This window comes from Hyaena hyaena, unplaced genomic scaffold (genome assembly GCF_003009895.1).
Source record: "Hyaena hyaena isolate Hyena2069 unplaced genomic scaffold, ASM300989v1 scaffold_530, whole genome shotgun sequence".
Lineage (NCBI taxonomy): Eukaryota > Metazoa > Chordata > Mammalia > Carnivora > Hyaenidae > Hyaena > Hyaena hyaena.
In genome coordinates, this window is record NW_024081163.1 from 902168 (window position 1) to 1393461 (window position 491294).

The 491294-nt window shown below is 37.5% G+C and overlaps 4 protein-coding genes and 1 pseudogene across 5 annotated transcripts in view; 2 read left to right on the plus strand and 3 right to left on the minus strand.

The window, feature by feature from the left end:
* The window catches only part of ADAMTS6 (ADAM metallopeptidase with thrombospondin type 1 motif 6), a 131067-nt gene extending 18800 nt beyond the window's left edge, over positions 1 to 112267 (plus strand). Inside the window, exons 3-17 of the mRNA XM_039255521.1 lie at positions 5107 to 5214; positions 14724 to 14793; positions 17178 to 17323; positions 19409 to 19472; positions 37958 to 38060; positions 44781 to 44914; positions 46307 to 46430; positions 46954 to 47034; positions 54347 to 54510; positions 54937 to 55075; positions 71601 to 71730; positions 82319 to 82523; positions 94097 to 94273; positions 96791 to 96947; positions 109186 to 112267. Coding sequence (XP_039111452.1) covers positions 5107 to 5214; positions 14724 to 14793; positions 17178 to 17323; positions 19409 to 19472; positions 37958 to 38060; positions 44781 to 44914; positions 46307 to 46430; positions 46954 to 47034; positions 54347 to 54510; positions 54937 to 55075; positions 71601 to 71730; positions 82319 to 82523; positions 94097 to 94273; positions 96791 to 96947; positions 109186 to 109295 — 1912 coding nt within the window. The 3' untranslated portion in view covers positions 109296 to 112267. The remainder of the gene's footprint in view (positions 1 to 5106; positions 5215 to 14723; positions 14794 to 17177; positions 17324 to 19408; positions 19473 to 37957; positions 38061 to 44780; positions 44915 to 46306; positions 46431 to 46953; positions 47035 to 54346; positions 54511 to 54936; positions 55076 to 71600; positions 71731 to 82318; positions 82524 to 94096; positions 94274 to 96790; positions 96948 to 109185) is intronic.
* An 86015-nt stretch (positions 112268 to 198282) lies between these two features.
* LOC120247564 lies at positions 198283 to 198754 on the minus strand (annotated as a pseudogene).
* Positions 198755 to 224949: 26195 nt separating this feature from the next.
* On the minus strand, positions 224950 to 407716 carry CWC27 (CWC27 spliceosome associated cyclophilin). 2 transcript variants are annotated; one of them, XM_039255498.1, is made up of 15 exons: positions 407489 to 407716; positions 400297 to 400393; positions 392946 to 393058; positions 389906 to 390049; positions 388113 to 388211; positions 387461 to 387564; positions 385418 to 385487; positions 378643 to 378789; positions 376528 to 376607; positions 375520 to 375553; positions 374119 to 374273; positions 318983 to 319086; positions 258494 to 258603; positions 254477 to 254580; positions 224950 to 225554 (listed from the first exon to the last, which is right to left on the minus strand). In XM_039255498.1, the coding sequence occupies exons 1-15, from the start codon at positions 407528 to 407530 to the stop codon at positions 225392 to 225394; spliced, it is 1566 nt and encodes a 521-aa protein (XP_039111429.1). In that variant the 5' UTR covers positions 407531 to 407716; the 3' UTR covers positions 224950 to 225391. The 2 variants fall into 2 exon arrangements, with proteins under 2 accessions (XP_039111429.1, XP_039111430.1); XM_039255499.1 differs by lacking the exon at positions 378643 to 378789.
* A 281-nt stretch (positions 407717 to 407997) lies between these two features.
* On the plus strand, positions 407998 to 451319 carry SREK1IP1 (SREK1 interacting protein 1). Its single transcript, XM_039255533.1, has 5 exons — positions 407998 to 408158; positions 419399 to 419446; positions 429191 to 429334; positions 446471 to 446543; positions 449347 to 451319. The coding sequence occupies exons 1-5, from the start codon at positions 408146 to 408148 to the stop codon at positions 449534 to 449536; spliced, it is 468 nt and encodes a 155-aa protein (XP_039111464.1). The 5' UTR covers positions 407998 to 408145; the 3' UTR covers positions 449537 to 451319.
* Positions 451320 to 455242: 3923 nt separating this feature from the next.
* Positions 455243 to 473072, minus strand: SHISAL2B (shisa like 2B). Its single transcript, XM_039255497.1, has 3 exons — positions 472882 to 473072; positions 468525 to 468682; positions 455243 to 455395 (listed from the first exon to the last, which is right to left on the minus strand). Exons 1-3 carry the CDS (start codon positions 473070 to 473072, stop codon positions 455259 to 455261), a joined length of 486 nt encoding a protein of 161 aa, XP_039111428.1. The 3' UTR covers positions 455243 to 455258.
* Positions 473073 to 491294: the final 18222 nt, after the last annotated feature.

A 491294-nucleotide genomic window follows, 5' to 3' on the forward strand; every position in this document is an offset into this window, starting at 1 on the left:
GTGTAAGTTGAATAGAAGTTCCAGAAGAAGGAATGGGGAAGTATATATTAAAAAAGATAATAACTAATAACTTTTTTAGAATCAAAGAAACATATGAATTTAAAGCATGAACCCGAAGCTGATAAATAAAAGACACAATGGTGAAACTGCACTATAGCAAAGACAAACTCTTGAAAGCAACTAGAGAATATCACAAACAGTTACTAAGACTGAGAAACAATTTTTCATCAGCTTCCATAGTGTCTCAATGACAATGAACTTAACACCTTTGAATGCTGAGATAAGATAAATGTTAGCTTAGAATTCTATATTCAATTAAAATATCATTTTATTTATCTTTTTTCTTAAATATTTTTTAATATTTATTTCTGAGAGAGAGAAAGAGAGAGAGAGACAGAGAGAGAGAGAGAGTCCGAAGACAGGCTCCAGGCTCTGAGCTAGCTGTCAGCACAGAGCCCGACACGGGGCTTGAACCCATGAACTGGGGGATCGTGACCTGAGCTGAAGTCGGCCGCCCAACCGATTGAGCCACACAGGCACCCCAAAATATCATTTTTAAAATGAAGGTTAAATAAATATATTTTGAGAACATTGAGAACAAGTCTCCCTTGCTAAATTAACACTTAAAGGATTCATGTCAAGAAGAAAGAAATTGAATTCAGAAGATAGCAGTAGGACATAAGAGACAATTAATTGATAAATATATTGATTTGTTGAAGAAATATTGATTATCAAGTTTTGGGCAATGAATGTTTCAAAAGCTTTTAGACTTTTGTACACAAAGAAATTTTCTCCTTGAAAATTAGCAAATGTACACAGGGATACCAACTTTTAATTTTGCCAACATTTTGTAAAGACTGCCATTAAAACCCATACCTTGCCCTCAGGAAACTCACAGTCTTTTGTAGCACCTAAAAAGTAAAAGGAATAAAACTAATAAATAAGAAGAGTTCATTAAGATAAAAAGATTAGTTTCATGAAAAATCTTACCACAATGACATCATTCTTTTAATTTCATCACAGAGTATAAAAAACTCCATAGAATAGTATCAGTCTATAGCATTTGAGCTACTGCCTGCCTTAAACTCAAAGGCAAGCGCAGAGACCCACATTTCTCCTAGAGAGTCTTCCCAAAATAAATTGTAGGATTAGAGAAGGGAATAATTCTAACAGGTAATGGTTCATTAGTTTATAGAAATCATGAGAGTAATCATAATAAATCTTAACTTCTTCCATAAAAGATTATGAGTATGTGAAAGAGAACTATGTTCTAGAGCTAAGTTGGTGGGTAGCCAAAAAAAAATCATCAATCTCTCTTAAAACTATGCTCTATCATATATTTTATGTAGGGATATTAATCCATTTACTATGATGGCTTTTTTTGTTTTTTAAAAAGTTTTTTATTTGAGCAGTTGCTACACCCAACGTGGGGCTTGAACTCCTGACCCTGAGATCCAGAGTCACATGCTCCACTGACTGAGCCAGCCAGGCAATCCCTACTATGATGGCTGTTATACAAATTCCCCAAGAGCCAAGAAATTTTAGAAAACATTTAACTTAATAGTGAACAAGCTTGGAACCTACCTAAGGGCGCTTATTTAGTAACTGATATGCCTATTCATATACCTATGCAAATAAATATATGCATTCATGTTCTGGGATCCAGCAGTTTAGGGAAGGCTATTTCTGAACATATGAAATGTTCTCCTATTCTTTCATGAAGTATGCCTCTTGCTATCTTGACATGAAATAAAATTTTCTTAGTTTTTATATTTCGAGTGAGTAATTTTTTTTATCTTAGGAAATATTAATGGAGATATCACAATCCTTATTACCCAAGTTGACATTCTAGATAAGAGATCTGTCTGAAAACTCTTCAGAGCCTTTTCAGAGACTAATTTAACACCTTGTAAGTATTTCCTATGCATAGATTTACAGTTGCACACTTTAAACAGTAATTTGTGGAAAGTTAATGCCGTAGCAAAATTCAAATACCCATGAACCCACCAGGTAATAAAATCCTGTTAGCAGTGGGAATCTACCTTTCAAAATGTGTCATTCTGTATAGAATAAGGCTCTGTCAAAGGGCTGTACTGTGAATCCTTGAGATTAAAGTTTTGGAAATAGTCAGCACTTGCCATTTTAGGTAGAGATTTTCAAGGCACTTTTGGAAAATAGGGTTTCTGTAAGTCGACTGTCTAGTATGTTTTCCTAATAGATGCTATGAACATTGTCCTTTTCAATGATAGGTTTCTCATTCACAGTTCTGTCTAAACTTAGGCTTCTTTTACTTCCGTCCAAAGTAAGATTTAGACTTAATAAAAATCATAAAAGATCAGAAGTATGTATAGTCCAGGGTTATGGATTTTTTTTGTTATTTTTTTAGTGTTTTAATTTATTTTGAGAAAGATTGTGGCAAGCATGGTGGGGGCAGAGAGAGGGAGGGACAGAGGATCAGAAATGGGCACTATGCTGACAGCAGAGGCTTGAAATCACTAAGAATTGTGAGATCGTGACCTGAGCAGAAGTTGGACGCATCACTGACTGAGACACCCAGATGCCCTTCTTTGTAATCTTAATACATTTTTCTTTCAATGCTTCTGTGTTTTTGTGAACACATTTTTCTTTGAATATGGGTATTTTTATGCATAGGACAGTATTTTAAAGCCCTAAAATGTGAGTTCTACTGCTTTTCTAATATTAAACTAAAATAGTATAATTAACAACATATGTTAAGAAACTGTCTTCTATAGAAAAGGAATACTAAAATAGTATAAATAACCTTCTCATTAAACAGGAACTTAAGGTGAGAAAGAAAGTAGAGTTTGTAATACACTCAATTGTAAGAACAGAAAAATTATCTTTATATAGTGATCCACAGTACATGTTGTTTTTATTTTTTTAATGTTTTAACTCTCTTCTAGTTTAGTAGTTCTCCAAATAGAATTTAAAGTAGATAAATAAAGAAAAATGACATTTAAGTAGATATATAAAGTAAGTAAAGTAGATATAGATAAGATTTATTCGAAAGGAATTCTAATAGAAATCATATGTCTCCTTTTGTGCCCAAAGGAGGAGGAACCCAAAGAGATCCCTTCAATATGCTATACCTGTGGGGCATTTCTTCTTGTAGGAATGGTGAATCAGCAAATTAAATACATTACTGTTTTATTTCTGAGTTGTGTTTATGTGACATAGTTTTTTATAATTATGTTTTGAGAGTGAAAAGAGCAGTTGGAGAGTAATAGCATTCAAATGAATGTTATACGTAAATTTATCTTTGCACTCCAGATTAATATATTTTATTATATATATATTATACTAAATGGTTCTAGTTTAACTTAAACACTTTTTAAAAAATTATTTATTTATTTATTTATTTATTTATTTATTTATTTATTTACTGGAGAAAGCTAGAGAGAGCATGAATGTGAGCATGGGAGGAACAGAATGAGAGAGAATCTCAAGCAGGTTCCCAGCTGTCACCGCAGAGCCCAATGTGGAGCTCCATCTCACGAATCTTGACATTATAACTGAGCCAAAATTAAGTCAGTCACTTAACCAGTTGAGCCACCCAGGTGCCCATAAACACTCGTAATATCAGTAATGGTGCTAGTTTTAATAACAAATAAAAAGAAACTGAGGGTTTTTTGAGTATTTTTCTTCAAAGTAGGTTTTTTTTTTTTTTCCTGTTAGTTATAACAGTTCACCCAGAGATATGTTGGGCACCTTACTTTAAGATTTGACATATTGGGTTACCTAGATAGTTCAGTCTTTGTTAAGCATCCAACTTCAGCTCAGGTCATGATCTCGTGGGTCATGAGTTTGAGCCCCACATCAGGCTCTATGCTGTCAGCACAGAGCCTCCTTTGAATCCTCTGTCTCTCTCTCTCTGCCCCTCCCTGGCTCACACTCTCTCTCTCCTTCTCTCAAAAATAATTAAATATTAATAAAATAAGTAAATAAAACTAAAATTGACAGATCAATATAGTATGAACAAAACAAAGTATTTTATATATTTTGCCAATATTAGAATAAGTTTTGTAATTCTCTCATGCTAAGGTAGAATAATAAGAGATCATAATAAAGAAAATAAGATAGCTCCAAACAGCATCTGAAATATGTCACTTATGAAGATGACACATAAACAGCAGCATTTGTTTGAAACCACATTTCCCTTTCATGCAGGTGGGCTACACTGAGGAACTGCAAATAACATTTTTAGATTAGAAATTACACCCTGCCCATGCCCAGGGTCTCTTTTTTTCTATTTAAAACGGTCTTTATTTGGGGTGCCTTGGTTCCTTAGTCCATTAAATATCCAACTCTTGATTTCTGCTCAAGTCATGATCTTGCAATTGTTGGGGTTGATCCCCACCTTGGGCTCTGTGCTGACATGGCAGAACCTACTTGGGATTCTCTCCTGCCCTCTCTCTCTGCCCCTCCCCTGCTCTCTCTCTCCTCTCTCTCTCAAAATAAATAAACATTTTTAAAAAAATAAAATAAAATGGCCTTTATTTGAATACTATAGTAGGTCAAGGAAGTCATCTACCTGGCAACACTTTATTAATAATTGGTAAGTTGTGGTATTGTATATTTCTGAGAGTAATAAACATATTTCCTTTCTACATAGTCATCCCTTCTCCCTACTCTTCTATAGTAGTGAAATTTCTTTTTTTTTTTATAAGAATTTTTTAAAAAGATTTTCTCATTCACTGGGTGTTATATGGAAACCAACTTGACAATAAATTATTTTAAAAAAAGATTTTCTTATTAAGGAATATCTACACCAAACGTGGGGCTCAAACCTGCAACCCCGAGATCAAGAATCACATGTTCTACCAACTGAGCCAGCCAGACACCCCAGTATATTAGTGACAATTCTGCACATCTACTAAAATAAGAATTATAAAGAAAAATGTTTAAATGATTCCAAAATGGATAACATCTTCCATAAGAACATCCTCCAACATCTTGTACTTCAACAGCAGAAAAACACATGAGATGTCTTTTTAAAGTAATGCTGAGCATACATAGGTATATGGAAGAAGTGGACATAATTTTAGTCTCTACTTCTGATCAACTTGCTTTTGCCTTCTTTCCTAGGAAGTGTGTAGAGAGCTCTGGTGTCTCAGCAAAAGCAACCGCTGTGTCACCAACAGTATTCCTGCAGCTGAAGGAACACTCTGTCAAACTGGGAATATTGAAAAGGGGGTAAGCTTAAATGATTTATTAGCTATTTGACAAATAGGCTAAATTGATCAGTTTCTGGTGTTCATATTCAACCACTAGGAAATCATGCATACTAATATAATGTGTACTTGAGAAGATAGTAAATACCTAGCCTAAGGAGTTAATTGATGCATACTGGTATCTGCACATCTACAGTGTTCAGGAAATTACAGTGCTTGTTTATTTTCTGGCTCAGTTACACCTTTCTGTGTATATACATATATATTTGTACAGAAAATCCAACAACAATCTTATAGTCATATAATATAGTCTCTTTAGTCATATAACTCTGAGTTTCTTTCTGATAAATAATTCTCAGGAAAATTATGTGACCCAGAAATAGATTTTATAACTAAAGTGAAACTAAAGTTGATTTTAAATTACGATATGAGGGAAAGGGCTGGTAGTATAGGAATAATTAAATATTTTGCTGAGCATAGAAATTTTAGCTAAATAATTTTAATTTCATCATCTAATTTTCAAAAAATATCATTATTAAGAATTGTTCAAACAGAAAAGAATAGCTTATGCTATTTCTGAAATTCTTTAGGAATTGCTATATATGTGAATCCTAGAATTCGTTGCTATATACTGAATTTACAATAATAACTACGACTGTCTTCTATTCTCAGTTCTGACTTCTTCCATGTTGGGGTACTCTCAACAAAGATTACACTGAATTTCAGTTTGCCATCTGATGTTTAAATAAAAAGAATGAAAGCTTTTGGGCAGCTGTCACAGTTTTATTAATCCTTACTGACGGCTTCATTCAGGACCCATGACCTAGTGCCATGTTGATGGCTTTTCCATGCTGAGTTTGGAAATGTTCGTAAATTGTGCTAAATGTATGAATTGATAGGGTCATTTTTAAAGGATTAAGGATCTTTTTTTGAGACTTTGTAAGTAGCCAATAAAAATACAGGGTACTTTACACACTACCAAAAATTCTTTCTTTTTTTTTTTTTTCACTAAAGTAATAGAAACTAGTAAGAGCTGCATTCTTGAAACAACAGTCTAGGTTTATTTTGGAGTCAGCAGCTCTTGTCAATGACAAGCAGCAATTTACATCAATCTGTACTTAGAAGAAATGCATAATAGTAAGGGGGGAAAGTTACAGTGAGAATCTCTTTCTTTATTGCCATTGATTAATTATTATTTTTGTGATCTAGTCCATGGTCCGTGGTTTAATACTATCACTAAGCCTGATGGCTCTTTTTATCTTAATTTATTTTTTTAATCCCAAGCATAAAGAATTCATTCTTTTAAACATCTCAGAGTCCTCATACAAATATTCTATGAATTATATAATCACTTCAAGTATGAAAACCATGAATACTGGCTATCTGAGAGCACACAGCTAAACCCCACTAATATTTTATTTGGTAGACACATATATTTAAAATCTTCTCATTTATGCTTAATAAGAGAACCATCAAATGTTGCATCTTATAGCTATGTGCATATATGTGATAGAGATGGTATTTTGGGGGAAATTATAGATAATTTTGAGGGATACCAAGAAAACACTCTCAGTAATAACAAAGCTAACAGTACTGAATTTAAATTTACATAAACAAATGAGAGATATAATACTTTTAAGCATTCAGTATAAGCACAGACAAGAGAAAGTGAATGAAATGGTCAAAAATGTATTTGATTTTTAAAGATTCACATTCTTTTATTTTATTTTTTTTTCATGTTTTATTTATTTTTCAGAGAGAGAGAGAGAGAGAGAGACTGAACATAAGTGGGGGAGGGGTATAGAGAGAGAAAGAGAGGGAGACACAGTATCTGAAGCAGGCTCCAGGCTCTGAGCTGTCAACACAGAGCCCAACGCCAGACTCAAACTCATGAGCTATGAGATCATGACCTGAGCTGAAGTTGTATGCTCAACTGACTGAACCACCCAGGTGCCCCTCACATTCTTTTTTTAAAGTTCGGTTATTTGAGTAATCTCAGACACACAATGTGAGGCTCGAACTCACAACTCCAGATCATCAGTGGTGTGCTATTCCAGCTGAGCCAACCAAGCACCCCTAAAAATTCACATTCTTAATCTTGGTTAATGGTTGCCAACTTTTTGATCCCTAAATCCTTTCTTCAAAAGAAATCTACAGAATTCTGATGATACATTTGGGGAAAAAATGGAAATATTCTTGTTTAAAGAACCGTTTTCATACCTCCCCACCCTGGCCATGGACCCTTGTCAGCTTCTGACATGCCTCAACAGAACGGCTTGGGCTCCATGAGAAACTATTTAAGAACTTTGTAAGTGTAGCAAAGTCTGTGTACCAAGAGATCATTCATATTCATAACATCATGTTTTTATATAGTCAGTTTGTTGGATAACACCATCTAAAATTAATCTACAAAACAAATGTTAGCCATCCTTTCAGAGATATGGAAGATCAATAGCTTTAGGAAAAGCCCTAACAAATCATAAATGAATGAATAAAAGAACAAATACATAAGTGGACTCATAGAAAGGAAAAAAGAGCACTATGAGAAGACTCTCAAATTATCTCTATCATTAACAGTGAATTTATGAAGAGGCTTTCAAAGAATTAGATCAACCTACATGTTTAATTAATTGAAAAAAATACAAAGAACTAGAAAAGGGAACTGAGTCATTGTTTATGTTTTATTTATTTTTTACTCACTGCACTTGCCATGTTATTTATGAATTTTTATTGTTGATTTCAGTTACTATTTTTTCCATAAAAGGGAAGCAATGTTTACTGTAGCCAAATGCAGTTTTTTCTCTGAAAGCTATATCTATTTGGAAATTAAATCAGAAATTAGAAATTTGACTTAAAACAACCATGCAAAGAGCTAGAGAACAGTTAAAGTGGAAATTTTAGTCAGTCTGGTCAAATTTGTGTAGCATTAACATATAGTTGGCATTACCAGTAATGATGGTAATGAATATTTATAAAGTATTTACACTGTGCCAGGTACGTATTTGTTCTGTTTAATATTGGCAAAAATCCCATGAGGTAGGTACTGTTTTAACTCCATTTTATAGTTGAGGAAAGTTCAGACTTGAGAACCTAAGATTATACAGCAATTTAATAGCAGAGCTGAGCCTCTATACTAGATCTTTTTACTTTTTTGCTTTCTTTCTTTTTTTAAGTTTTATTTATTTAGATAATCTCTACACCCAATATGGGCTTCAAGCTCATGATCAAGAGTCACATGCTCTTCCCACTAAGCCAGTCAGGCACCCTTGCCTAGGGCTTTCTGATTCTAAAATTGAAAATTTGCCCTCTAGACTACCTCTGGTTTTACTTTACCTTCAGATGGGAAATTTTGCAGAGACAAAAGCCAATTTTTATTGTCACAGGAATAAACCGAGTCATTGAACCTGAGATCAGTGGTAAGAATGTATTCTACCCTTTAATACAAAGTGGATTTTTCACTTATCTACCTGTAACAATATGTTATCTCAAGAATTGCAATAAGAAAGGACTATGGACAGAACATTGAGATAAGAATATACAATTGTGTTATAACTGGTAAAATAATGAAATTCTACTTTATTTACTTATTTATTTTGAGAAAGACAGAGAGTATGAGAAGGGGAGGGGCAGGGAGAGAGGGAGCGAGAGAATCCCAAGCAGGGTCCATGTGGTCATGCACAGAGCCTGACACAGGTTCAGACTCATGAATCATGAGATCATGAGCTGAGCTGAATGAAGTCAGACGCTTAGCTGACTGAACCACCCAGGCACCCCCATCACCACTTTAAAATGAGAGAAATCTATTTCCACGTTTTGTAGCGATCTTGTGAGGATGGAATAAGATAATATATCAGTAAGCTTTTAGTGGGCCTCTTCAGAGGAAAGGTGCTAGTGTATATTACTAGAACATCATTATTCATTTCATTATTTTCCAGCCTTAGATAATGGTGGGCAGAAAATTCTTCACCTGACTGTCTTAACTGGCACTAATGAGGATCAGAGAGTATAAACATGAGTTTGAATGTCTGAGAAAAATGAATGGAATACCCATGACTGACCTCTGATCTCAACTCTGAATTTTAAAACCACTATCTTCAGAAGGAATGAGAAAAAAACCTACATCCAGTCTAGCCAGCAGGATAAAACCAAAGCTGCTCATGGTTTTTTGAATAAATCCTTTTTTTTTCTTTAAAAAAAAATGTTGGGGGAGGGAAAAACGCTGCTCAAGTGATAGCATAGACATATCCAGAGTACTGGATCCACAATGATCTCGTCAAACTCTGGCTGCAAAAGATATGGGATCCCTGCCCGGGGGCGCAGTTCCACAAATGTTCCATGTAAGTATGGGAACTGTTCCATGCACATTTAGCAGATGGAGTAAGAAATATGGCCAAAAAATTAAAAACTGATCTTTGCGTGAGTCCTGGGGGGTCTGACATCGCTATTACAGCCATTGGATGTTTGCCTGAATAAGCCATTCAAGTATTGAATAAGAACCATATGGTCTGAATGGATGTGCTCAGGGACAGTAGCATTAACCAAAGGAGGAAATTTGATGAGCCCAGACGGTGTGCTGGTACTCTGTGTCCACGGGTCACGCTCCTACAAATCAATCAATATAACTTTCAGGCAAAAGAACTTTCCTTAGACATGGCATCAACGATAGCCCTTTGGATAGGAATCGGAGGAATGCCATCCATGATAAAATAATAAACAAAGATTTAGACTGTAAAAACTCTGATAGTAGTGTTGACGTTGTTACTGAACAGGATATTAGGAAAATCAAAACTCAATCATTGCAAACCCTGATGGTGACCAAAAAGTTTCAAAAACTTGGTTTATAGCCAAAGGATTGATTTATTGATTCTAAAAGACCAATTAGAGGTAAATCCCAGCATTCTGGTTTATGAATATATGGCATTGATTCCTGTTATCTTTCATGGGAAACAGAGGGCTGGATTAAAATAGGATGGTTATATACCCTTTTAAAGCACTAGATATGTAATAGGACATTTGTAGTCCTAGATCTTAATTCACTTAGAGTAAAATATAATGTTTTGACTGGGTCCCAAACTATAAACGCAGGAAGTGAAAAAAGAATAGTCGTTTCAATTGCTCTAGAAATTTAAATAGTATGGGATGACAAGTTCTGATTTAGAATTTGGGCTGAAATAAGCTTTTATATTCCCGCACCTGCACAGTGGAAAGATAAGGCTTTTAATAGTGCTGTGTGCTCCAGCTCTCAGCCTTTCTGACTTGGGAAGAAAGTTCCATATTGAATCACCAGTATCACTTCCTTCAGAATCTTAGGATTTCCTAAGGGGTCTGTCATTCCAGATGCTGGCTGGACCCAAAGTGTTGGCTATGGTACAAGATCTACCATAATCACATTTTAAAATGGTTCTTATTTAAAAAAATATACGTGTATATATTTTTAAATACTGTATATACTCATCTTGAAATTTTCCTTTGTGGAATTCTGACAAATTCTCATGTAGATTGTTTTATTTGTAATATATCTTATTTGAACATAATTCCCTGATGTAGATCATGAAATTTAGTGGTCTAATATCAAAAAATGTTGTTTAGGATGAGTGTTTCCTAAGAAAACCTTTAAAGCCTCACTGGAATGTATTGTCGTTCTAGATAGTTTTAATAACATATTTTATTTAGAAGGAATGTAAAAAGCAAAAATGAGCAATATGATATTTTATTCTTGAAATGTGATAGTTTCAGTTCCATCACCTTTCCGAATCTGGTTTAACATGACTGAATGAGCAAAAAGAAGGCCAAATTTACCCAATTTATCCAGAAAATTTAGGCTGAAGTAACACAACAGACCTGGTGAATCTGGTTTAACACACCTGAATTAGCAAAAAGAAAGCCAAATTTACCAACTTATCTAGAAAATTTAGGCTGAAGTAACACAATGGATAATTTAGAATAGTCCAAAATCACTAGATTGGATATAACCTTTGAGAATAAAGATCTGGTCTCCATCTGAATATTTAACTTCTGTAGTTTTCAGAAATGAAGTAAAATCCTGTGCCTGTAGAAACAGAACTTTCACAGGTTCAGCAACTTGATGAAACAAAAAGAAGAAGAAAAGTAGAAAATACAATACTCAAAATTCTCAGCTTTGTGTGCTTATAAGATTTATATAGTTCAAATTGCTTTATTTTGTGTAATATTATATTACTTATGACTTACATTAAAATTTTAGTACATATTAATTAATGTAATAATCTAGAAAATTAGCTCAACTAACTTGATCTACATGAAATTCCCTAGAGTTTTCACTTTTCATAAAGCATTTATTATTAATTTAATTAAATTTCTCCTCTAAAGTCATATACTACATCAAGATACTTAACCACTGCTAGAGCAGAGAAATAGCAAGAATTCCAAAGAGATCTTTTACTGTAAGTAAATATAACTCAAAGTCCTTTACTGAACTAAACATAACGCAGAAGACCATTTTGCCAGAGATCAAAATCAACCAAGTCCTTTGGTAGATTTTTAATTTCTTTGAAAGCATATCTGCACAGAACTAATTTCTAAAGCTGTCCTAATCCAAACCACATTGGATTTTAAAATTAGAATAATTAGTCCCTCTTTTATAGTTAGGGAATGTGAATAAACAAATGACTTGCTTTGGACCAAAGATATTAATAGAATAAGAACTCAGGTTTGTAACACAGACTATACACAGACTATAACTGTTAACTTGTTAACTAATTAACTAAGTTGTTGACTAGTTATTAAGCTAGACACTAGTCTTTTGTCAATGTCTAGATGACTGATACTTATATTACTATTTTGAATTCTTCATTTTTTAGCCATTAATATTTGTTATTTAACTTTCTGATACAATTGTCTATTTTAACTCCATGGAATGGATACAATTCAATAACATGAATTTATACAATAAAAGGTTCTAGCAAGCCACATATGAAATACTACAGCTGTGTAGGTGTTAATTAATGATGAGAACTGAGAAGCATCCTACAAACTGAATATTGCATTTGTCTTTTACCTTAAGAATAAATTTTAAAAGGAAAACAACAATTTATGTGACTGCTTTCCATGTCCTATATTTTGTGAGCATCCAGCAAACACGTATAACAGTTATTATTAAATACTTTGGAACCTACGTCTTTCGGTATTCTTATAGCCTTCACAATTTCTCTGTCCTCTTAAAAATACAAAAATAAAGTTTTTTTTAAATCTGTAATTTATAAGAATACTCAAAGAGTTCTGAAATAACATAGGGTTGTATACTTGCAGCTAAGAATTTTTCTCCTAGTTTTTTTTTGTATTTTATGAAGTAAAGGTAGTCCAGTATTCTATAATACTATAATATACTTCAAATATATAATCCTATACCAGTAGTTGGGTTTTTTTCCCCACTGATTTTTGTGTATTTTTGGACAGATAATTTTTATCTGCCCCTAAGTGACTATGGGCAAGTTAGCCTCCTTAAGTTACATGTTTCTTCATATGAAAAAATGAAGTGCTTATACCACATCATTTCAGAGTCTCTCTGAGCTTTAGATTGAGCTCTGTGATTATACAAAATAAATGTAAAGTAAAATTTTAATATTATTCAATATCAATAATGCTAAACTTCCAACTTGAAAAATAGGTAAATTTTAAGAGTATTTAAAAAATAATACATTGCTAGTTATTCTCATAAGAAAATAAATGCAGGCATAAATATTATTATATGGGTTACCTAGGTGACTCAGTCAGTTGAGTGTCCATCTGACTCTTGATTTTGGATTAGGTCATGATTTCAGGGTCATGGGATCGAGCCCCACATTGGGCTCTGCACCGAGTATGGAGCCTGCTTAAGATTCATTCTCTCTCTCCCTCTGCCCCTCTCCCCTCCTCTCTCTTGCTCACTCTCAAAATACATACATACATACTTATTATTATTATTATTACTATTATTATTATACATAGCTACTTGTAATAACAAAAATGCAAAATTAGAGATTATTTGGCTCAAATTGTGACTTTTGTATAGGTGAAGGCCTAACGCAGCTGGTATATCATTATACAAATGGTTGGTCTTCAAAATCAATTATGCCGTACACTGGCTGCTAAAATATTTCCTGTCTCTCACATATACGTTATTATTAGCTGCCTTTCTCCCAGTTTTGGCACTGTATTATCAGCCGCTACCTCTGGTTCACCATTTTAGACCTATGAGTTTTTTCTTCATGGCAATTTCCATTGCCCAAAACTAATCATTTTTCTTAATGTCCTACTTTAATATTGATTAGACTTAGGGTCAGAATGTTCTGCCTTATAGCCAATCGGATTTTTACTTACTCTTGCCTAATTTTTTGTGGACAAATGAAAATTAATTACCTAGCACTTCTCTCAAAGATTCCTTTATGTTGTTACAACTACTAAAAAGTGACTTAGTGCAACTATCATGGAAACAAAGATGACTTTGACATTTTTTTACCCTCCAGTATCTCTAATTCCTTACTTACATGTAGTAAGGATCTGGACATGTGGTCCAGAATAGGACACAGAATTCTGTACTTTAACTAATGTATTCATCAATTCAGTAAATTTTATTGTATATCTACTACATGCTAGACATTGTTCTAGACATTCAGCATTTATAATAGAACATTCTGTGATGACAAATTCTTTGTATTTGCTCTGTCCAACCTACTAGCTACTGGCCATGTGTGGCTATGAAGCCCTAGGAATGTGGCTAGTGCATCTGTGGAACTGAAATTTAAATTTTAATTAAATTTAAATAGCATATTTATTGCTATATAACATTATGTATTTAATATGTAGGTATATTTCTTTAAAAACAGACTCATAGATACAGAGAATAGTTTGGTGTTTGCCAGAGATGGGGGTCAGGGGTGGGAGAAATGGGTCAACTGCTTTTGTTTATGTCTTTTTAGTTCAAGTAATGTTTTTAAATAAGGGATATTAAAATACAACAAATTTTTATAAAGCAAATTTATTTTAAATTTTTAATGTTTATTTTTGAGATAGAGGGAGAGAGCATGAATGGGAGTGGGGGGGCGGCGGGGCACAGAATAGAAGCAGCTTCCAGGCTCCATGCTGTCAGTACAGAGCCCAGTGTGGGTTCAGACCCACAAACTCTGAGATCATGACCTGAGCCGAAACCAGACTCTCAACCTACTGAGCCACTCAGGCGCCCCTCAACAAATTTTTGAAAAAATGCTCAGAGCCATCACCTATAGGAAGAGATAAATGTGAGTCATTCATTGTGGAGAGAAACAAATCTTCCTAAGGGTACCTATTGATTCTTTTCTGTATCCTGGAAGATTTGTGTAGCCTTCCAAGAATTTAGTATCATCATCAGGGCAGGAACTTAGCTTTCTCTGCAAGTTGCAAAACCCTCATTCCTACATGTGAGCATTCCATTTTAACAGTGATATTAGCTAATTTAGTTGAAGTTTTTTGATATGAGTCAACTATTACTCTACTCACTTTATGTGCCCTACTAGATGGATTGTGTTATTGTTCCAGTTTACAGATAAGAAAATGGAGATCCAGAGAAATTAAACAATTTGACCCATCATCACTAACATTATATCAGGTACTTTCTACACCCCTATACCAGGTTCTTCACATTATCTTTATTTAATCTTCCATGCTATAGGCTCTATTATTATTTACCTTTTTACTTATGAAAAAGCTCAGGTGCAGACAGATGAAGTTACTTACTCAATATCTCAGTTCTTATTCAGGTCTCAGTTCTCAACCTTCATGTTATCCTGCTTCTCAGGATATATTTTGGTCAAATAACTTGATTATTTGTGGACTTAGATATGTTGCTGAACTTTTCCCTTCAAAACATAGTTTTAGAAAAAGCATAGATGAACTGCCTAAAATGAGTATTATGCTACGCTTATAATTTTTAAATAAATAAATAGCCATATGTGCATCCCCTGGTTTTACATACTAATGAGAAGAGACAAATAATAAAGAAGTAATTTGAAAAATAAATAGAGTAATTTAAAATAGTTTTAAGTGGGGGTACCTGGGTGGCTCAGTCTGTGACGCATCCGACTTTGGCTCAGGTCATGATATCATGGTTTGGAGGTTTGAGCCTCATGTCGGGCTCTGTGCTGACAGCTATCTCAGACCTGGAACCTACTTCAGATTCTGTGTCTCCCTCTCTCTCTGCCCCTCCCCTTCTCATGCTCTGTCTTTCTCTGTCCCTCAGTAATAAATAAATGTTAAAAAATTTTTTAAACAAAATAATAAAAAAATAAAATAGTATTAAGTGGTAAGAGGGAACTAAAGTAGGAGGTGTATTCTCTATTACAGTCTAGAGTTGGAGAAGGGGAGGTGAGGGGGAGGTACCCCATGTTCAGAATGAGGGTTGTCAAGGAAAGACCTCTCTGATGAAAGGACCTTGAGACTGAATGATGAGAAGACAACAACATAAATAATTAAGAGAAGAATATTCCCAGAAGGACCAGCAAATGCAAATGCCCAAAAGAGGGAACAAATTTAGTGTACTGAGGAAAATAAAGAATTCCCGTGGTCTGGACCAAACTGTGCGAGAGAGAATAAGACTGGAGAAGGAGATAGTGATCACAAAGGATACTGATGACCAGAGTTAAGGGAGGCAGGAAACTAGTGCAATTGTTTAAGCAAAAAGTGACATGATATGATAATGTTTTAAAAAGATCTCTCCTGAAGTGCTTACTAGAGAATAGATTGATTATAGGTAGAAAAAAAGTAGAGCCAGAGAGACCAGGTAAGAAGCTATTTCATTTGCCTATTTCATCTAAGGTGGTAGCCATGAAATGGTGAAAAGTGAAAAAATTCCAGATACATGAAAGTAGTGTAATAAACTGATTACTTTCTAAGCATTGCATATTATAATACCTTCACATTTTAATATGAAGTTGATTTTTTTATATATCTGATATTACTGATAGTATTCTAATAATGTTTTATTGTTATTAATATTAAAAATGATTTTCACAGTAGAAACTAATTTGACAATAAACTATTTGTAAAAAAAAAATAAATAAATAAAATAAGGGAATAATGTCCAAAAAAAAAAAAAAATGATTTTCACAGCATCAGGATGGTTTGTCAAAATTCGATAATTCAGAAAAAAGCACCAATAAAAGCCTAGAAATTCTTGGTTTAGAAAAAAAGATTTCATTTTTACCATATTCTCCAAATAAGATTTATCATGTTAGAGTTATGAGCTGATTATGTGATGTCTGCATCTCGATAAATTATTCCTGGCTTTCTACTTACATGCAGTATGTGTGGTTTACTGTAGAGTAAAGCTGAAAGAATTCCAGTACACATGTTCATGCAGGGGTTATATACACATGGCTAGGCAGTGTATGTAAGAGTTTTTTGTACCCCGTCCCTAGTATCTTGGCATTACTTTTATTATGTCTGCAGGACTCGTGTAGATGAAATGCCACAACACATTCTTTTACTATTGTAGCCTCAACGAGTTTTTTTTTTTTTTTTTTTTTTTTTAAGTAAAAGCAATTACCATCATAAAAATTCCTTACTGGGGAACTTTCCATATTGCGTTATCATTTCATGAGTCTAATATAGAGAAATATATTAATATAGAGAAAAATATATAGAGAAATATAGAGAAAAAATATTTTAATGCTAAAATATCTAAAAAAGACTTTTGAGGTCTCTTTAATAAGAAACACTAGGATTCTGGAAGCAAGGAAATAAAAAAGGAAGTAAAGTCAAGTTTTCTAGACTCTTGGTATGTGTTAGAGATGTATAAATCATTGCCCACCTAAAGATAATTTTCAAATCACATGCACCTTTGCCATTGTCTAAACAGTTAAAGAACTCTCAGTCTGTTATCTATTGGAGAATGCTAATGCTGGTAATTGGTCATTGCCGGACCCTTATGTATTTCAAACCTGATAGCTGTATCTGCCTAAAAGCTAATTCTGTGTTTTCTGTGAAATCTTGCAGTGGTGTTATCAGGGAGATTGTGTTCCTTTTGGCACTTGGCCCCAGAGCATAGATGGGGGCTGGGGTCCCTGGTCACTATGGGGAGAGTGCAGCAGAACCTGCGGGGGCGGCGTCTCCTCATCCCTAAGACACTGTGACAGTCCAGCGTAAGTAGCTAAAGTAAGCCGGAGCCAACAAAAAGACACAGTTGGAAATGATTCAAAGCTGTGGTTTCACATGTTATCTGTAAAAACGTTTCAGTAGTGAGCCAAGTGTTTGTCTTCTGAACAAGCAATAGGCACAGGGAGGTAGAAGAGCCTTGTTAGACAGACTCTTTTTCTCCCCACCCACTCTTACTGTGTAACTAAAAATAAAAGAAAAAAGAATAGCATTGTGTATCTATTCCAGGTATAGCCAGACTTTTAATCTAGTAATAATCAGATAGATTTCCTCCTCCGAAAACTACTGAATTATGGATGAATCCAGGTCTGGTCTTAGCTGCATTACCATTATTCCCAGGAAACCTAAGTTCTTTTCACATGTCACATAAAATTATTACTGCTACATTAGTATTAAAAGGACCAATGAGAGCACTTCAAGGGTTGAAATGCCTTGATTCGCATCACAAATCACAATGAAAAGAATACTGCCCATGTGTTAAAATAGTTTCCATTCACATGCCCCTATTAATCATTTTCCAGAGCTGCCACCACTTTTCTCCTCATGACTGTTTCATGCAGGTTGGACTGCTCCTCTCCCACCACTCTTTTTCTCTGGTCAGAGTCCCCCTGGCTTAAGGCCAGCCCCATCAGTATTCTCTGGTAGCTGAATTGCCTCTCCCTCTCACCAGTGCCCATTACAGGTGGACCAGAGTCTCCCAGCTGGACTTTCTTGTCCACCCAGACACCAAACTGCTCCTTAGCTGCTGCATGTCAAGTACTCCCATTTTTGTCTAGAGCTCAGGTTGCAGGCCTCCTGTCCCAACTAATGTTTGGTACAGCGTGGCGTTATATCCCTTCTGCTTTTTTCCCCTTCCTGGGGTAAAAGTTGCTTTAATTTTTAATTTTTCTCTTCTTGACTCAGGATCCTTCTCTTTGGTTCCTCTCTCTGAACATCTCTTTTGTTCTTTTTTACTCTTTTCAGCTTGAAATTATTTCCCTTTACACAGTTCTGTGTTTCCATTCCCCAACTTTCTTTCCATTATTATCTTCCTGCTAAACAGAGCTCACTGTCACCCACTCATCAACCAGTCATGCCACCGCCATCCCCTGGCCCTTGTTTTTGTCTGACTAACCTATTGCTCCCAAGCTGGTTTAAACTGGGCCATTTCTTTTCCTTCTTAGAGTCAGTATTCTCTGGCATTCAAAATGTAACTTTAATTATTCCACTGATTACCAGTGAGCCAAAAATATAATTATACTTGATCTTGTTTTTCAAACAAGTACAGAATGATTACCTAAGTTCACTGCAGGCTACTGTAAATCAATAACCAAAATTATAAAATTCTATGATAAAAAGTAATATACCCAGATAGTTATAAAAGAAGTTAGTTTTTTCCATTCAAAATAGCATGCCCAAATAATAACATATGGCTTTTTCTGGTGTTAAATACTTTAAAAATTAATTTACATGCAAATCAAATATTGGGCATCTTACTTTTTCATTAATATGAGTGTAATATGCAGTATTTATATAATGCAAAGCCATCTTATTTACAGATGTAATTTTTCAAACTTCATATAATGAGATAGAAATTCGTTTCTGCATTATTTACTTTGAACCAAAGCTATTTCCAGAGAGTAATTTAGTAGGCTTTTGTTGCAGTTTGGAAAAAATCGTAAACTTACCTGTTTCCTAGGTGGTGAACAGATAACATCAGATTATGGCTTTTGTTGAATAAGATTCAAATGGCTTTTCATTATAAGTGATTTTTAAACTCATTGTGTTGAACTGAGCACCTGCTTACTATGATAACTAGAAAAGAAATTTATTTAGTTGCATTTTCTTAAGAATGTAAGTCTTGACAATTCAGAGCCTTAAAAAGTTATTCATAGCAAACTGGCTTAATTTTTATGTTCAACAACCATAATCATCATTGTTAACAATCACCAGCATGACTATTACTTTAATAATGAATAAAATGTCAAATTTTGTATTTTCTTAAAATTAATGCTAATGTGTTTTTGTCAAGCAATATATGTACACTTTATGTAGACAGATATATTCACATGTTAAACAAAATGTGTTTTCAGACCTTCAGGAGGTGGAAAATATTGCCTTGGGGAAAGGAAACGGTATCGCTCCTGTAACACAGATGTAAGTAAAACCAAACTTTGCTATGAAAAATTAGCTTACATTTCCCCTAGAGCAGGGAAATTTTTAAAACTGGAAGCTATTTGATCATAAATCCTTGTGTATGAAGGTCACATGAATTTTTTAAGTTGTTAATAATGAGTGGAACCGGCCTCAGATCCAGCAATTCCATCAACAAGGAACTAGGGAAGGCTCCATCACTGGGGGCAAATACAGTCTCCTCCAAGAGGTATCAAGAGAAAGTCATAGGTCCCCCAAAATGACTTGTTCCCCCAACACTCACACTTTTGCCACCACTATCTTTTCTGAGTCCACCAGGATTAATCTTATTATGCCCTTTATCCTATTTTATGTTTGCCACTGTAAGAAACCCCAGATTCCCACATCATTCCTCATGTCTTGCCACCCAATTCCATAAAGTTCTGCATGTCACATCTTCCATTTCCTATCTCTGCCCAACTTTTGAAACTTTTCTTCCGTGCCCTTAGGAATTCAAGATCCCTTGGCAGCAAAAGCCCTTTATATTCCGATGTCTCTGAATTTTCCTTCTCTTCACTTTCTTTGTTCTAATGGAAACCCCCTGTCCTCTAAAGATACTTATATTAACTTTAGCCCTCTAAAGTTGTCTTCATCCTTAACTGTTGAATGAATGGAAGTGTATTGACTATCCTTTTTATATCTCATTTCTCCTTTCATATGATTCTTCCTCCCTCCAATCTAAAAGCCACACCTTTTAATTTCACGTCATCAGACTCTTACACACTATTCCTCATTGTCATGCTCTCCAACTCTATTCCTATTTTAATTCTTAGTTATTTCATAAATTGGTTATTTTTCCAATATCATCTCTTGTGAATTTTTCCATAAACATACATACACACTGTTATTTCTTCTATCTTTAAGGAACAAAAACAAAAAACCTGCCGGTTATTTTCCTATGTTTTTCTTCCTTTTGAAACAAAATTCCTTAAAAGAATTACATATGTCCATATCCAATTCTTCTTCTAATTTTTTCCTAAAATTATTCCTGTCAGATTTTTGCCTCCATCATTCTACTAAAATTGCTCTTGTGTGGGGTGCCTGGGTGGTTCTGTTGGTTAAGCGTCTGACTTCAGCTCAGGTCATGATCTCATGGCTCATGAGTTCGAGCCCCATGTCAGGCTCTCTGCTGACAGCTCAGAGCCTGGAGTCTGCTTCAGATTCTGTGTCTACCTTCTCTCTGCAACACCCCCACCCCCTCAACTGGTGCTCTGTCTTTTTATCTCTCTCTCAAAAATAGACAAAACATTTTTAAAAATGTTTTTGTCAAGTTATAGATGACTTCCATGTTGCTAAATTCAATAGTCAGTTCTGAGTGTTCATCTTACCTGATAGTCACTAGGCTTCCATAATGCTACAACTCTTTGGTTGTCCTTTTCTTTTCTTACTTGTTTTTCTCATTCTCCTTTCCTGGTTCCTACTCTTTTCTCTGACCTCTTAGAGTACCTAGGACCTAGTCACTGACCTTTTTTGGTATACTACTAATATTTACATTGGTGATCTCATCCAGTTTCATTAATTTTGATAGCATTCATATGCCATTTGACCCCCAAATTTATATTTTCAGCCCAGATTTATTTCATGGATTCCAGACTCATATCTTATCCATTGATTAGACTTTTAATAGACATCTAATATTTAACATGTCCAAATGCTATCTCTAAAACATTTCTACATACCTATACCTCCCTCAGTTTTCCCATCTCAGATAACAGCTCCATCTGCCTTTTTTCTTTTTCTTTTTCTTTTTTTTTTAATTATTCTTGATCTCATTCTCTCACAGCTCATAAGCAATCCCTTAGGATAGGCTTTCCCTCAAAGCCATTGGCCTTCCCTCCACGATATACCCTAGATCTGACTAGTTCTCACTGCCTCCACTGCTGCTACTCCATTTTTTACTGAATTACTCTTAAGAGCTTTTTCTGTGGATTTCTCATTACTACTTTTGTTACCTGTAGTTCTCAATGTATAAGAAACAGTAAATTAGATTATATCCTTTACTGAAAACCTTTTAGTGGCTCCCCATTTTACTTAAATCCAAGGTCTTTACAAAGACCTGCAAAGACTGTACAATATAACCTTCCATTACTTTTCTGAACTAATCTCTTACTCTTTCCTGCTCAATAACTTTACTCCAGCCACACAGGCCTCCTTCCTTTTACACACCAGGCGTGCTCCCACCTTTAGTACTTTTGCATTGCCTGTTTCCTTTACCTTATGTACTCTTCTCCCAAAATATCTACATGACTAACTCTCTTAAGATGTTAAATTTGCATCTTAAAGTAATTACTTGTAGCTTCAATTACAATGACTGTTTCAAGTTACTAGCATTATTTATTCATTCACTCGACAAATCATTGAGTGCCCGCTGTATCTCAGGTTGTTCTAGAGAGAGAATGATAATCTGTGCTCTCAAGGATCTTATAATTTCCAGGAAAATCACTCAAATGCAGAAAATTACCACATATCTATGATATGATAGAATAATTATGGGATGCTTTAAAGGCACACGAAATTCGCACTAGCCTAATTAATGATTTAGGGGGTACTTCCCAGAGGCAGATAAAGATCTGAAGGGCAAAAAGGAGCTGACCAGGAAAGAAAGAAGTGACCATGAGAACATTCTAGGCAGAAAGAAAATTAAGTACAAGGCACTCAATTTAACTTAAGGTTAAAGAGCATGATCTTTATCTTGAGGCAGTAAGAGCCGTTCAAAGACTTAGCCTCCAATTTATACTTTAGATGAGAATGGATTGGAAAAGGTGAGACTACAACAGAGCAATAAACAAGTCAGAAAGAATTTGAGGGCACTCGTGGGAGAGGCAGTGGAGTCTAAAGATGGCTAAAAGGAGAAAATTAAGGACCTAACATCAAAAACCCATAAAAATTAAAAAAAAACAAAAACAGAAAAACAGTATAGTAGGAAGAACCAGGGGAGGGAGATAGAAGGTGTGGGGATCAGAGACTGTATTTGCATTTCAGATATGACAAGTGAGACTATTCTCAATGATGACAATTCTACCAAGGGAATGCATGCCTAACCTTGGGCAGAGATGAAGGAGTTCAAGGATCTTCGAAGAGAGGGAACTTGAGTTTTCTATGTGGATGTTGAGGTCATTGAGGATGATTTTAGAACTTGGAGTGTAGCATGAGGCTGTGAAGCAGGTACCAGACCCTTTCATAACTGAGGGAAATTGACCATGATGGATGTAAAAATGATGAAGCCAGACAGTGATTTGGATGAATAGCATGAATTTCAGAAGAACAGAGATTTTACACAAGGATAGAAGAAAAGAATATCTACTGTATACCATACTGTGTTAGACAGGAGTGAGAAAGCCAAACCCATGTCTCAATTCACATCTGTTTCTGTTGTTATGTAATTGTAAGGGCAGGCACATGTTTTGGCTCTAATAAGATAGTTACTGACTATAATATGAATAATGTATGATAAGTAAGAGAAAAAGGAAAAAAATGTGCCAGACATATCAGGCTTGTTGCTTTTTACCCATAAACTTCCTTTTAGATGCTCAAATTGTAGAGGCACCTGGGTGGCTCAGTGGGTTAAGCATCTGACTTCAGCTCAGGTCATGATCTCACAGATCATGGGTTCAAGCCCCTCATCAGGCTCTGTGCTGAGAATTCAGAGCATGGAGCCTGCCTCAGACTCTTTGCCTTTCTCTCTGCCCCTCCTCCACTCATGCTCTTTCTCGCCCTCAAAAATAAGTAAACATTAGATGCTCAAATTGTAGAACCTGCTGTTGGTAGGTTGACACTTCTATTATTAGCTTTGTCTTCTGTTTCAGCTTTCAGCAAATGATATAGTTAGCATAACTATATCATGGAAATACAATTTTTTGTTCTTAAATCTAAGACTCTACTAGTTCAGAGTATGAGATAAATCAGTTACCACACTGAAATTTATTTTCATGCTATCTAAGTTAAAACAACCTGAGTATAAGTTTTTAAGCCGGGGATTTTTAAAGTATAATCTAATATATGAAAATTTAAACTTTCAGAACACATAATTTAGCCAGCACTGTCCAAGAGAATTTTCCTCAGTGATGGAAATATTCTATATGTGCATTGTCTAGCCTGATAGCCACTAGCCAAATTAGCTATTGGGCACTTGAAATATGGCTAGTGTAATTGCAAAACAGAACTTTTAAGTGGAATTAATTTAAATTTGAAAAGCCACACATTGCTCATGGCAACCATACTAGACCACACTGAGCTACACAGTCTAGCTATGCAGTAGAAAAATGTCATAAAGAAGATTGTAAACATTATATATAAAATTCTCAAAACAAATCAACCTTAGATCATTTTGGAAACAAATGTAGACTATTTCCATTTTTGGTAATGATAGAATAAGTTATTCTGACAGAACTCTTTTAAAAAATTATTGAATAAGAATTGTTTAAAACATCGCTTTAAAATCCCCAAAGAGCTGACAAGATAATGAGGGAAATTCCTGAAGGTCTTCTTTGAGAAGGGGAAATTCAAATGTAAGTGGAGCATCAGAGCACCTAAAGTACTTTTGCCCTGACAATATCCAGAGGAAGAGAAGAGATAAGCTGCTCCTGTGTCTCTTTCTTACTTAAAAGGAACGTTTTTCCCAAAGCCCCTCTCCTCCTCCCTCTGACAGATTCCCTTTATGTTTTATTTGGCCTGGAGGCCACATGCCCATTTTTAAACCAATCATGGCCAAAAACAATGGGATTACTATAATTAGTTTAGACTAATCCAGATTTGCCCCTGAAATGAGGTTAAGGTCACATTTCCTGAGAGGTAGATTCCTGACCAAAAATTAGAATTCTGTTAGCAATAAAGTAGAGAGTGTAGATACTGGGTACACCACACATGTCTGCCTCAGTGCTCCTTTAGTTTCCAGCTTTACTAGTGAAGTAGCAGCAACAGAAGTGGTAGTGGTAGTGGTAGTGGCTACTGCTAACATTTATTGAGCGCTTACTATGTACCAGACCCATTAATTTAATTCTTCTCCTTCTCCTATACAGTGAGTTGGCTTGCTGAAACATTTTAAATTTTCATTCTTTCAACGTAAATCTAGAAAAAAATATGCTAATTTGAAGTTTTGAGGGGACTGTGGCTGCCCTAGTCAGTAGGGCATGCGACTCAGTCTCAGAGTTATATGTTTGAGTCCCACATTGGGAATAGAAGTTTCTTAAAAGTAAAGTCTTTGAAGGATGCTTAGGCGGCTCAGTCAGTTGAGCATCCAACTTCAGCACAGGTCATATTTCACGGTTTGTAAATTCAAGTCCTGTATCAGGCTTGCTGCTGTCAGCATAGACCCCACTTCAGATTCTCTGTCCCCCTCTCTCACTGCCCTTCCCCTACTTGCACTCTCTCAAAGGGAACATTTAAAAATAAATTACTAAATAAAATCTTTGAAAAAATAAAAATAAAAAATAAAGTTTTGGTATACTCTGCTCTGTTACAACTTTGCCTCTGCAATAAAAATTAGCTTATAAGTGATTGAGTTATTTTGTGGCATAGTTTTTGCCACTAAGTGATACAACAGCTAGTCAAACTACATTGATACAGCTGAATGGTACAGGCAATTTGTACTATATATGATGACCATTCATCCCACATTCTTCTTTTTGCTCAGTTTGGCCACATGGTCTGTCACGGAACTCCTTATTTTGTGTTTCTGCCTGTTCTTTGTACATTGGCCTCTTCTCTCTATATCTCAGCATCCTCAATCCTTTCACATTAACTTATTTCACTTTTTTTTTTCTAGAAGATAAAGCCCTATATTTACTCCAGTATTCCTTTGTTAGGAATTTGCCATGTTTTTTTAAACTGTGCTAGTATATTATTAGAATTGTATTGTGTTCGTTAGTCTTCTATCTTTGACTTATTTGCCTCTAACACTATTTTTCTCATATACCTATTATTTTTAATGTGCAAATTTGCAGAAAGAGGATTTTCAGGAATATATGTGTTATATTAGAGCAGAAACTCCTATATTTTAAAAATATATTCTAAAAGTTTCTATTATATAGACTATAAGAGCGTTTCATGGTAAATCATGAAGAGTAAATTGATTGTAGTTAAGATTGAGTCATGTAGCGAAATAAGGCAGGCAGAGAAGGACAGATACCATATGTTTGCACATATAGATGGATTAGGAGGAAGCTAATGGAGGACCATGAGGGAGAATAGGGGAAAAATAGTTGGGGAGAGGGAGGGAGGCAAACCATGAGCGACTCTTGAATGCTGAAAACAAACTGAGGGCTGATGAGGATGGGGGAGAGGGGAAGGGGGGTGATGGGCATTGGGGAGGGCACTGGGTGTTATATAGAAACCAACTTGACAATTTTAAGAAAAAAAAAAGATTGAATCAGGCAAGCAAGACTTCAGTATGTTCCAGTAAGCAGAGTGGGTTTACTTTGGGAGTATTATAGAGCTATTGTGTTTGTATTCTTTATGTTAACCTTGGTACTTTTTTCTAAACATACAATGGTTTTAATGTTCTTTTTTCCCCCTGTAATGCCTGGGTGTCCGTTATGTGTGAGCTACCCTAATTCAAGGGATTGCAGAGTATACTTGTCTTTATCAGGTCATCCTCCTACCTAAGTGCATGTTTAACATCATCTAATATTGAGTACATCAATTTAGTGACATTGTAAACAATATGAGAGAAATGTTTACAATTAGTTAAAATCAATGACAGTCAAGAACTAGGAAACCATTCACAAGCATTTTGCCTTGTGGTTTGTGATCCAAGAGCTTTTCTTGAGATTTAAATAAGGGGCAAAGGATACATTGAAATGATTCTGGAAGAATTTTCAAGTCATTTGCCAGAATGAGATCATATCAGGCAGTCAAATGATAGGAACACCTATGAGTTTATGAATCTTTGAGGCTTGCTCTCTGCTGTTTAATTTATGCCCTTTTAAGATCTTACAACCTGTTGTTCATAGTCTATCAGTCTCTCATGTCTTATAACAGTGCTGATTTTCTCATTTCTGTGATTGGCCAGCTAGTACTATAGATTACCACTTAGTTCTCATGTTTTTACATTTCATAATTATTTTTCATTATTAATCGTAACTCTGATCAGAGTTGAGTTAGCTTCATTAAAACATAAGTGAAAAATAAAATAAATTAGAAAATACAAGGAAAAGGCAAATAATATTAAGCTGTGATCAATACCTTAAATATGTACCATAAATTCTTTCTATTAACTAATGTGGGCCACACACTTGGCTCTGAGTTTCGTAGTGACCTGAGTAAAGATGCAAACACTATCAGTTCTAAGATTCATAATGTCTCCTAGCTGTGACAGAAAGAGATATATCACAAAGGAACACTTTACTGTTTTGAAGGTTTGATACTCCTAAAGGGATCTCTACACTAGTGAATCAGATTGAAACATTCAAGACTGACAGTTCTCTTTTTGCTTAGGTTAGAGTAAAAATTAGAACCAAGAACCTCTGTAGGCCAAGCAGTCTTAAAAAACGGATAGCATGAAAACAAGATAGCTACAACTTCTCCTCATTGCTGATTTAATTCTCACCATAGGCATTTGAAGGATAGAGGAAGTGGTAGAAAGACAAGAGCTCTCCAGTGGGAAGGGAATAATGTTTCCATTATCTCCTGTCCTATTTAATTCAGTTGCAGAGAAAAAGATCCCCAGATATAGAAAAGGCAATTTATAAAAAAAAGTATCCGGTCACTTGGGTGGCTCAGTCCGTTAAGCGTCCAATTTCGGCTCAGGTCACGATCTCACAGTTTGTGGGTTCGAGCCCCACGTCAGGCTCTGTGCTGACAGCTAGCTTAGAGCCTGGAGCCTGCTTCAGATTCTGTATATCCCTTTCTCTGACCCTCCCCTGCTCACACCATCTCTCTCTCAGAAATAAATAAAAAACATTTAAAAATTTTTTTAAAAAGATTTTAAAAATCTCAATCTTTACAAATTTAAAAATAGATCAGAAAATTGTATCCAGCTATAAAATTGACCTGACCAGTCTCAACAGAAACCTAATCAGCTTAGAGACCAAAGGTACTGACACGTTAGACTCTAAGACTGATTATCTGCATCAAGATGTATTAGACGGGTATCTACTTATCTTTGGTCACCCTTATAAGCCTTCAGAATCAGCTAGACAAAGATGCTTTCTTTGACATCCATATAAGCCCTCCAGGATAGAATAGCACATAAAGATAATCACTATAGCAGGAACAAATTAAAATGGTTTTCCTCTTGAAACTACTGAGAAACCAGCTTTTATTAAAGACATAGAGTAGAAGCGGATGAGATTGGATCTCATAATTAAACTAGGAACTGCAGTAGAATATTTGAGACCATAAACTAATCTTAACAGAAAATAGACATGGCCCCCGTGAGACTTGGGTTTGAAGAGCAGAATTTTATGGGGGTCATAATGCCATAAAAAAGGACTTTTCTACATTTCAAAAAAAAATTTCCTGGTTTTGGCTAGCTGTTCAAAAAAAAAAGTCCTTGTTTTTCCTGTTATATTTTGTTTGTGATTTGTGCGTCTGCTTGATAATGTAACTAGCGTGGGTCAGCCTGATGAAGTAGAGCCTCGCAGTGCAGGCAGTGAAAGAACTCATCCAGGCAGAACAAAGGAAATAGTTTACTGAGTACTCTGCAAGGGAGCCGAGGTCACGACAGTAAAGCAAATACTGTCTGCCACTAGGCAGTGGTGGGGGCTGTAGTTAAAGGGGGAAAGTGAGGAAGTATGGGACGGTGTGGAATTTTCTTTCTTTCTTTTTTCTTGGTACCTTTGTCCGGGTGTAAGTAATTCCTAGGTCAGCTAGGGCTTATGGATATTTTGAGGTAGGTCACCCAATGGGCTGTTTGTATTCAGCCAAGGGCATGGGGGTCGCTGTGGGCCCATCTACCTTACACAAGTTTCTGCTGTTCAAGATGATTGCCTTAAAGTGGCCTCTACAACTGGGGTAAAACTTCCGGTAAAAAACATAAGCTTCACACAGGCTGGAATGGAAAGTCATATTTGTCTTTCATCTTAAACACTGCATTTCCTCCTTTATCTTATACGTCAAAACTATAAAAAATTATGGACTCAAAAGGGTGTCTAGGTCATCTGTGGTCTGTTAAAAAATGTAAGCATAGTTGGTGTAGTACCTGGGTATTTTTTCTGTCAGCTTTTCTAGAGGGGCATGGTACCATGCAATTTTTTTCTTCTCTGACACATTGCTTGTAGTCATTAAACGTGATATTGCTTTGGTTGTGGAAAATATAGCATATATTTAAAGGTAGAATTGTAGTGGGAAAAGTATGGATTCCGGATGCAAAATAACTTAGCTTGATTGCTGACTATAACACTTGTTGCTATTTGGTCAAACTACCTAACCCCACTAAGCTTCAGGGAATTCCTATAGAAATAGAGCATAATCATACCAAACTTGCAGGGCTGTTTGAGAATTAAAAGAAGTAACACATGTAAAGCACCCAGTGCTACTTCCTAATACTTAATCTGTACTCAAAACAGTATAGCTATTAATTATAGACATTTTTGTTAGAAGTAGATTACAAAGATTATAAAGTACTTGTATACATAACCTCCTTAAATCTTCAAATCACTTTTATAAAGAGGAAGAACAAGTGTTGTGTGTTTGTTTTTTTAAGTATTTTGAAATGAGGGGAACCTAGGTAGCTCAGTCAGGTATCCACATTTTGGTTTGGGCTCGGGTCATGATCCCAGGGTTCTGGGATAGAGTCGGACTCCACCCTGAGTTTAGAGCCTGCATAAGATTCCCTCTCTCTGTCTCTCTCCCTCCGCCCCTCTCCACCACCCTCTTAAAAAGTGTTTTAGGGGTGCCTGGGTGGCTCAGTCAGTTGGGTATTCAACTTCGACTCAGGTCATGATCTCGCAGTTCGTGGGTTCAGGCCTCGCGTCGGGCTCTGTGCTGACAGCTAGCTCAGAGTCTAGAGCCTGTTTTGGATTCTGTGTCTCCCTCTCTCTCTGACCCTCCCCTACCCTCACCGTCTCTCTCTCTCTCAGAAATAAATAAAACATTAAAAAATATAAAAATAAAAAATATTTTAAAATGAGGGACTAAAGCTGAGCAGTAGGCTAGTACCTTTGAAGGGATTCAGTGAGGCATAGAATTTCTGAGTAGTGGTGTAGTGCTCTCATAACAAACAGATGGAGCCCTTGGGGGTTGGGTGGGCAAGGTAAGCTTCACTGAAAGAGTTTGGTCACCTTTGACATTGTCTTACTTCCAGTCTAACCTTACCCTGCAACAGAACCAGATAGCTGAGAACATTCTGAAACTACAGACCTTGCCCCCAGGGAGAGGTGTGGGGTAAGTGATAACAAGGTACACAGTGGATCCATTAACAGTGTTATAACCATGTCCCAAGTTATAATTAGAAAACAGATTATGTTTCAAACACTGTATTTTTTATAAATGCTTTATATAATATTTATTACATTATTATATACATGGCAAGAAAAAAAATAACAGAAGCTGTGTCATTACTCTTGAGGTCAGTATGAACTTGTGCGTGATGTTTTGAAAAGTAAGGACTAGCTTTTAAACAGAGAATAGAGCTTGCTTGTTTATTGTGTTTTTAAAAGGGATGTTTTAAAAATTACAGAGTAAACGTTTGTTTCCTAATAATGCGATTGGATGCAAGGATTCAAATGTAGACAGTTAAGAAAGAATTCTTGAGATATTTTTGGTGCAAAAAAGGTGGTTTTTATTAAAGTACGGAGATAGGACCAATAGGCAGAAAGAGCTGCTCTGGGAATGCGAGGAGGTATTGATTATAGACTTTTAAGTTGGGAGGGATAGAGACAAAGGTTTCCAAAAGGGTTTTCATAAGTTAAAAGAAGGCTTATGGGATCCTGGAGACCTAGCTATTGTTAAACTAAGGTTGTGTTTTCCTCTAGCCAGGCATTAACATTAAGACAGTTGGGAGCTCCTAGAGGAATGTCAGACTCTGCCTGTGTCAGGTATTTGTCAATGGGCTGCAAGTTATAAGAAAATTTACTTTTATCTACACTTCTTTTGCCTTTGCTCTCTGCATCACTAACATTTAAAAAAAAAAAAATTTTTTTAATGTTTTATTTATTTCTAGGAGAGAGACAGACAGCATGAACAGGGGAGGGACAGAGAGAGAGGGAGTCACAGACTGAAACAGGCTCCAGGCTCTGAGCTGGCAGTCAGCACAGAGCCCGACGCGGGGCTCGAACCCACGAACCGCGAGATCATGACCTAAGCGAAAGTCGGACGCTTAACCGACTAAGCCACCCAGGCGCCCCATGCATCACTAACATTTTTAATAGGCTTAGGGGAAAAGGTTATGCTCTGTTCAAATAGCATTTTAATTAAATTCAGGCTATACACAAATAGCTTTAAGTTTGAAAATTTGTGTAGATTATGGTATCAAATATGACAGCTAGATTCTAGTTTGTCTGGACAATATAGGTTTATCAGGCTTTTCTTTTTCTTTAAAGTAAATATACAGTGAAACTATTAAAAAAATCAGAAACCATTTGGGGGAGAAAAGATAGGGTTAAGTCAAAACTGATTGAGATGATTCACTGTGTGCATTGAACACTACATTTAAGTTTAGTGAGGTAATCATACAGTACTTGATAACTGGGAAATCAGGAATCTTGTTTGCAACCTATAAGAGAGCGTGTAGAAGCAAGGACTTTGTTAGCCCATGTGTCACTGTGTGCTTTAGAAAGTGATGCCTATTTAGGTGAACAAATAGAAATGTGTTCTTTCTTCACAGTCCCATTGTCAAATATGTGACTTGCTAAGTAGGGTAAGGGGCTGAAATCTAAATTCCACGTATGCTCCTATAACTAATATGGAGTGTATAAGAGTGTATTGGTATAGAATGTATTGGTATTGGTATGGAGTATATTGCTATTGAGAGTATAGAGTACATGAGAGTATATTGCCATCCTGGAGAGGGAGTAGAGAATTTCGGGAGTGTTGAAGTATGGTCTGGTGTAATAATGAAGAAGCCAAAGTGCATTTAGTGTGGTAGCAAGAAAGGAGGAAGCAGAAGAAGGTGAGAAGGGCAATAGAGAAAAGAAGTAGAAGAATAAAATGCCAATTTTGCTCATGTTGCAATTTTACCTGGAGCTATAGGAATCCTTGTATCCTGCCAACCTACTATCTCCTTTAGGAAGAGGAAAGGAATGGGAAAGAATTTTCATGCTGGGCTTTCTTCTCACACTGTACTACCCATAAGATATAACAGAGTATTTGAGGAATTTTCCTCATTTGCAAGACATTTTGGGATGTAGTTCTCTTGAAGTTAAAAGGCATTTTGAGTGTATTTTGCAATTGAAAGAGGGAAAGCACAAAGGGCTTCTAGGACTTGCCAAGGTCACGCTATTCTTTGGGACAAAACCAGGATTAGAACCTCAGTAATAGAACTGCCACTATGAAGTTCGTCTGAGGAAGTTGAGATTTCTTTCTATAGCAACTTTTATGGCCCAGTGAATTCTTCTTCTTCTTTTTTTTAGATTTATGTACCAATAAAAAGTATTAAGTTTAGTCAAAAGGAGATGCTTTTAAACAATCAGTATAATTAGAAGCATAAGATAGTCTGTAGAATGTGCTAACACATTCTAACATTACATATCTCTGTAAAAAATGCTGATAAAGATGCTACTATTAATTTTTTTTTTATTAACTTGAAAACACTAGTATCACTAATGCTGAGACCTGCAGCTTTGCTCTCTGGATTTATGTGGAGTCCTGCTGGTTGCTTTTTAGAAGGAAAGGATGCTTGATTAGTGTTAACACTAGGAGACTGAAAACCTGTCAGGCTTTACACAAAAAGCTGGTTGCTTATGCCCACCGTTTTCTGTTAGAGTTTTTGCACGGTGTCAGCATTTATTACCTTTAAGTAATTTAAAAGGCATTACTTCTTAAACCCTCTACTACTAAAAAAAAAAAAACCAAAACAATCTATTTTATGTAATTTTTCCTTAAGAAATTACTCTTTTCCTTGATCACTCTTAGTCTGTGGAACAAGAATATACAACTCCTACTGAGCTAATTTCTAATCAACACAAATTCAGATCATTCACTAAAGGGATCATTGAAATCAGGAAAACAGAGCACTAGCTGATGTAGTCTAGAAGCAGAAAGGCATGGGATCAAGTCTAATACAGTTTCCTTAAGCCCCTCCATCCTTCCTGCTATTCTATGAACATCCTTAGCACAGTCTTGTTTTAGGGCCTTTTCATTTACTGTTTATTTTCACTCGTGTGTGTGTATGTGTGTGTGTGTGTGTGTGTGTGTGTGTAATTGACTCCCTCAGTTTTTTTAACTCTCTGCTCAAGGGCCACCTTGTTAGAGAGAATTTCTCTGACCATACTATTTTAAAACAACTTCCCTCCCACCTCACTATCAGTCCCTTCACGCTGCTTTATTTTTATTCTTTCTCATCTCCAACTAGAGTGAGCTCCTTGAAAGCGTGGACCTAATCCATCTTGTCTGTTGCTTTATCTCTAGAGCCTACATCATATGTGACACATAATAAACAAATAAATATATTTGCTGAATAGAAGAAAGACATTTAAGGCCAGTTCTTCGTGCTGGTTTTATGAGGATTAATGAGAAGGTTATGATGTGCCCATAGGAAAGCCATCAAGATCTAGATTCCTTTCAGTTAAGGGTAAGATTGTTCAGTGCAGATCCAGAAGAAAGGAGCAAGACCCCTAGGTTATAGGAAGACAGATTTGGGCTAAAAGTAAGAAAGAACCTGATAGTAATTGCACCTCCTGAAAAGTTTTTGATTTTTCTGTTAGATGCTTATAAAGATTACATGACTACTTTGGGGATAATCGTAGAAGAGATTTAAGCATGTTAACCAAAATAGTTTATATTCTAACATTTCTCAGAAGTATGTGATTCTGTATCGACTCAAAAATAATCACTGCGTTTAATTATTCTTCAAACTGCTACTATTGGACATATGTATCTATTATGGTAACACCTAAATCAAGAAGTTGACAAATCACACCTTCTGGGCCAAAGTTGATCTGTCACTACTTTTTGTAAATAAAATTTTATTGGAACACAGTCCTGACTGTTCATTTACATATTGTCTATGGCTTTTTTCACACTGTAATGGCACAGTTGAGTAGTTGCCACAGAGACCAAATGGCACAAAGTCTAAAATATTTACTATGTGGCCCTTTACAAAAAAGTAGGCTAACCTCTGCCCTTAACCAACATATTGCAAAAAATAATACAGAGAAACCATCTCTATTCAGTCTCCCAAACACCTCGTCAACATCACCATCATTGTTACCATATTTGATTGTTATATCAATAAAGGTCCCACCATAATAACATAAGCCACTCTGAATATTTAAATAGAGGGAATTTAATGAAAAGAATTGGTTACACAGATGATGGAAGAGGCAGGAAGATGTCACTAGTCCTCCCAGAGACACCAAGGAAGGAAGTAGTTTTACCAGAGTCTAGAAGCTGGAATTACACAACAGAACCTGGAACCAATGAATGGGGCCAGGGAGGGATGGGGAAAGTGTGGTGCTGTTACCTGAAGTTGGAGTCACAAAAAGATTCTGCTTCTGCCTACAATGCTGCCTGATGTGGAGAGAGAGAAAGACATACTCTGGCTTCTCCCAGTACTGCCTTCCATTGTCTGAACCATTGTCAGAAATCAGCAGACACAGAAGCCTGAGAAATGGAGTTTCCAGAGTTTCTTCCCCTGAAATATAGAACAGTGTAGAAGAAGGTGAGGAATGAATCTAAGAACACCCAGAGCCAAAATTGGAACAGCTGCTCATAGTTATTCAGTGCTACCATATGCCGGGTACAGAGCTAAACAGTTTGCATGAATCCTTATCTAGGAGGTAAATACTAGTATTATCCCCAGTTTATAGATGAGGCTTGCAAAATTAAGTACATTGCAGGTACATTGCTAAATAGAGCAAGTTAGAATTCAGTCCAGGTTAATCATACTCCAAAAGTTTGCTTTTAGCTCTCTTATTTTATAAATGAAGAAGAAGTTTGGGGAAGAAAAGAAACTTGCAGCTGAAATAATGGGAACCCAAGTTACTCCCATTAAGTTTTTGTACATCTACACAGAGCTAAAACCTTATGCTGTTACTGTAGCATTGAGACTTCAGAGAAGGCTCCCAGTCAGTTGAAAGAGTATCCTTACACCTTGAAACTATTACTAAGCAGCCTTTTTATACCCAGTGTACTCAGTAAAAGGGATTATTTATTATAACTACTTAAGAGTGTTGAGATAGCTTGAATAGATAATACATCTAGAGACTTCTGAATAATGTGCCACAGAATGGACACCTGCTACATGCTTAGTAAATGCTAAAGAGCTGTTGTCACTGTTAATAGTTTTACTATCCTGATCCTAGGAGTGGTTATCACAGGAAAAGAGTATAAATGAGAAAGTTTATAAAATATTTTCCAAGTGCTTTCTAAACAGTAATACCCTTCTGTTGGGCTTTTTACTCTGCCTGTATTTAGGAGATTCCTTACAAGATAGTCAAGAATGGGATTTTTTGTTTTGTTTGTTTATATGTGAATGGCCCTCATGATGCCTTAGTTTGTTAATTGAGAACTTTTTCATGTACCAGTGATTTTCTATGAAATGTCATCACCTCTTATGATTCCATAAGTTTCTTTCACCTAGGATGGCCTTTCTCAAGCTATTCCTAACATATGACCTTCTCCTTCCTGTACCCATGTCTCTACTTGGTTTCATTCTAGTTTTCCACATCTGGAATTTTTTTCTTTCTCAGCCAGCTCAATTCCTATAATACTTTATAATATTATGAAGGATAATTATTGGGGTGCCTGGGTGGCTCAGTCAACTGAGTCTCTGACTCTTGATGTTGGCTCAGGTCATGATCCCAGGGTCATTGGATTGAGCCCTGCATTAGGCTTCACACTGAGCCTCTCCGTCTGCCCTTCTCACTCACTCGTGTGCACTCTCTCTCTCTCTAAATTAATAAAAAATAAAGTATATAACATTTTTAACAAAAGATAATTATTTGTAATACTTTTATTATAATATACTTGAGATTTTCCTCCTCCACAAATATTTCCATAATTAAGCACATGACACATGGATCTTTTACTTTTATACAGCACCTATAGGCCACCTGTACCATGCTGTTGTATACTCACTGCCTGGGACAGTACTATGTATTTCGTAGAATTTTTTTTTAATTTTTTAAAATGTTTTATTTATTTCTGAGAGAGAGACAGACAGACAGACAGACAGCATGGGCACGGGAGGGTCAGAGAAAGAGGGAGACACAGAATCTGAAGCAGGCTCTACTCTGAGCTAGCTGTCAGCACAGAGCCCGAAGCAGGGCTCGAATCCACTAACCGTGAGATCGTGACTTGAGCCGAAGTCGAAGCTTAACCAACTGAGCCACCCAGATGCCCCAGCGTAGAATTTTTAAAAAATTAATTTATTTATTTTAAGAGAGAGAAAGAGTGCCAGCAAGCAAGCAGGCAGGGGCAGAGCGAGAGGGAGAGAGAGAATGCCTGGCCGACTCTGTTCTGTCAGCATAGAGCCCGACATGGGGCTCAACTCACAAATCATGAGATCAGAACATGAGCCAAAATTGAGCTGGTTGCTTAACTAACTAAGACACCCAGATGCCCTGGGTAGTATTTGTATCTGTGTTTCTTTCCCAACTAGATTAAAAGCCATGCTTGGATGAATGTTTAGGTGGCGGGTGCTTTACAAATACTTAAGTATTATATGAAGACTTGTAGTTGGAGTTCAAAGTACTTGTATTTAAAAAAATATATTGATGACGTTTGCTTAAAAATGAGTCTTTGCTGCATGGCAAAGCCACTGACAGCTTTAGTCCTTGTGTGAGATTCCCTGAAAATGGCTAGAATGGATTTTCTTTGATCCAAAGATAAGCACACCGTGAAACAAAACACCCTGGAAGTGAATCTTTCCAGGATGATGCACTAGGTAACCTATAGTAAATAGTTATTTGTCATTTTTGAGAGGCAAGTAAGAAGGGTAATTGATAAGCAGAATCTTTAGGTTTGATATTGCAGTGTCATATTTTATTTATTTCAAATGTTAATTATTTTAGATTTATTTTGAGAGAAAGAGAGAGAGAACACATAAGCACAGGAGGGGTAGAGGGAGAGAATCCGAAGCAGGCTCACAGAGAGCCTGAGGTGGGCTTTGATCCCATGAACCGTGTGATTATGACTTGAAACAAAATGAAGAGTCAGATGCTTAACTGACTGAGCCACCCAGGAGTCCTGATCTATTATTTTTATACATTCTTCAAGGGACCATTTACAATATATAGACCTCAGAAAACTGTATAATGTAAAGGTAGAGATCCAAGGGAGGGTAGTAAAGAGTCCTCAGAATGATATCTGAGAGTTTAATCTACTCATCATGTATTCACAATTAAGAGTTTTATCTACTGACCTGTTTTGTTTTTCCATATGTGAGTGGGTTATTTTCTCCATGTTTCAAAAGCAGCAACAGTTTTTTTTTAGGTACCACAAACTGCAGAACTCTAAAAGATAAGTCAAGTTAGGTCAGATTGCTCAAACACTGTGAGATGTTGTACTTTTAATTCTTTGTGAACTTAGAGATTGAATTTAGGATGGCCTGTGGTATTTGGAATCTAGACCTAACTACATTGGCAAGGTTTTCCTTTTCAAAAATTCAGGTAAAAGCATTCCAAACGTTTAAAAACAAGTAACCGTCTCTTTACCCTCTCAACATCCTTCTCTCTCCCTACCCAACATATGCATATGTTTTGAATCAATTTAGTATTTTATTTTCTGTGATGTTCAGAGATTAAATGTAAATCTTAATAAGTCCAAATTCCTTGAATTTGAAGGTGTTTAGACTTGAGGCATAGCATTTGCCCAGTTCATTCCACATCTTAAAATATGGTTTTTGTCAAGGCTAGACAGTAAACAGCTATAGTAGTGGGGATCCAAACCACAATTAATAGTGCTGAATGTTGTCTTACAAACCTGCCTCTTAATTCCTTAAAATAAAGAGCTGGGAGTAGCTGTGGGAAATGGACCTCAAATAATGTTACCAAAAGAGATTTTGTGTTTTAGTTTCTTCACATAGTTTTTATGTGTTTATAAGGAGCTACCTAATGGATTGATTGGAAAACTAGACTATGAATGTATCTGAGTGGAAAGCTATATGGAAACTGTCTTAACATTTAATTTTGTTTAAATTACTTCAGTTATTTCTTCTGTGGCTAAGTTACAATTCAGACACTTCAGTCTGAATATTGGTTGTAAAACAGTAAAGCAAAACCAGAATTATAGCCATAGCATCAGGCAGTGAGTTAATGTGACAAGTCAGGCAATTCTAATTGTAGGGACATTGTCCCTTAGTTTTGGTATTTTTCAACAGTCGTACCATTTATGATTTTATTTTATTTTAGCCATGTCCTTTGGGGGCCCGAGATTTTCGAGAGAAACAGTGTGCAGACTTTGACAATATGCCTTTCCGTGGAAAGTATTATAACTGGAAACCCTATACTGGAGGTAACGTATAAACTGGCAGAGCATTCATCAATGCTTGAGAGCTTTGCAACTATGAAAGAATATATAAATACATACAAACACATGCATACATTCATATACATACTAGTAAAAATTAGTGTTTACAAATCAAAGCAGGAAAATGCTTATAGTGCTATAAAGTTTCCCTGTAATGATCAGAAATCATTTTTATATGTTTCTTAAAATGATCAGAAATCATTTTTAAAAACCTAATTCTATTTAACAAGCTACAAAAGTCCTGGAAAAGATATAAATCCAAATAATGTTTTTGAGCTCTTGAGACTTCCTTGGGATATATGAACATTGCATTATAATCATTTATAATCATTGCACATTTAGAATTATCACCCTAAAAACAAATTATAACAATATAAATCAACTCAAAAGTGACCAGGAAAATCTGTATTTTCTTTCTTGGTGAAAGGCCAAGGATCTTCCCCTGTATTATTATTATTATACTTTTTTAATGTTGGGAAATATTTTTACCCTTTAATTTGGCATGTATGAAACATAATTTGTATGTTTAGCAAACAGAAGTTTTCTTGTACTCTCAAAATATAAATTAGATTTTCTTAAAATTTTCTCTTGGAAAAACTGTACTTTTAAAAACCTTTTATTGTTTGTTTTTTTACTCTAACATCTTACTTTGAAAATTTTCCAATGAAGCAATATTAAGAGAATTTTACAGTGACATCTGTATACCCACCACCAGGAGTCTACCATTCACATTTTAATATACTTCCCTTATTACATGTCTGGTCATCTTTCTATCCATTAATCTTTTTTATTTTTTAGATTCATTTCAAAGTAAGTTGTAGTCATTAATATACTTTCCTCTAAGTACTTCAACACATATAAAATTAACCACAGTTCAATATTTACCCCCTTTTTTTGAGAGAAGATTATGTACAATGAAATGCACAAATCTCTCTTTTTTTTTTTTTTTTTAAATGTTTGTATATTTTTGAAGGAGAGAGAGGACAGATAGCATGAGCAGGGGAGGGGCAGAGAGAGAGGGAGACACAGAATCCGAAGTAGGCTCCAGACTCTGAGCCATCAGCATAGAGCCCAACACGGGGCCCAGGCTTATAAACCATGAAATCATGACTTGAGCTAAAGTCAAATATTTAGCCAACTGATCCACCAGGCACCCCTGAAATGCACAGATCTTACCTGTACTTTCCCTGAGTTTTAACAATTGTATGCACCTGTAATAAAGCTCTGTTAACATAGAGTATATTACCTTCTCCAAAATTCTCATAGTCCTCATAGTCCTTCCCAGTTAATAGCTGCCTCTACTTATTTCTTCCAAGAGGCAAACCAATGTTCTGATATATTTTTCTTACCATAGATTAGTTTTGCCGGTTCCAGAACTTCATATAAGTAAAATCGTGTCATATTTACTCTTCTGGGCAAGCTTTCTTTAAGCCTAATGTTTTTGAGATCCATCCACGTTATTGCATGTATGAATAGTTTTTTCCTTTTTATCGCTGAGCAACATTCCATTGTAATAACCAGTTTGTTTGCCCTTTCTGCTATTGATGACCACCTGAGTTGTTTCTAGTTTTCAGCTGTTCTGAATAAGCTGCTGTGAACATTTGTGTACCTGATTGAACCATCCAGGTGCCCCTTTCCTATTATCTTTTAAATATTTTTTTTAATGGTGGTTTGGATAAGTATAAGATTCAAATTTTGATGAATGCATTTTTCAATTTTGTTTCTTTTTATTGTTATTGTGTTCAAAATCTTTGCCTTTCCCAACTCAGGAAGATATTTTCTTATGTCTTCTTCTAAAAGCCATGTGGTTTTGGTCTTTACATTTAGATCTACAGTCTAAAAATAATTTGGGAATATTGTGTGTATTTGTAGTATGGACTCTATTTTGTTTCACTTACCAATTTGTCAACAATAGAAATGCACAATGAAATGTGCACAAAGCACAAAGAAATGAAATGGCAGCAAACTATGCTAGTACCACACTGACTTATTATAACTGCATAGTCTTGAACACAGGTAGTATAAGTTCCTCCAACTTTGAGCTTCTTTTCAAGAGTTCTTTGGATATTCTGAATGCTTTGCATTTCTATATAAATTTTAGCATTATTACTAATTTTTACAGACAAACATGCTGGGCTAATGATTGCTATATCATGTTGAATTTACAGATCAATTGAGGGAGAGCTGAGAAATTAACAATATTATTTAAACATATTGAGTATTGAATTCAATAGTGAATTTCGAACATGGTATATATATATATATATATATATATATATATACATATATATATTTATTTTCATGTTTTCTTTTATTTCTCTTAGCTATGTTTTATAATTTTAAGTGTTAGGTCTTGCATTTCTTTTGTTAAACCTTTTCCTGAGTAATTTATGTTTTTTGAAACTATTGTAAATAAAAGTTTAGGGGAGCCTGAGTGGCTCAGTCGTTTGGGCATCTGACTTTGGCTCAGGTCATGATCTCACAGTTCATGAGTTCGAGCCCTGCATAAGAGTATGTACTGATTGCTCAGAGTCTAGAGCCACTTCAGATTCTGTGTTTCCCTCTCTCTCTGACCCTCCCCCACTCACGCTCTGTCTCTCCCTTTCTCAAAAGTAAATAAACATTAAAAAAGTAAAATAAAAGTTTAAAACATATCATTTTCATTACTTTTTCTAGTATATAAAATTAAAGAGTTTTATATATTAACTTTGTATTCTGTGACCTTTCTAAATTCCTTTATTAGTTCTAATAGTTGTCTTATAGATTGTTTAGGGTTTTCTTGATAAGTTGTCATGTTTTCTGGAAGTAGTGACTGTCTATAAAAATCTTTATACCTTTAATTCATGTTCTTGGCTTAATTCACTGGATTGGCCCTTTAGTATAATTGGTACATGGATGATTATATGTGTTTTTCTTTATTCTGTTAATATGGTGAATTATTTGATTGATTTTATGTCAGACAAGCTTTTTGTCCCAGGATAAACCCCATGTGGTAATGATTTATTATCTTTTCATATATCATCATATTTAATTTCTAAAATTTTATTGAAGATGTTTGCATCTATGTTTATAAGGAATATTGATTTGTACATTTTTTTTTCTGTCATGTCTTTGACAAGTTTGGGTATTAGAATTTCTCTGGTTTCCAGAAACAGAATCCCTTTTTATTTTGCAAGAGTTTGTAGGATTGGCATTATTTCTTCCTTAGAATATATTTGACTAGGAAAACTACTCAGGCTTGGTATCTTCTTTGTGCAAAAAGAATTTACTACAAATTCAACTCCTTTAGTAGATAAATGGCTATTTAGATTTTTAAAAATTCTAATGTCTTGAAGAAATTTGTTACTTCCATATCCCATTTCTTGACAGAAAATTGATCATAACATTTTCTTACTATCCTGTTTAATATCTATAGACTCAGTAGTGATAAATGCTCTTTCATTTCTGATATTATAATATGTGTTTTCTCTCTTTTGCTTATTCAGTCTTGCTTGAGGTTTATCAATTTTTTTAATCTTTTCAAAGAATCAACTTTTGGCTTTAGTACTTTTCTCTATTACTATTTTTATTTGATTAATTTTTGGTCTTATATTTATTACTTTTAAATTTGTGTTGTATTTTGCTTTTTCTGCATTTCCAAAACCTGATTTATAAAACATTTTTTTAAATGTTTAGTTATTTTTGAGAGAAAGACAAGAGACAGAGCGTGAGTTGGGGAGGGGCAGAGAAAGGGGGAGGCACAGAATCCGAAGCAGTTTCCAGGCTCTGAGCTGTCAGTGGGGCTTGAACTCACAAGCTGTGAGATCATGACCTGAGCTAGAGTCAGATGCTTAACCAACTGAGCCACCCAGGTACTCCCCCTCACAACCTGATTTTTTAAAAAATTTCCTTTAGTCCAAAATCTTTCTTATTTACATTGTGATTTCTTCTTTGACTCATGGGTTATTTAGAAGTATGTTATTTTTATTTCCAAATGTTTGATATTTTCTAGATTTTTTGATTATTTATAATTTAATTCTATAATCAGAGAATGTATGATTTAAATATTTAAAACTGATTGAGATTTGTTTTATAGTACAACTTATTGTTCATGTTGGTAATGTTCATCTATACTTGAAAAAGATGTATTTTCTTCAATTGTTGGATATACTGTTCCATAGATATCCATCACATCAGGTTGGCTGATACTGTTATTTAAATCTCTAAATTCATTCTGACTTCCTCTTTCAATTACTGAGAGAAGTGTGTTAAAAATCTCCAACTGTTATATATATGACTTTGCTTTCTTTTTTGGAAGTTTTTCTTCATGTAATTCAAATTGCTTTTAGTAGATGCATATACAGTTGGGATTATTTTGTCTTATTATAGGAGGGAAAGAAGTAAGTGTCTGAAATAATTCACAGATTTAATAATTAGCATCTAGATAATTGTAAGCGTAGTGAATTAACCCTAAAATCATAATAAGCTTTCATTGGAGGTAACAGGTAATGATATGACCTTCCATTTAGAGAATCATCTTAAATCCCTTCTTAAAATAAAAGCAGTACATCTCTGAAAACTCACTATAGCTAAGGAAGCTGAACACATCTTCAGTAATAAAAAAGGAAGAAACGCATTCTTATTATCATCACGTAGTATAATGATCTAAAGAATACAAATTTAGCATTTATATGCCCTGCAAATCGAATACTAACTTACATAATTAAATAATGTTAAAATTAAGAGAACTCATGTTCTCTTTTTCAAGCCTGATATACAAAAAGCTACATCAAATTCCAAAACATTATAATAAAAAATGGGAAAAGAACTATATTGGGTAGTAATGAAAACAATCCCAGTAAAATTCATGAAAATTTAGAGTAATTTTATTCATAAGAATCTTACAAAAATAAATGTAAACACCTTGATTATCAGTTCAGGAAGAAATTATTTTATTTATTACTTGTTATTTTTGTGCTCAGTACAGCAAAAGATATCATCACCCTAAGTCTAGTAATAACATTGTAATTATATAGAAGTTCTATATCCTGTAGACATCAAAAATGGAAGTAAACATAGAGTTAAGCCAGAGGTTGTAAAATGGCAGTTTAGGAACCAATTTTACTTGCATACATGTTTTAACCTCCACAGTATTTTTTTGAAAACTTTGAATGAGTTACCAAGAAGACTTTTTATTTTAAAAATCTAAGTTTTCAGTTTCTCATGAAAAAATAGAATTTCTAACAATATTGGGCCATCTTCTTGCATTATACAACAATCAACTTAAAAATGATCTCCTTTAATGAAATGTTCTCTCTCATTTACCATTGTCATGACCACTCAGTTGTCTCTTTTATTTCACATACCTTCACTCTGCGAAAAACCTGGTTTCTACTTTCACTGAGACTAAGTATGTCATTTTTCCTTTCTGCCTTATTTTCTTGGCTAATCGTAGTCTTTATTTCAAAGAGAAATTTTATCAGCATGATTAGAATGAAGCCAAAGTGTTTTAAATGAAGATTCAACACAAAGAATTTTTAAATCTTAAATTTAATCAGTAAATACATATTTATATGTAGCTTTCTCATGCAGTGTTTGAGTAAAATAAATTCATATATATTGCTACTTTTCCAATATACTATAGGGTTGTGATATTACTCTGCTTATTTTTTAAATTACTATTATTTATTCCTTTTTTTCACATCAACCTTAAAAATACAAATTCAGTGACAACATGAAAATAATGACATTATTATATGCATTTATTAAAAAATTAAATTGCATCTTATTTTAATTATTCATGTTTAATGCTACCTGTAATATCTTTGATTTAGTAATAAGAATTATTCAAATCTTGAGCACTGAGTGTTATGTGGAAACTAATTTGACAATAAACTATTAGAAAAAAAAAGAATTATTCAAATCTAATACTATAAATTAATTTTACCTTTGATTTGCTTATCTCATAAAATTTATCTCTATGCTAAAGCCATGCTTTTTGAATATGATATGTTTAAAGCAGGTACAAATTCAGAGGTATTTTTGTTTTTGTTTTACAACTACCATATATACCCCTTCTTGAAGTAGCAGGTTTTGTATCAGCTGCAGTTAACAAGGGACATATGTTGTGGAAATTTCCATTTGTTACTTGAAGTTATTGTGTTAAGCCTCCTCATACTTTATCTTCTTAGTTTTTCTTTTAATGTTTATTTATTTTGAGAGAGAGCAGAGGAGGGGCAGAGAAAGAGGGAGAGGGAGAATCTTAAGCAGTCTCCACACTGTGAGCACGGCAACTGAAGTGGAGCTCAGTCTCATGAAACTTGAGATTATGACCTGGGCCAAAATCAAGAGATGGATGCTTAACCAACTGAGCCATCCTAGCACCCCTATTTTCTTATTTTTAAAAAAAATTTTCTATTTCATACATTTTTTCAACATTTAGGTAGCTTTACTGTGATCTCTTTTGACCTAAAATATATTGTTAAATATATATTGAAAATACTTGAACATTTTAAATTTTAAAACTGCTCAATGGATCCTCTGTCAACTTGCACAAGCAATGAAAATAAATGTGAAATTTTAGCAAAGGAGGAAAGAAACCTACACATCTGGGTATATAGTGAGGGTATTATGTCTGTATAAATTATAAATTTACTGTGGTTAATATGGAATTACCGTTTCTTAAAGAACCACTCCATTTATTTCTCTTCTGCTGTATTTGTCCAGGTGGGGTGAAACCTTGTGCATTAAACTGCTTGGCTGAAGGTTACAACTTCTACACTGAACGTGCCCCTGCCGTGATTGATGGGACTCAGTGCAATGCGGACTCACTGGATATCTGTATCAATGGGGAATGCAAGGTTGCTCCAATTATGAATTTCACTCCTTCTTGTTGGGGCTTTTGAGACTTTTGTCTTCTTTTTAAGATATTCGCTCTTAATTCATATGATGCTCAGTTTTAATAAAGAGAGCTACCTTTTAGAGAAAATCAGTTTCCAATTAGGTTGGCAATACATAGAGCTAAAGGTAGAATAGCCTATTCATATTCAAACGTCATGTAAATGTGATTTATTTTGGTGTCCTAGTTATATGTATAATGATTGCTAAAGTTCTGAATATACTTTGGACTTTAATTTCTATTAGTTGGCTCTGTTTATAAACAGACTGCAAACAGGATAGGAAGAGAGGGAACAAGGATGCAGCTCTTATTCATATGGCTGACATATGTTTTCATTTGAAGACTGTTTGATACATTTCATAGCATATTTTTTTCTCTAAGTGTGAAGCAGCTATCTTCCTCCTACTTTGCCTCTTTTTGAAGCATTTTGAAGCATGATGTTTTTCATTATAGAGTTAGTCTTTACCTTATTAAAGCATTTACTTTAGAGAATTACCCAGACTGGTTGCGAGTTATTGGAGCAAATCTATGCTATTTTCCTAGACCTGTGTATAAATCTAATCATAATAAGAAAATTCACAAATACCACTGTTCTTGTAAACCTTTTTTCTTCTTTGTCTTTATTTTAAAGAGAAGCGTGACTCTAACTCTTAGAAACTGAGAAGGAAGAGATAAACACCTTATCTGTTTTACTTTGTGTCATAATTTCTTGCAAAAGTTTCTATCCTTCTGGCTACTTGCCTACAGATATATCTGATGATCTTATATATGTGTGTGATTTCTGACAGTATTATATTTTTTTTTCAGAAAACAAAGGCCAAAAACAGATTTTATTCAGACATCACATGCCTGTTATCAATGGCTATAGGTCATATACACAAATGAAAGTATCAAAATATGTACCAAAAATATATAAAAATCCATATTTCTGTGATTAAAGTGGTTTAGAAAGGTCAAACCATAATGCTCAGCAAAGATTCCTGCTGTTATTGCCTTGTGTAAGACAATTTGCCTTTTTTCTTAATTCTTGCATTTGATTGAAGGTATAAATAAGAGCCCATTGCCAACAAATTACAAAATAGTTTAAGATTTGGAGCATGCTATCTATAAATGAAGAAGAAATCTAGGTTACAAATACAGACATACATTCCTGGGGAATCAAAAAAATTTTTTTAATGTATATGTTGCAAAACGTTAGCTAAGAACTTACTGGAGAGTGAAGGAAAAAGTGGAAAGAGGAAAATATTTCCTGTTTTGATTTCCTTTACTGGAAAAACAAATAAGTTATATTTATTTGGGTAGTTTTGGTTCCAAGAAATCCTATGACATACTGAATATTCTTCTCTGTTTTCAGCATGTAGGTTGTGATAATATTTTGGGATCCGATGCTAGGGAAGATAGATGTCGAGTCTGTGGAGGGGATGGAAGCACATGTGATGCCATTGAAGGGTTCTTCAATGATTCGTTGCCCAGAGGAGGTGAGTGTGTAGAGAGAACACTTCCTCACACCTCTGATGTACTGGGAATAGCCAAAACACTTGACTTCCCCGCTCCCTTCTTTTTAAACTTTTTGTTTAGGTAGACAGTGTTTTTTCCCCAAATTGTTTTCAATCTCTTAAGTATCAATTATAGATTCATGTAATATATTTTAAGGAAATATTATTCCCTTTCTACTTGACTTCATTTAGCCATGTTTTTCTAAGATGGAAATTCCCACAGAGTATTAATGGAAGGACATGTGTTGAGAAAAAAAAACAAACAAACACATGAACCAATATTATACATGTTGGGGCTTTAAAGATCAAGATATTTTAGATAAAAAACATAAATATTCTAGATGTGTTCATGAACCCAGAGGGGAATTTTTCCATATTTTGTAATTTATAAAGTGTAAAGTCAAGGAAAGATTTGAACAACAGGGAAATTTATTACTAAATCATCACTCATTTTCTGACCAAGGCTGCACTTGCTGCTAACTAGTGCCTATCTTCTGTGTTCTAGGCTATATGGAAGTAGTGCAGATACCAAGAGGCTCTGTTCATATTGAAGTCAGAGAAGTTGCCATGTCAAAGAACTATATTGGTAAGTGGCCTATATTGCTAGAATTTTTAAGTTACTGAGGAAAAGTAGTACAGTATCCTGCTATGAAAAGACATATTGCTTGGGTAGAACACTTTCCTGCTAAAATGAAGGAAGTTTCAAGTTTTATAAGACCACAAATAAGATTTAAACAAAAAAATTAGTAGTTTATAGCTTACTCTTCACTGAGTTGGCTATTTGATTTTTAAGAATCAAATTATATTGAGTTATTTATATATGATAAAATGCATTTATTATTTATTATAAATGTTTTGAAGAGTATTGATAAATATATACATGTAAATTATAGATATATAAATAAGTATATAGGTAATAATAGAATTATCAGTATGGATTATTAATTAATATACATATATTAATATGAATTTTATTTTTATTTATTCTAGAATTTCACATGAATAGGATCATAAAGTCTGTGTTCTATCAGATGCTTTTTGCCTAGGATAATGTTTTTGAGATTCATCTATATTTTTGAGTAATAAGTTCAGTATATCTGAAGTTTCTTCTTCTTCTTTTTTTTTTTTTGCTAAATAATATTCCATTGTGTGGACATATAATAATTTGTTTATCAACTTACTTATTGGATAATTGGGTCATTTCCAGTCTTTGACTCTTATGAATAAAGCTTCTTTGAACATTTATAGATAAACATTGTATAGACATGTATTTTCATTTATTCTGGATAAAAACCTAGGAGTGAGTGCCTTGGTCATATGATAAGTATACATTTAACTTTATAAAAAATTACCAAACTATTTCCCAAAGTGGGTGTTATCACTTATATTCTCCCAAGTAACATAGAAGAGTTCTGGTTGCTCTACATTCTTGTTAATACTTGATATTGTCAGCCTTTAAAATTTTACATATATATCTTTTTTGTGAAGTGTCTCAACAAATAGTTTACCTACTTTAAATTTTTTTTTCTTTTAATCAAGTTATAAGAGTCCTCTGTATATTCTAGATACAAGTCTTTGTTCAAATATATGTTTTATGAATACTTTTTCCTAGGCAGTGGCTTGTTTATTCCTGTTCTTAATGGGTCTTTTAATTTTCACAAAATTTAATTTATTAATATGTTATGGATTATGCTTTTGTGTCCTGCCTCACAAATTTTGCTACCCTTAAGGTTGCAAATATTGTCTTCAATGTTTCTTCAAGAAATTATAGTTTTAGCTCTGACATTTAGACATATGGTCCATTTTGAGTTCTTATATTAGACATAAAGTAAGTGTTCAGTTTTTTTCATATGGATATTCAGTTACTATAGAAGCATTTGTTGAAGGGTGCCTGGGTGGCTCAGTCGGTTAAGTGTCTGACTTCAGCTCAGGTCATGATCTCACGGTGCGTCGGTTCAAGCCCCACGTCGGGTGCTGTGCTGACAGCTCAGAGCCTGGAGCCTGCTTCGGATTCTGTGTCTCCCTCTCTCTCTGCACCTCCTCCACTCTGCTCTGTCTCTGTCTTTCTCAAATATAAATAAACATTAAAAAATTAAAAAAAAAAAAAAAAAGAACCATTTGTTGAAAAGACCATCATTTCCCCTACTGAATTACCTTTTAAAGATGAAGGGGGGGGGAGGAAAAAAAAATAAAGATCAATTGATAAATTATTTATTTATTTATTTAGAGAGCACATGAGAGGGGGAGGGGCAGAGGGAGATAGAGAGAATCCCATGTATATTCCATGCTCAGTACAGGGCTTGATCCCACAACTCTGGGATCATAACTTGAGCCCAAACCAAGAGTAAGACACTTAACTGACTGAGCCACACAGGCATCCCTGTGAGGGGTCTATTCTTAAATAAAAACAACATTGTATTAATTAATGGAGCTTTCCAGTAGAATTTGAACATCAGAAGAATTATGTTCTCAAATTTGTTGTTCTTTCTCAAAATGATTTTTGCTCATCTAGGTCTTTAAAGTTTATGCATGCATTTTAGAATCCATTTGTCAGTTTCTACAAAAAGAGATTACATAGAATGTATAGATCAATTGGGGAAGAATTGACATCTTAAAGATATTGTTTTCCAATATATGAAAAGATTTACCTGCATATTTATTTAAAGCTTTATAATTGTTCACCAGTTTGTTCACCAGTGTTTACTTTTCAATGTACAGGTCTTGCACCTATTTTTTTCTTAAATCTACCACTAAATATTTCATGCTTTCTCATGTTATTATAAATAGTATTGATATCATGAATGAATGCTAATTTTTTTCAAATGTTTTTTTCTCTATCTCTTGAGATGATCATATGCTTTTTATCATAATGTTTCTTTTTCTTGATCATGTTAGTGAGGGGTTTGTTAATTTTATTGATCTTTTCAAAGAACAAGCTGTTGATTTAAATAATTTTTTCTATTATTTCTCCATTTTTCATTACTAATTTCACTTAGCATAATACCCTCTAGTTCCATCCACATAGTTGCAAATGTCAAGATTTCATTCTTTTTGATTGCCGAGTAATAAATACTCCATTGTATATACATATATACCACATCTTTATCCATTCTTCCATCGATGGACATTTGGGCTCTTTCCATACTTTGGCTATTGTGGATAGTGCTGCTATAAACATTGGGGTGCGTGTGTCCCTTCGAAACAGCACACCTGTATTCCTTGGATAAATACCTAGTAGTGCAATTGCTGGGTCATAGGGTGGTTCTATTTTTAATTTTTTGAGGAACCTCCATACTGTTTCCCAGAGTGGCTACACCAGTTTGCATTCCCAAATCCCATGTATTTTGATATATTGTATATTCATTATCACTCAGTTTAAAATTTTTTATTTACATCCTGACTCATGGCTTAGAAGATATTATTTAAATTCTAAATATTTGAGAATTCCCCAGATCTTTTTTTTTTTTTTTGGTTTCTAGTTTAATTCTCATATTGAAAGAGAACATACTTTGTATGATTTTCACTGTTTTGTTGACATTTGTTTTATGGCCCAGCATATGGTCTATCGTAGTGAATGTTCCATGTGCACTTGAGAAGAATTTATATTTTGGTGTTATTGGGTTTAGCATTCCATAAATGTCAATTAGATTAAGTCAGTTAATAGTTTTGTTGAAGTTTTCTGTCTTCTTACTTATTTTCTGCCTTGTTTAAGCAGTTATAGAATCATGTTGAAATCTCCAGCTAGAAATGTGAATTTGCTTATTTCTCACATTAATTCAGAAGACATTGCTTCATTTATTTTGCAACTTTGTTATTAGGTGTAAGACATTTCAGATTGTTATATCTTTTTGACATATTGAGCATTTTATTATTAACAAATGTTCCTCTTTATCCCTTATAATGATCTATGACCCAAAGTCTATTTGTCTGATAGGAATATAGCCACCCAAATTTCACCCAAATTAGTGTTTGCATGGAAAGTCTTTTTCCATCCATACACTTTTCATATGTAGATGTTTCTGAATTTAAAATGTCTCTTGTAGGGGCACCTGAATGTCCCAGTAGGTTAAGCATTCAACTTTGGCTCAGGTCCTGATCTCTCAGTTAGTGAGTTCAAGCCCTGTATTGGGCTCTGTCAGTGCAGAGGGATTCTCTCCCTCCTTCTCTCCCTTGGCCCCTCCTCCACTCGTGCTCATGTGCTTGCTCTCTCTCTCTCTCAAAAAAAAAAAAGAAAAACTTTGAAGAAATGTTTCTTGTAGACCACATCTGGTTGATTTTGATTTTTTACTGTGTCTAACTATCTTTGCTTTTTTAGTTGCAATCTCCTGATTGGGGGCATGGTGGTGACCAGTTTTCTGTAAAAGACCAGATAATAAATATTTTCAGCTTTATAGAACATGCAGCGTTTCTCAACTATTCACTTCTGGTGTAGTGTGAAAGCTGATATAGGTAATACATTAATGAATTAGTATGGCTGTGTTCCAGTAAGCTTTATTTACAAAACAGGTGATGGGTCATAGTTTGCAAACCCCTTGTCTGGATCATTTATATTTAATGTAATTTTATGTATTTTTTATCCCTTTTATCATTCTTTTTTGTCTTTTAGGTTCAGCAAGTGTTTTATACCATTTCATTTGATCTGTACCAATGGTTTATTAGTTATATACTTTGTTTTATTTAGTGGCTATGCTAGCATTTAAAAAATTTGTCTTTAATTTATTACAGTACACATTCAAATAATGTTATACCATTTTTGGAAAATGCAAGGCCCTTACAATAGTTTATTTCCATTATTTCCTTCCATCCTTTGTCTTACTTTTTGAATACATTTTATTGCTCTAAATGTTATAAACTGCATAATACATTGTCATTATTTTAGTTTTAAAGAGCCAATTACTTTTTTTAATTTAAAAACAAGAAAAATTATTTTCTATTTACCTACATAATTACCTTATTTGGCATGGTTTCTTTCTTTGCATAGATCTGAGCATCCATCTGTATATATCTTCTAGTTTCCTGTTACTATATTTGTTTTCCTTTAAAATCCCTGAATATATTATAATAGCTGTTTGAAAGTTGTTGCTAATTCCATAATTTCTGTCATTTTTGGGTCTATTTTTTTAACTTGGTTTTTTCTTTGGTTTAGGTCCTATTTTCCTGCTTCTTTCCATTTGTATTAATTTTTTATTGGATTTTGTACATTATGAAATTTTTTTTGAGAGCCTGGATTTTGTTTCCTTCCTTTAAATAGTGTTAAATAACTTGTAGATAAGCTAATTTTCTGAGGCTTGTTTTTGAGCTTTGTTTGGGCAAGTGCAGAGTATCCTTTATTCTTGAGTTTGCTCAGCTCTACTAGACAAGGCATGATTCTTATTGGGTCTCTCCTGAATGTTAGTGGCTGAAACTCTGAATTCTTGCTCTGAACATTTTTCTGCCTATAGTTCCCTAGGACTTTTTTTTTGGCCTGGCTTTATGGGATTTTCTCCTATGCATATGTAGATTGGTCTTCAGCAACAGATTCCCTCTTTCTACTCTAGATCTCTGGTCCTGCAAATTCCAACTATCTTGGCCTTCCTAATTTCTGATCTTTCTCTTCTAACTCAGTGAGACAACCATGGTTCACTTGGGTTCTTGCATTCTACACTGACAGAAAGTGCCTCTATCATTCACCTTGTTTGACTTCTTAGCTGTGTCAGTCCTGGGCAACATCTTAAGAATAACTGATTCATATGTTTTGTGAGTTTTCCAGTTATTTACGTTTGGAGGTCAAGTCCAGTACCAGTTACTTCAACAGGGAAAGAAGTGGAAATTCTATTTAGTTGATGTTTGATCCTTTAAGACAGATTTAGACTCTTCAGAAATCCCTGGTGAGATCTGGATGGGTTCTTATTCCCCTGAAGTATCCCCCTTTGACTTACATCTTTCAAAAATAGAACCATATCTAGAATGCTTCTTTAGATAGAACACTAGTATTATCTGGGCATCCCTTTATTTAAAAAAGTCTTTATTTTTATATTATAATTTTGGATTCTTTTCCATGTTGACAAGACTCAGAAATAAGATTTTTGGGGCACCTGGGTGGCTCAGTCAGTTGAGTGTCTGACTTTGGCTCAGATAATGATCTCACAGTTCGTGCCTTCAAGCCCCTCATTGGGCTCTGTGCTGGGAGCTCAGAGCCTGGAGCCCACTTGGGATTCTGTGTCTCCCTCTCTCTCTGACTCTATCCCACTTATGCTCTATCTCTCTGTCTTTCAAAAATGAATAAACATTAAACATTTTTTAATTAAATAAAATTTAAAAGTTAAAAAAATAAGATTTCTAACATCAAATGTTTCCCTTTAATAATGCTCTGTCCCTAATTCCACATCTCTTATTCAGTAAATTCTTATTCAGTTCTTAAATGCTTGATATTTTTCTGAACTATAGAGTACTACCAGCAAAAGCAAGTAAGGATCCATTCATTAAGAAGTTGAGGAAATAGGAAATGAGAGCTAAAATTGAAGGAGAATTTGAAGATGCCGGCCATAGGCAGATTGTTGTTATTTTTGTTTTTACTATTTCATATTATGCAGTCTCAGATATCCTGATATAGCCAAAGTCATGTTGATGTGTTAAATGAGACAAAAACTACTGAGTCAAAAATAAAAATAAATAAAAATATTAAAGTAAAAGAAAAATTTAAGACTAAATAATTCTTAATATTGGTTGGTATGTTCCTATCTCATAAGATTTAATTCAATTTATTTTTGACAATTAAATGAATTTTCACAACATATCTGAAGTCAAGAAAGTACAAGTAATTTGCCAGGCAGATAGGGCTAGGGGAATGGAAATAGTCTATAATATTAAGGACACATGGCAGAGGTCCAGAGAGTCAGACACTCTGTGCACCATGACCCTTTTAGTTCCTTTTGGGCTCTTTGTTCATCTGGGCTTATAAAGTTTTTGAAGAAGCTAGCATGCTACCAAAAAACTAAGCTGTCATGTTTGTCACTGTCAAATTATGTAATCATTATCAAATGCATATTTATTAAACTTATTCTTTATAATTTTTGAGGTTTTTGCCATGCTTGAAAAGCTTTTCATACCCTAATTTTATTTTTTAAGTTCTCACACATTTTCTTTCTAGCATTTTATTATTTAACTGTGTTTACATTTAAATACTTACCCATATAGCATTTATTTTTTCTCTCATTTTTTCACTGTTTTTATTGAAGTGAAATTCACATATCAGAATGTAATTATTTTCAAGTGAACAATTTAACGGTATTTAGTATATTCTAAAATATTTTTGTCACCTCAAAAGGAGCCCTGTATGTCCATGAAGCAGTTACTCTCCATTCCTCAGCCCCTGCAACCACCAGTCTGCTTTTTTTCTCTATGGATTTACCTGTTCTGAATATTTCATAAAATGGAAGCATATAGTATATGACTTTTTCTGTCTAGCCTCTTCCATTTAGCTGAATATTTTTGATATTCATTTTCATTGGAGTGTGTGTCAATACTTCATTCCTTTTTACGGCTGAATAATATTCGACTGTATTATATATACCATAGTTGGTGGACATTTGAGTTGTTTCCACATTTGGCTATTGGAAATAGTAGTACTATGCACATGTGTGTACAAATATTTGTTTTGGTATCTGTTTTCATTTCTTTTGGCTTTATACCTAAGAGTGGAATTGTGGAATTTATTTGCATGTAAAGAATGAGATATAAATTCATCAGTTCCTTTTTTTCCCCCAAAAGGTTAGTTTTGTGTTTAGTACTATTTCTTATTATCTTTCCTTTACTAATTTCCCTAATAAATGCTTCTTTTGTCATATCCTGTCAATTAATGACTCTGTGGTAAATGACACTTCACATTTTTAGGTAGACTGTGATTTTTCTTTTTTTAGCTTTGAAATCTGAAGGAGATGATTACTATATTAATGGCGCCTGGACTATTGACTGGCCTAGGAAGTTTGATGTTGCTGGGACAGCTTTTCACTACAAGAGACCAACTGATGAACCAGAATCCCTGGAAGCCCTAGGTCCCACCTCAGAAAATCTCATTGTCATGGTAAATGTGTCTTTGCCTCTTAATTTCTACTGTCTGTTATTTGTTCTGTGAGATACACAGGATCAGGCTTTATTATGTCTGTTTTTCAAGAGGTGAAATTCAGGTTAATAAAGGTAAAACAGTTTCTCCAAGGGTATAAAATTTGTGTAAGGTTAGGCCATATTGCTTTTTCCGTATGACTATTTTTTCCATGCCTATTTGAACAATATTTTTATAACCAAACAAGGCAGATGAGGGAAATGTCTCTAAATTACCCATGAAAAGGGGGGGGAGAAAATTCAATATAAGTGCATGTGTTTTAAAAGTTATCTTAAATTTCCTATGAGACTTACTTTATGACATTTTTCTTCTTCGAAAAAAATAATAAATATCTGAATGAAGCCTCATCGTATTTTAACTATCTTCACCAGTTGTTTTCAATGGCAGGTTCTACTTCAGGAACAGAATTTGGGAATTAGGTATAAGTTCAATGTTCCCATCACTCGGACCGGCAGTGGAGACAATGAAGTTGGCTTTACGTGGAATCATCAGCCTTGGTCAGAATGCTCAGCTACTTGTGCTGGAGGTAAGACACCCACTAGGCAGCCCACCCAGAGGGCAGAACGGAAAGCACAATATATTCTGAGCTATGCTTTGTGTTTGCTAAAGAAGCTAATTGGAAACATTTCTTGCAGGTTTGCTTCAAGCTGTAATTTAGCAAAAGAAACTTTGCTTTAATTATATTATATTCCATTTGTTTTTAACCTCATGTAATTTGTACAGATTTGTTGGTAAAATACATCTTGGCACAATGAGTGTCTCTGCTGGTGCTTCTCCCAAGACTATCTTGAAGGTGGGCTGTTTGCTTTCGGTGAACACATTCTTGGTAAACAACATCAAGAGTTTTAAATAAGAAAATGAGCAAGAATCAGACGGCACAGATGCAACTTCTTGTAATGGGGGATGAGAATGTATGTTTGTGTGGTAGCGTGTCTGTGTTTGTGTGCTTGTGTGTTTCCCATAAACCTATTCAAACTCCCTTCTCCAGCCATCAAAGTTAAGGGGCTATATACTGGGATACTATGATAATTCCTGGTGTCTGGGTCTCTGGGTTAATGGTGTATGCTGACCCCATATAGTCCCTCAGAGAGGTAGCTGCTAGGCGGTGGTTGGTGATGTGTTGGTTGTCCCATGTGCGTTTTTCATGGGTGCCTTTTCCCCACAATTTACTCTATTCCTAATCCTCCTCCCTCTAGTGGCCACCAATGCAATTCTTTACCTCTGGCTGGGAGAGCAGGACAGTTGGCTTCCTTCAAAGCCAACACCCTTGCTGCTGCATGGACTGGTGAGTAGAAGTGCTGTGCAAGCAGCATCTTCCTTCTCTCTGGAGACTAAATGCATCGCCTCCACCGTACACCTTGATCCCAATAGACAAGGAAACAACCCTATCCGTCAGGTGTAGGCTGGGCTAGAGCACCTCACCATTCCAAAAAGAAAGATTGATTTTGAGTAGTGATATTTAGAATGGGAGAAATAGAAAGAAAGTGAATCATTCCATTTTACCCCATTTCAAATATATTACCTATGTTCCCTTTCTAAACTGCCCAGAAACATATGATTTAACATGGACTTGACCCTTTCTTGTCTCATACTTGCTGAATTTCTAAACTCCTCTAATTCTCAAAGCTTGAATCAGAGAAATTATTTTCACAGAAATGATTATTATATAATATATTCAGTATTTTTAGACTCATACAGAATTAAATCATTGTTATCTATAACTCCAACTTAAGTAGTAAACACTATATAAAACATCAAAAACCCACAAATTAATAATAATAATAATTTCTTCTCCTGTGTGAGGTGTCATGAAACGTGGTTATACATGATTTGTGGCATATTTTAAAAGATTTCTAATTCCCACCCATTTTATGTGTGAAATGGCTAGTGATTTATAATGTAAAGTTCTAAAAACTATAAAGCATTTTATTATTTTAATAAAATAAAGGATATTTGAAATTAATTGTTCAAGTGAATGCCATTTTATTATATTTGGTGGCATTTATACAGATATCTTTCTTTGTTCCAATAAATTCATTTTTATTCAATTTATAAATTAACTTATCCCTTTCATATACCAAAAAAAAAAAGTCTTCATGATAACAATATATACATAATGAAGACCCTGAAGTATAAGGTAGGATAAAGTTATTAAGGTAAAGTCAGAACAAAGTTTAGGAAGTGTAATGAGGGTAGTCTAAATGTTGAGGTTGATTAGCTTGGAGAAGAGAAGGCTGAAGAAAAGTATATTAGTATCTTCGAGTCTGTGACAGAATGTTGAATGAGAAATTCTTAGTGCCTGTTCGTCTTTGTTCCGAAAATTGCTATATTTGGGGATGATTTAGACACAGTCTTGTCTAAGGCCAAGGAGGGATTAAGTGAATTCTCAGTGTTCTTTCTAACCTTAGGATTCTTTTGTTCAAAAAGGAGACAGTTCAACAAAAGGGTGGAGGTTAGGCTATAAGAACTGAATTTAGAAGAAAAACTTTGATTGTATTAAAGATGTCTGAAAAATTTAAAAGAGTTTTATTCTTTTCGTAACACTTGAAATGAGAAATCATAATACAAAAATGATTTCTTGTGATAGGGAGTAAAACAAAAGGAAAAACAAAGAAGGAGAAAAGCCCCTGGAAGAGAATTTTCTCTGTTTTTTGTACTTCTTTGTTTTGTTTTGGAGCCACTGATCGTAGATGTTTGAGGTGGTTCTGGGAACTGGAATTCTGCTCACTTGTGTGTGATTATGACAGCAGTCATGAGGCCATTGCCTTCTTTGGAAGAGACATGTACAGTACTTTTTGGCAGGGATAGTGTGAAGAGCTGCCGCTTGTTTTGCTTGGTAAGTGGTTCTCAAAGTATGGTCGCTGGACCAGCAGCATCAATATCACCTGAGAATTTATTAGAAGTGCTAATTTGGGGGGCCCATCTCAGACCTACTGAACAGAAATTCTGAATTGGCCTCCACAGTCTATGTATTTTATAAGCTCTCCAGGTGATTGTGATGCTTGCTTGAGTTTGGGTACTACTGATTTGGTTGACTGAGAAACTGAAACCTGGACACATAGACTCTATACCTCCCTCACTGACACCTGTGCATCTCTCTAGACTAATTTTGTACCTAGAACACTATCTGGAATACAGTAGGCACTCAATAAATATTTATAGATGAGTCGATGAGCAAAAGGAATTAACTATTTTGACAATTTATTTCCGCTAGTTTTTTCCAGGATAGGAAATGAGAGTTTAGAATTGTTTTCTTAGGAAGTAGCAGTTCTTAATTGGGATATTTCACTCTTATCTTTCTAGGGTGGTGCTAGGTGTCTTGAGGACACCAAAATTTTCAAAAAATGGAAAAAGAGAAAACGTAAAAGATCTCAAAGAACTTTCTATTGCAATCTCACAGGGCTCTCAGTGAGCCCTGCATATGTTTTATCAGTAGAAATAACAAAATTTGAATTTGGGAGCAAGGTTGATAGCTTTCTCTTATGATATCTTTTAAGATAAGTTTTGAGACTGTTTTTCTGTTGCTTAGCAGACCCAATGACAAATCTAATGCTGTAGGAAACATTGTTGATGATTCAGTCTAAGTAATGGTCTTTTCTCTGAGTAAATGATGAAACACTTCCTTAGCTGAATAAGAACATTGAGATGCTATGGGGTGTTGTCTTCAGGATAAATGTGATTTTTGAGATACAGTTGTGACTCTTCCTCTTAGAGAAACCCAAGTCCACTGAGTTAAAACTTAACTATCATCTACTGAGCCACTGCTAACTCCTCCTAGAGTTTTGTTCCTTTATTCCTTATCCAGAGTGTTGTATACTCTGTGATTTATCTGATTCTCAAATTTATAGATTACCATTATATTCATGATTAATGTGTTAATTGATAAAGTTTGGCTAGGTAGGGAGAACTATATTATTTTTAAATACAAAGATTTAGGGGCTTTTTTTAAAGCAATAATTTCTGCCACTGTGTCTTTCCAGTACAGCTTTTAAAGATTAAAATAACAAATACTGTGCATTCATCCTTTGATTTTAGTCATACATACTTGCTTCTTACTAATATTTAGCTGGATATGTGGTCCTCTGATTTGAACATCAAAATCACCTGGATATCCTGTTCAAACAAGATTGCTAGGTTCTGCCTCCAAATTCTGAATCAGTAGGTCTGCAATAGACATCAAGAATTTGCACTTCTAACAAGTATCCACATGCTATTGATGCTGGTGCTACTGCTTCAGGAAGCATACTTTGAGAAACATTGAGCCAGAGACTTAGATTTCATAAAGTAAATGCCTATTAAAACAAAGCGGCAAAACATTTAGGTAGTAATCCATATTACAGTTGTAATCTACATTATAGCTAGTATTTTTAATGATGAATAGTTCTACTGCCCAGCCATGTAATAATAATCTAATAATTTATAAAACATTTTCTGGCACCCTCTTATATTTGATCAACAGTACCATGAGCCTAAGCATTGTTGTTATTATTCCTATTTTATAGATAAAACCCAAGCAAAGTAATTTTCCGAAATCAAGACTTAGAAATTGAATATCTAGTGATTTTTATTTTTTAATTTTAATTTTAATTTTTTTTGTTTTTGAGAGAGAGTGTATGTGAATGGGGGAGGAGCAGAGAGAGAGGGACAGAGGATCTGAGGCCTGCTTTGCATGAGAGCAGTGAGCCCGATGCAGAGCTCAAACTCACAAACCACAAGATCATGATCTGAGCTGAAGTTGGATGTTCAACCAACTGAGCCACCCAGGCACCCCTGTCTAGTGATTGTTTAAATGTAGCATTCTCTCTTAATAAAAATGATCTCTTACCTTGAACAGAGTTTTTCCACCAATAGGTGACCTCCATAGAGCAACATGATAGATATATCCCTACTCAAACTCCTTCACTAACTTGAAATTTTATTTTTTCAAATGCTTTACCTAAAGGAATAGTTCTTAACTTTGGTCCTACATTCAAATCACCTAGAGAACTTTGAAAATTCTGATGATTGGGCTTGCCCCCAGAAATTCTGATTTAATTTGTGAGGAAATTTCTGACTTAATTTGTCAGGAGTGTGGCCGGGGTGTCAGATTTTCAAAAACTTTCTAGGTGATTCTAATGTGCAGTCAAGGCTAAAAGTACTGCTATTGAAAAACTACAAGCCACCATATGCACAGATTACATAGTGAGTTGGGTTGGCTTTACCACAGCATTTGAGGTATATTAAAAGAGTCCCAGCCATTATCATCTTTCTCCTGTTATTTTGAAATATTTTTTTTTGCACATCTTGGCTACAGCATTTGTGGTAGAATATACTATAATGAGGATCATATCTACTTCTGTATTTATTTATTCATTACCAGATCTCAACCACAGTCTTCTTTTTGCCCTTCCACCCCTTTGCCTATAGGATGTGCTATATGTAGTCATATACTTTATATTAATATATTAGAAATCTACAATTCTGTTTTGTACTTTTTATACTGTTAGATACTTATAATCAAAAATTTTACTAGGGTATTGAATAAATTTAGTCCTACTAGGAAAAAAAGAAATGCTGCCACTGAGGCTGATGGAAAGTTTATTTAGTATTCAAATAATTTACATTCAGATGCAAATACCATTAGTAGCATTAACTCACAGCTTTGTTTTTAATTAGCTACTAGTTAAATGCAAAAGTTAATGAGATTTATTTATTAGTATCTGTGGCTGGACAGTACAATGGGACATCAAAGGAGAGAGTGAAAATGTAGTAGAATTCCACTAAACTTCGTAATTTTCTTTAGTGTGATCATCAGATTGGATATGCATTTAGAAAGCTTTTTTTTTTCAGTTTATTTACATTCTTCTTTACCTGATGGATCATTTATAAGCATCTAATCAATGCTTTCAAAACTGGCTCTAATGGTGTTAAGTATTGATTCTTAGTCTTTTGCCTAAGATCTGGAGAAATTGTGCTAAGTAGGTTTTCTGAATTTCTTCCTCTAATTTCAAATTTTTGTGGTACTTATGGAGTTACAGTAAATAATTGGTTATATACTCAACCAACTTTAATTTAGACCCATAAGTCAGAGGCATATGGCTCCTGTTTTAACTCAATATTTATGAAAACCAATAACATTTTTTTCCTCCTTATGACGTAGTTCTAGAGAAGGTCATCTATTGTTTTAGGAAATTTTTGTTTCATTAGGGAATGAATCTTTGTAAAATGCCAACAGACAGTATTCATGATAATTTCCTTCCCTACATTTCTGAATGTGCTCTCATTTCCCACCATTTAAACCATTCTCTTTCTATGCCAAAGTCTCTTTAACCCCTCCTCTTATTTGAAGCAACCCTTAGATTTTAAACCAAAGCCTTCCAAAGCCTTCCAACTGAGAATCCATGCTGTACTGTTGCATTCAAGTTTACACCTATTCTATTACAAAGAAAGTCTTAAAAATACTTTGTGGTACAAAGAAAAGTCAGAAATACATAAATACTTTACATATACTAGTTTTAAATTTATACCCTAAATATACAGTCTTTGATCTGCAATTGGCTCTATTGACACTTGTGATTATTTTCTCTAAATTTGTTTTTCTGGGGTTTTCTTTTTTCTCTATATGTAAAAATACAAAGATTGCATACCAAAGAACTCATTTTCGTCAAGTTTCTGCTGACAATCAGAGGTATCTCTTTGTTGAACATTACTGGGCAGGCGGTTCAGGGAGAAAGAGATAAGCTAAAGCTATATTAAGATTGAGGAGGAGAAGGAAGAAGACAGGTTTATTTTTACAGGCAATTTTGATTTTATTTGAAGATCAAAATACAGATTTTTCATATATATTATGGGATTTTTCAGGAATGTTTCTGATCAATTGTTTTTGATCATTTAAAATTTTGCCATTATTCACATGTACCCCAAAGTTTATAGCAGCACTTTCAACAATAGCCAAATTATGTAGACTATAAATGTCCATCAACTGACGAATGGATAAAGAAGATGTGGTTTATCTATACAATGGAATACTACTTGGCAATGAGAAAGAATGAAATCTTGCCATTTGCAGCAATGTGGATGGAAGTGGAGATTATTGTGATAAGTGAAATAAGTCAGTCAGACAAAGACAGATACCATATGTTTTCACTCATATGTGGATCTTAAGAAACTTAACAGAAGACATGGGGGAAGGGAAAGGGGAAAAAGTTACAAGCAGAGAGGGAGAGAGGCAAACCATAAGAGACTTAAATACAGAAAACAAACTAAGGGGTGATGAGGAGTGGGGGAGAGGGGAAAGTGGGTGATGGACATTGAGGAGGGCACCTGCTGGAATGAGCACTGGGTGATGTCTGGAAGCCAATTTGACAATAAATTGTATTTTAAAAAATAAATTAAAAAAATAAAAATTTGCCATTATTTTTCTTTACATTTACATAGCCTCATTATTTTTTCTTGTTTATTTCATGCTTATTTTATTTATTTTTCTTTTTCTTCCCTGGATGTCATCTTAAGTTGTACGTGCATGTGTATGTGTGTGTGTGTGTGTGTGTGTGTGTGTTTGCACACATGGATAGCATATAAACTTAGAAGATATTCTATATGTTTCTTCTTTCTCACTTGGACAAATTTTTTTTTACCTTTTTTGTGATTTCACCTAATTCATCTGAATTCTTATGCATATTGGACCTGGTTTCTACTTTTTAATATTTTTTAAATGTTTTACATAGTTTCCAAATATGACTATTTTGTATTTTTCTCATGTAGGCCCATATTTTTCAAACTGCACCGTGATGCCCCAAAACACTGCAGCAGACTCACAAAAGGCACAGGAGAATATTGTATATTTTCAATGGTAACACAATGACATCAGTCACATACCACAGTGATTATTACTAAGTTGTTTGGACCTAACTACTTAATACATGAAACTCTTAGGTGTTTGTTTTTTTTTTTTTTTTCTTTTTCTGCCTATGAAGGTTGTGAAAAAATTACTGAGATATTGGTGTCATGAACCAAGAAAATTTGAGAATTCTTGATTTAGGTTAAAATTTAGTGATATTACAGTGGATAAAAATTAGTCATCTCCTTTCCTTCCAATTGATGTTGAATTTGATTTTATAAAAGAAAAAAATGCATGTAAACTCTTTTATCAGGGTCATGATAAAGTTCAGTGTTTCAAATTAAAGCCTCTTCTGTACTTCCAGTTAAGGAACGAGAGGTCTTGAGTGCTGTGTAAAATTTTCCTTCCTATCTGTATTAAGTTTCCCTTCTGATATGTCCTCAACATGTTTCCTTTCTCTATCTCTGTTAATTCAGATTAAGATTGGTAGGTGATTAAAGGAGGGAAAAAAAAGAATAAGAAAGAAAAAAATTTTTTAAACGCTAAATATTTAAAAAGACCCTTTAGCAAATTCTTCTTTGTAATTTATTACCTCACAAGTTTATGTAATAATCTACACTATTCCATTTATTAATGACAGACTTTTCAAGTTTATTTAATCATGCAGATTGCCTTGGCCTCTTTAAAAAGTTGGATATTTCTACATTGTTTCTATGGAAACACTATATGTTCATGTTATATATTTCATTTTCGAAAATGACACAACACAAGCATTATGTGCCCTTAAAAGTAACTAATTCCATTATAACATAACAATTTTATATTGTCTTTAAAAAGTAATTATTAGGAAAAATATAATATAATCTTTATGCTAATACTAACACCAGACTGAAAGAGAACAGTTCTCATAGTACCAAACAGATAAATGCCTTCCATTTTCACAAATGTCCTTTTAATTTCTTTGCTAATTCTAAGATACCTAACATTTTTTTTAAGATTTTATTTTTAGGGGTGCCTGGGTGGCTCAGTCGGTTGAGCATCCAGCTCTTCCAGCTCTTGATTTCACCTCAAGTCATAATCTCAATTTTTTTGCACTGACAATGCAGAACCTGCTTTGGATTCTCTTTCTGCCCCTCCCCTGCTCCGTGCCCTCTCTCTCAAAACAAAATAAACAAACTTAAAAAAAAAAAGAAATTTTGTTTTGTTTTTAAGTAATCTCTACCTCCAATATGGGGCTTGAATCACAACCCTGAGATCAAGAGTCACATGTTCAGAGTGCCTGAGTGGTTCATTTGGTTGAGCACCTGGCTCTTGATACTGGCTCAGGTCATGATCTCAGGGTTGTTAAATTGAGCCCCGTGGCAGGCTCTGCACTGAGCATGGATTCAGTTTGGGATTGGGACTCTCTCTCTCTCTCTCTCTCTCTCTCTCTCTCTCTCTCTCTCTCCCTCTCCCTCTCCCTCTCCCTCTCCCTCTCTCTCTCTAAAAACAAAACAAAATAAAACAAAAAAGTAACTGGCTGAGCCAGCCACCCCAACATACCTAGCATTTTTAACATCATGAATAATGGTCAATTTATAGTGTTAGTGAGCCAACAGAATGTGCTTCAAACAAAGAAGTGTTTCCAGAGTTGACTTTTATAGACATCATCATAATAGTAACGAATATGTATTACAGCTTATAAAGGACATTTATACTGTAACTATGACACTAACTTAGAGTGGAGGAGTCCCAAGATGGAGCAGAGAGGAAAGCAAAATCCAGTTGTTTCTCAAGATTCAAAGTAGACTTGAGATTGAAATTAATGTCTTTCTTAATGAAAGACATTAAGAAGTTGAATCTTATAACTATGTTTGCTTCTCTTTCATTTAGGATTTACCACCCAAAAGTTACTTTCAGAGTTAAGTAAAAGATAGCAGATGGAAATTTTAGTTTGAATAGTTAAAAGCACTTTATTCATTGCCATTTTATTTTAAGAAATATAGTTATATAATTAGTTTTAAGAAAAATTCCCTATAAAAGATAATTTCTGTGTGAAGTTACACAATGTACTATTGTTTGAAGCTATGAGAGTCATTTTATGTTTGATTCCTGTGTATACCAACTTAGACATAAAATAGATCACTGTAATATATTTAATAATACAGCCCCTTATAAAAAGTGATTTGAGTTTAGAAAGAATAAAGATGTGTATTCAGCTGTTTATTTTTCCCATATTTTCTCTTTGGTCTTTGAAATATAAAATACTTGTGGGACTAGACAGTGGTCTGTCATTGCACTGAACATGGCTTTTCCCTATTCACTTACTCCCGCCATCCTCTCTTTTTAGGTCATTTTCAATGTCAGGAAGGAAGAGTAACCTATAATATATGGGCTTAGCTGTACCAGGCATCATGGCAGCGCACTTTTGAACATCACAGCTCCCGAAAGCCTAGGCTCTGTAGCCATCATTTGCACCTGGCCCGATTCTCATATAGCATGCCCTTAAGAGGCGTAGCTTCTCTAGACAAACTCATGCTCTTGTTTGGTTCACAGTCCTGGAAGTTAATACGTTTGCTCATTTGTCTATAATAATTATTTCCATTTATATTTTTACTTAAGCATATGGCTTCCCCATACAATACTCTTAAAATTGTTTTTTTAATTCTTTGTATTTTTAATATTATTTAAGCTTTCCAACTTAATGTAAAAAGTCTTACATATGAAAGTTGATTTGATAACCTGACAGTTTTTACTGTTTACTCTGCATTTTCTCTTATGTTAGAATGTATAGCTGAAGGCAAGGAGCCTCTCCTAACCCAAAACATTTCCCCTAGTGCTGTTTTCCTTCTTATTTCTTCTCTTTTCCATTGCTTTAGAGATTATACTCTTCCCTAACATGATCAGGCCTGCATACATGTTCACTCACTGAAAACCCTGGGTAAGGCTGAACGCAAAGTTTAAGTGCATTCCTATTGTATTAATGATTTGTGTGTCACAGGTCATGTTTCACTTCCCAAAAATTCTGTTCAAGATATCATTTTTAACAGTCATAATTTTGTGCATCTTTACAAGGTATTATGCATAAAATGCTTTAAAAAAATAAGCATTTTTTAATGGTAAATGTCATCATCTCAATTTTATTCTATTAATATTACTATTAATTCTGATATTACTCATCACATTATTTTTTACTTGGGAAAAATATTCTAGTTTAAAAGCTATACAGCTTTTTTATAACTCAAATCTGAAGTATTTAGTCTTTGTCTCTAAGAAAGAAAGAGGTGCTATATGTAATTAAAAGAAAAGATTTAAAAGGCTGGCTCAATTGGTAGAGCATGTGACCCTTGATCTTGGGGTTGTGAGTTCAAGGCCCATGTTTGCTGTGGAGATTACTTGAAAATAAAATCCCTCAAAGAAAAATGTAATATTTTAGAGTTGCATGCCTTTTTTTTTTTTTTTTTTTACAAATAATACTGTATTTCCTTGGAACATCTAGTCCTTCTGAGGACACAAGGAAAACTTGAGAAAGGAAGACTTTGAAAGATAAAAACTAGCAGGAGGAACTTCAGAAGGAGAAAGCATATGGGTGGAACTGATTGGTTCCCTGGATACCAGCTGTCAGCTGTTAGATCAAAGCAGATAGGCTTTACTCTGCCCTGCAAATCTGTGTCTGGCCAATAGTCACACAGCATAATAGCCAGACTCCATCAGTGAGAGGCAGAGCAGAGAGACTTTTTGTTTTTTGGTTTTTGGTTTTTTTCCTGTTTCTTGTTGCTCTTTGGATGCTATCTACAGTAAAGATTTAGATTAAATTAATATTGCTGGCCATATGCTCTGTATATTATGGTTATATAGTGTCGTCTTGGTTGCTAGCTACTTTATAGATGCTTTGGTTAAGCGAATTGTTGCCTTAGCCACCAGCCACATTTGTAGTATAAGCTCTAACTTTTTAACATTCCCCCCACCTCTTCCTCTTCAGAAAACTGTTTCTTGGGTAAATATGATGAGTTATGCCACTAGGTTAGATTATCTAAATGTTGGTTAGCCTCTCAATCCCAAGGATACATTTATACTTCTCTTTCCATAATTGATTCATTCAAATATGGTTATAGATTGCTCACTTACCAACTAAGTGGTCTAGCTCTGGAATGCTGAGTCTTAAGATTTGAAAAGACCTAGAAAATATTTCTCCTGTCTTTAACCTCCACCATATATTTCTTGTTTTAACACATGTCACTCTGAAATTCAGGCAGTAATTGCTGTGCATTGAATGCCCACTTCTCTACTTTTAAAACAATCAACTGTTCTATGAAAGGCAGTATATTTCCAAATATTGTTACAAATGAGTTTACAAAGTTGTTTAATTCTCTGAAATAAGAAATAGATAGGATATGAGAACATTGAGCAACTTATAAGTGGAATAGAGAAGGGAAGGAAAAGGAGGTGAGGAAATTGAGAGGCACTATGGTTTCTGGAGCCTTCACTCAGGATTGGTCCTAGGAATGTAGCTGCTAAGCCCAGGACCCTGTGTTCTTCAGTTGAACTGTCAACATCTCCTAGAGTAAGCACAGTGAATAAAAAATTCCATCCAGAATTCACTTGCAGCTTACTGAACTTCTTGATCACTTTCCTGGGGCATATGCTATTTCAAAGTACTAAAAGCCATTTCCTGATATACAACTAGAGCAGTGATTAATTTGGGTAATCCTCTTACTGGACAAGAGAATCTTTGATAGGAAAATAGATAATTTGCAATTTTTAACTATCAGCTGAAAATTAAATATTAAATATAAGACCTGATAAATTTAAATTTACAGCCTAAAATTAAAGCTTATGGTTTGATGCTAAGAACCATCATATTTTGGGGATGCCTGGGTGTCTCAGTTGGTTGAGTTTCCAACTTCATGATCCCCTGTTTCGTGAGTTCTAGCCCCACATCAGGCTCGCTGCTTTCAGCACAGAGTCCACTTTGGATCCTCTGTCCCCCTCCCCTGTTCTCTCTCTCTGTCTCAAAAATAAGTAAAAAATTTTAAAAAAAGAACCATGATATTTGACTCTTTGATAAGCAAAATAAAAATCTCTACATAGTATACACCCATTTTAGAGAGTTTCAAGTAAACATGTATTGGAAATGGCATCTTTGTGATTTTTTAAGCATAGAAGATAGGTGACATTAAATTAAAAATTGGTATAGAATTTGCAAGCCAGTAACTCTAGATCTTTAAAAATAAAATACAATTGGTGTAGTTTTAAATTTGACCAATTAAGTTCTGCAGATCATCTGCATACTCCAGGGGATATGGACACTAAGTCACTAGAAGTTTGTTTTTGATTGTGCATATACTGACTAGTCTGGTGGACATTTTATGTTTTTGGTTATAAACTATAAGTCTTCAGATTTGAAAACACAGTAACTTTGTGTAACTCAATGTAATTATTTCAACAGGATTTAACTAAACTTCTTAGTAGTGTTTTACAGATTATTTTTTATTTTTTTAATTTTTTTAAAATTTATTTCTGAGAGAGAGACAGCATGAGCAGGGGAGAGTTAGAGAGAGAGGGAGACACAGAATCTGAAACAGGCTCTAGGCTCTGAGCTAGCTGTCAGCACAGAGCCCAACGCGGGGCTTGAATCCATGAACCACAAGATCATAACCTGAACCAAAGTCGGATGCTTAACTGACTGAGCCACCCAGGCACCCCAAGATTACTTTAAAAAAATTTTTTTAATATTTATTTATTTTTGAGAGAGGGAGAAAGATAGAATGAGTGGGGTAGGGCTCTGAGGGAAACACAGAACCTGAAGCAGGCTCGAGTCTCTGAGCTGTCAGCACAGAGCCTGACACGAGGCTCAAACTCACAGAACGTAAGATCATGACCTGAGCCAAAGTGGGATGCTTAATCAACTGAGCTGCCCAGGCACCCCACTTTACAGATTACCTTAAAAGAAGCTATGTCTAAGGGCCTTGATCATATAAAAAAGCCTAAACTCAATCATTTTTCTTGTTGACTTTGTTTAGATTATTTCCACTTGATTTGTATTTTCTATTTTCTACACCTAAAACCTACATTTCCCTTAGTCCCAAAGTATGTGTTTCAACATCCATCCTAAATTAGGCACATTGGGTTTAGAGTTATCCTATTGCTACTGATTAAAAAAAAAAAAAAAAATCTATGAACCTGCCAAGTGTGAGGTTAAAGGTTGGAAGGGGATTTTTATGCTACTGGAGGAAGATAGTTTAGCATAGTCAGAAGATTTGGAATAGATTGCTGATATAATCAGTTCTTGAGTGTGAAGTACCACACTTTCTAATAGAACATTTTAGAAGAAAATTAATAAAAGATAAATGCAAGGAAAAATGCATCTTCATGAAATAAAGAGTAATTTTAGCTGTTTATCCAAGGGCTTTAATTTTTACTTCATAAAAAATAGTGTTCTGAACTTATTAAACTGAAGTGAGCCCCACAATACCCTAATTCTTGGTTTTAAGAAGTCTGAAAGGCATGACCAAAATTAAGTCAATTTGTAATTCTTAGCACTTAGTTCAATTTAGAAGCACAGTTCCTTATACTTAGTAACTATTCTCTGTTGAATGAGTGAGTGAATGAATGCATGAATGTATGACTTGTCAACCACATTTAGCTGGCATGTTTAGTTTGTATACTACGCAATTTTAAACTAATTACTGGGCCCCACCAAAGTGCAAAATAGCCTTAAAAATAAAGATCCAGAACAAAGTGATGAGACTGTGGATATTTTTTTTATTTTGTTGTTTGTGGTTTGGTTTTTTTTTTCCCCAAATTTTCAACAATTAATGTTTTAGTTTTTTCAAGAAACATACTTGGCCAGAATTTATCTTAATATCAAATGTAAATTTGACTTATAATAATGAATATCTCACCTGTGATTCAAATTGCAGAGGCCTTTCTTTTACATTAAAGGCTACTTTTAAAAACTAATATAACCACACAACATTTCTAGGCTTAATTTAAAGGAAGTAGAATTTTCTCTTAACCTGTAGAAGCTGAATTGATGTTTTTGGCACGGATGCAGAGTAACCTCAGTTCCATTTGGTAGTGTTGAAAACGTTTTTTCTTTTCTGAAAAACAACAAAAGTATTAAATTGAATGACAACTTCCTTGTTGCAAATCAGATTATTTTATTATGATTACACATAATTATAAGAGTTGAATAAAGTTGTCTAAATCCTCCATGTAAGTGGGTGGTTTGAGCCTCCCCTCTCCAAGTATAATCATATTTGAATAACTTTGAAAAAAAATAACCATGTTAAATTATAAAAATAATCCCCTGCTCTTCCTGATAGGAACAACATATTGAACTGGGTGGAAGAACTGTGGCAAATGGAAGTTGACCCCTATGACTAATGGTGGAGATATCTGTCTAGGTGGGTCACATGGACTTAGTTATCTGCCCACTGGAATGACACAGTGGGGAGCTAGCTGATGAATATTACGGAACATCTGTGAATGGATCACAGCTATGCCTGACGTGAATCATTCCTCCCTCAAAAATCTAAAGTTTAATAGTTAAAAAATTCCAAACTCTTGTCACATAAACTGAGATTTGGCCTATTCTAGGGATTAGGAGGGAATGAATACAATACATATTCTAAGACATGTTGCCATAAGTTTTTGGCTACGTTTTAGGCCTCTAAACTTAGGAAAACCTATAAAACTTACTGAAAGAGATTAGTAGAGGAGCCTTGGGTCACTGCAAACAGTAAAATATACGTTCATCAGCTGCTCACCACCATCATGGAGGCTACAGGACTTGGTAATTCACCCGATCAGAGACATAGATTTCCCTATCTTGTTTAGTTAAAAGTTTGCATTGCATGATGGCTGAGGCACCTCCACCTGCAGAATTTCCAAGACTTTTAAAGGGATCTTGGAGGAAGCATTTGGTGTATGACTCTGAAGGTGACAATTTCCTTCAGTGAATGATCCTATTTCACATTGATTTCCCTAATATGAGATTAAAGTCTTTTCTTTAGGGTACTATTAAAAGCAACTGGGAAAAACAAAAAACAAAAAACAAAACTTAGGTTCATGCGGGTCTGGCTAGGTGTGAAGCTGTGGTTTCCTGGATATTGCTAATGCTGTTTTTACAACTCTTTGTGGGTAAATTTAGCTTACCTGGTTATAGAGACAAGGTTGGGGAGTTGGGGATAGTTTATGCTTTTATTTACAATTCCGGGAGTAACCTGCGGCCTCTATATAATCTGAAACATACAGCATTATTTTTAGTTTTACTTTTTCTCTGGTATCTTGGTATACTTAGCTTTTCTTCTTTAGATTCCTCGACACTAAAGAGAAAATGAGACTGCATAAGGTCTATTCACCAGGGATGTTTACAAATAAAAGTGTGTCTGTGTGTCTGTGTATTTTGTGAACTGTGAGCAAGTTGTGGTGGATATCTTTGCCAATAAATAATAAATACATATTTAGAATTTTACAAATTTTATAATGAGAGTATTTTTAGCTGTGACAAACAGGTCACATAGAATAATTTTTAAGACTGAGATAATAATCTTCTGAGTTACTGTTTCAAGAAGTATATATATACATATATATCTGTTTGATATATATGGTATAATCAACAGGAGGCCATCTCTATTAAAGCAAACAGACTAATGGATTGGAGTGCAAATGAGGCCCACTGTAATCTCTAAATTCTAGACTTTCTGGGCTTTTAGAGGAATAAATCTATAAATGGAAGAAAATGAATGAAATGTCTGAATGTGATGTGTTCCTCACAAAGATTAAATTGATGGGATTTGTCCTATAAAATATCAAAAAGTAAATTTGTCCCTATTATTTTATTTTTAAATAGATATGCTACCATTATTTTGCATTGAAATGTATATTCATACATTTTATCTGATTATATTTTGGGAAAATGAAGTTGAGGGGATTTGTTTTTTGTTCTTTTTTTTAAGGAAAGCAGGAAGAAGAATATACAAATGGTAATATTGTTTAAAATTGCCAATAGTTTCTTTTCTGAAGTGGAAAACAGTTATGTTTCTAAATATGAGAACAATAATTTTGCCTAAAATTGCAGTATAATGACCAGGACTTCTCTCCTTTTTAGAGAAGCAGTGAAGTATTTCTGGAACAGATCAGACAACAGCGATCCAGTGAGGTTGATCCCCCAGAGGAAAGCTATGCATACCTAACTTAATTGGAAAGTAAACTACTCTTCAATTAATGATGTGCTCCTTTTCTCAAGGTGTCCAAAGACAGGAGGCGGTGTGTAAAAGATTGGACGACAGCTCTATTGTCCAGAATAATTACTGTGACCCTGACAGTAAGCCACCTGAAAATCAAAGAGCCTGCAACACTGAGCCCTGCCCACCTGAGTAAGTAAGAGTAAGAAATAAGAATTACTTTCTTTAAGTGCAAAGAGAAAAACATTAGCTATTCATATTTGGAAACATCTTCCTATGTTATGAAAAGGGGATAAAGCATCACAGAAGGTAGATTTTGATATCCCTTTCACTGAGCTAAGATTTTTATTTATCTATAGGTTTCAGTTATTAACCCCTTAAAGGCAGGAACTTTAGTAGGTTGATCTGACACAGTGCTAAAAATTATATTTCATCAATTCTAAGGCACATATCTTTTCACTTTTTAAGATCTTGGAAGTTGAGATTCATCTTTCAATTAATAGTGTTAGTTACAATAATAATCAACATTTTTATCTTTCTTAATGGTAAATAGAATAATGGTATCTTAAATGCAATAAAACACATTAGATTGGTGTGCAGTCCTGTCTTTACCAGATATTTATCCTAAAGGCCTAAAGACTTTTGTTCTCAAATGTTTATTTTTGAGAGAGAGAGAGGGAAAGAGCATGTTCACACAACTGTGCACTTGAGTCAGGGAGGGGCAGAAAGAGCCAGGGACAGAGGATCCCAAGTGGGCTCTGCCTTGACAGCAGTGAGCCTGATGCAGGGCTGAAACGCATGAACAGTGAGATTATGACCTGAGCCTAAGTCAGATGCTCAACCAACTGAACCAACCAGCTGGCCCAAGACTCTTTTTTGAATGTTTATTTATTTTGAGAGAGAGAGAGAGAAAGTGAAAGAGTGCAAGTAGGAGAGGGGCGAAGAGAGAGGCAGAGAGAGAATCCCAGCACAGAACCTAATGCAGGGCTTAAACCCACGAATCCTGAGATCATGACTTTAGCTGAAATTGAGATTCGGTTGCTTAACTGACTGAGCCATTCAAGTGCCCCAGTAGAGCATGCAACTTTTGGTCTCAGGGTCATGAGTTCAAGCTCCACATTGGGTACAGAGATTACTTCTTAAAAATTAAAAAAAAAAAAAGGCAACGATTACATGAGAAAAGACAAAGCTACCCAGTTGCCCCGAAGATATATATTTTTTAATGTTTACTTATTTTTGAGAGAGAGGGAGAAACAGCATGTGAGTGGGGAAGGGGCAGAGAGAGAGGGACACACAGAATCCAAAGCAGGCTGTCAGCACAGAGCCTGATGCAGGGCTTGAACCTACGAGTTGTGAAATCATGACCTGAGCCGAGATCATATGCTTAACCGACTGAGCCACCCAGATGAACCTAAAGACATTTGATTTTTTAAAAAATTTTCTCTCTTCTGCCAATTATTGTTATAAATTTAACTCAAAAGAAGTGGGAAAACTATACTAACTATAAAAATTGCTTAAAAATCATGGGCAAAATTGTGTTCCTTCCCATGTTTCTGATAACTTTCAACATTATTTTCATATAATTGTGCATCTCAACCCATCAAGTTAATTTCCTGACACTCAGGATTTTAAGTATTATGTTTGGCATTTGATTTACAACATCTGAGTGGTCCTGGTCACATCTGTTCTATTTTGGCTTCAGCTTTTTTATTTGTTTAGGCTTAAATGCTATTTGAACACTGCTTGAGATTTCAGTGGTTTGTCATCCCATCCAATGTATTATGGGTGTAGATATTACACTGGAGTTGTTTATCTATCGACCTATGTATCTATGTATCTATGTGTCTATCTATCTTATATATATAATATAGATCAATCTGTAATATATATAATTATATTATGTAATCTATATAATATATATAGTTAAGGATAATTGAAATTCAAATTAACATACATAATTAAAATTAAGTTTCCTTTCCTTTTGTAATTCTAAGTTATTCATTGAGGCACCTGAGTGGCTCACTTAGTTAAATGTTTGACTTTGATTTTGGCTCAGGTCGAGGTTTCTTGAGATTGAGCCCCTGCATTGGGCTCAGTACTGACAGCACAGAGCCTACTTGGGATTGGCTCTCTCTTCCTCTCTTCCTCTCTCTCTGCCCCTCCCCAGCTCCTCTGCGTGCCCTTGCTTACTCTCTCTTGTGTGCTCTCTTGTGCATACCTCTCTCTCAAAATAAAGAAATAAACTTAAGTTATTTATTAACTTTATAAAAGTTATGTAATAACTTTTTTAAGTTTGGAAGTAAGAGAATGGAATTAGAAAAAGAAAGGGAATATGAAAAAAGAAAATGTAGGCCAACGATTCTTTTCAGAAAGAGCTAAAGATATAAAGAGCTTAAAATATTACTCTTTATTAATCCATATTTTCCTTATTTCCTTTTTAATTTCTTTTTTATTCCTTTGAATTGAGACTGAAAAAGAAAATCTCAATTCTTCAAATAGTTGTATATCATAAAATTCTCAGTAGACCTTGGTATTCTAGAGATAACAATCATTGAAAGAGTACTGAATTCAATAATACTTTTTTAAGATTATTTATTTATTTATTTTGAGAGAGAGAGAGACAGAGAGAGAGAGAGAGAGAGAGAGAGAAAGCAGGGCCGAGGCAGAAAGAGAGGAGAGAGAAAAGCCCAAGCAGTCTCCATGCTGCCAGTGTAGAGCCTGAGATAGGGGTTTGATCTCACAAACCCTGAGATCATGACCTGAGCCAAAATCAAGAGTCAGATGCTTAACTGACTGAACCACCCAGGCACCCACAGCAATATCTTAGATGAGTATGGAATAAAGGAAAGAAGATAAGTTTTTTTCAGATATGATGCAATAATCATATTTGTTTTTTGTAGTACATATTAAAGCATGAAAATTTTAAAACACAGATAAATAAAAATAAGAAAATTTAAAAACTTATAATATTCAAACTACCACTGTTAATATTTTGAAATACATATATTTTCAGTTTTCTATGTTTATATAGACACGTGTATATAACAAAATGGTATGATATGACTTACGATGCTTTGTTGTCATTTTCAACGTGTTTTGAATATTAAATATCTTCTAAAACACTCAGTAGATTTGTCACTGTGTACTTAATTGGCTTCCCACTGTTGAATAATTTTGACTGTGTCTTAGCTTTTGATCCCTTAAGATACCACAGCATTAACAACTTTTGCTGCTAAAACTTTGCTCTCTGTAATTATGCTCTTATGTTAAATGAATGGGAATAGAATTCATTGTTCAGGTATAAATATATTTTAGCCTTTGAAACATTGTCAGATTGTCCTTCAGATATAATCTGTGAATGTATATTCCCACTAACAGCATTTTAGAAATCATTTTCCTAAACTGCCCAACACTGGATATTATTGTTTTAAAAACAATCTTTGATTATTTTATCAGGAAAAAAAGGCTTGGCATCAAACCGTTGTTTTGTTTTATATTTCTTGGATTGCAGATAAGGATGAACATTGAAAAATTATGTGCAGTCGCCGTTTGTATTATTTATTTTTGCTTTTCTGATTCATGGTCAATCCTATACCATTTTTCTATTGAAGTGTTTCTAATTTTGTTACTGATTTCTATTAACTCTTAACTATTAAGGATATTTACTCTTTTACCTCTGTTCCAAATATTGTTTCTGAGTTTGTCATATGTTTTAGATATTTATATGGTGGTGTGATCTATTTTTACTTATAGAAGTTTTAAAATATTACATAGGAAAACTATCAAACTTTTATTTCTTTCATAGTTTAGGAAGGCCTTATCCACTCTAAGGTTGTACTTTTAAAGATTCTTTCAAAGTTTCTTTTTCCTTAAAGTTTATATATTTATTTTGAGAGAGTGTGTGTGTATGTGTATGTGAGCGCAAGCAGGGGAGGAGCAGAGAGAGAGAGAGGTAGAGAGATTTCCAAGCAGGTACCATGCTCAGAGTGGAATCCAATGTGGGGCTTGATCCCACAACCTTGGAATCATGACCTGAGCTGAAATCAAGAGTTTGGACCTCAACGGAGTCACCCAGGCGCCCCTCTTCTTTATTTGAAACATAAACTTTAATCTATTTGAAATGTATTACCCTACGTTGAGGAAAGGATCTGTATTTGTTTTCAAATTCCAAATACTAGGGTGCCTGCATGGCCCTGTCAGTTAAGTGTCTGACTCTTGATTTTGGCTCAGGTTGTAATCTCAGGTTTTGTGAGATCAAGTCCGTATGTTGGGCTCTGAGCTGACATCAAAGAGCCTGCTTGGGATTCTCTCTCTGCCCCTCTCCTACTGAGCACATGCATGTGCATGTGTGTGTGCATGTACACGTGCTCTCTCTCTCTCCCTCAAAAAAAAAATAAATAAATATTTTTTTTTAAATCTCAAATTTCCAGTACTGTTAATTTAACATCCTAAATGGTATTTTTATTATTTTTGTGAGCTTCAGTGAATTTATTTATTTATTAATTGTTTTAATGTTTATTTATTTATTTTGAGAGAGAGCACATGACTGGGGAGGAACAGAGAGAGGGGAAGAGAGAGAATCTCAAGGAGGCTCCATGCTGTCATTGCAAAGCCCTATGTGGAGCTCATTCTCACAAATAAGGTCATGAGTCATGACCTGAGCCTAAATCAAGAGACAGACACTTAATCACCTGAGCCACCCAGGCACACTGCTACATGGTATTTTTGAAGCTTATTTATTTATTTTGAGGGTAACAGAGAGAGCATGATCTGAGGAGGGGCAGAGAAAGAGGGAATCCCAAGCAGTCTCTGCAGAGTCAGCACAGACCCTGACAAGGGTCTCGAACACACAAAACCTTGAGATTATGTCAAAATCAAGAGTTGTTGAACTGACCAAGCCACCCAGGCTCCCCCAAACAGTATTTTTTAATAATAAATTATCTTTTTAAGTAGTAAAATGTTTTCAATGTCTCTTATTCATATTGGAGACTTTAAAAGCGGGATATGGAAAACTAGAGGGCAATAAGATTTATATTTGTGTTTTTGTAAAGAAAATGATAGGAGACTGGGAAGAATAGGTGAAAGAGGCATTGGTAGAGAAATATTAATAGTGTTTAGTTGGCAAACCTTAAAGGGCAGAGGAAGCTTTGCTGGGAAAAATTAATGTGCTGCTAGCAGCAACTCTTTTATGAGAAAGAATATAGTAAGCAAGATGGTGAGGTGACTAGGGACAGGAAGAAAACAAGAATTCCAGAGGCACTGAGTGAACATGGTGGGATTCCTGACAAAGGCTTAAATAATTGGAAAAAGGAAAAGGGAGGGGTTGATATTAAAGTCCATGACTGATAGGGAGCTAGTGCCCTACCATGAGAAAAGGAAGTAATGCTGAGTTGGAATCCGAAGAGAATGGCCAAGAGTTCAATTTTCACCATGCTATCTTTCTCTAGCAAGAATGTTTCTATAAATGGCCTCCTGTGAAGAATTCTTGGATATTGAATATTATTCCTGTATGATGCTATAGTTTTCAAAGTTGTAAAAACCAGAAGGGTGAAAACAATAGACTATTATACATTGTGCTAATACTGTGACCTCAAATTATAAAACGATTTTTTAAGCAACTGCAATGTGAAAGGCACTATGCTTTGAGAGGAATGGCTCGCTTGCCTAAGGACAATCTAATCAAGTGAATAAATATGAAAATAACTATAGTTAAGGATATGTTAATTACAATAAAATAGTTTTTAACTAAAGTGCTAAAGGATGTTTGGACTGGGGAGTTTTTACTTGTGGTCAGGTTTTATTTAAAATTTTGTTTAATGTTTATTTATATTTGAGAGAGAGACAGTGTGAGCGGGCGGAGGGGCAGAGAGAGAGGGAGACAAAGACTTCAAAGTAGTCTCCAGGCTCAAACTCATGAACTTCGACATCATGACCTGAGCCGAAGTTGGACACAACCAACTGAGCCACCCAGGCGCCACAGGGTTAGGTTTTATTTAATGATATCTTTTATGATATAATGTTTAACAATATATTAAGTCATTGTGCCTCACCCAGGGACAACTATAATCTATTATTTTAAGTTTAGAAAAGTTTCATCAGAGTCCTCTATAAAACTCCAAAATTTAAGGGCTGGGAATAATCACAGAAACCTCATAGGCCAATACATATCATGACCAGGTTATACTACTCTCTGGTGATGTTTTCTCATTATACATATATCACTAACATTATAAGTTACAAATCAAACATCTGGTGGCACCTGAATACTTTCAATACTTAATACTTGTTTGTTTCATTGACACAACCTCTACTTCCATAATTTCAGAGATGTTTATACATTTAAAAAAATTTTTTGATGCTGATTTATTTTTAAGAGAGAGACAGAGTGCAAGCAGAGAAGGGGAGGGGGTGGGCACAGAATCTGAAACAGGCTCCAGGCTCTGGGATGTCAGCACAGAGCCCGACGCAGGGCTTGAACTCACAAACCTTGAGATCATGACCTGAGCTGAAGTTGGGCACTTAACTGACCGAGCCACCTAGGTGACCCTACTTTTTTTTTTAATTTAGAAAAATCTCAACTGGGAGATGTTTAGGGCATAGAGTTTTATGCTTAGTATTAGTTTTACTTTCCAGTTAGCTGAGTACTGAGCAGATTTTTTTTTTTTTACCAACTTAATGCTTAGAATTTTTTTAATAGCTTATTCATTTTTGAAACAGAGACAGAGCATGAGCAGGGGAGGGGCAGAGATAGAGGGAGACACAAAATCTAAAACAGGCTCCAGGCTCTGAGCTGTCAGTACAGAACCTGATAAGGGTCTCAAACCCATGAACTGTGAGATCATGACCTGAGTTAAAGTCAGATGCTTAATGGCTGAGCCACCCAGCACCCCTAGAATTTTTTTCTGAAATCTGTTTTAAAATCTAGCAAAGTTCTAGCCTAGTAAGGTAGTTAATAGGTTACATATTTGAATCTCTCTGACTAAAGATGTTATTGTTAAATTATGAAGATTTTTTTTTTTTTTTTTTAATTTTGCCATGTTGTGTTTATGAGAAGAGTTGATAAGTAGATGCTGGACTCTGGGGCAAAATCTAGGAAATCTCTTTCTATCTCTTTTAATCCAAACATCCAGTAGCAGTTTATTTTCATATGCTCTGCCATTTCCCTTTAAGTTTAAAAACAAAAATAATATTCTAGCTTTATGATTGCTTCTTGCTTCAAAAATATTCTGACTAACCTAGGTTTGGTGAACATGTTTTATAGTGTCTCTCTCATTTCCTCCCCACCCCAAATATATTGTTTGTCCAATTACACAGACACTATAGGTCAAGATTACACAGATGGCATCACATCATCCTTAGACAGTCAAACATGAATGCCACTAGTTGTTAGTGTCTAATGGATATGAAGACACTTGTGAGAATGTAGACAATCTGATCACTGGGTGTTGGGAAGAGCTCAGAAAGAAGCATTCCTGGTATTGTTCAGTCTATAACAATTCAGCAGTTGACATTTCCAAAGAGAGTTTTTGTGTTTTTTACCACAAAATCTAGAGGAGGAAAAAAGGAGAAATGGGGAGAAGGGTCATCAGAGGGTCAAATGCAGTGGGGAGAGTGAAGATAAAGGAAGCCATATGTCTTAAACTGGACAGCGGAATAGAGAAAACAGGATGAGTGGATGCAATGGCAAAATTGCAGAACAACTTAAATAACTAGGGTGTGATTCAATCCTGCAGAGAGACATGGGAAGGGATGATTTGGTGAGCAATAAAGATGCAACAGGGATTGAAATCAGAGTTCAAGTCAGAAGAGAAATTGGGAGGGTAGTTAATACTTTTACTTTCATACATTCCAAATTAAATGCTATACTGAAGCATCTAGACTAAGAGATGGTTGGCAATAAAAGAGAGGACAAAGAATAAAAAGGTGGAGGTGGCCCTGACCTCATGCAGCAAAGAACAGCAACACCTCCTGAATCACTGCTATTACTCTGGGCACCTGTGTTTAATTTGAAGGACTCCATCCCTCTTACATTATGAAACCTAATGAGATCATGGCTGGAGGTGGTATGACTGGACTTTTTGTGGCTGAGTTATACACATTTCTGTTTTATCCCCTAATCTTGGTGATGAAATCACTGTTGCGAATTGAATCAGAGTTTCACTATGGCTGGCATGCAAGTTATTATTCTCAGTACACATTTTCCTCTTTACCAAAAATGGTACTAAGAAGTGGGGATCATGTTCATCTGTGGAAAACAAAATGGAAAGAATATGAAAATTGCTTTAAATCTCCTCTGGAAAATAACTTAGAAAAAACCCACTAATATCAGAGTCTCAGGATTAAATTATCATTCTTTTGGTTAAATGATTAAAATCATTGAATTTTAGGGGCACCTGGGTGACTCAGTTGGTGGGGCGTCCAACTTCAGCTCGGGTCATGATCTCACAGTTCATGGGTTTGAGCCCTGCATCGGGCTCTGTGTTGACAGCTAGCTCATAGCCTGGATCCTGCATTGGAGTCTGTGTCTCCCTCTCTGTATGCCCCTCCCCTGCTCATGCTCTGTTTCAATAATAAATAAACATTTAAAAATTTAATTTTAAGTTGAAAGTGTTCGAATTTTGGAAAGATGTATTTTAAGTTTGAGAAACTGGTTAATTACCATATTTCTAAATGCTGGTTTTTCTCTATAAGGAACAAAGGTCATTGTTGCTCATTTGGCTAACTACAGGCTCAAATTTGGAAACTAGTATTCTGACTTCACTAAGGTACTATCTTCCACATACAAAACTGGCACAATCACATCAGCTCACACTCTTCTATCTGGATAGTCTCTTACCCAAGAAGAGCATGAACATATCCCGTGAAGACAGTTGCATGATTTAGAATCATGGATTGAAGAAAACTACTAGAGAGACCTCATGCCTGTGACCTAGATCCTACTACTTAGCAGGGTTGAAAATGAAATTCAATGGAAATAGTAACTGCTGGGGGATCTAGTCCTAGTTTCAACATTGTTCTTTTCATGACTTTGTATAACTACTATTCCTAATACTAACCTTACTTTCTTCTTCTACAAAACAAAGTGAAATTCCTTGAATATAGTAGGCATTCAGCATGTATTTATTAAATTAAATACAATAATATATTAATCAGCACTCTGGTTGGAAATAATACAACTTCAACTTCAGCAACTTTTTGCACAGGAGAGGATTTGTTGGTTTACTTAGCAAAGCTGGGGGGAAGGGCAACCATAGATGCTTCAGGAATGGCTAGAATCCAGGACTGAAACAGCATCAGGGCCCTCTAGCTCCTCTGTATTCTTTCACATCAGCTAATTCCACTTGACAGGGCACATGGCCACCAGCAGCTCTTACAGCTTTATGCACCTTTGTGACGAGAAGGGAAAGGGCCCCTTTTGCTCTAGTGGAGGTATAAAAGTTCTAAAGCCAAATTCTCATCGGTTTAATTTGTATCTTGATTCACACCTTTGGGCCAAATAATGTGCCTAAGAGAGTGAGTTCTGCAGAAGTATTACATACATACATATACACACACACACATACACACCCTAAAATTACATATATAAAGGTTCATTTATGACTTCAGGGAAAAAAGAGTGGTTTACCTACAAATGTGTAACATGTTCATTTTGTTATTTCATTTTCTTCCCCCATTAGCTGCAAGATGTTGTTTTCAGGAATAAAGGGGTCAAAACAAGGGATCTCTATGTTTTCATTGAGCTGACTCAGGCTCTGCTCTTGGTGCAGGTTTTTAAAGACTCCTGAATCTTCAGGCTTCTCTGTTCCATAAGCATAGTAAAGGCCTACTATCTTCTGCAGAGCCTGACCTTCATTTCTGGAAATCAAAAAACAAATCCCTGGCTCCTTTAATGTGGTTTTAGCATAAAATCCTTGATTGTAGGAGAACCTGCTTCAATCTGATAATAAACAAAGCAATGTTTCTTGTTTGTTGTATTTAGACACAACGTTAGAAGCTTTCTATGGTATGCTAAAGCAAGGTACACTGGCTCCTGAAATCCTGTTATTGTTAGCGTATCTTCTCCTTATGATCAGCATGTCAAGGATGTAGGTTGAAATTGGTGTTAGTGAGATATTCACCCCACAAAATTGTTAAATGCAATAAATCAAGGTCCCTGTCCCCCCATAAAGAGCTGGTTGTTAAACACTTAACATGACTGGGAGCTTGACTGGGAGCTTCATATTTATTACTTTACTTAATCCTCATGGCAATCTAATGACTTACATTTATATTGTTATCTTTATTTTAAAAATGAATTTAGAAGGGCGCCTGGGTGGGTCAGTCTGCTGAACATCCAGCCCTTGATTTCTTCTCAGGTCAGGATCCCAGCATCATGGCATTGAGCCCCACATTGAGCTCAGCACTCAGCATGGAACCTGGTTAAGATTCTCTCTCTACCCCCCTGCCCCTCTCCCCCACTCGCTCTGTCTCTCATAAAAAATTAATTCAGAAAAGGGAAAATATCAATGTGGTTAAAAACATATAGTACATTATTTGTTTGGACCAGGCTCCTGTCTGCTTCAGAGCCCATGCACTACGCTTTGGAAAGCAGGTGACAGAATGTTATATTTTCCTTAGCAGCTCTTCCATTTGTCATTTGTCACATCAACCAACACTGAAAAATGTCAGCTTTTTTAGGGAGAGGATGGTAGTCCACTGGTGAAAATGTTTTCACTCAGCAGAAAATCTCTGGCTTTACTGAGGAAATATTTTTCTGTGTTCCTTCCACTTGTTGCTGCAGGTGGTTCATCGGGGATTGGTTGGAGTGTAGCAAGACTTGTGATGGTGGGATGCGCACAAGGGCAGTGCTCTGCATCAGGAAGATTGGACCTTCTGAGGAGGAGACACTGGACTACAGCGGCTGTCTAACACACCGGCCTGTTGAAATGGAGTCCTGCAACAACCAGTCATGTCCGCCTCAGTGGGTGGCTTTGGATTGGTCAGAAGTAAGGAAATCTGAGGCTGTATGTTTTGAGATGTCTTAACTATCAATACCAAAGCATTTAATAGTAAGGACACCTGAGCGTGTGAGCACCTTAGAACTCAACAAGTAAAGACTGCCTAACAGTGAATTTGTCCTTGTTATAATGTATTGCTGCTTGTCAGGAAATAAGGATTTTCTGGGTCAGGGAAATCAGTGACAAACTAGACATCAATTTGATTAAAAATAAACCTAAAGGGAATTGGAAAGAATAGTATAGTGAGTACTCATATAAGTGGTTTTTCTCTTTTTTTGCTATTCTCGAGCAGCAAAATACGCTCAGGATTAGTGATAAATCTTTTTTCCCCCAGTCATGTTGCAGCCTAACCACATAATTCTTACATATGAATATTTATCAATTTTTTATCACTTATTATATATCTAAATATATTTTATTTTATTTTTTAAATATTTTTATTTATTTCTAGGAGAGAGAGAGAGACAGTGTGAGCAGGGGAGGGTCAGAGAGAGAGGGAGACACAGAATCTGAAACAGGCTCCAGGCTCTGAGCTGGCAGTCAGCACAGAGCCCGACGCGGGGCTCGAACCCAGGAACCACGAGATCATGACCTAAGTGAAAGTCTGACGCTTAACCGACTAAGCCACCCAGGCGCCCCTATCTAAATATATTTTAATTCCTTCTGTTGCATCTGGGCAATAAACACAGAGTTGAGGGTTTTAATATACCAAAAAGTCCAATTTAGCTTTTATCATTAACCTCTGTTTACATGATCAGTCAGGGAGACCTGACTAAGATAATGTTTTTCTGCCTTACGTGTATATAAAGGACCATAAAATAATCCAGAGGTCTCAGAAAAATTGCTTTATGAAAAATGAGGTAAGGGGTAGAGTTAATTCATGACTCCTCATTCTTCATGAGCCGTATAAATGGAAACACTATACCATTCTTCACACTTCCCAAAGAAGAGTTGAATTCTCCTGTGATGTTGGTTAATATCAAAAAGAATGAGTACCTGGCTATATAACTAAAGGTCATTCTTCCAAGTTAACAAAACAGGATGCATTTCCTGCTGGAAACATTGTGGTACTTGCTTTGGGTATTTCCTGTAGACCTCATAAGTTTGTAAAAAAAAAAAAAATTAAATAAACAGAAAACATACATTGTTCCTTAAGAACCCCTGGATATAACTATTCCCCCTATGAATCTTACTGATGGAGTGGCCCTATTTTGGTAGAGGCCTGGGCCTAAAAGAGGGATTGTGTTTAAGATGGTACATGGAAATGGAGATTCTGACTAGTTGTAGTTATCTATGGAATCTTTGGTGGGAATTGGGAGTGTTCTCCCAAGTTTCCTGGCTGTACTCCAGCTTCAGTAATTATATCTGCCTACCTAACTTTTGTGTTTCAGTGAAATGTAGAAATATTCTTTGTGAGTGGTTATGAAAAATAGTATGAACTCTGCTGTTCCCTAAAATTGGGTGGATTAACTCCTAAATTGATTTGGAAGATAAAATTGACTGATAAAGAATAGACATTCTATAGAGTTGTATATATGTTGATAATTATTTTACCTGCATTTCAGTGCCCAAGACCTTCATAGAAGTTCATAAGTAGTCATTGGAAATGATGACAAATTTGTTGTTGGAAAATCATAAAGTGAGAGGCCTGACAACTGGCTTCAACAGTTTTAGGGTTTCAGGTCAAGTCCCTAAGTATAATTTAGTACTAATTAACCACACTGTAATAGGCACTATGAGCAATACAAAGGAATCCCATAAGCTTGGGAAAATAACTATTTATGAATAAACTAAAGAATAACATAAGACAGTGTTTAATAAAATGGTGGATTGTGAGGTATAAATGTATAAATGATATAGAAATTTAGAGCTAAGAAGGTCAGAATAGCTTGGAATAGGATCAGAAAGCTTTTTCATTGAGGTGCCTGGGTGGCTGAGTCGGTTAAGCATTGGACTCTTGATTTCAGCTCAGGTCATGATTTCACAGTTAGTGAGTTTGAGCCTTATGTCAGGCCCTGTGCTGATGGTGCAGAGCCTCCTTGGGATTCTCTCTCTCCCTCTCTTGGTCCCTCCCCAGCGTTTTCTTTCTTTCTCTCTCAATCTCTCTCTCTCTCTCTTAAAATAAATAAATAAATTTTTATTTTTTTTAAGTTTTAATGTTTATTTATTTTTGAGAGAAAGAGAGAGAGAGAGAGACAGTGTGAGCAGGGGAGGGTCAGAGAGACAGGTAGACACAGAATCCAAAGCAGGCTCCAGGCTCTGAGCTGTCAGCCCAGAGCCCGACGCAGGGCTCAAACTCACAAACTGCGAGATCATGACCTGAGCTGAAGCTGGACGCTTAACTGACTGAGCCACCCAGGTGCCCCAATAAATAAACTTCAAAAAAGAAGAAAAGCTTTTTAGTTGATGGGAGCTAAACTAAAAGTTGCAATATAGAATATGAAATAGGAAGAGAATAGGGAAACTGGAGAAGATATTCCTGATAACAAGATAGTTACTTATTCAGAGAAGATTCCTGAAACAACTGAACAGAAACATAAAGATAATGAGGTGAAAGTAGGGTGAAGAAAAGGGTTTGTTTTAAGGAATAAATGGAAAAGAAGATTGCATGAAGTAGTGATAGATAATAAGAAGTATTCAATGTTATATATCATCTTGCTACCAAAAGTGGAGAAAAATGGGGGTGCCTGAGTGGCTCAGTCAGTTAAGTGTCTTTCTCTTGGTTTTGGCTCAGGTCATGATCTCATGGTTCGTGGGTTTGAGCCTGGCGTCAGTCTCTTTGCTGATGGCACAGAGACTGATTAGGTTTCTCTTTCTCTTCCTCTCTTTCTGCCCCTCCCCTGCTCACAGTCTCTCTCTCTCTCTCTCTCTATCTCTCTGTCTGCCTCTCTCTCTCTCTCTCTCAAAATAAATAAATTACTTAAAAAAAAGATAGCTACGTTGAAGCTTAGGACAAAGATTCAGTGCTGAGGGTGTGGTATGCATATGTTGGGACTACCACTTCAAAGAGAGCATTGGTGGCTATTGTCCTCTCTCCATGGACAGCCTAAGAAAACTGTTCAGGGATAAGCATAGTTCAAGAAATGCTGCCATTATCATCTCAGATATTCCAGTTGAATACTATATGTACCATCACCTTTATTCTTTGGATCTTTCTCAGAAAGAAAGGAGTTAAGTTTTATTCCATTCAGTCTTCCCTGTTTATTTTCCAAAGGAGGGGTACACTCTCACACTTCCTTTTTTTTTTTTTTTTTACTTTACTAGGGAGCCCACTTCTTCCCTAGATTGGTTAAAAATAAATGAAAGTAGCATTAAGTGAAATAAATGTCTGAGTAGCTATGGAGAACAAAGTGAGAACAGGTGCCTGTTCTCCCCAGAGGAACGAAATACCTCCTGCTTTTGAAAAGAGAAGATCCTACCATAACAGCAGGCAATGTACAGTCTTTTTTGGTTAGCTGCTGCAAATATTTCACACAGTATTCATTTGACACACCTCTGAAAACTTCCCTTCTCTTTCTGCCCCTTCCCCACTTCCAAAGATCAGCTGTCTGAGCTCTGCTAATCACAAGGGTGCGGTTCAACTAGCGAAAGCATGTTGCAGCAAGAGGAATGTACCCTTTGCCCTTTTCTTTTTCTTTGCTGGCCTCTCTAATATAAAATTTCTATTGTTGCAAAGCCAGGAACCATTTTTAATTTTCTCCATCAGTGAAACCCACCGTGTTATTTTCTTTTGCTTATGGCAAAAGAAAAAAACAAACAAAACAAAACAAAACAAAAGCCAAGTTACCTTGGTAGAAAATGGCTCTTCAGCAGCCTTTTGTGAAACTAATGAAGCCACAGCTTTCCCATTTCCTCTATAATCTAGCCTCACTCTTGGGATCACCTATACTGTGTTGGACTTAATGGTTTTCTGTTTTTGCCCCCTTCTTGGCAAATAACTCTTAGATGCATTGCTGCATACTGTGGATTGGCTCCAGCAATCCTAAGCCGTTCTTTTGATGTATTGGAATAGTTTCTTTTGACTCCCACAGAGTAGCCATTGAAAAAGGTCTGTTTCTTGTACTTACTCTTGGACAAGTGGATGACTGCTGGCATCATACTCAATTGATTTGATAGGAGTTACATTTAGGTAGCATTAGTTAAGAAGGAATGAGGGCAAAGGTAGGGTGCAAACCTACTTGCGGAGGACTGTGCTTTCTTTTAGAAGACAGTTGTGACATCCCCTTGCTTACTTCTAGGTTCTACTCTGGTACTATAACAAAGTGAATTAAACCTGTATCTCCAGAGAGAATTCAGTCTAACCCCAAAATGTTAACATTTCTGTTCTTTACAAGTGAAAGCCAAATTGCTTTCCCTAGTGGGTTTCAAATACTTTTTTCTGCAAAATATGTTTGCTTTTAAATAATAGATCATTAAGTTAAAGCATAAGTACATCTCTCATAAAAATGACCTCCCATATCCCACTGGGATGAAAACAAATGGTCTGATCAGATTTTAAATAATTGTGACATTTTGATTATATGAATAAATAGGAAAAATAGATATTTACCTGCAATAAAGAAAAAGAGTAAAAAATAATTTTACTAAAGAATAAATTTTCTAGGTGCACCTGAGTGGCTCAATCATTAGCTGAGCATCCAACTTCATCTCAGGTCATGATCTTAGGGTTCATGAGACCCAGTGTCACATCGGGCACACTGCTGTCAGAGCAGAGCCTGTTTCAGCTCCTCTGCTTCCCTCTCATTTGTACTCTCCCTGTGCCGGGGTGGGGGTGGGGGGTGGAGGGAAGCATGGATTGTCCACTGAAATCGTATCTTCCACCCAGCTACCTATAGTTTATTGTGAGAACGAATGGGATGGTTTCATCTAAAAAATGAGTTTTATTACTCCTTCAATATCTAATTATTACTAAGTATCAATATTTAATTATTACTAGTGAATTTTAGGGCATAGTAAAAAAATGTGTAAAAGTCTACCCTTTACATGGGTAGAGACCAGTGATTATTTCCAAAGAAGACTGAAGCACTTGTAATTAAGTTAATATCTGTTAATCATATACAGAATCATGACTACATCTTGCTTTTCTAGAACTTCTTATTTTGTCAGATAGTTAAATAGAACTGAAGCTGTCAGATGGATACACATATTTATCTATCAAAAGGCTAGAGAGAGGGAAAGATGAAACATAGGCCAAATAAAGCTGGAAGAAGTAAAAATAAAACCAAACTGAGACCTTTCTGCTTGATGTTCTGCTTGAACATCTCTGACCTAAGGTCAAAAGAATTTACAAGATAGAGTTCTCCTTGAATAAAGCTGGTCTAATTGGCATCCCTATGCCTTTACTGGGTTTTTTTTTACAAGCATTTTTTAAACATTTAAATTTATAATCACCCTTAAGAAATACAATATTTACAGAGACCAGAGTTGAAGCTTTGGGTACAGACATGTAATATTTATAGCTAGATCTGCAGGGGTCAGGGCTGGTGTATTTATTGAATCAGAATGTGGCAGAAATATAGTTTTCAGTCATTCATTATTTCAAGAATTCACTTGATTATCTCTCTACTTCTGGTGTGATGGGATGGAATATCCTTGGCTTATTTAGTGGAGTTTTGGTTGTAATTTTCTAAAATTATTTCTTCAGTAGAAGTCATCATTGTTTGTTCAGTTTTTCGTATAATTTCACATTGTCCCACAGAGGGTTTGTGTCTCTGTACATTTGTTTTCAGAGCTCTCTTCTGGTAGAAAGCTGCTATCTGCGTTTATCTGTACATCTTATTGCTTCATTTTCTCACCTGCAGAGTGGGTGTGGAAACAGGAGGTTTTTGTGAGGATTAGGTAGACTATGACATATAAAGTACTCAGAATACACTGCCTGACACTTAATCAATATTAGCACTGCTTTGTCTCTTTTTGTCTTTTTTTTGTTCTCCCTGTTACTACCATTATTTGTTTTGTTTTGTTTTTGGTTTCCTGGGGACTTGTAGACACAAACGAATGAATTGAGTGTCATGGCTTTGTCTGCCACCCCTAATTGTAAGCAGGACTTTGGCATAGGCTCTTAGCCAAGACTGCTAGATATTACTACATCCTTTGAACAATAACAGAAGCTGCTTGCTACTGGAAAAAGATATTTGAATAAGCAAGAGGCATATGCCCCCAGCTTTAATACACATATTATGCTTTTAAAATGTAAAGGGAGAGGAGAGTGGCACAAGTGCATTTATTAACAAATGTTCCCAATATGAGAACTAATCATAACTTAAATACTAAAATTGAATTTCCCATATATCCTACCTTTTTCTGCCTATCTCCCTAAAGTCTTTTTGGATTTTATCTCAATTCATTTTTTTAATAATTAATTAATTAATACTTCTTATGTGTTCTCATGATATCATGATGGTGCTAAGAGCTAAAGTGTGGATCAGAAGGTCTACAATTTAGTTCCTGCTCTACCCCTTGCTATGTATTTAACCTTAAGTTTTCCTTATCTGTAACCATTCTCAAAAATGTGTATAAGAATACTGTATTTGAAAGCGATTGGTGAAGAAAGCTGGAGTAGCTATACTTACATCAGACAAACTAGACTTTAAATTAAAGACAGTAACAAGGGATGAAGAAGGGTATTATATAATAATTACAGGTTCTATCCATCTGGAAGAACTAACAGTTATAAATGTCTACGCACTTCCAGCATAGTGCTGGAAGTCCTAGCATCAGCCCTCAGACAACAAAAGGAAATAAAATGCATCAGAATTGGTAAAGAAGAAGTCAAACTTTCACTTTTTGCAGACGACATGATACTCTGCATAGAAAACCCGGCAGACTCCACCAGAAGCCTACTAGAACTGATCCATGAATTCAGCAATGTTGCAGGATATAAAATCAACATACAGAAATTGGTTGCATTTTTATACACCAATAATGAATCAACAGAAAGAGAAATCAAGAAAGTGATCCCATTCACAATTGAACAAAAAAACATAAAATACCTAGGAATAAACCTAACCAAAGATATAGGAGATCTGTATGATGAAAACTATAGAAAACTTATGAAGGAAACTGAAGAAGACACAAAGAAATGGAAAAACATTCCATGCTCATAGACTGGAAGAATAAATATAGTTAAAATGTCATTACTACCCAAAGCAATATTCAATTGCAACATTCAATGCAATCCCAATCAAAATTACACCAGCATACTTCTCAAAACTAGAACAAACTATTCTAAAATTTGTATGGAATCACAAAAGACCCCGAATGGCCAAAGTAATATTGAAGAAGAAAACCAAAATGGGAGGCATCATCATCCCGGACTTTAGCCTCTACTACAAAGCTGTCATCATCAAGACAGACGGTATTGGCACAAAAACAGACACACAGACCAATGGAATAGAAGAGAGAACTCAGAATTGGACCAACAAATGTATGACCAACTAATCTTTGACAAAGCGGGGAAGACCATCCAATGGAAAAAAGACAGCCCCTTTAACAGATGGTGCTGGGAGATCTGGACAGCAACATGCAGAAGAATAAAACTAGATCATTTTCTCACACCATACACAAAAATAAACTCAAAATGGATAAAGGACCTGAATGTGAGACAAGAAACCACCAAAACCCTAGAGGACAATCAATAAAACTAATAGGCAACCGGGGTGCCTGGGTGGCTTAGTTGATTGGGCGTCCGACTTTCGCTTAGGTCATGATCTCACGGTTCGTGGGTTCAAGCCCCGCGTCGGGCTCTGTGCTGACTACCAGCTCAGAGCCTGGAGCCTGTTTCAGTCTGTGACTCCCTCTCTCTCTGACCCTCCCCTGCTCATGCTGTCTCTCTCTCTGTCTCCTAGAAATAAACAAACATTAAAAAAAAAAAAAAACTAATAGGCAACCAACGGAATGGGAAAAGATAGTTGCAAATGACATATCAGATAAAGGGCTAGTATCCAAAACATATAAGAAACTCATCAAACTCCACACCCAAAAAAACAAATAATCCAGTGAAGAAATGGGCAGGAGACATGAACAGTACTTCTCCAAAGAGGACATCCAGAATGCCAACAGACATGAAATGATGTTCAGCGTCCCTCACCATCAGGGAAATGCAGATCACAACCACACTGAGATACCACATCACACCGGTCAGAGTGACTAAAATGAACAAATCAGGAGACTATAGATGCTGGCGAGGATGTGGAGAAATGGGCACCCTCCTACACTGCTGGTGAGAATGTAAGCTGGTGCAACCCCTCTGGAAAACAGTGTGGAGTTTCCTCAAAAAATTAACAATAGAACTCCCTTAGGACCCAGCTGTAGCACTGCTAGGAATTTACCCAAGGGATACAGGAGTGCTGATGCATAGGGACACATGTACCCCAATGTTCATTGCGGCATTCTCAACAATAGCCAAAACATGGAAAGAACCTAAGTGTCCATCAACTGACAAATGGATCAAGAAGATGTGGTTTATCTGTACCATGGAATACTACATGGCAATGAGGAAGAATTAAATCTGGCCATTTGTAGCAACATGGATGGAACTAGAGGGGGTTATGCTGAGCAAATAAGTCAGGCAGAGAAGGACAAATACCATATGTTTGCACGTATAGGTGGATTAGGAGGAAGTTAACCGAGAACGAAGCGGGAGAAGGGGAAAAATAGTTGGGGAGACGGAGGGAGGCAAACCATGAGAGACTCTTGAATGCTGAGAACAAACTGAGGGCTGAGGGGGGTGGGGGAGAGGGGAAGGGGGGTGGTGGGCATGGAGGAGGGCACTTGTTGGGATGAGCACTGAGTGTTATATGGAAACCAACTTGACAATAAACTATTAAAAAAATAAAGAAAAGAAATTGGTGAACTGTGAAGCTCTAATGAAATGTAAGGTAGTAGTGTTATTAGCAGTAATGATATTAAGAATTCAGAGAGTGGCAGAAATCCTCGAAGGCCTCTTCTTCTAACATTGGTCGATGGTGGAGGAGACTTGGTATGAAGTCGGGAGGACTAGACACAGGTGGGGCAAGCTCAACAGCCTGGAATCTGGGCTTTGTTTGTTCTACAGAACACATGATTGCATGTCTTGGTTTCCCGAATATAAAGTGATAGGATTGTTGTAAGGATTAATTGAGACAAAAGTTGCAAAGGACATAGTGTAAAGCCTAACATCCAAAAAACAGTAAGAGTTAGCCTTACATCTGCCATTTAATAGCCGCATGACTTTCTACCAAGCACTGAGTCTCTAAGATTGTTTTCTCATTTTAAAAACAAAATAGTAATTGCCATCTCATAAGATTTCTGTAAAGACTATGTAAATTATAGCATTTAGCACAACATGTGGTATATATCATGTTTATTAAATGATAGCTGCTATTATCATCATTATTTTTAGTAGTGATTAATTAGTAGAAATGGCAGCAGTAGTGGCATTGTATGTGGCACTGGGCTTGCATTAGAGAATATTGCACATTAGAATGGAGAGATTGATCTGAAGAGGTAAACTTAGCCTTCCTATGAGGGGATAGTAAGCATATTTAAAGTTTGAATTTTTATCTTGAAGACAATAATGAGCCATTGAAGGATTTATTTTTTAAACACAAGAAAATATAATTGATTTGTGCTTTATAGAGTGGAGTAAGGTAAGAGCAAGAAATAAGGAGACCTGCTTGAATGACAGTGCTATCTTACATGAAGGAAATGATGTGAGAAAAAAACAGATGTGAGAGAATGTGGGAGTTGGACTAACAGGACCCCGTGATGATTCTATGAGAAGAGAGAAGAAGCAGCTGGAAAGAAGGATGTTGATTTGGGTGTGAAAAGAAGTAGCAAACATCAGGAATTTGACCACTTTGACCACAAAGTCCCTAACCAAAGCTTCTCCTGGAGCCATATTGGAAAGAACTGGATGTTATCCTCCTTCAAAATGCATCTTATTGAAACTCTTTCTAAGTTGGAGGAAATGTATTCTGTTATTACATTCATGATGATGAAAAGTTTTCATGGGATCCTTGATTTCACCTGGAAAAAAAAATAGTAGTATTTTTCTCTCTATGACACGCCCCAGGCTCAAAGATTGCCCCTGACAGAGCACGGGGTATATATAGTGTTCATTATGATATCCTCATCCCACAACTAGCACATATTGATTTACCTGATTGTAAATGAAAGCCATCCTTCCAGATATAGAACAGTATGTATTTATTGAGTGCATACTCAAAGCCCTGTGCTGAATCCTGAGGGTCAGAATGGGGTGGTGTACAAAGAAAAACTAGAAATGAAATCATTTTAAGGAGCTTATAGTCTGGGAGGGATGATAAGACATGTAAACATGTAATTATAAATAGGCAGATGGTGATGCTGGGCACAAGAGTATATATATTCTACATCTTCTTTTATACTACTTAACCTGTGTTCACATGTATATCTCCTACATAAAACTATGATCTCCTGGAAGGTAGAGAACATCTTATTCACTTTTGTATCCCCTTCCCCTCATTCTAGTTTAGCTCCTGCATTAGATCTGGAACACTTTTTTCTTTTCTTTTCTTTTCTTTTTTTCCTTTTCTTTTCTTTACTTTTCTTTTCTTTCCTTTTCTTTTCTTTTCTTTTATTTTCTTCTCTTTCCTTCCTTCCTTCCTTTTCTTTCTTTCTTTCTTTCTTTCTTTCTTTCTTTCTTTCTTTCTTTCTTTCTTTTGTTGTTGTTCTTGAATAAAAAGTATAGAAACAGGGCTTCAAAACGTTATTGATAAGATCCTCACCTGACTGAGAGGAAGAACAGATTTTAAGGAAGTGTTCAAACATAGAGGGTAGGAAGTTGGAGGACTTTAGTCAGTCACCATGTTTAATAGGTGACTCTAAGAAACAGTATTCCAATTAACCTGGAATAGAGGTAAATAATAGACCTTTGTGACATTGGAAGAAGAAGCATCTTTTCCTCGGTATGAAGAACAGTCTGGTCCAACTAAAGAAGAGTCAAATTCATTATGTTTAAGGAAATTTCTTAGGTACAAGGAAAAGTTCAGAGATTTTCTGTGCAATAAACTATGACCAATTGCCATGTATTATTAGTTACCACACTCTAAGAATACACATCTCAATTAACTTCCAGCTTGCTTCATAAAGATGAGTTCTCATGTCTACTAATAATAAGGATTCTTTTCAGAAGACTACACCCAGCAAGTAGGAAACCAAGGATTCACATCCAAAAATTAGGATTTCTGTAAAGACTATATAAATTCTAGCAGTTAGCACAATACTTGGTATATATCGTGTTTATTAAATGTAGCCAAGGTCAGGGAGGTATCAAGGAAAAAACCTACCCACAATAAAAGAAGAAAATAAGTTAGCCAAGAAAAGCAAACTTTGGATTTAGCTCTTAAAGTCCTTAGGGAAAAAGATAAAAGTACTTCTGCTTAAAAACTTAAGGAGTTTTCAAATCTGAAAGACTTTGACCAGAATTTTGTCTATATGCATATTGTATACCCAAACACATGTACTTTAAGAAAGACCTTCCTCATATTTTCCTCTATCTTTCAACTGCCATGATTCATTAGTATTTGTTTTATTTCTAGTGCACTCCCAAATGTGGTCCAGGATTCAAGCATCGGATTGTTCTGTGCAAGAGCAGTGACCTCTCTAAAACATTCCCAGCATCACAGTGTCCAGAAGAGAGCAAACCCCCTGTCCGTATCCGCTGCAGTTTGGGCCGCTGCCCTCCTCCTCGCTGGGTGACTGGAGACTGGGGCCAGGTAAGGTGGTGGGACTAGGGGCTCCTGTTGAAGCAGCACCTTGAGACACTTGAGTTTTCTGATTCAGTCATTATAAGGGCTCCAGAGATGAGAAACACGATATAGAAATCTGGGTATAAGATACAAGTATGAAACAATGCACGAGCAGCAGCCACACATAGACCCACTAGCTGTGTTTCTCCCGCACCCACACACTTCCTACTTCTACCTACTCCTTGGGGCTTACCAATGTAACTTAAAATTAAAAGAGAGATAGTCTGTATGGCCAGATATTTGAGCAAGCTAACAAAACTTTGGATTCTAGTCCCAAATCTTTCAACTACTTCAAAAACAAATTTGTTGATATCAGTGTCTTAACTTTCCTACTTGCAAAAGTGGCTGCTCTTAACTTCACAGAAAAAGTATGGGCATTCTAATTAGCTTGATAATGTGATTGGCAATCTTTGAAATATTATTAGTATCTACTCTTCAATGGATTTATCTGATGGATGTCATGAATTCGGAAGCCAGTATAAAGAGCTTTTGGTCTATTTTTACGTGAGACTCATTTGCATTTTGTGTTCTAATTCCTATTTTTTCTTTCTTCACTCTCACTTACTTTTAAACTGTGTTATCTTGGTGAAGGCCATCTTAAATCCTTAACAACAAATTGATATATTTGGATACAAGGAAAAATGAGTATTATTCTTTTGGATGTCAAAAAGGAAATCTATTAGGTTACATTAAAAATAATGTTCCAGAAAGGTAATACTTAGACAATCAATGCCTTTTTCCTGTGGTTTTATAATTAACCATGTAGCTAGTTGTTTTATAATATCTGAGACCCAAAATAAATCATGGCACATAACTATACCAGTATGATTTTGTGTAATCTCTAGACTGGCTGGACCTGTCATTACTTATTAAAAATGGCATTTCGTAGAAGTAGTTAGCAAAATTCTGGCCAACCCTCCGTATTTCTACAGTATAGCAGTATGTAGAGACCTCTTTCATTACAGCTGGGAAAGGGCAAAGGTTTTCAGTCTCCATTGAAGCAAATGAATATATTTGCTCTGTGCTCAGCCAGCCCTGTGGGGAGACAAAATCAGTGTGATCTTAAAATAATTAACATTTGCATGTGTATAACAAATAATACGTTGCATTTGTATAGCAGTATTTAATTTATAAGGTACTCAAGGGGTAGCCACATGATAGGCATTGTAAGCAATTATGTGTTTCACTGTGGAAGTATAACAGTTTCAAAATATGGAATTGATAGGGTGTTAAAGAATCGGTACAGACATGCTCTCATAATTTTGATTTACATATTCTTTGTTGCAACACACTGTTATATAAAGGTCAGCTGAAAGTTTTTGCATGTTAGTGATTTCACCAAATTTGCAGTAATCAATTTCGGATTATTCTTTTAAATGTTGTCAAGTCCTTTTCTTGTCATCTATGTTTTAAATTCAGTTTACTAAAATTAAAATTAACTGGTAAAAATATTTTTTCAAAGACATTTCAAATACACTTTAATACATTTCATGGTGCATTTGATTATCATTCTGTATTTAGAATTTTTTTTTTCTGCTGCATTTCTTTTTTTTTTTTTACAAATAGTTTATTGTCAAATTAGTTTCCACATAACATGTATTTAGAAATTTTAAAATAAAAGTCTCTATGAATATCCCTGCAGGTCCTGTAAATGTTTTGAGAGTTTTTACAAACAAATGCAATAAGGTCTCAGTTTGTTAACCTTGTAAGTATCACTGTCACCTGTCTTGGCACTGGCTAGCTCATCTCCTTGATCCCTGATCTCACAGGCTTTGTGGGCATTCTGGGTGGCAGACCCAAAGAAAGATCCAGCTTCATGCTTTAGCCCAGACAGCTGATCAGTCTCCCCTGAATCTAAGTTACTCAGAGAATATTTTCAACTCTAAAGTAACTAAAGCCCTGAGTAGATGAAAAAGGAGGAGACATGCTACTAGGCTCGCATTTGTGTGACTGCCAATACGTTAGAAAACTCAAGGTATTTATTTAAGCTTTTTTTTTTTTTTTTTTAAACTGGTCCCCATCACTAGCCCACACAGCATTCACAGCTATTGTACTGAATTCCTATTTTGATCAGATTCACAGCACTCCAGTAGACTATCAGATTATTTGCCCATAGCCCTATGATAAATAGGGGGCAAAAGTGATGTCCCAGCCCTAGACTCTTCTAATTATTACTTCCTCATGAGGGTTTTCTTATTACACTCCTGTTACAGTTCACCTAATCGGAACTGTTAGAAAAATAGCCCAAGACATCTCTTGTTTTCTAGAAACTATACGGCTTCCATTTTCTAGGGTAATAACATGTTCATTGAATTTTCAAATGAATTCTAGAGTAGAATAACTTAATTATATATCTCTCCAAAATGAACTTCATATGGACTATAAAAGCCAATATATGTGGTATTTGAAAAGATATAATATCTTTTTACCTCCTGAAAATTGTTGAGATTCACATTTTGTTTCTCTCTGTGTCTTTGGGTTTAGTGTTCCGCTCAGTGTGGCCTTGGACAGCAGATGAGGACTGTGCAGTGTCTGTCCTATACTGGACAGGCGTCTAGTGACTGTCCAGAAACTGTTCGGCCTCCATCGATGCAGCAGTGTGAAAGCAAATGTGACAGTACCCCCATTTCCAATACTGAAGGTGAGTTTCCCATGGAGAAAGGGCCTGCGGTCTCAAGCTGCTTGCCTGTAGTGGCTCCCAGGGTCTGAAGAGCCCTGGAAAGCCACCGTTGTAGTACAGTTCACGTAGAGCATTTGTGAAAGCTGCATGTGCACTGGGCATGTGATAAGGAAACCTACATTTTTCCCTGACTACATGACCTTGTTAAGTCATTTAACCTTTCTGGAGCTAAATTAGCTTATCTTTATAATGAGAGACTGGAGTAGGTAACCTCTAAGGTCACATCAACCTAGCACTCTGTGTTTAACTTGTGCCAGAAATACAGAGATGGTGTCTAATGGACTGCACTTTGAAGTGAAAACTTGTTTCTTTTTGGGTTTAACAGTGGATCTCCACCATCATGAAGATTAAAATTCATGCTTGTTGTACATATAATGAAAGCATATATTTGAAACTATTTGTTTCAAATGCTAATTTTCTTATTGTAGGAAAGAAGAAAATGATGATTATATAGCTGTTTATAGAGGAAGACAAAGGTCTTTGCGCTCTAAAATTTCTCTTTCTTATGTATTGAGAAATCTGTTTATTAATAGCAGATGCCAGCCCAAATCTTGAATTTTCTTATATCTTATTTAAACAAATATACTTTGTTTATTCAGTTCGGCATTCATTGAAAATTCCCTGAGTGCCACTAGGTAAGAGGCACTACAACAGAAATCTTGGGAAATATAGAGACAAATATGGAATAGTGAGGAAATTCAGACTGGCTTCTCATATGAAAATAGAGCCATGCCCAAACACATGCACAAGAACATCTGAAGCCACTAATTTAAATTATGTAAGAACCTAGTTATAGGGCTCTGCTTAAAACAAAAGTAGAGAGCTATCCTGAACATAATTTGTTAATGTTTTTCAAATGAAAATTATGTGCTTATGAACCTATTAAGAAGAGATTAGTCCTTTTGACTACATTTATCCAATTTAAAGAATTTTTTAAAAATTGCACTCACTGTTGGGGCACCTGGATGGGTCAGTCAATTAAGCATCTGACTCCGGCTCTGCGTTGACAGCTCAGAGCCTGGATCCTGCTTTGGATTCTGTGTCTTCATCTCTCTCTGCCCCTCCCCTGTTCACACTCTCAAAAATAAACAAACATTGAAAAACATTTTTTATAACATTCACTATTTTAAAATGTTTCCTTAGGAATTTTATTTTAGGAAGAGCAATCATCTTGTATGACAGGATGTAGAGAACTTACATGTTTCCAAATGTACTGGTTTTTATATCTAAGCCTCAACATGATATCCTTATTGTATAATTTACTCTTCCAGATAAGTATGGCCTTATTGTACATTAATTCAGAATCACAATTTTAATTTGCAAAATCTATGGTTCTGATGTCATCTACTTTTTTATCCCTTTGCTAAGGATTATTCTTGAAATTGAGCTTTTCTTCTCTTAAGAAGGACTCAAAATCCATGATAAACCAAAGTGTTTTCCTTAGCAAAACAATCTCTTTTAAATAATCTAAGTAAAAATATCTCTCTTGTGTAAGACTGCATCAATTGTAAATTGTTTATCCATTATAAATTATTAGCAGTCTATCACATGGCTTTGAAGGTCTAGTTTTCTTTCTGAGCTGGAAGATAAAAGGCTGAGGTGGGAAAAGAGGATATAACTATCATATTAAATTACTCTGTTTTTGGTATTACAGTAGACTCTTTATATTTATTATCCACCTTACATATCTCACATACATAAATATCTGTGTGTATGTGGGTACGCACACACATGCACATTATAATTATGTCAACAACCTTCCAAGAACTGATATTACTGATGAGGAAACTGAGGCACAGAGAGTGATAGTGACTTGCCAAAATGATAAGACTAGGAAATAGTAGACTTGGGATTTGAACTGAAATTTGGCAGAGCTCAAGATCATGTCAGTTTCAACTACATTTTTATGGTATTCTTAATTCACCTTTTGAGTAGGATATTATAACATGAAAACAGAGCTTCTGGTTATGAAGTAGCAACACTTTCTAGCATGACCGTCATCCTGATTCAGTAGATTCAGGCTTAGTCATTGCTGAAAGAATTGGTTTTTTAACATGCTTACAGCAATCTATATTTTGAAATTATGTATATAGCTTTATTTTAGGCATTTTAGTACTTTCTCCAAAAGCTTTTCTATAAGTGGTTAATTATTATACAGAAACTTCACAGATGGAGATGCAGAGTTTTCAGTGTGGCAAAATATCATTTGCAACTGGATTTACTTCTGCCTTAAAGAAATTCTCTTAAATTTTCTTAAATTATTTGTAGAAACACCTCATGGTCACTTAATCTGCCTGGCCAAATCACATTTTATTAATATTAATTTGAAGTAAGCAGTTAAGACAGAATTTTTAGCCTTCTTAATAAAGGAGGAAACTTTTAAGACATTATTAATACTGCAAAATATGTCTAATCTTAGAACTGTCATTCCCTAAAGCTGCTGAGTCATTGAAAAGAAAGAGGATCACTCTCCTACAAAATTAGATTTAAAGTGGCTATGTCTGTCATAACTTGTTTTGTGTTCTCTTTGGCTTCCTGGTAGCATATGTTGAATACATTTAAATACCTGAAATGTATTCATTTCATTTCATTGGCAGCTGATTATTGAATGCTTGTTGTGGCCATCCTCTTCCATTCATTATGGAAAATTCAAATACACTTATAGGCGTATAGTCTTACAGGGAAGATGCTTTAAAAAAAGAAAAAAGGAAGGAAGGTAGAAGGTGGAGCCTTGTTGTAGAGCCATTGATATAGTGCTAAAAGTTCAAATGGAAGACCAGTGACTTTAACCTTTTATTTAGATCAAGGCAACTTCATAGACTAAGTGATCTGTGAACGAGCTGTAATGTGTAGTTGGAAAAATAACCGATGTATACACTGGGAAAAGAGGATGAAACAGTTGAATTAAATCATAAATTGTCATTAATAGAGATATGAAATGGACAGATAATATGGATTTCGAAAGAGAAGAGGCTCTTGCTTGGAAGTAATGTAAGAGTAATCTAATATGGCTTCTGGGGATCAGGTTAGGGAGAAAAGAAATGCTTGTTGCTAAGGGAGGTTGGGAGGAAAGTCTGGGAGTAGGGGAAGGAGTAGGCTCTGGTCGCCACAGGAGGTTGAAAGAGCAGAATTCCCCAGGCTCTACCCCAAGACAGAGTTGGACCAAGGGAGATCCCTTGGGATCTAAACTACAGTTTTTCAGTGGGGTTGCTATAGGTGAAATGGACCATTGATAGAATACTGAGAATTGTTTTAACAACCACAGTTTAGGAATTGGTTCCCTTTCTAACAATTTTATTATGAAAATAATAAAACATTTCAAATGTAACAGCAAAGTTGAAAGAATTTTACAATGAACACCCACTATCTGGATTCCAGCATGAACATTTTCCTGAGCTGATTTATCACATATATGTCTATCCCTCAATGTAATGGTATTTAAATAATGTGCTCTATTCACCAACCATTATTATTTACTCAGCAAGCATACTGACAATGGGCCAGGCACCGAAACTATGAGGGGAATATGACAAGGTCCTTGTCCTCAAAGGGAGCACAGTTTATTTTATTTTTATTTTTTAACACTTATTATTCTTTTTTGAGAGTGAGAGAGACAGAGCATGAATGAAGGAGGGGCAGAGAGAGTGGGAGACACAGAATCTGAAGCAGACTCCAGGCTCTGAGCTGTCAGCACAGAGCCCTACACAGAGCTTGAACTCACGGACCATGAGATCATGACCTGAGTGAAGCTAGACACTTAACCGAATGAGCCACCCAGGTGCCCCTAAAGGGAGCACAGTTTAGCAGGGCTGGCAACAAATAATTTTCATGATATGGGCAGCACTCTAACAGGGTAGAAAGAAGTCACCATGAATACAGGAAGGGTAATCAGTAGAAGCATTGTGGAGAAGACCAGCTTGAGTGGGGCACTGAAAGGTATGAAACAATTTGCCAAGAAGACATGGAAATGGTGGGCATTCCAGGTAGAGGACACGTGTGTTCAGTCATCGGGGCATGGAGGGCAGTTCAGTATGGGTACAGTGGGTTGGCAGTTGAGCAGGTAGTAGAGATGGGGCTACAAAGAGAGGGACTTGGTTCTGGAGGGTCCTGAATGCCATGGAAGGCAGTTAAGACTCTATCCTCAAGTTCTAGGGAACAAGCAAAAGAAATTGGAGGGTGACATGCTCAGGGTGGCAAGAGTGTGAAGGAGCAGAGGGAGGTCAGCCTTCTGTGGAGGGAGAGTTAGAACATTATTCTAAGTGTCCAGGCTTACATGATGAAGGCTGGAACTAAAGTAGATCTAGTAGAAATCAAGAGGAGTAATTAATTGGGAAAAAAAAGAATAAAATAGAAGGGAGAATAAAAAGAACCTGATGAACAGGCAGACACAGGGATAAGAGATTTGGAGGTGTCCAGTATGACTCCCATTTATATTTTAGTTCCTGGATACTATAAATTGTGATAAGGAATTTAAGGAAATTTAAAACACATTCATCTCCAAATGCCTTAATAAAATAATGGAATTTGAGTAAAATTTTTAAAAATGAAAATAAACAGTGGAAAGAGATGGAGGGAGCTTAAGACAACAAAGAATAATAAGAGAAATTCAAAAGTGAAGCATCAAGACATTAAAAGTAGATAGTAAGGGGCACCTGGGTGACTCAGTCAGTTAAAGGTCTGACTTTGGTTCAGGTCATGATCTCATGATTCGTGAGTCTGAGCCCCACACCGGGCTTTCTGCTGTCAGCACAGAGCCTGCTTCAAATCCTCTGTCCCTCCTTTCTCTGCCCCTCCACTGCTCTCTCTCTCTCTTTCTCTCTCTTTCTCTCAAAAAAAAGTAAATAGTAAATAGTAAGACGGAACTAGGAGAAGGAAGCAGGGAGATACAATTTGCCATATACAACATCTGCTTTAGTTTTTAATTCTTGAAATTCAATGAAGGGCTAAAGCATTATAGGCTTGAATTTGACAGACTGCCATGATGAGGATAACACTGCGTTGCTGCTGAGAGTGAATTATAGACACACTGGGTATCACTGAATCTGAAGTACTACTCAGAGTAATTTTTTAAAGTACATTTGGCAGCTGGGACTAGCCTACACAAGCTTACCTGAAATTCTATCCCAAATGCCATTTTATTCATCTTTATGCAGTTTCAGGTTCCTTGTAGTTTATATGGCGAGTCTTTTCAGCCTCTCAACAGAACAAGGCAATCTGTCAGCTAGTATTTATCGCTGCCAGCTAATAATTCATGGTGCGCCATGAGCTGGTAACTGACCGAGGAAAGGCGTGGTTAGTGTACATTGGTTTACCAGCCCAGGCTAACAGTGGCTTTGGTTAGTGTCAGTCTCTCTCAAGTGAACGACTTTGGAGAAAGCCTGAGCAGATCCAGAAATCTTATAAGACCTTCAGAACAAAACAACTACTAGATTTGGGGTTTAAAGTGGCATATGTTGTATTAAAACAAGTGAAAGGAACAATGAAGGTCATTTGAAGACTCTGAGTTGAAGGAGATGAGGAAGACAAGGTTTTTTTTTTTTTCTTTGCCATTTGAAAGAGCTTATAATGCACCTTAGCACTCAGGTTCACATCCCTAGCTGTCTGGTTTACAGGGAATCCTGGATTTGTGTTGAGATTATATTACCTTGAGAATGAATGTGGGTGGCATTCAGGGAATAAGACTGGGTTAAGAGAAGCTGAAGAAGCAAAGAGAGAAAGGAATGGCTTAGCCCATGATAGGAGAAATTGGAATCAAGTTTCATAGTTGATATCACTTTGCTTCGAGGATGAAAAGTTGGTGGACTGTTCCCATTGCAATGAATAATGTCAGGTTCCCAAATGAAACTTGTTATTTCACCCTTTTCCAGTCTGAATATGTGGAATATCAAGGGCAATTTTTTCAGAAAAAAATACTGAGTTCACATCCCTCACCCGGACTCCCGCACCACACATTCCCATGTACAGCCTTTGCCATCTCACTTCTCACTAGACTCTGCATCTTTTTGGGCAGTTTGACAGAGACACAGCTGGTTATACTTTTGTAATCCAAAAGATACACCCTAAGGTGCTTAAGTCATAACTCTCTACTTACTGTGTTCCTCTGAATCTCATAAAGAGTTTACAGGCACACAGGGCATGCATTTGCCAAAAAAGGATGCTGAACGGTCCAACCTGGTCATGAAAGGATATGTCCCTGTGTATCCCAGGCCACTCCAATAATACAATTTACCCAGGCTGTGCAACGTTTTAGGAAATAAATGCAGAGCCCTGCATTTCAAGAGTTGCTCTTGTGTTCCTTGGACCAAATGAAGCCTTGAAAGTCACAATGAATCTGAATTCAATTGCATCCTAAATTCATAAGCCTCTGTTCCGTGTGACTGTTTTGAAACCATGTCTTTTAGATCAGAGATTTGAAAGATTAATCTAAAGCACCTGGGGAAAAAACCCACTGGCACATCAATGATAAGTAGATTCATGTGTTGCCTATGAAACGGGTTGTCTTATTTTCGCATTCAAGTCTACCATAACCCAGATTACCAGGGAGACCCACTCTTGCATACCTGGAAGGTTACTTAAGACTCTAGTTATGGGCCTAGTTCACATCGCAGGGCCAAGTGTCCCTTAGAAAAATGTAGGAATACCCCATAAATGTTCCTCCCCACCAGAAATCTCTGGACTTGGGTAATGTGAAATTTTGTTTTCAGGGAGAGGTGGGATGTAAAAAAAAGGAGAGACTAGTTAGGTCCACAAAATATTTCCTAGAAGCTTTACAGGAAGGACTTCTCACCCTTCCAATGGCCTCACAAGAGAAAAGGTAGAATGTGTGTCTTTCTTTCTCCTTGAACGAGAGTAGTTAGGCGGTACATGATGACAGCTGAAGAGATAATCAAGCCTTCATCTTAAAATCCTTGACCCTGCTGGCTTAGATTCCACTACTTAAAAAGCAATAGATATTAAGTGTATCTACATGAAAATAATATGATAGTAAAGACCAAACCTTTCAAATAGATTAATTACAGAGTACTTATATTACAAAAAGATTCTAACTAAAGGATTCCTTTTGATAAGTGTCCTAGTATAATAGTTTATTTACAGATTGTGTATTACTAAAGTATAGAGAAGCTTTTAATTATTAGATACTCTAGAGATTAGCTAGAAATCAGTGCATACTGAAGATCATTCAGAAACTAAAACAGAGCATTTATTATTGTTTTGATTTCAATGGGAAACTGTGGTTTAATTTATGCACAACTTTTCCAGAATGGTTTTACCACAAATGTAAGCTGTACTGTGTATTGGCTCAAGGGTGAGATTATTTCATTTTTTCCCAAGTTTTTATTTAAATTCCAGTTAGTTAACAAACAATGTAATATTAGTTTCAGGTATAGAATTTAGTGATTCATCACTTGCATTATTACATATTTTTAATAGCTTTGAGAGTGTGGCAGACCTAGTGAAAAAGTTTTATAATTAAGGCCTCTTGACTACATGAGCAGAATGTCAGTGAGGCACTCCAGAAGCTCAACAAATCAGTCCTCTCTAGGTCAGCTAAAAAAGTGGCAGATGGGCTGAATGCCCCAGTATAATTTAATGCTGCTACTAATATATTTAAGATTATATTTAGCTTTCTGTAATAGTGGGGCTTTAAAACTCCATGGTGCAACTCAAATCACCTTCCACTCATGTCATTTTACACAATTGAAGGAGGACGATAAAGCTGAAGAAAAGCATTCAGGCCATTTCGAATACCTGTGACCTAGAACCCTGCTTTCAAAAAACATATACCTTGGGCAACTGGGTGACTCAGTCAGTTAAGTGTCTGACTTTGGCTTAGGTTGTGATCCCGCAGTTTGTAGATTCAGTCCTTGCTTTGGGCTCTGTGCTGACAGCTCAGAGACTGGAGTGTGCTTTGGATTTTTTTTCCCCTCCCTTTCTGTCCCTCTCCTGCTCACACTCTGTCTCTCTCTCAAAAATAAATAAACATTTAAAAAACAAAACAAAACCACGTCTCCTTCTCCAGGAGCCTCACTGACTGAGGTGGTGGAGCATGCAGCTCTTGTTTTTGGGATTGTGAGTTCGAGGCCCATGGTGGGTATAGAGATTTTTTTTAAATAAAATACTTTTTAAAAATTCCCCTTTTTCTAAGGTGGCAGAGCAAACCTTCTGATGATGATGTCACCAAGAGTTAACAAGGGTCTGCCTTACAGGCAAAAATTTTTTTGTAGTTTCATGCCAAGAATCCTAGCCCCAGCTCTTAAACCAACTAGGTATGAGACCAGCTTGGGTTTCCTAACCTTTGTGAGCTTCAGTCCTGTTATCTCTATAAACCTGATGTTTTATATAGATAAAAGGATTAAATATATTAATATATAAAACCACAGGCAGTTCCTGGTACATGGGAGACATGTGATAAATTATTTTTAACATGATCATTATTGGATTAAGTGCTTGTGGCTTTAAAAGACTAAGAATGAAAGACCAATTATGGTTACCTTCTCTGATACATAATTTCCATCAGTCCAAAGGCTGATTCCTCCTGTCTGGGCAGTCTCTAGAAGGCAAAACCAAGAAGTAGGAACAGGATCTTCCACTGGGGCCCTCTTTTGGGAGAGCCCCCACACTCCAGGCTGTGTGTCCTTACGTAGCCCCAGTGTCTCCACTTTAATGTCTCATCAAGGCCCTAGGTCTCAGCCTTGGAGTCCCCAGCCCTGGCTCCTCCCCCGTCTCTCCCACCATGATTTACCTGCTCTCTGTTTAATATCTTTTTGTTAATTTGCTTATGCATGCCAGTGTGTAACCCTTCCTGAGAGCCCACGTACATTTTGACAGGGATCCCAGAGAAACAGTACATAGTGGTTGATCTTAGAGGCAGATGTGTTGGTGGTAATCATAACAGAGCTAACAGACTGAGTTCTTCCCCTGTGCCGGTGCCATGGCCATGTGCTTTGTAAGCGTTAGCCCATGTGAGCCTCACTCACCACAGCCTGAACGCAGGTCTCGTCAGTCACCACTTCACAGATGAAGAAACTGAGGCTTAGACAGGTGATGGAACCTGGCCCAGGACAATCAAATACTGGGAGGAAGCAGCTTCAGAATTCACCCCCAGGCCCAGCTGTCTCTGGATCTGCCTCGCATTACCACTATGTTATGTTGCTGGTGCAGGCGGGTCTGGCACACTCCTGAAGAGGCACTACCTCCTTAAGCTTGGTTCTGCTTCCAGGACCCAAATGACTTTCTGCTTTCAATCAGGCTGGATGGAATCAACTTAGTTGACAACAAACTTGAGAGGGGTATTGTAAAGTTCAGAGAGGGACGTCCCAGCAGCCAGCTTTCAGCCGAGGCTGACCCTGCTCCTGGCCAGATACTGTGCTCTGGGCCTCGGCATACTGAGGAGAGTCCTCTCATTTTGAGCACCTACTTAAAGAGCTGAATTCTGACTTAGACTTGTAATAACCTGAATGAGTGAATGGAGGCGTAATTGGAGGGAGGAACAACTTATGAGTATTTTTTATCCATTATTTATTATCTGTTGTTTAATCAGATTCTCAAGTCTAAATCTAAAAGAAGAGTCTGTGAATTTGCTTGTATTTTGCTCATCTCAGAATTTTCCTGGACAAGCAGCAACTCTTCCAAAAATAGAGTAATGAATCTCCCAGTAATATTGCACCCCAGAAAATACTGACTTGTGTCAATAGGACAGCATTTTCTCAGTAGTAATCAAAATATTGCGTCCTCATCGAGAATGTCAGAGGGCAACTTACTGATATCAGGTGGTAAAAGATAATAACTAACAGTGGTAATAACAATAGTAAGTCAGCATCGTACACTGGTCAAGTGCTGATAACCTGCCCACTGCTGTGGGTGACATCACGGGATGTACATGTTACATGTGGAAGGGAGAACTCTCGTCATCCCTATTTAGAGAAGGGGCAGCTCCGGCACACAGAGACTAAACTATTTGTTCAGAGTCATAAAGTCAGTAAATGATAAAACTAGGATTAAACCGGAACAGTCTGGCCTCAAATTTTATTTCCTTGTACTATTAAAGCAGCCAATCCTCCTTGGTCTGTCAACCAAGTCATCTTTATATTTTGACAAAGAAGACGAAAACTAAAGTTTACTTTGTTCTTGAAGCAGTCTCACCAAGCGCTTCTGCAGACTGTGAGGAGGGTGGTCTCTGCTGGCGGGATACTCCATGAAGATGATTTAGATTGAAGATGAGTGATACTGTATCAGCTTTTCTCATTATTTTATTTTATTTTAGTCTATTCACTTTGAGAGAGAGAGAGTAAGCATGCATGAGTGGGGAAGGGGCAGAGAGAGAAGGAGGGAGAGAGAATCCCAAGTAGGCTCCATGCTCAGCATAGAACCCAATGCAGGGCTTGGATCCATGAACCATGAGATTATGACCTGAGCCAATCAAGGGTAGGACGCTGAACCTACTGAACCACTCAGGTGCCCCACTCATCATTTTAACAATTGCATTACCTTGACAATATATCCCTCTTGGTAACACTAATAACACTTTTTTTTACACAATTATTCTTGGTCTAAACCTGTTTTGGTTACTTTTTACTGGTCATGACAGATAAGAAAAGAAAAAAAATACAAAGTGACCTCCAAATTAAAATATGTGGAGATCTTTTCATCTCAAATTCACACTTGATTTGCCAAAAATCATGACTTCTTTTTTTTTTTAGTGCAAAGTTTAAAGAATTTTTACTTGTCTCTCCTCCCTTCTTTCATCCAGAACTTAAATATATTGAGAATCCTACTGTGGAAATGTTCTATGGAAGATTATAACTATTACTCTCTTTATGAGTCAAATCATGAGTAAGGGAGTTTGATGGTGGCAGAGCTTACATTTGCAGAAGATTGAGGCCTCTAGGTTAAAATTTAAGCCTTTCACTGAAAGAGTGTGGGACGTGAGATCAATAAAATTGTTACCTTACTTTTCAATAATAAGAACCGAAAACTTGCCCATTCCTTCCCATGTCACTTCTCGAGTTTATCTTATGGCTTGTGTACCATGTATATGATCTCTTACAACTTCAGTGGATTTCTGAAGCCGGGGGAAAAATACAACTAGATCAGGAAGCAAGCAAGCAAGCAACAACAACACAACTGTCCTGTTACACTGAACTTCACCCACTATTCTGACTGATTCTAATTACCTTCAGTAATTTACCCAGGATGCTTCAATATAACCACCTGGAAAAATGAGGGTGGAACTTTGATTCTGGGAGGCATATGGAAATTTAATTACTAGGTTTACAAAGTATTTTAAAACCCCCAGGTAAAAGTGACCAGAAGACTGCAGAAGAGTCTCATTATTATCAGTAGTGAGGTTATGTGGGGGTGAGAGGGGTGCTGAGGATCAAAGGCCGGTGTCCTCTTCTCCATACTGGCCCCTTCGCCCCATCTTCTGCAACCAGTCTCAAGGGAAGATGGAGAAAGAATCATTTATTCACCTTCTGGCTGCAAGAACTGCAGACCTCAACTGTGGCAGTTCTAGCACTGAGGAGAAAATACACATAGGAAAAAAGAAGGCCATGTCTCACTTCCAAATTAAAAAAAGACATTTCTACATGTTTCCATAACCCACAGACTGCAGCCATTTGAGGCCAACCTCTCCAAGTTTTCCTCTTTGTCTAGTGTAGTTACTGAATCTAGGCCACTGTCAGCAATCCTTTTCATTCACCCAGGCCCATCCCCACGCCTCACAGATGCACAGATTCTCTGGAGACATGTGTACTTTGGTATCAAACAATGCAACTCATGTTTGATTTTGGATAACCTTGCACTGCTGAATAAAATAACCCTTGAGAAAGAAGCAATAAAAGAGCTGTAGGAAAAATGACTCATGTTTCCAAGCTGTCTAAAGTGATCACTTATCCCAACAAATGGTAATTCTTTCAAGACACAGTGGGCATGCACCATACTTGTAAAAGTCTGGGAGAAAAGCCTTGCAATCATTTTTTTAAAATGGTGTTAAAATATAGCAAAAGAATGTTTCTGGTAGGCTGTACCATACAGGGTATGCTTAAAAACAAAAACAAAAACCACATGGATGTGGAAGCCAAGGTGGACTTGGTGCAAGGGGGTCCCCACTGGACACAAACATGCAGACTCATTGGCATGTTTCTGCACTTGTTTATGTGCCTCTAATTGTTTTCCATTTTCTGCCCCCATTCGCTAGAGTGCAAAGATGTGAACAAAGTGGCATATTGCCCGCTGGTGCTCAAGTTCAAGTTCTGTAGTCGAGCATACTTCAGACAGATGTGTTGTAAGACCTGCCAAGGACACTGACCCGTGGAGAGCCAGAGAGGGAGCCTTGTCATTTCATCGTGGAAATGCGTCCATCAAAGAGAGCCACCCAGAGGAAGAGGATTGATGTCCTTGCAAATGCATTACCCTGTGGAAAACGTAACCACTGGTCAGCCCTAGCTGACAGGATTTCAATATTATTTTAACTTCTGTGAAGTGGGATTTATTGATCCAAAGTGCTGGACACGGTATTAGGAGGGAATGCCAGATCGGAGAGATCCAAACAACACAGGGAGACTTGCTTACTGTGGAGCGTTTGTGTTCTTTCGAGTAAATCCAATAGCCTGTTTACCTCCTTGGACCATTAAGATAATTTTTTTTTATGGACTTAGCAATGACACTGAATCCATTTGTATTTAAAACTGTTTAAAATGTAGCTGTTATGACTTGGTCAACTATGGAAGTAAAGAAGATTCAGAAATCTTAAGTCCTAGCTTAAAAATATTTACTATACTTTATCTCAATACAACAGCACCACAATTTAAATTCTAAAACGGGCTTTTAACTGTAATTTAAGGAGCAATTATAAATCAAAAGTAATGAAAGTTTGTATTATTTTTCTTCATTCCACTTAATTTCCTTAGGACTAATCCCCCTGTTCTGAACACTGCTGTGAGCCATATATAAACTATATTAACCGAACAACAAGGAAGGACTCAGTTTAAGGCAGCGCATCAGTTACTGCGGCCATGCAAGTCTATAAATTCTGTGCTAAGAGACTGGGGCCAATTTGCCATTGTGCAAGTGAAGCTGAGATTTCCATTAAAACTTTAAGGGAAAAACATTTCAGTTTCATGCAGAAGCCAGACCTGGGGTATGGTAGACACTGAAGAACCAGGCCCTTTGCTGCCATCACACAGGATGCCTGAGTCCTTATGTGAGTCACCCCAGCTCAGTTGTGTTTACAACCTCACCGGCCACAGAACAGCTTCTGCCCCGTTGGATTGCTGCACGCATGTTGAGCTTACTGAAATGATGCCGTGCAAAAGATAGACTGGCTCGGCAACAACCAAGCGGACCCTTTCGCTGACAATTGTGATGGGTTCCAGATGTCCCTTCTTTGATATGGCAGAAGGGCATTTATTTATATGAGAGCAAGTGTGTGTGTGTGAGCGGGCGCTTTTGAGTGTGTGGGTAGATGAGTGTGCTTGCACATAAATGTGCTATTTCTGTGAGTTTTTAAAGTAGGCAAGGGATAACAACCAAAGAAGAAAAACTCATGAAGCCTAGAGATCATAAAGCATAATTTTAATAGTCACTCAACCAACTATTTTGTATTTTTTTATGGATACTCTGAATGGCAATTAAATGTGAAACCAAGTTTCTTGGACAAGTCAAAAATCTAGAATCAAATCCAGAATCCTAAATTAAATTGACTAGCTCTTATTTTCCCTATCCACAAGTTTCATGTCATGCTCATCAAAAGATTCAACAGATTGAAAGAAAGCAAAAAAGAAGAGGGTACTTATTTATATTTTGTACTTGAACACTTCTAGCTTGCAGCAGGTTCTTGATGAATGTGCTTTGTGTCCTACATGGTGTGTACACCATGCTACACCAACACCTCAAACTCCAACCAAATGGCTACTTTGTAAAGATGCTACTAGCAGTTAAAGAGTATGTTCAACTTCAGTCCATTACTGTGCTCTCAAACTACATGTCCAGTGTTTCACCTACACCATGACCTAAAGTAGATGATTAGGTCTTTTCAGAAAGGAAAAGAGACTCACAGACTCCAAAAACCAACCTAAACTTCAGGTTTGCTGTGGATAGTCAGCACAGGCTGTTGTTCTGCACAGTCAGTCATGGTCATCCCTATTTTCTCATCTGCTTTCTGTCTCAACACCACAGCTCATGTCCCTGGGCTTTCCACAGAAAGCTACTGACAATGCCCAAAAATTGCCAGGGCCACTCTCTATACTGCTCTTAAGACCAGCCAGCATGCCATCCATTCAGTGAAAGGGAGGCAGCCCAAGAGCAGTGTGCCCCCAGCTCTGAATTCCCTTGGTCCCTTGCAAAGAGTGGTTAACTTGGTGCTAATGTGCCCTGGTGGAATAAAGGATGGGTGGTTTCTGTGGCATTTTAGGCATAGGTTTGCCATCAGGATCTATTTTTCCCCAAATATAAATATCAGCTCATGTTTTTATTCCAAAAAGATTTCTTCCGTGACTAACTTGAGTCTGTTCTTCACCTCACCTGGAAACTAGCATCATGAGGACCGTTGCCCTGGGCCACCTTGACTGGCCCTAGAAGAATGGGCAGCTAGTGTTCCCTCAGGAGGGTGCACCAGCCCTGAGGCCAGGAGTAGAGAGCTTCCAGGAGCAGCATCGCAGCATCGGATTACTCTGCTAGAAGGAACCAAGCACAGAATGTTTCCCCTGAGTAGGGAAACAAATAATTTTCTACAGCACGTCACAATACCAGGGCTACTCTGTAGTCAGCCACGTGGCTACATGATGCTCTTTTCCTAAATAATAGCAGTAGGATTGTCAGTGGTGGCTGAACCACCATGGCAGGCCCTCCAAAAGTAGCGTGCTATACGGACTACTTAGAGAGATGCAAGGAAACTGATGCCCTATGGCTGAGAACAGTATCTGCCACTGGCACAAAGTCCTGCCACAAAGTAAAGGTAAAATCTACCCAATTGATTAAAGCCCTTGAGATACATACAACTTCCCAAGCCGTCCATTTCATTAGGAATTTTATTGGAGTGAATGTCACATAGGTATCCTTAATAATACAGAATGAAATTGCCTTTGTATTATTGTGATTAGTTGTTGCTTATTATTTTATACTCAGTATTAATGTGGTACACTGTTACTTTTTTTTTTGCTTTTGTAAATTATATTCTAATTTATTGCCATGTTTCCTAACACTTGTCCTACATTCATTCTCCTGCTTGTAATGAAAATGAAAAAGTCATTGTAACACTTGATGGAGTGAAATTCCACACCAGGCACAGATTTTTTTTAACATAGATAATTTAGTAAAAATAAAAATTCAGCTTGTAAGAATGATTCAGATGAAGGTTGTCTATTCCCTGAAAAGCTGGTGTGAAACTTTCAGTAGGAGGATCTATCCTTTGGAATACCACACTACATTATCCAAATTATCCAGATAGTATCTGGGATTGATATTATTTGTTGCATCCTTATTACACTCCTCAGAAACTGCATATATTTGTATTTCAGTAATATTAAATACAAGGGCTTTGGATATTCCTGGTGCAGCTCTGTCCCCAGATGCCATTAGTCAGCTATTCTAGCAATAGAAAAGAAGTCCAAATTTACCCATGACTCTTTTGCCCCCAGCTTCTTTTGCTTTCTGTGTAAATACTTTTAACGTAGAAGAGGATGCAAGGTATTTCATTGTGGACAAGGTGCTGAAAGGAAGCATTCATATTTGAAGGATTTTTCTATTCAGATTCAACAGGGAGCATAGAATCCTGAAGGGCATACTTTTCCACCTTCAGACATTTCCTCTTAGGCTGAGCTAATGCTTCGGCCATCCCTGAGCTGAGGTATATTATCATATGCAGAGGAAACTCAGCAGGTTTTGAAACTCAGCAGCTAAAATAAAGATGGCTCTCCTGCATGCTTAGCTATTTGAGTATGTTCATAATGACAATCTCATCAATTATGTAAGAAGATGTGGAATACCAAAGCAGATTGTGCTTCAATCCACTTATTTCCATACCCACCGGCACACACATTCCACCTCGCACGTTAGAAGAAATCAGGTGCTACGATTAGATAGTCTTGGGGAGTATTTCCCCAAGGTCATTCTAGGAGCCAGAAGTGATTGGAGTATTATGAATGCTCAGTTAACGAGAAGCAACTGTTTTAACTTCCCTCTGCATTTGCAAAGGATAGTTTGCTAGGGGCTGGGGAGGGAGGAATATCAAGAAATAAGATTTGCCTTAGTTTAGATTCCACAGGTGCTAGTCTGTCTCCTCATCTACAGTTCTTTTTAAGCTTCTCGCTAATTGTTTTCTCCCTTTGAAATATCTAAAGGCTACTATCCTACATAGGGCACTGACTATAAGGACAATCTGCTCTCCACGGAGATTCTGTCGCTCTCCAGAGAGCACCGGGATCATCTTTCAGGTTTTATGCTCCAAAAGGAGCATTTTTTGACATTTTTCAAGTGAATTAGAAGAAAAATTGGGTATTGATCTTTGTAACAAAAATGTGAATTTGTGTGGCTAGGATAAGATCCATTACTTTGAAAAGACCAGGGAAAATATAATTTAGGGAGAAAACAAAGTCACAGCCCAGGAGGACTAGAAAATTCTAAATAACCGTTCGCAAGAAAAAGATCAGTCACTGAATTTAAAAAAAAAGTGACAGATAAGCTGCATTTGGAATTCTTTCTCATTCGTATCATCAGAATGTGTGGAATAAACTAACATATGTTTTCAAAAAGAACAGCTGTTCACAATGGTTTGTGCCTCAGCTTGAAAACCTCAAGCTGTAACTTAAAAGGAACATGGTCTTTTCTCCCACCTTTTTCTCTGAGGTTATTTGTAGCATTCCTTGTCCCTCATTTCATCCGTAGATGGTATCTGAGGCCCAAAGTCGAATGGCAGTCTGACGGCTGGCTCTACTCTGTCAGAGAACTAAGGTTAAGCTTGTATTGTCTTGGCTGATGGTTCACCAGACCTCACTGAAAACCTTGAGCTGCATAGATGATGAAAGATAATTTCCAAGGCAATATCTATCTTTACTGGAACAATGCTGTGTAGTCATACAAGGGCCCAATAGCACCTGATGTCCCAACTCCAAGGGTTAGGGAGACTGAATATTCTCGGTCACCTCAGGGTATGAAACATCATGTCTGACCAGTCAGATTTCATTGCTCCAAACCTTAAGGTTTGTGAAATTCAATCCAGAGATCCCTTCTTGGACCTTGGCCTGGATACCTGAACTTGGTTTTCCCCTAAGAGGGGGCAAGTTATCCCACCAGCTGCAGGCCTCCCAGAAGTCAGACTGTCTTCAGGTCAGTGGCTCAATATTGGTGGCGTTACTAGCTCAAGGCCGATGTAATTCTTGGAGTGGCCTGGTCTGTGCCCCCAGCAAGGGCATTTGTGGACAGCAGGCTACCTTATGAGCTTATAGGGCAGTAATTGTAAGATGAGGCCCCTCAAATCACAAGCAAAAGTGTCAGCAGGAAGTTCTAGACCAGGGCCAGTCCAGACCAGGTGTAGCTTCTGTGTCTAGAGAGTGGCACAAACTAAGATCATTCATTTATACAACCATTATTTGCTAAGTCCCCGTTGTACGTAGGTTCTATGCTAGGCACTTAGATATATTTTCTCATTGAATGCGTTACAACAAAACTATGAGGACACTACTGCTGATCCCTATTTACAAGCCTCTCTGGGCTCAGATTGAATAAGTTGCTAAGGGGTCACAGAAGCAGTGTCACCTCTTTGGCACATGGAAGGGAGCTGCCTGGACTGCGTCAGGGACTGGGAAATTTGGAAGGATGGTCCTCTATCCGAGAGAAAGTGACTCACCAGACCAGAGGAAATGGTGTTCTTCTTCCTGGGAAACAGTGGGCCCTAGGCCTTGGGAGGGGTTTCAGGGGTCAGGGAAGGGTGAACTTTGGGCTCCTGTCTCTGTTGTTGGCGGTGTTCACTATGAAAATTCCTATGTCTGATGACAAAATTATACATGGGACCGGGAGTGGTTTCCAAGCATGTAGTTAGAGTTCATGGGGAGAGGAGGAAAATGAAGGTCAGAGATATTCAAAGATGGATGGTCTGCAATGGCAGTTAGCAGACAAACACAAGAGAAAGCTCTCACCTCCCCTGAAATGTCCTATTTTGAATCACAGAACCTGTTCCTGTCTGACAGCCCCCCCACATCATTTCCAGACATGCCAGATGGCCTCGCTGACCTATTTCAACACAACTAGAGCAGAATGATTCCTGTGTTGGCTTCGGGTAAGTTTCAAGAAAGGTGGGTTTCTCTGTTTCAGTCAGAGTTGGACCATCAGGTTGCTGCCAGCAAGCACATTCTTTGACCTTCTGTGGTAGGTCCACAGAGTGGAACCAGGTGTTCTTTCAGCCCATGCCAGAACGTATTGGCCGCCCAACTGGCCACCTGCCTCCACCCCACCGACCGGGCTTTGGCTGGCCCTCTACCAAACAGCTGTGCCGGGAGCCACAGGTGGCCGCCCACGCTTGTGCCCAGGCCAGCAGCTGCATTGGCCTGACTCAGCCTGGCAAGATGGACCTCGTGTGTTCTGCCCCTCTGCCCCAACTCCTCCCCAGCCCTTGGCTGGGGAGAAAGACAGCTAAAGCTTAAATACACTAGGAAATTTTTCTGTGGTCTAAAGGCAACCAGTAAACATACTGTTCTCTTCCCCATCATCAATTTTGGTGTTTTATTTTTAATGATTCAGATTAATCTGATGTAAATGAATAGACACTTAGTTCCTGTTTTAGGGTGTATATTATTATAAATATAAAAATCACCTGATGCTATGTATTTGTGAATAGAAAGACAATGGAGGGGTGCCTGGCTGGTTCAGTCAGTGGAGCATAAGACTCTTGATCTCAGGGTTGTAGGTTCGAGCCCTATGTTAGGTGTAGAGGTTACTTAAAAATAAAATCTTAAAAATTTTTTGAATAAAAAAAACAAAGAAGGAGGACATCTCAACTTCAAAAATTAGTATCTGGGAAATCATACTAGGTATCTAGATACTAACTACATACAAGTATATTGTTTCACACACTGGAAAAACACCCACAGAAGTGGCTAAAATAGGAGTTTGAATTAAAGTGGGTAACAAAAGATGTTCTCAGTCAAACTAACTGCAATAAGAAGTAATTTGATTTATAACTTTATTTTTTATTTCCTTTAAAAAAATGTTTTAATGTTTATTTATTTTTGAGAAAGAAAGTCTCAGGGAGGGGAAGAGAAAGAGGGAGACACAGAATCTGAAGCAGGTTCCAGGCTCTGAGCTGTCAGCACAGCCCAACACGGGGCTTGAACTCACGAATCACGAGATCATGACTTGAGTTGAAGTCAGATGCTTAAGCAACCGAGCCATCCAGGTGCCCCTTATTTTATTTTTTTAAGTTTATTTATTTATTTTGAGGGAAAGAGGGGGAGAACCAGTGGGGGAGAGGCAGAGAGGGGAACAGAGGATCTGAAGTGGGATCTACGCTGACAGCAGATAGCCCCATCCAGGGCTCGAACTCAGGAACCACGAGACCATAACCTGAGCTGAAGTCAGACAACCAACGGAGCCACCCAGGCACCGTGATTCATAATTTTAAACTTTCGATCAGAAAAAAGCAAATTTGAGAAATTAAATATTTCATTTTGAGATTAAAAATTGTATACTGAAATTTTGAAACAAGATAATAACCTGTAGCCACATTTAGTTTTGAAGATTTTCAGAGGGTAGGCTGGGCTAGGAAGATGTTATTACCTACTATGCTTAAGAGTCCAACTTCCCACCAATGTGACAAGCTTTTGCTGCAGGAAAACAGCAGGAGACACGCTGTTTTTATTTCATCCCAATTTAATGTGAACTGGAGAACTGCATATACCAACCATCTCTTAATGTCTGGCTTTTTTCTTTTTTTAGTTTATTTATTCTTTTTTTCAATAGTTTATTTACTTTTAAGACTGAGAGAGACAGAGCATGAGTGGGGGAGGGGCAGAGAGAGAAGGAGACACAGAATCTGATGCAGGCTCCAGGCTCTGAGCTGCCAGCACAGAACCCGATGCGGGGCTTGAGCCCACAAACTGCAAGATCATGACCTGAGCCAAAGTTGGATGCTTAACCGACTGCGCCACCCAGGCGCCCCTAGTTTATTTATTCATTTTTAAGTAATCTCTACACCCAGCATAGGGCTGGAACTCACGATCCCCAGATTTCGAGTTACAAGCCCTTCTGACTAAGCCAGACAGGCTCCACTGGCTTTTTAAATCAGTACATTAGAACTTAACACTGCAGAAGAGTGTTATAGCCTTCAGAGTAATCACTAGAGATCACTCTCTACTCATTCTAAGAGTAAAATCATCATTCAAGACAGTTTTTAAGTTGTTTGTTTAGATGATCTCCCAGGGTAGAATGGGTTTGAATTTTGCAAAAGCCCAAAACCAAATCTGGTGAGTAATCTGCATATAATCATTGTGGCTACAAATATCTTATGTGCTTTACAAACTGCCCCCAGGTGATACCACAAGAGGAACTCCAAATATGCTTTGAAGAAGTGACTACTTAAATGGATTTCACTCATTTTCACAAAAGTGCTGGTGTTTTGTCGAAAAACTGTGGGCATTGCTTTACAATCCAACTTAAGATATAACGTTTCACTAAATGTTTTACTACTGCAAATTCTAAAGTTAGCTGAAAGACTGGACCACCTAAATGGCATGTTATCTATTAAGAAGAAGAAAGATCTCTGACCTCCCAGGGTTGAGTAACCCTTCAATTCAGGAAGCCAAGCCACTTCTCAGACCCTGGAAGTTAGTCCTTAGAGGATTCTCCTTCCTGGAGTCTCTGAAGAAAAAAATAAACCTGTCCTTCCAGAGGGCTAATTTACCAGGATCTGTCAACAACATTAATGAAGCTGTGGCTGAGGGTGCAAGACTTGGAGCGCTACTTCTTCACCACTGATTCAACGACCATACAAATGTGCCCTAATTTACACAACTCTGTATGTGTTCCATTTAGGTAGCTTGAATCATTTTCCATTTGCTCAAATGATAATTCCGGGATGAGCCTGATCTTTAACTGGCTATGTTGGGCTAACAATCCAGTTTCGAGTGTCTTCTGCCTCGATCTATCTTCCTCCTAGAGTTTTCAAGGAAGTTGTTAATGATACGTAAACAGATACTTGAACAGAGACTATTATCTTAAGGAATTCTGAGAGTATGTCTTTTGAAGAGGATAGTTACTCCCTATTTATCAAACTTTGAAGTATGAGTTTTCACTCTGGGTTTGTTATAAAACAGATACTCATATATCTTAAGATACAAATCAAAAATTTTTTCCAACATTTTTCTGGAACATGCCTTATAATCCACAATTTTTATGTCCCTTATGCTCCCCCCACCCCAGAACCAAATCATTTTAAATTCATACCCTCTCTCTCTAAACAACTTTAAAAAGCCTCCTTGGGTGGCCAGGAATTCTTGTTTCTCAAAATTAACTATGACAGCCATGGTCAGGGACACTGTTGGAGTCCATTGTCACTATGAATCAAGAAAACTTTACTTTAAACTTGTTTACATTCCCCCCCCCCCAAATAGTTTAACCAGATTGGTCTTTTTTTATCAACTTCCTAATAAATTCAGTTGCTGATAATTAGGAGAAAAACCCTGATAAGATAAACAGATGGAGTCCCTTCAGAGAATTCTAGTAAAGAGGAGTGAGTTATTATGTTTTTATTTATTTTGAAATGTTTTATTTATTTTTAAGAGAGAGAGAGCAGGAGAGGAGCAGAGAGAGAGGGGGGGGAACAGAGGATCCGAAGCGGGCTCTATGCTGTCAGGACAAAGCCTATGCAGGGCTCGAACTCCTGCCAGGGGACTCGAACTCATGCCGTGAGATCATGACCTGAGCCTAAGCTGGATGCTTAACTGTCTGAGCCACCCAGGCACCCCTGTTATGTATTTATTTAGTGCAATATCCTCTACAAGGGCAAGGGATGCTGTTGAAAATATGTAATTCAATGTTCTTTGCTTAGGCAAGAAACCACCAACTTCTGTTTGTTTGTTTTTGTTTTTATTTACTTAGGAAAATTTCACACCTATGCAAAAGTAGAGAGACCAGGTTAGTCATCCCTCCTTCACCCAGCTTCCACAATTATCAACATGAACAGTCTTGTTTCCATCTGCCCTTCTCCTCTACTGTGCCTTATCTGAGCAAAATCAGACATCGTATCATTTCATTTTTAAATACTTTGAAATGTATCTATAAAAGATAAAGACTTTAAAAAACAGCTAACTATTGTTAACAAGATATTTATATTTTCATTGTAAAATTGAATTTGCTCATTACTGTCACCAAACTTGGGGGAAATAATCATAATTGTACACACCATTTAATGTGCACCTATCATGGGCTCTATTCCAGGCAGTATTATTATAGGTGTATTCTGTCCCTCGTTATTAGCATTAGTTATCTCGTTATTAGTATTGATTTTCTAGAGGAGGAAACTGGGGCTGGGAGAGGTTGAGAGATGCCTTCTCTGGCAGGTTGAGCCTCACAGGCCTGCAGATAATCAGGATTTATGAGAAAACAACTCTTACACCACCACTGCCTTTACTATTTCTCTGCTGCAAATCACATTTGAAAAGAGGAACATCCAGGTCTCTGCTTGTTGGTCCCAGAAGAGTGTTATAAAACAAGTAACTCCTGGAGAAAACAAATTTCCTCTGGCCCTTCTGACCATGGTTGCTCTGAGCTTTAGTCACATAAATAAGACAGCATTCCTTGGTGTAACTGCCTGGTTGCTGCAAATGACTTCAGCTGTATTTTTCTTTACTATCAGCACGTCAAAAACTACCCTGGTTAATGACACATCTCTCAAACTTCCCCTTCCATTTCCAATGCCATTGCAAAATTTCCAGCTTTAACCATTAGTAATTAATTATAGCCAGGCTCAAATGTGGATTAAAATACATAATTAAAAGTTATTTTTCAGGGAAGTGTTGTGATGTTAGCAACAGAAATAGCTTTCTGACAATTGATTTTTTTTTAATCAGGTAGTGTAGAAAGAGAACAATAAAACAAACAGAACCAGTGTTAACAATTGGTGACTATAGCTGATGGGCAGGTACATGGTAGAAGAGTTCATCACCATAGTAAGTATGTGTGTGTATCTATGTGTGCATGTGTCAGTGTATACAGGAAGGGGACACTGGGGTGTCTATGGAGAGAGAGAGAGAAGAGAGAGCAATAGTGTACTGATACTGTAGTCAAAAAAGCTAAAGCTTAGAGACCTGTCCTTCCCTTTCCTTTCTCTTCTTTCTAAGCAAGAAACCAAGTAAAGAGCAGGAGTTGGATTCACAAGTCCTGCGTGTAAAAAGTGGCCAGAAAGGAAAGCGACTGGGCTAAAAACCAATTCTGAGTCCCAGTCCAAGAATGAGTTTTTCTCAAGTCAGAGCGGTGGTTCCCAGACTTTCAGATTTCATGGACCAGTAAAATTTCAAAACTACTTTGGAGACTGATGTAGAGTTGCTAACTTTTTACTTTGCCAAGTGAGGATATTAAAAAAAAGAAATCTATCAGTCACTATTACCATAAAAGGCACCTTTGTAAAAGAAAGTACATTTAACTCCAAAAAAGTAAATACATTTCACTTTAGTAGAAGTCACTACATTGCCCTTATTTTTGTATTTAACATTTTTTCTTTCTTTTTTTAAAAGAAACTTTTTTAAAATCATTTGTTTACTTTTTGAGAGACAGAGGGACAAAGAATGATCAGGGGAGGGGCAGAGAGAGAGAGGGAGACACAGAATCCAAAGCAGGGTCCAGGCTCTGAGCTGTCAGCACAGAGCCCGAAGTAGGGCTTGGACTCACGACCACGAGATCACGACCTGAGCTGAATCGGACGCTCAACCGACTGAACCACCCAGGCGCCCCTTCACATATTTTCAAATAAGACTTTCTGCTGCAAGTATGTGCAACTAAACAAGTGATTTAAGCACTAAAGGCAAAATAGTTCCAGAATGAAGCCCAGTGTTCTACAAGGTCCTGGAGGACCCAGGGGCTCTCCTCCCACCTTCCCCCTCTGCCTGTCTCTAGGTGTCCATGGCTCCCTTGGCCTGTTGAGTAGTGACAGTAAGCCACACACAAAAGAGTCAGCAACTAGGGGTTCTAGATAAGAGGCTGCTTGTGCCGGTTTGTCAGTTTCAGGGAGGAAGAGTGGTCACAGCCCCCAGCAAATTTGCCATCAGGATGCAGTGGCCAGAACTGAGCCATACTCCATACCTAGCACGAGTAAGACCGAAACAGCCTGCAGTATTTTTGCCTTTCTACTAGAAGTTGCCTCTGCTGCAAGAGGCAGGGATCAGCTGTTTGTAGGTCTAAGAGACTATATCAGGTCTCTGAAAGCCTCATCTGAAGCTAGCAATGAGTGTGAAGCCCGATATTTGGGAGCTAATCGCTTAAAGCTTCCCTTGATGAGGCCTGCAGTGCCTGCTGAGCTTATAACTACAGTCTAAGAAATGTTTTATTTAGTCTCATCCAAGTTTAGAGCAGAGATTTGTGTAAATAACCATCAAAGTCTTCTTGCATTGCAAGGGAGCCTGAAGAAGCCTGGCCAAATGATATCATAGGTCTGTTGAGAAAAGCGTGAATAATCTCCCATCATTTTACTCCCAATTGCATATGGACAATTACTCATCTTTATTAACCGCCTTCTTGAATTATTCATGAAAGCAAAGGTATTCAAACCCACAGAACTGGCCTTGCCATATAAAGAAAATTGTAACAGCTCCTGGTGAGAGTGGTTAGTGTAATTAAAATGAACTTTTTACTCTGTTGACAAGCCATGAAAAATGTGATAACCCACAAATAATTTTAAAACAACATTTTAGCCTGAAGTTGCAGTCTTTTCTGTGACACTTACCACCCCTGAAATTGTACAGAAGATAAATTACAATTTTAAGCAAAAATGGAAGAAACAGATTTCCAGGGTAAAAAGCCAGAATGAAGCAATAAGATGTAAGCTCTCTTCCTCCCACCTAACAAAATAAAAAAATAATAATAATAATAATAGTAGTAATAACAATAGTAATAATAAACCACTGGCAAACAAATTAGAGAAGCAGAGTAATTTTTTGCTGTCAATATTGAAAAATGGTCCCTGAAGAAAAGTCTGGTGCAGCCCACAGTTTGATACGGCTTCTAACATCACCCACACCCATCATAAATGGTAAGCAGAGAAGGTGAGTTAACAAAATCCAACAAAATCCTGAAATTTGCATTAGTACTCTCCATCATGGGAAAGAAGCAGAATTAGGGGCTAAATAGGTGGCTCTGGGAAAAACAGGGAAATTCAAGTGCAGATGTCACTGTGCACCACAACTGCAGGGATAGGAAAACCACACTCTCCGAAAAACAGTATGGACACTCCTCAGCAAGTAAATGTAGGGTTAACCATCCATCCTAGGAATTCCATGTTTAGGTATATGCTCAAAAGAATTGAAAGACTCCAAGAGATATTTGTTATCTTTGTTCATAGCAGCATTATTCACAGCAGTCAAAAGGTGGGAGCAACCTATGTGTCTTTGACAGATAAATGAAGAAAATGTGGCTGTGCCTGGGTGGCTCAGTTGGTCAAGCGTCTGACTTTGGCTCAAGTCATGATCTCATGGTTCGTAGAGTCAGACTCTCTGCTGTCTGCACACAGCCTGTTTCAGATCCTCTGTCCCTCTCTCTCTCTGCCCCTCTCCTGCTCACACACTCTCTCAAAAATAAGTAAGTATTTAAAAAAATAAGTAAACAAAATGTGGTTTATCATACAGTGGAATATTATTCACCATAAAAAGGAAAGGGATTCTGGGGACGCCTGGGTGGCTCAGTCAGTTAAGTGTCCGACTCTTGATTTCAGCTGGGGTTCTCACAGTCCATGAGACTGAGCCCCACACTGGGCTCCACACTGTCAGTGCTTGGGATTCTCTCTATCTCTCCCTCTCTCTCTGCCCCTTCCCCACTCATGTGCACACATGTGTGTGCTCTATCTCTCTCCCCGTCTCAAAAAAAAAAAACAAAAAAAAAGGAATGGAATTTTGACATATCCTACCACATGAATGAAACTTGAGGATGTTATGTTAAGTGAAATAAGGCAGTCACAAGAAAGCAATGCTGTGTGATTCCACTTATATGAGGTACCTAGAGTAGTCAAATTCATAGAGACAGAAAGTAGGAGGATGGTTGCCAGGGGCTAGAGGGAAGAGTAGTAAAAAATTAATTTTAATGTGCACAGAGTTTCCATTGTAGAGAATGAACAGTTCTGGAGATGGATGATGGTGATACTTACAAGACATTGAACGTGCTTATGCTACTGAACTGTATGCGTAAAATTGGATAGGTTGTAAATTTTATGTATATTGGACCGCAATTTTAAAAGGAAAGAAATTCCACAAGGTCTTGCCATCTTCTAAAGCACTGTGCACATTTCAGGAAAAGAACCTAAGCTTTTGGTTCTATTCTTATCAGAATAGGGATAAACTTGCTAGATAGGTGGGTCACGATACAGAGCTCTGGTGGAATGTATTGTGGTTCATCCTTGCCCTTTCCCATGTGACTTGAAATGGTCCCTGTTATGGAACAGAGTCGGCTTCCCTACCCCACTGACTTTGGGCTTGGCCATACGACTCACTGCGCTTAGCAAATGGAATGTGAACAAATGTGATATACTTTGTATCCTGGTCAGTGGTGGTTGGCTCTTTCTTATTTCCTTCTGCCATGAGATTGCCTTGTCCAAAATAGGCACTGTTTGGATGATTTCCATCTTGGATATTCATCTGAGTGCCCTGGAAGGACACATCCACACTAAGAACAAGGAAATGTTGACGTGTTAGCACATTATGTGTAGCAATTGCGTGAGCCTCTTTCCCTACACTTTCTTGCCTCCATAACCCTCTCCCTCACTTCCTCCATTAGGGGAAATACTTCCTGGAAATGCTGCCTTAGGATGCTCTTTTCGACCACATGCTTGGCTTCCAAATCTTGTGAGCCAGGTTCTAGCTGAGGGTGACTATTCTGAGATTGCATTGTGCAATCTGCCCTCCTCCAAATCTATCTAGAGAAATGAAAAGAACCCATCCTTATGAGCTCATGGGAAAATCCTAGAGCTCTTGCCAGAGCATCAAAAGGAAAAGCCATTGCTTCAAACAGACAGGGGTATCCAGACCTGGCATGGTAGGGACGTTAATCACCATAGTCCAATCTCTCAACTTTCTTCCTTCGCTCAAATAAATACACTCTCCATTGTTCTTGGTTTTATTTTCTATTTCAAAATTATTTTTTTTTCTTCTTGAGATGTGTAAGTTGCCAAATCTGGGGGAGATCCTTTCCTTCCCAATGTAACTCTACAGGAATTCTTGCCTCTTCCCTCAGTGTCTGCCCAAAATAGGTACAGTTATGAGAGCTGCCTCTGCCCACAAAGTTCAGGCTGCTGTCCCTTGGGCTGCAGAGCAGACAGAGGGAAGGAGAGAGAGTTTTTTTGCTAAGAAGGCCTGTGGCAGAAGCCTGGATACGTACACTTGCCAGACAGAAAATAGCCCAAGATGATGATCTCAACTTATTCCTGATTGTTAATTTCTGGTTGCTGTACTGAACACAGAGTTAGAAACAGTGTGTGCTCGAAGGGTTTGCAGTCTAAACTGCCAGTGGTATGCCCTGTGCATGAGGCTGGTCAATAAATATTATTTGATGAGCCGGCAGTCTGTTAGGAGACTCTCCGAATAGCTCAAGCACTCAGTCCAAGAGGAGAGAAATGGGATTCTGCCAGAAGCTGAAAAGTAGTAACAAAATGATGAATAATCATGCCTATTTATGAGCAGGGAGTTTTTTTATACCACAGGCCCAGGTACTTTTGAACACAGCTCCCAACCCTGCCCAGTGGCCACAGGAAGTTTGAGGGACAGCATCATCCCCATTTTTGAGGAGGAGAAATTGAGTTATGAAGACATGAGTCAGCTTTTCCGTGGTCATATGGTACAAATAGTCCCAGAGTTAGGTTTCCTGCCTTCCAGCCAAGGAAGGCATTTTTCAGACCTCTGGCCTCCTTCACAGGACTTTTCTGATACAAGTGTCACCTGCCAAACACCCAAAAAAGGCCCAACACGGCTTTGGCTTTGATTCCAAGCTGGCAAACAATTGGCGATGTGAAATGGAGACCTTCCCCAAAAGGGGCAGAAGAGCAGAGGAGGAGTAGATGAGGCCCAGGTCAGCATCTGTGCTGGAGGGAAGCATACAGACATCAGGCACCTCTGATGTCCCTAATGTGTGGCCCTCCACAAGTGACAAACAGGAAAGACCTGCCCCACCCCTGGTGATCAGACTGCCCTCTGAGACACTGGATGACACAGTTGGCAAATAACAGACTCCAAAGTGGTTCGCTCAACTCAGCCCCGTGTTTGAAAAACAGCATATGGTTCAAACAAACCCTCTAAGTGCACACAGGCATTGCTGCCTAAGTTCAGCTAGTCTGGGACAGTTTGAAATGCCTAGAACCAACTTAAAACAAGAAAACCAAGCAGCTTCCCCAAGACATAGTTGCCAATTTGATTATCAGCAAAAAAAAAAAAAAAAAAAAAAAAAAAAAAAAAAAAAAAAAAAAAAAAAAAAAAAAAAAAAAAAAGAAAAAAAAAAGAAGAAAAAAAAAAAAAAAAAAAAAAAAATAAAAAAAAAAAAAAAAAAAAAAAAAGCAAGTTTAGGGGCATCTTAGTTGGTTGAATGTCCCACCTCAGCTCAGGTCATGACCTCAAGGTTCCTGAGTTCAACTCCCACTTCAGTCTCTCTGCTGTCAGCACAGAACCCAATTCAGATCCTCTGTCCCCTTCTCTCTCTGCACCTCCCCTACTCACCTACATGCATGTACACACACTCTCAAAAATGAAAATAAAGCATTAAAAAAAATAAAAGAAAATAAACACCAAATTTAAAAACCAATTCACCAAAGAAGACAAAACTCAAAGCCAGGAATTGCCATTTGGTAGAAATTTGACATGTGCAGTGTAGTGGACCAGCTGTCTGAGATGACAGCATTGTTGTTGATGGGTCTGGACCTCCAGGGAGATGGTTTTGGATGGTAATGCCATGGCCAGTCACATTTGTTTACATCTGTTCCTTGGAATACTAAAACAGCATTGTACTCCATGCCCTATGCCTCAGAAGCCTAGCTGCTGTCCCCTTGGAAGTACAGACGGCCATGTCTTTAAAAGAATCTTCCAAGCACAGGTCAGCCAGAGGACATAGGTGACACTGGCAGTAAAAACACTAGATGAGGGGTCAGAAGAGGTGTTTTCTATCTCTGCCTCTGTCACGTCTCTGGCTACAGTTTCCTTTAGATAAAGAGGAGCTGATACTTAACCTACAACACCTGTTGATGTGAGGCTCAAATGACATCCCGAATATAAATGGAAGGTCTTGAGGTTGTTGGTGTCCCAAAGCTATTGCTTTGGCTTGTGGTAGATCTCAAGGTGGTCCTGTCCTGCCATCTCAGTCACATGTGGGCTTGGCCTGACACTCCCCCTCAATCCTTGGAGTATAAATGTGCTGCTCTTTGGATATTCCTGTGGGGGGAATCATCACTCCTATTGGTTGATTGTCAACCAGTAACTGCAGTGATATTCCAGTGTATGTCCTTGTTTCTGGAGCGTATTTGCTGGAATCTAGTGTTGGCTCAGTTGGCTCAGTTCAAGCAAAGGTACGGAAGATTCTGGCAATGCCTAGAATATCTCCTAAGCCTGACTCCCAGAAACCAATCCTACAGAGGACCATCTGACAAATCTTGAGATGCAGCACTATTCTCTCTATATTAAAGGAGGGAACTGAGAAGCCAGGACTAAAAACTGAAATGCAGCATTTAATGAGACGAAAAGCTTGAGATGATCCCAGTGAATGTATGAAAATAAAAGACACACAGAAATCACGAGTTGAAGTTAGATTGTGAATGACTAGAGTTGATGCCTTTCAGGGTATCTGCTTAGTCCCTCTTCATCCATCAGGTCAGAACCTCACAGCCATATCTGGGTCATGTGGCCCTGACTGCTTGGCTGTAGCTGATCAAGTGCAACCTTGGTGTGGATGGACTGATGGAACTCCCCAGGAATGTGGAGCCAGGACTCAAGGATGCAGCCAGTCTCTGGGCGTGGCTGGACCTGTGGGACATATAAACTTGTGCTCTGGGGAGTGGACTTCTTATGCCATGTGCATTGAGGCGCAGAGAAAGCTGACCTAAATAGAGAGGAGAAAAAGCAGACACACAGAGACAGCCAGAGATGTGAGCCCATCAGGCCCCAAGGATGGAGTGGCTGCCTTAGTTTATGACAGTGCCCCAGGGTTTGATTCTAGTCCCTTGTGAAAGGCACCTACTTCCCTGACATTCCATGGGACGCTTCTGAATGCTTATACCACATCTTCCAATTTTCACTTACACTAGGTTGAGGTCACTTTTTTTTTTTTTAAGTTTATTTCTATTATTGGCATTCTACTAACCTTAAGGAACTCAAGAAACTTTCAGGTCAAATGAAGGTATTTAAACTTTATTCCACAAGCAGTGAGAACAGTGCACAGCCAGTAAACCAGTAGCTCCTCAAACCATCACTTAAAGAAAATGTTGAAATGTATCTGACACATCTTGCACTTAACAGCCACTCAATAAATGGTTCATGAATTACATGAATTAGGTCATGTGTATCACACTACACTGTAGTTCAGTAAGGGAGAGGAAAATAGTGAGATAGGTCTTACTAACCTTCAAGACAATTAGATAGGACCACCTGGGTGGCTTAGTCAGTTAAGCCCAACTTCGGCTCAGATCGTATCACGATTTGTAAGTTCAAGCCCCTTGTTGGATTCTCTGCTGTCAGCAGGGAGCCTGCTTAAGATCCTCTGCACCTGCCTCTCTCTGTTCCTCCCCCACTCACATACCCATGATCTCATGATCTCTCTCTCTCTCTCTCTCTCTCAAAAATTTTAAAAAATAGTAAATGAAAAAGACAATGAGATGATCTTGTATTTAGCAAATGACACCTGGGAACATTCATCTTTTTTAGGTAATCTGCTTTCAGAATATGTCTATATCTTCTGACATCAGGTAGTATTTAGATTGTATGAGAAAGGCAATATTTTTGGAGACTTACACATGGTAATTACAGACAATGGATGTATACTTCAAAATATTTACATGTAAAGGTCTTTCCCAAATATGTATAAATTTTAAACAAATACTGGTAAAGGAGAAGACTTAGACATGTCCCTTCCAGTGATGCAGTACTTCGCAAGCCTCTCATTTTCCTCTGCAGGCATCCCCACGCTTTTCAAGAGTTTGCCTTACACCACTTCACTTTTATGAAAGACCTGCATTAGTACCTGTTTTCACTAACTGAATGAAATCCAACGAGGAGTTTTTTGCTTTGACAAAAAACGGTGAGAGACACCTGGGTGGCTCAGTTGGTTAAGTGGCCAAGTTCAGCTCAGGTCATGATCTCATAGTTTTTGAGTTCGAACCCCACATCAGGTTCTGTGCTGACAGCTCAGAGCCTGGGGCCTGCTGTGCATTCTGTGTTTCCCCCTCTCTCTCTGCCCCTCCTCTACTCATGCTCTGTCTGTCTCTGTCTCTCTCTCAAAAATAAACATTAAAATAAAAAAAATTTTAAGGTGAAAAACAAAATTCACATTCAGCCTTTTGTTAAACATGTATTTATTTTTCAGAGAAAGAGAGTGACAAAGCACAAGTGGGAGAGGTGCAGAGAGACAGAGACAGAGACAGAATCTGAAGCAGGCTCCAGGCTCTGAGCTGTCAGTCCAGAGCCCCATGTGGGGCTCAAACCCACAGACCATGAGATCATGACATGAGACAAAGTCAGACACTTAACCAACTTAGCCGCCCAGATGCCCGATATTCAGCATTTGTTTTGCAGCAAGCCTTTATGGAGGCACCCAAGCAACAGGAGTGGTACTGCCATGCTTCTTCTGGTAACTACACGCAACATCAAGCCGCACAGCTTTGAACCTAAGTCTGTGAGTATCTGCTTTATTTCAATTTATTTTGTGCATTCATTAGCAAGGTGTTTCCTAAGCATCAGAAAAGCCTAAGAGGGATTGCTCTTTGGGTCTGGGAACGCTCAAAAAGTATCCCCTGTAAATTAATGGTAATTACTCCTTCACGTTATGTCATTTTGCTCACTTCATAGGAGCACCCTTCTTTCAGATGGTGGGGGAGACTTGCACTGAAGACTGTGCTAGGGATGAGGGAGGAAGGGACACAGACAAACCAGAGAATGAACACATAAATCATCACACAAGAGGACTTACTATTAAAGAATGAGGTCTTTGACCAGAGAATATTTGGCATGGAGATGAATTCTTAGTCTTTATACCTATCATTAAATATTTTAAGGATTTTCAGGTTGGAGAGAAAATAGACTTGTCATGGGCTATTCCAGAGAAGGAAACTGCAGGGGTACCTTTTTCATCCAAAACAAGCAATGTTGTCCCAATATTATGTAGCTGGTATGTTTTTTCTGCCTCTTCTGTTAACAGCTACTGTGCCTTGCCTCGCAGTGGGCCAGTCATGGAATCTGTGCCTTGGCTTTTCCCATTGTTTGGTATGTGACCCAGGAATTTTTCTTTCCATTCCTATCTTAGTATGTTTCGGCTTTGATAACAACATGCCACAGACTGGGTGGTTTATAAACAACAGAACTTATTTCTCACAGTTTTGGAGGCTGGAAGTGCAAGATCAAGATGTCAGCATTTTCATGTTCTGGTGAGGTGCTCTTCCTGGTTCATAGCTGGGGCCCTCTCCCCATATTCTCACATGGTATAAGGGTCAAGGGCACACAGACATTCAGACCAGAGCGACTGGGTTCATGTTGCAAGCAACCGAATGAGTCCTGCCCATGATCTCTAAGAGCTGCCTGAAAAGAAGCATGGGCTCTGTCAATGGTCAGTTCTTAGCATGGGGCATGTCCACCGAGTGGCAAGAAGCATCTTAAAGAGAACATTGGAGGAAGATGTCTTTTGCACTGTGATCCCTCCAGCTTCCTGACTGTTGAAAAACAGTAATTTTCTCCCTTCACAAACTATTCACTGGGTAAGAGAAAATCATGCATAGTATATGCCACATCAAAAATAAAAAGACAGCAAAAGGTTATAAATAAATTAATACTCTACCCAATTATAATGCAAATATATTACTCAGCTCATTTTATTAACATCTACCTCTCCTAGACTCCAAGTTCCTTGAAGACAGAGTCCGTGTCTTTCTGTGTTTTGTTTTGTTTCTATATCCCAGGACCTGGCAAACACTTTTTTAAAGAACTGAAATTTAAGTGCATCTTTGTTTTTAAAAGTTTTCAACATTTAAAAGAAATGACTTACTTTAATTCAGGGATTTAGCTAAACTGCAGATGTGCTCTGTCAGCTCGGGCTGCCATAATAAAATACCATAGACTGAGCAGCTTAAACAACAGATATGTATTTCTCCTAGTTCTGGAGAGTGAGAAGTCCAAGATCAAGGTGCCAGGAGATTCGGTTCCCAGTGAAGGCCCTCTTCTTGGCTTATAGATGGCTGCCTTCTTGTTGTGTGTTCACAAGGCATAGAGGGAGCAAGCAAGCCCTGGCGTCTCTTCCTCTTCTTATAAAGGCACCAATCCCACCATGGGGACCCCACCCTCATGACCTCATCTAAACCTTAGTCACTTCTCAAGGATCCCACTACAAATACCACACGCTGAGGATTAGGGCTTCAATATATGAATTTGTGGAGACACAAACATTCAGCCCATAATATATACTTATTAGGAAAGGAAATTCTCCCCAGACTTCGTCTTGGAAGTAGGCTGTGCACTGGGTAGAGCTCTAATTTCCCACTTCCCTGAAGGTAGAAGAGGGTAGCCTGCCACATAGGGGTGTTGGAAGCAAGCTCTTGCAAATCACAGATGAGATTGGCCCTCCTGGTGGGTTGTCCTACTGCTGTGAGATTGTATTAGCATTATCATTCTTACCTTAGCTCTAGACTTGACAAGACATGGAATTTTCCCTCCAGATATCAGCCATGGTTAAATTAGCCCCACCAACCCCCAAAGAGAGAGCACCATGACTCTGCAAGCTGAACGTCCTCAGGCTGATTCCAGTGTAGCAGAAAGTGTTAGAATGTTTAAGCAAGATTTCTTGAGGCTATGGCAGCCATTATTGTTGCTCTCTGACCCCAACTGGCTTTTCTCAAGATCTCTCAGATCATCACTCAGCAAGAGCTTCAGACCTCCCTTCCATGGGGCGCCTGGGTGGCTCAGTCTGTTGGGCGTCTGACTTTAGCTCAGGTCATGATCTCACGGTTCATGGGTTCGAGCCCCATGTCGGGCTCTGTCCTGATAGCCAGCTCGGAGCCTGGAGCCTGCTTCAGATTCTGTGTCTCCCTCTCTCTCTGACCCTCCCCTGCTCACGCTGTCTCTCTATCTCTCTCTGAAATAAATTTAAAAAAACAAACAAAAAAACCAGACCTCCCTTCCATAAACAATCATCAGTCACCATCTAATAGCATCCATTGGATGCCGAGATTACCAAACATATGGAAGCAGTGGGGAATTTTGAGGGTCTGTAATCTTTTTTATGGGGTAGAGGCCTTTATAGGGTGAGGGTGACCAGACAGAACTGTGATCTCCATTCCTGGAGAGAGAGAAAACTGAAAAATCATTTAATTATGACATTTTGGCTTAATAGTAACAAGCCCAAAAGTTTTCCAACACCCTTCCACCAAGCCTCACAGCCTCCAAATGACTTCAGCTGCTCCGAGACAATCCACTGTGTGTCTGGGGCATCAATTTGATTTACAGAGCATTTCAAAATATTTATATATTTTTTAGGGTTTCCATCACAGCCTCAGCCAGTAACCTGCTGTGTTTGAAAATGTCTGGGCAGTAATTGTCATTGTTTGCAACAGCTATTTTGGACTCCAGTGAGCACCGTGGCATTTTGTAGAATCTAGGAATGCAATTACCAAAGTTGTATACATAATCCAAGTGACCTCTTGGCTTCAGAAGCTCAACCCCTAGGAAAAAAAGGATAACAACAGCAAAACGTTTGTTTAATTTTTCTTCTGTAGTTGGTCAGTTGTAGGTGGATTATATTATGGCCAATTTGGCAAAAACATGATTAGTGTAACAATTCCTTATAAGTACAAAACAATGTTGAATTAAACATACAAGAGAGAATATGACTGGGATGATGGGCTCCTCTGACCCACTTTCCTACCTAAGTGTTTGTGGAGGAAATTAGATACTGAGGGGATGTCTGGGTCCTGTAATGATTCATCCTTCATGATGCAAGAGATTGTTTTTTTACCAATTAGAAGAGGGCACTCTTATGTCATTTAAAAACAAGTTGCTAACAATCAAGAGGTTTATGTAAAGCAAAAAAAATGTATTCAATAAAAAGAGACCATTTAGAGTCAGTAAATGAATTTACAAGTTGCCCAGTGTGTCATTAGGGATTTAGGTTTTTTGGATTTTATCAACTTCTGACAGGCTCAGGTTACTACTCCCAAATTATTTTCTCTTCTGCTGGTGTGTGTGTGTGTGTGTGTGTGTGTGTGTGTGTGTGTTTAGCTTTCGATACTATCTGGAAACTGTACTTCGAAAGCCCTCTCGCAGTGTGAAACAGACTTGTTAGACCTAAGTAAAGGACAGATAAACACAGTCTCTTGATTTCCAAGTAAATCAGTGGTTTGGGTAACCCCTGTAAGAAATACAAAATTGCCAAGAAACAGTCTCGAAATGTTCAGGCTTCCTCTCTAAGAAAAAAGAATAATTTATGAGATGGAATGCCCTGATCATGTTGCTAACACCTCTCAGGCTTCCACAAGAACTCTCCCCTCCTGTCTGTCTGTAAGCATGTGTGGTGCCTGCGGATCTGAACCTGGGTGAGGCTCAAGCCTGGGCCACAGCTTTTTCTCAGACTTAGTGCTAGGTGGCTGATATTGCTCCCCTTGCTGCCCAGTCCCCCTTGTTGATGGTGGTCTTTCCTTTCCAGTTTGTTATTAGCCTGCCAAAAAATCCCAACAACAACAACAACAACAACAACAACAAACACTAGAAAACTAAAATGAAACTGGACCTAAATGGATCCGGTGACTCAAGTCCATAGAAATGGTCACCCAGGTGACCTTGGGCTCCCTCACTGTTTGTGGTCTATTTTTATTTATTCCACTTCTTTACTAACCCCTTTACTTCATCTACTGTTTCCTCATTCCTATAAGAATTACACTAAGTGTAGGCCAAAACCGCCAGGCACCTCCTGCATACCCCAAAAGAACACGTATGTTCTGAAGCACTATTTTACGCCCTAGGCCAGGCTCCCGCATGTCTGTGAGATTAGCAAACACAGTGCACTAGGAGCACACACAGGCTGTCTGTGCAGAGAAGCATTGCCAGCCAATCTCAGTGGGGGAAGAGCTGCTTCAGGACAGGCTAATCATTCCCAGTCGAGCTGGGTGCTGCAGGACTGTGTTGCAGACAGCTGTCGGCCATGGTTATGGAGAAGGCAGCCGGCCCTAGGAGGCTAGGGAGGAGTCCAGAGACCAGACTCAGGCGGTACTCAGATAATGGTAATAATAATAATCTGAAGCGTCTGCCACCTAAAGAGGTGACCTCATGCACGGTCTCTTGATAAATCATCCAGAAAACTCCAGCAGGAAGTTGTCCTCAAGGAGGATCTCCAGTTTTTTCTTTTCAGATTATGCACATGACCAAGATAAAATATCTTAGTGGCTACCGTTTACATAAATTATATGGTTCTGAAATGCCAATTTTGCATCCGGACAGGCAAATCTTTCAGCCGAGGGAGCTTTTATAATGTAAGCTTTACTAGGTACTTCCTCCCTCTTTCATGTATACTCAGTTACCCGGGTTTGTCTTTTATTACTGTAAGCATGGCTTTTGACTAAAGGAAATGAAAGCATTGACATTTTTGTTCATTCATTCATTCATTTTAAAAGGAGACTGATGCTTTTGTGATGTAAAGATGCTCCCTGGGAAGCAATGACAGCCTCTGCTGGAACAGCGGATTTAACAACAAATACATTATTCTTGTAGAATTTTTCCTTGTGCCAGGAAAGCAAAGTGATCTGGGCTTCGTGGGGGAAAGCTGCTCCAACCATGTGAATTCAAGGCAGTGGAAAGGGCTCCAGATTCTCCCGTGTTCATTCCAACTGTAAGCTAAAGTGCCTTGCACTGCTAGCTAGCAAATTAACCGTTTAATATGTCTTTAACTGTATTAGAATCTGGATACTGAAGGAATAGGGAGGCTACAAATTTATCATCCATGATTTATGCCTGGGTCTGAATGAAAGATTTGAGAGGCAGATTTTGAAGAAAGGGCATCACACAATGTTACCATCCAAAGAGTCTCCAGGGAATATCAAACCCATACTCCCAGTCCTACTTTATACTTTGTAAGTGGTCCTTGAACAATGCCAAGTCAGTCCATGGGACAGGTCTGTGGGAGGGTTTCTCTCTGGATTCTTTCATAAAGCAATATTGGTCCTAATTCTGTTGTTTGTAGCAAAATATAAGATATTCTCTTTTTTACCTAAAGGCATTGGAATACCAGAGGATAACCATCATGTTTCCACTCAGTGTCCTGTTCTCAATTCTGGTCTGTTCCTTAACTGTCTCTTCTTAATGGTATGATTTCCAGATCTCTCATGTCCTAACTGCCACCTGCTCACTACTCTCCAGTGGACTGGCATTTTAAAACCGTGGTGCCTAGAACTGAACACAATATTCCAGGTGTTCTGAGGGGCATGATCCATGACCCAAACAATACAATTCTTTCTTAAGAGCCCTATCTGATATTGAGCTCAAGACCAACTTTCTTCCTCATGAAGTGGTATCAAGTTGTGTCCTCCCCACCCCCCCGCCATCCTGTGCTTCTTTTTAATATTAAAGTTATGTTTATCTATATTAAGTTTCTCCTTGATGAGTCTAGTCTTGGTTGTGTCTTGACTCTGGCATCTTTTGTACTTGCTGTTCTGCTTAATTTTGTGTCATTTTCAAATGTGACAAAAAGCTCTTCTACATATGTTTACCTAAAGTCATGGATAATGATATTGAGTAAGATATGGACAAGTCTGTGGTTTGCGCATGCCACTAATGATCTCGCTCCAGATGAAAGCAAATCCACTGAATGGCACTTTTGCATTGTTCTCTTCTGTTTGGTTTTTTTTTTTTTTTTTCCCCTAAGTGGGCTCTGCACCCAACATGAGGCTCGAACTCATGACCCTGAGATCAAGAGTTACATGCTCTACTGATTGAGCCAGCCAGGCACCCTTGCATTCTGTTCTTATCCAGTTTCTACTATGAATAATCTTTATATCTCCCACAACTACCACAGTGCCTGGTACAGTATCACTTAGCTGTTGAATGAATGGCATCCACTGTATTTCTCCACTACAATACACAAGAATAGACATTTTATATATGTCTTGGTAAACAGAATATAAATTTTGTCTGCATTGTCTTCCCTAATATATTAATATACTATAAATTATAGTAAAGGGAAGTGAATTGAATTGGAATAACTAATTCAGGGTTGCATTTTTCCCCAACCAGGACCTCGACCTTGGCATAGCATACCTACCGTAGTTGGAAGCTCAACTTGTTTGGGGTTTGACTACTCTGCTGATTATGTACTGGTCTTCAGTTTTCTCTGCTATTTTCCAGGAACTGAGAGCTTTTCTGTGTGATACCTGGTAAATGCTTTCCTTTCTTATGTCATAAATAAGCAGCCATTTATTATTTTTTCCTAAATGTCCATGGAGCTTAGCAATAGCCGCTCAATTCCATTGGCTATAAAGTTACTCTTTACCTCATTTATTTCAAAAGCCTGATACTTGGCTCCTGCTCTTCTACATTCTTCTACTGGCATCACATTCCAATTCACCAAAACTGGAGACTTTGACAACTGGGTCTCCAGGTTGCACCACGGGCTATTTGTGCCCCACCTACCACCAATTAGGATGTAAATGACCCATCTTCAAAACTCATCTTACGATCTGTGCTCCCAGACTACTCCTGGTACCAGCTTCTCCAAGAAGCAGACTGAGACAGAATTCATCATGCAGGATGTTTGCTAGGGAGTGCCCTCATTATCAACACCTGTGGAAGGTAGGGAAGGAAGGAAGATTGGGAGGAGGGAGAGGTCAACCTTGAGCTAAAAGGGTCAATCAGAGTTCTTCCACCTTGGGCAAAAAGGCCTTTATGACCCTCCTCCATCAGTTATTGGATGTGGTCTCCCCTAAAAGGTCAAGCCTTTGGGCCAAATGGCTGTCTGCAGCTAAGGCAATCTCTGAAGAGGCTATCAACCAAAGTCTGTCCCCTGGAGCACTCCCAACCCCTGGGACAAATTTGTCCTTATCACCATGGGAGTCACTATCAAGATTATGCAATTAGTTAAAATTATCTTATTAATTATTTAATTTTTAAGAATTTCACATGCCTGTTAGATGTTAATGCTCCCAAAATTGATCCACAGATTCAACACAGTCCCAATCAAAATTGCAGTAGACTTTTTTTAACAGAGAAAAAACAAGCCTTTATACAGTTAATTTTTTAAATGTAGAGGTAACTACTCAAGAAATATAACTTCCAAACAGGTAGAAAAGGAAAGTGAAAGAAAATTAAAAACAAAAAATAAACAAACTCTGGATCAACCCAAAAGAAGGTAGGAAAAGGGACAACACAAAATTAGATGGTAAAAACAAGTTCACATATATTCCCATATGTGTAAATATTTAATTGTTAAAAGGTACCGATTTTCAGATTGGATTGTGAAAACAAAATCCAGCTATTTATGTTTTTAAGAAACAACTTAAAGTATAAATACCCAGAAAGTTTGACACTAAAGGAATGGAAAAAATGTACCAGGGAAATTTGTATTTGTTTATTTATTTATTTAATTAATTTAAAAAATTTAATGTTTATTTCTGAGAGACAGAGAGAGACCGAGCATGAGCGGGGGAGGGGCAGAGAGAGAGGGAGACAAAGAATCTGCAGCAGGCTCCAGGCTGTGAGCTGTCAGCAAAGGCCTGACACAGTGCTCGAACCCACGAACCGTGAGATCATGACCTGAGCAGAAGTTGGTCACTTAAACAACTGAGCCACCAGGTACCCTGGGAAATTTTCAATAAAGGAAAGCTGATATAGTAAGAACTATGTCCAAAAAAGAAAATAGATTTTAAGATAAAAAATAGTATATGAATAAAAATATATTTTAGAAATAATATAATGATACTGCAAAGATCAATTATTTAATAATATGAACGGTTTATTCAAGATGGTATGAATAAATCTCCTTACTTAATGATAATATAAACAATTTACTCAATGAAAATATGAAAATTTTCATTGCTGATATTATCACTCATTTTCTAGGAAAGTATGACAGTCCTGTACCTACCATATACACCTAGAGCAGCACTGCATAGAAGCAAAACCTGACAAATGTACAAGGTGAAATTGGGAAGATATTGATCCATCACTTATAAGTTGCTAACATCGAGCAACCTAAAAATTATTCAAATAACAGAGATTTGAACCACATTAATTAGCAAACGTGAACCAATGGACAGAGCTGACACAATGCATGTGAAACACAGAGACATACTCTTTTTTGGACAGAAAGGGACTGCTTAGAGCTGGGCCCTAACAAAATTCTTAATAAATGCCAAATCACTGATGTAACACTGATCCTTTTCTCTCATTGGACTCTAATAAAGTTAAAAATCAATAATAAATTGAAATCTGATTTCCTAAAGTCTTAGAGAAACATTTAACTATGCTCAGTATTATGATTTCAGAGATGACTTTATGACTTTCTCTTGGTGTTTTTAAAATTTATTTCCCATTCACCAACCAAAGTCTTCTTGGCCAGAATTAAATCTAGCATAGCAGCTTTCCTATTATTTACTCCTTCTTTTAAGAGATAAAATCATAGGTAAGGAAGGCCAAGTTTTTATCACATGTTCTGCTTTCAGTCAAATAATACTTCTAACACATGTCTACATGGTTAAAAGATTTGATTGCTATTACATCAGTTTGATAATGTGTATTAAGAAAATATTACTGGGACACCTGGGTGGCTCAGCTGGTTGAACTACTGACTCTTTATTTTGCCTCAGGTCATTATCCCAGGGTCGTGGGATTGAGTCCTGAGTAGGGCTCCATGCAGAGCATGGAAAGTGCTTATGATTCTCTCTCTCCCTCTCTGTCTCTCAGCCTCTCTCTCTCTCCCTCCCTCTACCACTCCTGAACTTCCATGTGTGCTCTCTCTCTAAAATAAAAAAAGAAAAAAAAAAGATTATTTAAAATGAAAATATTTCTCACATGCTTAGTTTGGCCAAGCCACCTGCAATTTCCTCCTGTGACACTATTATCTCCTTTTCTGAATTCTTTTCTTTTACATCCAGATATTCTTTGCTTTGTCTGTGCTCTCAGGTTTATGGATTCCCATATAGATTTATACCTTTGCAACTCAAGTCCTACCACCCTAATCTCTACTCCTATCTAAATCTTTTCTTTCAGATTATTTTATTCATTGGAGTATTCCATTTCTTCATATAAATCAACCATACTTTTTCAGTAATACCCATAAATGTGTATGTTTCTAAAAAATTTTTATTTTTTTATTTATTTCTTAAGTTTTTTTAACATTTACTCATTTTTGAGAGATGGAGAGAGACAGAGCATGAGTAGAAGAGGGACAGAAAGAGAAGGAGATACAGAATCTGAAGCAGGCTCCAGGCTCTGAGCTGTCAGCACAGAGCCCAATGTGGGGCTTGAACCCATGGATGGCAAGATCGTGGCCTAAGCTGAAGTTGGACACTTAACTGACTGACCACCCAGGCACCCCTAAAAATTTTATTGAAACTGCTAGTTTGCCATATTTGTCTCCATCTTTTGCCCACTCATATACGATACCAAATACAAAAGTTGTTCCTCAGCTTTCTTTCATTTTCTTTTCAACTTCCCATTATACTTTTTTCTCCTAAGGCACTTTAGTTTTTCTCAATATTGTATACTCTTACAATTTTTTATTTTGATCCTTTTCAACTCCATTTTTCATCCTGATTTCACTACTTAAGAGCTTTATTTTCTTGAAGAGTATAACTTAGCCTTTCTGTGCTTCAATTTTCTCATCTAAAATGAGGAAAACAATAGTACCAATATCTTAAGACTTTGTAAGAATCCATGAGTGGATTAATTCAAAGTGTTGAGGTCAGTGTACACAGGATAGCTGTTATTAAATACACTTGCTCTTGAATTTTACTTTAGAATCCTCTTGATTTCTTTGATGCCTCTTCTGCCAAATACATTCTTGTAGGAGTTTCTGGGGCATACACTCATGTTTTCTGGATCACAGTTCAGAAGACTCATCCTCTTCTTCACACCACTACTAGCAAAGTTGCTTGCTTACTCTGCATAGTCAGAATCATAAAATGTAGAAAAGATTTTTTTTTAAAATCTGTGTTCCTAAATCCTTCCATCTCCTACCTGGCATCTCAGTCATTAGAAACCCATTTCAGATTTTTCCTGATAATATTAGTTCTTTGCATATAAATCAGCAGATGTGGATGGGCTTAAATACAAGTTACAGAGCTTATGAGTAAGGTTGCTTCCATAATCCTTAGAGCAGAATGAATCATCAGCCAATATTACTTCTATGTTCTTCTCAGAGCAAAATATTCATATGCATTCTATACAATAACAATGAATAACCCAAAAATAAAATTAAGAAAATAATATCATGTATATTATTGAATAATATAAAACATTTAGGAATAAATGTAAAGAAGAAGGTATAATATTTGCCCACTGAAAACTATAAAACATTGTAAAAAGGAATTAAAGGAGAACTCTATAAATGAAAAATATCCCATGTTAATGGATTGGAAGATTTAATATTGTTAAGATGGCGATAAACCCACATGGATCTACAGATTCACTACAATTCACATCAAAATCCTTATTGCCTTTTTGCAGAACTATATAAGTTAATCCTAAAATTCATATGAAATTACAAGGAACCCCAAATAGCCAAAAAATTTTTGAAAGAAAAATGAGGTTGGAGGACTCATCCTCCCCAATTTCAAAGCCTACTGCAAAGCTATTGTAAGCAAAACAGTTCAGTACTGGTGTCAGCATAGATGCTATTCACATCAAAAGAACAAACATGGGAGTCCAACAGCAACTCAGATATCTATGGTCAATTGATTTTTGCCAAGGGTGGAAAGACCATTGAATGAGAAAAGAATAGTGTCTTCAACAAATAATGGTAAGATAAATGGATAGATACCACATGCAAAAAAATGTAGCTGGACCCTACCTCACACCCTATACAAAAATTAACTTAAAAAGGTGAAAGAAAACAAAACAAAACAAAAAATGGATCAAAGATCTACACATAAAGATTAAAACTATCAAACTCTTCATCTCCTTGGATTTGGCAGTAGATTTTTAGGTATGATACCAAAAAAGAAACATAAGGAACAAATAGGAAAATAGATACATTGGACTTCATCAAAATGAAAATCTTTTGTGCATTGAAGGACCCTATCAAGAAAGTGAAAAGGCAACCCAGAGAATGGAAGAAAATATTTACAAATCATATTGCTGATAAAAGGCCAGTATCCAGAATATACAAAGGACTCTTACAAATCAACAAAAAATACAAATAAACCAATTAAAGAATGGGCAAAGGACTCAAATAGACCTTTTTCCAAAGATTCCATTGACAAATGGTCAATGAGCACATAAAAAGATGCTCAACATCCTTAGTCATTTAGTCATTAGGGAAATACACACATACACACAATACTATTTAACATCTACTAGAATGGCTATAATAGTTTTTAAATAGAAAAATAAATGAGGAAAATATAGAAAAATTAGAACCCTCATACACTACTAATTGGAATGTAAAGTGGTGCAGCTGCTGTGGAAAATAGTTTAGTTGTTCTTCAAACAGTTGAACAGAATTACAGTGTGACACAGCAGTTCTACTCCTAAGTATATACCTTCAAATTTTAAAAGAGATGTTCAAACAAAAACTTGTACACACATGTTCATAATATCCAAAAGGTAGAAACAAGTGTCCATCGACAAATGAATGGATAAACGAAATGTGGTATATCCATACAATGGAATATTGTTCAGCCACAAAAAGGAACAAAGTGTTGATATAGGCTATAGTATGGATAAGCCTGGAAAATATGCTAAGTGAAAGAAGGTGGAAACAAAGACTATGTATTTGATTACTCCATTTATATGAGATGTCCAAAACAGGCAAATCCTTAATGACAGTAAGCAGGTTAATAATTGCCAGGGCTGCAATGATGGTAGAATAGGGAATAACTACATAACAGATACTTTTGGGGCTGATGAAAATATTCTGGAATTAGATAATGGTGATGGTTATACAACATTATAAATGTACTAAAAGCCACTGAATTGTACCCTTTAAAATGGTATGGGGGGAAAAACCCTAAAAGCCAGACTCAGAAGGAAATTAAAAGTTAAGAATTAAAAGACATGGATAACATTTTTTTTATCCTAAACATGTCATGATTGATTGTTAAACTGATCCTGTAAAGTTAAAAGACAGATTTTGCTGCAAATCAGATAGAGGTTGACTACACAGGTATGGAAACTGTATATTCTAAAACTTCGTTTTTTAATTTTTAATGTTGTATTTTGAGAAAGAGAGATAGAGACGGAGCATGAGCAGAGGAGCGCAGAGAGAGGGAGACAGATCTGAAGAAGGCTCCAGGCTCGGAGCTGACAGCAGAGAGCCCAATGTAGGGCTCGAACTCAAACTGTAAGATCATGACCTGAGCCTAAGTCAAACGCTCAACCGACTGAGCCAGTCAGGTGCACCTCAAACTTCTTATAACAATCTTATTTTATTTAATTGAGCTATTTTCAATAAAATGCTTATTACATATAAAACCAAAAAAAAAAAAAAGGGCTAAGCAAATAAATAGGTATATTTAGAATTTCAATAGTGGATGATTCTACCTGCCTATAGGCAAGGCCTTGTGAGTCTTGGAAAGGAATTTGAACTTTTAAGTCAGGAGTGTCTTGATAAGGCTCAAGTTCTAGAAAAGTCATGGTAGCAGCACTAGGAGAATGACATAGACAGAAATGAGGCTATTTGCAAATCAGTTAGAAACGATTTAGTGGCCTGCATAAGACTGATGGTAGTATATACAGAATTAACAGAGAACATGACCAATGTATTATATTAATCAGAACTCTCTCAAAGAGACACAAATGACCTCGGAGGAGCTCTGTTAAAAGCAGGGAACTGTTGGCTCCAAAAACAAAATCATGGAAAGGCAAGGCTGCTGCTGGCTCTGTGATGGCTGGATTGGGAGAATGGAATGCTGCCATCTCTTTCTATTTTTATTCTCATCTCTGCTTATCTCTGAAAGTTAGCTGTTCACTCTTTTAGGACTGGGAGGGTGCATGACCTGTTCTTGGCTCTGAAATCATGTCTTTACAGCTTCTGATGAAAAGAGACCTGCTCTCTTTGATTCAGAATAGATTCAAAATGTAGTGTCCCTGGAAAGGCTGCCTTTGGCCAGGTTTTAATCATGTGTTTATACCTGGACTCATCTCTATATCCAAGGGGACAGGTGCTTTGATTGTCTAAGGGATATGGTCATGTCAGTGGTCAGGAAGTAAGGAAAGTGGAGGGGAGATGCAGGCAGTCCTGAGCTGACACAAAGGCACTGCAGAATTAATGGAACTTGGTGATTGATTGATTATGGAGGAAGGACAGGAATGAGCCAAATATGACACTAAATTTCCAGCTGTGGTGACTGGAAGGATGTTGGGGCCATGTCCTTAGACAGGAAATGGAAGAGGAGAAGCAGGTTTGAAGAGGACAGTGAGTTCACATTTGTACCTAGGGAGTATTAAAGAGCAATGGGACACCCTCTTTATCATCGTGAGATGCCTGATAAGAGACCTGATCCCTGGAAGAAACAGCTGAGCTGGATGGAGTTTGGGAATCATCAGCCCTGAGAAGGTCCTTGAAGTCCTAGGACTGGGGGCCGTCTTCCAGAGAGAATGCAGAGTGAGAAAAAGTGGTTGAGGACGAACTTTGGGGAGCACCATCATCTGAAGGAAGGACTGAAACCCAGTAAGAAGGAGCAATAGGGAGAAGGAAACTAGGAAAGAATCCTGTTGTGTGAATTCTGGTTCACTTTGGTTGGAAGAGCTGGCAATCAGTTTTCTGAGGAATCAGAAAACTGGTGATAAAGTGGAAGAGAAGCATCTAAGAAATCCATAACCTCTCTAACAAGATAAGAACACATCACCCAACAGAGCAAGTAGTGTGATAGGTGCCAAAATGAGTTCTGGGAGGAAGAGAGAGAGGAAGTACTATGGATTGGGATGGGCAGAGGAAGCAGGATTTAAGCAAATACCCCCAAATGGGTAAGACTTGAATAGGTGCACGTTGGGAATTGGGGGAGGAATTCCAGATTGGGGGATTTCATGAACAAAGGAGGGACCATACCAGGAACATTCAGGAGACTCGTGAATTGATAAGATGATAGTTGAGGATTGATAAGAGATAATTTCAGGAAAATGAGCTTGGGCCAGATGGAGAGGGCTCTGAATGCCAAGCTAAATAGAACATCTGATAATAAATTTTAGTTAGTAGAGGGCCTTCAAAGGTTTTTGATACTCCCTTAAAGAAACTGTCCTGTGGTATTTGTTCTCTTTTTGTTCCTGTGGTGTTTTGGCTTTTTCCTTCATGGCATCTCCATGGGGCCAATCCCTGGCATCCCCGTTGGACCAGTTCCTGGAATAGAAACCTACTTCTCTCCCATAATGTGGCACCTCTCTCTTTTGGTTTAGAGAACGTCAGGTGTGACTGTGACACTCTTTCAGTGTCAAAGCTGATCTGGGACTGTTCAGAAGCTTCCTCCAACAGGTAGTTAAGTTTTCTTTTCTTCCGTCCTCTTAGTTCTGGTTACATCTCTCAGGGACCATGTGAAACAGTTCCATATTCTCCTCGTGTTTCTGTTCTGAGGATGCTTATAGAGTTTCCACATTCCCTCTGCTTTGAGCTTAGCCAAGGTATACATGTTTAATTCTTTTAATCTCTCCCCCTCAGTCACTCCCTCTGGCCTCTTAATCATCCTAATTGCTCTTCTCTGAATGGCAGCCAACTCAGTATGTGCATCTTCCTTGTGAGGCCACGAGGAACATAGTATTCCACGTGTGGTCTCACTAGACCCATATATTACCTCCCAGTTTCATCATCTGATGGCTGGACACGCGGGACCCCACCCCTCCTGCTCTCCCGCTTCCCACAGTGCAGCCTGGCCTTGGTAAATCCCTCATCCAACAGGTTATCTTTCCATTTCCAGGTGGCCTTTTCCAACGCTTGGACCCTGTGTTCACCACATACTCTTCCCCCAGCTCCCATCCCAGGAGGTCTCTTACTGGAGAAGGTGGCCCAGGACCAGGCCCTAGTATCTGTGGAAAACTGCAGCTAAGCTTGCATAAGTCAGTCTTGGAGGGGGCAGGCTGTGGAGCGCCCAGAATTAGGAGATGCTGCCGCCTGCCATGGGCTGGCTGGTCTGCAGGGCTGTGAGCATTCAAGAAGGTGCAACTTGGAGGCTGCTTCTCTGTTTCCAATTATCCTTTTTATCTCTGCTCTGGCCCCTCTCCTTACCTAAGTGTTTTCATAGCTCTCAGCCATTACTGTTCAGCTTTGGAAGGATAAACGTGAAACCAAACAAATTATAAATATCCTGTTTCAAGATGTGTTATCACTCTGTGAATAGAAACCCCCAGAAGCCCGAGTCTTTTGAAAGCTTTTCTTTTCTTCTTCTTCTTCATCTTCTTCTTTTTTTTTTTAAAGCTTTGAAGAAAAAAAATCCCCTGCCACTCTAAGGATGTGGTGGCAGAGGTTAAACTGCCTTTGAGAAAGCCAAATGTTTGGATTTCAGTGAAGGTTGACATGGAAACCCACCTGAGGCTTCCTCGGGTGTCTCGGGAGGAAATAAAACCCGAAATGGATGTTCCCAGTCGCAAGAGGAAGAGCAGCTCGGTGGGGTGGCAGGTGGGCTTGCCGGGTGTGCGGGGGAAACTGGCCCCGGGGGCGCAGACACGGGAAGTGGAGGGACAGACACCGGAGGCCCGAAGGGGCACGACTGCGGCGTGTGTGCCGCCTCCCCGGGCAGATCCCGGCCGTCCCGGAACTTTCCGGGGCCAGGGCTCCTGCGCCGCCCCGCCGCTACTGGAAAGCTGACGTTTTTATTCGAAGCCCTTTAGCCCAGCAGCTTAATAAAGAGCAGCCGCCGGCCTGGGCCGCGTCCCTGTCGAGAGTGGCGGCGGCGTCGCGGCGCCCGGGGCGGGGGCGCGCCCAGTGGGCCCCTCCCTCCCGCCGCCCGGCCCCGCCGCGGCCCCGGCCGCCACCAGGCCGCAGGGCGGCGGCCGCCGAGCGGGGGCGGCGGAGGGGCCGCGGGCGCTGCAGCCCCCAGGCGGCTCTGCCCACCACTCTCGCCTTGGTCACTCTACACACGGCTCAGGAAAACGACCCTGAAAAGAAATGTTATTATTTGGTGTGGGGGTGGGGCAGAGGGGAGAAGAGAGGAGAGTCACGGGGGCGGGAGAGAGCGGAGGGAGAAAGCAGGAGAAGCGACCCTGCAGGAGGAGGAGGAAGGAAGGGGGCAGTTATCTGGCTGCTTCCACGTCCTCGCGGCTTTCCAGGCGGATCCCTGCTCAGCGGTGGGACAGGCCTCTGCGGGCGACTGGTCCTTGTCCTCCAGGTGGCTCAGACTCTCCGCTTCTACTCTGGGTGCCTGAGGACGCCCTAGGGAAGAAATCTTAAGGGCTTCTCTCTGTGGGATTTTGAGGGCCTCCATCTTCCATGGTCACTGTTTCTTCCAAATCTGGGGTATCCATTCAGTCTAGTTGCCACATGAAACACAGGACTCCTGGGGCGCCTGGGTGGCTCAGTCGGTTAAGGTTAAGTCGGTTAAGCGTCGGACTTCGGCTCTGGTCGTGATCTCTAGGTTCTTGAGTTGGAGCCCCGCCTCGGGCTGTGTGCTGACCGCTCAGAGCCTGGAGCCTGCTTCAGATTCTGTGTCTCCCTCTCCCTGTCTCCCTAACTCACTCACTCTCTCTCTCTCTCTCTCTCAAAAATAAATAACAACCAGTAAAAAGAATTTTTTTAAATTGTGGTGCCATTTTATTTTATTTTTACAAATAGTTTATTGTCAAGCTGGTTTCCATATAACACCCAGTGCTCATCCCCACAAGTGCCCTCCTCCATGCCCCTCCCCCCTCCCCCCCCACATCCATCAGTCCTCAGTTTGTTTCTCAGCATTCAAGAGTCTCTCATGGTTTGCCTCCCTCCCTTTCTCCCACCATTTCCCCCCTTCTTCTCCCCCATGGTCCTCAGTTAAGTTCCTCCTAAGCATGGCAATGAGAAACAATGAAATCCGGCCATGTGTAGCAACATGGATGGACCTTGAGGGTGTTATGCTGAGCGAAAAAAAAATTTTTTTAAAGAAAGAAACCCTTAAAAAAAATACAGCACTCCTAGTTCAATTTGAATATCAGCTAAACAAGGAATAATCTTCCTATAAGTATGTCCCATCCAATATCGTTTGTTTTGCTAAATCTGGTAACTCTGGTTCCTTATGTATTTACGATTCTTCTAGTTCAGTTCCTGTCCAGACAGCAACTCTTGAAAGTGGGAAGAGGGCTCCCGCACACCATGCCAGCCACTAGGCACAATTTCCAGCTTTCCCTTTGTCCCCTCTAAATTTGGTGCCAGGTCAGCTTTAGTCTAAATTGTGAGGTGTTTTCTAGGGCAGTTGGTGGAGACAGTTGAGGGGGCGGTGGAGATCCAAGGGGGTTGTAATTTAGGTCACCGGAAGATAGCCATTGGAATTTCCAGCGGTGAGGCAACAATTGCTACTAAGTGCTGTATTCTCATTTATCTGGAGGCATTTACAAGATGTGCTGTGAACATAAGAGTTAAATAGTAATCGCACTTTGTAAGCAGCAACTCCGACTGGGGTTTACATTTGAGATTAATAGTAAACTCCCCGAAGCCTTAGGGACAGAAGAATGAAGTTGCCCAAATAAACAATATTTTGATCAGGGCTGAGCATCAATACTCAAAGCATGTAGTCTTTTCCTAGCAAGGAGCGTTTCCCAACTCTGAAGTAATTCGTAATGTGCTGGGAAAACATTTTTAAAAAATGGCCGTCTTAGATACCATAAAAGGGAAAACAATTCTCTCTTTTGAAGTACCAAATATCATTTGTAGGAGGATTCGTTCAGTTTGCATTTCTGAATTATTTCCTGATAATTCAAGGCTGCCAGGGCCCGAGCGGTGCCTACCGCCTATGGTAAGGAAGAGCCTAACAGAACACTGCAGGTCTGGGGTTTACTGTCCTCTAAATGTTACACATTCTTCTCGGCACATAAAACTAAGACTGCCTCCCACTTATGGGGCTGTCCACTCAAACACGGAGTGGAAGACCCCTCAGACGGTAGAATTCTGTTACAGTTTCCCGGTGGCCACTGTTCCTTGGGCCTCCCCAACTGAAGGGGAGGGGTATATGAGGAATACCGACTTTGCTAGCTGACCGCTTTCCTCTCCTTCCCATCCTGACCCCAACATCAGAGGCTGGATTTCAGCAAGATACAGCATCGAGACAAAGAAAGACAGCACTTACACTAGGAGTATGAATGTGCTGAGAAGCACAGAAAACATGTTGTTGTTCTCCTGGGAGGTCTCAACCGGCTCCAGGAAGGCTCTTTTGGAAAGGCACCGGCTCTGGGTCAGCTCCAAAATGCTGCTCGGTCTGCCCCCTGGTGCATGTGTGTGCGACTCATCTGGTACAGAATTCCTTGCTCCCAATTCCAGGTGCTGTTGTGAGCAGTTTGGGGAAGCTCCTGCCTCCCTGGGGCCAGTGAATGGTGTGTGGGAGCCTTTTCTCCCTCTGCGTGTCTTGCGTTTAAGGTTAGGGAAACTGAAAACTTGGATTCCTTCCCAATTCATTCCTGGAACAAATATTTGTTGATTTCCTACTGTGTCCACATCGCTCTTCAACAAGCTGTCAAGAGAGGCGGGCTTGTCGATGAAAGTGGGGTGCTGAGTCACTTTGGGGAGGGAGGCGGGGTTGGGGATGGCAAGGAGAGAGAATGGGCACACAAGTTTGGTAACAATTTAAAGCCACTTTATGCCCAATGTCTAGCAGTGTGCCTGCCACAAAGCAGATGCTCAGAATGTATTTGTTGAATATGTTTGACAACAAAATATTCCGGGTGATTAACTTTTTCTTATTATCCCTAGACTAATTCCTTTTCATTTCATTAAATGCCTCTTATCAATCCTTCCCTAGTAATAATGTGTATTAGAGAAAGTGCTTTTCTTCTTGGGTGATTACAAACCTTGGAACATCTCAGACTCGTTGTTCTAATCTTGGCTTGTGTCTGCCTGGTAGTGAGTCCCGCGGCAAGGCATTGTCAGAGATGGATGAGCCCGCACTGATTGACAGACAGGTCTGACTTTCCTGCAGAAATCTCTTATGTGAGTTTCTTTGTCAAGATGCTGTATCTCACTGAAATTCAGCATATGGTGTTTGAGGACAGGATGGAGAGGAGAGGAAAGGAATTAAGTCGAAAAGTGGTACTGCTGGGGACCCCTGCTTACTAATGCACTGTTTATTATTCCATGATAACATGCAGGTGGTTAAGGCTTGTGGGAGAGATGTGGATGGGCCTCTTCTCAGCCTTTGCCAGGCGTGAAAATGTATCTGGGAGACCCCCACCAAACCCACATGTCTGGCTGCTCATGTTGCATGAGACTTTATAGGAAAGTTTGCTCAGGGTTTGACATGAGAAACAATGCTACTGACTATTAAATATTTGTAAACAATTAGATGTTTATTGGATCTAGAATGTGAAAAAACTCCATGGTGCTGGATTTGTTGGGAGATGGAGAAGAAGGAGAAGACTCTGTCTCTACCTGTCGGGAGCGTGTAGTGTCATTGCAGATTCAAAGCTAACACACAAAACAATCAAGTACCAGTAGCAGACAAGGAAGATCGAGAAGGCAGAGAAAGCCGTGGGTCTCCGGAGCCAGAAAGAGTTGGAAGGCGAGAAGGGTGATGGAGATAATCATAAGGTCCTAGACACGGTGCTAAACAGAGTGGACTATTTCTGTATCTTCGCAAGAACTCTTTGGTGGTTGTGCCATTGTTGTTCCCATTTTCTACATGAGAAAGCTGAACCTCGCAAAATGTAACTTACCCCGGGCCACTCAGGAAGTGGCAAAGGTGAGATGAAAACATTTGTACAGAAAGCAAGGAGAGTGGATGAGAATTGTAGTTGAGTGAGAAAAACAGCATTTCCTCTCCTGCTCCTCTTGAAAGTGCAGACAATAATTCCTACCTTTCAAGATTGCTAGGGGGGGATAAATGAGAGAGTGTGGATGTTCGGAGCAGCCTAATGGTCACAGGGAAGTCAGACCACCTTAGGGAACAGACATCACAGTGACAAAACTGTGATGTGACGTGACTAATGGGACCAGTGGGAAAGGGGATCTGGTTTATAAAGGATCTTAATACCTAAGAGAGGGTGGCAATTGACGTGGCATTACCTACTTCAACACAGTTGAGTTTCAGAACTGATTTCAAAACTGATATATACTGGGGTATCTGGGTGGCTCAGTCAGTTAAGTGTCCAACTCTTGGTTTCAGCTCAGGTAATGATCTCACAGTGAGTGAGACTGAGCCCCACAATGGGCTCTGCGCTGACAGTACAGGGCCTGCTTGGGATTCCTTCTGTCTCTCTCTCTCTGCACCTCCCCTGCTTGCACTCTCTCTTTCTCTCTGAAAATAAATAAATAAAAATTAAAAAAGAATTTTTTTTAAAGTAGTGTATACTCATGAATAGTTTGGGGGGAAACACAGGAAATTAGAGAAGAAAATAAAATAATTTCCCTACCCGTACATAACCACTTAAACTATTTTTTGTCTTATATAACTTTAATGCTAACCTTATGAAGTATGTTATAAAATACAAAATTATGATCTCAACTCTATGAAATACAGTGTTTGTAAATGTATAATATGTATATCTACTTATAATATTATTGATGAGTATACTGTAAAATAAGTTCTGCTTTTTTCATGCTTTTTGAGAACATTTTCCTCAGCGCTAGATAACATTTTTTTAATGTTTATTTATTTATTTTGAGAGAGAAAGAGTGTTTGAGCTGAGGAGGGGCAGAGAGAGAAGGCCGGAGAGAAAAAGGAACAGAGGATCTGAAGCAGGCTCTGAGCTTACAGCAGAGAGCTCAATTTGGGACTTGACACCATGAACTATGAGATCACGACCTGAGCCGAAGTTGGACGCTTAACCAACTGAGCTACCCAGGCACCCCAGATAACTTTTTTTTTTTCATTTTTATTTAAATCCAAGCTAGTCAATGTACAGAGGAGAATTTAGCGATCCATCACTTTCATATAACACCCATTGCTCATCCCAACAAGTGCCCTCCTTAATGCCCATCATCCATTTAGAACGCCCCCCACCCAATATCCCTCTAGCAGCCCTCAGTTTGGTCTCTGTTTTTAAGCGTCTCTTAGAGTTTGCCTCCCTCTCTGTTTCTATGTTATTTTCATGTTTTGTTTCTTAAATTCCATGTATGAGTGAAATTGTATAATATTGATCTTTCTCTGACTTATTTTGCCGAACATAATATGCTCTAGCTCCATCCATGTTATTGCAAATGGCAAGATTTCCTTCTTTTTGGTTGCTGAGTAATATTCCATTGGGTATATATACCACATCTTCTTTATCCATTTGTCAGTCAATGGACATTTAGGCTCTTTCCATAATTTGGCTATTGTTGATAGTGTTGCTATAGATATTGGGGCACATGTGCACCTTCAAGTCAGCATGTTTGTATCCTTTGGATAAATATCTAGATAAACTGCTGGGCCGTAAGGTAGTTCTATTTTTAATTTTTTGTGGAACCTCCATACTGTTTTCCAGAGTGGCTGCATCATTTTGCATTTCCGCCACCAATGCAAAAGTGTTCCCCTTCCTCTGCATCTTTGTCAACATCTGTTGTTTCCTTTATTGTTCATTTTAGTCATTCTGACAGGGGTTAGCTGATATCGCATTGTGGTTTTGATTTGTATTTCCCTAATGATGAATGACGTTGAGCATCTTTTCATGTATCTCTTAGCCATCTGGGTATCTTCTTTGGAAAACTGTTTGTTCATGTCTTTTGCCCATTTCTTCACTGCATTATTTATTTTTGGGGTGTTGAGTTTGATAAGTTCTTTATAGATTTTGGATACTAACCCTTTATATCCAGTATGTCATTTGCAAATACCTTCTCCCGTTCCATCAGTTGCCTTTTAGTTTTGTTGTTTCCTTCACTGTGCAGAAGCTTTTTTTCTTGATGAGGTCCCAATAGTTCATTTTTGCTTTTGTTTCCCTTGCCTCCAAAGATAAGTCTGGTAAGAAGTTCCTGCAGCTGGGGTCAAAGACGTTGCTCCCTCTTTTCCTCTCTAGGATTTTTATGGTTTCCTGTCTAAATATTTAGGTCTTTTGTCCATTTTGAGTTTATTTTTGTGGATGGTATAAGAAAATGGTCCAGGTTCATTCTTCTGCATGTTACTGTCCAGTTTCCCCAGCACCATTTGCTGAAGAGACTGTTCTTCCACCATTGGATATTCTTTCCTTCTTTGTTGAAGAGTAGTTGGCCATACATTTGTGGGTCCATTTCTGGATTCTCTATCCTGTTCCACTGATCCAACTGTCTGTTTTTGTGCCAGTACCATACTGTCTTGATGATTACAGCTTTGTAATACAGCCTGAAGTCCAGAATTGTGATGCCTCCAGGTATAGTTTAATTTTTCAATATTACTTTGTCTATTCAGGGTCTTTTCTGCTTCCATACAAATTTTAGGATTGTTTGTTCTAGCTCTGTGAAGAATGCTGGTATTATTTTGGAAAAGATTGCATTGGATATGTAGATTTCTTTGGGTAGTACTGACATTTAACAAATTTGTTCTTCTAGTCCATGAACATGGAATGTTTTTTCCATTTTTTTGTGTCTTTAATTTCTTTCATAAGCTTTCTATAGTTTTCAGTGTACAGAGCTTTTACCTCTTTAGTTAGGTTTATTCCTAGGTATTTTATGGTTTTCAGTGAAACTGTAAACGGGATCGATTCCTTGATTACTCTTTCTGCTGCTTCATTTTTGGTGTATGGAAATGCAACCGATTTCTATACGTTAATTTTATATCCTGTGACTTTGCTGAATTCATGAATCAGTTCTAGCAGTTTTTTGGTGGAGTCTTCTGGGTTTTCCATGTCCAGTATCAGGTTGTCTGTGAAGAGTGAAAGTTTCTTCCTTGCTGATTTGGATGCCTTTTTTTTTTTTTTCTGTCTGACTGATGTGGCTAAGACTTCCAATACTGTGTTGAACAATAAAGGTGAGAGTGGACATCCTTGTTGTGTTCCTGACCTTGGCGGAAAGCTCTCAGTTTTTCCCCATTAAGGATGGTACTAGCTATGTGAATTTCATATATAGCCTTTATGATCTTGAAGCATGTTCCCTCTCACTGGATAATATTTTAAAAAGTATTTAAAGCATTATAATATTAATATAGTAGGAGAACCATAATATATTTAACAATGTCTCTATTATTGGCTATTTAGAGTGTTCCCATTCTTTCAGTATTAAAAACAACACTGGGATGAATATCCTTATTTGCATCAAAAAATTATTTCTTTAGGCTGAATTCCTAGAAATAGAGACAGTAGGTCAAAGAGTATAAGTGTTTTTAAGGCTCTTGAGTCATTTGCCAAGTGGCTTTCCAGAAAGTTTGAATCAATTTCTATTCCCACCAACAGTGTATGAGAGTGCCCATTTTTGGAAACCCTTGCCAACAATGGAGTTTTTCTTTTTAACTGCCAATCTCATAGAGAAAAAAAATAGTATCTTGGTTTAATTTGGATTTCTTAGATTATAAGTAAGGTGGAACAATTTTTTCCAGTTTATTGGCCATTTGTATTTTGTCTTTTGTTAATTTTCTCTTTGTTTTCTTGACCATTATTCTAGAACAGCACTGTCAGATAGTGACCTAATGTGAGCCCTTTATGTGTATTTGTCTAAAGTCCAAACCTGAATGTTACAGTACAGGAAGTAGGAGCGAAGTAACAGGGTTTTTGCCTTCTCTCAGGCTTCAGTTTGTTCAATTTTAAGTGACAAAAACATGTCATCCTGTCTCAGAATTTCTCAATTCAGTTTCAGAGATTTTGCACTTAGCAGAATTTCCTTCCAGATTTTAGAAATAGACTGTCAATCTTGGTTTTGAGTTTTTTCCTCCCATGGATATGTTAGCTTATGGAAAAAGTTACATTAGGAATCGTTAATCAAACACCACATGTTTTACTCTGTGTGAATAATTTTGACCAGGAGTTGAGATCATGAAAGCCATGTTTTAGGAGGATGGCCTGACATCACAGAACCATATTTTGGAAGAGTTTGAGCTTGGAGGCATGTAGGCAGGCTGGAAGGTAGTTGCAACACTCAAGCCTGAGGCAGTGAGATTCTTGATGGAAGAGGAACACCAGAACTGGAGCAGAATGTGTCTATTCACAAATTTCCTATTAAAGGAAACTCTGGATCTTTGTAAAAAACTGGACATAGCCAATGAAGAGAGAGAGAAGAGCTGGCTTTAAATTTTTTTGTCTTCTGGTGGATAAAAATTGGTATTGTCTCTATCAAGAAAGGAGAGGTTTGGAAATCTCATAGGAAAATGTCATTTTCATTTGGGATGTGCTGAGTTGCAGGGAAAAACTATTAATGTGTGGAAGAAACTGAAGACTGGCTACTTCAACATCCATTCAATCTCCATTTCAACTAGTCCTGTATTGTAGGGATTAGAAAGCTAACCTAAATAACCTGTTTCTCTCAGTCTCCTCAGCAGATAGGTTGTAAGCATGTGACCTAGATCCCACCTTATTGAGATTTAGTGGTAGAACTGAGCACACAGTCTCGTGGAAGAAGTCTCATTTGAGTTAGGATCAGTAACTACATGCCGGGAATAATGGAGTGATAGGAGATTGGCTACTCAAAGAGAAGAAAATAGTGTTGGTCAAATGTGTGGGGATTGTATTAAGGAGATACTCTGAAAAACATGAAAGGATTGATTTTGTGGACAGTTCAGGCTGAAGGGCATAAAACTGTAAGGACCATATCAATTCAGTTTTGTATGTTACTTCACATACAGAACCAGAGCACATGTGGCAAGAGAAACCTAAGCATTTGCATTGACTTTGTTATTACTTTTAAGAGTATAGCTTTGGGCAAGTTGCTTACAGCGTCTAAATTTCAGCTTCCTCATCTGTAAAATGAAGACCATCTTACATATCAAAGACAGTTTTTGCCAGAATTGAGGCACCCTCCATAGTGAATGTTTAAATATCTTTTAGAGAGATCATTATATATTTAGAATGATATATATATATATATATGTATTTTAAATATTTATTTATTTGTTTAGAGAACACATGCACACATGGAGTGGCGGAGGGGCAGAGAGCAGGACAGAGAGAATCTTAAGCAGACTTTATGCTCAGCAAAGAACCAGACATGGGTCTCGATCCCATGACCTGAGCCAAAATCAAGCTGCTTAGCCGACTGCTCACCCAGGCGCCCCTAGAGTGCCTATTCTAAACTTCATTAATTCCATCATGAGTAATGCAAATCATTCCACGTTACTGATTGAAAATGTGTTATTGTTTTCTACTACCTAAAACAGTAGTTCCAAGTCCTTCTTGCATGGATCCTTTTTCATGTCGAAGCATGTTGTGGATGCCCACGTGATAGCTATACTCTTAGTGCCTGTTACCTAAGAAATTACATAAACCAAAAGCTACTTCAAATTTAGCAACAAGTTTAAGTTTATTTTGTTATTAATAAATATAACATTGACATATATTGACCAGTAATATATATTCAGAAATATAAGATACATCCCATCAAAATCAATGAATAGTAGATTCTTGGACTCCTTGCAGTAACTATTTTCTACTAGTCAAGAACCACTGCCTTAAAGATGACCTTTAAATTAATTAGTGAGCTATACAAGATAGTTTAAACTCTTTTTTTTTTAATGTTTATTTTGAGAGACAGAGCAAGTCTTGGGGAGGGGCAGAGAGAGAGGGGGAGACACAGAATCCCAAGCAGGCTCCAGGGTCTGAGCTGTCAGCACCAAGCTCATGAACTGTGAGATCATGACCTGAGCTGAAATTGGATGCTCAACTGACTGAGCCATCTAGACATCCCGAGATACTTTAGATTCTTTAAACTAAGGTTTCCAGTCTCGTCTGCAGTCACTTTGCTCTCCTTGTCCTCTTCTCATACCATGTTGGCCATGCCAGCTGCTCCTTTTCCTCCTCATTCCTTGCTCATCACTTTTTCAGGAATGCCCTTCCTACCCTTCCTTTGCCTAGAACACCCTCACCTTGTCCCTTAAGACCTGGCAAAAATGTCAGGGAAATTTTTTTAGATTCCTCTTAGTGGTATTTGCTCTTTGATGCAACTCATAACACTTCATGCATCATCTTTAGTGAGGCACTTGTTCTGTTATACTGGGATAGTTTTTACATTTATCTAACCAGATTCTGGGCTCCCAGGTGGCACGTCTGGGTCTGGGTCTCACACATCTTTGTGTCCTGCGCTCCCAGAATAGTGCCTGGCACATAGTAAGTGCTATGATATGTGGTAGAGGTTGGTGGATTCATAGTGGCTATTAGAATATCTTTGTCAACCTTAGAGCAGAATCCTGAAAGAGAAAGAAAAGTCAAATAGCCCAGCCCTGAGTGCCCAGCTCTTTCCTTGTGATTACCAATCTATACAGGAACAAATAATGATCAATCTTATATGTAGCCATAAAGTTGTAGAAAGTTACAGCTGGAAAAAACTGCAGCTACCATCCACTATGAGTCCTTCACATTACAGACCAGGAAACAGCACTGTGAGCCTTTCCTTTTCCAGGTTCAGCATTACATTCTTCAACTTTCTCCATATTCTGGTTCCTGATTCATTTTCTTTGGATCCTGACTTGTCTACATTCCTCCTAAGTTGTTGGAACAAGTTGCTCATTTACAGAAGGTGTAAAATTTGTCTTAGTCTCTAATATATGAATGCCTGCAATCCATAGATAATTTCTATTTTTCAGTGATTTAGAAGTTTTAATCTTCCTGGCCAAGTTCTTCACTGGGCAATATCTGAGGAGGAACAGAATTGGCAGATGCGAATTCCAACTTCATTTACTTCTCTTGCCCAGACTCTGGGGGAAGTGAATAGGCAGCAAAGTGCCAAAGGCAAGCGACTAGAAGAAGAGTAGCAACCTGGACATTCAACCTTTGGACAAATGCAAATCCACTCAGACCACTGTCATTTCAGAGATTATAACCTACCTGGTTTTTGTACCTTCTGAGTGTTGAGCCTCAAATGCCAGGTGTCAAACAGGAGATGGGTCATGCCGGTCAGAGTGGCTAAAATGAACAAATCAGGAGACTATAGATGCTGGCGAGGATGTGGAGAAATGGACACCCTCCTACACTTTTGGTGAGAATGTAACTTGTGCAGTCCCTCTGGAAAACAGTGGGGAGGTTCCTCAAAAAATTAACAATAGAACTTCCCTATGACCCAGCAATAACACTGCTAGGAATTTACCCAAGGGATAAAGGAGTGCTGATGCATAAGAGCACATGTACCCCAATGTTCATAGCAGCACTCTCAACAATAGCCAAAATATGGAAAGAGCCTACATGTCCATCAACTGAAGAATGGATCAAGAAGATGTGGTTTATCTATACAATGGAAAACTACATGGCAATGAGAAGGAATGAAATCTGGCCATGTGTAGCAGCATGGATGGAATGTGAGGGTGTTATGCTGAGCAAAATAAGTCAGGCAGAGAAAGACAGATACCATATGTTTGCACATATAGGTGGATTAGGAGGAACTGAACAGAGGACTATGGGGGAGAAGAAGGGGAAAAATAGTTGGGGAGAAAGGGGGAGGCAAACCGTAAGAGACTCTCGAATGCTGAGAACAAACTGAGGGCTGATGGGGGTGGGGGAGAGAGGAAGGGGGGTGATGGGCATGGAGAAGGGCACTTGTTGAGATGAGCACTGGGTGTTACATGGAAACCAACTTGACAATAAACTATTTAAGAAAAAAAATAGGAGATGAGTATTTTTGTGGCATCATGGATGTGTTTGTGTCAGGGAATGATTTGTATGGAACCGTGAAGGAAGTAGCTTGAAGGAGAACATGTAGAAAATTTTTCTCGGGTAACATGCTGAGCATTTCAAGGCACTGTGTATAACATGGAAAAAATTAAACTTTATTTTTTTTCAAAATCACTTATTTATTTTGAAAGGAACAGAGACAGTGCGAGCAGGAGAGGGGCAGAGAGAGAAGGAGAGAAAGAGCGTCCCAAGCAGGCCCTGCACTGCTAGCACAGAGCCCGATTTGGGGCTCAAACTCATGAAGCTGTGTGATCATGACCTGAGCTGAAACCAAGAGTCAGATGCTTAACTGACTTGAGCCACCCAGGCACTCCATAAACTTTCTTCTGTTGCATCCAACTGACTGCATGGCCACTTTGAGAACAATCAAGTGGCAGTTATTCTTGAAGAAGTGTGTAGAAGAAAATTTAGCAAAAGGAAGTTAAAATCTAGGACTTCTGAAGAGCCTGCTCGAGATCAAAAATAGATTACAGCGTCTCCATGGAGGAAAAGCCTGGGCATCACTCTGAACTTAAATGAGGTATTACTGTTAGCCATCAAAAATGAAAATCCTCCTATATCTAGTAGCCTGTGGGTGTGCAAGCATCCTTACCAGTCTGTATTCCATCTTTTGCCAAGTAAACTCATCTATTTATACTTTATACAGATTTCTAACTCTAAAGATAGAAATTGTCAGGCTCCCGAATTCAGGTCTAGAGAAGTTAGAATACTCGTTGTTTACAAAGCCTGTCGATCAAGTGATGCTGGTGTTAATTAACTCTGGCATCCCTCAATTCATTTTGCATATTCAAAGGTGGCTATGAAGGCTGAGTCTGAAATAGCAAAGGCACAGACAGCACCATGAAGGAGAACGCAGGCATACATATTTTCCCTTGTGTCACTTCTGTTAGCAATCAAACTTGCAGACGTGAGACTAGAGCTTTTCTGACAGTAAGTCCCACAAAAAGATGCTGCTCATTTGTTTTGGCAGTGGGTAGTACTATTCTAAGAAGTCTGCTGTGCATGGCAGAGACTAGCATTATAGCTCAAAATCTGTCCTTTCTTAGCACTTGCAGGGCATTGGGTTGTGGCATTCGGAAGGAAATGGAACAGAGAGGAGGGTACATTGAGAAACAGCAGTTAAAATGCTATGACTTGTAAAATCCCCGATGTGCATACAATGCTTTCAGTTACTAAATGAACATAATCTAAAGAGCAATTTGCTTGTCATCATTGGCACTACTGTATATTCCTACCGTATTGGTCAGTTTTAATTTTTTGTAGGCAATTTTCAACCTGTGCAGATCAATAGTGATTCATGGGGATATGAATCTAAAACATGGATTCATAAATCTAAATCAAGAGGCTTACATGATTTTTAGAAATGTTAGTGATCATCTTCCAAGTTATATTAAGTTCTACAAATACTCTGTGTAAATAGAATATTCTGGACATACAGCAAGCCAGCAATGCACTATCTGAGAAGTAGGTCTTCTTTCTTCACCTGATACATTTCTGGACAATATAGCTGCGAGCTCACTTAGTGGGGATTCTGAGGCACACAGGGAAATGCCCACAAATACATCTCAGAAGCAGACTGTCCTACTAAGACAAGAATGGCTTTGTCTGGGCTCATGTGACAAAAAATTCACACAGTGTCTAATGACAGACATACCTTTTTCCTTTAGATTACTGCAAGGATGCCCACTGGCATGTAGGCTGGCTGCTCAGCAGAGTTGGGGTTAAGAAAGAGAGAGGAAGATAACAAAGCAACTTTCCCTCTTTTCCCCAACAGTACACAATGTGTGTTTATTTAGTCCATAAATCACCAGGCAAATATCCAGCTATCTTTATGTCCACTCTAATCAACTTCTTTGTCAGTGCTTCTGGAATAAAATACTGCTAGCTTCCAGAGCCATAGCTATACAACACATGTTATTGTCTCGCGTATACGCTAGACTTAACGAGTCTAATTCATTCCGTAGACTCTACATGGCTGTATATGCATCTTATGGCCTTAAAATAGAGTTGGGTTTGGAATTGAGATCCATTTTTAAAAATTCTTCCTTCTCAGACTATTCCCTTTTTTCCTACTCTGCTTTAGACCAGACGCTCCTAAAAGAGTCTGTACCTAAACAGACTGGGCATTGTTGGGAATCCATGCTGCAGTTCCATAGAAATCAAGTCCATGCGTCGGAAAGCAAACATCAGGCCTGTTGTACTGGTTCTATGATGTGGGTTACTAATGTAACACCTGACGTGTGTGAGCTGGCCAAGAGCTGCTCCCCCAAGAGCTGCTGGGCAGAATGCTGTGAGGGTTGGAGCTAACTGGAAGTATAACCCATGAATGTTTGGGAAAAGTGAAGTCGTGCCATTTTAGAGCCAGGCCTTTCCCTTCTGTTTCTCAGGAGGGATGCTGTTTCCTTAATAGCGCCCCTGGCTTTATTGCAGTCAGTGGAAGACAAGAGGCCATTTGCTTCCTGCACATCAATCACTATGGGCCTGAGACCTCAGGATATGTTCACTGGGAGGCAGGCTGCACGCGCCTTACTCCTAAATTCTCAGGGTGCGCTCAAACAAGTCAGCTAACTGCAAGAGTCCAATTAATAAGATTCTATAGTGGAAAGAGGTGTGAAGAAAAACCAAAATGTCTTCAAATGATTAAGCAAGACAGATTGCTTATCTGTTGTTGTCTATGGCATCATGGGCTTGCTTTAACCCAGAGGTGAGCAAGCTACAGGCTCCAGACTGATTTTGTATAGCCCACAACCAAAAAATGATTTTTACCTTTTTTAGGGGATGCTGAAACAAAAGTAAAAGCAGAGAATATGGGATAGAGACTGTATGTAGCCCATGAAAGCTGAACTAATTACCATCTGGCCTTCCACGGAAAAAATGTCTAAGCCACAAGGGTGTGACAATGAGAAGTTTTGCATTTCCAGTTGCCACACCACCTCTGACCCCTTCAGAGTTCACCTGCATTGTCAGTCGCCCCAAGGGAGGGCTTTGGCTGACGTAAGGGACCCTACGAGAACCATGTGCCGTGTTGAGACTCCTGCACCACTTTCCAGCGAGCCTTACTATATATAGTCCAAGGCTGCCATTGCTGGTGTCAGTAATTCAGTGGGGAACCACAGGCTTACAAAAAGTTAGATTGAACATGGATCACAACAGTCCCCTCTAACTTCCCAGCCCACAACAGGGCTTCCAGAGCAGCCCAGCTTCTCAGCGAGCACACATGTTTATCAGATCTTTTGAGCCATTTGATACTTGGGTGTTTTTCTTCCAATAGCCTTCTTTAAGAGCTGGCCCACCTCCAGCGTTTGGGGAAGATAAGGTTCTAAATTAATTCCTAAAGTTTCTGGTTAGAGACTCCCTTTCCGTCTGGGTTCTTCCCCTTTGTTCTTTGATCTGAGTCCCAGGAGAGTCGTGAGTGTCTCCCCTGTGGCAGCTTTGTCTGAGTATTGCGGTGAGGTCTGGTGACATGCCCCTTGGGTGATTATTAGCAGTCGGGTGGGGAGGGGAAACATCCTTCACCTTGCTTTCTCTTTTGGCCAAACATCCTTTTCCTGAAGGAACACGAATCCCAAGGCCAGTGTGTTTCTGAGGCTAGGTATCCCTCACATTAACAGACTGAGTTAAAAACCCAGGATTCCAACAAGCTTCAGGATCGGCATCCTTGTGACTCTCATCTCCCACTTTATCCTCTTTCATGTTGCCCTAGTTCAGGCCTTCGTCACCTCTCACTGAGACCAGAGTAGTGGCCTCATCACTGGTGACTCAAATCCAAAGGCCATCTCAGGCTACTCTGCACCCTGCTTCCAGGGAGCTGAAAACCTGGCTGTGTCACCAAAGGTTGGAACCTTTATGTTGGTTCCCATTGCTTACAGAATAAAAGTTCAACTCTATGATCGCATTTCAAAAACAGTGTACTTCCTTACCTCATCTCCCATTTGCACCTGCCCTTTACCAATGGTTACAGGCGTGTAGTTCCTTAGCAGATGGCTTCACACACCTATGCCTTTATTCATGCTGGTTCTGCCACCTGAAATGCCCTCCCTGCCCTTCCCCCAGTTTGTTTCACAATCTAATCATCTTTCACCTTGGATGTCAGGGATCATGTTAGGGATTGAATTGCATCCCCCCAAAAGATGTTGAAGCCCTAACCCCTGGCACCTGTGAATATGGCCTATTTGGAAATAAGGTTTTTGTAATCAATCAAGTTAAGATGGAGTCAGTAGGGTAGGCCCAATCCAAAATGCCTATATCCTTCTAAAAAGGGTAAATCTGGAACACAGATACACTTGCATAGAGGGAAGACGATGTGAAGATACTAGGAGAATGCCATCCTCAAGCCAAGGAGTGACTGAGGCTCTCAGAAGCAAAGAGAGAGGCCTGAAACCAATTCTCTTTTACAGACCTCAGAAGGAACCCACACTGCCAAGATCTTGATCTTGGACTTCCAGCCTCTAGCACTCTGAGATAGTAAATTTCTGTTGATTAAGCCACACATTGTGTTGATTAAGGAAGCCCTAGCAAATACAAGTGTTTTTTACTATAGAGGCTTTCTTGAGTCACATAAAATCAAAACGGCCTTTTGTGTGCCCCAAACTTCTTCTAGATACATCCCAGCAGCCATACACAATAAAACAGTGCTTTCAAATTATAATGTGCATGTGAATCACCTGATAATCTTGCTAAAAAGCAGATTCTGATTCAGTAGACCTGGGCTGGGCCCTGAGATGCTGAATTTCTAACAAGTTCCCAGGTGGTACTGAAAGATCTATGTCTTTGAATACATAGTATTTGATGCAGTGCTGGGAATAGGACAGGCACATTATAAATGTTGGTTAAATTGTTAATGAATGAATGAATCATTAAAATCATGACTTGGTATTGAAGGATTCATGGTCATTCCCAAGATATGTTGGACAATAACTGCACTGCCAAATGTCTCAGCTTTTTCCCCCTTCACCATTTTTACTCCTTTGAAACTCAGAGAGAAAAGAAGCTCCTATCACACATGAGGAAAAACATTCTGGAAGATGTAGTGGTGGTAAGGAGGTGTACTGCTAATTTTTCAACTGTATGCAAGTCAACTCTTTAATGCCATTTGGCAAAAGCCATCCCTTTCCTGCATCCATCCTCGCTTCTACACTTTGTGCAATTGGCCAGAAGCTGGTCACTGAGCGCCAGAGGACAGGCAAGTAATATACATGACTAAGCTCTTAGTAGGAATTTGGCACTGTGCATTTAAAACAGCTCACTAAAGTAGGTATTATTAGCCTTGTTTACAGATAAAAAATTGAGGCTGAAGAAGTAGTTTGTCCAAAACTACCCAACTAATAGGTGACAGAATCAGGGGTCAAACAGATTTAACTTCAAAATCTGTGCCTTTTCCATGACACTGTGAAAGAGAGAGCCGATGTTCTAACTGGCCACACCATGGCGATATCTCTGCTGCCTCTCTCCTGCCAGTAGAGAATTGAAAGTAGTAGCTATTCCTCTGTATCTTAGAGGTAATTACTCAGCTGTTTTCTAGGGTATTCCAATTCTGGTAGTCACAGAGATGCCTCATTTTTCTGGCATCTTCAAGGACATGATGTTTCTCTTTTAAGCGATTCTTTCCTCTCAATTTAAAGAATTTAACAATTTCAGATAAAGTAATTCTGATGTATAGTACACTAGTTTTGCCTTCATAAATAAGGTATATCTTTTCTTAATGCTTCAGGGCCATTGTTAAGGATTGTCATTCCAAACACTGTGTTAAAATTGATTCTTATTATCAGATATTACTGAAAATATTGAACTGTTTGCCCTATAGTAAGCGGTGTCAGACTCGATATATTTTTTAAAGATTTTATTTTTAAGTAATGTCTACACCAAACATGGGGCCAGAAGTCACAACCCTGAGATCAAGAGCCGCATGCTCTACCAACTGAGCCGGCCAGGTGTCTCGGACTCACTATTTTTTGAGGCAATATTTCTTGTAATTTTTTTCTATTCCTCCCTTAATCTTAAGAATATCAGGTTTTCCTTTTTGCTGCTGGCAATGAATCTGCTTCTAACATCTTGTTTCTCATTTGTCAATTCAATTCTCAAGGGTGAGAAGAATTGATATGCAAGCTTCTCAGAAATACATGCAAAGTAAAAGTGAGTAGGATATGAGTTGAACATCTAAGAGGTTTCCTTCTGAGTTAATGTAAGAGTTTCACTGCCTTTAGACAGATGTTTTTGTTCTCCCAGAGGTTTCTGTTAATTTTCTGGCTCTGAACATTATACTTTCCAGTTAAGGTCATTTAAAAAATAATCTATTAAGATGCAATGGTGGTGTACAATGTATTAGCTTTAGATTCCCTCTTGCCTACAAAACAGCTAATAACAGTAAAACCCAAAAGGAGAAGATACTCTGAATTTGTTTTTTAAGATCTCATTTAAAGTATTTTTAAAAAATTATGCTGATCTCTTGCTTTCAAAATCAGAGAGCAACACATGTTAACTACTAAGAAAATGCTAGATGAATTCTGTTGAATAGACAACAATATTCATTTGGTTTTAAATAGTATGTCCAAACACTTTTTGTCTTAAGTAATTTAGACTTAATGCTATAATTTTTCACAGTACTAGTTCCCTGTAAAATATTTCTAAATAGTAAAAAATAAACGCTAGTCTCACCAGGTTGGATTATTGCAAATTCCTAATTAACAGGGTTTTTAACTTACATATTTTTCATTTATCTTTCCTCTTTCTTCTCTTTCTTTCTTCCTGTCTTTCTCTCTCTTTCTTTCTTTCTCTCTTTCTTTCTTTCTCTCTTTCTTTCTTTCTTTCTTAATTGCTGAAGCATCATCAGTGACCTCTCAACATTTCACATTTAAGGCTTTCCTATACCTTTGGAAAGCAGTTTTAAAACTGAAAGGTAATTTTATTTATACCTACTTATCAAAGTATATGCTAAGCTTCTCATTTTGAAAAATAAGAAGAGAACAAAAGGAGAATAACCAAAGGTGAAGAGGAGAAGAGAGGTAATTGGCCCAAATTAAATGTGATATATGTGGAGCAGGTTGGGGGCTTAGAGGCCAGACCCTGCTCTGATTCATTGGAATGTTTGAGTGGGTAATGAATGGAAGGCACAGCCCGTGGAGGCAGCCTTCCTTTTCCTTCTAGTTACTTACAGACCAATGACCCGTAGGTTCATCTGAAAAATCAGCATTTGAAAAGTCAATGTGATTTATCTAAGAAGAAATCAGTACCAGCAAATTAGTTCTTTAAATATACAAACAGACCGTAAGGGTTGTTTTTTAGCCTGGGTTTTTCATTCCACATAGCTTCGAAAAAAAGAGAGGCACTACAAAATAGGCAGCAAGTTTCAGCTGTAACAGGATTTCCTGGTTTAACAGCAGTTTTCCCTAACAAAATAATTGTAGTCTAGAGAAAAAAAGGAAATTGTGCTTTAAGTGTCTCTTTTCTTTTTATTCTTTTGCCATAAAAGCACGGGAATTTTTTTTATTATTTTAAAAAGTTTTTATGATGAATGAAATGGGCTAACATGTTGGAGGTTAAAGCTGAATACACAAGGCAAAACATGCAGTTTTAAGAAATGTACAGTTTACCAGCCAGAACCACATTGGTTGGGCGAAAAGCCTTCATAAAATAATTATGAATGTAAATAGTTAACTTTGGTTTTTGTTGATCATGTATAAAGGGCCATTTTGGAGGCAGTAAAAGCACTATTAAAAAAAAAGAATAAAAAGAATAAAGAAGAGACTTCATTGTGATGTTTATTTTTGCGAGAGAGGGGAGGGGAGGACCAGAGAAAGAGAGGGGCAGAGAATCTAAAGAGGGCTCCCCACAGACAGCAGTGAGCACGATGCTGGGCTTGAACTCATGAACCATGAAGTCATGACCTGAGTCTAACTATGACGCTCAACTGACTGAGCCACCCAGGCGCCCCGAGAAAGGACATTTTTGTAAGATACAATCTAAAATCCTGAACCAAATATAACCACCTAGGTGCCAGTTAAATACTTTCTTACACTTCAGTTGTTTGTTTGTTTGATTTTAAGTTTTTTAAGTTTATCTATTTATTTTGAGAGGGTAAGAGAGAGCAAGAGTAGAGGAGGGGCAGAGAGAAAAAGAGGAAGAGAATCCCAGGCAGGCTCTGCACTGTCAGCGCGGAGCCTGATGTGGGCTTTGAAACCAAGAGACGATCACTCAGCCAACTGAGCCACCCACATACCCCAACTTAAGTTGTCTTTAATCACTGTTTTACCAACTGTATTTTTCTTTTTTTGATTTAGAGAAAAAGGCTATTATCGTAGGGTGCTTCAAAGAGTAGGAAAGTCTCTAGCTATAATCTTTAAGCGTTCTGCTCCAACAAGTCAAAAGGCTTTAATTATCAATTTGTCGCCCAGTCAGTGAGATGGTCTTCTTTTCATGCTCCAAAAGGATCTTGACCGCTCCCTGACTGTAGGAGAGAAAATGTAAATTGTATTTGTCTATACCTGCAATTCCTGCATCTTTCCCTTCCAAGTTGGAAGTGTGTAAATCAGAAACTATAAGAGAAAAAGAGGAAGATCAAGATATCAGTGAGATTCTCCATAGTTTGTGAAAACTCCATAACGGTTTCTTTCTAACTAGAAAAGATTTCTCAGGAAGACACTCTGTTTTGTTTTGTTTTTAACTCTCTCTTCTGTCTATATTATCGAAGCTCAAGTTCGTATACAAATTAACTAGCATTGAACTACCAAGCTCCTCTTTATTTTCACAACTACTTCTTAGAGAAGCCTAGACCTTTTCTGGAGCATTTACAAATAGATTTGAACAGAAGTTTTAATTTAAAAGCCAGGATAAGGAAAAGCCAGTATTAACACACAGTCCATTTTGCAGGTGGACAATGAGCGCAGTATGTTGGAGACAAGAACTGATAGTTCTAAAATCCAACGACGAGAACGCGCCAGTTAGTTACTCAGATCGTTCATATGTTTGCTTTCGATGTGCTCCATGTCTGTGATGCTGGAAAGCTAGTGTACAGGGTTCATCGATGCTGCATGGTTGGGTTACCCGTTTGTCCAACCATTAAAATAAATAAACCTTCTGAACATGTGCTGAACTCCTTCTCAGACTGGCAGATTTTTTTTTTTAAATGAGAAATGAAGTTCAAATGCTTTTTGGCCAACATAAAATATGTTTGGTTTCAATCTCATGTTAAACAATTTTTTCTTAACTTGGTAAGACCTTGGAGGACGTCTGCTTCTTGGAATCCAGGGTTGTGTGTGTGTGTGTGTGCGTGTGTTGTTTTTAAGTAAATGTTGAGATATTTAAGAAATGTTTTTAAGTGACTTTGATTCACTTTATTTTTAAATTTTATGTATTTATTTATTTTAAGTAATCTCTATACCCAACGTGGGGCTCGAACTCACAGCCCCAAGATCAAGACCACATGCTCCTCCAACTGAGCCAGCCAGGCACCCCTGATTATTTTATTTTATTTTATTTTATTTTATTTTATTTTATTTTATCTTTTATTATTTTATTTTGAGAGACAGAGACATATAGCGAGCATGGGAGGGGTAAAGAGAGAGGGAAACACAGAATCTGAAGTAGGCTCCAGGCTCTGAGCTGTCAGCACAGAGCCTGACGTGGGGCCCGAACCCACGGAGCATGAGATCATGACCTGAGCCGAAGTTGGACGCCTAACCAACTGAGCCACCCAGGTGCCCCTACCCCTGATTATTTTAAACAATCATAACTTCCCTCTCAAAATTGTGCTTATGAGTGAGAAACTGCTTGTCTCAATGTTTCTTTCTAATGATCCCACTTTCTAATTGCTCAGACTGCACCCCCAGAAAACCCCAAGTCTTTCCTTAAGAGAGGCTGCTCCAGCGGATTCTACTGTCCTTACTGGTCTTCCTTCATCAGTGAGGCAACAAACATTTAATGTGATGCCAAAGGGGGACAGACTGACTCTTCCTTCCATACTCGAGTACCTCACCCATGTGCACTGTAGAAATGGATTTTGTCTTTCTTTAAGAATCCCTTTCATTTGAATTGGGTGTTCTGTCAGCTTTTTGTGGTAAGGGAAAAGCATTTCAACAATTCCCTACCCTTCTGCTGGAAAATACGTCTCACCCTGTTCTGTTATCTTCTTTTTGTGTAGAGTGAGGTAAAGAAATGATTTATCCTCTCAACTGCCTGCTCTCAATTGTCTCGCTGACTTCCCTTCCAGGCTCTCCATGGGATTTGAGAATTTATATTTCCTTGCTTTTGTTTGCTGATTGTATAAAGGATTTTTATCTTCTTGTTTCAAATGAAGTCTCACCAGCTGGGATTTCCTTTCTTTAGGTAACACTTTGTCCCCTAAGCATTTTTTTTTAGCTTTTTCTTGACTTTGTTCACACTCCATTTCACTCTTATTTTGTTTCTTTTTCTCATGCATACTTTAGGAAGGCATTGCCTTTCAACTCTATTGTCTTTCTCTCTTTTTTATTTTTTCTGTATCTATTTCCTTGGAATGGCAAACTACGGCACCCCTCTCTCTCTGTGTGTCTCTATTTCACTATTATTTAAAATGACCTAAAAGGTGCACAGTGCAACGTCCACCTCAAAAGGCTCTTATTTTTTTTGTTGTTGTTGTTCCTAAAACCACCGCTAATCAGAATTCAGACTCATTCTGAATAGCTGTTCTCAAGTTAGAATCATCTATTGTCATTCACCTCATGTCATTTGTCCTTGGAGTATAATACAGTTTAGCTCTGTTCAGGTGAAATAGAATATACTCAGAGGGAACAAAAGAACAAAGACCATCATTCTCTGAGCTCCTATATACCTAATCACTGGCGGACAAGGACTCTGCACAACAAATATTTCAGGCCTAGGACTTAAGTGTTTCACACTAGGGTGTATGTGAGAAATATATATTAATTTCTGTAAGAACAAAGAAAATTGATGAATTTCCTAGAAGGCAAAAGAAATAACACTGCAAGTTTAATGCAATTTGACTAAAATAGTTATGGCAGAAGCTGTATTTTATAAATTATTTTCCAAATTGCAATCGATGGCTGACATTTTTAAAAACAATATTTAATAATAAAATTCCAAGTCAATGAAATAGGAGTAGTACCTTAGAAATCACTGTAAGCACATTTGATTTGTTTTAATTAATTCAGTCGTTTTAAAGTTTTTCTCCTAAATAATACTGTTTTTGTATTTTTAAAAATTTTTTAATGTTTATTTATTTTTGAAAGAGAGAGAGAGGGAGAGTGCGTGAGCAGGGGAGGGTCAGAGAGAGGGAGACAAGAATTTGAAGCAGGCTCCAGGCTCTGAGCTGTCAGCATGGAGCCTGACGCAGGGCTCGAACTCATGAACTGTGAGATCATGACCCAAACCGAAGTCAGACGCTTAACCAAATGAGCCACCCAGGTGCTCCAGTACTATTTTAAAATTTTAAGGGGTAGCATTAGTTTGACTCAGGTTTATGATAAGGTATAAAGTAAAAGAAGTTATAGATTATAAGGTTTAAGGTGGTACTGAAAAAGCCTGGCTCTAAAAATTTCACATGTTACCAAAAGTAGCAAAAAGGAATCAAACTGAATCATCAGCATTTTAAGATATTAACTCTACCTCCTTAGAGAATCCGCAGCAGGAAAAAAATGCATTGCCCTAAGATGCAGGACATCATCTTATGAACTGACCCCTGGTGGCCCCTAAGGAGGAAAGGTCAAACAGGGATAACTAACGAGAGTTTTAAGCTCAGCAAAGGTTTATCTGACTTCCTCTGGTCCCTTGTTGCAGAATGTCTAGCTTTCATGGTTGTGTCAAGGCATTTCCTATATGTATATTGTTGGGGTCTTACCATTATCAAAATATACCTTTAAAAACTGTGCAAGAGGGGTTTAGGGTAGTGAAACTATTTTGCACGATACTGTAATGGTGGATACATAATCATGTATTTGTCCACACGCACAGAACGTGCGGCACCAAGAGTAAACTGTCATGTTAACTATGGTCTTTCTTTGGTGGTTAGGATGGGTCAGTGGAGACTCATCAGTGGTAACAACATGCCACCCTGGAAGGGGATGTTGATAATGGATGGAGGAGGGTGGCCGGTGGACAGCACGTATATGAGCAATCTCTGGACCTTATGCTCAGTTTTTCTGTGAAGCTAAAACTGCTCTAAGAAATAAATCTATTTACAAAAATGAATGTGCACAGCAGAGACCTTCCCACCCTCACTGCCCTCCCCTATGCATTTCAGTTCAGCTTTTCACATTCTTTGGAGTAACAAAGAAAGCACACAGACCCCCTCCAGGCGTGTCCTATCTCTGATATGACCACGTCAACTACATGAGGCACTTCTAAGACCGAAGGGACCACCACTGATAATTCTGTAGTGCTAACACACACCTGGGACTATTCCAGCAAAACACATGTATGATCACTCTCCTTAATATAATTTTAATAATAAAATGCTCTTTACCAGCATTTTTCACGTATGAAACTAGTATAGCAACATAACAAAAAGTTTGAAAACCAGGGAGAAAAACATAATTGCACTGTCCTAAAACAACCACTCAGTTAGTGATTTTGGATTCTCTTCCAGCATTTCCCATATTTCTTTTTTTACAATTGCAATCCTAACCTGTATGTGATTTTGTATCCTGTATTTTTCTCTTAATATTAGGTCGTAAATACTTTTTCATGTTGCTAGTTTTGAAGATTATTTTAACATATACCTTAGTGTTCCAGAGAGATGTACTTAACATTTATTTGTTATGTCTTGCCCTGTAGTTTTCAGCTGCATATAAAATAAGCTTTTGTGGGGCACCTAGGTGGCTCAGTTTCGGCTCAGGTCATGATCTCACAGTTTGTGGGTTTGAGCCCCACATTGAGCTCTGTGCTGACAGTTCAGAGCCTGGAGCCTGCTTCGGATTCTGTGTCTCCCTCTCTCTCTATTCCTTCCCCACTCATGCTCTCTCTCTCTCAAAAATAAATAAACATTAAAAAAATTAAAGTAAGCCATTGCTACTCAGTAGGGCCTGCAGGCTGATGACATGGGTATCACCTGAGAGTTGGATAGAAATGCAGAGTTGCAAGCCCCACCCCAGACCTACTGAATCTGCCTTGTAAGAAGGTCTCCAAGTGATGTACATCAGGGTCTGAGAACCACTGAGTTAGTCTACTTATAAATAATGCTGCTGTGAACATCTTCGTGCACATATATTTTGCCGGTAGATGGTTTAGTTATATTCCATCCCCAGAAGTGAGACTATGACTTCAAAAGACTTACAGAATGTTATGCTTGGTAGAAGTGCAGGAAAGTCCTTTAAAGGGCCAGAGGTGTGGGTGTTAACAGTGTTATAACCTGAAGCCTGGCCCAGTTAGCGCCCTCTATCAGCTGGTGGATTACAGCTGACTGTTGGAGCCCTCTGGTGTTAAAAGTCCCTCTATTTAAAGAACAAGCCTCCTGTTGCCCTCTGGAGGCCCAGCCCGAGAGGAAACAAGTCTCTGTTCCATCTTGTTGCCCCTTAGACTCCCAGAGCTTCTTGCAGTGCCCATCAGATTGCAAGGCTGACAACTCCTAAATATTCCAGATACAGGCCAGAAACCTCTTAAATTTCATGTCTAGGGAATTCATTCCTGACTGTCTCTGAGTCATGAAGAAAAAGAAATGCTTCTTTTGGGGGCTTTTAGGTTCACCTTCCAAGCCACAGTAATTCTAGCTTTGCTCTGGCTTCCATAACCTAAAGGATCGTTGTGCTGCTTCCTTGATGGCTCCCGAAGTCTCTTTTCTTCCCCAGGAGCCACAGATATTTTCTTTTACAGATAATCTCTGCCCTTTAGGGGTCTGCAACTGCAGTTCTTATGCCATCCTCTCTGGGTTCCAACATGCTCTCCAGACTTTTCTCTGCTCACCACCACTTTCGTATCTGACCTGCTTTTCTGCTCCAGCATCTTCAGTTTTTTAGTTGGCCTCCGGGTTGCTGTTTTTCTTGGGACAATGTCACATTCTGGGGTTTATGATATGCTTTCCTGATAATGATATTGTCCAGATCCTCAGTTTGTTTCTTAGTGTTCTTAAGCCTGCCCGTCAAAACTGCCACACATCAGGCCTGCTTATCCGTAGAGATGTCTGGGACTGTGTCTGGCAACTTCATCCCTCTCTTTCACCTTCACTTAAGGATGATCACAAATGGACATCTGGATTTGTGTTAAGATTACTGGGATATCAGTATCCATCCTGGCAGACTTAACTAGATTGCTAACATGCCTTTACTATTTCTTCTGAAGACATTTCCTCAGTTAAGTTGCTCTCCCTTTTCCAGCAGTGACAAAGCTCAATGTTGTCTCACAGAAATGGAAGCTTGCTTTCCGCCAGTTACTCTTCCTTGTGGGGTTCGACCTGTTAGAGAGAGAGAGAGAGTGAGAAAGTGTGTGTGTGTGTGTGTGTGTGTGTGTGTGTATGTGATAGAGAGAGAGAGAGAGAGACAGAGAGAGAGAGAGACAGAGACAGAGAGAGAGAGGCTGAGACAGAGAGAGAGAGAGGCTGATTTTTACCCATAGTTCATTTTGCTCCGAGATAAGCCAAGTAGAATAACTAGTCTTCAGGATGGCTGTCATCAATTCCTTCCTGTATGTACAAACCATTCTCCCCTTGAGCAGTAGGATCTATGCTTCCACTTGTTTGAGTCTGAGCCGATGGGTGAATACTGTGATGAACAGAATACAGGAGAAGTGAGGCTAGGTCATAAGAAACCTTACAGCTTCTGCCTAGCTCACTTAGAATGCTCACTCTAGGGGAATCCAATGTCAATGACAGAAGAAATCTGACTCCCCCAAGACTACCATGTTGCGAGGAAGCCCAAGGTAGCCACGTGGAGAAGCCACATAAACAGAGGTATGACCAATAAGCCCACAGCCATTTCAGCCCACATGTCAGATGTCAGATGTATGAGTGAAAAAACCTTTAGAAGACTCCAATCTTTGCCTTGATTCAACAGAATGAATTTGAGGGACTCCAAAAGAGAACCACCCAGCTGAGCCCTTAAACACCCAGAACCATGAAAGAGAGTATTAAATAATTGTAATCACTAGATTGGGGGGAAGGTTTATTATACAGCAGTACATAGTCAGAATACCAAACATCGATTCATTGCAAAGCAACCTCTTAGATCCAAGGTAGTGAAACAACTGCTTCTGGGATTATGCCACAGGGTTTGAAGTTCTGCTTCAACTTGTCTTTAAAATCTATGGCATGCTCAGGATGCCTGCGTGGCTCACTCAGTTAAGCATCCAACTTTGGCTCAGGTCATGATCTCTTATGAGTTTGAGCCCCACGCTGGGCTTTCTGCTGTCAGGGGAGCCCACTTTGGATCCTCTGTCCCCCGCTGCTCTTGCTGCCCCTTACCTGCTTGTGTGCTCTCTCTCTTAAAAATAAAAAACACGCACACACACACACACACACACACACACACACACACACACAAAAGCATTTAAAAATCTATGGCTTGCTAAATCATAATCTAGATGTGGCTTGGATGGGACGTTTACTAGAGCTGGGTGATGAAAGACATCAATTTAATGCTAAGGGACTAGCTTTGTTCTAGGACTTTATTCATGGAGAGTCTGACATTATTAATATTAACTACAGTATCAAAATAGGTCATAGTCACAGAAAGTTAGAGGAAGAGGATGGAACTAGAGTGTATTATGCTAAGCAAGTCAGTGAGAGAAAGACAGATATATGATTTCCCTCATATGTGGAATTTAAGAAACAAAACAGATGAACATAGGGGAAGGAAAGAAAAATAAAATGAGATAAAAATAGAGAGAGAGGCAAACCATAAGAGACTTTTAAATACAGAGAACAAACTGAGGGTTGCTGGAGGGAGGTTGGTGGGGGCATGCGCTAAATGGGTGATGGGCATTAAGGAGGGCACATGTTGCGATGGCCACTGGGTGTTACATGGAAGTGATGAATCACTGGATTGTACTTCTGAAACCAATACCACACTGTATGTTACCTAACTTGGATTTGTTTATTTGTTTATTTTTTTGATGTTTATTTTTGAAGAAGAGAGAGGCAGAATGTTAGCGGGGTTGGCACAGAGAGAGGGGGAGACACAGAATCTGAACCAGGCTCCAGGCTCTGAACTGTCAGCACAGAGGCCAACGCAGGGCTCGAACTCATAAGCTATGAGATCATGACCTGAGCTGAAGTGGGACGCATACTTGGCTGAGCCACTCAGGCACCCCGGACTAACTTGAACTTAAATAGAGATTTTTAAAAAAGAAAGAAAATTAGAGAAAGAGGCCATATATAGAAATTGCCTAGTCCAACCAACTACTTTTTTTTTTCTTTTAAAGATTAGATAAACAGAGGTGTCCAGAGCTCCAGTGTCTTGCCCACATCCAGATCTGGCTAGTGTCGATGCCAGGACAAGAATTCAGGTCTCCTGGCCCAGGCGCAGCCCCTTTCACTGTATCACCCTGCCTCTCCGATACTGAAGAAACTCTGAGGAAATCCGTACGCCATATGGTTTTATCTTCCCTTTCATTTATTGTATGTGTCCTATTTGCTATTGATCTGTACAATGGGGCTAATACCTACCTTATGTGATTTTTATGAGGGTTAAATGTGATAGCTTATGGAAATTACCTGGCACTTACTGTGTACTCAATAAATGGTAAGTATCGTCTTCAAGAGCCTAGTAAAACAAATTCTTTGGATAACCATCTCAAGGGCCTTTAAATTGAAAGAATTTCCCCCACAAAGAATACCCTAGGTATGAGAAATTCATCCCTGGGGAGGACTACAGAAGGCAAGTCAGCATCCACCCAAATTCTAACCCAGACAAGTAGACATTTCAACGACCTGCGAGAAGAGAGCGAGCCGGCTGTGGAGAATTAGCACGAGCGCATGGAATAACTCACCATGCTGCAAAGGGAAGCAGAGAGGCTGAGTCAGCTCTGGACACAAGAATAGGAAGACAGCAAGCCTGGATGTCTGGAGTTCTTTCTGTCAACTTTTTATAAAAATAAGTACCTCTAGCTGTCTGTCTGCAGAGGAGATGATCCATCACCCCGTCTGTGAAAGGAGCTTTCCTTCGGCGCGTCTCTCCAGACTTGTGTTGTGGTTACTTGTCTCACTGTGGTTATCCCACGTCTGCTTCTCTGTCTCCCTTGTATCATATGTGCTGTGTGTGTAAAACTCTTTATGTGGAGTCTGGGAATGGTTTTTAATACATTCAGAGCAATAAGCCAGAACCTCCACCTTTAATACCTGCTTCTGCCATTTCTCATCAGTGGGTCTGTGAGCACATGTGGGGAGCAGCCACCCGTGACAGGTCGCGGCCTCGCACACAGAGATGCAGATGGGGAGAAAAGGGGCTATTGTACTGAACACCTGACCAGCAATCTGGATCCCAAAAATGAAAAAGGTGTTCTAGCCGCCGAAAGGAACAGTGGACACAGTCCAGGTCGTGGACAGGGCAAACCGGGGATGCCGCAGGTTAATTATCATGATTATTTCAGGCGATGAGCGGAAAAGTCATTTTCACTAGTCCTTTCACTCCAGGGTAAGTTGAAGTTGTTGTTTCAAAGCTGTTGGCACATGCCTTTGGAGTTAGGCCGACGGATTCAAATTCCAGGTCTGCTGCTGGTTGGCTTTATGATTTGTGGTAAACGATTTAAGTTCATTGAGCTACAATTTCCTCACCTGAAAAATGGGGATGATAATGACGTCTGTTTTACAGGCAGGTTGTAATGAAGATCACATGGAAACAGTGTAGGAAAAGTGCCTATCACAGCCCTGGAGTGTTACAGATGCTCCACAAATTATAGCCATTGATAACGACTTTCGAAGTCAAGTGGAGTGGATTCTATAGAGTGAATAAAATTAGCTTACTCATTTGAGCTAAATCTTCAACCCAACACATAAAATGTCACTTAACCTCCCTGCACCTATTATATGAGGGTCATTTTGTCCAACCCCTTCACAGATTTGGTGGATCTTAGCTCTGGGTCTAGCTGGACTCCCTTTTCACTGTAACATCAAGTGTTTAGCTCCAGAAGATGTGGGGGACTGCAGAATTTTAATCTGGGGTCAGGATTGATCTGAATTTGCTTCTTAAGAAAAATGCAGAGATTTACAAGTTTTGATGTGAAATTGAGCTCCTCCTAAAAAGGACACGTTATAAACATCTGCTACTATTACTTGTGCTTGAAAGATGTTAATGTTCTGTATAAACAGTGAAAAAGAAACTTCTAATCCTAAGTGTTTTATTCAGTTATATAATAAGCATGACAGTGAATTGTGTTTATAGACTCAACTAGTAAGAACAAAAAGAGAAACAACCATTTATTGAATGCCTGCTATGTGCCAGGCATGTCACAATCTTCCCCTGAGGATTGTTGTGTTCCCATTTTACAGAGGAGAAATCTGAGGCTCCAAGTGGTTAATGTCTTTGCTGAAGACCCTTCTGGTGATTGGTAGAGCTGGTGCTTGGATGCGGATCTGTCTGATTCCAAAGCCCTTGGTCTGCCCAGTCCATTTTACTGCCTCTGGGCTCAGCTCCATTTGCTTGACTTCAATGAGGACACAAGAGATACATGATCTCACAGTCTTCTTGGGCTATTGAGATGCCATGAAGGTCCGCTCATCTTTTGGAGCGGTCCCATTGCTTTACTCTGGGTACAGATGATAGGAACTCTCTGTGCATGTGTCAGTTATTTCCAGATGCTGAGTGTGAAGCTTTTAATCAAGTATTTCAGGGGAAGGCCACATCTGGAAGCCATTATCCAGATGTTATAAACCACTTTGGCCAGTGTTTGCCAGACTGCTGTCCAGGTGATGAGTCTAAGACACCCCCCTCCATATGCGGAAGATGCTCTGGAGGGATGGAGGGCTGGGATATTTGTAAGTAGCATGCCACATTCTTCCCTGGAAGGGACATCGGGACCTGCAGTCACACACCTCCCAAAGCAAATGTTTCCTGATGATTCAGAAGAATCCTTAAGCTGAAGAATAAGTGGCCCCGTTTTCCTCACGCTCCCTAGTGCTGTACCCTGAAAGGGGTGCTGAGGGGTGGTCTCTACAGCTGCAAGTGTATAGACAGGCACATGCCCTCCACAGCTCCAATTTAGGACTTGGTTTCCAGGTTGCTTTTTCTCCCCCTTAGGCCTCTATAGAGAAAGCTCTGAATCCCAGAGCTGCTCCGGAGGGAGGAGGGGATGGGAAATCAAGAGAGTTACTTGCTACTGGGTGAGAGAGGAATGGAGCGTATACTGTGCCATGATGTCCAGGTTAAGAACAAGAATCACCCTCCATAGTGGCCTGGCTCACTATGATTCACACAGCTCTGTTTTACAACAAAAATGACGCAGGTAACTGAGGTCTTTTCAAACTTGATGATTTGTTCCATATCACACAACCTTTTGGTTTTGATCCTAGAGTTCATTGCTGCTATTCATTGCCAACTGAAGTCAGCCTACTAAAAGGAAGCAACACGGCATCAGGCAAAAGTGGTATAAGGCATAAATGTGGAAGTTAAACTATCTGCGTTCAAATCTAATGCTTTCTACCTTTGTGACTTGGAATGAGCTATCCTTAACCTCTCTGAGCTTCAGTTTTCTCCCCTGGGAAATGGCAATCAATGGTAATACCAAACTTCATAGGGTTGTTATGAGGATCTGAGTGGATGGTGCATGTAAAGCACTTAGCACAATGTAAGTACTCAGTGAACATCATTATTGTGATGGTGGCTGTTTGTGACCATTTTATTCTTTTTCATTTTATTTTTAATTTTTTAATGTTTTTATTTACTTGAGAGAGAGAGAGAGAGAGCATGAGGAGCTGGGGAGGGACAGAGAGAGAGAGAGGGAGACCCAGAATCGGAAGCAGGCTCCAGGCTCTGAGCTGTCAGCACAGAGCCTGATGTGGGGCTCAGACTCACAAACTGTGAGATCATGACCTGAGCTGAAGTCAGACCCTCAACCAGCTGAACCACCCAATGCCCCAGTGACCATTTTTTTTCTAAGAAAATTTGATGTCTTCTGCTCACTAGGAAGTGAACGGCAGGTGTTGGGGTCACTTGCTTTGAAATTCGAACAACTGGCTAGTGATTTGGCCCCCAGAAGAGAAAGGCTTACTGGGAGGGGCTGAGGTTCAGCTGATGCTATTCACATTCACGCTAGCAGACTCAACTTGTAATCTGGCCCAACCAGCCTGATTCAAAACCAGCCTCTCCACAGGAATTTCACACATGCAAATGAGGATTTTGATGGTCCTTGTAAAATAACCTCTAGTTTAGTCTGCACAGCCCTGCCATTTGAGAGCCAAAGGCCTCAAGATGGGCCAAATTGACTGCACAATTGCTCTAGTCTGATCCCAGCTTCAGGAACCACAGAGGCAACAGTTTTCAACCTTCCAGTCTGGGAGGATGCTCTCAGCATTACTGCTGAGTGAGAGAGCCCTGTGGTTACTTCTGAACAGAGGGAGCCAGACAACACTTAGGCCTAGGAAACAAAAGTGAACCCCTATCAGCTCCTACTGTTTAATAATACGTTCAAGCACAAACTGTCAATTTGAGCCTTATGAATGAGAATCCTGGGCCTATAAAGTCAGTAGGACCTTTTCAAGTTGTGCCCATTTACACATTTTCCTTGATACATTCAAGGTTTTGAATCTCCTTGAATATACCTGTAATTATTCAGTTACCTCTTAAAAAGTTATTTATTTATTATTTATTTATTTATTTATTTACTTATTAAGGCAAGTGAAATAGTTGAACTCTTGGAAATATTTAAACACAGTTTTACTTTATCTGATACATCTGGATTATTTTAGTTTCAGGAAAAGATCCGTTAGCATCAAACAAAATAAAACCAACTATCCTTGGTTCTCTTCCCCAATCTCACTATGCTTCTGACTCAGTCATCTCTTTTGCTTTGCCCATCACCTCTCTTCAGGTACCATCCAAATAGTGACTCTAACAAGAAAAGGAGAGGGGCACCTAGGTAACTCAGTCAGTTAAGCTTCCTACTCTTGCTTTCAACTCCGGTCATGATCTCATGGTTCGTGCTGACAGTGTAGAGCCTGCTTGGGATTCTCTCTCCCTCACTCACTGCCCCTCCTCCACTCTCTCTCTCTCTCTCTCTCAAATGAACTTAAAATTGTTTTAAAGAAAAGAAAGAAATGAAAAGGACAGAATGGTCCCTGCTTCAGAGGCATTGAGCTTGGGGAGCCCACAGAACATTCAAACAGAAAAGCCCAGCAGATACAGGCAGACGCACTTTAAAGCCAAAGCTTTATTCAACTTTCTCCTGCCTGTAATCATGCCTTGAAAAAGCTCCTGTTTTGATAAATCATGGTCCATATCTGTTTGCCAGAGAAGCTGACGAAGCAGGTTTGTTTTTCTAACTCTTTTCTTTTTTTTTTTTTAGCCTGTGGGGTCTCCCATTTCATGCTTCTGTTTATCCAAGTTTTATTTACAATATCCCAATAAATCTCTATGCCTCGTATCATGTGGACATGAAGATGGTTTCAGGGGTTACCCATGAGTGCTGTAATGTTAGGAACCATATGGCAATGCTTTACTGTTGGGGATGCAGGGATCTCACTGCGTGAGACTAAGTCAGGTTTCTTGCTCTTGACTTAAGGAGAGTGCTTCAGACAGAAGACCAGATGGAGACTAATTGAGGCCATGTCCAAACCACCACTGGGTAGAAACAGTGAACAGTGCCCATGCTATTCCTTCCTTGCTTGGATGATGACAGGTGGGATGCAAATTACTTCTATAATAAAAGCGTAAGTAAAAACTCTTGTCCAAATGTCCCGAAGTCTTACTGGCCTGCAGATATAAATCAAGTCACAGCAGTGTAGTTCCTTAGCCCCTTTCTTAAAGCCCACCCAAACCACTTTGGAGAACCCTCAGGACTTTCCTGCATGGGTTCATATTTTGATATCATTCCATCTGAAAATATATATATAACCCATCCAGTGGGTTAGATATTTTTCTATAACCTGATTTCTTTATGGTTATGTAATATTTCATCATATAGCTTATATGTTTTAACTAGTTTTCTACTGTTGTACATTTACTACCAATAATAAGTATTTCTGTGGTGTATATCATTGCACATATTCCTAATTATTATCCTGAAATAATGCCTGGCCATGGAATTGCTTGGCCAAGTGCTTATCAGAAAGGGTTAACACTAGTATTATTAATAAATAGTGATATCTCAAGTACTACTAAACATTGGTCTAATAGGAGGCAATTCCTCTGGAGAGAGCTCTTGAAAACAAAAATGCAACACTTAAAACCTTTCAGTAATGCATAGTAGGGGTGCCTGGCTGACTCAGTGGGTTAAGCGACCAATTCTTGATTCTGTCTCAGGTCATGATCTCATGATTCATGAGATCAAGTTCTGCACTGGGCTCTGTACTGACAGCGTGGAGCCTGCTTGGGACTCTCTCTCTCTCCCTCTTTCCTTGCCCTTTCCTTTCTCATGCATGTACCCATGTTCTCTCTCTGTCTCAAAATAAATAAACTTGGGAAAAAATGCATTTTAAGGAACAAAAACCATTCAAAATTTATCAGTACAAAGAAACAATTTTGAATTTTTGAAACCCCTTTATAAGCTGATATTTGTTTCCTAAAATTTAAATTAGATACAATATCTTTATGTAGGAGTAGTAGTATCTACTTAACAGACAGGGAGCCTCAGTGGCTCAGTTGGTTGAGCATCCGACTTTGCCTCAGGTTGTGATCTCACAGTTGGTGAGTTTGAGCCCCGCATCGGGCTCTGTGCTGACAGCTCGGAGCCTGGAGCCTGCTTCAGATTCTGTGTCTCCCCCTCTCTGCCCCTCCCCTGCTCATGCTCTGTCTCTCTCACTCTAAAAAATAAATAAGTATTAAATTTTTTTATTATAAAAAATAAAAGACAATAATGTATAAATTGTTTTTTAGTGATATGTATCATCACCAAGTCATGGAAGTCTGCATGGATATTTTATACTTTACGTGAAAGGTCAGCCTTCCAGAGTTTGTTAATTTTCTAGTACAGAGATTTTTTTTTTAATTAAAAAAATTTTTTTTAATTTATTTCAGAGAGAGAGAGAGAGACAGTGTGATCAGGGGAGGGTCAGAGAGAGAGGGAGACACAGAATCTGAAGCAGGCTGTAGGCTCTGAGCTGGCTGTCAGCACAGAGCCCAATGCGGGGCTCGAACTCATGAACCGTGAGATCATGACCTGAGCCAAAATTGGACGCTTAACTGACTGGGCCACCCAGATGTCCCTACAGAGATTTTTTTTAAAGGTCCAGTGGTCTGTAAAGGATTAAGTGGATGGTATGACTTGTATCCTTAACTAGATTTGAAAAGAAAGGAGTTTTCACCAATACATTTTGCCCAAATGTCCCATTAAAGGCACCCCCAAGAGCAGATCTGGAAAGCTGGTGTAGCCCTGACACCCCTGGCAGTCCCAGCATTCTGTCCTGTAATAACTCATCGGCAACAGGATGAAGTAGTTTATGTTCCAGACTTTGCCTCCTGGTATCTAGATTTTTATAGGTGTTTTGACTGAGGTGTAGAGGAGGCATTTCTTGGCCACTGATTTCTATTCCAGATTGCGGGATGTGAATAATTTGGTAAATTAACATCAATGGGTTAGACTGTTCTTTGTTACCAAAGGCCCCTGGGCTGCCTGTTCCACTGGATGGTCACATTAATTTGTAACCACATGAGGATGGCTGCTGGGCACACACGCCCAAGTCAAATTTCCTTTTGCAGGTTTCCCCCCTATTTTGGACATTCAGGTAGCCACTGAAGTCTGAGGCAGCTCTCTCTTGTGCATTCATAATTCTGACTAAACTTAGGGTTTCCAAAACTAATATCAGAGAGGAAAGATCCAAACCTTAGTGCTTTTGTGGCTTTTTCCCCGCCCTGGGGCCAGCTTTCGGCCATGTTTCCAATGATCAGTCTGTACCCCTAGTTATACACTAAATGCATAAACTGTGTGTGCTGCAAATGATGTTTTTCTAGCCTGTCCGTATAGCCTATTAAACCAGAGTTGGCAGTTTTCCATCCCTTAGGAGAAGCATTTGGCATAAATAATATTGTCATTTGGGAAGGCTAGACATGGTTTGAAGAAGTGACCTTGTATAAATATTGTCTGAGGTATGACTGAGGCTAAATTATAATACAGGGAGCTAGTATAGTCTGGGCTCTGGGCCCTCTGGTAATGAAGTTGCTTCTGGTAGCAAAGGAACTATTTGAATTGAAAATGTAATCAAATATATCAGATGTTGTTAAAAACACAGGAACCAGCCTACTTATGAACCCCCAGGGTCCAAAGGATGGCAATACAGTACTGGAATTTCTTTGTCATTCAAATGGATTTGTCTGTTTAAGAGACAAAATGTCCTAGAAAGTGCCTTTTGTCTTCACCGCAGAAGTTCCCTCCAGTGTTGAGACTGCTGAGCCTGCCAGGCCTTTGTTGATCCTCTGCCCACATGTGGAATGAGCAGTGGGCACAGACCACAGTGTCCCTGGCTGTTTGTGGGTGACTTGGTCAGTAGCACAAACACAACCCCCAATAGCCGGTTACTTTCCATTCCCTTCCCATCATCCATGTTTAGAATTTTATTTCTAGGGGTGCCTGGGTAGCTCAGTCAGTGTAGCATCCAATTTTGGCTCAGGTCATGATCTCACAGTTCATGGGATCAAGCCCTGAGTCAGACTCTACACTGACAGCTTGGAGCCTGCTGGGATTCTCTCTCTCCCTCCCTCTCTTTGTACCCCTACCCTGCTTTCTGTCTCTCTTAAAAATAAATAAGTAAACATTAAAAAAAAAGAAGAATTTTATTTCCTCTTTCCTGGCCTATGTTACTCAAATGGCCTACTAATTATACAGAGCTCCTGACCTTCACTTTATCTTCTTTTATCAATTGATTTGCCAGATCTGTCTTTCAAACACATGATTTTATTTTCATGAATCCATTGATTTATTCATTCCACAAATATTTATTGAATGTGGACCATTTGCCAACCACTTAGCTCTCCGCTATAAGAGTTACAGTCTAATACAGGAGACAGATATTTGACAAATAATCCAGTACTGAAGAGACAATTATAAAATAGTGTGAGCATTCTGCAGGAATGAGGCAAGATTCTTTGATAATATAAAGTAAAGACACTTTCTCTGGATAGAAGAGCCAGGGAGGCCCTCTGAGGAAAGATAGTGAAGTTGCAGTGTGAGTACAGATATAGATTTTAGTGTGGCAAAGAAGTAAGCTGGAGAGAGGGACAGGAGGGCCTGGGTCGAGCGTTTTCCTAAAAGAGGAGCAGGCCATGATAGGGAAAGCATAGTGCCATCTGAGGAATGGAGAGAAGGCGGCTGTGATGGAATGTGGAGAATGAGGGCCACACAATGAGGGCTATGTAAGTCATATTAAGGATTGTGGTCTATGTCTACTAGTTCTGGAAAGTCATTGAAGAGCATGTAAGCAGGCTGTGATTGGATCAGATCTGCATTGAGAAAAGGCCACTTGGGCCACAGTGGGGGGAATTGATTGGCAGTGGCCAGAGAGATCAGAAAGGAGAGATAACAGTGAACCCAGGTATTAGAGTAAAGATGAGAATAAGACATGTTTGAACATTGTTTATATGGGGGAAAAAAAGACACAGTGTTTGATGAGAGATTGGACATGAGGGAGAGGACATCACTGAGGATGACTGTGAGTTTCCAGTGTGTGTAGCTCGATTGGTTTGGCTGCCGTTTACTGAGTGGGGGGTAAAGAGGACTGGAAACATGAGCAAAGACCTGGAATTAGGAGTAAACATGATGATTTTCAAGAAACAGCAAGGAGGAGAGCAGTAGGAGATGAAGACACAGACATGTAATTGGGGAAGCTGGCAGACTGGACCATGCAGAGCCTTGTAGTCCTTTGGACAAGGATTTTAGCTTTTAACTGAGTGAGATGGGAAGTTATTGGGAGGTTGCTTTTTGTTTTGTTTGTTTGTTTGTTTGAGAGAGAGTGTGTATGTGCAAGGTGGAAAGGGACAAAGGGAGAGAGACAAAGTCTCAGGCAGGCTCCATACCAAGTATGGAGCCTGATGTGGTGCCCCATCTCATGACTGTGAGATCATGACCTGAGCTTAAATCAAGAGTTGGACACTTAACTGATTGAGCTACCCAGGTGCCCCTATGGGAGGGTTTTGATCAGAGGAATTACATGATCTGACTTAGACTTTTGAAAGATTACTGTGGCTGCTCTACGGAGAAGGCCCCAGGGAGATAAGACCAACATCAAAGACATCAGCTGGGTAACAATTATAATAATCCAAGTGGAAGATGGCAATGGTGGTGACATACTTACATCAGGGTGGTACCTGAGAAGGTAGTAAAAAGTGGTTACAACATGGATAGATTTTTAATACAGAACCAGCAGCATTTTCTGATGCATTGATGTAGTGAGAAAGAAAGAGAAGAATGAACGAGGACACCAAGATTTTTGACTTGAGCTACTGGGAAGATGGATTTCCATTCACAAAGATGTAGAAGATGCCTGGATATTTAGGAGTTCGGTTTTGAATATTATGTTTGAGATTCTTACTAGATATCCAAGTGGAAAGATTAAGTAGGCTGATGGACATATGGCCTAAAGTTGAAAGGAGAGATACAGCCTAAAATATAAATTTGATTATATTTGAGGTGCAGATAAATGATACTCAAACTCATGAGAAAGGATGAGTTCACTAGAGGGGAAAGGATAATTAGAAAAGAAATGAAAATGTTTAGAAACTAAGCATAAAGAAGAAAATTATATTCCATGATCAAGGTTGATATCACCAGGAATAATACATACCAACCTCATGTACCCCTTGATATGATGCACTGAGAAGAGTATAACATCACTTCGGTAACATTTTTGCCCCAAAATGCATAATCTCCCTCTAGCTATGAGGAAATAGCAGACATCCAAATTGAGAGACATTCTACAAAATAACTGACCAACACTCTTCAAAAGGTCAAGGTCATGAAAGACATGGAATGACTAAGAAACTCACAGATTAAAGAAACTAAAAATGCATGACTAGTAAATACAATGTAAGATCCCAGATTGGATCCTGGAACAGGAAAAGGATATTAGTGGGAAAACTGTTGAAATTCAAATAAAGACTGTAGTTCAGTTAACAGTACTGGACGAACGGTATTTTCCTGGTTTGGATCAGTACACTACGGTCATATAAAATGTAAACATTAAGGGAAATTGGTTTAAAGAAATGGGTGAATCTTTTATTTTTTGCAACTTGCCTATAAGTCTAAAATGATTCCAAAAGAAAAAGTTTTAAAAAGTTAGGTTTATGGCTTTTAGACATGTACCCCCCAAGGATGTGGCTGCCTTCATTTCCAATCTTTCTAGCTTGGCAGAGAGATGGCAGGACCACCCAAAGCAGTCTTTAGACTGTGTTACAGACTTTGGACTTTTCTCTAAGAGCCAGTGAAGGATTAGGCAGGGAGTGTGGAGGAAGATGGGAAACTAGACATGTTTGTTTTAGGCAAAAAGAGACAAGAAAACAGAATAAATACTGGGTTAGGCCCAGATTCAGGCAAACACCCAGTTACTCTCAATTATTCATCCTGTTCTCCAAACAGAATTGACCATGAGTTAGTTCATGACTCACAAGGGTGTTAGCACATTGTAACGTCTGGCTGGGAAGATTGCTCAAATCCCAAAGGATTATCCTTGTGGAGCCTTGCAAGTGTCCTGTTTTCTCCCGACACTCCTACAGTGCAGGCAGAACTGTAGAGGGGATTTTAAGCTTGTAAGCCTGAAAGGTAACTTGTGTGTGCATTATAGCTGACCTTCCCTGATGGAATGTTTCCAGAACAAAACTGGATTGAGATACCAACCTACAGTGAATGAGGAAGTGATCATTAGGAATGGGGTGAGAGACTTTTTCTGCACTCCCTTCTCTGCCAAGTCTGCTGGGGAAGAGGGTCATGGTGACGTGGTGGGGCAGGGAGTATTAGAGAGTCCATCACATCAAAGTTCCCAAGGGTGTTGTGGACCAGTTGGAGATGGTGACTGAGAAGTGCTAATTAGAAAATTATATATTAAGTATTAGCCTTGGGGAAATTATAGAAGTGGTTCATACAGAGGACAAGAAGATTCCCTGAAGCTGGGGAGTCTATGCCTCTGCTCAAAGAAAGGGTGAACCATTGAGAAACATGTGCTCTTTAATCTGCCTACTGCACTATAGGGAATAGACTAGACATTAGGAGAGTCCCTGGAGTCTAGGGTAAGATCACCCCCAAACCCTCACTATTACCAACCTACTTTATTACCTGACTTGGCAGAAAACTGCAGGTCAGCACCAATGCCTAGATCTCCTCTTAGAAACTCTGAAATCATGAAATATAATACCTTAAGGCTTAGATTCTACAGAATGCTATTATTAATGATAGCTGTCAATTTCTGAATACTTACTACATGCTAGGCTCTTTATATAATTGCTTCTAATCCTTCCAGCTACATGCAAAGTAGTCGTTATCATCTCCATATGACAGGGGATTTTACTAGTGAGGAAATAGAGACTTAGCTTGTCTGAAGTTAGACAACTAGTGAGTAACTGAGCCAGGATTTGAACCCAGGCCTGGCTTCCTGCAGAATCCCAGAGTTCTCCACTAAAATTAATGCCTTCCTAATATTGAATGAACCCATGGAGCCAGGAGCAAGTAATCCCCTGTGAGAACATGAGCAACTCTGGGAAGTGAAGCAACTGGCATTGATCCAATTTTATAGACATATGTCAATGTGCAGGCCTTTGGGAAGTTTCGCTAGGGATGTGGAATCAGCAGCCCATGACTCATCAGACTAGATTCGGGGGAGGCTGCCTGATGGTAAGGCTATAGGCAGTTTACAGTAACTAAGGTCTGTGAAGAGTGAGGGGGAAGAGCATGGAGAGTCACGACCAGCACACCTGGGCTCCTGATGTTGGAAACTCATGAGGATGTTCTGTCAGTGTTGGCCTGAAGCTCCATTTCTGGCTTAAATTTGGGTGGCTTACCAAGCCTCAAAGGCGGAAGCAACAAATCATGTTGAGAGTTTGACAGTGAGCGAGGTTCAGGGTTCAAGCTGGCTCTTTTCTACAGGCTTGATGTGTGAAGAGGGGCAGAGAAGCTTCTTCCTCACCATCAGAGTCTGTTATCTACCCTGGGTGTCCCGCACACAAAAAGGTAGCCAGGCCCCAACCCCACTTTCTGGAAGGGAAAGGGGCTCTTTGATGTGGAATTATAGAGGAGTCCAGGCCCACAAAAGACATTATATGTAACAAGCTACCATATTGACAAAATAGATATACTATTAGCTATTTTCATTAAGTTCAAGCAGTAAGGCAAGAGCATTTTGGGTGTTGGGGATATTTAAGAAGTCAGTGTTTTCCAGAAAAGGTAAAAGAGAAGAAAAAAGAAAAGTCACCTTCTCATTGTGGGTATTGAGGAGACAGCACTATTTAAACGCTCCAACCCCTGCCTTTTACTTATTCTATCTTCCACTGTTGCTTTCCTTAGCCTTTGTTCCAGTTATATTATTTTCTTGCTGGTCTGCTTTTACATGTTTCTCTCTCTCCCTGGCATAGCCCCTACCTGATTCCTCTCCCTGCTCCCTATCAGCTCAGTCGCTCCTACTTGTCTATCATAACTCAGCTTCCCGCCCCCACCCCACCCCCCCCCACACACCCAGGGATATCTTCTCTGATTACCTAAGCTACTTGCAGCTGTGAACTAGACTTCTCTACAAGGATGTCCCACTGGCTCCTCCTAGTGAACTGACCTGCACTTCCACATGGGTTCCTTATCATTTCGTCTTCTCCATTGACCATCTTTGATTCTTCTTTCCCCACCTCCTTTATTCAATCACCCAGTAAGTCCTGTCCATTCAGATAACAATAAGATTGAACCCTTAATATACTTTAGGTATTGTCAAAAGTATTAAACATATGTGAACTCACTTAAGCCTCAGAAAACAACACTATAAAGTGGAACCTATCATACTTTATAGATGAGGAAATGGAGGCAAAAGACCAAAAGCAATTTGCCTAAAAACACACAGCTAAAAAGTGATGGAACCAGGATTGGAACTCCAAAGTCTTAACTCCTAAATATGTCTCAGTCCTCACAGGCCACCATAATCCCATTTCCCCCTGTAATCTACCCTCATAATGCAGTTAGAGTAAGTCTCCTGAGCGAACTTTCCTTAAAACCTTCCAGCTTCCTATTTCGCTCCAGACAGACCCCACATGTCTTAAGGCAACAGAAAGGACACGTCTCCTGTATGCCCCTGCCCCCCTTCCAGCCTTATTTCATGCCACAGCTCACCTCAATTCCTGGATCCAGGACTTCCTGTCTGTGGAGCACTATGGTCTCCTCTTCTCTCTGCCTGGACACACTCTCTTCGCCCTCAGATCTCAGCATGGATGTCACGTCTTCAGCAAGCTCTCCTTGCCCCTTGACTCCTTGGTCCTGCCATGGCATCCAGTGCTTACCTCTTTGCAACAGCCATCCTACCCTTACAGAGTCAGCTTCATTTCTCTGTCTCCTGCATTAGCTGCAAGCTCTCTGAATGCAGATATTGGGTCTTGTTTTCAGTGAATCCCCCAGGAATAGCCAAGTATTCAACAAATGTTTGTTAAATGAAGGAGTAAAGGGTATCAAATTTCTGACCCGGCTGATTGTATAAAGGTCCCTATCCCTACATCTTCCCAATTATATTACATGCAAAATTGCCAGATTTGTGAGTGAAGATTGGTATTAAAGTACAGATGACATGAAGAGGGACCACAAAGGGAAATAGCCACTCTTCCCTTGATACAACATCAACTTTCACTTCCCACAGGATACAGAAGCCTTCTTGGGACTTTTTGCTTGAGAGTTTGGTTTTTAATCATTTGCCCTGCCTGTATCCACTAACCAGAAGACTCTGAGAATTCAGGCTACCTGCAGTTCCTTCCCGGTGTCATCGCTACTCATTTACTGGCTTTTGGACTTGGACATAGCTCTACCAAGCCTCATTTTATTCATTTGAAAAAGACCACCTGGGCTTCAATTTGGGGAAGTATAACAAATTAGATGCCCTGACTAACCCTTCCAACTGAAACCTCTAAAATGAAATAAGACAAAAAGAAAGTGTCCTAAAAGTAAAGAATCTGGGAATCTCAGGACTCCTGGGTGGCTCAGTAGGTTAAGCTTCCAACTCTTGATCTCAGCTCAGGTCATGATGCCACAATTCAGGAGACAGAGCACCGTGTCAGGCTCTGTGCTGACAGTGCAGAATCCCTGCTTGGGATTCTCGTTCTCTCCCTCTCTGTCTGCCCCTCTCCTATTCCCATGCACTCTCTCTCAAGGTAGAAAATTAAACTTAAAGGGCCACCTGGGTGGCTCAGTCGGTTAAGCGCCCGACTTCGGCTCAGGTCATGATCTCACAGTTCGTGGGTTCAAGCCCCATGTCGGGCTCTGTGCTGACAGCTAGCTCAGAGCCTGGAGGCTCTTTCAGATTCTGTGTCTCCCTCTCTCTCTGACCCTGCCCTGTTCATGCTGTCTTTCTCTTTCTCTTTCTCAGAAATAAATAAAACAAAAGAAATTTTTTTAAAAAAAGAAAATTAAACTTTAAAAAAAAGAATCTTTGAATCCCAAAAATGAGTAAGAGCAGAAACTCAGAGGTAACAGAAAACAAGGTGATTTTTCTCTCTGTGATTTTTCCCTTGGCCAGGAAATTTGAACTTCTATTTTGATAGATGTTCAAGTCTTGAGAGATAGGAGATAGAGCCTTGAGCTTGCCCAAAATGGAAATTGAATAAATATAAACCGGGATCCCAAAGGCATGAACCAGAAAACAACTCTGCTACACAGAAAGTGAGAACAAGGAGACTTGCTTATATTGACCTAGTCACTGGGCAGAGGCACAGAACAGCTCCTCCTCCAAGATTATATAACCATAACTGAACCCTCATAAGGAGTTTTCAGTCTGCATTCATGCCACCTGAGTGGTCAAAAGACATTGTATGAAGAAGCAACTTAAAGTAGTATCAGAATAGTGCCCCAGGAGACTGGCAGAAGTAACTTGAATCTTCTTGAAAGGAACTCAATTTCAACTCAAGCCTTTAACATTTTTTTCCCCACATAAAATTACAAGGAAAATGAACAACTTGTGATAAAAATCAAAAACTTCCTAGGAAAACAGTACACTGTGAATGAAAACACAAAGGAAAAAAGATAGCAGAAGCAAAATTGCAATTATGAAAATATTTAATAGATAAAAAGAAGACATTATGAGCAACTTTATACTAATGAATTAAAAAACTTAAACAAACAACTAGAGGTAAAAAGGAGGTATATTTAACCTGGAAAACAGTATCCACAGAAAATATTTAATTTAAAAGAAAATACTGAAAATGTTCTTTATTTTATTTTAAATCCAATCTACTCCCCAACATGGAGCTCTAACTCATGACCCCAAGATCAAGGTGTCTGACTGAGCCATCCAGGTGCCCTAAGCATTGAAAATGTTCCACTTAAGATCCAAAAAAAGAAAAAGAGGTCCATTAGACATCCAGTATTTTACTGGAAACCCTACTCAATGCAGTGACTAGAAAATTAGAAAAGATAAGATAGGGGGAAAAAATAACATCATTTGCATAGCTAGTGCTTGAAAATTTAAGTGGAGAGAAAAGCCAAAAGGATCTATAGATTGAGGATGAATAAATGAGTTTACAGAAAGACTGGATGCAAGAGCAATAAATGAATAGTCGGTCACATTCATCATCAGTGCTCAATAAAAAAAAAGTATTTTAAAGAAAATAATCATTATGGAAACACCAAAATATACGTAGGAACAAATCTAAGAAGAAAATGTGAAAGTTCTTTGTGAAGAAAATTATAGCACTGTATTGAAAGGTTGAAGTAGATCTAATAAATGGAGCCAGATAGCAGATTTTTCAATAGGGAAAATAGCTTAAGTATTGTTAAATATAGAGTTTCAATAGAATTCTAGTCAGTATTCTTCAGAGATTTTCCTGGGGCTAGATTAATCAATACTAGAATTTTTATGAAACAGTAGAAGGCCTAGAATAGCCAGTACTCTTGAAAAGATGAAAAGAAGCTGGGGAATTCGACCTACCATATATCAAGACCTAATTGAGCTACAGGAATTAAGTCAGTGTGATATTGGTGCAAGAACAGACAAACAGATCAGTGGAAGAGAATAGAGGGCTCGAAACAAACATGGACATATGGAAACGTGAATTAAGACAAGTAGCCATTGTAGATAGCATGGAAAGAAATAAATGGTGTGGGGATAATTGGTAATTCATATGGAAAAACCTGAAATTAAATACCAATTGACACCATATACAAATGGCAAGTTTAAGTACAATAAAGACTTACATATGAAGGGCAAAGTATAAACTTTTTAGAAGACAAATTAGAAGAATATCTTTATGATACTCTAGAGCAAAGAAGGATTTCTTTAAGCAAAATACAAAAACATAGCTCATAAAATAAATATTGAAAAATTCAAATCTGTTGAAGGTCTCTTGTTAAAAAACATCGTATAGAAAGTATAAAGAAGTCATATGGATGAAGATATTTCAATACATAAAATCAATAATCAAAAAGACTAGTACCCAGTGTATTTTAAAAATCCATATAAATCCGTAAGAAAAAGTGTAATCCAGGAGGAAAATGGACAAAAATAGGTTCTTTATGAGAGAGAGGTTCAACCTTACTAATTCTCATCCTTTTTATTAATCTAGAAAATACATCTTAGAATTATAATTTCTGGGGCACCTAAGCAGCCCAGCTAGTTAAGCATCTGATTCTAGATCTCACCTCAGGTCTTGATCTCAGGGTTGTAAGTTTAAGTCCTGTGCTGGGCTGGGCTCCTCACTGGGTGTGAAGCCCACTTTAAACACACACACACACACACACACACACACACACACACACACACACACCATCTGATAAATCCAGATGTTGGCCAACCTGTAATGATACCTCTCATCCACTTTAGCAGGAATGTAGCTTGATATAAGCATAACACGTTGGCATTCCCTAGTTAAGTTAAAATGTGCTCATCCTAAACCCATCCATTATATTTCTGAGTATGTAGCCTAGGGAAGTTCTTACTATGTGCCCTGAAAGACATGTAGAAGAATGTATGAGCAGCATTGTTCATAATAGCTCTGATTCATATCACTCCAAATATCCGTAAAGAGTAGAATAGATAGATTGTGGGGGGGGTTTTATACAAAGGAAAATTACACAGCAGAGAAAATAATCAGGCTATTTTTACATGTAGCAACATGGATAAGTCTTTAAAAACATAATGATGATTGAAAGAAATAAGCTACTAAGACTACTATAAGCAGTATGATTCCATTCACATAATGAATAAAATTGAAAAAATGAAGTATTAAACTCTAAGAGATGCATACAGAGTCAGTAAACTATAAAGAAAAGATGGGCTATGATTAATACAGAATTCAGATGCTATTTTTCCTGCAAGGAAGAGAGGGTGGTTTCATTGGAGAGAGATCCACAGAAACCTCTAGGATACTGGAACTATCCTGTTTCTTATCCTGGACAGTGGTTATACTTTCTATTATTAAAAAAAATTTACAGATAAAATTTATTCATTTTAAAATATGTATTCTGTGACTAAATGAAAAGTCTGGTTTGTGCTATTATGGCAAAGGTTAAAAGGTTGAATGACACAAAGTGTGAAGTGCCAGGCATCTAAGAAGTGCTCACTATGATATGTGTCCAAATTTTAAAAATAGAATAAAATGGCTCTTCTCTGAGGCACAGAAGAGTGGGCTGTGGATACCAGGATAGATTCTTATGGACCCCAAGTAAGGATGCAGAGACTTGGACATTGGCTGGAGCTGATCCAATCCTTGAGAAATCTGCCAAGGAAAGCAGGCAGACACATTCCAGAAGATGGCATGTTTACAGCTGCTTGGCCCAACACCACTGCCATAAAAGCAGCCAGCCCATATCCCTTTCTTCCTGTCCACAGATGAGCCCCAGGACATTATACCTTTCCTGGGAGGAAATAATGTTTTCTAAGAGAAGTTGAGCCTCATTCACCGTGTCTACTCTCTACCCACCAGCCATGTGGAGATTTAGCAGAGAAAGATGTGGCCATCAGGGAGTGCTTATCCGCCTCGTCCCTGCTCATAGGCAGAGGGTCTCAAATATATTGGCTGAAGGCCAGGTCTTCCTGGGGTGGCCTTCCGGGTCTTTTAACAAACCTTAACTGAACATCTGCTAACTGCAAGATACTTTACCAGACACGTGGTGTTACTGGTTGAATTGTACCCCCCTCCCCCCCCGCCCCCTGCCAAAGTATGTTAAGGTCCTAATTCACAGTGCCTGTAAATGTGACCTTGTTTGGAAATAAGGTCTTTGCAGATGATCCAGTGGGCCCTAGTCCAAAGTGACAGTTTCCTTATGAAAGGGAAACATGGACACAGGCACATAGGGAAAAGGCCATGTGAAGATGAGCATTTTCCTGCCATAAGCTAAGGAACTGCCAGAAGCCAGGAGAGAGGCCTGGCTCTCTCCCTTAGTCCCTTAGCACTGCGCACACCTCGACCTCACACTTCAGTCCCTAGAACTGCGACTCCATACATTTCTGTGTGTTAAGCCTCCTGGTTTGTCGTACTTTATTTTGGCAATCCCAGGAAACTAATACAAATGGTGGACACGGAAGTGAGAAAGACAGAAGTCCCTGACCTCAAGGAGCTTACTATCTCCTTGGGCATGGGAAAACAGCTGTATTTCAAGCAGAATGAAACAAGTAAAAAGGCAAAAAGGCAAGGAAGGCCTCTGGCTGTATAGGCTAGAGGGCGAGGAGTTCTAACTGCAGAGGATGATATACGGTTTCACACGGCCACTTATTTATCCTTTCTTCCACATCTTCATTTATTCACAGGGGTTGTAGAATGTACTGAATAAGAGTCCAGGCTTTGAAATCAAATAAGAGTTCATATTTCAAGTCAGGTGGTTCCTAGGTGTATGATACCAGGAAAGTTTCCCTCATTTATAAAATGAGGATAATCATACCTACCTGACAGTGCTTGACACATAGTAACTGTTCCATAAAGACAGACAACTTCTTGGCAGCATTACTATTCATCCAACTAAAGTTTACTGTGTCTGCTATGAGCCAGACAGCATGTTAGAGATACAAAAATAAGACAATAGTTCCTGCCTTCCCCAAGGTCACAGGCTAGCTCCTTTCCTGACGTGGAGACAGATATAAAGCAAACAGTTACAACACAATCGGTAAGTACTCATAGACATAGGGATCAAGGGAGAGACACGTTGGGAGTGTCTTGTCCTGAATGAGGCAGGGATGAAGGTAGAGGCAGAGAAGAGGTGATGCCTGAGATGAGTTTTGAAGGACGAGTAAGAGTTTGTTTGGGAGAGAGCCATTCTAAGGAGTGAGAAGGAATGTGTATCAAGCAACAGAAATAGAGAACAGGCGACGTTTGGAGAAGCGCAAACAGTTTGGTGCAGCTGAAGCACGGGATCCTGAGTGAGGAGAGAGTCTTGGGAAGATGAGCCAAGGCCATGTTGTGAGAAGTTCCAGATGCCAGCCTGAGGAATTTGGACTTTATCTAAAGGCAATGAAAGCTTTTGAGTTTTTTAAATAGTGGATGGTAAGCAAGGGAGTGATGTGGTAAGGCTTGCTTTTAGATGTATTGCTCTAGCATTAGTGTGGATGTGAGAAAAGGGGCAGGGGAGCCTGTTAGGAGGTTATCACATTAGTCAAGACCACAGACTCTGAAGACTAGAACTGAGTCAGTGGTGGTGGGATAGACTTGGGAAACAGAAGATAGTGTTAACTGACATCTGCAATGCCTGGCAGCTGCCCAGCATTTCCCAAACACCCTTCCCATGATTGGGGAATTTCCCAGCTGATGTGTCCGTTCTCCTCAAAGAAGAAGCCAGAAACTCGCTTTCCCAGGGTCCCTGTCAGATGGGGTGCATGCATATAATCTGGCCTCTGCCCATCAGGACTTTGTTTTGGAAAAGGGGGTTGTGAAGAAGAAGATAGCACATGGAATCCATTCTGATGAGGGTAGTGGGGGGACCCTGCGGTCACTCTCTCCCCAGAGGTTTGCCGGTGATGCACAGTGTGCCAGCCGGGTGTCTACTGGACAGCCTGGCTCACAGGCCTTCCTGAAGATTCTCTGTGCTACCTAACAACTCAATGAATTCTTTTTGTTTTGTTTTTGTTTTGCTTAAACCAGCTAGAGTGGGTTCTATTATTTGTAACTAAGAACACAATCTGATACAAATAGAAATGACAGGATTTGGTGATAGATTGGTGGTGAGAGAGAACATGAAATCTACAATGATGCCCAGATTTCCGTCTTCAGTGCCTGGGTGAATGGTGATGCTGTTAGTTAACCTTGGGAATGAGGATTGAAGAGCAGCTGGGGGGGAAGAGAGCAGGAAGTAATAATGAGCTCAGTTTTCAACATGCTGAGTTTGAGTTTCCTTTGGGACATATGGGTCATAGACACATGAGATATATGGATCTGGATATCAGTAAGGAAGTCTAAATAATGAACATTAGGCTTGTTAGAATATATTTTTCATTTAATTAATATTAATTGAACACTTAAAATGTTACAGTCACTGGGAAAACAACTGTAAATAAGATTTCTGCTCATAAAATCTATCATTTATCATAAATAAATAAACAGGCAAATAGAAAATGTAGATATGTACTACGAAGAAGAGTGGAATAGGAGATAGAGAGTGATGGTTGGAGGTGGAGTTGGGAAGTGTGTCCAGGGAAGTTGTCTCTGTGGAGGTGACATTTGAATAGAATTAGGGGATAAGCTCTAAAAAGGTTTGGGGATAAGGAAAAGCAATCTAGGCAAAGGGAATAGCAAATGCAAAGTGTTTAAAGAACAGCAAGAAGGCCAATATGATTAGAGTGAAATGAGCAAGAGGAGAGTGGTATTTCATTCTGAGTTTGATGAGAAGCCTGTAGAGGGTTCTGAGCAGAGAGAGAAATGATGCAACTTTTGCTTTTAAAGATCACAGCTGCCACGTGGAGTAGTATCTTTGAGGGAACAAGAGTAGAAGAAAATAGACCAGCCAGGAGGCTAGTGCAGTAATCCAGGCAGGAGATGGTGGTGGCTTAGACAGAAGAGGCGATGGGGTTGGCAGGTGGTGAGAAATGGTTAAACACTGGGTGTCTTTAGAAGGGACAACCAATAGAACTTGCCAGTGGGATTGTTGTGGAGGTTCGGGAGAGAGAAATCTTGGAGAGTGACTCCCATGTTTTAGGCCTACAGAACTAGGTGACCAGTGGTATGCTTCATTTATTTTTTTTAAGTTTGTTGATTTATTTTGAGAGTGAGAGCACATGCGGACATGAGTGGGGGGATGGGCAGAGAGAGAGGGAGAGAGAGATTCCCAAGCAGGCTCCTCACTGTCAGTGCGCAGAGACAGATGCGGGTTTCAAACTCATGAACCGTGAGATCATGACCTGAGCCAAAATCAAGAGTTGGACACTTAACTGACTGAACCACCCAGGCGCCCCAGTGGTATGCTTTAATGGGGGAGGGGGGGAAGTGAGAGCTGGTTGAGGAGTAGTGGTAGAAATAACAATATTTTGATTTCAAACTAAGTCGGAGATGTCTATTAAACACCAAAACAGAAAGGTTGGGAGAAGACTGATCAATTTGGACATCATCCTCTCAGAGATAGTATTTACCCATCTTCCTTCCCTTCCCTCTCCCATAAATCCGTTCTCAAATCCCCCCTGCAGCCTCCGGGAAGCTTCCTGTCATGGGTGACTTATGAAAGGAATCTTTATCTTTCCTCTCTGGCACAAGTCTTTCCCCAGGAGGTCTGTGCTAAGCCTACCACAAGTAAAATCTAGAAAATAGAAAAAGCAGAAAACCAAGGCAAGACATTTTAAAGAAAAGTACATGGTATTGCAGTGCATTATGAATTTAAAAATTGTAAGTTGATTGATTATATATGTGTGCTGCATGTTTTGGGATTTAAACTTCTGTAAAGCAGCAGTTGTTCTGTTTTATGTTTTCTTGGGAGGCAGTTTAGAGAGGTGGTTAAGATCACTGGCCTTGGACTCCTACTCCTTGAGTCCAATCTAGAGATGTGTAATTCTGGTCTAGTTATTAAATCTCTCAGCACCTAAGTATTCTCATATGTTAGATAAAGGTTGTAATAGAACTACCATTTTAGGGCTATCCTAAAGATTAAATGACTGAGTGTGAGTAAAGCCCTTAGGTTGGTGCCCGTGTTGAATGAGCTCAATAATCCCTGGCTGTTAGTACATTTTATGCGTTCTACAGGAACGTAGCATATTGTAGATCCCACATAGGAAACGCTCACGCAGAGGCTAAAATATTCCTATAAGAATGTTGTAGGAGGAACACCTTACTGGGAGAGGCGGAGTTTCTGGATCTAAAGTGTTCTAATTTTGGGTTCTTTTCCATTCTATGAAGTAACTCCTGTGCTGCCTGGGAGTATGGTATGTTGACTGACCATGTGACAAAGGGTGACGCTGGTGAAAACAGGGAACTTCTTGGTTTCCTTTAGATGCCGTCATTTTTCTTGAGATGCTTACTCTTATCCCAGATGTCAGAGGATCTGCTGTGCTTTCTGCCTACATGGGTTTCCTGCCTCTGTACTCCTTCTATCCAGACTCCTGATTCTTTAGGTGAGAGTCTGCTATGCAGCTGACCATAGGGTTTAGTTCTTCATCATGCCTTGTAGGCAGTATTCACGTTTTAGCACAGGCCACTATGACAAGTTTGCAGAGGTGAGTAGTGATGAGCACACCAAAGGAGGGAGGGGATTGCGAACCTGCACTGGACACTGTAGTGGGATTTAGATGGTTGCACGTCCCTGTGGCCCATTCTACTAGAGACCTGGGGAAAGTTATTCTAGAAGGAACTGAATGTCTAAAATCTAAGCTCTGGAGAAGAGGAAATGAAGTTTGTACACCCACCAGTGGTCACCATGCTTACATATAGCACTGGACTCTATGTTCTCTGGAGAGAACGGATAAGATCTTTAAGTCTGAGAACAAAGACAGTAAAACTTGCCTGCAGCTGTTTAAGTGTTGTGCTGCTATTCTGATGTAGGTGCATTCCCTGCACTTGCTTCAGAAAATCCAGCTCAACCAATGTATGTGGTTTGCATTAAAACACACACACACACACACACACACACACACACAAGAACCTAATACAGTGTCAGCTCCAGGTGGTTCCTTTCTTTTTTTTTTCTTTTTTTTGTATTAAATCTGTTTAATATCTTTAATAATTCAATTACTTCTAAAATCCTTCCACAAAGGGCAGTAGAGTTCTTCAGTTTATTGCAAACATGTCTTTTTTTTTTTTTTTTAAAGCCAACCTTAATGTTGAAGCTCTAATACAAATTTTTAGTTATTGGCACTATATTATAAAGCCAAATATTGTCCTTGTTTTAAACTGGACATATTTTGCTGGGGAATATCTCCAACACATTTTTTCTTCTATATATCTACATCCAATAATGGTATTTTATAGGCTAATTTAAAAACAAATGCAAATTTTAAAAAATTAATGAAAGCCATGTTTTGCTCAGGAACACTGTTGTATACCTACCATATAGGTTGTTTTTACAGAAGGCAGTAGTTTACCAAACTTCAATGGCAAAACACTAAGTTGTGAGTTTGGCATTGTTCCCCTCGCTGTTTCTCACTGGAGAATCTGGCCTTGAGTGATGTTGGCAAACCACCTTGTTGCCACCATTTCTCTTCTTATAGGTGACTCCACTGTGATAGAATATTTGTATCTTTAAGATGCAAGGCCTAGCAAAAAGCCTCCCACAAATCCACTGGATATCAACATGTCCTGTTTGATAAATTCTGTTGCTTCCTCAGTTATGTTGTTGATTTTAGGTGCTGCCTTCTTTGCTCGATTCTCAATCTGTCTTTTCATTCTGTTTACATCTTTTTCGACTCCCTTTCAGTCAATTTGCACACAGCCACTGTGACCGGCAGTCTGAAGAAGAGGGAAGCCACCACCTACTGCAGTCACTGCAAGCTTTTCGACTCTCTGGAACAAAAATTCCCACACACCAGCCGGTCACTCCACCCATTACAATCTGGGTGGCTACTGAGTATTTTTCTACCACGCATCTGGAACTGTGGCCAAACACTCGATTCCACCAATGGTGTCTTCTTGCATACTCCATTCTACCCAACCCTTCATAAGCCTCTTCATCGCCTTAATACTCTTATGGGGAGGGGGGTTCTGGGGTCACCATGATACCCCTGTCACAAGTGGTTCCTTTCAGATGTAACTGAACCAATCATCACTCTGTCCTCTGCCCCTCCCTCGCGGAGACTGAGGAATGTGGTCCTTGCCCACGTATTTAATGGAAGGTCTCACAAGGGGAAATGCTAACACTTTCACTGGGTCTTTGCATAACCAAGTGAGCAGCCAATTAAAAGCTCTTCCTGAAAGGACCTAACAGCCAAATTGCCTGGGTGATTCCAGATTGGATCCTGAATAAAAAATGAATGAATGAATGAGTGAATGAATGAATGAATAAAGAATTGTCAAAGAAATTTTGGGACAAATGAAGACTGTTGAGTATGGATTGTATATTAATTAGATTCTCATTATTCAGAATGTGGACCACTGACCACACCAGCAGCATCACCTAGGAGCTTGTTAGGAAATGCAGTATAGGGAGGGACTAGGTGGCTTGATCTCTTAAGCATCTGACTTTGACTCAGATCATGTTCTCAGGTGTTTGTGAGCTTGAGCCCTGCATCGGGCTCTGTGCTGTCAGCCAAAGCCCCTTCAGGAACTTGTTCCCTGTCTCTCTGCTCCTCACCTGCTCCCGCACACACTCTTTCTCTCTCTCAAAAATAAACATTAAAAAAGTTAAATAAATTATGGGCACCTGAGGGTCCGACTTAGGCTCAGGTCATGATCTTGCAGTTGGTGACTTAGAGCCTAGAGCCAGGCTCTGTGCTGAGAGCTCCGAGCCTGGAGCCTGCTTTGGATTCCATGTCTCTCTCTTTCTCTGCCCCTCCCCCACTTGCACTCTGTCTCTGTCTCTCTCTCAAGATAAATAAACATAATTTTTTAAAATAAATAAATTAAAAAAAATAGAAACGCAGCATCAGTCCCCACCCCAGGTGGTTTATATGTACATTAAAGATTGAGAAGCATGTGTGTGGGCGTACATGCAGGTGGGTGTACATGCACATTCTAAGTAGACTTCGGAGGTATGTTTACAAACCAGACTGCAAGTGATGCTTTCAAAGGAACTGGATCCTGGACTCCTACAAGGCATTGTGGACTGTCCAGCTATAGCCGTTAGTCTTCTTCTAAGTGGATAGACCAGACACGGGGATATCTACTGCACCAAGAAGAGGAGGAATGATGGAATTAGACCAGCCCCACAGGAAGAAGCTCCGGAGTCCCAAAGGTGCCTGGGGATTCATTGCCACTATGCGACAAGAAGTCAACAAGGTTAGGAGTTTGGGTGTATCCCCTTAACTTGGTGGGGAATTTTTTTCCCTTTGTTGGATGACACAGTTTAAAATTCCTTCCTTCGTGTGTTGTAATTCCCTCTGGTTTTCCCCAACCCTTTACTGTGGTTGGACAACACCCCTTCAACTTTGTGTGTTGGTGACAGGGGAGAAGTGAGACCTTCCCTGTGGTCACAGCCCTCAGTGGAGGCCTTTGCAGGGGTCGGAGCATCTCTAGCAGGGGGCAGGGGACCCTGGGTTCCAGGCTGCATTTTTTCAGAAGGAGAGTTGGGCTGCTGCCACTCCTGGGTCACATTTAAGTGTCTGTCTCCTCGCAGGTCTGAGCCTTGTATTCAGGATTACCGACTCTGAGAACTTGTAACTGGCAAATCGCAGAAGGTGAAGTGGTGAGGATGAGCCTCCCCCAGCCCCATATTTCTGTAGCTATAGAGGATTTGATTCATGTTGGGGCATCCATTTCACATAAAGACTAGCACAAACCAAAAGGAACTGAGAAATTACCTCCCCCGATTCTTATTTCCAAATTCCATTCAGGTTTGGAACTTATTTGAACAATTTTCATTGTGAAACATGAAAAGGTAGAAGAATCCAGCCTCTTTCTGTTAACAGTAGACAAAGATAAGCATCTCTCCACAAAGGTACAAGATTATGTTACCCTTCTGGAATCCTGGTAGCCAATTCAAGTTGTTTTTGAAGCACAATGCTACCCATGAGGCCTAAACCAAAAGAACCAGACATTCCAGATTGACTCAAATAATTCCATTTTTTAAATGTAATGTTCTGGCACCTCTGTGATTTCCATATTTGTTCCAGTTTTCATCACACCCTGTGATATTGAATGGCAAGATCAGGAACAGAATGCTTCTTTGAATAATTCAGCTGCCTTCCTACCTTGTGGCTCTCAGGTATAGGACACAGTTTGTCAGGAATTAAAAGAAAACACAATTTCCATTCAAGAATTTAATTCTCTTTCAACACATGTAAAGAGGGGAAATTTTATTTTGTACTTTATTGTGGGGGGGACAAGTCTAAAAAAACTGAAGGAAGGAAATTCTCAATGGAAACTATGGATCTTTGATGAACTTTTTATTTCTGCATGAGTTGAGGTTTATGAAGAGCCAAACTAAAACCTATTTTGTTTTTCACTGTGTCTTATAAGTAGGGGAAAAAATGACATTAGTAACTATTGAGCCATATGACTCTCCAGGACATAGTAACTTGGCTTTGTATGAGATCAGAGTGCTTCTAGAAACCCCACGATAGAAAGGTTAAATCCTTTTCCTTTTCTTTGGAACCATTTGGAAACATTCACAGCTCAGAGCTGGGATGTCCATCCTATAGTTTACGTAGCATAGCTGTGTTGTCTCTGATTCTACAGAACAAGAGTTTACAACCAAACTGGAAAACAACTGTCCTGCGCTACGTCTAGTCTAGTATGTAGGCCAGACTTTATCAGTTTCTGGTACTCCATGTGATAATTACCTCTTGCCAAACCTGCCTGTCTGAATTATTCCATAAAACACCCTTGATAAATGGACTTATCAAGACCATTAGGTCTTGAAGAACTTAAATTAGTCCCAGATGACTCTCTTTTCAGTTAAAAGATAATTTAAATAAAATGAGAATGTAAACATATTTTCAACTCAGAGTTCTATTTTAACCACTGAAGCACATTCCGGCACTAAGCACTATATCTATTTTTGACATTTATGACTTTTGCATTTGTTGGAAACAAACGAGATCTCAGGTGGCTGTATCTATTTTTTATATTTATGACTCTTTTGTATTTCCTGGAAACAAACAAGTTCTCAATTTTCTATCTGTAAAATGAAATAATAACAGATGCTTCACAAGGATCTGAGGATGAGTAAATAAGATAGTAGAAAGAAAGGGGTTTAACACAGTATTTGGTACATAGTGAGTGTTCAATAAATGTTACAATGTAATTCCTTTAACTTGTAGCAGACATACATACATTTGGGAGGTGATTTAAATATATTCATTTCCATTGGTTTTCAGATTAATGTATTTACCTTTCATTGTAACATAATGGCTTTCATCAATAGCAATTCAGAGCTAATTATTTGTGGATTGGTTGAGTTTTAAAAATTTAAGGCTTTTTCTGATCTGTTTTTAAGGCCCTCTGTTTTTTCCAGCGCTCCTTCACTTCTTTGCTGCTACCAACTCACCATCTGGGCAGAACCTTGACTAGTCCTGTTAGATACTCCGCAGTCTCTTTTCCAGTTCTAATGACATATTATTGACACATAACACTGTGTAAATTTACAGTGTATTATCATGTACTGATGTGATATATTTATACATTGCAAAATGATTATCACCATAGGATTAGGTACCACTTCCATCAGGTCACATAATTGCCTTTTGTGTGTGTGTGTGTGTGTGTCTGCGTCTGTGTCTGTGTTAGTGTGTGTGGTGAGACATGTAAGATTTATTTTCCTAGGAACTTTCCAGTATATAATACAATATTATTAACTATAATCACCATGCCATTTTTAGATCCCCAGAACATATTTCATTTTCTAATGACTATAAAACTGGAAGTTTGTACTCTTTGACCAGCATCTCCCTATTTCCTACCTCCCACCCCCAGCTCCTGGTAACCAGCATTCTACTCTCTGTTTCTATGAGTTCAGCTTTTGAATTGTTTTTAGTTTTTCATTTTTTATTTTTGTTTTTTTTCTAACGAAGCTTTATGCCCAATGTGGAGTTTGAACTCATGATCCTGTATCAAGAGTCAGATGCTCTATCCACTGAGCCAGCCAGGCACCCCAAGTTCAACTTTTTTAGATTCCATACATAAGTGAGATCATAGAGTGTTTGTCTTCCTCTGACATATTTCACTTAACATAATGTCTTCAAAGTCCATCCACATTGTCAAAACTAATGTTCTTCTTTCTTGTGGCTGAATATTTTACTATATATCATATATATATCACATCTGCTTAATCAGTTCATCCATTTTTGGGCACTTACATTGTTTCCATACCATGGCTATTGACTTCACAGTTTCTTGTATCATTTTTTTTCCCTGTCTGGAAAACTTCTTTCCCAGCTCCCCTTATTATGATTTTGTTCTTCCTTTAAGGCCTGATTCCCACGTTTTTTCTTTTACAAAGTTATCTCCGATTCCCTTAGTTCAAAAGTAATCTCTCCCTATAGTCATTCTAATGACATTAAAAATTTTTTTAAAGTTTTTTTCTGAGAGAAAGAGAGAGAGAGAGTGCATGAGCACAAGTGGGGGAGGGGCAGAGAGAGAGGGGTGGACAGAGAATCTGATGCAAGCTTCAGGCTCGGAGCTGTCAGCACAGAGCCCAACATGGGGCTCCAACCTAGGAACCGTGAGATCATGACCTGAGCCAAAGTCAGATACTCAACCAACTGAGCCACCCAGGCACCCCGAAAATGAAAATTTTTAAAATAAAAATTTAAATTTAGAATAGAATCAAATTTACAGAATAGTTGTGAAGATTATATAGATGATTCCTATATACCCCTTAGCTCATGTCTCCTAATTACTATTTGTTAATTACGATGCTACATTTGCCACAGTGAATAATCCATCATTGGTATATACATTGAGCCCTTTTAACTTATTTTGTAGCCAACTCTTAACTGTAAGCTCCTTGAGGCCAGGCTCTGTGGCCACTAACTTACTCATTCCTGTAATCTGTACAATGTCTGTGCTTACCATGGTGCGCTGAAGGCATTGTAACAATATTTGTTGAATGAATAATTGCCTACATTGCCTTAACTGCCTGCTTCAACAAAACCCTCAGTTTGTTTATTGTAAATCAACTTTGTACTGAGGTAGAACATATATGCAAAAAAATGCGATCATAAATATAGGGCTCAATGAATTTTCACCAAGTGGACACACTCCCGTAACTATGACTGAGATCTTCAAATAGAACATTTCCTGCATATTTCCTTTCCTTGGAAGCCCCCCGGTGTACCCCTTCCAGTCTTCCATTTTGACTTCTTATATCGCCCTCTTTTTTATTTCAACAATGGGACACAGTGTCATGGTTCATGATTATAATGCAACTGTCCTTTATATTGTTATCGTGTCCATGCAAAGTAGCTCAAATCTATTAAAAAATTCACTGCTTGATTAAAGGAAGTACAATGAAGTAGATTTTCCAACCACCAAACAATGTCCATTGTCCTTGTAGTTTATATAGTTTCTCCATCAAGGCCCAGCTTATAGTTGGGTGTACCCACTTTGGACTGAAGGACAATTCTAGTCTGAAAACATCAGTCAGGCCACTGTAGGAAGTAGGATATAAACCATTTTCGTTTCTGTTCCCTTAGAAACACATGGAACAAAATAAAGTTTGCCAAATGGAAATATACAAAACCACTGGGGAAATAAATGTTATTTTTAAGCTTCTAAGAGGCTATCACAAATAACCAGGAGGAGAGTGGAAAGAATTCAAAAAGCAGGTGACCTTTTAACAGGCAGAACACAGCAGGGTTAGCAAGTGCCTGGAGAATGTTGTGACTTGGAGGAAGAGATGCTGAGAGCCCAGGCCGGGCGGAACTGATCTCAGTGGACATGATGAGAACGGAGCTGGCTTTTCCCTATCCTATGAGAGCTGGATAGCCAAAAGGAAACCATCCTCCAGAGATGGGAGCTGTGAGAATCCCTGGGTACCAAAAAAGGAGCAGATTTGGAGATCTGGGAGCTGGTGGGTTTGTTGGCAGCTGTATCTGGAGCGTCACGCTCAGAAGGCTGGCTTTCCTTGGCTCTTAGAGCAAGTATCACCCTGCGGAGACACCAGGGTGACCTGTCCTCTTGGTGGAGACCACAGAGGTAGGGCAAGTTGGTTAGAAGGAGGAGAATGGCTGCACTGTCAGTAGAGAAAGCTGCTCTTGAAAGGGGACAGGGAAAAGGGCAGGCATCTTTTCTGGGTTCAGAGGGAAAAAGGATCCACCATGATCTCTCTCCGTCCTCCTGAGGTTATTTCACTGCTAGTTCTCAGATGGGTCAAGAATTAACAACTACTCTGCAAAATATATACTATTTACACAAATTGGCTGCTTTGTGGTGTGTATTTACTTGTGAAAAAAAGTTTTTAAATATTGTTTACTTATTTCTGATAGAGAGAGACCAAGTGCAAACAGGGGAGGGGCAGAGACAGAGGGAGACACAGAATCTGAAGCAGGCACTCCAGGCTCCGAGCTGTCAGCACAGAGCCCAACACGGGGTTTGAACTCACTAACTGTGAGATCATGGCCTGGGTGAAAATCAAATGCTTGACCAACTGAGCCACCCAGGTGCCCTTGTGGTGTGTGTTTAAAACAAGACAGAGAATGTCGCCAGTTGGTCAGTCTAGCTTTCCACACAGAGATAGCTTTGAGAAAACTGGCTCGAGTAGAGATAGTGTGTGCAACATTTTCTCTCATAAAGGGAAAGCCTCTCCAGACCAAGCAAAGAGGGAGATGCCAAGAGGTGGCTGTTCCTGCTTATGCCTTAGGTTACAGTCACAACTCCAAGCACGGCAGGGGACCTATAGTGCTTTGGTATTCACGTAACTACTAGCATTGCGTGTCCTTTAATGAGCAGACTAACAAACAACAATATGTGGAAGATCTTCCTGAAAAAAAAAAACCCCAGAAGCTTGAATGTGTTTTCAAACCACCAGCCTTTCTCCACCATCTCCTTCAACTACCATAACTTTCAGTCAAGGTGACGTGCAGGATATTAATAGAAATAGGTGTATTGTAGGAGCTCACAGAGAAGCGTTTGATGGCTCCTAGATATCTGCAATCTTACAAAAACATACCAATCTCTCTTTCTAGAGAGGCAATTCACAGCAAGGCAGAAAATGCACTAAGTGTTAATACTCTTCCTTCACTTAGGCTAGTTCTTTTTCTTCATTTCTGATTTTTTTTAAATAAGAGAAAGACAAGAAGAGTTTTCCCAAATAACACATTGGAGCTTGTGACTAATAAAGTAAAACTGAATGTTCAACATCAGTGTTCTAGAAATCATCCACTTATCTTCACGGAGAGTTTTTCTTTTGCGTGCCAGCTTATTGTTTTTCTGGGGTCTCTTTTCCTTACCCGAATGAGAGGTGCATCCTCTTTTGCCATTAACCTCCACCTCCATTGCAAAGCCTGTGACCTCTCACTTCAGAGGCACAAAAGCTCATCCCACTGCTCTGCACAATCAGCCCTCTATCCTCGCTCTCTACTATCAACAAAATGGAAAAGAGCAGAAGTTTCCAAGGTTCTGTCACTCCTGAACATACACAGGGTGAAATTTAGGCGGTACTTGTATGCTCCACCTACCAAAACCCCCTAAACATGGGGAGGGGTGTAGAGATGGTCTGCTCACTACCTATATACCAGTGCAAGTTAAGAGACCTACTAGATGCCCATAAATTGACATTGTATTTAAGTAACTGATGGCACATCCACTAAGGGGACTCTTAGTGAGCTTTAAAGCAATGTTTGCCAAAAGTACATAATATGTTTCTGCTACCATATTAAGTAAAAAAGGTAGGAAACAAAATAATGTGCTTATAACATGAATGCAGCTGAGCAATGCTTAAAACCTAAAATTCTTTTGCAAAGAAAGAAAGAAAAAGAAAGGCAGAAAGAAAAGAGGAAAGAAAAGAAAAAAGGCCGGACACCAATACTTCAGAATTAACAGACTGAGCCCTGACGGTGACACTTGGGGTGATTCCTTTTCTGTTTGTAATTTGCCACCTTTTAATCGAGCATGCCCTGCTTTTATAATTATAAAAAAGAAAATCTTGAGTTTTTGCATTTAACCAGTGAGCAAAAGCAATAAACAACAGAGGCGCTGTGGCCGGGCACCTAGTGCTCCAGGGGCCACTGGGCGGATTTGGCGGTGGCTGCCTCGCCCCTGGGAGGGGCAAGGTCCCTGGGGCGGGCAAGGTCCCTGGGGCCAGCCTCCGGGACACAGGACCCTGCTCTGGCAGAAGCCTTCACAGAGGAGACTAATTTATCGAGCACAGATGACGTCACTCAGAGAAATCCAGAAAGTGCTGATTAATCACGAAGTCGGGGCTAATCCCTGGAAAGAACTCGGGTCGAGGTGACACAAAACAGTGCCCCAGGCGCGAACAAGACCTCAGGCGCCGCCGCTGGGCGGAACCCCGGGCCTCCACGCCGCGCCGCAGCCCGGAACGCTCTGCCGAGCTGGCTGCGCAGGTGGCGCATGCGCAGCCCGCAGGCCGAGCCCCTCCAGCCGCTGGCCCGCCACCTGCTTGGCGTCCTCAGCCTCGCTCACGCCCGGGCCGGTGGTCTGTGTGCGGCGACTCTGTTTACGGCTTCGTGGTCGCGGGTCCACGGGCACCGCTCTTAAGGTCGACTGTCACCGTGGTGGGAAGACATTGGCTGAGAACTGTTTTCCTTGGAGAAAGTCCTCTCACGGTCTGAGAGGAAATTTGTGTTAAAGGTTGTCTGTGCTCTAGAGGAGAACAAAGTGATCAAAGGACTCTGGAGACCGGAGATGTCAGTGGAGGCACCTGGCAGTGAAATTTATTGCTCTTACGAATGGCTTTGTAAGGGGCGCCTGGGTGGATCAGTTGGTTAAGCCACCCACTCTTGGTTTTGCCTCAGGTCATGATGTTAAAGTTTTGGGGGTTCGAGCCCCCGTCAGGCCCTGCGCTGTAAAGTCTTGTGAAAAGAAGGCTGGGCGAGGCCAGGCAAGCAGGAGAAAGATTTGAAGCATCCCAGGTGGGAGCCTACTGGGCTGTTTTCAGAAGGAAACGCGTGCAAAGCGTGTGCCGAGGAGCCGAGGGAGTGCGGGACGCCTCCATCTTGCCTTGCCAGCGTTGCCTCCTAACCGCAGAAGCTCACACCAGCTTGGCTGCGCGGCCAGTGGTGAGGGAGCCCGCCGTTGGCGTCCTGCAATGCAGTGCCCCGGCTCCCCCAGCCCGAGCTTGTTGGGCGTTTATTAGGCACGTGTAAACGGCCAGCCGCCAGTGAGCTGGGTGTGAGGAAGTACCTGGCACCTGGAGGTGAATGGAAGTAAAGCTGGCGTTCTGGTCCAGGTGAGTGCAACTGGTAACCGCCCCGCCCCAAAGTACCCACAAACACAAATGACCCTCCTGAATTGTTTTAATCACTTCAAGTCACAATCTTTCTATTTTCTCTCCTTTTTTACTTACTCGTAGAAAACAAAGGTCTCACCAGGGTTGTTTTATGAACTTCACCAGTACCCTCGTGGTATGTCATGTTAGATTGGCTTGGCAAAGGGAAGGGCGTTTTATCGTCCTTTGATCGCTGTCAGAGTCGCAGGCCTTTAAATCTTTTGACCTCACATCCCTTGTTCCACACTAGCTGCTTGCTACTGGTTCTACAACGCTGGTGCTCTCCTGATTATATTTCTCTGACTCAAGTATGATATCTTTCCTGTTTTCTTGGGCCCAAGGGACTGCGGATGCTGAGGAAGGTTCCTAACCCATAATCAGCAGCTTGAGTTCCTGTGCCCTTTTTGGAGTTCATAGTCACCAGAATCAACAATGAGCTGGGTTTAGGAGAAACAGCAGCACGTTTATGTAGTTCAGAAAAGATAACCCACTTCCAAGACATGGGAAGAACAGATAAGGATGTTTGGAAGTTGTTAAAATCAGAGCTTCTCAAACTGGGGTTATCATCAGAACCACCCAGACAACTTAAAAATACAGACTTCCAGGGTAGGGAGTGGGGCAGACATCTGTGTTTTTCCAAACCCTTGGGTGATTCTGACATCAGCAAAGGCAGGGCCTGCTCGTTTATGGCTTGTGCTACTGTGAATCAGGGGCCTCACTCAGCTTAGGGAATACAGTGTGTCTGGGGTTGGAGTTGCTGATCAGAACTTAGGAGGTTCTAGAGACACATTTGGCCCAGTGTGCCAAAATTATACCCTTACTGTTGGATATAACCTTTAAGACCTGGGGCTCAGAGCTGAAGGGGTTTAGGAAGAGGACTGACAGAAGTATCCACCTCCTGAGTGACTAGGTAGGAATCAAAGACTTGCAGATTCCTAAACCCTGGGGAAGAGAATTAGGCTCAGGTCAAGGAACCACCCCTGGAGAGGAATAGTAACAGGAGAATCCAAAGTAGGTGTACAGTTCTGCTGAGCATCCCCTGACCTGGTTCCCAGCTCTACCAGCAGGGAGGAGCTGTAATTTAAAGCTTACAGGAGCCTAAAACTTACTATTAGACGAAGGTTCTAAACTATGTAAGTTTTGATGGTAGGAGGTAGCAATAATATTCATAATTATTATCAGCACAAATGCTATTGGGATTAGCATTCATTGAGCACTGTGCCAAGCACTTTATAAGAATGAGCCTTTATAATCCCTTTGAGGTAAACCGTATGTCCACTTTACAGATGAGGAAACCAAAGCTCATAGAGTTTAGGTGAATCATCTAAGGATTCCCAACTAGGTGATGTCAGAGACAGAACTTCAACATCAGGCTGTTTGACTCCAGAGTTCTTTTGGGGTAAGACTTCCCGTTTCAGAGACCTGGTTAGTCCCGGAGTGGAGCTGAATACAAGCCCAAGAGTGGGATGGTGGTAATAGAAATTTAAGAATGAGTGACTGTAAATGCTAAAATATACAAAGAGAAATTAATTTGAAAACTCACATCTTACAGAGTTAGGATTGTTGTTTTAATCTGGTTATTCATAAGCTGACATTTTAGTAGGTCCATGACACCTTAATACCAACCTGAGGATTAGGTAGGTGTGTAATAAACCAAATCAGAGAGCCTGGAGGATAGTTAGGTTCTAAATTTTATTTTATTATTTTTATATGTTTTATTTATTTTTGAAAGAGAGTGAGAGACAGAGCATGAGCCAGAGAGGGGTGGAGAGAGAGGGGGACAGAGGAGCCAAAGCAATCTCTGTGCTAACAGCAGTGAACCCAGTGCTGGGCTCAAACTCTCAAACCGTGAGCTCATGACCTGAGCCAAAATTGGACGCTCAACCGACTGAGTCACCCAGGTGCCCCCTAAATCTTGTTTTAATAAACAATTATTTATACCTTTCCAGAATCATGAAAAAAACAAAAAACAAAACCTAGTAGTGTTTTGTTAATGTAGCTTTCACGTTTTAGCAGTGTCTCTAAAGTGCTCACCAACGTGGTTTGAGAAGAAGATTGGCAATGACTTGGGAAATATGTTGTCCTTGTAACATGGGCTTGAGAGTCCAATGAGGGAAGAGTAAAGGAAATGACAAAGCACCCTTTGGAGGATGATGACAGAAATCTACGTATGAAAATAATCACACCTTGGGGATCTCAGAGGGTCTGCAAGCACTACTGATTACTCACCAGTTGTAAGCTCTCCCAGCATTAATCCATCTTGGCAGTGGGAAGGACATTACCACATGACTGCATTGCCTGCTGGCTTCTTACAAACTCCTGGCTGGAAAAGAAAATGAGTGAATATTCACTCTGGAAGATGGAATTGTTTCCTGTATAGAGTCTACCTCATGGAGGTCCTTCAGGCAACTAAACCAGGTTTTAAATTTTTATTTTTCTATTGACCACATTCCAACAAATTTTGAAGCATCTAATTCCTATCTTGGAAGAGTTTCCTTAAGGTTTAACCAGACTCGTGTGAGGCCATTGACCACTAAGGTTATTTTTTTAGCCCTATTATAATTTTAGACTGCAATGGAAATGTCAAATCTTGCTCCCATCATATTGGCTGAGAAGGGGGAAAAACTGCTTGGTTCTTGAAGGTGCTTTTACATTTTTACTTCAATGTTTACTTCATTCTCAGCATGTAAGATGGCTGGAGGAAAGGTGCACTTGTAGAAAAACAGAACATCTCCCCCTCCCCCCATCGATGGGATATATTTTACTCACAAACAGTAAGGATAATATGGGATACAAGGCAAAGGGAACTAGCATTCAGGTACCAGAAGACTGCTTCAGCCACCATGGATTTTGAGATGCCTGTCTCTTCAAGTGGTTCTTCATGGGATTATCAGGGGGAAAAAGCCAATACATTCAGGAGACATTGTCCTGGATATTTAAAGGAGGGAGAAAGAAAGAAGAGAGGGGAGAGAGAAAGGGGTATGTTTACCATTCTAGCATATTACTAATCCTTGTTAGAGGAGGTTGTCTTTGAAGAGAGGCAATAAATACTTTTCCTACATTATGCATTCAGAAAGGGTTCACCCAGGAGCTGAAGGCAGGTCATAGACCATATCAGAATGTCATCCAGGAACATGATCTTCCCTCAGCCCAGTAAGCCACGAAGACCTCATTCTTAAACTTGGGAATATCACTAGCCAGTGGAGAGACACTTTAACTACTCATAGAATTTACAGGGCTGGGAAGAATGTCTTTGTTCCTCATCATACTGGGTGGCTATTGAATTACAGGCTTGATGAAGAACCATCTTCCCCAGGGTGTTGCGGAAAGTTGGAGGCCAGAGGCAAAGGGCTGTGGTCTTGGACAGTGATTCACAGAACTCTCTTTAGCTACTATAGAGTCTGAACTTCCAGATCTATTTCCTGAACAAGCCACGGGCCTCAGCAGATGCAATGGAATATCACATGGCTCAAGTCACAGATGATTGTCTTGTCACTAAATCTAGAGGCCTGTGCCCCCACATTTTACAGGAAGACAAGTATTTACTGGAATATTTGCTCTGGGCAACAGTGAAGTAGTACACGGTCAGTTGTATTGGATATGTAGCCCTTTTAGCTTCCACCTGCAAATTACCTTAGCTCCAAAGGCTATTTTAGTTCAGGGAGTACTGACAAGATTCCTCAGAATCAGACTGTAAGAACAGAGCCCACAGAAAACAGAAACAGAACAAGAATTGCTAGTAAGAAGGGAGAAAGAGAAATCAGGATTAAGAGTGGGAGAAGGGTGACCTCGCCCACAGTAACTTCTTACTCAACACCTCTCTGGAGGCAAGGGAAACAAAAGCAAAAATGAACTCTTGGGACCTTATCAAGATAAAAACTTCTTCACGGTGAAGGAAACAAAACTAAAAGGCAACCAACTAGAATGGGAGTAGACATTTGCAAATGACGTAGCACAAAAAGGGCTGGTATCCAAAATCTATAAAGAACTTGTCAAACTCAACACCCAAGAAACAAATAATCCAGTGAAGAAAGGGGCAAAAGACATGAATAGACACTTTTCTAAAGAAGACATCCAGATGACTAACAGACATATAAAAATATGCTCAACATCACTCATCATCGGAGAATAGAAACCAAAACCATAATGAGATACCACCTCACACCTGTCAGAATGGCTAAAATTAACAACTCAAGTAATGACAGATGCTGGCAAAGATGTGGAGAAAGAGGAACCCTTTTGTGCTGCTGATGGGAGTACAAATTGGTGCAGCTGCTCTGGAAAATAGTGTGGAGGTTCCTCAAAAAATTAAAAATAGAACTACCCTATGACCCAGCAATTACACAAGTAGGTATTTATCCAAAGGATACAAGTGTGCTGTTTCAAAGGGGCAAATGCACCCCAATGTTTATAGCAGTGCTGTTGACAGTAGCCAAAATATGGAAACAGCCCAAATGTCTATCACCAGATGAATGGATAAAGAAGAGGTAGTACGTACACACACACACACACACACACACACACACACACACACACTGGAATAGTACTTAGCAATCAAAAAGAATGAAATCTTGCCATTTGCAACAATGTGGATGGAACTAGAGGGTGTTATGTTAAGTGAAATTAGTTAGAAAAAGACAAATATGACTTTGCTCATATGTGAAATTTAAGACACAAAACAGATGAACAGCAGGGAGGGAAAGCAAAACTAATATAAAAACAGGGAGGGAATGAACCCTGAGAGACTCTTAAATACAGAGAACAAACTGAGGATAGCTGGAGGGGCTGTGGGTGGGGGAATGGGCTGAATGGGCAAGACGCATTACGGAAGACCCTTGTTGGGATGAGCACTGGGTGTTATACATAGGGAATGAATCACTGGAATCTACTCCTAAAATTATTACTGTGTATATGCTAACTAGGATGTAAATTAAAAAGCAATAAATATATATTCTTTTTTTAAAAAGTGGGAGGAGAGAATTCCAAGAATGTAGATTTGAATTTGGCAGGAAGAGTATCATGAGTGATCTTTGAGAGAGCAGTGCCCCCACACTGTTTCAGAAGGACTCAGGAGCATCTGGGCTGGCTAGCAAATGGAGAAGGCTGACAGTGAAGAGGGGGAGAAGGATGAGGTGTTTCTCACAGTTGTGCCATTGATCATTGCACAAGGGTACCGTGACTAAGGGGACATGATTTCCATGGGCAGAAACATAGTTTTGATAGTTGTTATCTCAGTTTTTCTTGCAGATGCAGTGAAGTGTCTTGTTCAAACAAAATCAGTATGTTATTTCAATTTTCTGATGTCTGGAAGTAAAATGTCTTGGGAAATGGGTGCCTTTTTCTAATTCACACAAAGCCACCCTGTGGGCTAGTAATGACCCTGAAGGAAGAAAGTACAGTACTCAAAAGGCATTTCAATTCTGTAAATAATGTCAAAGCTATAGAATCCATGAAATACTATAGAGAGGATATGTTTATTTTTTACCTTCTCAATACTGTGGATAAGATAGAGGCATTGAAGGTTAATATTTTTATGTGGGTGACCAGCAGGGGATCCTGGAAATGAATATTTCTGTTTTAACCTGTATCAGAATGCAAGTACTTTCTGTGTTTTGAAAATTTGTAAGGGTTTTGTTTTGCAATCCTGTCATTTCCTAACTCCCTCCCACTTGGGCATGAGATCATTTTCTATGGTTGCTAGATGAGATTTGAACGTGGCAGGAGAACGGGTAAAAGGGAAAAAATCACTACTCAAGTCAAAGACACTTGGCTTACATTTGAAATCCTCATTGTGCTTCAAAGCATCATTAGAAGCACATAAATAGTGAATTTGACTTTCAATTGTGCCACCTTAGGTAATGGGGGCCTCTAACAAAATTCTCCCGATTTATTTTCTTTCCTATATCTTTGGAAGAAGATACTCTGGTTTCTCTTCAGATCGAATAAATCTTTCACCTTTTACTATATCTTTGGAAGAATATTAAGAGAATGAGTTGATGGAGCTATAGGACCACACACACACACACACACACACACACACACACACACACAGACACACACACACACATACACACACGCACACAATCCACTTATCTTTCTTTTACTGTAGTATAGTCAGTGCTGCCAAAAAATGGCACCTAAGAGAGGATATGTAAACAAGAAACACTCTAATCTTGATGTTTTGATGGGGCACACTGATTAACTTTTTGAATAATTAGCTAGCTCTCTACTAATTTCAAGGTAGTATAAAATGATGGCTGTGGGAAGGTTACACTTAAATACCTGGGTAAATCACCCATTGTTTCAGTGAAGTCAACTGCTTTTTTTCTGTTTGGTAAATAAGTGACTCACTTAGCCTTGGAGCACCAGAGAGATTTACCAAGATCATTTGTTACATTTATGTATCATGTAAACATTGTGCTCAGGAAAGACTGTAGTTGGAAGTGCTGTGAATTGAGGACAAACTATCCCACTTCTGTAGGCTGCTCAGGCTGATTGCATACATGTATTTGACTTGATGCCGTTTCCATGGAAAATTCTGTACATCAAAGAACACAGTGGATTTACCTAGGAGCTTATTACATAAAGGAATAATGAGGGGATGTGATTTTTGGGTTAAGAAAAGAAAATTAAATCTGTTTATCATTGTATATTCACATGTCCAATAGATGTTTTTCATTTTCTAACTTTCTGCTTTAAGGCAGCATGTCTGAGTCCAATTTTCAGAAAATAGGCCTCAGAATTGGTTGGGAGAAATTGTTAAAAATCAAACAGAAAGCAACAGCTAGGCTTCTATCCCAGATCAATGGACTTGTCATTTCTGAGGCCTGGAAAACTGATTTTAACAAGTTTCCTGATCCTCTTTCCTCCTCTCTAAGGTAACTTTGAAACACATTAATATATTTATGATCTTACATTCTGTGTCATTCCTCTGGTTGGTGGAAGAGGAGGAAAGAGGGAGAGACAGAGAGAGAGAGAGAGAGAGAGAGAGAGAGAAATAGAGACTGAATCTCAATTTTGTACCAAATCATGAACAAGGAGAGATTAACCCTCTGTTCAAGTTTCTTTCTCTTTTGAAATGAACAAGGAAGTAGTTGAAGAAAACCCTGGTGTGTTTGTAAAGGGCATACAACTGGCTGTGTAGGCTGATAAGCCTGGGGCTGTAAATATTTGAAACTGCAAATTTGTAAAACCATGAATTGCATGGATATTTAAAATACTTTTTAATATGCGTGAGCACACTATTCTACAACTAGCATAGTTTGAATCTAATAGATTGGAATTTGTGACTCCTTACAAAGATAAACTTGATTCTTTTTTTTTTTTTAATTTTTTTTTTTACAAATAGTTTATTGTCAAATTAGTTTCTACATAACACTCAGTGCTCATCCCCAAAGTGCCCTCCTCCATGCCCATCCCCCCCTCCCCCCCACAAGATAAACTTGATTCTTATCAAATAAATAAGATACTTGGAATTTTAAAAAATTGACAAAATGTCTAAACTAAGAGCTGAACATTCCAAGGTTTCATAAATTAAGGATTTAAAAAATATATATCGCGGGCGCCTGGGTGGCTCAGTCGTTAAGCATCCAACTTCAGCTCAGGTCCATTCATGGTTCATGGATTTGAACTCTGCATTGGGCTCTGACACCTCAGAGCCTGGAACCTTCTTTGGATCTGTGTCTCCCTCTCTCTGCCCCTCCCCTTCTCATGTTCTGTTGCTCTCTGTCTTTCAAAAATAAATAAATGTTAAAAAATTATAAAAATTGTAACTTTTTGGATTCAGCCATTAATTTATGCCTGTTAACAGGCTTTTATAATACTAATCTGTCAGGTAATGTATGTATCGTGTAATTTCTCATAATCTCATTTCATCTAATTTACTCATACATTATATGCTATATAAAAGCAAATGCCATTAAAATAGCATCTTTTTGGACTTTTCACTCAAGTAATGTCTACCTGACAACCTTAATCCTTTCATGAAATTGGACTTGAAAGGAAGTCGATGTAGGTGGCTCATAAATGATCAGCGACCCTCAGTATGAGAGATGTATTTGTGGTTCACGTACCCTCTGCCCGTGGGCCTGGCTGTGGCCTCTGACTGGGCAGTTGAGGGGAAGAGTTTCTTGGGGATCCCTTCTCGCTTTACTACTGTGGTGAGGCTGAAGGCAGCTGCTTTCCCAGGCCTCTGCACTTCCAACCTGAGGGTGATGTGCAGTTTCACTCCCTTGTCTAGCCCATCATGACTTCCTGTTCTTTTTCTGTAATGTTTTTCAGATCCGCTCCTTCCTGTTGCTTTCCCAAGCCTGATTCTGGTCCAGGCTCTAATTACCTCACACACACCTGCACTCTCCTAACATCCTCTTTCCTGTCTACAACTTTTCCTCTCACCATTTTTTTTTTTTTTTCAGAGTTGTTAGAATCCTCTTCCTGAAGCATCATTTCCATCACACTCCTCCTCCAGCAGCTCCCAGTTGCATCAAATCTAAGCTCCAGGTTCTCTGCTCCAAAGCCCCCTTTCATTGCCTGGGCCATTATCTTCTTTACAGCTGGACTCCACTTCAGCCAAGCAAACGTCCTGACACCATGTCTATACAATGCTATAACATCTGGTTAATCCAGTCAACTCTGTCAGATCTTCAGTTAATCATCTGGATGTTTTGTCTACAAGATGCCAAACATCTGGATTGACTGAAGAAATTCACTACATTGATAGAAACTTTTTTAACTGAATTGACCAGATGTTTTGGCATTAGGTAGACATATTGCTGTCTCCTACATTTATCTTAATAGCTTGTCTGCACAGTGTCCTGTCCACCTGAAACATGACCTGTCTTCTCGATACCATGTTCCTCTTTCCTTCCATATTATGGTCGAAATTGCCTGTCATGAAGCAGTTCTAGATTAATGCCACCAAACTGAATTCTTGGTTCATTCTAGCATTCACTTAGTTTTTTCATATATAATTTGTTTCAAGGGAGATCACTGTGTTCTGTGTTTTTATTTTTAGGTATCGTCTTCCCTCTTTGCCTCACTAGATTATAAACTCTGTAGGTAAATATAAGATATACCATAAAACAGTCTGGCTTGTATAGTGAAAGGCAAGGTAGCTTGACCAAGAGTAGAAACTCTGGGAGTCAGTCTTGTTTTGAATTCTAGCTCCTCTACTTACTGTGTGACCTGGACAAATTATTTTAACTTCTCTAAGCCTCAGATATCCTCCACATTTGTAAAATGGAGATAATAGAGCCTACTTCATAGAGTTGTTTATAAGAATTGAAAGAGTTACTTAAGATAAAGTGCTTAGAAGAGTGTCTTTGGCATAAACTATCCATTAAATTTTTGCTCTTATTATTATAAGCTTTGTAAGAGCTTGGTTTTTTTGTCTATTCTTTCTTTTTACTGTGACAGCTAGGTAGGAAAGGCAGCTGTTATTTTTCCCATGTGAGAGAAAAGAAAACATGTTAGGAAGTTATACCATTTACCCATTAAATCAGTTGCTGGTCTGAAACCTTATAGCCTTACTTTCTATGTATTATGTGTTGGCCCTCAGTTCTTTCTAGTCTCAGGAGTTAGAATATTGCTTTTTATAAAGAGCAGGTACTCAGGGTTCCCCGGTGGCTCAGTTGGTTGAGTGTCTGACTTTTGATTTTGACTCAAGTCATGATTCCAGGGTTGTGAGATTGAGCCCCGCATCTGGCTCTATGCCTGTTTAAGATTCTCTCTCCCTCTGCTGTTCTCCCCTGCTCGTGTGTGCTTTCTCTTTTTCTCTAAAATAAAAAAATAAAAAATAAAAGTTTAAGAGCAGGTACTTAAGGGATATAGGTAGAAATGTGTTTCCCTACAGACCAGTGGTTCCCCAAAACTGGTCTGTGGATTAATGCCCATCTGTGACAAAGTATCTTGTGTTAAAATGAGAAAAAGACAGTGTAATAGGTTTCCTAAAGCTAAGCTTATTCAAATGTTAGAGCTGTCCATGAACTGAGGTTGAATCCTTCCTTCATTTTTGGTGTAAAAATGTTCTAACCCTGTGAAATGATAGCGATTTTAAATGATAAAATATGGAATAATGTGATATTATGTACTTTTAAAAATGTACTTTCTTGATTTACTCATTCAACAGTGCTGAGCTGTCAGCACAGAGCCCAACATGGGGCTTGAACTCACTGCAGAATCATGACCTGAGCTGAAGTTGAACGCTCAACCAACTGAGCCACCCAGATACCCCATCAACAAGTATTTATTAAATGTCTATTATTCAGGCACCCCATCAACAAGTATTTATTAAATGTCTATTATTTGTTAGGCATGGCTCTAGGCACTGGAACAACAGTAAACTAAACTGACAAAAATTCTTGTTCTCATGGAGGAAACTCTGGGATAGGAGATGGCTGATAGACAATAAGTCAGCGAGTAACCTTTCAAAGGCACACTTTCCTCTTCTGTTAAATGATAATAAGGGCCTCTGCTACCTAGTGTTGTTTGTAGGAGTTAAATACATTAGGGGCGCCTGGGTGGCTCAGTTTGTTAAGTGCCAGACTCTGGCTCAGGTCAAGGTCTCACTGTTTGTGGGTTTGAAGCCCATGTTAGCTCTCTGCTGTCAGTGGAGAGCCTGCTTCGGATCCTCTGTCTCCCTCTCTCTCTGCCCCTCCCCTGCTTGTGTGCACGTGTACTTTCTCTCTCAAAAATAAACATTAAAAAAAAAAAAGGACATTACATTACATCAGGTACATTAAAAAGGCAAAGTGCTTAGGTGTTTATAGTTTTGAATAAATAGATGACAGAGATTTGGAAAGACTGAGCATGTGGGGAGGAGATGGGTTGTATTTTAAAGTAGAGCATTTACTGTAGGCCTTTTTGAGAAAGTGCCATGTGAGCAGACTGATGGAGCTGAGGGAGATAGCCATTTGGACATCCTGGGGAGTGTTTCAGGTGGAGGGATCATTCGGTACAAAGCACCTCAGGTGGACCACACCAAGCTCTTGTGATGAAGTACAGGAAGGCTGGTGTGGCTGGCACACAGTGAGCAATGGGGAGGCTAGTGAGAGAGGAGGTCAGAGGTTAAGGGGAAGGGACTCTATCTATGGTCTCGTAGGCTTTTATGGGTATGTGGGTTTTTACTCTGAATTTAATGGGGGAAATACTGAAGGGTTTTGAACAGAGAAGTATAACTATATGACTTCCATTTTAGAAAGTTTCACTTGGCTGCTCTGTTAATAATAAATTGGAAACAAGGGTGAAGCAAGGAGACTAGTTATTTTTTGTAGTCCATGTGCAAGTTGATGGTCTCTTTGACCTTGGTGGTAGCAGTGGGAAGTAGTAAATAGTGGTGAAATTCTGGATATAGTTGGAAGGTACCGCCAACAGAATATCATAACAGAATGGATGTGGGGAGTGAGGTAAAGACAGGAATCCAGATATTTAGCCTGAGCAGCTAGAAAGATGGCATTGCCAATAGCAGAGATGGTAACAGTATGGGTGAAGCAGGACTGGCGGAAGCAGGGCTTGGAACTACAGATGATAGTTTAGTTTTGGACATGTCATTGTTGGGGCATGAAGTCCATATAATGAAGTTATGAAATTTCACTCTGAAGCAGATCTGGGCCTCACATAATATCATGTCTAACTTATCTAAGTGAATTCAGAAATCACTTGTTGAATTCTTTGGTTGCTTGGGAGATAGTATCCACTTAGTCTTTTCATTTACACTAAATACAGTATAACTTTAGAACAGAGATAAAATAATCTCATTGCTCTTACCCCAGATAAAATATTTCCTCAAAAATTGCAAATTAAACAATCTGTACACATCGAAAAGAGGAAACTCACAAATTTTAAGTTCATTCATGACTATTGAGAACTAACCATGAAATATAGTCTACTTTAAAATAGTCATTTATTGGGAGCCTAGGTGGCTTAGTCAGTTGTGTCTGACTTGGCCTCAGGTCACGATCTCACGGTCTGTGGGTTCAAGGCCTGTGTTGGGCTCTGTGTTGACAGCTCAGAGCCTAGAGTCTGCCTTGGATTCTGTGTGTGTCTCTCTCTACACCTCCTCTTCTCATGCTCTTTCTCTCTCTGTCTCAAAAATAAATAAACATTAAAAATTTTTTTTAAAAATAGTCATTTACTTTTCACACATGATACCCTTCATATTTCCAATATATTGCTATTAAAACATTTAATTGTAAAGCCCCAACTAGATTAAATTCAGAAAATACATGGGGAGGTCAAGAGTTTTCTCCTCTCAAAATTATTTTGAATATTAATAAGTACCAGTACATTAGCAACAATTATCATTTTTGGCACCAGGAAGATGAGAGACTAATAATTTTCTAAAAGACCAAGAATACCTTCTTTTTGACTGGTGCTAAAAAGAAATACTCTAGAAGTTGTTTTTGCTGAATAAGTAACACGAATTAATACCATGATCTAACCTTTAAAGGAATAATTCCCAGCAGATATAGAGAGACCAGACTCCTGTCTACATTTTAATTAGAAGGCAGTCTTCTTTTCCCTTCAGGTAGGATTCTCCATCTATAATCCAAAATATCTTTTAAAAAATTAAAAGGTGAATTTGTATGTTATCACTTATTAGTGAATAATTCGAAGACCTATAATTCCATTTCTTTCCTTCCTCCCCCCCCCCTACTTTTTTACTGTGAGATTTGGTTGCATCTTGAGTTAGACATATGACTGAGGCAAAAACGAACAGCAGAGGGAATAAGAAATGTGAGCCAAGTGGCTTTGGAAAACTCCATTGAAAGAGAATCTAAGGATACCAACTAGTCATAAAAACATAGGGTGCGGATGTTACTTGAACTTAGAATTTGACCAAATTATGTGAAGTTATCTGAAAATAGAAATACACATGAAAAGTGTGATCTTGGGAAAGCGTTTAAAAGCTTTTTGTGAGTTCTTTTGTTCCAATGCAAGAGTTAATATATAAGCTTTTGGCTCCCAGTGAAACAGAATGGGAAAAATAACTAGCTGTATATTGGAGTTTCTTTTGGTGGCTTGAAGTCAGCCATGGTATTTATACCATGGAAATCTGCAAATGCTACAAATCAGTGCTTTTTTTTTTTTCTTTCCATTTACTTTGGGAGAGGATTTATTAGCACACCACTGAAAATAACCCTGCATAGGGATTAATGAAACTCCTAGTACCTGTGAAAAAGGTATTCCTGCATGGCTTTGGGGAGGGGAATTTTGGGGAATAAATGAGTATTTTTTTCTCTAAGCAGGGGACTTCTAATACCCATGTTGGTAAGATTTGGTGTTTTATTATTTCTCTTGGAATTAAAATTTCATCAAATTCTTATGAAAAAGGATTTCTCTAAAATACAACCTTTCTTTTACTTCGATTCATTAAAATATCAAAGAAGATAAAATATATGTGTGGCAGGGAAACTTCCTGCTTTCTAGTAAGAAGTAAGCAGAAGTAGTACCACCTGATAAGCTGCATAGAGTCATTGGAATGGAGTCAAAGCCATAGAGAAACCAGACATACTTTTTTTTTTTTTTTTTGTGAATGACAGTGTTAAAGAATGTAACCCCTCTTAACTTCTCTACACCCCTACATACAAATTGCTTATCCTGATACAACCCTCAATGGTAACTCACTTTACACCTCTATTTTTTTTTTCTTGTTATCACTAAGATTAAACAGCATGTTTGGGCAATATTCTGCATTCATCTAACCTTTTCCGTACAGGCCACACTGATACAGCAGAACAGGTTTATGTACTTCACACGTCAGATCCTATCAAGAAAGTTGGTAGTGACAGTTTGATAAGGACACCATAGCTTATTGAACTTGTTCTAAAAACAACAGCAGCAAACCACTCATCTCACACGTTTTAGTGACCTTGTTCTGTGGTGTCTCCATTTTTAAATGCAGCAGATGTATTACTGACTGTGTGGCTTTAGCGCATGAAGAGAGCGGAGGCATGTGACAGTGTATGTTTTGATATTACTCTGTTAAAAATTCTAGAGAGATCTGCATTTACTTCAATTACATAATGATAAAGGAGAAGTCTAGGGTTAGTTTTAACTTTGACCTTGCCAACAGCTTTAACCAGAGTGAAAAAAATGACTGGGCAGAAAATAAGAAAAAAACTGCCAGGACCTTTTGCTCTCCAGGAAGTCCAGGATTGTTATGGACAATGAACAAGAATTGTTAACAGACTTCACTGTTTCAGGGTAATATCTCTAGGGCAGGACACATAAAAGTCAACCCAAATAAATGTAAATTAGAATGAACTATAAAGGCTAATTTTTTTACATATTTTTATTTTTTTGTCTTTTGAATTTTTATTTTTTTGGCCCAAACCCATTCCTATGACATTTCCAAAAACTTTACTATAAGCACATTAAATGCCATATTTAATAGATTATTTAAAAATCTATTTAGGGGCGCCTGGGTGGCTTAGTCGGTTGAGCGTCCGACTTTCGCTTAGGTCATGATCTCGCGGTTCGTGGATTTGAGCCCCGCGTGGGTCTCTGTGCTGACTGCCTCCTCAGAACCTGGAGCCTGTTTCAGTCTGACTCCCTCTCTCTCTGACCCTCCCCTGCCCATGCTGTCTCTCTCTCTCTCCTAGAAATAAATAAAAATATTAAAAAAATCTATTTAATAGATTATTTAAATTCTTAATCTTTAAAAAATTGTTATTGTTATTCAGTTAAGTTCAAAGGGACTTTTATTCTCATGGTGAACTTTTCTGATGGGATTCTAGCTAGTATCTGAAATTTCAGGTGTTTCTGCTCCTTGTGGTTAAAGCAGGATTAGGAGCATTCAACCAACTGTGGGTTTAATTTTGTCACTCTGTTATGTCTTTAAACATACAAATGTCATTCTTCTGGCTTGTGCCATGGAGCTCTGTGGTCCCTACTATTGTTGGGGTATAGTACACTGGTAAAGATGGAGATGTTCAGGGAGAAACAGGAGAGAAACCTATAGGATTCTTTGATATAAACAAATACAGTGCTAATGCATTTCATACTAACCAACAGAAAGTTTATGAATATCTGTAAAACAACTGATGTTATAACTTTGTGGTGAGGGGAAGATAGGGCACTCTTCCAAACACTGGCTTACATTTTGATGGGTTTGTGTCTGATCACTCTGCTTTTGAGTGGCTTGACAGTGTTCCAGAACTCCCATATATTCCTCTCCACCTCTTTGAAACATTCTCCTACTTCTGAGGCAAAAAAGAAAGTGTTCTTGTTAGTATTGGGAGCCCCTTATGTCTTCTCACCTCAGGTTCTATATAGGATGATAAAGGAAAAAACATGAAATATTTCAGACATACTAGAATGTAGAGAGAGAATATAATAGGATTGAGTATCCACAATCTCCTTAAGAAATGAAACATTCCAGATGAAGCCCCCTATATATTCCTTCTGCCTCCTCAGAGGTTACCACTACTTTCATACATGTTTTTATACTTTTGCCACATGTGTACATCCGTAAATAGAATAGATTGCTGTTTTGCATGTTCACATTTTTATATAGATTTTTTCCACGTTATTATTTATGAATGTATATTTATTTGAAAGAGAGAGATAGTACAAGCAGGGGAGGGGTGGAGAGAGAGGATCCCAAGCTAACAGCAGAGAGCTGGATGGAGTGCTCAATCTCACGAATTGTGAGATCATGACTTGAGCCAAAACCAAGAGTCAGATGCTTAACTGTTATTATTATTTTTTAAATAAAGATGTCATACCCACATCCTATCTAAACATTTTTTTTACTGTTTATTTATTTTTGAAAGAGACAGACAGAGCACTAGTGGAGGAGGAACAGAAAGAGATGGAGACAAAGACTCCAAAGCAGGCTCCAGGCTCTGAGCTGTCAGCACAGAGCCCAATGTAGGGCTCATACCCATGGACTGTGAGATCATGATCTGAGCTGAAGTCAGTCGCCTAAGCAACTGAGCCATTCAGGCACCCCTCCCACACATTATTTTTAAGATAAGCTAACACATATAACTCTTGTTTATTGATCTCTATCATTACAAAGTAGTCTATAGTATGGATATATAGCTTAGTTGTCTATTCTTTGGTTGATGCTTTAGTATATATTTAGTACAGATTTCCTTGAGCAATGTTGTGAAAATTTCTTTAGGGGAAAGACCTAGATTAAAATTTTTGGATAACTGGATATGCCTATCTTTAACTTCACTAGATACTGCCATGCTCCAAAGATTGAGTCATCAGCAGTGAAGCCAGCAATCTGTGTAACAGATTTAACCTCTGGGTTAAAATTTTCAGATTGAATAATCTGGAAGGTGTGGTGGTGGTGGTGGGGAATATGGCAAGAGTTTCCATTTCTAACATGTCCCCAAGTGATGCTCTTGCCGCTGCAGTGTAGTGTATGGGACTACATGTTGAGAACAAGTGCTCTAGGGAAAGTCTATTGGATTACATTTGGGAAGAGAGAGCTGGTGAGGTTTAATTAGGTAACTGAAAGTTTGCCTGAGGTATCATTTGAGGATTCAGATTCTAGAAAAACTGAATCAATGTAGATAATTTACAGTAAACCAGTGTGAGTGTTTGGCATCAAGAGCTAAACTCTTGATAGTTCTTTTGCTAGAATGTCACCTCTGCGTGTACTCCTGCTGTTGCTGTGCTCACAAGGGCAGAGGAGTGGGCAGGAGGCCCGTGTTGGGCCAGGGTGTGCAGCAAGCTTGGCCGACCTACTTAGTGTATTGGAGTCTTGATGACATTTGTAAAACCCAGGCGTTGGCTTAGATGCAGGTGACACTGTTCCCTTGGAGATTCCTCAAGTTTTAAGGCATGAAGCTACTGAGTCTTACTGATTTGGCTGTTTTTAGATACTTATATCTAAAGGAACAACAACAAAATCAATTTATATAATGTTTCTTTATTATTATTATATTCCAAATTTAGTACTGTGGTAACAGAATGTCAGGGAGGTTTCCCTTAAATATTCTTTCTGGCGAGAAACTTCTTATAAAAAGTCTTGAAAACAAAGGCTTCACATATTTTAGAATAAAAAGACATAAACAGGTGACACAGTCTACAAATGGTTAACACATGTAAACTGGCAGGAAAGTTCTTTTTCAGATTTAGCAATAGAAAAGGTCAATTAGGGAAAAACCATGAACCAAAAGCATTTGCCTACATCATTCCACAATTTACATATAACAAGATAGTTTTTTTTCAAAACCAGACAACAGGTTCAAAAATAATTCTTTTCACACCCTTAAGTGATGCTGTTGGGAACAATGGCTGTTAGAAGGCCATTTATCGCAGGCACATTTCTAGCTAGTTATGACTGTAACTTTATCTTCTTTCTTTTTTCTCTCTCATCAGCTTTTTGCTTTCTTCTCGTCTTCTCTTAGTCACTGGATTCCGAGGATCATAGATTTCAAATGTGTCTGAGTCTTGCATGCTTGCATCTTTCACTTTTCTGCTTTTATCCTCAAACTGAAGTACATGTGACATCCTGAAGAGGGAGAGAGATGGTTCAGTGATTTTGGCAGGAGAATGGAAAGTGGAAATTTTATACTATACTGTCTGTGGCATAATGAACCATAAGAGTACAGAACATCAACATGGTTTCTTGTTTGTTGGTGCTTATACCGCATGGAAACCAACTTATCAGAAAACACTTAAACTTGAAAAACATGTCTGGAGTTTTGTCCTGTTGGTTTGTATTTTTAGTAATGAGTCTCTCTGCCTCAGTCTCCACTCGTAGGTCGTTCATGGATGAGAGGTCAAAAGAGTTCTACCCAGAGTATTCCTTCAACTAAACTCAGAGAACATCCTCCCAGCTTCCGCTAAAGAGCACCCTCACTTAGCCACAGTGGGCAGGTTGCAGAGCAAAACCAGCCCTATCTGATCTTCTTGTTTTCAGTAGTTAAAGGGACTAAGAGTCAGCAATATATTAAGAAAATTCTTGTTCAAATGAAGTTATGATTCCTTTTTCTGGGGAGTTGCAGGGTTAAAAATTTATTTTTTTCATGCAAAAGGAATCTAAGCTTTGGCATAGCTCCATGGACTAATTTCCTCCTCTTACTGTTGATTACAACAAACTTAACCATTCTGCTTTACCACTTTATCAAATGCTTACTGGTCTTAAGGTATCAACATGTGCTTGAATCGTAAGTGGTCATAAGCTGGCTGTCCTTAGCAGCTGGGAAGTATGCAAGTGATTAGCTCTGCCCCCATTAGGAGGTGTCAGAAATAAATAGGAAAATCAAAGATCAGATTTAAGGACAGCTGAATGAATTTGGAAACAGAGAAGTTCAGTTTTGATACATAAACAAAACTGCTAAGGCTCTTCCCACTTACTATATAAGCAATTATAAAGTGGACATACTCAGCACTTTTATCACAGCTGATAGGGCTAAATTGCCTATAGGATTAACACTCCCCGTACACCCATTGTAACTTTCAGATGAAACCTAAATATTACATAAATTTCCTTTTCCCTAAATAAGCAGAGATTTGGGCAGTAGGTACTGGCACAGATCCCCTACCCCTTTTCCCTGCAATAGCACAAATGCTGAGTGAAGTTTACTTATGTGACAAACTCTCATGGATATATTAAGATTTTGAAGGAAACAAAATGTTACAAGATTTGTGATACTGCAGTTACCGAGGGTTCAGTAGCTACTGTTCTGAGGGCTGACAAATTGAGTCTTAACTACCATTTCCAACCCTTCCACGTGAGAGAAGCTACTGGAATGCAATTAGTACAAGTGATATTATGTAGATGACCCAGAATCTACTTTAATTTAGTAAATGAGGTAAACCATGTTCATATTTCTATACCTCATTATTAACAGTTATTTACATCAAATTTCATAACTAATTTCAGTACATGAACATGCCATCCCACTCATTGGAACTGCTGACTTACACTTCTCTTGTTTTAGTCAACACCCTTATTTCGAAAAGGTGTCATATAAGTCTTGCCATTTGTGTCATGGGTGGACCTCGAGGGTATTATGCTAACTGAAATAAGTCGGACAAAAACAAATACCATGTAATTTCAGTTAGATGTAGAATCAAAAAACAAACCAAATCAAAAACAAGCAAAATCAGACCTATAAATGCAGGGAACAAACTTATGGCTGCCAGAGGGGAGGAGGGTAGGAGGAAGGGCAAAATGGCTGTATGGATGTGGGATGTGTAAGCTTCCAGTTATGGAATAAATAAGTCACTAGGATAAAAGGTACAGCATAGGGAATATAGTCAATGGTATTGTAATATTGTTGCATGGTGACAGATGTAGCTACACTTCTGGTGAGCATAGCATAATGTATACAGAAGTTTTATCACTATATTGTATACCTAAAACCAATGTAACATTGTATGGCAACTATATCCACTCCTGCCCCCCAAAAAAACACAAAAAAAGAAAGCCCAACCAATCAACCAAGCAACCAAACAAACAAAGAAAAAAAATCAGCAAGTATATTTATCTCTTTACCATAGCAATTACAGTGGAAAAATCATGCTGATAAATTTCAAGAGTGGGGACAATGAAGCCCATGCTTCCTGTTTCCAATTTAAATTGTTTCTATCTTCATTTAAAATGAGTAGGTATATTTAATAGAAAAAATGGAAAAAAGAGCTCTGAATTAAGCTTTATGGTAACAAAATAAATAGCACCAATTTTATCATGGATAATCATAAAATTGAGAATTTGTAGATTCTTTGTGGAGGAGGAAAATAGGGTATTCATAGTTATAGATTACAACTTTTCAATTGGAGATAACTAATAAAATTCCAGATGCTACAAATATGAAAAAAAAAAAAAAAAAGGAAATGCATCACAGGATCATTGTTTATTTAAATGGATTCCTCAGAGTCTGATTTTCTTGTGCTTTCAATTTCCTACAGTATTTCCTACAGTATTCCTGAAAATAAAACAATCTCAACTCCTAGAAAAAGGCTGATTGTTCTACCTCCATGGTAACAAGGGACTACTGGACCCAGTTTGAAACACAAACTGGGTTTAATCAATTAATGATTTGCATAGGCCTAAATGACCAGTGACAACTCAGTTCAGTAAACACACCTCTGAAAGCCAACTTATCAGTGACAGCCTTATGATTTTGAAGGTTGGCCAATCAGGGGTCGACTCAAGCTAGTAAACACATTTCTGAGGGCCAGCCAATCATGACAGTCTCTCCTGAGTAATGGGGCTTCTGAGGCTGATGTCAACCACTAAATAATCCCTGACCCCAAAACTCTATATAAGATTTGCAACCCGTTTAGCTCAGAGACTGTGCCGAAAAGCATAGCTGTTCACTTAGGTAATAAGTTAAACCTTTTGTTTCAGGTAGTGAGAGGTGGCCTTTTTCTTAGACACTTCTTACAATCTGTGCTGCATTCCCCAAAGTGTACTTGTTAGGAATTGTAAGTGTACTTCCACTGATAAGGAACAAGTTTAGAAAGGTGGCAGGATGTTCTTTTGAAGGACCTTTACCACACATCATGGGGAGCCCAGATCCTGCACTGCATTTCAGTAAGTGCTTAATAAGTGATTCCTGTGTAGATACCTAAGCCCAAACCAGGAAGTAGCTCAAAACATGCCCTTTAAAATAATTTTCTTCAACACTCCCACATTGACAGTGAAAAACAAAAACCACTGTCTTTAGTTAACTTCTTAATATCTTTCTATATACGTATTTTTCTATTTTTACAATTATTGGTCTCTCTGCCCAAAAACACAGATGGATATTTTTGTGATACCCATTTCTATTAGAGACTGTCCACCTTTCAAAAATGGCTTTACCAGAACTTGTCAATTAAAACCTTATAGGCACCTTCCTTCTTTCTGTCCCATGAGAGTGTCTTGCAACTATTGGATTTAGTTGGCTCTGGTATAAGAAATGAACTCTAGACATGTGAACAACAGCACAAAATCCAGAAAGAGGAACAGATTTTCCTACAAATTTGAAAAAAACAGAAAGCCGTAAATTAAAGTAGCTGTCTTTTTCAACTGTTTGTTTCATACACCACTGCACTAAACAAGTCCAACATTTTGATTAATAACAAACCTAAACCCAGAGGAAAGAAAGGGCTATCAGCTTACAAACTACTTCAGCTTTAATATCATGATACTTAGCATGGCTGGTTACTCAGCAATAATATTTAATCTTTAATAGAAATAAAAGCATAATCAAAATGGTTCACCCATTTATCTTTCAACATGCTTTGGTCACTTCATTTTAAAAAGCAAAACAAAACAGTTATTATGATTTTCAGCATAATAAACCCCTGACCTATGTGCCTCCATAAATCACAGACTGCAGGAATTGAAAGCATGCCCACATTTTACAGTCTCCTGTGAGAATACACATGCAGACTTACAATATAGACTTAAGTACATACAGGTCTGGTCATTTACAATGCTGTATGTCCCAATAACTCTGTACTGTTTACTCTGTGGCTGGTCACGGAACTGGCCAAATAAGAGGAGTGAATTTTTTGGAATGAATTGCATGCAGATCATTTATTTGCATATGAACATTTAAAAACTTGATCACTTGAAGGCAAAGACACAAAATTTAGTTTTGATTAATAAGATTTACATAAGCTCAGATTCTCAAATAAGAACCTGACTTGGGGTGCCTGAGTGGCTCAGTTTGTTAAGCGTCTGACTCTTGATTTTGGCTCAGATCATAATCTAACGGGTTATGCAGTTGAGCCCCATGTTGGGCTCTTTGCTGAGACCATGGAGCCTTCTTGAGATTCTCTCCTTCCTTCTCTCTTCAGGTCCCCTGCTTGTACTCTTTCTCAAAATAAATAAACTTAAAAAAAACAACATTGACTTTAGTGTGTTATAGGAATATGGAGGCTTACCATTTTCAGAAGTTGTTTGACAGAATAAATTTTTTATGGGATTGTATGAAATTATAAACAAAAGCAAACAACTGATTGTTTGAAAAAGACCTGGACTGTTAATAATCTCACTAATTTGACATCCAGTTTTTAAAGTTCTTCCACAGTTATGAAACAGATTAAAATATATGACAGCAATTAATATTAATATTAATGGAGAACACAAGAGAGGTACTTACTCTCAAACATATAGTAAGTGCAATATAGAATTCCAATACTAATTTGTTTCTGACAAAAATGCATTTAGATTATTTATGCTTACATAATGTAAGCTATTACCTTTTTCATTGGAAATTCTATAAACCACTCTTCCCATTTCCAAGTCTCATCAATTTAGGAATTTACCACCTAACCTTTCGACTTTTGTAGGTTTTCTAACTGTTCTACATTTGTATTATGTCTCCTTCATCCTCCAAAAGTTCTAAAATAGTCTTTCTTTAAAAAAAATTTTTTTTTTTAAATTAAGTAGGCTCCACACCCAACGTGGGGCTTGAATTCATGATCTCAAGATCAAGAGTCACATGTTGTACCAATTGAGCCAGTCCATTGCCCTAAAATAAACAACCAATCTTCCTTCCTTCCTTCCTTCCTTCCTTCCTTCCTTCCTTCCTTCCTTCCTTCCTTCCTTCCTTCCTTCCTTCCTTCCTTCTTTCCTTCCTCCCTCCCTCCCTCCCTCTTTCTCTCCCTTCCTTCTTTCTTTAATGTTTATTTGTTTTAGAGAGAGAGAGTGGAGCAGGGGAGGGGCAAAGAGAGAGGGAGACACAGAATTTGAAGCAGTATCCAGGCTCTGAGCTGTCAGCACAGAGCCTGAAGTGGTCTCAAACTCACAAACGTGAGATCATGACCTAAGCTGAAGTCAGACGCCAAAACAACTGAGCCGCCCAGGCACCCCATGAAATAATCTTTCTTATACATTTCTTTTAAACCATTTCTTTGACCAGGAATTATTGGCTATTGTATGAGACTGAACAACCCAACTGGACCCTTAAAACTCTGTAACAACTGCATCTTCCTATCTTACCAACCTCATTTCATTTCTTTCATCAATTACCCTTTCGTAATTGGCTGTTTACTTAATTGTGAACAGACTGTCAGTTATTCAAGACAGTATGAGTCTTGTTCGCAGCTGTATTCCCTGTGCTGAGAATGGTGATTTGTGTTGTAAAGCAAAGCCTTCAGATCCTTTGTACTGGCCAGGCCTGCTGGCTGGTATTAGCTGGTTTGCTAAACTAACACTTGACCTCCTTTTGTGGGCAGGGAATGTCTTTCATTTCTGTGACAAACTTCTAAACTGTCTAATAGCCTCTGCAGAAAGCCTCAAGCTCAACACAAGCCCACCTTTTCATGACCTTACATAGTTGGTCACCTACTGATTTCCACTGTGCTCCTGTCAGTGACAGCTAGTTGTAGCTGTTCCTGCTCACAGACTACAGTGAGAGCATGTCTTATGTTCTTTTCCATTCACTTTGGTCCCTAATGTAAAACTAGATAATTTATTTTTTATTAAGTTAACTATTTTTTGTTAAGTAAACTCTACATCCAGTGTGGAGCTTGAAATCACGGCCCTGAGATCAAGTCACATACTCCACCAACTGAGCGAGGGAGGTGCCCCTAGATTCTCTTTAATTTTTTTAAACTTTTTAAAAATTTTATTTAAATCTAAGTTAGTTAGCATGTAGTAAAATAATGGTTTCAAGAGTAGAATTTAGTGATCCGTCACTTACATATAATACCCAGTGCTTATCCCAACAGCTCCCTTCCTTAGCCCATTAGATTTTTTAAAAATATTTATTTGTGTGTATGTGTGTGTGTGTGTGTGTGTGAGAGAGAGAGAGAGAGCGAGCAAGCGCACACAAGCCGGGGAGGGGAAGAGAAAGAGAGAGACAGAAGTCCAAAGCAGGGCCCTTGCTGATAGTGGAAAGCCTGATGCAGGGCTCGAACTCACCAACTGCAAGATCATGACCTGAGCCAGAGTCAGATGCTCAATTAACTGAGCCATCCAGGCGCCCCTAGATAGAGTCTTTTTTTTTTTTTTTTTTTAAAGCAATGTCTCTCTAGAGCGCTGCATCATACCCAAGCTGTATATTAGAATCACTTGAGTAGCTTTAAAAACTATGCCAGACTTATACCTATAGCGGTATTGATTTAATTGTCCTGGGATGGGGCCCCAGCATTAGTGATTTAAATTTTTTTCCTGGTGATTTTAAAATGCAGCCAAAGTTAAAACTATAGCACTAAAGTTTAAGAACTTTTACATTTTCACATGGATTTATTTCATCAGCCATTTGTTTTGGCCTCTTCAGAGATGAATAGCTAGTTCCTAATGGCAAACTTATCACATGCTATAAGGAGCGTAAGTGGCCTCTGAGCCTATTAACTGAATAATCTCAAGTGTATTATCCATTTCTTATATATGGTTTGAAGATACGGCAAGAAACTAGATTCAGTTATTTTCTCAACATATATCTGAGGACTTTTTATGTGTGAGACCCAATGTCAGACACTGGGGACACAAAGCCAAATATAACCCACGCCCTGCCATCCTAAAGTGAACAGTCTGTTATGGAGATGAACAGATACCAGAACAAATGTGTATTTTGGAATTGCCTGCAAAGCGTGAGGGACCAATAGTAAGAGGACCCATTGATATGCTCTCTACAAAAAGCTTTCGGGGGCGCCTGGGTGGCTTAGTCGGTTAAGCGTCCGACTTTCGCTTAGGTCATGATCTCACGGTTCGTGGGTTCGAGCCCTGCGTCGGACTCTCTGCTGACTGCCAGCTCAGAGCCTGGAGCCTATTTCAGAGTCTGTGTCTCCCTCTCTCTCTGACCCTCCCCTGCTCACGCTGTCTCTCTCTCTCTCCTAGAAATAAATAAAAATATACATATATAAAAAAAAACCTTTAAAAAAAAAAAGCTTTCACATGTGGTCTGCTGTTATCTTCATAGTAGTAACTGTATGGGGTAGGCAGGAAAGACGTTGTTACCACTCCCATTGCATAGACTGGGTAGTGCTTATTTTGGAATGAAAAAAATGTTAAAATGCAACCATAAAGAGATAAGAATTATTTGTGTAGCTCCCAGACTGGTCTTTAAAGCAGTTCTAAAAGAGAAGTTCCAAAAATGTCCTGAGCAATGTGGGAGCCTCTTTGGGCACCTCTCTTTTAGATGAACACTTGCTAAAAAAAAAAAAATAATAAGGTAATTAATTTTTCACTGTAGGTTTTACTTCAGTTTCAGTTTCTCCTTATACTTCCTAAAATAGGGATGCCACCCCATTCAGGTGGAGGTCCCACAGGGGTACTGCCAGGGCCCATGGCCTGACGCTGTAAAGGTGGATGTCTGGCGGCTTAGTCTCAGGCGTCTTAATTACTAAGGAGTGCCTTGTGCTTGATGATGGTATCCAGGTCTTTTCTGTTATATATATATTTTTTTTCAGAAGTGTAAATCTAGCCATGAAAACTCTCCTGTTTTAAATCCGTCACTGCTCCCCACTGTCTGCACAACAAAACATAAATTTCTTATGTAGCTTCTATGATTTGGCTTTTGCATCCCTCTTCAAGTTCCTATGTCATCTTCCCCCATCACATTATATTCCAGGCATCCTGAACAATTTGCAGTTTCCCCGAACAGAACCTGTCTCCTGCCTGCTTACTGCCTCTCTGTGGTGATGCACTTCTCCTCTCCTTCATACTGGCTGAGGTTTCATCCCTGATTCCTTTCCTGGCCTGTCCTCTTTTTCCAATGGGGACAGGCCCTCTTCTGTACAGCTCTCTAGTTTAGGCTCCCTCACTAGAGTGCAGTTGGCTCTGTCTTATGGGCCTCTGTACTAGCACCAGTCACCAATACTTGGCAAGAAAAACACCTTCAATAAATTTCTGATGAATAAATAAATGTTTCTGAGAAACCAGTCTCTTCTAAAACCTTTGGCTAGAATTCTGGTTTTGTTCACCATTCTCCTGGATAGTATTAACACATGAATCCAAATTATTTAGCTATTACATTTATAAACCCTTGAGTTTTCTAGGTTAGTAATTCTCCATTAATACCAGAGAAAAGGTTAATATTCAAAAATCTAAAACAAAGTATTTCCACCATTACTAACTTTATGCTATGAAAATCCAATACTTATCTTTCTTAAATGGCCACTTAAATTGCCTAATGATTGACATTTGTCTTTTGTACCCTTTGTCTTCGAGGTACGAGGCGGAGGAAAAATGCATATATTGTCCTCAAGCCTCCCTCCATTTGGGTTGAAAGGCTTTGCCATTCTTTGTGAAACATTGTCGTCCATGTAATTTGTCTTTAGTATACTGTGTTAACAGGTTCTCATTTCTCTGTTAAGTTAGAATTCTTAAGACACCCAACTAGGGGCACCTGGGTGGTTCACTCAGTTGGGCGTGCGACTTTGGCTTAGGTCATGATCTTGCGGTCAGTGAGTTAGAGCCCCACATCAGGCTCTGTGCTGACAGCTCAGAGCCTGGAGCCTGCTTCAGATTCTGTGTCTCCCTCTCTCTGCTTCTCCCCTGCTTGCGCTGTCTCTCTTTCTCAAAAATAAATAAACATAAAAGAAAAGAAACCCAACTAAATAACTCCTGGTTTATTATTTAAGTTTATCATTCTAGGGGACTACAGATAGGAAACTTAAATGATCTGGTTGAAGTTTTTTTTTGTTTTTGCTTGTTTTTTTTGAGGGGAGAGCTGGAAATATTTGCATTTGAAAAGCAAAAACAGTCCTTTTTTGTTTTCAAAGAAAAATTTCAGCAAGACAAAAAAAGTTTCAAATTTTGCCCACATTTGAGTCTTTGAAAGGACCACACCCTGCTCTGTATCATAGATGGCCCGCAGCATGCTTTCTTTGTCCAGGTCACTTCTCTGGAATGCCCCACCACCCCCTTCCCACCAGTCCTGTCCCCTGTCCTTTCAAAGCCCAGTGTAATTACCATTTTCTCCTAAAATTCTTCTCTGACTGCCCTGGGTTTCATTCAGGGCTGGCTATTACTTTTGAATTTCTCTGACCCTCTTTTTTTTTTTAATGTTTTATTTATTTCTAGGAGAGAGAGAGAGGCAGCGTGAGCAGGGGAGGGTCAGAGAGAGAGGGAGTCACAGACTCTGAAGCAGGCTCCAGGCTCTGAGCTGGCAGTCAGCACAGAGCCCGACGCGGGGCTCGAACCCATGAACCGTGAGATCATGACCTAAGTGAAAGTCGGATGCTTAACCGACTAAGACACCCAGGCGCCCCTTCTCTGACCCTTTCTATGGAAACTTTTGTGGATTGCAGTTGGAAGACCTGGGTTTGAGTTATATCAGTTGCTAAATGTTACTGGAGGAAAGTCTCATTCTGTTACACTTCATAGACTTTTTCAGAGTGTTTTCTTATACATCATCAGGCACAAGAACTTACTTATTTGATCTTACCTAACTTTGGAAGCTTATATATATTTAAATTTTAAAACTTAATGTTTATTTTTTAATTTTAATGTTTAGTTTTGAGAGTGAAAGAGACAGAGCGTGAGTGGGGGAGGGCAGAGAAAGAGGAAGACACATAATCTGAAGCAGGCTCGAGGCTCTGAGCTGTCAGCACAGAGCCTGATGTGGGGCTCAAACTCGGGAATCATGAGATCATGACGTCAGTTGAAGTAGGGTGCTTAATTGACTGAGCCTCCCAGGAGCCCAGGTTTATATATGTTTAAAAACATAATCTGTCTTTACTAGACTACAGCCATTGGGAGCATAGAACGTGTTACAGAATCAAAAAATTATAGGAATTTTATTTTTATAACTTTTGTGGCATGATTAACATGTATTGACTATTCTTATGTGTTTTTCCTTTGTGCAAAGCAACACAATCCTGAGAAACAAAAAGAGAAGACAAAAATCATCTATAATTCCATAGCTCATCAATAACTACTGTAAACATATAGGTACATCACTCCCTGTACTTTTTTAATGCATCTTTATACATTATACACATGTATGTATTATATGTAACATATATGTGTATTGTATATATATTTGAAGGGGTCATAATGCATATATTTTACTTTTCATACCCAACTATACCATGATCATCTTTTTTTTTACATGGATAACTATACTTTGTAATTTAAAAGCTTTTTTTTTTAATGTTTATTTATTTTTGAGAGACAGACAGAAAGCAAGTGGGGGAGGGGCAGAGAGAGGGAGACACAGAATCCAAAGCTGGCTCCAGGCTCTGAGCTGTCAACACAGAGCCCTATGTGGGGCTTGAACCCACAAACTGTGAGGTCATGACCTGAGCCAAAGTCGGATGCTTAACTGACTGAGCTATCCAGGTGCCCCTAAATCTATGTAATTTTATTCATCATCTAGTATTTGATCCTGTAGATAATTTACAATCAACCATGTATTGTAGGATTCTTAGGCTTGTTCATATTTTCACCTTTATGAACAGAATGCTGCAAATACTATCTGTGTGAATAAGAAATATTTAGATTTTCTTATTTGTAGTAATTTTGGGGAGGGGGAGCTGGTTCAACATTCTTTCTTTTGGTAGCATAATTCTTCTTTTTCTTTCAGGAAAGACCCTTCCCCACTCTGAGTCCCTGTGCTTGGAGTGGAATGACACCACCTGTCCTTGTCCCAGGGAGGGGACATGGGAATAGGCTTGTCCAAAAACCCAGTAATTACATTAGGGGATGGGTATTTGAATTTGAAAAGGCCAAACACAATTGGTTCAAAAGCTTTTTCTGGAACCACTGGGTTGACCATATAATGTAAGCCTAGAACTTCCAAAGGCCATCTTTCTACCCACTAGGGGAAAGCCTTGCATGAGGCCAAGTGAGAGGAAATAGAACCAGGAGACAGAAAACAGAGAGAGAGAGTCCTGACGCTGGTTGAATTCTCTGATCTAGTCATGCCCTAGCTCTACTCCTTAAGCTTCCCATGCTGATAAGTTCTATTTTTGTTTAAGATAGTACTATCATTTGTAATAATCTTTACTAATGCTTAGGATACAGTCCTACAAGTAGAATTCTTGGGACAAAGATTTTTACATATTTAAGGTATTTCACATGAATGGCCTAACTTCCCTCCAGAGAGGATATATCAATTTACAATCTCATTGGCAGAGTGCCTTATTTTGCTCTATACCTTTTGTTTTTACTCCCCACTCCGCACCATGTTTTTGGATATGTGAATTTCTTCTTTTATGATATATGTGTGTGTATCCTTTGCTCATTGAAAAAAGTGTCATATTCATCTTTTCCTTATGGACTTGTGAGGATTTTTACTTTGTTAAGAATATAAATCATATTCATCACATAAATTACAAATACCTTTTCTAGTTTGTCATTTGTCCTTTAATTTTTTTTATTTTTTTGGTCTAGGTTTACCTGCCTATCTCCTTTCTTCTTCCATCAATCCCTCTCTACTCCCTTCCATATAGAACTTTACAATTTTTTATACAGTCTTTGTGAGCACTCTCTTCCTTTGTCGTCTCTATCTTTAAAGTTATGCTTAAGTCTTTCTTCACTTAATACAATGTAAATATCCACTATATTTTCTAATAGCACCTTTACAGTTCTCTTTTCATTTGTTCATCTTTTATCACTTTAGAAATTCTTTTAGTATATTGGGTCAGATAAAGTTCTAATTACTTTATTTTTTCCAAGTGGCTACCTAGTTGTTCCACCTTCATTTCTAGAATAAGCCATCCTGTACAGTATCTCATCCCACTGATTTAATTATCATAATTTTGGCATCTGACTGGGAAAGATCATTACTTTCTTACTCTTTTAAAAAAATTTCTCAAATGTATTTATTTTTTAAATAGATTCTATTTTTTTCAAGAGGTTTAGATTTACAGGAATATTTAGCAGTTAGTACAGAAAGTTCCCATATACGCCCAAACCAGTTTTCCCTATTATTACCATCTCATGTTAGTACAGTACATTTGTAACACTTAATGAACCAATATTGATATTTTATTATTATAAGTTCACAGCTTATTTATATTATCTTAACGTTATGGACTAAAGTGTCCCCCCAAAATTCATAAGTTGAATATCTAATTCCTAATATGACTATATTTGTAGATATGGCCTTTACAGATGTAATTAAGGTAAAATGTCATTTTGCAGTACATACAAATATTGAATAATTATGTTGTACATCTGAAACTAACATGCTAATTATAGCTCAATTTAAAAAAAAGATTAAATGAGGTCATAAAGGTGGGCCATCTGCAAGCCAAGGAAAGACGTCCCACTAGAAATCAACCCTGATGACACTTTCATCTTAGACTTCTAGCCTCAAAAATTGTGAGAAAATAAATTTCTGTTTTTTTAAGTCATCTAGTCTGTGGTATTTTGTTATGGTAGCCCTAGGAGACTAATATGCTTATCTTTTTTTTTTTTTTTTACCTACTGTTCTTTTTTCTTTCCCAGGATCCCATTCAGGATATCACATTACATTTAGTCGTCAAGTTTCCTTAGGCTATTCTTGGCTATGGCGATTTCTCAGAATTTCCTTGTTTCGATCACTTTGACAGTTTAGAGGAGTACTGGTTGGATATTTTGTAAAATGCCTACACTATAGGCACTATAGGAATTTATCTGATGTTTTTCTCAGGGTATGAGTGGGCTTATGGGCTATTGGGAGAAAGACCACAATGTAAAGTGCAGTTTTCATTACATCATATCAAGGGCAAATGCTATCAACATGATTTATGATGTTGATGTTGACCTTGATCACCTCACTGAATGCTTGCCAGTGTTTTCCACTCTCAAGTTATTTCCCCCCTTGCTTTCCAGAGGGAATTCTGTATGCAAAGCCCACACCTAAGGTGTGAGAAGTTGTGCTTTCCTACTCTTTTTATTAAAAAATTTCTTGGCTAGATTTGCATATCTTCCTCCCTCTTTCAGCTGGTATTTTTATTTGGATTATATTTGGCCTATGAAATCATCTTGAGATAATTTGTTTTCTTTTTGTTACAAATTAAGCATTCTAGAAACATGGTATACCTATCTCTTTATCCATATAACAGGTTGAGTTTTCTTAATAAAAAAAATGTTTTCTATGTGATGATTTCACAGCAGCTGATTAACTGATACTGATCTTTGTGTATATATTTTGTATCTGGCCACAATACTGAAGTCTTAGAACTTTAGATAGATAATTTTGGATTTTCTAGATTTGCAAATAAATTGGTTTCCTCCATTCCATTTTACAATTTAAGTAACTAAATAGAAGCTATTGAATTTATTTATTAAGCTAAAGCCTGCTCCCACTTCATAGTCTAAAAACTTTGGAAGCCTAAATATGACAGATACTTTTACTCAAAACTATCTGTATAGAGAATAATGACCTTATCAATGCCAAATATTACAATTTTTTTCTATGATTCTGTTCACTTTTGATACTGTTTAAAATGTAAATGATAATTTTGTTTAAACATTGTGACATTTTCATATGATTTTTTGGAATATATTTTCAAACATCAATTGGATGATTCTTTCATTTTAATATTTTACCTATCAAAAGGTAATATTTAGGTAAAAATCTTATGAATTTTTAATTTTAGAACTTTTCTCTGTCACTAATTACAGGTAACTTAGGGTTCTCTTTTTACAAATGTTCAAAGCTTCTTAAGGAATTAAGAAGTTAAAGGATTAAAGTATCACTACATATGAAAACAGTGTGGATTTTCAACATGAATTAGATAGTAGAAATGACAGTAATTCATATGAAGAGACGGACAGACAAAACATGAATGAGGCCAAAGATCAAAGTATATACAAAAAGTCCAGCAAAATGAGGTCACTGGTATTCTTCATGTCCAGCAGAGCAAGTCAGCACACGACAGAGATGACTGAGAAACAGCAGAAATTAAATAAAAGAAGGAAATCAAGGAGGAAAAGGACAAAAGAAGAGTCAAAGTGGGAAACAGAAACAGTGACGTAAAGGAAGCAGAGAAAAATGCAAATAGAAATGGCCAAAACTTAGAAGAGATTTAAATATTGACAGTAGGACAACAGTAACAAAAAAGAAAAGAAAAACACTGAAATATTTGAAACAAATGAAAATCAGTATAGGAAAACAGAACATGAGGTAAAGCAAGCAAGACACTGGCCTATGGAAAAAGAAAACAAAGATAAAAACTAGTGGAATTTCTTTTACTGTTCATCATTGACATAGGAAAACTTCCTTTCTTCTAAATTTTGAATAAATGTTAATATTTCTCCCTTGGTTTGGGGTTTTGAAAAGCCACATGTTAAGAAAGCTTTTTGTTTCCCTTAGTTAAAAAGAAAAAATAATCCTTGTATTATTGAGTGTCTTTAATAAATACTGAGTATTGTTGGAGCAAAAGTGAAGGATGTAATTTTCAAAATATCTTCAGCAATATGGGAATAGTTTCTCAGCCTTGTTGCCTATCTAACATGCTTCACACTCTCAGTAGAGCACAGGTGGAAAGACTTAAGAGGCTTTCCAGAATAAATCTGTAATATGCATTCTTACACCTGCCCTGGGGTTTAACCAACTGCTCAGCCAATAACATTTAATCTGTGGCTGGTGAACTAACAAAACAATTTGGGAAGATGGAGTTCCCAGTCAAAAAGGCCTGGTAAGCAGCTGGGGTACATGGCTATCTGCCCGTCTCTCTCAACAAATCAATGAACAAAGCACACTTACCTAATGAGATAGAAACTTATTTCAGGTCAAACTGTGTGAAAGGAGAGTAAATACAGAAGAGCTTTCTTTATTCAGAAGAAAAAGGGAGAAAAAGAGGTGACTTCAGGGATTGGACAGAGGGCTTACAATGGAAATAACTGCCTTTCCAGGGTCAGCAACTCTGACAAGGTCCTATTTATAAAGAACCTCATTGGTCTTCTGGAGCATTATTTACAGTCCTTTATAAAATGAATACCAATTAGGGAACCAAGTCTATAATCATATTTCCTCTTGCTTCATTTTATCACTACCTTAGAATTTGGCTAAGAGAGAGAAACAGAAGAAAAACACCTTTCACTGAATTTATAATTTTATGCTCTCTAAAGTGATGATGTTCTTTTGCTTTATATTTAAATTTTATTTATAGTTGATATCCCCTCCCCCCATTTTTAGCACCAGTCTCAAGGGAAAAAAATAACTATTTCATTAATGAGGCATTACTGTCTACCATGAAAATATTAAATGTCAAATTTGTTTTATCCCAGAAAGAATCATGATAGAAACTAAACTTAACCACTGCAATTAATTATGGGTTAGTTAGGAAAACAAAACCAAAAAAACCCTGTCAAACATTATAGAAATGGTATAAATTCTAATCCTCATCTTGATAGATCTATTGACAGTCAAATACAGAGAAATTAATTTTCAAAAATGTCAATAACAACATCAAAAATAAGAACAAAAAAACATTTACTGAATGTTGACATCCTGTTAAATCCTTTAAAAACATGTTTCATGCAATCTACAAACTAACCTATCTGAAAGGTACTATTTAGTATCCAGTTAGTTTAAGCAACAGGATTAGAAAGGATTATACAATTTGCCTTAATCACACAGCTAATAAATTTCCATTTGGGGATTCAAATCAGGTCTGATTCCAAATCCCATATTTATAACCACTCTTCTCTATATTCCCATGGAAAATTCTGGGTAAATATGGCAAGAACTTCTTGTTCCAGTTAAACTTTTAAATAACTTTCTGAATTTTAATTTTTCAGATTAAAGGGATTATAATATTAGGGACAAGGACTTAATATCTGCTGTGACTTAAGGGCGGCTAGATAATTTTTGACCAAAAATTTATAATAAAGCCCTGAAGTCACTTGTTTGGCCTTATTATTACAGTAATAAACAATGACACTGCTTTATAAGCAAATGTGAAAAATACGTAGGCTAGCTCAGAAACTGTTGCAATATAAAAATCACACAAAAAAAGAAAATTACTTAACCAAGCATGATTAGCTATATCTGAGATCTACCACTTTCTGAGATCTTGACCAAAGTTACTTAACCTTTCTGTGCTTCAAATTCTTCCCATATAATTTAATAACATTTAGCTTATAGGTTTAAAAAAAGATTGGTACTTGAAAAATTTTTAAAAAAATATTTTTATTTATTTCTAGGAGAGAGAGAGAGAGAGAGAGAGAGACAGCGTGAGCAGGGGAGGGTCAGAGAGAGAGGGAGACACAGACTCCGAAATAGGCTCCAGGCTCTGAGCTGGCAGCACAGAGCCCGACGCGGGGCTCGAACCCACGAACCGCGAGATTATGACCTAGGCGAAAGTCAGATGCTTAACCGACTAAGCCACCCAGGCGCCCCAAGATTGGTACTTTATAAATGTTAGAAAAGTTAGCTACTTCTTAAAACTTTAATTTCTACTAAAAACAGCTCAATTCCAACATTTTACATATCATAGCTGATTCAATTATCTGTACACAAAGAGCAGAACATTATTGCTACATTTAACTTGATTATCTGCATTAATACCAGAGAGAATAAGGGATGTTAATAATTCAAAATGGTAGATAGTAAGAAGATTATTAATGAATGTTTTGGAAGAATATTTTTTGGCCTGCATTTATATATGGCAGTCCTAGATGTCCTGGGATTAACGTCATGTAAAATAAAAGTGAGATGTTATCTACTGTATGACTTTGTTAATCCTTTGTGCTTTCTTTTGTTCAGTACCAGGGAGATGGAAAAATTCTAATCAAATCTCTCATAAAAACATTTATTAACCTATACCATAAATTGGAAATCGCATATCCTAGATTTTATTCTTTTTTATTCCTCATGCTACTTATTTTCCACATGCAAGCTTTTCCATTACTTTTAAGGTAGAGAATTTGTCTAAAGACTGATTATTTCCTTTTTGGCACTAGGGTCGCAATTCAGGTAGTGGCCACCTGTTAAATAATGGGGCCTTTTTATGGATTCCATGTTCAATTGTCTAAGATTTTTCCAGGTGTGGTTTACTCAAAGAAAATACAAATGGAGCACATTATCTAGTTGCTTAGGCTTTTAAAGTAAAAATATGTGTTGAACAATAGAGATCCAACTTGCTTACCAGATATTAAATAGTATTATATGGCTACAATAATTTAGCAGTAAGGTACTGATACAGGAGTAGAGAGAAAAATCCATGTAAAATAATGAAATTGACCCAAAAATATTTCTAAGCTCTTAGTATATGATAAAGGACATGTGTAATAATGGGGGGGGTGGGAGGGGAAACAAAGGATTATTCAGTTGTGGAAGTTAGTAATATAAAAAAAAAGTTACAGGGGCGCCTGGGTGGCTTAGTCAGTTAAGCGTCCGACTTTCGCTTAGGTCATGATCTCGCGGTTTGTGGGTTCGAGCCCCGCGTCGGGCTCTGTGCTGACTGCCAGCTCAGAGCTTGGAGCCTGCTTCAGATTCTGTGTCTCCCTCTCTCTCTGACCCTCCCCTGCTCACGCTGTCTCTCTCTCTCTCTCCTAGAAATAAATAAAACATTAAAAAAAAAAAAGTTACAAGAGTAACCTAATATAATGCACCAAATAATCATTTCTAGTTAGATTAAAGATGTAAATTAAAAATGCAGATAAAACTACAAAAATACTAGAGAAAGATATAACTAGTTATTTATATAATCCTGGGATTATGAAAACCTAAAGAATGACACTGGGCCAAAAACATGAAGAGCAAGATTGGCAGATTTATAAATGCACATCTAAAATTTCACGTTAAAAACAAAGCCAAAACAAAGCAGAGCCCTCACAAACAAACTGTAAGGTAATGACAAATTAGTAAAAATATTTAAAACAAAAAAATAATATCCTAAATATTTTTAATATTTTTAAATGTTTATTTTTGAGAGAGAGAGAGAGAGAGAGAGAGAGAGAGGGAGCGCGAACAGGTGAGGGGCAGAGAGAGAGAGGGAGACACAGAATCTGAAGCAGGCTCTGGGCTCTGAGCTGTTAGCACAGAGCTGGATGCGGGGCTTGAGCTCACAGACTGCAAGATCATGACCTGAGCCAATGTTGGATGCTGAACTGAATGAGCCGCCTAGGTGCCCCAATAATATCCTTAATGTTAAGGAGCTTTTGTAAATCAGCAAGAAATATATAACCATATTAGACTATACACTTAATTAAAAAAAGACTATACACTTAATAACCACCACCACCACCACAATGATGAAATATAAATGGCCAGTTAACACATTTTTAAAAGTTCAACTTCATGAGTAAACAAAGAAATACAAAATAATACAAAGCAGAAACTGGCAAAGATTAATGTATCTATATCTGTTACCTATGATATAGTACAACATACACATGCTCACATAATACTTAGCATAGGGAGAAACCAGCAACTTCATACATTGCTGGTACAGGTATAAATGATTTAACGTTCTGGAATGCAGTCTAGCAAAGATGTTATCAAGGCACACTTGAGCTGACAAAAATCACAGTCTGGGGGAGGGAACTGGTTGAAAGGGGCATAAGGGAACTTTCAGGGGTAATCTAAATGTTCTAGATCTTGTTTTGGTGGTATTTACATGGGTATGTACAATTTTGAAAATTCATCAAAATTAAAAAATAAGAACTATGCAATTTCTATAATTTACTATAATATATATATACATATACTATATGTAATTATAAAAAATACTTAGCAGTTTCACTTCCTTTAACCTAAGGAAATAACAGTGGACTTAGAAAATATATATATAACTCTTGGATTATTTACTCATGAAAGACTCCTTTTTTTTTTTTTTAAATGTTTATTTCTAGGAGAGAGAGAGAGAGACACCGTGAGCAGGGGAGGGTCAGAGAGAGAGGGAATCACAGACTGAAACAGGCTCCAGGCTCTGAGCTGGCAGTCAGCACAGAGCCCGATGCGGGGCCCGAACCCACGAACCGCGAGATCATGACCTAAGCGAAAGTTGGACGCTTAACCGACTAGGCCACCCAGGCGCCCCACTCATGAAAGACTCCTAATGAAAAATAGAATAAATTTTTCCAGTCTTGAGAAAAGTATAATATGGACCAAAGCATTAATGATGATTCTCTGTGGGGTATGAAATTACTAGTGATTTTTTCTTTCCTGTCCTTTTTCAATATTTTTTATATAGACTGTATTATGAACACAAAGGACGTTATTTGAAAAATCAATATGACAATGAGTATTAATTTTATCTAATAATTCTCTAAAAGAAAATGATACAAATTAAAAAAATTTAAACAGTTTAAAAAATCTGCAAAAATTCTATTTTTAGGAATACAAACAACTGCATCTTCTTTTACTAAATTTCACCTGGAACCTTAGTACTTGGGTTTTTCTATCCTGCTTTAAGGATCATTTAACTTTGAGATATGTTTAAAGTAATAGCACTTTTGTTCATATATTCTTGATGGTCTGTGTATAATGGCTGCTTTCATTTTATACTGGCTTGGTTGCTAACTGTAACTCCCACCGTGAAATGATTTTTTTTACTACAGTGTGCTTAATCCCAAGGACCTTTGATCCTTAAATCTTCTTCCCACTAAAAATGAACTACTTATGCCTACAGGGGCCTTTCTCTGTTTGAAAATGCTGTCAGCTAAAAAAGCCCCCCCCCCAAAAAAAAAGAAAAAAAAGTTTCTGGAGGTATTCCAAGTCATTTTGATTGTATATTCCCAGCATAGAAAAGGTAGTCTTGTCCACTCTCCTCTTCTTTCTCTATGAGTGCTGAATTTATATTAACTAAACTCTGGAAGCCTTTGGGTTTTATAATCTGGATTCAGCTAAACAATCTGCTTTATAATACTTTTCTCCTTTTCTCAACAGATTTTAAAATAGAACCATCATGCACAACTAGCAAGTTTAATGAATAGATCTACATTCCTTCTAGGTCACAGACAATATAACTGAGGTAAATTAACATTTGCCTTTTCTTTATATATTATTTTACTTTGATATTATTATATCAAGATGACTGTATATCTAACAATTTGTCAGTTTAATTTAGAATGTTTACTTAGTAATGCTTGAGTAATTTGTGAGGCCTTACCAGTATTACCCCAGCACCATGCATCCTGCGCCCTCCCTCACACCTAGTATTTCCTGGGCATTTCCTTAGAGTCAGGCACTTTGTAACTTTATAACCACTTTACATGAATTACCTCATTTAATTCTAATAATACCCTGAGGTATATATTGTTATCTCCGCTTTATAGGTTAAGAAATTAAGACTTGCAATAGAGGTTGTTTGTTCAGGCAGTCTGATTTAATAGCTCATTGTATAATTAAAACATAATTCAATATGTAGGATTATAGAGACCCTCCACAGTGGTGCATTTCTTGAAAAGAATGTGAAAAGTATTCCAAAGATCAGAATGAATGATATATATGCTGTAACCAGCTCCAGAAGACAGATATTATTATCTAGAATCTATGGTCTTTGAAAGTCAAGTTGATTTCCCCCACCCCTCATTTTTATTAGTTCATGTTAAAATCACTGTTGGTAGAAGTTGGTGTTCTGGAAGTGGCATGGGCTCTTAAGTGTGACCAAGATCCTCACTATTTATTACTGTGTGATCTTGGACAAATAACCTAACTTTCTAAGTTTCCTCATTTATAGGATGGGAATAATATTGATTATCTAATAGAGTTGTAAAAAAGAAACCCTCATCCCTATCGGTCCCTCAACCCCCATCGGTCCCTAACCGATGAGCCCTATGAGTGTTAAATGAGGGAAGATAGCATTAAGGTCCTAGCAGCATGCCTGAAATATATCACATGCAAATATTTGCTTCAAGAATGAATTGGATGGGGGCCACCTGGATGGCTCAGTTAGTTAAGTGTCTGATTTTGGCTCAGGTCATGATCTCACAGTTTGTGGGTTTGAGCCCCACATTGGGCTCTGTGTGGAACAGCTCAGAGCCTCGAGCCTGTTTCAGATTCTGTGTCTCCCTCTCTCTCTGCCCCTCACCTGCTTACACACACACACACACACACACACACACACACACACTCTCTCTCTCTCTCTCTCTCTCTCTCTCTCAAAAATAAATAAAACATTAAAAAAAAATTAAAAAAAGAATGAATTGGTTGGATTCAGCACCACCTTTATCTCCTACTACCAGTAGAAGAATATGAACAAAAAGCATAAAAAGGGTATATATTTACTTTAAAGTCAAGTAGAAGTGATTTCTACTGTCACTTATTTTGCAAATCTTATTAGGTGAGTAGCTGATAATTGGCTCAAGATATACTTAACAGCTGGTTATAAAAGAAATGATGAGATTACACATTAAAGTAACTGCAGACTTGCCAAAACCAAAATGTTTGTGAAAATGTAAATACTCCACAAGCAAAAAAGAAAAAAAGTGAATCTAGAAACAGATCCCACAGCCTTCACAAAATAATTTACAGTGGATCATAGACCAAAATAAATAAGTCACAGAGATGAAAAGTAAGGCATAGGGAATATAGTCAATAATATTTTAAAAACGTTGTATGGTGACAAGTCGGAACTACACTTGTCCTGGTGAGTGTTAATTGGATCAGTGTCATACATCTGAAGCTAATATAATACTGTATTTTTTTTTATAATACTGTATGTTAATTATACATCATCACAAAATGGATCAGAGACCTAAATTTTTGCAACATGCAAAAATGTAAAACTACTGGTAGATAATGTAGGAGAAAATCTAGATGATCTTGGCTATTAGATGCAACACCAAAGGCATGATCCATGAAACAATCAATGGATAAGTTGGATTTCACGGAAATTAAAAACTTCTGCTGTGTGAAAAACAGTACCAAGAGAATAAGAAGACAAGGCACAGACTGGGAGAAAGTATTTACAAAAGACATACCTGAATATACAAAGAACTCTTAAAACTCAAGAAAATGAACAACTCGATTGAAAAGTGAGCTAAAAACCTTAGCAGACACCTCATCAAAGTAGCTATAGAGATGGCAAGTAGCATGTGGAGAGACGATCACCACCGTAGGTCCCTGAGGAACTGCAAATTAAAAGAACAATGAAATACTACTCCACACCTGTCAGAAGGGTCAAAATCTAAAACATGGAGAACATCAAATTCCGATCAGGAAGTGGAGCAACAGGGACTCTCATCCATTGCAATAGGAAAGCAAAATGGCCAAGCCACCCTGGATGATAGTTTGGCAGTTTCTTACAGAACTAAACATGCTCTTACCATATGATATAGTAATTATGCTCCTTGGTATTTACCCTAAAACTTATGTCCACACAAAAACTTAACACATGGATGTTTACAGCAGCTTTATTCATGACTGCCAAAACTTGAAAGCAGCTGAGATGTCCGTTAGTAGGTGAATGTATAAGTAAGCTGTGCTACATACAGACAAGGAATATTACTTGGCACTAAAAAAAGAGCCATGAAAGCATAAAGTTCATGGAGAAATCTTAAATGCATATTACTAGGTGAAAAGAGCCAACCCGAAAAAACTGTATACTCTCTGATCCCAACTATATAACATTCTGGAAAAGTCAAAACTGTGCACACAGTAAAATCATTTGTGGTTGCTAGCATTAGTGGGAAAATGAGAGATGAATAGGCAGAACATAGAGAATTTTTAGGGTAGTAGAACTGTTCTGTACTGTACTATAATGGTGGATACATGTCATTATACATTTGTCCAAACCCATAGAATATACATCATGACAGTGAGCCCTAATGTAAACTGAGGCCTTTAAGAGATAATGATGTGTGAAGGTAGGTTCATCATTTGTCACACATACCATTCCGGTATGGGATAATTGATAGTTGTGATGGCTGTGTGTTGCAGAGGAGGGAGGAAGAGGAATATAGGAACTCCTTATATTTTCTTCTTAATTTTGCTGTGAGTCTAAAGCTGCTTTAAAAAAGCCTATTACAAAACCTTTCTGAAAATGAAAAAAAACAAACAGTTAAAGGCCAGTTTGTAGTTGCTATGAGCATGGTAAGAATTCTGTTGTAAGCAGGTCTAGGTCAATAGGCTGGGCACATTTAATTCAGAAAGCACTACTTTGGTACTCCTTGAGAGCAAGGGTCACAAACTGGGAAGTTGAATAAAGCTTCCCAGGACTTAAAACTGGGTTATTATAGCTACCAGAACGAATCATCGTGACACACACAATGACTAAGGATGCTTTAGTCCATCAGTTCTCAAAGTGTGACTTGGGCATCGCTGTGTCTCTACTGTCAAAATTATTTTAGTATGAATACTGAAAGATTATTTGTCTTTTTCATTTTCACTCTTGTCCTTATGAATGTACAGTGGAATTTTCCGAGAATACATGATATGTGGGATCAAAATAGAGTGAAGAAGAAGATATGAGACCTTGGCTGCTTCTGTTATGTCCGATGTTGGGAGATATGTGAAAAAAGGTAAATTGAAAAAAAAAGGTAAATCAGTGCCACTCAAAAATCTTTTCTACTAGATTTTCTCCTATGAAAATATAATGATTCTTCACACAATTTTTATTTATGTTAACATGAAATGGGTTCATTATTATTTTTAAGTGATTTTAATTCTTTAGTTTTAACTTCTAGTAAGGTAAATATCAATAGATAGGTTCTATACAAATCAAAGCTCTTTGGAGTCCTCACTAATTTTTAAGAGTATAAAGGGGTCCAGAGAAAAAATGTGAGACCTGCTGTCCTGGCTAATGCTAATGGGTAAAGAAGATATCCCATGTGGCTAATGTGAGTTTTCATTATTCTCACAGCATCTGTCCTTATACCTGTATTTGGGTTTGTCTATGCTGACTTGTTACCCATGCTTGGCAAAGTCCTGATTAAATAAAGTGGAGACTATAATTAAAATATTCGTTTGTAGTCATTGTACCCTTCACTCAATACATGCCTAAACCTGATACAAATTACAGTATTTATTATATATAAAAGGTGTTTAAAGCTTTGCCAATGAGGTGAAGCTTTGTCCTTTAATGGTATCTTATAAGGAGGTCTGAATGGGCCTAACAGTCAATATTTTTTTTTTACACCTGCAATTATTAAATTTTCACAGTTTTGAATACTCAGACAACTGGTTCTTATTTCTTCTATGCTATGTTAACTTCATAGGAACACTTGAAAACTACCTCCTGCTAAATACATATTGGTTCTCAAACTCTAATCTCTAGCATAAACAATGACTGACGGACAAATTGATTTTTAATGCAAGCCAATGTGCAGTAATAAAACTGAAAAACAAAAACAAAAAAGAATCCAGATTCCAAAGTCCTAACCTATAAGATTATCTTAGAAGGATAATTTTTTCAGAACCAAGAACAAAACCATTTAGACCTGAGGATCTTGAAGAGTTATGATAAATTATTAAAACCAGAATCAAACCAGACTGCTTATTTTTTAAAACTTTACAAGGGCAAAGCATTTTTTCTAAAACATTATTGTCTTTCACTAAGTACTGCAAAATACCTTAATTAATTCTTGAGATTCTAACAGCCCTAAAAGCAAGTCATAAAAATGATACTTACTTGTGAGTATAAACTGGAATGACATTTTGGGAGGGCCATTTGAAAATATTTAGCAGAAGCCTAATATGCATACCCACTGACTAAGAAATTCCATTTTGGAAATTGATCTGGAGAAAAATGGAAACGATGAAGACACATGGGTGTGCATTACATCCAACAACATGGGACTGATCAAGGAAATTGGTTTATCGTACTATAAAGGCATACTATGTGGCCTAATACAAAAATATAAAAGTTAATCATAAAATTATGTATGGCAAGGGAAGGTATTTACTGTATATGGGTGAGAGCAATATATAGCTGAAAGCAAGTTATAAGATTATAGGATTATATGATTTTATTTTTTCCTAAAATATGGGCATGAAAATATCTGGAAGCATATAAATTAATGATGTTTATTGTTGAGTTGGGGATCACAGGCAATTTTTATTTACTTTTTTTGAGGACTCTGTAATCTAGTTCTGGTATAGTGAACATCTTTTCCTTATATATTAAAAGTAATTATTAAAATCTTTACTTGAGGCAACCATGTCATTATTAGTGTTCCTCTAATTCTCAGAATTCTGAATACTGTAAGTACTATGGGAAAGTGGTGGAGGGGAGAGAGATGAGAAGAGGAGGGAGGAAGGCTAATAGACCTTTATATTGTTTATTATTTTATCATACATATTTATTGCAAAGCATTAGATTAATCTTTGATTTAACAATCTGGAAAAAAATTTCAGTGGAATATTGTAGTAAATAGTTAAACGTTCACAAGATCACACTCTACTCTCATAGATTTAATTTTTTTCCTCTCCTTGGAATGCTGATTTTGTTCTGTAGGAGCAGGTGGCTTTCTTTTTTATGTCTCTCTTCTTTCTTGTCATAAACAGCTATCTCAAAACTTTTTTGGGAGCTAACCAAGCTTTATCTAACCAAACCCAAAATGGCATATGGACTTCATCCACATGGTCATATGAATCTGCTGGCTGATGACTCCTGCCATGTATCTAATCGGTTTTATAAAATCCATGCTTGAAGATTCTATAGCTATAAGAGTGTGATGCTGTGGGAGGAAGGAATGTAGTGGCAAAGAGGCTACTTTAGCTGCTATGCTGGAGTCTGGGAGCCATCACTGCCACCAAATATTGGCAATATACCTCCCAACAAAGGAAGAATCCTAATAATTTTGAGTGAAAAATTTCTATCATGCATTTCAGCTTAGATCTACTAATAACACTTCTTTAAATGCCTCGTTAGACAGTGAAATCTGGGAGTAATTATCAAACACCATATACAGTGTTTACAATAGAATCATATTTCTTTTCTTCTCTCCCCCTCCCACTTTTTTTTTTTTTTGCATAAAAAAGTAGAATGCTGTTGAATGGTACCCAAATGTCTGTTGTATACCATGCCAATACAGCAGCTCAGCCAAAAATGCGAACAGAACAGTTTGCCAAGTAAAAGAAAACATAACAAATTGGTAATGGTTTCTATCTTGACAGAAAATGAAAATGATCCCTCAATGTGTGGTCACTCATGCGGACACATAAAAATGTCTGAGAAGCAATCATTTTACCCCAGATAACAGACCCTGACAGTGTAGTACAGCACTGGCTGACTTTCACTTCTTAGAAAAGCGGTAACCGTGACCTACAAAATAGTCTGGTAACCATGTAATTTATGCATAACACACATGCACATGCCATGCACTCATAATATTTGCCATAAATCATTTTGAATATAAGACTTCTTTTCTGAGCAGAATATACTTTATGAGAGATGGTCTAAATCACCAGAGACCTGATAAACTTGAACGGGTGTATTTATGAACAGAAAGGATGTTGTTTCTTATCAGGTTACAACACTTCAATAGTCTGTATTGCAGTAAAAAGAGTCCTGTGTGTTCTGTATGATTCTGTGTAGTGCCTTGAAACACTGAAGGTATTTTTTATTAGATGTAGATAAAACAAATACTAAAAATGCATAGGTACACAGTGGATAGTTCTGACTTTCTGTTTAGGATACTGTAACTAAAAGTAGAAATGAACCCCCTGAAGACCTGGTAAGTCTTTAACTTGCTTACCCTTCCTTTTCCACGTATTTTTGTTCCCCAGATGGAGAAGTGGTCAACATCACTGACCAGTGATTTTACCATCTGGTAAGGTTTCTGCATTTGTTTACTTTTTTTTTTTTTCCCATTTGTTTACTTTCTAATGAGGATGTTAGAACATGGAGTGTACTGTGAAATCACATCAAAAGCAAGAATGATTTTAAAAACACTGACACGTCTGAAGCTAATGAGGAATTCACAATGAGAGAATATGGAAACAAGTGGCTAGGAAGAACCTTGGGAAGTTAAATGGTCTTGCCAAGTTAAAAGTAAATTTGAATCCTGCATGTTATGGGTTTCAAATGAAATTTCTGGGTTTAAATTTGTTGGTGACTTTCCTGTTCAATAAAAAAGGACTTAAATGGCTTATAAAAAGGTTAAAAAAACTTATTGGGCATCAAACTGCTCTTACAAAACACCATCTTGATGAGTTAAGTGTAAATGAATCAGAAACACATGGATCATATTTCCTTAAAAAATGCATATGGATTCAAAAATAAGGGGAAGAGGACTTGGCAAAACATTTTTCTGTGTGGTGGCTGAACCCAAAACATTTGAAAGATATTTTGAGACATTCAGGGAATCCAAAATAAAACTAAACCTGTCCAGTCATATAAAAAACAGAAAGTTCTTCTATGTAATGTGCATTTGTCTCTAAGGGTCAGTCAGCACTCACTGAGCCTTCACCTTTGGTACACAACTGTGGGAGGAGCCAGCTTCTGCCTTTAAGCAAGTTTGAACTTAAGTATAAACAAACACACATAAGTAATAGAAACCAATTAAAAGAGTCTCAGGGTTAAAAAAAAAAAAATAACACATAACCTAGACCATACAGAAACTACATATTGGGAAATATATAAGTACTTCAGGGTCCTAAGGGAGGTCAGATTCATTCCATTCAAATCATCATCCCCTCAGTCCTTTTGATTAAAGTTGTATACAGTTGAAAGATCCTACTTGCTTAAATGTTTGCTTAATAAGTGTTTTTATGTCTTTTTAAACGTGTGTCCCAGCCCTCTTTCCTCCACCCTCTAGATTTGTGAGTGCTGACTGGTTTCCTGGAGGATGGGAGTGTTGAGCAGTTTTGAACGAGCAGAGAGATGCTGTCTGGCAGAGAGGAGTGAGGCTGTGATTCTGGGTTGGGCTAATGGTACATGTGACAGTTCAGAGGCTCCAGAGGGTGAGTCATATGTGGGGGTGACCCTTTGGCTTGCTCTCGGGAGCAATGTGCTTGAGCCAGGGTGTAGTGGGAGGTGAGGGCAGTTAGGTGTGGGGAGTCCTAATATACTACATGTGAAGTCAACTGGAGGACAGAGGAGGGTGATAAGGAAAAGCACAATTCTTATTTCTTTTTTTTTTTCCCTTTTTGCCAGTATAGGATAAAGTGTTAAGCACAGGACATGTATAAGTCATTAATTCCTTTATTTCTTATCAGTGTCTTAGAAAGCTGAAAAACAGCCAGAGGAAAAATAAGTTGACTGTGTATGAATTGCTAGGATCTTGTAGGTCATAAATTTTAAGAGAAACTTAGTAGGATTATGAAATGTATTACTGACTCCTAAAATGTTTCTGGGAAAGTGTAAAAAATTAATGATTTAGAATCTTTTGAGGCTGGTTTCTAGCTGTATAATGTGAATTTTATCTTTTCTACATTATTAAAAAGTTATTTAGGACAAAGAGAGTGTCACATATTTCTTTGTATATTTTCCACTGGCTAGCACAATACTGGGAACACACCAAGCACTCAATAAATGCTTACTGAAGTGAAATGAAGTCAAAAGGTGCTGAGGCGCTATAATGACTAGGATGTGATTAAAGGTGAAGTTCAGTGGGGATAAAAAGGATGACATAGTGGAAATGCCCTAATATCCTAATAGTGCCTCTGCTCTGAGCCTATTTGTTCATGGTTAATACAGAGAAATCAAAGCCCTTACCATCCTTCATCATCTTCTACTTCTGCTTCAGAAATGTCGTTTTCAGGAGTTTCAGCAATTGCTTGAGTGAGTTTAGATTTAAACTGGTTCAGCAGCGCCAGGGTCTGAAAAAATGATTACATTGCTAAGTTTTCTGATAAGGATAAATATAATTTTAAAAGAGACACTGGAATTTGGTAGAAAAAATTTGAATCACTTAGACTTAGATACATTTTTAATTTTGAAGGGAAAAAACCCAAAACTCCAGCAGTGATTGTTATTCAAAAACCTTGACAATGCCCTGTTTGCATTTGCACTGACGTTTTCCTCAGGCATATGTGACTATTTTCTGATTTGGGGAACATTAAGTTGCTTATATAGAAGATGCTTAAACCTTAAAATGCATGCTTGTTAATGGCTAATTTTTAAGGAGTGATATTTTTAGAAAGCTATTTAAATTTATCAAAACTTTAAGATGATCATTCCCTTTGATTCAATCACTTCAATCCTGGGAATACATGAAGAAAAATAATATGAAACAGAAGATGGCTTATGGAAAAGATGTACACTGCAGCCATATTACAACAAATGGAAAAATGAAAACATGTTAAATGTCTATCAGTAATGAACTTGAAAAATTTGGTAAAAAGCAATGAATATGCTATTACACTATTAAAAATTATATACAAGAGGCATTCCATTTATTGTTTTTTTAAAAAATTTTTTATAGTTTATTTTTGAGACAGAGCATGAGCAGGGGAGGGGCAGAGAGAGAGAGAGAGAGAGAGAGAGAGAGAGAGACAGAGTCTGAAACTGGCTCCAGGCTCTGAGCTACCAGCACAGAACCCAATATGGGCCTCGAACCCACGAACTACGAGATCATGACCTGAGCTGAAGTCGGATGCTTAACCGACTGAGCCACCCAGGTCCCCCTACATTCTATTGTTAAGTAAAAGAAGTGGGCCATAAATACCATGTTCAGTAGGCTTTTAAGAAAAGGGCACAATTTCTATGATTTTTGTTTGTCTCCCATGTCCTTTGTGAGAAACAAGTGCCTACAGTTTTGTAATTACACGGTCCCCTTGCTATAACTTAACAGCTTACTCCAGAATTTGAGTAGAGAACAAAAGCTGAAATTTTTTTTTATCCTACAGTTTAAAAAAGTACCTAATTGTGAAACGGGATGAAGTACTACCTGTCTAAAAAAAAATTAGATGACTTATTAAGAGACTAACCCATTGAATTCAGTACTAAAATATTCACATTTCATAAGGAAAAAGAGGTATGATAGTTCAACATGTGAATAACAAGTAGAGTAAAGCATCAGAATAAATTGTTAGGGTCTGTAATTTATCTAGGAAATACCATTGAGACCACAGTTCATGGAAAAATTAAGCAGGTTTTGGTGATCTCAATATTTGGTGATCTCTTTATTGAAGCTCAATAAAGATAGACAGTACAAGAAACAAAAGCAGTTACTACTAAAAATGATAGTGAAAGTGCCTTACGTGCTTTCTGCAAAATTTAATGCCCACATGGATAACAGATGAAAATATACTCATTGCCATAGTGTCCACTTGGAAATAGGATGAGTTTTGGAGGAAACACTAAATTCCTACAGAAGAATATCTGTATGGGCATTCAGAGGGCTGCCTAGCGCATTAGGGTTTAGATATTTTATGTTTCCAGAAGAGTAATTAAAAGATTAAGCTCTTTAAACAGTGTTAACATAAAAAGAAGGCATCCCTTGTTTTTAAACCTTATTCGTTAAAAACTCTTTTGCTTACAAACTTTTCATGTATTCGCTTTATAATAAGAGTTTAATTTAGAAATATTAGAAAATAAGGAGAAGCAAAACAAAAGTATCTATTATCCCATCACTAAGACTATCAATTTTTGACATTTTGGTACATATCCTAAGGCTTTTTAGGTGTTTTTTTTTTTTTAAATTTTTGTGTATGTGTATGAGCTTATATATCTTTATGTATGTTATATAAAATATATCTCTAAAATCATATTTCTATATCTATCTATAGCTTAAAAGTATGCCCCATCATTTTTTAATGGTGGGCCTTTGTACACTTGGAAATGTCTTTTCTGGAAGCATAAAGGAAAATGAAAACAGAGGAGACTTCTTAGTGGAATGAAATTTAAAAACTTCTAGAAAATTATGCTAGACCTGGATCTTTCCCCTTGAGTTTTGAAAGTGGCAGGGCAGTCTGTTTTTAGAGCCAGTTAATGTGCTACTGGCATTTGCTCAAAGAAAGGGGACTGTAACAAACAAAAAACATCCTCTTGGCCTCTCTTAGCTTCTCCTATATTCGAGAGTGGACTTTGTCTAGCTGTGTTTGAAAGACAGGAGAAGACGACACTAGGTGGAAAAGCAAACATCACAAAAATAATAGGGCACAACATAGGATAAAGAAGATGGGATTTGCATAGGGGCTTTTCTGTTTGGCATCTCTAGGGGAGTTGGTCTTCTGGTTTCTGCTGAAGGAATGAATGATCAACTACTTATAGCATGGCTCTTCAGCATGGTGAGAGTCTTCCTAGTAGGAGGAAACTATTTTGAAGAGGTCCTGCCTTGGCCGACTTCATGCATGCATATCTACACAGAAGAGTCTCTTCAACTGGCCTCTGCCTCTCTAGTCCTGCCCTGGGTCCAGTATATTCTCTATACTGCATCCAGGTTGGAGGAATCTTCCCGAAGTGCAAATGAGAACATGTCATTTCCTTCTTTCAATGGCTACCCCCCTGACCTAAGGGTAAAAATAAATTTCTTAATGTGGCTCAGAAATGCCTTGCATGGGTTGGTTTCTGCTTCCCTCTCCTGCATCATCTTTCTCTTAGTTTGTTATAGTCGTGCTTAACATGTTTTATAGTTCTTTGCAAACAGATCAAAGATTTCTCATATATGCTTCCTTTTGTCTGGCCACCTATCTCCTATTCAACCTTCAAAGTTCACTGACCATTCATTTTCTCAAGGAGGCTTTCCCAGATTCTTAGCCCATGTTAAGTCCTACTGTTATACATTTACATAGTTCCCTATACTTAACCTGACAGAATGCTCACCTTCTTTTATTGGTATTACTTGTTTAACTGGCTCTTTTCCCTAACAGCTCAGAGAGGATAGGGAGGTGTCCACCTTGTTTAACACCAAATACAGTGATTACTACATGGTAGCTTCTTAATAATTATTTGCTAGGAGGTAAAAAAGAAGAGTACATGATTAAGAATGATGCTTAGGGTATCTCTGTGAGTAAAGTGACTGTAGTTGCTATTCAAAGAGCTTTGTGACTCCATGAAAACAAGTTAATAATGTACTTTATAGCATGTTGTCAAATATATATATATACATATGTATATGTGTATATGTATATACATATATACGGCAGCACCAAAAATAAATGGTTTTGGTCTTCCCCCTAGCTTTTCAATATGAAGAGATTTACTGAAGAGACTTATTTTATTGACTGGGAAGGGTTGTATGGTGTGTACAACTGATTTCAAATTGTTGAACTATCTATTTTTATTATTTCTAACAATCTTCTTTTATTCTTAAAGATGCAGAAATTATTTGCAATAAGCAGAGTTCTGCAATATTACTTACAATATTGCCTTATTTGCAGGCAGTGTACAGTTTTAAGCAGAGCTCTGAGATACTGTGAGATCTTTCATGTGAGATAACGGGCTAGAAGAGACCTCTTCATCATTTATAATCACCGCTTTTCCACTTCATAATATTTACTCAGACAAAGTTCTAGCTGGATATCTAAGAATATGTGGCTTTACAAGATTCTTAGCTTGATATGGGAGAACAAGGTTGAAAGCTGAAAGTTTTTAGGCTTTTTGCCTTTAATATCTGGAAAGAACATGAGTGGCCAAGGTCCTTGTCACCCTTCCCTATGCGAATATATAATTTTTCATTTTTAAGAGGTAGTGCTTTCCCACTGTCTTATCAAATTAGGCTCCATTAGCAACACTTGAAGACAATTAAAAGGCAATGAATTACAAATGGATTTTGATTTGTGACATTACCTGATCTTCCCGGGAAGTTCCCTTCTTTGCCTGTTGCTTCCTCAGAGCTTCATACTTTTGCTTTTCTCTTCTGTATTCTGCAATAGCACCATCAGAAGCAGTTTCTTCTTCTGAAGAATAATAGAATGTTCTTAGAATAAATAGTAAAAAGGCTGGGTGGTTTCATATTAACATCTATGCTTATTACAGAAGATGACGTCAAAACCTGGGATTGGTTTTCACTCATTTAAAAAATCAAACCAATAAACTCCGCCAGCTCCACAACTATTGCCTCGGCTAGAAAGTGACTGATGTTAATTTATCAACCAATTTTATAAACACCTTTATTATATACTGCACTATTGTAGTTGTCATTTGTTTGACTATAAAATTATCTATCTCACTTTTAAAATAATTAAGATTTGGGGCGCCTGGATGGCTTAGTCGGTTAAGCATCCGACTTTCGCTTAGGTCATGATCTCGCAGTTTGTGGGTTCGAGCCCCGCGTCGGGCTCTGTGCTGACTGCCAGCTCAGAGCCTGGAGCCTATTTCAGAGTCTGTATCTCCCTCTCTCTCTGACCCNCTCTGTGCTGACTGCCAGCTCAGAGCCTGGAGCCTATTTCAGAGTCTGTATCTCCCTCTCTCTCTGACCCTCCCCTGCTCACTCTGTCTCTCTCTCTCTCTCTCCTAGAAATAAATAAAAATATAAAAAAATAAAATAAAATATTTAAGATTTTTCGGAGCACCTGGATGGCTCAGTCAGTTAAGCACCTGAGTTTGACTCAGGTCAAAGACTCTCATGGTCTCTGGGTTTGAGGCTCACATTGGGCTCTGTGCTGACAGCTTAGAGCCTGGAGCCTGCTTCGAATTCTGTGTTTCCCTCTCTCTCTGCCCCTTCTCAACTTATACTCTGTCTCTCTCTAAAAGATAAACATTAAAAATATTTAAGCAATTAAGATATTCCTAAAATTCAGCAATGCTAATTTACATTATTCTCCTGCCTTATAAGATACAGTCTTTCAACACTGATTTTCCAATTACCTACCACTTTTGTTCTCCAGTTAAAACAACAATAACAACAACAAATACATAAGTTCAATTTGATGTCATCACAAAAAATTAATATATCCAGCAAATAACTCAGGACAGTTATCAGAAGCAGATAAAAATAATTTTTACTAAGTTAGAAATTAGAAAACCAATTTATAGATTTGATCCTGCCTTAATTCCCTGTGAAGATTAGTTAACATTTGGGTTTACAGAACACAGTTTTGCCTCAAAAAAAAAGTACTAACATTTTACATTAACTTACATACACACATATTAATGAAAATGACTTAAAAAATACCCAAAACTGATCTCTTTTTATCTCTGGCTGGTAAACTAAGAGGAGCCAGATGTAATCAAGAATGCCAGTAATCTTTCTACTCAACCCTTGGTTTGTTGCTTGCCTTTTTGATTATAGAGTTGAAGAATGTTATTAATATGCAGCATATTAACAATTAGCTGTTTTGTTCAGGAGACTTTTTCTTTTTTTTTTTTTTACTATCTCAACATACTTTTATTTTACATCTTTTTTTAAGAAAATAATTTATTGTCGAGTTAGGTAACATACAGTGCATATATAGTGTAGTCTTGGCTTTGGGAGTAGATTCCTGTGGTTCATCACTTACGTACAGCATCCAGTGCTCATCCCAACAAATGCCCTGCTCAGTGCCCATCACCCATTTTCCCCATCTCTCTCCAACCCTCCACCCCCATCAGCCTTCAGTTCTCTGTATTTAAGAGTCTCTTAATGGTTTTACTCCCTCTCGGTTTGTAGCTTATTTTTCCTTCCCTTCCCCTATGGTCTTCTGTTAAGTGTCTCAAATTCCCACATATGAGTGATAACATAAGATACATAGGATAACCTGTCTTTTTCTGGCTGACTTATTTCACTTAGCATAATACCCTCCAGTTGCATCCACGTTGTTCACCTGGCAAGATTTTATTCTTTTGTCATTCCCGAGTAGTATTCCATTGTACACATATACCACATCTTCTTTATCCATTCATCAGCTGATTGACATTTGGACTGTTTCCATTATTTGGCTATTGTTGATGGTACCTCTATAAACATTGGGGTACATATGCCCCTATGAATCAGCACTCCTGTGTCCTTTGGATAAATTCCTAGTAGTTTTATTGCTGGGTCATAGAGTAGTTTTATTTTTAATTTTTTTGAGGAACTTCTATACTTTCTCAGAGTGGCTGCACCAGTTTGCATTCCCACCAACAGTGCAAGAGGGTTCCCCTTCCTCCACATCCTTGCCAACATCTATTGTTTATGGAGGTGTTAATTTTACCCACTCTGATTGGTATCACGTGGTATCTCAAAGTGGTTTTGATTTGTATTTCCCTTATGATGCACTTTTGAGCATCTTTTCATGTGTCTGTTGGTCATCTGGATGTCTTCTTTGGAAAAGTGTCTATTCATGTCTTCTTCCCATTTCTTCACTGGATTATTTGTTTTCCAGGTGTTGAGTTTAATAAATTCTTTGTAGATTTTTGATACTAACCCTTTATCTGATATGTCATTTGCAAACATCTCCTATTCTGTGGATTGCCGTTTAGTTTTGTTGATTGTTTGTTGTGCAGAAGCTTTTTATCTTGATGAGATCCTAATCATTCATTTTTGCTTTTATTTCCCTTGCATTCAAAGATGTGTAAGAAGTTGCTGTGGCCAAGGTCAAAGAGGTTGTTGCCTGTTTTCTCTTCTAGGATTTTGATGGTTTCCTTTCTCACATTCAGGTCCTTCATCCATTTTGAACTTATTTTTGTGTGTTGTGTAAGAAAGTGGTCCAGTTTCATTCTTCTGCATGTCACTGTCCAGTTTTCCCAGCATCATTTGGTAGAGACTGTTTTTTTTTCCCCATTGGATACTCTTTTCTGCTTTGTCAAAAATTAGTTTGTCATACATATGTAGGTCCATTTCTGGGTTCCCTATTCTGTTCCATTGGTCTATGTGTCTGTTTTTGTGCCAATAAAATACTGTCTTGATGATTACAGCTTTGTAAGACAGCTTGAAGTTTGGGATTGTGATGTCTCCAGGTTTGGTTTTCATTTTCAACATTACTTTGGCAATTCTGGGTCTTCTGTGGTTCCATACACATTTAGGATTGTTTGTTCTAGCTCTGTGAGGAATGCTGGTGCTAATTTGGTTGAGATTGCATTGGATTCATAGACTGCTTTGGGTGGTATTAACATTTTAACAACATTTCTTCTTCCAGTCCATGAGCACGGAATGTTTTTTCATTTGCTTGTGTCTTTAATTTCTTTCATAAGTTTTCTACAGTTTTCAGTGTACAAATCTTTTATGTATTTGGTTAGGTTTATTCCTAGGTATTTTATGGTTCTTGGTACAGTTTTAAATGTTATCAATTCCTTGATACCTCTTTCTGTTGCTTTATTATTGGTATATAGAAATGCAACTGATAAGAGATTTTCTAACACAGTAACATTTGCTGCACAAACCCAACTGGTGAAAAATCTGGTCAACTCTTCCATTTCCTAACTGATATATCACATTAGTATAAAGTACTTCTCTTTATACTATGATCAACTATGAATAATCACAGAACATTAATTTTTCATTTTGATTTCTCAGCAGTATACTCTGAATAATTTCCTTAGTTTTATATTTCAGTTCACTAATTCTTTGTTTCGTTGTATCTAATCAGTTTTTAAGACATAAACTGAGCCACTGATTTTAATAATTATATTTTTTATTTTTAGATATTCTATTTGGTTTTTCAGATTCACCTCTTTTGATAGCCTTAGTCTTTTTTTTTTTTTAAGTTTATTTATTTATTTTGAGAGAAAGACAGAGAGAGGGAGAGAGAAAGAGTGAGTACACGAGCAGGGTAGGGGCAGAGAGAGAGGGAGAGAGAGACTCCCAAGCTGGTTCTGTGCTGTCAGCATGGAGCCTGATGTGGGGCTTGATATCATGAACCATGAGATCATGACCTGAACCAATATCCAGAGTCAGACACTTAACCACCTGAGCCACCCAGGAGCCCCACTGATAGCCTTAGTCTTTTGTTATGATATTTCATGATTAAAAAAATCTCTTTTAATTATTTAAAACACACTTATTATGTTTTATCTTTCAGATTCTTCTTGAGTATCTTTCTGTTATGTCTTCTTTCTCTCTTCCTAGGCTCATCATTTCTCTATGTTTTCTAATTTTTTATTGTGACTTTATCTTGAGCTAGAGCTTCATCTCCATCATGCTCCATAGGAATCCTAGGCACCCAGGATTGTGTGTTTCTACAGAGAAATTCCACATTTGTTTCTACCAGGCAATTTAGGGGTTCCAATGGTCTGAAGCCATTAATTAAATTAATTTCTTGACTTAGGATTCCTGTACCATACAGTTAGTGTATGTATATTCACACTTTGTAGCCATGCCTGGTAGAGGTTTAGAGTTTGGATTTTTTTGACAGACTCCTCCCACATATAGTTCTGAAAAATGAAAAGCTTCATTGTGGCCTTCCTGACTAGGTGGACAGTTTTTCTAGTTCCCATTTCTCTTGACTCAAGGTTACATTGCTGTCTGTGTCTTAGATAAAAACTCCACCTTCTAGCTAGTAAAGCCTACATCTGGTTCCAATATGCCCCTGAGCAACTACAGTAGCAGCTTGCCCACTTAATGCTCTAGTTATTCCTCCCCTTTGTTTCTAGTACCCAGGGCTTTTCTTTTTTTCTTCTCTCTCTCTCTCTCTCTCTCTCTTTCAAGCTTAGCTAATATTTAAATTGGGCTTGATTATATTTTAGTCAGTGTTTCTATATATTTGTAGTAGAATTAAGTTCTGTGCTAACTCAGTCCATGTTGCCAGAACAGGAAGTAGCACATTCATTTCTCATGTGCTTGAATCCTCCTGAATAAACAAAAATTGAATAAGTGACTGGATGATTTTAGTGACATAAAACTGGCTAATAAAATACACAAAGAGTTTGAATAATTTAGTCTCTATGTACAGACTGTTCTTTTACTTTCTTATAAATCTCAATATACAGTGGATGATAATTCATAAATAATAATGATATAGTATGATGACTATTTGTCATTAACTGAAATTTCTACAAAACATGCTGAAAGATAGGAATGAAGAATGGTGGGGAAAAAAGAACATTTACTAAAGGCTATGTTAGGTACCATGCTAAGGTGCTTTAATTATGAAGTATCTATAAACCAAATGAGGAAACAGGAATTAGAATAGGGTAAAGCTGAGATGTAAGCCCAGGTCTGATATAAAAGGCCCACACTGTGCCCTACTGACTTCAATTAAAACTTCAATCTGGAAAACAAAATTTTACTGTGTCTCTAACATGATGGGCATTCTGATAAATGCTATGAAAGATATTTAAAACATAAATGATAGAAGCTTTTCATTCTATAATGTAATCGAAAAGGTAAAATAAATACAAGATCTGTGAAAATAGTTAAGAAATCAAACCACTGATTTTAAGTATCAAGTTGCTGATTCCTTAGGGGGCTTAAAGCTTACCTATGTTGTAGTGTTAGAACAAAATATCTTAGCTGTCTGAGATAAAACTAAGTAATATACGTGAAAGGGTTTGGTGAAGAGAGTGTCCAACATCAGGTAACCATCACTTTACTACAGAGCAGCAGTTTACTAGAGCACCAGAGCTAGAAGTTACCTTGAGGATCTTCTAATCTCAATTCTCATTTTATAGGTGAGGTAACCAATGTTTAGGTGAGGTAACCAATGTTTAGGTAAGGGAAGTTACTCAGCCAGTCTCCCAGGGGGATCAGCAGCAGAGCCTGGGCTAAAACTTGTGTTCTGACTCTTAGTTTAGGTGACAATCTGAGTTAAGTACTGTACTTCAGTCTCTGTGTTATAAAGAATGCGTCTAGGCCTTCCCCTAAGGGCTAGTTAGAAACTTAATCCTTGCTCCGCTTGACTCTTCATTGTGAAACCTTTTTGTTCTGAACATAAAGAGATGGTGACTACTCAATTATGGTTACTTAGCTAATGAACCAGTGGCATCCATCTACAAATCTCATTTTATAGATAGATAAAAGGCTTATTCCCTCCTCCGTCTCAGGACTAGAGCTCAAGGAGCTAACAGCTCAAGTAGCTGTTCATTCATTCATTTTTAAAAAAGCTTATCAAATGACCATAAACAGTGTCAGAAACTGTTAGTAAGGCTGTTTATAAATTATTTTAAATATATCTGGATCCAGTACTTCAAGGAAATTTTTGAAAAATTCCCATAATAAATAAAAACTTTTATACAAATAAAGAATATATTACTGCTAATAGTAATCAGCATTTGGAAACAAAAGGGGTAGGCTTTATTGGATATAGAAAATATCAATGCTGGTGATACCTAGTTGTACCTCATCATACTTTCTGGAAGCTAAAAAGTATGTTTTTTCAATCAAATTTTATATACATGTTCTTAAATTAATTCTAGGAAATGGACCAGACTTGAATATAGCTAACAGTGATAGCTAACATTTAAAGTATTTTCGATGTGCCGGATACCAGTATCTGAATTACTTGGTTAATCCTGATAACTGACCTTATGAGAGAGGCATATTATTAGCCTTATTTCACTGATAAGAAAACTAAGGTAGTTAAGAGATTAAATAACTGATCTAAGGGACTATAAACATGAGAATATAAAGCCATGTATTCTGGCTCTAAATGACAAATTCTTAAACCAGCTTGGTTATTTTTTCTTCATATTTGACAAAAAGAAAACAGAAAATACTCCATTTTGACAGAAAAAGGCATCAGGTCACCAGTTGGATGTGTCTGATGAAATAAAATCCTGCCAAAAAAAGGTTCTAAATTCCTCCCAGACCATAATAAATGGGAAGTACCATCTGCCAAACAGTGGGTTTATGTAAATAATTTCCACCTAAGAAGAATCCTTTACGGTTTTTTCTTGATAATCCTTAATTAATCATATTTTCCCCTCATTTGAACCTTCAGACAATTTAAATTGTATCTCATGACTGCTTCTTTTTCTGTCCTGTCCCCTCGGTTATAAACACACATGACAGGAATTGTGCCCAATCTGTGGCCTAGCATATGCCTTGCATAAAGTTTGTACTCAGTAAATAGGAGCTGAATGGACAAATGAATAATTTGATCCTCTTTAGGTCTTAAATTTCCATTGTCCATAGTTACCTTATTGTTCTTGCAGGACGGAATGGCTCTTTGAGGGGTTTTAGTGAGTTAGGACCCCTAGCATACAAATACTTTTTCAATAGATATTTGTTTAATTAAATTGAGTTACAGATAAATAATTTCTTACATGTGAGGAGTAGAAGTCAACTCTGACTAAGGTCCCTGAGCTTTCTGTGAAGAATCTGTGTAAGACTGTACCCATTCATTGAGGCTTTACCATCTGCTTGAGGCGCTACTGGGGATGAATTGTATATCCTCCCCACAGTCAGAATGCCCATTTTATGGTTTGTTTTATTAGGAAAATCCATTACAAAATGGACAATAATGGGGGTATTCTGTGACATTAAGATGAGGGCCTACAGATAGTATATTTTTTTATTATCACTTTTCATAATTATAACCCATAGTACTTATTGAATGACAAGAGGTTACATCAGTACTAATTATGTTTTAAAGGTAATTGAAGTTTGCTTAGATGATGTCTTTGAAAAGTGAGTAAGAAGAAAACTGGTCTCTCTATCCAATGAAACTACCCAAATGAAAATTATTCACAATAAAGAAATTATTTAATAGAGGGAGGGTGCACATTTACAAGGATTAGGCAGAAGTTTAGGGGAATACTACCCTAAAAGTTTAGTTTCTTTCTGTACTGTGAACTAAAAAAAAAAAAAAAAAAATCTATGACTTATTCATTTTATTTAACCACTTTTTATTTTCAACATATTTTTTGTAACAAATTGAACAATACTGGCTCCATCTGGTGGTCAAAATAAGCCTATAGTTTCATAAAGATAAGTTGCAAGTGGTTAAATAATTCAGGGACATCACCTGAAGTATGCTTGAACAATGCACACTGACAATGCTTCAAAGCTGAACAGTGATTAAATGGAAATCAGTCTCCATTCACACTGTTTTTATTTTTCTTTCCCTGTTGTTCATCCTAACTTCACTGCTTTGTTAGTTTAGGCCTAAAATAATCCTCAAAATAAAGTTATATACAGTATTTTCTCTGTGTTTTTCTATTAGCTGATTTGAGAAATATGAAGGTGACATAACACAATTAAATTAATCCAGATTTTCAAACTGTATTCCATTTTGGAATATAAATACAAAAATGCTGATTTTCAGCCTGTATTTTCCATTAAACATTTCTTTTTTTAATGTTTATTTATTTATTTTGAGAGAGAGAGAGCAAGCATGTGTGGGGGAGGGGCAGAGAGAAAGGGAGAGAGAGAATCCCATGTCGGCTCCATGCTGTCATCACAGCCTGATGTGGGGCTCGATCTCATGAATCATGAAATCATGACCTGAGCTGAAATCAAGAGTCAAAGGCTCAACTGACTGAGACATCCAGACACCCCTCCATTAAACATTTCTAACAGGGGTAGCCTGTGAATAAATCAAAGTTCGTATCTAAGGATTCTGTATACTTACAGCTTACTGGCTACTTAATCTTGATTTTTTTTTCTTTTTCTTGAGTGAGAGTGCTAGGAGGGAAGGAGTGGAAGGAGAGGGAGAGAGAGAATCTGAAGCAGGCTCCATGCTCAGGACGGAGCCTGACTTGGGGCTCAATCTCTCAACTGTGAGATCATGACCTGAGCCAAAATCAAGAGTCAGATGTTTAACTGGATGAGTGACCCAGGCACCTCTACTAAATCTCAGTTTTTAAATTCAGTACAAAAGGAGTATGTCCAGTATCACAACATGAAACATTAACACTAAGAAGTTCTTAGGCAGCAATAACCAGCTCCTTTTCAGATGAAAAAACTGAGGTTCAGAGAGGTCAAATGATTGTGTTAAGCTTGGAATATCAGAAACCAGATTTTCTGACCACTCAGTGTTGTTTCCTCTCTCTATACACTACTATGTATACTTTCTTTTTGTAATGAAATACATCTGTGATGATTACAGTCTAATAGTCACTTTGAAATACAGTGTGATCATTAATAAAATGGCATGAATCTCCAATATAGATTTAATTCTCTAATTAGGAGTTTTTTGGTTTTTGGTTTCAATTTTTAGAGAGAGTGTGTGAGTGGGGGAGAGGGGTAGAGGGAGAGAGAATCCCAAGCAGGCTCCATGCTCAGCACAGATCCCAACACAGGGCTTGATCCCACAACCCTGGGAATCATGATCAGAGCTGAAATCAAGAGTCAGATGCTCAATCAACTAAGCCACTCAGACACCCCTCTAATTAGGAGTCATCTTAATTTTAATTTTCGTTATTTTACCTTAAGATATTAGCATTTTTAATTTTTTTTTTTTTTACATTTATTTTTGAGAGAGAGAGAGAGAGAGACAGAGTGCGAGATGGAGAGGGGCAGGGAGAGAGGGAGACACAGAATCTGAAGCAGGCTCCAGGCTCTGAGCTATGAGCACAGAGCCCAATACAGGACTCAGACCCATGAACCATGAGATTATGACCTGAGCCTAAGTCGGATGCTCAACTGACTGAGCCACCTAGGCACCCCAAGATATTAGAATTTTTAAAATTAATTTTTTATTTAAAAAAATTTTTTTTTTCAAATTTACATCCAAGTTAGTTAGCATATAGTGCAACATTGTTTTCAGGAGTAGATTCCTTAATGCCCCTTACCCATTTAGCCCTCTAGTAACCCTGTTTGTTCTCCATATTAAATTAAATCTTTTAAAGTTTATTTATTTATTTTGAGAAAGAGAGAGAGAGCATGAGCAAGATAGGGGCAGAGAGGAGGAGAGAGAATCCTACGCTGTCTCTGTGCTCTGCATTGAGCCCGATGTGGGGCTTGGTCTGATGACCATGAGATCATGACCTGAGCCAAAATCAAGAGTCAGTTGCTTGACAACTGAGTCACCCAGGTACCGGAAGATATTAGAAATTTTAAAAAACTTGTTTTAATGCCACAGTGCTATCCAAATTCAAGATTTTACCTTTATTTCCCCAAGTATATTGCTTTGTTGAGTTTTTAAAAATTTTTAATGTTTATTTATTTTTGAGACTGAGAGAGACAGAACATCAATGGCGGAGGGGCAAGAGAGGGAGGCACAGAATCCGAAGCAGGCAGGTTCCAGGCTCTGAACTGTCAGCACAGAGCCCAATGCGGGGCTGGAACTCACAGACCTTGAGATCTAGACCTGAGCTGAAGTCGGATACTTAACCGACTGAGCCAACCAGGTGCACCTGCTTTTTTGAATTTATAATTCATATAGCAGTCATGTTGGTAATAACTTAAATAATAATACATAAATTAGTTACCACAAAGTATTATGCTAAAAATCAATTCAAGTGAATTAAATGAACTTATCTAATATATTAAGAGATGAAGAGACCTTAGTACAGACAGGTTCTGAACACTAAAACATGAAACTGCTTTAAATTGGGCTTAACAACTGTTTTGTCTTTTACTAATACTTTTTTTAATTATATAGACTCTATCTGATAAGCTTTTTATCTGATATTTCTCCATTTTTCTTAATAGTCAGAAGAGACAATTATAAAAATGATTACTGAGAATTTTTGAGGGACACTAAAGGCCTTTCTTCTGGCAACCCCAGCTTTCCAACTGTCAGCTCTAGTCTGTTGTTTCTGTTCAAATTTACCACCTCTTTCTTCCTGGACTCCAGGACTGGCACAAAGATTGGTTGATGTTATTACCCCCAGGTCTCTCAACAGAGCACACTTTGTATCTCCCCAGATGGGGTGACCCACAATTCTTGCAGTTTGATGGCCATTTTGACAATATCCCTACGTTGCCCTGTCATTTTGGATATAGAAACTACAAATTTTATACTCTTTGTTGTAGCAATAAGAAAAAAAATTCTTCAAGATAAAAAGATTTCATGGAACCAGTCAGGGAGGATACTAAGGAAAGAACTGCTATCTAAAATTGCCTAAGGCTATGATTACCCCTAGCAAATTAAACACAGCAGATTATCTACATTTCTAATAGCATTTAAAGGAGGGTTCTATTGTTTTGTAGTAAATTCATGAGGTACTTTTCTCCAGGTAGTTACAAGAGTTTACAGACCAGTTCAAAATAGTCCTTAAATACATGCATGTGTGGTTTGGCATGGGATTCTTTGTATCCCCTATGTGAATAAGGAAACTGATGCAATAAAATGGCTTCTAAAATACAAGACCACTGCTACTAGCACTACCACCACTTTTTAGGACCTAGCACGTCTGAAATATAAGACTAAAAAATCTATGCCTGCTTTCTCACTTAACTCTGGAACAGCAGAATGGGTATTATCATCTCTATTTTATGCTTGAGGAAACAGAGGTTCAGAGAGGTTAAGTATCTTGCCCAAGGTTATATGGCTAATAAATGATAGACCAAGGGTTTGAAATAACGGCTGTCAGACTTCAAAGCCCATTGCTGTTTTTATTCTATTACACTGGGCGCAGTTATGGGGAAGGAGGGGGCACTGGTGTGTATGGGAGTGAGTGAAACAAGATGGTTCCTGACATTAAGGAGCTTATAGGCTGGAAAAGGGATAAGATATACCTTTAACTGTGTGGTGGTACAAAGGACATAAGAGAGGTCCTGATAAAGTACTTATGAAATTCAAGCAGAGATGACAGAGGGAAAGCTGGGAGGAGGAAGTGGCAGCATAACTGGGCCTTGTAAGAGAAATAAGATTTAGCCACAGTAGGTAGAAGAGACATCACTACCAAAGCAGGAAGGCAACATAGTGCAGGATGCACATGAGAAAGAGGAAAAATGTTCTGTGAAAGGGAAGAGCGGGTGAATAAGATGGGAATAAGGAAAATAAGGTAAAAATCCGATCATGCAAGTAGCTGTGTACTAGATTAATGAATTGGAATTTTGATTTGGTAAGCAATGAGCAGCCATAATACACATCTTGCAGGTCTATACTGAAAGGAAAGTATTTACAAGTATTTATGAGCCTTTTGTAAAACTAACTGAAGTGTGTTGAATACCCTAGATCGGTATGTTTTTGAGCTCATTTCTAAAACCAAAAAAAAAAAAAAAAAAAAAAAAAAATTAAAGGGGTATTTTCTTATTTTGATACTAGTTTGAGTTAGTTGATAAAACAGATGCTAGAGCTCCAAGTTTCCTCATGCCCACACTTCTCTTAATGAAAACAATGTCTTCCTCAGTAGTTCAGTGAACCAGAGGATAAAGGCAAGTAAGTTAGAGAGAGACAAAGAGAGACTCACTCCCAAAATCTTGTTCGGATTCTCCCCTGATTAGTTGAGGAAGGAACTTTGAAAATACCCTGGTAAAATTACTTCTCTGTATCTATCAGAATATTCTAATTTAAATATGAAAAATGTGCAATTACTTAAAAGTACCATGCCCAGTTGTTTCTGACTGAACTTTTTACCTGTAATTCTGAATGTGCTGAAGAAATCAGCACTCTCTGGGGAGCCTGCCTGGCTCAGTTGGTGGAGCATGTGATCTCAGAGTTGTGAGTGTGAGCCCCATGTTGGGTCTAGAGACTACTTAAAAAAATAAGATCTTTAAAAAAAAAAAAAACAAAGAATAAGCACTACCTGCTGGCATACTGGTAGGATGGTAAATGTTCTGCCACTTTTATCCTCTTTCTGTAGAACACTTGTACAAATAATGCTTTCTTTTCATGTGCCAGTTAATATTCTAAGTGCTATGGTCTTAGCATTTTTGAACCTGCCTAGGCCATATTCCCTACTCCTGGTACACTGATTCTGGCTCAGGTTTCACCTCTCTTCCTCAATCCTCATCTTAAATGATATCTCTAACAAGCTAAACTTTGAGATGAGGTGAGGGAAGGACAAAGATCATCAAGTTATGCTTCATCTAAAGTAGACCTGTGTTTGGATATGCTTTCTGGAATTTGAGATTGGAGTGTGAGTTGAATGGGGAGTCACCTTGCTCAATTTTAGTGGTAATACTGTGAACTGTAGGCTAGCTCTCAATCTGCTGATTCTGGCTTACAGCTAATAGGTCATTTTGCTTGTGACTTATTTTACTTTATTTATAAGGAAACAAGGCTTTGCAGTTTTAGAGTGGAAAGAATATTGGACAGAAATTCTGACTCTTCAAATGGTTTCAGTTAGGATGTGTACTAAATGTCTTTAATGGTTAGGCTTTTTCATTTGCAAAATGAGAACTTTAATACTTGTTTAATGTACTTCTCAGGACTGTTACAGGACTAAATGTGATGAGGCATATGACAATACTTTGTGAAGTGGTCATGTTCTATAAATATGAGGCATTATTATTGGGCATTGAATATAGGGCACCGTATTTTATGTCTGTAAGCTACTTTATGGTTATGGCTTCCTTCAAAAGGTGAAATCTCATTTGAAGAAGCAAGGAGTAGATATAATATGTTTCACTTTATTAACATATTTGTTTGAATAACAAATATTTCTGTATATTAAATCATATTTTCAAAGCACCAATAATATTTATAATTGGAAGAAATGTGGAAAATCCTTTTGTGAGGTGAATAATCAAAACAATTGAGTTATATTTCCATAAATTAAGATGTTCAAATGTAGCATTCTTCTCATGAGGCTTACTTATAATTCTGAATTTGCTAAAGAATACGCACTTTATGGGGTGTCTGCCTGTCTGAGTTGGTGGAGCATGTGACTTGACCTCAGGGTTGAGCCCCAGTTTGGGTGTAGAGATTACTTAAAAAAAAATTAAATCTTTAAAAAAAAAAAAAAAGAATACACACCATCTGCTGGCATACTGGTAGGATGGAAAATAGAACACTTGTACAAATAGTGCTTTCCATGTGCCAGTCAGTATTCTAAGTGCTTTATGCAGAAGAACTCATTTAAATATAACAGGGAAGGAGCTGCTCCGAGAAAGACCTATCCTTCTGAAAAAAGCTGAAGTTTGGAAAAGTATGTGATGAATGAATGCCTGTGAGCTATAGCTGACATGAGTACCAAAGGCAGACACAAGAATGTGAGTTCTTAGAGGGCAGGAACTTTTTTGCTTTGTCCACCATTTTATGTCTAGAGATTTGAACAGTGCCTGTAAGTTTTCAGTCTTGAAAGATATTGTTTAAATGGGGTAATTAAGATTTGTTTTTAAAAAAGGAAGGCGATTTTTCAGAGAAAATGGATTCCTAGAGAAAGCAGTTGGAAGACAGAGTGGGGAGAAAGTAGGGACAAAGCAGGGTAGTCTGAAAAACTGGCTTTCCTTGTCCCAAACCTTGAAAAGCTGCAGTCATCAAGTGCCACCCTAGGCTTAATGTCTCTCAACATTTCTTTTTCTAAATAATACTTATTTATCTATTTTGAGAGAGAGAGAGTACACAAGTGGAGTGGGGAGGAGAGGAGCAGAAAGAGAAGAAGAGAGAGAAAGAGGGGGGGAGAGAGAGAGAGAGAGGGAGGGAGAGAGAGAGAGAGAGAGAGAGAGAGAGAGAGAGAGAGAGTTTTAAGCAGATTCCACACCCAGCACAGAGCCCTACATGGGGCTCAATCTTATGACAATGAGATCATGACCTGAGCTGAAATCAAGAGTCAGTCAGACACTTAATTAACTGAGACCTCAGGCACCCCTAAACATTTCTTATATGGTACCGGCAGCCAAAAAATGATCGGGAAACAACAGAAATACATTAAGATGATGTATCAGCTAAAGTTAAAGTCTCTGAACTCTATATTACAAAAACACATTTGCTGGGGAGAAGAAAAAAAATTTTTAAAGTGCCTGAGCTTTGAAATGGCATTAATTAATCTTTTAATAAAGAAGGATTATTTGGTTTGTTTGTCTTATTAATTTCATAAGCTGAAATCGTTACTAAAGCAATCTTATATTTTTTTTCTTGGTGAAGTGAAAAATTTCTCACCCTCTTATTTTGGATTAGAACATAATTAGAGACACATTCTCACTGATTAATTTTTTTAAAAAACTTTGGCTTAGTCACAAAACAAAGCCAACACACTGGATGGACTGGGTTCAATATTTTGAGTTAGCAACTTCACTTCTATTCTCAGCTTCGTCACTCACTGGAGTCAAGGCTTGAGTTGGCTTCAGAAATGCTTTGTCTTTATTTTCTTAGATGGTAAATTCAGTATTAATTACTATTTCCTTAAAGGCATTTAAGGTAGTGAGTTAATTAGTATGATACACTATTAAAATATCCAAAACAGTAAAAGTACGAAGAATAGAAAAATGAGCAAGCCAACCTTGCTTGAGAAATGTTTCTGAGAAACTGAGTTGCCTGGAGTCTATCCCCATTGTCTGCCTAGCATCTTGACAAGATACCACAGACCAGCAAAGTCCTTGGCTATGGTAGAGTAAATACTGCAACCATTTTCTCTTCAACTACAATCAAATTGCTAAGAATAAACATAATTATTCTTCTGTATATTCTTCATATGGCAACTTATCACAGCGCGGAGTAAAGTGTAAGGGACTTCACCATGGGTTCTGAGGAAGGGAGAGTACAGAGGACTTATTTTTGATAATGTTTTTCTATCACAGACTCAAGCCAGTCTCCTCATGTCACAGATAATACTGCAACTAAAATGTTAAAAAAAAACAAAAAAACAAAAAAAAAAACAGAAAAAAGTGATGAAAAGGAAACTGATGCTGCTAATTCTTGGTTGCCTTTATTTGAAAGGAGACCAAAGTGTAAGGTTGTTTCTAGAGGGAAAATATAGTAATACAGTATCTAATACATGCTGCCAAATACTAACAATAAAAATATAGACTTATATAGTATAATAAAACTTTTATTATTCTTAGGTGTTCCAAGAGTAAATAGATGTTCTGTCAGTAAGCCTAAATGATTATAATAAGGGAGAGAGGAAAAATGACTGCATGAGAAACTCCATATCCTTTCCACTCTCTGTTTCACACTCACAACTTGTAAGATAAGAAAAGGTGCCATGCTTTCTTTTATCTCCATGCATTTGCATACACTGTATCCTCTGTCTGGAACACTTTCATTCAACTAACTTACTCAGCTGAATCAGTAGCTTCAAAAATTTGTAAAAGTGAGAGGTTTCTAGTGCACAAAATGACCCACTTAATAGATGAAAAGAAAATTTAGAATGCTATTTTTATCTATCTATCTATCTATCTATCTATCATCAGTAATATATTTATTTGTTTACCTATTTATTTTTAAAGTAAGTTATATGCCCAACATGGAGCTTGAACTCATGACCCCGAGATCAAGGGGCTCTACTAACAGGCACCCCAAGAATGCTATTTGTATTTAAATTATTATTTTTTGTGTGTTATGTTATATATAGTAAGTACAGTATTCAGTAATATCTACATGAGTCATAAATACATTTAAAATTTATTTTATAACCCAAATGTCCATCAGTTGACAAAGAGATAAACAAAATATGGTGTAGCCATAACAGGGAGTATCATTTAACCATAATGGGTAATGAAGTATTTGATACATCTTACAACACAGAAGAACACTGAAAATATGCTAAGTGAAAGAAGCCAATTACATTCATATGAAATGTCTATAACATAGAAATCTGTAGAGACATATAGTAGATAAGTGGTTACCCTTATCTGGGGCTGGGGGAGGGGAGGCAGAGTCTGTGCAGGAGAAAGTAAAGGGTACAGTATTTCCTTTTGAGATAATGAAAATGTTCTAAAATTGTACCTATGAATATAGTAAAAATCACTGAATTACATACTTTTAATGGGTGAATTGTACAGTATGTAAACTCTATCTCAATAAAAGTGTTAAAAATAAAATAAAAACTTTATCGTGCTGGTGTAATAAAACATTTTTGGAGACCAATGATGTCAATAACGGATGATCCTACTTGGGTTTGTGTATCTAGAAAGACACATTCCTGTCTAAATTTAATTTCCTTTCTTTTGCTCCCTCAAACCTTCAGGAGAATATGTATCATGTTGTATTAATAACTGGTAGGTTGTCTCTTTCACCTGCTAAACTAGAAACCTTATATCCTCACCCCACATTATGGACTAAAGTAATTTTCAGGAAGCTTAAGCAATTAAAAGTAAAAGTAAAAAAATAAAATAACTCCAGGAAGATATAGGTGAATATTTAAAAGCATCTTGACCCAGTATCCGGGGAACTTCAGAAAGTACTGATACTTGGGTTTCACATCCTGAGCTTTGGAATTTCCACATGGTTCTAATGTACAGAAAAATTTGGGAACCACTGGTCTGGTGATGAAGGGGAGATCAGAAAAGCCATCTTAGAGAAAGGACTTTAAACGCCAACTTGATTATTGAGGCAATATTCATCATATCCAGAAGGCATTCCAGGAAGAGGAAGTTGTGACACTGAGGGTGAGGTGGGAAATCGGTTGATGTGTAGAAAGGTTTAGCCTGTATGGAGCATATAGTCCATAATGAGAGATGAGACTGGTGTGGCAGGCAAAGTTTAGCCATGTAGGGCCTTGTCTGGCATGCCAAGGATTTCATCCTGTGGGAAATGAGATGCCATTAAATAATTTTATGAAGGGGATTGACACATGATCACGTCTGTGTTTAAGAAAAGCCACACACAGAATGTATTGGCAGGATATGAGATTAGTGACAGAGATCTGTTGACAGCCTGTTAGCAGGTTGTTAAAATAGCCTAACAGAAAAACTGTGGCTAAAATGGCCATGGTAGGTCATAAGATGCAGACTAGGAACCTGTAAAAAAGGGGTGGAGTTTGTAAAAATGTGCAGAGAACAGATTTGTTTTGAGGATACTGTAGTCTTTTCAGATCTAAATCTAATTCTGTTCACTCAGAAAAATATGCAAACACTAATCCCTCATTGACACATGATGAATGATGTTTTTTTCTAAAAATACATCTAGGTATCTAGACAATAAAACAGTATCCAAAATAATTCTCCGAGGTCTTGGATTTCACATTCATTTTAGCAAGTCTTAAGAAATTTTTTATTTTCCAAGTAAGATAATAAATTTTCCTGAGGCTATAATTTCTATATTTGCCAAGGTTCTTAAAAGAAAAATTACATTTGAGAGAAAAACGGAAAAAAAACCCCAACTAAATAAATTAAAGCTCTTTTGTAAGGTACTCTAAGCTCTAAAGATTCGATAAGTCTTCCTAATTGGAGCGTCCTTGACCACATTAAAGCTAATGGTTTTCCAGGTGAAACTGTTTTCTGGTCCTATTTCATCAAAACTGTGTATTACTCATGCTTTCTGACACATAGACTATTTCCTCTCTGGAATCAAGGTTATATAAACTTTTGAACTCTTGGTAGAGAAATTAAGATGTTAAAGAAGTGTGCCCTTTCCCTGTAATCAGACTCTAAGTATTTGACTATAGCAGTTCTCATTGCTCTGAACATCTCTAAATCTTACAATTCATCTGCACACCAAGATTCAAGTAAGCACTTGAAATACTGTCTATTAATCATGAATACTGTTTAAATGACTATTAGTTATTAATACAGTTTCACTATTAAATATAAAATACCTGTTTCCTATGAATTAGTCTTGTTCTATGTAGCAGAGGCCAGCTACTTTGAGAACTAGGGAAAACATTCTGTAGGTCTTTGGGGGGCTTATTTAGCACAGTGCTATTAGACATTTATTCAAACCCAGTGGGTTTGTTTTTTTTTCTTAAGTCTTTGGACAGTGACATATTATAGGAAATGTATTTTCATATTAACTCTACACACATATATGTTTGGTATACAGCTAATATATAAAACTATATATAAGGTTAAGCCAGATGAAATTACTGACATTCTATTTTGTTTACCTACAAAAATGATAATTTTATATTGTTCAACAAAATATAAAGAAAAAATTCAAAATTTCATAAAACAGTATTTACCCTAACTACATATGATTCACTCTTATGTTTTCTGGTCTGTGTCATTTCAGTGAATAAAAATGTTAAGATACACTCCTGATTTTTACCCACCAGTGAATTAATGGCTTCAATTTGAAAACCTCTGCTCTAACCTCGAACCTGTAGCCTAGACTAAAAGGTAAAGGGATTCTGAGAGGCTCACAAAAGAGCACCATTACTTGCTTCATCTTTATGAAGATGGTGCAACTGCCTGGAAACTGTGCATTTAGCAGAATTGGCAAGGATCATACTAACTGGGGAGAATTCAGAGACTGAGGATTTTGACTAAATCTTTTCTGAGTTGACACCATTAAAGTGATCACATAAGACAGAATATGATTCAACATGGTTGACTGGTAACGTCCAGAATGAGGGTTAACCCTTGGGACACAGTGATATCTTTGTTGTTGTTTATAGGTGCTTCTGATATTTGAGAGCCACAATCCTAACGTTGGGTACAGAGTGGTTCTCAAGGTGTGCTGATCTACAGCATCAGCATCACCTGGGAGCTTATTAGAGATGCAAACTATTGGACCCCACCCACACCTAATAAATCTGAAACTCTGGGGGTGAGGCTCATCAATCACAGTGAGAAAATGCTCTGTCCAAAAAAAACTTTGCATGTAATGCCAGTTTTCTTTCCATGGAGAGGTTAAGTCCATAGGGAATATTTCTGTCTGACACTTCTTTTCTTGCTTTTAGAAGATCATTATCATGCTAGATGAACTGAAACTTTCCATACTGTGTAACATTTTCTAAAACTTGAAACTTATCCAGTTCTGTTAATAACCAGCGACATAATACAGATGATAACAGATTGCAGGCAGACTGCTTATAGTCTGATGAGGCTTGTAGCATATTAAAAATGATGTTTACATGAAGATCTTGTACATAAGCTTAATTATTAACAGTTTTGTCAGTGAAAAACAGAAAACAGGAGTTCTTATCCAAATGATTCAATTATCATCAGACAGATGCTGATACACGCATGGGCAGTTGTTACTATCAGCAGTGAGGTACAGCTAAATTAGACTAGACTTCAAGCAAGTGGGCGCGCAGGCTAACACGGAAGCAGTAAGAATGCTGTTAGCTTGCTCATTGGTACTTACACTGCCCCCTCTCATCCTTTGTGTTACCAACAGCTTTATCTGATGGAACAGTGTTGACAGAACTTGAACTGGTGCCAGCCCTACTGATGAGGAACAAGGTGGAACAGTTGCTGGCTGGAGGGAATGTTTCCTTTTTAGGAAGTAGCAGTAAGATGATATATAGAAACATGGCTGGAATGGAACTATCACAAGTTGTTGATAAAGAAATGTTTTTAGTTTTTAGAAAACAAAGGATCAAAAGAAAGTAAAATAAGTGACTGATGTATAAAAGAAGGTACCCAAACAAAATGAAAAATATAAATCTAAAGGAAATACCAAGTGGCCACAGAGATATGCATACTAACAACTAAACAGTTCTAGTTGATGCAAGCTTATGCTTGGTCCTTTACATTAGCAGATTAAGCATGAGAAAAACAGTAAAGGCAAGAATAATAAGTCCTAGTCAGTTGAGAGGACTGATTTCTCACCATATCAACCCAAAACCACAATTTATGATGTCCATATAAAAATCAAATGGAAAAGAAATTCCTTTCTGAGTGCAGGAAAGAAGTAAAACTTGAGACAGGTAACTTTCATAACTGTAAAATCTAGTAAGAGCAAAAGAAAATACTAGTTTCATTAATAAACATCTTTCTTAAACTCCGCGTATATGCATTCATTGTCAAGTCCCATACCAATATAGCCCAAGGGCTTGCATCTACTCCATCCTCTAACTTCATGTTAGAGCATAAGGGCAGCCACTGTATCTTCTTCACTGAATACGTAACCTGAATGTCCATCATTCCATTTTCCACAAGTTTTGTGAATGTGAACATCTGTTTATCCACAATGCAATGACAAATAACAGATTTGATATTCACCAAAAGGAGCCACAGAATCCAGAAGTGTATTTTGAAGGTCAGAGAGGGGGTCACCTGGGTGGCTCAGTTGGTTAAGCGCCCAACTCTTGATTTTGGCTCAGGTCATGATCTCACGGTTCTTGAGTTCAAGCCTGTGTCAGGCTCTGCACTGACAGTGTGGAGCCTGCTTGGGATTGGGATTCTCCCCGCCCTCCCCGCCCCCATTCCTTCCCTATTTGTGTGCTCTCTTTCTCTCTCTCTCTCTCAAAATAAATAAATAAACTTTAAAGAAAAATGCCTTTTTAAAAAAATGTCAGAGAGGGAATAAATCACATTCAGGATAGTCTTAGGGTTAGATACTATACCATTATATAATGTGTACACATTTATGGTATATGTCTATGTGTATAAACATAGCTAATATAGTAGTATCTCAGCATATTTAAGCACTTTAAATAATTCCTTCTAGGTAAAAGAGTTTATAAGTATCTTTTTCTTTATCACCTAACAAAACTGATGACAATCATGCCTGCTCATCTTACTTGACTGATTAAAAATAAAAGGTTCATTTAGCATTTGGAATATTTGGATGTGGTTCTGTCTTGAATGGATGCTAGAAGAGATCATTTCTGGTAGAGAGGAAAGAGGAATGATGTGGCAAAATATGGAGGAATATGATAGCAAAGCAACATATTCTGGTAACCCACCATGTTAAGAACTACATAATGGCAGTAAATAATATATCAGTAGCTAATTTATCAATTATTACAAAGTACTTTAATCCAAGATACAGGAAAGAGTAAAATATTACATTAAATATACAGTGTTTTGGGGCTTTTTTTTCCATATTGACATGACAGGCCAAAAAAAAAAAAAAAGAAAAGAAAAAGGTAGAGTCATAATCACTTTTCTGGAGGTAAAGACTCTTTTGGCTTACATGAAACATTGTACAGTACTCCACAAAATGTTGTGCCTAGATATAGATTGTTACCACTATTGAAAGAGCATTGCAGTTGCTAAGAGGCAATTTAGGTACAACCAGCTATGTTGGTGCTCTTGGGGAAAAATTAATTATCTGAGCCACAATTTTTTTGTGTTTGCAAAATACTACCTATTCTAGTTTCTTCTAAGACAGAAATGAAGACAGGGGAAGAAAAAGAAAAAGGTATAAAGTTACTCACAAGTATGGGCTTGTATTAAAGACACAGATGACTGCCCAAGTAATAATTCTTCTACCTTCTTTTTTTTTGCTAACAAAATCCAGATTTGACTTAGGCAATAGAATGCTCAGTATCAGGGGACAAATTATGACTGAAGCCATTTAGTTCATCTTTCATCTTTGATTTCACTTGTTCCTTCTCCAAATATTTTTCTGAATGCCTACTGTAAGTCAAATATTGTTCTAGGTATTTTCTTATTAATAAAGAAAACCAATAAAAGTTCTAGTGGGGAAGACAGAAAACAATAAATAAGTAAAACATGTAGTATATCAGAAGGTGATAATATACAGAGAAAAGTAAAGTAAATAAGGGCAGTTTAGGGAGTGCCAGGTAGAAGTGGTCAGAGAAGGCTTCACTGAGAAAAAGACCTGAGAGGTAAGGGAATGAGTCGTGTGGACATTCTGGAGGAACTGCAATCTAAACAGGGTAACAGAATATGCAATGGCCCTGAGGCACGGAGCATGCCAAATATGTACTCAGAGCAAAGAGGCTGCTTTGCCTAGAATAGAGTGAATGAGAGAGAAGTAAAAGGAGATGAAACCAGGGGTAAAAATGAGATGGGGCACAGATTATGTAGACCCTTGCATACACACATAGGGGCTTTAGCTTTTAAGAAACCCACTGGTATGTTAAAGAAAAAGTGTGACAAGACCTGACTTAGATTTTTGAAGGACCATCCTGGCTACTATGTTGAGAATAGACTTTCAGAGGATACTGGTAGAAACAGAAACCAATTATTATACAACTGCACTAATCCAGATTGGAAATGGTTGTGGCTCCCACCAGAGTGGTAACAGAAGTGGCCAGATTATATATCCTAGATTTACTGATCAGTTGGATGAGGGGTATTAAAACAAAGAGATTAGTCAAGGGTGACTCAAAGATTAACTAAGTTGGGGAAGAATTCAGGAGGAGCAAGTTTGGAAGATAAGATCAGTAGTTCAGTTTGGGACATGTTAAATTTAAGATGCCTATTAAACACTTTAGAATTTATAAGCATATAGATGATATTTAAATCAATAAGGCTAAAAGACACCAGTAAAGAAGGAAGTGTCGTCTAAGAAGAAATCAGAGGCCAAGTAAAAAGGTGATTCAAAGGAAAGGGAGTGATCAACAGCACAGTGCTGGTAATAAATCACATAAGAAGAGGGTAAGCAGTTGACTTGTGAGAATGCAAGTATAGCAAAGTATATTTAAGAGGGAATGAGAGGAGAGGAATTAGAGATAGCAAGGATTCCTTCAAGGATTTTTTTCTGCAAAGAGACAGAGTTACAGGACAGTAGCTGGAGGGGAATATGGGGACAGAAACATATTTTTTTTAATGTAGAAAATGCTGCATGTTTTCATGCTGATGGTAAATGATCCAGTAAAGAGGGAAATTTAATGATGCAGGAAAGGAAGAACTGCTGGAGTGTTGTCTGAAAGTAGGTGAGAGGTAGCACAATCTGCACAGTGGAGAGTTGGCCTCAGGGTATGAACAGCTCATCCATAGTGGCAGAAGAGCAGGCAAGCAAATACATGGCCCAGATGCAGGTGAGTTGGTAGTTGTGGGTGAAGATTTTCTTCTGGTTGCTTATAGTTAAGATATCCCATTCTGCTTTGCCAGTGATTGTTACAGGTCATGTCACTTTCAGTTTTGGCCAGTGATATGCAAAGGGAAGTCTGGTGGAGGTTCTAGGAAAGATTTTCTTTCCCATAAAGAGAAAGGTCCAAAAAGAGAAGTCTTTTGCATCTACATTTCCTTCTGCTTGGATGCTACTCAAAGAAGACATAATGCCTAGAGCTATATAGACACCTTATGACAGTAAGGGAAAATCTATAATGTATGTGCCAATAACTTTGCAAATATCGGTAGAATGTAAGGTCCATTAAGGCAGAAGTCTTTTTTTTTTTTTTCAACTTGAGTACACACTCAAGTAAGTGTTGAATAAATAAACTATGGTCATGATGGACCATGTTTTTCAGAAACTCACTGTGTACTGATGTACAAATAAAGAGATAATTATATTCACATGCTGTAAGTGGTAAGATGGGGTAAGTAGAGAGGGTGCTAAGAAGTTGAAGTAGGTTTAGCTGACCCCAACTCTGAAATGCGATGGACATCCCAGATTGTGAATGTCAGCTTGCTACTGTTTGAGTGCTCATTATAAAATGTTTTGTCCTGTACAAATATTTTCTGATACTTTCTTGAGTTCCTTTATAAAAATAAATATATTTTATATAATCCTCATACTTCTCCTTAGTGAGACACAAATAGGGCCATGATTGAGGGCAACATTTGTTTTATTCATTAACTCCTTTTACCCCCTTGTCTCCATCTTTTTTTGACCTAGGAGTACAGTCATACTGATGAAATATTTTACCACAGCTATCACCAGTTTTTATTGAAAAGCATACAGGATGCCCTGTTTTAAACATTTAAGGGTTTCAATGTCTGCTTTTTTCTTTAGAAGAGTTATATTTCTATGTTCCATGCCAGCATTCTCTTTCCCTCTTTCATTTTAGCAGATACCATTATCTTTTTTCTTCTGGAATCATTTTTGTATACCTGAGCACAATGAGCTCCTTCACCATATGGCAGAAGATAAAGTATTTACAATTTTATTATAGGAGCACACATGTGGCATAATATGTCAAAGAATAAAATTAAAGCTGAAGTGTCCACAGCCTGGACTAAAACCATATTTATGCTGCCTACAGCAAGAAAACTTATTTAGTCTACAGTAACTAGTAAGTAGCAACAAAACAAATATTTGGTTGACTGGAAAGCCAATGTTTTCATTACTTGTTATAAGCATAAAAGCTAAAAACAGTCTGACCAAGCACATTCTGACAGCAAATAACACATATATTCATCAGTCTTTTGGTGTGTACATAAAACTGTGACTCTTAATTTATGAATTTATGTGTAATAAACATATAACCACAGATGCCTTTAATATATATTATGTACACATATATTAATTTATATATAAAGTATATAATATACTTTTATGCATGCATATACACAATATATATTCATAAATATATATATATTTTAAAAAGATCTGCTTCAGGGGTGCCTGGGTGGCTAGGTCGGTTAAGCATCCGACTGTTGATTTTGGCTCAGGTCATGATCTCATGGTTGTGAGATCCAGTCCCGCAGTGGGCTCTGTGCTGAGTGTGGAGCCTGCTTAAGATTCTCTTTCTTTCTTCCTCTGCTCCTTCCCTGATCATGCACACTGTCTCTCTCAAAAATATAAAATAAAATTTTTTTAAAATATAAAAAAAAATCTGGTGCAAAATGTTTTCTTGACTAGTGTAACACCTTCTGCCCTTAAAAATGCTTTAATCTAACAGAACTAGGAGAAATAATTCTTTGTTTTTTTGGGTTTATTTACTTTTTAAGAGAGAGAGACCACAAGCAGGGAAGGGGCAAAGACAGAATTCCAGGCAGACTCTGTGCTGTCAGTGCCAAGCCCTATATGGGGCTTGATCTCACAAAGTACGAGATCATGACCTGAACTGAGATCATTACCTGAGCTGAAATCAAGTCAGATGCCTAACAGACTGAGCTACCCATGCACCCCTCGAACAAATAATTCTAAAATTTGTATGGACCCCCAAAAGATGCTGAATAGCTAAAGCAATCTTGAAAAAGAATGAAAACTGAAGGTATCACAATCCCAGATTTCAAGATAGATTAAAAAGCTGTAGTAATCAAAACCAGTATAGTATTAGCACAAAAATAGACACATCAATCAATAGAACAGAACAGAGAGCTCAAGAATAAATCCATGATTATATGGCCAGTTAACTTGACAAAGGAAGTAAGAATATTCAGTGGTAAAAAGACAGTCTTTTCCCCAAATGGTGCTGGGAAAACTTGACAGCTCCCTGCAAAAGAATGAAACTGGACCATTGCCTTACACCATGAACAAAATCAGCTCCAAATGGAGTGAAGACTTAAATGTGAGACCTGAAACCATAAACATCCTAGAAGAGAGCACAGGCAGTGATGTCTGTGACATTGGCCACAGCAGCATTTTTTCAAGTTATGTCTCCTGAAGCAAGGGAAACAAAAACAAAAATAATTGGGACTACATCGAAATAAATAGCCTCTTCTACACAGCAAAGGAAACAGCCAACAAAACTAAAAGGCAACCTACTAAATGGGAGAAGATATTTGCAAATGGCATATCCAATAGAGGGTTAGAATCCAAAATATATAAAGAACTTGTACAACTCAACACCAAAAAAAAAAAAAAAAAAAAATCAAAACCCAATTAAAAAAATGGGCAGGAGATGTGAACAGACATTTCTTCAGAGAAGACATACATATAAAAAAAGAACAAAAACTGGAGGTATCACAATCCAATATTTCAAGATAGATTATAAAGTCTTCTTTTGCTTACATGAAAAAATGTTCAACATCACTCATCATCAGGAAAATGCACGTCAGAACCACATGAGATTTCACCTCACACCTGTCAGAATGGCTAAAATCAGAAACACAAGAAATAACAAGTGTTGGTGAAGATGTGGAGAAAAAGGAGCCCTTGGGCACTGTTGCTGGGAATGCAAACTGGTGTAGCCACTGTGGAAAATAGTATGAGGTTGCTCAAAAAATTAAAAAGAGAACTACCCTATGATCTAGTAATTCCACTACTGGGTATTTGTCCAAAGAATATGAAAACACAATTTTGAAAAGATACAAGCACCTGTGTTTGTGGCAGTACTATTTTCAATAGCAAGATATGGAAGCAACTCAAGTGTCTATTGATAGGTGGATGGATTAAAAAACATGTGGTATAGTTACACAAAGGAATATTATGTAGCCATAAAAGGGATGAAATCTTGCCATTTATAACAACACAGATGGATCTAGAGAGTATAACGCTAAGTGAAATAAGTTGGTCAGAGAAAGACTGATTTCATATGATTTCACTCTATTATGGAATTTAAGAAACAAAACAAATGAATAAGAAAGGGACAAAGCAAAAAATAGACTCTTAACTACAGAGAACAAACCAATCATTACCACACAGGATGTGGGTAGGGTGTTGGGTGAAATAGGTAAAGGGGATTAAGGAGTGCACTTATCATGATGAGCACTGAGTAATGTACAGAATTACGGAATCACTATGTTGTACACCTGAAATTAATATAACAGTGTATGTTAACTATGCTGGAATTAAAACAACAACAAATACTTTAGTAAGATATACTCACCATACTATTTATGAACTATTTGTCTACACTTGTAAATAATGGCTTTGATGATCTGAAAACAGTTATAATTTGCTAAATGCTCACTATGCTAAGAAGTTTGTGTTTGGTGACATACTCATTATTTCATAGCTTATAACAAATGTACTTACTTATTTATTATTGCCATCTTACAGATAAGGAAACTGAGGCTTAGAAATGACTTTCCAAGATTGCTCATCCCTCAAATCAGAGTAAAATAATGAGGAAAGCCTCATCTGTCTGAGGTAGGATTCTGTAAAACCATACTCCTGATAAGATAGCAAAGGGAGTAAAATGTCTGACAAATATAAGATTTTTGAACTTAGCAATTTAATTCATAAAATTTTCTACAATAAATACGTTAATTTTTAAACAATGTATTTGCCTGAATAAAAAGAAGCAGCAAAGGAACAAGGATTCTCGCTGTTAGAGAACACAGTTACAAATATGGAAGGAGGGAAAGAGTAGAATGTACCCTGTGGTGTGAGATTAACTGTAATTAGTCTATCAGTATTTCTTCCTGCTCTGTTGGCTGAGAAAGCCTAGAAGCAATAGTAATGAGCACACCTGAGCACCTGTATCTTGATTTTTAAATATATTCTCCACTAACAGAAAACAGAGCTCCTTAGAAAAAAGGGTCATTCCAGGGCAGGGGCAAGGAAAGTATAAGTATAGAGCATCTTGTTAAGTGAGAAAATAAGGGACTTCTCAAATAATAATGGAAAAAAAAAAAACAACCCACAGGTACCAGTCTGAAGGGGCTCCCACTGGCCAAATAAAAGGAAAATAAGAATAGTAAGGATATTTTTTTCGAGCACCAAAATAAATAATAATAAAAGGTGACTACAACCCATGAAATAAGATTCCTTGAATTTATGCTGCTGCATTTAAATAAATGGGGAAGAAAGGGAAGCTCTTTTTTATAATGGAATGCAAACTATAAATAGAAAAGAAATGATGGAGTTAGAAAATTATCAGCAAGGGCACCCAGGTGGCTCAGTCAGTTAAGTGTCATACTTCAGCTTAAGCCATGATCTCGTGTTTCATGAGTTTGAGCCTGGCATTGGGCTCATGCTAACAGCTTGGAGCCTGCTTCAGATTCTGTGTCTCCCTCTCTCTCTGCCCGCCCCCGCCCCCCCAAACAAACATTAAACAAAATTAGAAAAAAAAAACCTTTACAATACTGTACTGTAAAAAATCCATGTATAAATGAACCTGGTCAGTTCACTTCAGACCTCCTTGTTGTTCAGAGGTCAACAGATATCCAATGAGTAGCTCATATATAAGACCCCCATGCCAAATCCTACAGATTAGCTAGAGCAGTTTTGAGATGGACATGCACCATCAGCTTTACATAACAACTTGACAGAAATGCAAATTCTTTAGTGCTACTCCAAACATGTTTATGTTCTGATAGATATAGGGCTGTAATAGGGGATAAAATGATAAGTCATTTGAAAGCCAGACTATGGAGAACAGAGGTAGGTGATTTTTTTTAAACTTAATTTGGTATGCAATAGGTAAGACACTATTGAAAGTTTGTGAGCAAAGGAATAATATAATTAAGATCACTTTAGTACCAGTGTATAGAATGGGTCACTTCTAGGAGATTCTAGAGGAAAAGACCAGTTTAAGTTTCTTACAATAGTGTCAAGAAAGATGTATTAAGAACCTGAACTAGCCTATATGACTAGAAGAGGGCAAATAAGAGATTCCACAATGGGTGAGTGCCTAAGAGTTGTCACTTGGTTGCGGGAGCCTCGGTGGCTCAGTTGGTTGAGCATCTGACTCTTGCTTTTGGCTCAGGCCATGATCTCAGGGTCATGGGATTGACTCTGTGTAGGGCTACCCACTGGACTTGGAGCCTGCTTAGGATTCTCTCTCTCTCCCTCTCTCTCTGGCTCTCCCCCATGTGTTCTCTCTCTCTCACTCCCTCTCTCTAAAAAAACAAAATAGAACAAAAAATGAATTGCCACTTGGCTGAAAGTGACATGGGCACAAGGTAAGGAACCAAGGATGAGGACAAGGAAAGGAGTGAGGAAGAGACAAGAGCAATTAAAGGTTAATGAGATTCCAAGCCTGGATGGCTGAGAGAACAGTCTGGATCTAGATGAATTCAAGGAAACTTCCTATAGCTGGGCCTTTTAAAGGCCAAGGATCCCAGCCTTATAATCCTATAAAAGCATGTTCTTCTAAACAGTGTCAAGTAAGGAAGCCGTGATTCGAGCCTTATGATTCTATAAAGCATGTTCCTGTAAACAGTGTCATGTAAGGAAGTGGTTTTCAGACTCACAGATTTTAAAGATCTGTAAACATTCTGAACAAACTTTAATAGATGAGTTGCTTTTTGGTTTTACAAATTAAGAACTTTAAAAAACACTTCTATTAGCTTTTGAGAGTATAACTTGGTACTCTAGAAGAAATGGCAAGATCTAAGAGCCAAAGGTGTGCATGTGTATAGTGTATATGCTAAGAACATACAACAGTTGAATCAGGGCTCTGACACCAGGGTTTTGGACGATTTACTTACCCAGTCTATAACTCAGTTTCTTTATCTGTAAAATGTGGCTAATAAGTGTCTATCTATTGTTTTGAGAATTAAATAAATAGATACGAGACATGGAGAACACTTCTTGGCACACAGCATTGGTAAATGTTACCTGCTATTAGAATTATGAAGGTAATGACAACCCAGACCCAGCAATTCCATTTCAAGACATACCCTAGAAAAACCTCTTGTTTACGTGCACAGGAGAAATGTACAAGGGTGCTTTCTGCAAAATGTTTAAAGTAGAAAATATATGGAGGAAACCTCAAAGTACATGAGCAGGAGAAAAATAAACTGGCATAAGCATTCAGTGAATATATCATTTAAAATTAATAAACATACACTACATTTAAAAACATGGATAAGTAAAAAAACAAGGTGTGCTTGGACACATACCATTTGATACCACTTAACATGTATGATCCTAAAAAGGAATTTTTCAGGGTGTCACTAGGAAGGAAGTGGTAAATTATGACTTTTCTTTGCCTTTATTTAAAATAATTTGCTAATAATTTCCTTTCCAGTGCTAGCCTCACTGGAGATTGCTGATCGGAAAAAAAGTCCCAACTTTCTGACAATGGATAAAAAAACAATATAATCATTACCTAATATTATTTTGTATATCTGGAGTTTTAAATATTTATTTTTGCTATAGAAGAGTAAAAGATGTATTTTCAAAACACAACTGGGATTCCTATGCTGTAAGCCTGAAGAGGCAATGGCAATAAGTAGAATGAAGTTCCTCAGGGGAGTGTGAGGACTGAGAAAGGGCAGTGAGTATGCGTGACTGCTGACTTTTGAAAGAACAGCTTGTTTGTACGCTTGTGAAGTTGAGTATCTAGATCCCAAGAAATAATTAATAATTGTGAACAAGGACAGGTAAGGGTTTCAGACTACTCTCCTCAGAAACAGGTTAACAGTGGAAGGCAGCGTTTGGAAGGGAGCACACAGAAGAAACAAGGTTAAAGCCTTATCTTTAAGATCAGGGAAGAAATGAAAATTGAGACAGAAGGGTAAAAAAAATCAGTGGATGTGGAGAGACTTCTGTAAAAGGACAAGGAGAAGAAAAGGCTTCTGAAGATTGTGGGGAGGAGCAGGAGACGGACAGCCTTGAAAAGAACTGGGGTTGCTTTGTGCTGAGAGAAAAGGCAGGCTAGAGAAATGTGTGGGGAGACAGAAATTCTGAGGTGGAAAGGAGCTCGTATTAGATGGTCTTTTCAAACGAGTAAAGATGAGGTAATCTGTACAAGGTTGGGGGGAGAAGCAGGGTTGGCACTGGAGATGTGAAGACTGTGGAAAATGCTTGGCATTGAGAAGCCATGTAGAGAACGCAGTACAGAATGAACAATATAAACACGACAATCTCTGCATTGGAATTTCTTCAAGCTTTGAGAAATGATGTAACTGTTCAGAAACTCTTGCCATCCTTCTATTATTGAACTAAAATTTCTAAGCTATCCCATAAAATTACAAACAATATATCAGTTCAACTAAGAGTTGAATTTTTAAAAATATAGCACTTGCTAAATCTGAGTTAGAAATATGCATATTTGTAATCGTATGCACATATTTTATGGGCATATTATTTTAAACTAGTAATATTAAATATCTAAAGAATTCTATTCACCATTATAAGTACATAACCAAATGAGCTAATTTAAAGTTTAATGTTCAACAAAGATGGTCATTACATAGTAAAACTCACCATTTTTTGAGAACAGTTCTTAGGAATGCCTCTTGATTTTTAGGGGAAATCAAAGGAAGCGGACTGCTCATAATATAAAATGACAGCTAATCCAAGCTCAGAGAGAGGTTAAAAAGTAACAATTTTAAAGAAGCTGGAAAGGCATTCTCTGGGATAGCTCTGGGAAGGAAGTAGTATAATATAGTCTTTCCCTTCCTTTATTTAAAATCTGACTTCAAGTAATTTCCTTTCCAACACTAATCTTAAAACAGTGAGCTATTAAAAGCAAACAAACAACCTTTCTGTCAACTTAAAACTGGTAGAATTGGCATTACCTCACATGATACTGTATATTTATTTCTTTACTGCCAGTCTCTACCCACCGCATTCCCAACTCTCAACTGGAGTGTAAGGCCCATGAGAACAGACATTTCATCAGTTTGTTCTATTTTGTCCTCATTGTCTTGAGTAATGCTTAGAATATAATGGCACTCAGTAGATAAATATGGATTAGTGAACAGAAGAACAAATATAGAATTCTAATGCCTATAAAGGAAAAAGCAAGCCTGGGGAAAATAAGTTTTTATGTCATAGTGGTATCAGTATTGTGGATTACTGATTATACATTGGTTTTACATTGTTAAATATCTAAGATACACTAGAATCAAGAGTATAAAATTCCTTGTTAAGGTAAGGTTAAAATTTTGTCTTAAGTAAAACTGTATTTAATTCAAGGAGATATGTATTTATTGTGAGCCTTAAGAATTTATCATATAGCCTGACATAGATGATTAATGTAAGGAAGAATATGATAAGCAGCATAAGAAATTCACCAAGATATCCAGGGAAATGCATTTAGAATTGTATCTGATGCTTGGAGCTAGAAGTGTAGATTGGGGAATCATCTGTCAGAGGAATCAATAACCAAATAACCTATCTTCGGGTCCTAGGAAATTTGGAAAAGGTTTATAGGAGATACAGTGTTTGAGATAGGACATGAAGGATAAAAATACCATAGACCAAAATGGTAGAAGGTATTCAGGTCAATGAAGTCGCATAAATAACATGACACAGACCAGAAAGAAGTATGGTGTAGTCAGTGATTCATGAAGGCAGTTTGGGGAAAATAAGGATCCTATCTGAGGAAATAATGGAAGAAGGGACTTAAAATATGTATTACTGCAGATCTTGAGGATTCTGCATATAGTTGCTGGAGAACAGGATGTGCACAGGTCAAGGGTTTTTGCTTACTTTAAGATAATCCTCTGGACAATCATATGAGGTTGGTATTACCACTGTGGTGGGCACACTTCTCCCGGCACTCCTGAGTTCATGTGACTCTAGTGGTGCCGACTTTATCTCTAGCTTGAGAAATGGCATGTGACTCAGGATTGGCCACTTAGAGCCTTTAATTCCATAGCTTGTTTAGGGATGGGTACATGACAGTATCAGTGACAATGAGATAGTAGGAGATTTTTGTCAAATGGAAACATCCTTGTCCACTGGATTAGAATGTGGAAAGATCTGAGGAGTAGCTGTTATGACTACTCAACCCCATGGGGAAAGCCTGAATGGCACAAATAAGGATGTGTATGTGGGCATGGGGGTAAAGGCAGAATCAGGAAATGGAGATATAAAGAGAAAATATAGGTCCACTTGACATTATTTTAGCCTCTGATAATGCTGTGCCTGGAATGAGTTCTACCTATAAAGCCAAAGGAAATGTTTCAGTATAAACTTGATTAGCTATTTGAAACCATAAGATTCCGAAATGAAAATGTCATTCTCATTTTACAAATGAAGAAACTGTAGGTTAGAGAAAGTAAGTAATTTGTTCAAGATCACATAGGTTTTAAATAACAGATTTATAGGGGTACCTGGGTGGCTCAGTCGGTTAAGCGTCCAACTTCAGCTCAGGTCATAGTCTCACAATTTGTGCATTTGAGCCCTGCGTCAGGCTCTGTGCTGACATCTTGGAGCCTTGAGTCTCCTTTGGATTCTGTGTCTCCCTCTCTCTCTGCCCCTCCCCTGCTTGCTAGCGCTTTCTCTCTCTCTTTCCCTTTCCCTCCCTCCTTCCCTCTCTCTCTCTCTTTCAGAAATGAATAAAGAAACAAACAAACAAAATAACAGATTTATAATTCTAACGCACATCTATTGGCTCCTGGCCTATGCTGCTAACTATAGATTTTTTATTTTGTATGTTTTCATACATATGTGTGTATGTATATCTAAGAGTGACAGAGAGGGAGAGAAAAAGTCAGAGCTTGACTTTGGTTGGTTTATTTTGGTCTATAAAAATAATAATTACTACTCACTGAGCACTATGCTAAGTACATAAAATTTCTATAAATGCCAATAATTACTAACTTGTCCATACCCACTTCTAATGGAATCTTTCTTTCCGCAACTGCTATTCCCTCTCTTAGCGTGAAAAGCTGGGGTTAGGGGTGGCATATGAGGAGATATGCTCACAAGGGACTATGATTTGTGTAGCCAATCGAAATATGGGATGGGCCAATCAGATTCCATTTTTGCAAATATGGTGAGACTGAACCAGCTGGTGACAGGCAAAAGGATGTGCATGTTCAGAGTTGGGGTGGTCATTTGAAATCACGTGCAATACAGACAATAAAAGGGCGCTTGGGTGGCTCAGTCAGTTAAGCGTCGAGCTTTGGCTCAGGTCATAGTCTCACAGTTCATGGGTTCAAGCCTCACATCAGGCTCTGTGATGACAGCTGGGAGCCAGAAGCCTGCTTTGGATTTTGTGTCTCCCTCTCTCTCTGTACCTCCTCTGCTCCCGCTTTCTCTCTGTCTCTCAAAAATAAACACTAAAAAAATTTTAAAGGAGAATAAAATAGGAGACTGTGCAAAGAAAAAAGAGTACAGGGCAGACAGAGAAGGGAGCAGAAAAACAAAGGGAGAAGCAGATTACATAGCTTTGGAAGGAGAATAGCCTTAGTTTCCAATCACATGCTGTATTGCTATTCTTTGGTTGTTGTCTTTGAGTATTCATGAAACTCCACTGTGTTTATAAGAATCCCCCTAAAAGCAGCTTGAATAATTCTTGCATAATGAAATCACTAAAGTACAAATGAGAATAATACATCATCGTAGTGAATTGTCACAGCGAATTAACCCAGTAGGTAATTATTTTCAAGATAAAGAAAGCTGAGATTTAGAGAGTTCAAGTAAATTTCCTGAGGGCAACAACCAGTATGAGATGAAGCCAGGATTAAAACCCAGGTCTGTGTGTTTTAACTTCACAACTGTAGGGCTAACTGGAATTAGGAAACGCCAGACACAAGGAGAAACAATAGGGATTAACTTCAGTATTTTAGGAAGAGGTAGTAAGAGACACACCTAGAGAAATGGAAGAAGTAATGGAAATGAAAAGATAGGTACAAATGTATAGGGATGTCTTATAGGGGTAGGGCTGAGGCATGAGTGAAGAAGCAGAAACCAAAGGTGATACGAACATTTTTTATCTTGGCCATATTGGAAGAACAGACATGCCATTAACTGTACTAGTAGGGAAATTAGGTCTGGGGCTTATTTTTGTGGGGAAGAAAATACACTTAATTTTGATCACTATTAGTTTAAAGTAAACATGTTTAAAAAGGGAGTTGAAAATGTGGGCCTGAAGCTCAGAAAAAGGGATTTGGGAATTATTTTAAATAAGTGACTTCACTGAAGGCTTTATAAAACTCAGTAAATCATTATGTATTCAGGAAAAAAATTCAGTATTGTACAAGTACAAAACCTTAAATTAAAAGATAAAGACTATAATCCTCAAAAGAGATCGCTTTAGATTTCTAATTTACTCTGGCAGTATTTACGGTGACAAATTTATTGGACCCAAATGACAAAATGAAGCAACAGAATCTGGCTATTTAGTGCTATATAGTCAGCAGTGTGCATGTACACACACATGCACATACACACAAATATATATATATGCACAGGCACACAGACACAGACATATTCAAGCATTTATATCTTTAAAGGATATAGTAATGTTTTAAATTGTACAGCAAAAATATATAGATATAACATAAAAATATGACTTGTTTTTATGCCTTGCATTTCTCCATGGAACTTAAAATCCTTTAACAGACATTATCTCATTGTTTTAAGAACTGTTATGAAACAACCTGACATTTATATAACACCATTCATACTCAATAATCCCAAAGGGCTTTACAAGCCCTGGAAGAATGACTCTACTCATGTTCACCATGCAACCACTGAGAGATGGAGGTGGGATGGGTGGGGAGAGAAGTGCACAGGACTGTGGCAGACATTCTATGGAACACAGCAGTAACATGATACAACTGGACCATAGAGACAAGCAGAAAAGATCCAAGGTAAAATAGACTGGATTACACGTGTTACGTTTGAGAACACTATTAATACCAAGTGGTCTTTTTTTTACATTTTTGTATCTTATTAGAGTAGTATAGAGATACCTTCAAGATAAAGAAAACAACAATTGTGTATCATCCGCTAAGTCAAGTACTCCATTTCTTTTTTCTTAACAGATTTTATTGACTTATTTATGTTTAAGTAATCTCTACACCCAACGTAGGGCTTGACCATACAACCCCAAGATCAAGAGTCACATGCTCTACTGACTGAGCCAGCCAGGTGGCCCCAAGAACTCCATTTTCTATAGTGCCTTTTTGTGTGGGTAGCGGTCTGTTTTCCAACTGTCAGCCACATCCAGGATACTAAATTGTTACTGATTTAAAGTTTTTTGAGGGGGCTGTATTTCTTATAAAAAGATTTCTCCTCCCCTCTTTCCTTTCTTTTTTGAACTGAGAGTAGGATGCTAGAAAACCACACTCAACTGGAAAAGTATAAAAATGTTTTTTGTTTTGTTTTGTTTTGAATTTATCAGGCATATTAGGGTTCTCCAGAGGAAGAGAACCAGCAGGATGAATATATATGTAGAAAGAGATTTGTTGTAGGGAATTGGCTCACAAGATTATGAATTCTAAGAAGTCCTGGATCTGCAGTTGGTAAGCTGGAGATCCAATTTGAGTCTGAAGGTGTGAGAACCAGCAGAACGGAGGCTTTATATTCTAGTCTGAAAGCCACAGGTTTGAAACCCAAGATGAGCTGTTTCAGTTTGATTCTGGAGGCAGGAAAAGACTGGCTCAAGGCAATCAGGCAGGAGAAGTTCTCTATTACTTAAGGTCAGCCTTTTTATTCTATTCAGACCTTGAACCATTTAGATGAGGACCATCTACACTAGGGAGGGCAATCTACTTTACTCAGTCTATTGATTCAACTGTTAGTCTCATCCAGAAACACCTTCACAGACACATCAAAAATAATGTTTGACCAAATATCTGGGCATCCTGGGGCCCAGTAAAATTGACACAAAAAGTTAACCATCATTTCAGATTAAGGGGCTCTGTTCTTCTATGACAAAACTAACAGAATTCAGTTTTCTGAAGCATTTGAGGTCAATGTGATAAATCATTTAAAGAAGATACTGCCAGATACCATACTTGGACAAGGAAATATACTAACTACTGGCTAAAGGTTACTGTAGTACCCAGTGTTGTCTCCTTTAATCACATTACACATCAAGGTGACTGTATAAGATGAGTAGCACTTTGATTGGGCAAATGGGTAGAAGAGGAGGTAATTCAGGGAAAGAGCTGGGCATCACAAAATACTGTAAAACCAAACTCTCAGCACAAAGCCATATAGTTATGAGGGAAATAGAGCCAGTTTTCCAAAGGAATGGGAACATAAGCCTCAGAACTACATGGGGCTTTGACTATAACTTTAGCCAGCTCATGGTAATATGGGGAGAATATCCTTATTAACACTCCACAAATATCACTCGAGGCCCTAGACCTGAAGATCACCTTTCAACACAGAGCTTTGGGTCAGTACAAAGTAACTACTATCACCACTGCCACTGCTTCTGTTGCCACCAAAGTTACCATATATTTTAGATACTGTACATTTTACATACTTAAACCTTACAATACACCAATGAATATACCCAAGGAAACTGAGGCTAGGAGAGGCTAGTATTGTAGATATGCTTTTGTTTGCCTAGTGATTTTTGATCCCTTCTTATAATAGATCCTGCCCCTGATGACAGAGTACCACATTATCAATCAGTCAGTGTCTGCCTTCTAGGAGCTGGGTGCTCTAGAATGAGCATAGGATGAGTTGTTTGATGATAGATCCTGGAAAGATTCCAGGAGCTCCTGCATCCAAGGTCCCTGGTCTTCTCACTCATCCTGAAGCTTGGCCATTCAGCTGTGTTCCACTTGTGTGCTATCTCAGTATCCCATCCTTTGGCTTAAATTTTAGTAGGTTGTGATCAAGATCCTTAAGAAATACACAGCTATGTTATATAATTTATCCAGGAGCAGATAGGTATCAGTGGAAGAGATAAGACTCAAACCTAGATTTGTTTGACTTCAAAGGTTATATATACTTTTAACCATGACACCTCACTTGTTTTCAAAAATTGGGATCCTGTAATGTTATCTGCCACCAAAAGGAATTCTAGCATTCTTCTGATTTTATATCTTGGCTTACTTAGTAAACTTTTTGAAAAGAGTTAAGCTAACATGGAAAATCTTATAAAATTACTCTGTAAAATACAATTTCATTGGTGAAAGGGAAAATCTTTAGCGGGCATATCTGAGTCGGGTTATGAGAATATTGTATACAAGGGACAACCAAAGGTATAAGAAGATGGTCCTTGAGCTGTACTTTTTCTCAATCAGTGAGAATAAATGAGAATAAAACCCAAAAGAACCTTCCAGAAAAGCAGGCAAAAGGTGAAAAGTGCATAGACTTTCTATTGCAGGTTAATAAAATGAAAAGATCCAAATATTCAGTCTTCTAACTCCACGGTTGTGTGAAATGGGCAAAACTTCTCTCTCAGAGCCTCAGTTTCCTCATCTGTAAAATGTGGATAGTAGAAGAGTCACTGTGGGAAGTTAAATTTTCTATTTTTCTATCTACCCTCTCTCAAAGTCAATGCCCAACAAGGGGCTTGAACTTATTACCCTGAGATCAAGAGTTGCCTGCCCTACCAACTGTGCCAGTTGGGCACTCCCTGGAGTGGACTAATACAAATAAATCTTCTAGTGTAGAGCATGGCACATGGTAAATATTTATGAAATGGTAGTTACTATTATTGTTGTAGCTGTCATTAAACTGAGTCAGGTGATAGGTAGGGGGCTGTTAACAAGAGTTTGGAAATAACACATAGTTGGAAACCAAAAGGATAAAAGTATCTCACGGATAGGAGTTTTTAATTCTTTGTTAGGACTTCTTGCCTTTGTGTGTGTGTGTTTAATATTGCATTTACTGTGAAATGTAACCCCAATACTAAAAAGTGCACAGATTTCAAATGTAGAAGCTCAATGATGTATCACAAAGTAAACAGCCGAGCCAGGAAATCAAACCCTGCTGGCCCTCGAGAAGTGCCTCTGCTGCCCTAACCGTTCCTTCTGGGACAAAAGCAACCACTATAATACCCTTTGTGATAATCACATCATTTTTTTCTTTAGAGTTTTATCACTTCAGCATGTTTTACCAGATACTACTTTGCATGTTTTTTTCCTTTTATGTAAATGAATTCATATATATTTCTTCTGTGTGTAATACTGGTCATTAATTTTCATTGGTATATAGTATTATATGAATATACTACGTTTTTAAATCATTCCACTGTTGGAGGATATTTGTGGTGTGTTTTGCTTGTTTGTTTTGGCTGTTAGAGATAATGCTACTGTGAACATTCTTGTACATTGCATACATTTCTGATGGCTAGGTACCAAAGAAAGAGTAGAATCAGTGGGTCTTAGAGTATATGTATTATTAACTTTAGTAAAAAATGCGTTTTTTTCTTCTGTGGTTTTATCAGTTTATACTCTCAACACCAGAGGATCAGACTCCCAACGTTCCACATTATCAGTAACAATGGATATTGTCATTCTTTTGGAGAGTGCGTGTAGTATTGGCTTCAATTTACATTTTCCTGAACATACATGAGGTTGAGCAAATTTTCTTAGGATTATTGGGCATTGGATATTTTCCTTTGTTAAGTGGCTACTGAAGTCTTTTGCTCATTTTTCTTTGAGTTATTTATCTTTCTCCTTGATTAATAACAGTTCCTTAGATCTTCTGGCTATCTTGTAAATATCTTCTCCAATTCCATGGCTTGCCTTTTCACTCACTTCAGGGTGTCTTTAATGAGCAGAACATTTTAAATTTTAACATAACAACACTTAGCAAACATTTGCTTTACAATTAGTTCTTTTTGTGTCCTAACCTGTAAATATCTTTAGCAAGGTCAGAATGACATTCACCTAAATTATACTCTAGAAGTTTTATTTTTATGATTTTCACATTTAGATCTATAATCTATCTGGAATTGATTTTTATGTATGGTGTAAGGGGTCAATTATTTTTCTGTCCTCAGATTTTCCAGGCTTCCTTTCACATATCTGTCACTCACTGTACCAACCCTACACCGTCTTAATTACACAACTGTGTAAGATATCAAATGACATGTGCTTGTCACCATCTTGATCTCCCTTATGACTCTCAGCCACTTGGATTTCCCTATACATTTTAGAATCAGCTTATTGGGTTCCACAGAACCTGTTGGATTTTGATTGAAACTGTACCGACGGGCGCCTGGGTGGTTCAGTAGGTTGAGCGTCCGACTTAGGCTCAGGTTATGATCTCACAGCCCGTGAGTTCGAGCCCCACGTTGGGCTCTGTGCTAACAGCTCAGAGCCTGGAGCCTGCTTCAGATTCTGTGTCTCCCTCTCTCTCTGCCCCTTTCCTGCTCACACTGTCTTTCTCCCTCAAAAATAAATAATCATTAAAAAAAAAACAAAAAAAAACCCCTGCACTGAAACTGTAGAATAGTCTGGAGAAAATCAGTGTCTTTATAGTCCTTCTTTTCTAAATGTTTTTACTTCTGATTCTTGCCTTATTATACTAGCTAAGTTCTCCAGTAAACCTTTACGACTGTAATGATGTTGAATTAAAGAGATTATAATGTGCATCTTTATCATCATACCATTCTGCATATTTGCTATAGGTTGTTTTAGGTACCCTTTTAACAGCAGTCATATTTCTAGTGTGCTAAAATTTTTTGCTAAAATCGTGAACATTTGTTGAATTTTATTAAATGCTCTTTCTCCTATCAAAATGATAAAATGATTTTTCCTTGATTATATTAATGTAGTAAGTTACAGCAGTTGATGTTGAATCTTAAGCCAAATTTACATTCCTGGAATATATCCAACTTTATAAGAATATATTATGCATTGAAAATATTGCTTTATTTGATAAACTAGTATTTTACTTAGAATTTAAGGCAGTTGGCCTACAATTATCTTTTCTTGAAATGTCTTTATCTGGTTTTCTTATACAGGCTTCATAAATGGAACAGTAAAGTGTTCTGTTTTTATCGTTTGGTAGAGTTTCTGTGGGATTGGTGTTATTTGTGAGTTGTAAACTATTGATTTGATTTCTCTAAGTTAGAAATAACATTCTCCTTCTAACTAAGAATCCTACTTCTTCTTAGGTTAGTCTTAGTAAAGTGCAATATTTATTAGTAGTATAAGCTTGTTTGTATTGTCTTGAAAGCATTTTTGTGTTGATGGGATCTATAATTATGTTTTTAAAATTTGTTATTATTTATACTTTTTTTTACTTACCCAAGTTAATGAAGAATTTGACAATGTGATTAATCTTTTAAAAGAATGTGTTTGTCATCACTATACTTACATGCATGTTTTCTACTGCACTAATTTCTCCTCTAATTTGTATTATTTTTCTTCTTTCTGTGGGTTTAATTTGCTTTTCTCTTTTCTCACTTCTTAAGAGGGGTACTCACTCAGTTTTGTCTTTGAGCTTTTTGAACAAAGTAAGTATATTTATTTTAAAGAGTATTTCTGATAATTTCAATTTCAATTTCTTCACAATTGTTTCTATTGGTGGTCTCTGCCATTTTCCCCATTCTTCATTGGCTTTTCTTCCTTCACTTTCTTCTTAGTTCTCCAGTGTGTTAAAAAATATTATTAAGATTTTAAATATTTGTCTAGCTTTTCTAGTTGTTCTAGTTCAAATTACCTGGCCCACCTTTACCCAAATCTGAAGACTCCTAACACTGCTTCACTGCCTCAGCCACTCATGACTAAACCATATTTTGATTTGTTCTTCATACTACATATAAAAAGTAACTCAAAGTGGATCATATACATCAATGTAAAATCTTAAACTATAAAATTTCTGGAAGAACACATAGGGTAAGATCATTGTGACCTAGAGCTAGGCAAAGATTTTTTAGATGAAACATCAAAAATTCATGGAGAAAGAGAACAAATTAGACCTCATCAAAATTGAACAGTTTTGTTTTTCAAAGACACTGAAATGAGGATGAGAAATAAGCAACTACTGGGGAGAAAATATCTGCAAAATCATATATCTGATAAAAGACTTGTATCCAGTGAATATAAAGAACCCAAAGTCCAATATCAGAAAACACATAAAAATAGGCAAAAGATTTGAATGGATACTTTACTTAAATATATATGTATACATACATATATATATGTATATATATATATACATATACACACACATATACACACACACACACAGGTGGCAAATAAGCACATGAAAAAATGCTCAACATCATTATTAATTAGAGAAATGCAAATTAAACCACAAGATAACACTACAAGCTATTAGAATGGCTAAAATTAAGGAGTGACTATATCAATGTTAATAGGGATGGAGCGATAGGATATCTCATACACTACTTATAGGAATGTAAAATGGGATGAGCTGTTTGGAAAACAGTATGGCAGTTTTTAAAAAGTTAAACGTACTATCATATGACCTAGCCATTTCTTTTTTTAATTATTATTATAGTTTATTGTCAAGTTGATGTCCATATCACACCCAGTGCTCATCCCCACAAGTACCCTCCTCCATGCCCATTACCCATTTTCCCTTCCTCCCCATCAACCCTCAGTTTGTTCTCAGTATTTAAGATACTTTTATGGTTTGCCTCTCTCCCTTCTCCTTAACTATTTTTTCCCCTTCCCCTCCCCTATGGTCCTCTGTTAAGTTTCTCAAGTTCCACATATGAGTGAAAACATATGGTATCTGTCTTTCTCTGCCCGACTTATTTCAGTTAGCATAATACCCTTGAGTTCTATCCATGTTGCTACACATGGCCAGATTTCATTCTTTCTCATGGCCATGTAGTATTTCATTGTAGAGATGAACCACATCTTCTTGATCCATTTGTCTGTTGATGGACATTTAGGCTCTTTCCATGATTTGGCTATTGTTGAAGTGCTGCTATGAACATTGGGACACATGTGCCCCTATGCATCAGCACTCCTGTATCCTTTGGCTAAATTCCTAAAAGAAAAAAAATGACCTAGCCATTTCAGTTCTACATTTTTACCTAAGAGAAAAGTATATGGTTATATAAAAACTTATGGAGTATCTATATCATGGAATACTACTTAGTAATAAAATGAATGTTACTGATACACAGCCCCATGGATAAAATTTCAGAATACTTAATGCTGTGTGAAAGAAGCCAGACAAAAAAAGGGTACATACAGTATACGATTCTATTTAAATATAATTCTAGAAAACATAAACTACTTTATAGTGATAGAAAGAACACTAATTGCCTAGGGATTGAAAATGGGATTACTCAGGGGCATGAGAACATACTGGGCCTTGAAGAATATGTTCTCTCCTGTCTGTGGTGAGGGTTTCACAGATGTATACATATGTCAAAACACATGAAATTGTTCACTTTATTCTTCAATAAAGCTGTTAAAAAATATTTTTTGTGTGTGTTCAAATTACTGTTTGTGAAGTCTGTCTCTTGACTGGGTCCTTTCTGACACCTACCCAATTTAAAGTAGACCTCCGGTCACTGTATCAGATTGTCCTGTCATATATTATTTTCATAGCCCTTATTATCTGAAATTACTCTGTTCATTTTTAGTTTATGTGTGCTCTTCATTTTACCTTGGATTCATGTTCAGAAAAGTAGATAATCTTGAGCTGTCTTCATTCTTATTTTCTTTTGCCCCTTATAAATTATACAACTGTCTGTTTTAGTCGAAGTTAACTTCATTAACTCCTTCAGCAATTATTTGCTGAATGCCTCTATTTTGCCAGTCACCATGTCAAGTACCAGGCATACAGAGATGAACCAGTTATGATTCCTGCCCTGCAAGGAGGTCTTCCAACTATTGCTCTACTTATTGCCCTGCATTTTGCAGTGAAATCTTAGTCACCTCTTAAAATCTGGCTCAGATACTTGGTCAAGCTTTTCCTGACCTTTTCCTAAGCCTCTGTTTGTATTATGTAATAGCATCTGCTAATTTCCTCCCTGAATTCATTTTCCCCTTTTATGTTTTAGTGGTAGAACCAAATCCTACCCTTCCCACCTGTGACACTAAGTTTTAGCTAGGCAGTCAGCCACCCAAACGTGGTGTAGCCTTTCTTACAGCTAGATATGGGTATATGATTTCAGGATTCTATGATATAACTAAAACTGCTCTGTGCAACTTTTGAGTCATCATCATCTTCAAGGTGAAGCCACTCGTCTGGTACTTATTCCTCCCCCTTCCCTCCTGAAAGGCCAGGTTCAATGATGTGAACAATGAAAATGTCCTAGGAGATGGCAGAAAAATAAAAGGAAAGAAACCTGGGTTTTTCAATGGGCTGCTAGCCATGAAGGGTTCACCCCTGAGCTGTTTTGGAGGAGACAAATAATACCAAATATTATTTAGACACTGTAGTTTTGACTGTCTGTTTTTCTCTCTACTGCTCTCTAATAGCAACTTCTTGTGACTAATAATATGAGCACTATTAATATTAACTTCCCTATGGCACTCCTGATACATGACAAGTAGTTACTTTCTCTGGATTGGAAGGACGTCTGGGATACAGCAAGTGACAAATGTCTAATACAACAAAATCAAATCAGTTTTCTGGGTATCTACTATGTGTAACTGAATAAAAAGTTATATTACTGGTCATTTTAATTTTTGCTTCCAAAAATTAAATCTAACCGCAATCTAACAGGCATTTTCTATTTTACTGATTTCTTCTTTATTATTTCCTTCTTTCAACTTCATTGGGTTAATTTTGCCTGTTTTTTTTTCTTTACATGGGAAATGTTTCCAGTAATTTTCTTGTACAGTTATAGCCACATCAATCTATTCAGATATCAGTAATTTTAAAATCAGTTGTTGTTAATTGTTAGCAACTGCATTTTGTTGGAACAGGTAGTCCAATTTGAAAACAGTCCTTTAATTTAATTTTTCTAACTTTGTTTATGGCCCATGGTCCATGTGGCCACTTTCCATAAAAATTCCAAGAGTTCTAGAAAAGAGTGTATTCTAAAGCTACTGACGGTAGCACTCTATGTGCATGATATCAAGAATGTTAATTATGTAGTGCAAAATTGTTTCTATTTTTATTAACTTATTATTTTCAAAATTTATTATTATTTTTTAAAAAAGATTTTAGTTTTTTAAGTAATCTCTACCCCTCATGTGGGGCTTGAACTCAAGACACCAAGATCAAGAGTCATATACTCCACCAACTGATCCAGCCAGGTGCCCCTCTGTTTAACTTTTTATAAGCTTATTTACTCAGTTACTGAGAAAAATGCATTAAAATCTCCCACTATGAGGGCGCCTGGGTTGTTCCGTCGGCTAAGCGTCCGACTTCAGCTCAGGTCATGATCTCACGGTTTGTGGGTTCGAGCCCCGCATCGGGTTCTGTGCTGACATCTAGCTCAGAGCCTGGAGACTGCTTCAGATTCTGACCCACCATCCCCTGCTCACACTGTCTCTCTGTCTCTCAGAAATAAATAAAAACCATTAAAAAAAAAGATTAAAAAAAATAAAATCTCCCACTATGAGATTTACTTGTGGGATTTGTTTACTTTTCTTAGAAGTCTATCATTTTTTGCTTCATACATTTGAGTCTGTATTACTAGGTGCATTCACATTTAGGACTGTTACATCTTCCTGGAAAAGTGAAGATGTTGTTATTAAGTAGAGATCCTCTTTAACCATAATAATACATTTTGCCCTAAAGATGTAATTGTCCAATATATTTAAGATGTTTCTCATGTAAGCAGTGTATGACTGAATTTGTTTTTCAGTCCAGTTTGATAGTGTTGGTCTTTAGGTGAAGAGTTTGACTTTTAGGTTATTTCAATATAATTAACTGATTTTATATATACCTACATACATACATATATATGTGTGTGTGTATATATGTATATTTTGTTTCTCCTATCTTATTTTGCAATGCTGTTTTATTTATTTATTTTTAATTAATTTTTAATGTTTATTTTCAAGAAAGAGAGACAGAGCATGAGTGGGGGAGAGGCTGAGAGAGGAAGAGGGGACACAGAATCCAAAGCAGGCTCCAGGCTCTGAGCTGTTAGCACAGAGACCAAAGTGCTGGTGAACTCATGAGCTGTGAGGTCATGACCTGAGCCGAAGCTGGACACCCAGCCGACTAAGGCACCCAGGCGCCCCTTTTCGCTGCTGTTTCTAATATTCTGTTCAGTGTACATGTCTTCTTTCTTCCTTTTTCTTTCTTTCTTTCTTATCGCCTTTCAGGTTATATATTTTCCCTCTAATTCCATATTTTTCTCTACTAGCTTGGAAGTTATGACCTTTTCCTGTCCTCTTAATAGTTTTCCTAGATATATCAATGTAGATATTTAATGTGTTACTGTTTAAATTTAATTTGTATCTCTACTTTCTTCCAGAACAAGAATCTATACAAGAATACTTTCCAAATTCTTTTTACCTGCTTCCCAAACTTATGTGCCATTTTCGTTATGTATTTTTTTTAGTATTTATTTTTGAGAGGGAGACAGAGCATGAGCAGGGGAGGGGCAGAGGGAGAGGGAGACACAGAATCTGAAGCAGGCTCCAGGCTCTGAGCTGTCAGCACAGAGGGCTGAACCCAGGAGCTGTGAGATCATACCTGAGCCAAAGTCAGATGCTTAGCCAACTGAGTGAACCAGGCACCCCATTGTTATGTATTATAATTTTTATCTTTATTTTCACCCAATAAGGCATTATTATTTTACTCATTCAGTATTTAGCTTTAGATGTATTTACTACTTCCTGTGTTCCTTTCTCTTTGCAGGACAGATCTTCCATCTCAGGTCACCACTTTTGCCTGAAGTATATCCTTTAGAATTTCCTTTAGTGAAGGTAGGCAGGTGGCAAAGTCTCTCAGTTTCTTTGTCTAAAGAAAATTTTCCTTCAGTACACTAACGATAATACTCTGTCTTATGTCCATGCTTGTTGCTGTTCAGAAATCAGCTCTTGCTGTTTTAAAAGTAATGTCTTTTCTCTCTGGATGCTTTTGAGGTCTCCTTGTGTTGAACACCCTGAATGTTATCATGGTGTGTACAGACCTGGATTTATTGTTATTTATCCTCTTGTAGATTTCTTCATTTTTTACTTCCTTACCCTGGAAACTGATTTCTTTCATTAGTTACAGAAGATTTTCATCTATCAGCTCTTCCAAATATTGCCTCTATTTGTCCTTTGATTTCCTCCTAGAATTTGATTAGATTTTTTTGGATTTTTTTTCTCTTCTTCCAAGTTTCCTATCTCTTTTTGGGCTGAATTCTATATAATTTTTCAGTTTTACCTTTCTGTTTCCTAATGCTCTTTTTAGCTATATCTAATTTGCTATAAAACCTATAGAATTTTTTAAATGTTTATTTATTTATTTTGAGAGAGAGAGAGTGCATGCATGGGTGAATGAGTGGGGAGAGGGGCAGAGAGAGAGAATCCCAAGCAAACTCCATGCTGTCAGTGCAGAGCCCAGTGTGGGGCTCAGTCTGATGAACTGTGAGATCAGGAACCAAGCTGAAATCAAGTCAGATGCTTAAGCAACTGAGTCATCCAGAAACCCCAAAACCTAAATGTTAATTATTATTTACTTTTGATTTCTAGGAGATTTTCTAAGTTAGCTTTATTTATTCTTAATGTTTTAAAATTTTTTTAATTAAAAAGTTTTTAATATTTTTCTATTTTTGAGAGAGAGAAAGACAGACAGAACATGAGCTGGGGAGGGGCAAAAACAGAGAGGGAGACAGAATCTGAAACAGACCCTAGGCTCTAAGCTGTCAGCACAGAGCCCAACATGGGTCTCGAACTTGGGGACTGTGGGATCATGAGCTGAAGTGGGACACTTAACTGACTGACCCACCCAGGAACTCCCTAAGTTAGTTTTAAAATCTGCTTGTTCCAGGGTGACTGGCTGGCTCAGTTGGAAAATGTGCCACTCTTGATCTTGGGGTTGTGAGTTGAAGCTCCACATGGGGTGTAGAGATTACTTAAATGTTTTAAAAGCTTAAAAAATTACTTTTTTAAGCTTTTAAATAAAGCTTAAAAAAATAAAATCTGTTTGTTCCATATAGTGCTTTTAAACTTTTCTTGAAATGTATTATATCTACTTACTAATTTTTAAGTAATCTCTACAGCCAACATGGGGCTCAAACTCAACCATGAGATCAAGGCCTGCCTGCTCCACTGACTGAACCAGCCAGGTGCTCCATGCATTCCATATACTTATTTAATACTTAGGGTCTAAATAAAAACTGAGGAATTTGTGAGTCTGATTCTGTTGTCTCTTCTTTCCATTAGCTTTTTGTCAGGTCCTTGTATTCTGTGTGTGAATGTTTTCATTCAGAGCTACGCATTTTCTTTTGAACCTTCTTTGAAGCACAGTGAATGAAAGTAGGTTTCTCCTGAAAGGACTTAGGTTTGCTTATATCAGGCTCTGGGGGCACTAAAGAACCAGGAGTGTATCCAACTAAATTCTTGCCTGGAGGATTTTAAGGCCACTCAGTCAGGGTGAATTGGGGCTCTAAACTGTAAGAAGGCTGTCATGTGGCTGTAGTTCACAGGAAATGCTCTTGTCCCCAAATACTCAGTACCATGATTCAGGATAGGCACTTTTCCTTGTAGTTCTTTGATGGGGGTAAGGTGCTTCTGCTTATTTCTATTTCTCCCTGCCACTAAGGATGAAGACCTTTGGGCTCCCAACTACATGGGATAGTTGAGACACCTTGAGATCATCTTAGGTTTTAAACTGTCTCTTTATAAGACCTCAAAAAAATAATTCTCTAATTCAGTCAGCTTAGCAAATGTCATTAGGACCAAAGCTAGATCTAGTGCTCCACTTATTCTCTTAATTCACATCTTTACTTATTCTCTTATGTGGGTATTTTTTTCTTTTCTTTTTTTAAGTTTTTTTTTTTTTTTTTTTTTTTTTTTTGAGGGGAGGGGGAAAAAAAGAGAGTGAGAGACAATCCCAAGCAGGTGCCAAGAGTCAGATGCTTAACTGACTTAACCACCCAGGTGTCCCCTTGTTTGGATATTTCTTATTTTATTTGGCTGAGTTTTGTTTGTTTGTTTTGCAAGTTCACAGGGTAATATGAGAAAATGTTTTTATACTATATCCAGCATTTTTTGTTGTTTTTACTGGAAGGATCAGTTTGGACTCAGTCTGCCATGTTGCCAGAAATTAACATATTCTTTAATATTTAAATTTTTTGCCAGTCGTTGCAAAATTACATTTAGTCTTTGAAAAGACACAATAAATATGACAATAATGTGCTCTTTAAAAGATTCTAGGTTTGAAGAAAACCTTCTAGAAACAATTATTCTCACCAAAACCAAAGTAGATTTTAATATATATCAATTTAAATTTTACAGACTGTATCTACCCAAGGTTGAATCACATTGAAGAACAGAGCTGTGGAAACAACATTGGACTGGCAGCCGGAGGACTTAGGCATTTGCTGTATGATTTGGGTAAGCCCCTTCATTGGATGGCCTTTGGCTTTCTATGAATGTGATGGAGGGATAGGACTGGATGGTCCTTTGAGGACCAAAACTCTGACGACTGCACAGAAGTAGTCAGTCTAAATAGATCATGCTTAAGATCAGAGTTTCTGATGCTCATGACATTTCTTAAGACTAGCCCACTTTCACATTTTAAACATACTGCCAATACTGCTTTAAATAAGCATACTGTGAGACCGTTAAAAAAATCAATATAAACTACTTTTGTACTTCAGAATAGAGTCTTAAGGATTCTTAATATTTTGACATCTTTTCACATTCTGAGAACTTCTTTATTCTCTTTGTCCTTTCTGGCACTTCAAATTCTTTAATGTAGCTTTTAATATAATTTAGGGATTATCTGTTTTTTGCAAGAAAAATTACAAATACTTAAAACCTGCATCTGTACCATCTGCTGGGAGTTTATATGAAGAATTTTAAAATATAACCGCTCAAAACTGTCAGCATATTGCATGAATCGTTAAAAAAAATCAACCTAATACCACACAGATTAAACTGTCTAAAGTAGGTTTTAATGCAACACATTCACAGGTTTACACTCTAAAGTTGTGAAGAGATTATCTTTTTCAAATTTCATTAAGTACTGCAAGATGTGGAAGAAACTCAGCACTCAAATGAATTATATGTTTGATGTCATTTTTGGCAAAACCTCATAAAATGTCACATAAAAGAAAAACATCTTACTTAAAATAAGGTCTTGACAGCAGTCTGGAATAGTTAACAACTCCACCCCCAAATGAGAATGCTGGTTATAATCAAAATTTTAATGACGATATTAGTTCTCCCCTTGGGACAATCTAAATATCAAAACAAAACAAAACAAAAACCAATATGTGCATGCACCCACACACCCCTCAACTCTTCCATCTTAAATAAAGGGGGCAAGTGTGTAATTATTTTAGTTCATGATCTCAATATTGGTTATAAGGTTTCCTTGTACATTGTAAGGTTTCCTTGCAGAGTCACCACTGGTTACCTGAGGAATGAAGAGGTGGAAGGCTACCGCGCAATATCCATCAGTATTTTGTTGTTGTTTAGTATTAATTTGGGAGAGGTATAAATACGTCCATCAGCAATGGAAATAGGATCTCTGGGTGCCAGTGCCCTCACATCTTCTAAGCCCTAGACCTGAAAATGGTGGGAACTTTTTACTTTTCAACTACCTTTATAGTCTTTACATCCATTGTCCTCTATATCCTACTCTCTGATATGAGAAAATTAAGAGGAAGAATACCCCTAAAATAAAGTTTTCCATTTAAGAGTTATCAGTCGATTTCACTTGAAAAAAATTTTAAAAAGCATATTACAAAGAAGATTATATTAAAAACAATTATGGAAAACATGATGCCACATGTGTGTTTCTGGCATGAAGATTAAAAAAAGTCCAGAAAAACAAATATTACACAGGTAACCATGGTTGTCTTTGGCAGAAGTATTATGGGGTGATCTTTTTTATCCTTTATGCTTTTCTTCTGATATTTCTGATATTTTTGCAAAGGACAGAAGTTACTTTTATAATTGGAAGAAACAATACAGCTTTCTAAAAAATTGACAGTTATGTCCAAAGATTAATACTTACTACAAATTAACTTATTTTTACTGGGTTAGGAATGGCACCAATATTAGTAACAGGAAGACAAAGTGTAGTTACTAAAAATATAGTTAAAGGCTCTTGTCAAATTTCCTTTATCGGAATTACATCTACCAGCAAGCTGAAGTAATGTTCATTTAAAAACTATTTTTTAAAGTTTATTATTTTTTTTGAGAGAGAGAGTGAGCAGAGAGGGGCAGAGACAGAGAGGGAGAGAGAGAGAGAATTGTAAGCAGGCTCTGTGCAGTCATCACAGAGCCCAACATGGGGCTCAAACTCATGAACTCTGACATCATGACCTGAGCCAAAACCAAGAGTTGGACCCTTAACTCACTGAGCCACCCAGGTGCCCCAATAGGACAACCCAGTTTTTTTTTTTTTCCAGTGAGCTCTATGCCCAATGTGGAGCTTGAACTGACGACCCTGAGATCAAGAGTTGCAGGTTCTACTAATTGAGACAGCTAGGTGCCCCTCTCATCTAAAAACTATTTTAAGGGGCACCTGCCTGGCTCAGTCAGTAGACATGTGAGTCCAGATCTCAGGGTTGTAAGTTTGAGTTCCATGTTGGGTATAGAGATTACTTAAACAGTAACCAGTGAGTCCCAAATAACCACTAGAGGGATTGGTTAAAGTCTATTTTTCATTGCACATAAACATTAAATATACCCATAATGTATGATTCTCAAAGTAAAACTCAACAAGACTTGCTAATTACAGCTAGTGAGAAAGACTGAGATGGACTCTCCAAAAAAGAACAAAGTACTTTGTTGACTGTCAAATTAGAGATGATTATCTCTTATTCACTCTACCAAAAGATTAAACTCCTCAACTAAATATGAGGGTATATATACATCTTTACATTTGCTATATACCTTTAAAAGTCTTTACTATGTTTTTTAGAAATTATAATATTGAAAGACATATTATTAAAAATATAGCCAGCTTTCTGGCCCATGAAAGTAGTGGTATGTATTTAATACATTTTTATTTGAGAGACTGATTTTTCTTACTACAGAGGGAGTTTTTATTTCTTAGGACTTCTAAGAAATGAAGTATTCCATATAACTGAATATTTCACAAAAGAGAATCTTACTTTAATGGATTAAAATGATAACTTTATTTTTTTACCAATTAGGCCAATCTCTGTCTTACTAAACAATAAGTACCAACTAAACTTTTCTTAATTGAATAAGCATCAGTAACTTTCATACTGACATGCTCTCAAAGTATAAATACAGCAAATCCATAATATTCCATTTCTGTTAGTTCTTGTGCTTTCTAACTTACTGTCAAGTGGTAAGTTGACACCTCTTACAGCTGCCAGAGTGAATGTCCCTAGCTGGGCCTTTCGGTCTCACTTTTTTTTTTTTTTTAATTTTTAATTTTGTTTAAGTTCAGTAAAATAGTGGGCTAGCAAGATACACAGGCCAGTTCCTACCATGGCTTTTCTTTTGCTTGTTTGCTTGCTCATTCATTTGTTCGTTCATTCATTCAGTCATTCGTTCGTTCATTCATTCATTCATTCTTGAGGTATACTTCCTATACTTTAAAATTTCCACCTTTAAAGGATACTGTTCCTCACTTTTATTATTCTTTAATCTGTTTTGAACTTAGAACTGGATAATCAATTTGTTAGTACCACGTACAAAGTAAGAATAAAGAGTATTACTGATGGCTGGCCTGTGAGGCTTTCTGAGTCAGGTGCAAATATACTTTTGCTTTTCTGTGTAAATAACATTAAAAGTTGCACACAGGGGGTGCCTGGGTGGCTTCTTTAGACTAAAGTTAAAGTTAGACTAAAGTTAAACTTTAGACTCCTGATTTTGGCTTACGTCATGATCTCATGGTTTGTGAGACTGAGCCCCACATCAGGCCCCACGCTAACAGTGCAGAGTCTGCACTTCGGATTCTCTCTCTGTCTCTCTCTCTCTCTCACATAATAAATAAACTTAAAAAAAACAGAAGCACACAGATTAAGATAAGACGATGGGAAAAATAGGTCTGACAATTCTAGCCTTCAAGAAAAGAATGATGACTCAAGTACCTAAAATAAGTTAACTGCTTTGGAAAAAAGTACCAGTTTGCTTAGGGAGAGGAATGGATTCTGCATGGCATTAGGCACAACAGAGAGCTAGCATTCCAAAAGCGCTTCTGCTTCTTATAAAAACCAAGATTAAGCTAGTTCAGCATTCTATGTTAGACAGATGAAAAGTAGTCAAAAACTGTATACTTTTACAACCTATCAAGCCTGAGGGGCCCTAGTCGGACTTAATGCAGTGTTAAAAAGAGTCTGACAAAACTTGAAATGGCTCAGTGCAATTTGAGAGGTACAAAACACCCCAGGGATGTGTTCATGAAGAGGCTTTAAAATTCTTTCTTGATTTACAAGGTCAGATTGCCCTTCTTCCTCTAATTTCTGGCACCAGTCAGAAAACAGGTATTGTGTGCTTAGAACTTTGAGAAGAGGATCTGATACCTTATCTCTGCAAAAGTGATTTGAGAATATGTCCAAACCTGTATCTCTATGTGATTATGTTCAGTTTGGTACTAGTTTGATATAATAAAACTCAAAAAAACCCGGAAAAGACTTAGAGACAGAATTTAATGAAAAGGATTATACAGTTTATTAAAGAACCTGACGGAGCCAACAGAGGGAACCGACCCTATCTCCAATTATCTATCGATCTTATTTAAAACTGATACAAAAACCCTACGCATAGGCTTGGATGACTTTAGCGAGACTCCCAGGCTATAAACAGGATTGTCCTATAGTATATCTCTTCTGACATTGCTGATGTCTAAAGAAAAATACTACATTGCTTGTTTACCTAAATGGGAGCATTAGAACCTACTGCAAATTCTGTATTCAACTGAAAATATCATTTAACAGTTTTGAGTTTTAGAGTCAAATTTCACACTATCATAAAAATTCTAATTACAAACTAAAATAATGTTTTTATTCCTCAATGTTCCGTTTCTTTCATTTAGTACAGCCTTCTTTTATACATTATGTGAAGACTTTAAATGTGTACAGATGGCAAGTTAATGGCAAAATTATGAGATTATACTTATGTAATGCTTTTCTTGTAATATCGAGGTATAATTTATCTGTTATCTGACAATATCTTTGTCATATAAGGAATAGGAGGCTTTCAACTTTTCTGGGAAAATCGTAGAGACAATGGATGGTCCTATATACAGTTTTACTACGTAGAGAAGCTTTGTTCTACATTAAAACAGGTTAATAGGTTGGTTCAACTGTAAGTGTTATCTTTTCATATTAGGGCAGAGATGTTAAGAGGTTTTTGCCCTATAGATTAATATTCTGGCGGGGGGGCAGCTTTGTTGGGGCATAACTGGTGTATAAAGTGCTGCATTTGGTGGACATGTCACTTTGATGGTTTTGGATGTGTGCCTATACCGATGGCACTGTCACCACAGTCAGGTAATGTCAAACAGCAATATATTCAAGAGTGTTCAGTTGTATGAGGCCCCAAGCATTTATTGATGTAAAACAAACAGAAGTATTTTATTTTCTGCCATAATGGAATTGAAGGGGTTAACAAGAAGTAAATCCTTAACAGTAAAACATAAAAATAGGAATAGCAGATTTTATCTTTAACTTATATATAGAGAAACAGATGGGTTTTGATTTTAAAGTAACTTGCCTAAGGTGACAGAAGAGACTTAGAAGTATGCTTGTAGTTAGAATATAAATTCCTGTTTGTCTATACAAATCTGACTAAGGATCTAGCCCAAGACATTGGGTAAAGAGTATAAAACCAAAGGAATATTACTCTCTGATTAAAGGTTTCCTAAGATGACAGAAGCCCCAATAAAGTATCACATCTAGTAGAATACCTGGCTAAATGCTAAATAGGAGGCCTCCATTCACATAAGAAGGCCAAAACTGGGTAGATTAATGCACAAGCATTAGAACACAAAGCTTTTTTGCTCTGATGTCACCCCCCCCAAGTGCTTTTAATCTGAGGATAATACATTAAATTCTAAAATGAAGTAGCAATAGTCAACAAGTGTTAGACTTGCCAGATAAATTCATAAAATCAGGAAGAAATAATACTACTGGATGTCTTACTTAAGAATGTAGTCAAGCTCATACTTTTTAACAAAGAATAGGATTATAGATATGTAACTTGGAAAGCACATGAAAAGAATGTTTATTCTGAAATGTTGATTTATGTTGTATTTATATATAGCTATATTGATTACAGGCTTTAACTGCAACTAACACAGTATTAAAATTCAAAAATTCCATTTGTAGGATTTGGATAGGACAAAATGAAACCAGAAATAGCTATACTTTTCTTTTTAAAATTTAAGATTATTTTTATGCAGCACTGTAAATTTATTAAAGGTCTTCTCATTATCTAATTTACTTCTTACAAGAACCTTGAGGGATACACAAAGCATTTTCTACATGGATATACGATAAGAAAATGGACTCACACAGGCTTAAATAACTTCACTGTTAGTAAGTGGACTTAAAAGTCTTAATACTTTCCTGTTTATTTTTTGAGAAGATATAATATTCTAAAGTATTCTTATAACCTTCAGTATTATATATAACAAGCACTTACTATTACTATCAAAATTATTATTAAAAATACCAAAATTGGGCACCTGGCTGGCTCAGTCAGTTCAGCATCTGACTTCTGGTTTCAGTTCAGGTCATGATTGGTTCATTTCTGAGTTCAAGCCCAGTGCACCAGCCCTTGTGCTCCTGGTGTGAAGCCAGCTTGGGATTCTCTCTCTCTCTCTCTCTCTCTCTCTCTCTCTCTCTCTCTCTCCCCCCACCCTGCCCCTCTGCCGCTCATGTGCATGTGCACTCTCTGTGTCTCATAAAATAAAAAATTTTAAAAATACCAAACTTAATGTGTTTTTAGACTCTCTATATAGCAAATGTGGTACATGCATCCAGATGGAAATTCATTTGGAAGACAGGTCTATATTATACAACAATTTACATACCAAAATATCCAAAATGCTCTTTTTAATATATATTATCTACTTCTGAGTTTGTTGGAAAATTAAATTTCTAGATATAGAATATAATATTCAACAGACCAAACCATCCAGAGTTGTTGTAATACTCAGGTAATTTAGTCTTGAATTAAAATAAAATGTCTTATAAAAGCCAGATATGAAGGGGCTTTTATAATGCAGGGGCACTATATGCAGGGGTGCGTCAGTAGCTCAGTCTGTTAAGTGTCTGACTCTTAACCAACTGATTCACCCAGGAGCCCCTAAGCGTCTGATTCTTGATCTCATTATCTCATCATTCATGAGTTCAAGCCTCATGTTAGGCTCTGTGCTGACAGTGCAGAATCTGCTTGGGATTCTGTCTCTCTCTCTCTCTCCCTGACTTTCCCCTGCTCATTCTCTCTCTTTCTCTCAAAATAAGTAAATAAATAAACTTAAAAAAAAAAAAAGCCAGATATGCAGCCATATAGCCCAATCAAGAAATCTTTCTTGAATTGGTTTAGCTGATATATGAAGTTATAAAGCCAAGGTCAAATATCACTTTCAACTTCTTTTCATGGAATAATCTTATGAAAATGCTTATGAGAACCTTTGGATCTGTTCCCAGAGTTTATGTAGTTCTAACCATGGAATATCTTTCACCTGGGAAGACAGGCTAAGTTCTGACAAATATTCAGGGATACTTAAAATTCTACTTTGTTTCCAAAATCCTGTGCAGTGAGATGTCTCATGGTATCATTTTTAATCATGGGGCAAGAAGGAAAACTAGATTTAAAAACTTCACAGGAACATATTAATTTCAAATATAATATAGTGTTTTGCTGAAATTCACAAGTCTTACATAATAAATTAAAAAAATATTTTTTTAGTGTATATGCTGCTGAAGTGAGCACTAAAAAAATTTTTTTAATGTTTATTTTACTTTTGAGAGAGAGAGACAGAGAGACAGAGAGTGCAAGCAAGGAAGGGACACAGAATCTGAAGTAGGCTCCAAGCTCTGAGCTGTCAGCACAGAGCCTGATGCAGGGCTTGAACTCACAAACTGTGAGATCATGACCTGAGCCAAAAGCAAGAGTCAGATGCTTAACTGACTGAGCCACCCAGGTGCCTCCATAATAAACATTTTTCTATTATTAGCCATACTAGTCAATTTAAAAAGGTCAAGTAAGTTTAGAGGAAATACAATTCCAAGAAAAAGGTAATTTGTAACGCATTATAGATAGGAGCTAAAAGCAAATTTTGTTCAGCATTTTAACAAGATGGTGATAATACAAAATTGCTCCTAATAGCATTCTAAAATTATTAGAATCAAAATAAAAAGACTGGCTTACTGCCTAGACCTTGGTTTCTAAATACAATGGAAACCAGAATCCCTTGAAGTGGTTGATTCCAGGCCTGGAGAAGGGAAACCACAAGATCAATCTGGAGCTTCTTGTGGTAGAAAGTAAAAATGTACTCAAAGTGGGGAGCCGGTTGAAAAGACATAGGAGCCAATCTGAAAGAACTACTAATGACCATTTCTGGTACTATCTGAACAATAAAATAAATAATGATAGTTTGGGATGATAACACATAGAATAAAATAAATTTTCACAAGTCCATATTGATATAAATAACTAAGTAAAAAGAGAAAGATAGATATAAAGAGACATTTTTCTTAAAGAAGAATTCTAAGTAATAAAAGTAGTAAGAAACAGGAAAATAAAGTCATCCCATTAGAACCCCACAGTAAATAACTGTTGCCTATAGGCAAGATCCACCAATGGATACTAAAATTAGTGGAGGTAAGTTTGAAAAGAAACAGAATAGATAGTCTCAAAGTATCTTTCCCCAAATACTTAAAATCTCAAAGGGAAAAAGAGTAACTTTAGAGTGTAGCAACTCAACAGACACCACTTTAAATTAGTCATCAAGGTAGTATTACCAGTAAAAAGACAACAGATAACTTTATAATGCAGTGGGAAGGACATATCATTTCTGTGGCAATCTTGCCAACAACAACAGCAACGAAAAAACCACTCTGCATAACCTTAATTTAATCACAAGACAACATCAGACAAACTCAAATGAGACATTTCCACAAAATATATAACTAGGACACTTCAAAGTGTCAAGGACATGAAATATAAGACTGAGGAACTGTCACTGATCAGAGGAGAGTAAGGAGTCATATGATGACTCAATGCAATTTGGAATTCTAGATGGAAAAATAGAACAGAAAAAGGACAATAGTGGGAAAACAGGTGAAGTTCTAATTAGCTCTGTAGTTAGTCAAGAGTCAGGTATTAACATCAATTGCTTGGTTTTGATCATTGTACTGTGGTTATATAAGACCTTCATGTGAAAGATATTTGGGAATTCTGTTATTTGCAACTTCTCTGTAAGTCTAAAATTATTTCAAAACAAAGCAATCAAAAATAAATAAAATGACCCACTTTTTGTAGAAGATAATTTTAAATGATATTCAGATTTAAGGAAAATCCAGGATGTTTCTAGAAGATACAAGGAAAATTAAATTTAGAAAAGTAATTCCTAATATAATTCTCTAATTATGGCATAACAAAATGGTTTTATATGGCTTTCTCATCAATAGGCTGAAATAAGCTCTAGAAGAAATCTTCTCTTTTGTGTTAAGAAATCATTCTAAGACTCAAACCTTTCTTTAATTGCATTTAATATTTCAAAGGCAGATAAATTAAAATAGCACTGCTTATATCTAATAAAAGCCTTAACTATAGAGCACTATTATAGTAATTATTTCCTATTCTCTTACTTCTACTAGATCATGATCTATAAAGGTGAGAACCTCCATCCATTGCCAACTTCATATGCCTAGTCCTGCATGGTTCTTGAGAAATGGGGGTACTAATAATTATTTGCTCAAAAATGAATTAAAATTTAAGTAAAAGATCTTTCTAGTTAAAAGGGATTACTGTCATACATTTAAAATGATTCTAATTTTAAGGAACAGTAATACTCTGAGAAAATTATGTCTAAACTTAAAAATAAAATAACCCTCACTATACTTCTTTCAAATCTCAGTATTTTCAATAGAGCTTGTTTCTGTTCAGGGTTATACTTTACCTACAAGGCCTGGTCACACATAAGTTTATACTTTCTTTTATTTTATTAAAAAGTCTTTTTTAATGTTTATTTTTGAGAGAGAGAGCATGAGTGTGGGAAGGCAGAGAGAGAGAGGGAGACACAGATTTCGAAGTAGGCCCCAAGGCTCTGAGCTGTCAGCACAGAGTGTGATGCAGGGTTCAAACTCAAAAACCACGAATTCATGACCTGAGCTGAAGTCGGATGCTTAACCAACTAAGGCGCTACTAACCTTTCTTTTAAATCCAACTTATAATTTATGTCACTATGGGGAGTTAATTTTTTAGTAGTTTCATTCAGATATATTTTGATGACTTTTAGTTCTTCATTAAGTATCTGCCTTTACTATAACAGTCACTGGGGGAATTGGTGCAAATAATCTACGAACTGTGTCCTTTAGACAGTTAGGTGGTATTACCTGTGCTACTTAAAATACATACTAATGCTGGGGCGCCTGGGTGGCTCAGTCAGTTAAGCATCTGATTCTTGATTTCGGCTCAGATCATGATTTCGCAGTTCATGAGATTGAGCCCTGTGTTGGGCTTTGAGCTGACAGCTTGGAGCCAGCTTGGGGTTCTCTCTCTCTCTCTCTCTCTCTCTCTCTGTTTCTCTCTCTGCCCTCTCCTCCTGTGTACCTACCCTGCTTGTGCTCTCTCTCTGTCTCTCAAAGTAAGTAAACTTAAAATAAAGCCCTTTTAGTCTCATAAAAATCATAGTAAAATGAAGCACATATTTAACCTGTATAAATAGCAGGGTATTATTTTGATTAATTTTTGATCAGCTTTATTGGTATTTTAGATTTTCAGTCTTAGCATAAACAAAAAAAAAAAACAAAAAACAAGAGTTTATATTTCATACTATTCAAACCAATGCACAAATGTTTATACAAGTCCCAAACATAGGGCCTAAGTGCTTTTTAAAAATGTTTTAAAGGGTATGCAATATAAGACATGAACATTCCATTCTTGTGCACTCCTACATATGTGTATGGCAACATTTAAGTTTTGCCTGATGTCAGGTCTCTGTTAGTTTCCATTAAGCTTTTTAGAATAACAGTTATGATCATGTTTGAATTTACTTTGTAGACAAAATTCTAAATGAAAATTTATTTTATTGGCTAACTGTCCAAAGAAAGTATTAAAAAAAAAAAAAAAAGCAAAACTCAGGAAGGAGGGAGGAGGGAAAGAGGAGGAGATGGAGAGGGGAATATTGTACCAAGTGAAAATAAAAACCTGATAAATATCCTTACCTTCACTTTTTTTTTCTGCTTGTTTTGCTGCATTTTCTCCTTTTTTTTGTTTTGCTGCTAAGAGTTCCCGCTTTAACTGTCTTGCTTCTTTTCGGAGCTCATCACTATAAAGCAATAACAGTTATATAAGTATATAATACACTGAGAGAGATAATTGTTTTGCAAAAACAGGCATATTATTTTTCACATACACTAAATCCCTAAGAAAATCAAAATAATAATATAATTGATTTTGTTTCTTACCTGTGTATTGTGATATGGAAACATAGCTATAGAATACTTTAGAAGTTGTTATTTTTTGTAATAACAATATAATATTGATTACCTATGAAATATACTCCCTATCAAGTATATCACACTTAAATAGATAAATGATAAATGTCCCAGTGTTCTAATTCACTTGCCAATTTAACATTCTAGTTCCAGTTTAATTCATGAAGATCTTGAATCGAAACAAAATTTTAATATAAATTACATTCACTAAACTTGCACATATACAAAAAGATATGGCTTTAAAACTTGATGGATTCATGGGTCACCTGGGTGGCTCAGATGGTTAAGCATCCAACTTTGGCTCAGGTCACAATCTCATGGTTTGTGGGTTCGGGCCCCGCGTCGGGCTCTGTGCTGATAGCTGAGCTTGGAGCCTGATTCGGATTTTTTGTCTTCCTTTCTTTCTGCCCCTCCCCCATTCATGTTATGTTACTCTCTGTCTCAGTAATAAACATTAAAAAAAAAAAAAACCTTGATGAATTCCTGAACTGGCGCCAGTAACTACCATTTATTAAGCAATTACATGGTAGGTGCAGTGCTAAAATGTTTTTAAACTCAATTAATTTTTGACCCATTTAATACCACAATTTGGCAAATAATTTCCTCTTCTGTGAAACCTACAAGGGTGAGATATTCTGATGATTAATACAATCATGTATTAAAGGTAAACTGAGATGTAAATATTGACTTTACTACAAGTCACTAAGTGGCTAGTTTCTACAAAGCCAGTTTTAGGGCTGATTCAAATTCATGTGCTTGGAAAAAATTACCCATGACATGAACTTAGGGTCACTTATGGCCAGTCAAAACTTTGAATGTCAGGCATCCACACTATTTCTATAAAAGCTAGACTGGATAACAGATACTCAAAGAATCACTTTAAACCCAAGCAAGCAACAAGTCTAGAAAAATTCTCCAAAGACCCCCAAGCCATAGTTTAGTGGGATCTTAAATCTAAAAATTTCATACTGATTCAAACTTTGTGCTTCTTCCTGGTCCCCAAATCTCACACTTTATTTTTCTTCTAAAGTATATCACATTATCATTTACCAAAGTAATAGGTCTTACAAAGGGCACAACTCAATTCTTATTACCTCTTTTCTACATCAAACACAAATAGCTATATTTTGTACATGTGTGGCCTCCAAGATCCTGAATTTTGAAAATTCCCTCATTGATTAAAATCTCCTAACTACCTACTTGGGGCACCTGGGTGGCTCAGTCGGTTAGAAGTCCAGATTTGGCTCAGGTCATGATCTCACAGTTTGTGGGTTTGAGTCCCGTGTTGGGCTCTGTGCTGACAGCTCAGAACCAGGAACCTACTTCAGATTCTGTGTCTCCCTCTCTCTCTGCCCCTTTCCCGCTCTTACTCTCTCTCAAAAATAAATAAACGTTAAACATTTTGTTTTGAAAAATCTACTACCTACTTTCTGAGTTTTTCATTGCTATTGAACCTGTGCTCACTCAATATAATAATAAAAGCCAACTCCTTCATAGTTCATTATCCATCAGCCCTATTCTAACCCAACTGGCTCTCTATCCATTCTAGATGATATGGTCAGCTATTTCACTGATGTCCTCACCAGCACCTTTAATTTCCTTGACTTCTTTGTCCTTATGAATATGTCATAATTACCTAGAAGAACTTGTTCACAATATGCTCCTAGAGACAAACTTCCAGAGAATATTATTTTGTTAGATGTGAGATGTTGCCTAGGAATTTGCCCTTGTAACAAATTTCCAGTTGATTCCAATCCACATCAGGTTTGGGACCCAGTACAGTAGAACTGCCCTATGGCAATTATCTTCTCTTCCTTATAACCCCAAGCACTCCTACTTCACTGATCCTTTCATGCAGCCAACAAACATACTCAAATTTCCCTGGACTCTGCTCCAAATCAAGTGATGATTATCTTTACCACTGGACTCTGCCTGAAAGAACAGTTTATGTATAGAGTCTACTTTCTCAGCCTCAAACTTCTTAATCTCTTGCAATCTATCCTTCTTATACTCTGCTGAAACTGCTTCTGTATCAGCCAAATTCAATGGCCTTTTCTCAGTCTTCCTTCCTCTCCTTGGCTTCTCTACCATTCAGTATTAACCACTCCTTCCTTCTTGAAATTCTAGCCTAATCAGACTATGTTCCATTTTAGAGTATTGATTCTCCAATTCTTATTCTAATTACTCTTTCTTTTGTCAATCTTTACTTCTTGGCATTTTCCCCATTTCTATACCTTGTACAGTGTCATTTTATCTAATCTCAAAAGATCAAATATCACTTTTATTTAGGTTATTTCCCAATCTAGATGTTTTGCTCTGATATTTTGGTCCTGCATTTCTAACTATTTGTTACAAATCTTCCTGTACATTAGTGCTGTCCAACAGAAATATAAGGTATGACATATATGCAATTCAAGTTTCCTAGCAGCCACATTAAAGAAGTGGCAAAAGGACAGAGGTTAAATTAACAACTTATTTTAACTCAGTAACTTAATGTGTCCACAGTTTTATTACTTCAGTGTGCAACCAATATAAAAATATTAATGCAGTATTCTACTTTTTTTGTTTTTTGGTACTAAATGTCTAAATCTGGTGTGTATTTTATAGTTTCAGCACATCTCAGTTTAAACTTAAGCCACATTTCAAGGGCCCAGATCTAGATAGATAGTGGAGGCGAGACACTGCAATGCTCCAACTTGAAGTCATCTCCTCCCTGCCCTAATCTGTTAGTTTTCCTGAAATCCCTATTTGAATGTGGAGCTATTTTCCTCCTAATGACCAGACTTTAAACTTCCTCTGGGACTGTCCCCCCGCCCTTTCACTGAATCACTGTCGGAGTATGTCATTTTCCAATCTCTCTCACGTATTATACTCCTCTTGACTCTCAACATCAATGCCTAATTTCGGCTCACATTATCTATATCTCAGATAAATTACTTCCCATTTCTTGAAGTTATATGAGCACAGGGAATAGCAACCACATCTTTATTCCATCCACTAAATACCACTATCTTTTATTATACTAATTAAAAAATTTTTAATTTTTTAAGTAATACAGAAACTTAGATGATGTTTTCAGAATACTAAGGTCTCTGAGGGGAAGATTACTTTGAAAGTTGAAGAGTAAATGCTGCATTATGGCTAAACAAACTAGTTATGAGTCATTTGAAGTATGCAACGAATAAGACACAATGACAGTATATACTGGTTAGGGGCAGTAACGCACAGTTATCAAAAGGATTAACTTTGAATTCAGAAAGTCCTGATTTAAAAGCTAACTCTAGGGGCGCCCGGGTGGCATAGTTGGTTAAGCGTCCGACTTTCGCTCGGGTCATGATCTCGCGGTTCGTGGGTTCGAGCCCCGCGTCGGGCTCTGTGCTGACTGCCAGCTCAGAGCCTGGAGCCTGTTTCAGTCTGTGACTCCCTCTCTCTCTGACCCTCCCCTGCTCACGCTGTCTCTCTCTCTCTCCTAGAAATAAATAAAACATTTAAAAAAAAAAATAAAAGCTAACTCTAACACTTATTATATGAGTGGCCTAAGAACAATTACTTTACTTCTCTGAGACTCAGTTTCTTCAACTATAAAATGGGGGTAAGATATTTAAAATATTGGTTACTCAATACAAATGAGTGTATTTGTATGGTAGCTATTATTATTTAGATCGTGTTAAAACAGCATTACAGCTAAGCATTGTTTGTAATGTAGGAATATTTCTTTATCATGTTATTTACTACAAATTAATCCTACCTATACTACACGTGGAGATCAACTCTTCATAATTTTTATAAAGGGCAACAAATGTATAATGCCAGCTTCTAAAGAATCTATCCCTAAATAGTCACACTTAGATGCACTATTGAAGTAGTCATAATGACAGCTAGTGGTGCCATATCTGACTTTCGCTCAAATCATGATCTCACGGTTTGTGAGTTCAACCCCACGTCAGGCTCTGTGCTGACAGCTCAGAGCCTGGAGCCTGTTACAGATTCTATGTCTCCTTCTCTCTCTGCCCTTCCCCTGCTTGTGTTCTGTCTCTCAAAAATAAATAAATGTGTAAAAAAACCTAAAAAATATTTAATAACATATAAACTGAATAACGACAAATCAAAACTCAAAAAAGACAAAGTGAGATAGAGACCGAAGTTCTATAAGATCATTAAAAGCCGCTTCATTATACTAAATTTTTCAAGTAATTCAGAATTTACAACAGTGTCAAAATCTTTCAGACTCTTCAAAGAACACTATTTGTTGGTACTTGTGGAATCCATAACTCTTGGAATCAAGTGTAAGTTTTTAAACTAGTCCTTAGGTCATAGTCTGTATATTCTCTAGGATATGATCTTATCCAGTGGTGCTAGAATATATTTAAACTGTTAAAATGAGAACAGAAGCTGTAAGCCTGGAGTACATGTCACCTTGGTGCTGCTAAACTGTGGGCTTGGTTTAGAGTCCAGGCAGCATCCTTTTGCCTTCAGAGCCTAGTTTCTGCTTGTGCGGTAAAAGACATGGCTTCTATAAGCTACTAGTAACTCTGAGCTAATTAGCTTTTTTCCCTAAGAGGTTTGTTTCTAATCTGAATTCACTTGAATTTTAATATGGTTTGTATTTTATGGTCTATATTATATTTTATTTTTGATAGAGAAAGAGTGTGACTGGGGGGAAGGACAGAGAGAAGGGGATAGAGGATCCAAAACAGGCTCTGCGCTGACAGCAGGGAGCCCAATGTGGGGCTTGAATGCATGAACTGTGAGACCATGACCTGAGCTGAAGTCAGATGTTCAACCAAATGAGCCACCCAGGTGGCCTGGAAAAAAGAATATCTTAAAAAAAAATTAGTCCAATAAAATATCAACAGCCTAGAAACCAGAGTGAAGAAGATGCAGGTATATAGACAAATATTCGGTCTCGATTTCCACTGGCTTTTACTCTTCCACATCCTGCTTCTCAAATGTAGGGGCTTCTCAGTAGCTTAGTCTCAACCCTCTTTCTTTTTCTCCTTTCTTTAGAAATTTCATCCACATTCAGGACTTCAATTCTATCTATCTTAATGTATTCAGTGCAGAAAATCAAGATTGTTAGCCTGATTCTCTTTACATATTTCCACTTTCAAGCTTAAATCGCATTTCTCTCTGCCAGATGGATACTTCCATTTGATGTTCCACAAATGCATCAGATTTACCATTTTAAAAGTCAGACCGATCATTTTGGTTTCTCAAAAAACACCACTCTATTTCTGTCTTTCCTATTTTTGAGGCCCCAAAATGCTAGTGTCAGGCCTACTTGCTAGTATTCCTCCCATACCTTCTACAGCGGATTAGTAGTGACATCCTTCCTTTACAAAGTCTCTTCTTTTCTGTGGTCAGAGACAGCTGTTTGGATTTTCACAGCTGCACTAATACAGCAGTCCTTCTACCTGGTCTCCATGCCTCTGGTTTGGCTGTTTTTCCATTCATGTAGCACACCTATGCCAAACCCTGCAATTCTACTCCCCTCATCTTCATAACTCCCTAAATCCTACTGAATTGTGCACTAATTCCTTTCCCAAGCATTGAGTCCCTCCCAATAGTTACCTTCAAACTACTATTTCAACCTTATCTCTCACACATCCTCTACAGTTACTCTAAATTTTAGCCAAAAACATACTAGTCATAATTACGTTGGCAGACTTTAAGCTTCAGCGCATATACCCCTTTGTTCATGCTATTTCCATGACCAAAATGGTCTTTCTTCCGTATTTCTGCCTACTAAAATCTTCCTCAGCCTTCAACACTTCATAGAAAAAGTAAACTTGAGCACAGCATTGGGGCAAGGTTGTCAACCTCACTGAGCCTTGGTGTTCTCATCTATAAATTGTGGCTATATTCAGCATATGTATTTTAACAAGGTTGATCCAAAGATTAAGGAGTAGTAAGAGTAGAAGCACCATCAGCTGCTTAGAAGGAAGGGTTTTTTAATGACAGAATATACTCCAATAAACTCATGACAATCAAATTACATAAGCAATTTAAATAATTAAAACTAAGTAACCAATAATTTTAAGTAAAATTTGATGGTAAAATGATACTAAGTGCTACGCTATTAAAGGTATCTAATGTGATTGATGGTTTTTTAAATTTTTTATTTAAGTTTATTTATTTATATTTTGAGAGAGAGAGACGGACAGAGAGAGAGAGATAGGCAGACAGAGAGAGAACACGCACACGAGCAAGCAGGTGAGGGGCAGAGAGAGAATCCCAAGCAGGCTCCACACTGGCAATGCAGAGCCAGATGTGGGGCTCAAACCCATGAACTGTGAGATCACAACCGGAGCTGAAACCAAGATTCAGACACTTAACCCAGGTGCCCAGGTTTTTTCTTTTTAAAACTAATGTCCATTCCAAAAATTAAAGAAAACACTTCAGTAAAAATAGAGACATGTTTATCAGAGGACCTAGACCCAACATCACTATATGGCCACAAGAAGGCAATTAATTCTCCTTCTTTGCCTCAGTTTTATCATCACCCAGTATATTCTGAGAAAGGTGTAAATTCATATTTCTGAAATGCATAATCATAATTATACTATAAATGTAAAAAATGATAATACTCTGCAGATTGTCTTATTTCAACTTCTTTGCATTAAGGATCTTGACACCCATTATCTAAGGCAAAAGTGAGATGCCAAACAGTCATCTTCATCTTAGATACAAAAGTTGAGGTATAAAGACAGTAAGAGATTTTTTTTCAATATTGCCCAAGTCAATAATGGAATTGTAAACATGATACAGACTTCTAATTTCTTATGTGGGATCTCACTTAGTTTACTAACTATTCACTGAGTGAAAAGTACATTTAGACTGAATACCTTATTTTTTAGCTAAACATTTTTTTATATAACAAAAGACACTATGAATAAGTAACTATCCAGGAAGCTTTTATAACTATAGTATGCCTATATTTTTATCAGACTGTTTATATTACTTTATAGAAGTAGTTAAAAATCTTGCAATTTTATTTATTTATTTTTTATTTTTGAGAGAGAGAGAGAGACAGTGCGAGTGGAGAAGGAGCAGAGAGAGGGAGACACAGAATCTAAAGCAGGTTCTAGTCTCTGAGCTGTCAGCACAAAGCCTGATAAGGGACTTGAACTCACAAATGCGAGATCATGACCTGAGCTGAAGTCAGACGCTTAATTGACTGAGGCCCCCAGGTGCCCCAAAACTCTTACATTTTTAAAATTGTTCAGCTTTTCAACTTGAGATTGAAGATTTAAGATAGCAAACAATAATTATCTTACATAATTTTCAGTCCGTTTTTATTTTTTCCCAGATGCTTTTCTCATTTTCTCCAGTTTCCAGGAAGGTACCTTAGGAAAATTGAGTTATATCTATTCTTTTTTCCTATGGTATGGGAAATATTATCTTAATATTAGGGTGATGAACTCAAGCACTGACCTTTTCTAGCATTCACCTTCAAAAAATAAAAGGTAAGCTTGTTAAGACCTATTTGACATGCTTTTGAAAAGAACTTTAATCTACGAAAATGAAGTAGACAGTAAATGAATTTGTTTAGAGACCTTATTAAGCAAGCTGACAGCTAAACATATGTCCATTACAGATGATTGTTTCTTGGACCATACATGTAGTACTTGCAGTTAGCTTAAGCCTGCTATTTCCCAACATCTGATAAGAATTCATAACACATGGAAATGATTGCAAAGCAAACAGTACACCCTTCATGGTTTTTAGTCTGCTGCTTTAATCACAAAGATACTGAATCTGTTTGTAATGAAACAACAGCTTGGTTGTTGATGAAATCATAAAATAGCCATAATAGAAGCCTGTCAGAGGTATTAAAACTGTAAGTGTATGGCATGAGTTTTAGGCTTATGGTATCATCAGCAGGAGCAGGGATGGAGGTTTATCATCTATCGGAAGGTATACTGTGTTGTAGTTTATACATTAATTTTGAAAATATATAGACCTATCCAAGAATTATCTAACCGAATTAAATAAGGGAAACCTGTTGTATGTTTAAAGCTCTGCTTTAGCTATTGCTAGCAGGATGGCCTTAGACAACTAGGTTAAGCAATCTAAGGCTCAGTTTCTGCATCTTGAAAGGTGAAAAGCAGTAAGGTTGTAAGAATCGAATACAATTCCATAGAAATTGCTTAGCATACTTAACATGATCCTCGGCCTAGAGTATGTACTCAACATTAGTTTGCTTCTATTATTATTATTTATCTTACCCCCACCACAAACACTATTTCTATTTGTTCTATTTACAGAATCAATTAGTAACAAAATGAGGCCTCAGGCTAACTAAAGAGATTAAAATGGCATATCCTTTTCTCAAGAATGCACAGATTTCAAAAACTCACTGATAAGTTTTTGTGTCTGATGCACTGTTTGGATTAAATACCATATGCTATGAAAAAAAAATGCCAACAGTTTCAAAACACTAAAAATTACAAAACTCGCATATCCTAATTCTGGTCACTGAACACTTGGAACTGAATTGTTTATTTTCTTTCATTATAATCTAGTTGAGAAGGCAAAGAATAAAGAAATCAACTTAGAAAGAGATATATACTTACAAATTCTATGAGAGATGCTAATGGAGAACCTATATTATTTTAGTCTAAATGATCTTGGAAGACGTGTATCAAAAGATAGGCTTGGGGTACCTTAGTGGCTCTTTCAGTTATGCATCTGACTTTTCATTTCGGCTCAGGACATGATCTCGTAGTTTGTGAGTCCAAGCCCTGCATCGGGCTCTGTGCTGGCAGTGTGGAGCTTGCTTGGGATTCTCTCTGTCTCTCCCTCTCTCTCTGCCCCTCCCCTACTCACACATTCTCTCTCTCTCTTTCTCAAAATAAATAAACATTTAAAAAAAGATAAGGTTTAATCTGAAAGATAATGTTCTACATGTCCTTCATAATCTGTTGCACCAATACATAGGAATAGAAAGACTCCAATTTGCAAAGAAGGAGGAGTCTAAATGCACCTGCACGAGCCTTAAATCTTAAAACCTTACTCATTTCATACGAAGGATTACATTTATTTCTAAATAAAAAGTTTAGACATCTGATTTAGGTTGCCATTAATCTTTGTAAGATCTCTTTCAAATTTTAGAAAATGTTCTTTTACAAATCAGACTAAACAACAATGAATCCTGTACAAAATCATAAAATGTCCATACTGATAGGTGATATTGCTATTCTGTCTAAACACCAAGTAAGAAATTCAGAATCAAGCATGTTATTTTACAACAAGACCTTGGCTTGGCCAGTATTTCACAGAAGTGGAGCAAATTTGTTGTGGCAGAAATTCGGTCTTTGGCCATATGTCTATTCCACAATCCAACTTTACGAATGATATTAACTCAATATGAAAAACATGAGATTTCCATTTCCACTAAGGCTTCATACAAGGTACTCTGAAAACTCTCTTGCAATCAAACACCTAGGAGAGCTGGATAAAGTACATTTTAAAAGTAACAAATGCATAACTTAACTCTTTAAATACATAGTTCACTAAAAAACAAGGGGTTGAAAAACAAAAAGAGGACTGAGAAACTAGAGCAAAAGTGTCAGTAATCCAGGATTGGGTTTTAATGTGGAGTTTTAATCATTAGAACTGAATTACTACTCCTACACATAAACCTAAAGGTTCTCTACTCGTTGGAAAGGTGGAAATAAACACATCCACTAAAAAAAGCCACACGAAGACTACAAAAAAGGTTGTCTGTCTCAGGTCCATGCTAGTAAGCAGGTTCTCAAACTAATGAATATTCTCAAGATATCTAAGGGGTATTTTCAATGAAAATTACCAGTGATCTATAGTACTATAATGTGCCTGTTAACAGGAACAAAAGGCAAATTCTCTCTGAAGAAAGAAATCCTCAATCAGATTTCAAAGAACACTGAAGAGATCTTTAAAAACAACAACAACAACAACAACAACAACCTCCCAATAAAAAGATTTCACAATATCATTAATATATAAAGAAACAGGGCATTGTGAGTGAGATTCAGAGGAACTACAAATAATAGAAACTGACCTTCAAAATTTCAGACTGCAAAAATAAAACAAGTATGTTTATTATATGGAGAGAAGAAAAAAACTGAATACAAAATCGATATCAATAACTGGAAAAAGAATCAAGACAACTTTCAGAAGGGATATGTAGAATAGCTAAAATTAAACTCAATGAACTACTGAATAGCTGAAAAAAAAAGATTGAGTGAATTAGATATATCTGAAAACACACATAACACAGGATGCAAAACACAGAGGAAAAAAAAGTCAACAACTGTGGGATGTTAAAAGAAATGGAAGACAAAGTGAAGACGGTCCATTACAGGTGGAATTGCAGAAAGAGAAAAGAGAAACTGAAATTGAGATAATAATGTCAGAATTTTCCAAAACTCATGAAAAATATTAGTCTTTACATTCAGAAAGCTCACTGAATTCAAGCAAGATAAATAAAATGCAAATCCAAATGCAGACATATCAGAGTCAAAATGCGGAACACCATATATTAACCTTAAAACAACTAGCATAAAAAAAATAAGTGATTTAAAATTAAATACACCTTTTTCTTTGACAGAGAAGGTAGCCTGACTTATTGCAAGAATAAAGCAGCCATGCACTCATGCAACATAAGGCAGGAATGATGTCTTTCATTACTGTCATTAAAGCAAAGAACAAATAATGGCTGGAAGCTTAAGCAAAAATGATTATGGATTAGTCCTAACTAGCTTAACTCTTTCAAGAATGTGAAATAACAGGTCAAAGTTAAGGTTGGGACATATTTCTACTAACACACTAACAGGTTCTTACCCACTTTCTGGCCTATAATGCTGTCTTGGGTATAAAGCAGAAGACAAAGCAATCATAGGCATAGGATATATGGACAGGTCCAGGAGGTAGGAGGAATACTAACAGTGGCAAGAATATAAAAGATCGAGGGACGTTTAGTTAACAGTACAGTGAATCAACACCATTACGTGACTGCCAAAAAAGTGTGTATGATCATAGGTCTCATTAGAGAAGTACAGTATCCCCAATATGCATATTACACCTTTTGCAGTTGTTCCACAGCCCTTGGATAAATAAACATTTAAAATTCTGTTCTTTTTCATGCGGTCTTTGTTCTCCCAGCTTTTTGGTATATAAAAATTTCACTAATGCATATCCTCTAGCTCAGATTCTTTCCTCTGTGTCCAGTCTTCTAATAAGCCCATTCAAAGGCATTCTTCACTTCTCTATAGTGTTTTTAATCTGTACTGTTTCGTTTTGGTTCCTTCTCATCTTTTCTCATCATTTTGGTCTTCATCTCTCTGCTTATATTACCTATCTGTTCTTTGATGTGATCTCCTTTATCCAGTAGAGCTCTTATCATATTGATGAAGGCTGTTTCAAATTCCCAGTCTGATAATTCTAACGTCCTTGCCGTATCTGACTCTGATGCTTCCTTTGTCTCTTCAAATTGTGTCTTTTGCCTTTTGTTGTGCCTTGTACTTTTTTCCCGGTAGCCATTCATAATATACTAGGTGAAAGGAATTGCTGTAAATAGGCCTTCAGGAATGTGGTGGTGAGGTGTGGGAGAAGGGGATGCCCTATGGTCCTATGATTAGGTATTAGTCTTTAGTGATCCTTTGCCTCTGTACTGTGACTTCACAATCGTTTCTCGGGTTTGTTTTTCTTTTTGCTTTTGCTTTTGTTTTTTGTCCCCCACTAGGTGGGGCAGGATGGCTAGAGTGGGCCTTCTCCCACAAGGAGGGCTAGAGCTAGAAGAAGTTGGCTATTTCCTTTCCCCCAGGTAAATTAGGCTCTGATAATTCCCCAGCAGGTTAGGCTCTAGTTAACTATTTTTCCCTAAAGGCAAGCAAGAGGAATGTGGCATTCTGGTATATTTCAAAAATGGTTCCTTTTACCCTCTCCCTAAGGAAGCACTAACATTTTTTCCTGCTATATTTACTGTGAAAACCTAGTTGAACTCTCAGAGGTAAATCACACAATATTGTGGGGAGGCCACCCTATGACTGTATCCCCCTGGAGTTTTAACCTCTCAGGTTTGTCCACACTGAGACTCCGGCAATTCATCAGTTTATAGTCAGGTTTCTTGTCCCAGCCCTGTTCCCATCGCAGTTTCTCCTCGGGCTCATGTTAAGCTGTAAATCCCTGTGTTCACCTGTCTGTCTTTCCAGTCTGGGAGGCAGCAGTTTGCCATTTCCTCACCTCTAGTGGTGATCCAGGCAGAGGAAAAAAGCAAGGGTAAAGAAGTAATTTTATTAAAAGAGAATGTATTTTTATTTTACTTGAATTTAACATAAAAATACTAAATGGAAGAGTAAAAAAATTTCTAAATTTTATACAAATGCTTCTTTGTGTCAAAAGATTTCCTAAGAAATTCTTCCATTTTATAAAAAAAAAGTTATAAAAATATTAAGAGATTGGAGTTAAATTTTTTTTTTAAAATGACATAATTTAATTTTAAGCTATACTGATTAACTTCCTTTCCTAACGGTTGAGGAAATTAGTGTACTTAACATTTTTTCCACTTTCTCCTTCCTCCATTTTCTAATTTGGGTTAGTTGTATTATTGTTTTTATAGTGCCAGTATTCATAGCATTTATATGCACAATTTTCATGGCTGTATAGCTTTAGTTTTATATTTAAATGGATTTATTGTTCATCACCATCTCTTTTGCCTCTGGTCTGGAGTTTAAGAGATACCTGGAATAATGTTCACTTACTGTTAGTAATAGTTATCTCTGGATGTAGGTGTGTTATTATTTTGGGTTTCCTATTCTTCCTTGGGGATATACTGCCTTAATTGTTTATGAGTAGGCATCATTAAAAAATTGTAATGAACTACATTTAGCTCATTAATTACACAGTATGTAACACTGTGATTCATTATGTAGTACAGGCAAAATATATATAGGCATAAACTAAGGGAGAAATGGAATCAGAATACTAATCATGAGAACCATCAGAGAGAGGTGTACAAGCTACGTTAAGAGGAGGAATTTTATGAGAAGACATTTCATATGTAACGTATAGAATAAAAACCACTAAGTAAACTGCAACAGATGAAATAATATATACCTAAAAATGATGAGGTCATTTTTGTGAAGTTCATACTTACTAATAAGGTGACTAATAAGCATTATGTAAATTATTTATTAAAGACTTCCCATTTCCCACAGTATTCTTGCTTTGCTAAACTCATTTTACTTACATCAAAATGACTTCAATATTATGTATAAGTATGAAAATGTGAACAAATGATTTTTAAATATACTACATGGTATAGATTAAATGAGGGGGAAAAAATGAGGCAGAAGTTTTTCTGGCATTCAGCTAGAATTTCATCAGCAGGGATTAGATTTATACAAATTGGCTTCCAGAGGACCATAAGGTTCTATATAGTGTTTCGCACATGGACTTGCATGTGTGTGGTCCTCTTAAATCACTGAGACACTGCACATTTTAATTTTAGGGACTGTTGGCCCTGTCTTTTTTTTTTTTTTTTTTAATTTTTTATGTTTATTTATTTTTGAAACAGAGAGGAACAGAGCATGAGTGGGGGAGGAGCAGGGAGAGAGGGAGACACAGAATCGGAAGCAGGCTCCAGGCTCTGAGCTGTCAGCACAGAGCCTGATGCAGGACTCGAACCCACGAGCCCTGAGATCATGACCTGGGCCGAAGTCAGATGCTTAACCAACTGAGCCACCCAGGTGCCCACTGTCTTTCTTATCTAATGCATGTAGAGACATTGGGGACCCTCCTTCATCTGCAAACCCCTTTCAAATGACTCCTGAACCATCTGTGATGAAGAAAAAAAGTAAATCATGAGCTTCTATTCCACTTGAGAATGAGTTACTCTGTTTTAGATCTATAATCAAGTCTAATCCAAGTGTAGTGTTTCTGAGAGTAATTATAAAATGGTGATGATGATGATGATGGTATTGTTATTATACCTTATTTTTCTAATTCTAATTTCATACTCTCTTCTCACTGGCTGGGTGGGAGTTCCCAAGTTCCCCCAAAAGTACTTTGCTTGCTTTTTCAAGACAGATGAGCTGTTAGATAAATGGTGCTCTTGTTTATCTGACTTTGAAGATTACCTGTCCTAACTGCCTTGTCTAATTGGCAAGCTGAGACTCTTTTGGTACAGATGGTTTCCCAAATCAAGTTCACTGCATCCTTTTGACCTTAGGACTCTGATTTGCTTGCCCTCAAGTCACTCTCCAAACTAGAGTTCAGGTTAATTTTTTAAAGTTCAAATTTGATCTCACTGATTTCCTGCTGCAGCACTCCTTCATTCTTAAAATCCATACTCATTAACTCTATTACAAGGTTCTTCATAGTCTCAAACCCTGTTAGTGCTTAGTATGTATCCTTGACGTACTCCTCATGGCCTACAACAGCCCTCCACTTCCCTTCTACTTAAAACTCACATTTATCCTTCAGGTCTCAGCTTCCATGCCACTTTCTCTGCAGAGATTTCTGACTCCGATCCTGGTACACAAACTCCCTATATTTATCCTCACTGTCACACTTACCATATCATATTTTTAACTGCCTGTTACTTCTTTGTAATCTCCATTCGTCCAATAAAATCAAGTCATTTTACTTCTATAACTGAAATAACTAGCACAGAATCTGACATATAAGTGGTAACTCAACACTCAGTAAATATGTCAAATAGTACACTTAACACTAAAAAAAGTAATTTGTTTCTTTTAAGCATTGGCAAAATGTATCAATGCTAAGTGTGAACACTTTAACTGAGTAATTTTAGGCATGCACTGTAAGGGGCCAAAAGTGTTCAAGCACCTGGACAGGTAGAAGATAAGAATGTGCTGACTATTCATTACAACTCATTTTATAATGGGAAATGTTGATTTAAAATAATTAGACTACATAATACAGGTTATATACTAAAGACAAAGTATTTTTTGATTTATAAAAAATTATGTATTTGTGAATGTGTGTGTGCCTACACACAAAAACAGAGATAGGGGCACCTGGCTAGCTCAGTTGGAAGAGTCATGCAACTCTTGATCTCAGGGTAATGAGTTCAAACCCCACATTGGGTGTAGAGATTACATAAACAAACATTTATTTTTAAAAGAATAAGATTTGAAATGAGGTTTACCGAAATGAAGATGAATATTAGCTTGGTAGAGTGCAATACCATGTAATAATGATTTTAAGAACTCTTAATTCTGATTATGAAGATAAACCTATTTCTATTTAGAAAAAGAAAAGTTCCCTTTTTTAGGGGGAATCTATCAAATGGTTTCCTCTGAATATCCTTGATAGCTATTATGATCCATTGTTCCATCTGTGATCTTCTTTAGAAGTAAAAACAAAAAAATTGTAACTACGAAGTTAATTAAAAAATATTCTGATATCCAAGACACTTAATGCATGATTTTTACTGATTTTTTATTTCCATAATAGTCTCGCTGCATAATCTTAAAAATCTGAGAGTGTTTTAGTAACATATATTAAGTCAAGAACAGGAGAAAGAGTGTGATGTATTTCCTTACACATTTAGTTTTTTCTATTTGCAAGACCAATGAAATTTAACATAAAGTATACTCCAATTTGTACTAAGAGGTTTATCACTACCATGACGGTAGTCTTTAAGCAAAGGCTTCTTAAAATTTCCATTGCAATTTAATTATCCACTACTGTGGATAAATAAACTGACTTTTATAAGTCTGATGAAACTGCAAGCCCAGGTCACTCAAAAACATTTTGCTCATTCTTGTTCTCACCTCTCACAACTAAACATTTGGAGCCTACCTGATATATGCTTCTGTTTCATGGCTACTAAGCCACTTAGGATGTTTTGGAGAAGGAATATAAACTTTACTTTTTTTTTTTTTTTTTTAAAGCTTCTTTCCTATGCTAAGGGCCATGGGGGCAGGGGATGGGAGAAGATAGAAGGAAATAAGACAGTTAAGGTAGAAGAGGAAAGGTTTTACAGTTGTTTTTTAGCAGTAAACAATAAAGCTTCCAACTGAGGGAGAGAAAATAGTTTCTTTCCTTTCTAGCTACCTAAATCACACAGTCCAGTGTAAGAGTATTATGGATATGATAGGCTCTAAGCCACAGCCATGGCCATGAAGTTTTGTAAAAACTTTCACCTACATTGTGGCTAAAGATCTGTTCTAAATTAAACTACAGATTTTCTCCTTCTAGAACTCCGTCTGGCATTTAGCTGAAAACAAGTTGCATCCTTAGAGGCATTAGCAACTGGATGTAAGAGCTGACTCATTCCCAGGGCATTGTTGCAGAAAAGGCCAGTTTTTCTTTTCTTTGAGTCTCTGTAGGACTTAACCTTTCTGTGGGTTTCCTACTCTGTTACTACCTGGAAGACAAATAGGACGAAAAAATTTGCCTGAACTGTGCTAGACCAGCCCTTCAAGAAAATAAGGACAAGATGTGAGCCAGGAAAAGCACTTTGGAAACTACTTGCACCTAATAAAAACATATTTTTAATTTAACTAATGTGAAATCCAAACTAGTTCAGTCCAAATGGAAAAGATGCTTTATTTATATTTATGTGAGCTCTTAATTTAGACTTGATTCATGCTTCATGAATAAAATTTTATAGAATAAGGGGCACATTTGGCTATGCATCCTTTTGCTTTTTGTTAAACCAATGTGAGGTATGTGGCAATATTCAATATTTGTCCTTAATTTTGTTAATAAGCTAGAATTTTCTTTTATGTAGTAAATTTATTAAAAAATTATGATCAATAAAGTAATAGGATTAGAATTTCACATGGTTACTTTTATGTTCCAAAAATGTTCCATCTAGTGTGCTAATAATAAAATAAGCACATCCATATGTACTATATCTCATTTAGTCCCTAGCCAACTGAGCAACTCCAGCTAAGGCCCAAGAGGCAGTAGAACAAAATGAACCATACTCTTTGTATCCTGTCCATATTCCTGATCCACACAATTACATTTCTTGTTTTAGTCACTAAGTTTTGGGGTGGCTTTATACAGCAAGAGATAACTGAAAAGGGATCACACTGTGATATGTAGTTATTTATATATTAATAATCTAGGAGGAGCACTCATAAGTAAGAAGCTAATGATATCTTTTGAAGAAATTCACTATTGTTAGTCATTTCAAATGGTGCCCACAAAGAGTTGGGTCAAAGTATTTCAAGTTAAGAGGCAATACAAGTGTTTACATTATAAAAGTTTATTCTGTTATATATGTAAGTACACACTCAGAAAATCTACGGGAAATTTTAAGCCAGGAAACTGACGCTCTTATATTAACAACATTAATAACATTTCAACTCATTTAAATATCAACAAATGAATAAACCTGTTAAATTGTGATCATCTGTTGAGGTTAAGAATATAATGGTAGCTTAAGTACGGCACAGCAGTTAAGTGCATTGTTATCTGAAGAGAGTATACCAGAGCTGACGTTTGCTCTGTTATTTTTTAGCTATCAACCATGACTCCTCAACTCAAAAATGCATCTAATAATGCTAACTACCAATAGGGTTGTTGGGAATGTTTAATGAATTAACACAGATAAGTGTGTACATAAGAAGTGCCAAATAAATACTTGTTATTATTGTTATATTTTAACTTTATCAACAATAAAATGTTGATACCACAGTCAAAATGAAGTAAATAATCACATTTTAAACTTATATACAAGGTTTTGAGAAGATAAGAAAATCCACATAAAGGACTCAGTATAGTCCATGAGACACAATAAGCACTCACAATAATAATAATAGAATTCTAATAGGAAAGAATCTTAAGAAATTTCTGGTTCTGCTTCCGGAATTGCCATCTTATTGCTTGTGCATACAGTACCTTCCTTCCACAGACTTTTATGTGAATAGGCTGTTTTCTTTTGAAAAATAAACTCAAGGGGCGCCTGGGTAGCTCAGTTGGTTAAGCATCCGACTCTTGATGGGTTTGAGCCCCCCATCAGGCTCTGTGGTGATAACATGGAGCCTGCTTGGGATTCTCTGTCTCCTCTCTCTGCCCCTCCCTCACTTGCATGCTCTCTCAAAAATAAATAAATGAACTCCCAAATAAATAAATAAATAAATGGATTAATTAAATATCCTCCAAACATTCTTAGTAACCTTACCACTCGTGATAGGTCTACTTCCAATTATGTAGTGATGTGTGCACTTCTACTCTGAGTTCTAATAAGGTCTTGCTATCTTTTTAAATTATTTTTTTCTTTGAGATACAAACCATGTCTTAAGTATATTTAGTTCAGTTGAGTTTTGGCAGATGTATACACTGTGTAACCCAAATTCCTGAAATGTTTTCATTATCTCTGAAAGTTGCCTTGTACCGTTAGCACATAATCTCTCCCACTCCTGCTACCTCCTCACCCCTTGCCCACAACCACTGTTCTCTTTCTGTTACCATCTATTAGTTTTGCATGTTCTAACAATTCATGTAAATGGAATCATACAAAAGTTTTTTGTGTCAGGCGTCTTTTACTCAGCATGAAGTGCTTTCTGAGGTTCAAAGAAATGACTACAGTATGTATCAGCAGTTTCTTTTTACTGCTGACTAATATTCTATCATAGCACTACACATAGTTTATCGTTCTCTTGTTTATGTAAATCTAGGTTGCTTCTTCTAGTTTGGGGCCATTATGAATACAACTATTATGAACCCACATAGACAAGTCTTTTTGTGAATAAATGCTTTCATTTTTCTTTGATAAATACCTGGGCATGATAAATACTTAAGCATGATGGGGCGCTGGGTACATGTATGCTTAGCTCTGTAAAAACCGTCCAATTGCTTGTCATATTTCATACTTCCACCAGAGACTGGTGTTCAACAACCCTGGTGTACTACTTGCTTGCTAAAACTTCTTTTTCTCAGTCTCTTCCCCCTTCCCTCGCCAGTCTACTGGGTGTTATAGCAGTTTAATTTGTGTTTTCCTGAATATGATGTTGAACATTTTTTCATGTGCTTATTGGCCACCCATTTGTCTTCCTATAAAATGTCTGTTTGAGTCCCTACCCCATCTTAAAAACCGTCCTCTTATTTTTGAATCGTAAGATTCTAAATACAAGTTTTTACCAAATTTACATGATATACATGTTTTCTCCCAGTCTTTGGCCACCTACTCATTTTTTGTGTATGTGATATCTTTTGATATGCAGAAATTTTTAATTTTGTGGAAGTCCTTGCTCTCCCTTTAAAGTGCAAGTGATACAGAAATGATATAAAGTACAATCCCAATTCTAATAATAATTCATTAAATCCAAAAAAGAAACCCACAGTGAGACCCAAGATGAGTTGTCAGTAGGAAACCGAGATCTGTCACTGACTTCTGATCTGGGGTTTCTTCCATGACTCTGATATATCTGGCCTAACTAAATGGCTTTCCATTTTTATGGCTTTTTTAAAGTGACTTGTTAAAGCCATTTTGAATGATTCCCTGATTTCCAGTGTTTTAGCAATGTGACATTACTTATGCAAATGTATTATTATCTTGAATCTTTTTTTCAAAGTCAACAAACTGGGTATTAACGTGGAAAAGGCACTAATATATACCCAAGTTGGCAAAAACTGCTAACAGGTCTTCTGTGGCTGTGATTCTTAGATTACCCAACCGTGGGACCCTGTCAGCAGTTCCGTGTTTATAGGCTTTGTATTGCTGGATTTCTTAAACCTGATAGCCATTGGGTGAATACCTGACTGAGCATATCTTGCCCACACATAGGCATTTGTCTTTGTCTTTTTGTGAACAGTGGTAGAACACTAGTCAGTGAGTAACTGGTGAAAAAGGAAGTACAGTCTTTATTAGGCCGTGATGAATGAACTGAATCCTGAAATTTAAGCTGGTAATAAATGGCGCTGCCTAGACTTTATTCTTTAAAACAATATACTGCCCAGATGTTAACTTACTCAAACCTTAAATCAACCAAGAACTTACAACATCTCTAATCTGGTACCTTCTCAGAGAGAATGGAATGGAAAATGCATTGTCAACTGATGCTTTTCTCTTTGCTATGAAAATATTACTGTTCTTTATAGGTTTTTACACATTCATAGCTTTTTATCAACATACTTATGTTTTCAGCCTAAGCTAGTTATATTAGCTAGCAACATCTGGTCCATCACAAAGTGTTACTGTATGGAGGTCATTTACAGAAATAAAATTTAATGCAGATCTGATTTTCAGAATTATAAAAAAATAGTATTTATTATACAGAAAGGCTGTGAAAAGACAACTAAGAATAAATCAGTTTCTACTACTTCCAAAGATTCCTTCAAATGCTTATCTTTAACTCAAACAATTTCTATTTCCTAAAATTACCAATGACTTAAAATGATTTCTTTTCATCTGATGAACATGATATCCCAGAGTGATCTAAATCCCTAAATTCCTCCAGGAATTACTTTTGCAACTAGAGCAATAAGAGAACTTCACAAATTTCTTACCCCAAATGTCACCACTAAAAGCAAAGATGAAAACTTGCTGAAAAATGTAACTATTAGAAGTACAGACTGAAATCGAGGCACCTCTTATACATATACTACATTTCTTTAAGACAAATTTGAAGGTAGCATAACAACTCTCAAAATATAAATACTGTAAATAGTTTTGAGAAAAATGAAGAGCTAATTCTTAGTTTTAGAGTAAATGCTTTATAATATTTCCTCTAGTAAGGAAAATTACTTACACTTTCTTTTCAAAATATATTCTACAAAAGTTTTAATTAAAGCAGAAATATATTAACATTTTAAAAAACTAAAACAATTGAACAAACCAATTGTATCCCTAAAAATACAGAATTAGGTGGTGAGTGCTAATGATGTAACTGGCCCATCAAAGGAGCCTTTTTTGCTTTTTTTTTTACCTGCTAAGAAAAAGTCATTAATGTTGGAGACTGCAATCATCTAAAAATAAAAAAAAATACAAAATCTGCATCCAAAAAGAAGGATGTGGATCCTAATAATTCTCCCTAAGCCAAGCTTCCTCCTGCTACTTGAATTTACATTTGACCTATACATATTATGGATTCCTTACAAATAGACATTTTTTTTCTTTACTTATCCGTTGGAAGCCTAAAACAATACTGCATTAAATTGGGAAAGAATTTGCTCCTATAAAAGCAAGGGAGAGGGAAAATGTCTGAATAAAAAAGGTTACTCCTAGTTATTCATGCTTCCATACTCTTATCTTTCTTGTCCTATTAAGTACACAGGAAAACCTAAAAAAGCTTTCTGAAGAATCCTTTTGTATTCAACCAAATATTATTTATGAAATGGTCAAGATGGGTACATTATGTAAGTAGGTACAGTGTTACCAGATTATCCCTAATGCTCCCTGTGTAGGCTTGCTTTGGTCATTATTCAATAAATATTTACTTCTGTAAGGACAAAAGAAGATGTACTATTTGTTTGAGCCTAATAGCACTTGGTTTTGATTCACAGAGTACAACTATACCTTACATATTTCTTATATTACTTTCAAAGCAGTAAATTAATTGATACCTCCTCATTTTAAACACAGAACTAATGGAGCTCTGGTCTATATCAGCACTATCTATATAAGGTGAAACACTTACAAACCACCTGACTATTATGCCAAGATGTTCAGAGAAAGATATATATCATCTAGATGCAAACAGAGAAGTCTCTGAGAATGTTGCTTTCACTCACTGCTAACAGAATACTACTTAAAACATTCTCTTGCAATAATTACTAAGGAGTTAAAATGTTCTGCTTTCTTGTTCTCAAATCATTTTTTAAAAATATGACAACAACAATAAATCTCTTTTTCAAAAGGCCAAGAATTGCTAATTATTATACCATTAATATTGAAGTTACGAAGCATTTATTCAAGATAGCAAAAGTTTAAACATGACCACACTAACTATAAACTTGGCTTAGAGCACCAGTGATCTCATATCAGCCTGTAGGCACTGCAGGGGAGGAAAGAATAGAAAAACTAAACACCACAATTCTAAATGTAGTAAACTAGATTCTTTTTTCTTGACAAAACTTTAAAAAAAAAAAACCCAAATCTCCAAAACCTCAATTCTTAGGTACACTGAATGCTTTTCTTATAGAGGAATCAGCATGTGTGTCTTTCACAGGTATAAAAAAAAAATCACTGGACTCAAAGAAAGCAGACTACCAAAGCCATGGATAGTTTATGATCCTAAGCTAGAACACTGATGGGTGTTTATGAGAATAACACATAAAAGTCAACATCAGTACTGAAAATTGGAATATTAATACTGTAACAGCCATAAGAAGAGCTATTTCTAGGATGTGTCTTCTTTATTTTATTCTAAAGCACAGAGCACTGATTCTATTAATAATCTCTATCCAAGATCAACTTTATAAAGCAAACATTTTATGAAAACATAGTTTTAGTACATTTCAACCATGAGCTTTTATAAAACAGCTGCTATGTGTAGGTATTTATTGCACAAGGCACTGAAGTCAAAATTGTGTCAGTACTCCTAAAACCTATTCAGATAGCTGCTGTCAAAACAAACAAACAAACAGAAAATAACAAGTGTTGGCAAGGATGTAGAGAAAACATAATCCTTACATACTATCAGTGGGAATGTAAAATAGTGCAGCACTATGGAAAACTATCAGTATGGTGATTCTTCAAAAAATTAAAAGTAGTGAGGCACCTGGGTGGCTCAGTTAGTTGAGCGTCCAACTTCGGCTCAGGTCATGATCTCACGGTCCGTGGGTTTGAGCCCCGCATCAGGCTCTGTGCTAACAGCTAGCTCAGAGCGTGGAGCCTACTTCAGATTCTGTGTGTGTGTGTCTCTCTCTCTCTCTGACCCTCATCTGCTCATGCTGTCTCTCTCTCTCAGAAATAAATAAAACATTAAAAAAAAATTAAAAGTAGAATTACCTGATCAACCAGCAGTTCCACTTGTGGGTATATGTCCACAAGCCCTGAAAGTAGGTTGTCAAAGAGATACTTGCACACTTGTGTTCACAGCAGCATTACTCCCAATAGCTAAAATGTGGAAGCAACCCAAGTGTCCATCAGCGATGAACTGATGAACAAAATGTGATACATAAACATGGTGGAATATTATTCAGTCTTAAAAAAGAAGAAAACAGACACTTCCTATAACATGGAGGATGAACCCTGAGGACTTGATGCAAAGTGAAATAATCCCATCACATTGTATGACTCTACTTATCTGGGGTATCTAGAATAGTCAAATTCATAGAAACAGAAAGTAGAATCATGGTTGTCTGGAATGTAGATGGAAAGGAAAATGGGGAGCTATTAGTGGGTAAAGAATTTTAATTTTGCAAGATGAAAAGTTGCAGAGATTGGCTGTACAACATGAATATACTTAACGCTACTGAACCATACATTTAAAATGTTTAGGATGGTAAATTTTATGTTATCTGTATTCAGCATAATTAAAAAAAATTTTTAACTGATTTCCGTGGGGGGCGGGCGGGCAGAAGGGAAGGAAACAAAAATTGTGTCAGTACTTTTCACCTATTTGCCTATCTCTCCCCACCTCGCCCTCTCCACCAAACATCAGGGTTTTTTTTTCTGATTTATGGGTCTATTTCTGCTTTTTGTTTACTATTTATCTATTTAATGTTCATTTATTTTGAGAGAGAAAGCCTGCTAGCAGGGGAGGGGCAGAGGGAGAGGGAGACAGAGAATCCCAAGCAGGTTATGTGCTTTCAGTGCAGAGCCCAAAGCAGGGCTCAAACTCATGAATGTGAGTTCATGACCTGAGCCGAAATCAAGAGTCAGACACCTAACTAACTGGGCCACCCAGGCACCCCTCATTTGTTTTTCAGATTCCACATATAAGCAAAATCATAAGGTATTTGTCTTTCTCTGTCGAATGTCTTTCAACTTAGCAAAATACCCTCTAGGTCCATCCATGTTGTTGTAAATGGCAAGATCTCGTTGTTTGTTTGTTTTTTATTAAATTTATTTTGAGAGAGAGAGAATGTGGGAGTGGGGGAGGGGAAGAGAGAAGGGGGAGACAGTGAAAGAGAGAGAGAATCCCAAGAAGGTTCCACACTGTCAGAGCAAAGCCTGATGCTGGGCTTGAACTCACAAACCATGAGATCATGACCTAAGCCGAAGTCAGACGCTTAACGACTGAGCCACCCAGGCACCCCAAGATTATATTACTCTTTTTTATCCATCCATCTTATCGATGGACACTCAGGCTGCTTCCATAACTCGGCTACTGTAAATAATGCTGTAATAAACATAGGAGTGCATAGGTATTTTTGAATTAGTGTTTTTGCTTTCTTAGGGTAAATACTCAGTAGTAGAATTACTGGATTATATGGTAATTCTATTTTTAATTTTTTGAGGAACCACCATACATTTGCTGTAGTGGCTGCTCCAATATATTCCTATAAACAGTGCAGGATTCCTTTTTTCCACATCCTCACCAATACTTGTTATTTCTTGACTTTTTGATTCTAGTCATTCTGACAGGTATGAGGTGCTATCTCGTGTTTTTGATTTGTATTTCCATGAAACTCCATTTGACTCTTCTGTCCTTCTCCCAAGTAGCTCTCAGACATCTAATAAATGCTGTTAGCAAAGTACTTTGGGCTGAAGGTTATGACAGAAGTGTTATGTCTTATTAGTAGGCATTTAATTTTCACTTGTGTTGGAGGTTTTAGCTGTTCAGTACTTACACAATCTAAAATGATTAATACATTTTTAGCCACTGTGATCATTGGGTTCATTTATGTACACACAAACATGAACTAATACGAGGCATTAGTTAGCAGCAGCTACAAAATAACTGAAGCAGTAAACAGTTTCTTATGTTTTCATGTCTAAGGAAATCTCTTATGTTTTAGTACTAGTGAAAATTTATTTCAGGAAATAATAAAAGTAATTTGAGTAAAATATTATGTTTTTAAAATTACACCAATAGGTTATGCTCTCTAAATTATAGTGATAGGCTGTGTCATGCACTGAAGTAATTGTTGGTAAACTTTTTTGAAAAGTTTGGTTTCAAGTAGTTAATTGAAATTTCTTATTAGCTTTAAAAGGGCTGGAGTTCAGCTGAAAGGGGAAAGGAAAATAAGATAAATGTGATTGAGTTTTCAACAAAATATAGAATAAGTGACCATGCAGTGCCTTGCACTTAGGAAGTGTTCAATAAATCTTGAACTGAAATAGCCTAGTTTTTTACTCTGTATCTTTTGTTTAGTGTTTAAGTGAAATCATATAAATAAGTTTGATATTTCTCCGAAATTTTCCAAAACATTTTATTTACAAAAAGAAAAATCTATATAGGTACCTGACTAGGTACAACTATAGTCCCATTCTGGTTTTCCAGTACTACAGAAAATACTGTTAATGTTCAGAAAGAAAGAAGTAAATTATTTCCTTCTTGAAACATCTGTGACCCCCCCTCCCAAATAAAAATATATCAGTTCTTTTCATTTTCAACCTAGAAAGCAAGCTTATTTTCTCTTAGAATTCTTTCTACTGTATGCACATTTACTTAAAACATTTACATAGTATTAAGTTTTACTGGGCTGGAGGGTGAAAAGAAGACTTATTTCTGGATACTGCCAATCTCTCTTGGGAATTCTGTCATTAGCAGAGTATGTTTGAGATTAAAATTCCAAATGAAATGCCTTAAAAAACAAAACCCCCTACCTGAAGTAATTAGAATTGAGATGCTAAAATGAATATTTTCTCATATATGTAGCAAAGCTTTGATTCTATTCCTTCATGCAAATAAAGTATCTTTAATTTTCCCATGGTGAATTTGGAATTCCTTATCTCTGATTTTCCTGATATATAGTAGTGATCTACTCAGAATCACAAAATAAATGAAAACAGCAGACATGTTAAAACCTTAGCAAGACTTGGAATTCTTGCTGAACAAGTAAAGCTGATGTCTGGCAATAATATTTACTTTCTTCCTTTTTACTGACATATACAACTGACAGTCAGTTGACCAGGATTTTCCAAGAAACATCATCTCATAAAAATACAGATTCATTAAAGAATCCCAATACAAGACCTTAAAAGATTAAACTTCCTAAACATTAACATTAATGGTACTGTTCTCAAGTAAATGAACCTCTTAAAATAAACCATTACAAAGGACTTAAAGATTGATACCTAGGGTTTAATGGCAAAGGCATTTTGAAGAAAAACCAGAATTCAAAAACTATACTAGAATTCACTACTTGACGCACTAAAGAGTTGTAGATTTGATTCTCTTGGCTGTTGGGAGCCATCAAAAAAAAATGAGAACAAGTTGGGGGACAGGGTCAACAAGAATAGAACGATATTTTAGGAAAGTCACTCCCTCAGCAAAGTAAAGGCCAGATTGAGGACTAAAAGAAGGGAAACCAGTTATATTAGAACATTACAAGCCAGGGGCCAGCAAAATTTCTATAGAGGACCAGAGAGTAAATATTTTAGGTTTTGTAGACCACATGGTCATGATCACTACTTCACTCTGCCACTGTGGTGTAAAAGCAGCAATAGACAAAATGTAAACAAAAAGAGTGTGTCTGTATTCTACTGAAACTTTGAAAAGCAGGTGATCAAAAAAACAGGTGGTAGGATGGATCTGGTCTATGGGCTATTGTCTGTCAACCCCTATGCTAAGTCAAAAATAAAAGGTAGAACTTGGCAAATACTGTGGCAATGAAGATGTGAAGAAATAGATTTTAAGATTTAAGCAGAAGATGTTAGGTTTTGGTGACTGACTAGCCAAAGAAGTAGGCATTATAGAAATAAGAGACTAGGATGACTTCCAAATTTTTAGTTTAAGCAACTAGGTGGCTAAGAACATAGTCATTGACAGAAGGAGTCTAAAAGGGGGAGTAAGTTTGGTAAGAATGGTGATAATTTCTGTTTTCGACATACTGAATTTGAAGTTCCCATGGGACATCTAATTTAGACAATTTTAAAGTGAGGGACTATAATAGAGACAGTAAAGTATAGCTTGCTTTTCCACCTCCACATTGTATCAATCATTACATCCTGTCAGTTCGTCCTTATAAAATTCTCAAATTCCTTTTTTATTCCTCCTTCCTAATGTCTTGGTTAGTCCTTTGTGACCTGGGCTATTGGAGTAGTTTCAGAATGCATTTCAGGCATCAAGCCTTGGGCCCTCTAATATATTGTCTACACTATGGCCAAAGGAACCATTCTAAAATGTAGATCTAATCATGGCCGAGCCCATGCATAAAACTTTCAACAGCTTCCCAACAATGCATAAGCCCTTTAATGATCTGACCTCTCTTTCCACTTACTGTTTACAAATAATGCCAAGTAATCATAGTAGCTCTCTTTTGCTTTTATTTGGTGCATACTGTTACCTTCAGCTACAAAAACCTGCTTTAGGAAACACTTGTAGAAATTATGTCCAAATATTAACAGCTCTATACAGATGGTGGAAACTTTTTTTTTCTTTTTTTACCTTTTGTTTTCTAAAATGTACTGAATGAATACACGTTATTAGTATTTTTTTAATGAAAAGGGAAAGAAAGTTCAAAACACACACAGGAACAACAAACTTCCTTTCCTGCCAACTCTTTCTGATCAGTCCTTCAGAAGCCTTGTCTTGACATTTATTATCCCTTGAGGACACCGCTCACCCAAGTCCAGAGGTCATCCCTCCCCTATCTGGCTTCTGCTGCTTGTCCTCCTGAGCATCCTGCAGAGCTCAGTACACTTGTTCTTACCACAGTGATTCTCAAACAGGCTGGGAGGTTTGGCTCTGGAGAGGGCAAGCTGGAACAGCTATGTCCCAGGCATGGAGCTCATCTGCAGCAATGTCCTCCCAAAGATAGCCCTTGGCCATTAGGTTTAAGAGAGTTTATAATTTGCACTTCTGGCCACAGATGACCTTGCACAGGCAGGTACTATGGCCCTTATAATAAGTGTCAGGAAGTCTCTGTGATTCCATTTTCTTTGGGCACTTACTCAGCTGCCATGTCTAGTTGTCATTTTTTCTTACAACCAACTTTCCCATCTTCTCATCAAGTGCTTTAATATCTCCCTTGTATTAACTGCCTGGATTCCTAACTGATCTTTTTGCCTCCAGTCTTCTACCACTGTAATCTATCTTATGAATGACCTCTTGAAGAGACCTCTGGAGAGACGTGAATAGACCTCTAAAGAAAGCTGAAACAGTCTGCCTCAGATCTCCACACCTGAGTGCAACACTTCTTTTCCCAGCCTTTGCCTGTAGAGACAGAGATAGTTGGGCCTCTCCCAGATCCCTCACCAGACCCCATGCTTTCCTGTTTCCAAGTACTTACTCAATACCTCCAAAAAGGAGTAGCATCCTTCTACCTGCCTTTCTCCTACTCAGGTTTAAGGCTTACATGCTACCGACTCGGTTAAGCTTTCCTTGTTCATAAAAGTCAATTTGAATTCCTTTATCATACATACTTACTCCCCAGCTTCTGTCCCCACCCCACCTCAAACTTTCTTATACGATAGCTTTTTTACCCTCACCTTCTTCACTCTTGGAATCTTTACAGAGGCCACCATAATTTATAAAGTACAGGGGTGAATACTGAATTAATGTTTCTTCTCAATAAATACGTTCAGGACTGACTGTCCTCACATCTCTAACTACTGTGCACATAATGTATTTAAGAGCAGAATGGAAGCACTTAATAGGTACAAGTATTTTACTTATTGGCTCATTTAATAAACATTTCTTGAGTACCGAGTACAAGTAGGCACAGAGGTTAGGAATTCACATGGATGAATGAATTAAACTTATAAAAATGGTCTGTGACATAAGAAAACATGTACATGGGGCACCTGGTGGTTCTGTCAGTTAAGTGTCTGGCTTTGGCTCAGGTCATGATCTCACAGTTTGTGGGTTCAAGCCCCACACAGGGCTGTGTGCTAACAGCCTGCTTTACATTCTCTCTCTCTCTCTCTCTCTCTCTCTCTCTCTCTCTCTGCCCCTCCCCTGCCTTTCTCTCTCAAAAATAAATAAACATTAAAAAAAAAGAAAACACATATATGAGTGCTAATTCTGGGTAGTAAGTATCAGAATTGAATTGAAATATCAAATGCCTCATTTGTATCCTCAGAGCTTGGTGTAGAAAACCCTTACATTTGGTATCAAATTTTTTGAGTAGAGAAATAGTTTTTTTTTCTTTTATGGTCTAACCTTGCACTGTTTTGAAAGATTATTTTCCTATCAAAGAAGAGAAAGACCAGGCAGTTTTTCAGTTCGTCTTGAATCAAGTTTTCATGGCATGATTCATTATTTTTCATAAATACCCTAAGTACATACAGCCATAATCAAACCTGAATATAAAAATCATTCTAAATCCAAACACAGATGACTTTACACATTTGGTCAATTTAGATTATAATATGTGTGTTCCTTTTCTTTGGTGCAAAAAACCAAGAGCTTACTAGGTTATTCTAAGATTCAAAGTTGTAAAATTTAGCTTTAATACTTATGGGGAAATGGGCTTTCCAGAGCATGTGTAAGTTAAGCAACAGAGGACACCTGGGTATTAACTCTGCTTTCTCCCTCTGGATGAGAAAGTGTCCTTGCTGACACTGAGTTTGGTACAAGAACCAGAAAAGTCTGTTAATTATAAACATTCCCTTAAAAGGAAGCCCAGAGATTGTTAGTTCAAGTTCTGGAATAGTGATGAAAACGGAATAGTCCATAGATTGCTAGTTCTCTTAGAATAGTAAATATAAAAGGGTGGTGACAAAAGAAATGAACTTTCCTGATTCACGGTTCCTATCTTGCATGTATACTGCTGTGAGCAGATACTGATCCCCCATAGATGTCATGGCGGTAAAGAGCAGCTATGCCCTGACTTTACTTCTGATACAATACTCGATCTGTGGTTACTTAACTTGGGAACTAAAGTTAAAAAGTACACATGTGTATGTATGATTGTGAGCATGTTTTCCTCCTGTCACCTACCCAAAACACTGTACTTGATTAAGAGAACTAACATGGCAAAGGCAATCCAATCATGTTAAGTAATGCTGATTACTCAGGAGTAAATCGGTTATGTAATCAATACTGATTGTGAGAATGTTCATTTGAACTCTTAATCAGGACACAAGATGTAAATAATTCAAGAATCTCTAGGGAAAGTGTAGTGTTAGTAAGGTGCTTTTAAAGAGTTATTTCAGTATCTTAGAAATGATACCTCAAAAAAGAGAAAAGGTTGAAAATTCTTTCCAAAGGAAATACCATGAAAAGGTTTCAGCTTCAAAAACCCTTCAAAAGGAAATGGGTTTCTAGGACCAGGAATAACTACTTCAGATTTCATATTTTGGAACAAGTTCAGCAAAAGTACACCCTAAATTAGTAAACTGTAAATTTGTAAAACTCTAAATAAGAAAAAGGCCTTATGCGCAGTTTTTGTTTTTGTTTGTTTTTAATGTCCAAAATGGAAAAAAAAAAAAAAAAAGAGTAGTAATATGGATTTCATGAAGCCTGGGCTTCTTTCTTGTTGGGTTAAGGACAAGCCATTTTACTATATAGTAAGACATAAAACCTATGATAGATATTAAACACAACTTCACCGAAACCTTTTCTCATTTCCTTATGAAAAAGAACCTTATCGGAATATTTTTATGAATTCTGAAACCCAATTTGGCACTTCAGTAGCCAGCATAAGCAATGGAGTCACATTAACAACTTATCAGGGCACAGAAGTTCTTTTTAAAAGTTAGCTAAGATAAAGTAAGCTCTTGAAGATTTTAACATCTTTAAATCCCAGTCTCCAACACCAAAAAAAGTAGTTACATGTGATAAAGATTATAGTTGTACCAAAAGTGTTAGAATTCCTCCTGGAAATAAAGTGAGCCTCTGATGTTTCTACTTGTATGCAAAAAAATAAATTTATAAACCTTATAAGCTAAATCCCATTCCAGAAATGGAGAAGGAGGGCTAATTTTCTGAGGGTTTCTCATTTGTACCTGGAAGAGTCCTGAGCTTGAATGACTTATGAACCGCAATTACGCACACCCACAAATGACCTACTGCAGACATGAGTATTTGTTTGTAACATTTGGTGGGTATGAAGTGGCAAGCACAAAAGCCATCCTTTTGAAACTTTTCCTGGTGTATGGAAAATCTTAGTTTCTCATTTATGTAAACCAGTCCTGTAACTCAGATAAATACAACTTTTTTAGAACAGAAACATTACAGCAGCCTTGCTTTTCCTCAGCTAAACTTAGAGCATTCAATGATGGGCACATTTTCTGGTCTCCACCTTCTGCAAACAAATTTAAAAGTACTAAAAAGCAACCAAGGCTTTACATCACAGAATAACAGATTTAGGAACGAAGACTAGAGAAATGTTACAAACTGTACTGTTACCCTGTTGGGTGATTTAAACAGTAAGATTTATTGTCTCCATCTAGCCTAAATTTTAAATGTGGATTTTGTCAAAGGTTAGTTCTAACTTACATCAAATTAAGCTTGATGTGAATGGGCCAGCTCACTCCCAACCACATAATAAAAGTAGGAAAATGATTTGCCTTTTTTTTTAAAGGTCACAAGCCTGGGACCTCAGCGAATAGTAGTATTATTAAAGGGAAAAGTCCATGTGGTTCCAAGAATGGCAAAAACATCTTCACAGAGGAAACTCTTGATTAGCAACTGAATGAAAGTAAAAAAGTTAACAGTTAAAGTGAAATCTAAAAACAGAATATATCATATAATGTTCTGCAGAACCCCAGCAAACAACCAGGCTATTTGTGCCTGACTGCTGCAGATTCACTACTTTTCTCTTTCCTGTCCATTGTCCTCTGGAGCCACCAGTGAACATTAGGTCACCTCAAAAGTGTAGGACTTGTAAACATAGAGAAAAAGTTGAGCCTCAGCAATATCCACATTTAACTGTACGCTATTTGTGAAGGGTTCATTCAATGCCATTATTATTTATAAAGGTGATAAGAATAATATTTCAGCCCAGTGCCTGGTATGTGATAATTAAATACTTAGTATTCAAATATTTGTTAAACTAGATATAGGATATAATTTAGAAACTAGATTGCTTCTTCATTAAATACTTTGTTCTTGAGTTAAGAAATTTAATATCTATTTTGTCATCGAAATTAAATTAGCAAATTTTAAATCTTTGGGTTTGACTCCCCACATTTCAACAGTCCCAAGAATTAAGGTAGGCTTACAAAGAAACAAGAGATACAGAAGCAACATATATCATGACAAGAACCAAGTCTTTTTTTTGTTAGGCAAGAATACAGTGGTTTCTCTCATAAAAAACAAGTAATCAAAAAAACTAAAAAAATCAAACAACAACAACAAAAAACCCATATACAATATAAAGATATCCTGTAAAGCAAGTCATCTGAGAAGTCTGATTAATTTTGTTAGAGGCTACAATTCCATAGAAATTTAGAGGGAAAAATAAATTATTGAGACTTGATCTTTCATATAATGAAAGAATATTAATATCAAATTTAAGTTATACCAAAATCTTGACCATAACTTTGTGGCAAATGATTCCTTCTAATAGAAATGAATCCACATTACTTATATTTAGCAAAATAACATCATAGAAAATATATAGCTATTTCCACTGCTAATTTACATAATGGAAAATGGAAAAGTTTGCTGTTTCCGTATCCCAAGCCAACTATATAATTATCTTTGCCAAACATTCAGCAATCTACAGACTTTGAATGTATAAGATATCCACAGCCAGGATTACATCTGTTTTATGGACATGCCTGTAATGGGAAGGAGGAATACAGATTTAGCCTATAATCCTCTAAAAATGTTATTTAGGCTTTTACTTTACATAGAAAAGAATCGTTCATTTACTTAGTAACTTTTTGAAAAGTAAAATTTCCAATTGTGATGTTGGAAGATGTTTACAATTTAAAGACGCTCAATACATACTGAAGAAGCTGAATAGAAATATCCTATTGTTAGAAAAGTGTCTTCAGTCTATTACTATATACCTGAAAGGGTAGTGTTACGTTTACCAAACAAATAAAATTATGCTTCTAAATCTAAAACTCATAATAATATATATTTATTGTAATGCTCTCCATTTGTTTTGTTAATTCATATTTCAGAAAATATGTCTCTGTACTGTTGAGAAGGAAACCTATACAGGCTCCAGAAACTGTCAGTTGTTTGGGTGGTGGGAGCCAGGGGCACTCCCAGAATTACGAACTCTTTTCCTGTTCTACAAGCGAATCCAAGGACAATCTTTACAAACAATTCTTGCTTCACCAAATATGAAACTCGCTTTTGGAGATGGCTCAGGGGAAAGGATTAAGAGCTTAGGTGTACGCAAGTCTGAAGAAACATCATAGTATAAGCATATGAATGGGAAATTTTGGACCCTAGGTATAGAATACATATGTGTCCTTGGAGTTTACAAAGAAATACTTTAGTTTCAGTCAAAAGAAGTAACAGAAAATACAAGAAAGGACATACATCAGTAAAAATAAAGTTAAGATAAATGCTTGGAAATCTCTCCACTTTCCTTTTGAATGTGTAACTGCACTCAGCATTACCTTTTGGCCAAGCTGAGAAGGGTGATTATCATCTAGTCTAACTTAGAGTGAAAGGCGTTTCATAGAACTCCAAAAATCAAATTATAAACATGAGGTTAAAACAAAATATGAAATTATTCCAGATCTTTTGTAGGGTCCTAGAAAATTACATCAAAGTTCTCTTGGTTAAAAAAAAGAATATTTCCTTTTGTGTTTATGACATGTAGAAGAACACTGAGATAGTACGAGGAGACGAAATGTCAGAGCTTTACAGAAGGGTTCATTTAAAGTTCATATCAGAAAACAGAGTTATGTTGCTGGTTACAAAGATGACCAAAGAAACTGAACTTATTACCCTTTTATGCAAGCAGATGTAATTCAACAAATGTTGCAGGTTTTCAGAGTTAATTTGGTTCTATTTGTTTTTTTTTTGTTTAGAATGTACAATTTGAATCTTAATGATAGAACACGATTTCTTTTTATAAGGGGAGCAAACTTTGAGGTTACTTCCAAAAAAATTTCACAGCTGATTTTCCCCCCATCTCCTTTTTAGAGATAATATACAAATCCAGGTAATGTTATTCACTATTCTAACAGAATAATTACATTCAGTGTGATTGATTAAAAGCATAAATGCTCCTGTTGGTCCCAAGACTATGGTTAAAGCTACTTTTATATTCAACAGAAGTTCTGGCAAATAAGTTCAAAAAAGACAGAGCATTCAATAGCTTGTATGTTCTGGATAAATGATGGATTTAACTTTAGCAAAGACTAATTTTGACTATATTCAGAGACTCAATATTTTCTTCCTACACTGTGAGGCAAGGACGGTAACTAGCTTCTTAGCACAAAGCTCTGGGTGAAGACCATAAGAAAAAGAGAATAAAAATTATGATTCTGTCACAGAGTTAATATCCTTCAAATAGATCCAAACTCCAAAGAATATATGAACTGAATGCAAAAGCTAACAGAAAGCGGTACAAATGGTTGCTTAAAGTTAAGATGAGCCAAGCTGTGCTATCATTTAACACGGAAGACTAAAACAATCTGGCAACCCTTTTATATCACGCTGAAGACACTTCCCAAGGCCATTTAAACTGCAGAAGGAATCATCACAAAAACACAAAGTGATCATTAAGAATCCAGTTACAGAATACATAGATGGAAGCTGTCTTCCATTATTGCTATGAAAGCAATTCAGAGTATACTTTGCAAACTGAAGTGGTAAAAACAAGATATCCAAAGAACTGTCTCTGAGGGTCTTCCAACTAAAATATGTGTCATCTGTTTGGTCTGGTCTAAGTATGAACTGATTTAAAAGCAATGAGATGATCTTGAATGGAGTTTTCAAATATCCAGAATTAATGGAATACATACATAAATCTGTATAATACAAAATAATAACCTGCAAGCATATGGGCTTACTCTATGTCAGGTACTCTTCTAAGAGCTTTATGTATATTAACTCACATCCTCACACAAATACTATTAGCTTCCTTTAGAAGTAAAGCTGAGGAAATTACTTACTTTAGATCTCTAGAGCTCATAGCTAGGCAGAGCCAGATTGATTAGTTCTAGAGTCTGTACTCTGTGCTCTTAAATCACTACACAAGCATTCTCAAAGTGTGGTTTGTGGACCCTGGAAAACCCTGAAACCACTTCAAGAGAGCCCACAAGGTCAAACTATTTTAATAGTAACATTAAGATGTGATTTGCCCTTTTCACGGTTTTGACATTTGCACTCATGGTGCAAAAGCAACAGTGGGTAAAACTGTTGGAACTGGAGCCTGAATCAAGCAGTAGCAGCACATTGTGCAGTAGAAGTCATCGTATTCATCATTGCCAGGTACCAACAAATTTAAGCCAGTTTCACATATGAATATCCTTGATAAAGCTATAAAAATTATTAATTTTATGAAATTTCAACCTGAAGCACAATGTTTTGTGTGTTGATAATGAAGTATGCATAAAATACTTTTACTGCACACACAGGCATGATACTTGAGGAAAAACATGCAATTATTCGAACTGTGAGCTAAGACAGGTTTTTTGTTTTTATTGTGGTTTTGTTTTAATAGTCCACCACTTTTATTTGAAAGAACAACTGACAAACTTTGGTTATTGTGATCTGGGGACACAGTGATCGTCTCATCAAAGAAAAATACAAGGTTTTTGTGAACAAATGATAAAACTTGAGCATTCACAGAAAAGAAGAGAATTTTGGAAAATTCAAAACACTACCATGAGACTGACCAAACACTGGAAGACTGTGGACGTCAGTGATGACATTAATGAATAGGATTTTTTTTTATATTGTATGACAAAGTGTACCAAGATTTGGAAGCTGGGCATAACACCACGGACCAATACTTTCTACATGGGCAATGCATAATGCTACAAAATCATACATGGATAAAACACCCATTCAAAGAGCAAAACAAACCAATGGATCATGTATAATTTTTTAATGTATTAAAGATCATGAAGAGTTATTTGATTTCACATTGCATTTAACCATTAGTATTTGTTGAGTTTTGAAACAGTATCAAAGAAGAATAAACATAATTATCTGAAAAGGCTATTAAATACTTCTCTCTCCTCGAAGTACCTATCTGTGTGAGGCCATATTTTCCTAGCAACATAGTTCATAGAGCAGAATGAATGAAGAAGATATGGGAACTCAGCTCCTTCTTTTAGGTCAGTCACTAAAGAGATTTGCAAAAATGTAAAACACTCTTCTCACTCAAAGTTTGTTATTTGGGTAAGAATAAATATTTTTTGTAAAATATGTGTTATGTTCTAATATAATGCAGTCTATTGTTATTTTAAAGTATATTAATATTTAACATTTTTTCTCAGTATTAATTTTTAGTACAGTAAATATTAATATATATAACCTCCCCTAAAACAAAAGCTCGTTGGGGTCCTCAATGACTTTTAAGAATGTAAAGGGTTATTTTTAACTGTGTGGCTCACTTGGTTGAGCATCTGACTTCGGCTTAGGTTATGATCTCACAGTTCATGAGTTCAAGCCCCGTGCTAGGCTCTGTTCTGACAGCTCAGAGCCTGTAGCCTGCTTCAGATTCTGTGTTTCTCTCTCTCTCTCTGCCCTTCCCTGTTCATGCTGTCTCTGTCTGTCTCTCTCTCAAAATAAATAAACATTAAGAAATTAAAAAGGAAAAAAAGAGTGCAAAGGGTCATGAGTTCAAAAAGTTTGAGAACTACTGCACAAAGCTACACCGTCTCTCTTCTCCACGTGTGTGTATAAATGCACATGTGGTAAGGGCAGAGGGGATGGGCGGTACAGTAGCCCTTAGATGCTTCCATATTCACTAATCTTCTAGAGCTTTGTTTTGCTTCTGAAGCAGGATTCCCTACTTCCCTACTGGGAAGAGAATGTACTGACCACAAACAAAAATTATCTTGGAAGTTATAATTCTATAATTCAGCAAAGTGTTGTTCAGCATTAAAAGAAGGTAGTATTTTGATAAGAAGAAAATAGTAATAAATCAGAAAGCTCTGAGGGTCAAATGAGTATTTGAGTACTCCTGAATGTTTAAAGAACATAAAATTAAATGTGTGATTCACAGACCATATCAATGTAAGGCAAATACCAATGTAAACACAATATAATGTAGTATCACTTATTCAAATCCCATCCATCCTTGAAGATGTAGCTGAAATATAACCTTCTTAAAATATGCCCTAATCAGGGGTGCCTGGGTGGCTCAGTGGGTGAGTATCCGACTTTGGCCCAGATCATGATCTTGCATTTTGTGAGTTCAAGTCCCATGTCTAGCTGGCTGTTGTCAGCACAGAGCCCACTTTGGATCTTCTGTTCCCTTCTCTTTCTGTCCCTCCCCCATGCCCATTCATACTTTCTCCCTCTCAAAAAAAAAAAAAACATTTAAAAAAAAGAAACTTAAAAAAATATGCCCTAATCACACAGCAGATATTCAAATAAATGTTAACTGTGAACTGAAAAAATAAGTGAATAAACTTATGAAAATGATTCTCCTTCCTCAGACCTGTCTTTGAAATTAGTATCAGGCTACCTTTAGCAATCACAATTATGTGGCTTTATGTGTAGTTTTAATGGCATTTTGTAGATTTCATACACACCCATTTTGTATGTGTAAACACAGGTTACATATTTATTTCTTGATAACATTTTTGCCCCCTAGTGTCATTCCAATATTTCCCAATGTAATTTCCCAAATTGGGAAAAACCAACTATCAATTATAGCCTGTTTTTATAGGAAATTTTTCTTAAATTCTAAATAACATACAAATAACATTGCAAACATGATCCCTTTCTGAGTCAGTAAGTACCCTGACTTTCAGCCAATAATTCTAAAATTGGAAAATGTTGAATTTCCTGGATCTAACAAATAATCTAACAAAAAAAGGACTAAAACATGAGTCATAAATGTATAGATGAGGTCTTTTTTTTAGAAAACTCAAATCAAGAAAAATCATTTTATAAGAAATGACATTAAAAGCCTAATTACACTTTTGTAATCAAATCTGTCTTAAATCAATATAAAAATAATAAGAACCACACTTACATTTTGGATAGTCACTGTCATTATCATTTGCATGATCACAGATTTGATATTCACTTATTCCTTCAACAATGGTTGAATAGTTACCATATACCAGATGACCACTGGCAGAAGCTCTGACCAATTCTCTAGGTGGTTTCCTGGCCTTTTTCTTGCCTCATATCCTTTTTATTAACTGTTCATTCAGTGGAAGAAAAATAATGTGATTTCATGATTTAAAATGTTATAGACTGGTGAGTAGTCTGAAAGCTTTCAGAGGGAAGTAAAGGAAAGAAGCATGCCAGATTCACATTTAGACTCACTAAGACTACCTAGGTTGGCAGAAACAAATGCTCTGTCACTTATCCTCTAAAAGTGTTATCTGTAAAATGAGGAACTTGAGAGACAGTTGATATGGATCTTCCAACTTTAAGCTTCCATTCATTCTATTTAGATACTGTGAACATTTGGTGTAGGAAGATCAAAGTAGGGCAGGAGATTAAAGGCTACCTAATGGGAAAATGAAAATAGTGTCAATGACTCATCCTAGCTATTTTAACAATGTATTTTACATTTTTTTCTTAAATAAACTCAAATAGTTAAATGAACAGTATTCAGCAAGAATCACTTGAAAGTTTCTGAAAATATATTAGAGAATATCATTCTAAGTAGGAAGTATCTTGAAAACAGAAATATTATAACTGATGTAATTCTAATCACTATTATTTACCGAATGCCTTCCAACTCATCTCATCATACAGTCATCTAGTGAAGCAGGTATTTTTTATTCCTATTTTATAGGAAGTAACTGAGGCCAGATAAGTAATCCACCCAAGGACATTTAAAGAATGGCCCACCTGGGATTACAACCTAGGTTTCTGACTCCAAAGCAGTACTCTTCCCATTACAACAATGTACTACGTTTTGAGTCCTACAAATGAGTCTCTTGTTTATAGTCAAGCTTCAATTACTAATGGTAACGAGAGTAGGAACAACACGGAAGAAGAAATCACATATAAGCATGGTTTAACAGCTTATGACATGGATAAATTCCAGTAAAATAAATTCTGGGCTGGGTGAGATTCTCCATCAGATGGCTTCTCAAGCACCTACAATGTCTCAAATTTAAGTATTATTCTCAACTCACTGAAGCTTTAACAGGCTATCTAATCCATCTTCCCACTCGCTATAGAAACTTACAATTCATGTTACACGAATTATAGAGTAATCACAAAGAGTAGGTATATAATTTAAAGTAATAATATAGGGAAACTTCTAAGGAAATGATCCAAAGATTTGCTTTTTTTTTTTTTTTTGACTTTCTATTTTCTCTCATTGACTTTGTTTAAAAGAAAAATGCACTGAAAATTCAAAACACCATTTAACCCTGGCTAAAAATGCTTTCTTAAAGATGAGAAAAACCTGCTCCAGAGAAGAATATACTGCTTTTTCATTTCCATGTACTTTTTCTGTTCTTAGGTTGAGACAACAAAACTGCCACACACACACATTAAAAATGATCTGAAGAAAATTAAGTAGGACAAGTCCAAGAAAATTTACCAACTAAAAATTTATTCTTGGATATTCAAGAGGAAACTGAGAAAGATTTCTAAATATTGTACAAGATAAAACTGAAAATAAAAGACATGAAACTAACAGTTATATTATGGCCTACTGCAAATAAGCACCAGGAAACAAAATTAAAAGTAACTATTAACTTATTAATTAAAATAATTCATCACATATAAAGTCAAAACTTACTACTGGTCTTTTAGTTTTTCAGAAATAGGATCATTGAAAAAAAATCTCATCAATCAAGGAAATTTGTAAGTTACCAGCTATAATTTAAACATTAAAGTAGAAGACTAAAGTGCCATGAAAAATATTGGGGTCATTTACAGAACATTCCAAACAACCATAGTAAGATAGGTATTCTCTTCAAGTGCACATGGAACATGCACCAAGACATGCCATGTTATGGTCCAAAAAACATGTCTCAATAAATGTAAAAGGACTGAAATTGTACAGAATATGTCCTCTGACCACAGTAAAATTAATTTGAACATCAGTAACAGAAAACTATCTGGAAAATTCTTGACTATTTGGAAAATAGCACACTTTTAAATGACCTATCAAGTCATTTACCAACTTAGCAAATGCAGAAAATCAAGTAATATCATTCTATAAAGATACTCTGCTCATCAATGAGTCAAATATTAAAAAACTTAAAAAATCTTGGGGCACGTGGTAGCTCAGTTGGTTAAGCGTCTGACTTCGGCTCAGGTCACGATCTCACAGTTCATGGGTTCAAGCCCCGCGATGGGCTCTGTGCTGACAGAGTTGGATTTTTTTTGTTTTTTTTGTTTTTTTTTTTAAGGGAAAAGATTGTATTCTACAAGACAATGGCAGGATGGAATGTTTAAAGGTAAATAAAACAATTCACTCAAGAAATAATATGGCCCTGAAAATAACTTAAGATGATGACATAGGGCTGCATGGCATAATTTAGAGCTAACTGAAGTGTTTGAGGTTCACGGAGTCATCTGGTGTAAGGGTCACTTCTGCAGTCTCCTTGACAGGGTCCCTCCTGGTGGCAGTGTGGTGGGAAGGGCAAATCCCCAGGAGCAGAGAGCAAGGTCCTCAGGGTCCTCGGGCCACAGTGGACCCCAGAGAAGGACCACATTCACTGGTGCTTTTCTGGGGTGGGCTGGCACCCGGCTGCAGTCTCTGGGCATCAGCAGCAGCACGGTCTCTCGAACTTTCCTGGGGGTGGGCTGGCACTGGCCATTGCCCGTTGAGACCCTCCCCTAGAGAGTCATAACAGGTGAAAGCACAGGGCCTTCAGAAGCAAGGGGCTGGGAAACACAGCTAGCCTGGAGCCTGGACACAGATTCTGTGTGTGTCTCTCTCTCTGACCTTCCCCTGTTCATGCTGTCTCTCTCTCAGAAATAAATAAAAACATTTAAAAAATTAAAAACTTAAAATATCATAAAAATCATATCTTAAAACTCTTAAGCTATATCTTAATTCTTGGCATACCAAAGTTCTATTGGAAATAATTCAAACAGAACTATAGTGTTAAAAGTTAGCAGGAAAACTTTACTGCCAGTACTTCATTTTAAAAAGTGATATTTTATGTTTGTTTTGTTTAGTAAGATTTGAAGTGTTTCTCTAAGTGCTATATTAAAACTCACATAGAAGGAAAAATACAGCAACATGTTTTCCTAAGCAATAAATGTCATCACTGAATTTTCAGCAAGGACATTTATCTTTCTAAAATAAAACTGTTGGATACACTAGCTAAAGTTAGAATATTATCTTTTAAATTTGTTTCCTTAAGTGAACATGTCCATAATCACATTTGTAGACACATGCTATTTTTGTTTTATGCAGTTGTCATGAAGTTCTTATTGTAAACAGGATGTTCTCAAAAATACTTCCATTTTTTAATAAGCATTCAAAATGAAACAAATGAAATAAAATAGTAACTAACAATTAAACTGCAGTAAATTAGCAAGATCATTATCTTAGAAGGGACTATTTCTTTTACCAGCAAAATTAGTCCCATAATCTACTTACTCCATTTTACAGTCTGGCAGTTGCCAGTATAAACGTGCCTGAAAACAAACCTTAAAGAAAACTAACTAACCTCATCTGACTTAACACCATTTTACTTGGGATTTCCTATACATTTAGAGGACTCAGTGTGTCTATGCCATTTTGTACTTTCTAATGTATTATTTTCTTAAGTAATCTCAGGTGCTCATGTTTTACACAGCATGATTTAGGCAATAATCACATCTGATGTAAAGTACATTCTCTGTAGTCAAGAGAGGGATGTGGGAGGTGGGAGAGGCAGCAGGATTATGAAGGACAATAGTATCTAATTTTTTTTAGGGATACTTGGCCTGTCTCCCCAAACTGTCACCAGGGACTGGATTCATCTTTCTACTTCAGTGGTGTCATACCCCTTAAAAACCTACATCTCCATACTACTGTGGTTGTCATATTTGCTTAATAACCACTGTCAATTACCTGGCAATAATTTTTCATTTTATTTTGGAATATGGCATGAGTGGAAGGAGCTACCAGAAAGTGAGCTGTTCTAAAGCTGTTAAAATCAGAGGGCTGGATTGTGTGACATCAAAGGCACTTAAAAAACTTTTTTAGCGTTTATTCGTTTTTGAGAGAGACAGTGTATGGACAGGGGAGGAGCAGAGAAAGGGACACATCATCTGAAGCAGGCTCCAGCCTCTGAGCTGTCAGCACAGAGCCCAGTGTGGGGCTTCAACCTGCGAACCACGAGATCATGACCTGAGCTGAAGTTAGACACTTAACCAACTGAGCCACCCAGGCGCCCCTCATAGGCACTTTAAACTCTATAATCATAGGCCATCAATGGCATCATGATTTAAAAGTAGTCTCATATGCATTATTTCATCTGACATGACTGACCACAACCCTATTAAGATAGGAAAGGCAGATATAAATCACATTTTATAGGTGAGGAAACATTCGGAAATGCTGATTTGTTCATATCTCATTTAGAATAAATGATTGTGGGATCAGAATCTAAGCTTTCCTAAACCACAGCTGGTATTAAGTTTAAATCATGTTAATTATACCAAAAAATTTATTATAGTGCTAGAAATAAAATTTTTATTTTTAAAAATGTTTTAAATGTCTATTTATGTTCACTTGCAAATCATAAAAAGTAAGGTAAACATAATTGTCTATACAATAACCCCACCAAACCCTCCGACTCATATATCTCCTGTCCAAAAATTTAGAAATCCATTATTCACCCAACCTTGAATCTTTCAATTTGGTTTACTCGAGGTGAAAAAAGAAGTTGATCTTTGTTTTTCTGTACACTTGAATAAACACATAAATCAAGCAAAATGAGTTATATCTGCACTTTACTATCCTGGAAGGTATCTTATGATCTGCTCCCAACCTCTTTCCAGCTTTATTTCCAACAATGTCCTCTCCTCTATTCACACAAATTGTTCTTCAAATACACTCTGTACTTTTCTCAGTTTCCTCTACTGGAAATTCCCTTCCCCACCCATTTCCTCTTATTCAAACTGTACCCCTTCTTCAAGGCCTAGTATTAATGCTATCTGCTTTGCATACATGCAGACTTCCTGATCCACAAAGTCAAAATTAATCTCTCCCTTCTCCATGAAGCTACTGTACTTTCTCTGAACTTCTGCTTTATATAGAGTTCATTGTGTACAGATGACTATCTGTCTGGCTCAGCTGAGAGCTTTTTTTGTAGGCAAGGGGAGTATCTTTCTTTATCTTTCTATCTATCCACCACGTGCATATTGTAGATGTTTGGTAGAATGTTTGCTGAATGCAAATTGCCTTGCAAACAGATAACTGTCTTGGTCTGGGTTTTCATTGTATCTTACCTCACTTGGACTAATAAAGCATCTTCTGGTTGATCTCCTCAACCTGTAGTCTTGGCTGCTTCCAGTTTACTTTCCATTCTACTACCATAATGATCCCTCTAAGACAAAAAGCTAATCATGTCACTTTACAATTTTAAAACTTTTATATTGTTTCCCACCATCTAAAGGACAAAGTCCAGTTTCTAAATATGCCACAGAAGGCCCATCTTGATCTGGCCCCAGTTCACTCCTACCATAATTCCTGCAGATGTGCATCCCTGTATACCTAAGTTCCCACGCTTATCAGGATATCAAACTCTCACCAATCCCTTTGCATGTACTGTCTGCATCCTGGCCCATCACTCTGTTATTCCATTCTTTACGCCTCATCTCAGGGGAAGTATAAAATGGCAGTTAAGTGAACAATATCTGTGTTTAAATCCTGGACTGTACATTGGTTGGAGAGTAATCTTGGGTGAGTTAAACTTTGCAAATACAGCTGAAGGAAGATTAAAAGGTGTCTGGCCTCACCATTCTTCCCTTACTCTCTTTTCAAAACCACTCTGTTCAGGGGCGCCTGGGTGGCTTAGTCGGTTAAGCGTCCGACTTTCGCTTAGGTCATGATCTCGCGGTCCGTGGGTTCGAGCCCCGCATCGGGCTCTGTGCTGACTGCCAGCTCAGAGCCTGGAGCCTGTTTCAGTCTGTGACTCCCTCTCTCTCTGACCCTCCCCTGCTTGCACTGTCTCTCTCTCTCTCTCCTAGAAATAAATAAAAAATATTTAAAAAAAAAAAAAAAAAACCACTCTGTTCATATGCTTTGATGGGCAAGTCTGGCATTTTGTATAAAATACAAACTAAGAGTCAGTATTAGAATCTAAGCCCTAGGTTCCTTGTAGGAGATGTAATTAATTAGTCAAGTTCCAGATTAAAAAAAAAAAAAACAGATAAGCTTTAATCTTTGTTTTCTTCTAGTTCCTTATTCACTATATATTAAAATGTGAAGTACTAATACATAGAAATTTTAAATCTTTGTCTGCAGTGGTGGTCCATCTCAGCAAGGATGCACATATAACATAGTTTCATATATTGCTTGCCTCATATATCTTTGGTGAAATATCTGTTCAGATCTTTTGTCCATTTCTTAAATTGGTTTCTTTGTGTTGAGTTTTCAGAATTCTTTACATATTCTGGATATGCCTTTTATTAGATATGTAATTTGCAAATATTGCTTCCCAGTCTGTGTCTTGTCTTTTCATCCCTTAAAAGCATCTTTTTCAAAGCCAAAATTTTTAATTTTGATGAAGTCCAATTTATTAGTAGACTTCATGTCTTTTTGTGTCTAAACTCATTAACATAACCAAGTTCATAAAGGTTTTCTCCTATGTTTTCCTTTAGAAGCTTAATAGTTTTTTAGTTTTAAGTCCATGATCCCTTTTTTTTTTAAAGTAAGCTTCATGTGCAGTGTGGAGCTCAGCGTGGGGCTTGAACTCATGACCCTGAGATCAAGAGTTACACACTTAACTGAGGGAGCCACCCAGGATCCCCAATGTCAGTGATCCATTTTGAGTTAATTTTAGTATAGAGTGTGAGGTAGGTATCAATGTTCATTTTTTTGCACATAGACTTTCAATTGCTCTAACACCATCTGTTGAAAACATCATTTCTCAATCAAACTGTCTTTGTACTTTTGTCAAAAATCAGTTGGCTATATATGGGAGTCTCTGGGCTCTGTATTCTGTTCCATTGATACCTCTCTGTATCTATTAGCCATCTATTTTTCTCCTCTGTAAGATTTAATAGGTATGTAATGTTTTAGAGTTTTATAAACAGCATATATTTAAGTATCCCTAGTTCAAGGTATCATAGCTCCAAATAAGAATTGCTTCTGTTCTAAGAATCAGAAATGGAAAGGTAACAGCAACATCAAAAAGTGAACTGAAACAGAACCTGGCTAATGTGAAGTGGAACAAGAATGTTGTAGGAGGCAATAATGTCCTGAGGCTAGGCAACTGCTCTGCCTGGAAACAGAGTTTTCAACCTTAAATAGTCCAGATGAGGGGAATCCCTTTGGCCTAATCCATTTCTGTGTCAGATTTATAGCTTCATAGGGGGTTCAGTTGTTTGCATTTTGTTTTAGCCTAGCTTAGGTGCTAGGTATTATTCTAAAATTCAGCAGCCACAGTGTTTTTTAAAAAAAAAAAACCATTCACAGATACATACAGTATGAACTTATATTCTTCAAATGTTACTTTAAAAACTTTTAGGAGAAACAAACCAAAATTAGTTTTCTCATACATAAACATTCCTTTTATTTTTTTTGTTGTTGGAATAGAGTATTTTATCAGTATTTTATGAAAGTCACTTTACGTTAGTAGGAGCTCTTCTGTATTATAAAAGTCTCTCTATTATGTTAAGACTTTAAGACTCCATGAATCAAGGTGATACAGACATCCTTCCATCCTAGAGCCATGGCACCAAAGACCCAAAGCAGTGGTGCTGCAATCCTGCCATCCTTAGGTTGCGACCCCGTCTGGAGGCCAGGCTCTTAGGTGCTTCATTTTTGTTGCAGGCTGTGCTTATGTACTGTAACAGGAGTTATGTCCCCTTATTCCTACTTAAAGTTGTTGCTATTCACTGGCAGAGCTTATAAGCAAAGCTAGCTTGGTTAGAAAAAGGACTCTCACTGTGTCTCTCTAGAAGAGCTTAACCTTGTCTTCTGCAGACATCTGAGCCTAGCTTTGGAAGAGACAGATAATCTAGATGCATACTTGCTTTTTAACTTTATTTACCTGTATTCACCTATGCTCCCAATATACAGGATAAAGTTAAGTGATATGTGTATTTTCATCACTAATTCAATGGCTACAAAAACTACGAGCAAAACCTTTCAATATCTGCTAAAATGTAAATACATTTTGTTTCAAAATTCTTTCCATACTACCCAGCAGAGGCTAAAGCAATAAAATGCATAAAGCATAACTTTTAAAACTTCATTGGAATACTGGTAAATCCTACCTAAGAATATAATAATGAACATAAAGCCAAACAATCAAGACTGGTGAATAACCATGCATTGTTACCCTGGCCCTCAATTTCTGGGCCACTCTCCAGCAGCATCAAGATCAGACAATCTTACCTCCTGTCACACTAAATGTACTTTCATAGGTCAGCTACAGATCCTTTTTTCTAGGTGAGTGGGCAAGTACATACCTACTACACCTGTCTTATCATACAGCAGCAGGATATAAAATAAAAGGACTACAACACTCTAGTCTTTGTATGAGGCCTACTCGATATCTTTCTAAATTCTTTGAAGCCAAGCCAAGGGTTTTTCTTTTTAACTCCCTTTAACAAAGGCTGTCTTTAAGATATTTCAAGTTACTGTCAATCTCGTGAACAAATAAGCATATCTGGAAATTTTCTATTAATTTGTAATGATTAATAAGACTAAGAAAGTAAATGCTTATCTAAAAGGAAGAAAAATTAACAGGAAGTCATTATATAATTTTTGAACTTAAGAAAACATCCCTTTTCACAGAACCAAGAAAATCAAATATGCAGCAAAGAACAAGTTTAACTACCTATCTGTTGAGAGAGAGAGAATGTGTGTATGTGTGTATATAAATGAAAATACAAATTAAAAAGATAGGATTTGGCATTTAAACTCATATGCCAATTAATATACCTTTGACCACAAGAAAAGTGCTTTTCAGTAGGAACAGAAACCTACCCATGATCATGTAATAAATTTGAGACTTTAAATAAGACAGTTCTTTAAAGAAGCTGCTAAGTCAGCACCATAAAATTTTAAACAGAAAGTAGACTAGTTGACACGACAAAATTAGCAGTTAGCAATATCAGGAAAATGTATTAAGGATCTTTAAAATGAAGGAATAATTTAAGTGAGTGAAAGAATAGTAAATCAAATATAAAATAATATTAAAAATCTAGTAAGCTACTTGTATACTTCAAGATAATAATGGAAATCCTATTTAAGGTTTAACATTCACATAGGTACATTTATTTTCCTCTTATTTTTTGATGTTTATTTATTTATTTATTTTTGATAGAGAATACAAGCAGGGGGAGGGGCAGAGAGAGGGGGAGGACAGGATATGAAGTGGCCTCTGCACTGACAGCAGCGAGCCTGATGCGGTGTTCAAACTCAAAAACCACAAGAACATGACCTGAGCCAAAGTCAGATGCCCAGCTAACTGAGCCACCCAGGTGCCCATATTTAAATAGTAAACACACTGAAATCAACATGAATACACATATAGAATGAATACACAGGTTGTAGCAATATGTGAACAATAATGACTAAGGAGAGAAGAGGGATCAAATATTACTAAGATATCAAAGTTGGCAAAAAGGTAGGAAAGAGCTGTAATGAATTCTGTGAGATTCCTCTTCAAAGTAGGTCATTACCTAAGAGTTTATATTGTGTCTACTTTTAAAAAGACAAGCTTAAATAAAGGCAAAGATTCAATAAGGTGAACGAAAGAGAACAGAATCCACTCATTTAGATTAATGTTGATGAAACACTATGGCAATGGTTCTTAAACATGTTATAGAACTTGTAGAAAACAGATTTGGCTGGGAGAACAGACTCTCTTAACTTTATATTTCTAGAATAGAGTGACCTTGTCTTCTATAAACATCTGAGCCTAGCACAAAAAAGAATATGGACCCAAACTTAATTTTTAACCTGATTTACCTTTATTCACCTATGCTCCCAACATTTAGGAAAAGGTTAAATAATGTGTACATTTTCGTCACTAATTATTTGCCTACAAAAACTATGAGCAAATCACATGCTAGTTTTCTTTGTTTTGGGTTTTTGTTTTTTTGAGTGGGGTGGGTCCTACCATATGCATTTTGTAAAAGCCAAACAAAGTTTAAAAATTTGTCTTCAGGTTATTAGGTCTGCACTTCTGGTAGGCATGGAGGGAGTTATTTAATTAATTAATTACATGAGATCATGACCTGAGCCAAAATCAAGAATCAAAGCCTCAACTGACTGAGCCACCAAGGTGCCCCTGGAGGAAGTTATTTTAAATAGTGTGGTCTGTAAAGATGATGTTTGAGCAAGAACTGCATGAAGAGAAGGAATGGTTACTAAGCCTATCTTAGAGAAGAAACTTTCAAGCTGAGGTAACTCAGAGTACACAGGCCTGAAAAAAGAATGAGCTTGGCCTGTCTGTGAGACAGCAAGAAGGACAATATACTGCCTTTGAAGTGAACCACTAGAGAAGGTGCATAATAGCTTGGCCAAAGTGTGTAAGAAGGCCAAGCGTATGAGGACCAGAGTGGAGAGTAAAGGGGTTGCCTTTGCCAGAAAGAAGCATAGGAATTCTGATGCAGATGGGTAGATGGGTGGCAGGCCAATGAGGAATTTCTCTCACTGGTTTGGTTTCCATAATGAAATGGAGCAAGGTGATCACCCAAAAGTGAGAAGAGTGGTGAAGCTGTTGGGTGTCAATAATTACTATGATTTTCCTTCAGGAACAACAAGAAAACCAACTAAGAAAGCTATTAAAAACAATGAAGCAGCTATTCATTTCCTCTCTGCCTACATCCCCACATTAGAGAATCTACCCTGCTCCTAGCCCTGGAAGAAATAGCCATACTTTATCAGTTAGGTTAGGTTCTGCTGCACTTAACAGAAACTCTGATACCATGGCTTAAATAACTTGAAAGTTCTTTTATCCTACACAGAAAAACTCCAGAAAGAGGCAATCCAAGTTGGAATTATGGTTCCGTAAGGATTTTAAGGGCCTGGGCTCTTTCAATCTCTCTGTTCTGCAAAGGCTAGCCCTTCCCTCTTTCCTTTAGAAAAGACTAAAAGTATCTGAAAGTCAGATACACTTCTCTTTCATTTCATCAGCAAGAATTCGGTCACAAGGCCTTGCCCAGCTACAAAGGAGTGTGGTGAATGTATTTTAATGAGGCAGTCATGAGTCCAGCTAAATATTTGGGTTCTTATTACTAAATAAATAGGGTAGTGGAAGATGGAGGGACAAAACATCTCTGTCACACCTAAATATGTCATGCCTTTCTAAGAGCCCTTCCACCATCACTGTCCCCTCCAATGACATAACTCAATAGATAGCTAACCCACGCCAAGCCAGTAAGAGTCTCTCTCTGGAAAGTCAAGCTTTGGGACACAAAAATTAAGCAATTACTTCTGAAGGGCTGAACTGCCGGAGACAACAGACAAGAGCCCTAGAGAGAAAACACAAGATTGTAAAAGACAAGAGAACAAATGAGCAAACAAAAGGAGAGTTGTGACTACAGGAGAGAAACATAAGTTTGTGACAATGTCATTCCTGTCAGGCCTGTATGCAATTCTTTTATCTGGATTCTCTGCAACTCCTCTATTCTTTTATGCAGAAATCCCTTTAGTTTATTTACATGTAAAATCACTTTATAGAAAAATATGAGTTCTTGAGTAAGTTTCTATTCCCCACAACCAAAGGATCCTTAAGATAACTAATAAGAAAATTATAATTTAATACTATGTGCACATGGAGTGTTTCTGTATCTTTGGTGAAACTTGTGGAAGATACTTATCATGTTCTTCTGCATTTAAAATGTACAATTCCATTCTCCAAAAACAAGTGACACTACCAGATCAATAGAATGCAACTCTCAAGCGTAATACAAATCAATACATTCTAAAGAGATGCAAATACTTTTTCTCCATTTTGACAGGAGAATCTCCCCCACGTGGGCATTTCACTGCTTCCTGTCTGCCATTTGAAATCGAATTATAAAAACAGTAGGGTTGTTAAATTTCTAAGTATATAACTGAAGTTCAAGGATTTTTTTTTTTTGAAGGTGATTCCTTGTATATGGATTAAGGTTCTCAGTGAACTAAATGAGTATCTTAAAAGTGTTTTTTAAATTTCAAACAGCCCAAGAAGCAGTTTTGTTCAGAATATCCAAAAATCTTTGCTATAGAGACCCTAACAGAAGAAACATGGAAGCTTTTTAGAAATGCCAAATGATGGTATAGTTTATAATTATTACTATACCAAAATTTTAAATGTAACAGATAAAGGCAGTAAAATAAACTATCTAGTCTACATTGAAGTATTATACAACACTAATTTCAAGGATTAGACTTAATGCTAAAATGTTATTTCTTTCCAATAGTGACTCCAGAAAATGGTTTATCTTCCTAGCAATAGGGTGTAACTTATGAAATTGATGATATTTGACCATTCATGATCTACAAAGATGGCAATTTAACATTGAACTCTTTTTTTTAATGTTTATTTTTGAGAGAGAGAGATGGAGTATGTGTGATTGGGGGAGGAGCAGAGAGAGAGGGAGACACAGCATCCAAAGCAGAATCCAGGTTCTGAGCTGTCAGCATAAGTCATGAGATCATGACTTGAGCTGAAGCCGGACCCTTAACCGATTGAGCCACTCTGGTGCCCCATATTCAATTCTTTTGACCTAGTATATTTATCTTTTCCAGAAATATATATTGCCTACCTAAAACATCCATAATAATTTGCAGGCATGTCTATTCGAGCACTTGACACACTAAATTGTAATTAATTGTTTATAATCTCACTCATACACTATATTATGAATAGTTGCAGATAGAAATCATATCTCCTTTATTTTCATGTTCCTGGAGTCTAGCACTGTCTGGCACATAGCAGTTCTTGCAGCGTCTGGCAACAACAGTAACATATGTTTGAGAGTAGAATGACTACTTAGGAAAGAATATACACAAAATAAAAATCAAGTTCTAGTACAAGTTAGCATGCATTCTTCATTGAAATTAGGACTGCTCCAAAGCTTAGTTATCTGATATTCCATACCAAAGAAATAATATCTGCAAATTTTCTTTATCAGATACCATTTATCTACTGTATATATCACACATTTCTTTCTCTTCCTCTTTTTAAATGTCTGCTTCAGTAGACATCTTGGAACAAAGGAAGGTAAACGGAAGCAGAAATGCTCTAAATGGTGAAGGCAATCCTTGCTTATAAATGTTCTGTTGAGAGGAAGAGGGGGGGCTTCTCAGAGATGATGATTTTAATACCCAAAAAGGAAAATGTCTGCAGATTTCAATCTTTGTTATTATATTATCTTTTAAAATTTGTACGTAATTTTAAAATGCTTACTATCTTCTAAATTTTTGAAATTTAAATATTGTAGTATCTTTGTGAATCTGGACTTCCTGTGACTAATCAAACTGGGACTCAGATCCCCAAGGCTGAGAGATAGTTCACAAATGTTTTTGAGAAGCTAGAAACCCTGGGAAGCTAAGAAATCCTAGTAACATATGTCAGACCCAACAAAGAAAGACTGGAGAGACTAAAATTGGCAACATCTAATTTGGGTGTTCAGCCAGGCCTTGGGGAGTATACTCAGGAGGTATTTACGACTATATTATCCCTACCCTCATAATTTAAAGTTCAATCCAACTCATTAGGTCTTCAATCTCAATTTCAACCTCAATATCCCTATCTACATTCCTGGTGCTATCATAATAATGATATTTCATATTCAGTCAGCCTAACACAAGTCATAACTAAAGCACAAATACAACTTAACTTTACCATGTAAGAGAATTGTTTTATGAAAAAGGTCAACCAAACATGATAGGTCAACAGAACATAGCTGATCAAGCCAGAACCTATTCAAACATCAAAACTAATACCAGTCTGTTAACCTTGAAACATTTCTATCAAATGTTTAATGATTATAATTTGAGGGTATGTGTCAGTATTTTTTTATTCATATTCATATTTAATGAAAATAATTTAGAAGAGTAATCACACAATACAATTATATTTGATAGAAATTACACAAAGACAGAATTTCTATAATGATTATAATCATAGCAACAAACCACTGATTCCTAACTATTTGGTCTGCTTGTTACATCTGATTTTATTCTTTGGTCTTTTATGATGAATCAATACATGAATGCTAAAAAAATAGGGCAGCAAGCAAATGAATTTAGTTTATAAGATTAATTTGCAGCAGTTGAGCTCCACCTACAGGCAAAAAAATAATTCTTTACAGTCAACTTTAAAACAGGACTTTACAAAAGACAAGGGCCAAGTAAGCCCAAACTTACAATTAACGTTAAGTGCTCAGTAGAATAACCTGGGTGCTTTTTTAAACTTACCAAAATTTTGGACAGACTTAGTCAGGGGAGGGCTGAATAGTCAGCCTATGTGACCTCAATGTACTGAAAAGGTTGAAAGACACTGATTTAAATCTTTACCAGCACATTATCTTTTTAAAACATCAGAAATACTTAAATATCATGTTTTATTCCTTATAAAATTATTTGATTCCCACTATATTGAGCTTTTTATGTATTTTTTAAACACAAAACTAACTTGAGACTTAAACTATAGTGAAGCTGGTATAACTAACCAAAAACACTAATAATTTTGGAAATTTTTTTGCACTCAAAATAAGTGGTCATGAGACAAATGTGGAAATTTCTAAGTAAGGGCGAAAAACTGCAATTTCCCTTTGAAATCCTGTACTGTCTTCTCTATCCCAACCTCCTTATTTTTCTTTTATTTCTCTTTGAAGGTAGGTTGAGGTAGGATGAAGGAGGGAGAGAAGAGGATGTCAATACTGAAAATCTGGGGGGAAGAGGCAGATAGTTAAAAATAGATGTTTCGGTGTTTTCACTATTTATTAAGGCAAATTTTGCCAAATAAGCTTTATTTAGTTCTTAAAGAAAAAGCTCTGCTAAATTATAAATTATATTAATTACAGGGTATAAAAATATTGGGAATTGTATTAAACCCAGTAAGACAGGAAAATGGAGGACTTAAACACTTAAACATAACAACTATTTGATTCATGTGTTAAAAATTCAAAATGCATTTTTTGTCACATTATAAACATAATCTGTACAAAGTGTGTAGTTCTTAAAAATCAGAAAATGTGTGTTTTGAATGAAAATGAGAAAGAAAAAAACATCCTTGATTGTATGTATAATCTGACTAAAGGCTACAGAGCTGATATGATATATTAGCTCATATATGATCACTAAAATATTGTCAGTAGTGACCCAATGTTAATCTACTATATTTAAGTGCTATATCTGAATATAAGAGTTTATAGCATCAGTGGAGATTGCTGACAATTACTTTTCTGGTTACATGAAGGAAAAAATTGAGGGAGCAAAGCAGTGGCAATAGGGAAATGTCTTTTACTTTTTTCTATATGAAGTTGAGAAACATAACAGAAAAATAAGAATGTTGCTGGGGTGCCTGGGAGGCTCACTCAGCTAAGCATGTGACTTTTGGTTTTGGCTCAGGTCATGATCTCACGGTTTTGAGTTCCTGCCCCACGTTGGGCTCTGTGCTGACGGTGTGGTACCTGCTTGGGATTCTCTGTCTCTCCATCTCTCTCTGTCCCTTACTTGCTCTCTCTCTGTCTCTCTCTCAAAATAAATAAACTTAAAAAAAAAAAAAAAAAGAATGTTGTTTATATGTATTTATACCCATCTATTCCCAAATGTAGAAAATCCAAAGAAAACATTTTTTAAGGCAGTAGTATTTAAAATGTATACCATAAAGATGTAATAATAAAATCAAAAAGGAGAGTTTTTCAATTAAGTTGAATTTCAGAATAAAGTATTGAGTCACAAAATTCAACAAGTCATCAGACATTTGCTGAAATTTCTTTTCTGATAGGAGATTAGGAGGAGGTATATGGTGTGAATCAGAGTTGAAAAGATATTTTTTTTTTTAATTTTTTTTTTTATGTTTTATTTATTTCTAGGAGAGAGAGAGAGAGACAGCGTGAGCAGGGGAGGGTCAGAGAGAGAGGGAGTCACAGACTGAAACAGGCTCCAGGCTCTGAGCTGGCAGTCAGCACAGAGCCCGACGCGGGGCTCGAACCCACGAACCGCGAGATCATGACCTAAGCGAAAGTCGGATGCTTAACCGACTAAGCCACCCAGGCGCCCCTGAAAAGATATTTAAGAATGTTTTCAGGCCCACTTGCTTTCATAACCATTTGAGACAAATTTTCCTCACCTAAATCTGAAGACTTGGCTTTTCATTCTATACATTACTCTACTGCTCGCATTGGTATTAGACAAACACAGCTTTCCGCATGTAGCTTACATATTGCTTGCCCCACATATAAAAATTTATAGAGGCTCTTAAAGAAGAGATTAGAGAGAAAATGAAGAGGGATTTGACTCCAAGGACCATTGCTACAAGTACTTTAAAACTGTATTTTAGGCATCCAAACAGGCTAACACACAACTGGTATATTTAACAAACATTATGAAAATAGTGTTTTAAAAAAAGAAGTGTAAGAGAGAACTCAATTCTAATTTAGTGTGAAGTAGAGAAAGACAAACTACAGCAAAAAGTACCATAACTAACTCACCTGCGGCTAACTGATTTCTTCACCTCTCCCTCTCCAGCCGACTTCACATTTGCACTTGCGTCCTTTTTTAACTTTTTTGCAATCCTTTCTCTCATCAAGTTCTTCTCATCATCATCAATATATTCATCATGCTCTGCACCTTCATATTCTCCATCCTGTAGAAATTGAAATGGAGTATTTCCCATGTCCCCTTACACCACCAGATATCCATCTCCAACTCTCCACACTGCATTCTAGGCCAGTTTTGGTTTTTGTTTTATTTTAAATTAGTAAGGACTAGAAGCATTTGCTACAGGCGGGAATACCCCTGGGGTCTGCTCTAGGCCAACTACATCAGTATGGGATACCTGAGTAAGGAGTGTTTGCTCACTTCACCCATGGCCCCTCCATGCAGCACAGGCCGTGCTCCCTCTATATCACCCAGGATATTGTGTCTGTCCACATTCCTGTTCTTTCCCAGTGGGAAACATGACTTCTGCAGGCACTTGGCCAGCATACCAGCCTCAACCAGAGATTAATTCAAGTAGATGAAGAGAAGATGGAGAAGCTTAGATTTCTTACTATAATAGAAGTCATAGCAATTACTCCTCTTCTCAGAATCCTCCAAGGGATCCTCAACTCACTCAGGACCCTGTACAATCTGTACCCACTGGCACATTCTCTTACAGCTCGAGGCCGGCAATACCAGCCAGCTTTAGAGCTGGTGTTCTCTCCATGCGGAAACACCCATATTCTATACATCTGCATTGCCTGCTCTTTCATCTCCTTTAGGTCTTCTTTTTTTTAATCACTTTAATAGCCAATACAATTAATAAAGAGCAATCACTATAGTCTTGAAAGAGAATCTTCTGAATTGTGTATATTAAGGAATACTATTACAAATGACTTACCTAAGCATTTTCCCATACACTGTGTAGGATGCCCACGCATCGACATTTAAACAGTTTTTAAAAAATTTTTAATGTTTATTTATTTTTGAGAGAGCAAGAGACAGAGTGCAAGCAGAGAAGGGGCACAGAGAGAGGGAAACACAGAATGTGAAGTAGGAGCCAGTCTATGAGCTGTCAGCACAGAGCTGGACGCAGAGCTCTAACTCACAAACCATGAGATCATGACCTAAGCCGCAGTCAGACAGCTTACCTGCCTGAGCCACCCAGGTGCCCCAACATTTAAACTTTTAACATAAGGAAATAAAAAGTGACATCTGAATTTTGAGTATTCTAGTAGTGAGAGGGAGAAAAATAGGCTAGAAATTCATTTATGTATGATTTCAATTTGTAAGTAGATACATATCTCCATGCACACTTGGAAGGAAATACTTCAGTCAAAATAAATGATTTACTTTTCAAATCTTTAAAATTTTCTGTTAATTATCCAAACTATGTTTATACTAATACTCACATTAGTTGAATCTCCTGCTGTATCGCCTTTTTCACTACAAAAGAAATGAAAACAAGTTTAGCTTCAAAATGAAACATAAAATTATTCACTAATCAAAATTTAGAGTATTTTGCTGGGATTAACAGTTCAAAACCTATTTCAACATAGGAAGTTCAAAATGGCATTATAGAGCAAATAGAAACATTCTAAAAGGGAGTCATTTTTACAAACAGAATAAGAAGTATGCTCTATTAAGACATATACGAATTCACTAGAATTAACAGAAAAAAAAAGCCAATAACAACCAACTGTGATATTTTTATGAACTAAGGACTTCAGAAAACAATTTCTTCCATTGGCTTGATATATTCTGGCTGAAAAAGCCAAATCCTTTAACTACAAGGATATTAAGAAAAGAATTTTTTGAGATAGAGTTTTTGAAAACAAGCTAAACTCAGTGCAACAGTATTTTAATCCCCCTTTGAGACATTGTCATGTGCAATTGTATTTAACAGTAAGACATCTTCCTTCTCAAAGAGAAACAACAGAAGGTAGTTTTCTGTTAACTCCTAAAACACGTAAGAAAAAAATACTCAATGAATTGGTCTAAAGTGCAGTGACCTCACAAAACCTTTCCGCTCTGATTTCTTTATCCATCATACCTGCTGGCACAAAATGCTACAAAGTAAATTTGAATTAAACATTAAACTTAAAAAAAAAAAGCAAACAGTTTCCTGTTCAAACTAACCTAAGATTTAAAAGTTTAGCATTTGTTTTAAATTTAAGTAGTTCAACAGAGATAGAAAGCAAAATGAGTGTAAGGGGCCAGTGTGCTTCCCTCCATTGTGCTAGAAGCTCTATTGTCTCCGTCACCAAAATGCTTTTGGTTTTTGTTGTTATGTTTTTTTTTTTTTTGGTTTGAGTGGAAAAAATTGGATTTAAGAGAAGAGGCCATTTTTTCACAAAGGGAGCAAGAAAATATCTGAGCCAGAAAACAGAAATTTGGGATCACACTTGCAGCATACTAACCTTCCAACAGCTGGCACAGAACTGAGATGGGGATCATCCTTAAGCAAGTCATGACTACTTTTGCTTTTTCCCTTCATGCTCTAGGAAAAAATATATGATATAATCCTAAGTGAGGAATAAAATACCCTTCCAAAAGGGCAAGTTAACAAATTTACAGAAAATCTAGTACTGCAGTAATGTGGCTAGGAAAAGATATATGTTCCTGAAATTTTCAACATAAATTAAAGCTTTGTAAATAAGAAGCTAACTCTTGCATTTATTAACAATATTATTTTAAAAACACCTTTTCTTCCAAAAAGTGATACATCCTTCAAAATAAAGTTATCACAGAACTGCACATATACATGTATTATTTCTCTGAAGAACCCTATCACATTCTTTGACCTTTAGTACAGAACCAGAAAAACTTAATGGTTAAAAAAAAAGATCTCATAGGCCACTTAATCTAGTCTCCCACCCAATGCAGGCATCTCCTTGACATCAGTGCTGACTAGGTAGCCAGTAGCTCAATACCTGAAAGAAGCTTGTAACCACACACACACACACACCACATTGCTCCTTTTTAAATGTCTTCTAGTCTTCTCTTGTTGGACAGTTCTTTCTAATTGGAGGGGAAAAATCCATGTGCAAGTTCTGTCATCCAACCAATCCTAGTTCTACCTTCTAGAATTAAAACAAACTACAAACAATGTCTGTTATTAGGTATACTGCATAGAGTTCAGTTTAAATAGAAAGACTGTTAGATATAATAATGGCTCCCTACATATGTCCACATCCTGGTCCTCAAAGCCTGTGACTAAGTTACCTTACATGGCAAAAAGGACTTTGCAGATAAATTAAGGATTTTGAGATGGGGAGATTATCTTGGATTATCAGGGTACATCCAATGTAATCACAAGACTCCTTACAAGTGAAAGAGAGAGGCAGGAGAGTCCATCCCATAATGATGAAGCATAAGAAAGACTCAATGGGCTATTGCTGGCTTTGAAGCAGAGGAAGGGGACACAAGCCAAGGAATGCAAATGAGGTCTAAAGGTGGAAAAGTGAAAAGAAGAGAATCTCCCAAAGGAAGGCAGCCCTGCCAGTACCCCAGTATGTATACCCCAACATGTAGCCGAGGAACACCTGTTTTGGACTTCTGAGCTCCAGAAATGTAACATATAAATCAGTTTTACTTCAAGCCACTAAATTTATGGTAATTAGTTACAGCAGAAATAGGAGATGAATACAAATATATTATCATCTCTTTAAAATTAGTTAAGTATAAACAACTAGGATGATAAGTAAAGTTTAATACAATTTAATAAGGCCAGACAGTTTGTAAGTTAGACTGTTCAACATTTCTGACACCCTGTGTGCACAAGGCCTGGCAGTACTCTTCCTGCTGCATCCAGCCCCAGATCCACGCTTCTCGGAAACTTTAATTTCTTAAAATAAATGAGAATAGGACAAAACATCTTATTTCATTCTCAAAAATGGTGTATTTGCCTATCAATATAACTTTTTGGGGTGAGAAAAGTCTTTTTATAACTTGGGATTTGAAGTAAAAATGTTAGCATGTCTTGCAGTGAGAGAAATACTGTGTGTATCACTGTGAATGTGGCACAGTTTAAACACTATTTTTTTTTAAAAAATTTAAATCTTTTCTTTATTTCTGAGAGAAAGAGACACAGAGCACAAGTGGGGGAGGGGCAGAGAGAGAGAAGGAGACACAGAATCCGAAACAGGTTCCAGGCTCTGAGCTGTCAGCACAGAGCCCAACGCAGGGCTCAAACTCACAGACCGCGAGATCATGACCTGGGCTGAAGTCAGATGCTTAACTGACTGAGCCACCCAGGTGCCCCTAATCACTATTTTTAAATCTAACTATTGAGATACTTTTATAATGGACCTACCACTTAACTTGCTTCATGAAAACTGCTTGTTGGATTGTAAGCTTTCACACGAAAAATGTTTTCTGACATCTGTTTTTAAAGATTTGGGAGTAAACTTTAAAACAGTATAGATATCTGAATAAAACTATTATTTAACAAAGTAAAACAAAAGCAGGAATCCTCCAGATAAAAACTTTCCAAATGTTTGAAGCATAGGATCACATGTTCACTTAGTTTTTACTTCTTCAAAGTATATCCAGCTCGTCAAGCATTCTCCATGTGCAATGGCTTTTGCTTTCATCCCCATCCTCCTCAAGATCCTCCCTTCTTCTGAATATGCTGGGTTGGTCAGTATCCTTCTTAAATGTGTTGTGAACTGAACAAAATGCTGCAAATGTGATCCCCCCCACAAATGCAAAGAATGTTAAATTCCTTATTCCAGAGACCTCACTCTTCATAACTCAACTAGGACTTACAGCCTATAAAGTCTTACACCTATTCAGCTGATTGCATTAAGTTCAAGTACAGAATTTACATGTACTCCTATTCCATTAACTTCCTAGTTCAAATAAACAGGCACAGGTTGACAACAAAGCACTCTTTGGGCAGAAGTATTCAATCAGCTATAAACCCATCTGAGTATACTATCTCCCAGATCACATTTCCTCGTGTTATCCACAAGAATATCATGAGAGACTCTGACAGTATGCTTTCCGGAACTCAAGATACGTTATTATTGCATCTTCCTATCATGCAACCCTATCAAAAAGGAAATGAAGTCAGTCTGGCAAGTCACTTAACCAGAGTCTCAGTTTCCTCATCTATAAAGAAAGGAAGTTGGACTAGATCCCTTTGAGCTATAAAATTCTATTATTCTAAAAGAGATTTTATCAGGTAGTAGAAAGATACTGAAATAAATAATGAAGGAAAGCTAACTCATGTGGGAGAGGTACTTTGTCATGAATAAATGAGTGGGGTGAAATAGTCTCTGTAATCCCACACTGATAATCCATAAATCAGTTGGACTATATCTTATTTCTCCTTTCACATAAAGTAAAGCCCCAAAGCCCCAATTCAGACTTCAGCAATTATTAACTTGTGATGTTAGACTGGTTCTGGAATAAAGCTTAACACACTGTGGAATCAGTGAACTTGATAAGCAAATGAATAATGAAACAATTATTTTCAAGACTTCTAGAAATATTTAATTTCATGAAACCAGTGAAACTGAAAATTGTTCTTGGTCATTGTAAAAGACACTTACTTGACTTTGGTTCTAATTATTACATAGATTTAAAAACAGTAAGTCTTACTTTTATCTATTGGTCATACTTTTCCAATATTCAGGCTAGCATTCAGTTTTCTTAGCAAGGTTTCATTTTACCCCAAAGGTAAACTATATTGGAATGGTTCTCAAAGTCTGAAGAACAGTACAAAAGGAAAATAAATAAAATATACTTCCATTTTGATTCGCTATAGAATGTCTCATGCCCTCTAGAGAATTTCCTTTCCTCTAAGTCAACAACCTTCAATGACTTTTTTATTGTTCTATTTTCTCAAGCTAAACTTATTTATGTCTCCATTATATAAACAGACAAACAGCTAAATTTGGTCAGCCAAAGATTCTGCACAGTGTGCCGAGACCCAATCACATGTGGAGCATGGGTTATTGGCGGGTCATGATGTACAGGAGTCTACCAGTGCCCTCCAAGGCTACTCAAGCTACTACCCAGGACCCACGGGGAGTGCTCACGGAGAGCAGCAGGGTAGTTGTGCGGAGTTAAGGCTTCCAACCCCAGAAAGCCAAATTGTTGGTGAAGTTTTTTGCCAACCAAACCCTCTAGACTGCTTTAACATGATGGCAGCAGCTTCTGCATAATAATCACAATCATATTAGAGATTGTATGATATTCTTTAGCTCTCTGAGAATACAATACAGATTATAACATAGAGTATATTGTTTAAGACATTTGACTTTCAAACACATTTTGCAAGACTGCATATTGTATTGAAGTAGTGACTACCCATGTCCTTGTTTCACAACTCTGAATGGTTCATAGTATTTTCATGTTACAAGGAGGAGAGGTAAGTCTCAGAGACATAGGTTATCCAAGGTCACAAAGTAGGAGTAGAAAGTAAAGAACCAATATGAATGTGTATGATCCCAAATCCATGCTATTTCTACTCCAGCCTCCTGCCACTCGAAGATGAAACAGTTTACCATCAAAGAGCCCACAGCCCAGGACTCTACATACTTAATATGGCAGAAAGGAAAGGATATAATGTTTGAGTAGTATACAGTGAGTACGTAGTCACATATTTCTTCTGTAATAAAACAAAATGGATGTTATTAAAAGGAAAATGTTAAGTCTCACAAGAGAGGCAAAGGTTAGATCAGAAAAAGAAATAATCAAGAAAAGACGTTTAGAAAAGATGGTATTTTAGGTGTTTAAAATAAGTATGACTTTGATATCCAGAATGGGATAGGACTTCAGACAGGGGAAAGAACGTGAAGAAAGACACACAGAAAGGAAAATACAAAACATTTACATAGAACAGCAAATAGTTCAGATCTGCTAACAGTGTTGCCTACATTTCCCTGACAAGATTTCCAAGGAATTCATTAACAGTAGCTTCCCAGGCCCCTTCCTTGGAGATTCTGAGTCAGTAGGTCTGAGATGGGGTGTAGGAATATAATTTTTAATATTTAAAAAAGAATTGGACCTCATTTTCCAGTGGTTTTTAAGTGGTTTAGGAAGTATTAGACTAGGGTGCCTGGGTGGCTCCATCAGTTAAGCATCTGACTCTTGATTTCCGCTCAGCTCATAATCTCACTGTTTGCAAGATTGAGTCCCGCATGGGGCTCTGGCCAGTGTGGAGCCTCCATAGGGTTCTCTCCCTCTCTCTTTCTCTCTGCCCCTCCTCTGCTTGCATTCTCTCCCTCTCCCTCCCTCCTCTCTAAGTAAATAAATAAACATTAAAAAAAAAAAAGTACTAGACCAAAGGGCAGAGTTGATAAAGGGGGGTCGTGGCCTTATTTCTATAGTTAACAGAATGTAACTGTGACATCTTAAAGAGGTTTCAGGATTGTAGGAAGACTGTTCTGATGGTAGTGAGAGGAAGAGAAAGAAGAGCAAGAAATTGCGAGACCAGTCTATAGTCTGCAACGCAGGCTAAAAGTAAAGGCCTGAATGAGGGTAGTGGAAGATAAATTAAAAGGAAAAACATATTTAAGATATGTTGGATAAAAATTGGTAGAACAGTACAACAAACTGGTTTTGCTAAGAAAAAAATAATAAAAACATCTGAATCTACAGTTTTTCTTTAGAGGATACTGTTATCAGGGAATGGAAAAAGAAGTCACAGAACAGGGAGAAGACTGGGAAACAAAGATAATGAACTAAGCCCTGGCCAGGGCTTGGGTTACTAGTAAGATATTCAAAGAGAGAGAGATGGCCAGTAGGCAGCTGGGGAAAAGAAGAGTAAGCCAGCTCAGAGATACAGATTTGAGGGTCAGAAACAAACATTTGATAATTTTATCACACAGCACAGAGTCAGATGAGAGAAATATGATGACACAATGCTAGGCTTATACTATTCATTTGATAATGGACTGTGGTTTGCAATTTTCTTGGCAAAAAAGAAGGAATTTAGTCTTTCCACTGTGTGAAGTCTCTTTCAGGTTTGAGAGCAAACATAAAGGGCAAGCCAGCACTATCTGCAGTGGTCTCCTTTCACATTTCAACCTTGTAGCAAACACAAATTGCTTTTCTCAAGTTCACTAAATTCAGTGTAAGTTACACATTTTGTTTGTTTTATTTTGTACAATAATAGTAAGCAGCAGCAGAAGATAAGCTTTAAACATGTAACAAATACTGTTGTTACAAATAGAAAAAATTCAGGGTGGGGGGAGGGGAAGGGAGGTGATGGCATGGAGGAGGGCACTTGGGATTAGCACAAAATAAACAAACAAAAGCAAATGGAAAAAATTCAAACTAATTTCCTAGTAAAGCCAATCCCAAAGTAATGGTGAATTAAACTTACTTTAGACTAGAAATTTAATTCTACAAATAGAGTGATAGAAGAACTTCTTTCTCCTATGGTGGCTCTGTCTCCAAGTCTGCTGAGCCTGGTGTCGAGGACCCTGTGGGAGTTAGGCAAGTGCAGCGGGCCAGCAACGCTGAGCTACCTTCCACCCCAGAATGCTGTGCCACCAAAGGCAATTTCCCCGCCAGTCTTCTACATGGCTTGGGCTGGGAGGAGGCAGCTTCTTCTTCTTTTTTTTTTTTTTTTTAATGTTTTTATTTATTTCTGAGAGAGAGAGAGAGAGAGAGAGAATGTGGGCAGGGGAGGATCAGAGAGAGAGGGAGACACAGAATCTGAAGCAGGCTCCAGGCTCTGAGCTAGCTGTCAGGATAGAGCCCAATGCGGGGCTCGAACCCACGAACCAAACCATGAGATCATGACCTGAGCCGAAGTCAGACACTCAACCAACTGAGCCACCCAGGTGCCCTGGGAGGAGGCAACTTCTGAGCATTTGAAATCGTATTAGAGACGTGAATGGCTATAGAAACCTAAGACCAAAACTCTGATTGTACCACCTCCTAATTACATGGTCTTTCATAGTGACCCAGCTTTTCTGAGTATTGATTTCCTCCCTTAAATAGGAATAATATAGGTATTATTAAAACATGGCCATTTTAGAGGTTACATAAAATAAATACTTCGTACAGGGAGCAGATAGAAAAATATATCACTACAGTGCAGTATAATATATGCATTGATGGCCACAGACAGATTACTATGGAGAAGTTAAATTCAGCCTGGGTGGGAGATGGCTTGGGGAGGGTGGTGGAGGTAGTCCAGAGTTGACAGTGGAGCTAAATCTTAAAGGAAAAACAAAAATTGGCCAAATGAAAGAGAACACACTCCAGGCAAAAGGAAACACAGGAGTGGGGGGTTTTGTGGGGAAGGCATGGGTTTGTAAGGAAACTTGACATCTTTAGAAAACATCAGTAAAAGGGACTCCTGGCAATTTCAAGATGTGACATTTGTGGTTTTGTCCATTTACAAATATACCCACAGGATCATGATATGTAATATATCTTTCATTTTAATAAGGCACAAATTTGAATCATGAATAATACAAAACTAGTGCCCTGACATCTAAAGAAGATAAGTTCAGAGATACTAGGGTGCCAGAGTGATTAATGATACTGAACAGGCCTAGAGAAAGGAAGTTTTCATATAAAGATGGATTTAAGTTTGATATCTAAAGTAGAGATGTTTCCTAAAGAAAAAATCAAGAATGTGAAATAATAGCCCAGAAATAATATTGAGCAGTGTTCCTAGAGTTAAGATTAGTATCCAGGTAGTAGCTGAATCCATGGTATCAAATATATCACTCAAAGACACTGAAGAAAGCAAGACACAACTATGACCAGAACATTTCTCTTTTTTTAATTCTTTTTTTATGTTTATTTTTGAAAGAGAGAGAGAGTGTGTATGAGAGAGAGAGAGAGCGTGAGCAATGGAGGGGCAAAGGGAGAGGTGAACAGAGGATCTAAAGTGGGCTCTGTGCTGACAGCAGACAGCCTGATGTGGGGCTTGAACTCATGAACTGTGAGATCATTACCTGAGCTGAAGTTGGATGCTTAACCAACTGAGCCACCCAGGCACCCTCATAACATTTCTTACACATGTCCATTTTAATTCAGTCTCAATGCAATAGGTAGAAATAGTGTGCTTACTACTATACCCAGTATTAGCCTACCAAAACCATCTTCTATGATGAGGGAAGTATATGGATCAAGAATTAAAAACGAGGGTAAAAATAATGTGCTTTTAAGTCAATGCTATTGTAACTGTTGGTTAGAAATAGGTAACATTTCTAAGTAAATAAGACAATGCTAAGTTATAAAATTTAATTACTATGATAAAACTTTGAACCTAATCCTTTAGGTCTCCAGATTCACTAATTTTTTCTTCCTTTTTTTTAAACACTGCAAAAAGGTAATCTATTTACAGAAGAGTGATTTAAAGGCATTATGGTCTTCTTTACAAACAGATATAAAATCAAGAACTGTCTACTTTTTAAACACTGCATTGCAAGCCTCCCCTATTATTATAATGTACCAAACTGCCTGTATCAAAGGCAGTCGTCCCTCCCCTTCCTTCCCCCATCCCATCCCCCATATTTGACTCTCTAAATAAATTTCCATAATTTCTTCATCATCCATGGGAAGACATACCAGAATCTTTGGAAGTACAAACCCCGGAGGTTGATTTTCCTGGAGTATGTTTAACAGATTCACTGCTCTAAATAATGGCAAGGCACCACAGGTGTTTCACAGCACGTACTGTGATAAAAGTGATATTCAGGAAAATCATACTTTCAGGCCTAGTGGAAGCACTGGTAGGGTCAAAGACCAGGGGGCAATATATAATCCAAAAATACACGTATCTTATACTGAGGCAGACATAGGTTCAAATCCCAGCTCTAGCTACTTACTGGTTGTGTGACTGAGCAAATTATAATCTATCTATACCTGAATTTATTTGTGGGTAAAATGGGGATAATGATAATATGTATCTTAAAGGGCTGTGATGAGAATTAATGACATTAGTAAATATATATAGATAATATTAAAATGAATATAAGATCTTTGGTCTGTCACTATTTATTATAACAAGGATCATAATCGTTATTATCTAGCAAACCACTTAAACAAATAGCAATTAAAATTTGAACCACAAAGTTGAATTGTTCTTTAACTCTAGTTCTGACTGATTTAAAAAAAAAAAAAAAAGCCAAGTTAAAAAAACCCACAAAATTATAATTTTAAGAGGGCATATCATCTCAGGAGTTGTAAATATTACTAACAACAAAACAGTTTACAAATCAGTTCGATAAACACTTCCTGACTGTGTACTATGAAAAACATGCTCTGCCACATGCAGCAAAAGATACAAAAATATCTTATAATTCAGAACAAAGGGTAACTTAAGAGTTTTACCTGACTAACTCGATTTACTTCCTCCTCTTCTTCTTCAGCTTCCTCTCCAAATGAAAGTAAACTAAAATTTCTTAACAAAAAAAGGAAAGAAAGGAAAAGAGAAAGAAAATTAAGAAAAAATTAAATAAAACTCTTAGGTACTGTATTTTCAAAGCAATAGAACAGAATTTACAAGAAGAAACACATTTTGACTGTTCAGCAGTACCCAATATGACACAGGACCCAGCAGAAATATGCTAAAGATCTGTATTTTCAGCATAATGTTAAGACACTGGCCTCAGACCATAGATATTTTAAATATTAGATGAAACTAATGATCAAAATCCATACTGAACATGACCATTAAGTACACTAAGCATGACAGAAATAATTAAGCTTTTTTATATTTATAAAATGGTTTCGCAAAATGGAGATTTCTGAAAAACTAATAAATATAGAGCCCCAAGAGAACTATAGAGCATTAAATGGGAAGTAATTAATCTAGTGTCTTCCAAAATACGTCTTAAAATTAAAAAACTGATGGGGTGCCTGGGTGGCTTAGTTGGTTAAGCGTCCGACTTTCGCTTAGGTCATGATCTCACGGTTCGTGGGTTCGAGCCCCGCGTCAGGCTCTGTGCTGACTGCCAGCTCAGAGCCTGGAGCCTGTTTCAGTCTGTGACTCCCTCTCTGACCCTCCCCTGCTCACGCTGTCTCTCTCTCTCTGTCTCCTAGAAATAAATAAACATTTAAAAAAAAAAAAATTAAAAAACTGATAAAAGTTATACAAAATTGTCAAATAAAAAAATATAAGAAATAATCTTAACAAAAAAGAGCCCATTGGGAAGAAAAAACTGTTTGTCTTCTTTGAGGCTTCAAATTAAAGATATCTCAAGGAAGATAGGTTATCTCAAGATAATAGGTTATTAAAACTCTCTCTCAAATATTGGAAAAATAAAAGATTTGGCAACAAGAGGAAGTTTTCTTTCAAAACCTAGATGTAATCAATGACTACCAGTCATCCCTAAGATATTGGCTATGAATTAAAAACAAAAACAAAAACACATAGCTTTGGGGCTTGTTGCCAAGATGAATAAAAGTGATGAAATATTCTGTCTGAATATGGTGACAGTGACCTTCCACTCAGAGATAAACTAGTCAAAATAAATGAATCAAAATATAGGAGATCAAATACATAGCTATATAAGAATTTATTTTGCCTCAAAACATCTACTGTTTATTAAAGTGGCTCACATTTATAGGACAGTTTATAAAAGCATCTTAACTTACATTGTAGGATGTCACGGAAAGAAACAAATATGTATTGAATACCTATACCACTGGGTGTTTTCAAATTCCCATTCTCATTTTATCTTCATAACAACCAGGTATTGTAATTATAATCTCCATTTTACAAGATGGGGAAACTGAAGCTCAGAAATATTAACACACTTTGCCTCTTATAAACAGGGTTAGGCAGGATTATCCTTACAACAGTCTGAATCTATCACTTAGGAATACAATAAAATTACTAATATGGGTGCTGCAATTCGCTAAAAGATTAAGTTGAGCTCTAACTCTCTGACATCTATTTTAATGAAATAGACAAAACTAATAATGTGAAAAATATTGTTCAGAAAATACTGCAACTTATTTACTCCAACACAGGAGTGAAAAATTATGTAACCAAGCAGTCATTATATCGTTCATACGTTATTTCCAAGTTCTTTATACTGAGCATATATTAATTGAAAAACTAGTAAAAAACCAAATTCTTAACTCACTTATATAAATAATTGTTAGAGTGATTATAAATATTTATCTATTTATTAATACAGATTTTGTTTAGACGCCTGACACAATACTTCTTCAGGTTAAGTTTAAGTTACATACAGTTTTTAAATAAAAGAAATGCATATTTAGGAAAAAAACTCATAATTCAGATATCTTTCTGGCCCACATCGGCCTCCCCCTCACTAGTAGACAGTTGTTATAAAAGGAAATAAAATGAATTAAATGAATTCTTCAGCTTTTCAGTCTGAAGAAAAATGTTTCTATTAGGATTACTTTGTGCCTTTGGGCTTCAATTTCTTTACTTCTTCCTCTGGTTTCTCTTTTTTTGGCTTTTTTATTTCTCTGGGAATGATGTCATCGAAAGGATTAAACAAAACCTATGAAAAAAATATTTTGAAAACATTATTCCATTTTTAAAATTTTCACAAAAAATTAAAACCAATATTTAATTATGTTGACATTAGTATCTGTATTTTTTGCTCACATAACTATTATAAGTCTACTAATATATATACAATATAAAGTGCTTCCATTTACATGGTCTCACTGGATTCTCTCAATAATCTTATGTGCAATTAAATAAAGAGTATTTTATGCTCTTAAGGACTTTGCTTCCTCAATGAAGGATCACTTAAATTACCCTGGAAGTCACTTCATTGAGCTAAATAAGCCTAATCCCTCTAACTTTGCATTATAAATCAAGCTTTTCATGCATTGGATTATCAGCTCAAGTCTCATCCTTGAAGTCAAAACCTTCAATTTAAAAAAAAGAACTTATCAGAAATTGCACCTAAATTACAGAGAAAAAATCTGAGTTGTGCTACTGATTTGGTAGAAAGCCTCCATCCAATAGTTTAAAAATACTAATAATCGGTTTCTTTTAAACAATCCTTTAAGCATTGTATCTCAGAAATCATGCTCCTACCTCACAACTTCTTATTTTATGTGGATTGCGTGGTCTTTCTTCCTCATCAACGTCTACTTCTGTTAGCCGCAGCATGTTATATACTGTATCCCCTGTAACCTAGCAAATAAGAAAACCACAAACTATTATATTCATTCTTTGAATTATATTCATTTTTTAACGTTTATTTATTTTTGAGAGACAGAGAGACAGAGCATGAGTGGGGGAGGGACACAGAGAGAGAGGGAGACACAGAATCCGAAGCAGGTTCCAGGCTCTGAGGTGTCAACACAGAGCCCAACGTGGGAATTGAACCCACAAACTGTGAGATCATTACCTGAGCCGATGTTGGACGTTTAACCAACTGAGCCATCCAGGAGCCCCTATATTTATTCTTTGAAATAAAGGACTTCTAAAATATTTTTTCAATAACTAAAAGGAAATTTCATATTTTTGTATGCGAGCATATGTAGTAATAATGCAAATAAAACAACATTATCTTAATCTTAAAGAGAAAAAGCAGAAATGGAGTTCAATCCCTTGATAACATTTTTAAGGAAATTTCATATATATATATATAATATCAGCTTTAATTAAAGATAAAAATATAATGCCAAATAACCTCCTACTGAATGACAACTTTTCATTAAAAAAATAAACAAATTTAGATTTTAGAATTGGGCAGAACAAGCAAATAACAAGAATGTGTGGAAGTGCTTTACAGACATTATCTTATTTAATCCTCATAAACATTCTAAAAGCAGGTACTGTCCTTATTCTCCTTCTCTAGATAAGAACACTGAGATTCAAAGAAGTTACAGAGGGACAGTGATGGCCTTTTTGAATTCTCATCACTAAGCTAAGCTATACTTTGTCTCTAATATGAAAGTTATATAATAGCAATTGTAAAAAGTGGTGCACAATGACAATCAAAATCTCATTTTATTATATGCTTGTTTTTTTTTTTTTTTTAAATAATAGGTAGAAAAATCTTTGAACATCAGACAACCTGTGTTGGAGTGGTTCAAATGTGCCGATTCTTATTTCTTAACCTATGTTGTTAAGTTTTAAGCAACAGTATTGTACTACATGTTTTCAGCATGAGTCCTTACATTCAACATTTCTCAGGAGTTTTAAAATAATACCAGTTTTCCAGTCGTGCTCAGTTTGTTTTTTCTTCATCATCCTCAGAAAATCCAGTCTCACCTAGGCCGTGGGGAAACCATTCCTAGTGAACCAGCAGAGGGAGCTGATATACTAGGAATGTGTAACATGCCTAAGACTTAACACATGCGGGAATATATTTTTTGAACAGAAAGTGAGATAACAATACTGTCAGAATTCTCCTTTAAAGAAAACCATTCAAAATTCTGTGGAAAGGATATTCCCTGATACGATGCTAAATGTGAGCAGGATTAAATAGTACTATTCAAAGTAATATTTCAGGTAAAAAGTTTTAATGTTAACACAACTTCCCCTTTAAATTTTAAGGGAAACTTAAAACTACTAAATCCTATTACCTAGATAACACCTAGGTTTCTAAGAACATAAAAACAATATCAGCCTAGTGATGCAGTAGCTAATACCAGTGGTATGTTTTAGAGAAAAGAAAATTTTATAGTCATAATCAATGACTTATTTGAAACGCACACGCATAAAGTTCAGATAGTCCTTCACAGTTCACTGTAAAAGGGATATATAGTCCATCATTTTTAGAAATAATAAATAAATACCCTAGGGAATATTTTTATGAGGGCAGCTCCTAGATAAGTTGGGCATATGTATCATAGAAACTGAAGATAACTGACACAAACCTTTCCAAATATGGTATGCTTATTGTTAAGTTCATCTGCTCGACCCAGTGTAAAGAAAAATTGGCTGCCATTATCATGAGGACCAGCATTTGCCATGGCCACCAGCCCTCTTCGATTAAAACGTAACCGTGAGTGGAATTCATCCTGAAGTATAAAAAAAAAAAGAGTTTAGTGAATGATCTCTCAGTTATAAGGATCTTCATATTCAGTAAGCAAGGTTCTATACAACTTCTAATAAAAAATGCTAAAGTTTTATTTAACTGATTTTCAAGTATAAGTAAATCCAATATTAATTCCCTCAATGCTATTAAACTTAACTTCACTAGCCTGTAAGTATCTTCTTAAATACACAACCACAAATTTAGCCTATTTTATGGGAAAGCTGCCTATATTTACACAGAAGAAGGGCACTCAAAGGGGAATTGATTTCAAAGTCATTCCCCTATTCTTCTCATCCTTCAAAATTATCTAACTTTTTAGAACCTTCTCTATTTTTTCTCCAAAAAAACCTACCTTTGATCATTCCACAGTCTTCAACTATTGCCCTTCTCCACTCAATTCTAAAGATCATGAAAAAAATTGCTTTCTTCTTGGTTTTTAATTCAAGGAATCTACTATAATTGTGTTATGTGCTTTACTCTGTTTTTTAAAGGTCTTTGCTAAACCTTTTCTGAATGGACCTGGTCTCATTTGCCAGTTTTCCAAAGAGCAAGAGCAAGCTTTTCTAAGGTGGATTTCTTGCTATGGGAGGGCTCCATAACCTATATTACTCTCTCTGGTAACAGAATTTCATTCCAGACCTAATGCTGGGCTTATTTATAATATAGCCATGTTATATAATCAATGCTTTTCAAAAAGAAAGTTATTTTTCCTTAGTAAATAATTGTCAAAGATTTGAACTCAAAGAGTCATACCCTATCAAAAATGACCTAACTGAAAAACTTAACAAGGTAACTGTATTACCTGAACATAATAAGCAAAAATTGCAATTTAGAAAGGAATTGTCAAAAAGAGCTATTCTGTTACAATGAATAACAGAATAAAGAAATGCTTCTTACTAGATGGAAGCTCTAAAATTGGGAGTCATCTCAATTTGGTAAAATACAAAATAGTTTTATAGTAACATTTGAGACTTTTTTATTATAACCATTCCTCATTTTCTAAGGCCATTATCATCTAGAAATTAAAGCAAACAGTTCGTTTTTCTCAAGAATCACACAATGACCCAGTAAAAAATTAAAAGAAACTCCAGACCCTCTATCTCACTAGTATAATCATGTCTTCAAAAATTCTCCTATTTTAGGGGTGCCTGGGTGGCTCAGTTGGTTAAGGATCCGACTTCGGCTCAGGTCATGATCTCACAGTTTGGTTTGTGGGTTCGAGTCCCGCGTCGGGCTCTGTGCTGACAGTTAGCTCAGAGCCTGGAGCCTGCTTCAGATTCTGTGTCTCCTTCTCTCTCTGACCCTCCCCTGCTCATGCTGTTTCTCTCTCTCTCTCAGAAATAAATAAAACATTAAATTTTTTTTTAAATTTTCCTATTTTAAGAGCTAACGATGTTTATTTATTCAAAGAACATGATTTTGGTACCATCAGATTTTAAAAAAACTAACTTTTAGTGTTTACTTGAACCCACTGTTATTTTATTTTATTTTATTTTTTTCTTTATTTCTAGGAGAGAGAGAGAGAGAGAGACAGCATGAGCAGGGGAGGGTCAGAGAGAGAGGGAGTAACAGACTGAAACAGGCTCCAGGCTCTGAACTGGCAGTCAGCACAGAGCCCGACGTGGGGCTCGAACCCACGAACGCAATATCATGACCTAAGCGAAAGTCGGACGCTTAACCGACTAAGCCACCCAGGCGCCCCTATTTTAATACTCTATGACATTAATTCTGTTTTTCTTTTCAGATCTGTGTTGGCAGTTAACAAATCACTGACCTAGTCTTCTTTTAATTTTTAAAAATTTTTGAAAATATTTATTCATTTCTGAGAGAGAAAGCATGAATGGGGGAGGGGCAGAGACACGGAATCTGAAGCAGGCTCCAGGCTCTGAGCTGTCAGCACAGAGCCTGACACGGGGCTTGGACTCACGAGCCGTAAGATCATGACCCAAGCCAAAGTCAGATGTTTAACCAACTGAGTCACCCAGGAGCCCCATCATTGACCTATTTTTGATTAATATACTCTTTTCTAATACTTTTCATTTTAATTCCTTCTTCTATCCCCTTGTGATTTCCTGTTGTGAAATGTTATTTTACACTATAGAGGTCTATAGTGCATAATTAAGAATGAATTCTGCATTGGACCAAATGTGTCTCCACAAAATTCAGACGTTGAAGCTGTAACCACCAGTGTGAGTATATTAGAGACAGGGCCTGTGAGGAGATAATAAGGGATAAATGATGTCATAAGTGTGAAGCCCTAATCCGATAAAAGAGGAAGAGACCAGAGCTCACCCTCTCTACCATGTAAAGACACAGCGAGCAGGCAGCCATTTACAAGCCAGGAAGAGAATGTTCACCAGAAGTTGAATGCCACCAAGTTGATCTGTACTTCCTAGCCTCCAGAACTGTGAGAAACAAATTCCTGTTGCTTAAGTCAACCTGTCAGTGGTATTTTGTTGTAATGGTACAAGTAAATTAACACAAATTCCATATAGTGTTAAATAAACTATCTTAAAATAAAATGGCATATGAAATGTCTAAAAAACTGTTTACATTTACAGAGTTGCAGAGATCAGATACAGTCAGCTATCAAGGATTATGTTATATAATCTTTTATTGTGACTTACGTTTTCCTCACTACTACAGTTAGCTCTACCTGAATTCAATCTAGCATAAAAATCAGCAATAAGACAACTCAGAAAGAATGCTTGATAGGGTAAGTGCTGTTCTTATACCTTATACCCCCAGACATGTGATAAGCACCAGATTTTATGCAGTAATGTGAAATGCATTTTTTTTTTCCACTAGGGACACAGTCATTTTCAAATAAGGAATCCAAATGGATTTGCAAATAAATAACAATAAAAATTTGGTCTCACCTTGAATGGGGCTCCATAGATAGACTCTCCACCAGTCCCTGTGCCAGTAGGATCTCCCCCTTGGACTATGAAACCAGGTACAACTCTATGAAAAATGGTGTTGTCATAATACGCTGAAAGAAATTTTAAAAAATTTAGTAAAGTCTAAAATGAAGTATATAGCTATCAGTTAATGTAATTAGAGTCACAAGATTTTTGCCCCCAGACTGCTAAATAGGCTCCTAACCCCAAACCTTTTCTTCCCTAATTATAAAATGCCTACTCAAAACAGGACAATTTCTACAAAAAAACATGACTGTTGTTGTGTTATACTTACTCCAGGGGTCTCTAAAACTCTGTATTACAGTTTATACATAAATATATTATTTGGAAGCTATTAACATACAAGAGAGATCATATATGATCTCCTAATAGTACCTAGTATATGGAACCTAAAATCATGAGGGAGACTTCACCAAGGAAGAGAAGTTGCATATGACAGAAGCATGGCATCTCAGTGAGGTAAATAGTGAGCAGAGAAGCTGGTGAGAGCAAAGTGGCAAAAATTAGGGTTTGACTGAATCAGGGAGTTTGTATTAAGTAGCATCAATGGCCAAAATGAATAAGAAAAGATTCTCAATATCGTTAGTCATTAGGGAAATGCTAATCAAAACCACAATGAATACCACATCACACCCCCACTAGGATGGCTATCATCCAAAGGAAAGGAAAATAACAAGTGTTAGTGAGGAGGTGGTGAAACTGGAGCCTTCTACACTGTGACTCGGTTTGCAAAACGATATAGGCACTGTGCAACACAGTTTGGTGGCTGTACAAAATTTAAATACAGAATTATCTATTGCACCCCAAACTGGAAACAGGTACTAAAAAAAATACTTGTACATGAATGTTCACAGCAGTGCCATTAGCCACTGCAAAAGGGAGAAACAACCCAAATGTCAATCAATGAGTGAATGGATAAACAAGATGAGGTATATACAGGCGGTGGAAGATTACTCAGCCAAAGAAAGGAATGAAGTACTGATATACACTACAGTATAGATGAAGCTCAAAAGTATACGATGTGAAAGAAGCCACACATAAAAAGTCACATATTGTATGATTCCATTTATATGAAATATCCAGAATAGGTAAATCCATAGAGATGGAAAACAAATTGATGGTTGCCAGAGGGAGAGAAGGGAGAAGAGGAAGTTATTGCTTAACGAGTAGCTTTCTTTTGGGGTCATAAGAGGTGCTGGTTGTGTAACATAGCAAATATACAAAATATCATTGAATTGTCTTTGGAATGATTACTTTTATGTTATGTAAATTTCACCTCTTTTATAAAAGATCCCTTGAATAAAAGGAAAGAATTTATTTTTATCTCACTCAAGTTGGTTTTGAACTTATATTAACTAATCAGGTGAGTACAAGAGGAAAATTTATGTAGAATATAGGAAGTGCTGAATAAACAGAATCTATTATTGTTGTTGTAAAATAAAACAAACAAAAGTCAAGTAGCAACAGACTAGACTGAGGTGGAGTCAATTACTGAGTGTAGTCCTAGCTCAGTCACACGCTGAGGCTTGCAAAGCAGAAAAGATGGGAAAAGCATAATTTCCTGAAAGCTTCACTGAGCTGCAGAACTGCCTGACATCAGTTTTCTTGTCATACAGGATTATGAATGTCTTTATTAATGTAAATAACACTAAACTGTGTCTTTTCCTATGTGCACCTGAACACAATCTAAGTCATTCAATGACAAATACAAAGCAAGTGCCTACTGTGGGCCAGGCAATGTACCAAACAACTACTAACAGAATTCATGAAGTACCTATTACATAGTTACTCTGTGATACTTTATGAGTCAAAACAAGACTATGGTTTATCGTAATTCATAAAATACTATAATATAGTGGCTTGCAGGCACCCTCATAATTATTTACATTTGCAAGGTATAACTGGATATAAAATCCATATTTTAAAAAATTTAATCTGTAACCTAACAACTGTATCCATTATAGAGGATAGATAGGAAGAAGTAGAAAGGAGGGACAACTGACTTTTTTCAATCCTTTCTCCCAGTGAAGTTATTGGGCTATATTTGCAAGAGCTCTCCAGTGCAAACAAGTGCTCCTTGGTTACAAATAGAAACTGTAAAAACTAAGAAGTCTAAAAGTGTTTCGCCTATACCCTTAAGTAACCATTTATTCAGGTTAACACTGTATGTGGCATGCAGGAATTTTGAGTCTTGGCTTTTGCTAGCTGGGAAGCCTTAAACTCAATTTCTTTTTTTCTCTCTTTCTAGTTTTTTTAAGTTTATTTATTTATTTTGAGAGAAACAGAGACAATGTGCGCAGGGGAGGGGCAGAGAGAGAAGTAGAGAGAGAGAATCCCAAGCAGGTTCTGCACTGCCAGCGAAAAGCCCAATTCAGGTCTCAGACAAAACGGTGAGATCACGACCTGAGGCAAAACGAAAACCAAAAGTCAGATGCTTAACCAACTGAGCCACCCAGATGCCCCTCTATTTTTCCCTCTTTTTAAAAAATTGGGATACAGGGGCACCTGGGTGGCTCAGTTGGTTAAGCGTCCGACTTCGGCTCAGGTCATGATCTCACGGTTTGTGGGTTTAAGCCCCACGTTGGGCTCTGTGCTGACAGCAAGCTCAGAGCCTGGAGCCTGTTTCAGATCCTGTGTCTCTCTCTCTCTCTCTGACCCTCCCCTGCTCACGCTGTCTGTCTCTCTCTCTCCCTCTCTCTCTCTCAGAATAGATGGGGAAATCATCCCTTTTTGAAGAAAATACTGATACGAATGTTGCAAGATCCCGACATATCATGACTTGTTTAAATAACAGAATTAGTGAATTAAATGAGGTTCTCCAAATTATATATTTAAAACCTTGACTCTATTTGGGAGTATCTTCATATCAATTAGTCTTCTCAGGCTTCATTTTAGCCTTTGCAGTAATAATTCTCTCTCACATAGTAACAAATTCCTTTTTCTTGTGATGGGAACTTTTAAGATCTACTTTCTCAGCAACTTCCAAATGTGCAGTATAACGTTAACTATCATCCACATGCTGTACGTATAATTTTCTCATTATAAAATTAATATTATAAATTAATTCACCGTGTTGTTCTGAAGATTAAATAAGATAATGTGGATGCACCCTACAAATTTTCAAGTTCAATACAAATGTGAGGTCAAACTTTAATATTTTCACTTAAATTCTACATATTTAAATCTGCTACATGCCCCAGTCTATATCAGAAAATGATAATAATCCTTTAGGTCCATAATATGCAGCCAATCAACATTTTTTATCAGATCTGCTTTTTCAAAAGATCACTCAAACTCCCAGTATAGAGAATGGACTGGAAGGAAATGACAAGGCTGGAGTGAGAGGAAACAACTATTGTCTCAAGAGTAAACCATGCCCGTAACTTCTGCTGAGAGGCACATACTTAAGAATTCTCTAGAATAAGACTCAGAAATCTATTAGATGTGAGGGAAGGAAGATATGAAAGAGATCTTTATTATTTGAGCTTTCCAATTTTACAATTAACTAGATTACTCCTTTTTCCTATTAAATCTTTCAGTGATATTGGCTTTTTACTTTAAGCTTTTTCTTTTTATATTCCTAATTATATTCTTATTGGATGAATGAAATTATTATATATAATGAGTAGGAATTTTCTATAATTATTCTACACCATAATTTTATAATCTAACATGGCTAAAATTTCAAATTTCCGCAAAATCTCCATATCCACCATTTCTGTTTCCATGTAGCTTATTCATATCACTGCTGACTATGCATTTATAGTTGTCTTCATAGTTTACCATGTACTATAATAGATTTTGCGACATGCAGTAATGTTTATTTGACTTTCTTCTTAAATGTTTATGTAATCATTCCCATAAGTGTTGTGAAGAAAGTGATTTTCTTCAATTCATTAAGTGTGGTCATATCTTCCTGAATTTTCTTCACTATTGAAGAAAGACATTTTCATGTATCTTAAATATGAAATAAAGTTCCTATTTGGCCTCTATGGTTCTGGTATTTGCCATTATAGTTTGTATTTCTGGCTATATGGATATCAGGGTACAGTTTATCTAATTATATATCTCCTAAGTAATATATAGAAATTAACTATTGCATTTTTAAGTGATTTATGTATATTTCTTCTAGAATCTTGTATTTGTGTTTAATTTTATAAATATTATTACTAATAACTTTTTATTTATAACTCCTTTTGCTGCCTGTCTGCCCTATTTATTTTTGCCTCTTTGGGCTTTTTTTTAAACAAATATTTTAGTTTTATAAAGATATTTCTTTTAACCTTTTAATTTATACTTATGTTGGTCACTTCTAAAGAATCATTCAACTATTATTAAAGGAGGTAGGGGATAGAGATAACTGATAAAGAATAGATCTTTTTTAACTTTTTTTTATATTATTATTTTAGAGAGGGAGAGAAAGCACACATGGAGGAGAGAGGCCGAGGTTAAGAGAAGAATCTTAGGCAGGCTCTGTGCTCGGCATGGAACCCGGTGTGGGGCTCAATACAAGACCCTGGGATCATGACTCAAGCTGAAATCAGGAGTTGGATGCTCAACCAACTGAGCCACCCAGGCGCTCCAAGAATAGATCTTAAAGAGTAAAGCTAAGGTAAAATAGAAGTAAAGAAATTAATAGTCATATAAAGCATAAAAATTTGATTTTCTTAACTACTTCTCTCTGCTCCCCACTTTGTTTTGCCAACCTAAAATTTTACTCCTTCCTCATACTTCAGAGGAACCAATAAAACTACCAAAAGCAACAACCTCCCTTTGCTTCTACCTTTTTAAACCTATTTTTAAAAAATTTTATTCACTTTTAAATGTTCACCTAACTATTCTGTAAAACCTTAAATCTAAGATTAAAGCTGTGTAATTCTAGATCTTTCATTTCCACAAAAACTAAAAATGTCCCCAAGATACTAGAATGACACATTCTGAATGTGGAGTCTAAAAAGGTTAAACTCAGAACTGGAGAGTAAAATTGTGGTTGTCAGGTGCTGGCAGGTGTGAGAAATGGGGATATGTTGGTCAAAAGGTATAAATTTTCAGATATAAAATGAATAACTTCTGGGGGTTCAATGTATAACATGGCGATTATAGTTAATAATACTGTATCGTATACTTGGCAATTTGCTAAGTGAGGTGATGGATACGCTACTTAACTTGATTGTGATAATCATTCTACAGTGTGTACATATATTAAATCATCACACTTGTACACCTTTAAAAAAATCATGTTGTACAACCTAAATATATGCAATTTATATTTGTCTACAACTCCTTGATAAAGCTGGAGGAAAAAAAGCCTAAGAACTTCCCTGTGAACTACATTTTAGTTGGGCGCCATATCTGATACAGTGCTCCACCTTCCTGGTTTTTACTTACTTCCTGTTTAATTCTGGAAATCATCCCTTTTGAAGAAAATACTGATACGAATGTTACAAGATCCCGACATATCATGACTTGTTTAAATAACAGAATTAGTGAATTAAATGAGGTTCTCCAAATTATATATTTAAAACCTTGACTCTATTTGGGAGTATCTTCATCTCAGTTAGTCTTCTCAGGCTTCATTTTAGCCTTTGCAGTAATAATTCTCTCTCTTGCCTCTTCAATTAAGAGAATTGCTCTAGTTATTTTTCTTATAATTTTTCTATTCTTTTCTCTTTCTCCTTGTTTTCTTATAAAGAGGGGAATAATTTATGTTGTTCCAATTAAGTTTGATCATGACCTAACTTCAGAACTTTATTTCTTCTTCACTGTCATATTATATCCAGATGTTTTCTGTTTCTTCCATTCACCTGGTCATGGATTGTTAATTACCATTCATTCTCTCTAATGTTTTTGTACTTTCACTCTTCCCCTGTAAAATTTGAGCTTTTGAGTATTCAAAACTTCTTTCCAGAAACAAGTCTGACTTTTCTGTGTCTACTGGGTTTCTCAGCTCTGTTGATGGTTATTTGAGGCTTTTCTGACTCTCCTACCTGTCTGACTCAATTTCCTTCCTGCCTGCCATAGCAATTATTAATAATGGTCTTCACAGATGTCTTTCTCTTTTTCTTTTCTTTTTTTTTTGGGGGGGGAGGCCTGGGTATTTTTATACCTTAAATCTTTCCCTGATATTTATCTATTTGTGTAATTATTACCTATTTGAGGAACTCTGGCTGTACCCTCCTACTGGTTATATTGGATTATCTTTCACACCCTGCCTTTAACTCAAAATGCTGTTTTCTGATACCTGATTAACCTTGTGTGTTACAAATCAGGTATAACTGATTTGTCTCTACAAATCAGGTATAACTTAGAAAGGCAATGATTTGCCACCATTGGAGATATTTGAAACCATATGCAATGTATTGTCAAAGCCAACAAGTTGCAAAATTGTTTAGAATGTTTAGTTCTATAAGGGAATATTCTAAAGGAGAAAACACTCAAGTGGATGTATAATTCTGCAAAGTTTACTGAAAGAAAAATAATCACGTTGTGACTCAGTCTAAGAACAGACTAGAGACATTGATAATGACATCACTGAATCCTGGACGGAAGGCTTCATGGAGAAAGCAGAATTTTGGACAGAGATTATAAAGTGGGTAGACTTGTGAACAGTAAGGAAGAAAGAAAAAGTATTCCAAAAAAGGAGACTGAGGATATGAAAGAAGTATGAGGATATGTGTGAAAGTGGCAACAGGGAGAAACCGCTCAGGAAATAAAAATCATAGTCAACTGAAACCATATAGTTATTTACTGCAATGAAAAACAAAGTTGAAATGCTAGGAAGCTAACCTGTCTGAGGAGTCAACTACCAGATAAATAAATAAAAGGGTAAAGAGATTAAGGATGATAGAGAGAAAGACCAGGTAAAAGACAATCACAATCATGCAGGTGAAAGTCAAGGCAGTCTGGGTTAGTTATAGTTGACAGAGGGAGTTTGGAGTGGAAAAGTGATACGTAAGTTAGAGCTAAGAAGAGAGGAGTGGCTAAAATTCTACATCTGCCAGTCATTTGGAAAGAAATAACAACTGAAGAGTAAAGACAGTAGAGAACTAGGGGCAATCTTAGGGAGTACCCTTATTTAGAGGATGAAAGAAAAGAAGTGCAGAATAGGAAAGAAGATCAAACAGGATTTATTTGGCAAGATAAATTTTTCTGCTAAGGTATAACGATTTATTTGAAAGACAATCTTTATCTCCCCTATCCACTTCCTCACGTAACAACAGCTCAACACCATATCACTCATCCCAACTCCTGTCATTCATTACCACTACTTAACAGCAGACTTCAATGTTGTGGAAAGATATACTTTTACCTTCCAAACAAAGCTGAATGAAATTTCTGCAAGCTTTGGGAGCTTCTTTTGACCACAACTCTATGTCAATATCTCCAGCTGTAGTTTTCAGTAAAACCTATGGAAAGAATATAACATCATTATATTAAATTATCATTTTGGGTTGTTAATTAGTTGAATGGCTGCTCATCATGAAGCATCCATTAATGAATTTTTCATTTTAAAATTAAAATTTAAAAAATTCGCCAGGCTTTTCCTTTTATACTACAAAAATAGAACAGGGATAAGATACTCTGTTCAACAAACGGTACTGGAAAGACTGGACGGCTACATGCAAAAGAATGAAACTGGACCACTTTTCTTATACCATACATAAAAGTAAATTCAAAATGCATTAATGACCTAAATGTGAGACTTGAAGCCATAAACCTCCTAGAAGAAAAGGCAGACAATAATTTCTTTGACATTGGCATTAGCAACATTTTTCTAGGTATGTCTCCTCAGGCAAGAGCAACAAAAAGAAAAATAAACTATTGAGATTATACCAAAATAAAAAGCTTCTGCATAGCAAAGGTAATGATCAGCAAAACAAAAAGACAACCTAATGAATGGGAGAAGATATTTGCAAATGATATATCTGATAAGGGGTTAATACAAAAAATATACAGAATTTATACAACTCAATACCAAAAAAAAAAAAAAAAAACCAACCTGATTAAAAATGGGTAGAGGACCTGAATAAACATTTTCCCAAAGACATAGAGATGGCTAAAAGACACATGAAATGAGGCTCAACATTAATTACCAATGCAAATCATCAAGGAAATGCAAATCAAAACCACAACGAGATTACCACCGTAGACCTTTCAGAATAGCTAGAATCAGAAGAATAAGAAATAACAAATGTTGTCAAGAATGTGGAGAAAAAGGAAGCCTCATGCACTGTTGGTGAGAATGCAAACTGGTGCAGCCACTGTGGAAAGCAGTACAGAGGTTACTTAAAAAATTAAAAATAGAATTACCATATGATTAATTCCACTACTGAGTATTTACCCTAAGAAAAAAACCCCACTAATTTGAAAAGATATAAGCAACCCTATGTTTACGGCAGCATTATTTACAATAGCCAAGATATGGATACAACCCAAGTGTCCATCCATAGATGAATGGATAAAGAAGACATGGAATACAGTGTGAATATGTATGTATATACCTATATACATATACATCACACACATAGCAATACAGTATTACTCAGCCATAAAAAGAATGAAATCTTGCCATTAGCAGCAACATGGATGGACATAGATGTTACAATAATGCTAAGTGAAACGAGTCAGACAATACCATATGTTCTCACACTACGTGGAGTTTAAGAAACAAAACAAAGAAAAAAGACAAACTGCAGGCTCTTAAAAACTAAGAACAGGGGCGCCTGGGTGGCTTAGTCGGTTAAGCGTCTGACTTTCACTTAGGTCATGATCTCGCGGTTCGTGGGTTCGAGCGCCGCGTCGGGCTCTGTGCTGACTGCCAGCTCAGAGCCTGGAGCCTGTTTCGGTCTGTGACTCCCTCTGTCTCTGACCCTCCCCTGCTCACGCTGTCTCTCTCTCTCCTAGAAATAAATAAAACATTAAAAAAAAAATTATTAAAAAAAAAAAAAACTAAGAACAAACTGGTGGTTGTCAAAGGGGAGGTTGGGTTGAGACAAATAAAAGAGATTAAGAGTACATTTATTTTGATGACAGTGAAAATTGTACAGAATTGTTGAATCATACCATTCACCTGAAACTAATAGAACTCTGTATGTTAATTACACTTCAATAAAAATATTCATTAAGTACCAGTCATTATACATTTATATCTTTCAACTTTTTTTTACTGTTTATTTATTTTTGAGAGAGAAAGAAAGACAGAATGTGAGCGGGGGAGGGGCAGAGAGAGAGGGACACACAGAATCAGAAGCAGGCTCCAGGCTCTGAGCTGTCAGCACAGAATCTGCAGGGCTCAAACTCACGTTTGAGATCGTGATCCGAGCTGCGATCGTACTGCGAGATCGTGATCCGAGCTCAAGTCAGATGCTTAATTGACTGAGCCACCAGTCACCGCTACATTTATATCTTCCAAATAGCAACTTCAGAAATAATTTATGATTTAAGACAAAATAGCATATACCTTTCTTAATCAGAAAAACATTCATTTAAGAATCAATCATTCAAATTTGCTTTAAGAAAGTTTCTTGCAGCTCTTCTTCCAATAAGATTGGTATAGCAAATTAAGAAATTAAAGAACAAGGAACCCATGAAATTGTGACACTATAAGACAATTTTACATCTTTTTATATACAAACTCATTCAAGATCATGCAATTCCTAATTTACAACAAAACATTCTTAATCTAATTCTGGGTTGTATATTACTAAAATGCTATGTTTTAAAATCACAGTCTACAGTAGATGGAATCCTTTCATAGCCTTCTTTCTACCAGCTCATGAAGTCAAGGCCTTCTAACTGGCTCAGCATGAAACTATGCCCAAAAGAAATACTCTATCATGACAAATCAACCCAACAGGATTCTCATTTTCTTGGGAGTTATATACTTGGGATGCAAACTGACTAGCTGAATAACTTTCTCCATTGTATCCATAGCAGTAGGTAATACCTTCTGATTTTCCATGAAAACTGGCGTCCATCCAAATCTTAAAGACAATGTCCTGTCCGACCTATTGTCCCCTGGTATACTTGAAATAAAACACCACTGTTAAATGGAACCTTGACATGTCTTTCCTTCTTTACAACTCTAATACAGGGATCTCCAACTTTTCCAAAGTGTGCACCACTATTAGTGAAGAGGAAAAGGGAAATGGGAAGGGACGTAAGGAACTGGATGGAACAGAGTCCTCAGATATGTACATTTAAATACACGTAGTACTATATTACTCTAGTACTGAAAAAGTCACAGAAGATAAACATTTCAAAGCATTACATAAAAACAGTATTTTAAGGGGCGCCTGGGTGGCTCAGTCAGTTAAGCGTCTGACTTTGGTTCAGGTCATGATCTCATGGTTCATGGGTTTGAGCCCCGTGCTGGGCTCTGTGCTGACAGCTAGCTCAGAGCCTGGAGCCTGTTTCAGATTCTGTGTCTCCCTCTTTCTCTCTGACCCTCCCCTGCTCATGCTGTCTCTCTCTCTCTCTCTCAGAAATAAATAAAAACATAAAAAAACCCAGTATTTTAAAATATTTCTTAGTTTATTCTTCTTATCCAGTGTTATAATGAATCTTAAAAAAAAAAAAAAACAACACAGCTTTACTGACATATAACTCATGTACCAAACAATTCATGCTTTTAAAGCACTTGTTAGTATAATCCAGACTTAGGCAACCACCACCACAACCTAATTCCATATTTCATCATCCCCAAAAGAAACCCTGTAACCCATTAGCAATCACTCCCTATTTCCTCCTACTCATAGGCCCTGGCAAACACTAATCTACTTTATGTATCTATGAATTTGCTTACTGAATGTTTCATATAAATGGAATCATACAGTGGGTGGGTTTTGTATCTGGCTTCTTTCACTGAATATAATGTTGCTTTCAATTTGTAGAGATTCATCTTCCTGTTCTACCCACTTGCTTTTAAACGTCTTGAAAATCACAATGGCTTTATATTCTTACTGATAAATATGTTGAGGCACAACATACACTTAAGACAGAGTTCACCATTAACAACAATAAAGAGAAACCCATATTTCAAATAATTTTCATAATAATTTCTAATTTTTTTACATACATCCCATGTTGAGGCATCAGGTCTATCATTTTCTTATGGTATGCATATGTTTACATTATTAATATTACTTTCAATATTAAATTTGTGAGGGCTGGTCTAGTTAATCCAGACAACAATGAAATGTAAATCCATTTCACAAGGCATTAGGAAAAATTACATCATTACATATAAGAAGTGACTGAGTAACTGAATGTATATGTTCCTTTTTATATATAAAACATTACTTTAAAAAAAAATTTTAACATTTATTTATTTTTGAGTGACAGAGAGCCAGAGTGTGAGCAGGGGAGGGGCAGAGAGAGAGGGACACACAGAATCAGAAGCAGGCTCCAGGCTCTGAGCTGTCAGCACAGAGTCCGATGCGGGGCTTGAACCCACAAACTGTGAGATCATGACCTGAACCGAAGTCGGACACTCAACCGACTGAGCCACCCAGGTGCCCCTAAAACATTACTTTTAAACGAACTAAGGAAAAGATAAATGCAAGTAGAAGCATTTAGCTTTTCTCTTTACATCTCATGGATGCAAAGTCCCTGAATTGTGCACTCACTTGTTTAGAAACCACTAGTCTAAAGAATAAACTAATGCATACCATCTCTCCCTTTACAGGTTCTGGAATCAGCTGCTCCAATTCCAACACTGACTGAGCCTTGTACTTACAAAGGGTAAGAAAGTTTTTTACTTTGGACATGATATCTAACATACTTTTGACTCAACTTTCTAATCTAAAAATAGGGACAATAATATCCCCATAGGTTTGTTGTGAGGACAAAATGGTTCATTAAACACAGACCACTTAGAACATTACCTGACAAATAGTAAATGTTCAAAAAATGGTAGCTATTATGGTTGTAATTATTCTTCTTCTACACTTTTTTTGGCCAGTCAACTTATACCTAGTAAAAAGAAGGCATACCTTCCTTACCAGAGTTTGTTAATCTTTCCACTGCTAAGCTACTGAATTTAAAAAGAAGGCACATGGCTCCTTCCTCCATATATTTCTTTTGGCCATCACTACTTTGTCTGGTATTGGTGGCTCCTGTCTTAAAGATCCAAAATAAGGCAATACTTTGATAATAAAATGTTTCTTTTTTTATTTTTTTTAATGTTTTTATTTATTTCTGAGAGAGAGAGAGAGAGAGAGAGAGAGAGAGCATGAGCAGGGGAGAGCCAGAAAGAGAGGGAGACACAGAATCTGAAACAGGCTCCAGGCTCTGAGCTAGCTGTCAGCACAGAGCCCAGTGTGGGACTTGAACCCACAAACCGTGAGATCATGACCTGAACCAAAGTCGGACGCTTAAATGACTGAGCCACCCAGGTGCCCCAAAGTGTTTCTTTTAAAAAAAAAAACTTTTAATGTTTACTTTATTTTATTTTATCTTATTTTTTTGAGAGAGACAGAGCATGATTGGGAGAAAAGCAGAGAGAGAGGGAGACACAGAATCAGAAGCAGGCTCTAGGCTCTGAGCTGTCACAAGACAGAGCCCAACACAGAGTTCAAACTCATGAGCCATGAGATCATGGAGCCACAATAAATGTTTATTCTTAAGAAACATTTTACTGGGGCACCTAGGTGGCTCAGTTGGTTAAGTGTCTGACTTCATTTTGGCTCAGGTCATGATCCCAGGGACACAGGATCAAGTTCCATGTCAGGCTCTGTGCTGGGCATGGGGCCTTCTTAGGATTCTCTCTGTCCCTCTCTCTGTTCCTCCCCTCCTCACTCATGAGTTCTCTCTCTCTCAAAAAAAAAGAGAATGTATATTAATATGCAATTTAAATTGAGTGATCCTAATACACAGAAATTTCATCTTGAGAGGAGAAGGACAGTTCTATAAAGGGGCACATTTCTGTGCATCATCTTCAGAGGTCAGAGGTACCGCAAACCACAGCACAACTTGTAGACAACCACTGATATGATAAGTTAGTTTCTTCCCAACTTGATACTATTCTCTTGGAAGGGAAGAATTTTGTCCCATTTATTCTGAATATCTCTTCATCCTTTTAGTAACTAATGCAGCATTTGATAGCACAGGCACTAAATAAACATTCACTAAGCAAATATATTATATCTGTTTAAATTCTTTCCAGGCCCAAATTCTTGCCATGTGCTCTCTATGGTACAGACTTTTGAAGCTTTAATGTCCTCATCTGGCCTGTTGAAAAAAAAAAATCCCCAACTGTGTTTGAAGGAAACTTTGGCTATCCCTGATGTTCTCTGTAAGCCCAATTCTGTTTCAGAAGGACAATATTTTTTTTTTTTTTAGTTTATTTATCTTGAGAGAGAGAGTGAGAGAGAATCCCATGGCAGCAGCACGCTGAGTACAAAGACTGACATGGGGCTCAATCTCACAACTGTGAGATCATGACCTGAGCAAAAACCAAGAGTCAGACAATTAACTGAGCCATCCATGTGCTCACAGAAAGACAGTATTTATCACAGTTTGCATGTACTTATTTGCATGATTATTTGATGAATGAATATTTCACTCAACTGACCTCTTGATAGTAGGAACAATGCTGGTTTTTCTTTCCTTTGTATCCCTAAAACCTTAGCATAGAGGTTGGTGTTGGAGCTAGTTGCTCAATAAATGTTTGTTGAATAAAAGATCTCCTGTTCAAGCATGTATCTTTGTTAAAGCTTTTCCTCTTTTTGACCATGTCAAATCTTCCTCCAGAGTAAAGTAACTAAATCTTCCCTTGACCAGCAGCATATAACCTCAAACTCACTGATACTTAATACTTTAACTTAAGAGAAATACAGTATTAATTCATCAATTCATTCATTCAATCAGTATATATTTGAACTCCTCCTGCCATGTGTCAAGCCCCCAGCGCAGAGCCCAACGGGGGCTCGAACCTAGGAACCACCTGAGCGTAAGTCGAACGCTTAACCGACTGAGCCACCACCCAGGCGCCCCTAGACTCCTCCCTCGATAAGCATGGACTGGTTTTTCTTTACCTGCCTGCCTCCCAAACAAAACCATAAGCTCTTCTAGGGCAACAACTGGGCCTTATCCATCCATCTTTGTGTCTCCAGCACTTAGTACACTGCCTGGTGAATAGCAGGCGTTCAATAAATGATTGTAGAATGAATGGCGAAACAGCGATTTACAAGTTAAGGGGTGGAAAAAGTCACAATTTTAAATATAATTAGGTTTCAACCTAAGGCCCTAAAAAACGCTTACATGTGTTAGGCTGAAACAAGAAATGGGGCCAGGCACTGGAGAAATCTCCATTTGAGGACTTTCTCAAAGTATTTGCTGAGAGGTGTCAAGAGATGGTTTTTGAGGCCATCCTGTCCAGAGGCAGGAGTAAAAGACAAGACATTTTGTGATTTTTTTTTTCTAATCATAACGCCCCAGAACTCCCTTAATGGGTGAGGTACCACTTTGAGGAGCCCAGGTACCCTGGTTGGGACTCTCACCTTCCCGTTGGTGGGAGGCTCCTGGATGTAGATGTTGCTCATCCTGCTCAGTGCTCAGGGCTCCGCTCCTTCTTGGGAATGAGAACGGAGGGCCGATCACTAAAGCAGTCCACCTATCAGTACACGTCTCCTTCAATCGGGTGGTCGCGGAAAGCTCCAGTTTGTCAAGGTCCCCAAGTGAGCGGCACCAAGCACTACCTTTTCCCAAAACTAGTCCCTCACGGAGGCCGCCATGTTGCTCCTGGGACTGAGCACCGCTAATCCTGAGAAGGGGGGTTCCAATGGTCTCCAGGAAACGAAAAAAAGATTATTAAGCACCTACAGATTAACTTAGTTTGTTTTACAATTTTTAGTAAACTATATATAAATGTTGGTGTTGTTTAGTTCAGTACATACGTCTGCAGGTTTCATTCACCCCCACCCCCGGGCTGGCAGCAATGGTTCGGACCATGTGTGTTCTGTAATATGACTCCCCTGGAAACGGCGTCAATGTTACTTGGTTCCGCTACCGCCAGAGGCCTTCCCCGGCTGGCAGGGAAGTCCGGCGGCGCTGGTAGGAGGTAGAGGCCAACCTCGCCGTTTGTGGTCCTCGCGGCAGGCTGGAGGCGAGCGTACTCTCGAAAGCCTACGGCTCCTGCGACCCCTCTTACCAGCTCCATGGCAGTCCCAGGTGAAGACCGACGGCACGGCCCCTGGGTCTAGGCGAGGAAGGGAGTGGGTAGGGTAGGTTGGGGTGCGCTGGGGTAGGGAGTAGCGCCCATGGTGATTAGGCGGCGGCGTTAAAATTAACAGGTTCGTTTCTTCTACATGAAAAAGTTTACACTCCAGAAATAATCTCTGAAGGAAAGGAGGAAGACAGAAGCTAGCTCCCCCGCCTCAGCTAAGCTCCACCTGTGCTGGAAGGATTACAGGGAAAGTGTTCGGTGGGGGGAAGTGGGGGAGGAGGGGCAGTAACTGTAGGCCTAGGGAGTAGCCGAGAAAAACCGACCTAACTCTGGGATGGCTCGAAAACAGAATTGAGGTACAGACGCTAGACCCACCCCAGGATCCAGAGGCACTGTTGGTAGTGGAAGTCCTGGGGACGAAACTGGCGCCCCGGGTGCTCCTCTCCGTTCCTACTGTATGGAGTTCTCTCTGTGGCCGTGGACCAGTCGCTTTACTCCCAACTCTGGGCCTCATTTTGTGCATTCGAAAAAGAAGGAGATTTGTTTCTTCATGTCTGTGGTTTCTTACAGCGCGCAGATTCTGTATCCACTGAGTACCTACCTAAAAACAATGCACCCTACGAAATGAGCGCTTCAAAGATTTCCTGTCCACAACGACCCGCTTAGTTGGAAGTCCTAGTCCGGGAGGGCATCTCCTTAAATCAGCTCTGCGACCGTGTGTTCGGAAGAACACTGGTTGTAGGAGATATTTTGAGAATTATACCCCCACCCTAGCCTCTCAAACACACACACCTTGGAGGTTCACAGTGCACTTCATTGAATGAAAGGCTCTGAGAAGTGCTGTGGTTCAGAAGCCCTAACTTTGTTTTAACCTGCCCTTCCCAGTATTATCTGACCGTGTCTATTCTGTGGCAGCCTTTCCTGAACTGTATTTTACAGATAGCTGTTAGAGGACTATTGCACTTTTGTAGCTACTGCAGTTTTGGGAGCAGGGAGGATTGTGGGAGAGGAAAGATACGTTCTTTCATCCACAGAACCATGTCTTTTAAGGGCGTGCTAGCCAATATGCTAGGCATTGGGAATATAGTAGTGAGCAAGAGAGTGAGTTGCTCCTCACACAGAACTTAGAATTTAGCAATGAAGAGGAAGTACCAGAAAGTCAGACAAATGCATGGCAGGAAAAATACAGAGCCTTCAGGAGCACATCTAAGGGAAGACAGAAGGGCTTTCCAGAGAATGTGGCCTTTAGGATAAGTCCTGAAGGGTTGCAGGGGGGCGCGGGTTGGATTGGTGGGCGGGGAAGTTGCAGCCACAGGGATGTGTAAATGAAGAGGAAATAAAAGCTGTTCCCAATAGATGGAACTCCTAATACAAGCAGGGAGAGAAGTAAGAAATTAACTGGAGAATTAATAACAGTAGCTAATATTTACTATGTATCCGATGTGTCTCACACTGTGTCAAGCCATGGTGTTTGATCTCAGTTAACATTCACCTCCACAGTGTGAGATAAGTACTAATATTTTCATTTTATAGATGAAGATACTGAGCGACAAAGAAATTAAGTGACTTGCTTGTTCAGGGGTAGCTTGTAAGTGACAGGACAGTCTGGCTCTTCTAGTCCCCATGCACTTATTCATCTTGCCGTGTAGTGCAATTTGCAAGGTGGTTTCCAGCTCTTAAAGGACCTTGGAAGCCATGACAGATAGTTTGGATATTTTCCCAAGGATCATAGGAAGCCATTTAAGCATTTTTAAATAGATTCATGTTTTGGGGACATCATTCTGGCTCCACAGTGGATTGGAAGGATGCTAGTTTGGAGTTAAAGTCACCAGTTAGGAGTAATTTCTGGTAAGTTATTATGATGCCTCAGATATGGTCTTGGAAGGGAGAGAAGCCCGTAGATGGGAGACACATTTTTGCTGGTAGAATGACTAGGAATCAGTAGGTAAGACAAGAAGTGAGGTATACTTGGGTTTCACTGTTAGGCAGTTGGGTGGGTCTCTTTACTAACACCTGAGAAGCAGCAGGTTTTAGGGGGATGATGATAATTTCAGTTTGGTGTTTATGTTGAGGTGTAGTCAGATATACAAATGGAAATATCTCATGGACAGTAAGAGATAAAATTTGTAGCTTAGGAGAGAAGCCAGAGTGTCATCGCCGCATGAAGTAGGAGTTAAATGGCTGTGTTAGCAGTGTAGGGTGTGAAGGGAGGCTCTGTGGCTGAAGCCTGGAGAATATCAACATGTAAGGAGCTAGCAGAGAAAGGCCAGTGTGCCGGGTAGCTTGTCTAGGCTTCCTGATACTTTAGATCAGCCCTGGTGATCTTTGCACCACACGGCTCCATCCAGAGTTGACCTGCCATCACTGTTGGTTTTATTACTTGAGCAAGCCTTTTGAGCACCCACATGGTATAGACACTTAAAAGGACACAGGATCACAGCTTGTGTCCTCATAAAAGTTAAGTCTAGTTACGACAATGAGCTACTTGAGAAAGGAAAGAAGTGATTTTTTTTTTGTAAAAGTCCTTATTGAAATTACTCTAAATGTAACCCAGTGTTACAGACAGGTTAACTTTCTTCCAATTCATAGTAATGCTCAAAGTGTAATAATCTTAAATTGTGTCATTAAGCTCAATAGTGAGACATGGATAAACTGTTTAAACCCACCAAAAATTGAGATAATTGGCATGACAGCACTGTAAGAGCACAATGCAAGTACCATCAGAAAATATAAATACAGAAAATGTTAGGATAATTTCTTGGATGATTGAACCAGGTAGTGTATTAAAAATAGGGCTCAAAGACAGGTATTATGTTATGCTCTTTTATTTTTAGGTATAATGCTCATAAGGATTCAGCATGGCATTTCTTTGGTTGTCTTGCTAGTGATTATTATAAAATATGACTCTAAAGTGATGAGACTGCTTTCCACAAATGAAATTCAGCCTCTTCTATTTTATGGTTGCCTATTTCAGCTGTTTTTCCACAGCATTGAGCGTAAGCGTACACCATTACGTAGGCAACACAATGAAATGTGCACTTCTTTAGGAAAATCATAGACTCTTAGTTGTCATTTTAAAAATAACATTTAAATACAGGTTCCAGTGAGGTTTACTTTCTTTTAAAAATTGCTTTTCCCACTCACAGTTGTTGAAACTGGTTCTGACACTCATGTTAATGATGCATCGTTCCCTATGAAGAGTTGACCTGGCTCAAGGGGCAGTGTATGTTACTGTTGTGGTTGGCACAAAAACCCTTTTTCTCTCATTCAGTGAAATCTGTATAGCCAAGATAGGAAATTTTCTGTAGCCAAAAAACACATTCCTATAATATCTTAGTAAGAGAAGAATTCTGAATTACAATGCATCCGATTTCTTTTCACTTCTAAAACTATACTGCTCGTAATGTCTTTTCTTTCTAGTCTGTGCTGCACATTGCTGCTGAGATAATTTTCCTAAACTATATATCTGATCCTCTCATTTGTAGGGGGCAAGTATTTAGTTCTTGACCCCCACTGTAAATTTTATGTTTCTCTTCAAGCCGCTTTCGCAAGGCTCATTGTCCTTGGTTCTGTAATGAGGGGGTTGATGGCCAAGCTTTCTCTCCCTCTGAACTGTTGGGATGCCAGAACCCCCCCTTCTCTCCTGGAGTAAAGTACATATTCCTAAGCCTGGCCAAATCACCCTTGCTACTCTTTCCTCCCACCCTTCTTCTCATGCATTCTACAGTCTTCTGACTTGACCAACTATTCCCAGAACCTCTCGTGTACCATTCTACCTACATGCTTTTGTTACCACTGTCCCTTCTTTACTGTCTATGTGTACCTCTGGGAAGCTTTCCTGATCTCTCAGTTCTTCCTGCTTAGCAGTAGAGCTCTGTGTTTTTTACAGTAGTACGTTCTAGCATGTATTATAGCTGTGGGTGCGTGGTCCTAGATAACGTAGTATATTGTAGTTTCCTTTAGTGTAGGGACTTTATTCATCTTTATGGCTTCTCTAACATTCATTTCAGAGCTAAGCCCATAATAGATAATAATAAGTAATAATGTTGAGGGTTGATCACTAGAATTGTTGCTGAGAAGAATCTAGTACTAAAGTTAACAGACTAAACAGTAATTGTGATTCTGTTTCATTGGTTAATTCATATTTCCACATCTCTTCTTAAACTGGTAATACTTCTACCATTTTTCCCTTCGTGGGTTATTTATATTTTGAGGCAAGTGGATGAAAGCATTTTATACATTGACTTCAATGCTAGCTCTTTCATGTCAGTAACTTATTTATTTTTATTTTAGAGAGAGAGAGAGTTGGGCAGATAGAAAGAGAGAAAGAATGTTAAGTAGGCTCCTTGCTGAGGATAAATCCCAACACAAGGTTTGATCCCATAACCCAGAAATCATGCCCTGAGCCGAAATCAAGAGTCATAGGCTCAACCAGCAGAGCCACCTAGTCCCTCCCCTGTCAGTAGTTTAAAATAAGCAATTCGTTGATTTACTTTTATCTCCCCTTTTGAGGATCAAATGATTGTGAAGGCATTTTTAACTAAAGGGGAGGACATCTGCTGTTTCAAAATGTTTACCTCAAGGATCTACTTTTTAAAAATTTTATAAATTTATTTTGAAAGAGAGAGCGGAGAGGGAGAGAGAAAACGAGTGGAGCAGAGAAAGAGGGAGAGAGAATCCCAGGCAGGCTCCATGCTATCAGTGCAGAGCCCAACCGGCCATGAGATCATGATCTGAGCTAAAGTCAAAGGTCAGAAACTTAAATGACTGAGCCACTCAGGCTCAGGTGATCCATGAAGGATCTCCTTTAACCTATTTTTTAAATTCACAGAGAATTAAAGTAAAATACTTGAGGATCCCCAAAAAGGATTGTATCTATGAATTGTTAATATAAAGCAGCAGAAAAGTTTAAGTATTTAGAGTTTTACTTTGCATTCAGTTTTAGCAGAATACATATTATATGGATATTTGTATCTATATGGTATATAAAATCTGGCTGCAATATGAATTTTAAAAACAGAATAAAATTGAAGTTATCTTTAAGGGTTCCCAAATTATGATAAAACTATAATGGAGTAACTAAATATAAAACTTAAAGTGTTAGAAAGCTTAAAAGGGACTAATCTAATCCAGTTGAATCTAGATAATTAAAAATGAAAAGAATGGACAGAAGTGATTATAATGGCTAATTAAAAAAGAAAACTTAAATTTAAATACTTATAGAAAATATTCTAATGTAAAGAAAACACTGACAGGCTTCCCCAAATCTAAAATAGACGGTAAGCAGGGAGGGAGGCAAACCATGAGAGACTCTTGAATGCTGAGAACAAACTGAGGACTGGTGGGGGTGGGAGAGAGGGGAAGGGGGGTGATGGGCATGGAGGAGGGCACTTGTGGGGATGAGCACTGGGTGTTATATGGAAACCAACTTTACAATAAACTATTTTTTAAAAAATAAATGGGTGATGGGCATTAAGGAGGACACTTGTGATGGGCACTGGGTGTTGTATTTAAGTGATGAATAAATAAATTCTACCCCTGAAAAAATAAAATAAAATAAAATAAAATAAAATAAAATAAAATAAAATAAAAGACAGTAAAAGGAAAATATAATATCAGATCCCAAAATTACTGTTAAAGTTCCCAGTGACTAAATTGTTGACTTGGAAACATAGGTGATGTGAAATTTAAACAAAATAAATTTAGGCCAATAGTCTGTCTTGCCACACCTCTAGGGGCCACTGAATAACCAGTGGCATCTGCTGGGGACACTACCACGGCATCCCTTTTGCTTACGTTCTCATATTTTCTCCCTTTGATCATTGTCCCTGGATTTTTGTCTTCTCTAACCTCCGTCTTTTCCTTCTTTGCAGACTGTTTTCTTCCCTTTATGCTAACTGCTGTTACACAAGTGTAATTTACATGTTGAAATAAAATACACATTACAAATGTATAGCTTGAAGAATTATAGATAGATAGATTTTATATAGTTCCATCACCCTAGAAAGGTCCCTTGTGCCTCTGTCATTTCCCCTTCCCCTGCCTAAATAATCATTATTTTTATTTCAGTTATCCTTCTTAATTTTATTCCTGTTCTTCCACTGCCTATCATTCTTCAGATGAACCAGTAATACTGCAGACACTATCTAGTTTAATAGCTGGCAACTGGGAGCAAAAGAAGTTCTTGATTCCCAAGTGCTAAAGTATTTTCTTAAGTTTCTGACCTCAAACAACAGCATTTGTTGAAGACATCTAGGGAATCTGCACCATACCTAGCAGTGAATTGTATACAGAATTGTCTGGCATGTTCTGGAATCTAGAGAAATTGACATTCTCTACTTCTTTAAGTTACTGGGAGGTAAAAAGCCAGTTGTTACCCATGCCCTTCCCCACCATTCAAGTTGTTTGACAGTTTTCTAGATCCAGAGTAAGCCCTTGCTAGTTTTTAACAAATAAAGAAATAAAGACCTCTAAAATTTGTTCCTCAAACCATCAGTTAATAAAGTTTTATTGTAAATCTGTAATGTAGCTTCCCTGAAGAATTTACATGTGCACAACAGCACCTCTTCTTAGCATTGGGTTTGTGGAAGGTTTTTGGTTTGGTTTTTAGGAAGGTAATTCATCCACATGTTTCAGATTTAAAAATTTCTTTTAATGCTTATTCATTTTTGAGAGACAGAGTATAAGTGGAAGAGGGGCAGAGAGGGAGACACAATCTGAAGCAGGCTCTAGGCTCTGAGCTGTCAGCACAGAGCCCAACGTGGGGCTCGAACTCATGAACCGTGAGATCGTGATCTGAGCAGAAATCAATTGTTTAACTGACTGAACCACCCAGGCGGCTTTACATGTTTCAGAAGGTGTATAGTGACATATTTCTCACCCTTTTCTACCCCTGGAGGCCGTTCTCCATTTTCCAGGTCACTAATATATGTCCTTACAGAGATATTTTTTGTATATCTCTGTTTATCTGTTAATAAAATCTATATGTAATTGGTATTTTATCTGTATCTAATCTCTTTTCATACAAATGACAACATACCGTAAGCACTGTTCTATACCTTGCTTTTTTCTTTATATCTTAGAGATCATCAGAGAACATTAAATAAAGACTAACCATAATTTATTTATGTCTAAATTATTTCTACTCTTACTATTACAAATGATGGTGTAGTGAATAGCTTTGTACATAAGTTGGTATGTACTTGTGCAAGTAAATTGAGAAGATTAATTCTCCGATGTGCAAGTGCTAGGTCAGAGTAGTATGTACATTTATAGTTCTAATAGATTTTGTCAGCTTGCTTTCCATAGAGGTGGTATTGATTTACAGTGCTATTCAGTACTGTATTAGAGTGTGTCTCCCCCAAATTCTCTTCAACTCTTTCGATCTTTGGTACTCTGGTAAGTGAAAATAGAATCTCAGTATAGATTTTAAGGTAGATTTCGTGTATTATGAATAAGGCTGAGGATCTCCATGTTTTCAACTTGTTTCTGTTTCTGTGAGCTTTCTCTTCAGCTCCTTGGCTGAGTTGTTTTTTGTTTGTTTGTTTTCCTGTTGTTTCTTGGTCTTTTTCATAATGATTTTCTGGGTTTTATACGGTAAGGATAATTACCCTTTATTGGTGCTATGAGTTGCATGTATTTCTTCCTCTATTTTCTTGTGTCTTTTGAGTTTGATTTTGGTGGTATTTGTCAATTTTTTTTATGTAGGAAATTTTATAAGTTTTTATTCAGTGGCCTTGGGATTGTAGGTCATAATTACATAGGAGCATTTTGAGGGAGCCAGGCTCTGTTACTCTGAACAGCATTAGCAAACTTTAAAGAGGAGTGGCACAAAGAACAGCATGAGCACCTAAGCTGGGGAGATGGATAACTTCTAATTGGAGCAATAAGGACCTTTCAGTATCACCTTGCTATTCATTTTGACATGAATCTGGAGCACCATTGTATCAGCAGAGTTCTTGTTCCAAACAATAGACGCTGACTAGTTAATTGAAGCAGAAAGGAAAGATATCAAAGTGCTCACAGAATCTAAACAAAAGCTAGATAACAAGGCTTGAAAAATAGACAAGACCAAGGACACCCATAGCCAGGGTCCTGCACAGTCCCAGACCTGGTTAGGACTGCTGCTGTCTGTGACATCACTGCCACTAGAAACTGGATCTTGACAGGAGAGTGAATGAACTGTCCCCACTTCATTGTGTTACTTGTCCCAGATATCTTTGTTAGAGGCGTCAGACTCAGTGTCTTAGGTAGAAGTGTTCAGTTGACCCAGCAGTCATGAAAATTAGAGACAAATGAAGCATGAAATTTTAATTTAACTAAAAACTGCTGAACCCATAGTTGATACGGAGTTACTTTATTTAGAATTCTTGCATTTCCCTTTTATGTAAAAGTTAAAACTTTGTTAAAGAAGATGATGACCTTCTCTGAAAGTTTCATATTTTGTTCATTCTAAAAATATGAGAGAGTTAGTCATAAACAAGTTAATCTCTCATAAGTGCTGAGATGAGATCATTTCAGATCTGTCCATTACAACATTTTTAGTTTGTTGTAGGAATGGTAATGGTGCATTTGGAACAGTTTTGTTCTGTGTTATTCAGCGTCTTTGGTCTCTATGGAAACAGACTTAGCATTGACCTGGATTCTCTGAGCATTTTTTTTTTTCTGACAGGCAATTATTTTGTAATGAAAGAGCCTCAGATTTTATTATAATCCAGTTTTATTCCATAGTTCTGGTACAATGCAGCATATGTGTTCCCACTCTATGCAATAAAATCTACAAGGTTTATGAGAAAACATGAGATTGGGGCACAACACTCATAACTTCATCAGTGATACATAAAAAATGATAGAAACGTAATAGAAACAGCATGCTGCCCATTGTTACTTGGTTAAAAGACACATAAATACTGCAATTAATAGGGTACTATACCTTATAAAAGACCTGAAGTTTCCTGTGGAAATGGAGTTCCTAAGAATTGGAGCTTGTGAATTGTCCTGAAGTCATGGCAGGAAGAAGATGACATGAAATTGGATCAAAGTTATATTACCAGACATGAATGGGCGCTGCTCACAGCATTCATGCTGAACTGAGGTCACTAGAAATAGTTTGGGTTATGTCCTTGTGTGTGTTTTGTATATTCTTATGAGTCTCAGAGCAACTGAATACCACTTTCTGCATTCACATAGTGTTTTTCTTGGACAAAAGTCACATTATGCTCAAATTGTGCTCTCTTATATCACTTGCATTGTAACAAATTTATCTTTTTAAAACAAGAATTGTAACAGACCTGACTGTTTACTAGAACAACTCAATAATACATATTTTAAAGATTGAGATTAGGAAAAAATGACTAATGTTTTGACTTCATAAAAGTAAAGAAATAGTTGAAAAACAATCTTTCTTTTAAAAATTAGCACTGACTTATATTTGCACCATATGTACTTAATTTATTAGTAAATTTGGAGTATATCTCCATATGAAAGACTTAGGAGTTAGATGCCTTTCATTAAAATAATAGAGCAATTCTTTACTGGCCTTCTGATAGAAGGCCTTATTAGAGGTTAAAAGTAGTTTCAACTCTGTGTGTGTGTGTGTGTGTGTGTGTATGTGTGTGTGTGTGTGTGTAGGTTGTGTGTGTGTGTGTGTGTGTGTGTGTATATATAATTCAGCCATAAGGGGGAATGACATTCTGATATGTGCTATAATCTGAATGATGTTGAAAACATACTGAGTAAAATAAGTCATATACAAAAGGAAAAATATTGTATCATTCCACTTAAATGAGATTCCTGGAATAGTTAAATTAATAGAGGCAGAAAATAGAATAGAGATTACTGTGGGCAAGAGGGAAGGGGGAATAGGCAGCTATTGTTTAATGGCTACAGTTAGTGTTTGGGATGATGAAATTTTTGGAAATAGTGGTGATGGTTGTACATTATGAATGTACTTAATGCCACTAAATTATATACGTAAAAATGGTTAAGGTGATAAATTTTATGTGTATTTTATTACAAAAAAAATCAATTTTAACTTATTTCTTCTCTTATTTAGATCTTCAACATTACTTGCATGCACCTCTAATTATACAGAAATGCTATAAATACTTCTAAACATTGATCAGACTGCATATGACAGGTCAGAATTTGAGTGCTACATTCAGATGTTTCTTATAATACTAAGCAATTAAAGTATTTTTCTGGATTTTTACCAATTCCTTTAAGAAAGTCAGTTTATTTTTCTTCTAAGGGAGAGCAGAAAAGCATTTGTTATCTTAAATATTCGTATATTTATATGAATTTATATGAATTATATATATACACACACACTCATATTTTAGTAACTAATATATATAACAAATATACTAGTAAATATAATAGTATATAGGGAATACACATGTGTACACATACATAGTTAATTATTTTACATTTAAGGGACAGGCTGAAGTACTCTGGAATTTTTTGCTCAGTGTTATAGAATTCTTAGAATGTTTAAGCCCTTGACTATAACATTGTCTTTCTGTTAAATTAGAGAAAAATGTATTCTGGAATTCCTCTTGAAATATTGACAAAGAAAATAAATCGAGTAAATTGGATTTTCCAGTGATTCCTCATAATCATGACAAATGAATAGTGTTACTAAGCTGGATCAGGAATAATATATTTTTTTAAATGTTTTATTTATTTCTAGGAGAGAGAGAGAGACAGCATGAGCAGGGGAGGGTCAGAGAGAGAGGGAGTCACAGACTGAAACAGGCTCCAGGCTCTGAGCTGGCAGTCAGCACAGAGCCCGACGCGGGGCTCGAACCCACGAACCGCGAGATCATGACCCAAGTGAAAGTCGGACACCTAACCGACTAAGCCACCCAGGCTCCCCAATAATATATTTTTTTTTAAATAAAGAAATTCTTGGGGCGCCTGGGTGGCTTAGTCGGTTAAGCATCCGACTTTCGCTTGGGTCATGATCTCACGGTTCGTGGGTTCGAGCCCCGCGTGAGGCTCTGTGCTGACAGCCAGCTCAGAGCCTGGAGCCTGTTTCAGAGTCTGTGTCTCCCTCTCTCTCTGACCCTCCCCTGCTCACGCTGTCTCTCTCTGTCTCTCCTAGAAATAAATAAAAAACATTAAAAAAATTTTTTTTAAATAAAGAAATTCTACAACAGATGGTTTCTTAGCTTTTTCATAGGATAGAATTCTTATGTGTCTATCTTTTATATGTCTGCTAAAATGTTATCCAATTATATTTCAGGTTGCAACAAGGACAGTGTCCGAGCAGGCTGTAAAAAATGTGGCTATCGTAAGTACATTAAAAAAATAACATTGTGAATAGTAAATCATTGCCTCTTTGGGCAGTGTGATTTAGCATCCTGATTTCAGGGCCCTGATTTCAGCTTAGTTCTTTAGCCCTGTTATTTAGCCCAGATTTGCAGATGGTTCAGAAATTCTTGTCAGCCCTAAATATTTACTTTCTTCCCTTGCTATAGACTGAGTGACAGGTGGCTAATATATCTGTTGACTAGCAAAAATGTCAAGTACAAGTGGAGTAGTAGATTTAGGAGCCAAGAGAAAGTATATTCCCTCCAAAAAGTATACATATAATTATTCTTTTACTCTTTGTCCTTCTAGATATTGGATGAAGAGGGGAAAGCAATGAAAATTATTTATAAAGGATTTCCCCATTTACTGAGTTTAGTCTTTATAAGGAGAATATTGGTCCCAGAAGTTCTTCTTACAGGCAAAAATTTGATTTACACAATCATTAATGTCTATTATAACTATAGAAATGGGATAGAAAAGTAAACTTTAACATGTGCAGTTATGTAGTCTAAATTTGTAATTATGTATCATAAACAAATATCATTTTGTTAGTTAAATATAATAATTCCTGAAGTTTTGGTAATAGCTATAACAGTAGCATTTGCTGGGGCGCCTGGGTGGCTTAGTCGGTTAAGCGTCCGACTTTCACTTAGGTCATGATCTCGCGGTTCGTGGGTTCGGGCCCCGCGTCGGGCTCTGTGCTGACTGCCAGCTCAGAGCCTGGAGCCTTTTTCAGTCTGTGACTCCCTCTCTCTCTGACCCTCCCCTGCTCACGCTGTCTCTCTCTCTCCTAGAAATAAATAAAACATTAAAAAAAAAAAAATACAGTAGCATTTGCTATTTTCTTTTTGTTTCCTTTAAAAAAATTTTTTGTTTAATGTTTGTTTATTTGAGAGAGAGAGAGGCAGAGAGAGAGGGAGACCCAGAATCTAAAGTAGGCTCCAGGTTCCAAGCTGTCAGCACAGAGCCGGATGCGGGGCTGGAACTCACAAGCAGTGAGATCATGACCTCAGCTGAAGTCTGACATTTAATGGACTGAGCGATTCAGGAGCCCCAGCCTTTGCTGTTTTCTAACTTGTTTGGAGACCGTGCAAATGAGCCTGGATTAGGGTTAATTATCCACATAAAATGTATCTATTTATTTATCAATTTAGAAGTATAGTTATATTTGATGCAAAATGTTACATGAGCCTCAGATGTTCAATGTTATTTAAAAAAAAAAGTAAAGGTGATTAAAAAACATGCACTTCTTCCATGTAAGAATATATGATCAGAGAGTACTAAGGGCATAAATCTCCATTAAAAGGGCTCACAATGAAAGCATACTGGGAGAACCAAGTCACATACCTCCAAGGAAAGGCTGAAATGTGGTTCAAGGGAATCTTGCTCAGTTAGCAAAAGTGGATACATAAGCATACATATCCTTCACATAAATAAAAACTCCTGAAAATATACTTGCATGCAAGAAATGATGCAGTGAAATCTTTTCTGTGTTTTAGGTTTGTTTATATTTATTTCTAATAGGTTTCCTTTCTTTAAATCTTTGCTAATTCTATATTTCATTTCTTATTTTTAAATTAAAAAAATTTATGTTATTTGAGAGAGAGTGAGCAGAAAAGGGCAGAGGGACAGAGAGAGAGAATCCCAAGCAGGTTCCACACTCAGCATGGAGCCTGATGCAGAGCTCAATCCCAGGACTACAGGATCATGACCTGAGTCAAAATCAAGAGTCAGACTCTTAACCAGCTGAGCCATTAAGGCTCCCCTCCATATTTTATTTCTTGATTCAAGACTTAGGAATGTGCTCACTCATGCTCTCTCTCTCCCTCCATCTCCTCCTCTTTCTTTCCCTCTTTCCTTCTCCCTCTGTCCCTCCCTCTCCCTCTCCATCTTCTTCTCTCTCTCCCTCTCTCTCTCTCTCTCTCTCTCTCTCTCTTTCTATATAAGTATATATATATATATATATACACACACATGTATGTATACACACAGAGACACATATATGCATATGTGTATATAGCATATACACATATGATGTATTATTTACTTAAAAATCTAGAACGATTTCCCAATGTCTACTAATACCGCTTTTTCTACTTGGACTTCTTTTAGCTTAAGACTTGTAGGAAAATTAACAAAATAATGTTTTGGAAATACAATGTTGATCTAGTCTCCTTATTGCTTTTTTATTTTACACAATGATGGAAGTATCTATAGTATTAGAATTTTTTTAGAGAAGCCAAGTAACCAAATGGGTTTGACAGTCATTTCTAACTTTAAGTTCCTTCTGCTTTATTATTTTGATCTGTGATTTTAGTGATTAAGTTATTAAATAGCTTCTCATTTGTCTCTTGTGGAAAACTTTAGTAATACTTCCCTTCTGTTAAATTTACACCTTACACCTGTTAAGGATGAAGGTCATCTCAATTTACCTGCCTTTCTGATAGAAACTACATTATAAAAATTATCTGTTATTTGTAGGCCAGAATCTTTGTTTTGATTATAGATGTAGGAGACGAGTCCACAAAACTCTAAAGTATTTTTAATGCCTAAAAATATGCATATTCATCCTTTAGTTACAAAGGAATATTGTCTCTATTGTTGTGACACTAATGGTTTAGGTTGTACAATTTTTTTAAGTTTATTTATTTATTTTGGGAAAGACAAAAACAGCATGAGTCAGGGAGGCACAGAGAGATTGGGTTTGGGGAGAGAATCCCAAGCAGGTGCCATGCTAACAGCCCAAAGCCCAACATGGGGCTCTAACTCACGAAACCTGAGATCATGACTTGAGGCAAAACCAAGACCTGGACGTTTAACCGACTGAACTACCCAGGTGCCTAGGATAATACTTGATTGAAAAAGATTTTATTGTGTCAGTGTATTTCAATAATGGTCATAGTGTTTTTAAAAGTTGCAAGTTAAAGATGAATCTGCTGCTAAATAACACTGATGTCATTTTCTCATGTCAGTTTCCTCAGCAAAATTAGAGGAATTATTTCTATGATGAGTTTTTATTTGAGTACTTTTGAAGTTGGCAACTTGCGAATATTTAAAAGCTACCAGGACACTAAACTTTTGTCCATGGAATAAATGTCTCAAATAATTATGATCATTCTCAGAAAATATACCTTTAAAAATTCAGGATAGTATTCTCAATAGTTGGCATTTGATCATAGTAGCAGGAAATAAAAACATACCTAAATACCTTTCATGTTTATTTAACCTAAAATGCTAATCTATTGCTATACATTTGTGACCTTTTTGCTAATTATTGTTTCACATAGTCTTTTAAGTGCAAATCATATCTGAAATGTATTTCCTACTATGTATAGTTTCTTCAAAGATAAGCAAGCAGCGAAAATAAATCTGAGTGCAAAATCATTTTATCATTAGTTCTCAACTAGAGTTAATACTGCCTACCTGGAATCTATGACTTTTTTTTTTTAGGTTGCCCATATGGGCTTGGGCGTTGGTAGGAATAGTGTGACATTCAGTATATAAGGTTTATGGCTTATAAACATCGTGCAGTGTGTACAGCAGCCCTGGACAGTGAAGAATTGTCTAGCTCAAAATGGCAATGGCACTCCCTTTGAAAAATAGGTGCCTTTTCTCATTGTTTTAGATTTTTTCTCTATCTTGTACAGTCTTGTTGCCAGTACCTAAATTGAAAACTACTCTTTAAAAATAATCCATTTAAATCAAATGTTTCCAAAGGTATAACTTTGTTTTATAGAAACAACCACTCTTATTTGCCCCACAGTCATATTTTTGGCCTATGTGATTTTATATAAGCACTCTGGAACAATAGCAAATTCTTAGTGGAGTAAAATATCAACAGGTAAAGTAAAATATATAGGCATGATATAAGGAAAAAGTGACCAAGAAGGTACAATGCAAGAGAGAGAGAGTGGACAGCAAAGATACCCAAAGGAATAAAGCTTTTCAAAACTGAAGGAAAATCGTCAGATGTAACCAATAGTATTTGTAAGAATTTCTTTGAAAGTTGTTCAATGGATTTACCAAGTAGGGTGCTTCTTTGACTCGAGGAAGATCAGCTTAACTAGAGTGGTAGGTCATGAAGCAAATTCTGTAGATTCAGGCTTGAATTCTGATGGCTAAAAAAGTAGAGAGTCTATATGTATAGCCTCCTGTTTCAAGAAATTTGCATGAGTAAAGTAAGGAACTGTCTTAGTCTTTATGAGCCCAGTAGCTTTTAAACAGAAATACATTGCTCATAGGAGGCTGTAAGTCCAAGTTCATAGAGCTAGCAAGTTTTCCAAGTCATAGACTTTTCATTTTTTACTGCATGGTGGAAAGGACTAGAGGTATCCCTGGAGTCTCTTTTTTAAGGCACTAATCCCATTCATGAGAGTACCACCGTCAGAAACCTTGTCACCTCTCAAAGATCCTATCCACTACTACTGTCCCCTTTGGGGGTTACAATTTCAACATATGACTTTTGAGGGGACACAGACATTCGGGTCATATTGGATAAAGTTCACCCTTGAACAACATGGGTTTGAACTGTGCTGGTGTGGTTTTATGTAGGGTGTTTTGTTTTTTTTTAATGTTTATTTATTTAGAGAGAGAGCATGGCAAGCAGGGGAGAGGGAGAGAGAGAATCCCAAGCAGGCTCTGTGTCGTGAGCACAGAGCCCATTGTGGAGCAAGATCCCACAAACTGTGAGATCATGAGCTGAGCTGAAATTGAGACTTAGACGCTTAACTTACTGAGCCACCCAGGTGTCCCCACCTTTTTTAAAATAAATACAATACAGCAGTAGAACAGGAACCACCACATGTCTCCTTCTCCCCACCTACATTTAGCCAATCTAGATCCTAGAATGATACGTGTTTCTTGCTTCTCTACATAGGAATGTGGACAACTTTCTTCCAGGCAGGAAGGTAGAGAACTAGGGAAGGCAAAGCACCCGCACCCTTCTGCTCCACCTAATCCCCTTTATGTGATTCTAATGCTGGTTCTCCTTGTAGAAAATGGCTCTGAAGGGGTGAGCTGCCAGTTCCCCAGCAATATTAGCTCCCCTCCTCAGAAAACATTCAGCACCGTGGACAGCACCCTACCCCACTGAGCCCCAGGCTTCTCTGTCTGATACTGCCCTGTCCCGAGAGCCATCCCTGGTGTTCTCTCGCACCCCTTGGTGGGAGGTGAGGTGGTTTGGGCAGGTTATTATGCGGTCTTTGGTTACTTCAGTGAGAATCCCTTCGCAGAATCTGTTCTTGCACCTCTCAGTTCAAGATGTCAGTGAACTGAACTCCCCACAGGTCGTAGGATGGTGAGTGCCAGGAGCAGACAAGAGGCCTGCTGTTCCACCTTTCCCTACAAATTTCCTCTGCCTTCACTTCGTTTTTCTCCATTTGATGACTTATATCTTAGTTTTCTGTCACATAAAATCCAGTAGTTAAGTTTGGGGGGAAACCTAAGTTATATGTGGACTTTTATCTGCCTAGGCATCAGCATCCCAGGGTCAACTGTAATTCCTAGAAGGGAATTTATGATACACGGAGGGTTTATATTTAAGATATAAGGTGTGTATATAGACTAAAAGGATATTATGGGAGATGTTGCAGATATTGGAGACAGGAGAAGATGAAGCAGTTTCCTCTAAGAGTAACTAACAAGGATAAGTTTTTTTAATGTTTTATTTATTTTTGAGAGAGAGAGAGAGTGGGGGGGGGGGGCAGAGAGAGAAGGAGACACGGAATCTAAACCAAACTCCAGGCTCTGAGCTATCAGCACAGAGCCCAGTGCAGGGCTCGAACTCATGGACCATGAGATCATGACCTAAACCAAAGTCAGATGCCCAGCCAACTGCGCCACCCATGATAACTCTTAAGTTTGGAGGAATCTAGGTGAGAATCAAGTATGGATATTTTCAGGTGTAGAGATAGAAAGTAGAAGGAAAACCTGTCTTGTAATCTCATTTTCCTTGGTAAATTAGGAGGAGCAATTGTGGGAGGGGGCACATTGAGTGGAACAGGAAAGTGGCTGAACAATGATTTAAGTCAGGCATAAGTTTAGAAAAGTCACTGAGGGGAATAAGAGAGGAACATGACCAAGGACAGACGCAAAAATGAAATGCTTTGTGATTGTGCTAATGTCCATGTATATGTGATTGTACTCAAGCATTGCTTGACTGCTCAGGGATAGGCACAGCCTAAAGAAAGATTATCTCTGAGCCAGAGTAGTTCTTTTACATTGAAGTATGGTAGAAGAAGAACATGAATGAGTCAAAGAAGCTTATAAAAGAGTGTTCCAAAAGTCAGGAATGAGAAGTTTGATGGATTAGAATAAAATGAAGGGAGTGAGTGAGTTAAGGTCTTAATAAAATTCCAAAACAGGTATCATATGATTTCACTCATATGTGGAAATTGAGAAACTTAACAGAATAACATAGGGGGAGGGAAGGAAAAGTAAGATAAAACCAGAGGCAAACCATAAGAAACTTAAATATGAGAACAAACTGAGGGTTGATGGGGATTTGGCAGGGCGAGGTTAAATGGTGGGTTAAATGGGCATTAAGAAAGGCACTTTTCGGGATGAGCACTGGGTATCATATGTAAGAGATCAGTCACTGGATTCTACTCCTGAAGCCAAGACTACATTGTATGTAAATGTACTTGAGAATCAAAAAATAAAAATTTAAAATAAATAAAAATTAAAAAGATAGAAGAACAGTGAGAAAAGGGGAGATATTAAATGCTCATTTTCCACAATAGGAAGTTAATTAATTATGCCTGAGCTGAAAAATCAAGGAGCAACAATTATTAAGAGAAATTTGTTATTTAGGGAAATAGAAAATTAACTAGAAGAGAAGAAAGTGATTTTGTTTGGAAAGGGGCAAATGGCAGGTCAGAAATGTGGTTTTTATTTAAGTCGGTAAAAACAGGTCAGTTTTATGCACACTATAACTTTGCACACAAAAATATAACTTTTATAAATGTAGAAGCTATAAAAAAAATCTTGTGCTCTACCTAATTGATTCTCTACTCTTGGAAATGCTAAGCTCTAACTCTCTTTGGAATTGACAGCTTTTATGTCAACAATTAGCTTAAAGACAGTGACAGCAAATAGATTTGTTTTTTTTTTTCTTTTGAGGAGTAAATTTAGTAAGAGTGACATAAATAAAAAGGAGACAGAATAAAGTGTGTTGACAGAAAAAAAAATTCCAAAACAGATCTATGCATGATTGTAGTGGAATGAGAAAGCTAGAAGTATAAAAACTTATAGTCAGAGTATAATAGTGGAGCTTAAAACTTCCGACATGGAACACTTCAAGTAATGACAAGGAGCATAGTGTGCCCTTGGCATCTAAAATGTCAAGGAACTGTGCTCTTGAGGCCATGCAACACTCTAAACTGTTCATGTAGGTTTGTGGAAGGGCTTAGGGTGAAGAACCCAAGTCTGAGCCAGATTCCAAACACTTTAGTGGATGGGCTATTACACAGCAACAGACGGCTGCATGGGACAGTAGAGGACTGCTGTTTTGAGGAACAGTATTAAGAAGCCTGGAGGATACTAATGATACTGAGGTAAGCTATTGAAAAGTGTTCCCAGGAAAGAGCCAAATATCCTTTAAAACAAGTGGTAGAAGGAGCAAACTGTCAAGAGGTAATAACACAATTTGTCCACTAAAGATTGCATGTTTCAGAAGCTGTCATAAAAAGATTGGGGGAGAAAGGGATGACAATCTGTTAGTTCAAGGGAGCAGTAGCAGTATTATGAGGATAAGGCTTCAAGGAAGATAAATGGATTCAGAAGCCTCCATTTTTGGATATCATAATTATAGGGATATGAAGCTTAGTGGAATTATGTTTAATAATTGAGAAGTTTATGATACAGCCTTTATTCTCTGTATAATCATAGAAGTACTTAAAAATTATACTATCAGAAGCTATTAGGCAAAAAAAAAAAAAGAGAAGATTTGAGCAACAGAATAGAGATAGCACTCTATTCAACAGAGTGATACATATTCATAGCAAATGCATACCAGATCATTTCATGAATTTACTACATGATAGTCCACAAAAGTAATATCAGCAAATACCAAGTAACTGATATCATACAGACTCTACTTTCTCATAACAGTGTAATATCTTTATAAATCAATAAAAGCTTAATCTGAAAACTCCATATGTTTGGAAACTGAAAAGAATACTTATGAATGATTCATTTGGAAGGAAGTCATAATGGAGGAAACATTTCCAGCAGTATGGCAGACAGGATCCTTTTGCAAGCAGTTAAGAAACTTAAAATGTGCAGTACATATTTTAGATACAATAGTGTTCTAGGAAGAAAATAATTAGAGAATACTCAGAGGACAACAATCAAAGGAAAGCAGAAATTCTAAAAATTAAGACTTGAGAGTATTTCCTGAATCCAGCGTTCTTGAACTTGGGTTTTCATGAGTTTGCAGAGTGCAGGGGATAAAAGCAAGGCCCAGGGTCCTGCTTAAGATTGTGACTCTAATACGAGATGTTCTTGAATAAATCTAGAACTTCCAAGAGAGAACTAGAAATAAACCCTAGCACAAAACTATGGTAATCATTAGTGTGTTGTGGAATCAGTTATATGGTTACTGTCAGCACTTTCTTTGTTGTTTTTATTTTTGTTTGCTTTTTGTTTTTGAATATTAGATGTAGTACTCAGGCCACTTTTTGTTTCATATTTGTGTGTTAGTATTTATATTTGGAAGTATAAATACACTTAGTTTTAGTGTTATTTTTTTTACCATCAATCATAGTAAAAAAAGCAATGAAAGTTGCTGCCTTAGAGAAACCATGTCATGTGCAGAAAATGTACAGCTACTCATTTTGGCATTGTTTACAATAGCAAAGTACTGAAAGGAACCTAAGATTCTACCAGTAGTAGAAAAGATAAATAAATCTTATTCTTATATAATGGAACATTATTCATCAGATAAAATGAGATAGTTACATCTACTTATGTTAATATAGGTAAATCACAAAATACAATATTGAGTGGCAAAAAGTAGAAAAAAAGTAGTTACAGAATGGTAGGTAAGTATAATTGGGTTTATGTTAAATAAATAATCAAACGTGCTATTTTGGAAAGATAAATACCAACTTCAGTATACCACCTTCTGAAGACAGAATAGAATAGATTCTAAGGAAGGGTGCAAGGTCACCGATTTTGTGTGTATGGGTGCACATGTGTGCAAACACTTGCCATAAAAAAAAACCTGTAATTAAATAACAAAATGTTAACATGTGGGTAGATAGGTACTTGGATATTAGTTATATAATTTCCTGTACTTTTCTGGTATTTGTACTGTTTGATTGTTTTAAAAGTTACATCCTGTGATAAGTATGTAACTGTTGTAGTTTCCTTGTAGTGATCAACTTTAGGAGGTGAATGATGTCAGAATGAAATTTTTTTTCAGAATTAAATATTTAAGTGTTCTTTAGAAAAATACACTTAGTTAAATTATCATAACACCTTCAGTTAGATGAAAGCTATGTAGTTGCTATGTAATTAAGTACATAGGGAAAACAGGAAAAAGTTCTCTGAGTGGTACATTCAGGAAAAGCAAACTACCACTCTGAATAAAAGTTAAAACTAAATGTTATATTATTAAAATTGTAACTTGTTTAACCATGGGGCAACAAAATAAAAATATAATGAGTATCCTTAGGTATTTATTATTTTGTCATTCACGTTTTTGTTTCTTTCTTTTACTTAGCTGGTCATCTGACATTTGAATGCCGCAATTTTCTCCGAGTAGACCCCAAAAGGGACATAGTTTTGGATGTGAGCAGCACAAGTAGTGAAGAGAGTGATGAGGAGAATGAAGAACTGAATAAATTGCAGGCATTACAAGAGAAAAGTAAGTCATGCTTTTCTTTCCCTACATCCTTTAAAAATGATTCTAAATATTCTGCTTTATTATATAATGTTTATTTATTATTCTGCTATACTTGTCATTAAGATACCTTGTGTACTTATGGAAGAGGTACTGCATAGGTAAGGATAGTCTTTGGATGTTGTAAGTACTTTGCCCCACATCAAACAGTGGATCCGTGTTACAACCAGGAGTCATGTCTATTTCTCATTCCGCAAAGCAGGTTCTGTTACTGGTGTTTTTCCATCACACTAAGATGTGTCACATGGTACAGAGAATCTGATTTAAGACTTGGTTTCTAGACCCATTTGGCCATTTTTTAACAAGTAACTGTCAGCAAGTCACTTAACCCCTGTGAACCTTAATTTCCTTGTGGATAACACAAAGAAGCTGTTTGTCAAATCACACTAATTCAAATCGGAGATACTAGCCAGTATCAAGCTTCACTAAGAATGTCAAGTACATAAATGATCATGAGGCACAGGGAAAAGTGCAGGAGTTCTAGGACCGCCAATACAGCTCCCCAGGTATTTTCTTTCTTTTTTCACAACCCACTCTGGCCAAGATTAACATGAGGTTTCTTCATTACACAAAAGAAAGTCATTTAATCATGAAACATGTCAATGTTATGTCCATATAGTTACATTTTCCAGTGAGCCTTGCCTCATAAATCCATAGATTCCAGGATTATATATCATAAATGTCTTAGATTCAGTACATCGTGGTATAAGCAGTCTATAAATAAGGATTCTCTTCCCAACAACTTGATTGCAGACTTCTAGTTTTTAGAACTGTGAGAAAATAAATTTCTGTTACTCAAGCACAACCCTACATCCCCCACTCCCAAAAGTATTCTGTAGCTAGTATATACCATTAATTTGTTTCCAGGAAGTCTGTCATTAGCATGTTTAGAGATTTGACCAAGTTACCTTTTTTCTTTGTTGGGGGACACACTCCTCTCTCCTCAAAGAAAGAGTAGATTGTATACCTGCTGTTTAACCATTTCTTTCCCATTTTGTATATAAACCCACAACTACAAAGAAAATGAGGTAGGAAGCAATAATAACACAGTTTTGAGAAGCAGATGGGTTTAGTCACAATGGACTGCACACTTGAGAAAGTTCATTCCTTTAATAGTAAGAAATCTGAGGAATAACCTGACAGCACACATTTTAAAACTCCCGAACAACTTGGTAATGAGTATCCTTAGGTATCTCTGTGAAGACGTCTGTGAAGCTAAAAACAAAGAGATTGGTTAAAAATCTGACATAATTCCCTTCAATTGCCATTCCCTCCTCTGTGAAGCCAGATGGCTTCCTTCCATTAACTCAGCAGGCTATTACAGCTCTATTTTCTAGACAAGTAAAACAAAGGGTCTTTAAAATGAGATATACCAAATACAGATGAAAACAGTAGGTTAAAGTATAGTAAGTTAAAGATGAGAACCTTCCAGCCATCTTCACCTATTCGGTTCCCAGACATATATCACCCAGGCAGAAGATCTGAAGGTTCATCTCTGAGAGATCTGACTAATCTAAGATGAAAGAAACAAAGATAATGACCTCAGGGATTCTTCAAAGATAGGACAGAGTCACGTTACCAGTGAAGTTGAGATTTCCAAGCTTTGCTTGCTCAAAGCTTCCTGTCAGCTTTTTGGCAATCAAGAAGCACTAAATATCTCAAGTGAAATATAGATTCCAAAACCAACCAATGAACAAAAAAGTCAGCTTGAAGTCTGTGCAAGTAGAAAACAGAAACCATTAATATCCAGTTTTATAGAAAGAAAAGATATAGCACTCATGAAACAAGAATAAGATACTATAAAAGGAACAACTCAGCAAAAGAACTTTTGGAAATTAAAAAAAAAAGCAGCAGACATTAAAAACTTAACAGAGATGGAAGATAAAGAAATTTAACAAGCAAAATAAGGGAAGAAAAAAAAACAAAGGGGAAAAAAAGAAGATCATTGAAGAATCAATCTAGGAAATATTTCATTCACGTAATCCCAGAAAGAGAATACAGAAGGAATTTCTGAGAACTGAAGGATGTTAGTTTCCAGATGAAAGGGTTCAACCAGTACTAAGCACAGTGTTAGAATTAGACTCACACAGAGGCACACTGTTAAAAAAAACTTCGTATCATAGAAAATGAGAATATAATTCAAACTTCCAGAGTCAAGGATAAAACAGGTCATAGGTAAAAGATCAGAAGTCAGAATAACTATTCTTCTCTAAAGCAACACTGGAAGCTAGTAGATGTGGATAATGCTTTCAGATTTTTGAAGGAAAATTGTATCCAAATTAGAATAATATACCCAACCAAATTATCAACCAAGTGTGAAATAGAATAAAGGCATTGGCAGACATTCAAAATGGAAAATAAAAAATAACCTTTCACATACCCTTTCTGAGGGCACTAATTCCAGAGTTTTCTATCAAAGTGAAGGGGGAAGACCCAAAGAAGGAAGACATCATAGGAAGTAGAGGAGATAGGAGGGAGTCTCTAGGTCACTTGTGAAGGAGATCTCAGCTGCACCAGGCACAGAGAGCAGGCTGAAGGGGCAAAGCTGAAGATTCTAGGAGAGAAACCCCAAGACTTTCAATTCCACAGGGACAGTTTCTGTCCCATCCATCTACACTGCTCTGTCTAAAAACAAAAACAAACAGAAAAACCCCAAGACCAAACCAAAACAAAAACTTTAGAATTAGTAAAACTCTTAGAAAACACATAACTTAAACCTAGTTTTACAGAAAAGGAACTGAAGACAGATGACTCCCAAGTCACTAACTCGTCACATTGAAGACAGTACCAGGATATCTTTCTTGCCTGCTGATCCTATACTGTTTACACTGTAGTATGCTGCTCTCCTACTTTGGAGATGATCCAGTCTCTTGGCTCTTCATCTTTTTTCCTTCACCATATGAATCTTAAAAGATAAAGTACACTTTCATCATGAATAGTGGTTTATTCTAGAGGTGATTTTCTATCTGAAAACCTGGAACAAATCTACTCTGGCAGGAAAGGGAGGGAGTTAACATACCATAATCACAAGGATAGGGAGTAGTTGGTAAAACTTTGTTATTCTAATCAGCTTTCCCTTAATCTCACATTGAAAATGACTGACTCAGTGTAGATTTTTTTCTTAAAAAGGTATGCTTGCCTATGGTCACTTAAAGTCTCAGAACTTGTTTCCCACTCAGGAGAGTGCTCAGTCCAGTATATCATGCAGAAGTCAATAATAAAGTATTATAAAAGGGATCCAGGGGCGCCTGGGTGGCTCAGTCGGTTAAGCATCCAACTTCGGCTCAAGTGATGAACTTGTGGGTCCATGGGTTTGAGCCCCGCATCAGACTCTGTGCTGACAGCTCAGAGCCTGGAACCTGCTTCAAATTCCATATCGCCCTTTCTCTGACCCTCCTCCACTCATGCTCTATCTCTCTCTCTGAAAAATAAACAAACATTAAAAAAATTTTTTTAAAAGGATCCATATTTATTTTGTGGTTATCTAGTGGAAGCCCAGTGATACCACCCGCCCCCCTGCCCTGCCCCGACTGAAATAAACAATAAATTGGTTCCTAAATACATGTAGGAAGAGGGTTTAGAGGTTGTGGTTCTTCATTCCATTGATAACTGTCTGTTACCGTTCAGGATCTCTGATGGGGTCAGGTTAAAATACTGACTTATTGAGTGTGAGTTCTCATGCCATAGCCTTTAGTACTCCTGAGGGCTTCTTGAATCCTGCCTTGGTTCCTCAAGGTGGAGAGCTCTTGTACCAACCATCTTCACTAAGTTTTATGTGTGTTTATGTATTTTAATGACAAAAAAGATAGTGAGGCAGGAGAAAGCAAAGAATTTTTAATGTGCTTATAAGAGTTGTTCTGCTTTCATGAAATGGAGACATGAAGGGGAGAAGAGATAAAGTCACCAAAAAAATAAAATCCAAAACTTTTTGGTAGAAGTTATATTTTTTTGCTTCTGTTTGTATTTATTTCTATTATATATTTTTCAATGCATTTTATATATTTAAGGAATTAAAATAATTTAATCTTTCATTTAAAACAAAATCGCCTAAATGACAAATTACAGTTTTTGACAGAAATTAGAAAATATGAGAGCAGTACTTGACATGGACGGGTACAAGCATTGTTGTTTTCTTATAGTATAACAACCTAGAACCTGTACAGCCTTATAAAATTGTGTTACCAGTGTTGTGAACAGGGAAAGATTGAACAGTCAGTGCATGATGAGGGTTATATAATCTTATTGACTCACTCTGTCTGTATGTATGTATTTATGTGTGAACATGGTTACTGCCTAGTGGCACAACAATACTTTAGGAAACGTTTTAAGGTTTTATACTGTGTTTTAAACTTGCTGAGAAAGTTGCCTTTGGAATTGTATATGATAGTAGCAAATATTTGAAGACCTGTTTATGTTAGAAAATGCAAAAAGTCAAGGTAAAAGGATTTTACTATTTACAAAGGATCAAAGAAGTTCAAGAGTATGGATTTTTTGTTCTCATTCTATTTTACCTAGTGTTATATAATATTAATTAGCTATTACCTGTAATTAGGAGGTATTCCTCTTCTCATAGCTTATCCCTTAATATTTTATGATATTCTTTTAGTTCAGCCCAGAAAACAAGTATTGTGTTTTGACAAATTTGGAGGTTTGGGGTTATTTTGATGGTTTGGTTTGGTTAAGAAAGTTTTATGTTAGAGGTGCCTGGGTGACTCAGTCAGTCGAGCATCTGACTTTGGCTTAGGTCAAGAATGATCTCGCTCTTCCTGAGTTTGAGCCCTGCATTGAGCTCTCTGCTGTCAGTGCAGAGACTGCTTCGGACCCTCTGCCTCCCTCTCTCTCTGCCCCTTCTCTGTTCACATTCTCTCTCTCAAAAATAAATAAACATGAAAAAAAGTTGTATGTTAAATTCATACTTGATATCATTTAAAGATGGTTGATTCTGAACACTGCCCAGTAGAAAATGCCAAAATCAGGTATTTGCATATTACCATAATTGTGTTTCTTGTTCCCTTTAGTAACTGCTGGAATCAGATTCAAGTGAATGACTTACAATAGTGGTTTCAAGCTTCCTAAAGATAGGGCTTAAATGAATCCACAGCGTAATTGGAATAAAACCTTTATTCGGTACTTTTTATAAGCAAACTACAAAAAATATTTGCTACGTAGTTGATTAGAAATCACAGAAATAAACGGGAAATTTAGATGAATGGATCTATGTTTGGAACTACCTAGTCAAGCGTTTAAAAGCAGCTGGAGTAGCTACAAGCCTAGTGACATATGCAGACAAAGATCTGTATCTGACCCTGCAGGTATTACTGGATGAGTCTTTCATATTATCACAGACTTGTCTCTAAGTACAGGATCATATCCTCCAACTCCTATATGTTACACGAGACTGCCACTCTTGCTGATTGTTACAAAATGTAAGTGCTAATTGGGCTTTTGCCTTCAATTTTTTACTCCAGGGGTTAATTGTATCATTTTCCAAGAAATTCCTATTTTGGAAAAACTCAAATTATTTTCCCTATGCCTATATACATTTCAATATCCTGAAGGAACTTCAATAAATAGAGGTGGAATAGTTTTAAGAATGGTAATACAGAAACACTGAGCTAAATCAAACTTTTGTCTTCAGTGCTTGAATTCTCACATACTGTTATTGTGAGTACTGCAGGCTCCTAAGGGTAGTAGCCAGGAAAAAAGATATCTTGAATTCTAAGATTATTATGTTTTTATTAGAAATAATTTCTCTATATAATCTAGTCAGTGGACTCCTTATCTATGATTCCTAAACGGAAGTGGTTATTTTTCCCATAGCTATTTATTTGCTTAGTTTCTTATAACTTTAGGAAGGGGCATGTGTATAGTAGTCATTCTGAGCTTATTATAGCCACAAAAAAAATCTGCTCAAGAGAAAGCTAAAGTGACTAATATCAGATCAAGTCAATTTCAAAACAAAGAATATTTCTTGAGATAAAGAGGGTTTCTTTAAAATGATAAAAGTGTTAGTGAAGAGGACATGTGAATACTAAGTGTTTGTGAATACTAAGTGGTTATGAATACTAAGCGGTTATGCACCTAATAACAAATTCAAAGTGTATGAGACAAATCCTGAGAGAACTCCCAGGGAAAATCCTCGTGGATAAAGAAATTCAGTTATAGTTGGAGATGTCAGTATGCCTTTCTCAATAATTGATGGAATAGGTAGACAGTAAATCAGAAAGGGTATAAGACTTGAATAACACTGTCAACCAACTTGACCTATTTAATATTTAAAGAAGACCTCACCCAACAACAGCGGAGTACACTTTTTTTTTTCAAGTTTACACAGAACATCTAGCTAGATAGACCTTATTCTGTGTTGTAGAACAAGCCTCAGTAGATTTTAAAAGATTCACACTATGCAAAGTGTGTTCTCTAGCCATAAGAAAGTTAAATTAGAAATTTGGTGACAGCTTCCTGGAAAATCCCCCCGGTATATGTACTCTAACACTTCTACATAGCCCACTGGGTCAAAGAAAGAAGAATGTCTCAAATTTATGACTTCACCTCTGTCTTAACACATTAGAAAAAGAAGAGTGCTTACCCAAGGTAAGCAGACGAAAGGTAATAAAAAACAGATTGGACTTGAAATCACTGAACTGGAAAACAGGAAAACAGTAGAGAAAATTAGTAAAACCAAAAGCTGGTTCTTTGAGATCTGTAAAATTGAAAAATTGCTTTCCAAACTGATAAGGTGAAAATCAAAATAAAAAGCAGTATCAGAAATGAAAGAAGTGATAATACTGCAGATTATACAGACAGTAAAGTAAGGGAATATTGTGGAAAACCTTATGCCTGTAGGTTGGACAAATTACTTGAAACATACAAACTATAAAAACTCTTTCAAGAAAAAATGAACTGAATAGCCTGCATCTGTTAAAGAAGTTAAATATTTAGCTTAAAAACTTTCAACAAAGAAATCTCCATAGATGAATGACTTCTCTTCTAATTCTTCCAGATGTTAAAGGACAAATAATACCATTTCTACATAAAATCATAAAAACTGAAGATGAGGGAGAACTTTCCAACTTAATTTTTAATAAGACCAGCATTCCTCTGATAACACTACAAGAAAAGTAGAGATTCCTATAAACACAGGCACAAACAGAATTTTAAGCAATTTTAAGCAATTAAAAGAACTTTAGCAAATCCAACAGCATGTGAAAAGGATAATATGACTAAGTGGTGTTTATCCCAAGAGTATAAGATTTGTTTCAAGTTCAAAAACAAGCCAGTGTAATTCATTATTTTTAACAGCTCTTTACAAAAGAACATGTATGTGATAGAGTATTTTAAGAAATAACTCAAGGAAGTCCACTGTCCATTTCTGCTAGTTTGATGGTAAACTAGAAAAAGAAGGGAACTTTATCAATCTGATAAAGGACGTCTATAAAAAAAAAAAAACCTGGAAGATTACATAATAACCTAACAGTAAAAGACTGAATGTTTCCATCACATAAAGAAGAAAGAAAGATGTTCACTCCTACCATTTCTCCTCAACATTGTAGTGAAGATTCTAGCCACACCTTAAGGCAAGAAAAAGAAATCAAAGGTATCCAGATTGTAAAGAGTCATTTGCAGATGACTTGGTTGTCTATGTAGAAATCCTATGGAATTTACCAAAGAAAACTTCTAAAACCTAATAAGCTAAGAATGAAGTTTAGCAAAGTTGTAGAATACAAGAACGACTAATGGGCAAAAAATCAATTGTATTTCTGTATTGTGACAGTTAACAATCAGTAACTGAAATGTTAAAAATACCTTTCATAACAGCATTAAAAATATGGAATACTTAGGGATAAACTGACCAAAGATCTGCAAGACTGAAGCATAGAAAGCATTGCTGAGGGAAATTAATGAATGAATTAAAAGATATACCATATTTGTGGAATAGAAGATAAAATGCTTTTAAGATACCATTTCTCCACCAACTTGATTTATAGATTCAAACTAAACACAATCAAAATTCTAGGAGACTGTTTTAAAAAACAGCAAGCCAATTTTAAAGTTCTTGTGGAAATGTAAAGAATGTAGAATAGCCAAAATACTTTGAAAAAGAATAATAAAGCTGGAAGACTATTACAACCTAATTTCAGGACTTAGTGTGAAGCTACAAGTAATTTAGACAGTATGGTAATGATATAAGAATAAATCAGTAGAAGAGAATGGGCCCATACATTTATGGCCACTTGATTTTTTTTAAATTAAAATTTTTATTTTGAGATAATTGTAGATTCACATGGAGCTGTAAGCAATGACACAGAGTATTTTGTACCCTTTACCCAGTTTCCCTCAATGGTAACATCTTCCAGAATTGTAGTACAGTATCACAACCAGGATTGTGATGGTGGTAGAATCAAGATACAGAGTATTTCCGTCACTCATATCGCCTTTTAAATTTTTATTTTTTAAATTTTTTTATATTACCTTTTTAAAAGCCACACCCACTTCCCTTTTGTCCTTACTACCTTCTTAATTTCTGGCAACCAAAAAATTGCCATTTCTATAATATAATTTCAAAAATGTTTTTTAAATGGATTCATATAGTATATAATCTTCTTGGATTGTTTTTTTCAACTAGCTATAATTCTCTAGAGATTCGCTGAGGTTGCTGCATATTTCAATAGTTTGTTTCTTTTAATTGTTGAGTATTGTTCTTTCACATAGATATCCCATAGTTTGTTTAACTCTTCACCCACTGAAAGATATATGACTTGTTTACCATTAGGGGCTCTTAAAAATAAAGCTGCTATTAACAGGATTTGGGTGAACAGAAATCCTCATTTCTATGAAATGAATACCCAAAAGTACAGTTGTTAGGTTTTTTGGTATTTGCAAGCTTAGTTTCTTAATAAACTGCCAGACTGTTTTTCAGAGTGGCTATACTATTTTACTTCCCTACCAAAAATGTATGAATGACCCAGTTTTTCTACAGTCTTACCAGCATTTGATATTGTCACTTTTGTTTTTTTAATTTTAGCATTCTGATAGGGGCACCTGGGTGACTCAATCAGTTAAGTGTCCCGCTGGATTTTGGCTCGGGTCATGATCTCACAGTTCATGAGTTGGAGCCCGCGTCTGGCTCCATGCTGACAGCACAGTGCCTGCTTAGGAGTCTCTCTCCTTTTCTCTCTGCCCCTCCCCTTCTCCTGCTGTCTCTCCAAAAATAAGTAAACTTAAAACATTTTAGCATTCTGATAAATGTGAAGTTATATCTCAGTGTGATTTTTAACTTACATTTCCCTGATAGCTAATGATGTTAAAACATCATTCCATTACTGTTGAAAATTTTATGTACTCTAGATTCTAGTATTTTGTTGGGTATGTGGTTGGCAAATATTTTCTCTCAATACTAGCTTATCTTTTCATCCCCTAATGGGTCTTTAATGGCATAATAGTTTTTAATTTTAATAAAGTCCAATCTCTCAATTTTTGCTTTTATAGATTACTTTTGGTGTCAAAGATAAGACTCTGCTTATCTTTAGATCCCGAAGATGGCACCCTTTACTTTTTCTTTTTTTCTTTTTTTTTTTTTTTTATAAGCTATCACCCCACCTCCCAGGTGGGACATGTATGATATTCCTTGGACACTCCCAGCTACCCCAAAGCAAGAAAGAACAAAAAACAAATGGTTAAACTGTTAAGACTCTCTACCAATTTATAAGAAAAAGGCAATTCCATCAGTAGCTTTAAATTCAGGAACTCCCTACTTGTCTTAATGTTAATGCTTTGCTAGACTGACAACCTTAGTTTGACAATAGCTAGACCTCCAATAATCTGTAAGTCTTTAGCCTGTGAAACTCTCTTTGGAAACTTCTCTTTTGACTTTACCTCACCCAAGTCCATGGTATATAACCATTCATTCTTCACAACCCCAGTGCAGCTCTTTCTGCCCATAGGTCCTGTCCCCATGCTTTAATGAAATCACCTTTTGCACCCCATAAAAAGTTTTGTTGTCTTACATTTTCACTTTAAGTCCATAATACTTTTTGGGTTGATTTTTATATAAGATGACATATTTAGGGCAAGTTTTATTATTTTGCTTAAGGATAAGCAATTATTCCATCACTCTGTTGGAAAGCTATCTTCTCTCTTAAACGGCTGTTGTACTTTTGCCAAAAACCAGTTGGTCATATTTGTGTGGGTTTGTTTCTGAGTCTCTCTTCCATTCCATTGATCTATGTGTCTGTTCTTCCACCGCTGCCAACAGTCTTGATTAATGGTAGCTATATAATAAGTCCTGAAATTGAATAGACTGATTCTTCCCACTTTATTCTTTTGGAGGAATATTTTAACTACTGTCTATTCTTTCTGTACAAATTTTAGAATAATATCTATGTCTAGAAAGAAAGCTTGCTGAGATTTTGACAGGAATGGCATTAAACATGTATATCAATTTAGGGAGAATTAGACATCTTTACTATGTTGAGTCTCCTATCCACAAACATAGTCTGTCTCTCCATTTATTTAGATCTTTCATTTCTTTACATAGATTATGTAGTTTTTGTGAAAAATAAGCCCACTGACCCAATCAAAGGAGGGATGCAGAGACTGAGAACACAGTGAAGAGAGGCTTCTTGCAAGATTAGGTGTATGATGGACAGGCACAGCCAAGGCAGTAACAGCAGACAGTTTATCTTCTGGCACACGGGTACTTCCCCTGGTTCCTCATTGGCTGAGTACTGCAGAGGTTATAGCCTTTCCCAGACATCACCTATGTCCATGTAAGGCAAACATGCATTCCCTGATTGGAACAAACATACATTCCCTGAGATGACCCTTTATTCTTTGAGCACATGCTCATTGCAAAGCCCACGAAAATAAGCCCTGGAAAAGGAAAAGGGAAGAACCAGAAGTGAAGTGTCTAAGCATTTGGGGCTCCATTGTTGGGGGGAGGGGGCCGGTTTGTACATATTTCCAAGAGGTTGCAAACTTATTGTTAACTAGACAGCACAACTTTTCTTTGGTATTTCTGAAGATGAATCATCTCATTTGTCAGTTTTCAGCATAAAATCCTCTACATGTTTTATTAGTTTTATACCTGTAAATATTTCTCTTTGTAAAAAGTAATTATAAATGTTGTATTTTAAATTTTGTTTTCTGCATATTCATTACTAGTATATAGAAAGGCAGTACCTTTGTGTCTGTTTCTCTTATATCCTTGCTCAATTCAATTATTTCATTTTTTGTAGATTCCTTGGGATTTTTTTATGTAAACCACCATATCGTCTGCAAATGGGAACAGTGTTGTTTTTCTCCTTTTAATCTATAAGTCTTTATTTCTTGTTTTTTGGTTTTATTGCCAAACCTGGAACTTATAGTACTATATTGAGTAAGAGTGGTAAGAGATGACATTCTTACCTGGATTCTAATCTTAGAGGGCAAAAGCATTTATATTTTCACCATTAAATATAATGTTAGTTGTAAGTTTTATGTAGTTGATTTTTATTAAGTTGAGAAAGATTCTCTCTATTCCTATTTTTTCTTGAAAATTTTTATTATAGAATGGTTGTCAGATTTTGCCAGTTCTTCACTGATCAGTGTGATATCATGATTTTTCCTTAGCTTGTTAATATGGTAGATTATATTAATTGATTTTTGAAAATTGAACCAGTCTCATATCCATGAATTCTGTTTGCTAATATTTTGTTAAGGATTTTTCCATCTCTATTCATGAAAGATGTTGGTCTATAGTTTTCTTGCTTTGTACCATTTAATCTGATTTTGGAATCACTGTAAGAGTATAGAGAATATTGATAAGATCTCCTTCTGTTCTCTTTTTGCATAAGATTGTGTAAGATTTGTATAAAAGTAGTGTTAATTTTTCTTCAAATGTTTGGTAGACTTCTTCAATGAAGCTATCTGGGTCTGAATTTTTCTTTTTAGAAGTTTTAGAATTACATATTCTAAATTGTAATTGAATTACATATTCAATTGGCTCAATAATTAAAGAGTTATTAAAATTATTTACTTCATGTTAGGTGAGTTGTGGCATTTTTTTTTTTTTTAAGAAAGGGGTCCATGCTGTCTAAGTTGTCACATTTATTTTTGTAGGGTGTTCATAGCATTCATTTATTTTTTTGGTGTATAAGAGGTCTGTAGAGATAACCTTTTTTTCATTTCTGATATTGATGATTTGTGTTTTTCTTTCACATTTTTTTCTAGAGATTTGTTGATTTTATTGAACCAGCTCATTGTTTCATTCTTCTTCTCTGATTTTTTTTCTATTTTCAATTTTATTAATTCTTGTGCTTTATTATTTTCTTCCTTCTACTTGCTTTGTGCTTATTTGGCTTTTTCCCCCTAGGCTCTTGAGATCAAAACTTAGATATTATCAGTTTGAAACTTTTCTGTATTTCTATCCTAAGCATTTAATGCTATAAATTTCCCTCTCAGCACTGCTTTAGCTGTGTTACACAAATTTTAATATATTTCACTTTCATTCAGTTGAGTATGTTTTGTTTTTTTGGAGACTTCCTCTTGGCCCAATGGATTATTTAAAAGTGTTGGTTTTCTTCCAAGTGTTCAGACATTGTCCTGTTATCTATTACTGATTTCTCATTTGATTCCATTAAGGACAGAGACATAACTCTGTATGAATTCAGTTCTTTTAAGTTTGTTGAGCTTTGCTTTATGACACCAGATATATCCTGTCTTGGTCTACATTCTGTAGGTACTTGAAAAAAATCTGTTGGGTTGAGTGGTTTTAAATCTTGTTTAGATTCTATTGATTGATGGTTGTGAGTTCTTCTGCATTCTTGATGACTTTATGTACAGTATCTTTTAATCTTTAAGAGAAAGATGTTGAAGTCTCTATCATTATAGATTTGTCTACTTCTTTTCTCCTTTCAGGTCTCTCAGTTTTGCTTCATGTATTTTTAGCTCTACTATTTGGTGCATACACATTTAGGATATGTCTTGTTGATGAGTTGAAACTTTTATCATTACATTCACCCTTTCACTGGTAATTTTCTTTGTTCTGAAGTCTATTTTATCCCGCTTTTTGATGATAATGCTTTTTTGGCCTACCTAGTTCTATCCTTTTATTTTCAGTGGGTCTATATCTTTTTATTTGAAGTGGGAATCTTGTAGATAGTGTATAGGTGAATCATATTTTTCAATTCACTTTACCAACCAATTTCTTTTAATTGGTATTTTTTTACATTAATGTAATTTTTATATGTTAGAGCTAATCCTACCACTTTATTATTTGTTTTCTGTTGACTTTGTTTTTCATTGTTTTTTCACTCTTGTTTTTTTTTTTCTCCTCTGCCTTCCTGTGGGTTACTTGAACATTTTTTCGATTTATCTGTAGTGTCACTTAAACACCTGTAAAATTGCATATAATTTATCTGTAGTGTCTTTGACTATGTCCATAGTGGGTTTTTTTTTAAATTTTTCTATGGTATTTTATATGGCATTTTTAGTGGTTGCTCTAGGTATTACATTATATATACATAATTTATCACAATCTAATGATACTGTCCTTTTTTATCAGTACAAGTGAAGAGTAGAAACCATGCCACCCTTTATGTCCCTTTACCTTCTCTTCTTTACAATACACTTGTCATAAATATATTCTCTACATACATTTAGAACCACATGAGACAGTGGTGTAGTTTTTGCTTCCACCATCAAACATAATTAGGAACTCAAGAGAAGGAAAGCATATTGTACTCATCTTTTTGCTTACTATGTCCTTTCTTCCTGATGTTCCAGTGTTCCTTCTTTTATCATTTCCTTTCCATTTAAGGAACTTCCTTTAGCCATTCTTATAGAGTCTGTCTACTGGTGACATATCCTTTTACTTTTTCCTTATCTGAGAATGTCTCCTTTGTTCTTGAATAATATTTTTACTGGGTAGAGGATTCCATGTTGCCATTTCTTTTAGCACTTAAAATAATGATGTGCCACTTCTTTCTGGCTTCCATGCTTTATAATAAGAAATCCGCTTGCATGCTAATTGTTACATTCACATAAGTAATGTATCATTTCTATTGGGCTATTTTCAAGATTGTTTTCATTAGTTTTCAAAAGCTTAATTATCATATCTTGATGTGGATTTCAAATACTTTTTAAGCCCCTCCTTTTTATACTCTTTATGTTTCCAGTGACATAAATATTGTATATTTTGTTACTATCCCACAGATCTCCAAGTCTCTTTCCTTTTCTTTATATCTATTTCCTTTCCATTACTCAGATTGGGTGATTTCTATTGTTCTGTTTTCCCATTCAGTAGTATTTCTATTCATTGCTTTGCATTCTTCTATTGAACTCATCCACAGAGTGTTATAATTCCATTTATTGTAGTTTTAGTTCTAAAATATCTATTTTGTTCTTTGGACTTTGTCCCATTTCTTTGAGCTTTCATAGTTTTTCACTTGTTTCAAGCATTTTATTTCATAGAAACATTTTTGTGATGGCTACTTTAAAATCTTTTTTAGATTATTTTAATATCTCTCTCATTGTGGTGGTGTCATATTGTTTCTTTTTTTTTTCAATTTAAGATCTTCCTGATTCTTGACTTTGATGAGTTCTTTTCAACTGAAATTTGGGCATGTTTATATTGTATTATGAAACTCTGGCTTTTCTGAAACCTTCTCTTTTATCTGATTTTCTTTGCTATCACCCCAGAAGAGAAAGTGGCTTGTTACTGCCAAGTGGAGACAGCAGTTCTGTTTCCCCACTTATGTTCCACCAACATCCAAAGTGGTCATAGCTTCTTGTTACTGCTGGGTAAGGGTATGAGTTTCAGCTCCCTATTGGTATCCCATGGTGGGAGTGGTCTTGTTACTGCTGGGTGATGATGAATGCCCTGACTTCCTTAGATCTCCTCTGATACCATTTCAGTGTAGATGAGAGGGGTACTTCATTACTACTGGCTGGCAACAGAAGTCAAGGCTTCCCAAGTGATCTCTACTGACACCATTAGTGGAGATCTGTTTCATAAGTAGAGATGAAGGTCCTGGTCACCTATTTAGACTTCTCAGGTTGGGGAATTGTGGAGTCTTTTCATAGGTTTATAAGGGGGAATGTCTAGGTTTCCCTCTCAGAGTCTGCTGACATGGGTGGGGCAAGTTGTGCCAGCATTTTTCTGTGGTGTTCAGCCTGAATAAGGGCAGTTATTATCCACAAGCTACCTGTCACTAGGCTGTCTCTGTTTTGGTCCTTTGGCTAAAGAAATCTTTTTATCTGCACCTGTTGACATTACCAAAGTTGCCAGCTTCTTCAGTTCCAAGTCTGGGCTAAAGGAAGCAAGAATTCCACAGAACTCACTCCTATGTTTTTCTCTCGGTTTCAAGCTCCCTAGCTAGTCTGTCTTATTTCTACTTTAAAGTTGGTGGGGTTTTTTTTAAGTTTGCTTATTTATTTGAATGAGAGAGCACAAGTAGGGGAGGAGCAGAGAGAGAAAAAAAAAATCCCAGGCAGGCTTCGCACTGCTAATGCATATGCACCTGACATGTGACTTGAACCCACGAACTGTGAAATCATGTCCTGAGCCGAATTCAGGAGTTGGGCACTCAACCAACTGAAAACTCAAATACTTTTCAGTTTTTATGTTTGTTTCTATAACATCTGCTACTTTTAGTTGAACTTACTGGGGAAGATAGGAAAAGTACACTTACTCCTCTTCCCAGAAGCAGAAGTCCAACTGATTTTTTTTCTGTCCAACTGATTTTTTACAAAGGTGAAATAAGTTGCAAAATATACATGCCACTGTATTTATATGCCATATAAAATATCACTTATCCATCTTTCGAAAGAAAGAAAAACTTGGGACTTATTTGAAACTATTTTGTATAAGTGATTATATGTGCATATTTGTGTGTATAGAGAGCACATTTAACAGAAAACACATCAAATTGTGTATTTCAGAGATGAGTTAGAGAATAGTATATATCCTTTCCTCCTAGGACACCAGTGGCATAAATATTAGGTCTCTTTACAGTCCTGTGATCCTAACATTCTAGAATGCCATGATCCTAATTTTGCTTGAAAAAGAAAAATTTAAACAGCTATATTTGAGGGGTATCAGGCTAGCTCAGTCATAACATCATGCAACTCTTGATCTCAGGGTTGTGAGTTCACGCCCCATCAGGCTGGGCATGGAGCCAACTTAAAAAAAAAAATCCGTATTTGATTGTATTGTATTGTTTTGTTTTGTTTTTAAGATCTGAAATGGTACCCACCAAACTGTTGACACTGATTTGCTGTAGGAATTATCAGTGGAGCACTTGAATTTTTTACTTAATATACCTAGTAGTATTTGAAATTTTTATAAAAAGCATATAATATTTGTATAAGCTTCTCAATAAATAAAAATAATTACTGGACCTTGAGGGTATTAAGCTAAGTGAAATAAGTCAGAGAGAGACAAATTCTGTATGATTTCACTTATATGTGAAATCTAAAAAACAAACAAAAACAGACATGCAAAAAAGCAAACCTCAGACATAAAGGAAAAAGATTCGTGGTTGTTAGAGGCAGGTGATAAGGGTGGTCAAGAGGTACCAGGGTGCCAGGCTGGCTCATTGGATAAGGCCGGGACACGTGATCTCGTGGTTGTAGGTTTGAGTCTCATGTTGGGTGGAGATTATTCAAAAACACAATCTTTAAATAATAATAACAAAAGAGGCACAAACTTCCAGTTATAAATAAGTCATGGGGTTGTAATGTGTAGCATGGTGACTGTAGATAACAGTACTGTATTGTATGTTTGAAAGTTGCTAAGAGGGTAGATCTTAAAAGTCTCATCATAAGAAAAAAAATGTTTTGGTATCCATGTAACATGGTGACAGATGTTAACTAGACTTAACGTAATTATTGCGGAATGTGTAAATATCAAACCATTATGTTGTATGCCTGAAAGTAAATAATGTTATATGTCAATTTATACTTCAACTTAAAAAACAAGAAAGGAGAAATTGTTACAAGAAACATGCAATATCCTAACTAATAAAAGTCATCAAGCAACAACAAAAATTTAATAAATGTATACATACCATATTAGTGTGAAAATTCATGGTGTCCTGATTCTTTCCTCTCAACACACAGGAGTAAATGAAGAAGAGGAGAAGAAAAAAGCAAAAAGCAAAGAGAAAATCAAGTTGAAAAAAAAAAGAAAAAGGTATTTTTTTAACATCATTGTTTTTTAAAAGCAGGACTGTGAATCTGGGATGGATTATAAAATTTTATATTTTGTGTGTAGTCCAGTTAAATTTAACACTAATTCTTTTCTTAATGGAAATTAGATATTTGCTTGTTACAGTAAAATAACAGTCTGTGAGGAATCAAAACTAAAGTCAGTACTCAGTCACCTTAAATTTTTTTTTGGAGCAAATTAAGGTATAAATAAATAATACTGCCCCCCCCTTCTTTTATGTATTCTATTTGTGTTCTAGAATTTAGAGTTTAAAACATCAGCCATGCTTTTAACTGGATAATGTATAAATTCTTTACGTGGATATTTTGCCCTCATATGTATAAAGTTGGAGCTTAAATATTTGTATTCTCAAAATATCTTTTCCATGGCTACAAAGTTAAATTATTAATAGGATTTACATACTCACTTCTTCTAAAAGTTCATTCAGGTGTTTCAGAATCTGCATCAGCCACCAGTGAATTTTTAGTATCAACTCTTTTAACAACCAGGTGGTTAAAGAAATTGATCACAAGAATTAAGAAGCAGCTTCTTTTATGGTTAATGAGTGCAGTTTTATATATACTAGAATAAACATATACATACAGATATTTTGTAAGGCATATGACAATAATAATGTCTGTGTTGGACCCTAGTTCTCTAGTAGAGTAGGTTCTGCAAATCAGGTGTTACTTCATAGAGCATTTAATATATCCAATTCAGCATCACAGCTACTTTATAATTTGGAAAAGTTCATTTTCTCTTAAGTGTTAGGAGTCAAATAACATTTAACAGAAAAAGTAAGAAGATAGAGCTCAGTGTATTTTGTAGTAGGACTAATATACTATTGAATCACTTGCATTAGTACAGCAAGATGGATTGCATATAGGAAAAATGAAATCATCTCTTTTCTTTCAAATTCTAATATACTTGTTGTATTGTAGCAGATTATTTATTTGAGCCTCTCTACTTTGGGTCTCACAGATCTCAGACAGGGCCTGAAATTAAATGAAGTTTTCTAGGCATATTCATCAGAGATCTTGCCACCTAATGGAATTGCTCTGTGCAAGTCTCACACTGTGCCTTAAAAATGAGAATCCAGGACCAAAAAGCCAAAGAAAAATGTACAAAGAAGCTCTACTCAGAATCCAGAGGTCAAGCAGGGTCTTTAAAACAGGAAAACAGAGTTGACAATAACAGAGATGAAGAGGGAACAAGAGAATACATGAGAAAATAAGCCTCAGAAACAGCCAGAAGCCTCAGTAAGACAAGATGGAGAAAGGAATACAGCATTACAGAAACGAGGGGAAACTTGGAGTTTCTAAACAAGAAATTCATAGGAATCACTTTACAGACACAGCCTTGGAGTCCCATCCATTTATTTTTTACTTACTGTAGGTCTCTGTCGGGTTTTATTAGTTTAGTCTTTAACTTCTAACGGTTAGATCACTCAACTGTCTCTTTGGAGAGCCGTCTTTTTTGGGACACCTGGGTGGCTCGGTCGGTTAAGCGTCCAACTTCAGCTCAGGTCATGACCTCGTGATTTGTGAGTGTGAGCCCCTGCATTGGGCACAGGGCTCTGTGCCAACAGCTTGGAGCCTAGAGCCAGCTTCAGATTCTGTGTCTCCCCTTCTCTCTGCCCCTCCCCTGCTCACGCTCTGTCTTTCAAAACTGAATAAACAATTTTAAAAAAATTTTTTAAAGAAAAGTGTCTTTTTTTATTTTAAATTGACTCAGTTTCTGTCTTCTCACCTACTTAGAGTTTGGGTGTGGGGAGATTGTTGTATACCTACTTATGTAGGATCTTAAGAGATGGCTTTTCTGTTTTTTGTTACTTTTCTTTTTTTTAATGTTAGAGGAAGGAATTTCATACGATTTTTTTTCCCCAATCTAGTATTAGGGTGATATTAGCAAAATAAAGAATAATGATAAATCATCCTCATTTACTTATATGCATTTAAAACATCTTGTTTCGGGGTGCTTAGGTGGCTCAGTCCGTTAAGCATCCGACTTTGGCTCAGGTCATTATCTCACAATTCATGGGTTCAAGCCCCTCGTCGGGCTCTTTGCTGACCACTCAGAACCTGGAGCCTGCTTCAGATTCTGTGTCTCCCTCTCTCTCTCTCTGACCCTCCCCTGCTCATGCCGTGTGTGTGTGTGTGTGTGTGTGTGTGTGTGTGTGTGTCTCTGTCTCTGTCAGAAATAAATAAAAACATTAAAAAAAAATCTTGTTTTGTAACTAGTGAAAGTTACTTTGGAGTGCACGTGCTCATCTGTATCACTTTAACAGGAATTTAACAGAAGTGCTTTTATTTGTCTAATTTTCAGCTTTTACCCATTATTACTGAGGTACAAATACAGCCCTTTTTACATAATTGCATCGTTTTGTAGCTCTTTGAAGAGAATATGCTAACGAGTTATTGCATATGTAAATGAATTGTATGTATAATAAAGGCTTGGTAAATGCCACTTTGTTTACCTTATAAGATTTTGAAGGGTACAACAAGACGAAAAGCTGAAAATTAGAAAAACTATTGCATCCTTACTCAGTTTAAAACATATTACTAGAGTTGAGCAAAATAGAGTTATTTGTTTTGTCATCTTCTATGACCAGGGAGCAAAAATTCCAAAGTCTATATTTTAAGAGAATACAAATATATAAAGCACATTTTGAGCTTCTTCATTTATACCCCACTTTGCTCCAAGAATGATTTAAGGCAGTTAAACCCCACTTAAATTTAGCTATTAGCCATAAATGCAGTTATCAGTCAGTCTATATTATTGCCCATAGGTCTTATTCATCCAGTTCCACTGAAGAGGACACTTCTAAACAAAAGAAACAAAAATACCAGAAGAAAGAAAAGAAAAAAGAAAAAAAGAATAAGTCAAAAAGGGGGAAACACCACAAAAAGGAAAAAAAGAAGAGAAAAAAGGAAAAGCATTCTTCCACCCCTAATCATTCTGAGATCTCCAAAAAGTAACTGAATCTTCGGCCTAAGCCATTAAATTTTAAAATTTGGTTTTGGAAATTATTTCATCTTCCTTGGAATTTGCTATATAATCATGCTTTGCAATAAATCACAGCCTTTTCCATTTGGACATTTTTTTCATATATGGGACCTTTGTCTTCTGGCAATACATTTTTAATGTGCTTACTGTAAAGTATTGAATCAGTCTTATTACTTGATAGCCATGCCCCAAGTATGGATATTTATACATACAAAACACTTCATTTTTGGTATTCATGACTGTGTCTGACTAGTGTTATTATTTTATAAGCTGATTGTAAATGGCTTTACTACAGTCAACATAGGTAATCTACATAGTAGTTAATGAGTATTGCTGAATCAGGTGTCCACCTTCCAGTGATAAAATGAGGTAGGGGATAATGCTTTGCTCTTGACTGAAAAATTTAATAGGTTTATTTCCTATGGTAATGTATAAAGATAGTGAAATTTTTCACTGTCATTTTTAAATCTCAAAACTTTTTTGGATGTCATAGGAAATGAAGCTGCTTCATTGGTCTTAACTAGGACATGTCAAGCGAATGGTGTTGGCAGGAAGATAATGAAAATACTTATAAGGAAGTTTTACTATTAACACGAAATGCAGAGTGTCTAGTACCTGCCTCCTCTCTTATTGTAACAATTAAAATCCTCTTCCTCTTTTACAAAGACAAGCATAGTTCAGCCTCTCAGAATCTTGCAGAGATGATCCCGTGTTGGGTAGAATATTTAGGACAGACGCCTGGGTGGTTTTTCAAATGTGCCATATTGGCATCTCTTAAAGTGATACCTCAAACACAGAACTTTTTACTTAGGAGAATGACAGCTAAATCATTAATAGAACTGATTTTTATTGTATTCTGTATGTAAATTTTATGAAGCTTGTTTCTATGAGTAATGTGGAAATTTTTTATAAATGTGAACATATATATTTATTTGTCTAAAATAATTTGTAGTTTTGAAGCAGGTTTCACACTGAATTTATGGTTTCAAAAATGACCAGTTTGGGGTGTTTCTTTCTTTTACTTCAGTCTTAGACCTAAAGAGCAGTGACAAAAATTTAGGATTAGGAATTTTATTCTGTACTTTTTAAAATATAAGAGCCAGGGAGTTGCATCATGAAAGCCTTTATATAACAATGGAAATTTTATATGGGTAAGCATTTTCAAACATATATCAGTAACTGTAAATGTTTCTTACATTTTTAATTTCACAATGATCGGTATTACTTACTGTGCTTGGCATTTGAATATCCTTTATGCCCAATGAGTTAAGCACTCAGCAGCATCAAACATCAGTCACTTACCATGGCACAGCACCAAAGATTGCGTGTACCTCACTGTGGTGTGGTTATAAATTTTCAAATTCCTATTCTACAGACATGGCTTCAAGCGAATTCATGTGAAATCAGGTAAGTACATGTAACCTCACAAACTGGAAACATATACTGATTCTTCATTCAGCTCCCCTTGCTAGCATGACCTCACTCACACGGGGGGAGCTCATAGCTTCTCTTAATATCTGCTTCCCATGTTCAGATCTAGGGAAGCTACACCCACATCCCTCTTCTAGCTTTATAGCTGAGGAAGCTTTCACACTTGTAGCTTTTCCATCACATAATTTCATCACGTGGCCTCTTCAGAAAGAAAACTCTTTTGTTTAAATAGTTTAATCAAATGTTGGAAGAGAAACACAGAGTTTTTAGGTTTTTAAGGGTTTGTTTGGCCTTTGCTGCATTTTTTGTATTTTTTAACTGTATTTTCTGAAAATACAGTTCTTTCGTTACCATGATGAAAAAAATAAAAAACTTAAAAATGATAGGAAAATGCTGCATGCACAAGAATGGCCTCATCCCATCAAGTAGTTGATATGGTTAAAAATGCTAATAATTATAGTGAAACAAAGTTAATCTAAAGTTATTTGTGAGTTTTATTTCTGTTAATGGTAGAGATTATAAATTGGCTCATTCAATTTGTTTTCTGATTGGGAACCCAATTAATAATGGTCCAAAAGACTTATATAAAATTCAGCCTCATTAACTAATACAGTGTGCAAATTTTAAAAAATTTATTGCTCAGCAATTTTGTCCCCCAGATACATTCTTGGAATTATTCTTAAGTAAATTCCCCACAGTATGAGAATAGTTTATAAAATCTGTCATCTGAATAAAATTTATTTCTTTTTACTGGTTTTCTTCTAAAGTGATCTTGTTGAGATTGGATACAAATCTCAAATTTCTCTGAAGCAGTATGTACGTAGCAGAAGGCAAACTGAATTTAACAGTAAAAATCCAAAAAGCCCTGGCCTTTCTAACTACCTGTGTGACTTTCAACTAAATCATTTAGCTTCTCTGGGCCTTGGTGTCTTTGATCTGTAACATACTGTACCCAATTATCTCTGAGAACCCTTCCAGCCCTTAATGTATATGATTATCAATATGTTAGTATAATTCAAGTAACATTATTAATGCAGGTAGCATTCTATAATGGGAAAGGTTGAATTTATTAATGTACCTGTTAAACACATTCAACATCTTTAAGCAGGTAATTGATATTTATCTTACATTCTTACCAGTGTATGTCTTTTTCACTAGATGCGTATAGAATTTATGTTTAGATTTGTATCTGTAAACTGATTATCTGAATGCTCAAGCTATTGTTTTTGGGCTGATGGATCTACTCTTCACACAATTCCCTGTTTATTTCCCCCATATCCTCTTTTGGCTAAAATCTCTTAGAGGTATCTCTAGTTCTTCACCCCTAATGTATATCTGTTTACATTTGATTCTGAGGCCAAAGCATCAATAAATAAGGAGTAAAACAATTTTATGTGTCTATATTTACAGTTCACTCCATCTAAAATTATATAACCCTAGGTCACCTTCATTTAAACTAGATTGAAGAGTTATTAATAATGTTGATAAAAATGTCATTGATTCCTTTCTTCAGCAAACATTGACTGAGTGCCTGGCATAGTAAACATTCTGCTAAGTACTGGGGATACAGAGATTAATAAGACTCACTTGCTTCCCTGAAGGAGTTCATAGTTTAGTTGGTGGGAGAAACAGCAGAACACATCAGTGTATAATCAATACGGTAATTGAGCTGAACATGGCATTCATAGAAACACAGAAGGATTGTTAACCTAGTCTAGAGAAGTGAGGAAAAGGCTACCTAAAGAAAGTAACGCCTGACTTGGATTTTGATGGAGGCTGACGGTAGAAGTCATGGCAGTTACTGACGAGTGGGTACTGTGAACAAGAATCACAGTAGAAAAAAATGAGTTGTGTGTGTGTGTGTGTCAAGATTTACAAGCAATATGTGAGGCAGCTAAGTGGTAAGAATTGAGACTGCCATTCTTGGTTCTTGGGAACAAGAGAAAGAAGTCTTATGTTCTGTATTTGAAAGCTTGAGCTGTAATCTGTAAGCAGTGAGATACCATGAGAGAGTTTTAAGGAAAGAAATGACCTTTATTGAGATTTGGCTTCATCCATATCAAAATCTAATTAAACAGTTTTTTAGAAGGTGAAATTCCTCTCATGAGAAGACCACATAGAAAAGAATTTGAGTCTTTTATGTCATATTATTCATACTCTTATTCTAGACCCACTATCAAAGCTTCCAGTGACTTAAGTCTTCTAAAAACACCTAAAGCTACTGTGTTCTTTATCAGACCCATCCTCAGAATTAAATATATGTGTACATATTCGGAAATGTGGTTTACATTTTTAGATTATTTTTGACTGACTTAAATTCTGTCACTAAGTTAGTATTTATTATACCCCAATAAATCATCTAAAGTGTATTTTTCATTGTATAGACTCGGCTGTAATTTGATAAGGCATCTTGATTTCTTAATATTTTGTCTCAACCTGTGAAACACCAACTCCCTTCAAATTAACAGGGACACATACCAGTTGGTCCACTGGCTGAGCCCTGTGGCGCCCCCCTCAGGTAATGTGGTGTGGCAGGGACTAGAGCTAGTACAAGTGCTGGGATTCAATCTTCCTGGGCAGTCGGCAAGCAAGGAGAGTATGCTTCTTAAGCCAGCACGATGGTAATCACACTTGTGAAGCCCAGGGTCTGCTGACCTCATTTGTTGCCTTCCAACTTTTTAAGAAACTGTGCCGAATGCCAGAGAATTGGGATGCCTCTCCAGGGGCACAACCCATGACACATTGAGCCATGGCTAGCCCCAGTATGTCTCACAGGTTAAGAGGAGTTTGGGAGACCATGAGCATTGTGCTGGCCTTGACCAATTTGTCTCCTGCTTGTTTCATTCATGGCTTCTGCCCTTGCCCTTGAACAACAAAGTTAGAACTGTACCAGTGCCTTAACTAAATTTCTCAACCTAGGTTTTTACCTCAGGCAACATCTAATTAGTACTATAATTATTATACATGTATCAAGATAGCCAGTGTGAAATCAACATAGGCAGCAGATGTGGCAATAATGACCTGGAACTATGCTCTCAGTACAGCCATATGTAGCTCTTTAAATTTAGATTAATTAAACAAATAAAAAGGTATCCTTCAGTTGCACTACCACATCTTAAGTGCCCATTTGCTACATGTGACTGGTGGTTACCATGGGCAGGGCAGAGACAGAAAGAACATTTCCATTATTACAGAAACTTCTACTGCACAGTGCTGGTTCAGAAGATATCCCCAGTCCTTGGTAAAACTTTTGACAACCTAAGCATCCAAAGTTTCTAACCCTTAGCTTTGCATGCCTAAGCGCGATAGGGCATTCCTTTTTTTTTCCCCCTCTCAGACCAGAGAAGCTGTGTTTGACACATTTTGAAAGGCTAGTCTTCCAACTCCATAACTTTACACAACACAGCACATGTGTCAGCAGAGCCAGCTTAAAATTAGTCCTTTTTTCCTAGTGCATTTAGACACCCAGGTCTTTGTTCTTAAAATAAAAATCATACTTATGAATAAAAATCTTTTAAGACAATTATAATTTGCAGAAACTGTAGTTTTATTTCTAGGTGTCTGTGTGGTATTACTACAGTAGATGCGGTGGAACCAGAGAACTTACTTGTGATAACTTTCATTATAGAAGCTTCTTAGGAACTTTATCATTGAAGGATTTTTGTTAAGGTTATCCCGTGGTATGCTGAAAATATTATGAAGATCATATATTGTGACATATTCTGTTATTGAATGTTAGCTTTTATAAAGGCAATACGTTCATTGTGTGCCCCACAAACCCTCTAAAAAGGCAAGGGGTTAATGTCTAAGAGACTTAAGAACTTGCCAACTCTATAAGACCATTCCCTCTGAGATTTACCTATCCAGTACCATCTCATGAAACGAACTGCCTCTAAGTATCCAAACATTTGTGTAACGTTGGTAATGCGACATAAATTTCTTACTGTTCCACACTGACATAGGTTTGCTTGTCTTTGTTATTAAGAAGTTCTTTAATTTCCTCTTTTTTTCCTGAAGTATTTGCATAATTTCATGTAATGCAGGAACATCTTAATTAGCAAATAAAAGTGAACTTCTGCACATGATCAGAAATTAATTTCTTAGTGGGTTTTTAATAAATTAATTAACAAAATCAAAAGTGCAGTTGTGTCCTGCTTTGTGAATGATGAATTTTTGAGAAGTGTTATTACGAACTGTATTTGAAATGCATTCTTTATTTTTATTTGCTCCATCCCTCCAGTGAGCTTTTACAGAACAGGCTTTTTAATAATACACAGTGTTGATTTGTGTTGTCTCCATTGTTGGCTCTTGAATCATGTCATCAGCTTCATAGGATGTTTCAATTGTCGAATTTGATGCTGCATTTGAATTGGGGGCATTGGTTTTCCTGTTCGGGTTGCCTGCAGAACACAAAACAAAATGAAATAATTATTTGGAATTATGACATAAAATGTGGCTTTTTAAAAGGTGTGCTTGAAAAATACGTTTTGTAGCAATATCGAAGCTATGTCTTGAAAACACTAGGTGAATGGGTGAGAACTGAATCACTTCAAAGCGGTTTTTGAGCATTTCCTTCTACAAGTCAAATTAGGGAAATACTCAGCAACAGAAGAACTTCATTTCTGTGCTTACATTTCTTCCTCCAAGTTTCCGTGGAAGAAACTTGCATAAAGGGAACAAAATTGTACTAAAGCTAATCATAATAATTTGTGCCACTCATAAAGCTTTGCCATCATAATCAATTTAGATGTAATCTTTAAAAACACGTTTGTTCCACAATCTCATTCACTCTTCTATGTGTCAAAATGAATCCAAGATGCACAAGGATAGAGGAATATAGACCTTTGATCATATCAAAAAGTAAAGCTGATAGCAAAGAAATGGATTATTTTCCAAAACTGATTGTTAGAAAAGTAACTGTGTCATACAGTTAACCAAACAGCACAAATTTAAATAATGTATAAATATGTAGAAACAGTAGATAAACCCCAGACATCACTAATGCCCTCCTGTTGCGGATTCCCCAGTCCAGTTCACAATCCAGTGGCCAGCAGCATTTTCTTCCTCGGCCTCCAGGATACGACCCTGGACCCACCTCCTCTGTCTACATTGCTCTTTCTCTGTCTCTTGTTGGTCCCATTTCTTCTCCCATGTCTCTTGGGAGTGCCTCGGGGCTCAACCGATTGGTTCCTATCAAGGTCTCCCTCCCTAGTTAGTCCTCATTTGGAAAAATCGGCTCTGAACTTCCCTAAGAGGAAGCAGGAGCCGCTGGCCAAAAGGCTCCTCTATTAGAAACAGCTACTTCCTCTACTTATCACCACTTACATGAAGTCTGAGCCTCAGCTTTCTGTCTGGCTTTGTCCATTTATAAGTAATCGTATAGACTGCTTTCCAGGTCCCATCCGAATAGCCCACATATGGGTTGATTTCAGAGTTGAGCACTCCCAGGGCAGTAGTAGTTACGAGTTGTGCAGAATGGTGTCTCACTCCAGCTCCCAGATCATGCCCCAAACGTGGGTGGTATTGTTCTCTGAGCTAATATTAGAAGTATCGGAAGCTTAAAGTATGGGGCCTCGAGTTGTTCAATAGATAGCCTTATGCCATTACTTCTGAGCTTTTTGGGTGGCAAAATAAACTAATGTTCTACTTCTAAACATTCAGTCATAATGTTTCAGCCATATAATTTGATTTTTAAAAGTTAATTTATTCTAAGTGCAACATTTTCTAGCCTGGCAAGGAGCTCTGTGCGCAGTCAGGAATCGAAGCTGTTAAAGATAAACGGACCAGGGAAAGCTGGCATGAAAACCTAAGAAACCGATGAATTTGACTTGACTTATTTGCAAAGTAGGATTTCAAAAAATACTAGATGAAACTTTACTAAGTACTTAAGTAATGGAATTTATTCTCTAATGGGGCCATTGAAACTCTTATCCTCATAGAACATTTGAAAAACAGAATACTTGTACTTTCATTTTCCATTTGCATAGCCCTGTCTGTACTCTTCAGGATTCTAGCAGGTAAAGAAAGGTAAAAGATTAAGGATGTAAGATGGAAATTACTTTCATATTATCTGGGTGGTGCTTGCGCCTTACGTAAGCATTTATTTAAGCATCTAAAATTGTAATATTTTATTGGAGTTCCTGGAAGCATGAATTGAATGTTCGTTAAGTCCTTCATGTTTCCTAAGCTTTTTACACACTTATATTCATAATATTTCAGGAAGATTTTCAAGGTGTTTTTATCTACCTTATCACATAGTTTATGTTTTTGTCTTTTTTTAATGGGAAATAAATTCACTAAGTGGTTCTACCTAAGAGCTCATTTGTTGGGGATTCTCTCTAATTCATCTCCATTCTGACCGCTTTAGTTTCCATTATCTGTGTTCTGGCAACAAACTGAAAGACTTGATCTAACCTGTCTACTGCCCTCTGAGCTTTAATGGCTTGCAAAATACATGCCAATGTTACAGATTTTTCTTCATCTAAGACTTGTAAAGGCACCCACACTCCAGCCGTGACTCCTTGTTTCCTCGGCTACTGGACCCTCCTAGCCAGTGTAGGTGCAAAGATTGTTTCTTAGATTGGCTTCTTTAGGCAAGGCACTTCCCCTCACAGAAGCAGTTTGCTTCACAAATAAGAAAAGACTTGTTATAAACACCATAACAATATCCTTTGAAGCAGGAACTTTGATACGGAAGTTAACAACCCTGGTGTTCATGCTCTTCCCCCAAAGATGCTTTCAATGTATGTGCTTCCAGCAAGTTAGAATAATTGGGCACAGAGAGAAACAACTGCATTGAGCAGCTACAGTGATAACAGAGTCCAGCTAATTGCACCTCTTTGGAATAGTTTTAAAAGAGAATAAAGAAGATCCTCAGCAACCTTTTCCTAGTTTTGCTTTGATAAATAGAAGCTAATTTCTAGACCAACAAAGTAGGGATAAAATCAGCTGCCTCTTTTTCTGTCCCAGGGTTACAACATGGATTCGATTTTCAATAAGCCATCTGTAAGTCCATTGAGCTCCCAGGGGATTTGTTACACAGAAAAGGTTCTTCTTACTTAATTCCTCCTTTTCTTTACTAAATGCAGATTGTGAAGCTCCGACATGACTGTTCTTTCCTGCGTTGACATTAGTTGTTGTTCTTGCTGCTCATGTCCTATTGTCATTAGTGCATGTGGTGTGTGTGTGTGTGTATGTGGCCATCCTATGTAAATCTCAACCTTCCTTCCTTTAAGGCTCTACCTCTCAGGCTGACATTTAAATTAAAGCTTTGGCCTTTGCCAGAATTCACATCCAATTCATCCACGTATCCTCATCACAAACTATGCCAATGTATTTCTTCTCGTTACAGTTAAATTGTGCAATCATTTTCAGAACCATTCCTCAGGAATCCATTTATCTGTGAACTCTGCCCTTGCCTGCCATTTCAAAATATCAAAAGAATTCTGGGGACCCCTGCAGGTCTTCATCCCTTGGCTCTCTGGCAGAACCTTAATTAAGCTTTTCTGCCACTATCTGCCTACAGCCTCCTAACTCCTGTGTCGCCATTCTCAATTCTTCTGGCTCCTAATTAGCGGCTCACTTTATTACTGAGTGGAAAACCTACACTTCCCACTCATCCCAGGGCTCCTCCTAGTAAAACAAGCATCCTTAAATCTGTACCCTGAGTGTTTTTGATTTGGAAGAGGATGGTTTCCCTTCTGACTGAATTTGAAGGATAGAGCTGGATCTGAAGTTGATGGTGAAGTGGGCAAACTTGCCTACTGACCTCCTTTCCCTGCTGCAATGCCCAGCTTATCCTCAAGAATATATGGGTATCCTCAGTAAATACAGTTAAATATGTACTGTGAAAGCTAGAACTTTAGGGGCACTGGGGTGGCTCAGTTGGTTGAGCATCCAACTCTTGATTTCAGCTCAGGTCATGATCTCACAGTTCATGGATATCAGCCCCGTGTCATGCTCTGCACTGACTTCATGGAGCCTCCTTGCGATTCTCTCTCTCTCTCTCTCTCTCTCTCTCTCAAAAATAAATAAACTTAAAAAAATTAGAACAACATCCATCAGAATACCATTTGAGTTTTAAAAGCTTGACAATGTCGGTGGTGTGCACCTGGGTGGCTCATTTGATTAAGCTTATGACTCTTGATTTTGTCTCAGTTCATGATCTCAGTTTGTGAGTTCAAGCCCCTAGTTGGGCTTTGCACTGACAGCTTGTAGTCTGCTTGGGATTCTCTCTCTCTCTTTCTCTCTCTCTCACACACACACACACTGTCCCTCCCCCACTCTCTCTCACAATAAGCTTTAAAAAAAAAATCTGGTAATGTGATTCAACATTACCAGAGTAGCCAAGAAACTTTGATGAAGAAGCATATTGGGAGGGAAGAGAAAGTGTTTCCTGGTCAGATACTAAAATAAACTGTATCATTTCAGTAATTTTTAAAGTATATTATTAGCTTAAGAATAAATGGATTGATAAATTTAACAGCAAGGAGTCTGAAAACAAATCACAGTATATACAAGAATTCAGCTTCTGTGTTTTATTTTTTGAGCTTATTTTGAGAGAGAGAGAATGGAGGAGGGGCAGAGGGAGAGAGGGAGAGAGAGAATCACAAACAGGCTCCATGCTGTCATCACACAACATCACTTGGGGCTTGATCCCACAAACTGTGAGATGGTGACCTGAGCCGACATCAAGAGTTGGCTGTTCAACCAAGTGAGCCACCCAGGTGCCCCTAGTGTATATGACATCTTAAATTGGCAAGAGAAAGATGGATTATCTAATAAATATTTGGATCATTTGCTCATTATTTGCAAAATAAAAAGGCAGATACATACCTCATACTTTACACAAAAACTAAAATTCCAGGATTATTAAAAATTTAAATGAAAAAACGAATAAATGTATTAGAAGAAAATATAGTTGAATATCTTTATATCTTAAACTGAGGTGAGAAGCTTCTCTTTTTTTAGATTTTTTAAAAACATTATCTTCAAGTAATCTCTATACCCAACGTGGGACACGAACTCACAACCCTAAGATCAAGAGTCCTGTGCTCTACTGACTGAGCCAGCCAGGTGCCTCCAGAGGTGAGAACGTTCTAAGCATGAAACTAAAAGGAGAAATTACAAAAGAAAAAACTTCTATAAATGAAAAACTGTTACACACAAAATTACAAGAGAAACAACTATAAAAACACTTGCAATATATCTGTAAAAGAGTCTAGTTACTGTGTGTAAAGTTTTTATAAAGCAGTAAAACATGCACATTCCCATGGAAAACATGCATATGAGCAACAGTATGCCACAAAAGAAATAATGACAGGGACACCTGGCTGGCTCCATCAGAAAAGCCATGCGACTCTTGGTCTCAGGGTCGTGAGTTCAAGCCCCACACTGGGTGTAGAGATTACTTTAAAAAACATTTTCAAAAAAGAGAAAGAATGACAGACATTAAAATGTCCATTCTCACTCTTAATTAGATAAAAACATTGTGTTATTTTTTCAACAAAATTAGTAAAATGTGTATCTTTTGAAATAATAATACATATGACATAGTACTTTTCTCAACAGCAGTAAGCAACTTGTATCCACAGCTTTTAATATGTGTCTAGCCTTTGGTCAGCAATCCTGCTCTCAGGGATTATGCCAAGAAAATACTTAGGTGTTCAATTTATGTGTGTAATGAAAAAAAAAGGAAGCTAGTTCAAAGTCAATAATGAAATACGATACACTCAGATTTTGGTTTCTAAATACTGCTCCCAACTAAAATGAACCAGGCATTTTTGGAGAAATGAAAGATTCCAGGGCTGGAACAGGGGAAGTACAGGCCGCCCTGGAACATTTTGTGGCAGAAAGCAAAAAAGTACTCAAAAAATGACGGATACTTTCATTTTTTTAAAATTTATTTCTGAGAGAGAGGCAGTGTGAGCAGAGGAGGGTCAGAGAGAGGGAGACACAGAATCCAAAGCAGGCTCCAGGCTCTGAGCTGTCAGCACAGAGCTCAATGTGGGGCTCGAATCCACAAACCTTGAGATCATGACCTGAGCTGAAGTCAGCCGCCCAACCAACTGAGCCACCCAGGTGCCTCGATGGATACTTTCAAAAGGACAAAGGACCCGCTGTAAAGGGGCTCCAGGAGGCCAAATCTGAGACAATGTAAGGATTGTAAGGATCGGAGTAAATAATGACAGCAATAGAATATTTTAAAATAGACGATCTGAGTCCATACTGATGTTAACAATTACATGAATGGGTAAGTGATAGGAGAGGAGAGAAAGCTCTTCCTTGCAGGAGAATAACACCTAACCAATGTCAAAGGAAAGATGGGGTTGGAAAATCACTATTTTTACATTATTGTAATAATCTGAAATTATTTTCAAATTTTGAATGAAAAAATTCTGTCAAGAGCCATCTATGAGTGGATAAAAGTTTGAGGAGGAATGGAACATTTTCAGTCTCAAGGTACCTCTCCACAAAATATTTAGTAATTAAAGGGGGGAAATAGTATCTTTACAGTGTATTAATCCAGCAGATACAACTTTAACCAACGAATCGTATTTAACATCACCCATGATGGGACAAAGCAAGGTTATGTGACGCCCTGGGAATATGACTTCCATGGTATTCCTGTTGAAATGTATTCTCTCTCTCCAATCATGAGAAAATATCAGACAAATTGAAAAATACTCTTTTGGATAACTGGCTTTTGCTTTTCAAAAACGTCAAAATCATGAGAGACAAAAGTTGAGGATTGAAGGAAGCTAAAGAAGTATGACAACTAATTACAAAACTGGATCCTAGATAAGAAAAACATAGTAAGGATATTGGCAGAACTTGAATATGAGCTGCAGATTAGATAATATTACTGTATCGGTGTTATGTTTCCTGAGTTTGATAAACATACTGTCACTACATAAGAAAAAGTCCTATTCTTAGGAAATACTTAATGAAATGCTTGTGGTTAAAAGGCATGCTATCTGCAAATTATTCTCAAATGGTGCAGCAAATACGCACTGAGAGGAAGCCAATGATAAAGAAAATCAGGCAAAATAGTAACATTAAGTAAATCTGAGAAAGGTATTACAACCTTCTCTATACTTTTCTTGTAATTTTTCTGGAAGTGTGAAATTATATCAAAATAAACAAATAAGAAAATCATTGCACTCCATCAGGATTTTAAAATGGAACTACTAAACCTGATGGCATAGGTGTTTACTTGTTGGCAAACAAAGATGTCACTATTGTTCAGTGAAAACGAATAGCATAAGACTCATTCTCCCCCTTATTGTCATGTGCATATATGTATAGATGAGTACAAAAAATCCTGGAAGATACTCAACATGGTGTTAGTAACGCTTATCTCTGTGTGATGGAATCATGGAAGACACTATCTATCTATATTTTCTAATTTTACCTCAATAAAAGTGATTTGAAAGAAAGGTTTTCTTTCCAGGTGAGTCTTCTAAGAAGAAGAAATATAGCAGACCATTCTGAGCCAGTCTGAGCCATGTTTTGCTCCCGGGCGGAAGAAATGATTGTGTGATCTTCAAACGTGCCTTCTCAGTATTCCATATGTAATTTATGTTTTTCTTCTAGACCACTGTGCCTTACTGTTGATTTCCTCAGTCTTTTTCAATTACATCGCCTGCCTTTAGAAAAAAGACCACCAGATACAGGCTTGGAGCTGTCTGTGATCTCTATACATGATTTTACATGTGCCACGCAGCTCTGCTAACATCTGCCCTTTTAATTTCCATCCAGAACTTTGCTTCCAGCAAACCCTCTCCTCAGGCCTCCGCCCGTCTCCGCAACCCAAACATATCAGTGGAGACTCAGACTGCAGGATGGATGTGCTTAATCTTCCTGGAGCAACAATTTTCTTCAGCTCTGAGAATAAGAAGATGTTATTATTGGAATAAAACAAGCCCTGGCATTTGGCCAGGTTGAAAAATAACATAAACTTTAAAAATATTATGAGAAGTTCAAATAATTTCAGGCTCATAGGCCCAAGGCAAGCCTTTCCACTCCAGCCCCTGGAATACTGGAGGTACAAGCTCCCTTCTTCTCTACCTTTCAGGATTTTCCAGCAGAAAAGTTGGAGAAGCAGGGATCTAGAACATTCAGCCCTTTAATTGCTTCTCTAGTAGCCATTAATTGTTTCCCGTCTTAGGAAATGAGCCCTCGCCTTCAAGCATGTCTACTCAGAAAGACGTCCTTCACACAGCCATCTTCCCAGAACCGTACATCGCCTACAGTGCGCCTGACATGCAACGGGATTCTCCTAAACACTGGCATCTGAAACACGCATAGCTCAAATCACACACACACAAAGAAAAGGAGATGATTACGGGACATAATGTAAAAGGCAATCAATTTCTTAGCAATAGTACCTCTGTATAAAGTGAGCCCTGGAGGTAGTCCAATTATACTCTACAGTCACCACCGTGGACCCGTTTTCTTCAGGATCAATTCAAGATGTATAAAGCCTTACATTGTATACATTAAAAAGAATAAAACCCAATAGAATAAAGATACACAAAGGAAAAATCTTGGTGAAATAGCCTAAGATTTGGACTCTTTTAGACTATTGTCACCTAAGGAAACAAAAAAGTCAGTGCCCTAAGCCAGTTTTAGAATGTGCACAAAAACATGTTTCCCTGTAGGCCATTCATACTGCCTGTAATGAAAACAGGCTCAGTTATAAAAATTAACCTAAAAGAATAGGAGGCTGACTCTTAAGAACAGGTAGTTTTGAAAGAAAAGAGTGATAACTTGTGAAACAGATTTCCTCTCATGTAATGTTTACTTATTTGATTACTATGCAAACATCTTACTATGTCCCTAAACTTTAAGGCATTCCTTAAATGGAATAAAGATTTGTTTCTTTTCATAGCAAGAACACTGTAATCTATTCCTAGGTGGGAGAATTACTGGAATAGAGCTTGCATATTTAACAACAGTACCACAGTGTTTTTAAATGATTGCTTCAAAGGGTTGCTTTCAAATAAAAACCATTCTCCCTATTCCAGTAACATCTAGATTACCTACTTTGGGGCTCTCCTCTATGTCTCATTGGGTCAAAGTCAACCCAAGGGACCAAAAATTACCTCTTGTGAAAGCAGCAGGAAGGCAGTGATTATATATTGACAACCCTACCTTGTCAATAGCAAACACTCAGGAAAGGGGTACTGAGTTAATTTGATGGCGTGATAAACACAATGTTTTTGAGAGGGGCAGAGTGGGGACATTTTGATGTGAGAAGGCAACTTTGTCTAACTACCTAAGGAGTGCATTAATGGATCTCCTTAGCTAAGCAGCAGTAAGACTACAAGACTTCAGTCAACAAGCCAACTAATTCTGTCACTGAGGTCTCAGAGCCAATATGAAGTAATATCTTGGAGCAGTCCCTGAAATAAATCAGGAAAAACAACCAATTTCTATTTAGCACAATACACTGCATACAGGAGACATTCAATTAATGTCTTATGACTCTAAAGGTGACAATAAAGATGCTCCTCTCATCATCTACTATAAAGGTGCCATTCTACTCAATTCATTCAACAAACATTTGTTAAGTATTGTAGGCACTAGGGATATAGTAGTGAGGAAATAAGATGAAAATTATTACTTTCCAGGAACTTGCATTCCAGTTGGAGTGGAGAAAAGTTAGACAATGGATAACTAAATTGTATAGTATATTAGTGCTAAATGCTTAGGAGAAAGATAAAGCAGGAAGAAAGTATGAAATGTTGAAGAGGTATTTAAATGGCAAATATGGTGATCAGGAAAGAGCTCCTTAGAAAGGTGACTTTTAGTAAAGATTTAAAGAAAGTGAAAGTCCAAGTCATATGGATATCAGAGGGAAAAGCCTTCTGGACAGTGGTGACAGTGTATGCAAAGGCCCTGGAGCAGAGGAATTTCAAGCAACAGCAAAGAGGCCAATGTGGTTGTGCACAAGAGATGAGAAATGTGGGCGGAGAGGGCAAACCACCAAAGCCCTGCCCGGTCACCTAACTGCTGTATGTATCAAGAGAGATGGGAAGTGATTAGGGTTTTGAGCAGTGGAGTGACATTACCTGACTTAGGTTTGAACAGGCTCACTCTGGCTGCTCTGTGGAAAGTAGACAGCAGGAGAGTCAAACTGGGAAGAGGAGCTATTTGCTTTAAAATGCAGAGTCTGGAGTTTGTGGGTTTTCAGGAGATCCCAAATGATTCTTTTTTTTTTTTTTCATTTTTATTTATTTATTTTTTATTTATTTATTTATTTTTACAAATAGTTTATTGTCAAATTAGTTTCCACCCAGGTGATTCTTATGCACGGTAAAACTCAAAGAACTTCTGCTTTAAATTATCTAAGCAGTCGAGACAAAAACTGGTTTTATGATCTGATTATTGGGTAACCACTAATCCACTGCTTCATTTTGCCTGTGGAGGAACAGGATCTAAGCCATTAGACTAAATTCAACCAACAACCTGCCTATTCTGCCAAATAGTTCCAAACAGTGCTTCCAAAACAGAACTGCAAAGGGATCCTGGCCTCTTGTTCTGTGACGCAGGATACCCTCTGAGAGAAACCTCTAGGAGCATGAAAGTAGAACTGATGCAATCATTCAGTGACAGTGTATTTGATAAAGTCGCAGAGCATGTACTCCATACGTTTCAGGATCCAAAAGTTTCAGGTTTCAGCTAAAATAGAGCATCTGAGCAGAGGATTTTCCAAAAACTTTTAAAGTAAACATTTTCATTCTCTTTTTAATTAGAACTTAGTATGGAACCACAAAAGATCACTTTCTCACACCATACACAAAAATAAACTCAAAATGGATAAAGAACCCGAATGTGAGACAGGAAACCATCAAAACCCTTGAGGAGAAAGCAGGAAACAACCTCTTTGACCTCCACCGCAACAATTTCTTACTTGACACATCCCCCAAAGGCAAGGGAATAAAGAGCAAAAATGAACTATTGGGACCTCATCCAGATAAAAAGCTTCTGCACGGCAAAGGAAACAATCCATAAAATTAATAGGCAACTGATGAAATGGGAAAAGATGACATGCAAATGACATATCAGCTAAAGGATTAGTATCCAAAATCTATAAGGAACTCCCCAAACACCACACCTGAAAAACAAATAATCTAGTGAAGAAATGGGCAGAAAACATGAACAGACACTTCTCCAAAGAGGACATCCAGAAACGATGCTCAGCATTCCTCATCATCAGGGAAATGCAGATCAAAACCACACTGAGATACCACCTCATGCCGGTCAGAGTGGCTAAAATGAACAAATCAGGAGACTCGAGATGCTGGCAAGGATGTGGAGAAATGGGCACCCTCCTACACTGTAAACTGGTGCAGCCCCTCTAGAAAACAGTGTGCAGGTTCATCAAAAAATAAACAATACAACTCCCCTATGACCCAGAAGTAGCACTGCTAGGAATTTACCCAAAGGATACACGAGTGCTGATGCAGAGGGGCACATGTACCCCAATGTTCATAGCAGCACTCTCAACAATAACCAAAACATGGAAAGAGCCTAAGTGTCCAACAACTGACGAAATGATCAAGAAGATGTCATTTATCTACACAATGGAATACTATATGGCAATGAGAAAGAATGAAATCTGGCCATGCGTAGCAACATGGGTGTTATGCTGAGCAAAATAAGTCAGGCAGAGAAGGACAGATACCATATGTTTTCACTCATAGATGGATTAGGAGAAACTTAACGAGGACCATGGGGGAGAAGAAGGGGAAAAATAGTGGGGGAGAGGGAGGGAGGCAAACCATGAGAGACTCTTGAATGCTGAGAACAAATTGAGGGCTGATGGATGTGGGGGGGAGGGCGGAGATGGGCATGGAGGAGGGCACTTGTGGGGATGAGCACTGGGTGTTATATGGAAACCAACTTGACAATAAACTGTTTGTAAAAAAAAAAATTCTGTGGTTTTGGCCACCTATTCTGTGGCATTCTGTTATGGCAGCCTGAGTAGATTAAGACAATAGCTAAGGCTTTTTTCCCTTGATATTTTCTGGTAACTTCTACAGCAGCTTTGCTCTTCAGCCCCAGTTGTGACATGTATTCGTTTCTGGGGAAAAGCTTTGAAGGCTAGTGCATGGTCTGACACTTCCTGTTCATCCTGATAGGGCAGCTGTGGAAGCCTGTGCTGAGAAGCAGCTTATGTCCACTGTGGGTCCTGAGTGGCCAGATGGGCAGAGTGCCTTCCGGATCATGTGTGTAGCATGAGACAGAGAGGTTTGTTGTGTTATGCGACTGAGCATTGGGATACTTGTTTCCACAGCACTGCNTGAGAGACTCTTGAATGCTGAGAACAAATTGAGGGCTGATGGGGCTGGGGGAGAGGGGAAGGGGGGTGATGGGCATGGAGGAGGGCACTTGTGGGGATGAGCACTGGGTGTTACATGGAAACCAACTTGACACTAAACTATGATAGAAAAAAAACAAAAAAACAAAAAAATAAATAGTTAGCACTTCTGATTCTAAATATATATGTACATATATATGTATATATCCTATTTATATATTCTAAATTTTTATTAGAATACATTCTAAATGCATATATTAAAATTTATGATTACTACTTTTTTAATGTTTATTTATTTATTTTTGAGAGACAGAGAGCACACAGGTGGGTAAGGGGCAGAGAGAGAGAGAGAAGGAGACACAGAATCTGAAGCAGACTCGAGGTCATGAACCATGAGGTCATGACCGGAGCTGAAGTCGGACAGTTAACCGATTGAGCCACTCAGATGCCCTTATGATTACCACTTTTTAAATACACTAATAGAAATTTATATTCACAAAAATTATAACAATTCTCTCTGGTTGAATTTTATAATGCTAACAAGTAGCATCTATGTGGCACTTTATAGTTAAGATAGTGAGACCCATTTCCACAAACTATACATAAAAATTTCTACTTTATAGTCATTCTATACACATACATACACACACACGTACGTTTTAGTTTGTAATCTATTCAAGAACAAAGACTGTCTTCTATTTATTTTTCTATTCTTTTATGTGCCTCTGAAGTATTTTAGATGCCTCTTCTGCATTTGCACACCACACCACATGCACCCAAGTAAATGCTTAACTGACCCCTGACTAACCAGTCTGGAGCAACCCAATCCTAACAATTAATTATCGCATATTTTGTTCCTCTGTTTGACTTCTTTGGCTCTATCATAAACAAACTATAAAATCTCCAAGGGGATAAAGCCTTCATAACTGAATGAGACTTAAATATAGTAGAGTGGATTTATTGGACCAGTGTATTATAATTCATGAGAACATTTACATCCTGCCACGATTTTTCCTTTGGCACAATTTCTCGAATGTATGCCATCATTAAGGCCTAATTTCATGTGGATTTTTATAAACGCATGTAATAAATTGAATTTTTAAGAAGCATTCATTGTTAACTGCATGATCTGTTACCAACGTTCAGGTTATTCTTTCGAATAGAGTGCAGGTAATTGACTACAAATAATGAGCACTGATTACCTTCTGGAGCGGAAGAAGCCTCTAGGTGTTGAAGTTTAAGGCCAGTGTCTAATCTTTGAGGCTTTGTATACAGAAATAAGTAGCAGAGGACGCAGACGCTGATGACAAAGGCAAGTAGAACAAGGGCAGCAGTTCCCAGGCCAACCAGGGCACCGATGCTGAAGAAAACAGGAAAAACATGGGGACCGTCACACAAACACGAGAGAGAAGATTTGAATATTGGTAATGCTTGCCTCAGTCATTCATTCCTAACCAAATTACATTTTAGTCTAAAGAGTATATGATTGAAGCTTACAGGTCACCTTTTTCTTTCATCAAATTCTTATATTTTCTTTTCCCATTGATATGTTAACATTAGTATAGAATACCATGTGAATCCATATGACAGGTGAAAGGTCACATGATTCTCTAGGCCTAGTTCAAAAGTATCTCAAGCAAATAAACCTCTCTTAATATATTTTAGGAGGAAAAATGATGTTCAGCAATAAAGATGAGTGGAAAAATACTGACGTCTGCAAATTAGCAAAGCAAATGTTTACCGGAGATGTAGAACTTTTAGAGACACGTATGGAAGATAGCACTTATTAATATATAAATCCACAACTCATACAAAAGAGGTGAAGAATGTTTAATGAAAGGAAAGCAATATTTGTGAAATTTATATCAAGTTCCTGTTTAGCCCAAGTTTTTCCTTTCTAAAAGAGCCTAACACCAGTGGCTTCTAGCATTAAGGAAGAAACCCTTGTGCTTTCCTCTACAAATAAAGAATATGTCTGATATTTTTCTCTGCACTAATTTTGTAATAATTCCTTCTAATACAGTTATCTGTAAGACTAAGCATTTAAGAAATAGCAGTTTTCATAAACTTAAGAATTTAATATTTTTAAATGGGAAAAGGAACTTGGAAAAAAAATCATCTTGAAAGTCTAATAAGCAAAACATAATGTACTTTCCTGAACCAAATGTTTGTGTGGGTATGTTAAGTATATATAAAGAAATGTTAAGTTGCTCAAGATACATACTTCTGTTGACCTTCCCATAGAGTTGGGCATACATTAATAGTGCTGAAGAGAGTACTTAGCTTGTAATAAATAGAGGTAAATGATAGTAAATAGAAGCAAATAAGTGATCAAATAAGTGACGGATCCACTTTTAGTAATTAAGAAGTAATCATCATTGAAATGGTCATCGAAAAGTAATGATCTTTTTCTTCACTATCTTCCTGGCTTGACTGCAGGGTTTCACTACTTGCTAGTGACATGGCTCCGACAAGTCTGACCTATACCAAAGGACGGGAAGGGAGAATTTGAGCAGGGATGCTAGATGTGTTAGGGCTTTGGAAAGGAGAACAGAATTAAAAAGTGAGGTGCTAACCTCATCCCATGTATCCTTGGTTTTAGAAGATAAAACACCCCTGTAATTTAGAGATTGTCTCCTTGGCCATAGATAGGGAGTTGATTTTCCAAAGATACTTGTGCTTGGTTTAGTAATGTTGGTCCAGTTCCCCTAGCCTTGCACACAGTGAAAACTGGAAATTCTGTTACTAGAGTCAGCATACAATTGTATATTTCAAGTTTGTATATATTTATTTATTTATTTATTTATTTGGAGACAGAGGGTGAGAGAGAGAGAGAGGGTGAGGGCCAGAGAGAGGGAGAGAAAATCCCAATCAGACCCTGTGCTGTCAGCACGGACACCGATGTGGGGCTGGATCTCCTGAGATCCTGAGCTGAAACCAAGAGTCAGATGCTTAACCGACTGAGCCACCTAGACGCCCCTACAGTTGTATATTTAAATCGGAGTTTGCCCTCACTCAGTGCACTCTCTTCCAGGGGTAGGCTGCCTGGCTTTGGCAACTCCTCTTTCGGGTTTGTGTTCGCCAAAGCTGACTTTTGTAGATTATATGCATCAAGGAGAGTTAGGACTATGCACAGACACATGGGAACATAATCCACTTAATTAACATTATCTGCTGCACAAGGCAGCTAGGCAGCCAGACATCCAGAGAGATTCCTGAAATGAGAATGTGAGTTATTTAAAAAAAAAAAAATCTTCAAAGTGAAAAAGCACTTTGGTCAATTTAAAAGTAAAATTGTCAATTTAATTAAATTCAACACGCAAGCCATGAGTTTTTAATGTACACAATTTAAAACACCAGCTGCATGATTTGAAGAAAAAAACCAAAACCAAAACAAAGCATCCTATTTTCTGCTTTCTATTATACTAAAAGAAGGTTCTTCACCATCTTGACCAACAGTCTGTATCACAGTTCCACTGTATAGAAATGTTGCTTAATGAGTACAAAACTCTAGGGATAAAGATGGGACTCTAGGAATCTCCTACAGCATTCATTTTGACAAATACTTCCTGAACTCATGCATTGCTCTGTGCAATATGTATTGTCTTCCCAGGTCCTGAAGAAGGTTACCAAAGGAAACTCTAAGAGAGTAAGGATTTGTAAGAGGAAAAAGATGGGAGTGGGCCAGGCACAGAAAAGGGAGAATTCTACTTTGCTCACAGAGCTGTTATGGCGGTTTGCTTTTCAGTCCCTGTGAGAGGGTCTGAGGCTGCCATCACACTAATGCTGCAATTCTCCTACTTAGCAACTTTGCTTACCTGGAAGTAGCTGTTCTGTGCCTTTCTCCAGCAGCTGCAGAATCTCAGAACAAATGCTAGTGACTTTGGGAATAGTTTTCGCGGTTGGACTATTTTAAGTTAGGGTGGAGAGCAAAGAATATGAGGAGAGTGAAGCTCTGAATTTTTACCTCCCCATTGTGTTCTCAGAGCTCAAACACTAACAAGAACCCCTGGTTTGACATTGCCAACTGATGCCATCAGCTGAAATGATTCTTCTGTTTCCTAGGAAGTGAGCTGCACTGCCCATTTTGTCCACGCTGAGTGAAGACCCCAGCAAGGTACTCATTCCTGGTGCTCTCATAAACCTTAGGAAGGTTTTCTATCCTCTGCTGCCTGTCACTTTGGGACTACTCAGGGATCTGAGAACCCCAGGCCCTTCTCCAGCTGAGTTTGACTTAAAAGTTACCAGTCTCTCTTGAGGGTCTGCCACCATTATTAACGCCTCCAAAAACTCAGAGCCGGGTTACTGGGTTATTTTCCAAAAAGCCAGATAATATGCCAATGCAATACTGATTACTTCTCCAAATAATAAGGATAAGCTGTCATTTCCTGAGATTATGCCCCACTGTGGTACAACAATACAATGTCATTAGATGGACTTATTGGTCAGTGACACTCTTTTGGGGATTTTTTTGGAAGCTTGCAATACATTTAAAAATTATTTTACTGCCTCGAGAAATAGCATTTAAAGTCATTTGCTGTAGACTTGCCATGTGTGACAAATTCTGGATCATACTAGAGAATTAGAGAAATAACACTTCCAGCTTACTGGCAGAGACTCTCTCTTGTCAGGCACAAGCTAATTGGTTTGTGAGACACAACTGGAGGTGGGTTTGGAGACATACATTCTCCAAGCAGAATGCAAGAATGGAGGTCAAAGTTTGCAGTCTTTTGGAGTAGAAGGGGGGGGCACATTTCACAATGAAGATATCTGCATAAATACTAGGTGGAATAAGTAAAATTCCCATCACAGGAAACAGAGGCAAGAAAAGCCGCACCTGAGAGTCTCTTGTCTTTCCAAGAAATGGCCAGGTGGCTCAGGCGGTAAGAAAGGGGCGCCCTGATAAGGTTCCACACAGGGTGTATTATAGCAAGTAAAACTCTCCCTGTCTGTGGGTCTCCAGTTCGGTTCAGGGTCAATGTCAGATCATCTGAAGAGAGCAAATTATAAAGTTCCAATCTCTCTCTCTCTCTCTCTGATTCCTTTTTGATTCCTTCTCACCTCCAAAGAGACTTTAAATACTCTCATCTTTGGTTAATACCTTAAAATGAGTCCCAGAGTAGCCCCCTGTCTAGTCAATTGCACCAAATGCCCAAACAGATCAAAAAGAGAATGAAAACCTCAAGTTCTCTGCGTATCTTCTCTCTGCCAGCAGAACCTCCGGCTTGGGACTAGTCCCTGGCGGGTGTGAAGAGCGGGCTGAGCACTGCGTGCGCCCTGGGCGCACAGTCCGCGCTCCTCCCGCGCCCGCCTTGCCTAGGCTCCGGGGTCCACTCGCACTTCTGGCGCCCACAGCCGGACCCTCGGCGGACCCGGGCAGCACCAAGCGGGTCCCGAGTCCCGGGGGAACTCCGAACCGGGTGAGCTTTCTCTGCAGGACCCTCACCCGCCCTCGGAGGCTCCGTGTCCTCCCGGAGGGACTCGACCCGAACGGGCGACCCTCCCACTCCCCGGGTGGCCCAGCTCGTCGCCTGCCCAGAGCCCGCCCGCCCTGCCCACCTGAGGCTCCACATATAGCTGTGCTTGTAGGGGAAGTAGCTGCCCGGCTCGCTGCAGCAGTACTTGAGGTCGGCGAAGCCGCAGCAGTAGAGGAGGGCGGCCCCCTCGCCGCTCCGGGGGCACTCGAAGGGCTCCACGAAGCTGTGGTTGAGGCTGTAGTAGCCCGAGCACACCCGGCTCGCCTCGCTCATCGCGAGCGGCTGCGGACAGGGGCACGCGAGACCCCCGATCTGCCCTCAGACCGTGGGCGTCCCGCACCGCGCGGCCCGCTGACGCCCCTCGGCCCGGGCTCCTCTCCAGCGATCCCGAGTCTGTCAGACGGTGGGGCGTTCAGCCTTCGCGCGCCTCCTCTGCGCTCTCTCCTCCCCTTGTCCACATGGTGGCTGGTCGCTTTACTCGCGCTTCTCGCGCGCGCTAGCGAGTGGCCCCTTTATCTGCCGGTCTTCGATCCTGTCCCTCTTCTCCTTTGTCCCTTCGTGGGCTTTCTTCACGCTCCCCTGACTCCCCCTGCTTCCCCTCACTTCCTGGACAGCCCGCGGAGCTCAGCTGGCCTCACTGTAGGGCAGAGATTTCGCCCGAAGGAAAAGTGGAGGTGTCACATATGTCTGCCATGTGGGCAGACGCAGCCCCAGTTGCCGTTCTGCCTGCCCAAGGACAGGGCAGGTGAGTTCCAGGCAAACAGAGAAGGGCCGGGGGAGCCTTTACCCCTCCTGGGGCCACTGACCCAAGGAGCTGCGTAGCGGGCAGAAAGAAAAAGCACTCAACTAATTACCAGGGAGGAGGTGGTGGTGAGGCTTACTCGTCTTCTCTGAGAAGCACACGTGAAACATTAAAATTTGGCAATTAAAATAAAGGCAGAAATGAAAACCTTTCACCAACAAGCCAGCCGTGCATTGTGTATTCTGTTAAACAGCCTGCAAAGAGAAGGGCGGGCAAGAGATTCAGGTAAAGACAGCAAGGAGTTTCTGCAGAGGCAGGCGGAGCAGGAGGCAAAGGAAATGGGGAGAACGAGACCTTCGTCAGTTTTAAAGTGCTGCAGAAATTTCTCTTGTTCCCTTTTTGTTTGACATTCTCATTTAGTGATTCATTTGTTCACAATGCCTTTTAAAATAACAGTAGTAATGGATGCCCGCTGTAATAAGGCAAACAATATCTTGGCATATAAAGAAGAAAATGGTAACAGCCTTATGGTGGGAGAGGGGGTGACTGTAACATTCATAGAATTTGTGAGACGGAAGAGTGTTCCTTCCTCTTCATCCTGCTTCTTTCCTTTGGCCAGAGGGTTGATTGGATGTTGGAATTATGAACTTGACCTTGTTGGGTGCTAGTTACTTTTGTATGCCCAGAAATATTCTTGAACCATGTTCTGGAAGGCAGTTAAGGAACTTGGACACAGTTGGAGTCTTTGGAGTTTGTTTTTAACCTTTGTTGACAGAACCAGAAAAGACTTGAGGACCAAATTGTTCCCTGTCATTGAGGTGATGCACTTCCGAACACTCTACTGGATACCTTGTGAATTATGAGCCTTACCATTCCCACTGGTGGAAATAAACCGCTCTAGGCCTCGTGACAGCTCAAAGGGGTGTCCTCTGCTCCTTTTACAGGGCTCTTTTCCTGCTTTCCAGTCTTTTCCTGATAGCCATGTGCTGACCAGTTACCCAGCTGAAGACTCAAGGAAATCCTCCAGTGATCCAGTTCTCTCTCTCTGCCTCTCTCTCTCTAGCTCTCTGTTCTGTTCTGCTACCTCGAACCATGATGACTTCCTGTACTCCCAGCTCAGTCTTCTGATCCTAGGGAAACCACTGGGCTGCAATCTGGAAACTCTCTCCAGGCAGCATGCTGCATGCAATCGTAAGGCATATGCTCCCTGTTTCTCTGCTCTTAGGGATGGATCATTGTCCTGCACTGCCTGATAGCCATGTTTAAAACCTATTGCTTCTCTATTCTCTGTGCTTAGTTTTTTTCAGGCAGGAGAGTTAACCTTGTCTCTGTTGAGCCATTTTAGCTAAAGTTGGCGGGGCGATTGGACCTGATCCATGCGAGGCCAGTTAAGTTCTCTATCCTGGAATTGAGATTCTGCCCTGGGGACAGGAATGCACAGGAAGCTAGTGCACAAGACAAAATGAAGCAGGGAGAAGGAGCACAGAAAGGTGGAAAGAGTGTTAATGGTTTTGCAATTCTGTGAAAGTTCTTTCCTGAGATCCACCTATATTCCTGTCACTGTGATTTGGGGGACATCCCTGACTCCTTAGAGTAAAATCCCCTTTCTGGCTGAAGTGCATCCAAGTAGGTTTCTACTACCTGCACCCAAAGGATTCTAACTCATAGAGCACATCTTCAGGCAAAGGCAAGGCAATTGAAAGAGAAGGCAATCAAAAGGCAAAACACGGGAGCTCTTTGACCAATGGAGCATGTTCCGTTGGAAGGTGAGGATTTAGCCCCCACTAGCAGAATTTTCTTCCCCATGTGCAAAAGGAAAAGAATTTTGAGAGAAAAAGGATGAAAATTCTTTTGGACAATGAAGCAGATTGTCTCAATAAAATACACTGGTTTTCCTGGAGCATGAGACACCGAGGTGGAATGTGAGTGATGAGGAGAAGGGAAGAGATGGAGAGCAAACACTTGGAACCGTGTCCAGATGACAGAGTCCAAGGACTGGGCACCTCCCTGAGGGCCTAGTTTTGGTTAGAAGTTCTAGCTTTCTCATGGCACCAACGAATCGAGACATGTGATTTTCTCCAACACTGAACGGTCAGTAGTTGAGAAACAGGAGCAGGGAAATGAACAGTAGAATTTGTCACAATGATTCCCTGCGGCTGTACCCTGGCCGCCTGATGCCCCTGTAGCCACAGCAGCACCTTGGTCCTTCTCCACCGCTGAACACACACCACAGACACATGGAAACGTGCATGAAAGGCAGAAAAGCATGTCCCCAGCTGCTACACTCTACGGAGCTTTGAGTGCCTCAAGCTTCAAGAAGTTCAAGTAAATAAAAGAGCATTTTAACCCCTGAGGCTTAAGGGGAGTGTCAAGACTAAAGCTTTCAAGAGCACAGGTTCAGAAGATGAATATGGCTTCCTTGATTTGCCTGCTGCGCGGTCCCCTGTGACCAACTCCCCAGCCTTTGGCCATCAGGCTGGAGGGGCTCTGGTAGCCACTAGGGGTGGGGTTGGCCCAACAGTGAAAAATTGCTGTGAATTATACTTTTTATTTTCCTATATCTCACTGGTTCTCAACAAAGGAGATACTTCTCTTTAAGGAATATATAGGGAATATTCTGGAAATAAGGGGGCAGTTTGGGTTGTCATGATGACTGAGTGCCCTGCTGACAATGAGGGACATAGCCCAGGGATGCTAGATGTCCTAACATCCTACAACATCGACAGAAAAATGGAGAACTGTCTGTGATTTTCCAATGTTCCCCAGGACATTCACAGAGATGAAAACTGTATTTATACTTATCTGCATTGACAACCCGTTCCTGTGTTACAAATAAAATACAACGTATTTGTTGAATTTTCCAGGAACGTAACAACCATGTAATTTGAGGGAATGGTTGTTCGTTGTTTTGTTTGGAACTTTACCAGGAGTTTTTCACTCTTTCAGAAAATCAGGCACCATTGGAAATGTTGCTGGAGATTTTGTATTTGAGTTGCCAATACTGCACATGGTCTGTGCCTGCCTGCATCTGTGCTGGCACTCTGTAAGGGAGTTATAGCTGTTGTGGGCACATTATTGGTATATATGTTATGTCTCTTGGTAGAGTTGTGCTTGAGCACGTCCACATGGAAATAGGTATTTTCATTATATGTTGCATTCCATTTATTTCTCCTTTATACCACAATGAAGGCATTATGCTTATATTGTATTAGTTTGCTAGGGCCACCATAACTGAGTACCACAGACTGAGTGGCTTAAACGGTAGAGATTTTATCAGAGGCTAGAAGTCTGAGATCAAGGTTGGCAGTGTTGTTTCTTCCCAAGGCTGTGAGGGAAGGATCCATTCTATGCTTCTGTCCTTAGCTTATTGCTGGCCATCTTCTCCATGGGTCTTCATATTGCCTTCTCTCTTTATGTATCTGTGTCCAAATCTCCTTGTCTTATAAGGACACCAGTCATAATTAGAGCCCACACCAATGACCTCTATTTAACCTAACTACCTCTTTAAAGACCTTTTCTCCAAATAGGGTCACATTCTGAGGCCTGAGTATTAGGACTTGGTCATATGAGTTTGGAGGATGCATTTCATCCCATACAATTTGCTATGTAGATCCATCATACTATATATAAGTTTCATTTCAAAATAGCAAAGGGAGAATTAGAGGGAAGCATCTTACAAAATGAGGACTCTGAGCCTGATGGGGTTGAGAGCTACTGGTGTACTCCATCAGTAGGACAATGCAGTATGGTATGTCTCAGAGGTGAGTGTTGTTTCTTACCTCTGATCTCCAGCCCAACCTAGTTCACCCAGAACTTGCATGATGGAAAAAAATGGAGGGATATTGGGAATAGCAACCATCTGATTATCGGGTAAATGCAAGACAAGGGTTCAAATGAAGCAGACTTGGCTGTGGAGAAAAATGCTTAACCGACTGAGCCACCCAGTCGCCCCTGCTGTGGAGAAAAATGAAGAGGCCAGATGAGAGCTTTGCTCAAAAGCCTTCAATAGATCCTTGTTTCCAAACCCACTGTAATCAATGCCCCTCTACTTTCTCTACATCACTGCTCTGTAGACCATCTCTAACATGCTCTCCTGCTCTGTGACTAATTTTATAGCTTACACACAGAAGTCAGAAACAGCAGCATCAATGGGAAAATGACATGCAGAAGAATGAACCCAGACTCCGTTCTTAACCACACACAAAAAATAAACTCAAAATGGATGAAAGACCTAAACATAAGACAGGAAGCTATCAAAATTCTAGAGGAGAAAACAGGCAACAACCTCTTTGACCTTGGCTGCAGCAACTTTTTACTTGACGAGTCTCTGGAAGCAGGGGAAACAAAAGCAAAAATGAACTATTGGGACCTCATCAAAATAAAAAGCTTCTGCACAGCGAAGGAAGGAATCAGCAAAACTAAAAGGCAACTTACAGAATGGGAAAAGATATTGGCAAATGACATATCAGTTAAAGGGTTATTTCCCAAAATTTATAAAGAACTTATCAAACTCAACACCCCAAAAGCAAATAACCCAGCAAAGAAATGGGCAAAATACATGAATAGACACTTTTCCAAAGAAGACATCCAGATGGCTAACAGACACATGAAAAGATGCTCAACATCACTCATAATCAGGGAAATACAAATGAAGCCACAATGAGATACCACCTCACACCTGTCAGAATGGCTAAAATAAATAACTTAGGCAACAACAGAAGTTGACAAGGATGTGGAGAACGAGGAACTTTTTGCACAGCTGGTGGGAATGCAAACAGGTGCAGCCACTCTGGAAAACAGTAATGAGGTTCCTGAAAAAATTAAAGATAGAACTACCCTATGACCCAGCAATTACATCACTAGCTATTTATCCAAAGGATAGAGGAGTGCTGATTTGAAGGGGCACGTGAATCCCAATGTTTATAGCAGCACTATCGACAATAGCCTAAGTATGGAAAGAGCCCAAATGTCCATCGACGGATGAATGGATAAAGATGATGTGGTGTGTGTGTATATACAGACATATATATCTATATATGGTGGAATATTACTCAGCATTCAAAAAGAATGAAATCTTGTTCTTTGTAACAACATGAATGGAACTAGAGGGTATTATGCCAAGCGAAATAAGTCAGTCAGAGAAAGACAAATATCATATGATTTCACCCATACGTGGAATTTAAGAAACAAAACAGATGAACATAAGAGAAAGGAAGCAAAAATAAGATAAAAACAGAGAGGGAGACAAACCATAAGAGACCCTTAAACATAGGGAACAAACTGAGATTAGCTGGTGGGGTTTTGGGTTGGGGGGATGGGCTAAATGGACAAGGGGCATTAAGGAGGGTACTTGTTGGGACAACCACTGGGTGTTTTATGGAAGTGATGAATCACTAAATTCTATTCCTGAAATCATTATGACACTATATGTTAACTAACTAGGATTTAAATTTTAAAAATTGAAAAAAAAATTAGGATCTAATTCTAGTCAAAATTTGAAAATGGGAGAAATCAATTTTCTTAGAAAAGAGAAAAATGACTTTAAATGCTAATATACGGTTATGTTTAGGCTACATTATTTCATTGTTTTAATTAGGTAAGCACACTCTACAATCTATGAATGTGTGCACATATGTATATAAAGATTTTTTTAAATCTGTAAGGACAGACACCTCCTAATAACTGTGATTTCCTCTAGGGAATGGAGTAACCAATAGGCACTCAGAAAAGACCTAATTTACATGACCACATCAGTATGGAGGGTGAGAGGGGTGAGGAGGCGATTGAGGACTGTGACTTACCTCTATTAGTGGGCTATTTTTATTTTTGAAAATACATGTTCATGTGTGTATCTGCCAGAGTCTTAGAAGAAATAAACCATCCCAATTATTGAAAGAAAGAGAGAGGAAGGAAGGAAGGAAGGAAGGAAGGAAGGAAGGAAGGAAGGAAGGCAGGCAGGCAGGCAGGAAGGCAGGAAGGAAGGAAGGAAGGAAAGGAGGGAGGGAAGAAGAAGGAAAGAAAGAAAGAAAGAAAAAGAAAGGAAGGAAGGAAGGAAGGAAGGAAGGAAGGAAGGAAGGAAGGAAGGAAGAGAAAGCCAGCAGCCTCAGACATCAGACAGCAGGCTGTGGAGCACCATTAATGTGGAATGCCATAGTGACAATGGGGAATGGCAGTGAACCTCATTAGCAACATAGGTTAGGAAGTTATCTAATGTCTTCCTTACTCCCATGTGTGGCCTTGCAATACCCCCTCATTACCTCCCTCTACAAGGACCTGACCACATACACACAAAACAAATGCTAACAGTTACCACCTAATGACCATTCTGCATGTGCCAGGGGCTGTCCTGACCGCTTCACATCTATTGTGTCACTTAAGCCTCAGGATTTGCTCCTCTTCAGAGATGAGAAAACTGAGGAACAGGGATGTTAAGGTCCAGTGGCTAGTAAGAGGCAGAGTAGGAATGTAACCCCTGCTGTGTTTCGTAACCCCTATACTACTAGAGCCTTAACTGGTGAGCAGTACCTCCTTTTCTGCTCCTGGCCCCCTACAATGATTTGTGAAAGGATATGCATCTGTGTACTCTTTTTTTTTTTTTAGTTTATTTATTTATTTTGAGAAGGAGGGAGAGAGAGAATCCCAAGCAACCTCCACGCTCTCAGCGTGGAGCCCAGTGTGGGGCTCGAACCCATGAAACTGCGAGATCATGACCTGAACTGAAACCAAAAGTTGGATGCTTAATCAACTGAGCCACCCAGGCGTCCCTCTGTACACTTTGAAGTATGGTTTTGTATGTGTGTATACACTGCCCATGTGTATTGTATATGCCTAAAATTACATGTGATTTGCTTTTTATATGTATATTGTTGTTTATAAAATTAAAAAGTCTCCCTAAAGCATCCCATCACCTAAGAGAATGGACTTGCTGGGATCCATGTTGGGACTCTCAATGCCACCTACTGTTAAAGGAAGAGTATCTGACCAAGAAGCAGGCCCCCTTCCTGAAGAAGCTGTAGGGGAGAGCCAAAAGCCAGAATGTGATGTAGAAAGAACTGTCAGATTTCATTTAAGACCTGAACATGCCCGGTGAGCATTCTGGCCCATGAATAAGCTAAAAAAGCTCATGGCTCATGGCACAGTGGACGTGGCTGATTTGCATCCTTTTTCTTTTGGCGTGAACATCACCATGCAAAGATAATCAAAGAGTTCATGCCCCCAGGGTGAAGAATACAGCTGAACCAGAGTTCAGAGTTAAGGGACCCAGCCAGTGCCTCTGAAGGCAAATAGCACTTCACCTGGATGTGGTGGCTGTCACCAAAAAATGATAGAAATGTTACAGAACGCACATCATACCATGTAACACTCATGACTTGAGCTGAGTGAAGACTCTTTCCCAGCTCTTAAGGGCTTGGGGTCTTCCTTTGGTCACAGGGAGGGGGACAGAAATGAGACAAGGTTACTGTATCCTGCCAGCCCAGGGACTGAATTCTGAGTGCTCCCCTCCCCTTTTCCCTGAAACTCTCCAGATGTAGGGAGAGGAAAAAGAGACTGGTCCTCATGTGAGGACGCAGTATGATTTGAGTTTCATTTGTCAGTATGTTATTTTGTAATTTTAAGAGGTTTTTCTCTTATAGCACCCCCACACTTAACAATTATTAACCTATTTTTAATAGTCACTGTTTAAGCTGCCCTCCCCCCACCAAGCAAAAAGGAAAGGCTCTCACTCATTTAGCATTCACTGTGAATCAGATGTTATAAAGAGTAACTCTGCCTTCCCCCTTCTCCCAGATTAAAGCAGATTGTGCGGCTGTTTGTGCTCTTGGGGTCTGGTGTAAGGATGGAAGAGGTACTGTTCAGCTAGATGTTGAGGATGGAGGGAATGAGTGGTCTGGAGTAGGTGGGTCCTAGAGAGTGGCAGAAGTCGGGTAGCCAGTACATCAAGATCTTCACATTTTAGTTCATGCAACCAGCATTTCCCAAGGACAAAACGGATGGTCAGTCTACCAAGGCTTTGTCTGATTTGTATGGCAGGAGAAACTAGTCTAAATCAGCCACTGCAGATTTCATAGGTCTGGGAGTCAAGGACTGGGGGTGGGCTTTCCTGGCTGGAAAGTTTGGGTGCCTCGGGGAGGGGTGCTCCTACTAGGAGAAGTAATTGTGTTTTCTATATAGTGGGCCCTGAGACTGCCCCTTGGCCCTCCCAGATTCTTCCTGCTTCCTGGGCAACATTCTTTCCTTATTCTCCTCCTGTAATAAACTGTCCGTGTTCTTAACGTTGGTTGTATTTCAAGTGTTGCTACCAATATACAAATGTCTATAGGCGTCTCATAGGTCAAGCCTACCTAAGCCACTGCACCAGTACTGGCTATGGCAAACACCTGTGGCAGCAGCAGCTCTGTGGAGGTGACATAGGTGTGTCAGTGGAAGCAGAGGGCCATTGTGGCAACAGAGGTGGCGTTAGATGGCTTCAAGGCTTTTAGGGGCAGTGGAGATCTCGGAGTGGATGAAAACTAAGAGGGTTTATTTGCTTGCAGAAATGAGCCGCCCTTCTGAACTCATCTATTAATAAATGCAGGTAATTGGGAAGATGGGAAATGACTGGAAGAGCTGAAATAGTGGAGCTGAAGCCAAGAAATGCTTTTCATTACGATTTATAGAACATTGGATAATGGTATGACCCCAGCAAACATGGGCTGAGTAATTTTCAAGCCTGAAACACTTTTGGTGACTGCCAAGTTGGAGGGGGAAAAGAGAAAATTTTTCACCAGACCAGGACAAAGCTTTCTGGTAGGAGAATTATCCAGATTTTAAAAAATTGTTACTAAGTTCTGAGATAGATTCATTTTATAAATTTTTAAAATTTTATTACCCTGTGTTTTACCAGAAGAACCAAATAGAAATGCTTGGAGTCATTATTTAGAAAAATCTAGTGCTTAAGCACAGTATATCACTTATGTTAGTTATACTATGGCAATATTATTATATTATATCATATCATATCATATATCATATCGTATTATAATAACTGGTACAAATTTACTTTACAGCACTCAGGTAAGAATCCCTTCTTAAAATCAAATGAAATCTGTTGCAAACACCAGTGTAACTGGTGGGATATTTAATCTCAGTTATGTTTTGGGAGGCCTCTTCCTCTCACCCTGGTGTTGGAAATGTTCTGGTGAGATTATGCAATTCTAGACAATTCGTGAGTACCAAGAGTGGGCTGGTGGGAACAGTCTGCCCCTGGTGCTGACAATTAGGGGGTGCATTTTTATAGGTGATTAAGAATAATAATAATGCTGATTGAAAAGTTGTTCTTTTCATTATCATCGTGCACTGGCAATTTTAAACAGTTGGTGCTAGCAAGTCCTTCATGAAACAAATCTCTGTGGGTATAAATTCTAAACAATTGCTTTAAATATTGTTGAGTATTTATTAATTGGCACTTTTTATCTCTTATCCTTTAATAAATATTTCATTCTGCATGGACTTCAGTTAGAAGAATCATCAGTTCATCCCTGTTCCCCATCCATACTGCCATGGATACATCAGGCATACACATTTGTTTAGCTATAAGTTGCTAAAGATTATTTAGCAATCATTTGAGCGAATCCCTGTGACACTGCACTTTTCCGTTCAAGTAAATTCAGTTCCGAAGAAGCAAAGATAACACACTGATTATACAGATGAAGAAACAGAACGTAAGCTACTTCAATTCTTCCATTCTATATGACAACTTGAAATTTTTATTTGTGCTTAAAATTTAAAATAGTGAATCAGAGTGCAGGCTGCAATGCATCATATTTTCCTTTGGTGAAAGCCTCTTTATCTACTGAATTTGCATAATAACTTCCAAACTGAAATTTGGTATTTTAAATTAACTATTTGTTTTCAAACTGAGGGATGAATCATCAAGAAAATAATTATTAATCTGTGATTAGTTTTTGAAAAACTTTGGCCTATGTAAGTAAGGATGTCCGAAAAAAAAGAAGCCCCAGCTACTGGTATCACACGTGCTACCTATACCCCCTGGTCTGTGTTCATTCCACTATAGGTGCCATTGTTCTTGGCAGGAAGGCCTGTTTAAAGGTGGTGAGTCTCCCCAAGGCAGTCACTGGGGCAGCTTCTGTGGCTCCTAGGCATGCATGTACTGCCCATCGATTCAATAGTTCGTGCCCCCCTCCCCCCACCGTGTCCCCGCCTTGCTGTAGGCATAGTGGGGATCATCAGTAACTGCCATTCACCTCTATTCTGGTGCTGGGTTAGCCCCCTGTCCTTCCTCTCAATCCTTAGTACCTCACCCTTCCTGGACAAGTTTAGTGCGAGTATCCTTAGAAGGTGGTGGGTCCGAATGGGAACAGGGAATTTGGAATAGTGTATTTCATCGTTTCCCCTTGAGACTGTAGAAACCCAGTTAATTTTTCTCTTGGGTTATCTTGCCACATTAGTCAAGAGTGCCATGGAATTGTATTTAAGCAGGAATTCTGATGAGTACTATCAACGCAGAGAAGTAAAATGATTTCATTTATAGTACTCAACTCACACAAGCTTAGAAATATTATATTCCACTTGAGTCACTGAGTTGGTTAATTACAATTTGGCTTTATTTTTGTGGAATATGACAGTGCTCATCACTGATTATATTATTGTTCTATAGCCTTGTCAGTATAACGTTATTTTGTATTATGTGGGTGATGGTGTTGCTTTCAAGATGACAAAAACATTATATTTTTATAAGACAATAGTCATCAATTAAACCATGAAGTACCCAATTGTGCATAATGTTATGCAGGGTGCTTAACTCACTACATATTGTTGGAGACTCTGTCTCAGGATGCTGTCTCCTCAACACTGCCCTGTTTGCCTCGAGAACATCGTGGCTCTTCATGCCAGATGGTTAACTCTTCTTAGGTGCTAATCCTCGAAGTTATCCAAGGAGGTTCTCTTCTGCTGCACTCAATAAGAGAAGGAAAAGTCTCTTCAATGGTAGAACTGGGACCCTGAGATGGATACCCCAAACAGCCGAGGTATGACCTTGGCCTCTGACCCCAGGTTGTACCAAATTAGTCATCACAAACAAATTATCCAACCCCCCCCCCCCAACTATTGACTATACCATCCGTTCCTGAATGGTTGTCTGTTTTCTCTGCAGCCTCTGTGTAATCTGTCTGGTACATACTAAGCTTTCATGAAACATGGTTCCCTTCCTCTGCCTTTCCTTACCTCTCTTGCTGAATGAATGAACAAAGGAATTAATTCTTTTCTGCTGCAACCAGTTTTCTTTGTTCCATGTCCCAACATGCCAACCTACAGTCCCCAAATTCTTGTATGTTACATCCAGGTATACTGTGAGTACCTCAATTCTGCCTTTCCTTTCCTTTCCTTTCCTTTCCTTTCCTTTCCTTTCCTTTCCTTTCCTTTCCTTTCCTTTCCTTTCCTTCTCTTTCCTTTCCTTTCCTTTTCTCTTCTTTTATGTTTTGAGAGAAAGAGAGAGAGAGACTGAGAGATGGGGGGGGTGGGGGAAGGCCCAAAAGAGAGGGAGACACAGAATCCAAAGCAGGCACCAGGCTCTGAGCTGTCAGCACAGAGTCCGACACAGGGGTCAAATCCACAAACCACGAGATCATGACCAGAGCCAAAGTGGGACACTTAACCAACTGAGCCACCCAGGATCCCCAGTTTTACCAAACTTAAAACTAAACTCTTGGGAAGGTGAAAACTGTTTCAATTGTCTAATCTATTTGGTTCAAGCAGAGTCACTGAATTACCCTGGTGCCTCCAGGCTGCAGTGACAGGGCTGTGGTTACTGGTGGGGAGTAGGGTACAGTTTTTGCAAAGGAGGTTCTGGGCAGAAAGTCACATAGGTTTTTATCACTCCTTAAATCTCCCTTCTTCATAATCTTGGTCATGTCCCAGGTTTGTTCTGTCGCAGATATGATACAGCAAATCCCTCTGTGAGCATCCAGGGTCACGTTAGTTTGCTGTCTCTCTACCTCCTGTTGCCTGCTGGGTAGGCTCCCCACTCCCCAGCTTCTGTAACAATAACTAAGTTCAAATTGCTTTAAACCTTTCCATTCCTACTCTAGATGTAGTTAACTCTTTGTATTCCAGCAATGCCTTTCTGATACCACCTGCCCATGATAGAAACTGGTGAGGTGTCCTTTCCAACTGCTGGAGCTCAAGCCCTTGAACCTGGAACTGCTAGTTAGAGCCCCAATTCTGCTGCTTCACAGAAGCAGTTTTTGTCAGAGTTGAAATAATCCTTGAGTATGACATTATCAAAGAGGCTTTTTGGAGGCTAATACAAGAGCCCAACTATGATTTATAGCATTGACTCTGAGTGTTTGTTCCTGTGGACTCAATTATTGTTTTAGGAACAGACTTTTCTGGGGGAACAAAACCCATTTGTAAATTAGAAACCCTCTGATACTTCATACACAGTCTGGGTCGTATGCTCCAGCCTATACCCAAAGCACTTGTGTGGGACTCTGTGTTCAGAACAAAGGTTCAAAATAAGAGCATCAAAACAAGACCTAAATAGATAGTAACATCATGCCTCAGGATTCATCTGTGAGGCGTGGACATTGGAACTTGGGTATATGTGGGGGAAGGATTGCAGTTGGAAGGAGGAGGGGGGGTTGGGGCCTCGTGTTAGACCTTTGCAGTCGGGTAGGGCCAACTGTGGGTGGGGTCCAGGAAGGAGCTGGGATGCGATCACTGTTAGTCACCGGCCAGGGAGAATGTAGGAAGCCCCCAACAGGTGGTGGATTCAGGCTGTGAAGCTAAGGCAGGCAGTATAGCTGGAAGGCAGCATTGTCGTTATTGAGGTGTCTGTCTCAGGGTGGAGTTAAGACTGGCATCTGTAAGCAAGCTCTTGAGAATGAAAAAGGATCTTCAACTGAGAACCTGAGAACCCTGCTCCTCAGAACTAAAATGTATCGGGAGAGGAAAGGAGACCGTACTGGGGGAAAAGAGATGCTTACTGAGGCCCAAGAGCCCCGTTTTCAGAATAAGCCATCAGGGAAGGGGAGGCCACAAACAAGGCTCCGGAGCTAGTGCTGAATCTCCACCCTACAACTGCACCCTAAACTGGTCTCCTGACGACAAGCAACGATTGGCAGGTCTCCCTAAGCACCCTGCAAAGACCCAAGCGCGAGGCATCCTGCTTGCCTTCCGTTGCCTAGCAACAGCCACCTCCTTGATTACTAGGGTTGTCGTAGTTTTTCCGTAGCTATCTGCTCTGAAACTGGGTACCTGGGGCCTACAAGGAAGAAGGCAAAGTCCTGGTCGTTCAACAAAATACAAGCTTGCATGTAAGCAAGTGAACTGGCAATACAAGCTCAGAACAGGGAGAGACACAAGACTGATTTCATACTGACCCCAAATATGGAGCAGGAGAGAGAGGCGCAAGGGAAGAAGGAAATTCTAATGACTCTGTAGATCCCAGAATTATCAGAAATGGAAAGAGGGATTGAGAGAGAGAGAGAAATAAAATTGTCAGATGAAGATATCTTACATATAAGAAGATACGTTGTAAATTTCTGTTAACGTATAATTTCTCCAAGACATCAGTCATTCTCTTTCTAATATGGAAATTATTTAATCCTGTCAAACACAAAGAAAAACATGTAGCTTGCCACTCAAAAAGCCTAAAGCATCCCAGATGAAACGGTCACATAGATATTTCTCAAGAAGTGCCGGAACGAAATGCTAACATTTTAAACTGTTGAGAAATCCTGTTCTCGGCCAAGTCACCAGTCAGATGACCTAATGCCACAGACAGTTGCAGGAAGTCCAGGATAGAGATCTGAAGGATCTTTTCCAGCCAGAAGGATCATCAGTTGGAAGATATCCTATCTACAGTGATCAAGTTTGAATCTGGAAGCACCGCGCTTAGGAGGAGAACAATGAGTTTAGAGTCCATGTTGTCTGAAGCCCTTAAACTGTGTATTCATCAGCCGTAGCCTGTTGGAAAATACACCTGTGCATTTTCTTCTTTTAAATCGAGGATGTCGTCGACTCTTCCTTTACTATTAGGTGTCACTGTCATTCCTGTCCAACTCAAAATTCTCAACCAAGTGAAACAATATATAAACAGTTCTTTTGGTCCTGGTGGGTTTTTAAAAAAATCATTTTTGTCTGAGCAGAGAAATGTTTACCATTTCACTTGTCATTTAATTACTCGTTGAGGTATACCTTAAAAAAAACCCTCTTAGGTCGTATTATGGCCAGTGCTGGTAAAACTTGCAGGAGGGGGAGAGGGGACAGGAGAGGAGAAAGGGAGGGCAGGGAAGGAAGGAAGGCAAAAAATGTGGAAGGGGGTGCAGAGGGTTGAGGACTAGGAGGCAGAGGGTCAGCTCTCACATCCTGTAGGAGGTCAAGGCCATGGACATATGTCTGAGAAAAGTAAATATTATCACCCATTAAAGTTATTATTTCTTTTATTGCAGTAGAAATGATTACCTGGTTTCTTTAAAAAAAATTTTTTTTATGTTTTATATATTTCTGAGAGAGAGGGAGATAGTGTGAGCAGGGGAGGGTCAGAGAGAGAGGGGGACACAGAATCCTAAGCAGGCTCCAGGCTCTGAGCTGGCTGTCAGCACAGAGCCCGACGCGGGGCTCGAACCCACAAACCGTGAGATCATGACCTGAGCCGAAGTGAGACGCTTAACCGACTGAGCCGCCCAGGCGCCCCAGCTGGTTTCCTTTTTAAACTTCAAAGTTTAGGGGCCCCTGGGTGGCTAGTCAGTTAGGCATCTGACTTCAACTCAGGTCATGATCTCAAGGTTTGTGAGTTCCAGCCCCATGTCGGGCTCAGTGCTGACAGCTCAGACAGAGCCTGGAGCCTGCTTCGAATTCTGTGTCTCCCTCTCTCTCTGCCTCACCCTTGTTTGTGCTCTCTCTCTCTCTCTCTCTCAAAAATAAATAAACATAAAAAATTTAAAATAAAGTAAACTTCAAAGTTTATTTTCTCAAGAAATTACTAAATTTTATCCTCCCTGAGGGACCATCTAAGGATGTAACCAGTTTACATAAAAATATTAGAAGGATTGGTCAGTTTGCACAACAGGCAGTACCAAAGTCCTTGCTTCTCTCCTTTTACAGACTGTAATTCAGAAAACAAACCAAACATGCTCACGAAGGTGTTATAGCTGTATTTTTTCTTTCAATTATTTTTTTTCTATTTTTAAGTTTATTTAATTATTTTGAGAGAGAGCATGAACGAGGGAGGAGCAGAGAGGAGCAGAGAGAGAGGGAGAGAGAGAGAGAGAGAGAGAGAGAGAGAGCATATCAAGCAGGCTCTGCTCTGTCAACATAGAGCCCATCTAGGGGCTAGACCGTACAAACCATGGGATCAGGACCAGAGCCCAAATCAAGAGTCAGACGCTTAACCGACTGAGCCATCCATGTTCCATTTTTTCCCTCTGTGTTTTAAAATAATATACTTGTGATTTATTGATTTGTCCATGTGAGACATCACCTATAATTTACAGTGTAGATGATTTAGCTTTTTGAAAATATACTCTTCTAACCCTGCTTCCCTTCCCAATATAGTTATATCACCTTATGTAGTCTGCCTTTACATTGTGATAATAATATTATATATATTTACATTGCAATTAAAAATAATTATTATAATTGTTTGCTACTAAAGCAAATCATTTAGTATGATTGTGAACAATGTTTGGTTCCCCCTTTAAATTCCTTTCTCCCGCCTTGTAAGTATGTCTTCTATAGTCTCGAAGGGCCAGGAGTGTGTGTGTGTCTGTGTGTGTGTATGCACGTGTGTGAGATGGTCTCTTTTTCATAAAGAACATTCCTTAAACGTGATCTATGACTCTGTTCATATTGAAATGTTACATACTAAAAATCTGAATCTAAGCGTGGGCTTGCCAGATTGTATTGGGAAACCACTAAATATCATTTGTGGTAGTCTAGTTCCCGCCTCCCCCCAGGGCATTCATTTTTTTGCTAATTTCCTCCTTTCTGTGTGTGTGTGTGAGTGTGCATGTGCATGTGTGTTATCGTGGCTGCCAGCATTTGGGGAAGTGGATTGGATGAGGAGGCTACATCTCCCACCATTCTGTGTACAAATTGTCTCTTGGTAATCCCATTGGAGACGAAACCTCTCCTCCAGGCGAAGCCGCCAGGCCCTTCCCAGGTGACCATGCTGTAGTCAATGCTATGGGATCTGAGGAGAAAATTTCTCCCTCTCTTCTGACTGGTGGCCCCCAGGCAGATACCACTTTATAGCTTCTTCAGCTTCTCCAATCCTCCATGCGCTTTTGATCAAAATTACTGTTCCCTTCCTATACAAGGAGTTAATCATGAATGAAAAGCACAATCAAAAGCCATTGACATATACACATTAAATGGGTGAATTGTACAGAATATGGATTATCTCTCAATAAAGCTGCAAAAAAGTGATCCATACATCAAAAAAAAAAAAATAGTGGAAAGAAAGAGATGACTGCTTTTCTAATGAAATAATTTGGGAAGGTCTATATATGTATAAAATTATTTTAATATCCTTTTTATATTGGAGGTGAAAAGTGAAACAGTAAAAAAAAGCTACAGAAAGCCGTGAACTTGGTAGCAATAAATAAAATAATGTAGATAATAGCAACTATCAAATTTGAACTTCATAATTAATATGCAAAATGTGTAAAACCCTGAGAAATAATATGGACAGACACAGCAATGAAAATTATTCACTGTAAATGTTCCATTTTCTAAAGAAATTACTCTCATTGAAATAGTTCCCAAAGAAATTAAGGTTCAAGACAAACAAATAAAGAACCTGAGAAACAGAAACACATAAAAGGCAACTTCTGTAATGAATGGTGTTGGTTGTATGCATACACTGAAAATAAACGAGACTGCCACGTTTAAATTCCAGATTTAACAAACAGTGACTTTTAATAACTATAGAAAATGCATTGTAATAAGAAACCATGCATATAAAAATGTAATAAGAAACAAAATCTTGAATGCAGTGTATTAAAAATTGCAAGCTGCGAAACACAGTTTGAAAAATTCCATCTCTTCCGAATAAAGTTTAGAAATGCCTTCTAGCTCATCCTACAAAGAAAAGCAGAAAATCAATAACAAGGACTTTTTTTTAATCCTTGAAAACGATAATCAGGAGAATAGAAGGATCAAAAAAGACAAATAACAGAGGGCTACTAAAACAAGAGAGACTTTTGAACATTTCAAAGGACAAAACCAGAGGATTCTGTCTGTGAAATGACAACCTCTTTAAGAGGCAATGGCTCTTTCTCCTTCTATACTGAATACCATAAGCGTATCATCTTGATACAGGGCAGATCAGGTTCCCCAACCAAAGTATTCACTGCTGTCTAAGTTTTGGGGGGACCTCATGGAAAGTTGTATCAGTTTCTTGTAACTGCTGTAACAAATTGCCACAAAGTGAGCATCATAACACTGAGAAATGTATTGTCCTTAGAGAAGTCTGAATTCAAGGTGTCCGCGGAGTAAATATTAGAGAAATTTACACACAAAAAGGAAATTGCAAGGATTTTAGGAGCTCTGTGCCAGAAATTGTGGGCAGAACCCCATATATACATTTTCTATGATTTCTCATACGTATACCAAAATAAATTTTATTTTTTTATTTTTTTTTTAATTTTTTTTAAATGTTTTATTTATTTCTAGGAGAGATAGAGAGAGAGACAGCGTGAGCAGGGGAGGGTCAGAGAGAGAGGGAGTCACAGACTGAAACAGGCTCCAGG

Excerpts from the sequence above, each read along its gene's own strand:
- CWC27 (XM_039255498.1), bottom strand. The coding sequence starts at position 407,530 with ATGAGCAACATCTACATCCAGGAGCCTCCCACCAACGGGAAG. Across the intron at positions 400,394-407,488 it reads AGCCTCCCACCAACGGGAAG|GTTTTACTGAAAACTACAGC; the intron begins GTGAGAGTCCCA and ends TTCTTTCCATAG. Across the intron at positions 319,087-374,118 it reads AAGAAATCAGTTAGCCGCAG|TGATGAGCTCCGAAAAGAAG; the intron begins GTGAGTTAGTTA and ends ATTGCTTTATAG.
- SHISAL2B (XM_039255497.1), bottom strand. The coding sequence starts at position 473,072 with ATGAGCGAGGCGAGCCGGGTGTGCTCGGGCTACTACAGCCTCAACCAC. Across the intron at positions 468,683-472,881 it reads AGCTATATGTGGAGCCTCAG|CATCGGTGCCCTGGTTGGCC; the intron begins GTGGGCAGGGCG and ends TGTTTTCTTCAG. Across the intron at positions 455,396-468,524 it reads GGCTTCTTCCGCTCCAGAAG|GCAACCCGAACAGGAAAACC; the intron begins GTAATCAGTGCT and ends TGTGTTCTGCAG.
- SREK1IP1 (XM_039255533.1), top strand. Across the intron at positions 429,335-446,470 it reads GCAGGCATTACAAGAGAAAA|GAGTAAATGAAGAAGAGGAG; the intron begins GTAAGTCATGCT and ends CTCAACACACAG. Across the intron at positions 446,544-449,346 it reads TTGAAAAAAAAAAGAAAAAG|GTCTTATTCATCCAGTTCCA; the intron begins GTATTTTTTTAA and ends TATTGCCCATAG.